General features: G+C 43.5%; 6 protein-coding genes across 10 annotated transcripts; 3 read left to right on the top strand and 3 right to left on the bottom strand.

Annotated features, from left to right (window-relative positions):
* Positions 1–37,423: 37,423 nt before the first annotated feature.
* Positions 37,424–82,114, top strand: LOC122927677 (RNA exonuclease 1 homolog). Its single transcript, XM_044279765.1, has 16 exons — positions 37,424–37,451; positions 42,733–43,904; positions 51,240–51,338; positions 52,561–52,759; positions 55,845–55,975; positions 56,893–57,030; positions 59,794–59,905; positions 60,239–60,301; positions 66,892–67,041; positions 67,235–67,348; positions 67,445–67,518; positions 71,011–71,121; positions 71,196–71,311; positions 74,070–74,208; positions 75,494–75,614; positions 81,979–82,114. The coding sequence occupies exons 1-16, from the start codon at positions 37,424–37,426 to the stop codon at positions 82,065–82,067; spliced, it is 2,856 nt and encodes a 951-aa protein (XP_044135700.1). The 3' UTR covers positions 82,068–82,114.
* Positions 82,115–85,386: 3,272 nt separating this feature from the next.
* TEK (TEK receptor tyrosine kinase) lies at positions 85,387–195,224 on the bottom strand. Of its 2 annotated transcripts, XM_044271829.1 has the most exons (23): positions 195,016–195,224; positions 139,774–140,085; positions 137,829–137,939; positions 134,254–134,406; positions 130,456–130,587; positions 128,395–128,535; positions 128,150–128,275; positions 124,087–124,241; positions 121,249–121,393; positions 118,290–118,451; positions 117,924–118,064; positions 114,323–114,610; positions 112,584–112,880; positions 109,127–109,281; positions 107,352–107,562; positions 106,357–106,467; positions 104,280–104,470; positions 101,950–102,063; positions 100,834–100,904; positions 97,664–97,704; positions 96,157–96,253; positions 94,151–94,250; positions 85,387–85,979 (listed from the first exon to the last, which is right to left on the bottom strand). In XM_044271829.1, the coding sequence occupies exons 1-23, from the start codon at positions 195,065–195,067 to the stop codon at positions 85,905–85,907; spliced, it is 3,381 nt and encodes a 1,126-aa protein (XP_044127764.1). In that variant the 5' UTR covers positions 195,068–195,224; the 3' UTR covers positions 85,387–85,904. The 2 variants fall into 2 exon arrangements, with proteins under 2 accessions (XP_044127764.1, XP_044127773.1); XM_044271838.1 differs by lacking the exons at positions 121,249–121,393; positions 124,087–124,241.
* Positions 195,225–199,784: 4,560 nt separating this feature from the next.
* Positions 199,785–314,228, bottom strand: IFT74 (intraflagellar transport 74). The gene is made up of 20 exons (XM_044271818.1): positions 314,196–314,228; positions 311,211–311,347; positions 308,707–308,842; positions 307,865–307,913; positions 305,440–305,538; positions 301,974–302,034; positions 299,914–299,973; positions 298,338–298,399; positions 263,681–263,819; positions 258,680–258,742; positions 252,570–252,713; positions 250,344–250,384; positions 246,118–246,197; positions 217,156–217,209; positions 214,502–214,599; positions 214,148–214,274; positions 207,435–207,598; positions 203,517–203,642; positions 202,912–202,972; positions 199,785–200,164 (listed from the first exon to the last, which is right to left on the bottom strand). The coding sequence occupies exons 2-20, from the start codon at positions 311,331–311,333 to the stop codon at positions 200,049–200,051; spliced, it is 1,803 nt and encodes a 600-aa protein (XP_044127753.1). The 5' UTR covers positions 311,334–311,347; positions 314,196–314,228; the 3' UTR covers positions 199,785–200,048.
* A 27,722-nt stretch (positions 314,229–341,950) lies between these two features.
* Positions 341,951–384,719, top strand: PLAA (phospholipase A2 activating protein). Of its 2 annotated transcripts, none has more exons than XM_044271799.1 (14): positions 341,951–342,101; positions 345,688–345,881; positions 346,387–346,487; positions 348,348–348,468; positions 349,744–349,911; positions 357,719–357,854; positions 359,800–359,969; positions 360,385–360,542; positions 361,536–361,755; positions 362,680–362,742; positions 374,729–374,797; positions 376,153–376,254; positions 377,975–378,139; positions 384,012–384,719. In XM_044271799.1, exons 1-14 carry the CDS (start codon positions 342,085–342,087, stop codon positions 384,575–384,577), a joined length of 2,250 nt encoding a protein of 749 aa, XP_044127734.1. In that variant the 5' UTR covers positions 341,951–342,084; the 3' UTR covers positions 384,578–384,719. The 2 variants fall into 2 exon arrangements, with proteins under 2 accessions (XP_044127734.1, XP_044127743.1); XM_044271808.1 differs by having other exon boundaries at positions 341,961–342,159.
* A 1,477-nt stretch (positions 384,720–386,196) lies between these two features.
* On the bottom strand, positions 386,197–388,929 carry GEMIN7 (gem nuclear organelle associated protein 7). 2 transcript variants are annotated; one of them, XM_044271787.1, is made up of 2 exons: positions 388,734–388,929; positions 386,197–386,642 (listed from the first exon to the last, which is right to left on the bottom strand). In XM_044271787.1, the coding sequence occupies exons 1-2, from the start codon at positions 388,764–388,766 to the stop codon at positions 386,286–386,288; spliced, it is 390 nt and encodes a 129-aa protein (XP_044127722.1). In that variant the 5' UTR covers positions 388,767–388,929; the 3' UTR covers positions 386,197–386,285. The 2 variants fall into 2 exon arrangements, with proteins under 2 accessions (XP_044127722.1, XP_044127712.1); XM_044271777.1 differs by having other exon boundaries at positions 388,728–388,927.
* Positions 388,930–388,999: 70 nt separating this feature from the next.
* Positions 389,000–428,537, top strand: CAAP1 (caspase activity and apoptosis inhibitor 1). Of its 2 annotated transcripts, none has more exons than XM_044271764.1 (6): positions 389,000–389,255; positions 391,278–391,481; positions 395,685–395,769; positions 402,340–402,391; positions 415,475–415,545; positions 428,111–428,537. In XM_044271764.1, exons 1-6 carry the CDS (start codon positions 389,142–389,144, stop codon positions 428,446–428,448), a joined length of 864 nt encoding a protein of 287 aa, XP_044127699.1. In that variant the 5' UTR covers positions 389,000–389,141; the 3' UTR covers positions 428,449–428,537. The 2 variants fall into 2 exon arrangements, with proteins under 2 accessions (XP_044127699.1, XP_044127691.1); XM_044271756.1 differs by having other exon boundaries at positions 389,000–389,264.
* Positions 428,538–515,599: the final 87,062 nt, after the last annotated feature.

The raw sequence follows: 515,599 nt of genomic DNA, 5'->3' as shown, positions 1-515,599 counted from the left end.
GTGACAGGAGGAGGGGAGCAGGGTCACTAGTGGGGTGACAGGAGGAGGGGAGCAGGGTCACTAGTGAGGTGAAAGGAGGAGGGAAGCAGGGTCACTAGTGAGGTGAAAGGAGGAGGGAAGCAGGGTCACTAGTGGGGTGACAGGAGGAGGGGGGGGGAGCAGGATCACTAGTGGGGTGACAGGAGGAGGGGAGCAGGGTCACTAGTGGGGTGAAAGGAGGCGGGGAGCAGGGTCACTAGTGAGGTGACAGGAGGAGGGGGAAGCAGGGTCACTAGTGAGGTGAAAGGAGGAGGGAAGCAGGGTCACTAGTGGGGTGACAGGAGGAGGGGAGCAGGGTCACTAGTGAGGTGAAAGGAGGAGGGAAGCAGGGTCACTAGTGGGGTGACAGGAGGAGGGGGAAGCAGGGTCACTAGTGAGGTGAAAGGAGGAGGGAAGCAGGGTCACTAGTGGGGTGACAGGAGGAGGGGAGCAGGGTCACTAGTGGGGTGACAGGAGGAGGGGAGCAGGGTTACTAGTGGGGTGACAGGAGGAGGGGAGCAGGGTCACTAGTGAGGTGAAAGGAGGAGGGAGCAGGGTCACTAGTGAGGTGAAAGGAGGAGGGAGCAGGGTCACTAGTGGGGTGACAGGTGGAGGGGGAAGAAGGGTCACTAGTGGGGTGACAAGAGGAGGGGGAAGCAGGGTCACTATTGAGGTGAAAGGAGGAGGGGGGAGCAGGGTCACTAGTGAGGTGAAAGGAGGAGGGGAGCAGGGTCACTAGTGAGGTGACAGGAGGAGGGAGCAGGGTCACTAGTGGGGTGACAGGAGGAGGCGGGGGGAGCAGGGTCACTAGTGAGGTGAAAGGAGGAGGGGAGCAGGGTCACTAGTGGGGTGACAGGAGGAGGGGAGCAGGGTCACTAGTGGGGTGACAGGAGGAGGGGAGCAGGGTCACTAGTGAGGTGAAAGGAGGAGGGAGCAGGGTCACTAGTGGGGTGACAGGAGGAGGGGGAAGAAGGGTCACTAGTGAGGTGAAAGGAGGAGGGGAGCAGGGTCACTAGTGGGGTGACAGGAGGCGGGGGAGCAGGGTCACTAGTGGGGTGACAGGAGGAGGGGGGAGCAGGGTCACTAGTGGGGTGACAGGAGGAGGGGGAGCAGGGTCACTAATGGGGTGATAGGAGGAGGGGAAGCAGGGTCACTAGTGGGGTGACAGGAGGAGGGGAGCAGGGTCACTAGTGAGGTGAAAAGAGGCGGGGAGCAGGATCACTAGTGGGGTGACAGGAGGAGGGGGAGCAGGGTCACTAGTGGGGTGACAGGAGGAGGGGGAAGCAGGGTCACTAGTGAGGTGAAAGGAGGAGGGAAGCAGGGTCACTAGTGGGGTGACAGGAGGAGGGGGGAGCAGGGTCACTAGTGGGGTGATAGAAGGAGGGGGAGCAGGGTCACTAGTGGGGTGATAGAAGGAGGGGGGAGCAAGGTCACTAGTGGGGTGACAGGAGGAGGGGGAAGAAGGGTCACTAGTGAGGTGAAAGGAGGAGGGGAGCAGGGTCACTAGTGGGGTGACAGGAGGAGGAGGGAGCAGGGTCACTAGTGAGGTGAAAGGAGGAGGGGAGCAGGGTCACTAGTGGGGTGACAGGAGGGGGGAGCAGGGTCACTAGTGGGGTGAAAGGAGGAGGGAGCAGGGTCGCTAGTGGGGTGATAGTAAGAGGGGGGAAGATGGTCACCGGGGACCAGTCACATGAGTCCACGCTCCTTACCTCTCCAGCAGCCCTGTCATGTTGCCCAAGGTCCTCGGGCAGTGTGCTCCGCTCTCCTTAGTACAGCCACCACGGGAGCCGGCCCCTCCTCCTTCCAGCTCCCGCCGGCTTCCCCTGCCTGACCCGACTTGTATTACTCTGGCGCGCTCATACCAACCAATAACCAAGCTTCTTGCTGTGAGGAGCTTTGTTATTGGTTATTTCAGGCACAGGCAGCACTCACTGCGCTGATGAATGTGGGGGAAAAGCCTAAGGCGTATTGTTACGCCTTGGACTTTTTTCAGGGAGTCGCACGGGCCGCATGAAACAGCATCGCTGCCCTAAATCATCTCCTATATGCAAATACCATGAACTAGGCTCATGGTATGTCGAATGTATAAAATGAACATAGGAGTCTTGGAACTTGAGATAAAATATATAAACTCCTCACAGTTGCGGCTGGTGTGATTTTATTTCTAATTATAATTTCCTAATATTTCATCTGAAGTACCCAAAAGTAGAGGTAATTGAAAGCTTCTAGATTTTTTTTGTTAATAACGTAATTTTGCTGACTTCTTTGGTTCACATTAAGTTGATTGACTTATTAACCTCTTTTCAACTTAAATTGGTATTTCAAAATCATGACGAATTGGTATTACAGAGGACAACTTGTGGAAAAGTAATGTACTTGAAAGAGAACATTAATTAACTAATGTGGAGTTAATATTCTTACAGATATACTGGGATTAATTAACTCTCATCAAATAATGGAAATGAAAGTAACATAAGCCTGAGAAGCTGTGGCTACATGTAATTATACGTATTACTATGAGTGTGGCGAGAGTAACGTACACTAAGGGGATTGTGTTTGTATATCTGATCGTGATACTATATGATTGTCTACAAATATCTATATACTGTATATATAAATCTCAGCATCTCTATCTTTATAGTGTGTGTTTGATGAATACTTAAAGGGGTTATCGCATGATTAATTTAAAGAATGAAAACCAGACAATATATAGTACATGACAACCTCTTTCTAACAAAGCTAGGACCAACCCTGGACCTCACATGGATCCAGAGATCTTCCCAGTGATTGTTCCAATTGTGCCCGAAAACGTCCACAAAGGGAGACTCAAGACGGCCTTACCCCACCACAAAAGAGAAAACAATAAACAAAAGTCGGCGCCACTCTTAGTAATCAATGATATTAATAATGTTAAAGGCCCATATGTGAGCTCACGGGTGAATAATAAATATCACGTGCCTATATTGGCGTATTGAATACACAATGCGCTAACAATATTTAGGAAGATGTCAAAGCACGCATACCCACAATCCTTGTTAGTAATATAAACTTAGTTGGTAATTAAAAATCACAATTGAAATTATTAAAATATAAATTAAGAATAAAAAAAAATAAAGATTAGTAAAATCCTGATGCACTCACTTCACGGGGGGTATGCCACCAGGATAAAGCTCAAGACACCTGGAGCAGAAACCCCCCCAGCCAAGGTCGCCTGTAGTATGTAGAAGATCTGACGTCAGCGCTACAGTTGTACCAAGTTGGATATATATACGGCACATGGGACAGCGGTTCTTCGTCAATCTTTTTTTATTTCAATAAATTGGCTAATTTGGTTCCTTTCCACCTGCTGTACATCTTTGTGTACTTTGGTAGTGTTTGGTAACCACATCCTTCTTTTTTTATACATATCCATTGTTCCAATTGTTCTGCTTTATTTTAAGATGGTGGGGTGGGTGTTAGGTCCTTTCTCGGGGGGTGTCCTTTTGCTGCTGCTAGTGGCAGTTGAAGGATAGCCAGCAGTCTCAGGGAGCAGGACAAAGAAATTAGAAAAGGAAAAAACAGAAGGTGGCGCTATACAGATAGATTTAATTGAATAAGGAACTTGTGTCTGTTCCCTTTTTTTGCGGACCATATACGGAACCATTCATTTCAATGGGTCCGCAAAAAAACAAGTTACTCCGTGTGCATTCCGTATTTCCGTTCCGCAAAAAAATAGAACATGTTCTATTCTTGTCTGCAGTACTGTTCTATTGGGGGCCAGCTGTTCCGTTCTGCAAAATACGGAATGCTGGTTTGAAAACTGCAGAATATTATTCATGGGACAACCCCTTTTATATTAGATTAAAACATATTCTTGTGAGAGTATGCAACAAATGGAGGGATGTTTATCAAGAATAGCATACCCATACGCCAGTCTTGATCTCTCTTCTCTGAAGTGAGATATACCTAATTTATTAAGAGGCAGATACCTGTTAAGAAATCAGCCACATCTCTGCCCTGCTGTGCGCCAAATACTGGCTACAGGCGGGTGTAGCTTCAGCTATAACTTCTGCCAGCTTCTGGTGAAAGTTATAACAAATCCAGCGGATCACGCTAAGCCCTCGCCACTTCAGTAGTGCACATGGCGTGCGTCACACTTTGCACCTTTTTCCCACCACTATTGCGGTGTAAACACATTGATAAATGTCCCCCTTGTCTCTTTTTTTGTGTCACATTGAAGGTTTTCCTAACTGCTGTAGGTGAGGACAAGGGAAAGAGTTGTATCAATGTCTGAACAAGTCTATAGAACAGGATAGATAGATGTAGTAATTATAGCTAACCCTCACACAGTGAAAAATACAGATTATTTATTATGTATCTAAAATCTGATGCAGATAGTTCTAGTATATTCCCAAAGAATTGTATGAGCGATGTCCTATGGATCCATACCACAATTACCTATAATGCAGCATCTGCTGTGAATCTCACCACCATCATTTTCTTTTTATTAAAAAAGTTGTCCGCTATTTTTATATTGATGACCTATGACTACATCGTAGTCGAAGCGTGGCTGCAATTATTGGTCTTTTTTGTACATATGTCATGGATTAACAACAAATAAAGAATTAATAGAGAATGATACTGCCGTCATCTACTATTTGAACGTCTATCCTCAGGATAGGTCATCAGATTGGCGTGATCCGACTCCTGGCACCCCTGCCGATCAGCTGTTTGAAGAGACTGCAGCACTTGTACAAGAGCTGCCTACTCTTCATTGTTTACTTGCTCGCCATCGCAACCGCAGCAGTGGGCATAGTAATTACATCTCAGCCGTATCATTCACTTCTATGGGACGTCTCCTTCCACTTCAAGTGAATACTATAGAGCCGTCCCATTAAAGTGAATCGGACCCCCACTGACCTGATATTGATGACCTATCCAGAGGATGGACAATCCCTTTAAAGACATTGGTGGCATTTCCCTGGGACATGCCACAAATGTCCAATAAGCTGGGGTGTGACTGTTATGACTCCATCTGTTACTTGACATGGCACAATGGCATGGCACAAAAATGTGCAACTTTTCTAGGCCAGAATGCTGGCATTCAACTGTGGAAAATATGCTCCATTGTGATGTAACACCTTTTGTATAAGATAGCAAGTCCAGGAAGGTATGCTATTAGATTTGGATGCTTTTTTGTTTTCCATTGTTATTAACCCATTAACGACATTGCACCGTAATGTCTCTTTCATACAGCAGACACCCGGGGCCAATGTCTGCTGTTCACAGACGTTTAATCCCTCAGGTGCCGTGGTCATCTGAGGTGGCTTTCCCCAGGGAGCGCTGTGCTCCCAGGGCTCAAACGGCTTCCCCTTGCTGGGATAAGTGAAGCCACTCATCTGTAGTAATAGCAATGGTCTCTCTGAAGGGTTCCAAGCTATTACAGCTGTAGTTCTTAGGGAGACCTGCAGGTGGCAGAGCTCCATAAGAAAACAGCGAATCTACCATACACACCTTATACACACAGTCAGTGTTCAGTCAGTGATTTTCATCAGTGATTTTTAACCAAAACCAGGTGCAGGTCTAAAAACAGAACAGATGCAAACCTTTCATATATCTTATGTCTGTGTCAGCTCCACTCCTGGTTTTGGCTCACAATCACTGATGGAAATCCCTGTTCATACACTGACGGTGTGAATAAGGCCTAAGGGCCCTATGACACGGGCAGATAGAGCAGACGATTTTTGGGAGGGAAGCGTTTCCTTCCGTCAATCACCTGCTCACTAGAGGAGGAGACTGCTGCTATTACATGCAGCGATCACCTCCTCAGTATAGGGACAAGCAATCGCTAATGAATCACTTGTCTCTATACTAGGGTTGCACCGGGTATCGAATTATCGATACCCAATCAATACTTTTTTACCAGTATCAATTCGATACCGGGATTTGCCATTTACCTAGTATCGGTAAATGGCAAATCCCAGTATCGAATCAATACTGGTAAAAAAGTATTGATTGGGTATCGATAATTCGATAGGATAAGACGATTATGGGCCGGACGTTCCGTAAAATGCCGAATGCACACGGCTTTTTTGGTGTTTTTTTTTAATCACAATACTTTTTTATGGTATTGAAATTTTGGTATCGTGACAACCCTACTCTATACTGTCTCCTTGTTTGCAACAGCAGAACATCTATTACACGGCACAATCTGCCGCTAGCAAACCAGGATTTTTTAACAAGTTAAAAGATCCCATTTGCTCGTTCATCAGGTAATCAACGGCAGTATTACACTGCCAGATGATCACTAACGAGCGTTCATACAAACACTTGTTAGCAATTATCTTAACAATAATCTGCCCGTGTAAGGGCCTTAAGAGAGAAGCAATCTGAAGACCACATATTCAAGCCTCTTAGGAGGGCTTAAAAAAAAGGGAAAAAAGAAGTAAAAAATGCTTAAAAAAATATAAAAATTCAAATCGCCCCCTTTTTTCATAATAAAAAAAAAAAATATCTGCACTGCTGTGTACTAAAACACCTGTACTATTAAAATATAAAATGTTTTCATCCTGTACGGTGAACACTATAAGGCCCTCTGCACACGAACGTGTACACCCCGTGGTCGTGCTGCAGCTTGCAAAATGCGGGCCGCAATGCACGAACACAGTCCGTGGGGCAGCCGCAGCGGATCGTGGACCCATTCACTTTAATGGGTCTGTGATCTGGCCGTTCTGCAAAAAGATAGGACATGTTCTATCTTTTTGCAAAACTGAAGTGGAGGACGAAACCCCACGGAAGCACTCTGTAGTGCTTCCGTAGGGTTCAGTTCTGCACCATTCCGCATCTCCAGATTTGCGGATCTATTCAAGTGAATGGGTCCGCATCCGTGATGCAGAATGCCCATGGAACGGCACCTGTGTATTGCGGATCCACAAATAACCTTTAGGCCCCCTGTTTTAACCTTTAGGCCCCCTGTTCGTGTGCAGGGGGCCTAAAGGTTAAAAAAATTTGCAGTTTTTTCTGTGCATCACTTGCCAAAAAGAGTCATACACACTCCAAAATAGTATCAATAAAACTACAGATCGACAAAAATTAGCCTTCACACAGCTCCATAGATGGAAATATAAAAAGTTATGGGTGCCAGAATATGGCGATAGAAAGAATATGTTTTTTTCAATTCCACCCCATTGTGAATTTTTTCCAGCTTCCAAGTACATTTTATGCAATATTAAATGGTGACATTAGAAAAAGCAACTTGTCCCACAAACATTAAAAAACAAACAAACCCTCATACGTCTACGTGAGTGGAAAAATAATAAAGTTATGGCTCTAGGTCGGCGGTGAGTTAAAAAGCAAAAACGGAAAAGTGCTATGTCATCAACGGGTTAATATGATGTCCATACATCTCACAGTGGTGTGCACAGAATGTATTCACTCACATTGGTCCATATTATAAATTTTAATCTGGAATAAACATATTAGGAGGCTAGTTTTATAGGGAGACGATTAACTCATCAGCTTTAATGTTCATTCAACAAGAGTTTTATGACCCCATCAGATGCATATAAGATTAGTAACACAGTCATTTCTATTCCGCACATACAGTATTTCAGATCGGGAAAGCAATAAAATCAACGCATCATGAAAAGGTGATGGAGCCAATGTTTTCTTTCTCTCGTGTTCTGAAGAAGTGTAACTAAGCAGTGAGGATTATCCAGGGATAAAATGAACTGCTATTCCAGCTTTTTAGATTACACCGTCATCTCATTTAGTCTTTTTACTAAGCATTTCACTATAAAAGTGTTTTCCTTTGGTCTGAGACACCTAACTTGATTGGAACGGAGCACACAGGTTAAATCAAGGGTCTTGTTTCCCATCTGAAGGACATCTGAGGCAGCCCAGCACAATGCACACTCTGAACAAAGGTCCTCCACTCTGTCTGCAGATCATCTCTTTAATTATCATGGTGTCTTTTGGACTATGCAGCATCATGAAGGGCATGTCTTATGGTCTGTTCAGTTGGTGGTATGTACTTGGTGCTACCTGCATGGTGGGCTCTGCTTTCGCTTCCTTCCGCATCTATGAAGTTTGCAGCCTTGTTGCATACAGGGAAACAGACCTCATTCGCAATCCATAAGTTGACAACATTTGAGAACAATTTGGAATGGGGGAAAAAAGGAAACTGGACATATCACCATAACGTTTCATGTTCTACAGCAGTATGTGACCAATCTTGTATTTCGTATCCTTGAAATGTCTATGGCTATACGAATGCCCAGTGATCTGGAGACATGGCTTTATGGACACCACTATGCTAAATCAAAGTTATTTGCTGCATAATGTAGAAGTAGTTACTAAGACTTTGTATTATTACGCTTGACTACAAAATTGAATAGAATAGTAAGCTCATGTGTCAAAGTTCTTAAGAGTTCCTTTTGGATTGTGAAGTGATGTGTAATGATACGATAAACCGCTACTTGACTACATAGATTAAACTTGGCACTTAAAATCAATTTCTCAGTAATACGTGTCTAAAAGTCCTCTATCAACATTTCAGAAGACTTCTGCGTCCAATAAATTGTGACTCAAACCTTTCCTATGTCATGAACAGCTTTCTATTCCCTCTCCAACCCCAATCCATAAACCAACAGAGCCATGCCAAGAGTGGCGTATAGTATATACCGTATATAGCAGATGGGGTCAGAATCTGGAAATGATAGACTTGTGAGAAATTATATGAAGGTAGTCTCAATTAGGTTCACAAAGGGACAAGCTTGTCAAACCAGACTTTATAAGAAGGTATATTAAGTTCTAATGGTTTTGACAAGGCTGTTAAGGCTTTATGTCTAGACTTTTCTAGAACATTTGACACTGCTCTGCATGAAAGATCTATAGATAACGTAGAAATACCAGCACTTGGAAACTATGATAAAGAGGTTGTCTCAACCATCTTAATATATGAGAGACGTACACCTTCAGCAAACTGCTAGTACACGGAGTAGGTGGTCTCCTAGGGCACCACTCAACAGGGGTGGTCAGCGCTCAATTTATGGAATCAAACAAGAAGTACCAATGCTCTGCCTTTCAACTTCTTTTATAGTCAGACACCAGGTCCTAACAGGTAAGGAAAGCTCACGTCTGCATTATCTCATTCTGCCTCACAGGGGCAGACTGGGAACTTAAAGTGGCCCTGAAAAAAAAAAATATTTTTTAAGTGGCTCCATGTTGTAGGCAGGTCCAAAATAACAGAAGACGGGAATAACAAAATTAGGTGGGGCCAGCAATAACAAAGTGCAGCACAAAATGCCGCCCCAGGAGAACCAAATATCACAGTGCAGCACAAAATGCCCCACCAGAAGCTGCCCTTCTGTGGTGCCCAGCACCAGCTGCCAGGTTCTGTCCTTTTCATCCTTCTCCAGTTGTCTCTAAATAAGATACGGAGCAAGGGGCTGAGGAGGTGAGACAGGGGCCACAGCCCTACCTTCAGTGTTACCAATCATACAGTGGGGACCCGATCAAAGGGGTTGTGTCACTTCAGTAAGTGGCATTTATCATGTAGAGAAAGTTAATACAAGGCACTTACTAATGTATTGTTACTATCTATATTGCTTCCTTTGCTGGCTGGATTCATTTTTCCATCACATTATACACTGCTCATTTCCATGGTTACGATCATCATGCAATTCATCAGCAGTGGTCGTGCATGCACACTATAGTAAAAAGCGCCAGCCTCTCTGGTGGCCGGGACCATGGGAGCTCACATAGGCAGGTACTTTTTTCTATAGTGTGCAAGCACTGCCACCCCTGCTGGATTACAGGGTGGTCGTAACCATGGAAACGAGTATGTGATAGAAAAATGAATGGAGCCAGCAAAGGAGGCAATATCAGAATACATTAGCAAGTACCTTGTAGTAACTTTCTCTACATGATAAATGCTATTTGCTAAAGTAACAAAACTCCTTTAAGACATTTTTTACCTTAACGGACATTTCCAGCATACTGAGAGATGCCAGGAAGCATAGACCAATGGGAAATCTGGAAAGTATTGGAACAGCTGGGGTGGGGAATCAGTGAATAGTGATGCTTTTATTTTTTATATTTTTTTAACCAATTTGACCTTTTTTTGAACCTTTCTTATCCTCCAGACAACCCCCTTAAGGACAAGCAATTTTTTTTCAGGGTCGCACATCAAGAGTCTTAACCCTCTGTTAAACATCTTAAATGATGCAACTAAAGAGTTAAACAATCAGAGACCCACTTTATTGTTACTGTTAGCAGCATTATACACCGCATAGTGCTGTGATCATTGGCAGTGCCAAGAATGACGTGAACCTTGGCCCAGCCCATCAACACACCTGTGATCATTGCTACTAGACCGCAATTACATTGTCCGTTTTCCTTCATTTTTTGATGGAAGGAAAAATGTAGAGGCTACAGGAATGTGGGGGAGATGACACTTTTCCCTAATAAAACATACAGTAAAAATCAATGGGATTAGATAGTATTTTTTATTAGAATTTTCTTTACATCCATAGATAGAAAAAACATAATGCAATAATTACATAATTATTAAATATCCAAAATATATTCATAGCATTAACTACTATTCCTCAGGCATATGGAAAATCTCGGTTGTCTGTCCAATCTATACAAATATTCTCAGCCATCGTCATCATGAACTTTTCCAAGATCCCCATGTTTGTTTTAATTATACTAAATAACTATATTTATTCCATGAAGGTGAGTGGTGAGTCCCTGATGCAGTATGTAGTTATCAACTCTCTGGCCTGAAAAATCAATGGGACCTGGTTCTGCTAGATTATTAGATGTCTGCTACTACACTCTTGTTTTTACAGTGCTCTGCTTTTGGTTCTAGATTATTAAATGACAGATTACACAAACTGTATTGTTGAACATAGCCTTCCGTCTCTTAAAAGCAAAAGAGGGCCAAGGCTATGTTCAACAATCACTTGCTATGGGTTACTGCAGACACTGTTGGATTGGCGCTACCAGCTAAGTTGTACCATTGAACTGCTATGTGACTGTTGATGAGGACATGCAGCATTATAAATGTTATGTTTATGTATATTATTATGTACACCATTGCTGTTGTTGCACCCAAGCTCCACCCCTTTCTGTGGTCAGCCCCTCCCTCAATGCTTTTATTGTCAGTGACAGGCAGTGGTAAAGCAGCCAGGGAGAGGCTGGCCACCGAAAGGAGTGGACCTTGGGTGCAAAATGAACAATGGTGACGCCTCATTGCACCAAAATTGTGTATTAAGAAAAAGTATCAGAACTCAGGAAACGGAGCTTCAGATCAACAAAAGACAAGCAGCGTTTTAATCAGGTGAATCACAGCTATGTGTCTATGCAAACAGTGTGATAGGGAGGTCACTGGTGACAGATTCCTTTTAAAGGGGTTGTCCTCAGGATTTGCCATCACTAGCTTACTGGCGGGGGTCTGACAACCTGCACCCCCACAAATCAGCTGTTCGGGTGTAGCTTTGTCGTCGGAAGTCAGTGCTGGAACTATCACTACATAGCTGCTCCCCCTGACTTTAGTGGGAGCAGCATTGCAGTGACAAGTGCTGCCCACTAAAATTTTGATAGTACTCTGTAGCTGCGGCTTTGACTTCTGTTGACAGAGCTACATAGTACAACTAATTGGCAGGAGTATGTGGTATTAGACCCTGCAGATCAGCTAGCGATAGCCTATCCTGAGGATTGGCTAGGAATAAAAAAGTGCTGGACAACAACTTTAAGTGTGTCATGTAATTGCACCCATGTATGATACACCATATGTGATGTGCTATGTATTATGACATGTAACCACGGGTCAATGTGAGAGTCAGGCTACTGGTGTTCTCACATGAGCCATTATGTCCCTAGAGGACATTAACATAACTGCAAGCAGCTTTGTGGAGAGACGCACGAGAGACTGAGAACAAGACAAAGCACTGAGAGTGAGCTGGAAGCCACTGCAGATTCCAGCGTGTAGCTATCTAGAAGTGTAGGTCAGTGGCACTAGCTCATAAAGGTGTGTCATCTCTGTCAGGGCAAAGATGAAGCTAAGCATTGCAGAGATGAGGTCAGAGCTAGGTATCCTGATAGCAGCTGTGGCTTGTGTACTAGTCAGCAGTGATGGTCAGTTCGCAGTTTTCGCCAGCGAACACATGCGGGCTGCCATCTTTAGTAAGGTAGACTCACCCGTCCGGCGATGCACAGGTAAGCCCTTACCTGTGCCTGTGCTGGGAGCCGGTCTGAAATCAAATGCAGTCATCGGGAGCAGGCAGTTCCGGGAACAGCCCAATGAAGGCCCCCGGCGGCTGTTCTCGGAACTGCCTGCTCCCGGTGACTGCGTTTTATTTCAGACCGACTCCCGTCACAGGTAAGGGCTTACCTGTGCATCACCGGACGGGTGAGTCTACCTTACTAAAGATGGCAGCCCGCATGTGTTCGCTGAATAGCTGCCTCATCATTTTCTCTGCTCTGTGGGAATGGAAATAGTGAGTACACATGAAGTTCAGAGAGGAGGGTGGGGGTAATGAGCAGCAGCACTTGTATGCAGTCTCCATTACCAGAGTTCCACATCACTACAGTCTGTCCTGTCCGTCCTCTCTGTACTTCATGTCTCCTCTAAACTAAATTCCCCAGATATTCAGCTAAAGTTATTCTCATCTGTATTCAGGATCATAATCCCTGACAGGATAAGGCAGCTCTTTACCTCAGTGTTGTGAAGTAACTTGTCCTCATGTGTGATTAGGACAGGTTCTGTGTGTACTGGTAGGACAGCAGCCATTTTGTTTCCCCTGATGATTGCTCCTCCGACAAAACGAGCCATAATAAATAATGAAAGTTATTTGGAAATATATTTATATTCATTTTCTTAATTCCTGGAGAACTCCTTTAATGACCAATCCTGAGGAGAAGTCATCTATATCAGAAAACCCCTTTAACACGTTCAGGACCTTGGACGAGTATACTCGTCCTGGAACAACGGTACTTAGCGCACCAGGACAAGTATACTCGTCCTGGCATTAAACTGTCACCATGTCTGCAGACATGGTGACAGCGCTGAGTGCCGGCTGTTACACACAGCCAGGCACCCAGGGTCAATGCCGAGGGGGTTCCTGTGACCCCCCCGTATCGGTGATCGCTGCAAACCGCAGGTCAATTCAGACCTGCGGTTTGCAGCGCTTTCTGTAGTTTCTGATCCCTGCGGTCCCTGACCGCAGGGATCAGAAACTTTAAAAGGGCCAAATTAAAAAAAAATGTAACCCCCCCTGAATGATTTTATGTCGGCGGGGTGCAGGGGGGCGGGTTGTGGGCGTTTGCGGGCGGTGCGGCAGTTGCGGGATCGCGATCCCCCGCCCGCCTCCCCCTGAATTTTCATTGGTGGTCAGTGGTGTATACCAGAGTGTCAGCACATTGCTGACACTCTGGTATAAACGGCTGACATCGCTGCGATGTCAGCCGTTTCACCCTTTCCATACAGCGGTCCGTACAGACTGCTGTATGGAAAGGGTTAAGTCAGGGAGCTCCCTCCCTCTGCCATCGTGGGGCTGCTGTGCCTTTGCAGCCCCCAGATGGATGGGGGGACAGAGGGAGAGAGCTCCCCTCCTTCCCCGTCTGCTTAGTTGTGGCAGACGGGGAAGGTTCCCATGGCAACAGGACGCCTTCTCAGGCGTCCTGCTGTCCATGGTGCTGAACAGATCTATGCTAAAAGCATAGATCTGTTCAGTGTAAGTAAAATACAGTACAGTACCCTATAGGGTACTGTACTGTATTATACAGACATCAGACCCACTGGATCTTCAAGAACCAAGTGGGTCTGGGTCCAAAAAGTGTAAAATAAAATGTGAAAAAAAGTAAAGATAATAAAAACACATTTATCCCTGAATAAAAAAATAAAATAAAAAATACACTACACATATTAAGTATCGCCGCGTCCGTAACGACCTGATCTATAAAACGGTCATGTTACTTTCCCCGCACGGAGAACGCCATAAAAATAAAAAAAATAAAAACTATCAGGAAATTGAAATTTTGCCCACCTTACTTCCCAAAAAAGGTAATAAAAGTGATCAAAAGAGTCGCATGTACGCCAAAATAATACCAATGAAACCGTCACCTCATCCCGCAAAAAAATGAGCCCCTACATGAGACAATGGCCCAAAAAAATTAAAAAACTATGCGGACACTATAACATGATTTTTTTTTGTTTCAAAAATGATATTATTGTGTAAAACGTACATAAATGAAAAAAGGATACATATTAGGTATCGCCGCGTCCGTATCGACCAGCTCTATAATAATATCACATGAGCTAACCCCTCAGATGAACACCATAAAAAATAAAAAATAAAAACTGCTAAATAAACAATTTTTTGTCACCTTACATCACAAAAAGTGTAATAGCAAGTGATCAAAAAGTCATATGCACCCCAAAATAGCGCTAATCAAACTGTCATCTCATCCCGCAAAAATCATACCCTACCCAAGATAATCGCCTAAAAACTGAAAAAAACGATGGCTCTTAGACTATGGAAACACTAAAACATGATTTTTTTTGTTTCAAAAATGAAATCATTGTGTAAAACTTTCATTAAAAAAAAAGTATACATATTAGGTATCGCTGCGTCCGTATCGACCGGCTCTATAAAAATATCACATGACCTAACCCCTCAGGTGAACCCCGTAAAAAAATAAAAACGGTGTAAAAAAAGCAATTTTTTGTCATCTTATGTCACAAAAAGTGTAATAGCAAGCGATCAAAATGTCATATGCACCCGAAAATAGCGCCAATCAAACCGTCATCTCATCCCGCAAAAATCATACCCTACCCAAGATAATCGCCCAAAAACTGAAAGAACTATGGCTGTCAGACTATGGAGACACTAAAACATATTTTTTTTTGTTTAAAAAATGAAATCATTGTGTAAAACTTACATAAATAAAAAAAATTATACATATTGGGTATCGCCGCGTCCGTGACAACCTGCTCTATAAAAATACCACATGATCTAACCTGTCAGATGAATGTTGTAAATAACAAAAAAAAAAACAGTGCCAAAAAAGCAATTTCTTGTTACCTTGCCTCACAAAAAGTGTAATATAAAGCAACCAAAAATCATATGTACCCTAAACTAGTACCAACAAAACTTCCACCCTATCCCGTAGTTTCAAAAATGGGGTCACTTTTTTGGAACTCTTCTGGAACACCTAAAGGGTTAACAACATTTGTAAAATCAGTTTTGAATACCTTGAGGGGTGTAGTTTCTTAGATGGAGTCACTTTTATGGAGTTTCTACTCTAGGGGTGCATCAGGGGGGCTTCAAATAGATCATGGTGTCCAAAAATAACTGTCTAGCAAAATCTGCCTTCCAGAAACCGTATGGCATTCCTTTCATTCTGTGTCCTACCGTGTGCCCGTACAGTGGTTTACGACCACATATGGGGTGTTTCTGTAAACTACAGAATCAGGGCCATAAATAATGAGTTTTGTTTTGCTGTTAACCCTTGCTTTGTAACTGGAAAAAAAATAGTAAAATGGAAAATTTGCCCAAAAATTGAAATTCTGAAATGTCATCTCTATTTGCCAATAACTCTTGTGGAACACCTAAAGGGCCAACGACGTTTGTAAAATCAGTTTTGAATACCTTGAGGGGTGTAGTTTCTTAGATGGAGTCACTTTTATGGAGTTTCTACTCTAGGGGTGCATCAGGGGGGCTTCAAATGGGACATGGTGTAAAAAAAAAAAATGTCTGCCTTTCAAAAACGTATGGCATTCCTTTCCTTCTGTGTCCTACCGTGTGCCCGTACAGTGGTTTACGACCACATATGGGGTGTTTCTGAAAACTACAGAATCAGAGCCATAAATATTGAGTCTTGTTTGGCTGTTAACCCTTGCTTTGTAACTGAAAAAAAATTATTAAAATGGAAAATCTGCCAGAAAAGTGAAATTTTTAAATTGTATCTCTATTTTCCATTAATTCTTGTGGAACACCTAAAGGGTTAACAAAGTTTGTAAAAATCAGTTTTGAATACCTTGAGGGGTGTAGTTTCTAGAATGGGTGGTTTCTATTATATAAGCCTCACAAAGTGACTTCAGACCTGAACTGGTCCCTAAAAATTGGGTTTTTGAAAAGTTCAGAACAATTTCAAGATTTGCTTCCAAACTTCTAAGCCTTGTAACATCCCCAAAATATAAAATATCATTCCCAAAATGATGCAAACATGAAGTATGGGAAATGTAAAGTAATAACTATGTTTGGAGGTATTACTATTTATTATAGAAGTAGAGAAATTGAAACTTGGAAATTTGCAATTTTTTAAAAATTTTTGGTAAATTGGGTATTTTTTTATAAATAAAATTTTATTTGTTTTACTTCATTTTACATGTGTCATGAAGTACAATATGTGCCGAAAAAACTATCTCAGAAAGGCCTGGATAAGTCAAAGCGTTTTAAAAATATCACCACATAAAGTGACACTGGTCAGATTTGCAAAAAATTGCCTGGTCCTTAAGGTGAAAATGAGCTCGGTCCTTAAGGTGTTAAATGTATATTCTACATAAGCCATGGTGTTTCAGTGGTTAGCATTGTTACCTTGCTGCACTGAAGTCCTTAGTTTGACCCTCACCAAGGGCAACATCTGCACAGAGTTTGCCCTTTAAATCAACCCTTTTAATTCAGGTTGCAAGCACCAATGGTCAAAGTGACTTATATAAGTGACAAAACATGTGCTATATACTGTGAATATGTCTGGTATTGCAGTTCAGCCCCATTCTCTTCAATACGTATACACTTAGGTCCATATATATTTGGAAAGAGACAACATTTTTATAATTTTTGTTCTGTACATTACCACAATGGATTTTGAACAAAACAATTCCGATGCAGTTGAAGTTCAGACTTTCAGCTTTAATTCAGTGGGTTGAACAAAATGATTACATAACAATGTGAGGAACTAAAGCATTTTTTAAACAACATAAATAATTGTACATAAAATGAACCCTTGGTTGGCAATGACTGCCTAAAGTCTTGAACTCATGGACATCACCAGACGCAGTGTTTCCTCCTTTGTAATGCTCGGCCAGGCCTTTACTGCAGCGATTTTCAGTTGCTGTTTGTTTGTTGGCCTTTCTGTCTGAAGTTTAGTCTTTAACAAGTGAAATGCTCTATTGGATCAGATGACTGACTTGGCCATTCAAGAATATTCCACTTATTTGTTGTAATAAACTCCTGGGTTGCTTTGGCTTTATGTTTTGGGTCATTGTCCATCTGTATTATGAAACGCTGACCAATCAGTTTGGCTGTATTTGGCTGGATTTGAGCGCACAGTATGTCTCTGAAAACACCAGAATGTATCCGTCTGCTTCTGTCCTGTGTCGCATCATCAATAAACAATGGGGGCCCAGTGCCACTGGCAGCCATGCATGCCTAAGCCATCACACTGCCTCCGCCATGTTTTACAGATGATGTGGTATGCTTTGGATCATGAGCTGTACCATGCCTTCGCCATACTTTTTTCTTTCCATCATTCTGGTAAAGGTTTGATCTTGGTTTAATCTGTCCAAAGAATGTTCTTCCAGAAGTGTACTAGTTTTTAGATGTTTTTTAGCAAATGCCAATCTAGCCTTCTTATTCTTGAGGCTTATGAGTGGACTGCACCGTGCAGTGAACCCCCTGTATTTACTTTCATGCAGTCTTCTCTTCATGGTAGATTTGGATATTGATACGCCTATATCCTGGAGAATGTTGTTCACTTGGTTGGCTGTTGTCAGGGGGTTTCTCTTCACCATGGTAATTATTCTGCGACCATCCACCACTGTTGTCTTCTGTGGGCGTCTAGATCTTTTTGCATTGTTGAGGTCAGCAGTGCTTTCTTTCTCAGGATGTACCAAACTGTAGACTAATAGTGTATCAATTTCTCGGATGGGTTTTTCTGTTTTTTGCAGATGAAGGATGGCTTGTTTCACCTGCATGGAGATCTCCTTTGACCACATGTTTACTTCTCAGAAAAATCTTCAAAATGCAAGCACCACATCTTATATCAACTCCAGGCCTTTTATGTGCTTAATTGAGAATTAAATAATGAAGGAATTGTCCAAACCTGCCTATGAAACAGCCTTTAAGTCAATTGTCCAATTACTTTTCATCCCTTTAACCACCTCCCGACCGCTGTACGCACGGATGCGTCCGGGAGGTGGTTGTTTAGTTCCTCCTGGACGCATCGGCGCGTCCTCTCGCGAGACGCGAGATTACGTCACAGCCGGCCCGCGCATGCGCATCGCGGGCCGGCATTTCGCAGAAGACTATTTCGTCAGCAGCCTGCCGGCCACGATCATTGGCTGGCAGGCTGCTGATTTTTAAAAAATCCAATCAGCAGCCATATAACCCCACATATTAGTAAATATGATGGGGTTATATGGCTGCTGTGCTCCTCTGCTCCTTCTTTTGGTCGGTTGGTTTCAGCAGAGGAGCAGAGGAGCACATCTTTACTGTGAGTACCCACCACACCACATTTAGCCCCCAGATCACCCCAATTAACCCTTTGATCACCCCTTTTATCCCCCCCTGTCAATCACTAGTGAAAGGAAAAAAGTGATCAGTGCAAACTGTCACTTTTTTTTTTCACTGTTATTGACCGTTAGGTTTTAGGTATAGTTTAGGTCCCTTGGTTAGGTAGTTAGCGATCAGTTAGCGCCCAGCCCACCGCACCGCAGTCCGTTATTCGCTGATTAGCGTATCGCTAATCAGCATTTGTACTTTTATAGTATCTGATCAAGTGATCAAAACTGATCACGGTCAGATCTATAATAGTACTAGTGTCACTTTAGTTCGCCCTCCACCCAAAACGCAGTGTTTGCCCGATCAGGCCTGATCGGTCGCCCACACGTGCGTTCGCCCACACCCGCCCCACCGCAGTGACAAAAAAATTTATTTTTTTTGATCACTGCACATTCACTTTACACGCACTGCGGCGATAAAAAAATCAGTTTTGATATTTTTGATCAACCGCAGCAGCCTCCGGTACTTCGCTAGCCTCCCCTTTGTAAGACAGGCTTGCTTTTTTTTTCTTGGGTAGTCTCAGGGAATACCCCTAAATTTAGTTGCCCACATGTCAAACAGGGGGTATTCCTCTGAAGAGGCCTACAGGCTTCTGACCCAGTCGGATGAGGAGTGGGAACCCTCATCTGATGAATCCAGCGGGTCAGAATACGAACCTGTAGAAAGCAGTGGCTCTCTGACCCAAAGTTCGGACGAGGAGGCTGAGGTCCCTGATAGCACCAGGCGTACCCGGCCCCGTGTCGCTAGACCGCAGGTTGCGCAGGATCCGCTTCAAGAGCAGCAGAGTGGGGCTGGTGCTGTCGGATTACGTGGTGAGGCATACACCAGCAGCCCAGCCCTTCCTGGACCTAGTACCAGCACTGCCGTACAACCTGGTGATGTAGCGAGCACCAGAAGGGCAGTTGAAGCTGGTACGGTGGCACGTGCAGTAGTGACCCCGTCGCAGCCACCGCAAAGACGTGCCCGTAGAGCCCCTAGAATCCCAGAGGTGCTGGCAAACCCTGATTGGCAGTCCCCAACTTCAGCCGCACCCGTAGTTTTCCCTTTCACCGCCCAGTCTGGAGTTCGGGTTGAGACGGCTCAGATCGGTTCGGCCCTGGGATTTTTTGAGCTGTTCTTGACTGCGGAGCTTTTAGACTTAGTCGTGGCAGAGACAAACCGGTATGCTACACAATTTATCACCGCTAACCCGGAAAGCTTTTATGCCCAGCCTTTCCGGTGGAAACCAGTCCAAGTTTCCGAATTTAAAACTTTTCTGGGCCTCCTCCTCAACATGGGCCTGACAAAAAAACATGAATTGCGGTCATATTGGTCCACGAACCCAATTCATCACATGCCCATGTTCTCTGCTGCTATGTCCAGGACACGATTTGAGGTCATCCTGCGTTTCCTGCACTTTAGCGACAACACCGCCTCCCGTCCCAGGGGCCACCCTGCTTTTGACCGGCTCCACAAAATTCGGCCCCTCATAGACCATTTCAACCAGAAATTTGCAGATATTTATACCCCTGAGCAAAACATCTGCGTAGACGAGTCCCTGATACATTTTACTGGGCGCCTTGGCTTCAAACAATACATCCCAAGCAAGCGCGCCCGGTATGGGGTCAAATTGTATAAGCTCTGTGAAAGGGCCACAGGCTATACCCACAAATTTCGGGTCTATGAGGGAAAAGATCAGACCCTGGAGCCGGTCGGTTGCCCTGACTACCTGGGGAGCAGTGGGAAGACAGTTTGGGACTTGGTGTCACCCTTATTCGGCAAGGGGTACCATCTTTATGTGGACAATTTTTACACAAGTGTGGCCCTCTTTAGGCATTTGTTTCTAGAATGGATTGGCGCCTGTGGTACCGCGCGAACTAGTCGCGCGGGCTTCCCCCAACGGCTCGTTACCACCCGTCTTGCAAGGGGGCAGAGGGCCGCACTGTGTAACGAAGAACTGCTCGCGGTGAAATGGAGAGACAAGCGTGACGTTTACATGCTCTCCTCCATTCACGCAGACACGACAATCCAAATTGAGCGAGCAACCCGTGTCATTGAAAAGCCCCTCTCAGTCTACGACTATAACCTCCACATGGGAGGGGTCGACTTCAATGACCAGATGTTGGCTCCGTATTTAGTTTCCCGACGCACCAGACGCTGGTATAAGAAGGTGTCTGTATATTTAATTCAATTGGCTCTGTACAATAGTTTTGTTCTCTACAGTAAGGCTGGGAGAACTGGATCCTTCCTCAAATTTCAGGAAGAGATCATCGCGAACCTCCTGTATCCAGGAGGTTCCGTGGCCCCATCCACCAGTGTAGTTAGCCGTCTACACGAGCGACACTTCCCCAGTGTCGTTGCTGGTACCTCAAACCGACCGCCACCCCGAAAAAAATGTCGTGTCTGTAGCAGGAGTGGAATAAGGCGTGACACCCGTTATTTCTGTCCTGACTGTCCCGACCACCCTGCCCTATGCTTAGGGGAGTGTTTCCGAAAGTACCACACACAGGTACACCTAGCATAGGGATCACATCTCACCAGGATAGGCACACAGGGCTATTAGGGCCCATTCACTCACAGCTGCTGCAAACGTCTCCTTTCACATGGGACAAAGTGCATAACGCACTTCGCCACATCTTTGGGCGATTTGCGCTTTGCACATTGACCCATGGGGAAGGAGAGGTTTGTTCTATAAAGGTAAAAAAACAAAAAAAAAACAAAAAAAAAAAAACAGGTAAGCAAACAGGTTAATGTTTAGTTCCAAAAGTTAAAGTTACATGTTCTGTTCCAAAGTTAATAAAATTATTGCGTTGTGGCCTGGTTTTTTCTTTTTTTTTTTTTTTTTTTTTTTGTCTTTTTACCTTCCAGGTGGACCAACCGATCTACTAGCTGCAGCACCGATGTGCATTCTGACAGAAGCATTGCGCTGCTGTCAGATTACACGCAAGTCGGTGTATGCGGCGCTGCAAGACGGGATTTTCTCCTCTGCAGTGACAGATACGTTTGCCAAGGCATACGAGCTGAGGAGGAGGCGGCGTTCCTATGCTTTGGCAAGCATTTTGTATATATATATATATATATAAAATAAAAAAAATCCCGGCAATGATTTATTCATCCACATCGATTGATGCGAATGGAGAAATCTGGTTTGCCAGGGCATACGAGCTAAGTGGGTATGGATGTAGGGCGGAGCTCCTATGTCCTGGCAGACGCCTTTCCCCTCCATTTTTTTTTTTGGCAGAGATTTTTTCATCCACATTGATCGATGCGAATGAAGAAATCTGTGCCGTTCATTTTTTTCTTTCAGCCCAGAGGCTGAACGGAAAAAAAAATCTCATTACCTGTATGCTCAATATAAGGAGAATAGCAGAAACTCCTAATGCTGGCCATACATGTAATGATTGCGGAGACCCTCAAATGCCAGGGCAGTACAAACACCCCACAACTGACCCCATTTTGGAAAGAAGACACCCCAAGGTATTTGCTGAGGGGCATATTGAGTCCATGAAAGATTGAAATTTTTGTCCTAAGTTAGCGGAAAGTGAGACTTTGTGAGAAAAAACAAAAAAAAATCAATTTCCGCTAACTTATGCGAAAAAAAAAAAAAATTCTATGAACTTGCCAGGCCCCTCATTGGATACCTTGGGGTGTCTTCTTTCCAAAGTGGGGTCACATGTGGGGTATTTATACTGCCCTGGCTTTTTAGGGGCCCTAAAGCGTGAGAAGAAGTCTGGGATCCAAATGTCTAAAAATGCCCTCCTAAAAGGAATTTGGGCCCCTTTGCGCATCTAGGCTGCAAAAAAGTGTGACACATCTGGTATCGCCGTACTCAGAAGAAGTTGGGGAATGTGTTTTGGGGTGTCATTTTACATATACCCATGCTGGGTGAGAAAAATATCTTGGTCAAATGCCAACTTTGTATAAAAAAATGGGAAAAGTTGTCGTTTGCCAAGATATTTCTCTCACCCAGCATGGGTATATGTAAAATGACACCCCAAAACACATTCCCCAACTTCTCCTGAGTACGGCGATACCAGATGTGTCACACTTTTTTGATGCCAAGGTGGGCAAAGGGGCGCATATTCCAAAGTGCACCTTTCGTATTTCACCGGTCATTTTTTACAGATTTTGGTTGCAAAGTACTTCTCACACATATGGGCCCCTAAATTGCCAGGGCAGTATAACTACGCCACAAGTGACCCCATTTTGGAAAGAAGACACCCCAAGGTATTCCGTGAGGGGCATGGCGAGTTCCTAGAATTTTTTATTTTTTGTCGCAAGTTAGTGGAATATGAGACTTTGTAAGGAAAAAAGAGAAAAAAAAAAAAATCATCATTTTCCGCTAACTTGTGACAAAAAATAAAAAATTCTAGGAACTCGCCGTGCCCTTCACGGAATACCTTGGGGTGTCTTCTTTCCAAAATGGGGTCACTTGTGGCGTAGTTATACTGCCCTGGCAATTTAGGGGCCCAAATGTGTGAGAAGTACCTTGCAATCAAAATGTGTAAAAAATGCCCTGCAAAATCCGAAAGGTGCACTTTGGAATATGTGCCCCTTTGCCCACCTTGGCAGCAAAAAAGTGTGACACATCTGGTATCGCCGTACTCAGGAGAAGTTGGGGAATGTGTTTTGGGGTGTCATTTTACATATACCCATGCTGGGTGAGAAAAATATCTTGGTCAAATGCCAACTTTGTATAAAAAAATGGGAAAAGTTGTCGTTTGCCAAGATATTTCTCTCACCCAGCATGGGTATATGTAAAATGACACCCCAAAACACATTCCCCAACTTCTCCTGAGTACGGCGATACCAGATGTGTCACACTTTTTTGATGCCAAGGTGGGCAAAGGGGCGCATATTCCAAAGTGCACCTTTCGTATTTCACCGGTCATTTTTTACAGATTTTGATTGCAAAGTACTTCTCACACATATGGGCCCCTAAATTGCCAGGGCAGTATAACTACGCCACAAGTGACCCCATTTTGGAAAGAAGACACCCCAAGGTATTCCGTGAGGGGCATGGCGAGTTCCTAGAATTTTTTATTTTTTGTCGCAAGTTAGTGGAATATGAGACTTTGTAAGGAAAAAAGAGAAAAAAAAAAAAATCATCATTTTCCGCTAACTTGTGACAAAAAATAAAAAATTCTAGGAACTCGCCGTGCCCTTCACGGAATACCTTGGGGTGTCTTCTTTCCAAAATGGGGTCACTTGTGGCGTAGTTATACTGCCCTGGCAATTTAGGGGCCCAAATGTGTGAGAAGTACCTTGCAATCAAAATGTGTAAAAAATGCCCTGCAAAATCCGAAAGGTGCACTTTGGAATATGTGCCCCTTTGCCCACCTTGGCAGCAAAAAAGTGTGACACATCTGGTATCGCCGTACTCAGGAGAAGTTGGGGAATGTGTTTTGGGGTGTCATTTTACATATACCCATGCTGGGTGAGAAAAATATCTTGGTCAAATGCCAACTTTGTATAAAAAAATGGGAAAAGTTGTCTTTTGCCAAGATATTTCTCTCACCCAGCATGGGTATATGTAAAATGACACCCCAAAACACATTCCCCAACTTCTCCTGAGTACGGCGATACCACATGTGTGACACTTTTTTGCTGCCAAGGTGGGCAAAGGGGCGCATATTCCAAAGTGCACCTTTCGGATTTCACCGGTCATTTCTTACACATTTTGATTGCAAAGTTCTTCTCACACATTTGGGCCCCTAAATTGCCAGGGCAGTATAACTACGCCACAAGTGACCCCATTTTGGAAAGAAGACACCCCAAGGTATTCTGTGAGGGGCATGGCGAGTTCCTAGAATTTTTTATTTTTTGTCGCAAGTTAGTGGAATATGAGACTTTGTAAGAAAAAAAATAAAATAAAAATCATCATCATTTTCCGCTAACTTGTGACAAAAAATAAAAAGTTCTATGAACTCACTATGCCCATCAGCGAATACCTTAGGGTGTCTACTTTCCGAAATGGGGTCATTTGTGGGGTAGTTATACTGTTTGGGCATTGTAGAACCTCAGGAAACATGACAGGTGCTCAGAAAATCAGAGCCGTTTCAAAAAGCGGAAATTCACATTTTTGTACCATAGTTTGTAAATGCTATAACTTTTACCCAAACCATTTTTTTTTTGCCCAAACATTTTTTTTTAATCAAAGACATGTAGAACTATAAATTTAGCGAAAAATTTATATATGGATGTCGTTTTTTTTTGCAAAATTTCACAGCTGAAAGTGAAAAATGTCATTTTTTTGCAAAAAAATCGTTATATTTTGATTAATAACAAAAAAAGTAAAAATGTCAGCAGCAATAAAATACCACCAAATGAAAGCTCCATTAGTGAGAAGAAAAGGAGGTAAAATTCATTTGGGTGGTAAGTTGCATGACCGAGCGATAAACGGTGAAAGGAGTGTAGTGCCGAAGTGTAAAAAGTGGCCTGGTCATGAAGGGGGTTTCACCTAGCGGGGCTGAAGTGGTTAAAAACAGGGTGCCAAATGTAAAGGAGCTGAAAGTCCTAAACCTTTCATCCAATTTTAATGTGAATACCCTCAAATGAAAGCTAAAAGTCTGGACTTTATGTCCATGTCTATAACTTGAATATGTTTCAGTAAACAGGTAAAAAAAAAAAATTAATTGTTTCAGTGTCCAAATATATATGGACCTAACTGTATAAGCTTCAGTACCTGCCACACCACATGGACAACAGTGGCACTATTTATGGAAGAAAACAAATCTTTGGCCACTCTTGTAATATAGAAAATATAATTGATAGCAATTACTCCATCTTTAAGTAAATAACTTTTTTGTTTCTTCCATCACACCATAACCTTACATTTTACTGTATATTTTGCTTTAAAATCCTCTCATCCCATACACATTTAAACTGTCTTCTAAGTGCATTGATACCTAATGTATTGGGTATTCAAGTTGTACCACTGAGTAAAAAAGAAAGACACAGATTTGACAATAATACCAGATCTGTCAACAGCAACGTGTTGATTGTTTCTGTGTGGCAGAAGGAAATCATTTCTTTACATTAGTGAAATGGACGTTAAATACTCACTCGAGCATTGAGGATATATATGCCTAATGCATGGATGACATGGGATCATAAGCCACCATTCACCATCTACCACCTTCTAGACTATAACTATGGAATTGTGTTATATCTTATGTGGAAATTGCATTTTACACATTATACTCACCATTCTGATACAATACAATATGTATCCATAGCAAAATGCCATAATGCTTGCTGGGGCTACTAGAAAAGCAAGGAGGAGGAGAAGAACAAAAGACACCTGGCTGAAACCTTCAGGTGTCTGATCTAAATCGCAGTCTAGGCCATGGAGTTCCAGATTGTATCTGTTCCATCCAAGTAATGGTGCTGAACTTCAGGCTAGTGAATATATCCATATGTAAGATATTGCTTGCCATGACCATGGGAAGTCAATGACTTTGGTACATGCCACTTGAATGTACCGCCGATAAGCAATCACCGTAACGGTAACAATTGACACATTTCCTGGAAAGCAAATAAGTGATATTATCAGAAATATGACATGCATACACAAATAATAGTTCACTGGTGGCAAAAGAGTAGACCGTGATCACTGGTAGACCTCAGGGCAGAGACCAGTAGATCTTGAAGTTAGGAAACCATGCTGTTCTTCTACACAGACTTATTGAAAACTGCAGGCTCTAGGTTCATGTTTCTGTGTGCCTGTCACTTTTTATTGATATGCTCATTGGCGTGTTTCATTAACTAGTGTAGGTCTCAAATATTGTCTTTGTGATCTCTAGAAGAGCTCTACATGTATGAAGAAGGCATGGCTATGGTATGAGAGCAATAAGTAATTATATGTGTCTACTGTCACTATTATGGACACAGCAGTGTGCCTTCTGTGTGCTACCTGTATCCTCCATGGTCCCCTGTTAGATTGCCTTACTCAGATTCCACAGAAAGTAAACACCATACTGAAAAACTTTGGCTTTAGCCCCTTAAGGACCAGGGCAACGGCGCACCCGGACATGACTTAAGGACCAGCGCCGTACATACGGCGCAAGGTCCGCCGGGCGCTGGGACACGATCACAGCCATGCCGGGTAAGGGCAGCATGGTGCTGCACCTCCCCCCTGGAGCTCCAAGCGCTGCGATTGGACAGTCAATGAAGACCGGCACATCGCAGCACAGGAAGCTGTCACAAGCATCGGGGCGGTTCAGGGGTAGGTCAGGGGGAGGTGCCCGGTGCTGAACTGGTCAGCACCTGTCACGTCCGAGGTGAAGCAGGGGACTAGCCGATGCAGTATAGAGGCAAAGTACACAGTTCTTGAATCAAACAGCGGTGTTTATTCACACACTGGTGTAGGGTTGTTTCGGGTATCGAACTTTCGATAACCAATCAATACTTTTAGCCCGGTATCGATACAATACTGGGATTTGTTTTTTTATCAATACTAAGCTGTGCTACTGCACAGCCCAGTATAAAAAAATATGGATCGTGCTGCTCTCAGCGCGGCCATGTTCCCTCAGCAGCACAGGGAAGAAGGAAGCAGTCTCTCCCTCCTCTGTGCTGCTGCCTCCAATGAGAGTGCAGAGGGGCGGGGCTGTGGCCACTGCGCCACCAATGATAACAAACGTTTAATACATTACAAATACAGCCAGCAGCAGAAACACATTGCTGGCACCCTGCGATCCGCGGCAATTAACCCCTCAGGTGCGGCACCTGTTAGAGGTCGGGTGCTGGCAATGTGTTTCTGCCGCCGGCTGTATTTGTATATTAAATATTAATTATCCTTGGTGGCGCCCTCCCCCCCCTGCTCCACAGTATTATAAACATTGGTGGCGCAGTGCGCCCTCCCTACCCCCACTCCACAGTATTAAACACATTGGTGGCAGTGGCCACAGGGTCCCCTCCCCGCCTCCTCATTGGTGGTGCAGTGGTGGCTGCTGATTGGAGCCCCAGCTGTGTAATCCTGGGGCTCCGATCGGTTACCATGGCAGCCAGGACGCTACTGAAGCCCTGGCTGCCATAGTAATTTCCCTGCTGCTGTGTGTACTATGCACAGGGCAGCAGGGAGAGTGTGAAGTCCTATTCACCCTAATAGAGCTCTATCAGGGTGAATAGGACAAGGGATTAAAAGATCCCAGGTTCTAGCCCCTAAGGGGGGAAATAGTTATTAAATAAACTGTAAAAAAATAATTTTTAAAAAACACACCAAAATATTAAGTAGAAATTACCCCTTTCCCAATTTTACATATAAAATATATAAACAATAAAATAAATAAAATATTACATATCACCATGTCCGAAAAGTCCAAACTATTAAAATATGAAAAAAAGATCTCATATGCGGGGAACGCCATAAAAGAAAAAAAGAAAAGAAAAACTGCACGATTCGCCATTTTTTTTAGTCACCTTGTCCCCCCAAAAAATAGGATAGGACTGTTCCAATTATGGGTTGGACTTTCCATAAAATGCGGAATGCACGCAGCTTTTTGGGTATTTTATTTTTTTAGCGTAGTATCGAGTATCGCAATACTTTTTTATGGTATCGAAACTGAATCAAAATTTTGGTATCGAAACAACCCTACATTGGTGTATAACAAAATGCAGATAAGGTGTATCACAAAACGCAGGTGACTTGGTGTTTATTCACACACAAGGAAAGTCCATAAACAATAAAAGTCACCTTTTCTCCTGAGTGTTAATCCACACCCTGTTAGCAGTTTGGCCTCATCAAGTCCATAGGCGGCCTGTTCGCCTTTAGAGGGGTCTGAGTCCTCCAGCCCGGCTCAAACCACAAATCCCAGCACAGCCCTCAGTTCACAGCACACAGACTCCTGAGCTCCACTGTCAGAGGGAGGTAAATCCACACACCTGGCAGTGCGGGCTGTTTTTTTTTGCTAGGCAAAACCCATCCTGGAACATGGGGAGTAGTTACCCACCCAGACTACTCCCAGTAAGAGCTGTCCCGGATCATCTATGACAGCCATGCTAACTCTCAAGGTGTCAATTAGCAATAGCTGCTGCTGACACATAAAATACTGGCTCTTCCTTCACTGAGGCCAGGAACCTTGGTGACACATACCTTCCATCCACGATGATTCCAGGTACCTTCTTACAATATATATATACCGTAGCTCCTGGAACCCAGGGATGGGATTGGCAGAAGTTAAAGGGAACCTGTCACCGGGATTTTGTGTATAGAGCTGAGGACATGGGTTGCTAGATGGCCGTTAGCACATCCGCAATACCCAGTCCCCATAGCTCTGTGTGCTTTTATTGTGTAAAAAAAACGATTTGATACATATGCAAATTAACCTGAGATGAGTCCTGTCCCTGACTCATCTCACATACAGGACTCATCTCAGGTTAATTTGCATATGCATCAAATCGTTTTTTTTTACACAATAAAAGCACACAGAGCTATGGGGACTAGGTATTGCGGATGTGCTAGCGGTCATCTAGCGGCCCATGGCCTCAGCTCTATACACAAAATTCTGGTGACAGGTTCCCTTTAAACCATGTTTTTATTTCTGTACCTTACTGATAAATTTTGTAAAAATATAGGGGCATTTATTAACCCTTTCACCACTTTTCATCTTAAATCCCAGGCCGATTTTTGCAAATCCGACATGTGTCACTTTATGTGGTAATAACTTTGGAACGCTGTTACTTATCCAAGCCATTCTGAGACTGTTTTCTCATGACACATTGTACTTCATGATAGCGGTAAATTTGAGTCATTAAATTTCAACTTTATTTATAAAATAATCCAAAATTGACCAAATATTTGGAAAAATGTCACAATTTTCAGAATTTTAATTTCTCTACTTTTAAGACAAATAATACCTTATAAAATAGTTATCAATAAACATTCCCCATATGTCTGCTTTATGTTAGCATACATTTGTAAATGTCATTCTATTTTTTTAGTATATTTAGAAGGCTTAAAAGTTTAGAAGCAATTTTTCTAATTTTCACCAAAATTTCCCAAACCATTTTTTTAAACACCAATTCAGTTATGAAGCTTACATAATGGAAACCACCCATTAATGACCCCATTTTAGAAACTTCACCCCTTACATTATTCAAAACTGATGTTACAAACTTTGTTAACCCTTGAGGTGTTCCACAAGAATTAATTTCAAAATTTCACTTTTTTGGTAGATTTTTTTCTGTTAGTCAATTTTTCTTTCAACACAACAAGGGTTAACAGCAGTGATGGCCAGTTCGCAGTGTTTGCCGACAAACACATGCGATCTGCCATCTTCATTACCAAGCCCAGCGATACAGAGGTAAGTCCTTACCTGTGCCTGCGCCGCGAGCCGCTCTTAACCAGCTCAGCCCCCCTAGCTTCAACCCCCCTTTTTGGAAAAAAAAACATAAGCTCAGCCCCCCTAGCTTAAACCCCCTAGTTTAAACACCCTTAATGACCAGACCACTTTTTACAATTCTGCACTACACTACTTTCATGATTTATTACTCGGTCATACAACTTACCACCCAAATGAATTTTACCTCCTTTTCTTCTCACTAAGGCCTCATGCACACGACCGTTGTGTGCATCCGTGGCCGTTGTGCTGTTTTCCGTTTTTTTTCACGGACCCCTTGACTTTCAATGGGTCCGTGGAAAAATCGGAAAATGCACCGTTTGGCAGCAAGATTGTCATCCGCGTCCGTGACCCGTGTCTGTTTTTTCCTATCATTTCAATGGCAAACTTGTCACGGACTTGTCACGGATCACGGACCTACGGACCACGTTTTTGCAGACCTTAAAAAAAACGGTCGTGTGCATGAGGCCTAATAGAGCTTTCATTTGGTGGTATTAATTGCTGCTGACATTTTTCCTTTTTTTGATATTAATCGAAATTTACAGAAATTTTTGCCAAAAAATGACATTTTTCACTTTCGGTTGATTATTTTTTTTTTAACTACATTTCTATATAAATTTTTCTCTAAATTTATTGTTCTACATGCAATAAGTGTATATTTATTGGTTTGGGTAAAAGTTATAGGGCCAGATTTCTCATTAGCTCAGGTCAGAATAATGGAGTGAAAAAGTCCCCCAAAAATGCGCAAACGCTAAAACTGCGCACAAATTTGCGACTTTTTTCTGCTCTGCACTATGCTCGCCAGTTTTCTGAAAGTGGGCGTGTTTTCTTATGTAAATGAATCTCTAGACAGATTTACTATTGGGACTATTTAAAAAGTCGCAATTTCACGCCAGTGAGGACCATGCTTATCTTATGAGACTTTTTAATAGAACATGCGACTTTTTCATAAAAACTTGCGACTTTTTCGTAAAGATGTGCGACTTTTGTAAAGCTGCTTACTGACGGATAAACTGCTACCGTCAAACCACATTTATTACAGTCTTAAAGGGCCGATCATAAATCTGACTTGGCTAAAACTGACTTTAGCCATGTGTGAAAGTGGAGTGAGCTGTCAGTCATGATAAATCTGGCCCATAGCGTTTACAAACTATGGTACAAAAATGTTAATTTCCGCTTTTTGAAGCAGCTCTGACTTTCTGAGCACCTGTCATGTTTCCTGAGGTTCTACAATGCCCAGACAGTAGAAACACCCCACAAATGACCCCATTTCGGAAAGTAGACACCCTAAGGTATTCGCTGATGGGCATAGTGAGTTCATAGAAGTTTTTATTTTTTGTCACAAGTTAGTGGAAAATGATAATTTTTTTTTTTTTTCTTACAAAGTCTCATATTCCACTAACTTGTGACAGTGGCGTAGGGATCGCCATAGCAACCATAGCAGTGGCTATGGGGCCCTACGCCACTGGGGGCCCGTCCGGACCGCATTCATTTTATTTTATTTTTTATTAATACACACAGGCAGCCAGGCCCGCCCGCCCAGTGTAGTGGGCGGGGAGCGGGCGGTCCGCGGCTCGAGCCTGGCTGGGGGAAAGCCAAGGAGTAGTCAGGTCAGGACTGGAGCAGGCGGGCCCGGGGAGCACTGCCGCACGAGTAGAAGATGAGGTAGGCGGTGGAGGGGGCCGGAACGGGGGCGTACCTGTGGGTTGGCCACTCTGTGAGGTCTGCTGTAGTGTGAAGGACCTGCGAGGATGTCACAGTCATGTGATCAATTACAAGAGGGGCGGAGTTTAGTGTGCAGGGGATACTGTCGGTCCCGGTCAGTTCAAGTGGCTGAGGTGAGGGCTGGCTGGGGAGTGGGACTGAGTCTGTCACTGTTGCGGTGTGTGTCCAACCGAGGCGGCACGCGGCAGCATCAGTCAGTGGAGACGTGGAGGAGTACTGTAAATGGAGACTAGTGTAGTGTAGTGGACAAGTGGAGACTGTGGAGTTATTTCATCTGTGTGTGTGGTACAGCCGGATCTCAGTCAGCATCTTCCCTAATCCCTATTCACAGACACATATACCTGCTCAAGCCTGGCAGGCGCAGCTGCATTATTTAATACTGTAGTGTGGTAATGGTTAATGGCATTGGTGAAGACACAGCCACCTAATCCTATCTGAGGGGTCTCTATTACAGACCCTTCAGATAGGATCAGGGTACTTTCACACTAGCATTCTTCTTTTCCTGCATAGAGTTCCGTCCTAGGGGCTCTATACCAGAAAAGAACTGATCAGTTTTATCCCCATTTATTCTGAATGGAGAGCAATCCGTTCAGGATGCATCAGGCTACTTTCACACTTGCGCTTGATCGGATCCGTTCTGAACGGATCCGATCATATTAATGCAGACGGAGGCTCCGTTCAGTACGGATCCGTCTGCATTGATAACTTTAAAAAATTTCGCAAGTGCGCAAGTAGCCTGCGCGGATCCGTTCAGACTTTCAATGTAAAGTCAATGGGGGACGGATCCGCTTGAAGATTGAGCCATATGGTGACATCTTCAAGCGGATCCGTTCCCATTGACTTACATTGTAAGTCTGAACGGATCCGCACGCCTCCGCACGGCCAGGCGGACACCCGAACGCTGCAAGCAGCGTTCAGCTGTCCGCCTGTCCGTGCGGAGGCGAGCGGAGGCTGAACGCCGCCAGACTGATGCAGTCTGAGCGGATCCGCATCCATTCAGACTGCATCAGGGCTGGACGGAGGCGTTCGGGTCCGCTCCTGAGCTCCTTCAAACGGAGCTCACGAGCGGACCGACGAACGCTAGTGTGAAAGTAGCCTCAGGATGTCTTCAGTTCAGTCATTTTGACTGATCAGGCAAAAGATAAAACCGTAGCATGCTACGGTTTTATCTCCGGTGAAAAAAAACTGAAGACTTACCTGAAGGACGGATCCAGCATTTTTCCCCATAGGAATGTATTAGTGCCGGATCCGGCATTCAAAATACCGGAATGCTGGATCCGTCCTTCCGGCCTGTGCATGCGCAGACCGGTAAAAATGTGAAAAAAAGACGGGTCCATCTGTCCGCATGACAAGCGGAGAGACGGATCCGTTCTTGCAATGCACTTGTGAGACGGATCCGCATCCGGATCCGTCTCACAAATGCTTTCATTCACATCAAAATCGGCGGAACTGCCTGCCTAGGTGGCTGATTCGTGGCTGATCCTTTTTCTCTGACACAATAGAAAACGGATCCGTCCTTCTTTGACTTTCAATGGAGTTCATGAGGGATCCGTCTTGGCTATGTTACAGATAATACAACCGGATCCGTTCATGACGGGTGCAGATGGTTGTATTATCAGTAACGGAAGCATTTTTGCTGAGCCCTGCCGGATCCAGCAAAAAATACAAGGGTGAAAGTAGCCTAAGGGTCCATTCAAACATCCGTGTGTGTTTTGCGGATCCACGGATGCGCAAAACACGGACATCGGCATTTTGCGGACCGCACATTGCCGGCACTAATAGAATATGCCTATTGTCTACAATTGCGGATAAGAATAGGACATGTTCTATTTTTTTCGGGAGCGGAAACGCGGACCCGGAAGTGCGGGTCCCCATTTCCGGAGCCGGGCTGCACATTGTGTAGAAATAAATGGGTCCGCAATTCCGTTCCGCAAAATGCGGAACGAAATTGCAGATGTATGAATGGGGCCTGCCAGTTCTTTCTACTTTACACCAGTTTGATAAATGACCCCCTTTACTCTTAGTGCATTGTATATCTCACTTTCAGCTGACTGCTTACATTCTGACAGGGATTGGCATTTCACCAATACTACTTTATAGGAAAGATAACTTAACCAATTACAGTATATGTAGTTAAACAGCCCTGAATGCTCCCATGTTGTACCTGCAGTAACGCTATCATAATGTTTGTTTCAGTTCAGACTACGCACAAACCGCACGCTAAACGTTTGACCATAACAAGTCGCCAGACTCTTGCAACTGAAGGGATTCCAAAGCACCTGATTGGAGGACTGCTGATGACGTCATCGTTATAGAGACCGCCTCGCGCGCGTTCTGCCGCTGAGCGGAGGTCTCAGCTGTGGGGCGCCTCGCTGACTGATGCTGCGCTCCGCGGGGTTCTTCCGGGTCCTGGACTGCCCGTTTACCGCCAAGCCAGGGGTTTGTACCCGGCCTCATTGCCAGTTCAGCCACCTAGCTCCTGGGACAGATGGGGAGCAGAAGAGCGGTGGTGAAAATACCTGTGCGTTATCTAGCACATGATTTACCTTGTGTGAACGGTTTCCTATTACAATTGCTAGCTGCACCCCCTGTACTGGCAGCTGGTATGAAGGCCTTCATGACACACTGCTGCTGTGCTGTTTAGTGCAACCTGGAGTAGTCTGGGCATATTCACAAGTGCGGTTCATGTGTGGCGGATCCCCAGTGATCTAATGGGTGTCCAGTTTGCATGGCCTATTCAGGCAGTATAGGAGATTAACCTTTGCTGTAATCTGAACCTTCTGTTTGGAATCATTGCTACTGGTGTGAATTTAGTTTTAAACAGGTTTATTTTATCACTTTATTTATTTTTTTTATCTGTAACATTTGCAAAACCACATGCTGTTTTAATGCAGTGTAACTGTGCCTCAACCTCCAAGTGTGAATATATGCTTTTGGATTTGCAGTTGTTCTTAAAGGGGCTCTCCAGAATGTTAAGGGCTGAGAATCTGGCAGATAACTGCTAACAAGGGGTGATGGGGACACTTGATGGTGATTATCTGACAGTTTAAAGGTGCCGCTGATGAGCGGGTGAACACTTGTCATTTGCCGGCAGCAGATTGTGTCTTGTAGACGGCCTCTGCTGCCGGCGTAGAATGAGTCAGTATAGGAATGAGCGATTGCATGAGCGATCACCGCTCCCCAGTAGAGATGAGCGAATTTCATGTTATGAAATTTGTTCACACTTTGGTGTGTTATGGATTCAGTTACCACGGACCACAATGCAATTCTGTGACGGAATGCCTTTAGAGGCATTTTGTTATTCAGTCTGTTATAATAGAAGTCTATGGGCTGCTTAATGGATCCGTCCCGTGACAGATCCGTTTTGCAGCCTATAGACTTCTATTATGAACGACTAAAGGCATTCAGTCATAGAATTACGTTATGGTCCGTGGTAACTGAATCTATAACGCAATTCTGCTATTGCCACCAAACGAACTGTGAGCTAATTTCAAAATATGAAATTTACTCATCTCTACTCCCCGTACTGTGGAGGAGATCGCTGCGTGTAATAGAGGTCTCCTCCACTGAAGCTTCCTTCCTGACAATCGCCTGCTGAATTGTCCCATGTAAGGGAACCTTTAGGGATCAGATTGGTGGAGGTCAGGCAGTCGACAGATACTAAATAGGGCAGGGAGCTGAGCTGCAGCGTGCTGACATGCCCATTACACAATGCATGGGGCCTCCTGCTTCTGACTCTGGCTGCTGTTAACCCCTTAGTGACCACTCATACGTGTTTTTCTGGCGGTCACTAAGAGGCCTTAGGCTGGGCTGCCGTAAAAAAAAGTCTAAGCGCTGCATCGGTTCCCCAGCTCTCGCATGAGAGCCGTGGCCCTGGTCTAACAGCCTGGACCGGCAGGAGTGCCGATCCGGGCTGTTTAACACTTTACATGCCACGGGCAATGGCGGCCGCTGCATGTAAAGTGCTGACAGAGGGAGTGGACTCCCTCTGTCTCCAATCAGCACCCCGCAACTGCAATCACAGGGTGCCGATGTGTGTGAAGACCGGCAGGGCTCTGATGTAGCCCCCAGACCAGCCTTCAGTAATTTCCAGCAGGCTGCGCCTCTCTGGTGCAGCCTGCTGGTCAATGTTAGAATAGCATTGCCATTAAAATGCAATGCACTATAGGGATAATGCATTGCATTTAAAAATCAATCAAAAAGCTGTCTGTTATAGTTCCCTTGTGGGACTATTAAGTGTTAATGCTACTTTCACACTTCCGGCAGAGTGATCCAACAAGCAGTTCTGTTGCCGGAACTGCCTGCCGGATCCAGCATGCAAATGGACAGCATTTGTAGACGGTTCCGTCTCTCCGTTTGTCATATGGACAAACTGATCCGTTTCTATTTTTTTTCTTCACATTTTTACCGTATCCAGCATTCCGGTTTTTAATGTCGGATCCGGAATTTCGGAGGGAGATAATACCGCAGCATGCTGCGGTATTTCCTCTGTCTACAATGGCATTCAGCGACTGAACTAAAGACATTCTGAACAGATTTCTCTTGATTCAGAATGCATGGGGAAGAAACGGATGTTATTTCCCGGTATTGAGCCCCTAGGATGAAACTCTGTGCCGGAAAAGAAAAACGTTAGTGTGAAAGTACCCTAAAAAAAAAAGTAAAAAAAAAAATATATCAAAGACTTTTTTTTTTTTTTCCCATTGAAAATACGCCTTTCAATGAGAGAAAATTTCAAATAAATCTCCCCATATGTTTGGTATTGCCGCATCTGTAACTACCCAAACTACATAAATATTATGCAAATTATCCCCTACGGTGAAAGTCGTAAAAAAATACAGAATTGCTCATTTATTCTTAGTTGCCACCGAAAAAGCGTAATAACAAGCGATCAAAAAGCATTTACTCCAATGATACCAATGAAAAATACAAGTCATCCCGCAAAAATTAAGCCCTCACACAACGCCATAGAAAGAAAAATAAATGCGTTATGGGTCTTGGGAAGCGGCAATGCAAACTTTTTTTTTTTTTTTTTCTCTTTAAAAAAAAGGGGATTTATTGCAAAAAAGTAGTAAAATTTTAAAAACTATGTATTTGGTATCACTGTAATCCTAGTGACCCAGAGAATAAAGATGTTATTTATACCGAAAAATGAACTCAGTAAAATTTATACTGTAAAAACGCAGTGGCAGTATTGCTGTTTTTCCCATCTCCCTTCCAGAAAGAGTTAATAAAAGTTAATCAGAAAGCCATGTGTACCCCAAAATGGTGCCATTAAAAACTACAACTTGTCCCGCAAAAAACAAGCCCTCATAAAGCTATATAGATGGAAAAATTCAAAGGTTATAGCTTTTGGAACGAGACTATGAAAAAAGGAAGAAAAACGCTTGGTCAGGAAGGCCCAAAACGGGCTGGTCACTAACGGGTTAAGTTTCCGTTAGCTACGGCTGTTGAATAATGCTAATCTGTGGGGGGGAGCTGCTCCTGGTCCCAGCACGGCCGCTGCAGTTTCCACCTGTGCGCGGGTGAAAACATCCCGTGTTGGGGGGAGCAGCCAATGGCAGGCGGGAACGTGAACAAGCCTCCCTAGCGTTATCTGGTGCGTGGCATTTGTGCAGATTTCCATGTAATTTTAAAAATGTGACCTTAATTGGGGGTATCCAACCCTTATAATGCCCGTGCACCTAATACAGGTTATACTTGCCCCGCTCCTTATGCCCGCATGGCCACTGCTGAATCTCCCTGTTGTGCGCATCAAAACATCTGGTGACTGGGGGGCAGCCAATTGCGGGCGACAGCGGCAGCCGTGCGAAGATGAGCGGTAAGAGTGCTGGGGAGCTGGGTAAGTATAACCTGTATGATGTGCCTGGGCATTATAGGGGTTGGATAATCCCTTTAACCCCTTCCCGCATTATCATGTACATGAGCGAATGCAACTCCTTGCCGCATCCTTATGTGCATGTACGTGATGGGATCGGGTGGGCGCAGGAGCGTAATAACTATTTTGTGAGGTACCACTATCTGTCAGAAAACCAGAGAAATTCAAATTTAGAAAATTGCTAATTTGTTCAAAATTTCTGTAGGTTTTGGATTTTTGTAATAAATAAAAGTAAAACATTGACTCGAATTTGTCACTAACATGAAGTATAATGTGTCACGAGAAAACAGTCTCAGAATGGCTTGGATAAGTAAGTGTTTCAAAGTTATTACCACATGAAGTGACACATGTCAGATTTGCAAAATGTGGCTTGGTCCTGAAGGTAAAAACTAGCTTGATCTAGAAGGGGTTAAAGAGAGGATTAATACAAGCCACTTACTAATATGTTTTGATTGTCCATATTGCTTCTGCTGCTGGCTAGATCCATTTTCCATCACATTATATACTGCTTGTTTCCATGGTTGCGACCACGCTGCAATCCATCAGGGGTGGTCGTGCCTGCCTAATATAGGAAAAAGTGTTGACCTGGCTAGTGGGAATGCAGAAAGGCTGGTGCTTTTTTTTTATTTTTTTTATTCTCATGTGCAAGTGCAGCCACCTCTGCTGGATTGCAGGGTGGTCATAACCATGGAAACAAGCAGTATGTAATGTGATGGAAAAATGAATCTAGCCAGCAAAGGAAGCAATTTGCTTTGCATAAAATGCAGCATGCTTGAGCTTTTATGGTTTTCTCAGGTGTTAACACATCTTCTCTATAGGGGTAAACCACCATGAGGTAAACACTAGTGGACAAGCCTGTTTGGTCCAGAAAACATGCTTTGTGTGATGGCATTTCCCGAACAGAGCTCAGAGTGCATAGTATATAAGGCTGAAAAGACATTTGTCCATCCAGCTCGGCCTGTTGATCCAGAGAAAGGCAAAAATAAAACTGAGGTAGAAGCAAATTTTCCCCACTTAAGGGGAAAAAAATTCCTTCCTGACCCCATTCAGGCAATCGGATAACTCCCTGGATCAGAGACCCCTCTCTAGAAGCTATAGCCTGTAATATTATTACACTCCAGAAATACATCCAGGCCCCTCTTGAATTCCTTTATTGTACTCACCATCACCACCTCCTCAGGCAGAGAGTTCCATAGTCTCACTGATCTTACCGTAAAGAATCCTCTTCTATGTTTGTGTACAAACCTTCTTTCCTCCAGACGCAGAGGATGTCCCCTCGTCAGTCAGTCCTGGGGATAAATAGATAATGGGAGAGATCTCTGTCCTGCCCCCTGATATATTTATATATAGTAATTAGATCTCCCCTCAGTTGTCTTTTTTCTAAAGTGAATAACCCTAATGTTGATGATCTTTCAGGGTACTGTAGTCCCTCCATTCCAGTTATTACTTTAGTTGCCCTCCTCTGGACCCTCTCCAGCTCTGTCTGCCTTGTTCACAGGAGCCCAGAACTGTACACAGTACTCCATGTGTGGTCTGATCAGATCTGATTGTGAAGTGGTAGGACTCTGTTCTCATCACGGGCATTTATGCCCCTTTTGATGCAACCCATTATCTTATTGGCCTTGGCAGCAGCTGCCTGACACTGCTTTTTAATGCTTAGTTTGCTGTTCACTAAAAGCCCTAGGTCCTTTTCCATGTCAGTGTTACCCAGTGTTTAACCATTTAGTATATATGGGTGACTTGCATTATTTCTTCCCATGTGCATAACCATACATATATCAGTGTTAAACCTCATCTGCCACTTCTCTGCCCAAGTCTCCAATCTATCCAGATCCCTCTGTAGTAGTATACTGTCCTCTTCAGTGTTAATTACTTTACACAGTTTAGTGTCATCTGCAAAAATGTATATTTTACTATGCAAGCTACAGCTTCTACAAGATCATTAATGTATATGGTGAAGAGAATAGCGCCCAATACTGACCCCTGAGGTATCCCACTAGTGACAGTGACCCAATCTGAGTGTGTACCGTTAATAACCACCCTCTGTTTTCTATCACTGAGCCAGTTACTTACCCACATACAGACGTTTTATCCCAGTCCGAGCATTCTCATTTTATATACTAACCTTTTATGCAGTACAGTGTCAAATGCTTTGGGGATATACGACATCCATTGATTCTGATTAAATTAGTTTGACATGACCGATTCCTGATGAAGCCATGCTGATATGGCGTTATTTGCTTATTTTCCTTGAGGAAAAGATAGCATCTCTTAGAAAACCTTCAAACAGTTTACCCACAACAGATGTTAAACTTACTGGCCTATAGGGCTGCAGTAAACGAATATTCTATCGATTTATATTTCTCGATTCATCGAGTAATCTAATAAGAAACCTTCTTAAAATAACATACGTAATTACATTTTTCTTTATAAAAACTATTTTTATTTCTTACAGTGGTGGTATGGTATAGCAAATAATTGCACACACATGTTGGTTTGGCTGTATAAAGTTATTGGTTTACTTTGGAGGGGTTAATGGAAGCACCTTGGCAATGGGCATGTATAAAGTTATTGGTTTGGAGGGGTTAATGGAAACACCTTGGCATTAGGCATGTATAAAGTTATTGGTTTGAAGGGGTTAATAACTTTATACATGCCCATTGCCAAGGTGCTTCCATTAACCCCTCCAAACCAATAACTTGTATAAAGTTATTGGTTTGTAGGGGTTAATGAAAGCACCTTGGAGGTGCCTTCATTAACACCTCTCTAAACCAATAACTTTATACATGCCACGGTGGTGCCTCCATTAACCACTCTCCTTCTGCCTTTCATTATCAATTTACAGTGAGTGCCCCCGATTCCCCTCTCCCCTGGAGTGCCTCTAGTGCTGTTAACTTAAATTACCTAATGGCACTGGCACTAGTGAGGAGGGCGCAGCCGCAGACACATGGAATCCGACAGTCTTCATCCCAGCATGCACTGGGACCTTACGTGACGTCACACACACATCATTAGCCAGCGTGCTGACGATGTATGTGCACATTACGCAAAGTCCTGCCTGCAGGGCGGTGGCATCTCTCTGGACTCCGGAGGACACGGAGCAGTGAGTGAGATGCTTAATTTCACTCCCGCTCCGTGATCATGTGATGTAAACAATTACTCGATGCAGGGAAACTGCATCGAGGATTTTTTTGACTCTATTTAATCGAATTTTTCAAAGAATCGTTTCAGCCCTACTGGCCTATAGTTTCCGGGCTCTGTCTTTGGACCCTTTTTGAAAATTGGCACTACAGTTGCTATGCGCCAATCATGTGGAACACTCCGTCAGTCTAGAGTCCTTAGATATCAGAAAAAAGGGTCTGGCTGTGACACTACTTAATTCTCTTAGGATAGGTATGCCATCTGGTCCTGGCGATTTGTCTATTTTAATCTTTTTAAGATGCCGCTGTACTTCTTCCTGGGTGAGACAGGGCACTTTTAATGGGGAATTTACTTTTACATTCTGCATTTCATCTGGCAGTTTATTTTCTTCAGTGAATACAGTGGAGAAAAAAAATATTTAATAGCTTAGGATGCTGTCAGTTCCTGGCTGGCTGCAGCTTTTCTGTACTTGGGCATTATGTGAATCCCCCCACCAATCAATATACCATTATCTATAGAGGATCTGGGCAAAATAAATAAAACCTAACTTTTACTACTTCTCAAAAGTCCAAACCAAATAATCAATTGTGCTAAAAAAAAGAGAGAAAGCTATAGCAAATATACAGTACTCTTATGTGCACCTCAAGGTCTGGATGAAAAAATGGAACAGTCTTTCACGGGCCAGGATTTTGTTCGACAAATGGGTACCCATCTCTCAGTTGATTGACAAGAGTTAAATGGAGCTCATGATGTGAATGGCAAAAAAAGGGAAACTATCAACCCTAATGTTACCCGACCTATCAAAGGGAAGGGGGGCTAGTGATCGCTACCCATCACATACAGAGCACCTGCCACGATGGGGGCAACCCAATCAGGAACCTGTCCCTATATGGGGCCTATTTCCCTACAATTGTCCCTCACTCGCATCGCATGAATAGGCCCCATATAGGGACAGGTTCCTGACAGTGTTGCCCCTATTGGGGCGGGTGCTCTGTATGTGATGGGTAGGGATGATTAGCCCCCCTTCCTTTTGATAGGTAGGGTAACATTATTAGGGTTGATAGTTTCCCTTTTTTGCCATTCACATCATGAGCTCCATTTAACTCTTTTGTCAATCAATAGAGACTGGCACCCATTGTCGAACAAAATCCTGGCCTGGGTAAGACTGTTCCATTTTCTTTTCGTCCAGACCTTGAGGTGCATATGAGTACTGTGTTTTATATATTTTTCTCACTGTTTAAGTACGATTGATTATTTGGTTTTGTCTTTTATTAAGAGGCAGTGAAAGTTGCGTTTTATTTAGCCCAGATCCTCTATAGATAATGGCACAGTACAGTAGACCCGTGGTCGGGCAGAACCTTGCAGCACCATAGACTGAGGATTCTGTGAGTTTGGGTTAGAGGAGCAGTGTTCTGTCGGTGAAATGCAGCCATCGCCCAGAGCTTGTTTCCCGGACAGAACATACCTGTGGGTTTATAGCCATGTTCACATCTGCTGCAGCTGTCTGTAGTGCATCACTGTGGAAACCTTAAAATGGAACATTCTTTGCAGCTGTAATGGCTCCCCCTGCTTTAAAGGGGTTCTGTACTTTTTTCCTTTGGCTAAATCATCAGTATCTGAGCGGTGGGGGTCTGACACCCAGGACCCCCACCATTCAGCTGTTTAAGAAGGCAGTGGCCCTCATAGTAGCACTGCAGCTTTCTCATGGTTTCCCGCATGCCAGTGACATCACAGCTATGTATGTGGCCTGGGCTACATGGAAGTGAATAGGGCTGAGCTGCACCCAGGCCATTGAGATAGTTGTGATGTCTTTAACTGCCGGCATATTAATTTCTGTGCTGCCTCCCTTTGGAAGCAATGGGAGGCAGAACACGAGATGACCGCTGCTGGAATGTTATCTATGCCAATTCCTGGGCTAAAAATTGTCTGTGTGAATGGCCCCTAAATGCCATGGATTTTCCACATGAACTTCCACTGTGGAGACTCCCAAGAATCTTCAGGTTGTGTGGCCATACCCTAAATCTCTTCTGTTGAGACTGACTTTACTGTTGCTTCCACAAACCGTTTTCTATATATATATTTTTTTTTTTTTCTTTGTTAAAAGGCAAAAACCTGCAGGAACTTGAACAACTTAATAAAGCCATAGAGGCTATAAAAAATGAAGTTGAAGAGAAACAAAAAACTCTGTTGCTGTACACCAGTGGAGCACCACACACAGAAGATCCTGCCACCAAAGTGGACAGCAACTGCAATACAGTAGATGATGTGGAGGAGAAAATGCCCACTTCATCCAAAAAGATTTCCAGAGCAAAGAGCAGTAACCCAGTTCCCAAAAAATATATCCTTGATAGAAGCTGTCCAGCCACTGATTTGGAGTATGATCCCTTGCTTAACTATTCTGCAGGCTTCTTTGCTTCCACTACAAAAGAAAAGGAGACTGACAACAAAAATAAATCAAAGCGCAAGTGCGAGGAGGAGTCGGATAACCTCCCAAAAAGACCAAGGGCTGCATCTCCGATCAGGTTAGAAATAAAGCTTCAAGAGTCCGATGATGAAGATATGCTGGTCATTGATGTTCCTCCACTTCTGGAAGTCTCAAAGAAACCAAGAGCTCATAACAGATGTGGACCTAAAGAAGAGCACTTACTGATATTTGATGATGCAGAAGTAATAGAAGTAAAAGTTCCTGTCCATGCTGTGGAAAATCTTGTGGCTCCAGCAGAACGTACTGTTGATGTAAAGACCATTTCTGAACCGTTCCCTCCCAGTATGGACATTACTGCTCATACCAATGACAATGGTCAAATAACTGAAAGTTTTAGCAACTGTGCTTCTTTGGAGCTGGATCAGTCCTTGGACATGAAAGAGCTTGAGACAAAGGAGAGACCTGTTACTGTAAGTAGCGATAGAAATGTTGAGGAGGCCATGGCTGTTGGTGTGGAATCTGACTGTAAAGATGACTGCCAACCTTTGTACCAAGAAACCTCATTGACACAGCAAAGTCAGTTCCTCCATGATGATGCAAACAATGATAAAGATATGGAAGTCCTAATTTTGGGTGAGAATAGTACTGAACCATTAACCGTTGATGAACAGAAATGTGAGGCAGTAGTCAGAAGTGTAGAAGATGAAGTGATTGTTGTAAATTCGTCATCTGACACTGAGGACAGCACCTATGAAGAAACAGATGTTTCTGATTCTGATGATCCAATAGAAGAATGCCGAAGAATTTTCAATGAATTTACGGAGAGTGAAGCAAGGAAAAAATCTGCCCAGGTGTGTTGCATTTGTTTTGTGGTGGGGTTTTAGCACTCCCTCCAGCCCCCAAAGGTGCAGAGGTCAGATGTTACATATACATTATTATTATTTATTTATTTTTCTAAGAGTGTTTTGGGGGTTAAGTGACTATTATACTAAATTACAACTTTATTAAAAACAAATGTTCATAATTCTGAAAGGTCACTGAAAATGAGAGCAACATATCACTCTGTATAGAATCTAACACATAGCAGCAAAAAATACACTTAGGCCTCTTGCACCTGGCTGTTTCGTGCATTGGGGACCGCAATTTGCAGTCCCCAATGCACGGACAACATTGGTGCGGCGGCCCTGACGGATCCAGGCCCATTCAACTTGAATGGGTCAGTGATCTGTCCGCACCATAAAAAAATAAAACTAGTTGCAGCGCGGAGGCACTCCGTAATGCTTCCGTGGGGTTCAGATCTGTGCTTCTGTTCTGCATCTCTGTGATTGCGGACCCATTCAAGTGAATGCCCACGGGCTAGTGCCCCTGTTTTGCGGACCCACCATTTGTGGGCCGCAGTATGGCCACGGGCACACAACAGCTATGTGCAAGAGGCCTTAAGGGTTTTCAGACCTTTTTATTTGGATGACCAATCCTCTGGATAGATTATCTGTATCTGATCGGTGGGATTCCAACACCCGGGTCCACAGCTGATCAGCTGTTTTTAGAAGGCATCGGCGCTTCTGTGAGCGCCACTGCCTTTTCGAAGCTTACCAAGAACAGCGCCATACGTTGTATAGAACTTCATAGCCTGGAAGAGTTTGGCTCCCTTTTGCATTATACAGTCTTGAATTAACCTGAGTAAGACCCAGCAAATTCAGAGAGTATTGCCACCAAAGCATTTGAACACCGGTCTAAGACTAGGTTCACTAGAAGTATTTTGGGTGAGGATTTTATTTTGGGCACCCACCATGCTGATGTCTAGCCCTGTGAATCAAAGGAGGGGGGGAGTGTGCACAGGAGCTTTACAAAAGCAGTGCTCCAAGGATTCAGCATGCTTCCTGGTGCTCCAACTTGCTAATTTGCATTTGAATAACAATGCAAAATAAAAGGGTACCATTTTAATCGGCATTATCAACCCTATCAGGCAGTGTACCTGGTTTAATGGGGTTGATCAAGATGACACTCTTTAATCTAAAAAAAAGTTTCATGCTATAAGACCCGGTGAGACTGCAAAAGGGTATGTGCACTTCTGTTAATCCATTTAAAATAGAAAATGGTGAAAAATTTGCATAGTTTTAAGCCTTGCTTAACACTTCTGATCGATGTATGCAACATCTGTATAGACTATAGATCTCTGGTTATAGGCTACAAATCCTGTTTTACTCCAGTTCCTCTGCCACCCTATCTTACTAACCCACATGCAGTAGGAGCAGATGGAAGAAGGTATCACATGACTGTAGGCTCCAACTGGACATGTAAAAAAAAACTGTAACCATGCAGACATATAGACCTGCATTTGAGCTCTATGGTGGACTGTTTGCAAAGTAGGTTAATTGTTTCATTTCTGATGCATTGGAGCAGTAAATAGGCTGGCTGAGGTGTATGCACTCTTTTAAACATTTAAGCTGCAAGTCTTTAAGAGTTTGTCCTACTTCTAACAAGAGAACTTTATATAATGGACCCAATAACCTTGTACTGTTCTGGTTCTGACAAAGCTGCCAGTTCAGTTGATGTACTGCTCCAAATTAATTAATTAAGATACGTGCACGGAGAGATCAGACAGACAACTCACTACATGGAGTTAATCAGTATCTCTGGTTTATTTCTGAAACAACAGACAATACATAGTTTTCACGAGAGGAGGGAGTGGGAGGGGGTGAAAGATAAAGTATATATTTTCTATTGGCTATGAACTCTCTACTTTTCTGTAACCTTGACGGCCAGAGGAAATTCCTCCTCACTCCCCCACTTGTTCCTGGGTGAAACCGTTACTTCTTTCTTTGTAGCTGCTTGCTTGAGCTGAACGGAAACCACAAAGAAACACATGATAAAAACACAAAGTAAGATTCTAGTTTATAGGTGTAGGCTGAATGCCTGGCCGCCATCTTAGCTCAACAAGCAAGTATCCATTTTGTATCAATAGTCCATAACAGTCCCCCCTTGGAGACTTGATTGTAGACTTTCCCTTCGCCTAGCGAATCCCCTGGGCATACCATTCGTATCCTCTTCACCCGCAGTGGCGACAACCTACCCCTTATAGGTAGGCTCCCGGTTGCTCGGACTTGTGGTAATACCCTGGGATTCATCTCACCCTATCTCAGCCAGGCATCATTGTGAGGAGGGGGAGCTGTGCTGAACGATGTTTCCTTCTGTCCTTCCTCATCGTAGAGGAGCATAATAGGTCGTTCATCAGTTTTCTTCATTCTTTTTGAAAAGCGGGTCACACAAATAAGAACGAGCTTAATCACTACATATATCACCAATATTATTAGGGCTACCTGCAATATTACTTGGACAATTCCCATGAGCCAACCCCCAATACCTTTGAACCAGTTATTGGGGTTAAGGGAAGAGAAGGTATCAGACCACCATGTATCTTTACCAGCTTTATGTGCGTCCAGCCATTTATCTCTTAAATCCGCCATTTTCTCTATACCCACCTTAACTTGCAAATTACCCTGCGGGTCTATGTAATGGCAACAAGAGGGTCCCACAACCTGGCACATACCTCCATCTTTAGCTGTAACATAATCTAGAACTAATGTGTGTTGGTTGGTGACAATGATTAACTGGTTTTGCACAATGTTCGAGGTATTCATAAGTCTCATCACTTCCCATATTTGGTCATCCAGGTAGTCTGTTGCTACTACCAGATGATCCCACATCTGCACTATCATGGGATATATGAAGATGGAACTAACAATTTTGTTGGTAATGCTCATCTCTACTACATGTGGCTTGCCATTTGGTCTGGGTGTGTTATCTTTGGCCCTACGATACAAGGTGTGTTTAGGTACTGCATTTATGTCAATTTCAGAGTGTGGTACTATAAAGGTGGCAGGAGTAAGCCTGGCGATGGTGCACAGTCCTGTGAATTGTCCCATTCATTACCCAGTGGCGTGAACACTGCAGATATGCCCACTGTCAGTCATGATCAGTATGTGAATCCTCATGGCTTATTGTTCCAGGGTCGTCGGGACAGCCTTTACTCTTTTACAATGTGAGGCACGGATCCAGGTAAGCCTCCATCGAGTTTCACAGAGGTCGGGGTAGTCAGCAACACCTGGTACGGCCCCTCGTATCGTGGTTCGAGGGTGTTTCTGACGTGTTTCTTTACCACCACCCACTCTCCAGGTTTGAGAGTGTGTATTCCCTCTTGGGAGTCAGGATCTGGAATGGAAGAGAAAACTTGTGCACGTATGTTAGACAATTGTTTACTCAGGGCAATCACATATTTAGCAACAGATTCATAATGCATTTGCAATTGCTGTGGGAAGTACTGTCCCATCCTAGGCCGTGTCCTAAACAAAATTTGGTGTGGAGGCCTAGGGGTGTGTCTAACTGAAAATAGTGCTATTGGCAGGCATTGTACCCAACTGAGCCCTGTCTCCCCAGTCATTTTCAGCATCTTGGACTTCAGTACCCCGTTCAGTCGTTTGACTTTGTCGCCGCTTTGGGGTCTGTAGGGTGTGTGATAGGCTAAGTGTGACCCTACCATCTTCCAGACTTCTTGGGTTAATCTAGCAGTGAATGCTGGGCCCTGATCACTCTCAATGACCTCAGGTACTCCGAACCTACAGACAAGCTCCTGCATCAGTTTTTTTGCAGTAGTGGTTGCTGTCTGGTTTCGGATGGGGTAGGCTTCTGGCCACCCAGAGAACAAGTCTATCACTACTAGCACATATTGAAACCCTTGGCACATTGGCATCTGGATGTGGTCAATTTGAATCCGTTGGAACGGGTACTGGGCTTTGGGGAGACATTTGGTTGGTGTAGGCTCAGGTCTTCCCGGGTTGCACTGCGCACAGATGAGGCAAGACTGAGTATGCCTCACCAGGACAGGGGTTATACCTGGGGCCATTGTCAATTAGTTCTTTCATGATGGTCTTAGATTGGTGGGTGGGCCCATGAGCTATTGAAGCTATCAGAGGATAGAGAGCTTTGGGCAGAGATGCTCTCTTTCCTTGGGTCCACAGTCCAGATTCTTTCTCTTCTTGGGCTGACTCTTTTAGCCAATCCAATTTTTCTTGTGGCGTGGCCTGTTTCTGTATTTGTTTCAGGAGGTCCCATGTGATTTCTTCTTGTTCCAGGTCTTCCTGTGTTATCATAATCTGGTCTGACTGGACTCTTTCCTCTTTCACTGCTGCTTCCTTGGCCGCTTGATCAGCTAGGGCTTTTCCTCTGGCTTCAGAGGTGTCAGCTCGAGTGTGCCTGTAGATCAATAAAATCTTCAGATTCTCCAGTATACTCCCCCCTTGGAAGAGGAAGGAGTGCAGCAGGATTGAGGATGTGGCACCTCTGAATGGTGACATTATCTGGCAGAAGCAAACTACACTGAAGCCGGAGGTGGCGCTGTGCAGCGAGGTGTTCAGGTTGAGTCTGCTGGAGGATGGCAGAAATGTCATGGGGAGCCAGAATAGTGAGGGGATGACCCAGCACAACGTCAGAGAGCTGGCAGCATGGATAGCTCTGACACAGGAAGGGGCTTCTCTGGCTACTGGGTCCAGTCTCTTTGTATGGTAGGACTTTGGGGTCCTTCAGAGTCACAGTGACTGGTGGGACATTGAGGTATCCAATATCCTGGGGTCCTCTGGCCCAGAGAGTATTGGGGATGAGGTGCAAAATGATTTGCAGCGAATCCCCTTGCTCATATAAATCAGTGCAGAATTTTATTGTCAGACATCCGGCAGCCGTGGGTGTCACATAATTTGAGTGAAAACCACAAAGACCAAGAAGCGAGACAGTTTCTTATCAGACTAACACAGCAGAAACTAACATTTCTGTGAAAAGAAAAAAGGTGGGGGTCAACTGATCCCCCGCAGCTGTCCTGCAATGTGGAATGATCTGCTAATTTAGCTTTTGTCCATTTCTGTAGTTGTTCTATAAAGAATTCTCCAGACTCATGATCCCGGGGGTCAAAGTTAGCACCTTTAAGTTCAGGGATGTGGATTTGATCCATTATCAGTGTGGAGTATTCACCTGTCTTGTTTTCCACTATACTTTGCAGGTCCGACCATGTGCACCCATAGGTTTGATGCACTTGGGACAGTTTCCTGAAAAAGGGCATGGGATGGGTCTCAGGGTCAGGCAGTAAATTCACTATGGTGAATAACTGTTGTGGGGTGAAAGACACATATTTTGGTGGTCCCTGTGGCCGGTTAAGTGCTAGGGCTTCTTTCAGTGTCTCAAGGTTTCCCTGCTCAATTTTCTGTAAGTTCTTTTGTAACTCTGTAATCTGACCCTGCAGTATTTGATCTTGTGAACGTCGTGATGGGCGCACGGTCATGGGTACAGTCCACTGTGGTGCCAGGGGTAAAGTTGGCGGATCCCCGTAGTCTGTCGGGGTACCCAGCGAAGGAGTCTGCATATTACCCGGTGCATTTTGTATGCCCATTGTGGATTCTGCAGCACCGTCTGCATCCCCCTGTTCTGCTTCATCAGGTTGCCCCCCTACCATTATAGGAGTAAGGGTGGCAGGTGAGTGGGGTAGCATGAATGTACCGTCCGGGTTTATCATCGGGTACAGCATAGAGATCACCGGGACACTAGGGGTGACATAGGTGTGACGGGGGGGGGGTCCGGACCGAATGATATTAAAGGTCCGTTCATGGGCGTTGCCTGGGGACAAGATGGCGCTGTAGCTAACACGGGAAGTGATGGGACGTGCCGGGGAGTAGTTACCAAGGTGTGGTTTTGTGGGTGGGGAACCCCACAGGGAAGGCACGTATCACGGGAGGAGGGATTCTGTTGACCACATGTTTTGCAGGTCCACCCACCTGCTCTCTTCCCGGCGCCATTATAGGGTGGTGGCTAGTCATGTATCAATGCAACACCAGGCTTACAGAAATATCTGTCTTTTCTCATCAAAATTTAGTTCCCCCCCGATCTGTTCAAATTCTTTACTACAGTCCAACCACACACGGACCATGTCTGTCAATTTATCATCTTCTAACTTCCCTCTCTTCTCGTTTAACAACACTTGCCATGTAGCACTACATAGGATGCCTCCTTTACAGACACCTTTAACTCTTCTCCAACTTACTTAATCTTTTTATGAAACGTTTGCCTCTCCTGTCCGCCACGTACTGTTCAGGTGAACAGTAACCCTTCGGGACACTTTCCTCATTTCCCATTATCTCTCGTACCTACTGAAGCCGCCTAAAGACCTCTGCATAGAGTAATCACTGGACGTGAAGACCTTTGAGTCTCGGTCAGCACACTCTGGGCTACCGCGAACCGCTCTCCACCCATCTGTGATCGTCCCCTTTATGGAGATTCGAGTCAGACACCGGGCTGAACTCCGATACAGGAACACAGGAGAACTCCGTGTCTCAGTCAGTGATACTTGTCAACAGGGTCTTCACAACTTATAGGCACAACACAGTACATCAAGACTTTAAAAAAACATATGGGGTTCTTACTTTCATGCCCTCGAGGACGTCCCAGACTGCTTCCGCACCCCTCCCTCAGACGAACACCAAGAGGCTACACCAGGGGACACTTTATAGGCAAGATGACTCAATTTTCCTACCTCATATCACGGGTTGCGATCCCGGTGTCCGTTAGTGCGCCTCTCCTCGTCTGGTCTCTGGGGGTACGGGAACAGAGGGTCCAATCCTCGAGCCCCACGTTGGGCGCCAAAATTGTTCTGGTTCTGACAAAGCTGCCAGTTCAGTTGATGTACTGCTCCAAATTAATTAATTAAGATACGTGCACGGAGAGATCAGACAGACAACTCACTACATGGAGTTAATCAGTATCTCTGGTTTATTTCTGAAACAGACAATACATCGTTTTCACGAGAGGAGGGAGTGGGAGGGGGTGAAAGATAAAGTATATATTTTCTATTGGCTATGAACTCTCTACTTTTCTGTAACCTTGACGGCCAGAGGAAATTCCTCCTCACTCCCCCACTTGTTCCTGGGTGAAACCGTTACCTCTTTCTTTGTAGCTGCTTGCTTGAGCTGAACGGAAACCACAAAGAAACACATGATAAAAACACAAAGTAAGATTCTAGTTTATAGGTGTAGGCTGAATGCCTGGCCGCCATCTTAGCTCAACAAGCAAGTATCCATTTTGTATCAATAGTCCATAACAGTACTGTTTATTAAACTTCATTTAAGTGAGTATATTATGGATTTTAGGTTCAAGATCAGTCTGAAAAAGAAATACAAGAAGCAAAGGGAAGTGATGAAATTCCTGGCCAAAAGAAGAGGGTTGCTCATCCATCTGCAAAATCTGAGGTAAGAGTGCACCTTCTGTGCATGTCAGAAATTCCGTATTATGCACCTGGGTGCTTGTCATTGTTGCCCTGGCATTATTGTGGGTCCTTTGCTTACAGCAGCATCTGCAAAGAGCTTACACTGCATCAGAGAGAAGCAAACTAGATTTTGAACCTCACTCAGCTCTGTAATAGGTTTGGCTAACTTCCTTACAGCACTGCAGAATATTTTGACTCTGTACATTTAGTGGTCAGCCTAGGACATATGTGCCTGTTGATGACAAGGGGATGTTCACACGCTTTATGCTGCAGCAACTTTGGTGCAAACTATAGGCTCCTTTTTAAAAAGGAAAAAAAAAAAGGATCAGTCACCAGTTTTTATGACCGGACACAAAACCGCAGCTTCTAGCGGTTTGTGTCTGGTCACAAAATTGGTGCTGGAGCGGAAGACATCCTGAAAGACTCTTTCCAGTCAGAATGCATGAGGGCTAAACCGATCCTCTGCCTAATCTCAATACCGGAAAATTAATGCAAGTGTGAAACAGGCCTTAGTTACGTTGCATGTCAGATAATGCTGCCACTTGGTTTTCTTGTGGATTCTGTGTATATATCTGGAATCTGGAGAAATTAGATTGCCATGCCTAGCGCAGTGTTGATTCCAGGAATACAAGCCACTTACTAATATATAGTTATTATCCATATTGCCTCCCTTGCTGGCTGGAATAATTTTTCCATCACATTATACACTGCTCCTTTCCATGGTTACAGACCACCCTGCAATCCATCAGTGCTGTTCGGGCTTGCACACTATAAGAAAAAACGTCAGCCTCTCTGGTGGCCGGTACCATGGAAGCGCACATAGGCTGGTGCTTTTTCCTATAGTGTGCAAGCACGAGCACCACTGATGGATTGCAGGGCGGTCGGTAACCATGGAAACGAGCAGTGTATACTGTGATAGAAAAATAAATCAATATGAATCAAGGAAGCAATATGGATAATATATTAAGTGGTTTGTATTAACTTTCTCTACATGATAAATGCCACTTACTGAAGTGAGACAACTCCTTTTAACACATCTATGAATCCTCAATCTTTTAAAAAACCTAACTATTCCATTATCTGTGGACTCCAATTTATCACTTGATCAGTTTTTGCAGTATTGCAGAAATGGTTTGTTTGTTTTTTTTTTATCACAAAGATTATCTGCAAATCCATATATGTATACTTTCCTTCTCTGCTTGCAGGTGAAGACGAGTAGCACTATACTTGTACCTTATAGAGGTACTGCTACACAGCAGATGCCTCACACAAGGATAATAAATGTGCAACAGCAAGCGTTACAGATCACATCTGCTGTTAAAAATGGCCAGGCTTTTGTAGCCACCTCCCAGAAAAGAGTTGCCAGTTACTCAACCCCAGCCTTTAATCATTACAGCCAGATGGGTAAGAAGTTTTACTGTAAGTTATTTCAGTATAAATTGTTCAATCAACCATCTTGTGTTTTCTGCAGGTAGCCACGCTCTTATTATTTAAAGGAAATTACATATTTTATGTTTCTCACTCTGGATTTTTTAAAAATATATATATTGCCCTACAATTTTCACACTGGCTGTTAGGCCTAATAATCAGTCATGACTTCCTGTTCTGTACAGGTAACTTTTCAGTAGCCATCAATATATCACCACAAGCAGAATTGCAATGACAAGTAAGAGGGAGAAGAGAACCGCTCCAGCCTCCGCCTAGTCTAACCAAGTTGGCAAATTAGAATATAAGGTGCCAAAATCAATGGGTGCGATGAAATCAGTGGGGGCCACCCTATAAGTTAAGACCCTCATTAGACTAGGGCTAAACAGATGAAAGGTCCTCTTTAATCCACCTTTCACAATTTGAGATCTACTCTTATTTAGGCTACTTTCACACTAGCGTTTTTGTTGCATCTGGCAGGGTTCAGCAAAAAACGCTTCAATTAGTGATTATACAACTATCTGTATCTGTTATGAACGGAACCGGTTGTATCTTTAACATAGCAATGACAGATCCGTCATGTACTCGACTGATTCGTCCCCCATTGAGTTTCAGTGTTCTATCAGATTGTGTCGGAGAAAACTGATCCGTCCCCATTGACTCTCCGGTATGAGAACAGAATGCATTTTGGAGCATTCTGTCCTGTTTAGTTACGTTTTGTCCCCACTGACAATGAATAGGGAGAAAACGGAAGTTTAAAATCCCCCCCCCCCCGTATGGAGACCCTCTCAATACCGGAAAATATTAACACTAGTGTGAAAGTAGCCTAACTCACCCCTGACGTCTGCACAGGTCATGCCTAGAAAACTGTCCCCACCTGTCCATTCTGTCCATTGTCAAGTAGCTCCTCGAGACATGAAGTCTTAACATATTGTAGGCCTGGTGGCCAGTGTGAAAACTGCAGATATATATATATATATATATATATATATATATATATATATATATATATATATATATATATATATATATATATATATATATATATATATATATAATAATTTTTTTTAGACATGGATTAAAAAAAAAGGGGCTGCATCACAAAACATTCTAACGTTTTTCAAACCAGAACCTGGATCTGAATACTTCTGTAATTGCATGTAATTATGTTCTCCCAGGGGGCCTTCACACGAGGCAGATTTTGACTGAAAATCGGTTCAATTTACCTTAAGGCTACATGCATACGACGGTGACACCCCCCCCCCCCCCCCCCTTGTTAAAAATTGATATTTTTAACGGATGTTTATTTCACTGATGCCTTTCTGAGAAACGAAAGTTAAAAATGGACCCATTCAATTGTATGGGGGCAGTCTGTCAGTGAAAAATCGGACAAGTTAGAACATGTTCTATTTTTTTAACATCCATTTTTCACTGACAGTCAAAAAAACTGCAGTGTGAATAACCCCATAGACTACCATTGGTCTTAAAACAGACTTGTGATGGTCGTTGAACATTTTTATTTTTATTTTTTTATCTCATGTCGTGTGCATGTAGCCTAAAGGGGTTATCAAACATGTAAAACGTGACCCTCACATAGATCATACTTGCCCTGCTCCCCGGAACCCACATAGTTCCTGTTCCTGCAAGGCTGCAGCTGCATCTCCCAATCATGTGGATCAAAACATACGGGAGGGGGGCTTGGGGGCAGCCAATTGCAAGCTGCGACAGGGTCGAGCTTCACTAGCTTTGCAAGTGATGCTAGGGAGACTCGTCCCCGTCATGGCCTGCTTATGGCTCAACACCCCATCGCCGGATGTTTTGATCTGTGTGATGGGGAGATGCAGCAGCAACTGTGCAGGGAGCAGGAGTGACATGGGTGCTGGGGCCCAGGCATTGGGAGCATGTTTTACATGTTGGATAACCCCTTAAATGGGGTTTGCAGAAATCCATGTGCTTGCTGCCCCATTTAAATGAATAGATCTGATTTTCAGTCGCACGGTTTTCTGCCGAGTGGGTAGGCACCCTCGGAAGCTGTGGCAGTTAGAGGAAAATAGCTGCAGCAGAAAGGACATTCCCCTGAGCTGCCCGGCTGAAGGTAATCTAGCAGAGCAATACAGGAGATCTCTGGGTACATGTGAGGTACAGGGCTAGTTCTAGCTTTGTTATAAAGAGACTCTCATGTACTATGATGTCTGCTTTTCATTTCATCAATCATGGGATCACCCCTTAACTCTGTCTACACATAGAATTTGGGGTTTTAATTAGAAATTGGTCACCAAAGAATGGCTGACATAACAGTTATGGCACTGAAAGTTGGCATACTTTAAATTAACAGCGAGGTGTTGTCGGTCTTGAACAAGCCATTGTGAAATTCTGTAATGTGGTCTGGGTCTCCTGGTCAGGACTCTCCTTTTATTAGCAGAAGTGAAGGGGACTGTTCTTTTCCCTGTATCAGACAGCTATCCTTTCAGCAGGATCCATGTAACCGAATAGTTTAACATGGAGATATGTGAATCAGAAACTAATCGCTCTGATTTTCTAATTCTTGGAAAAGCTATGAACTCTGTTCTGTAGCCATATTTGGGGGGGGGGGGGGGTCACACATTTTGCCAGACTTTGGCTACTGTTCTTTCTTTGCTTTGCAGATGATTTTTAGACTTTTGGGTGGAAAATGTTTGTCCTCCAATTCCTTGTTCAGTAAAATCTGTTAGGTCATCAACATCCAAGTACTGAAACACCTCTATGATTGGTGAGGGGCTGACATCCTGCACCCCAACTGATCAGGTGCCAGAAACTATTCAGGGGAAGGCTCTGTCCACTGGGTAGTCAGCAGTGCCAGCGTACTGCAGCTCTTCAGCTCCTTTCTTTTTAATGGAAGCTGAGCTACAGTACTCAGGCATGGCCATTACACTGGTTGGACCCTTGTGCTTCCGGCATCAGTGACTGCCTGAAACAGCTGAACGTGGCAATGCTGGGTATTCAACCCCCCCCCCCCCAGAACTGATATTCATGACCGGTCCTGAAGTACTATAAAACTCCTTGAACTAGGTATTTTATGTTGCAGTTTGTCTTAACGTATTGGAAGTGCAACCTGTTGTGCCTGCTAGAAATCAACTGGGTGGCATGTTCCACGGAAGTGCATGTATGAAGCCTGTTGTACCACCGAAAAGGACTATGCCAACACCACCAATGAAGGTAACCCTTCATACTAAAAACGTTTCATTTAAATGTGTTTTTTGTTTTTTTTCTGTACTTTTGTAAATTCAATGTTTACGCTGTAAGGCATAAAGGAAACGCCAGACTCTTAAAAACATGTTACTGTGATGAGCTCTGCTGTTAAGTTTCATAAAGGTGGCTGTAAAATCTGTGAACTGAAAACAAAAATATTATATTGGGCATTAGATATTTGGTTGATATTTAAAATAAAATCCTATGTGACAATACCTGATTTATTATGTCATTAAAGGGTATTTTCCCATGACTGTCATCTAGGGATGAGCGAATAGACTTCGGATGAAACATCCAAAGTCTATTTGCATAAAACTTTGTTCTAGTACTGTACGGAGCAGGAGCTCTGTACGGTATTAGAATGTATTGACTCCAATGAGCCGAAGTTATTGCTTTGTGAAGTCTTGCGAGACTTCGCTCAATAACTTGATAAATGAATTTGTACTGTTCCAAGGTACCACTTCTGCTCATCGGAGCCAATACGTTCTAATACTTTACTAAATTTATGCGAATTGACTTTGGATGTTTCATCCGAAGTTAATTTGCTCATCCCTAGTCATATCCCCTATTAGCTCTATGGGATTGCTAGAAATGGTCGGAAGCTGTATTGTACCATCTTTGACCGACCGGTGAAGTGGCCGTGAACATGCACCACCACCCACTACATTCAAATGGGTCAATGCTGCCCCCCCAGCACTTTTGTTGTGACAGGCCACAGATTTGACAGTTACTCCCTATCCATGGATAAGGGATAAGTGTTTGTCATGAAAAAATCAATTTAAGAGATCTCAGGGAGTACAAATCTCATAAAATGGCAGTGACCAAGGATGATATGGTGGTAGCAGTAAGTGAATGCATAATAATGCCTACTTTTTATGTCTTAGATCCCTACTCGTAAAAAACAGTCTGTTACAGTGGAAAGTGGATGTAAAGTGCCCCATGAAACCAGACAGCGCTATGTAAACTCCTTTGTTGAAGAATTCTTGAATGAATCGGCAACTGTTCAGGAAGCTTTTGAGAAGGTTTACTAGATGTTAATCTTATTTGGTTAATATTTTTAAAACTTGTGCACAATTCGGATGAGAAGAGCAAATTGAGAGAGGATACACATAGCATGCCTGCTCGTATATCCTGGTGAGACATACCGTATGTTTCACTTTATAAGGCACACTGTAAGCAAAACATCTTGCTAAAAAGTGCCTGCGTCTTTTAAACCGAAGTCGGGGAGATCCAGCATGGCCAGACCCCCTGACCACCCCGTTAATAATCTGGCATGGCACACATGCAGCGCTTTGCCTGATCTGTGATGGAGACAGCTGGAGAGGAGGGTCCTACGCTGTACTGAAGATTACCTCTAAGTGCAGCTTAAAGACCTTTGATGTCATCAGTGGGAGGAGCTCAGGAGCAGGAAGACTCTCTACAGCCACCACTAGTGTAGGGAAATGTGAGTTTTTACTAAAAATGATCAGTGGGTGTCTAGTAGCGTGGCAGGACACAACAGAGCGATTTACAGGAGACACATTTATTTGGATAGGTACTTTTGATGAGATGACCACTTGCGCCATTACTGGTTGTTACAATAGTCAGCAGATGAAACACTAAGGGTAACAGGATCTGACCAAAACTATTCTTCCTCCCCCCAGAACACTCTACTTACTGACCTTGACCCCTCCACATTCCCTTCAAGGAGGACCTAGAAAATATATTCTGATTTTCTGCTGTCTTATAAAGCGAACAATATGGCAAATGGCATCTCATAAGGACTAAGAGTTGATTGTATGGACTCTGGGTGGTTTTAGATCGCTTTAGGTGCTCCACTGTCCATTATTGCACCCCTATGATTAAAGAGGACCTTTCACTAGTTTAAAAACTAAAAACTAACTATATCAGTGGGCAGAGAGGCGCCCAGGGGTCCCCCTGCACTTACTAGAATGTCTGGGTGCCGCTCCGTTCGCCCGGTATAGGCTCCGGTGTCTGCAGCTCCCTCTGTTGTACTGGGCAGAGTTTTTGTATTAGGGTTGTCCCTTGCTGCAGCGCTGGCCAATCGCAGCGCACAGCTCATAGCCTGGGACTCCCAGACATACTAGTAAGTGCAGGGGGACCCCTAGGTGCCGCTCTGCCCACTGATATAGTTAGTTTTTAGCTTTTAAACTAGTGAAAGGTCCTCTTTAATGGTTTTCCAAGACTTAAACACTGATGATCTAACCTTTTGGCTAGGTCACCAGTATCTGATCAGTGGGGATCCGACACCCAGGAACCCTGCCCAACAGCTGTTTCAGAAGGCACCTGCGTTCCTGTGCTCACCAAGCACAGTGCCGTACATTGTATGGCAGCTGTGCTTGGTATCATTTTTGGCTTCATTCACTTCTGTGGGGCCTGAGCTGCGCCTAGGCCATGTGACTGATGTGTTATCACTTGGCCTAGGGTAAGCTGCAAGAAGGTTGCGGCGCTACTGGGAGTGCCATTGTGTTCTCTAAAAGCTGATCGGCTCGGCCCCATTCACTTCACTGGAGCTAAGCTTCCCCCAGAACATGTGACCGATGAACATGTCACATGGCCTAGGAAAAGCTGGAGAAGTCTGCGGTGCTACTGCGAGAGCTGCCAGCTTCTCAAACAGCTGATCAGCAGGGTTTAATCGTTGTAATCGTAATGACCCAGACATGAAAGTAACAGGTCAGTTTTACTACATGGGGAAATGCTGTAAAAAAACGAAACTTTTTTTTTATGCCATCCCATTTGGGATTTTTTTTCCACTACACTCTATGCATCCGTAAACGATGCCATTAGAAAGTACTTGTCCCGCAAAAAACAAGCCCTCATACAGCTATGTGAATGGAAAAATAAGTTGTGGCTCTGTTAAGGCTGGGAGTAAAAAAAAAAACTGAAAATGGCCCAGTTCTGAAGGGGTTAAAACAAGTGCAGATTTGGTGATAAATTCAAATAAATAAAAAAAAAAAATGCTATGGAACTGCAGTTTGACTGTACAGTTCAGAATATACACAGTACATGCAGGTAAACCTGCCTCTTCATTGAAATATTATGCAGAACAAGAAGCTTGTTTCACTTGTCATTATGGCAGTTCATGTTTCGGTGTTCTGCCAGATTCCTATACCTGGCAGAATGCTATACCCAGAAGTGACACAGCCCCACCGGAATCAGCTGGAGGAGGGTGTGTGGATCTGCGCAAGCTCAGATCCACTAGATTCGTAAAAATAATTGCACTGCTGTGGGAGAAGCACCCACTTCATTTGCATGCGTCAAACTGTACACCGCGCGTGCGCACTCGGGTAGGTAGATTTTTCACTGCAAAATGTTCAATCAGATCTCCCTACCCTTGAGTGCGCACGCATGAACACATAGTCTGGAGCAGTTCAGCCTCACCACATAGCAGAACTGAGTGCAGGATATTGGGGACACCACATGGCAGAGGTGATTGCAGGATATTGGGGTGGTGGGGTCACCACATAGCAGAACTGAGTGCGCACGCCCAGTGTACGGTTTCGCGCATAGAAAGGTGCTTCTCCTGCGGCAGTGCAATTATTTTTAAAAATCCCGTTGATCTGTGCTTGCACAGATCCACACACACCTTCCTCCAGCTGATCCCGGTGCGGCTTTGTCACTTCCGGGTATAGGAATCTGGCAGAACACCGGGTCCTTCTACTATGAAATGCTGACAGGGGTTTACACTCATATTTATACAAAATATTGAACACAAATCTGGACACGTACTTGCTGCAAGGTTTATATATGTGACAAAAAGTGACATTTATTTTTTTCTACTCTAGGCTCTAGCAGAAGAAAAGTCAATTTATGAAAGATGTGGAAGTAAAAACATGTACCTTAATATAGCGGTCAACAGCCTCAAAAAATTAAGAGATCAGCGAAATGTTCAGAAATGTAAGAAATGGCTGCTTGTGGATTTAAATGCCCAATGTAGAAGGTGCTTGTTTAATCTGAATTTCTACTGTGGACCCTGCTATTCAGTTCCTTCCATGCATGCGACGAGTCTTATTTAAAGTACTGTTGGCGCAGCTCTACAGGTTTTTCATGAACCTGATGGCAGCAGCTCATGCTTTGAGACTTATTTTTGTCTTGTATTTTGGCTTTCCATGAGGTTTCTTAACCCAAAGGGTTTCAACTAGGTGCTTATGAGTCCTAAGCTGTGAGATATAAAACAAGCAAGAAAGATTATCTGTTTAATATGATGTCAGATTGTTTTTATATGTTTAGGTTTGGGGAGGTCTGGCAGCAGAAAGGTGAAAAGTGGATCAAAACAGCAAGTTGATAAAAATGGTAGGTGACCCTTTCTTGATGCCAGGTGCACATGACCTTGGCTAAATGGACTTTCTAGTGGAATAAAACTTTGCCCATGGGCTTAAAAAAAATAACAGGTCATCACCTTGAACAATTCCCTGCAGCTGCTGTTCTGACAATTCCTGCTCCTGTCCTGACGCGGCAGGAAATGGCTGTGAATGCCGATCGCTGTCCCTGCAGCCATCATCTGGCTGAACAGCCTTCACAGCCATTTCCTGCAGTGTCAGGACAGGGACAGTAAGTGGAGCACATCAGAAACCCTATGTGCTTAGTCCAGTGGGTACTATTTGGAGCAGCCTAATTTTTATCATACATTGTATTGAATAGCCTCTTCAAAGAAAACGAGATTTTTGTATAACTTACCAGTAAAATCTCTTTCTCGCTCTTTCCTTGGGGGACACAGAAGACCTTGGGTATAGCTCATCTCCATAGGAGGCGTGACACTAAGTGAAGACTGTTAAGCCCCTCCTCCACAGCTATACCCTCAGCCTGGAGAGAGAGACTGCCAGTTGCGTGTCCAAGTAGTGTAAAAAGGCAAAGTCCAAAAGTGGAACCAACAAGCCAACTACCCAACGGGTAAAACAAACTCGGAAACCGTGTAAAGAAAAAACAAGAATGGGTGGGTGCTGTGTCCCCCAAGGAAAGAGCGAGAAAGAGATTTTACTGGTAAGTTATACAAAAATCTCGTTTTCTCGCCCAGTTTCCTTGGGGGACACAGAAGACCTTGGGACGTTCAATAGCAGTCCAAGAGGGGAGGGACCACAGCACCAAGGCGAAGCACCCGAAGGAATCAAGAAACCACCGCCTGCAGACCAGGCGGCCCAAGGCAGCATACGCCGAAGCCCGAGTATGCACCCTGTAGAACTCGGTAAGGTGCGCAAGGAAAAAGTGACCGCCTTGCACAAATGAATGGCCGAAACCTAACGCCTCCGCCCCAGGAGGCACCGACCGCTCTGGTGAAATGAACGGTGACACCGAAAGCAGAACCCTGCCATTGGTGCGATAACCACAGCAAAGGCCACTCTGAGAAAGCGGAGGAAGCCACCCTGGAGGCCATCAACCTTTGCACTGACCTCCTGGAAACACAAGAGACCGAACGCCGACCAGAGTCGGAGATCTCCAAGCAAACAACCGCAAGGCCCCATAACCTCCAAACGATAAGCGACCGTTCCCGGCGATGGGAGGAAAAGGACGAAAGCCTCGTTGACAAGAAGGCAGATACCACCGTCAGAAGGAAGGAAGGGACAGGACGGAGAACAGCCCCGTCCTGGAAAAGGACAGAAGGCACAGAACACGAAGGGCCGCCAATCAGGCACCCGTCAGACATGATGACAACAGAAACACAACTGTACAGGACAGAAGGAGTAGGGAGAACTTCCGCAACGGCTCCAAGGGAAAGATTGGAGCGCCGAGAGTTCAGTATGTAGGTCCCAGGGTGGAACCAGGAAACGAGAAAGAGGAACCAAAGAGCCACTCTGTGGAAGAAGGTCATGACAAGGCCCAGGAAACGCTGGAAGGGGAAGGACAGCGCCGACACTTGACACTTCAAGTAACAGTCCCAGTCCCAGGGTCAGGCTGGACTAGAGAAAGACAGAACCAAGGGCGAGAAAGGCAGAGTGGGGGAATGCCCCGCTACCCACAAAACCCCAGGTAAGAACCCTAAGTCCGACAACCAAACCTGGACTAAGCAGTCGGGAGCGAACACTAGCGTGCTCGCAGGAATCACCCAGCAAGCGGGAGAAAACCCAAAGCGATCAGGCGCAGACCAGCAACACGGCCGAAGGATCGGAAACCACGGTCCTGTCGGCCCCCGAACAACACGGCCCCGCATCCAACCGGCGTGGGGGAGCAGAAGGACAGACGGAAGAACCCAGAAGGGTCTGCCCAGCATCAGACAGATGCCCAGACAAGACAGGCCAAATCTAAGTCGCTGTAGCCACCAAAGAAGGAGTTCTACAGCCCCGTGTGGGAGATCCAAGGACAATCTTGACCGAAGGGCAGTCCTCCCAAGTCACCGAGAAAGTAAGTCCCACAGGACCACACGCCCAGACGGAAAAGCAATCTGCACCCAGTGGGAGGACAAAACGCGGTAGGCCCGGCAAACGGCTAGCACCACCAGCGAGAACGAGGGAGATGGTACGAGACCGCAAGTAACACCGGAACCATCCAATTGAACAACCATTCCCACCCCAGAGGAGGGGGGGGCAACGACGGAACAGCCTCTGAGGCCTGGCCGGGGCAGAAGCCACATTGGAGCGACAAACCCAGAGCAGAAGCCCAAAAACCGAGCCGGCGAGGAAAGGCAGAGTCGAATCCCCTCTACTCTGTGAGACGACCTGCACACCGCCTCGCAGCAGGCGAATACCCTGAAGAAACCAAAGTGGAGGTCCCCAGGACCTGGATAATCAAGCACCCAAGAAGAGTTGGGCGATCTACCCGAGAGGAGCAGTGTGAACCTGGTAGCAACAGACTGGAGCGAAAAGGGCGCCAATAGGAAGGACCCACACCACACTGCATCCGAGAGGAGGAAATGGTAGTAGGCAAGGTAGTCCCGCCAGAGCCAACGTAGAGGTCGAGCGGCACTGCAGACAACACTCTCGACCCCGACCGGTTGCGTAGGGAAACCATGTCACGAGATGACGAATGGGTACGCATCAAGGAACCCCGAACACTCCCCAGGTGGAAAGGCCAACGAACATGGTGGGTGCCGACAACAACGGGACCACACCAGAGAATGGGTACCACTCAGCTCAGTGCAGTAGCGAGCCAGCAGAGCTCGTCTACGTATATACAAGATATACAGCTGTGAATACATTGAGCATTCATTGTTGCGTGTTGGACAACAACACCTTAGGCTCACAAGTGGACAGAAGATCTCCACAGAGAAGAGTGCAAAGCTTGCGACAAGCAACCCCACCCCAGAGAGAAAAACGTATGTCGCAGGAAGAAGGGAGGCATACGTACTAGCAACCCTGCAGGCAGCGAGAAGGCCAACCCACCCACGGGAGGAGAAGGCATACACGGCCCAAACAACGCACAGAGCGCACAGCCACAGCGTCCCACAGTATCCACGGAAGTGTAAAGTGCAACCTGAAAAGGAGCTATGCACAAGACCAGTACCGGCATGCGAAGGAACGCAAGTAGCCCGCCCGGAAAAAAAAAGGGGGGAAAGGTACCTGGCAACTCTGATGGCAAGAGTGCAAAGGCCCTGAAAAGGGGGGCATGCACCTGATTATCCTAGCATTAAATGATTGTGCAATAATCCACCCAACACCGAATTTCGTGAGTGCAACTACTCCGCCCAAGAAAGGGGAACGTCCAGTACAGCATACACAAGGACAGCCGTGAATCTCGTGAGCGTACAAATTTTCGCCCATGGAATGAGAAATGGTCATGCACAAGGCCAGCACCATTTCTAAAGGGAGTGCAAGCAGCGCACCCCTGTTAGAGCCATGCTCACGGCCCGCAACGTATTTGGTGAAAGTGCAGTGATCCTCCCAAAAAGGGGGAGGGGTGCACATGGCATCCCAGGAGAGCGCGAGCATCCGCCATGGATGGGGGTCATGCACCTGGCCGGCAACGTGCTGGCACAATGACACCCAGTCAGTGAAAGCGCATGAATGTCGCCTGAGGAGAGGAGGCATGGCCACGCCGGCAGCAATCCAGCAAGAGTGCGGAACACCGCCCACGGAAGGGGGCCATGCATATAGCCGGCAGCGGATCCGGTGAGAGTGCAAGCACCCAACCATGGAAGAGGGTCAGGCACGTGGCCAGCAACCTACCGCGAGAGAAGCCAGTAAGAGTGTATGTATGCCTCCTGAGAGAAGGAGGCATGCCCAAGGCCGGCAGCAAAAACCAATAAGAGTGCAGCATTCCGCTTATGAAAGGGAGTCATGCACATGGCCGGCAGTAAATCCAGTAAGAGTGCAGTGTTCCGCTTATGGAAGGGGGACGTGCACATGGCCAGCACCGCATCTGGCGAGAATTTGGAATTCCTCCTATAGAAGGGTTTCATACACATGGCCGACAGCGAACCCAGTGAGAGTGCAGCGTTCCGCCTAAGAAGGGGGTTACACACATGGCCGGCAGGGAATCCAGTGAGAGTGCCGCGTTCCCCTAAGGAGGGGGGTCGTGCACATGGCCAGCACCGAATCCGGTGAGAGTGCAATTATTCCGCCCCAGAAGGGGGTCATGCACCTGTCCAGCATTAAATCCAGTGAGTGCAGCGTTCCCCTAAGGAAGGGGGGTGTCGTGCCATGGTCAGCACCGATCCGGTGAATGTAGTATTCCACCTATAGAAGGGGGTTATGCACATGGCCAGCCTGCGGCCAGAGAGCGCAGAATTCCACTGAGGCAGGGGTTCATGCCCATGGCCAGCACCATACTGGAAGGTGACGTCCTGCCATAGAACGGGCGGAAGAGGGGCGCCTACACTCGGCTAGCGCCGTATCCCGGGAGATGGCAAGGGTCCGCCTAAAAAGGAGACTTGCAGCCGGCCAGCACCACAGCCGGGGAGCGCGACATGTCGCCTACGGAAGGGGGGCACAGCATGCAGCCAGCACTACTGTATCATGCTGCAGCGTCCTGCGCAGCCATTCCGTTATTTAGTAACTCCGCCATGGAAGTCCTCTTTTTTTTCTTTTTAAAAACACAGCCACTCTTGAGGCAAGAAAAGGGGCCACCATACAGGGACACAGCCTTGTACAGGCTTATTAGGAAGCCCACCAGAACATAGAGGGGGTCCTCCAGATGGGAGCCGGCCCTTGGAGATGGCCGGCACCCAACAGGTTAACAAAGATCCGACCAGGGGGGCGGCGCTGCGATCCCCTGGGGGACGTGCGGGCGGGAAGAATTCGCGCCGCGAGACGTTCCCGCCCCCTCCAACCGAGGCCGGGATGTTGCGGCCTAGTAGGTCCCAAAGCCGGGGCCTAGATTTTTGCGGCGCCCGGCCGGCCAAGAGGCAGCGACGGCGAGCCGGGACCTGGAGGGAGCCGGCTGACCCATGTACCAACGGCCGCGGGTGCCCACCCCGCGGGCCGGCAGAGACAGAGGACCGGAACAGCAGGCCAAAGCCTGGGTCAAAGATTGCGGCACCCGGCCGACCCGATGCATCAGCAGTCGGCCGGGGCCTGTCGGAGCATCGCGTTCCACATGCAGGCCGCGAGGTCCTGCGTCCGGCAGCGTCTGGAGCGGCCCTTTGGCCCTAGCACACCGGTAAGGAGGGAGACCCTGGAGTCCAGCACTGCGCCCCCTGCCCCAATGGACAGGCCCCCGTAGAGGAGAGACAGGGGCAGCTAGCGCGGGCCCCCTGTACTGAACTGCGACCGGCAAGGGGGAGGGTCGGCATAACCCCTGTGTTAGGGGCAGCTAGGAGCAGGTCTCTGGCTCTATATTCCTCCACAGCAATGTCATGCTCACCCCTGTGCAATCCCCTATGGAGGGGCATTGTATTGTCGCCCTGCGGTCACCAGTATGGTGGTGGTGGTGTGGGGCTATATAATTATTAGGCAACAGCTAGAAATGAGCGACAGCCCAGGAGTCAGAAACATGGCTGTTCACCTACGGCACCCAGGGGTCAGCGTAGGTCCAGCCGGGACCAGCATGGGAGTCCAGCACGCAGGAGGCCAGGGAGGGGGACGTAGGGCTGGAGAAGCCTCTCTCTTACCACAGCCGTCTTCACCCTCCGTCCGTTCCAGCAGGGTCGCCCCTTCAGCTACTGGCACCGTAGTGGCAGGACGCTGGAGAGGGACTTGGCGTGCGGGCGACCCTTGCGCTGGCGGGATGCAGGGGAGCTGGGCTGCCCTGGTCCACCTTGCCTTCTGTGGGGGAGGCAGCAGTGCGGAGACCGGCACTGGCGCAGCTCAACCCCGGGAGAACAGAGAGGTCTAGTGCGTCTCTGTTGTCCCTGATGATCTGGAACAAAAAGAAATCAAAAAGTAAAAATCAAAAAGTGAAACAAAAGGAGAAAACAGCCCTGCAGTAGCAGGGAGTGTCTTGCCTCCTTGGACACTAAGCAAAAACTGGCAGTCTCTCTCTCCAGGCTGAGGGTATAGCTGTGGAGGAGGGGCTTAACAGTCTTCACTTAGTGTCACGCCTCCTATGGAGATGAGCTATACCCAAGGTCTTCTGTGTCCCCCAAGGAAACTGGGCGAGAAAATACCCTGGACAACACAACAGGTTGTTGCATCACACACTGTACATCCATATGCAGGAAAGGAGATGAGTCTTCTCTAGCACACCTTCTGCTTTAGGCCACTTTCACACTGATCAGTGATTGTGAGCCAAAATCGTGAGTGAAGCCTACACAGATGAGGTATAATGGAAAGATTTGCTCCTGTTTTAACCCACACCAGGTTGTGGCTCAGTCACTGATGGAATTAAAAGGTGCTAAAAATTGCAGTTTAGAATCCATACTTGTACCCCCTCCTAAAATGTTACCAAATGTATTGACTGCTTACATAATCTCCTTTCATTGGTAATCTGAATAATCATTCTGTGGAATTAATGGCTGATATCTGTGTGGAATACAGCAATACATGAAGTTTTATTACAACACATTTGCTTTCCAGAACTTGCTGGGCCTATTCTGTACAACCTACTCAAGGACTATCTTCTCTCCGAAGACCAATTAATAGAGAATGGCTATCCAAGGCCACACCCTGATAAACCTGGTAGTGCCCTAGTCCATTGCATAGTAACTAAAGCTATGTGCACGGACGGTAAGTTGTGTTACTGTCCTTGTGTAGTAATGTGATTGCTTCATAGTGGTGGTTCTGATGTCTGATGCACTGCTAGAGCAAACCACCTTGGTTCCCTATGGCAAGAGACGTGCAAACTCTGTCTCCAAGGCTGGCAGTTGAGCACAGCTTGACGGTGTATTTTAAATGTCTCTCAAATGTTTGTTCTTCCTAGCGTTAAGACGCGTGTGCTGTAGGTGCGGCGAAAGCTATTCTGTAACACCGCAAGGAAGGCATGTACGTAAGGAAGAGTGCACCTATCACTCTGGTAAAGTTTTAAAGCATAAAGGCAAGTTAGCGTGCATAAGTAATTTTGCATAAGTAATTTTAAAGCGGTAAGCCAAAATGACATTAGTTTACCCAATATTTCTGCTTAAAATTAAAGTCCCAGGTGGAATGGAAACACGCTACAGTTGTTGTGAAGCAGCTGTAGGAACACCAGGATGTCAAATGGCAAAGGTAACTTATTGTACTTGTTTATCTGTAACTAATATATTACTTCTACTTAAATGGGTTGTCCAGACTTATTTTATTGATGGTCTATCCCCAGGGTAATCTAGCAATATCTAATCCGACACCTCAAGTCCGTATTTGGTCAGTGATTTCCATCAGTTATTGGGAGCCAAAGCCAGGGGCAGGTTGAAAAAAGGGACAGGAGGATATCTTCCTATTATACCTTTCCGCTGTGTAGGCTCCATTGCTGGTTTTGGTTCACAAGCACTGATGGGAAATCACTGTGTGAGTAAGGCCTCTTTCACACGACCGTATGGCACTTTCAGTGTTTTGCGGTCCGTTGTTCACAGATCCGTTCTGTTTTTTTTTTTTGTTTTTTTTTTTTTTTGTTTTTCTTTTCCGTATGGCATGTACAATATATAATCCGGTTATTTTTGTTTGTATATGAACCCTATGAACTTGTAAAGCGCTGCGGAATATTGTGGCGCTATATAGAGTCAGAATATCATGTGAACTGGGTATCTTAAAACACAACTTTTACTATGTATTTTTAAAATTGGTTTTGAGTAAACCACATATGTTGAGACAAAACACAAATAAGTAAGAACGCCACCTGCGCGTTCAATAGGGTAAATGGGGGAAAAAAGGGTGGATCTTACCAAATTCAGTAGGGAGATCCACACCTGTAGCGTGTAGGTACATGAAGTGTGCCAAAACTTTCAGGCGCAATAATACCCATAAGATGTACACAATCGGGGATCTGATCAACTGTAAATCCACAGGGGTGATACTCTTTACCACAGTCACAGGTGATTTTGTATGTCAGTAAGACAACAAGGGAATTAAGGAGGAGGATTGGCTAACATATCGGTGACGTGAAAAATGCCAGGGACACTTCTGTCTCGCGCCATGTAAGAACTGAGCATGGTGGCAGGACAGATTGCTTCTCATTTATGGGTATAGAAAAAAATCAAACCAGGGGTAAGACGTGGCGACTTGGAGAAGAGAATCCTCCAGTGTGAGGCTAAATGGATCTTCTATTTGAAGACCACCCACTCCCTAGGTCTCAATGAGCAGTTTCTTTATTTAAGATCAAGTGAGTCTGCCTCATTGTAATCCACTGTGTACCTTTTTGTCCTTCATTTTAGGACATTAAGTGACCTCCCTTTTTGTAATATGCAATACCGGTATCCTTTTAATGTATTCAGCGATTTTTGCCTCTTAAATCCATTGTAACAAAACAAATGGCGATTCTGCTAGCTCTTAATAGTTGTCAAACATCATTGGCGCCATACGTGGGCGATGTGTGTGTGCGTCGCTTGGTTGCTAAGCTGCAGGCGACGTTCACACACTGGTTCCCAACGCACACAGACGGCGTGTGTTCCAAATGCGAACCACGAGTCTCGCATTTTGAAAGCCAGGTGAGACGGGGTTAGATTAGCCGAACACCAAGTATATTTAAATGGGGGAGTTAGTGCAATTCGGCGCTCTCCCAAACTACCACAATTGGCGGTGAGACACAGGTGGATAGGGGACACTTCTCTACACCTTGGACGCTTGTTATTAAGTCCATACAGCAAATACGACGGGGAACCTGCCTTTAGTCGATTCTAGTAAGTAGATCTCAACATTTATGATCTAGCAGCTATTCCTATGTGTAGTCTGTCATACAGGACTGATAGTGACCAATATTTTGTGTTTTTTGTTTCCCTCTCTTTCTCTTTAGTATTCCCTTAAGTTCATTGAAGTCCCATGATGAGTTCTGGCAATTCGGGATGAAACATGGCATGTAGGGCTTTGTTAAATAGGGTATAATGGGGAATAGGCCCCAATACAGGGACAGGTGCCTTATGGGGTCGCCCCTATCAGGGCGGGTGCTCTGTGTCTTGTAGGCAGGTGACCTGTATAGCCCCTAACCCTCCATTTAGGTAGGGCCTTAATTTTAGGGCATTACATGAGATTCCATCAATGCCGTCAACCACTTGAGTGCCGGTCACAATTGTCCTTCTGTCATCCATAAAAGGACCATCAGGTGTGGATCTCCCTACTGAATTTGGTAAGATCCACCCTTTCTTTTTTCCATTTACCCTATTGAACGCGCAAGTGGCGTTCTTACTTTGTGTTTTTGTCTCACAACAAATATGGTTTACTCAAAACCCATTTTAAAAATGCATAGTAAAAGTTATGTTTTAAGATACCCAGTTCACATGATATTTTGATTATTTGTTTGGGTAGTGATCTTAAACCTCTGCACGTCTATCTAGTGCGGAAGGTATTACTGAAATATTACTATATAAATATTACAGTAATTACAGAAAAAATTGTGCTGGGCATAAAATTTTCAATAGATGGTTCCGGATAAGGAAGACATATGGATGCATTTCCGTGTTTTTTTTTTTTTTTTTTTTTTGCGGACCCATTGACTTGAATGGAGCCACGGAACATGATTTGCGGGCAATAATGGGACATGTTCTGTCTTTCAACGGAATGGAAATAAGAAAATGGAATGCATACAAAGTACATTCCTTTTTATTTTTTCAATTTTTTGCAGAACCATTGAAAATGAATGGCTCCGTATACGGAACGCAAAAAACGGCTGGTTACTGCAACACAGCTCCAATTCACCTTAAACGGGAGCAGTGCTGCAGTAACTAGCTCTGTCCACTGCACATTGAATGGAGCAAACAAGATCAGATACTACAAGATCCCTACAAGATCAGATACTAATGGCCTGTCCTGAGTAGGGCTGCAACGATTAATCGATAACTGGATTCGTTGCCGACGAATCCAGTTATCGAATAATCGTCCGATTCATTGCTATGCGGGCGGGTGGTTTACTTTAAGTCACTGCATCTTTATTTTACCTTACAATGACGCTCCAGTAACAGGCAGAGCGGACGGCGGCGTAACGTCACTCATTCATGTGACGCGCCTGCTCCGCCTCCTTCATTCATAAAGTGAGCGGAGCAGGTGCGTCACGTGAGTGACGTTACGCCGCCGTCCGCTCTGCCTGTTACTGGAGCGTCATTGTAAGGTAAAATAAAGATGCAGTGATTAGTCTGCTGTGAGCAGCGGGGCCGGGGCTGTTATGGGGAGGGGGGATCGGTCTATGGCACTGCTATGGGGAGGGGGGAAAGGGATCTGTGCACTGTTATGGGGAAAGGGATCTGTGCACGGATCCCCGTCGTCCAACGACCCCCCCCCCCCCCCCCAAATAACAGCGCCGTCCACAATTTGTTTTAATATGGCCTTTGACCATAATTTTTCAAGTAAAATCATATAAACCTTTGTTTTGTAATTTTGGTGTTTTTTTCCGATTAATCGGTTTAAATTATCGACAACTAATCGCTTATTCAAATAATCGTTAGCTGCAGCCCTAGTCCTGAGGATAGGCCATCAATGGTGAAAATCCTGCAAACCCTTTTTAATTTGGGAATGGTACACGTTTTGTTTAAATGTTGTCAGCTGTGTTTTTGTTTGTTTTTCTCCTCCCTGAAGCTACATGTTCATGATGGCCAAAAAGATAACCTTGATGGGTTTATAAAAACTTTTGTAAAACTTCAACCATCGGATGGAAATCCTGGAATATTTTCAGTGGATTGTGAAATGGTAAGCAAATATAGTAAAAAAATTTTTTACTTTATTTCATTGCCTTTAATTGTCTTTTATATACTGTATTGTAGTGTTACACGACTCATGGTCTGGAACTTGCCAGAGTGACGGTGGTCGATCCTAGCTTGCAGGTGGTTTATGATACATTTGTTAAGCCTGATAATGAAATTATAGACTATAACACCAGGTATGTATTTTAATACTTGTCTTGATGTACTGTATCGTAAATGTTCCTCAAGTTCTACTAAAAAAAACAAATCGTGAATTTGTCAGTAATGTCTCAGTCCCTCCTTAGACATTTCAATCTTAAAAAATGGTTCCATGGAGGAACTGAAATTTCTCTTGTCCATTGGGCGATTTTAAATTCCCCAATTTTTTTTTTTTCTTGGAGTGCGGCTTCCATTGGAGTTTGTCATGCAGCAGTAGTATTGTTTGTATTATGTAGCATGCACCATAATGCAATGTAGAGTGCATTCATTTCAATGTGGCCACAAGACGCAGACAGCGCACATGTCATCAGCAAGTGTGACCACCTAATATATGAACATTTTGGCAGTTTGCTGGTCTGGCGTAGTCGCAATGCCAAGAAGGAAAGGCAACAGCAATAGTCTTAAAGAAGCCATTGTTGCTGCCAATCCATCTGGGAAGGTATGAGGTAATTTCTCAACAATTTGATGTGAATAATCTTTCACATTGTAGAATGATGGACAAGTGGGAAAACGGTCAAGAGAGCTGAAAGTCTTCCCACATACAGGCCTTCATAAGAACTACAGCTGTAAATCTTCAGAGATCAAAGTTTTGACAGTTTTCAGACAATTGCTGATTACAAACATTGTCTCCTGATCTCTGCTGTGTGAAACAGGCACCCGGCAGCTGTGGCCCACCCTGGAGCAGGTGCAATTTTTAAAGACTACATGGTGCATACATGTACTGAGCATGTTGTCAAGGGGTTAAAGGCCCCCATACCCACTGAAAATGGGGAGTTTGGCTGATGGTCTAATGCAGGGATGTCAAGCTCGTGGCCCTCCAGCTGTTGCTAAACTACGACTCCCATCATTCCTGGACATCTGACTGCTGTCAGGGCATCCTGGGAGTTGTAGTTTTGCAACAGCTGGATTGGTATCCATGGTCTAATGTGTGTGGCGAGCTCCCAACTTTCTTCTGATGGATGATGTTGGGAGAGCAACAGTTGGCCAAGTGTGAATTTTCACCTGATCAGTTTGTTCTCCCAGGAGATAACCCGCCGCCAGAAGTGTCTGGCAGAGGCTTTCACCCTTCTCATTGAATATGCATTCAGCCAAACCAAACATGTATGTACAGGGGAGGGGTCAGAAGAGACAGCCATTGGTCAAAATGTCAACCGGCTGATGGCTATTATGTGTATGGAAGCCTGTAGCCCTCCTAACGGGTGGTCTAGCCATAAACCGTACAGGGAAATGTCTCATTGGGCCGATGTCCAGGGAGCCGTCTGAGCCCTCCTCGCTCATACCAGCTGGGTGCATAATCCTCTTATGCTCTCAGCATTAATTATGCTAGGAACATCAGGTACTTGTGCCTCATGCCGACATCCACAGGTGTCCTCCTGAATTCAACATTATCACTGTCCTGAGGACAGTGATATAGTTGAATACTGTAATGCGGCACTGTGATATTTGGTTCTGCTGGGGCAGTATTTTGTGCTGCACTAAGGGACCGCTAGCTCTTCCTAATTATCTTATCCTTGCTTACTGTCAATCTGGATCCTGCAATGACATGTGCCCACTCTTAGGTTTTTTTTTTTTTTGTTTTTTTTTTTTTTTTTTTTGTTTGTTTTTTTGTTTTGTTTTTTGTTTTTTGTTTTTACCCTTTCCCTGGGCCACTAAGTTCCCAGTCTGCCTTTGCCTTCTAAGCACCAGATTTTGTCATGATGCCATAGAATTAAGAGGGTGTAATTGTTTTTCTTATGGCAGTTGCTGATATGTGAAAAGGAGATTCTGGACAATAACTGGAAAGATATAACTGGATGTGTCATATTGAAGGTTTTGATTGGTGGGGGTTGAATTGCTTAACACCCACCAATCACTAGAATGAGGAGACAGAAGCCCTCACTGTCTTCGCTGTAGGAGACAGGCTAGAAACTAAATCATAGGGGGCCATTTACTAAGTCTACTCTAGTTTTTGGCATAAGAAAAGTTGCATGTCCCTGGTTTTCCCATTTTTAAACACCAATGCAACAAATTTTAGTCACTGCATTATTATTCTTGCCAATGGGGAGTGGTGGAGGTATGGCAGCAATAACATTTAGCCTGGAAAGCAGCGTAAATGACTATTGAAAACGACTCCAATCTAGGCATGCTGACAGCTGAAGGATGTACGTACCTAGTTTGACTAGGGGTCCATTCACACGTCCGTAGAATGGGTTCGGATCTGTTCTGCAACATTGCGGAACAAATCCGGACCCATTCATTCTCGACTGGGCCGGAAGAGATGCGGACAGCCCACAGTGTGCTGTCCGCATTTCCAGAGCGTGGCCCCGATCTTCCGGTCAGCGGCTCCCGAAAAAAAAAAAATAGAAGATGTTCTATTCTTGTCCGCATCTACGTACAAGAATAGGCAGCTGTATGGGGGTGCTGGCCGGGTGTATTGCAGATCCGCAATACACTACGGACGTGTGAATGGACCCTTAGTGTGCATCTTCCAGCAATGAAGTCTATCACATGCAGAAAGGAGAGCGAGCAAAAGCACTTCTTTCTCATTCTAGCGGCTGGTGGAGGTCTCAGCACTTGAAACCCCTTCCCCAATCAAACTTTTGATGTCACTATGACATATCAAATGAAGCACATGGACACTTTGAAAAAAGTTGAGATTCTTTCACAAGTGTTCTTTTCTCTGCCTTCTGGGCTGTAAAATGTTTTACTTCATTGTTTTTGAGGACACTTAAATACCACTCCTTCCACCATGCACAGGTTATCTGGTGTCACAGAAGAAAACCTAAAGAATATAACCACATCCATTAGAGATGTACAGGCAATTATGCTCAACCTGTTCAGTGCAGATACCATCCTTATAGGACATGGGTTAGAGAATGACTTGACAGCACTTAAGGTATAGAAAACTACTGGTCCTGTTTATTTGTTGGATATATTGTGCATTTGAATACTTTTCTCTTTTGTAAATTTGATTAAAAACTGGGATGTGTTTAATGTATTGAAAAATGTGCAATAAAAAGATTCTTCAACCCCTTCCTTTTTTACACCCAGCCTTCCAAGAGCCTTAACTTTAGAATTTCTTTGAATTTTTAAACTTTATTTTTTATTTTTTGGCGCCCTTTAAGGGACTTGAAGATGTGATTGCTAGATCTCTCCTACCATAAATTGCCATAATTTACCATTGCAGTCTATCGGAAAATAACATGTTCTTATTGCAGGGCTTAATAAGAACTTAAAGGGGTTACCCAATTAAGGCAACTTGTCCCTCTAGCCATGTTAGTCTGATCGACCAAAGGGGCACTGCCTATCACGAGAATGGGGGCTGTCCTCCCCCCCCCATCCCCCTATTTGAATGGAGCTGCCATCATTCATGTGTGCCGCTGCTCCATTCAGCTGTATGGGGCTGTTGGAGATGGCAGAATGCAAATGCTTGGCTATCTGGCAGTTCAACAGTTGAATGGAGTCGTAGACACGCATGTCTTCTCTAAATGGGGAGTACAGACTCCAATTCTCATTAGCAGGGGCCCCAGTGGTCAGACTTCCGTATTGGGGATATGCTGTCTTAATGGCACAGCCCCTTTGATTATGGCAGACCTGGGGATGTTTGATCACCAGGAGCAGCTGTGAATGACTGCTCAAATGCTGTAGTCCCAATTGACCACAACATCTGATGGGCTAAAAGGCCATGATCTGCGTTGCCTCCAGTCATTGACCGTCGGCCGGTGTCTGCTGTGTAAAATAGCAGGCACCCACTGGCTATGGTGTCTGTTGAGGTCCAGCCATCTTTAAAGACCTTGCATATACTGTACATGTACAGCAACTGTCAGGAAAGGGTTAAGAATTCTTTTTTTTTTTTTCACATACCATTCTTAAATCGCAGTATGCTGTAGTAAGATGTGCCAAATTTGTCAGCATTTTAATAGGCTTTAATAAAGTACCCGTATAATTAAAGGTTTAGGAACACTTTAAAAACAAAACTAGGATGAGATGGAAGGGGGAGGGGTTCACCAATAGACTGGCAGAATTTTAAAGTGGCGAGAGCTGTGACAGTCACAAATTAGTGATTTATTTATTTTTTACACCTGGAAGCTAGCTCATCTTGTGTGATAAATGCTTCTCCCAATCTTCAAATGTTTTCAGTGGTTAACTGTCTTTTAATAGAATTTTCTTTTGTCTTGCAGCTAATTCATGATACTGTAGTTGATACATCAATAGTATTTCCTCATAGATTAGGCTTTCCTTATAAAAGAGCCTTAAGAAGTTTAATTGCTGACTACCTGCGTCGCATTATTCAAGATAATGGTAAGATTGTTGCTTAAAATCAGTTGTGCCTAAAGAAAAAAATGGGGATGCAAGTTATTTCATACTCTGGCTGCTGCTTAGGAAAGTTATTCATAATGGAGTCCTGCACCACAGCGTAAACGTACATTCAGACACAGGCTAACTTCCTGTACCGCAACCCACAGATTGCCACAGCTGAATCTCTGTAGGAAAGGAGTTCATGAGGAGACCGCTGAAGTCTAGCTGCCTCCTATAAAATGGAATAAGCAAAGTCGTGTGTACTCCAAAATGGGAACAAGAACTATACAGTAGTTCTGCAAAAAGACCAAGCTCACACAAGTCGCAAAGCTCTGGCAGGAAAAAATTAAAGGTTATGGTTCTCAAAATATGTTGACACAAAAAACTAAGAAAAAAAATGTACAGTATTTTTTGCCCTATAATAATCACCTGGCTATAAGATGCACCTAGGTTTTAGAGGAGGAAAATAAGAAACCTTTTTCATTTATATGTCCGATCAGATACCCCAATGATTCTAATACCCCCATGTTAATCAGACGTGAGATCCAGTGCACTTCCCGAGGGAGTGCTGCATTCACTGCTCCCCAGTCCTCCTGTGCTAATGAGCATTGACGGAAACGCTAATTAGTATTTGCACCATAAGACGCACTGACATTTTTACCCCACTTTGGGAAGGAAAAAAGTCTTATAGGGTGAAAAATACAGTATGTATTGTGCAGAAGTAGTAAAACATACAGTAAACTACATTTTAGTTTTGCCATAATCATTCTGACTCGTATTAAGGCTACCTGCACACGTGGAAAAACTGCAGCTTAATACAGTACCAGCAAAGTGAATGAGATTAGACAAACTTTGGCTACTTTCACACCTGCGTTCAGGTGTCCGCTCGTGAGCTCCGTTTGAAGGGGCTCACAAGCGGCCCTGAACGCAGCCGTCTGGCCCTAATGCATTCTCAGTGGAGGCGGATCCACTGAGAATGCATCCGCCTGCCAGCGCTCAGCCTCCGCTCCGCTCAGTGAGCGGACACCTGAACGCTGCAAGCAGCGTTCGGGTGTCCGCCTGGCCGTGCGGAGGCGAGCGGATCCGTCCAGACTTATAATGGAAGTCAATGGGGACGGATCCGCTTGAAGATGACACCATATGGCTCAATCTTCAAGCGGATCCGTCCCCCATTGACTTTCAATGTAAAGTCTGAACGGATCCGCTAAGGCTACTTTCACACTTAGAAAATTTTTCTAAGTTATAATGCAGACGGATCCGTTCTGAACGGAGCCACCGTCTGCATTAATATGAGCGGATCCGTTCAGAACGGATCCGATCGAACGCTAGTGTGAAAGGAGCCTTTCTTCCATGCAGATTTTGAAATCTGAAGCATGTCAGTTTGTGGGTTCCCCCCCCCCCTTTTTTTTTTTCAATGGAAGGATGAGATCTGCGCCAAAACCGCATCAAATCCGCAATAAAACTGGTTTAGTTGCCCTTAGCAACCAATCAGATTTCGCCTTTCATTTTCCAAAGGAGCTCTGAAAAATAAAATGTGGAATCTTATTAGTTGCTATGGGCAATTAAGGCTACTTTCACACTAGCGTCTAAGTTTTCCAGTATTGAGATCTGTCATAGGTGCTCAATGCAGGGGAAAAAAAGCTTCAGTTTAGTCCCCATTCATTGTCAATGCGGACAAAACTGAATGGAATGCTCCAAAATGCATTCTGTTTAGTTGCGTTCCCAAACCGGATGGCAAACCTCAACATGTTGCATTTTGCTTTCCGTCCTGGGATGCGGAGCAAGACTGATCCGGCATTAGCCTCAATGCAAGTCAATGGGGACGGATCCGTTTTCTCGGACACAATAGAAAACTGATCTGACTTTCAATGGAGTTCATGACTGATCCGTTATGGCAATGTTAAAGATAATACAACCAGATCCGTTCATAACTGATGCAGATGGTTGTATTATCAGTAACTAGCGGATCCACAATACACTGGAACTGTTCCGTGTGCATTCCGCATCATGGATGCGGACCCATTCACTTCAATGGGTCTGCAAATCCTGAGATGGGGAACCCTATGGAAGCACTATGGAGTGCTTCCATGGGGTTTGGTCCCATACTTCTGTTCCGCAAAAAGAGAGCATGTCCTAGTGAATGGGTCCGCGATCCGCTGCACCGCGGTCGGTGTTCGTGCATGGCCACGGCGTGCAAATGTTCGTGTGCAGGAGGCCTAAGACATATTTTTTTTTTTTTCTGAGTTTTGATAAATCTCCCTCTTTATAATTTTTATTCATATTTTGACTACTTGCTATGTGGTTTGCATCCTGCACCCAGATTGAGACGTCATTTATGTGGGGTTGTTTCTCCCAGTAATACATGTGGGATGTGAGATCTGTTATCTAGGGTGCTGTGATCATCAATAGCTCTTGTGTATGAGCACAACGTCATTCCTGTACTGACTGAGAAATTTCTTCTCCCTTGTGCGGACAGACAGGGGTGAGTGGTTCCACACTGTCTTGTCCCAAAGACCGAAATTACCCTGAACCTGTTTAATTAGCATTTAGGAAGCAAATGAACAATAAAACGTTTAGTTAAAATGCATCCATAGCCTATAATGTGTTTTATCTGTTTTAACTTTTATCTTGCTGGTTTTATTGACTATATTACAGTATATTATGACCACATCTAACAGAGTGGTTTCACAAAGAACTGTAATCCGATTAACGGAGTGCTTTGGCAGAAACTTTTCCCATGTGGACATTTAAAATTTGGTGTAAAAACAATAGTGTTCACTAAGCACAAGCTTACAAACTGGAAGACTGGTAGAGAAGGAAAGGTCTTTCCTCTTCCCGCAGCAATTGAGGGTAAAAGCTGGTTGAGCAGTGCAGAGGCTTATTGCAGGGTGTAGGCTTTTCTAAAGAGTTTGCATGGTGGAAGAAATTTTAAGGGTAGAGCAAGTATGGAGGATTTACATGAGCAGAGGACATGTAGGGGGTAGTGTATTAGGGCAGAGATGTGTGGATTGCTTTGTATGTTGTTGACATGTCTTTCAACTGCAATTTACTAGATCACCTATGCCCAGAAAAGTCAACAGATCAACAAGAGGAGCAACAGGTTAAGGGCTCATGCACTCGAACGTATTTTCTTTCCATGTCCGTCCATTATTTTTATTTTTTTCTGTGTGTTGTAAGTTTCACAAAGAAATAGAACGTGTCCTATTGTCCGCATTATGGACAAGGATAGTACTGTTCTTTTAGGGGCCAGCTGTTCTGTTCCCACAAAAAACGGAATACACGCGGACGTCATCCGTGTTTTTGGCGGACCACAAAATACATACGGTCGTGTGCATGAGCCCTTAGCCTGCAATGGAGTTGTGAATGAATTGTAGAGGTGCAATAATGTTACCACAGAGGAGGATGTTGGAGTAGTCAAAGTAGGATTTGATGGGCACATGCCCATATTAAAGGGATTCTGTCACCTTGTTTTAGCCTATATAGCTGCGGACATGCACGACTAGATCGCCGCTAGCATGTCTGCAATATACCTGTCCTATAGCGCTGTGTGCTTTTTATTGTGTTTAAAAAATGATTGTATAGATATGTAAATGAGCCTAGTAAGGAGCCCAGCTAAGCCCCCTGTAAATAACAGCAGCACCGGCTGCGTCCTCCGAATCTCCTCCTTGCACGCAAAGTTAGATTGCCGTAATCTTGCGATGCGTGAGTTTGCACATGCAAATTTATCCTGACCTCACTGAGAGCAGCTTAAGGATCCATTCACACATCAGTGTGTGTTTTGTGGACCTGCAAAACACAGACAGCGGCAATGTGCGTTCCGCATTTTGAGGACTGCACATTGCTGGCACTAATAGACTGTCTATTCTTGTCTGCTATTGCAGACAAGAATAGGACATGTTAATTTTTTTTCGGGAGCGGAATTGCGGATGTGTGAATGGAGCCAAAATTAGTAACATAAATGCTGATTTCAATGGTGTCACTCATGAGCTAAAAGTCAGTGGTTGCTGAGAACCAGCATCATACTCATTGCAGCCCAGGCCTTGAGAAGAGTCCTGGTTATACATAATCCCCTGCTCTCTCACCCACCTGCTGATGGTTGGCAGTTCTCTCCTAGAGAGAAAGGGAGAAAACTAGGTAGAAGACGGTCAGTCATCAGCAGGTGGGCAGGAATTTATGAATAACCGGGACTCTTTTCCAGGCCCAGTCTGCAATGATTGTGATGTTGGTTCTCGGCAACCACTTACTGTTAACTTATAAATGACAGACCGCTGAAATCACCTCACCTGTCTGTACTTTATTATACTGCCGTTAGTATGGGCAGCATAAAGGTGTACCAACAAATTATATATATTTTCTGAATGCTGACAACCTATGAAAAGCTTCACACTTTGGTAGAAACAAACTGTATAAATGCATTAAACATATATTTGTACCTAAAACGCACATTAAAGCAGTTTATACAAAATGGTATATAAATAATTTCTCAAGGTGTGTAAAGTTCAGAGTATATCAGTCCTGTGCATCACTATGTCCTGCACACTGCAAGTAGCTGCTATGCGACCAAAATCTACATTCTAAGAACACACAACTGTTTGAGAATACTGTGTAAGGCCTCATGCAAATGCAGACCCATTCACCAATAGGGCCGCAAAAGATGCGGAGAGCACTCCGTGTGCTGTCCACATCCGAGGCTCAGTTCTGTGGCCCCGTTAAAAAAAAAAAAAACCTGTCCTGTTCTTGTCCGCGCTTTGCAACACAGGCGGCTTCTGTTTTTTGCGGACCGCAAAAAACGTCACAGCCGTGTGCATGAGGCCTATTGCAACTATTTTCATGCACAGCTGTAGCTTGGGAGTCCTTATGCAAAAATAATTGAATCTGCAATAAAATAGGTGAGGGGTTCATACATAATGCACATGTCTACATTCTTTGCTGTGTTTTAAAGAAATGTCAAAACCACAGGAATGCATCAGCCAACTTTTGCATTCAAGTATGAGGGATTATTAAGGCTACTTTCACACTTGCGTTCAGAGCGGATCCGTCTGGGGTCTGCCCAGACGGATCTGCTTATATAATGCAGACGATAAGATCCGTTCAGAACGGATCCGTCTGCATTATATTGTAGAAAAAATTCTAAGTGTGAAAGTAGCTTCAGACGGATCCGTTGAGACTTTCAATGTAAAGTCAATGGGGGACGGATCTGTTTGAAAATTGAGCCATATTGTGTCAAATTCAAACGGATCCGTCCCCATTGGCTTACATTGTAACTCTGGACGGATCTGTTTGCCTAACACTGCCAGGCGGACACCCGAATGCTGCAAGCAGCGTTCAGGTGTCCGCCTGCTGAGCGGAGCACAAACTGTGCCAGACTGATGCATTCTGAGCGGATCCGCATCCACTCAGAATGCATTAGGGCTGGACGGATGCGTTCGGGGCCGCTTGTAAGAGCCTTTAAACGGAACTCCACAAGCGGAGCCCTGAACGCTAATGTGAAAGTAGCCTTAGATGTATAGCTTTCAATTAGAGATGAGCAATTGTTATATTTTGAGACTAGTTCACACTTTGTTGGTAAAAAGTGAATTGTATTATGGAGTCCGTTACCACGGACCATGACGCAATTCTATGATGGAATGCTTTAGAGACATACTGTTATGCAGCCCATGGACTACTATTATGACGGAATGAATAACAGATCTGTTTGTTATGCAGGAGAGGACTACCCTGCATAACAGAAACGAGACGGCTCTGTTTTGCAGCCCATAGACGTCTAGTATGATGGAATGAATAACAGAATGTCTCTAAAGCATTCCGTTATAGAATTGTTATGGTCTGTGGTAACGGAATCCATCACGCAATTCACCTTTTACCAGTAAATGAAGTGTGAACGAGTTTCAAAATATGACCTGTAACCTAGTGAGATGTGTTGACAAAGGTAGTTTTACAATGAGAATAAAACTGGTGCCTTTTGCTCCTATATCGTCAACGTAGCACCAGAATGGTGGGTGGTTTGAGGTTTGTTGTTTTTTTTTGGTCCTTTTAATATTTTTTTGTTTCAGTGGCACCGACAACCTTTGGCATTCCAGCTGTGGTGAAACTATGACTCCCAGCATGAACATTTGCCTAGCTGTTTGCAGCACATCATAGAAGTGAAGGGAGCATGCTGGGAGTTGTAGCTTCACCACATCTAGAGCTGTTCAGTGGGGCTGTTAGGCCCCTGCTCATCTGATATTGATGGCTTAGTCTGTTCTGAGGTGATCACCATCAAAATCCTTAACTCCTTATGGGTTGTTTTTACTGTATTAGTGTGTGAAATGGGCAAACCCACTTGTTTTTGCATGATAAAAATTTGAATTTATTCTATTGCTTTTAGTTAGTGGTCATGATTCAAGTGAAGATGCTACTGCGTGTATGGAACTGATGATCTGGAAAGTGAAAGAAGATACAAAAGGACGAAGATGAGTCTACATTGGCTACAAAAGCACTTACCCTTTTCCTTAACGCAAAAGAGCCTACGGTGTAAAGAAAAACTTCTGCCAGCTTTTTTTTTTTTGTACATGACTTCATTAAAGTATAAGTGGAGGTGTTGGCAATCTCTGGCATGGAAAACTACACCTCCCAGCATGCTGCATTCACTGGACTAGTTCCAAGAACAGCTGAGTGCAGGAGGTTGCTCACGTATGTGTTAGTGAATTGTAGATTTGCATAAGGTAATGTCCATGTTTCTCCAATTTTCTCGTTGTTGGACTAATAATTGAGCAGGTTGTACTTTCCTGTTTTATAGATGTTGCACTTAAGGCTCATTGTATTTCCAAATAAAGATTACTGAGCATGTGTCAATTTACTGTAGGTAGAATAGTGTACCATGGCACCAGCGTTCTTGTACAGTGTGGTGCAAACATAAGTTACCTACCTGTACTGTTAGCTTTTACAAAGTAATATGCTAATTAATGAGCAAAAAAGGCATGTAAGGTTGAGGTCACACTTAGGTTATGTCTATCCTTTTATTGTGAAAGAAGAACAGGTGCAGATCTTTCCATTAGACCTTACCTCTGCATTGGCTTCAATACTGGTTTTGTTTCACAGTCACTGATGGAAATGACTGAAGTGTGAACGAGGTAATATGATTCTATTTAAAGGGACCTTTGAGCCCTCTAATTCTAGTGTCACAGAACTTTTTTTATTTATTTGTTGGGTGCTTCTGTTTTTGCTGCATTTACTTAGGCCAGGCATGCTCAACCTGTGTCCCTCCAGCTTTTGCAAAACTAAACTCCCATCATTCCTGAATGGCAGGGTGGGAGGTGTAGTTTTACAACAGCTGGAGGGCTGCAGGTTGAGCATCCCTGTCTTAGGCAAAAAGCCAGCAGTTCAAGATGTTGTATTAAAGTCTATGGTCAGGTAGGTTCTTTTGATGTTGCAGCATTTTCTAGAGGTGAGATAGAGATCAGCTCGTGAAAATGCTGCAACACGTGTCAGCTCCCTCACTTCACCCGTCTCCTCTTCCAGATGACAATCTTTAAAGTAAGACCAGGAGCAAAGCATTAGCTGTTATAGGTAGGGAAATATAGATTTTAGAAATTGAGTCTGTAGTGAAAGCAGCTGAAACATGCTTTAAGCTGGGATCACTCACAAGCTGGTTTCTAAAGGCAATATGTCCCAGTGTAGGTCCTGCAATCTTGGTCTTGTTTTAAAAACAATTAGACTGTCAGATTTCAAACAAGACCAGGCCGGTGACATATTTAGATGCTATAGAGCCCAAGATAGGAAGGGCTAAATCAGCGCTACTTAGGCTGAACTATTAGGTAGTTTTTTTTTTAACATCTGAGCATGTTTTAAAAACTGCATGTTGAAATACACAGAATTTATTGTAAAGATCAGTGGTGGCTGCAGACAGTATCTTTTAAATACATGTCTATGCAGGAGAGCTGGAGCTCTGTTCAATTACTAGAACTTCTGTGAGTGATATTGTGACACCGCTCAGCCCATGTGATTTAGGCCTTGTGCACACAACCATATGGCTTTTTCAGTATTTTGTGGTCCACAACAAATAAATAAAAATATGGATGATGTCTGTGTGCATTCTGTGGAATGGAACAGCTGGCCCCTGATAGAACAGTACTATCATTGTCTGTTATGCAGACAATAATAGGACATGTTCTATCTTTGAATGGAAATAGAAGGCATACAGCGGTTTTTTTTTTTGGGCAGATCCATTGAAATAAATGGTTCTGTATACGGTATAATGCAAAAAATGGACCGTAAATGGAAAAAAAATAAAATGTTCGTGTGCAAGAGGCCTTAGACTGAGCTGAACTACTAGACACACCTGTTGGACTGTGAGTGGTTCTGTTTCTGGAGAAACACCCCTGTTCCTTTGGGGTTGTTGTGACTACATCTTATTTTCAAAAATGCAGCATTTTTTATTTTATTTATTTTTTGGCAGTAAAAAATGGAGTCCAGATATTAGATGTTCAGCAATAGTAAAATATAAAAACTCTCATACAAACATGTTGTTTGATAGTTTTACAGTTTTTTTGGGGTTTTTTTGGCCCCTTTGCAATTTTTTTTTTTTTTTAAAATCACAGCATGCTCTTGGTGTCAATTTGCTGGAAGTAGCTGTTGTTGGAGGTCTCCCATAGACTAATCTATGGGATAAAAATATATGTATTTAAAAAAATAAAATAATAATGCAACAAAAACATTGGGTAGATTAAAAATGCTACCTGTGAGAACAGAATCCATTATGTGATTCACTTAAATCCTGAACTTGAACCTGTCGAAAGGCAGGTTTGCTTAACTCTAGTCAGCCTAGGCCATGTCACTGATGAACATAACATCACATGGCCTAGACGTGTGATGGCTTACCTCTGGCACTCCAACTGTGTTAACACTACAACTCCCAAGCTGTACACTTGCTCTCAGAACGCCACAGAAATGAATGGAGCATGCTGGGAGTTGTAGTTTCACCACAGTGGGAGTGCCAGAGGTTAGCCATCACTGGACTAGACCAGTGTTTCCCAACCAGCGTGCCTCCAGCTGTTGCAAAACTACAACTCCAAGCATGCCTGGACAGCCTTTGGACAGCCTTTGTAGTTTTGCAACACCTGGAGGCACACTGGTTGGGAAACACTGGACTAGACAAAGCTGGAGAGGGCATCTGAACTACTGCGAGTGACGGTGACTTCTCAAAGAGCTGGTCGACACGGGTCCATGGTGTCAGACCCCCCCCCCCCCCCACAGAGCAGATACTGATGAACTATCCAGAGGATAGGTCATCCGTGAAATAATCCCAGAAAACCCCTATAAATGTACATATGGTGAATATATTTGCTTGTCATGGTTATGTATATGGTATATGTCTCTATTACAGAGGATATATACATATATAGATCCAGGCTTATTGGTGTTGTAAGTGTTCATTACATAATTTGTTCTAAAGTCAAATACTTTATTCCAACATACTCAGTTCAGGTCAAACATAAAAACACATATCCATACACTGCACATTAGTTTAGATATTTCCAGTGGCATAATATATAACCTTTCCTTGTATAGAAGAGATTTCTTAAAAGAGATGTCCAGGATTTAAAAAAAAATCTAACAGGAGGGAACGCTATAAAATAGACATTTGGGGTTATTTATCAAACTGGTGTAAAGTAGAACTGGCTTAGTTGCCCATAGCAACCAATCAGATTCCACCTTTCATTTACCAAAGGAGCTGTCAAAAATGAAAGGTGGAATCTGATTGGTTGCTATGGGCAACTAAGCCAGTTTTACTTTACACCTGTTTGATAAATGACCCCAATTACCTGTAAATCCACTGTCACTTGCATGGGACCAACAGAGAAGTAGGAGATTTACCAGGTTATTTGTTTATTTAATTTTTTTTTTTATTATTATTTGTATTTGCTGTTAATTTTTTTTATTTTATCCTAGACATCCCTTCCACGCTTTAAAATGCTGAAATATCAGACACTGATACATACATTCTGACATTACAATACCCAGAATTACAGCAGTATATACTGTATATACAAAGTTTATTTTGTAATTTGTTAATAGTCAGAATTTGTTTACAGTTAGGATTAAAAAAAACAAACGATTTTGCTCATAGAATTTGGGAGGGAAATCAGTAGTGAAATCTATGGTAATCCCAATGTAAAGAAGAAAAGGTATTTACATAGTTGTAGAAACATTTACATTGGTAACACCAGATAATTCTTATTGTACAGATTACAGACATTCTTAGACAAACATGATATTGCACACCCAAGACATTCTAAGAAAATTCATAGGACTTCATGCAGCCTCTTCTGCTGAGCAGTCAATACCGGCATATGCAAACTTCTCATAGAGCGTTGTATTCACATAGGTCTAGGAAACAAAAGGATGCATTAAAATAATAGATTCAGGTCAGATAAAAATGGTGGTTTGAGTGTAGGACTGATCGTGATCAGACCATATATGCTAGGTTCCTTCTTTGTATGATAATTTCCAAGTATCAAATAAGAAGGGGGTTGATTAAAAGAGAAGAAACAAAAAAAAGACTATAGTTAATCAAAGAAATTAGGGGTACATGGAAATAGTGCCAGTCGCACCAGGTATAACTCTTTGAAATCAATGGAGATAGGGATCCACACTCAATGATTCAGGGGTTGAGAGTAGCTTCACCACTCTGAACCAATCCCTATTCCAAAATTGGAACACTGGTGCAATAATAGACGCAAGTGGCAATGGACAGGTGAAAATAAAAAGATCAAATCCACGGTCCAAAGTCACTTGCAGAAGAAAAATTAATCTTGAATGAACTGTAGTTATTAACTAAGCAAGTGTCCACTCCTCTCTGAAAATGGAGAGGGCACGGGCTAATCCCACACAGTCACTGTTATGTGTGCAGTTGGGACATGGCTTAAATGGTCCAAACAGAAAACATACTGCTTGCTAAGTAAAGCTTGTTTGCCCTGCTCTAACGAAATAGCCCTTCTATGAAGTAACACTGACTCGACGTGTTTCTGCATCAGATGCCTCCTCCAAACAAAGGAGTGCTATGAGCAGTGGTTTAGAACATAGTAGCAGTAGAGTCACGCAACCCCTCTCACATAGGGGCAGCGTTCCGACACTATGATGGCCGTGAAGCGGCTGCCAAAAGGCTGGCTATTTAAATGTCATGGCTCCACCTCCACCCACCCTTATGTCAGACGCAAGTCTGCCCTCCCAGTCACTGGGGTCCGTGCCGGAATCAGCGCTGAAGATATCAAGCGCCGCCCTACGAACCCCATACTACGGTACAAGGAGGAGGGAGAGATGCAGAAGGACCAAATGTCCCCTTTAGGTAAAGCAGGGATCATAAGGCAGATATATCTAATGGCATTGTGGAGCAAAATACAATGTGGGAGATGGATCCAATGCTCATTATACTGCTCACAGAAAAATTCATAAATGTGTAATAAAATGCACACGATCATAAAGAACAAATGTACATAATAAGAAAAGAGAAAAAAGTATTTACAAATACACCCCCACTAATAGATCGTAATGATATGCCATTGTATATGAATAATAATGCAACAAGTATGGCATATAATAAGTGCAGTTTCACATCAGCAGTATCAACCCTAATAGTGTATTCAAATGATGGGGGGGTGCAATAACCATGGGTGCTATGGTAAAGTCAGCAACAGAATATACTGTACTAATCGGAGCAAGAATACAATTGGGTATGCCCTATTATGTTCCGTCATAAAGTCTGTCAGAGTATCAATTAACACCAGACCAGGGCTGAAGACACATGGGTACCCCAAAATGACCTATAGAAAACATGTATAGGATATATGGTCATTGAGACCTTTTGGTCGTACAGTATTAAGCCGAAAGGTCCATCTCGCCTCTTTTTGTAGTGCACACCTATCATAATCACCCCCTCTAGGTAAGGGTCGAATTAATTCAATGCCCTGGAATTGAACAACCCCAGGGTCACTCACATGGCATTCCTCCACGTCTTGCCACCGGGGTATCCGCCTCTTTTTTTTTATGTCATTGAGGTGTTCCCCGATGCGTCTGCAGAACTCTCACCGTTTTGCCCACATACACATGTCATTAGATATATCAGACCCGTGGATTCACAATTTATGAAAGATCTGATATAATAGATGTAGCGGTGCTCAAAAATGTGCCACCCTTCTTAATTGAGCGCATGCGATGCACCCCCATCTATAGGTCCCTGAAGGAGAAGTGGGGCTGCACAGCTGGAGTATGGAAACTGTGAACCAGTCTGTCCTTAATATTTCTACCCCTTCAATACGTAGTAGAGGGGGTACTGCCCATCAAATGCCAGGGTCCGCTTGTAGAATGCCCCAATATTGTGACAAGATTTGTCTCACAGGGCCATTGGCTTATTCATAGTTTCCAATTATTCGAATCTGGTTGGATTCTTTCATCCGCGTGCGAGGATTTAGCAACGATTTCCTATTGCGACTCAGAGCCTGATGATACGCTTGAGTCAATACCGGTGTCGGGTATCCCCGGCTTTGGAACCTCAGTTTCAGATCATTTGCAGCCATTCGGAAATCTCTCATGGTGGAACAATTACGGCAGAGACGTAGATACTGACCTTTCGGGATACCTCGTTTAAGGGCCCCAGGGTGACAACTCCGCCATTCCAATAAGCAATTAGTGCCCGTTCTTTTTTCTAAATAGGTGTGTGCCTATATTGCCATCAATGTCTTTAAAGACCGTGAGGTCCAAAAATGTAACACTGGAAGGATGGATTTCCGATGTGAAGAAAAGCCCCAAGTTGTTAACGTTGGACAAAGGTGTTCTCATCACCCTGCCAAAAAATCTATATATCATCGATATATCTAAGCTATAAGATAATCGACAATGTGAAGTCACTCATCTCTTCACTGAACACTACCTCCCTTTCCCAACGACCCAGGTAAAGGTATGCGTATGTGAGGGCACACGGGGCTCCCCATCTCAGCACCAAATGATTGTTGTGAGGCCATAAATGAGTACCCCTCTCCCGCAAGGAGGTGGCCACTACTTTGCATTCTTTGTTGTGCGGTATCGAATTATATAGTGCTTCCACATCTAAACTTGCCAGAATCACGTCCTGCTCCATTTGGAGGCCATCCACCTTGATGACCTTCATGGAGTCCCGGACATAAGATAGGAGAGAGGTAACAAATGGTCTTCAAATTTGGTCAATGTAGGTGCTGATAGGGAGCATCAGACTGTTCCTGATACAATTGGTTCTAAGGCCTTATGGACCTTAGTAATGCCATATAAACAGGCCAATTGTGGGTATGGTGGTAAAAGGGTTTATTTACAAATGGTCAATAAGACCAACAAACCCTTTTTTTTTTACCATGTGCCACTTGTTCAATCTTAAAACATAACTTTTATTTGCTCACTATTAAATGTCTACTAACTTAGGCTACTTTAACACTAGCGTTTGGTGCAGATAAGTCATGGTTCTGCACAGACAGATCTTTTCAGATAATACAACCGTCTGCATCCGTTCAGAACGGATCTGTTTGTATTATCTTTAACATAGCCAAGATGGATCTGTCTTGAACACCATTGAAAGTCAATGGGAGACGGATCTGTTTTCAATTGTGACAGATTGTGTGATAGAAAACAGATCTGTCCCCATTGACTTACATTGAGTGTCAGAACGGATCCATTTGGCTCAGTTTCGTCAGACGGACACCAAAACGCTGCAAGCAGCGTTTTGGTGTCCACCTCCAAAGCGGAATGGCACCAAAGGCACTAGCTGTCTAAAATCTCAAACACTGCCCGACATGTTTCACCAGCTAACCTGGCATCCTCAGGGTTTTTTGGCAGAGTAGTGAGCAAATAAAGGTTATGTTTTAAGATTTAACAAGTGGCACATGGTATAAGAAAGGCTTTGTTGGTCTTCTGGACCATTTGTAAATAAACTTTAAGATTGAACAAGTGGCACATGGTATAAGAAAGGCTTTGTTGGTCTTCTGGACCATTTGTAAATAAACTAAGTTGAAAAGGGGCCTTGCCATGTGCTTTAGGTCAGTAATAGATTATGTGGTGGTAAAAGGAACCCCAGCTCATAGTTGTTGATAAATCTGAGTTTGAGGGCTTCAGATAGAATCCCACTGAGTTCCTTACAATCCATCAATGATAGATTCCTGGGGAGAATGTCATAACAGGACCCATCATTCAGAATGTTTAGGCACATATGGGTATACTGCTCATAGTCCATGAAAACCACATTGCCCCCCTTGTCTGAGGGTTGTATTACTATTGATTTGTCTATTTCCAGGGCCCTTAGACCATTCCACTCTGCATGTGCCAAATTATGACACATAAGGAACTCATAAGGACAAGTAAGCAAGTGGAAGATTTAATGATCTCCAAAAGGCATACCGTTAAAGATGAAACATACTTTTCAAAATTTTAAGTAATATCAATGTATTATTATGGTTTTGTACAATTTTAGGGCTCATGCACACGAACGTATTTTCTTTCCGTGTCCATTCCGTTTTTTTTTTGCGTACCGTATGCAAAACCATTCACCTAAATGGGTCCGCAAAAAAAAACTGAAGTTACTTCATGTGCATTCTGTTTCCGTATGTTCATATTTCCGTTCCGCAAAAAAATAGAACATGTCCTATTATTGTCCGCATTACAGACAAGGATAGTACTGTTCTATTAAGGGCCAGCTGTTCCATTCCGCAAAATACGGAATGCACACGGATGTCATCCGTATTTTTTGCGGATCTGGTGCGGTCATGTGCATGAGCCCTTAACGTGAAAAAAAGAAAAGGAGTACTTCCCAAGGAAATTTGAGCGCTCACATAACTTCGTCTAAATAGCATGTTAGGGTTAAGGCTCATTCACAATAATCAGAATAGGCCAAGTGATGCATATTTCAAAGCTTTATAAATACCCAAACTCCTCTAACCTCGTCCCAAAAAGCAGCCACGGGTTCTTCTAAGCAGCTGCCGAACACTCTGAAAATGAAAATGTTTCAGGCCCACATAGCAGGAGAAGGCTATATAAGGATAGCAAAACATTTTCAGGTTGCCATTTCAAAATTTAATTAAGAAATGGTAGTTAACAGGAATAGTGGAGTTCAAGAGAAGGTCTGGAAGACTAAGACAATTTTCAGACAGCTATTTGTAGGATTGCTAGAAAGGCAAATCAGAACCCTTGCTTGAATGCAAAAGACCTTCAGGAAGGTTTAGCAGACTCTGGAGTTATGGAACATTGCTCTCCTGTTCAGTGACACCTGCACAAATATGGCCTTCATGGAAGACTCTTCAGAAGAAAATCTCTTCTGTGCTCACACCACAAAATTCAGTGTCAGAAGTTTGCAAAAGAACATCTAAACAAGTCAGATGCATTTTGGAAACTAGGAAGAAAAAGGTTCACAGAATTTCATGAAAAGAACACCTCTCCAACCATTAAGCATGGGGGTCGATCAATCATGCTTTGGAGTTGTGTTGCAGCCAATGGCACAGGAAACATTTCATGGGTAGAGGGAAGAATGGATTCAATGAAATTCCATAACACCAACTATAGAAAAACAAGGTGAAAAGAGGATATATTCTACAAATGGATAATGATTGTAAACACACCTCAAAATCCACAATAGAATACCTCAAAAGGTAGAAGCTGAAGTTTTTACCATGGCTCCCATAGTCCTTTGATCTGAACATCATTGAAAATATGTGGATAAACCTCAAAAGAGCAGTGCATGTAAGATGGCCCAGGAATCTCACAGAACTGGAAGACTTTTGCATAGAAGAATGGATGAAAATTCCTCAAACAAGAATTGGAGAAAGAGTTGGTTGGCTACGAGCTGTGATATTTGCCAAAGGGGGTGCTACTAGGTACTAACCATGCAGGGTGACGAAAGTTTTTTGCTTTGGGTCCTTTTCCTTTTTACTTATTTTGGAAAATATGAAAATAAAAAAAATCTTTTTGCTTAAAATACAAAGGGAATGTGTCATCTTTAACTTTATGCCTTTTGGAGATCATTTCATCTTTAACTTGCTTAACTGTTCACAGTAACAGTGACAAACTTTTGCATCCCACTGTATGTGTTGGAATCATTGAACTAAGGTGCACTTGGGCTAGCAGGCACCCAGGAAGGTCAAATTATGATTGATGTTTAGAAATTAACATCGACATTCCTTGGCCCTAATATTAACCACTACTGAGAAAAGTGAAATGAGGTTTAAGGGAGGAAGACGTGGCTGATGAAGGAAATGTATACCCAGGGCCGTCTTTACCAAGGGGCAAAAGGGGCAGCTGCCCCGGGCCCAGTTGCTCCTGGGGGGCCCAAGGCAGCTGCCTCTTGAGCCCTGCTAGCTACTGCCCTGGGTGTCAAGCTGTCAGCTACACAGGGGGTGCTGCCATGCCATGCCTGCCGGCACTGAGTTCAGGCATCATGATCGTACTGTGTTAAAGTTGTGATCTAGGACCTTAATGACATCATCACCATGTGACCAGTAACCTAGCAATTACTGGTCACATGGCTATGAGGTCATCACAGGTCCTACCAGGAGTGTTGCAGAAGTTAACTGTGGAGCTTTTTTGTGTGAAGATTACATCAGAAAAAGGTGACAGGGGCTGTTATGTTAATATACTGTAAACTACTGTATAGTGGGGTGCTGTATACTGTGTGGGGGCCTGTATACTGTGGGGGGCTGTATACTGTGTGGGACTGTATACAGTGTGGGGGCTGTATACTGTGTGGTGGGCTGTATACTGTGTGGGGGCCTGTATACTGTGGGGGCTGTATACTGTGTGGTGGGCTGTATACTGTGTTGGGGTCTGTATACTGTGTGGGGGGCTGTATACTGTGGGGGGACCTGTATACTTTGGGGGGGGGGGCTGTATACTGTGGGGGCTGTATACTGTGGGGGGGCCTGTATAGTGTGGGGGGCCTATACTGCTGTACTGTATACTGTGGGGGTCTGTATACTGTGGGTGCGGTATAGTGTGGAGTGCTATACTGCTGTACTGTATAGTGTGGGGGGCTGTATCGTGTATAGTTTGGGGTGCTGTATACAGTGAGGTGTTGTATACTGTGGGCTGCTATACTGCTCTACTATATACTGTGGGGTACTGTATAGTGTGGGGTGCTAAACTGCATACTGTGTGGTGCTGTATACTATAGGGTGCTATACTGCATACTGTGGGGTGCTGGGCTGCACTGTAACACTAGGGTGAGCCGAGCCCTGGTCTCCTTCCTGCAGAGCGGTGCCCACTTCCAGCCCAGAGCACTGATCCTGAGCCGCTGGAGTCTTCAGAACTGGAAGTATTTACAGTCATTCACTGTACTCTACCAGATGTGTGGATTTTTTGTGTGTGTGTTGTGGTGGAGGGCGTGATTGCTTGCTAAGGTGTGGGAAGGCGGGATCCAGGGGGCCCAAGTAAATTTTTGCCCAGGGTCCAATCAATATTAAAGAGGACCTTTCACCAGGAAAAAGTATCTAAACTGACTATACCGACGTGTAGAGCGGCGCCCAGGGATCCCCCTGCACTTACTGTTATCCCCGGGCGCCGCTCCGTTCTCCGGTTATAGCCTCCGGTATGTTCCTAGTTAGGCTCCACCCAGGGGAACTTAGGCTCCACCCAGGGGAACCTGCCGGCGTCTCTTTCTCCTATGCTGTAGCGCTGGCCAATCGCAGCGCTCAGCTCATAGCCTGGCTATGAGCTGAGCGCTGCGATTGGCCAGCGCTACAGCATAGGAGAAGGAGACCGCGGCAGGTTCCCCTGGGTGGAGCCTAACTATGAACATACCGGAGGCTATAACCGGAGAACGGAGCGGCGCCCGGGGATAAGAGTAAGTGCAGGGGGATCCCTGGGCGCCGCTCTACACGTCGGTATAGTCAGTTTAGATACTTTTTTCTGATGAAAGGTCCTCTTTAAAGACGGCCCTGTGTATACCAAGGAGATTATAAATTGAGAAAGGGTAAAAAGTAAGGACCTTCTTTTGCTTAGCTTCCACTATCCCCGAGTCATATGTACCACTATTTTTTCTTCCTGTAACAGAGGTGCACCATTGCTTCCGTAGAAGAATCACCATATACCATGTCATTTTGGTTGAATAATCATGTTATCATATAAAACTCTTATTAAAGCCAGCTTATGGCAGGTAGTTATCATAGGTATATGGCTGTCTTGCTGAATTTTCTTCCTGTTAAACTGGCACTGGCAATTACATGAGTCTGAGAGAAATTACATTTTCAATCGTTTAATGTCACGGTATGTTGTTACTATGCAATGTCTGATTCTACTTGTACATGTACCCTCTGATTTATAAAGTGCTGCGAAATATGTTGCTGCTAAATTATTATTATTATTACTACTAGTAGCAATATTATTATTATTATGGGTGTTGCTTATGCTCATAAACTTGTTACTGCATAAAAATCAGTATATTCTTTTTCATGGCCAAGTTTAGTGCAAAGATATGTTAAATTACAGTAAAAAAAAAAACTGCTTACAAAATGAATGAAATATACACTGTTTCAAACCAGTTTTATGTTTCTTACCTTCCTTTCCTCAAGCATTCGTGTCAGAGAAACTAGTATTTTCCCAAATGATGGTCGCTCATATGGCTTTTCACGCCAGCACTGTCGCATAAGGTCAAACCTTCAATACAATAATCAAATACAGGTTACTGCACCATATAACAAAGGTCCTGATGATGTCAGGAACCACCTAAAGAAGTTCACTAATGAGGGCAAGGAAATCTGTGGACTAGTAGAAATAAAATGAAAAGCAAAAAAGGTAATGGGGGATATTTATCATTCCCCCCACGCTGTGGTGTGCTAAGGGGGGCAGTCTGTACCGGGTCAGGTGCCCGCTCTCAGGGGGGAGCCAGAGCCCAGAAGCAATGGGCGCTTCCATCAATACAGATGAAAGCGCTCATTGCTGGAGCATCGGGAGCTGCGGTCCTGTCAGTCAGCTCCCCGCACTCCGTCTCTCCTGCACTGAATGATGAAGCAGGAGGCCCCCTGCTCCACCATTCAGCCTGCAGACATAGATTGCACTGCCGGCCTGTAAGGGAGGAGCCTGCAGCCTGGGAATCTGCATAAACCCCGCCCACACAGTGCTGCAGAGCGATCTGTGCCTGGAGGGGAGAGCTGGATGTGAGCATCAGGAACGGGATAAGGTGAGTAGTTTCAGTTTTTTTTTGTTTGTTTTTTTAACACAGAGGGCTTTATTACTGTAAAGAGGGAACAATGGGCATTTCTACTATGCAGTGGGCACAGAGGGCATCACTACTACAAAGGCAGCACAGAGGGCATTACTACTACAAAGGCACCACAGGGAGCATAACTACTACACAGAGGGCATTACTACTACAAAGGGACACAGATGGCATTACTACTATTAAGGGTGCACAATGGGCATTACTACTACAAACGGGGCACAGAGAGCATTACTACTAAGGGGGCACAATGGGCATTTCTACTATAAAGGGCACAGACGGCATTACTACTGTGAAGGGGGCACAATGGGCATTATTACTATGAAGGGGAACGGGGCACTACTACTATGAAGGGGGCATAATGGGCATTACTTCTATGAAGGGGGCACAGAGGGCATTACTCCTGTGAAGGGGGTGGGCATTATTACTGTGGAGAAGGCACAATGGGCACTACTACTGTGGAGGGGGCACAATGGCCATTTCTACTATAAAGGGGGCACAGATGGCATTACTACTGTGAAGGGGGCACAATGGGAATTACTACTATGAAGGGGGCACAATGGGCATTACTATTATGAAGGGGCACAATGGGCATTATAACTGTGAAGGGGACACAGAGGGCATTACAACTGTGAAGGGGGCACAATGGGTATTACTGCTATGAAGGGGCACAGAGGGCATTACTACTGTTATGGGGACACAGTGAGAGCATAACTACTGTGAAAGGGGCACAGAGAGGGAATTACTACTGTGAAAGGGCCACAGAGGGGGCTTAACTAGTCTAGTACCATTTTTAGTACCAAGTATTGGGGGGGGGGGGGCTGCCAGAGAAAGTACCCACCTCAGGTTTCAAACACCCTAGGCACCCCACGCCAGTTTTCTGTTGTAAAAAAATTTAGCAAACCTCCTGTTTGCGACTTTTTAAAAACCATAGCACCTACATTTAAGTGCAAGTGGCTTTTCTACACCGCCCTCGCCAATTTCCCAAGAAGACTGAAATTGACACCATCTCCGAGCTGGTGTAGATTTCACTTTAGGTAACCAGATTGTCAGAGGATGCGCCCAATTTATGACATGGTGTTCCCCTCTTCAAAAATTAGGCGCATCCTCAGGCAACACAGGGGATATCTGGTCTATGATAAGTCCCCCCAAATGAGTTTCACACAGAAACATCTCCGTATGTACTATATATCTGTGGCGACCAAAATTTATGGCAGCATGTCATAAGTCAGCAGAAGCCCAAAACAAATTACAAATCGTTTTGCAGTTCTCATTTTGCCAGGGTCTTCATGTATGACTGGTCTAAATAAACAGATACTGCTGAGAATAGCACGACTTTCTTACACTTCGTCATCGCAGTTAAGTGGTTTCTCAAGTCTGTACCCTTGTGGTAGTTTCTCATAGAGTTCCGCACAAGTCATTCCACAATATGGAGTTCCACCTGTAAGCAGAATGAAGGTTCAGTGTCATTCCTAACTTTAAGCCAGTCCTACAGCTTTACTGGTCTATTATAAAATTACATTCTTGTTATTTTCTAAACAGCTTAGGCCTCTTTCACACTTGTGCTAATGATTTCCGTTGTTCTGCTCCAAAGAAGGATGGAAATCATGGAACTACTGGATTTGGCACATAACTGACCCGAAAGATGAAGATGAATATTAGTACTTGACTAAATGTGGTACAGTTGGCGGTTACACAAACAATTGTTCTATGAAAGAACATTCCATAGTAAAAGATAATTTGTCTTTACCTAAGTGTATGATTGGTCTGAATACTGTAACGCCCAGTATGGAGTAAAATGTGTACAGCTGTAGATGGCTGTTCACAAGATGATTGCTTGTTCAATGGTTGCGTAGCTATCAAACTACCTCTATGTAATATAGTATGTGAGCTTCCACGGTCCTGGCCACCTATAGTGTGCAAGCACGGCCACTGCTGATGGATTGGAAACTGGTCATAACCATGGAACGGCAGCAATAGGGGTGATAACAATACATTAGTAAGTGCCTTGTAGTAACTTTCTCTACATGATAAATGCCACTTGCCGAAGTGAGACAACCTCTTTAATGTCAATGGTATAAAAGTTTTGAACGATCATGTACATCTAATGACAAATATACTGGCCCAGATTTACTAATGTGTCGGCAGCAAAAATCTGTCTAAAAGGTGGTGCAAATTGCTACATCTAGGGTATCTACACATTTTCTGACATGCTCAACAAGGGGGTGGAGCTTAGCAGAAAGGGGCAGAGCTTCACAGGAAAGGGGTGGGGCCTAAGATGCAGAATTTTGCTCCAAAATTGTGCCACAGTTCTGGAGTAAGCAAACCAAAGTAAGGGCTGATGCACATGAACTTATTTTCTTTCCATGACCGTTCCTTTTTTTTTTTCCGGACGGTATGTGAACCCATTCATTTCAATGGGTCCGCCAAAAAACAGAAGTTACTCCGTGTGCATTCCGTTTCTGTATTTCTGTTTGTCCGTTCCGCAAAAAAGTAGAACTTGTCCTAAAATTGTCCACATTACGGACAAGGATAGTACTGTTCTATTAGAGGCAGGCTGTTCCGTTGTGCAAAATACAGAATGCACACGGACGTCATCCGTATTTTTTGCGGATTAATTTTTTGGTGAACCGCAAAATACATACGGTCGTCTGCATGAGCCCTAAGCTGCAGGTCTAAGCTGATGCCATGTACAGGATTAGTAAATTTGGGCCATTGTTTTAAGTACTGTATATTGTACATACAGAACATTTCGCGTACTGAAATGTGTGTACAGTTGCTTTCAGAACTATCTGTTCTCACATGACAGGAGTATGGAGTAATCTATCACTGTACCACTTACTGTACTTACCCAAACTGACAATTTCCCATAGCAAAACACCAAAGGACCACCTAAAATGAAACACAGGAGAACTGCTTGGCTCGTATTTAGGAAAGGGAATAAGTATGTATGCCTAAAGGAGAATACAACACTGACACTTAAAGAAGGCTACAGTATGGATTTATGTTTGGACATATAAATATTTAAAGGGGATTAGGGGTCAAGAATGTATACTTATCCTGATGCAGGTTCTGTGATGAGGAGCTGATCAGCATGGTGTCTGGCTGCCAGAATCCCTAGCGAAGAGCTAGGACTGTATTACACCAACAGATAATCATTGGTCAGATGGCCATTTACACACATAGATCTTTTGTTATACACACCAACTGTTAGTCTGATTGGACAGATATTGTTCAGATAATCTGTTGGTGTAATACAGGCCTTAAACTCACTGAAGTTCATGAGTGATTATACCAAGTTCTCCAGAGCAGGAGCCCGTTTTTGGAGCATTTCTCCTCTCTGACCAATAGAGGGAAATCTTCCCATGATAATAATAATATTACAGGCTACAGCTACTAGAGAGGGATCATTGATCCAGGGAGTTATTCTGATTGCCTGATTGGAGTCGGGAAGGAATTTTTTATTCCCCTAAAGTGGGTATAATTTGCTTCTACCTCATTTTTTTTTTTTTGCCTTCCTCTGGATCAACTTGCAGGATAACAGGCAGAACTGGATGGACAAATGTCTTTTTTCAGCCTTATAAACTATGTTACTATATTACTTATATTATATGTCACCACTCTCTAGAGATGATGCGTAGTGTAATGACCAGGAAGTGGCACTTGCATATAGCGTCGCCTCCTCATCAAACAGACAATCGGCGGGGGTGCACGTTGTCACACACATTGGCAGATTCAGGGGGGGAGCAACAGGGCAATGCCCCCCAAGAATGTAGTGAGAGCCAAGGGCGGACAGTGGACTGAAGATTCCGGTCCCGGCGGCGGTGGCAGCGGCAGGGAGAAATGAGCGCTTCCATTGTGGAGGCGTCTCCTTTGTCCGTTCCTCTCATAGGCTGCAGGCCTAGTGCCTGTAGCCTATCAGAGGCCGGTGCAAGCGGCGCAATGACGTCATCACGCCGTCTGAGCCGTACAGAGCGGGACACAGGCCGAAAGAGGCCTGCATCGCATCGCAGTGTCATGGAGGTAAGTATAGGTGTTTATTGATTTAATTATTTTTAATACAGTATGGCAAGAAGGGGGTGGGGCCCTATATACTGGCACATTTTGGAGGGAAGCACTGTGGAGAAGGGGGGGAGGAGAACTATGGGGGCATCTAATGGGGGCCCTATATACTGCCACATTATGGGGGGGCACTATGAAGAAGGGGGGGGGGAAAGAGCACTATGGGGGCATTATATAGGGGCATTTAATACTGGCACCCATTTTGGTGCCACTATGGGGAAGGGGGGAGAGAAGCATTATGGGGGAATCTATGTGGAGCAGTCTATAGGGGCATTTTATACTGCCACATTATGAAGGGCACTATGGGGATGGGGGAGGAGCACTATGGGGACACTATATAGAAGGGGGAGGAGCACTATGGGGGCATCTTCTGGGGGCACTATATAGGATGGGAAGGAGCACTATGGGGGCATCTTCTGGGGGCACTATATAGGAGTATTTTATACTGGCACAAATTATAGGGGCACTATGGGCACCTTAGCTCAACTGGGGGCACTAAGTGTTTTTTGTAGTGGCACACAGTACGGGTTATTGGAACACATGAGGGCACTCTGGGGACATTGACTCTACTGGGGGCACTAAGAGGAGTTGTTTTTTTTACTGCCACACAACGGAGCATTTTTTGTACTGGCGCACATTATAAGGGGCTTTATAACAACTGGGGGACTATGGGAGCATTATTACTTCTGGGACACAATTACTGTTGGGGGCACTGTAGGAGCACTATTCTACTAAGTGCACTCTGGCACAGAATTACTACTATGGTTGGGATTTTGGGGAGTGCTATTACTGGTGGGGGGGGGGGGGGGCGCCCTGGCACAGTATCAGCTTAGCACAGTTATTTTTGGGGGACATTATGGTTACACTATTAGTGTCAGGGGCACTATTTGCTGGGTGCAGTTATTTTTTAAGGCATTGTGTTCCAATAATTATTGAAGGGGCCGCTATCTGTGTCTAACTAGTATTTTCAGGGGGTTTATCTGTTTCCACAGTATAGTTTTGGGGGGCACAGGGTTTTAGTATTAGGGGTGCATAATGGGATGTTGAGATGGTGGGAGGAAAAGTAGGAAACTAAGATTTCTGTCTATCAAACTCTGCGGAGATGAGAGATGGCTGAAAGAAATCATCATGGTGGTCTGGTCTGAATGGACAAGATGAAGAAAGAGAACATCTACATCAAAGGAGACGTCACTGGATCTTAGAGGTATGGGCGCGATATATGGGTGGGGCTGTGTGTGGGTGTGGCTTGAGGGTGGGCGGGGACACAGGGGACCCATAATCTCCTATTGCCTGGGGAAATGCCCCTCCCGAGACCAGGCTCTGGATCCGCCACTGGTCAGACCCTTAAGATATTGATAGCATATCCGGAGGATAAGTCATCAATATAAATCGCTGCTCAACCCCTTTAAGTATTTAACCTTTTTAAATTGCTGTTGGCAGCTCTTAACTGTTTCATACAGTATGGGGTCATTTATTAAACTGGTGTAAGGTAGAACTGGCTTTGTTGCCCATAGCAACCAATCCGATTCCACCTTTAATTTTCCAAAGGAGCTATCTGAATTGAAAGGTGGAATCTGATCGGTTGCTATGGGCAACTAAGCCAGTTCTACCTTACACCAGTTTAATAAATGACCCCCTATGTCTCTAGTACTTTGCACAAAAGTATGCTGCTGTGAATGGGGTGTAGGTTAAATTATCTCGCTACCACATGTAGTCCCATCCAAATACATAATACAGGTATAAGGTATTCATGTACAACAGTTTATTTAGATTTTAAGTGACAGTGTACACCTAGTTTAAATCAGAAAGAACCACAGCTGAGCGAGCCCGCCAACACCTATCAGATCTTTATGGCCTATTATACTGACCTTTCATTGAATTCAGATAAACACTGCTGACATTATACAGTTACTGTAAATTATTCATACATTAGTATACGTGATTAGACAGTACACTTACACATCACTGTTTGATGTATAAACACTGTAGTTTAAGGACTCAATTGCCATCCATCGAACTGGAAGCCGTCCCTAGGAAAAGCCATAAATATACCAGATTCAAAATTGTGAACAGACATAAATGAAAAAGACACATTAGACATAACAAATATAAAGGCAGCTAAAAGCACAAAAGCCATTAGCAATTTTATCATTGTACTATTAACATTTTACAGAATTATAGGATTATATGGCAGAAAGTTTTTGCAAAGTAATGAATGGGAAAATCCTATATGTTGGCCTGAACAAGCTTACATTTTGAAGATAGGAATGTGCTTCAATTACTGCAAACAAAGAACATTTAACCCATTAAAGGGAATCTTTTACCGGCGAACTCCATAACCAACTGACACATAGCTGTGGTTCATCCGACTAAACATTGTTTTTCTATTGTTGATCTGAGGCTCCGTTCCTGAGTTATGATGCTTTTTCTGAATATGTAAATTAGGCCTTTGGTGCAATGAGTGTCACCGTTGCTCTTGTTGCACCCAAGCTCCACTCCTTTCTGTGGCCAGCCCTTCCCTCACTGCTTTGACTGACAGGGCCAGGCAGTGGCAAAGCAACCACTTTTTTAAAACCTCTGTTAAATGAGATCTTGTGTGCCATGGGGCATGTACACTTGAGAATGCAAGAATATACAGTATTTGAGGACTATTGGCTTTAAAGGGTCTGTCCCAAAGAAAATATTCTACAATTCTCAAACCAGCACCTCGATATGAATACTTTTGTAATTGCATGTAATTAAAATTGTATTATAACTATTGAGTTATTCAATGAAATCTATTTGCATGGCGCCCCCTGCAGTTTGCCCTTTTTATAATTTCTCGTCCTGCTTACTGAGACGGAAGCACATGTTCAGTGTTATCCTTCAACTGCCACCAGCTGTAGCATAAAGGACACACCCATGAGAAAGGACAGCTTGAAATAAATCTAGCAGAACAATTGGAGCAATTAATGGGGAGATCTCTGGATCCATGTGAGGTACAGGGCTGGTTCTAGCTTTGTTAGAAACAGGTTGTCATGTACTAGATTTTCATTTTTTACACACATCAGATATCCCCTTTAACTACATTCTTACCATTGTCTTTTTTACATAAACCTCTTGTCCTCTTGATAAACCAAAATCTGCAATTTTTGCTATAAAGTTTTCACCAACCAAAATATTTCTGGCTGCCAAGTCACGATGTATGAACTAGACAAAAAAAATAAAAGCATGAGTCTTGTTATTTCAAATGCTTAACGTGGACCTTTCAGCTGAATATATGGCCCAACGTAAGTCAGTACAGCTACAGGCAGGCTCGGACTGGCCCACAGGGGTACAGGGGAATCCCCCGATGGGCCACTGAGCAAGGTGGTCTCCCACCCCCTGCACAAGTGGCACATAACACAGTAGACTTACTGCACCACATACATATATTCAATGTACAGCACCTCCACCAGCCTATGTTCATATAAAAATATTATTTATTATATTTGAATGTCTCCATACAGTGGGCCCCCAAAATAAATTTTACTGGTGGGCCCTAGGTAGGTTCCCCAGTCCGACACTGGCTACAGGTTCATGCCATTAGCCAAAAGGGCGTTGTGCCACATGTTGAACACAGTTGATTCATAGAGCCTCTCCGTGCCTCCCCACACCCCTCTCTGCACTGACGGTATATGCATTGCGGTCACCACTGGGAGCAGCGGAGTGCTCTTGTACTATGGATCCACTGCATTCTTTCAGTGCTCCTAATTAGCCATATGGCTGTATTTTGCTGCCACAGGGCAGAATATTTAGTTGGCAGATCCATTTTAATAGATACAGTCACACATAACTGATTCTACTATAGGAAGACAAAATAAAAAAATGTGCCATAGGCACAAGAAACGTAACATCAGTATGACAATACTTACCGTAAATTTATCAACAGAACATTTAAAAAAAAAAAATTTTACTCTTTGCCTTCAGGCAGTCACAATTTTTTTTATTTTTTGTTTGACGTAGCTGTATGAAGCTTTATTTTTTTCATGGCCAGTTGTACTGTAGGTAGCCATTTTTGGTACATATACCTTAGCGTTTAATGTAGATTGATTTTTATTTTGCCAATTTCATAGGAGTTTGTGTCAAAAGGTTCCCTAACCCCTCAGTTTCTTCCATTGATGGCATCATTCACAGGGCTTAGCTGTAGGCACCTCTGCTCTCCAACATTAGTGTGGGGATGCCGTTTTGTGTTACAGTCACTGGGGCTCACTAGCAGTGATCAGCATGCCAAATATGCTAGTAGTGATGCAATCAATGCCCGCCAGTCATGACAAGCATACTCATCATGTGACATTAAAGGGAATCTGTCAGCAGTTTTGACCATGCAAAATGTTTACAGCATTAGGTAGGGGCTGGGGAAAGCAGTACACACATACAATATGTGGAGTTTTTCTCATCAGGAGTAGTGAGAATATGAAGATTTATTCTGCCAAATGCTGTTCTCTCAAGTGTCTATGTGAAGTATTCTCTGCATTGAGTTACTTCAAAGCCCCTTCCCTTTGCTCTGAGTGATGGCTGTGGGTGGTTTCCTGTCACTCAGAGGGGCTGTGAAGCATCTTAATGCCCAGAACACTTCAGAGTGAAGCCCCACCCTGGGCACTTACGTTAGCAGAATTTAGCAGAATAAAACTTCATATTCTCAATACTAGTGATGAGAAAAGTTCCACAAAAGGTATGTTTGACCTGTCCTCCACAGCCCCTACTTAGTACTGTCAGCAGCTTAGCATGGTCAAAACTATTAACAGACTTCCTGTAATATGTTAATATTTTTCACCAGTGTATTAACCCGGACCTTCTGCCAAAGGTAGGACATTTTGAAAGAACATTGTAAGAAAAGTCTTATCTTATCAGTTCAAACAATTACCCTAGCTAGGACCGTTTCTGGAAATATGATTAGCTGAGAGGTATAGACTGACACTCGATGCAGATGCTCTCTATACTACTCCAAGATGTCCTTTTCAGCTGGATGCCAGGCATAATTAGACAACTCATTTAAGTTCCTCCAATTGGTATATAAAAGGGAAAGTATGTAGAGGAATTAGAAATATCTTTACAAAACTACTTACACTGTACGTACAAACACCTACAACATTACATGCTTCTTACTTTACAGCTTTCAATAGCCAGCCTGTAATTTATAAGGTGCTTCCAATTTCATCTCTTCATATAAATCTGTAATATTTTCCAGGAACCTGAGCTAAGCTATGTTATGTAAGGGAGAATATCTCATAAATATGAGGCTGCAACATATGTATAAACCATTTTTATGACTATTTATAATTGCTGTACAAACTAGGTCATAATTCAGGCAGGATTTCATAAATGACTTATTTTAAATCACACTCTTGTATTTTATGGCACTTATAATTATGCAAAGTACCAACCTGTTTTTGGCTCAGGTAATCCATGCCTCGAGCGACATCTGCTGCAAACTGCAGAAGCTGCTGTGATGACAAGGTTGATGCTGTGCTGTTGGCTATGGCAAATGCTGGGTCTGTTTCCAGTACTCTGCTTTTCCTTAGAAAGTCCAATAGGTTCCCATGCGGGGCATATTCTATAGCCAAATACAAGTAGCCTGTAAGGAAGAAGAGGTGAAAAGTCAGATGCATTTAGAATATGGATCACCAGACATAAAATACATACTGTATTTCCATATATATATATATATATATATATATATATATATATATATAATAATGGCCTATTAAACCACCAAAAGATGAGGCAATGTTAATAGCAGATATATTGGCAGCTCTGTCTTTTTCCCCATACTGCCATGTCCTAGAATACTATGATAGCACAGACTGTACATATTCTGATATGTGTGTCATGAGATGACCAGCTATTCTAAATGTGATTTCACAATTTTGAGTCACGATGTGTCTCCAACCCCCCTCTTTCTATTGGGGCTGCTCTGTCCCTTCATGCAAGCTGCGACCTGCTTGCCAGCACGGCATCTCCTCCTCCTCTTCCCATAGGGCACATGATCCATCTAGGTCTAAAAGGGCCAGTGTGCTAGTATTGTGTTTCACACCTGCGAATGGCTGGTCACATTGAGGTACTTAAGTCCCCTTTTCCTGTGGGAAGATGCCTGAGAAATAGGTTCTTAGACTGCTAGTATCCTGCTGTGTGCTGTATTTCGTTTGTCTGCCTGTGTACGGTTTCTGCCTGTTTTCTACATATTGACCCTCTGCTGCCTGACCTGAGCTGTGCCTGTACCCTGCATGAATACTTTGTTGCCTGTCCTGACTTTTACTGTATATTTCATGCTCTGCCCTCCATGACCTCAACATTTCCTTGAACATGGTTTTGCCTGATCCCTAGGTGCTTTGCGCCAGAGTCTCTTGAAAAGTGTGGGTGAGCTGGCAATCTTATAGAGACTACTATTCTTGAGCACAGCAAAGATTCGCAATGAATCCGAATTTCCTCACGCTTCATGGTAACAAATCAGTTTTTCCTAAAATGGCACCTGCACGTGTTACAAAGTGAAAGTAAGAAGCCCGGGAATACGAGATCCCCCATAATGCAGTTCATCCAGCCAATCTGCAGATAGCCCTCCCCTGTCATGTCACAGACCTATAAAAATCTCATTCAGTGGGGTCTCCACCATTGTCCTGTGAGCTGAGCATAGGGAGAGACGTGGCAAGCGCTCACGTGCTAGGGACAGTGTTGCAGAAAATGATTAATAGAAGGATATTGGATAGGGAGACTGCAGGGAGAGTGCAGGGAGAGTGCAGGGAGAGTAAAGGGAGAGTGCAGGGAGACTTATGCAGCTTCAGTTTTATTTATTTATTCCTACATTTACTTATTCCTACATCACCTGTAAACTACATTATGTAATCCAATATCAATAAAATGGAAGCCTTTATTATTCCAGTGCCAGCATGGCAACCAATACCATCCAGTCTGCACCCCTTGGGGGGGGGGGGGGGGGGGCAGGTCTTAATGATGACCATCCTGATCTTTTGCTAGCTTTACTTCTAAATCATCCTTCAAAGTCTCCAGGGTTTTATAGGGCTGTGACATCACAGAGGATGGCTATCTGCAGATTGGCCGGCTGCACCGCAATATGGGTGATCTCGATTCCTGGGATTGTCTCTTCTACACTTAGTTCCTCTTTGTAACGCGTGCAGCCGCCATTTTCGGACAACCTGATTCATTACCCTGAAGTGCGAGGAAATTCTGATTCATTTAGAATTCCGCTTTTAATGCTTCGCTTCACTCAATACTAATAATGATAAATCTGCTTAATTACTGTTGATCTGTTTTCTTTTGTTCAAACCATATTGTATTTGCATATCTGTATATGCCAGTACATTAGGCGTGTGTAATATACTAAAATAGAGCATTAAGACAGAAAAAATGTACTCATTAAAAGCTGCTGTTCGTGAGTCAGAAGCCAAACAAGAACAAAGATCTCAAAGTCACAGAACATGAAATTATTAATATATTTAAACTGACCTCGATGTTCACATGCTCCTAGAAGATTTATGATATTGGGGTGACTTCCCAGTTTACATAGCACTTCAAGTTCACCTGCAAAATCTCGATGATCATCCTTTGATGCATATTCTAATAGCATAAAAAATATGAATATTTGCTGTTAAAGAAAGTTTGAGACACCTCATTTCTTCCCTATGGCAGCAAAATACATGTTATTTTTTTATTTAACTTTTTTAATTTGCTGTTAATTTTATAGAAGTAGGAAATTAAACAGTGATGATGAATATACAGTATTTAAGTTTGGGGGGATTTTTTTTTTATTATTGCATTGTACTTATTTTGAGGTAAAACTCATTTTTTCAATTTTAATATTAAAAATATGGAATCTTTTTTTCTGTAGAGAGCTGACATGCTTTAGCAACAGCCTATGGACTTTCTGTCGTTTCCATCATCTGGGGATGGATTTTCTGTCGTTTCCGTCATCTGTGGCACAGACGGACTCCTTATCTCTGCTCTCTGACATTATAAGCACTCATTAAAGCTCAATCCTTATCTGAATGATAAGAATGTGGTTAAAATAAGTGTTATTAGATGACTGGCACAAAGTGAAAGTGAAAGTACCAGTAACACAGTTAGAAAAACAGTTAACCCTTTGTGATAGAACAGCTCAATATTTTTAATAAAGGGCTATTGAAAATAAGATTTTTTAGCCAAAAAGGAGTAAAATGCAATCATAAACAAAAATTGGCAACAAAGGCGTACATAGCCTTTAAATATCTGGTTGACTGAAGTTTTCAATTCTATAATCACAAATGGAGGACAAGTTACGGGCCATTATAATTATTGTCTGCTGATGAGCACAGAGGGAATATGCAGGCAATTTTACAAGTTATCTACAATTTATGTGATGAACTTGATAAAAACTGATTCCTTAAAGAATACATTTTGCTATTGATAAAAGCATTTAATACAGACACACGGGTATTAAATAATAAGGTTTCATTCTCCTATACCTTTCATCCTCTTAATTGCAGCATCCATACGTAGACCATCTTTTTTAATACGAGCTTTAAGGACTTGTCCAAAATTTCCTTCACCAATAACATCTTGAAACTTGATATCATTCCATTCCAACACTGGGTACTCCACTGGCTCAGGACTGTTTTTAGCTTTCCTTAAATGATTGAGTGTTCCAGCATTAAACTGCACAACTGGTTCTTCCCTCTGAACAAAAGTAATGTTGGGGGCAATTTATTATAACATTTGCACCAGAATTTTGGTGGAAAAAAGCTGCAAATATTGAAGCATGCCAGTTTTGGACATAAATTTGTGAATTTGTAAAATTTTACCCTGCTCTCGTCATGCTGCGGTATTATGTCCGGCCAAAACGCCTGACAGTGACTGAATGGAAGGCATACTGATGCAAACTGAACGGATTTCTATCCATTCAGAATGCATTGAGATATGCCTGATCAGTTATTTTCCGGCATAGAGCCCTTTTGACAGAACTCTATGCCAGAAAAGAATAATGCTAGTGTGAAAGCACCCTAAAATGTCACAAACTTACTCTACTTACCCCGGGGGGGGGGGGGTGCTCCATACTTGTAGAACACAAAGTTGACAGTTGAACATTTCACTCTGGCACAGTAGAGTAGTATCACTATCGTGATTGTGCCCTTTGTCCCACCAGTTCACTTACTCTGCTAAGTTCGGAAGTGTATGCCCTATACTAAGCCTCAGGACAGCCAGGCACTCTGTCAACGGTTTGGTCCCAATTTGAGCAGGTACTCTCTCAGCCTACATAACTAGGACAGTGGCTCAAAGTCTTACAGTCTACTGTCACCTGGCCACCAGCTTGTCTGGCTACAGCTGTAAACAGGTCTGCTGCTCCACAGCAGGGGTGTCCCGTGGGTCCCTTCCTGTGCAATAAAACCATGGTGTAATACTCAGTGCCATCATACTGCCCCGTATGTCATCATTAAGCCTTGTTGGGGCCAGCACTGAAGTAATAGTCACACATTATGTTCTTCTGAACATTTGCACTGGCATGGTCTTGTGGCAAACTGTGCACAGTGACCCATTGGCAATTGTCATTGTCCATAGGATGCGTGAATAAACACACTATTATTAACAAATCTGTGTGCAGACCATGGAGAACATGGACAGAACACGTCCATGATTCACTGACGTGAATGCGCCTTTAGGCAGTACAGAGACTAGAACCTTCTATTACAGGGAAGGCCAACCTGAGGCTCTCCAGCTGTTGTAAAACTACAATTCCCACCATGCCCTGCTGTAAGATGATAGTTATAGACAGTCTGGGCATGCTGGGAGTTGTAGTTTTGCAACAGCTGGAGAGCCTCAGGTTGGCCATCCCTGTTCTATGATATTCAACATTTGACGGGCTGGGGGACCTTGGATTGCATATTTGTGTCCCTACAGATACTTTGGGCTATTGGATATCTTTTAATGGGATCCTCAATGTTCTAGAACAGGGTTTCTCGACTAGGTTCCTCAGGGCCCACCTAGGATTTGAGAATATCCCACAGAATAATTGGGGTAAGTCCTGATGCATGGACACTAATTATATCACCTGCTCAATACTAAGGAAATCCTGAAAACATGACCGGTAGGTGGGTCCCGAGGACCGGAGTTGAGAAACCCTATTCTAGAACATCCAAGCTGGACAAGTGTTAGATTAGATTATTGGTTCAAAGAAAAAAATTAGAGCGAAATAATACTTTATATTAATACAGAACATTCACAATATAAGCATCACAAAACTTACCACTCCATTCTGGAAGGCTTGGGCCATTCTGTGCTGGAAATTGGCACGTTTCAGTTGAAGCATAATAAGAAATGCCAGTAATATGGTTAGACAGGTCATGCCAGCAGAGCCTAATATTGCAATGAGGAGCATATTGCTGTCTTTTGATTCAGACCCTGAGAGACAAATGGAGAGATGAATAGAGTTAAGGGCCCTTTACATGGGCCAAGAATCCTCCAGATAATCGATATCGAGCATTCTTAAGAATGTTCATTAGCGATTATCTGGCAGTGTAAAGGCGCCGCCGATTACCTGATAAACAAGTGATTCATTGGGTAATTGCATTCTTTGTGTAGGCACCTAGATCGTCATTTGCTAGCAGCAGATTGTGGTGTCTAATCACTTTGTGCCGCTGGAAAACAATGATTCTGTATGGGGACAAGCGATGGCATTAGCGATCGCTCCTACCCATACTGTGGAGGGGATTACTGCATGTAAATATAGCGGTCTCCTTCACTGACCAGCAGGTGATTGTCGGGAACGAACGCTTCCGTCCCGACAATAGCCTAAAGAGTTATCCAGTCTAAAGGGACCTTAAGGCATTTTTTACAGAAAGGTATAGTTTTACATAGGCTTCAGGCCTATTTTTTAGGCTGTCACTAGACTGACAGCAGATGCTATGGCTGTAAAGTGACTGAAGGGCAACCAAATGGCAGGACCAAAGATCATGCTTTTAGGTAATCACAGGAAAGGTTTCAAGTCTTCTCCAAATTTATACAGATATAGAGGGAGATTTATTAAACTGGTGCAAAGGAGAACTGGCTTAGTTGCCCATAGCAACCAATCTGATTCCACCTTTCATTTTCAAAAGGAAGGTGGAATCTGTTTGGTTGTTAGGGGCAAGTAAACCAGTTTTCCTTTACCCCACAGAGTGGAGAATCATAAAGATGCTTCATATTCTCTACAGTCAGTGGCGTATCCACCACTGTAGCAGCTGTAGTGGCTGTTAAGGGGCCCGCAGTGGTACACGGGCATCACCTTCCAGTACGCACATAATCATCACTCTGTGTGTACTGTCAAGCGAGGCCCAGGCTGTCATGGATGTCACACAAAGCAGTCGGACACATGCCGAAATTCGGATCAAGGTCCGACTTCTGTGTCTATCATCCATGACGGCCCAGGCCTCATTCTCTGGCCATGCTCTCCCCAGTAGGAGCAATGCCATGATGTTGTAATGCCTGCTGGCCTGTGCGCTCTACACCTCAGTGCAACAGGCTTGATGACATCACTGCATCGTGCCTGCTGGGGAAAGTGGGGTGTGCTCCGTCCATCATCTCTCTCCGCGTTGTAGCCAATAGAAGGGCTCAGACACCCTTGGATCAAAACCTGAATCGGAGAGGTATTTTTTCCTATAGTGTGCAAGCATGGCCTCCGCTGCTGGATTGCAGGGTGGTCATAACCCCTAGATGCAAGCAGTGTATAATGTGATGGAAAAATGAATACACCCAGCAAAGGAGGTAATATGGACAATCACAATACATTAGTAGGTGCCTTGTATTAACTTTGTCCACATGATAAATGCCATTTGCTGAAGTTAGACAACCCTTTTAAAAAACAGAACAAATGCTGTTGTGTAATGACAGTGTAGTGTCCCACTAGGTAAAGGTGGGCACTGCACAGGTTAATGTGTTTCATTGCATTAAATGTCATGTGTTTGTTTTCCCTGTATTATCTGGGTGTCAGGCCTGTCAGGGTGTAGTTTAACCTCCCGGACGTTAGGGGGAGCTGGAGAGCCCTAGTTATATATAGGAAGGCCCAGACAGGGAAGAGTTAGTTCATTCCAGGGGACTAGAGGAGTTACTTTGTCCACCTGAAGCTCCTGAGGCTAGGATTAGCTCAGTAGAGACACCCCAGTTGCAGGACAGAACCTCCTGGGAGAAGCCCACAGTCAATCACCAGCCAAGTGAGGAAACTCCAGGGAAAGATAAGTAACCCTGATGTGCAGCTGCAGTAGGAAGATATAATTACCAAGGATTTAAGCCACCCTTTAGGCATCCGGGCCTTGGGAGATAAAGCCAGAGCAGGAGTTCTAGAAAGGACAGTGTACATTGATTCTGAGGAAAGGTACAACCTGATTCTGAGTGCATTGTGAATTTACCCTCTGCGTATCTTGTATAATTATTACCTGCCGTTTTGTGAATAAGCCTGCTTGTGAAACTGTGATTGAAAGACTGTGTTACCACCTGCTTGTACAAAGTTGAACTGTTCAGTAAAAGTAACGTTTGGTTCACTATTCTACCTGTGTACCTACATCATTCCAACTACCAACCGGCGTGCCACCGTCCAAAGGCACTGGCGTCACGAATCCAAAAGGGACCTTGCCCCAGGCACTCAAAATACCTGTAACATCCAGGGCACCTCATCCACCATCAGGCCTGGTCCCTCCATACAGAGTGTGCCCCAGAGGAACCGTGTCTACCTCTCCTCCACTGCCACGCGCCTGCCCAGGGTTCTCCAATACAGTGAGTAACCCTTGATTGCCCATAACCGTGACCTCACTTCGCTATACCCTGCAGGTCTGGCGTGTTGCAACAGTACTTCAGAAACTCATACCCTCATACTGATCTATCCATGTAACCAATTTTAGCTTGGATTCCATAGTTGCCAACCGTCCCGAATTTTCAGAGACAGTCCTGGCAAATTTGTAATGTCCTGGGCTTAAAGGGACACTGACAGGTCCTATAAACATATTTAGATATTCATATGCTGTCATAGGTCTTATAATGTGTATGCCAATCATATAAGTGTACCCCCTGTCCGCATTTCAAACACTGTAAAATCAACTTTATATTCATATGTGAATCACTTGCCTTTGTGCCCAAGGGGCGGTCTTTCTCCTGCATTTGTGCCCAACCGCGCCCCAACTGCTGTTTCCTAGCGCCTCCCAGCTCATTATTCACTGCGCTGGGCGGCTTTTCCAGTCCCCCGATGCTGCGAGATCCCGTGCATGCCTAATAGAAACGTATGGGCATCGGCCTCACTTGGAGCTTCTTGCGCGTGCACCGGATACCTTACCCGGCACCCTCACTCGCCGGAATCGTAGTGTGCCTGCGTCCCATAACCTTCAATGTGGCGGCTTCAGAGTCTCATTCGCAGTGAATAATAATGAGCTGGGCGGCGCTAGGAAACGGCATATGAAACTGCTAGGAAACAGCATATGAATATCTAAATATGTTTATAGGGCCTGTCAGTGTCCCTTTAAATAGGATGGGACTAACACAAATCCCGCCTATATATGGGTGTTCCAGGTTGGGGATGGAGCGTTCCCAGGGCTTATATACCCCGATTTTACCAACAGAAACATTGGTAAGTATGTGATTCATGCATCTGGAAGCCAAGATGGTGGTTTTGTGTAAGGCATAGCTGCTTTTGATTAATGCAATTTTGTGAAATGGGCTAAGCTAAAATGAAAACTTACCTCTAACTTCCTGGCGGGTTTTGACATCTCGTACAGGATTGTGAAGGCTTTGTCCAATGTTGTTCTCAGTGCATAACTCAATCAGGTATGGAGTGTTTGCTTCCAATCCTTTCAGTTGATATTGAGTGATAGTAATATTTCGGATCTTTATGTCATGATTGTACCCTGTATCTCCAAATATCTTATAACGGACAATAACAGTTGAAATCGAGTGTCCCTCCTCGAGTGACCAGGTGACAATCGCTGAGGAATCCGTGATGTTAAGTATATTGATATGTGTGGGTGGTGGTGGAACTTCTGTGAGTATAATTAGATAAAATAAATCAGTAAATGTAATATTCACCATTTGGTTATATAGTATTCATGATAATTAAAAGGAATACACAGAGCTGATGCCCATTTTATTGGCCTCTCCTCTTAGGGGTTATTACTAAATACATAGGGGGCATTTATCAATTGTGCTTTTTTTCTGTCACTTTTAAGTCTGGCTTTGGTTTCTTGTGCCGCCCCAAATTTATGAGATGGCTCCAGGTTTTATAATTTTGCAGCACATGTAATGTTTCGTCTTTTTAGCTGATTATACACCAGGGGGTAACCTTTCATACTTTGTGACTGGCTGTGACATTTTGTGGGACATTTACTAGTGTCGCACATCATACATACATCCTAAGGCCTCATTCACACTACCGTATGGCTATTTCAGTGTTTTGCGGCCCGTTTTTCACAGATCGTTTTTTTTGTTTCCGTTGTGTTTCCGTTTCCATTCCGTTTTTCCGTATGGCATATATAGTATACAGTAATTACATAGAAAAATTGGGCTAGGCATAACATTTTCAATAGATGGTTCCGGAAAAACGGAACGGATGCGGAAGACATACGGATGCATTTCCGTATGTGCTTCGTTTTTTGCGGACCCATTGAATGGAGCCACGGAACGGGCAATATTAGGACATGTTCTATCTTTCAACAGAATGGAAATACGGAAACGGAATGCATACGGAGTACATTCCTTTTTTTTGCGGACCCATTGAAATGAATGGTTTCGTATATGGACCGTATACGGAACGCAAAAAACGGCCGGCAAAACGAAAAAAATAACCGCTAGTGTGAAAGAGGCCTAAAAGTGATCTGTTTTCGTAAACTTCTTACTCCACTTCAAAGTGGTGTGGGAAGCGAAAAGTAGCAACATTTTATGCAAATTGTTGCGTGAATCAAAACATAAAACAATTTGTAAAACAGGTGTAACAGCTTTCATAAATGTCCCCCATAGTCCAAAGCTAGAGAGAAGAATATTTTTGGAAACCTGTTGGAGACGCAAAGTACTGTATACTGACGTCAAAAACAGGATCACTACGTAACCACAAGTATTAAAGGGATATTCTCATCTGGGATATTTATGACGTATTGTTAGGATATGTCCGAAATGTCCAATAGCACGCTATTTTCAGAAATCTCCTAGCCGTGAATCTAGAGCAAGTCGCACATGTGCAGCCACTTCTACATTCACCTCTAGGGGATGTCCAAAAATAGCTGAGTGCTGGCTGGGTACCACGCAGGTGCAACTTGCTTTCCATTAACTTTAGGCCCCTGTTCTTGAGATAGGAACAGGTCCCTGATGTGGGACCTGCACATATCGGACCTTTATGGCATATCCTAGGAATATCCCTTTAAGATCTGATAAAAAGTTTCTCAAAACGTGTTTCATTTTCACATGACATTCTGTGGGCATTTCTACTTACGGTCACTGTATGTCCATGCGAATATTGGCTCGCTCCATTCTCCCTGTGACTTGGTGTTCACTCTTACTTTGCACTGGTATGCGGTCTTTGGCTTAAGGTTATCGATTATAATTCCAGTACCATTTCCTGGAGTTGTTTTGTATATTGCTGTGTCTACCGCGTTTGGACTGCAACATTCTGCTTCATACGCGTGTTCTTCTTCAGAGTCTTCTTCATTTGGTAACCAAGTTAGATTTAGAGATGTTTGACCGCTAGGTGTCACTGTGATCACTTTTGGGGGAGGAAGGCCTATAAGAAGTAAGACACAAGTAGTAGTGGGAAAGTCGTCATCAACAGGCTGCAGATATATACTTGTACCTGATTCATGGGATTACTAATGTTTTTAGTAGATATGCTCATAAAGTTGTTCATACAATTTGTACTCCCTGTCCGGTTTTCACCATTTAAACAATCACTCTGGTTTGTTTCCATCCTGTATGTAGCACTTCCTGTTGCTGTATCCAACCAAACCCATGATGCACTTCTACTTAGGCTACTTTCACACTAGCGTTTTTCTTTTTCGGCATAGAGTTCCGTCACAGGGGCTCTATACCGGAAAAGAACTGATAAGGCATATCCCCATGCATTCTGAATGGAGAGTAATCCGTCCAGGATGCATCAGGATGTCTTCAGTTCAGTCATTTTGACTGATCAGGCAAAAGATAAAACCGCAGCATGCTACGGTTTTCTCACCGGCGAAAAAAACTGAAGACTTGCTGGAATGCCGGATCTGGCATTTTTCCCCATAGGAATGTATTAGTTCAAAATACCGGAATGCCGGATCCGTCCCTCCGGCCTGCGCAGACCGGTAAAAATTTGAATAAAAGATACAAGATGGATCCGTCTCTCCGTCTGACAAGAGGAGAGACGGATCTGTTCTTGCAATGCATTTGTGAGACGGATCCGCATCCGGATGCGTCTCACAAATGCTTTTAGTCACATCCAGATCGGCAGATCCGGCGGGCAGTTCCGGTGACAGAACTGCCCGCCGGATCACACTGCCGCAAGTGTGAAAGTGGCCTTACTCTACTACAGCACCAGCACTGCCACCCAACAACGCCATCCAGCTCCTCACAAAATGTAACAAAACATAAGAGTAATAAAGGTAAAATAAATACATAACAAAATATCATTATGATTATGTTAAAGGCTGTTTATACAAACTGGAAATCCCCTTTAAATGGAATATATAATCAGAAACTGACCTAGTGTGTAAATCATGTTTATTTATGTTAAATATATATTTTTGAATTCTTGGTGATTTTAAAAATGATCCACGTCCCTCTTTATTTATAAAATTATCCTAAAATTCATGCACACTGGCCAGTAGGTTTAAAATATATCAAGACGTCCTGCATCAGCACAGTCTGAGGATGTGATTTAGACCTGAGCTTCTCAAACTGTAAAATGGTGGCGTGTCATATCTAGGGAGGCAGTTTTAAAGCATGTGATGTGCTGCAAAGGACTTTCTTTAGTTGCACCCAACCTCTTGATTAGCAATATAACTGACTATTTTTGTAATTATTTGCTACTAGGTTCAGAACATCAATTTAACCCTTTTAGCCCGAGTGATTTTCTGCTTTTGCATTTTCATTTGTAGCTTCCAGCATTCACAGAGCCATAACTTTTTTTTTTTTCCGTTCGCAGGGCTTGTTTTTTTCTTATTAAATGTATCAAAATATTACAAAATTATTCAGGATGAAAACTGAGAGCATGTCCCCACCACAATAAGAAAAAGTCTCATAATATTAATTTTTGAACATCCGCTATATCATATGTTGTGATATATCTCAGGCTTATTCTCCAACCAGAGGGCTTGTTTTTTTGCAGGACAATTTGCACTTTCTAATGGCACCATTTTGCATACGAGGTAGTGGGAAGCTAGAAAACTAATTCCATATCGGGTGTAATGGAAGAAAACGTAATTCTGCCACAGTTTAATGATTTTTGTTTTTATGGTGTTACCTATGTAGAAAAACTAACCAACAAAAAAGCAGTTAGGCTACTTTCACACTTGCGGCAAAGTGATCCAGCAAGCAGTTCCGTCGCCGGAAGTGTCTGCCGGATCAGGCAATCTGCATGCAAACGGACAGTATTTGTAGACGGATCCGGATGTGGATCCGTCTTACAAATGCATTGCAAAAACTGATCCGTCTCTCTGTATGTCATCCGGAGAAATGGATCCGTTATATATTTTTTTCACATTTTTACCGGTCTGCACATGCGGCATTGCAGTATTTTTAATGTCGGATCCGGCACTAATACATTTCATTGTACAGTAAATTAATGCCGGCAACTGATCCGGAATTTTGGACGGAGATAATACCACTGCGGTATTTCCTCCGTCCAAAACGCCATTCAGTGACTGAACTGAAGACATCCTGATGCATCCTGAACTGATTGCTCTCCATTCAGAATGCATGGGGATAAAACTGATCAGTTCTTTTCAGGTATTGAGCCCCTAGGACGGAACTCTATGCAGGAAAAGAATGGGACATGATGAAAATGATCTTTTTTTTTATAGTTTATTTTTATTATGGGGATTTGTATTTTTATACTTTTTGCAATTTATTAAAACCATTTTTTTACACATATTTTAAATTCTTTTAGTGGACTTTAACAAGCAATTGTTAGATCATTTGTCCCATAGACTGCAATGAATTACCATTGCAGCCTATGGGAGCTGTGCTACGTTCCTGTGAAGCCCTGCCACCTGCAGGTGTCCATAGGAACTACTGCTATGATAGTCTCAGATCCTTCAGAAGGACTGAAGCTACTACAAGGAATAAACGGTTCCCCGATCACCACGCGGCGAGGTGTTCACGTGCTGGGAGCACAGCACTTCTGGGGAAGGCCACAACTGATGCCGTAGTCACAATTGATCACAACATCTGAAGGGTAAAATTAGAGTCTCTGCTACGTGAATCAGCAAAAACCTGATGGCTATTGTGCCTGCCCCGCTCCAAAACGGATGCCATCTTTAAAGACCCAACTGGTCGGGAAGGGTTAAAATACATTAGGGTTATCTTTTATATATTTTGTTAAGGACTACGACTGGCCAAGTTTACATGGTAAAAAGGGGCCGTGTCTTTGGGGGTATTGTTATTAGACGCCAATTTTTTCTTCACATTTTGAAGTTTGATCCATTTTTTTTTTTTTACTTTTTTCCTGTCATTTTGAAAATAATATAGTTTAATGCCCCTTCATGTGCTCCCTGCACAGTATAGTGCCCCATTGAGTGCCGCCAAAGTGAATAATCACCTATCCCACATTACCAGGACATTGAATATGATGGGGGATTAGGGAGCTATTAGTTATTAGGGAGCCGTTCATGTGTATGGCTAGCTTCATTGACTTGCACAAACTGTCCTGCATTGTCTAATGCTAAATTAACGAGTGGATCAAGATGCTGTAAGCATGCTTCTCAACCAGGATGTATAAAGAAAAGAAGCCAACAAAAGGTAAAAAAAAAAAAGAAGAAAAAGTACAGAATTATCATTAATGACATCTCATAGGAAATTACACCACCCGACGTGCAGATAGCTCATGCCTAGTCCATTACCAAATGCTTCTGTGGTGAAGACATTTTCTGGACCTGGATGTCCCACTCCTCCTTCTCCTTTGCGTCCCAACTGAACACAAACTTTATACTCAGTTCTTGGCTCCAGGTTTTCAAGTTTCACAATTTTATAAGTCACAGGTACTGAAAATGAATAAGGGGAGAGTTACTTGACTGGGAATGTTCTCTTTTTCTCATAATTATGAGTTGGATGAACTACCAAAATAATTAAAGTGCATGCACATCCAGATGCCAAAATGAGTACATTTAATCTTGCTTTACAGTCAGAATATTTTGTTCTTTAATGTATATTTTTATGTAATTTTGTGAATTGGATGAAAAACATTTCTAAGCTAAATTATTTCTTACCACTTAAGCTAATCCACCCAGTTAATTTCTTTGAGGGTTTATACAATACAGTTGTAGTTACAATGGGACCATCTCCTCCGTAGGAGTCAGTGTTGACCTGTATGTGAAGATAGTTGGGTCCACTTTTATTCAACATTGGACCATACTGAGGATACGGAGCAACTGTCCATGAAAAAATAAATAGAAATCATTACTTTTTTTGAATACTAAAACCAAGAGAAATTACATTTAGCAAAGATATGATTAGAGAGTGAATTTAAATTTGATTTGGGTCTCACTGAACCAAATCAACCGTTCCATTTGAGCCCAAATCGATTTGACCCAATTTGAAAGGGCTTCACTTGTACTGTAAATCTGTGGAGGACATTCTCAAAAATTCATCAAACCCTGTCAATTAAAGTGCAGAGGGTGCAGCAGTTGCAGAGAAAACACAGCCTCTAAGTGTAATCGCAACGCCCCCGTTGCTCCTAGAGTCTCATTTGCATATATTAAACATTTGTCTCAGCAATGTGGACACATATGAACATGGGACCAACACAGATGCCTTCAGCTTCCAAACGTGCATGCAACAGGTCAACCAGTTTTATAGGTACAAATCTTCTGACAGATGTCCTTTAATGACAACCATACATTTACAGTTTACTGCTAAATTGGGCGGTTCATCCATTACCTTTTTGGATATCGAGCTCAATGTGGTTGGCAGAGATATTGTTGTGGTACCTACTAGAAAGATACAGCCGGTAATGCTACCTTGCTAGCTACATCATGTCAACCTCACCCCGTCTTTTATAACATTCTGTATGGCGAATAGGTAAGACTTCACAGTAATTGCTCTACTAGAGGAATCTAAAAAATTGTGGGAGCGTTTAGGAGCCAGAGGTTACTATAATTTGATTTTACATAATGCTTTTATTAGGACATCCCAGCAGAGCCACTAACAACCGTTAGCGGATGTATCCCCAAGAGTGGCAGTGTTCACACACATCAACCTGTCACATTTGTTACAAGCATTAGTTGCTAGTTCACTGAGGTAGAAAACATTGTCAGGAAGTATCTTCCTATTTTATTTCAGGATGTAGCTTTGGCAAATATAGTCGCCCCAGGTATCAAGATGGTAGCTAGAAGGGCACCGACCTTAGTTTCGCTTCTATCACCCAGTGTATTGATGCAAAAAAAAACATTAAGCATACTTGGTTACCAACGCATGAATGTTAGTCTACTTTCACACTCGCGTTTTGGGCGGATCCGTCATAGATCTGCAAAAATTGATTCATTACAATAATACAACCGCATGCATCCGTCATGAATGGATCTGATTGTATTATCTGTAACATAACCAAGACAGATCCATCATGAACTCCATTGAAAGTCAATGGGAGACAAATCCATTTTCTATTGTGCCAGATTTTGTCAGAGAAAACGGATCCAGGACGGATCTGTTTGGCTCAGTTTCGTCAAGGGGACAGCAAAATGCTGCAGGCAGCGTTTTAGTGTCCGCCTTCATAGCGGAATGGAGACTGATCGGAAGCAAACTAATGCATTCTGAGCGGATCCTTTTCCATTCAGTACTAATCCGTTTTGGACCACTTGTGAGAGCGCTTAATGGATCTCACAAACGGAAAGCCAAAACGCAAGTGTGAAAGTAGCCTTAGATATGTGGCTACATGAGATGTGAGGCTTGTCAATACCTGAGGACTAGAAGACAATTCTAGCCTCCTGTTTGATTTGCCAAAAACACTATGTTGGTTGCACAACTTGCACCTTGAGAATGTGGATTAATAAACATCTTTCGGATGTACGATAGCTACTAAAAAGGTGGTAAATATATCAATGCTCTATAAACATTATAGGGAAAGCCATAATGGTATAATATATTTGTCTCATTTTTTTTATTGCTATTAAAAATATTTGGGAAAGTGACCACTCCTTGAAACTATTGATTAGAGAATCCTTTTGGATCTTTGGTTTGGATACAGACAGTCACTAAGCATCACACCTGCCTGAAGTTAGCTCTTCAGTGGTGGTAAACTGATCACATAGCTGAATCCTCTTTAGTAGATGGTCCTGGCACTTGCTGGACTTTTTTTTTTGTGCCATGAAGCCTTTTTCACAGCAATTGAACCTCTTTCCTTGAAGTCCTTAGTGATCTGATAAATGGTTAGGCAGAATCTTACAAACAGCAATGACGTTGCCTGTGAAGCCCTTTTAAAAGCAAACAGGGGTGTAGCTATAGTGGAAGCATGGGAAGCAGCTGCTGCAGGGCCCAGACGCCGAAGGGGCCCGCCCAGGAGGAGGACTGAAATGTTTTATTGTCAGGGCCCATCAGTAGTAATGTAAAATGACATTATATACAGTCACAGTATATAAGGTGACATGATATACAGTATATACATGTAGGAAATGGACGGAGTTGCTGCTTGGCCTGGTCTCAGAGCATTATCTTGACTAGTCGCAGGAGTGAGGGTTCCTCGGGAGGAGGGGGGTTGCAAGGGGGGCATTCAAAAATGTGTTGTGTGGCCTAGTCACTTCTAGTTGACTGCATGTGTTTGTTTGGGTGTCACCACAGTTAACAGAAGAAGACAATGAATTTAAGCACCACATATGTCCCTTTTACCACATATGTCCCTTTTAAAGCAACCAGTTTGCTCTTCTAATTCAGTCAGCTTGACAGAATGATATCAGCTGCCTTGTCCTCGTTAACACTTTCTCCTGAGCTAACGAGAATATTACTGAAATGAAGTTAGCAGGGCTGAAATGCAGTGGAAATAAGGGTTTTGTGATTAAGTAAATTTTCATGGCAAGGAATGACTTTATAAATAATTGCAATTCATCTGTTCACTCTTCATAACAACCTGTAATGCAAAATGCCACCATAAAAACTGAAGCAGCAAACTTTTTGAAAATTTAAAATTTATGTCAATCTCAAAACTTTTGCCTATGACTGTTAAATGTTTCCTACCTTTCACATAGATGTGGACATGCTGGTCATCTGTTCCTGCTGCAGTCTTCACACTGTAGATCCACCAACCTGAAAATCTAGGCACAATCTTCCCTACAGAAAACTGGGCAACTGTCTGCTGATCAATTTCAGTGGTTGACACCGCCTATAGACATCAATATTAGTTACTATCATGGGTGGATTTCATAAATGCAATACAAGACAACACATAAAAATAGAGTAGATATGGATTTGAGTATGGGGCAAGAATCCAGCTGCCATATTTTTCTTGATTTTTTTTTCATTGTCCAACAAGTCTCAGTTGGGGGTGTAGTCTAATTTGTCACAAATATACATCAAGATATGACATACATATGAGATATGACAACGCCGATCTTAATAAAAAATGACCCCCATAGTTTTATACATAGGGTAGTATATTAGGCTGACAGATCCTCTTAAATCAAAAACAAGGATCTGGCACAGTGGGTGATATATAACAAAAGTGACCTGTGCTCCCTCTACAAATATATATAAATATCGGCCCGGTCCAACAAACCCAGTAGTGAGCCTAAAACCGCATTAAATGTGCCGATCTACAGCACAACTGTCCAATAAACATCGCTGCCACAAAACCTGCACTCTTGGCCGTACAATCCAAACCAAAGACGTGATGAAATCCTGGTTTCATATATGGCAGTGAGGGATCCCTGAAATCCTGGTTTCCTATATGGCAGTGAGGGATCCCTGAAATCCTGGTTTCCTATATGGCAGTGAGGGATCCCTGAAATCCTGGTTTCCTATATGGCAGTGAGGGATCCCTGAAATCCTGGTTTCCTATATTGCAGTGAGGGATCCCTGAAATCCTGGTTTCCTATATGGCAGTAAAGGAAGCAAGATGAAATGTGTAGGATACCTCTATCTGTGCCCCTGGACTCTCCAACCAAGTGGTGATGTCACCTCTCATTCAGCCAGTCTCTCTTCAGGAGCCTGCCAACATCTGGAGCAGGTCTGTGATCATGACCACAAGTGCTGATGGTCCTAAGGACCACTCTGACCATGAGGGTTAGGTAACTGCTCCTCACCATGTAGGAAACTTCATTACCTGTTTGGCTCAGACTGTACAGACAGGAATGCAGGCACTTCTATTTTGTGACGGTGATGTTCAGTGGGCAATTGTGATGTAGAGCAGCACATTTATTTTAGTTTTATGCTCACTACTGGGTTTGTTGGAATGGCCCGCTATTTATATATGTTTGTTAAGAGAGCATAGGACACTTTTGTTATTTTCTGCTTGTGGAGATTGTCATTGTGCCTGAGCAGATGGCATTTGACTTACAGCACCTGAGATCTGAGATCGCCTGCAATCACATCCTGTGCAGTGTGCGGTAGTGCCATTGACTTCATACACAATGATTGATATATGTTCTGCTTTTAATCCATTAGCCAGTTATGAGCGCCATACACAAGCAGGCGCTGCCACAATACACAGCTTATCTAAAGCAATCTGTGTTTGATGACGGTCTATGTATGACCGAAAAATCATTGGTATTATATTTGGATAGCTAATAAATATAAAGTATATATATATATACACTCACCTAAAGAATTATTGGGAACACCTGTTCTATTTCTCATTAGTGCAATTATCTAGTCAACCAATCACATGGCAGTTGCTTCAATGCATGTAGGGTTGTGGTCCTGGTCAAGACAATCTCCTGAACTCCAAACTGAATGTCAGAATGGGAAAGAAAGGTGATTTAAGCAATTTTGAGCATGGCATGGTTGTTGGTGCCAGACAGGCCGGTCTGAGTATTTCACAATCTGCTCAGTTCCTGGGATTTTCACGCACAACCATTTCTAGGGTTTACAAAGAATGGTGTGAAAAGGGAAAAACATCCAGTATGCGGCAGTCCTGTGGGCGAAAATGCCTTGTTGATGCTAGAGGTCAGAGGAGAATGGGCCGACTGATTCAAGCTGATAGAAGAGCAACATTGACTGAAATAACCACTCATTACAACCGAGGTATGCAGCAAAGCATTTGTGAAGCCACAACACGCACAACCTTGAGGCGGATGGGCTACAACAGCAGAAGACCCCACCAGGTACCACTCATCTCCACTACAAATAGGAAAAAGAGGCTACAATTTGCACGAGCTCACCAAAATTGGACTGTTGAAGACTGGAAAAATGTTACCTGGTCTGATGAGTCTCGATTTCTGTTGAGACATTCAAATGGTAGAGTCCGAATTTGGCGTAAACAGAATGAGAACATGTATCCATCATGCCTTGTTACCACTGTGCAGGCTGATGGTGGTGGTATAATGGTGTGGGGGATGTTTTCTGGGCACACTTTAGGCCCCTTAGTGCCAATTGGCCATCATTTAAATGCCACGGGCTACCTGAGCATTGTTTCTGACCATGTCCATCCCTTCATGACCACCATGTACCCATCCTCTGATGGCTACTTCCAGCAGGATAATGCACCAGGTCACAAAGCTCGAATCATTTCAAATTGGTTTCTTGAACATGACAATGAGTTCACTGTACTAAAATGGCCCCCACAATCACCAGATCTCAACCCAATAAAGCATCTTTGGGATGTGGTGGAACGGGAGCTTCGTGCCCTGGATGTGCATCCCTCAAATCTCCATCAACTGCAAGATGCTATCCTATCAATATGGGCCAACATTTCTAAAGAATGCTATCAGCACCTAGTTGAATCAATGCCACGTAGAATTAAGGCAGTTCTGAAGGCAAAGGGGGGTCCAACACCGTATTAGTATGGTGTTCCTAATAATTCTTTAGGCGAGTGTATATAATCATCTTTAAAGTCATAGATATTCTTAAGAAAACAACCTGAAACATGGTGCCATCCTCTTTGAAAAGTAGAAACTCTTGAACAGAAGGTTTTGGATAGCCACTGACCCTACAGGTCGGTTTAAACTCAATTCCTGAGTTCAATTCTAAGGTTGTTTCCATCTCTTGTATCTGTGGTGGGATGTATGGTTTACCTGTAATATAAGATTCACTTATCAATAGAGATCTTGAGAAACCCATGTAGTATAATCCACCGCTCATTACTGTAGCTCCTACTAAGACACAGGACATGGACATGCAAATAAGACTGCTAAATACTGTATGATAAGACCACATCTGTCCCAGAAGAATTTTTACAAGTGTGTCTACTATGAAAGTACAAAGATGCATCTCCCAAGAAAGAGAACCATCTCGCCAGTGCCACCTTTTGGACGTGGCACTTTATGATTCATGATCCGACTTTTCTGTAGACAGTTGTTTCTGGGGGCTTGCCCCTCGTCAGTACGAAATAGGACTCGGGTGTCTCAGTGCAATGTCTTGAAAGTGGCTAAGGCAGGGTGCTGAATCTTCTTAAAGAGACCAGTCCTGTAAGGAGATGTACTGGAAGCACTCCATGATACACTGGTATCTCTGAAGATGTTGCTTCCAGTAAGTTTCCAATCTGCTTAAGCTACATATAATATTCTACAGTTTTCAGACTAGCACCTGGATCTGAATACTATTGTAATTGCATGTAATGCAAAATGTGTTATAGCCACTGAGTTATTCAATGAAATATATCTGTATAGCGCCACCTGCTGTTTGTTCTTTTTCTAACTTCTTTGTCCTGTTCACTGAGATGCAAGTACATGGTCAGTTCCATCCTTCAACTGCCACCAGCTGCAGTAGAAAGGACCCCCGCACCCCCCCCCCCCCCCAACTGAGCTGACAGCTTGAAGTAAATCTAGCAGAACAATTGGAGCCATGAATAGGAAGATCTCTGGATCTATGTGAGGTACAGGGCTGGTTCTAGCTTTTTTAGAGTTTGTCATGTACTAGACTATGTCTGAATTTAATTTTTTACAATAATCATGGGATAACCCCTTTAAGGCATGACTGATAGTTCATACATGAATTTAAATGGGTCTTCCATTCATAGTCATTTATATTATGACACCAGGATTAATTTCAGCACTGGGACCTTCAGATATAGGGAAATCTGGGGTCAGATAACGCTGATTACCAGCCTCTACATTCTCCATACACTTCAATGGGGAGTTGGCCGAACTTGTGTGCAGGCCTCTCCATTAAAGTCTATAGGAATGGCAGAAATAGCTGTGTAAGGCTACTTTCACACTAGCGTTTTCGATTTTCCGTTTTGTCTCCATTCATTGTCAATGGGGACAAAACGTAACTGAACAGAACGGAATGCTCCAAAATGCACTCTGTTATGTTCTCATACCGGAGAGCAAACCGCAGCATGCTGCGGTTTGCTTTCTGTCCTGGCATGTGGAGCAAAACGTATCCGTCGTGATCCACAATGCAAGTCAATGGGGACGGATCAGTTTTCTCTGACGCAATAGAAAATAGATCCGTCCCCAATTGATTTTTAGTGGAGTTCGTGACGGACCTGTCTTGGGTATGTTACAGATAATACAACCGGATCCGTTCATGACGGATGCAGATTGTTGTATTATCAGTAACTGAAGCGTTTTTGCCGAACCCTGCCGGATCCAGTGAAAACGCTAGTGTGAAAGTAGCCTCCTCTCCAGGAATCATTATATTATATAGGATTCACAGATTCACAGCTAAACAAAATATTTTGCGGAATTAAATTAATTAATTTTAGTATTGCATATACCATGTGATTAATTACTATGTGGTTAGGGGGTTTTCAAGAACAGCTGAAACGTATTTTGGATGATCTAAAAGGTGTATTAGGAGTATGCTATAGTGCCAACATGATGATTTTCACATGGGATGCATTTTGGATTCAGCAACCCTATATTTGTAGATGCATGCAAAAACATTAAAGAAAGATTCCAACATTTCTATGCCTATATAGTGCAGCATAATCTGTTATTAAAGAATAATACCCCTTCCCCTTCCCTTCTGATGTGGATCCTGTTACACAGTCTACGTTTCTCATTATGCCTCCTCACACTGCACTTGCTCTACTCTGAGTCCTATAAGTTCTATAAGTGATGGACACTGACTTTCATCTTCTGTCCCCTAAAGGTCCTTTTACACTGCTCAATTGAGCAGGCGATTGTCGTGAAGGAAGCCTTCCTCCTTGCCGACAATCTCCTGCTTATCAGTGAAGGAGACTGCTGCATTTACATGCAGCGATCTCCTCCACAGTATGGGGAGGAGTGATCACTAATGCCATCACTTGTCCCATACAAAATCATTGCTTGCCATTAGCAGAGGCTGTTTAAACAGCACGATTTGCTGCTGGCAAAGGATGATTTAGGTGACCACATGAAAGATCCAATTACCCGATGAACAAGGATTTAGCTCATTCATCGGTAGTCAGAGACACCGTTACACTGACAGATTATTGCTAACAAGCATTCCTATTAACACTTGTTAACGATGATCTACCCGATGTTTGGGCAGTGTAAAAGGGCCTTAACTCACACTGCATAGTCTCAGTCCTCCATGATCCAACTTTAGCCTATCTCTCTGATCCCAGCTTGTGATAGCTTCCTCCCTGCCAGCTATTACAAATAGGAGGAAGGGCAAGAAGTGTAAAGCTGCATCTCATTAAAATACACTGAAGATTCTGCACACAGCAGTCACAGATCGTATAGACAGATAGTAGGAGTCAGGGGAGTGTTATAACTCTGAAGCTAATTACTGTATAGACACATATCACTGCAATTCTGCTCTTTTAGATAGCAGAAATTATATCTTCAGCAGCACTAAATGCATATAGGTATGTACAGGTGGAAAAGAAGGATAGAACATGTTGGAAAGGGGTCTGAAAGGTTCTAGGTAGAATTTGATAGATGATGATGTAATCATGTAGTTCAGTGTTTCCCAACCAGTGTGCCTCCAGCTGTTGCAAAACTACAACTCCGAGCAAGCCCGCACATCCAAAGGCTGTCCAGGCATGCTGGGAGTTGTAGTTTTGCAACAGCTGGAGGCACACTGGTTGGGAAACACTGATGTAGTTCACAGAAAGTGAGCCATGCAGGAGAGAGTGATCTCCTGTCTACACAGGAGAGTAAACCTTGGACTGATGGTGAGACTGAATATCACATGGCGCCACTGCCCATAATAAAAGGCTTCAAAACGTACAGCATGAATGCAACTGCGCTGGGATGAAACAAATTATATTAGCATTATATGTCAAAAATGAAATGGCTGGAGTCCTTCTATAACTCCTTAAAGGGCATCTATAAGCAGACTTGTACCTAAGAAAGAAACCGGCTGACCTGCTGCATGTGTTTTTGGTATTTTTGTAGTGTTTTGGGGTCAGTGATTTTTTTTCCAAAACTTAACATCTAGGTATGGTGGCATTTCAGGGATTTGTCTATTCAATTTGTCAAAGAGCATCCGACAGAAGATTTGTACCTATGAACTGGCTGACCTGTTGCATGTGCACTTGGCAGCTGAAGACATCTGTGTTGGTCCTATGTTCATATGTGCCCACAATACTGAGAAAAATGATGTTTTAATATATGCAAATTAACCTCTAGGAGCAATGGGGGTGTTGCCATTACACCTAGAGGCTCTGTGCTTTCTGCAACTGTTCGACCCTCTCGACTTTGATTGACAAGACCAGGCAGTGAAAATGTCGTCACACCTGGTCCTGTCAATCAAAGTGGAGAGGGTGGAGTAGTTGTAGAGGGAGCTGAGCCTCTAGTTGTAAGGACAACACCCATTTGGCACCTAGAGGCTTATTTGCATATATTGCACATTTTTCTCAGTAATGTGGGCACATATGAACATGGGACCAACACAGATGTCTTCAGCTTCCAAGTGCACATGGAACAGGTCAGCCAGTTTCATAGGTACAAATCTGCTGACAGATGCCCTTTAATGAAAATGTATTCATAAATTATATCTATTTGTGCCCTGCCACAATATATAACAATACAGTGTTACCTTGCTTTACCTTCGTTTTCACAGTGCAACCCACGCCATCCTTGTGGACAAATACATCCTTTAAACCTGTCACATGTCCCCCTGGTACAGAGACACTTCAGCTTGCAGTCAGGGCCATAGAAATCCTCTGGACAGGCTAAAAGAGAACAGTAAGCATTACTGCTACTAAAATGCTACTAAGTAGAACAATGGCTTTCTGTATGTGGTACTGTGCCAGGTTTTATTTATCAATAATCCATCTTTTATCTATTGTACCTTCATCACACATCAGTCCCATCCATCCTGAGGCACAAGAGCAACCATATGGATCTATGAGGCAAAACATTTGTGATTTGCAGGTTTCTTTTTCTCCACAGGTCTCCTTGCATGTTCTTCCAAATCTGTGTTCACCACATGCTAAGGAAAAGCATTGGACACAGTAAGCTTACTGTATGTATGGTAAGAAAAATGAGATACTTGTCTTTTTCTATAAAAACACATTTATTTTTAAAAAAAGTAATCATATAGAACGTGCCACAAACACAGTTCCAAAATAAAGCTATCTGTAGAGAAAACTTGGCACATAGTTAAGCCCTACCCTGCCAACATGTTATTTTCTGTGTGCATTGACTCTCCATCTAGTGCCTTAGTTTGGTGTCAGTATTCACCCGTCTGCTCTTCCCATTCCTCCACTGGAGGAAGTGAGGCATTCCGGAAAGAGGAAGCCACTTTTTACAGCACCATGCTGTAAGAAAAAAAAGCATCTTCAATTCTCCCACGTGTCAGCATCACTGCTAAGCTCATGGACTCACCTTCCATTCTCTCATGTGACAGAACCACTGGTAAACTCATGGACTCACCTTCCAATCTCCCCTGTGGCAGCATCACTGGTAAGCTTCGGCACTCACCTTCCATTCTACCATATGGCAGTATCACTGGTAAGTTCATGGACTTGCCAATTTACATTGTCCCATATGGTACCATCACTGGTAAGCTCATGGATCCACCTTTCATTGTTCCATGAGGCAGCATTACTGGTAATCTCATGGACTAACCTTCCATTCTCCCATGTGGCAGAATCACTGGTAAGCTCATGGACTCACCTTCCAATCTCCCCTGTGGCAGCATCACTGGTAAGCTCAGGCACTCACCTTCCAATCTCCCCTGTGGCAGCATCACTGCTAAGCTCAGGCACTCACCTTCCATTCTCCCATATGGAAGTATCACTGGTAAGTTCATGGACTTGCCAATTTACATTCTCCCATTCTCCCATATGGTACCATCACTGGTAAGCTCATGGATCCACCTTCCATTGTCCCATGAGGCAGCATTACTGGTAATCTCATGGACTAACCTTCTATTCTCGCATGTGGCAGAATCACTGGTAAGCTCATGGACTCACCTTCCATTCTCCCATATGGCAGTATCACTGGTAAGTTCATGGACTTGTCAATTTCCACTCTCCCATATGGTTCCGTCACTGGTAAGCTCATGGACTCACCTTCCATTGTCTCATGTGGAAGCATTACTGGTAAGCTCATGGACTCACCTTCCATTCTCCCATGTGGCAGCATCACTGAAAATCTCATGGACACACCTGGTAGCGATTTGCAGATACAGCTGCCTCCAGCTACACATACTGATAATTCCAGTAGTAGCCAGCTATATATTCTCTAGATATAATTAGCAGACTGGCTTCTCAAATATTCAGCCATGGTTCTTGACATGTTATGGTTCAGCCATTTTGTGGTTTGTGCTTACAGGGACTTGCATTCCTTAACATTCAAAGTCCAAAATTTACCATAAAAAAAAGTGGCTTACCCATGGTTCCACTAATAAACAGTCCCATTGTCCCATTTCTTTGTTTTTGTGGATTTAGCAAAGATTAAAAACTTCCCCAGTTTCGATTTTACACTCCATGTGTCACTCCAGTCCTCGATCCACTCAAAATATTGATGGCAGTACATAAAATTAATGTTTGTTCTCAAGATTCTGCCTACAGCAATGCTGGGCACTCACAAGCAGAGGCAAAGGTACATGATCCAGGCAAGAAGGGCCCCTTACTTTGGGAGCCTAACTCAGGCCTTCCTGAAATTATCTGTGAGTCTGAATCCGTTATAGAAAATGTCCAGTCAATGGGTCTTCAAAAAAAAAAATGTGGATAGCACACAGACTGCAAAATGGAATGCCCATATATCTACTTTATGTAACAAACACCCCATATGATGTCCTTTTGTTCTATTGATGTTAAAATGTTGTAACTGATTTAGTTGATATACTATATCCTTCTGTACCCTAATACTAATGGATCATAAGAACTAAGGAATCACTGCTCACCCATTTCACATGTTGTCCCCATGAATCCTGGAGGGCAAATACATTCCCCTGTGTCCTCATGACAAACACCGCTATTATGGCATTCAGGACAGGTTTTGTTACACCGTGGTCCCCACTTCTGAGCTCCACACCCTGGAATATTAAACGTATGCAATTATATAATGTCATAAATATCTGACTGCATAATCTCATGAAGCTTACACTATGTATAGCAATACACATAGACATCTTTTAGCGCTTACCTTACACCGGCAATATCACCGGACCAAGGTGCCATGATGATTGTGTCACTAGTTTTCATAGTGACGTGACTAAGTTAGCCATATTGTAGTGGATCAGTGTTTCAGAGGATAATCACAGCTGCCCCTCAGTAAATGATCATGTAGGCAGAGCCCCATGCAATCACTAGGATGCATCACTAAGACATACCATGCACATGCAAAAGAGAATAATCCACGTGCAACATAGAATGGTAAAGAGTTAAAGAAGAACAGCTTCCACGTTTTCCCTTCTGAAATACATGTTGGGGGATCGGTTGTACGGTACTGCTTTTGTCAATCTCAGGAATAAGGCTTAGGCTTCTGTGTTCTGGCCGGCAGGTCCGGTAGACAGCGCATAGGTTTTTGTCCGGCTGTTAATCTGCATATTTGCTGGGTAGCAGCCGGATCTCTGACAGACCCCATTACAGGGGGCCAATGCCAGATCTGGAGAAGACCGGCAGGCTGTTCTCTTCAGTGATTGGCTACTTATAAGTAGAATAGAAATCAATATTCCCTCTACGCCCTTGTAGCTAGTGAGCTGGACACTTAGTGACCTGGCACCGATCTCTCTAAGTTAGGTGAAAAAAGAGCAACTAATAATAAGCTATTAAAAAGGGGTTGTCTCACTTCAGCAAATGGCATAGAAAAAGTTAATACGCTGCACTTACTAAAGGATTGTGATTGTCTATATTGGCTCCTTTTCTGGAATGATTCATTTTTCCGACACTGCTCATATCCAGGGGTTATGACCATCTTGCAATACAGGTGGCACATTACAGGAAAAATCTCTGGGCTACACAATGGTTCCCATCCAGGCCACCTTGTATCTGCGCTGCACCAGTAGCTGTAACCCCTGGAGATGTGCAATGTATAATGCGACTGTAAGTCGTGAACGGGGAGGACTCCCCAGTATACAGAAAGGCCACATGGGTTGAAAAGGAAACTTTATACTTTTATTCTTAAAAAATCAAACCTAGGAAACACCACGGAAACAACAGTATGACAATATATGTATTTACAGTTCTAGGGGCACTCACCCTGGTGCTGCGCCACTCACCGGAATATGTAGTGAAAGGTGTTTCCCAATTTAACTATAGACAAGACTGTGTGTACAACTGCCAGAACTATATTATCTCCCCTTAGCGTTATAGATCCGCTGTAGTGTCTGCAGAGCCATCCACCGGTGGCACAGCACAGGGTTTACAAACTTATCACCCGGCAGAGTATCAGACCCAGACCTGCCGGAAACTCTATAGACCAAAACACCACACAGCAATACAGAGATACACAGAGTACCTTATTCTCCAGACGCAAAGTCGCTGTTCATGTCCGACCGGACGAGCCTAACGTAGTGGCGTGCACAGCAGAGCCTACAAGTCGATACTGTGCTGCTGAGAACGAACAAATCTAACTGGTGGCGTGCACACCAGAGCCTACAAGTTGATACTGTGCCGCTGAGTCACCAATGTAGGCCTACACAGAAACAAGTTGATCCTCTACCTTTAGCGTGCACGCTGCTCACAACTTACCAGATCCAGATCTGCTATGGCTCACAGTGGAACCCTTTCTTCCTGAAGTCATCACAGGGAAACTCCTGCTACTGGTATCAGTTGCTGTACGAATTCAGAAATCCAGCACAGCTCCTCAGAAAAACAACCCTTTTCACTGAATAATATATCCTGCAGCACAAACTGAGTCTCTCACTTCCTGCCGCCCTTGAACACAGTCCAGCCAGCTCACAAGGGACACAGCGGCATCTGGTGGCTGGAGTTAGTACTACTGGTAATAACAGTATATAAGTTCCTAACACTGAACTGATGCAGCCTGTGTGTTTCATAGGAGCACCCTGAAAATAATCCCAGTTCACATGAAGGTCTACTTAAGGGTATATCCTCACCCTCTCACATGATGGAAAAATGAATCAAGCTAAGCAAAGGAGGCGATATGGACAATCACAATACATTAGTAAGTGCCTTGTATTAACTTTCTCTACATGATAAATACAATTTACTGAAGTGAGACAACCCCTTTAAGCATCCAGTTATAGATGTATGCAGTATTTAGATAAATAGTTTCATATTGTCCATAGTTTAGACCAGGGTTGCACAACCTTCTCTGGTCCGAGAGCTACATTGTCAAATTCAACCAGTCCAAAGGGTCGTCCAGCAATAAAACCTAAACAGCAGAGGCATTAATAGCATATCAAAGGTATATGCCATAAATGTCTCATAGGGGCCAGTTCTACTTCCTGGATTTCCAACCAAAGGGAGAATAGGGGTGACGTCCTTCCCTGTTCATTCTCCAAAAAAAGGGTACGACCATGAATGCAGCTCTCTCCATTATAGTGTGTGTGACTACCTGAAACAATGAAGTATTTCACTACTCCTAAAACCTACACTGAGAATAGTCGTACTTATGCACGGTGGTCACCTTTTCTCCAGATCTACTCCTTTCTGGAGGCCCACACAGGGGTTAGACTGATCTATGGGAGGACCAGTAAAAGCTACACAGTTAGGACTTGCAAGTTACTGCTCTCAAACTACATGCCGCTTTTCTTTTCTTTGATACAGAAAATACATGTGAACAGCCACCAGACACAGATAAGTATGTGTGTGACCAGATGGTTGGGGCACAGAATGGCATCACAGGCTGCATCTGAATCTGGGCTGCAGATTGTCCACTCTGGGCCATTGAGAAGACAGAATGTTGCCTGTTGGAGTGAAGTGTAGGGGTAAGGTAGTAAAGGTAAAAGGGGTATTCCGATTCGAACAAGTTAGCCCCTATTCACTGGTTAAAGAATAACTATAAGAAAAGTGAGGTTGTGACTAAGGTGGCAATTCCTGGCATTTCTGGCATGTTGAGCTGAGACCAGGAAGGAACAGGAATTGAAGCAGCATCATAATGGCATCAGCAGGGGATTGGTAAATGAGAGTAATGAGAGTAATGTGAAAATGAGTAATATCTAGGATATTGAAAGGGTAATCTTCAAGTTCTCCTGGTGATATGGAGTACAGTCTTTTTCAATTGGCCTTTATTAAAAAAAAATTAACCACTTTGCGCAGCCTTTAGTTTCTCTAGTAGCAGGCACTGAATTTTGGGTTAACGGAGCTGTCAAAAAAATCTAATAAAAAAAGATACAAAATATCCTTCACAATATAATCGTAAATATGTGGCTCTACATCTACAAAACAATAGATGCAAACATAATATATGGACTAAGCCCTCAGTCTAATAATAAAAAAATATTATGCTTGGTATCGCAGCTCAGCTCCATTCACTTCAATTGGCGTGCGCTACGCCATGTGACTGTTGAACATAGCGTCAGTGGCCTAGGCAAAGCTGCAGAATGCTGATGCTCTACCGTGAGTGCCGGTGCCTTCTCAAACAGCTGATTGACAGGGGTCCTGGCTGTCAGACCCTCACTGATCAGATACTGATGACATATCCAGAGGATAGATCATCAGTAAAAAAAACTCTCGGAAAACCCTTTTAAATCCAAAGGCACATCTGCAGTACATACAATAATAGATAAACTTACGTCTGACAATTAATCGGGTCAAAGCAGTGTTAAAGTGATTGCCTCCGATGTAACGCACTAAGTAGGTACTTGCATCACTGGGCTGAACATTTGTTATAGAATATTCCAACAGAGGTGGCACTTCATGCTTTGGTACGGAGTGGAGAAAGGAATCTAAATATATAAAGGAAGATTTAGTAAAATGATACATGACATGACAATGGTATAAAATTCAGATTTTTACAACATAATTACTGTAATAATGTAATTAATTACATTAAATAAAAATTGCTTGTTTGGGGTATTTTCCAGTACAACAGGACTTATAACGTCCCAAGATTTGGGATTGAAATGTTGGTAACTATTCAAAGAACTTAAAGGGGTTCTTCAGGAATTAATTAAATAAAATTACAGAAAATACCTAAATATTGCTTTATTATAAGCACTTTCCCAAATAGCTTTCATAATGTCTTGTTTTCTCTAGGAGGTAAGCATTTCACATGGGCGAGTTTTCCGTGCGGGTGCGATGCGTGCGGTGAACGTATTGCACCCGCACTGAATCCGGACCCATTCATTTCTATGGGGCTGTGCACATGAGCGGTGATTTTCACCCATCACTTGTGCGTTGAGTGAAAATCGCAGCATGCTCTATATTGTGCGATTTTCACGCGACGCAGGCCCCATAGAACTGAATGGGGTGCGTTAAAATCGCATAACATCCGCAATCAAGTGCGGATGCGGTGCGATTTTCACGCACGGTTGCTAGGAAACGATCGGGATGGAGACCCGATCATTATTATTTTCCCTTATAAGATGTTTATAAGGGAAAATAATAGCATTCTGAATACAGAATGCATAGTAAAACAGCGCTGGAGGGGTGATGGACCATGTGATTGGAGCATGTGATCTGACGTCACCACAGGTCATTTAGCCCACAGCTAGTAAAGAAGAGACCGGGAACTATGCGATCAAGAGGAGAAGGTGAGTTAACATTTTTTTTAACCCCTCCAGCGCTATTATACTATGCATTCTGTATTCAGAATGCTATTATTTTCCCTTATAACCATGTTATAAGGGAAAATAATACAATCTTCAGAACATCAATCCCAAGCCCAAACTTCTGTGAAGAAGTTCGGGTTTGGGTACCAAACATGCGCGATTTTTCTCATGCGAGTGCAAAACGCATTACAATGTTTTGCACTCGTGCGGAAAAATCGCGCATTTTCCCGCAACGCACCCGCCTCTTATCCAAGCCAAAAATAAGACGCCCGTTTGAAAGAGGCCTAAGGGAAACAAAATAGCCGATGCTCTACTAATACAGACAAAACCCACCCTAATAACACAGCTGGGACAGGATACTTCAAAGCTTACATATAACTGATACAGCTGTGTGTGGTAAGGGAGCAATGTGAAAGTACAGAGACAAAGGACAAGGCAGTCTGCTGTGGGGCTCTGGTAATGTAGCAGACTTCAGACAAGCACTGCTACTCATTAGCCACATCCCCCACCCATCTGTCCTCCTCTCTGTACCATCTCTTCCCTCCATATTTTATCAGCTGTATGTAAGATTGTAATTTATGACAGGAAGAGTAGTTAGGAGGGCTGAGAAAGCTCTTTACCTAAGTATCCCCTCCCAGCTATGTTGTTAGGACGGGTTTTGTGTGTGCTAATAGTGCAGTGGCCATTTTATTTCCCCTTATGATTGCCCCCTAGAGAAAAAAAGCCATTATGGGAAAGTGCTTATATTAACATAATATTTAGGAATTTTCAGTAATTTTATTTTATTAATTCCCTGAGAATAAGTTGGTAATAAATGTGCCATTTAATGTGTATGCATAATTTATGCATTTGCTCTTAATCAGGGTGGCTAGATGAATACTGTACGTCATTCTGTAATATCTCACTGGGATTTATAGGTAACATTCTTGAGGCCATGGCAGAGCAAAACCATGTGTTGCCATATCTGCAATGTGCTGTATTATGTAAACATGGAGCAGCGGAATGAAGAAGTGATGAAAAAGGGCCAGTGAAGTGGACTATGAACATAGTTCCATTCCAACAATAAGGGTATGTCTACGCTGAGTTTTTTTTCTGTGCTGATTTCAGTGCAGATCCTGTGCTTTAAATCTTCCTCTGACTAGAAGTAATAAATGAACTGGCAGCAGTCTGCAATAAAGGTCCAGCTGGGTGTTACCTGGCAGCTCTGATTGGATAGTGTTGGACTGTGCAGGTACACCCCCAACTAGTAACGCCCAGTTGGAACTTTATTGCAAATTGTTGGCAAGTCATTTATAACTTCTAACAGGAATAATGTAGGAATGCCACAACATGACAAGAATACAGTGCATTTGGAAAGTCTTCAGACTATCACTTTTTTCACATTTTTCATGTTGCAGCCTTCTGCTAAACTGAAAAAAATTAAGCTTTCCTCTATAAATCTGCACTCAATCCCCCTTAATGAGAAAGTAAAAACTGAATTTTAGAAATGTTTGCAAATTTATTAAAAAGGAAAAACCAAAATATCCTTTGCTATGACACTTGAAATTTAGCTCTGGGGCCTTTCATTTCTCTGGTTGCTTGATCGGAGTCCACCCGTAAATTCAGTTGATTGGACAGAATTTTGAAAGGCGCTTCCCTGTCTATATAAAGTCTTATAGCTGACATTACACAGTAGAGCAAAAAGAAAGCCATGAGGGGGGAATAACTGTCCATAGAGACCAGAGACATGATTGTGTGAAGGCATAAATCTGGAGAAGGGTACAAAAAAATTCTGCTCCACTGACTCTTTTTAGAGCCGAATGCCCACCAAACTAAGTAATTGGAGGAAGAGGGCTTTGGTAAAAGAGGTGACCAAAAACCCAATGGTCACTCTGGCTGAGTTCCAAAGATCCTGTGTGCAGATGGGAAAAACTTCCAGAAGGTAAACCATTACTGGTTTACCTTCCAACAATACAATGACCCTAAACACACAGCCAAAACAACATAGGAGTGCCTTAGGGCCAACTCTGTGAATGTCCTTGAGTGCACAAGTCAGACCCTTGACTTGAACCCAATCGATCATCTCTAGAGAGAACTGAAAATGGCCGTCTACTGACTGTCCCCATTCAACCTGATAGAACTCGATTCAATCTGCAGAGAAAAATGACAGTAAATCCCAAATCCGGGTATGCAAAAATTTGCAAAGATTTTGAACATTCTGTTTTTACTTTCTCATTATGGGGTATTGAGAACAGAATGAAAATGTGAACTTTTTTTTTCCTTTTTAGCACAAGGTCGCAACAAAATAAAATATAAAAAAAGAGAAAGGCTTTCTGAATGCATTGTAGATGCTCCAGCATTTTTTTTTTACTTGTGCAATACAAGTAGTTACTAAAACAGACATTTTGGAAGAGGTGACAGGTCCTTTTTAAGTAATGCTGGGAGCTATGTTAAAAATTTTCTGCAAATGTTTCCATATTAGATATAACAGTCTCTGTCGCATGCCCATGGCTTAATCGTGATCCAGAATAATAGAAAAATTCTGGTCTAAACTGTTAATAATGAATTTATCTGGGGGCTCAAGTGTAACAAGTACAAGTACTAGGTGACTGACTCACTGTTCTTGTAGAATACAGCGTCTTCATCCTTTGGAAACTTCTTCACAAAACTTAGTGTCACGTTGTCTCCTCTACTTGCAGTGACAGTCAATGACGTTGGATTAAAGGAAGCTAGAAAATCATGTAAATCAGAAAATTCATGTGACTAAGTCTGTTGACATATGTAAATCACTGATTGCTGCATACTCTCAGGGTAGGTTCACATAGGAGGCAAACAACTCCGGTAGTCTGTTCCGGTAGAGGAACAGACTACCGGATATACTGCAGCACACTGCAGTATCCCCATTGGCTATAATGGGATACGACCGGGATCCAGCTGCTCTCCAACATACAGGAAATGCCAGCTTTTGGCGTACATATATCATTGAATCATTATAGTCTGTGAGGATCTGGTGGTGTGTGGCAGTATCTGGCTATGCCAGATACGGTAAATCGGATAATCTGTTCCTTTGGTGGAAAGACTACTGCAGTTGTTGAATGAAAAGGTCATCATCATCAGTCTATTAGTCCCAAAGCCTCTTCTATTCATAGAAACTTAGAAACTTGGTCATCAGATCTCATATTTACTACAGGGAATTTGAAATATCAGTGATATTTTTTTTAAATGGATTGTCTCTGATAGGACAGCTCCTTTCAGAATGCAGTTTGACTCCTGGCAAACTTCTCATTTTAGGGCAGTGGTGGCGACCCTATGACACCGGTGCCAGTGGGCACCCGCACCCTGGAAAAAATCTATGGTGTACCAATATGCCTTAGACTTTTCCTTCCATTCATCAGCGCAGGCTATGAACAGCAGAGGCAGCTTATTAAATGCAGGCAGGCCATTATAGCTAAATGAAAATGGAAGATATACTATATTGGTATTCAGGTTAAATTGCCATATTGGCACCTTGCAATAAATAAGTGGGTTTTGAATTGCAGTTTCAGGGCTTGCCTTTTCTGTCCCTACATTACCCTTGCAGCATCCGGGTAAATGTAGTATTATATGATGATGACAGAAAGGATTTTAAATTAATTTTAAGATTTTTTCCAAAAAGTTGGATTTTATTCAAATCAGAAACTTTTGTTTCTTTTGATTTGTTTAGTATGATTCACTGTTAATGGCATCCTCCAGTTTACAGGTAGGAAGACAGCACAGCAGGACAGGTTAGATGAAAGAGGATCACATGAACCTTGTTGGCTCCTTGGCCAGTGGCGTGGGCGGGGAAGGGGCCAGGCTGGCAGGCCCATCGAGTTCACCATTACGCCTGATTTAGAGATAGAAATCTTACCATTTAGAATTGGCACTGGATGCGCCGAAGTTATGTAGAGGCCGGCACCTCTACTTAACTTTGGCAATCCACCAACAGCTTTAGGGCTTATCAAGACCAGCGTCTAAAACCAACAGTGCATTGTGTTATTAAAAGGCTGTTTGTTACCTCCGCCTTCTATCCATTTACCCATAACCACACATGTTGCTGTCGTTATGACATTAATAATACTGTCTTGGCTTTAAATAGCTTAAAAGAGCTAAAAATAGTCGTAGGAGACCTCAGAGTGTCATACATGACTTTCAGAGCAATCAGGCACTTTCGATTCAGGACAATTTTATTCAGAACCACACAAGCTGACAATCGATTTGTGCAAATCAGATACGAAACAAATTTCAAGAAATTTCAAAAGCTGGGAACTGGGAAGCAACATCTTCTATTGTTACATCCTAATTCTCTAATAAAGAATATGGACAGGGGTAGTGTTAATAAGAAGACCGGTTCAACATTACAACATCTTCCCCCACAGCATGTAAGATCAGGAGGCTTAGGACTACTGAAATCCTACTTTCCATTGAATGCTGTAAAAATAAAAGGCATCACTTTAAATTGATTTTACATATCCCTAGAAAAACATTTGTGAACATGAACATCAGATACTGTTGAGAATTTAAGAAAATAATGAAATTAGTTACCTTGTGCAGACATTTTTAAAGTCCGTATCCGTGTCACGGTCTCCTGTGATTTCCACTCACAGTAGTAGGCTCCAATGGCGTCATTTGTCTTTTCTTTTTTCCAGATGACTTTCTTTACTGACCTCCTTTGTTCATCCTGAATGACTTCTAGAGGATCCTGAAGCTTATTTACAACTGCTTCAAAGTCTCTTGCAATCGCAATTGTCTCTGGAGAACTCCACTGAGGGGCAATACAAGTCATAGCGGTTTCAGAATTTGGAATTAATGGAAGGGAATTCACTAAAATCAGGTCTCTTAGGGCTTCCACTCCACCTAAAAAAATGATATATTACTGTAATATTTATGATAGAAATGAATAATATTACTACAGTATCTAATATAAAGCACTTTTAGAGAAGTTTACATTTCAGAGTGTTTGGAGACTAGCTACTTTGATGTCTCCCATACATAGCAAACATAGTGTAGAGGAGATACTGCTTTTCACTCTCTCTGTAGCATCATGGAGGACAATATACAGCAATAATGAGCAGTGTAGTTATGAATCCAGGACTAGGGTGAGATAAACACTACAACTAGCAGTAGCATCTCTGTCTATGTCTATTGTCTTATCTCACTCTGCAGCTGCTTCCTCTTCACCATTTTCCTCTCCATAAATTTCTATAGACAGCATGTAACCTGATTCCTTATTGAGCTAGAAATCAGTTTGGTTGGGAAAAATTGATTTTTAGAAGTGAATTGAGCATAAACGATCAGCTCAGGAGGGGGGGGGGGGAGTGTAGAAAGAGCTTGTAGCAGTGAGCAAGTTTAGTTTGGCTGGTCATCACAAGAATTTATTTTGGTACATTCCACAAGAAATTCAGCCTATTGTTTTAAAAATGGATTTCCCTGAAGTCCAGGAAGCATACATTATTATGATAACTGAAATAGTTAAAATTTTACGAAAATGTATTCCATGTATTTTTTTTCTGTACAGTCAATATGGTAGACATTATTGTGTGCATTGCTTTCACTATACAGAGTCCCATTCCATTTCACACACTGGTATGACTAGATGAAAAGGTAGCTGCCAGATGCTTTGGGCATGTATTGCTAAGCTATATTGGAATTTATTGTTCTATATACATCATAAAACGTATTTCAAGTTCCACTGTTTAATGCATTGGTTATCATAAAAGTAAACTGGGCATATGGCTAGGCAATGTCAGACTGGAGTACACTGGATTCACCAGTGGAAATGATTTAACAGGCTGTTATCAGTTTATATAGAGCTGATGAATGTGCTATGTTAGACTTGGTTTACATGTGTGCTAAAGGTAATCTGGAAGTATTTACAGCAGTATTTGTCAGTCCAAAAACTGGCATGTCTGCTGAAAAGCTACCAGATCCCAGTATAGTCAATGGGGATCTGGTGGTGTGTGGCAGTATGCTGGTTACAGTAACTCCAGTAGTCTGTTCCTCTGCCAGAACAGACTACCGGATTACCTTCACCACAGATATGACCTTAGTCTAATCTATTTCCTAAACTATGCCAATATTCATAGTCAGGCTTTTCTTCACCCGGGGCAGTTTCACTTTTGTACCCAAGTCCAGTTTAAAAAATAACCCAGTCAAGGCAAAGTGGATTGTTGGAAACGCTCCCCGCCCCCCCCCCCCCAGAGTGTTGCCAACCGTCGAGAAATTTCAGGAAAGTCTGTAAAAATAGGTGATTTTTTTTTTCCAGTGTTCGTTAAAAAATATATATATATGTATCCGTGATTTTTTTGCGATTGGTGGTACTGGAATAGATTATTTTGGTGATACTTATAATCATTTTACAGCTCACAGTAAATGCTGGTAATGAGTTCTTATCAGTATAATGAGCTACAGACATTGATTACTTATAATATTTATCATCCATTATGGTTTTCCAATTCGCCCATAAAAAATATTGGCTCTCTGTAATGTTGGGATAAGTTGTCCAGAAAAAAGGAAAATTCTGGTTGGCAACCCTGTCCACACCCACCAGCACCCAGCACTAATAGCTAGCCTAGTGACCCTGCATACGTCCTTTCATTATCATTGAGTATGTGTAAATTAACTCTAGCAAGGGATTGCCTCCACTGTCTTATCAAAATGAAATTCTCTTCTGCAGAACCCTCAGAGACCATCTGTGTCACAATCTGGGCCCACGGGAGGATCTATGATACTGCGGTTTAAGCTAGGACAGTTTAGAGGTAACACAGAAACTAGATTATATCAAGTACAAACAAAACAGGAGAATGTATAAAAATGCACATCCACACATATAGTATACAAAAATGTAAACCCTTTATTAGAGCCAAAGAAATCAATTAAAATCCTGCCTGTACAGATAAACCAAGACATGGTCCATGATCACACATAGCCAAGGTCTAAGCAAAACCCCATCGTTTGTATGCATCTCTGTGTACAATATTACACAGTAGCAATACAGTAAATCCACATGGTGTAATAAAAAAAACAACTGATCATATGTCCTCCAGTGTGGTATTACCAAAAATACCCTATTAAAAAGAGCATGTTAAAGGTAAATAGTAATAGTCGAGGAGAGAGGGGCTTACACCAATCACCCGTAAACTAGACTGTGGTACTTTATTCAGTTTCACTTTCTAATTTGCTAGTTGGTTCTTTATTTAACCAATAAAAGGAAGCTGGTAGAATGTACTTCAGACAGGAAGACCCTCATTGGGTGCAAGAGGTAAGTAGGGGGTGAGGTTATTTGGGCTTATTATGCCTGTTATGGGAGGCACTGTGGCTGTTATTGTGACTGCTATTGAGGGACTGTAGCTGATATAGTGGCACTGAGGTTTGTTATAGTGGGTAATCTATGGCTGTCATGGGGTATGTGTTTCAGACGTGGGGAGTCAATAATCCATGTCAGAACTGGAGGAAACCTGGGGCAGATGGAAAGAATGGGAAATTGAATGAATACAATGAGTGATGAGATGTTGGATTGAGTTGTCAGTTATTCTTCCTGTGACTAAGTCTGATTAGTAAGATTATTTCCTTGTCCTGTGTGTGATGATAATATCTGGTGATGTCGCAGTAGTGTTAATTATATGTGAAGGTACATTATACATATTTAGCATGGATTAATTTGTTTGGGACTTATCGTATTCCTCATGAGATAACCTTGACTCCAATGATGCTGCTGTTTCCCTCCCCTCTTTAACCAGTGCCACGAGGTGCCAAGCAAGGTGCAGATACATTTTGCAGTGGCTATTGCATCAGTGGCATAACTAGAAATGACTGGACCCCACAGCAAATTTTTGAACAGCCCTCCTCAAGAGCTTCTTTGCAACCCCCACTGTCAAGATTGCTCTCTCAGACAAGGCCTATCATCTGCTACAGTATGTCTGTTTCCTACAGTGTCAATGTTATTGTATAATACTGTTGGGGAGGACCTGACAATAAAATATTTAAGTCTTCCTCCTGGGTGGGCCTCTTCTGAGTTCAGTCCGTAAAGCAGCCGCTTCCCCTGCTTCCCCTATTGCTATGCCCTTGTATTGCATATTACCAGTCTATGTGACAAGAAAGTGACCACTGTGTGTAGATTACCAGTCTATGTGACAAGAAAGTGACCACTGTGTGTAGATTACCAGTCTATGTGACAAGAAAGTGACCACTGTGTGTAGATTACCAGTCTATGTGACAAGAAAGTGACCACTGTGTGTAGATTACCAGTCTATGTGACAAGAAAGTGACCACTGTGTGTAGATTACCAGTCTATGTGACAAGAAAGTGACCACTGTGTGTAGATTACCAGTCTATGTGACAAGAAAGTCACCACTGTGTGTAGATTACCAGTCTATGTGACAAGAAAGTGACCACTGTGCAGTAGTTATTAACCCCTTTCAGCAGTCCCCCCTTTACGGTAGTTATTAACCCCTTTCAGCAGTCCTCCCTTCACAGTAGTTATTAACCCCTTTCAGCAGTCCCCCCCTTTACAGTAGTTATTAACCCCTTTCAGCAGTCCTCCCTTCACAGTAGTTATTAACCCCTTTCAGCAGTCCTCCCTTCACAGTAGTTATTAACCCCTTTCAGCAGTCCCTCTTCAGTGAATGGAGGACTGCTGAAAGGGGTTAATAACTACTGTGAAGGGCCTAGCCGTCTGGGCAACCCCACAGATCATCCGCCACCCCCCTTGTACTTTAACCCCTTTCAGCAGTCCCGCCTTCACAGTAGTTATTAACCCTTTTCAGCAGTCCCCCTTCAGTGAATGGGGGCTGCTGAAAGGGGTTAATAACTACTCTGAAGGGCCTAGCCATCTGGGCAACCCCAGAGATCATCCCCTCAGTAATCCGTATCCTGCAGTAACAGAACTTTAAATCGGAGCTCATCTCATTACTATCTTACACACTCAGCTCCAGTAACAGGCAGTGTGGGCGGCGCTCACTCACGGACGTCACGCGCCTGCGCCGCATGGTGCGAGGAGCAGGCGCGTGACATCAGTGATCGAAGCGCTGACCGCACTGCATGTTTCCGGAGCTGAGTGTGTGAGATAGTAATGAGATGAGCGCTGATTTAAAGTTCTGTTACTGCAGGATACGGATTAGGATTACAGTTTATAAATGTAAACTCCTGTGAGTGGCGGGGCTGGTGTAGAGTAGCGCAGGAGAGTCAGAGCAGCCGGCCCTGCCAGCATAACATTCGGGGCACTGGTCAAAACATCCGGGGCTCAAGCCCCGAATGTTTTGACCTAATGACGCCCCTAACCATAGTTACCATAGTAAGGAAGCAGTTTGTCCTTTTGCTTACACAATTATGTGCACACAGATAATACTTCCTCCCTGTCTAACCCTGTCAAGCTACAGATTCTCTTATTCATTTACACAGTACTAAGCCCTAAAATAAAAAAATTAATATTTTAGATATGAAGCAGCTTTTATTACAAATGAGAACGGGATTATATCTACAGGTAACTGTGAACTGGCAAAATGACAAATGGGTGTTGAAATTATTTAACAAGCTCTTGAATTTACTATTACATCAACATCAGACCACACATGAAGTACTGTGTACAGTTCTGGGCTCCTGTGAACAAGGCAGACATAGAAGAGCTGGAGAGGGTCCAGAGGAGGGCAACTAAAGTAATTACGGGAATGAGGGGACTACAGTACCCTGAAAGATTATCAACATTAGGGTTATTCACTTTAGAAAAAAGACGACTGAGGGGAGATCTAATTAATATGTATAAATATATCAGGGGTCAGTACAGAGATCTATCCCATCATCTATTTATCCCCAGGACTGTGAAAGAAGGTTTGTACACAAACATAGAAAAGGATTCTTTACGGTAAGAGCAGTGAGACTATGGAACTCTCTACCTGAGGAGGTGGTGATGGCGAGTACAATAAAGGAATTCAAGAGGGGCCTGGATGTATTTCTGGATTGCAATAATATTACAGGCTATAGCTACTAGAGAGGGGTCGTTGATCCAGGGAGTCATTTAATACCCTAAAGTGGGAAAAATTGGCTTCTACCTCACAGTTTTTGTTTTTTTGCCTTCCTCTGGATCAACTTGCAGGATGACAGGCCGAACTGGATGGACAAATGTCTTTTTTCAGCCTTATGTACAGTCGTGGCCAAAAGTTTTGAGAATGACACAATTATTAGTTTTCACAAAGTTTGCTGCTAAACTGCTTTTAGATCTTTGTTTCAGTTGTTTCTGTGATGTAGTGAAATATAATTACACGCACTTCATACGTTTCAAAGGCTTTTATTGACAATTACATGAAATTTATGCAAAGAGTCAGTATTTGCAGTGTTGGCCCTTCTTTTTCAGGACCTCTGCAATTCGACTGGGCATGCTCTCAATCAACTTCTGGGCCAATTCCTGACTGATAGCAACCCATTCTTTCATAATCACTTCTTGGAGTTTGTCAGAATTAGTGGGTTTTTGTTTGTCTACCCGCCTCTTGACCACAAGTTCTCAATGGGATTAAGATCTGGGGAGTTTCCAGGCCATGGACCCAAAATGTCAACGTTTTGGTCCCCGAGCCACTTAGTTATCACTTTTGCCTTATGGCACGGTGCTCCATCGTGCTGGAAAATGCATTGTTCTTCACCAAACTGTTGTTGGATTGTTGGAAGAAGTTGCTGTTGGAGGGTGTTTTGGTACCATTCTTTATTCATGGCTGTGTTTTTGGGCAAAATTGTGAGTGAGCCCACTCTCTTGGATGAGAAGCAACCCCACACATGAATGGTCTCAGGATGCTTTACTGTTGGCATGAAACAGGACTGATGGTAGCGCTTACCTTTTCTTCTCCGGACAAGTCTTTTTCCTGATGCCCCAAACAATCGGAAAGAGGCTTCATCGGAGAATATGACTTTTCCCCAGTCCTCAGCAGTCGATTCACCATATTTTCTGCAGAAGATCAATCTGTCCCTGATGTTTTTTGGGGAGAGAAGTGGCTTCTTTGCTGCCCTTCTTGACACCAGGCCATCTTCCAAAAGTCTTCGGCTCACTGTGCGTGCAGATGCGCTCACACCTGCCTGCTGCCATTCCTGAGCAAGTTCTGCACTGGTGGCACTCCGATCCCACAGCTGAATCCTCTTTAGGAGACGATCCTGGCGCTTGCTGGACTTTCTTGGACGCCCTGAAGCCTTCTTAACAAGAATTGAACCTTTTTCCTTGAAGTTCTTGATGATCCTATAAATTGTTGATTGAGGTGCAATCTTAGTAGCCACAATATCCTTGCCTGTGAAGCCATTTTTATGCAACGCAATGATGGCTGCACGCGTTTCTTTGCAGGTCACCATAGTTAACAATGGAAGAACAATGATTTCAAGCATCACCCTCCTTTTAACAGGTCAAGTCTGCCATTTTAACCCAATCAGCCTGACATAATGATCTCCAGCCTTGTGCTCGTCAACATTCTCAGACGATTACTGAAATGATCTCAGCAGGTCCTTTAATGACAGCAATAAAATGCAGTGGAAAGGTTTTTTTGGGATTAAGTTAATTTTCATGGCAAAGAAGGACTATGCCATTCATCTGATCACTCTTCATAACATTCTGGAGTATATGCAAGCTGATAAAAAATCAGTCTAATTTTACACCTGTTTTTGTTTGTAACTTTTTAAAACTGTCTAGTGATGTGTAAAAAATTTCTAAAATATATAATTCATTGACACACTGCATGGAAGCCAGTTCTTTGGTGCAACTTAAGCCAAATTCTGGTATATTTTGCTTAGTAAATCTCCCACAGTATCTTCAACCCGCATTACCAGGGGCCTGCACCACAAAATGCAGTGCAATCTGCAGGCAGAATATTATATAGCAGGAGAAGCCGAGGAGATTGATATATAGTTCTTTGGGAAAAGATTCAGTAAATGTTGTAATTTTTACATATATCTCTGCTATTTCTATACTTAAAGGGGTTTTCTCATCTCAGACAATGAGGGCATATCGCTGGGACCCGCACCTATATTGAGAATGGAGCCCTGAAACGGAGCCCTCCATTCATTTCTGAGGGGGCAGCCGAATATAACTGAGCACTGGCACGGCTATTGCCGTCTGCCCCATAAAAAAGAATAGGAGCATGGGCTGCGCATGCGCGGCATGCTCCCATTCACGTCTATGGGAGAGGCGGGGATTAGCGCTTGGTGGTGGACGGACCCCGGGAAATCTGGAGTCCTCCAGCCACAGCGCTCCATGCTCCGTTCTCGATATAGGTGCGGGTCCCAGCGGTGGGACCCGCACCTATCAGAAAATGGGGGCATATCCTAGCGATATGCCCCCATTGTCTAAGATGGCAATACCCCTTTAAGACCCCCTCCTGTGTACAGCTATTGTAACACCCCAGAGTTGTGTTACTACACGCCTCTACCCCGCTACTACAGTGGGATGTGAAAGTTTGGGCAACCTTGTTAATCGTCATGATTTTCCTGTATAAATCATTGGTTGTTGCGATAAAAAATGTCAGTTAAATATATCATATAGGAGACACACACAGTGATATTTGAGAAGTGAAATGAAGTTTATTGGATTTACAGAAAGTGTGCTATAATTGTTTAAACAAAATTCGGCAGGTGCATAAATTTGGGCACTGTTGTCATTTTATTGATTCCAAAACCTTTAGAACTAATTATTGGAACTCAAATTGGCTTGGTAAGCTCAGTGACCCCTGACCTACATACACAGGTGAATCCAATTATGAGAAAGAGTATTTAAGGGGGTCAATTGTAAGTTTCCCTCCTCACATTTTCTCTGAAGAGTAGCAACATGGGGGTCTCAAAACAACTCTCAAATGACCTGAAGACAAAGATTGTTCACCATCATGGTTTAGGGGAGGGATACAGAAAGCTGTCTCAGAGATTTCAGCTGTCTGTTTCCACAGTTAGGAACATATTGGGGAAATGGAAGACCACAGGCTCAGTTCAAATTAAGGCTCGAAGTGGCAGACCGAGAAAAATCTCGGATAGACAGAAGCGACGAATGGTGAGAACAGTCAGAGTCAACCCACAGACCAGCACCAAAGACCTACAACATCATCTTGCTGCAGATGGAGTCACTGTGCATCGTTCAACCATTTGGCGCACTTTACACAAGGAGATGCTGTATGCGAGAGTGATGCAGAGGAGGCCTTTTCTCCACCCACAGCACAAAAAGTGCCGCTTGAGGTGGGCTAAAGCACATTTGGACAAGCCAGCTTCATTTTGGAATAAGGTGCTGTGGACTGATGAAACTAAAATTGAGTTATTTGACCATAACAAGGGGCGTTATGCATGGAGGAAAAAGAACACAGCATTCCAAGAAAAACACCTGCTACCTACAGTAAAATATGGTGGTTGTTCCATCATGCTGTGGGGCTGTGTGGCCAGTGCAGGGACACATGGATTCCACTTAGTATCAGCAGATTCTGGAGACCAATGTCCAGGAATCAGTGACAAAGCTGAAGCTGCGCCGGGGCTGGATCTTTCAACAAGACAACGACCCTAAACACTGCTCAAAATCCACTAAGGCATTTATGCAGAGGAACAAGTACAACGTTCTGGAATTGCCATCTCAGTCCCTAGACCTGAATATAATTGAAAATCTGTGGTGTGACTTAAAGAGAGGCTGCGTTTAGAGGCTGTAATTTCTGCAAAAGCAGGATCTACTAAATATTGATTTCATTTATTTTTTGTGGTGCCCAAATTTATGCACCTGCCTAATTTTGTTTAAACAATTATAGCACACTTTCTGTAAATCCAATAAACTTCATTTCACTTCTCAAATATCACTGTGTGTGTCTCCTATATGATATATTTAACTGACTTTTTGTATCGTAACAATCAACGATTTATACAGGAAAATCATGACAATTAACAAGGTTGCCCAAACTTTCGCATCCCACTGTATCTTCCAAGAGCTTTTACACTGTCATCTGATGTGATTTTGCTTATGTTCCCCAGAAATGTGCATAAAAACTATGTTTAATGTAATTGTTCTTGTAATTTTCCAGGTTCACCAGCAGGTGGCAGCAATATATTGGCAGAGAGGTAGCCTTAATGTTATGACAGTTCAGAGTGGAACAATCCTGTTCTATTCTGCCCCCCTTCTGAAGAGAGGTGGACTATTCCGTCTTCCTGCAGCAAGGGAGGGAAAAACCACCCAGAGCCAGAAATAGTTTTTCCCCTGCATAGGGAACACAGCAAGGATCTAGTCTTGGCTGAGACTTGGTCATATTCCCAGTCTGAGCACCTTCAGCCTCGGCTGGATGAAGAAGCAGAAACCACAGACAATCTCCAGAATTCCTGAAAGAAAGCATCCCCTGACAATCTATCTGTGAGTTAAGTCCAGAGACCTAGGAGTAGCTATTCCCTCCTCAGCTAGTCTGTCTCCCACACAGCAGAGGTCACATTCAAAGCAGAAGCACTCATTCTTGCCAAAACCTGCTGAGACCAAAGCTGTATACTGCTTGGATACAAGTTATGTCAAGTAAATAAATGTTTGAACTTCATTTAAAGGTCTTGACATCATTTCTGATGCAAAATTCCTCTATTACTCCTACTATCACTATACTCAAATTTATTGCAAGTGAGCCAGGAAGCCAGGAGTCCAGCCGTACCCAGGTAGGAGACAACGTGACACAATCATCCCTACCCTTCAGAGACATTATAGGCTATTACACCACTCTGGCATTTCTAATCTGGGACGTGCGTTATAACACCTTGGAAGGGCCCTGGGATAGTACCCTGTGCACGCTGCAATTGGCGTCACAACAAATACAAAATTGAATGTGAATATTGTACAGATTCTCGTGCATGCAACGAAAATGAATGCGAATTGTGTGATAAGTATGAACAATTGAAAGATAAGCGCTAAATCGCTCATTTTTCGTCCAAAATTATTTTTCGTTGTTAATAGATCTGTTCGTATAATATGTAGTTGTCACCACCAGACATCTGAGAAGCTCTGACAGATGCCCTTCAGAACCTCCTCCTTGAGCTTCCTTTGTTTCGCTTTCAGTTCCTCATCTCGTTAGCCTCTCTCAGCTGTCATGTAGTTGTACTGATTGCATCCCTTTAAATTCCTCCCCATAGTGCATCAGTGTGCGGTTTATATTACTTCCTGGAGTGTGTGTGCATGCTGATCCTACTTCTCAGTCTTCTACAAGATAAGTGTTGTGCATTCATTTGTGTTTTTCTGTTTGCTGGATCCCAGGTGACCCTGACTCCCTCCGTATCTAGTGTAGGGAGCCGGTGGTCGTGTCCCCTCACTATTATAGGGTGTTCAGGTGTTATACAGTCGAGGTACGAGGATATGCGATCATCTACCATTGGGATTTTCGCATAGGCTGAGCAGTAAGGGAGAGAGCCAGGTCTCATTCAGTGCGCAGGGGGCTCAATCGCTGTCAACCCCTTCTGAGCAGGAGCCCATGCAGCTGGGGTTGATTGCCTCTGACAATGGAAGATTCAGCCTGCATGGGAAGGTTTGTTTTTGTTGTGGAGGTATAAATCATTTGGCAAATGTTTTTCCCTCTAGGAGATTCAGGCAGTTTTTGGGGAGTAATAAAGAAACAAAAAGGAAAAAATCGTTTAAAAATGTTCCATCTGTTAACATTGGCAGGGTTGAGGCGGAAATTGAAGGTTTTCCGTTTGCTTGTAGTTCCCGTTTTGTCCTGCCTGCCAGGGTGGCGCTAGAGAGCAAGAACATTTTTTGTGAGATTTTTGTAGATAGTGGAGCAGCTGTCAATCTCATTGATAATCAATTTGCGATAACTCATGGTTTCCAGGTATGCACTTTGGGAAAGGATATTCCTGTTTTTGCTATTGATTCCGCTCTACTTTCTCAGAAATCATTAAAGGGCATAGTTCACAATATCCGTTTAATTGTGAGTGATGCTCATGTTGAGGATGTGTCATGTTTCGTCCTTAGCGGATTGCCTACTCCTCTAGTGTTGGGGCTACCCTGGCTTACTAAACATAACCCACCATTGATTGGCAAGCGAGGCAAATAAATGGTTGGAGTGACTTTTGCAGAGAGAATTGCCTCATCTGTTTCTGAGGTTTCTACTAAGACTGTACCATCTTTTCTCTCTGAATTTTCGGATGTCTTCTCTGAGAGTGGAGTTCAGGATTTCCCCCTGCACAGGGAGTACGATTGCCCTATTAATCTCATCCCAGGCACCAAGCTACCTAAATCTCGTTTATACAATCTCTCCCAACCTGAAAGGGTCGCTATGCGTGCTTATATCTCTGAGAGTCTGAGAAAAGGACCCATACGACCCTCGAAGACACCCTATTACCGTGTTTAGTGACCATAAAAATATAGCCTACTTGGAGTCAGCCAAGCGTCTGAACCCGAGACAGGCCAGATGGTCTTTGTTCTTTTCAAGGTTTAATTTTGTTGTCACGTTCCGCCCTGGGGTTAAGAATGTGAAGGCAGATGCCCTGTCACGTTGTTTTCCGGGAGGTGGGAATTTTGAAGACCCGGGTCCCATTTTGGCTGACGGTGTGGTGGTCTCTGCTCTTTATCCTGAATTGGAGGCAGAGGTGCAGGTAGCCCAGTCAGAGGCTCCTGATCTTTGTCCTCCTAGGAGGTTGTTTGTGCCTCTCGCTTTAAGACACAAGATTTTTAAGGAACACCACGATACGGTCCTTGCTCGGCACCCGGGGGCAAGAGCCACAGTGGATCTCATCGCTCGGAGATTCTGGTGGCCGGCGCTTCATAAGTCGGTTGAGGGTTTTGTGGCAGCCTGCGAGACCTGCGCTCGTGCCAAAGTCCCTCATTCACGGCCATCAGGTCCTCTCCTTCCCTTACCCATTCCTTCCCGTCCTTGGACATATCTGTCCATGGACTTCATAACGGACCTGCCTCGTTCCTCGGGGAAGACTGTGATTCTGGTGGTGGTGGACCGTTTTAGCAAAATGGTGCATTTCATCCCTTTTCCTGGCTTGCCCAATGCTAAGACGCTGGCGCAGGCATTTATTGATCACATTGTCAAATTGCATGGTATTCCTTCAGACATAGTCTCTGATAGGGGCACGCAGTTTGTTTCCAGATTCTGGAAGGCTTTCTGTTCTCGCTTGGGGGTTCGGTTGTCATTCTCTTCTGCTTTCCACCCGCAGTCGAATGGCCAGACAGAGCGCGTCAATCAGAATCTGGAGACATATCTGCGCTGTTTTGTGGCGGAGAATCAGGAGGATTGGTGTTCTTTTTTGTCCCTTGCTGAGTTTGCTTTAAATAACCGTCGTCAGGAGTCCTCTGATAAGTCACCATTTTTTGGTGCATATGGGTTTCATCCGCAGTTTGGGACATTCTCGGGAGAGGGGTCTTCTGGTTTACCTGATGAGGACAGATTCTCCTCGTCTTTGTCATCTATTTGGTAAAAGATTCAGGATAATCAAAAGAGCATGAGTGAGAGATATAAGCGTGTGGCGGATAAGAGACGTGTGCCTGGTCCGGACCTGAATGTTGGTGATCTAGTGTGGTTGTCTACCAAGAATATCAAATTAAAGGTTCCCTCCTGGAAGTTGGGTCCTAAGTTTATTGGGCCTTACAAAATCTTGTCTGTCATCAATCCTGTTGCCTACCGTCTTGATCTTCCTCAGACTTGGAAGATCCATAATGTTTTTCATAAGTCCTTAATAAAACCTTATGTCCAACCCATTGTACCCTCGTTTTTGCCTCCTCCTCCGATTGTGGTTGATAGTAATCTTGAATTTCAGGTCTCTAGGATTTGTGGATTCTCGTGTTGTCCGCGGTTCTCTCCAGTACCTCGTTCATTAGGAGGGTTATGGTCCTGAGGAGAGGATGTGGGTCCCAGTGACGGACATTAAGGCCACTCGTCTCATCAGGGCTTTCCATAGGTCCCATCCTGAGAAGGTGGGCTCTGAGTGTCCGGAGTCCACTCGTAGAAGGAGGGGTACTGTCACCACCAGACATCTGAGAAGCTCTGACAGATGCCTTTCAGAACCTCCTCCTTGAGCTTCCTTTGTTTTGCTTTCAGTTCCTCATCTCGTTAGCCTCTCTCAGCTGTCATGTAGTTGTACTGATTGCATCCCTTTAAATTCCTCCCCATAGTGCATCAGTGTGCGGTTTATATTACTTCCTGGAGTGTGTGTGCATGCTGATCCTACTTCTCAGTCTTCTACAAGATAAGTGTTGTGCATTCATTTGTGTTTTTCTGTTTGCTGGATCCCAGGTGACCCTGACTCCCTCCGTATCTAGTGTAGGGAGCCGGTGGTCGTGTCCCCTCACTATTATAGGGTGTTCAGGTGTTATACAGTCGAGGTACGAGGATATGCGATCATCTACCATTGGGATTTTTGCATAGGCTGAGCAGTAAGGGAGAGAGCCAGGTCTGATGCAGGGGTCTCCCTTTTGTTCCTTAGTTTTGGATCCAGTGAGTCGTATATTCATTTTGTGTTGTCTTGTTTCCTGTACACTTTCCGTGACAGTAGTAGTTTAATCGATCCACTGCATGGCTTGGGTGAGTGGCAATAGATGTGTCTGAAATTTACATGTTTTTTCCATTGGCTACCTTGAAATTGAAAAATGTTACCGGATGGGGAATGGGACATGCAGGGAGTTGTACAGTAGGTGGTTATCAGGTGGTGTACACCCATCAACACAACGTCATCCATTGTCATATCTTTTATTCCACCTGAAGACCAACCTCTTGACCAAGCATCTGTCCACCATCTTTACAGGTAAAAACAACAAACGATTCAAAAGCGTACGAAGGAGAATCGCAGGTATGAATGATTATCGATGCGTATAATAAAGCAAAAGTTTTGTCGCTAATGAGTTGCTACATTTTTGATTGTTTATCATGATATGTACGACATCTGCTATTATAATAGTGCCTTTACACACACAATGCTATCAATCAATGATGACATCTCCCCCATGTACAGATATCAGTGATGACTGACAGCTATCTATGTATACACACTTACACAGAGAATGGTATTGTCATGAACCAGCAGGTATGAACCCACCGTGCCACGTGTCCCACTTCCTCTAAGGGCTCTAAGCAGATAGACATTCCCGAGGGGAACACCAGGTCGCTACCTCTTGAGGAGGATTGGCAAACGAGTCAGCTGGTCCAAGCATACCAGCAAGGTACCAGAGGTACAGACAGAGTCAGCAGGCCGAATCGTAACCAGAAGCAACAGAGCAGGACCAAAGGATGAGGCAGAGGTGAAGTCAAACAAGCAATACGTCAGGGCAGATGGCACAGGTACAGGTCAGGAAATCCGGGTTGACAAGCAGGCAGGGATCTAACAGGTAAAGGAGTCCAAAAACACAATCACGAGTCAGGTGCACAGGAACACAAGCAGAGAAATCAGCAACCTTTGCAGAACACAAGAACCTTGACACTCAGGCACCTGGGAAGGGGGCTAAGCCACTTACATAGTGCAGCGAGGCAAGTATTGGTCAGCAAGGTCACATGAGCTAACCCATAAAAACAGGGGTTCACCTAGCCTTTCTGCTGAATGAGGCGAAAACTGAAATGATGCCCCTCCCCCCCCATGCTAATTTCTTAACCTAACACCTTCCCTTCAGCCCATGGACCTTTGACTGCCCCTCTCTTGCCACTACCTGGTGCTGCCTGAGGCGATGGCCTCACCTGGCCTCATTGGTGGTGCACTTTGCATAAAACACAGGAAGTGATGCACGGCGGCCCTTAAGGAAGTGTCACTGATAACACCTCCTGTGTACAACTATCAGCAACTGACAGCTATCTTGCTGCCTGCAGATTACACTGCATTGTGTGGTGACAGGCACACTTCAAACTAATTGCAGACTAAGGCTCCTTTCACACAGGGCGAGAATTCCGTGCGGGTGCAATGCGTGAGGTGAACGCATTGCAACCGCACTGAATCCGAACCCATTCACTTCAATGGGGCTGTTCAGATGAGCGTTGATTTTCACGCATGACTTGTGTGTTGGGTGAAAATCCCAGCATGTTCTATATTCTGCATTTTTCACGCAACACAGGCCCAAAGAAATAAATGGCGATGCGTGAAAATCGCAAGTATCCGCAAGCAAGTGCGGATGCGGTGCGATTTTCACGCATGGTTGCTAGGAGATGATAGTGATGAGCAACCCCATTAAAGTCAATTTACTGTATTATTTTCCCTTATAACATGGTTAATACAGAATGCTTACTAAAATGTGGCTTGAGGGGTTAAAAAAAATTTAAAAAAATGAACTTGCTTCATCCGCTTGTTCGCGCAGCCGGCATGTCTTCTTTCTTCTTCTTTCAGGACCTGCCAAAGGACCTTTGATGGCGTAATCGCGCTTACCACGTGGTGAGCGTGGTGACGTCAGCGCAGTTCCTGCTGAATGAAGATAGAAGTTTCTATCTTCATTCAGCAGGACCTGCGCTGACGTCATCAAAGGTCCTTTGGCAGGTCCTGAAAGAAGAAGAAAGAAGAGGATGTCGGCTGCGCGAACAAGTGGATCAGGTGAGTTAAGTATTATTATTATTTTTTTAACCCCTCATGGCACATTATAGTAAGCATTCTGTATTAAGAATGCTATTATTTTCCCTCATAACCATGTTATAAGGGGAAATTATAAAATCTACAGAACACCTAACCCAAACCCGAACTTCAGTGAAGAAGTCTGGGTTCGGGTCTGGGTACCACAATCAGTTTTTTCTCATGCACGTGCAAAACGCATTCCACTCGAGCGGAAAAACATGAGCAACGTAATCGCAGTCAAAACTGACTGAAATTGCGTACACTCTCGCACGATTTTCCCTGATCGTAGACGCAAAGCATCCAGACCTAATCCGGACACGTTCGTCTGCAAGGGGCCTAAGTCTACTTTCACACTGGCGTTTTGGCTTTCCGTTTGTGAGATCCGTTCAGGGCTCTCACAAGTGGTCCAAAACGGATCACTTTGCATTGTAATGCATTTTGAATGGAAAAGGATCCGCTCAGAATGCATCAGTTTGCATCAGTTCAGTCTCCATTCCGCTTTGGAGACGGACACCAAAACGCTGCTTGCAGTGTTTTGGTGTTCATCTGATCAAACTGAGCCAAACGGATCCATCCTGGCACACAATGTAAGTCAATGGGAATAGATCTGTTTTAACTGACACAATCTGGCACAATAGAAAACGGATCCGTCCTCCATTGACTTTTAATGGTGTTCAAAATGGATCCGTCTTGGCAATGTTAAAGATAATACAAACGGATCCGTTCTGAACGGATGCATGCGGTTGTATTATCTGAGCGGATCAGTCTATGACAGATCTGCACAAAACGGGAGTGTGAAAGTAGCCTTAGTTTAGGTTGTATCACAAAATTACTTTTGATAATAATTACATTTTAAGGAAAGGCTCTCATACACTATAATACTGTATATTTACTTTATAGCAAATCTACAAAAAAAAAACTTTTCATCTATTGTACATATCAGTTGCAAACTGATCTCATGCTTATCAGACAGTTGTATATTCTACTTCCTATATATAATCCCATATATAATAGAATCTTAAAACAATCAAAGTAACTGTTGACAGAAATGTGGAGACTAAAAAAGATGAAGATTTTTTTTTGTACCTATAGTACAGGGAGTGCAGAATTATTAGGCAAATGAGTATTTTGACCACATCATCCTCTTTATGCATGTTGTCTTACTCCAAGCTGTATAGGCTCGAAAGCCTACTACCAATTAAGCATATTAGGTGATGTGCATCTCTGTAATGAGAAGAGGTGTGGTCTAATGACATCAACACCCTATATCAGGTGTGCATAATTATTAGGCAACTTCCTTTCCTTTGGCAAAATGGGTCAAAAGAAGGACTTGACAGGCTCAGAAAAGTCAAAAATAGTGAGATATCTTGCAGAGGGATGCAGCACTCTTAAAATTGCAAAGCTTCTGAAGCGTGATCATCGAACAATCAAGCGTTTCATTCAAAATAGTCAACAGGGTCGCAAGAAGTGTGTGGAAAAACCAAGGCGCAAAATAACTGCCCATGAACTGAGAAAAGTCAAGCGTGCAGCTGCCAAGATGCCACTTGCCACCAGTTTGGCCATATTTCAGAGCTGCAACATCACTGGAGTGCCCAAAAGCACAAGGTGTGCAATACTCTGAGACATGGCCAAGGTAAGAAAGGCTGAAAGACGACCACCACTGAACAAGACACACAAGCTGAAACGTCAAGACTGGGCCAAGAAATATCTCAAGACTGATTTTTCTAAGGTTTTATGGACTGATGAAATGAGAGTGAGTCTTGATGGGCCAGATGGATGGGCCCGTGGCTGGATTGGTAAAGGGCAGAGAGCTCCAGTCCGACTCAGACGCCAGCAAGATGGAGGTGGAGTACTGGTTTGGGCTGGTATCATCAAAGATGAGCTTGTGGGGCCTTTTCGGGTTGAGGATGGAGTCAAGCTCAACTCCCAGTCCTACTGCCAGTTTCTGGAAGACACCTTCTTCAAGCAGTGGTACAGGAAGAAGTCTGCATCCTTCAAGAAAAACATGATTTTCATGCAGGACAATGCTCCATCACACGCGTCCAAGTACTCCACAGTGTGGCTGGCAAGAAAGGGTATAAAAGAAGAAAATCTAATGACATGGCCTCCTTGTTCACCTGATCTGAACCCCATTGAGAACCTGTATTCCATCATCAAATGTGAGATTTACAAGGAGGGAAAACAGTACACCTCTCTGAACAGTGTCTGGGAGGCTGTGGTTGCTGCTGCACGCAATGTTGATGGTGAACAGATCAAAACACTGACAGAATCCATGGATGGCAGGCTTTTGAGTGTCCTTGCAAAGAAAGGTGGCTATATTGGTCACTGATTTGTTTTTGTTTTGTTTTTGAATGTCAGAAATGTATATTTGTGAATGTTGAGATGTTATATTGGTTTCACTGGTAAAAATAAATAATTGAAATGGGTATATATTAGTTTTTAGTTAAGTTGCCTAATAATTATGCACAGTAATAGTCACCTGCACACACAGATATCCCCCTAAAATAGCTACAACTAAAAACAAACTAAAAACTACTTCCAAAAATATTCAGCTTTGATATTAATGAGTTTTTTGGGTTCATTGAGAACATGGTTGTTGTTCAATAATAAAATTAATCCTCAAAAATACAACTTGCCTAATAATTCTGCACTCCCTGTATATCAGTAAATTGCAATTATATTGGGATGATCAAATAAAATCCCAGTAGTTGCAATACTAGAGCAATAAGTTAAACTGTGTGACAGTTTCCTTGCATTTTTTCCATTTTTGGTCCATGTCCAGTATCCCAAAAAGTCCACCCTGCCTCCTCTTTCCTGTCCATAAGACTTTCCTTCCTCAGAAAAAATGCAGACCTCAAGGCTGAAACCTCTACACTTTAAACTTTCACTGGGACTTCTCGCTCCAAAGGACTTCCTTATTTTAGGGAGTTGCCTAACAGTAATACATACAGTGATTGTGACAAAAGGAAATAACTCCTCAGCAAGCCCACAAATCCTCTCCACTGTCCAAATTTGTATTTGCATGTTACACTTTGAACATTGTCTCTTACAGTTAAAGGGACACTACCATAATTATTTTTATTATGGACTAACAGCCTATATGTGAATATTCTAGGTAATTTCTTTAAATAAAAAACAGATAGATGGTTTTCTGAATATAATTTTTTGACGTAACTCCATGTGTTCTGCTTCCTGTTTTTGAAGTCCATTCACTGTGACCAGAGAGGGATAGGGATGAGTGACTCTATTAGAGCATCACACATTACACTGATAAGCATAAATGCTCTTCTGTGGTCATTTTGATCTGGGCCTATTAAGCTCTGCAATAATGTCAAATTCTATTAATCTTTTCTGTGCTGACTGCTACAGAAGGACAATAACTTTGTATTTCATTTTCAATGGCATAGTAATGTTAAAATGAGAAAGAAAAACAACTAAAATTCTTAAAAATTATTTTCTATGAATATTCAAAAAACAAACTTAATCAGCATATCCTGCACGACGATAAGGTACATACGCAGGTGCACATAGCTACAACAAAGAAAAAAAAGAACAGAATATAAAAACACACAATATAAACTTAAAGTATTTGAGCTATATATGAACTACTACCACATTGCCATACAAATACCCTATGCCAGCAGGCCTCCAATGAGTACAGAGAGCAGACTCAGATATATATGTCACACTAATTTAAAATAACCTGAGAGAAGAATGGTTAAGCGGGAGTGCAACCAACATGGAAGTAGTCAAAACTTCAAATGTATACTGCAAAAACAATACAAGTGCATCCTGTGGGATAAGGTATATATGCTGGTGCCCATGGTTAAAACTAAAAAAATGGGAGAATAAAGAACAAAAAATTAAGGAGTTAGAGGACAGAGTGCTGAGGAGTCAGTGTCTGCGTGTTACCATTTATGAGTTATTACTAGCTCCTAGTGGCAAAGTCAGTGGTAAATCCTTGAGAAAAATTGGCTTTATTTGGACGGTACCATTTATATCTCTTTCCCTGTAGTGTGTAGGAACAACTGACGGTAGAGTGACTAGCTCTCAGCCTACATAGATCCAGGTGGGACTCCTGTGAGCATGAGTTCCCTGAAGTAAGGTCTATACACCTTATTCAGTTAAACTACTGGAAGTGTGCATAAATGGTTAAAAATAAGTGTTGAAGCCATCTTTTTTATCCATATCATAATCTTCACAGAACATGATTACTGGTGGAGGTGTCTCTAAATGCATGGCTACCGAAGAATAGGTGTAAAGTCAAAATTCCCTTCCTCACATGCTCATTTTGTTAAAGGAGTTGTCCGAGTTGTTTTTTTGTTCTTTATATGTTTCTAACTAATCAAATGTAACAGCTTTACCATGCACTTACTGCATCTGTAGTTGCTCCTTTCTCAGATTTCACTGAGGGTCACATGACCTGTGATGTCAGCTTCTCTCTCTGCTCTGATAATGATTCGGTAGCACAGACTCAGGGCTGAAGGCTTTACTAAGTAGCTGCAGGCAGTGATTAGACAAATGCTGGGCACAGGAGCGGACAGAGGAGTTCTGCAGAGCATTGCACAACAGGTAGGGGGAAGATCCTGTGTGTATCAGCAGTGTCATTGTACAGCTGGGACCTGTAGTCCTACACATACAACATGCTGCTGAGTATCCCAGCAGTCAGACATGTCACTCAGGGCAGACTTATTCACTCCGTTTGCAGAGCAGGGGGAGGGGCAGATATTATTGTTATTGCATGTAAACAAAGGGCCAGAAGAGAACCATAGAAATTAGGAAAAATATTATTTTTTTTTACCTAAAACTTGCTTAGCTCAGTTATATATTGCTGCCCATCAGATTTACAGTGCTATTTTTTGGGATAACTCGGACAACCCCTTTAACTTTTCCCATGCATTAGGTTTCCATTAGGCACATTATATGCACTAATTGTTTGTCTGAATATATGATGCCTGTATATGCACTTGAACTTGAATATTTTGTGAGTATTGCCTAAAATTCCTGTCTGGGCTGTGTGCTGTGTGTCCACAGTTTTTTATTTGTTTTAATTAAGGATATACTGTAGTGTTATATCCAATGAACACTGTAACACTATGTACTGAGTATATATTGTGTTTCAAGGTATCTTGGGGATTAAAGAGTTTTACCAGGAGTTCAATACCGATTACCTTTCCTCAGGATAGGTCATCAATATTTGATTGGTGGGGTTCTAATTCCCCCCGCAGACCAGCTGTTTGGTGCACAGCGTCATCTTCCGAGACCAGTGACGACAAGTTCATTGGACACATGGCCTATTTGCTGCTCAGTTTCATTGAAGCTATACAATGTAGAGCGCTTTGCTTGGTATTCTTTAAGGAGGCTGCAGTGCTCATCGGAGCATCACAGCCTCTTCAAACAGCTGATCTGCGGGGTTGCCAGGAGTTGGTCCACCACCGATCACATATTGATGAACAATCCTGAGAATAGGCCATCAATACTGAACTCTTGGAAAACCCTTTTAATACACATTTTCTCTGGTGCTCTAGGGTGGATTTGAGATTAAAAGTTTAGGGATTTGAACATCCCTGATATTGTTTTGAAGGGTTAGATAGGTGCTATCATAAGCACCACTGATTTATTTGGTCATGAATTCACTGAAATCAATGCCAGGGCTGATTTGATGTCAACTTTGATGGTGGTCCCAGCTAAGAGTTGCCTACCAATGTGATCTTTATAACATATTTGAATGACCTGTCATTGAATTCTATAATAGAAATGTAGTGTCCCACTAGGTAAATGTGGGCACTACACAAGGGTCAATTGGGCCACGTTGTTCCCCACCTTTTGTGGAACAGTGTCATTGTATTTTATATGATGCTTTGTGATTTTTCCTGCTTATCTCCTGTACCAGGCCTGTTAGGGGTAGTTCCTCCTCCTAGACAGTAGAGGGAGCTAGGGAACTCCTAGTATATATTGTCAGGTTCAGGACAGGAAAGGGAGAGTCTAGAAGGGAGTTAAGCTAGCTCTTTAGCTAGAGAGGAGCTGAAGTTCAGTTCCAACATGCAGCTAGATAGCCCAGGTTCCTAGCTTGCATCCAGGGAAAAAAAGTTGCCTCCTGAGAAACCAAGTTCCTATAAAAGGACAGTGCAGAGCCAAGTTTATTCCAGCCAAACAGAGAGCTGAAGGGCAGAAGGATATTCTACTGCAAGGATATATATACCAGAGGAAGGTTTCCCTACCCAAGGATAAAGCCAGCAATAGGGCATACGGGCCAGACAGGATCTAAGGAAAAGTTCAGCCTGATCTGTAAGTGTTTATGCCCTCTGAGTATCTTGCAAAGACTTTGCCTGCTGTTTTATATAAAGCCTGCCTGTATTCAACCTTTTGACATATGGAACTAACTAAAAACTGTAAATAGTTGAACTGTTCTGGTTTACAGCAACTTGTGTTCCTCAATTATTACTACCATAAATCGGTGTGCCACCGTTACCGGCACTGGCGTCACGAACTTAAAGGGATCTTGCCACCGGCACATTAAAAACCTGCAACACCCAGGGCACCTCACCTACCATCCGGCCTGGTCCTGTTATGGACTATTGATACAAAATGGATACTTGCTTGTTGAGCTAAGATGGCATTCAGCCTACACCTATTAACTAGAATCGTACTTTGTGTTTTTATCATGTGTTTCTTTGTGGTTTCCGTTCAGCTCAAGCAAGCAGCTACAAAGAAAGAAGTAACGGTTTCACCCAGGAACAAGGGGGGGAGGGAGAAGGAATTTCCTTTGGCCGTCAAGGTTACAGAAAAGTAGAGAGTTCATAGCCAATAGAAAATATATACTTTATCTTTCACCCCCCTCCCACTCCCTCCTCTCGTAAAACCCATGTTGTTTTCAGAAATAAACCAGAGATCCTTTTTAACTCCATGTAGTGAGTTGTCTGTCTGATCTCTCCGTGCACGTATCTTAATTAATTTGGAGCAGTACATCAAATCGAACTGGCAGTTTGGCCAGAACCAGAACAATTTTGGCACCCAACGTGGGGCTCGAGGATTGGACCCTCTGTTCCCGTACCCCCAGAGACCAGACGAGGAGAGGCGCACTAACGGACACCGGGATCGCAACCCGTGATATGAGGTAGGAAAATTGAGTCATCTTGCCTATAAAGTGTCCCCTGGTGTAGCCTCTTGGTGTTCGTCTGAGGGAGGGGTGCGGAAGCAGTCTGGGACGTCCTCGAGGGCATGAAAGTAAGAACCCCATATGTTTTCTTAAAGTCTTGATGTACTGTGTTGTGCCTATAAGTTGTGAAGACCCTGTTGACAAGTATCACTGACTGAGACACGGAGTTCTCCTGTGTTCCTGTATCGGAGTTCAGCCCGGTGTCTGACTCGAATCTCCATAAAGGGGACGATCACAGATGGGTGGAGAGCGGTTCGCGGTAGCCCAGAGTGTGCTGACCGGGACTCAAAGGTCTTCACGTCCAGTGATTACTCTATGCAGAGGTCTTTAGGCGGCTTCAGTAGGTACGAGAGATAATGGGAAATGAGGAAAGTGTCCCGAAGGGTTACTGTTCACCTGAACAGTACGTGGCGGACAGGAGAGGCAAACGTTTCATAAAAGGATTAAGTAAGTTGGAGAAGAGTTAAAGGTGTCTGTAAAGGAGGCATCCTATGTAGTGCTACCTGGCAAGTGTTGTTAAACGAGAAGAGAGGGAAGTTAGAAGATGATAAATTGACAGACATGGTCCGTGTGTGGTTGGACTGTAGTAAAGAATTTGAACAGACCGGGGGGGGAACTAAATTTTGATGAGAAAAGACAGAGATATTTCTGTAAGCCTGGTGTTGCATTGATACATGACTAGCCACCACCCTATAATGGCGCCGGGAAGAAAGCAGGTGGGTGGACCTGCAAAACATGTGGTCAACAGAATCCCTCCTCCCGTGATACGTGCCTTCCCTGTGGGGTTCCCCACCCACAAAACCACACCTTGGTAACTACTCCCCGGCACGTCCCATCACTTCCCGTGTTAGCTACAGCGCCATCTTGACCCCAGGCAACGCCCATGAACGGACCTTTAATATCATTCGGTCCGGACCCCCCTCCGTCACTCCTATGTCACCCTTGCCCCTTCCTACTATCTTGTACCCCATGGTTAACCCGGACGGTACATTCATGCTACCCCACTCACCTGCCACCCTTACTCCTATAATGGTAGGGGGGCAACCTGATGAAGCAGAACAGGGGGATGCAGACGGTGCTGCAGAATCCACAATGGGCATACAAAATGCACCGGGTAATATGCAGACCCCTTCGCGGGGTACCCCGACAGACTACGGGGATCCGCCAACTTTACCCCTGGCACCACAGTGGACTGTACCCATGACCATGCGCCCATCACGACGTTCACAAGATCAAATACTGCAGGGTCAGATTACAGAGTTACAAAAGAACTTACAGAAAATTGAGCAGGGAAACCTTGAGACACTGAAAGAAGCCCTAGCACTTAACCGGCCACAGGGGCCACCAAAATATGTGTCTTTCACCCCACAACAGTTATTCACCATAGTGAATTTACTGCCTGACCCTGAGACCCATCCCATGCCCTTTTTCAGGAAACTGTCCCAAGTGCATCAAACCTATGGGTGCACATGGTCGGACCTGCAAAGTATAGTGGAAAACAAGACAGGTGAATACTCCTCACTGATAACGGATCAAATCCACATCCCTGAACTTAAAGGTGCTAACTTTGACCCCCGGGATCATGAGTCTGGAGAATTCTTTATAGAACAACTACAGAAATGGACAAAAGCTAAATTAGCAGATCATTCCACATTGCAGGACAGCTGCGGGGGATCAGTTGACCCCCACCTTTTTTCTTTTCACAGAAATGTTAGTTTCTGCTGTGTTAGTCTGATAAGAAACTGTCTCGCTTCTTGGTCTTTGTGGTTTTCACTCAAATTATGTGACACCCACAGCTGCTGGATGTCTCACAATAAAATTCTGCACTGATTTATATGAGCAAGGGGATTCGCTGCAAACCATTTTGCACCTCATCCCCAATACTCTCTGGGCCAGAGGACCCCAGGATATTGGATACCTCAATGTCCCACCAGTCACTGTGACCCTGAAGGACCCCAAAGTCCTACCATACAAAGAGACTGGACCCAGTAGCCAGAGAAGCCCCTTCCTGTGTCAGAGCTATCCATGCTGCCAACTCTCTTCTAAACGTCACATCTGACGTTGTGCTGGGTCATCCCCTCACTATTCTGGCTCCCCATGACATTTCTGCCATCCTCCAGCAGACTCAACCTAAACACCTCACTGCACAGCGCCACCTCCGGCTTCAGTGTAGTTTGCTTCTGCCAGATAATGTCACCATTCAGAGGTGCCACATCCTCAATCCTGCTGCACTCCTTCCTCTTCCAAGGGGGGAGTATACTGGAGAATCTGAAGATTTTATTGATCTACAGGCACACTCGAGCTGACACCTCTGAAGCCAAAGGAAAAGCCCTAGCTGATCAAGCAGCATAGGAAGCAGCAGTGAAAGAGGAAAGAGTCCAGTCAGACCAGATTATGATAACACAGGAAGACCTGGAACAAGAAGAAATCACATGGGACCTCCTGAAACAAATACAGAAACAGGCCACGCCACAAGAAAAATTGGATTGGCTAAAAGAGTCAGCCCAAGAAGAGAAAGAATCTGGACTGTGGACCCAAGGAAGGAGAGCATCTCTGCCCAAAGCTCTCTATTCTCTGATAGCTTCAATAGCTCATGGGCCCACCCACCAATCTAAGACCATCATGAAAGAACTAATAGACAAAATATGGGTGGCCCCAGGGATAACCCCTGTCCTGGTGAGGCATACTCAGTCTTGCCTCATCTGTGCGCAGTGCAACCCGGGAAGACCTGAGCCTACACCAACCAAATGTCTCCCCAAAGCCCAGTACCCGTTCCAACGGATTCAAATTGACCACATCCAGATGCCAATGTGCCAAGGGTTTCAATATGTGCTAGTAGTGATAGACTTGTTCTCTGGGTGGCCAGAAGCCTACCCCGTCCGAAACCAGACAGCAACCACTACTGCAAAAAACTGATGCAGGAGCTTGTCTGTAGGTTCGGAGTACCTGAGGTCATTGAGAGTGATCAGGGCCCAGCATTCACTGCTAGATTAACCCAAGAAGTCTGGAAGATGGTAGGGTCACACTTAGCCTATCACACACCCTACAGACCCCAAAGCGGCGACAAAGTCAAACGACTGAACGGGGTACTGAAGTCCAAGATGCTGAAAATGACTGGGGAGACAGGGCTCAGTTGGGTACAATGCCTGCCGATAGCACTATTTTCAGTTAGACACACCCCTAGGCCTCCACACCAAATTTTGTTTAGGACACGGCCTAGTATGGGACAGTACTTCCCACAGCAATTGCAAATGCATTATGAATCTGTTGCTAAATATGTGATTGCCCTGAGTAAACAATTGTCTAACATATGTGCACAAGTTTTCTCTTCCATTCCAGATCCTGACTCCCTAGAGGGAATACACACTCTCAAACCTGGAGAGTGGGTGGTGGTCAAGAAACACGTCAGAAACACCCTCGAACCACGATACAAGGGGCCTTACCAGGTGTTGCTGACTACCCCAACCTCTGTGAAACTCGATGGAGGCTTACCTGGATCCACGCCTCACATTGTAAAAGAGTAAAAAGGCTGTCCCGACGACCCTGGAACAATAAGCCATGAGGATTCACATACTGATCATGACTTTGACTGTAGGCATATCAGCAGTGGTCACACCACTGGGTGATGAATGGGACAATTCACTGACACGGCACCATCAAATTCTAGTCCAGGGGTTGAGACACTCAGAGATTGTTGGATCTGTACACACAGTCCCGTGAGTTCAACCAGTATGCCTTATTTTGCAATACCCGTGGACCTTTCTGAACTGATTGACCTGTCTAATTCTACCATCTTTCTCACTAGCATACACCAAGTTAAATCCAGTACAAACAAGGACAAGGAAGTAGCCTTACCTGTTGCAGGGTGGGCAGATGCCCCATGGCTCATGATAAACAGATCAGGACCCTCGGTAGATTATAGCTCTACTCCTTGGCAAGAGGGACACTGGGCTAATGTCACATGTTTTCCTAGCTGGACACACTGTTATTGTCTCCAAGTACAAACCAAAGGTATGACATGTAGTCCACACATACACTCAGGTTGCAATGATTCAAAAACAGACAGCCATGTACAGTGTATTGGTGTAGATGCTGAGAACGGAAAGGATCTGCCCTGTAACAACCGTACTGTACAGGATCTCCGGACAGGTATATTAGCTAACGACACCGAAAGTCAGTCAAAAGGATATGAGTTGGCGAAAGGGACACAATTAGCCAAACTAATTACCCGATTATCCAATGGCACAGCAGTAGCAGTTCCAGACGACATATACTTAGTTTGTGGACACAAAGCATACAAATGGTTATCCGAGAATGTCACAGGACTGTGCACCATCGCCAGGCTTACTCCTGCTACCTTTATAGTACCACACTCTGAAATTGACATAAATGCAGTACCTAAACACACCTTGTATCGTAGGGCCAAAGATAACACACCCAGACCAAATGGCAAGCCACATGTAGTAGAGATGAGCATTACCAACAAAATTGTTAGTTCCATCTTCATATATCCCATGATAGCGCAGATGTGGGATCATCTGGTAGTAGCAACAGACTACCTGGATGACCAAATATGGGAAGTGATGAGACTTATGAATACCTCAAACATTGTGCAAAACCAGTTAATCATTGTCACCAACCAACACACATTAGTTCTAGATTATGTTACAGCTAAAGATGGAGGTATGTGCCAGATTGTGGGACCCTCTTGTTGCCATTACATAGACCCGCAGGGTAATTTGCAAGTTAAGGTGGATATAGAGAAAATGGCGGATTTAAGAGATAAATGGCTGGATGCACATAAAGCTGATAAAGATACATGGTGGTCTGATACCTTCTCTTCCCTTAACCCCGATAACTGGTTCAAAGGTATTGGGGGTTGGCTCATGGGAATTGTCCAGGTAATATTGCAGGTAGCCCTAATAATATTGGTGATATATGTAGTGATTAAGCTCGTTCTTATTTGTGTGACCCGCTTTTCAAAAAGAATGAAGAAAACTGATGAACGACCTATTATGCTCCTCTACGATGAGGAAGGACAGAAGGAAACATCGTTCAACACAGCTCCCCCTCCTCACAATGATGCCTGGCTGAGATAGGGTGAGATGAATCCCAGGGTATTACCACAAGTCCGAGCAACCGGGAGCCTACCTATAAGGGGTAGGTTGTCGCCACTGCGGGTGAAGAGGATACGAATGGTATGCCCAGGGGATTCGCTAGGCGAAGGGAAAGTCTACAATCAAGTCTCCAAGGGGGGACTGTTATGGACTATTGATACAAAATGGATACTTGCTTGTTGAGCTAAGATGGCATTCAGCCTACACCTATTAACTAGAATCTTACTTTGTGTTTTTATCATGTGTTTCTTTGTGGTTTCCGTTCAGCTCAAGCAAGCAGCTACAAAGAAAGAAGTAACGGTTTCACCCAGGAACAAGGGGGGGAGGGAGAAGGAATTTCCTTTGGCCGTCAAGGTTACAGAAAAGTAGAGAGTTCATAGCCAATAGAAAATATATACTTTATCTTTCACCCCCCTCCCACTCCCTCCTCTCGTAAAACCCATGTTGTTTTCAGAAATAAACCAGAGATCCTTTTTAACTCCATGTAGTGAGTTGTCTGTCTGATCTCTCCGTGCACGTATCTTAATTAATTTGGAGCAGTACATCAAATCGAACTGGCAGTTTGGCCAGAACCAGAACAGTCCCTATACACAGAGAGTGCCCCAGAGGATCCATGTGCCAGCCTCTCCATCACTGCTGTACGCCTGCCCAGGGTATATAAAAACTGTGAGTACCAAAGACACCCTCGGTTAGTAACTACCCCTGTGACAGCACCATTCGCCTCACCCTGCAGGGCTGCGTACTACAGAAACCCCTTTAATTCAGTTTGGTGCAGTGGTACATAAGTCTATTAAAGGAAAACTGCAATTAGCTTAACTCCTTGGTGACTGGCCAGCACACTACTGAGGGTGCAGATACTGAGTCTATAGCAATGTCTTTAGATACAGCTGCAGAAATGATTCTGCACCAGCAATCTAGCTTCTAGCTTCTCATTTTCATTCTATATAAATCTGCAAAAAAGAGGGTCCAATCCTGGTCTTGATTCTAGGTATACACAGACAGAAACTACTGACACATATGACCAAGCAGCATATCCTACTGCTTATGGGTAGCCTCCGCTCCAGCGGCATCTCAGGCATATAGTCAGCCAATACAAGGCTATAGAATAAGGTTGAAGAGCGTGTTGTTATGACAATTTTTTGTGACTTTATCTCTCTCAGCATGTTCCAGCATACTTGGCCTATTTTTTGTGGGCCACTGACCTCTTGTCTCCCCTTTCAAGATTTTCAAAAGATCAGGATCTTAGTAGGATTGATACATATTTGCTTTTTTTTTTCTTGCAAAAAATATTGGGGTCACTGTCGTGAATTTAATACTTTGGCTTGTACCGGTTGCTGACTCCCACATTACAATAATAAAACTACGTAAAGAAAAAAATTAGGCTTGCAACGACGTACGCTGATGCAATGCAAGCATTTAAAGTGTAACTGTCATTTCAATGTAAAAAAAATGTGTAGGGACAGTAATGTTAATAATTTTGGTAATATACTTTAGTAGGGAATTTTTTGTCATTTTGTTATAAAACTGCGTCTAAAGAGTCCCCTTTAACCGAGCATTGCTTAGGAGAATCCATATTGAGAGTTTACCGAAAGCTGAAGATGGATAACTGTAAGATGCAGTGGCAGACTTATCATAGCCTCCCTACATGTGTGGAGATTTACTATGTATTTTACTAAGAATCCCTGAACTATGTGTCGCTGACTATTTGAATTGCTGCCAGCTTTGATTGCTGCCAACCATGCTCCCTGTTGTTTTCCGGGTGCAAACTAACCAGGGATGTACTAGGCAGATATAGAGGAGCGGTGCTGCCAGCGATAAAAAAGTACTATGTCCCCTGTGTGTAGGACTCACTGATCACTAATAGCTTGGCTCCCTTCTATATTTTCAGCACTTACTAACTAACCAGGGATGGGATGGAAAGATAGAGAGTAGTGGCCCTGCCAGTAATCAGTGAAAATAGTAAGTGTACTTGTCCATGTGTGTAGTATGTGGGGCTGTCAGTTATCAGCACTGGCAGATGACCTAATAGGTAGGAACTCCAAATATAATATATAGCAAAACCCTTAGTAGAACATTTTCCATACAGGTAGGATGGCAAGGAGAGGAGAGGCAAGCTGAGAAGCCTGCCCCTGCATCTTACAGTTATCTGTATTCAGAGTTCAGCAGACACTGATTACAGAGTCACCTCAGTAAGGCGTACTAACACTCAGTAAGAGGGTTGCTAAGGAGACACACTAGAGGCAGTTTTTTTATAAAATTATACACAATTCCATAATAATGCTAAGATATTAGCATTGCTGTCAGTTACACGCTAATCTTTTCCTAGATCATATATACATATGACTGTCAGAGGGTGTATTTTTCAGAAATAGCCCATGCTACATATTGCCTCAGAAGTTTTTTAGTGGGACTATCCCAGAATGCCAAGTGTGGTCGGGCAGATGTGGATATATACCCTTGGATATGGTCTTGCTCATCTGTTCAGAGATTCTGGACCCTGGTTACCATTTGACCCTTAGTGGTGAATCTTTGATTCGGTGGACCCATCAGAATTACTAGAGGAGTAGTAAACTCTTCCATTGTGTAGTGGGCAGGGGTTTTAAAAATCCATTCAGCAATTTTGGATACAGCCAAAATTCCCTCTCATTAAGGTACGCTTGTATAAGCAAATACACCTGTAAATGTACTGGGTAGAAGCGTGTACAGCAGGGGTGCAAAACTATTTTTAGGTCTGAGGGCAGCATTTCCACATTGTTTCATTTCAAGGGGCTGCAAAAGAAAAAAAAAGGTAGATCGGTGCTCGTTTGCATTGGCCTGTTACGCAGTTAATGTTGGAGGAAATATTATTACAGCAGTTGTTTCTCTCTCTTTCAGTTCTATTGATTATCGGCAGGACATCCCCGATTACACATCGACGTGCTGCTAATAATCGTGCAAGTGTCATTCTGAACATTGAGCAATTATAAAGGCTGATAAACAAGCCTTTATAATTCGCTTGATTTGAATAGGATATGCCCCCATTGTCTGATAGGTGCGAGTCCCACCGCTGGGACCCGCACCTACAACGAGAACGAAGCGGGGAGTGCTGTGGCTGGAGGACCCTGGATTACCCGGGGTCCGTTCACCACCAAGCGCAGCTCTCATAGAAGTGAATGGGAGCGCACCACGCAGACGCGGCTCATGCTCCCATTCATTTCTATGGGGCAGACGGCAATAGGTGAGCCAGCGCTCGGCTATTTTCGGCAGCCCCATAGAAATTAATGGAGGGTGGCTGCGCATGCGCAGTGCGTCCTCCGTTCATTTCCCCACTCTGTTCTCATTGTAGGTGCGGGTCCCAGTGGTGCCCCCATTGTCTGAGATGGGAAAACCCGTTTAATGATTTTCACAGTAATTGGCCTGAAAATCATGTAGTGGAATATGACCTTAAGTGGCAAGATTTCTTTACCTGCCAGTAAGTAGTTTCCCTTTCTAGCGGGGAACGCACTCATTGGTTATTACAGCCTCCTGTCCAACAATTATGGTTATGTCTGTGTGACAGACGCCATGCAATAACCAGTAACCATTTCCCTTACTAGATGGGAATGAGCCCATTGGTTACCTTTTTATAATCAAACCTGAAGACAGTGGCGTAGTGTGGGTTGGCGGTACCTGGGCCAAGCCAAGTTTTGAGCCCCTAGCCTGTGGACATGCCCTTTTTTTTATACAAACAGAGCAGATCAGAGTCTGCTAAAACCCAGCTGCTCTACTCTGCTTCTGAGACACCTGGCGATCACAAGATCACAAGGTCCACTAGAGAAAGCGGTACAGCCATTTTCTTTGTTCACCACATAGCGCTCATATCTCAAATTTGAATGTCATCTGCATAGAAATAGCACTGAAAGCCAAGTCTGAGTTTTCCCAAGCTGAAGGTAAAAATGGAGCGGAGCTAAGAGGGTTATTTACTAACATAAATACGTCTATATTAGGCGTATTTCTGGTGCAGATTTCTCCGCTCACGCCAGGTCTAAAAAATTGGGCATGGCGTGGGCAGGGAAAGGTGATGAGCAGGCATGTCCGTCTCATTCATCATTTTCTATACCCAATATTAGGCATTAAAAAATGGTCTAAATCTACGCCAGCAAGAGACCTGTTGTAGATTTAGAAGTGGCGGTGGACCCGCCAAAGTTATGTAGAGGCTGGCACCTCAACATAACTTTGGAGGATCTATCGCCAGCACAGGGGCTTTTTAAAACCGGTGTCTAAAACACCGGTCTAAATAAATGACCCCCTAAATGTTCAGTTGGTGAGATATGAGGACACAGGAACAGGGATAAATCTGTGATGAGAAAGGGATGAAAGAGTTAACAATAGGATGGAGTGGTCAACTCTTTTGAAGGCTGAGAACAGGTCTAGAAGGTCGAGCAGAACAGGGTAATGTGTTTAGGCTAAAACCTATTCAACAGCCAATGAAGGAGGAATAGATAGAAAAGTGCATACTAGAAAGCAAGGAAGAAGAGGAATTAAAACATTAGAGTTTGAGAGAAAACACTTTTAAAATGGCTTGGCTGTCGACAGGACTTTGTTTTCCGTCTTGCATAACGGGACCCAGACGGATCCGTTTTGATTCCCATAGACTTCTACTAGGACGGAGAGCAAACGGAATGCCTTTTAAAGTCTATGGGCAGAAAAACAGATCCGTCCTTCCGTCTTATGGATTCCGTTATTTTCCATTATAACCATGTTATAACGGAAAGCCATAACAGAATCCCTAACGCTAGTGTGAACCCACCGTAACACAAAGGCTGGAGGGCAACTGACCTCAATCTCACAACACAACATATAAAGAGCGAAGAGGCCACACCCAAGACACACCTAAACCACACCAGCCAGATAATCAACCCCTCCGGCACCAGACAGGGAAGGACCCAGGGTAAAGGAGGAGCCACCTACATGCTGCAACAACACGTTGCCTCAGGCAACAGTATGCCCGGCAACTGTGTCACGGCGCACACAACAGAGCCTGGCCGTGACAGTGTGGGACTCAATGTCCTTTATTTCATTATTTCATAAAATACAGTACTGGAGGGAAGGATGTAAAGAAGCAGGTGAGGGCCATTTTGCGCTTCTCACGCTTCCTTAAAACCTGCTCTTTACATCCTTCCCTCCTGTGCTGTATTTTTATAAAAAAATGAAATATAGGGCATTGATGTTTATGGTGAGTGCCACATTTTCTTGCTTTATTCTTTCTGGAGTTGGATACTATACAAGTAAAGCACCATCTGAACTAGACCCTCTGGTCTAGCTCTGAGATCCCGTGCCCAGAACGGCACATGTGCACAACATCTTTGGCTTAATTCCCGACTTGTGAAGATGTACAGTGTGCACGCGCCATCACGGCATGGGTGCGCAGGCACGGGATCTCAGCACTAGACCAAAGAGTCTATCGCTATCAATCTAAAGGCAGTGAACTACAGCAGAGAGGCATCATTATGGAGCACCAGGGACGTTTCTGGAGTGGTGCTCGAACCACATAAGCATACCTCCTGGTGCTTGAATGCATTATATGCATATTTTCTTTTCCACCAAGGACCACCAACAGCAGAAAGAAAGGTATCATTTTTGTCAGCGTTATCAACACTACCAGGCTATATGCCGGGTAGGGTAGCGTTGATCCAGGTGACAGAGCCTCTTTAAAGGGTTGTCTGCTTTGGACTGTTTTGATCCGCGCCACCGGGAAAATGAAGCATTTTTCAAATGGCCCTTATATATTTTTAACAGTTTTTCATCTACAGCTTTCAGTTTCAGTACATCTGCAGCTAAAATGTTGACCTTGTAGAGAGACGAAAGTTCCTTTCCGCTATTGAGATTCGTCATAGGATCTCAATAGTGAGGGAAAACGCTTGTTTTGTCCCCATTCATTGTCAACGGGGACAAAACGGAACTGAAGGGAGTGGAGTGCACCAAAATGCATTCCGTTCCATTTCATTGCGTTCCGATGACGCACACAAAAGCGCTGCAAGCAGCGTTTCTGAGTGAGTCCTGGGTTGCGAAGCAAGACAGATCAGTCATGAATGATTTACAATGTAAGTCAATGGTGACGGATCTGTTTTCTCTGACACAAACTCAAACGGATCTGTCTCCCATTGACTTACAATGGTTTTAGAGATGGATCTGTCTTGGCCATTTTAGAGATAATACAACCTGATCAGTTCATAATGGATGCAGGCGATTGTATTATCATGACAGAAGCGTTTTTGCTGATCCATAAAGGATTCAGCAAAAACACATATGTGAAAGTGGCCTAAGACTGGTCTTACTGTAAAGCCCACTCGATGCCCTTAGGCTTTCACACACCAGTAGCCCCCAGTCTGTTCATATTCATATGTTTGCTCCAGTAGTCTGATGCTCAAGAGCTTAAAAAAACTTTAAGCGCCATCAGCGCTATCTTGCCGGTCAGCATCAAGTCAAGGGGGCAGCGGCTTCCTTGCTTCAAGTCAAGGTAAGCACGCCCCCTAACCGTCCCCTCTCTTGTTTGATTGACTGCCTGAAGTGCGGCCGGGATCGCAGAAGTCTCATGCATGCGCGGTGCGCCGCATAAAATTCCTCCCCTCATCCAAACCTATAAAAACAAAGGGGTAGCAGAATAGTGAAGCACATTCACATGTATGTAGACGTAAAAAGGTTTATTGTACTCACAAAGTTTCACTTGTAATCAGCATATCAGAATTTAAAATCTCCGACAGCGTTGATTACATGCTGATTACAAGTGAAACTTTGTGAGTACAATAAACCTTTTTACGTCTACATATATGTGAATGTGCTTCACTATTCTGCTACCCCTTTGTTTTTATAGGTTTGGATTAGGGGAGGAATTTTATGAGTACTTACATTTCGTCCCATACAATGGAATGGTTTGGATCAAAAAATATTCATGTTAGAATGGCCCATTGAGAATCTGTGGCAAGACCTGAAAAGTGATGTTCACAGACACTCTCCATCCAATCTGACTGGGAAGAAAGGCCAAAAATGTCAGCCTCTAGATATGCAAAGAAACATACTCCAACGTGCAGCTGCAATTGAAGAGCAAGTTGATCCTACAAAGTATTGACTCAGGGGTCTGAATACAAGTGCACACCACACTTTCCCGGATTTTTATGCATACATTTTTTTTAAAAACATGTATAATTTTCTTTTGACTTCACAAATACTTGCTACTTTGTGTTGGTCTATCACATAAAATCCCAATAAAATACATTTAAGTTAGTGGGTGTAAGATGACAAAATGTGAAAAAGTTCAAGGGGTATGAATACTTTTTCAAGGCATTGTATAATGATGGCGTTCCTGATCTTGAAAGGGAAGCTTACCTTTACCTGTTTATATAAAGTCAACAAAGGTAAAATGTACCTTCTTTGAAAAAGTAAGTTAATTATCCACTGTATTTATCACTTGGCTTATCTTAGGGTACTTTCACACTTGCGTCAGAGGATTCCGGCAGGCAGTTCTGTCGTCGGAAACTGCCTGCCGGATCCGGAAATCCAGCCGCAAACGGATGCATTTGTCAGTCGGATCCGGATCCGTCTGACAAATGCATTGAAATACCGGATCCGTCTCTCTGGTGTCATCCGGAAAAACTTATCCGGTATTTATTTTTTTCACAGATTTAAAGGTCTGCGAATGCGCGGACCGGAAGAATGGATCCGTCAATGCAGCAATTTTAATGCCAAATCCGGCACGAATACATTTCAGTAGAAATTAATGCCGGATCCGGCATTCCGGCAAGTGTTCAGGATTTTTGGCCGGAGAGAAAACTGCAGCATGCTGCGGTATTTTCTCCGGCCAAAAAACGTAAGAGGGACTGAACTGATGCACCCTGAACGGAATGCTCTCCATTCAGAATGCATTAGGATAAAACCAGGACAGAACTCAATACTGGAAAAGAAAGATGCTAGTGTGAAAGTACCCTGACTCTGTGCAGTGGTAAAAAAATATCTATTGTTATTTAGAATTCATCAAGCTGCTGTTGATGAATCTGGCATTTTATTGCATATTTTGAATGAATATTGATCAGTTTTGAATGTGCTCTATTTAATTGCCTTCTTAACTCATTTATAATGAACCATTACATAGATTGTAATAAATTGCTGCAGATTTCAATTCCAAAACGCAAGTCAATATACGCTAGTTTTTTCACAGCGTATGGATAAGAAATCTTAAATTTTCATCCATTTTGCTGGTACTCCACAACACTGCGAATATACCGGAAAAAAAAAAATCCACAACAACAAATCCACAAAGTATCCCTAGATGTGAACATGGCTTTATAGTGCATAAAACCAGTAAAGGATTAGATTTTCTACAGAATGAAGCAGCAACACTTGGGAATTATCTTAGGATATTTATATACAATTGAGTCACACTATTATGACCACAAGCTAACATCCTGAGTAATGGCCATGTGCAGCATGGACAGAAGATAGAAGGGCTGAGAGTGACACAATAATGTCCTGGGGGTTGTCACAAGTATCTTGAGCCATGTTGACTGCAGTGCATCCCAAAACTGCTACAGGGTGTGTGGGTGAGGATCCATAAAGTGAATATGAGGGTTGAGGTGTTCCCGCAAATGCTCAATTGGGTTCAAGTCAGGGGAATTAGAGGACCAGGGTAGAATTTGAATGTCTTGGTCATGCTCTTCAAACCAGTGTTGGACATTTCTAGCTGTGTGACATGTAGCATTGTCTTGCTTGAAGATCGGTTCCACCCCAGGGAAAGACAATCAGCATGTATGGGTGTACGTGATCTGCAAGGAGGGATTCATACTCAAATCAGTTGCCTCAAATATGGATGAGTGGGCCTAGAAAATTCATGAAAACGTTCCCCAAACCATAACGCTGTCACCACTAGCTTGTGTTCTTCCAGCAATGGTTGCAGGGTGTTTGTTCTCTAATCTTTCTCACCTGACATGCCATATATTCGATGAAGCAGACAATGTGGCTCATGGGAGAAAACAACCCTTTGCCAATCAGTGAAGGTCCAATTCCCATACTGCATTGAAAATGGAAGCCTTTTCTGCTGATGCAACGTGTTTAGCAGAGGTGCAATGAGGATCTGCTTCAGAGCTGTATATGCAGTAGGGTTCACTGAACTGTTTTAGACACATGTTCGATAGGCTCCTGGTTCATTTTGGTGGTAAGCTGCTCCAGTGTGTAGTGTAGTGTGTCATGCTCTTGTGCATGTTTAAAGCCAACATTCTCCTCTCACATCAATGACTGTGCGGTTTCCACATCACTTTTTCGCATTGGTGCTATTTGTCCACTAACTATAGACTTTCACCACAGCAGCATGTAAAAAACATACAAAAAATGGGCCATACAAAAAATATGGTGAAAAACTGCTCCATGTAAAATGCCCTCAAAAGAAAAGGGGGCACTGCCTCCGACTGGGGAAGAAAAAGTTCATTTTCCAGAAGTGTCAAAGCTTCTTTACTGTAAGAACTGTGAATCTGTGGAATAGAATTCTTCAGGACGTGGTTACAGCAGGAACAGTTTTAAAAACATTAAAGGGGTATTCCCATCACATACAATGGGGGCATATTGCTAGGTTATCCCCCCATTAACTGATAGGTGCAGGTCTTACCTCTGGGACCCGCACCTATAACGAGAACGGATTTCCCGGGGTCCGTCCATCGCCAAGCGCTGCCCTCATAGAAGTAAATGGGAGTGCACCGTGCGCGCGCGGCCCCAGCTGCCATTCATTTCTATGGGGCAGTTGGAAATAGCCAATCCAGCTCTCGGCTATTTTCGGTGGCCCCATAGAAATGAATGGAGGATGGCGGCGCATGCGCAGTGCGCCCTCCATTCATTTCCACGCTACGTTCTCATTGTAGTTGCAGGTCCCAGGTAGTATCAGACAATGTCCCCACATGTCCCCACATGTCCCTTGGTTGAACTTGATGGACTTGTGTCTTTTTTCAACCGTATTAACTATGTAACAAACAATGCAATTTCAGAAATACTGCCACCCTTGGCCTAAAAGTCAATGATCCTCCCTTTCTGCAACTCTGATAAATCACCCCTTTTAAACATGACGGCAGTGAGGGATATATATGCAGACAGCCCATCGCACACCTTATATACCCACCAAGCCAGCTAACTGTATGACACGTGACTTCCTTCATGAACTACAAGCTGCCGACATTGAAAGTCGGAAGTGGTCAACTTAACAAACACAGTGACTCGACTGTGTATAATTTTGGAGGGTAGCAGCCTGGTCTACTGAATGCTCAGATTGTATCTTTGTTGTGCCAAGACAAATTTAGCACGCACAACATTGATGTACAATATGTGCACATTGCATGACTTAAAGTCTCTCTCTCCTGAAATAGCTCAAGTACAAAATACTTTGTAAACTAGTAACAACAGCAGTCAAAACAAAGGTGGGGTCTACTTGGTATTTCAACTTACAGTGAACACCCTGACTGCCAGCTTGGCAGGTTAAAATGCTGTCCTTTTTGTGCCCTTTTTACTTCCTGTGCTTGTAGAAAATGTCAAGATTACTTTTCTGACCTCACCAAGAACTTAGCATTGTCTTTCTCTAAGCCAGTAGGAAATGTGAAATCATGGTGTAACAAAAGAAGGAAAACTGACATGGCTGCCGAGATGGGCAACAGATTTCAACATGTGCACTTATAATTTCATCTCTAGTAGATTAAGAAATGGAGGGAATTGACATACAAAAATGGAAATGGTAAGAGCGAATTTCCAACTGCACAAGTTTTCATAAAAGTCCTACATTCCTTACAGGTGTAATTGTTATGTAGCTGATGACATGAAGCCTTTTAGTAGCCTAGGTCATAGGTTTGTACATCCTAAAACTCTAGTTGCATAAAGCCTCATCACATTGAACCTTTTTCAATGCACTCTTGTGTAAGCACATGGGTCATTTAATGTTACCAGTCATATAGCAAAAGAAAAACACTACTGAAAACATAGATTTCTCAGTAGAGAAAGCTCAGAGGTTAAGAGTCTTCCGGGAATCAAATATTGATGGCGTATCCTTAGTGTGGCTGTGCTTTGTGCTGTGCTCAGTCACATCCATCCATTCTGATGATCTGTGAGAATCGTGGAGGTAAGGGTACTTTCACACTTGCATTTTTCTTTTCCGGCACTGAGTTCCGTCCTAGGGGCTCTATACCGGAATAGAACTGATCAGTTATATCCCCATGCATTCTGAATGGAGAGCAATCCGTTCAGGATGTCTTCAGTTCAGTCTTTTTGACTGATCAAGCAAAAGATAAAACCGCAGCATGCTACGGTTTTATCTCCGGCCAAAAACACTAAAGACTTGCATGAATGCCAGATCCGTTATTTATTTCCATAGAAATGTATTAGTGCCAGATCCGACATTCAAAATACCGGAATGCGCAGACCGAATTTTTTTTACAAAAAATCGTAACAGATCCGTTTGTCCGTATGACAAACGGACAGACGGATCCGTTCTTGCAATGCATTTGTAAGACGGATCAGGATCCTGATCAGTCTTAAAATGCATTCAGTTGGCATACATTTTGCCGGATCCGGCAGGCAGTTCCGATTCCTCTTCTGCAAGTGAAAGTGAAAGTAGCCTTAGACCCCCAGCGATCAAACATTTAAGGCCTGTCCTGTCCTAAGGACTGGCAACTAGATGGATTCATAAAGTTCTGCACTCCAGAAATCTGACTTAAAAAAAGTCACAAAACATACACAACTTTTTGAATTTCCTTATGCAAAAATGTGTAAATTTTTGGGATTTTACACCACTCACTCCAGTTTTAAAAAGTGTATGTGGTTAGCTTTGTTAATGAGGTGCAGGTGAGATTTCCAGTGGAGGAGGTCAGGCAGTAGGGGTGTTGTGTTACAAAAATTGGAGTAACATCTCTAGAACTGGAAACTGGAATTAGTGATGTGTGAGGAGGACTATGACATAGTGGGAATAACTGAGACATGGCTGGATGATAGCTATGACTGGGCGGTTAATGCACAGGGTTACAGTCTGTTTAGGAAGAATCGTCAAAACCGGAGAGGGGGAGGGGTTTGCCTTTATGTAAAGTCCTGTCTAAAGCCTACACACCAGGAAGATATAAGTGAGGGACATGAACATGTGGAGTCACTGTGGGTAGAAATACATGGAGGCAAAAACAATAATAAATTACTAATAGGAGTTTATTATAAACCACCTAATATACCAGAGTTAACAAAAAATCTGCTACTAAACGAGATAGACGAGGCAGCAAATCATAATAAGGTGGTTATTATGGGGGACTTCAACTACCCAGATATAGACTGGGAAACTGAAACTTGTATCTCATAAAGAAAACAGGCTCTTCGCAATAACCAAAGACAATTACCTTTCCCAACTTGTTCAGGACCCGACTAAAGGGACGGCCATACTGGACTTAGTATTAACCAATAGACCTGACACAACAACAGATGAGCATTTCAGGGGACACCTGGGAAATAGTGACCCATAAAGTAATAACCTTCCAATTATCATTCAAAAGAGTGTTTCTTCAGCGAGGAACAAAAATACCAAACTTCAAAAAAGCTAAATTTAGCCAACTAACAGAGGCCATAGGCCTAACTAACTGGTACAAAGTCCTCAAAAATAAAAATACAGCCACAAAATGGAATATTTTTAAAAGCATCCTAAAATTTAGTTGTGAGAGGTACATATCTTATGGGAATAAAATGTTAAGGACCAAGAAAACAATGTGGATAAATAGAACTGTAAAGAAAGCAATAAGTGACAAAAAGTAAGCATTTAAATCACTAAAACAGGAGGGTAGCGAGGAAGCACTGAAAAACTATGAGAAAAAACATAGAATATAAAAAATATTAAAAACAAATAAAAGCAGCCAAACTGGAGACCGAGAGATTCATTGTCAAAGAGAGCAAAACTAACCCTAAAATGTTTTTCAATTATATAAATGGCAAAAAGTAGTAAGAGTAATTAGGGGGGAGTTGCAGAGAGCGATGAGGAGAAAGCAAAGCTATTAAATATTTTTTCTCCACTGTATTCACTAAAGAAAATAAACTGTCAGATGAAATGCAGAATGTAAAAGTTAATTCCCTATTAAAAGTGCCCTTTTTGACCCAGGAAGAAGTACAGCGGCGTCTTAAAAAGATTAAAATAGACAAATCGTCAGGACCAGATGGCATACACCCCCGTATCCTATGAGAATTAAGTAATGTCATAGCCAGATCCTTATTTCTGATATTTAACGACTCTATACTGACAGGGAGTGTTCCACAGGATCGGCGCATAGAAAATGTGGTGCCAATATTCAAAAAGGGTCCAAAAACAGAGCCTGGAAACTATAGGCCGGTAAGTTTAACATTTGTCATGGGTAAACTGTTTGAAGGTTTTCTAAGAGATGCTATCTTGGAGAACCTCAATGAAAATAAGCAAATAAAGCCATATCAGCATAGCTTTATGAGGGATTGGTAATTAGTTTCTATGAGGAGGTAAGTTCTAGACTTAAAGGTTATAATAGCCACAGGCTATCGCATTTCTGTTGGCCTTTATTTTACCATTTAAAATATAACTTTATTACTTATTTATGTTAAAATAATTATGTGAACCAAAAAATCAATACATTTGCTCTAGATGAAATGTTGGACTTTTTAGCTATTGTAAAATATATTATGATTAATGAATAAAGAAAAAAAATATATAAAAAATAATTTCCTTCCTAGTCCCCTATTTTTTCCACTCTTTTTTTTTTTTTTTTCCCCTGATTGGAGATTACCCTTTGAAGATAATTATGACAAGAGTCCACTTTCATATCTTATTTTTAGGAAATGATTATAATTGGAGAATGGAGAAATCATGATTGGTTAAATATATTTCTCTGGTGAGTTATAACACACTAGCATGATCTAAAATTATCTATGAATCATTCATCATGATAGATGACAAAAAATAACCAGCTCATCTGAAATCATGTCTGATAGTCTGTATAAAATAATGTAATAATAATAATAAAATAAAATTGATTGTAAATTATTAATCAAGAAAATATAAAAATAAAAAATAAGGATAATTCTTATGAATGAATCCAGTAAAAATGTCCTTCTAACAAAAAGAACCAATAGATAAGCGATATCTTTTATGATTTCTTCTGCTGTGATGAATGTTGAAACTCTGAATTTTAAAAGTAGGTATAACCTTCATGAATTTCTCCAATACATAGGTTCTCCTAATAAAAAGAACTAATAAATAAGACAGATATTATTTGTTGTGATAACCTAAGTCCGAAAACATGCGCAAAGGGATAACTGAGAAGAAGAAAATCTATGTTAGAAGACATACGCTTGGAAGATATAGATCAAGTAATAATTCGAAGTCCTAAAACATGCACACAGAAGAGTCAAAAAAATGACAAAGTACCGTATAAAGACATGCGCTATCTAGTGCGACTACTGCAAGCAGATACTATCTTGGCGGTGCAAGCGCGAGCAGAGGAAAGAAAATGCGCAATTTAAAAGAGCACCAATCAGGTGAAGGTGAATAAATCTGGGGACGTAGGATAGGTAGATAACAATGTCCAAATAACAGAGCGGAACAGGATTGGAACTTACTGAGGGAGGCGGTACTTTGCCCCTTGTAAATAGCAGCGATCCGATCCGCTCTGGTTGGCAGTTCCTAAACCCTGAAGACGCTGTGTATTCAGCGAAACATGTTGGGGGAGAGTGTATTTAATTTTTAAATTGTCAGTTAGAGCACCTAGCAGTATAGGATCGGAGGGACGTGCTGCAGGCATCCTTGTATACCGATCCAGGCAGAGAAAAATCGTGATTTAGACAGAGATAGAAGCAAGGATAGGGTTAAAAGCTATATATCAGAATAGGAATGGCCATGTAGCTAGGAAGGTATCAACATGAGAGACTTCTGAGCCACAAGTGGTATGAAATAATAATCTGAGATATGGATACACTAGTGTACTTTCTCTATTGTTACAATTAATATAAGTAGAGAGGTACTGTATGAATTAAATACCCTCATAGACCTAACCTTGCCATATACTATCCCTAAAAAAACACATTAATAAAACTAGGTGCTCACCAAGACTTTTTTTTTTTTTTTTTTAATCAAATCGTTTTTATTGAACCAATAGATGCAGGACATGATAGAAACAATACATTCTTTCCTTACTGTATCCACCTTGTGGAATCGATATACAGCAGTTTCCATAGAAAAAGCAACACATATTTATACCAGGCATCTGTATACCCCGTGTACATATGTAGAATCAAATATTGAGACAAATATTAGTATAAGTCCTAACAATCCCACAGCCCCTCCCACCCACCCATCCCCCCCCCCACCCTTCCCCAACCCCTCCCTACCCTATTAACTAGTCATGAACCTTCAAAGGCCTATATAACCACGTGAGTATGAGATAACCATTCACTCCACAATTTATCAAATTTCATATCAGCATGTCATGCACCTTCCGTTCAAACTCTTCCAGTGTGGGCGGACTTCCCTGGATCCACTTCATAGCCACCAACTTCCTGGCCACATACAACAACCTCCCCACTGCTACCTTAACCGATTCAGTCCCTCCAATCTCAGACATATACCCCAATACACACACCTTGGGGTCATTTTGAATTTGCAAAGTCATTTTACTATTAATCATATTCCTGACAGCATCCCAATAATTACCAATAACTGGACAAGCCCACAGCATATGCAACAAATCCGCACCATCTTCCATGCACTTTGGACACTTGTCATCAATTCTTACTCCAACCTTTTTTAGGAACACCGGTGTTTTGTATACTCTATGTATGATAAATAGTTGGGACAGTTTGCCCTGTTCACTCAAGGACACCCTGGGGACTCCTTCCAGTATATCATCCCATTTATCCTTAGACATATCTCCCAAGTCAGCCTCCCATTTCTTCATTCTTAAGAGCGGAAACCCCTCTAAGAATTTATCAAGTAAAAGAGCGTACACCTGTGATATCAGCCCTCTTCCCCCCCCCCCCCCCTGTCGGGAGAACAAGCTTATTAACCGTCTCCATCTGGGCTATCACACATCCTTTCCGCAGCGTGACCTCAAGGGCATGCCTCAATTGAAGATACTTATAGAACCATCCCCTAGGGATATTAAATTCCTGCTGCAGGTTCTGAAACGACTTACATAACTTGCCCTCCATCAATTGGCCAATTCTCATCACTCCACGAGTTTCCCAGTTCCGAAGTCCTGACATGGCAAAAAATTCAGGCAATAGGTTATTATTTCTAATAGGGGAAAGCTCACTGATTCCACCTACTCCTCTCAGTTGCTTCACCCTTGCCCAAACTTTCTTCATAAGTTCAACAAGAGGGAGTTTTCCCCTCCCAGCATGCATACCTGACCCTTCCAGAATACCCATGAGGTCACGACTGCCCAACCAATGCTGCAATATCTGCTCCGTCATATCCGGCACTTGGAAGCTAATCCAACCCTTGAAATGCTGACACTAGGAAGCTAAAAAGTAGATCCATGCATTAGGAACAGCCAGGCCGCCTTCAGACTTAGGGTACTGCAATGTCTCTAGTTTAATCCTAGCCTGACCATATTTCCATGTAAGATCCCTAAATATAGAGTGGACTTTCTTAAATCTGTCCAGGGGTATCCACACGGGCGCATTGTTCAGTACATAGAGCAACTGGGGCATCATAACCATTTTTAAAAGGTTCACTCTACCCACCACCGAAAGAAAGAGCCTACACCACGACCGCACCTTCAGCCTAAAAGTAGCCAGCTACTGAAACAGATTAAGGTCCTCAAAATCCGACAGTCTAGGGGATATATACAGTCCCAAGTATTTAAATTTATCCACCCAAGGAACCAGACTATCTACATGCCTACCCGCCAGGGCCTGCCCATCAATTGGCATCAAAGAGGATTTTTGCCAATTTATCCGAAGCCTAGAGAAGCCACCAAATCTGTCAATCAATGCCATGGCAGCATCCAGGGATGCACCAGTATCGCCCATAAAAAGCAGAGTATCATCCGCGTACATGGCCACTTTATTGTGCAGCCCACCGTATCTAAACCCCTCTATATTTGTTGATAAGCGGATATAAGCCGCAAGCGGCTCTATTGCAAGAGCAAACAACAAGGGCGACAATGGGCATCCCTGTCTGGTGCACCTGGCCAGGGCGAAACAGTCTGACAACCCTCCATTGGCTCTGATTCTCGCCTTGGGACTAGAGTATAGGACCTTCACCCACTGAACGAACCGCGGTCCAAAGCCCATGATTCTCAAGACCCCCCACAGGTAGCTCCACTCCACACTATTGAACGCCTTGGCGGCGTCAAGAGCGAGCAAGGCCCTGTCTCCACAATTATCCGCCGGAATTTTTAAACTAGCATATAGCCTACGAAGATTAATAGCCGTCGACTTCACAGGCATAAAACCCGTCTGGTCCGGGTGCACGATAGTCAGAATCACCCTGGACAGCCTGTTCGCCAACACCTTCGCCAGGAGCTTAACATCAGCTGTAAGAAGCGAAATTGGTCTGTAAGAATCGGGTACCTTAGGATCCTTCCCAGGTTTAGGTAAAACCACAATTATAGCTTCCTGCATCGAATGTGGTAGCGAACCTGCCTCCAATGAGTGCTCAAGCACCTTAAGTAATTCAGGAAGTAATATCCCCTGCAACTTTTTATATACCTCTACAGGGAGGCCATCAGCTCCAGGCGCCTTACCATTTGCCATACCCCCAAGCGCAGCCTCCAGTTCCTCAAGAGCAATCGGCTCCTCCAGCCTTTCTCTATCTTCCTCTGACAGCACCGGTAACTGTGCCCCCACCAGGAAATCATTCAGAGCCTCCTCAGAACTAGAGCCAGTGGAAGCGTATAGAGATACATAAAAACTTTTTAGAATATCTAATATTCCTTTTGTGTCCTGACTGCTATTCCCCATGTCATCCATCAGTTCCTGAATACAAGAGGAGACTCTCTGGGCCTGCGAAACCACTGACAACAGATGCCCCACCCTTTCACCCTCTTCAAAGGATCTCTGACGATAAAAACTTCTCTTTCTTTCTTCGGCCTGCACTAAATGACACCTCAGCTGCTCCTGAGCTACCGCCAGCGCTTCACTATTAACCAGGGTGGGGAGTCTACCAAACTCTCTCTCAGCCTCAGCCACTAGAACATGCGCCTTAACATCCGCCTCCCTAGACCTGGATTTATGCTTGCTAATTTCTTTCATCAAGACTCCCCTCAGGAATGCTTTCATGGCGTCCCAGACCCCCGGTATCGAAGCCGTCCCTGTATTGATAGCAAAAAATTCCCTAATTTCCAGAGAGATCCCAGATAAGTCACCCAACACATTCAGCCAATGTGAGTTACACTTCCACAGCCTAGGTCCCTGTCTGAGCACCCCCAGGCACAAGTCAATCTGCACCAGAGAATGGTCAGACAACGACCGAGGATGATAGACAACATCCCTCACCAGTGGCAGCATTATATCATTAACAAGGGCCAAATCAATACGCGATAGCGAATGATGCGTGGCTGATCTGCACGAGAAAACGCGCTTATCAGGGTTACGCAGTCTCCATACATCATGTACTCCTATTTCACACATAATATTCCTGAGGGCCCCGCTCCCCGGTGAACCACCTGCTCCTTCCACCCTACACCTATCTAGGGAGTCATTCAGCGTGCAATTGAAGTCCCCAACCAGTAGCCACGGCAACCCAGGGAAGTCCGCCACAAAGTCCATAATCTCTCTCATCAATGGGGATGCAAATGGTGGGGGCACATACACAGACACCAGCACCACCTGTATTCCATCCACCTTACATACAACACACACATACCTACCATCAGCATCCACACAGTCCTGCATATGCTCATACCTAATGCTATTGTGTACAATCATGCTCACACCCCTAGAGTGAGAGGAATGGGTGGAATGTAGCGCATATGACACCCAATTTTTACTCATCCATTGTAGATTGTCTCCAATCAGATGCGTTTCCTGAAGACAACATATCGCCGGCTGAAACCGTCCTAAGTACTGAAAAACACACTGTCTCTTTTTTGCATCTGCCATTCCTCTCACATTCCAACTTAAAACTCTAATCCCCTGTGACATGATAGAACTTCAAACCATACTTGAAACTCACAGCCCACTCATACTCCCTCTGCTCATAGTTCATGACCTTAACCCTTCCCCCCAACTGCCCCCCTACCCTCCCACCCCCCTCCCTCCCTCTCAAATTCAGTTTGCTGTAACTGGGGATCACTATCCCTTTGATATCAACCTCCCACTTTAAAACAGGGCAATCCGAGAGCGCCTTGTCCCCCAACATATAGTAATCATAACAGATTATAACACAGTTCCTCAGGTAGAGAATCCTCCCCACATCTGAGAAACACATTTTCTCTCCTCTCAGCCACCTACTCCCTCCACAGGATCTACCTATTGGTAGCATTACATAATACACTCCTTAACTGGTGCAACATTAAAAACAACCCTAGAGTGCAAATGCATATATCAAGTAAACATAAGAACCATATCTTTGCCTCCTTCAAGTGTCCAGAGCCCCACTTCTCAATTGTCGCTCGTGGACACCACACGCAGTTTAGCAGGAAACAACATAGCGTACTGGACTTGTAATCCTCTCAGCCTCTTCTTTATGTCCAGAAACCTGCTTCTCCTCCGCTGCACCTCGTTGGAATAATCCGGGAATATGGACACTTTAACCCCATTCAGGACCATCTCCTCATTGTCCCTTGATTGCCGCAGGATAGTGTCCCGGTCTTTAAAATGCAGGATCTTCGCCAGTATAGGACGAGGAGGCCTTCCTGGCGGGAGCGGACGCATGGGGACTCTGTGCGCCCGCTCCACCGCATACAGGGAAGATAAACCTTTTTCTTGAAATAGCTGACGCAGCCAGTTTTCCACAAACTCAGTGGCATTATCCCCCTCCGTCTTTTCTGGCATTCCCACAATCCGCAGGTTATTCCTTCTGGACCTGTTCTCCAAATCATCTGTCTTGGCATACAATGCAGCTATGTCTTTAGCAGTCGTTTTTGCCGCCATTTGCAAAGGGTGAATATCATCCTCTATGGTGGACACCCTCTTCTCCAACTCAGAGGTGCGCTCAGAAATCTTATGCAAGTCATGCCTAATTATCGACACATCAGACCTCAGGCTGCCAACTTGCACTGTAAGCACCTTCAGGGTGCTGTTACAGCTGGCCACAGCAGCCATGATATCTTTTAAGGTGGGTTCCTCATTGGCCCCAGCTTTAGGGCCTACTGCGCTTTTAGCAGGGCGTGCAGGGGTCAATGGCGGCCAGTTCACCGCATCCAGGGCCTCTCCATCGATGGATCCATCCTCCTGTTCAGAGGAGGTATGTGCGTCTGTCTCCTTTCCCTCGGCCCCCTCGCCCACACCGCAGTCCGTGCGAGCGAACGTGCTCAGCTTTGCGGCCGCACTCTGGCTCAGTTTCGGCTGTAAGGCCGGCCCCTCTTCTTCCTCGGCGCCATGCTGGCTCACCTCTGGCCCGTCGGATCGCGGCCCCTTGCTGGACTTCCTCGGCATGTCGGAGCACACAAACTTGTCACCGCACCCTCCGTTCACCTCTCACCCACCAGGTAAGGTAAAAGCAACGATTCAGTGGTTGCTACCACACTAATAATCAGGATTTCGGCAGGAGCGATGAGCGGTGCGACTTACTCCATGCGCTCTGAGGCCACACCCCCCGCTCACCGAGACTTTTAAGGGCTCTTTCACACTTGCGTATTTCTTTTCCGGCATAGAGTTCCGTCGTCGGGGCTCTATGCCGGAAGAATCCTGATCAGGATTATCCCAATGCATTCTGAATGGAGAGAAATCCGTTCAGGATGCATCAGGATGTCTTCAGTTCAGGACCGGAACGTTTTTTGGCCGGAGAAAATACCGCAGCATGCTGCGCTTTTTGCTCCGGCCAAAAATCCTGAACACTTGCCGCAAGGCCGGATCCGGAATTAATGCCCATTGAAAGGCATTCATCCGGATCCGGCCTTAAGCTAAACGTTGTTTCGGCGCATTACCGGATCCGACGTTTAGCTTTTTCTGAATGGTTACCATGGCTGCCAGGACGCTAAAGTCCTGTTTGCCATGGTAAAGTGTAGTGGGGAGCGGGGGAGCAGTATACTTACCGTCCGTGCGGCTCCCGGGGTGCTTCAGAGTGACGTCAGGGCGCCCCACGCGCATGGATGACGTGATCGCATGGATCACGTCATCCATGCGCATGGGGCGCTCTGACATCATTCTGGAGCGCCCCGGGAGCCGCACGGGCGGTAAGTATACTGCTCCCCCGCTCCCCACTACTACTATGGCAACTAGGACTTTAATAGTGTCCTGGCTGCCATAGTAACACTGAACGCATTTTGAAGACTGATCCGTCTTCAAATGCTTTCAGTACACTTGCGGTGTTACGGATCCGGCGTGTAATTCCGGCAAGTGGAGTACACGCCGGATCCGGACAACGCAAGTGTGAAAGAGGCCTAAATCACAAGAGCACAATTTTTTGGTTCACATAATTATTTTAACATAAATAAGTAATAAAAGTTATATTTTAAATGGTAAAATAAAGGCCAAAAACAGAAATGTGATAGCCTGTGGCTATTGAAACCTTTATATAAATGAATATGTTCTGGGCCATTTGGGGTCCGTTGTGCATTAAAAAGTTCTAGACTTGACAGCGGCGAATCAATGGATGTCGTGTATCTGGACTTCTCCAAAGCATTTGACACTGTACCACATAAAAGGTTAGTATATAAAATGAGAATGCTCGGACTGGGAGAAAACGTCTGTATGTGGGTAAGTAACTGGCTCAATGATAGAAAACAGAGGGTGGTTATTAATGATACACACTTAGATTGGGTCACTGTCACTAGTGGAGTACCTCAGGGGTCAGTATTGGGCCCTATTCTCTTCACTATATTTATTAATGATCTTGTAGAAGGCTTGCACAGTAAAATATACATTTTTTCAGATGACACTAAACTGTGTAAACTAATTGACACAGAAGAGGACAATATACTACTACAGATGGATCTGGATAGATTGGAGGCTTGGGCAGAGAAGTGGCAGATGAGGTTTAACACTGACAAATGTAAGGTTATGCACATGGGAAGAAATAATGCAAGTCACCCGTACATACTAAATGGTAAAACACTGGCTAACACTGATATGGAAAAGGACCTAGGAATTTTAGTGAACAGCAAACTAAGCATTAAAAACCAGTGTGAGGCAGCTGCTGCCAAGGCCAATAAGATAATGGGTTGCATCAAAAGGGACATAGATGCCCGTGATGAGAACATAGTCCTACCACTTTACAAATCACTAGTCAGACCACACATGGAGTACTGTGTTCAGTTCTGGGCTCCTGTAAACAAGGCAGACATAGCAGAGCTGGAGAGGGTTCAGAGGAGGGCAACTAAAGTAATAACTGGAATGGGGCAACTACAGTACCCTGAAGGATTGTCAACATTAGGGTTATTCACTTTAGAAAAAAGACGACTGAGGGGAGATCTAATTAATATGTATAAATATATCAGGGGTCAGTACAGAGATCTATCCCATCAGCTATTTATCCCCAGGACGAGGGGACATCCTCTGCGTCTGGAGGAAAGAAGGTTTGTACACAAACATAGAAGAGGATTCTTTACGGTAAGAGCAGTGAGACTATGGAACTCTCTGCCTGAGGAGGTGGTGATGGTGAGTTCACTAAAAGAGTTCAAGAGCGGCCTGGATGTATTTCTGGAGTGTAATAATATTACAGGCTATAGCTACTAGAGAGGGGTCGTTGATCCAGGGAGTTATTCTGATTGCCTGATTGGAGTCGGGAAGGATTTTTTTATTCCCCTAAAGTGAGGAAAATTGGCTTCTACCTCACAGTTTTTTTTTTGCCTTCCTCTGGATCAACTTGCAGGATGACAGGCCGAACTGGATGGACAAATGTCTTTTTTCGGCCTTATATACTATGTTACTATTTTAGACATATTTAAAACTGTACCAAACTCATCAAGGAGTCAGACCCCACTGATCAGACACTTATCACCTACATACCTTGTGGAGATAAATGCGTCCCTAAAGATTATTACTTAGTACATTTACTTCACATGAGTAAAAGCGATTATGAGGTAGCATATCTGGATTGTTTTTTAAGCAAAAGCAATCGTCTCCTGTGGGATGGTGCTTGAGCAATAGGTTTCATAGCTTACTAGTTCCCTGCAAAGGTGTGCTCTATTTGTTTGTCTGCCTGTGTATCGACTTCTGCTTGTTTACTGGATTCTGACCCTCCACTGCTTGACTTGACCTGTGCCTGACCTCTGTATTTACCCTTTCCTGCCTACCCTAATCTTGGACTGTTTACTGTATAGCACATACTCCGTCAGCCCTGACCTTGACATGTCCCTGACTACAATTTTGTCTGACCCTCTGTGTTCTGCAAAGGTATATCTGACTCCTGTGGGTCAGCTGTCAATCACACAGAGACTACTCCTGGAGGTAGTGGTCTGGTGGTTCCTCTTCAGTGAAGTCAAGATTCTTGCAAAGATTTTAAAAGGTGAATAACCCGGTACTTCAAGTATAACCCCCTTAGGTTTAGCCCAAAGTCAAATCTGCTGGTTGACAAAGTGGTTCCATGCCCACTGCTGTAACAGGTTCAATGTATGTGTATATCTGTATTAAATAGACACTACTGCACCAATGCCCAATGCATAGACTGCAGTCTAGCTCCAACTCTGAAGACCAGGTGCATTTTTTTCAGGCTGCCCTTGGACACAAACCTCTTGCAAAATCCAACTGTGTATATTTATGATATATGTTTTGACTTTAACCATCATATGGATATTGCCAATTTATTTTATGCATTGCAGAGTGTTGATTAATGTTTCGATAACAGGAAACAATTCCAGAATTTTACAAACCTTCTACTCTTTCAAATGTTACAACCTCAGTCCAAGGAGTCATTAAAGGCTATGTACACCTTCAGAGGCAATTTTTTTAAATGATTGCATGTTACTCATTTTTGGCTTAAAATCTTTTTTCCAATTGGAAGTTATTAAAAATATTGAGCTGTTCTGTCACAAAGGATTAACTGTTTTTCTAGCTATGTGACTGGTACTTTCACTCTGTGCTGGACATCTAATACACCTTATCTCTAAACTACTAAGAGGTCATAAACCTCTCAGTAGATCGACTTGCAGGATAACAGGCCGAACTGGATGGACAAATGTCTTTTTTCGGGTATGTTACTATGTTACTTATTTAAGCCACATTCTAATCAGTAAGATAAGAACTGAGCTATAATGAGTGTTTATAATCTCAGAGAGCAGATATAAGGAGTCCATCTGCTTCTCAGATGACAGAAAACACAAAAAATCCAAAGGGTGCTACAAGAGCATGCCAGCTCTGTACACAGAAAAGGATTCGGTATTTTTAATAAAGACCAATTTAAAAAAAATATTTTAGCACAAAATTAGTACAATGCAATAATAAAAAAACAAATTACCCCCAAAGGTGTACATAGCATTAAACAATAAGCTTTTCCAGGCAGTACTAGTCTCAGACATGTATTAAATGGTCACCAATTCATCTGTATGTCCACCATTGAGCATGTTTGCCTGGATGCAATTTCCTTGGGTAATGTCAGCTGTCTGGGTTTCAAAAGCCAGACCTACAATGATCAGCTCAGAGGCAGCCCCTTTAGCATCTTATAGCATCTTATAGTATCAGTCCAGTCCCTTCACCAGGGCTAACTACACCTATTAAAACTCCTTGTTAACATCATGGTCCATCACATGATCCATCACCATGCGCAGTGATGTCACCAAAGGTCCTTTTCTCCCAGGTCATCAAAAAAGAAGAAAGAAGAGAAGCCGGGCAGCGCGAACAAGTGGATAAGGTGAGTTTAATTATATATATATTTTTTAAACCCCTCCCTCCCTAATTTCTGTATTAAGAATGATATTATTTTCCCTTATAACCATGTTATAAGGGAAAATAATAAAGATCGGGTCCCCATCCCGATCGTCTCCTAGCAACCATGCATGAAAATTGTTTGCTTGTGGATGCTTGTGATTTTAACGCAGCCCTATTCACTTCTATGGGGCCTGCGATGCGTGAAAAACACACAACATAGAGCATGCTGCGATTTTCACGCAATGCAGAAGTGATGCGTGAAAATCACCGCTCATGTGCACAGTCCCATAGAAATGCGTTCACCTGACGCATTGCACCCGTGAGGAAAACTCGCCTGTGTGAAAGAGGCCTTACAATCTGACCCTCCAAATGATTCCATTTGGCCATATTTCATTTTATTGTATTATGCAGCATTAAATTACATGGATTTACACGTCTATTTCCAGTGGCTCAAAAAAGATGTAGCTTGTTCTTCCATTGCTGTTGCCAGCAGTAGTTACACCATTGATACCAGGGATATCATAGCATTACTGACATTTGTTACCATGTTCTGAACCATATACCCAGAAGCAAGTCCTGGGCTAAGAACTATAAAGTTAAAGAGGATCTGATTTCACTCCTGGCATGTCTATTTAAGTAAATACCCTAGGAATTAACAATTTTGGAACATCTACGGTATTTCATATGTACCTCTACGTTGTGCTGTTCCTGTTAGTCCTCCTGAATATTTATGAATAATCGTCACCTGGGCATTACTATTCCCCTTGTCATAGGGGTGTGTTCCTACAGTCAATAGAACGGATTGGACAGTGTCAGAGTGTGTAGCCTCCCCACAACTAGGTGAAAATCTCCAGTTGTCAATCCTTTCAGAAAATTTTAAGTTGAATAACAGAGGAACAGTACAACATAATCTAAGAAAAGATGCTCCATAATTGTTCTATTAGGGTCCCTACACACACGAGTTTGCACTGCCATTATTTGCTACTGTCAAAACACCAGAAACCGCTCACAACTTATTTCCATACCATATGAAGTTTTTATAGCTTTTTTTTTTTCTAAATGACTGTGCAAACCATTTTTTGTGCTTTTTTTTTTTTTAACTATAGAGAAGATGTAAAAACGAAAAAAACAAAAAAACTAAAGCTTCCGCATTTTATGTTTTGAAAATAAAAACGAAAAACACCCCAGAGACCCAAAAATGTCACCTGATTAACAAAAACCCTTGTGTGGCCTACATTTCCCCTTTCCCAGAGACTTTCAGCTAACAACCGGAGCTGGTGTTTTTATACCACTTAAAATGCAATATTGCTGAAAAACACTAACAAAAATTTGTGTAAGAACCCACCTTTATAGAAAGTACAATTATTCAGTAAAATAGACATGTCGGGCGATCAGACCGGTCCTCTTTAAGAATCTTATAGCCATTACTAGGCTAAGGGGTCTCGTTGTCATGTGGTTTGACATAGTAAGGGCAAAATTTTAATGGTGTTCTCAAGGTAAAAAAATAAAAAAAGTTCTGGCCACCGTAGTAGTATGTATATAATATGTGTGTCGATCCATTAACAGACTCTAGGCTGCTCTTTATGGCAGCCTGTAGTTTTGCAATGAACTGAAATTCATGGCAGTCTGGCATGTTATCAGTGGATTGCTCCTGCTGCTGGAGGCAGGGTTGCTGTAGTTGTTAATGCAATTTCCTACCACCTTTCCAAGTAGAACACACAACATAATAGAACGTACAACATAATAGAACGTACAACATAATAGAACATACAACATACAGTAATAGAACGTACAACATAATAGAACGTACAACATATTGCAATGCAAATCAACAACAGATAGAACTTGTCTCAGACATATTGAAAATCTGTCCGCTTATTCTTTGTACAAGACAGCTGCCGGTATCTACTGTACGTGATAGACATCTGTATAGTGTAGAATTATTATTATGCATAGTCAATTATGTTCTGAATTTTACTTTTGATGTGGATTTGCTTGGTCTCATAACTGTTGTGGCAGAGAAAACGGAAGACAAACCACGCTCCACAATCTCGTATATAATAGGGATTGTCTTACCTGAAATGATGAGTTGTGAGATACAGACAGCAAAAAGTGCTAAAAAATCCATGCTTTCCAAAATATATCCATCCAATTTCCACGAGTGTTCATAGAGTTGGTGCAGATGACATACTATGACTTCTTGACGGTTTTGTTTGCTGCTGCTCTAGCATACCGTAGTTTCCCCCTGCTTTCCCATGGACACTGGTATACTACTGTCTCGCTGCTGTCTAAGCACTGGGAGTTTAAGTTCCTTTTTCCTGTTTCCTTTTTAGATTAGGATGTGAAAGGCAGGATCTTTAAGGTATTTTGTACCAGCAGCTTTAACAGAAAATGGAAAATGCACTCAAGAGAGGAATCCAGGGTATGGGTTGGGTAGGTGTTCCAGCTGTAGTACATATTTGTGCCATTGTAATGGGGTTAAAATTGTGGCTCACATTATGGCAGTTCACAAAACTCTTTGATTACAATAATTGCTACCATAGCTCATACACACACAGTTTACTTTTAGGGAAGAGACCATTGTTTGTTATATAAGGGCCTGTTCACATCTGCACTGGAGGATCCATTCAGTGCCTCTGTCTCAGATTATGCCAAAAAGACTACATAAAAAAGTCCTACATGCAAATAAAAAACAAATGGACTCCATTCTAGTCAATAGGGTCTGTTCGGCTCCATTCATTTCTGTTATCGATGCTGCTCATCGAAGGGAGAAGAACAACGGAAATGACTAGCTCAGAAGTGAATGTAGCCTAGGTATAGCGATACCTTAAAGGTGTTGTCTGCTTCTTTTATATTGATGACCTATCCTCAGGATAGGTCATAAATATCAGATCGGCGGGGGTCCGACATCTGGTACCCCTGCTGATCAGCTGTTTGAAGACAGAGTAGTGCTCGTATGAGAGCTGCCTTCTCTTCATTGCTTATCTGCTCACCATCGCAACCGCAGCGGTGAGCAGGTGTAATTACATTTTAGCCGTCCCATTCACTTCAAGGATAGATCATCAATATATAAAAAAAGTGGACAAACCCTTTAAAACATGGTTGTGTATAATAGGGTATCTCTGGAAAGCAGCATACAACATGGATGGAAACCTGAAGTTTACATACACTATATAAAAAGACACATATGCATGTTTTTCTCAGTATCTGACATGAAATCAGAATAAACCTTTCCTGTTTTTGGTCAATTAGGATTACCATAATTATTATTATTATTTGCCAAATGCCAGAATAATGAGAGAGAATGTTTTAAGGCATTTTTATTACTTTCTGGAATGTCAAAAGTTTACATACACTAAGATTACTATGCCTTTGACTGCCTATATGCTGATGCCATGTCTTTATGTTTCAAATGCTTTATTGAATATATATTCGTCGTCATATAAGCATTTTGAGTAGCAATCACTCTCAGAATAACAGATGTATTAAGGTCATACATTAAGTACAGAAATAGTACAACAAAAACAAAAACGTACATCAGTGGAGAATCTGGCGGCAATCAGCAGCTTGAGATATAAGAGGCAACAACCTAATAAAATACACAGGTAGACATATGGCATAATTCTGTTTCAAGATAGTTCTATAGTGATGCCATGTCTTTAGAAGCTTCTGTTAGGTTTGTTGGCACCTGTCGATGTATTTAAATGCACACCTGAAACACACTGCTTCTTTGTGTAGCATCATGGGAAAGTCTAAAGAAATCAGCCAAGATATCAGGAAGAGAATTGTGGACTTGCACAAGTCTGGCTCAACCTTGGGTGCAATTTCAAGATACCTGAAGGTGCCTCGTTCCTCTGTACAATTATACACAAGTACAAACAAGATGGGAAAGAACACCATCCCAACTGTGAAACACGGGGGTGGCAGTATCATGTTGTGGGGTTGTTTTGCTGCAGGAGGGACTGGTGCACTTCACAAAATAGATGGCATCATGAGGATAGAAGATTATGTGGAAATACTGAAGCAACATCTCAAGACATCAGCCAGGAAGTAAAAGCTTGGGAGGAAATGGGTCTTCCAAATGGACAATGACCCAAAGCAAACTGCCAAACTAGTTACAGAGTGGCTTAAAGGGACACTGTCAGGCCTTCTGAGCATATTTAGATCTTTATATGCCCTCCTAGGTCTTGTAATAAGTTTCTTAAGTATTATACCTGTGCACATTGTTAAACGTGAAAAATAATCTTTATAATCACCTGTCAATCAACTGTCCTTTGTGCCCAAAAGGCGTTCTTTGCGCCGCATTTGTGCCCAGCCGCGCCCCAACTGTTGGATCCTTAGAGACGCCCATCTCATTAGAATCCACTTCGCTGGGCGGTATTTTCCTGTCCCTGACATTCGGAGAGCCCGCGCATGCCCAATACGAAGTTACGGTCATCGGCCTCAATAGCATCATGTGTGCATGCACCCGGCACCCTCACTCGCTGGGATCACACCGCGCCTTTGTCCCCTATGTTTCTATGAGGTCGCTTCAGCCTCTCCATTCTGCGCCTGCGTAACTGCGCACAAAGGACAGTTGATTGACAGGTGATTATAAAGATTATTTTTAACGTTTTACAATGCGCACAGGTATAATACTTATATGAATTGGAAACTTATTACAAGAACTAGGAGGGCATATAAAGATCTAAATATGCTCAGAAGGCCTGACAGTGTCCCTTTAAGGATAACAAATCAATGTTTTGGAGTGGCCATCACAAAGCCCTGATCCCAATCCTATTGAAAATTTATGGACAAAGCTGAAAAGGCAGGTGCGAGCAAGGTGACCAACAAACATGGCTCAGTTACACCAGTTTTGTCAGGAGGAATGGTCCCAAATTCCGACCAACTATTGTGAAAAGCTTGTGGAAGGCTATCCAAAACGTTTGACCCAAGTCAAACATTTTAAGGGCAATGGTACCAAATATTAATGAAATGTATCTAAACTCTTGACTTTGCAGAAAGTAATTAAAATGCCTTAAACATTCACCCTCTCTCTCATTATTCCAGCATTTGGCAAATAATAATGATTATGGTAATCCTAATTGAACAAAAACATAAAGGATTCTACTAGATGGCAGCAAACAAAGATCTTGAAAATTGTGAACGCTTGAAACTGAAAGAATAACCTTTAATAAAAGGTTTGGCCATGGTAACCACATGCAAGTTACAATTAATTGCCAGGCTGCACCAGTACTTGCAACTTAAAGGGGTTGTGCCTCACACACTTCAGTGGGACTGAGCTGCAACTAGGCCATGTGACCGATGTACGGAGACGTGGCCTGGCCTCATCTTACAGCTAATTGTCGGGGTTCCCTGCTGATGTGTTATTGATGACCTACAGTATACAGAGGATAGGTCATCAATATTAATTCTTGGATAACCCCTTTAAATTGGAGGCATAGTATGCAGTACACGGACTAATATTTGGGGGTTGTATGGAGCCTTTGTTCTAGAAGCTCTTATAAATTACTGCTGACAAACATCAACTTAGAGACCTGAATATCAATATGAATGTGATATGTATGTGATAAGTCAGATATACAACAGATTTGTGATGGGTAATGGGTTCACTCACCAGCTCCACAGTTTGCTGGTGCGAATGTAAAAATGATATATTATCTAATAAACTCATATTATTGAGAATATTACAGTTGTCTGGGTGATATGTGAATGCAGGCGTCATCTCTCACCCACCCTAATATAATGGGATGCTAGTATCTGGCAGGCGTATAGTAAATCTAACACCTCAGCATGCTATTATCTGGCCCTCCCTTTCTATTACGGCTCCTGTTCCTGAAACGCTCTGCTTCCCCTTCCTCCAGTGCAAAACTATCCCTGCCGTGCCCACTCCTTTTCCTGCAGTATGCCTGACTAGTGTTCAGACCTTCATACCTCACAACAGTCACACCTAGCGGGCATCTGGCCAGTTCATCCCGTCCTTTACTTCTTGCTGACAGCACATTGGCATTACTTTATAAGCATCGCACGCGGCCATGTAAAAAGGCTGAAGGGTTCATTTAATTCACTGGACATAGAAAAGCTTTACCTTGAGGATTTTTTTTTTTTTTGGGATCAGCAGCGTTTATTAAAACATTTCAGATGTTGGGGGTCATTTACTAAAGAATGGTGCTTCACATGCCAGTCTTAGTAAAAAGGCGTAAGATGCAGCCTCTCAACTCTTAATAAATTTGTCGCTTATGATGTCCATGTGCCAGAAGCTGAAAACCTTTTCTGGTGTAAATCCTAGTAAATACCCTCTTTGGCAAGCTCTGCTCATTATTAAGAAGGTGCCAAGAGTGGAGTAGAAACTCAAAATGCTATTTTTCTATAAAAAAAAAAATGCAATTTTTGATACACCACAAAACTGGCATACACATTTTTTTAATGTCCTCCATTGTATGGCAAATGTGCCCCGCTTTGAGATGAAGGTGGCCCACTCTAGTCCTGCTGTAAAACAGATGGCGTCATCCAAAAACAACAGCAGTAGGTTAGATGTACTGTATTTGTTAAGACTATAGTGAATATTCTTAGAAATTCGTTTTCTATTATTTTAATTGGTATTAAATCATTTTTGTATGACTATGACAATTCCATAAAGCAACCGATTTGGTTAGGTCAGTCATACGAATGGATTGATACGTTTCATTCTCTATACGTGTCTTGCTGCATGAAAGCAAAATTTTTGATGTTCTGGAGTCTGTAAAAACTACGCGACAACGGCTTAGGCTACTTTCACATCTGCGATTTTGTGGTCCGGTTTTGAAAAACTAAAAAAAAATCCCACACTTTCAACCAGATAATGAAATAATTTGTATTTATTCTTTTGTATACATTTATACATTGTCAACTTTACAAACGGAAATGACTATTATATCAGATGATTTGTATCAAGCCAGTTCAAACACAGTACATGGGATTTGTGAGAGTCCGCGACTTGCTGAATGTTTAACTGCAAGCTGTCTACCTATAGCGGCAGTAACTACAACAGCTAGGCGGAATGCCGTTAAACAGTAAGTAGGAGGCAGCGCTCAGATGAGTGCGGTGGTCTGATTGGTGAACTAGAAAGCTCAGCTCCTGGAGTTCTGCAGAGCAGCTACAAGAGTTTGATTGTACTCTGCTATCTGCTTAGTTACATTCTTCATCACTTGCTTGTAGTCACTCTCTTGGCTCTTTGAAGCTATGACTGCATAGAGATGTCAAGGAGATATATATATATTTTTTTTTTACTTTTTTACTTGACTTACATTGCGAGAACTGAGACGGAGGATCAGGGAACACATATTGGGAATTGAAACAGTAAGGGAGGAGAAAGACGGTGGCAAATTGAAAATGATTCCTGGACATTTTAAACTTTAAAAGTTTTTTTATTTTTATAATAATAATAATATTAAGTGTAGCGCCCAGCCTACCTCCTGAAAAAGAAGATTCATACTTGCTTACTCCATGTTGCTCCAGTCCTCCGCACTGCCTCCGCTCTCTCCATCTTCAGGTTTTGGCACTGCTTAAATCCTGTCGGCTATGGGCATGGTCACATGCACCGCTCCAGCCAATGATTGGCTTCAGTAGTGATGTGGCCACTAGCAGCACATTACTGCTGAAGCCGGTCATTGGCTGGAGCGGTGCATGTGACCACGCCCACAGCCAACAGGATTTAAGCAGTTGGAAAAAAGGGTAGGAAATAAATCTGGGCCACTGTGTGCAAAATTTGCCTGAAAAATCACCAAAAACCACCACCTTTGTTTAAAGTGCAGTGTTATGACAAATTTTTGAGGGGGAGATTGGAAGCATTTGCTGACACAGAGGGTGGTAAAGTGGATCTGGTACCCCTACAGACCTGAATAACTCCATCAATTATTCCTCTAACCCAGTGGTGGCGAACCTATGGCACGGGTGCCAGAGGCGGCACTCAGAGCCCTATCTGTGGGCACCTGCGCCCTGGAAAAAGTCTATGGTGTACCAATATGCCTTAGACTTTTCCTGCCATTCAGCAGAGCAGGGCGCACTATGAACAGCACAGGCAGCACACTAAATGTAGGCAGGCCATTATAGCTAAATGATAAAGTACATGGAAGATATATTATACTGGACTGTAGTATTCAGGTGAAATTGCCGTGTTGGCACTTTGTGATAAATAAGTGGGTTTTGGGTTGCAGTTTGGGCACTCTGTCTATAAAAGGTTCGCTATCACCGCCTAACCTATGACTTAACAATAGAGTGAACAGTACTCTGATTTTCCATTATCATTCTTCTCGTTTCTTTTTGTAGATAACATTCTTGTTTTTAATGTGTACTTTATGTTGGTATTTTTAGACTTCCTATATAAGAAATGCTGATGCTGTATACCAGACGGAGACTTTTTACACACGACCACGAGGGACAATGTTGAACCGAGGGACTCGTTGCAGCCCCCTTTTCTATCTTCTAAGGGTTTTTTCCATTAAGGGGTTTTCTGGGATTTTGATACTGATGACCTATCCTCGTGACTGCTTCATATGTTCCAATCCTTTAAAAAAAAAATGATGCTGTGTAATACCCTGATGTACTGGAACACGTGGTCAACTGTTTCATTTTCCATGCAGAACTGCTGGCAAATACTGTCTGCATATATACCAAAAGGAAAATCTTTTGGCATATGTCGGGTCCAATATACTCTACCCAGGTGCATTTCCCAACATCTACATTTTATGATCTGAGCAAGCACATCACTGGAGACATAGAAAAAGCTTTAGCTTACATTGATGAGTGAAGAGAGAACAAGGAGAACACCAAAGAATGACTATGTCTTGGCAAGGGACAGCAGAATAATAAAATAGGTAAGGACTTTCTCATTTTACTAACTTGGAGAGTGGCTACTAGGGATGAGCGAATCAACTTCGGATGAAACATCCAAAGTCGATTCGCATAATACTTTGTTTGAATACTGTACGCAGCAAGCGCTCCGTACAGAGACTTTGCATAATAAATCAATTTCTACTGTAAAAAAAGTAAAGTAAGGACGCTCACTGGCTGACGACTTCCTCACTGTGCCTGCGCTGAATACTGGACGGCACAGCACAGGCGCGAGATTTACCATGCATTCAGGGCCGGCAGGAGGATGCGAGCGCTGCCTGGCCCAGTCAATCAAGACTTGGAGGGAGGTGACAGAGGTGGGAGAACGGAGCCTCTAGGAGCAGGAACAACACCCCCCCCCCCCCTGCTCCTAGAGTAACGGGGGCATGGATAAAACTAGGAATAGGCTAGTTAGGTTCAGCTGACATTTAGTTTAATTCAGTTTAATTTAGGTATTTCTGGTGACAGAAACCCTTTATTTAAATGCTAATGAATGAACTCATAATCTCCCACCTGGACTAATGCAACATTTTCCTCTGTGGCCTCCCATCTAACACTCTTACACCCCTCCAATCTACCTTCAGCTCTGCTGCCTGGTTAAGCCACCTCTCCCCATGTTCCTATTCAACCTTCCCCTCTGCCGATGCCTTCACTGGCTTCCCATTGCCCAGTGAATACAGCTAAAAATATTAAAAATAACATACAAGGCTGTCCACAATGAGACCCCTCCTTACAGCTCTGACCTAGTCTCCCGATACATACCCATACGTAATCTCCAATCCTCACAAGACCTCTTTCTCTGCTCTCCTCTTGTCTGCTACTTACAAAATTGTCTTCAAGGTTTCTCATGTTCTCTCATACTCTGACACTGTTGCCCCAGCACATCAGACTCCCTCTACCATCCAAACTTTCAAAAGAACCTGAAAACTAATCAGGAGAGCCTACAACCTGCAATAACACCGATGCCACTATACTACCATCTGACCAGCTTTCCTTTGTACACTGCAAGTCCTTGCGGTCAGGGTCCCGTCTCAATAATGTACGATATAAATCTCTTTTCATATGTAATCCCTTTTAAATAAATAATAATGTAAAGGATACATTCTTTCATCACAAAGTTGTTCTGCTCGTGCTGTTGCCATTTTCGTTCCAGATTTGTGAGCTGTGAATACAGAATGAATAAAAAAACTATTTATGTAGAAACTCAGCTTTTGGGGAATGAAATCCATTATATGGTCATGGCGTCAGGACTCAGGAAGATTAGTATGACATTTAGTGATTTTTGCAAAACTTAAAATTGATGGCCTGTCCTTTGGATGGGACATCAATGTTTGATCTTGGTAGATTAGCTGAAGAGTTTATGCATGCACAATGGCTCGTCCATAAGGGTGGTTGTGCCCTGCACTACTGCTCAGTCCATTGAAGTGAATAGGCCTGAGCTGTAGTACCAGCTGCAGCCACCTGCATGAACAAGCAGCCAGGCCTCGGTACACAAAGGTCATTCCCCCAGGATAAGTGTTTGAAGCATAGGCTCAAACTCTGAGTTCCAGGGAACTTTAATACTTGTCTGTGACACTCCAGAGCATGCCCAGCTCTAAATCATATGAGTGGATGTTATATGACCCCAGATCTCATTGCTCCAACGTCCCATGATACAGCAAATGGAGTAAAAGACATGAGCCAGGACCCCGGGAATTTTCAGTCACCTGAGAGTGTGTCTCATTATCCTGCAGTTGGGATTTCAGTTTATCATTCTCCGCATTCAGTTGTACCATCGTCTTCTTAAAGGTGTCTCTGCGTTTGGTTAGAATTATTTTATCTTCCTGGAGTTTCTGATAAAATAAACAATTTCCAGTTACAGTCTATTACATAAATTCATGTAACCTCCTGCCATTCTCTGGTGCATAACGGATAGTTTACCCCCCTCGGCACTTTTAGCTGTCCATAAGGTAGGTATTTGAGGTTTGCAGTACTATGTCTATTACTGTATATAGAGCACTCAGGGCACAATAATCAAGCTGATAAATTCCCTTTAGAAGAGTATTCCCATCTTAAATATGTATGGCCTCTCCAAAGGATATTCTCCTCTGGAAATCTCAGGAGAGCAATAGTCTGCTGGTCCCTTACTCCTCCATGGAGTTTAATAGAAAGATGGCTGAGCTTGTGCAATGACCCTGGTTTCAGTGCGCTGCGGTCTATGTAATCAGCTGATTGGCGGGGGTCAGTGCTGGAAGCATTTGATTCTGATGGCCTATCTTATGCTACATTCACATGTGTGGTAGCCTGATCTGGCAGGCTTTTTCAGCAGGCAACAACCTGTCAGAGTTTACTGGATCTCACATTGATGGATACTGCCGTTCACTGCTGGACCTGTTGCCCAGTTTCTGCCAGGCTCAAATCCAGCACTCATGGCAGAAAGCAACTAAAAATCTTGGAAAATCCCTAAAATGTGTTAAAATGAAAAAATAAAACAAAAAAAAACATAATCATACCTTACTCCAGTCCTGGATACAGCATTTGACTGCTGCCGCCAATCACAATCGACAGCGGTCTACAGCTGAGAATAGTGAGATTGGCTGCAGCGGTGAGGTTTTTAATCCAGGCACATCACGGACTACTGTAGATTGCTGAGGACAGTGATTGGCTGCAAATAAACAGCAGCAGCAGTTTTATGGTGTCCTAACTAAGGGCAACATAAATAAGTGACTGATTCGCTTAGCACAATGCTGGGTCACTTTCTTTAATTGACCCAGTCAATCTGCCAACATCTTGTATTGAAAAGCTCCAGCTGATAATGATGAGTCCTGAATATTCATGAGCTCCTGACTCTCCCCGCCTACCTGCTGCTGATTGACAGTTATTTTTACATATGAATCAGCAGCAGGTGGGCAGGGGATTGGCTATAGCTCTGAATTAAATATATGCTGGACTCAATGACATCACGCTGGACTCAAATCAGCTCATTAGCATGTGGCATCTTTGTGTGTATATTATGAGGTAACCATCTGTCACACCAGTAAGTGAATACATCTAAGGTACTTTTTAGTAGTTAATGATTGTATATAATTAGTTAGATTATAATCAAATATCCACATGACAGGTTCCCTTTAAGGAACACCACAGAAAATGGTGCTGAAGTAAGGGGTGAGCTTATAATTTTTTTTATTTTAACATGTATGTGTATATATATATCTTGAGAAAAAAGAAGGCATCAGAGTGCTGCCTTCTTTTTTCTCAAGATAACTAACAAGACCTTGGTCATTGGTCTTTTGAAGGATTTTTTGCACCTGTATTTGCAGTCTGTGTGCTACTCTTCACTTTTTTGTTTTATCTATATATATATATATATATATATATATATATATATATATATACAGGGGCGTACATAGAAATCACTGGGCCCCATAGCAAAAATCTGAATTGGGCCCCTTAACCCCGCCCACTACCCACCATGGCCCCTCCCACTTCCTGACCTGGCAACTCCCATGCCACACCCCCATTAAATAAATTTATACATGACCTACAGAAACTGTTAGGGATAAACATTTTTACTTTATTATTAACCAACTTTGTTGCAGTAACGTATAAAATGTACATGTATTTTCCAATAAGGGTTTGTTCTGTGAAATGGTGGGGGTACCAGATTAGAGGTGCCCTATCATGTGGAAGATCTGCTTGGGGTTTCCTCATTGGTGGGGGGTACCCTGTCACATAGAACATCTGCTGGGTGCAAGCTCCAGATTGTGGGAAGCCCATAGGATAAGAGCTGCAGATCAGGGTTGTCCTTTCACATGGGAGAAACTTTCACATGTAATATCTGCATCTACATTCCTTATCTGGGGTGTTCTGTCACATGGGTTATTTTCTGGGTGAGAGCCCCAGATCTGGAGGAACCCTTTCACAAGATTTGTAAGGGGTTTTCTGATCTGGGGGTGTCTTGTCACATGGGACATCAGTTGGGGGTTTCTTGATTCAGGAGTGTCCTATTACATATGACATCTGCTGACTAGAGGCTCCAGGGTGTCCTGTCACATGGGACATCTACTGGATAGCGGCTGCAGATCAGGGGGGTGTCCTGTCACATGGAACATCTACTGGACAGCGGCTGCAAAATCTGCTTGGTGTTTCCTGATCTGGAGGTTCTTGTCAAATAGGACATAAGCTAGGGGTTTCCTGGGGGTGACCTGTCACATGGGATATCTGCTGCATCCTGCAGGTCTCCTTATTTGGGGTGCCCTGTTAATCGGGACATCTGCCAGATTTTTTGGACCTGTCACATGGGACATCTGATGGTTGGGGCACTATTTCTGGGGTTCCATGTCACAAATAAGATCTGCTGCAGGTCTCCTGATTTGGGGTGCCCTGTTAAACGAGACATCTGGGAGTTTTTTGGACCTGGGGGCACCCTGTCACATGGGACATCTGATGGTTGGGCCACTATATCTGGTGTGGGTTTCCTGATCTGGAGATACCCTGCCATATGAGAAATCTGTTGAGAGGTTCCTATTCTGTTGGTGCCTACTTACAGGTAACATCTGCTAGAGGTTTTCTGTTTTTAGGGATGTTCTCTCTCATACCACAGCTCCTGGGGGATCTCTGATTTGGGGGTCCATTGTCTTATGAAAATTGCTGGAGGTCTATTGATTTAGGGGGGCTCTATCACTTGGGACATCATATAAGGATTTCTTGGTCTGCGGGTATCTGGTCATATAATACTAGAGGGTTTGATCTGAAGAGCACAGTAATAATACATGAACTCTCCACATGGGTAATGGCGTACTACATGCAGCATATGGGCCGAGCTCCCTGCAGAGATATCACCCTGCCCCCCAGAGATTTGTAAACTAACGGGCCTCAGCATAATATATAGTCACATGTCAGAGTCGGCCAGGCACTGCTGCAGGGAGTGCAGGCAGTGACATGGCAGGACGAACGGTTCTGAGTCTGACTTACTTCAGGCCAGGAGCCAGGGACACACACACAGGTGCTTGCTTCAGAATCTTCGCCTCCTCAGCTCAGGCACACTGGCGACGGCGAAGTTTGAGCCGATTCTCCCGCCTCCCTTGCGCCACTGGCCAATCAGCAGCTGCCTCAACAGAGTTGCCTTGTGCTGATTGGCCAGCGACTCGAGCTCTACATGCAGGCTGGGTTGATCCTGATTCCGCGTCAGGATCAAGTCAGGAGGTCAGGATCAGGTCAGACCGGGGGGGGGGGGGGGTATTGCAGGGGAAGACGACTTCGGCTTGGCGGCGATTACAGAAGAAGAGTTGGGGCATAAGAAAAGCAGCCGCATAGCCGGCCGCATGTCATGAGCGGGCGGGGCCTTCTCTGCGCTACGGGCCCCCCAGTGCCGCGGGCCCCATAGCAGTGGCGTGGTCTGCCTCTATGGGCGGTACGCCACTGTGTATATATATATATATATATATATATATATATATATATAAAATATGAGGAAAAAATCACCAAATACTGTAAAAAAAATAAAATACAGCGTAACAAAAAAACCATGATTTAAACAATAGGTTATTTCAGATGACACGTTCCAGACTGGGAGGAGGCCCTGGTAACAGTTTGGGTGAGCTTCTACCTGGAGCAGAGTAAACATATTAACCAATTACCGGTACCTTTTTCTTGTCTTCTGCTGAGGCCCTGAGGGCATCCAAGTCACTGTATGTTCTTAATTCTTCAGACATTTGCTGGATTTTCTCCTTCAGGGATGTCATCTCGCTGTTTATCTTAGATTCCAGCTGCTCCACCTTCTGAAGATCCTGTTGTAAACGCTGGCTCTCTAAAGGAATGGACATAATTCAGTATTAAACATTTATTTAACCTTTTTCAATTAGACGGTAGGCACGATGGAAAATACATCTCTCTGAGTTTTCAGTGTCTCTGTATCGTCCACTGTTAATACCATATAGATAAGAGCTTCAATTGTCAGTATTTTCCAGGATGTATTCAAAACATATGCATATGATACCAACAGGTGTAAAGGAAAACAATAAAAAAAAATGCTGCACTTTGCAAAAAATCGATGTATTATTTGAAAGGTATTGCTAAAACGGAGGAGCTGAGCAGATTGATGCATAGCTTTGTGGCAAATTGTATTTTATTAATTTAAATCTCTGTTCTTTCCAAGCTTAGGAGTCATGTGGGCGGACAGCTTTCCCTATATGAGCACACGTACAAGGGTAGCAGTCAAGCATTAAGATGAATCGCATACTGGAGTGGGAGGGGGTTAATACTTGAAAAATCACTGAAAACTGCTGTTCAGCCTCATACTGTTGCAGTTACTGATATAAAACTGTAACAAACCAGAAGGTTAATATATGAAACCCTGTGTAGTTTATACTTCTACATGGTTACAGAAGTCACTAAAGAAATTCCTCCTTGTCAGTAACCAGTAGTCCTCGTCCTAATCATAACATTGCACGGTCATATGATCTGTCCATACTATTCACTAACAGGCTTCCAGTCAGAAACCCTCCGAAAATGTCTAAATGTTCAAGCCAAATGCTGGGGACTTGACATTCCATGATGTATAGAGAAATGATTTCCCATTGCCATATACACACTGAATGTCGTGCAGAAAACCTGAAATCTGGCTGACATTTTTCTTGGACAGGATGGAGGACTGGTAGAGGTCTGACTGTTTGTACAGTGCATTGTTATTTCCAGCAGTCCCATAGAGAATAAATGGAGCGGCAGGGGGCATGCATGACCTGCTGCTCCATCACGACAGAGGTACCACCACAATCAGTTACGTGGTCTTCTACCCTCTGGATAGGGGATAACTTTTAATCATGGCACAAGCCCTTTAAATATGAAACCCCGATGTTCAGTGGTTCCTCAGGATACAATGGCCTCAGGATACAATATTTCCAACATACAGTGATCTTTTCTGACCCATAGTAAGTTGACAGTAGACTCAACATACAATGCCTGACTCAGAGCCAACCAATCAAGGCCACTTCTCTGGTAAAATAGCTGGATAAGTTCCTGACTGTTCTATGTAAGGACTTGTTTTATCTGCCTTAGTTATCTGCTTGTTTTTCTTAAATCTTCATTTTCACTCATCTTGGATGACATTTTGGGGCTTTGAAACCGATTACTCAACTTACAATGGTTTCAACATACAATGGTCGTCCTGGAACCAATTAATATTGTAACTTGAGGGACCACTGTATTCAAAGGGAACCTGTCATCACATTTGCCATATGCAACTAATGAAACTGGTGTAAAGGAAAATTGGTTGCTATGGGCAATAAAGCCAAACAGATTTCATTTTCTAAAAGAGCTCTGAAAAATAAAAGGTGGAATCTGATTGGTTGTTTTTAGTGTTGAGTGAAGCAAGCTTCAAAGTTTCATCTGAAGTTGCTTCGTTCAAAACCTCGGTATAATACTGTAAGGAGATTCGTCTCCATACTCTATTAGAATGTATGGGCTCCGATAGGCGCCAAAATAATTTATTTTTAAAGTGGAAAACCATTTTAAAACTCGAAACCGAACTCGGCTTTGGTTCCAAGGTACTAGCCGGCATGACTTCGTGAATAATGAAATCCGGCCCATCGGAGCCCATACATTCTCATACTGTACGGAGATGGATCTCCATACAGTATTATATACGTTTTCAACAAAACTACTTTGGATGAGGCATCCGAAGCTCACTTCGCTCGACACCAGTTGCTATGGACAACTAAGCCAGTTTTTCTTTGCATCAGTTTTGATAAATCCCCCAATCTCTCAGCCTTAGCATTTTTTATGTAACTCCACTTTAAAAATTTACCTGCGGGTCTTGGGGTCATCAGGATGTCGCCTTACACTACCCGAGTCACGGAGTCGCCGCACCAAGCCTGCCTATCTCACTGTGACTGACATCCCCCTAACCTTCCCGTGAATGTGCGTAAATACTCTTTCTCGTCGCCTCTGGTGTACACGCCAGCTTACGGTTATGGAGCAGAAGCGAAAGCGTATTTACGGTGCATGCACGAGATTTCAGACGTGCTGGGATGTCACTCGCAGTGAGATGGGCAGGCTTGTGGCATTTACATATGGAAAGGTACATCTTCAAAGTGGATTAACATGAAAATGCTGAGGATGAGAGCTCTAAAAGACAGCAATGATTTTGCTGTGGTATGGCCTACAGCAATGTTTCCCAACCAGTGTGCCTCCAGCTGTTGCAAAACTACAACTCCCAGCATGCCCGGACAGTCTTTGGTTGTGCAGGCATGCTGGGAGTTGTAGTTTTGCAACAGCTGGAGGCACACTTGTTGGGAAACACTGGCCTACAGCACAATATCATTGGCTGCATAGAGCAAAAAGTGATGACAGGTTTCCTTTGAATAAGAACTCTTCTGACATGTCTGTTTTAGTACATATTTGCATTTCCCATGAAATAACAATGCTGGAGAATCTTTGTTAAAATGCCTAATGCCAATGTATTAAAGAGGTTTTCCAAGATTTTTTTTTACTGATGAACCATCCCCTAGTACCCCAGGACCCCCACCAGTCAGCTGTTTGAGAAGGCAGCGGAGCTCCTGTGAGCGTTGCGGCCTTCTCCTTGCTTTATAATGTTATACAATGTTCGTGCTCCGCCCCATTCACTTGATGAACTATTCTCTGGTACCCCAGGACCCCCACCAGTCAGCTGTTTGAGAAGGCAGCGGAGCTCCTGTGAGCGTTGCGGCCTTCTCTCTGCTTTACAATGTTATACAATGTTCGTGCTCAGCCCCATTCACTTGATGAACTATCCTCTGGTCCCCTATGACCCCCACCAGTCAGCTGTTTGAGAAGGCAGCGGAGCTCCTGTGAGCGTTGCGGCCTTCTCTCTGCTTTACAATGTTATACAATGTTCGTGCTCAGCCCCATTCACTTGATGAACTATCCTCTGGTACCCCAGGACCCCCACCAGTCAGCTGTTTGAGAAAGCAGAGGAGCTCCTGTGAGCGTTGCGGCCTTCTCTCTGCTTTACAATGTTATACAATGTTCGTGCTCAGCCACATTCACTTGATGAACTATCCTCTGGTACCCCAGGACCCCCACCAGTCAGCTGTTTGAGAAGGCAGTGGAGCTCCTGTGAGCGTTGCGGCCTTCTCCCTGCTTTACAATGTTATACAATGTTTGTGCTCAGCCACATTCACTTGATGAACTATCCTCTGGTACCCCAGGACCCCCACCAGTCAGCTGTTTGAGAAGGCAGTGGAGCTCCTGTGAGCGTTGCGGCCTTCTCCCTGCTTTACAATGTTATACAATGTATGGCACTGTGCTTGGTATCGTGCTCAGCCCCATTCACTTGATGAACTCCTCCTAGGCCATGTGACATATGAACGTGTTGTCACTCGGCCTAGGAAAAGCAGAGAGAAGGCCACCGGCGCCTTCTCAAACAGCTGATCAGTGTGGGTTCCGGGTGCTGGACCCCCACCAATCGGATACTGATCACCTATCCTGTATTACAATCTCAGAAAAACCCCTTTAATTAAAAGGGCCACCACAACAAAACAGAAAAATGCCAATACACCCTGTCAGTTTTCATTGTATTCACTGACATCCAGGAGGAATAACAGAGCATTCTTCTATGTTAAGGTGCACTGGCATTTTTCTGTTTTGGTGGCCTTTTTTTTTTAGCAATAGTGACAACAGGAAGAACAGTTTTCAGGAAGCTCGTTCAAAACTCACAACCCAACCAACATGGCTGAACTTCCTATTTTCACTTGACAGCGTATCTGTACATAAATATTCCACAAGTTCAGGACTCTGACTGTCTCTAATTTATCAGCATACAGCCTGTTCTAGTTTTTTGGGCGATGTCCCATTGGGTATACTACAGTAAAAGATCACAAACTAAAAATAAAAAAATCAACAGCAAAAACGAAACAAGAACAAGTCTTTGAAGCAAAATCCACCAGTAAAGAATGTGGAAAACACGGTCAGGCATCACACTGGAGCCTTTCTCTTGTACCGCCATCAACAACAATGACATGTTTCACCCTGACACGACTTAGAAATCAGCCTATGAGCATTATAATTTATCTTAATCTAACAGGGTTAGCAAAGAAGTTGCTGCTAAAGAATAAAAACTAAATAATAACTGTAGTCAGGAAGAGGATACAGGCCGGTTCCTTGAGATATGCCGAGAAGTGGCAGAAGGTATGTACAAAGCAATCCAGCCTGAGACCAAACTTCATGACCCCAGAAAAAACATCTGTGGAACAATAGCATTAGTGAAATTGTTTACTCTGGGCAGCTTCCTTTTTCTTCTGCGGAGCTGCTGATGATTTTTTTTTCTTTCACCGGCAAGCCATTAAAAGATGCTTAGATCAAATTTCACCTTGGCTACAATGTTTGGATCCAAACCTAAGTGTCTGGCTGCAAATACGCTCCACTGCAATGAACGCATGCTGACGAATGAGACACCAGTTTATTTAAACTATCCACATTTATATCTACTTATAATAACCTTGCCCTGAGAAAAAACGCTCCATTTTACTGGAACTTTGTTAAAAGGGTCGTCTCATCTGAGACACTGGTGGCATGTGCGACTGCCGAAAATAGCCGAGTGCTGGCTTGGCTATTTCTGGCAGTCCCATCGAAGTGAACGGAGCGTTGACCGCACTTGTATGGTGCGCTCTCCATTAATCTCTATTGGACTTCCGAAAATAGCCGAGTGTGTTTGCTTGGCTATATTCGGAAGTCCCATAGAAATTCATGGAAAGCATGCTGCGCATAGACTGCAATAGTCTACTGATTGCATGTTCCAAGTCCCGCAAGGGCACTAAATATTAAACTTAACAAAATATGTATACACAAAAAAAAAAAATCAACCCCTTTCCAAATTATGCATATAAAAATACACATCATTGGTATCTCCATGTCCGAACTATTAAAATATAAAAATACCTATCCGGTGTGGTGAACACCTTTTGAACACTTTGCCCGACCAAAAAAAGTGATTAAAAGTTCTGCAATTGGAGACAAGATGGAGATGAGCGAATTTCAGGTTATGAAATTTGTTCACGCTTCGTTTACTGGTAAAAGGTGATTTGCGTTATGGATTCCGCTACCACGGACCATAACACAATTTTATGACGGAATGTATTTAGACCCTAAAGTTTAGAGGCATTCTGTTATTCATGCCATCATAATAGAAGTCTATGGGCTGCATAACGGATCTGTCCCGTTTCAGTTATGCAGGAAAGGACTACCCTGCATAACTGAAACGGGACGGATCCGTTTTGCAGCCCATAGACTTCTATTATGACGGAATGAATAATGGAATGCCTCGAAAAGCATTCCGTCATAGAATTACGTTATGGTCCGTGGTAACGGAATCCATAACGCAATTCACCTTTTACCAGCAAAGGAAGTGTGAACGAATTTCAAAATATGAAATTCGCCCATCTCTAGTTATAGGTATGGGAACATGGCAATGCAAAGAATACTTTAAAAAGGTTTTTATTTTCTTAAAAAGTAGTAAAATGTAATAAAAACTACATAAATTTGGTATTGCCATAATCGTACTGACCCACAGAATAAGGTCATGACACTTCTAGTGTGCAGTGAGTGTTGGAAAAACCAAACTGAAAAAAAAAAAAAAAAGTGCAATAGCGTTTTTTTCTCATTTCACCCAAGATTTTTTTTCTAGCTTCCTAATACAAGATACGGTACATTAAACAATGTTATTACAAATACAACTTGTCCAGCCTATGAGAATGGAAATGTTAAAAAGTTATAGCTTTGGAAAGGTGGGGAGGAAAAAATGAAAACACAAAAACAAACACTGGCCCACTTCTTAAGGGGTTAAATACAAATTATTGTTTTTCTGTAGCAGTAATTTCACAAAGATAAATGGCCTCAATAAGAGAGCAAAGAAATCTCAGTTTATGACTGCTGCACAGAAAAGGGTTTATCTGCAAGGTAATTCTCATTAGAATAGTAGGTGGAGGACTGGAATAACTGACAAAGGGACAGCTTTATTTTTCTCACAATGAAATGCACGGAGGAGAGGTGTGACTAGTATTATGTGGGAAGCCCTGAACACTCACACTTGGGAAAGCACAGGGTCTTATACTCCCCCAACACTCACTCCTCCCTGGTCTGACAAACGGTGTTAAGTTAGCCTCTATGGTGTGCTATAAGTCCAAACAGGCAGTTAAACACTCTGGAGAGGTCCAAAAGTTATGTCCCCCCCAAAAAAATATCCACTTTTTTTTTTATAAATACAACAATAAATAGAATAGAATACATATATAGGTTACTAATATGTGATACAAAAGGTGGATGGAATGTCCCTCTAAATGTTTGCGTCAATACAAGACTCCATTGCTTGAAGTATGCCTCTTACCAGATGTCAAATTCTTTGCAGTGCTCTGAGATTTCTGCATTTCAGTTTCCTTAAAAGTAAGATCCTCTTGCATAATTTTGAGGTCTTGAGAGGTAACCGAGGAGATTTGTTTCATTCGATTTATATTCTGTAGAAAATAAGAACTGTGCCAACTTCAATGCAGTTTTAGCAGGAAACAAAAGAACTTATAAAGGAAATCATGCAAACAAAATATAGATTCAATGTCCCATTTGTAATGGAAAAGGTGTCATGTACTTACTACTGTATATCAAGAAATGTCTGAGCACAGGCATGACTAGACAGCTGTATATAACAAAGGATATCCTTCTATCCTGGCAATTGACAGGGACTCACCCTGCTTGAGTGTTCCAGTAGAATAACAATATTAGCTTCTATCTCAGACTTCCTCTCCATCTCTTGACTCTTATTTTCTTCAAAAGTAGAAAGAAACCCTGAAAAGTATAACCTCAAAGCTGTCAGAAGAGAACCTGTATGATGACCATAACAACAGATATATGACCAACAACAAAAAAAACAACTTCATTGTGTTTCAAAGGGCATCTGTCAGCAGTTTTGACCATGCTACACTACATATCTTTTGTGGCGTATTTATTATCAGGAGTAGTGCGAATATTATGTTTTATTCTGCCTGGCAGATTCCCTTTAATGTGTAACAACACTGAATCACAGTGGACTTGATTAGGATTTCTTGAACTAATCAAGAGAAAATAGCCTCAAAGTGTGATCCATTCTGGTTACTATGGCACACATACAGTGGATACTAACAATCCTGAGGATGGTACTACAAGAACATTTAGACTAGCACATTCAAATTCATAGTCACAGGTCCATATCCATCAAGCAAACATGGTTGATAAAAAAAAATGGCTGCACAACATTTCACATACAAACAATAGAGCTGAGAAATGGGGAGCATTCTAAATTAAAAAAATAGAAGCTCTTTGCGCACATTTTTGATCAAACGTGTGTCTGGCCCATCTACTAGACGTCAATATGGCTTCTGCAGATGGGTTTTATGATGCTATGCAACCCTTACAGTTCTGAAATGTATTGGATAACACTGGCATAATGCTGCCAGTGTTATCCAATACAGAACTGTAAGGGTTACATAGCATCATAAATCAATATAATGCGATGTGAATCCCGTCAGCGCTGGGAGGTCAGGCCGGGAACTGCGATGGGGACTCGCTGCGGGAGGAACGCTCGTCTGCAAGGGGCCTTAGGATTTAAAAGTGAGGGCAGCAGAAAACTGGTAACAGATTCTCTTTAACAGTCCCATTTGAGATTTGAATGTTACTCTGAGACATTGCTGTGGGTCTCATTACTAGGATTCCAAAAGAGGGGCTCTTAAAAGCCCCCATACACATAAGAGAACAGTCGGCTAACACCACCAATCTGGTGGGAATGGCCGACTATATTATGTGTATGGGGGCCTCCAGACTCTCCACTAGTCAGGAGAAGGAAGGATTGCAATGCCGAATTTTATTGCCAACTCTTTTGTTTTCAAATGGGATAAACCCATTGCCAAAGTTGTCTGACAGCAGCTTATTTTCCTCTCCCTGTTGAGAGCACGAGTGTGCATGAGATTGGGGGCATGGGCAGTCAGGAGGAATAGCTGTCCACCATCAAATACTGAAGGTGTATGGGCAGCTTTACTTAAGTTGGGTTCATATGGCCCGATTATTGGGAATGCATGGTCGCACGAACATTCGTTCCAGATAACCTGCCTGTGTAAAGGTGCCACAGACCACCCGATGAACAAGCAAAATGCTTATTCATTGGGTGAAACAATCTTTCATGTGAACGCCTCAATCATCGTTTCTGAGCAGCAGATCACACTGTGTGAAGAGTCCTCTGCTGCCCAGAAACAATGAATCTGTATGAGGTTGAGCGATCGAAGCGGTGGAGGTCATCGCTGCATGTAAATGTAGCTTGTCACCTCCACTAAAGAGCAGGCAATTATCAGGAGGGAACGCTTCCCGATAACTGTTTGCTTGTCGGTGGAGAGTAAATGTGCCTTATGTTGAATTATAAGGCTACTTTCACACTAGCGTTCGATCGGATCCGTTCTGAACGGATCCGATCATATTAATGCAGACGGAGGCTCCGTTCAGTACGGATCCGTCTGCATTAATAACTTAGAAAAAATTCTCTAAGTGTGAAAGTAGCCTGAGCGGATCCGTTCAGACTTTCAATGTAAAGTCAATGGGGGACGGATCCGCTTGAAGATTGAGCCATATGGTGTCATCTTCAAGCGGATCCGTTCCCATTGACTTACATTGTAAGTCTGAACGGATCCGCTCGCCTCCGCACGGCCAGGCGGACACCCGAACGCTGCAAGCAGCGTTCAGCTGTCCGCCTGTCCGTGCGGAGGCGAGCGGAGCGGAGGCTGAACGCCGGCAGACTGATGCAGTCTGAGCGCATCCGCTCCATTCAGACTGCATCAGGGCTGGACAGAGGCGTTCGGGTCCGCTCGTGAGCTCCTTCAAACGGAGCTCACGAACGGACCTATGAACGCTAGTGTGAAAGTAGCCTAAAATGTATAAATTCTTCTGTTAGAAAATGACAACCATGTTTTTTACCAGCTTCATTTCAGTCCTACTTCACCAGTACTAGCTTACTAACTTCCTTTGCTTTACTGCACAATGATATGGTCTCTCTTATTTTGTTTAAGGCACATAGGAAAAGTGACTTGTGGATGTAAAAATATCAGGAAACAAGAAACTTAAATTTCCTGCCAAACTATTTCTTCCTTTCGACAGAATCCCAATTCTCAAAGGAAGCCATATAGGTAAACAAGCATATTGTGCACAAGACATTTTGCCATAACACTCTTATTTTCTCCAGAAAGCTCCCTATGTTAAATTATAATAAATCATGTATAATGGAAAAATACAATTAAAAACTGCATGGAAAAATACTGTATGGAATTGTGTAGGAAATGGATTTTATACGGTGTGACATGAACAAGACAATCCCTCACTTACCGTCCATGCTTTCTTCTCGCTTTCTCAGTTCTTTGTACTTTTGCTTCTTCTCCCCTAGAATAAGAAAAGAAACAGAGGTGTTAATGACTATATATACTCACCATAAGGAAGGCCGTATGCACATGGCCTTATTGCTTGGAGGTTGTACGCTCAAAGACTTTTGTAAGGCTTAAAGAAAAGCTGTTACTTCTCCTAAGATACCCAGATGTTACCATTCTCCTTGTCAAAAGGGTGTGTCCCCACAGTGTGGCAGGGAAACACCCCATCACCCAGTTATAAATCTCTAGTAGGACTAACAGAGCAATGACACAACATAGCGTACTAAGAATAGTTGGGGGATACCAATATTTATTGAAACATTGGTGTCAGAAGTAGTGACTGGTCCTCTTTAAGAGTAAACTAAATCTATAATTAATTCACAGTAAATGATATAAGGGTTTACGTTCCACGCTAATGTTCTATCACTGCCAACAAGAACGTCTGAGATCTAAAACCTTTAATCTTCATTAAGTATCCACTTAAAAATAGTAGACAGGAAGGATTGACCCTCAGTAAAAAAGAAAATGCATGAAAATAATGACAACTGGGGTGTTGCTGGAAATATTCACTCTCATCGGGGTGTATGATAACCAACAGCCTCACACGGAGCATTCGTTCCTTAATTTTAAGATCAGCTCCCGCTGTCAAAAAATCTGTTGTCAACCCACATACATGTAAAAGGGTTGAGCCACTAATATAAATGTATCTTGCCCACCAGATATTGCGGTTATATCACTTTCTCCAAATATCACTATTTATCAAAACTGCTTTATTCTAAAGTTATTAGCCTGCTATTGCACCCTGTGACAAATCTGTTTCGACATTCCGTTGCTGTAGGTTACGTCCTGCATTGGGTTACGAACCTTGAGATGCAGGGTGTACAAGCGTCATTGGTAAGACCTAGGGGCGTTGTTAGTGATGTCAGGACACATCTCACTGACCTAAGGAACAGCAGACACATTACAAACTAGGAAGTAGGTTTTAAGCATGGGAGATAAGAGAAAACTGCATATGAGGTAAACTAAAATAGTAATGATCAAGGAGGAGAGGGGCTAGAGTAATTGATGAAAATACACCCTAGAGTGAAAAATAGTTTATGGTACAAACCCTAGTAAGGGGTTTACACCATCGGTCAGCAATCTCAAGATAAATATCTACAGCAACTCTAACTATGTGGCACAAATGTGTTTGACAACGGTGCCATTCCCAGGACATGTTAGGATAATTGGTGGACTGAAAACATTTACCAGATTACCCTAGGTTGTGAAATAAATTATATTAAAACATATTGAGAGTGCTGGATATCCTTACAGTAACTCAGTGAAAAAAAAACTTTTACTACAGGTAAAGTCCATACTTCCTCATTTAAGGGTGAAGAATGTATAACACCCTAGACTCCATATCCCGATTTAGGCCATAGTCAAATCTGTAGCAACCCTGAGGATCTACTACTCTGGTATACCCTGTGTTACAAAGTTTTCATTTTTTTTTATTTATTTTTTTAGAAAAACTAAGAAAGAAAAAAAAAAAGGTTTCAGATTACGTGCGTTTTTTCCTGTGCAGATAGAACAACTGCAGCGTAATATACAGTCAGGTCCATAAATATTGGGACATTGATGCAATTCTAACATTTTTGGCTCTATACACCACCACAACGGATTTGAAATGAAACGAACAAGATGTGCTTCAACTGCAGACTGTCAGCTTTAATTTGAGAGTATTTGCATCCAAATCAGGTGAACGGTGTAGGATTTACAACAGTTTGCATATGTGCCTCCCACTTGTTAAGGGACCAAAAGTAATGGGACAATTGGCTTCTCAGCTGTTCCATGGCCAGGTGTGTGTTAGTCCCTCATTATCCCAATTACAATGAGCAGATAAAAGGTCCAGAGTTCATTACAAGTGTGCTATTTGTATTTGGAATCTGTTGCGTCAACTCAAAAGATGAGATCCAAAGATCTGTCACTATCAGTGAAGCAAGCCATAATTAGGCTGAAAAAAAACTAAACAAACCCATCAGAGAGATAGCAAAAACATTAGGCGTGGCCAAAACGACTGTTTGGAACATTCTTAAAAAGAAGGAATGCCCCGGTGAGCTCAGCAACACCAAAAGACCCGGAAGACCATGGAAAACAACTCTGGTGGATGATCGAATAATTCTTTCCCTGGTGAAGAAAACACCCTTCACAACAGTTGGCCAGATCAAGAACACTCTCCAGGAGGTAGGTGTATGTGTATCAAAATCAACAATCAAGAGAAGACTTCACAAGAGTGAATACAGATGGTTCACCACAAGATGTAAACCATTGGTGAGCCTCAAAAACAGGAAGGCCAGATTAGAGTTTGCCAAACGGCATCTAAAAAGGCCTTCACAGTTCAGGAACAACATCCTATGGACAGATGAGACCAAGATCAACTTGTACCAGAGTGATGGGAAGAGAAGAGTATGGAGAAGGAAAGGAACTACTCATGATCCTAAGCATACCACCTCATCAGTGATGCATGGTGGTGGTAGTGTCATGGCGTGGGCCTGTATAACTGCCAATGGAACTGGTTCTCTTGTATTTATTGATTATGTGACTGCTGACAAAAGCAGCAGGATGAATTCTGAAGTGTTTCGGGCAATATTATCTGCTCATATTCAGCCAAATGCTTCAGAACTCATTGGACGGTGCTTCACAGTGCAGATGGACAATGACCCAAAGCATACTGCAAAAGCAACCAAAGAGTTTTTTAAGGCAAAAAAGTGGAATGTTATGCAATGGCCAAGTCAATCACATGACCTGAATCCGATTGAGCATGCATTTCACTTGCTGAAGACAAAACTGAAGGGAAAATGCCCCAAGAACAAGCAGGAACTGAAGACAGTTGCAGTAGAGGCCTGGCAGAGCATCACCAGGGATGAAACCCAGCCTCTGGTGATGTCTATGCGTTCCAGACTTCAGGCTGTAATTGACTACAAAGGATTTGCAACCAAGTATTAAAAAGTGAAAGTTTGATTTATGATTATTATTCTGTCCCATTACTTTTGGTCCCCTAACAAGTGGGAGGCACATATGCGAACTGTTGTAATTCCTACACCGGTCACCTGATTTGGATGTAAATGCCCTCAAATTACAGCACATCTTGTTTGTTTCATTTCAAATCCATTGTGATGGTGTATAGAGCCAACAATGTTAGAATTGCGTTAATGTCCCAATATTTATGGACCTGACTGTAGTACAAGCAAAGTGCATGACATTAGACATTATCTCCTTTGCAATGGAAGGCTGAGATCTACGGTAAAACCGCATCAAATCTGCAAGAAAAAACGCAAGTTGCACATGAACCACAGAACTCCGTACTGGTTTCCAAACTTAGTTTGCAGGCAAACACAATCTGCTGCAAGAGAACATGCAGACTAAGCGGTCATTCACACAGCTGTATGGTCAGCATGCCCATGTTGTGGACCGCAAATAACGGTCAGCAATGCACAGGCACCAGCCGTGTGAAAGTGCTGTGGTGAGGACCCATTGACTTGAATTGGTCCGCAATCTGCAAAATACTGAAAAAGATAGGACATGTCCTATCTTTTGCAGTGCGGAGACATGGACCCGAAAGCCCATGAAAGGGCTTCTGAGTGTTTCCGTGGGCTTCTGATCCATGCCTCTGCTCTGACATGTCCTGTCTTTTGGAGTATTTTGCGAATTGCGATCCACAACACGGGCACGACGGCCATACGGTTGTGTGAATGAGTCCTAATAGTGGAACTGTTCTGTCCAGCTATGCCTACCCTCCCTAGTGTACAGTCAGTAGATGCAGCTTCATTCGAGCAATGAAGGAAAATGTGTGCCTGAAAAGTTATTCATTAGGAAATGTGAGAGAACACACAAAGTAATAGTGTCGAACCTGAGGCTCTCTAGATTTTTGAAAGCTGCAGGCTGGGAGCTGAAATATCTACAGGTTGGAGACCACTGACATATAGAATAATGAAATTCCATTTTCTTATTTATTGAATTTCTCAGTTGCGAAAAAGTAATTTCATATAAACGGGTTTGTTTATAATAAAACTACAATACAATGGTTCAATGATATCAATCAGAGACTGATCAAATCCCATACTATTACTGGTGAAATACTGGCTGGAGGTCCCTGCAAAAGTGTGCATGTTGTAAGAGGAGCCAATACGAGTTAGGTACTGTAATGCCCAGTAGATACGGTATGATTGGTAGTAAGGTCTAGCTAAAAAATGTGTTCATCAACCATTACACATTTTATTACACTAGTAATGCAGTTTGTAAGGCTGAAAAAAAGACATACCGGTATGTCCATCCAGTTCAACCTATCTTCCTTTCAACCACCCCTTTCATCCATGCAACTTCATTTATTTTTTTATTTCTTATTGGTATTTATTGGGATACACTTCGTGTAACACCCCGTTTTTCAATGATATGTATATATAATATGAATTATGAGTATGGGTATGTACTTTTATACTGGTATTTATTTATAAAAAAATATATACATTATTCCGCAAAAATTTACACTTATAAATTTGTAACTTTTATTTTAATTTTTTATATTTATTTATTTTACATATATTTTTTTACATATTTTTTTTTCACTGAACATCTTCAATTTTTATAATATTTATTTGTATATTTATATTTGATAGTGTACTGTAATATTTATGGAATGGGGAGGCATTATTTATTGAGTATTGTTTGCTATATATAGTATTGAATATTGTCTGCTTTATATAGTATTGATAACAGTGCGTCATCCTACAGATTCCCCATAACAGTGCGTCATCCACAGATTCCCCATAACAGTGCGTCATCCACAGACCACCATTAGTTCAAAACCTACCAAAAGCACAACTTTTGGTTAAAAATATTTTTTTCTTATTTTCCTCCTCAAAAACCTAGGTGCGTCTTATAAAGCGAAAAATACGGTACATACTTCTGCATGTGTATTATACAGGTCCTTCTCAAATAATTAGCATATTGTGATAAAGTTCATTATTTTCTGTAATGTACTGATAAACATTAGACTTTCATATATTTTAGATTCATTACACACCAACTGAAGTAGTTCAAGCCTTTTATTGTTTTAATATTGATTATTTTGGCATACAGCTAATGAAATCCCAAATTTCCTATCTCAAAAAATTAGCATATTTCATCTGACCAATAAAAGAAAAGTGTTTTTAATACAAAAAAAGTCAACCTTCAAATAATGATGTTCAGTTATGCACTCAATACTTGGTCGGGAATCCTTTTGCAGAAATGACTGCTTCAATGCGGCGTGGCATGGAGGCAATCAGCCTGTGGCGCTGCTGAGGTGTTATGGAGGCCCAGGATGCTTCGATAGCGGCCTTAAGCTCATCCAGAGTGTTGTGTCTTACGTCTCTCAACTTTCTCTTCCCAATATCCCACAGATTCTCTATGGGGTTCAGGTCAGGAGAGTTAGCAGGCCAATAGAGCACAGTGATACCATGGTCAGTAAACCATTTACCAGTGGTTTTGGCACTGTGAGCAGGTGCCAGGTCGTGCTGAAAAATGAAATCTTCATCTCCATAAAGCTTTTCAGCAGATGGAAGCATGAAGTGCTCCAAAATCTCCTGATAGCTAGCTGCATTGACCCTGCCCTTGATAAAACACAGTGGACCAACACCAGCAGCTGACATGGCACCCCAGACCATCACTGACTGTGGGTACTTGACACTGGACTTCAGGCATTTTGGCATTTCCCTCTCCCCAGTCTTCCTCCAGACTCTGGCACCTTGATTTCCGAATGACATGCAAAATTTGCTTTCATCCGAAAAAAGTACTTTGGACCACTGAGCAACAGTCCAGTGCTGCTTCTCTGTAGCCCAGGTCAGGCGCTTCTGCCGCTGTTTCTGGTTCAAAAGTGGCTTGACCTGGGGAATGCGGCACCTGTAGCCCATTTCCTGCACACGCCTGTACACAGTGGCTCTGGATGTTTCTACTCCAGACTCAGTCCACTGCTTCCGCAGGTCCCCCAAGGTCTGGAATCGGTCCTTCTCCACAATCTTCCTCAGGGTCCTGGTCACCTCTTCTCGTTGTGCAGCGTTTTCTGCCACACTTTTTCCTTCCCACAGACTTCCCACTGAGGTGCCTTGATACAGCACTCTGGGAACAGCCTATTCGTTCAGAAATTTCTTTCTGTGTCTTACCCTCTTGCTTGAGGGTGTCAATGATGGCCTTCTGGACAGCAGTCAGGTCGGCAGTCTTACCCATGATTGCGGTTTTGAGTAATGAACCAGGCTGGGAGTTTTTAAAAGCCTCAGGAATCTTTTGCAGGTGTTTAGAGTTAATTAGTTGATTCAGATGATTAGGTTAATAGCTCGTTTAGAGAACCTTTTCATGATATGCTAATTTTTTTAGATAGGAAATTTGGGTTTTCATGAGCTGTATGCCAAAATCATCAATATTAAAACAATAAAAGGCTTGAACTACTTCAGTTGTGTGTAATGAATCTAAAATATATGAAAGTCTGATGTTTATCAGTACATTACAGAAAATAATGAACTTTATCACAATATGCTAATTTTTTTAGAAGGACCTGTATATTTTTAAGTTTTTTTTTTTTAAATGTGTTTATTATCATTCATTTTTCTCCATTACATATTTGCAATTAATAAATAAATGAGGCTTATATTGTTATCCCAATGTCCTGGTATACAGAGATGTATCTGTAAATACCAGTGCATTGTACATTAATGCTAATGAAGGTTTCTAGTTCAAGAAGTTTTTCTCATAGACAGCAGTGTGCTCTGTAGCACAACTGCAAAGACTTCCGTCTAGGGCTGAAACGACTACCCGATTAAATCGAGTAACTCGACACAAAAAAACCCTTGATGCAAAGGATTTGTTTGTGTCATGTGACCACGGAGCGCGAGTAAAGCACTTGCATTATTCACGTGAGCGTGCACTATGACCTGACGCTGGGGGGGAAGCTGATGGCATGGGGTTCTAATGATGGCATTGGGGGGACTGATGAGTTTTTTTTTATAAAGGAAAAACATTTTTCATTAGTTTTTTCTTATTAGAGTACTTGATTAATCGTTGGTTTGATTGGTAGAATACTTAATTACAAAAATAATCGATAGCTGCAGCCCTACTTCTGTCTCTCTTGAACTCATTTAGCGAGCTCACCATCACCACCTCCTCCGGCAGAGCGTTCCATAGTCTCACTGCTCTTACCGTAACGAACCTCCTATGTTGATGTAGAAACCTTCTTTCCTCTAGACCTAGAGGATGGCCCACTAGCATGTTTCCACTCTAAATATTTAGACTGATCTTGTTATTTTACTTGAAACACAGTATTACACCCATTTCTTTTCTAGTGAAGCAGTTCTGATGACTTAAAAGACAAACATGCTGTTATCTAAATGTGATTAGAGAAAAGTCGAGAGTCTCCAGAAAATGAGACTGTTTACCTTCCTCTTAGTTTGAGTCAGGAAGTACATGCTTTCAATTGGCTCTTACTTTGAGTAAACCTTTCCTAGTTTATCACAAAATAACTTCCTTTCACATAGGATGATTCTGATTGATTGTTTCCATCCTGTATCATCAGTTCCCTAAAGGCCTCTTTACTTGGGCCAATTATCAGGAACGAAGGTCCACGCAATGGCTTGTTCATCGAAAGCATCTTTAACCTGGAAAGCCAAAATGATCATTTCTGGGAAGGAGATTGTTCTGTTTAAACAGGTATCTGCTGTCAAGAAACAATGAATCTGTATTGGGAAGAGTGATCGCAGTAGTGACTGCTCATCCCATGCAGAGGGATGGAAAATATAGCTTTCACCTACTCTGGCGAGCATGGAAACAAATGGTTAATTCCTGATAACTGCCTGTGTAAAGGGGCTTCTAGGGTTCTCTGATGTGACCCAATGCAGTGCCTTAACAGGTCTTGGTAAACTGTTGATTGGTGAAAACTGCATGGGGAACGATCATTCATTAGCAGGATCGTTCATCCCTCTTACAGCTTGCATATTTTACACAAGGAGATGTGCTGCCAACAAATGGATTTTCTGGCAGAAATGAGGTGAGAAGCCTGTGTTTGCGACTTTTTAAACGCAACTGTGACACAATTTGGCCGCAAGTGGCGTTTCTAGGCTGCCCTTGCCATTTTCATTTGCCATATTGTACGGTAGCCAGCTCTGAGCTCAGTCAAACTAAAAATCAGAAGAACCATTTGTGAACGGAGATACATGAATGGTCACCTAATAGCTCATTCACATTAAGTTATTTAAGGCTCAATTGTTTTTAGTCCTTTAGTAAGCTAAGAGGAATAGAGGGCTGGGATCTTGGGATCTGTCAACATTACCTAGTTATACACAATCTTCTATACGCAGCCATGGAGCAGACTAAAAGCCCCTTCACTTGGACCTTCTCACAGGAATTTATCGAGAATGAAGAGCAGCAATCATCTCTGTATGGGGACTAACAATCGCTAGTCCTTATGCAGATCGCCAATACTACTCAATTCTGAAAAATAAGGGCTTAGGTACGATTTAAGACTTAGCAGTATAACTGCTTGTAGTTTAGACCTGTCCTATTACATATCTGAACTGATCTCAATATAGGGCTCTGTATATATTGTATACCATCAGGCACATACACTTATATAGGACTTATATGTCTGATGGATACCTGTGACAGATTGCATACAGTGGCATCTGTAAGCTATAGGGTCCCATTGTAAAAAATTAATACCACATGGTCCAACCAATGGAAAATATATTTAATTTTGAAGGAATGAGGTTAAACATCCATCAGGATCACTTGGAAATCCAACACTCTTAGAGATCTCTTTATTTTGTTCAGAAAAAATACTTGCGTTGGCAGACCTTATCCCGTGTCCATATTAATATATTACTTTCTAAGGTTTCTCTTTTCCAGTAAAGTAAAACTGCTTTAAAAAGTTCATGCTGAGCAGGCACTTTAAAGAGATACGATGGCATCCGCATCCTCTTTCCTTAATTTTATGAATAAAACAATAAGGCATTCCAGTGGGACACACACATTTATTTCCTTGCAGCTGTAGGATGTCTTACTAGCTTCCCTTCTCGCCATGTAGAAATTAAGTAATCCCCCTTTCCTTACTTCATGAAAAATAATTATTTCTATTGATGGCAGTCTCGTCCGGCACACGTTTCCTATTATTCTACATGCAGTTTTGTTGATTTCATTTATAACATAAAAGTATTCACAGTCAATTAATTTATAATGGCATGTGAACTACAAAATGACTAAAATATACTGCACCTTACTGACATGATGCTACACACAGAACCGCACAAGAACATAAACTTCTCATTTGGGGATTAAGCTAATACATGGTGGTTTTTGTTTTTTAACATACCTTCAACACTAATATGGAGATGGCCTGCACATTACATAGAAGAGCGAGATGCAGGCTACCTATTTATCAAAGCACTCAGAAAAAACTAAGAGAGCAAACTATGAAGTGGTGGACGAAAGGCCCAACACTGCAGGTTTTCATTTCAGATTAGTATTGGTGCTATTGGTTTTAGGCCTTTTAATGAATATACAGATGTGTCTTGTAAAAGGCAGAAAAGCAATGAGTACAGGCTGCCTCAAACCAGCCGTGAGTTTAGATTAGGAAAGGCAAGTAAGTGATTAGCTTAAAGGTTTTTTTGACACTTTTTTACGGATGTATTCTTTGGATAAGTCATCGGTCTCTGATCAGTGGGGGTCCGACACCCGGGACCGCCGCCGATCAGCTGTTAAAGTCACTGCTCAATTGCAGTAGTGCCGCGGCCTTCTCCAGCTTTGCCTATGACATCGCTTTCATCGGTCACATGTAGGGCTGAAACGATTACTCGATTAAATCATTTCAATAAAATAAAATAATCCTTAATGCAAATTTTTTGCATCGAGGATTCGTTTATGTCATGTGACCACGGAGCGGGAGTGAAGCGCTTTCTATTACTCATCGCTCCGTGGTCACCTGCCTGCCCGTACCGTGCTGCACTGTATCCTCCAACAAAACTCCTTATTATTAAAATGTACTGGGATTCTACAAGAGATATATGGTATCCCAGTCCACTCGGGCATCTCGCCCTATTCTGTCCTTACCTAAAGCAGAAAAGAGCGATCCCACTGCCTTCAAATCTATCCCTACAAACCCCAACATCGCTGGGGAAGATATAGGGAGGGAAACACTCACCTATGACCGAGGGGAGGAACAGATATCCCAGTCACCAACAACAGCACCCTATACAGTTCAACCAATAGTGGATATGCTGTTCAGCCACTAATAGATATGCAATATTACACCAGGTCTTCTCTAAATAATTAACATTGGAAGTTCTAATGCACAATTTCAGCGGTAACTCCTCCAAAAATATATCCCGTTGACAAAGCCAAACCTAATGCGTTTCCCTCTGGAAATATTCCCATTCGGGGTTTACCATGACCACATTCATGTTGACCACATCGCTCTTTTCAGGGCGGTTATTCCGCTTTAGGTAAGGACAGAACAGGGCGAGATTCTCTGCTTTTTTAGACCAAGACCAAGTGAACTGGGATACCATATATCTCTTGCAGAATCCCAGTACATTTTAATAATAATTGGTGTTTTGTTAGATTTTTTGATATAATAAAGGTTATGTTTTTAGGGGAGGTGACTTTGTTGCTGTGATTTTTTGTATCCCTACTGGTGGAGTGAAAACCAGTTCTGTGATTTGTCCCACACTATATTAAAAATAACTAAAATGACAGTTACACTTCAATGGTTCAAAAAACAGAATATAGTCTATAAGCGTGGCAGAGCTGTCTAAGCAACCTCGTTATACTCTAGAAGGGTGTAATTGTATATGAAGTGGGAAAAGCACATTCATTAAAAGTGGTTTGATTTTACTGCCAGTGTTGTTAGGACCGAGCTTTTACTTTAAAACAGCTTACCTTCTATACAATAATCCACACAGAAGAAAACAGGAGAGATAGAAACAAAGATAAAAAAAATTGCGGGGGAAAAAAGAAAAAACTGAAGAAATAAATATAAAATGGACTGCTTTTAAGGGGTTGTGCAGGCGGGGTGGGGAACCACGGATCAGCTGTGCGGGAATAGCTCAGTCGCTGCTCCGATTGTCAATGAGAGAAGCACTCCAGGCACAGCGTTGTCCGCTAAAGGTTGACGAGGCTGTGTAGTTTTGGCACGGACTACTGCCGATAGAACTACATCCGAACAGCAGACTAGCTGCGGTGAGGAGCGTCGGACTCCGCCAATCAGCTAGTGATGGCCTATTCTGTGGATAGCCTATCTCTTAGTAGAGTCAAATTGCTCCTATGATTTATGAAATCTGCCACTGATATCTAGAACACATCCTCTATATTGCTTAATGAAACTGTTTTTGGAACTGCTCAAATATTTTCTAACTGAAAATCTCACAAGCAAAAATATTCAATTTCATCATCCTATAAGATAAAAACAGTCCTGACTTTATTCAATATACTCCATAAAATCCATAGAATAATAAGCAAGATATAGCTTATTGGGGTCATTTATCAATCTGGTGTAATGTAAAACCGGCATAGTTGCCCATAGCAACCAATCAGATTCCACCTTTCATTTTTGACAGCTCCTTTGGAAAATTAAAAGTGAAATCTGATTGGTTCCTATGGGAAACTAAGCCAGTTCTACACCAGTTTGATAAATGACCCCATATGTGTTTCAGAGCAGCTGCCCACCCCTTCTTTCAACTCTATGGGACTGTTAAGCCTCATTCACACGTCAGTGTTTGGTCATTTCCATCAGTGATTGTGAGCCAAAACCAGGAGTTAGAGCCTCCACAGATATAAGGTATAAGGAAAAGCTCTGCACCTGTTCTGTGTTTAGAGCCATACCTGGTTTTGGCTCACAATCACTGAGGGAAATCACTGACCAAACACTGTCTGTGTGAATGAGGCATTAGAGTTAGCGCATGCTCTAGGCTACCTCTGGGAGCTCCGTAGAGTAGACATAAACACATGTCTGCTGCTCCATTCAAACAGAGGAACACGGCCTCTGTTCTAGTGATCAGCAGGGACCCCAGAGAATGGACCCCTGCTGATCAGACCCTTACCACTATTGTGTGGAGAGGGCATAAGTTGTCATGGGACAACCCTATGAGAGCAACTACTCTCCCTGAAAAGCATAACCGCTCTCCTGCTTATTTTTGTATGGACTTTATGGAGCATATTCAATAAAGCCTGGACTGTTTTATCTTACTGGACGCTGAAATGTACTCTTTTTGTTTGGATTTCTTGTGCATGGTTACACACATCCTTGCATCCTACTGTGCAAAGTTGAGCAAACCTTTTGCATATTTATTTTGTCTGTGTGAAAATCTGACAACACCCTTACCAAAGGGTCTATTCCAATCAATAACCCTGGACCTTATTTTTCAAAAATGTCTAGAAGAAAAACTGGCCTAACTACCAACAACAAACCACAGTCCAACTGCAAAAAACAGTGGTTCCCGATCACACAGGGGCATTTACTAATGTCTTTACACCACAAGAGTGGCATATAAAGTTGCAAATTATGGTGCATGCCATATGTGTAAAATAATTTGTGGCTTTTAAAGCTTCTCAACACAAAATGGCAAGAAAAGTGGCGGGACTTAGCACAGCCCACCGGATTTACTATAACTTAGGCGAGAAACTGACGTAAGTTATAGCTCGAGTTTACGCCAGCCCCTAGCTGGTGTAGACTTCAGTTTCTGGACACGACTGCCAGAGATGCACCTAATTTATTAAGAGGCATCTGTCAATTAATAAATTAATAGAATCTCACTCTGGCTCAGAGAAAAATATCCCTCACAGACTTCACCACAATGTGATCCCCTTGCATGTGTTTATAATACACTCCTCAACATTGAAAGTGCAAAATTAAGGACAAGCTGTAAAGTTATACAAACTGAGGAAGTTGCAGGTATCATTAAGATATGCAAATGATCAAATTTTCAAACACCTAGCTCCTATCTGTGGTATGTGGGAGGGGCATAAAGGCCAGATTGAAAGCAAAGTATTTTAGCCAGACAAAACCTCAAAAATCGGATTAAAGGGAACCTGTCACCGGGATTTTGTGTATAGAGCTGAGGACATGGGCTGCGAGATGGCCGCTAGCACATCCGCAATACCCAGTCCCCATAGCTCTGTGTGCTTTTATTGTGTAAAAAAAAACGATTTGATACATATGCAAATTAACCTGAGATGAGTCTTGTATGTGAGATGAGTCAGGGACAGGACTTATCTCAGGTTAATTTGCATATGTATCAAATCGGTTTTTTTACACAATAAAAGCACACAGAGCTATGGGGACTGGGTATTGCGGATGTGCTGGCGGCCATCTAGCAACCCATGTCCTCAGCTCTATACACAAAATCTCGGTGACAGGTTCCCTTTAAGTTGCGTTGGATAATTGCGCAATGCCTCCTATTAGTTGACATGCCAGTTATCACCATTTGTCACAAAAGGAGATGGACAGAATCCTTGAAGTGAGAGACCTTGGTTAATCCTAAAGGAAATGTCAGCCATATTCAACATTGTGTGTCCCCAATGCACAAAGGTGAACCTCTGGACTGAAGGCTCGTCTGATTAGAAGACTGGTGTGTGGTGATACAGTGGATATAAAAAGTCTACACACCCCTGTTAAAATGTCAGGTTTCTGTGCTGTAAAAAAAAATGAGACAAAGATAAATCATTTCAGAACTTTTTCCACCTTTGGGCCTCATGCACACGACCATGGTATGTTTTGCGGTCCACAAATCGCAGATCCGCAAAACACGGATGGTGTCCGTGCACGTTCCGCAATTTGCGGAACAGCACGGACAGCCTTCAATATGAATGCCTATTCTTGTCCGCAAAGTGCGGACAAGAATAGGACATGTTATATTTTTTTGCGGGGCCACGGAACGGAGCAACGGATGCGGACAGCACACGGAGTGCTGTCTGCATCTTTTGCGGCCCCATTGAAGTGAATGGGTCCACATCCGAGCCACCAAAACGGCGTCTCGGATGCGGACCAAAACAACGGCCGCGTGCATGAGGCCTTAATGTGACCTATAAACTGTACCACTCAATTGAAAAACAAACAGAAATCTTTTAGGTGGGGGGAGGAAACAAAAAATAAAATAAAATAATGTGGTTGCATAAGTGGGGATGTACCTGTGTTCAGAATTAAGCAATCACATTCAAAAAAAGGGTAAATAGGAGTCAGCATAAACCTGCTATCATTTAAAGTGCCTCTGGTTAACCCCAAATAAAGTTCAGCTGCTCTAGTTGGTCTTTCCTGAAATTTTCTTAGTCGCATCCCACAGCAAAGGCCATGGTCCACAGAGAGTTTCCAAAGCATCAGAGGGATCTCATTGTTAAAAGGTATCAGTCAGGAGAAGGGTACAAAAGAATTTCCAAGGCATTAGATATACCATGGAACACAGTGAAGACAGTCATCATCAAGTGGAGAAAATATGGCACAACAGTGACATTACCAAGAACTGGACGTCCCTCCAAAATTGATGAAAAGATGAGAAGAAAACTGGTCTGGGAGGCTACCAAGAGGCCTACAGCAACATTAAAGGAGCTGCAGGAATATCTGGCAAATACTGGCTGTGTGGTACATGTGACAACAATCTCCCGGATTCATCATATGTCTGGGCTATGGGGTAGAGTGGCAAGACAAAAGTATTTTCTTACGAAGAAGAACATCCAAGCAAAACACACCTGAAGTCTCCCGAAAGCATGTGGGAAAAGGTGTTATGGTCTGATGAAACCAAGGTTGAACTTTTTGGCCATAATTCCAAAAGATATGTTTGGCGCAAAAACAACACTGCACATCACCAAAAGAACACCATACCCACAGTGAAGCATGGTGGTGGCATACATCCAAATCAACAAAGGAATAGCTTCACCAGAAGAAGATTAAAGCTTTGGTAAGGCCCAGCCAGAGCCCAGACCTGAATCCAATTGAAAATCTGTGGGGTGATGCACAGGAGATGCCCTCACAATCTGACAGATTTGGAGTGTTTTTGCAAAGAAGAGTGGGCAAATCTTGTAAAGTCAAAATGTGCCATGCTGATGGACTCATAGCCAAAAAGACTGAGTGCTGTAATAAAATCAAAAGGTGCTTCAACAAAAGTATTAGTTTAACCACTTCAGCCCCGCTAGGTGAAACCCCCTTCATGACCAGAGCACTTTTTACACTTCGGCACTACACTACTTTCACCGTTTATCGCTCGGTCATGCAACTTACCATACAAATGAATTTTACCTCCTTTTCTTCTCACTAATAGAGCTTTCATTTGGTGGTATTTCATTGCTGCTGGCATTTTTACTTTTTTTGTTATTAATCAAAATGTAACGATTTTTTTGCAAAAAAATGACATTTTTCACTTTCAGCTGTAAAATTTTGCAAAAAAAAACGACATCCATATATAAATTTTTCGCCAAATTTATTGTTCTACATGTCTTTGATAAAAAAAAAATGTTTGGGCAAAAAAAAAAAATGGTTTGGGTAAAAGTTATAGCATTTACAAACTATGGTACAAAAATGTGAATTTCCGCTTTTTGAAACAGCTCTGACTTTCTGAGCACCTGTCATGATTCCTGAGGTTCTACAATGCCCAAACAGTAGAAAACCCCCACAAATGACCCCATTTCGGAAAGTAGACACCCTAAGGTATTCGCTGATGGGCATAGTGAGTTCACAATTCTTTTGTCACAAGTTAGCGGAAAATGATGATGATTTTATTTTTTTTATTTTTTCTTACAAAGTCTCATATTCCACTAACTTGCGACAAAAAATAAAAAATTCTAGGAACTCGCCATGCCCCTCACGGAATACCTTGGGGTGTCTTCTTTCCAAAAGGGGGTCACTTGTGGGGTAGTTATACTGCCCTGGCAATTTAGGGGCCCAAATGTGTGAGAAGAACTTTGCAATCAAAACGTGTAAAAAATGACCGGTGAAATCCGAAAGGTGCACTTTGGAATATGTGCCCCTTTGCCCACCTTGGCAGCAAAAAAGTGTGACACATCTGGTATCGCCGTACTCAGGAGAAGTTGGGGAATGTGTTTTGGGGTGTCATTTTACATATACCCATGCTGGGTGAGAAAAATATCTTGGTCAAATGCCAACTTTGTATAAAAAAATGGGAAAAGTTGTCTTTTGCCAAGATATTTCTCTCATCCAGCATGGGTATATGTAAAATGACACCCCAAAACACATTCCCCAACTTCTCCTGAGTACGGCGATACCAGATGTGTCACACTTTTTTGCTGCCAAGGTGGGCAAAGGGGCACATATTCCAAAGTGCACCTTTCGGATTTCACAGGCCATTTTTTACACATTTTGATTGCAAGGTACTTCTCACACATTTGGGCCCCTAAATTGCCAGGGCAGTATAACTACGCCACAAGTGACCCCATTTTGGAAAGAAGACACCCCAAGGTATTTCGTGAGGGGCACTGCGAGTTCCTAGAATTTTTTATTTTTTGTCACAAGTTAGCGGAAAATGATGATTTTTTTTTTTTTCTCTTTTTTCCTTACAAAGTCTCATATTCCACTAACTTGCGACAAAAAATAAAAAATTCTAGGAACTCGCCATGCCCCTCACGGAATACCTTGGGGTGTCTTCTTTCCAAAATGGGGTCACTTGTGGCGTAGTTATACTGCCCTGGCAATTTAGGGGCCCATATGTGTGAGAAGTACTTTGCAATCAAAATCTGTAAAAAATGACCGGTGAAATCCGAAAGGTGCACTTTGGAATATGTGCCCCTTTGCCCACCTTGGCATCAAAAAAAGTGTCACACATCTGGTATCGCCGTACTCAGGAGAAGTTGGGGAATGTGTTTTGGGGTGTCATTTTACATATACCCATGCTGGGTGAGAGAAATATCTTGGCAAAAGACAACTTTTCCAATTTTTTTATACAAAGTTGGCATTTGACCAAGATATTTTTCTCACACAGCATGGGTATATGTAAAATGACACCCCAAAACACATTCCCCAACTTCTCCTGAGTACGGCGATACCAGATGTGTGACACTTTTTTGCAGCCTAGATGCGCAAAGGGGCCCAAATTCCTTTTAGGAGGGCATTTTTAGACATTTGGATCCCAGACTTCTTCTCACGCTTTAGGGCCCCTAAAAAGCCAGGGCAGTATAAATACCCCACATGTGACCCCACTTTGGAAAGAAGACACCCCAAGGTATCCAATGAGGGGCCTGGCAAGTTCATAGAATTTTTTATTTTTTTGCATAAGTTAGCGGAAATTGATTATTTTTTTTTTTCTCACAAAGTCTCACTTTCCGCTAACTTAGGACATAAATTTAAATCTTTCATGGACTCAATATGCCCCTCAGCAAATACCTTGGGGTGTCTTCTTTCCGAAATGGGGTCAGTTGTGGGGTGTTTGTACTGCCCTGGCATTTGAGGGTCTCCGCAATCATTACATGTATGGCCAGCATTAGGAGTTTCTGCTATTCTCCTTATATTGAGCATACAGGTAATGAGATTTTTTTTTCCGTTCAGCCTCTGGGCTGAAAGAAAAAAATGAACGGCACAGATTTCTTCATTCGCATCGATCAATGTGGATGAAAAAATCTCTGCCAAAAAAAAAAAATGGAGGGGAAAAGCGTCTGCCAGGACATAGGAGCTCCGCCCTACATCCATACCCACTTAGCTCGTATGCCCTGGCAAACCAGATTTCTCCATTCACATCAATCGATGTGGATGAATAAATCATTGCCGGGATTTTTTTTTTTTTTTATATATATATATATATATACAAAGTGCTTGCCAAAGCATAGGAACGCCGCCTCCTCCTCAGCTCGTATGCCTCGGCAAACGTATCTGTCACTGCAGAGGAGAAAATCCCGTCTTGCAGCGCCGCATACACCGACTTGCGTGTAATCTGACAGCAGCGCAATGCTTCTGTCAGAATGCACATCGGTGCTGCAGCTAGTCAATCGGTTGGTCCACCTGGAAGGTAAAAAAAGAAAAAAAAAAAAAAAAAAGAAAAAACCAGGCCGCAACGCAATAATTTTATTAACTTTGCAACAGAACATATAAACTTTAACTTTTTTTAACTGAACATTAACCTTTTGCTTACTGGTGTTTTTTTTTTTTTTTTTTTTTACCTTTATAGAACAAACCTCTCCTTCCCCATGGGTCAATGTGCAAAGCGCAAATCGCCCAAAGATGTGGCGAAGTGCGTTATGCACTTTGTCCCATGTGAAAGGAGACGTTTGCAGCAGCTGTGAGTGAATGGGCCCTAATAGCCCTGTGTGCCTGTCCTGGTGAGATGATCCCTATGCTAATAGTGTACCTGTGAGTGGTACTTCCGGAAACACTCTCCAAAGCATAGGGCAGGGTGGTCCGGACAGTCAGGACAGAAATAGCGGGTGTCACGCCTTATTCCACTCCTGCTACAGACACGACATCTTTTTCGGGGTGACTGTTGGGTTGAGGTACCAGGAACGACATTGGGGAAATGTCGCTCGTGTAGACGGCTAACTACACTGGTGGTTGGGGCCACGGAACCTCCTGGATACAGGAGGTTCTCGATGATCTCTTCCTGAAATTTGAGGAAGGATCCAGTTCTCCCAGCCTTACTGTAGAGAACAAAACTATTGTACAGAGCCAATTGAATTAAATATACAGACACCTTCTTATACCAGCGTCTGGTGCGTCGGGAAACTAAATACGGAGACAACATCTGGTCATTGAAGTCGACCCCTCCCATGTGGAGGTTATAGTCGTGGACTGAGAGGGGCTTTTCAATGACACGGGTTGCTCGCTCAATTTGTATTGTCGTGTCTGCGTGAATGGAGGAGAGCATGTAAACGTCACGCTTGTCTCTCCATTTCACCGCGAGCAGTTCTTCGTTACACAGTGCGGCCCTCTGCCCCCTTGCAAGACGGGTGGTAACGAGCCGTTGGGGGAAGCCCGCGCGACTAGTTCGCGCGGTACCACAGGCGCCAATCCGTTCTAGAAACAAATGCCTAAAGAGGGCCACACTTGTGTAAAAATTGTCCACATAAAGATGGTACCCCTTGCCGAATAAGGGTGACACCAAGTCCCAAACTGTCTTCCCACTGCTCCCTAGGTAGTCAGGGCAACCGACCGGCTCCAGGGTCTGATCTTTTCCCTCATAGACCCGAAATTTGTGGGTATAGCCTGTGGCCCTTTCACAGAGCTTATACAATTTGACCCCATACCGGGCGCGCTTGCTTGGGATGTATTGTTTGAAGCCAAGGCGCCCGGTAAAATGTATCAGGGACTCGTCTATGCAGATGTTTTGCTCTGGGGTATAAATATCTGCAAATTTCTGGTTGAAATGGTCTATGAGGGGCCGAATTTTGTGGAGCCGGTCAAAAGCAGGGTGGCCCCTGGGACGGGAGGCGGTGTTGTCACTAAAGTGCAGGAACCGCAGGATGGCCTCAAAACGTGCCCTGGACATGGCAGCAGAGAACATGGGCATGTGATGAATCGGGTTCGTGGACCAATATGACCGCAATTCATGCTTTTTTGTCAGGCCCATGTTGAGGAGGAGGCCCAGAAAAGTTTTAAGTTCGGAAACTTGGACTGGTTTCCACCGGAAAGGCTGGGCATAAAAGCTTCCCGGGTTAGCGGTGATAAATTGTGTGGCATACCTGTTTGTTTCGGCCACAACTATGTCTAAAAGCTCCGCAGTCAAGAACAGCTCAAAAAATCCCAGGGCCGAACCGATCTGAGCCGTCTCAACCCGAACTCCAGACTGGGCAGTGAAAGGGAAAACTACAGGTGCGGCTGAAGTTGGGGACTGCCAATCAGGGTTTGCCAGCACCTCTGGGATTCTAGGGGCTCTACGGGCACGTCTTTGCGGTGGCTGCGACGGGGTCACTACTGCACGTGCCACCGTACCAGCTTCAACTGCCCTTCTGGTGCTCGCTACTTCACCAGGTTGTACGGCAGTGCTGGTACTAGGTCCAGGGAGGGCTGGGCTGCTGGTGTATGCCTCACCACGTAATCCCACAGCACCAGCCCCACTCTGCTGCTCTTGAAGCGGATCCTGCGCAACCTGCGGTCTAGCGACACGGGGCCGGGTACGCCTGGTGGTATCAGGGACCTCAGCCTCCTCGTCCGAACTTTGGGTCAGAGAGCCACTGCTTTCTACAGGTTCGTATTCTGACCCGCTGGATTCATCAGATGAGGGTTCCCACTCCTCATCCGACTGGGTCAGAAGCCTGTAGGCCTCTTCAGAGGAATACCCCCTGTTAGACATGTGGGCAACTAAATTTAGGGGTATTCCCTGAGACTACCCAACAAAAAAAAAGAAAGCCTGTCTTACAAATGGGAGGCTAGCGAAGTACCGGAGGCCGCTGCGGTTGATAAAAAATATCAAAACTGATTTTTTTATCGCCGCAGTGCGTGTAAAGTGAATGTGCAGTGATTAAAAAAAAATTTTTTTTTGTCACTGCGGTGGGGCGGGTGTGGGCGACCGATCAGGCCTGATCGGGCAAACACTGCGTTTTGGGTGGAGGGCGAACTAAAGTGACACTAATACAATTATAGATCTGACCGTGATCAGTTTTGATCACTTCCAGATACTATAAAAGTACAAATGCTGATTAGCGATACGCTAATCAGCGAATAACGGACTGCGGTGCGGTGGGCTGGGCGCTAACTGATCGCTAACTACCTAACCAAGGGACCTAAACTATACCTAAAACCTAACGGTCAATAACAGTGAAAAAAAAAAGTGACAGTTTGCACTGATCACTTTTTTCTTTTCACTTGTGATTGACAGGGGTGATCAAAGGGGTGATCAAAGGGTTAATTGGGGTTCAGGGGGGTGATCAGGGGCTATAGTGTAGTGTTTGGTGTACTCACTGTGAAGCCTGCTCCTCTGCTGGATCCAACCGACGAAAAGAACCAGCAGAGGAGCAGGCAGCCATATAACAGATCATATTTACAAATATGATCTGCTATCTGGCACTTTGATTGGATTTTTTAAAAATCAGCAACCTGCCAGCCACGATCATTGGCTGGCAGGTTGCTGACGAAATACTTCTCGATGAAATGCCGGCGCGAACTGCGCACGCGCGGGCGCATACTCGCGTCATCTCGCGTCTCGCGAGATGACGCGTATATGCGTGACTGTGCGCAGCGCTGCCACCTCCGGAACGCACATGTGCGTTAGGCGGTCCGGAGGTGGTTAAGGGTGTACGCAACCATATTATTTTATTTTTATATTTTTTCTTCCCTCTACCTAAAAGATTCAGTTTGTTTTTCAATTGAGTTGTACAGTTTATAGGTCACATTAAAGATGGAAAAAGTTCTGAAAGGATTTATCTTTGTCGCATTTTTTTTACATCACAGAAACCTGACATTTTAACAGGGGAGTGTAGACTTTTTATATCCACTGTATATTCTGTAAGCAAATGAAATTGGATGTCACATTCCAAGCCTAAGGTAGCAAACAGGGTCTACACAAACCATTAGAAGGCATTTACGTAACATTGGGCTATAAGCCAGACGTCCAGCTACAGGTGTTCCATTGACCTCACACCACTGCTCTCAAAGGCTATCATGGTGCACAACAAGATGGCAATGGAGGCTGTAATGGAGTCTATCCTCTTCGTTGATGACTCCTGCTTTTGTTTCTGAAAAAACGATAGCCGGAGGTTGGTCTGGAGACCACGTGGACAACACCATGAAGAGGCCTTCATAAGAGAACGCCACACTGGTCCTACCTCCAGGATAGTGGTGCGGAATAGCATAATGCACGGTTGCTGGACCCCTCTAGTCTTCATTTCAGGTACACTAACAGCTCGCCATTACATGGATTTGGTCATGGAACCAGTGGTACAGCCATTTCTCCAAATTGTCCCAGGAGGGGGTGTGTGGTCTGGATGGCTTAGTGAGCAGACACATCGATCAAAGCTCCTGCTGCACAACCCGGCATATTATCCTGTACTAAACAAACCCAGCATCATTACTAAGGTGAGTGTGTTCCGGAGGTCGACAAGATTCTGCAGGCTGCATAAAAACCTACCAGACATGACCGGGAGCCGCAAGATGGGGCAAAGGGGGGAGGAGGCAGAAACCCAAGATGGCACCGGCGCACGCTGCAAGATGGAGGAGAAGCAGAAAGATATTGCTGCAAGACTGGAGAAGTACGCTATGCGCCCCACCAACTCACCATCACCGGCGGACCTGAACCTGGGTGAGACACCTAATGCTGTTTGGGAGGATGCCCGGAAGGAAGGTACAGGGACAAGACTCCCTGACACAGCCAGAACTGGTTACTGCTAATAGAGGCTTTCCCTCTGATAAAATACCCTTTAGGAACGCCGGAACTATAGTTGAAGGGGGGGGTCACAGAAGCTCCAACCTACCCTTGCAGATGTTTTACACTTAACCGCAAGTGGGTAGCGTTAAGGTAGAACTATCCTTTATCCGCCATTATATGCAAAAAAATTACCGAATGCATGGGGACAGCAGAGCAGCGCATTAGCTCAATAGAGGACAAGATGGCTCCTCTGACACAGTGAAAACAGCACTCTTAAGCAATATCAGCTCTGCAGGCGAAACAGACGACCTGGAAAACAGGCTCTGTTGTAATAATGTCTGCGTGATGGGTACACCAGAGAAGACTGAAGATTGACTCAAAGTAGTATTAAGAGACTACTACACGTTCTCTCAATATCCTACTCTATGCTATATCCAGCCTAGGCTCTGAGTAGCAACACTTGGAAAAGTGCTGTTTTTGTAGTCACCCAACGAGGTGTTCAATTGACTAGATGAAACAGAAGTGCAGCTTCAAACCCAGAACTGAAGGATCCTCCCCAGGTCCAGACCCCGGGACCGCTCCGCCCTGATATCTGCAGTGACTACCACAACAAATGATCTAGTGGTTTGTATGTTACAGATAGTTTTGGCAATCAATGCATATTCAGAGCTCTCCAGAAGTTTTTTTTTAGACCTGAAGGTACAGTTACAGGTCACAGTTGAACGAAAGACATGCTTATAGGTAGGGCTGCAGTAAACGAATATTTTAGTAATCGAGTATTCTATCGATTATATTTCTCGATTCATCGAGTAATCTAATAAGAAAAACCTTCTTAAAATAATGTATTACTTTATAAAAATGTCCCCCTTTCCCAGTGCCATCAGTTCAGCAGCCCCTCCATGCCATGTCCCCTAGTGCCCCCATGATGGCACTGCCATCAGCCCCTCCATCCAGATTGCCATGATGTCCCCCTTTCCCAGTGCCTCTATGCCATCCACCGTGTCCCCCACTCCCCCAGATCAACCCTTCGAGTGCCTAATCACAGGTGCCCCATTAACCCCTCTCCCCCACCAATACTTTTATACATGGCAAATCATAGGTGCTCCCATTAACCCCTCTAACGCCAATACTGTTATACATGCCAAATCACAGGTGCCCCCCCCCCGCCAATAAATTTATACATGCCAAACCACAGCTGCCCACATTTCCCCATGCCAAATCACAGGTTCCCCCATTTCCCCATGCCAAATCACAGGTGCCACCATTTACCGCCCCTGCCGCCTCTGCTAACTTTATACTTACCTTTCAGTGCAGAGTGCGCCGACACACGGAGTCCGCAGGAGACGCATCTTCATCCAGCCAGCATGCACTGGGGACCTGACGTCACACACATCGTCAGCCAGCGTGCTGACGATGTGTGAACGCAAGGTTTTTTAGTGTGGTGCCGAAGGGAGGCCATGGAGCGGTGAGTGAGAAGCTTAATTTCACTCGCGCTCCGTCGTCATGTGATTTAAACGAATCCTCGATGCAGAAAAACTGCATCGAGGATTTTTTTTGCCTCGATTACATCGATTAAATCGATGAATTGTTTCAGCCCTACTTATAGGGTCCAATATCAGCATGTACCAGTGGTTGAGTTGACACGTCTGGACACTGCAGGAAAGCAAGTTATAAGAGAACTTCTTATTGTTCATTTGGTTGAAGGCCGCTGATGGCCCCACTCTTTCTTATTGAGAGGGTAGTTGCATTACAGTTTTTGTTATGTTTGTTTTTTGTTTTTTTGTGGGAGAGGTTGGGTCTCCCCTGTGCAGCAAGATCTTATCTCATTGTCTAAAGCGGTAGGGGCGGTACTCTGGAGATGTTTTGGCAACATATGTGGATATTAATATTCTTCATTGCTAAATGGGAGGGAAATGCTCTGTGGTGTGTGGTATGGGTTATGCGAATAACAGATATGCAATATTTAACTATCTCAAACAATTCCAACCAGTGATTATTACGCTCCAAGAAACACATGTCATCAAAGACACCACTCAGCTGCTCCACAGACCTATACGAGTGTATTACTGTACTGCGGCGGCGGCACAAAGCGCACGGTGTCATAGCAACCAATGACGCTGTGCGCTCCTGCACTAAGCAGGATGCCAATCCAGTATCTCACGGACCGTGGTCCACGGACGTGTGAATGAAGTCTTATGGGAATCTTATAAAAATGGTTTTGATGCCGCAGATGTTATCTTTTGCACAATTCACCTGTTCGGCTCCCAAATTATATATTTCAAAGGATAAACAGGTTGTTTAGACAGCTTCCGTGGAAAGCCAGTGTCCCCATAATCAAGTTAGAAAAACTACAGCTACCAGTGGGTAAGGGTGGCCTAGCGGTGCCCAATATGTGGCTATATTTTTTGGCTTCTCAAATGTAACATTTTGCTGGTTGGGGAGCAGCAACCTCTACAGATTCTAGTGCCTTCATTATACAAGACTTGGTGGGCCTGGGGAACCTTTTTTTCCAAACTAGAAACAGATATCAATCTTCAGGTAGGGAGTAATAGAGCTGTCTTTCAACTCATGTATAAGGTGTGAGATAGGGGTAAACAGTGGTGGCTATGGAGCAGGTTGGATTGTACACCCTTGTGGTATACCAATAGAAAAACTACCGATGCTTGACATATGGCAGTCGAAGGGTATTTTCCTACTTAAACATCTTTATAAGGAAAGGATTCTTAAATCCTTTGCCCAATTTCAAGAGGAATTTATGATCTCCCGCTCATCTTTCTATTACCATCTAACAATGCGGCAAGCCCTGCTGTTCCCAACAGAAGCTCAGACCCATTAGCCATATCAGATTTCAGATTTATGTTATCTTGAAAAATGTTGGGTCCACAAAAGGAATAATTATAACATTATACAGTCACCTGCTAACTAAGCATACTCCTACCCTAGACCCTATTAGAGCCTTTCCTGGGTTGCTGATGTTGGGGATATGGCTATTGAAGCAAACACCACGATTATCCCCGAGTCCAGTATACAGAGTATCTTAATTATATCTACTACACAGAGTATACCGGACGCCAGCATTCCTACATAAAATAGGGATACAGCCCAATGTGTAAGATGTGCCAACACACCGGCAGATTTGCTTCATGTTTTCTGGTGCTGGACAGGATTAAAAAGGGTGTATAAATTAGCAGTACCCAGAGAACCACTAACTTGTCTTGGGATCTGTAGGAGCTTTAGCCTTACGGGAAAATGATAGGTTGGCAATTGTTAAGATTCCTTATGAATCTAGAAAACGGATAGCCTCAATGTGGTTAGAACCTATAGCCCCAGCTTTTGGAGACACTCCTCAAATGGATATCAAATCCGATTAAACTAGAAAGGGGTATTTATACTAAGCGGGGTAATGTACGGAAATTTAATTCCATGGCGGAACTGAAGATTGAGCCCTCCTAAACATACACAGCAGGGAGTAATTGAATCAGATGTTTTTTCCCCATTTTTTTCCCTTTCTTCTCTCTTTATCACTCTCTGAGGGAAAAATGTATATTGCGATTGGGTCGAATACTACCACATGGTCCGTAGAATGCCAAATGCTGTCAGAGCTCATCTAAATCAGGTCAACTGAGGGGTAAGCAATTAACGCTATGCTGCACGGGGGAGGGGGTGCCATCATGGCCAGCAGTGTCTTGGGACTTCTTGTCTCCCATCAAGAATATCTGGGACGTCATTGGTCACAATTGTGAAGGGAGCTGTCAGTAACGGATCTTGATGATTTTCGTGCCCAAGTGCAATCAGCGTGTCAGAACATTCCTCGGATAACCATTAACACTGATCGCATTCAGAGGTGTGTAAGCGCATGTATTTCTGAGTGTGGCGCTCATAGTCGATACGGTATAAATCAATATGCTTTTAATAATTTATTTTATCATTTGTATGTCTATAGATTCAGTGATTTCCATAATTCCTTGACTTTTCTTCTTGTTGCAATTTCAATGTTGAGGAGTGTATATCAGAAAATTATCTTGACCAATCAAATGTGTGTTTTTGCTTTCAAAGCAGTACCAGAAAAATAGTAGTCGACAGGACTTTGTTTTCCGTCCTGCATAACGGAAACCAGACGGATCCGTTATGCTTGCCCTTAGACTTCTATTATGACGGATCAAACGGAATGCCTCTTAAAGGCTTCCACTTTGCATTCTGTCTTACAAATTCTGTTATAACAGAACCTATAACAGAATACCCTAATGCAAGTGTGAACCCACCCTAACCGGTGTATCTCATAAGATGCAGCTTTTTATCTCTTTCCACTTGTTTCCTGTAAGAACTGACAGAGAGACATCTATCAATCACAAACAGGAAGGAGGGAATACACTGGCTCTAAGCACACAGCACTCACAGAAAGCAGGACAAGGCAGTGCAACTCTCATCATCCTAGACTTCTGGCTCTCGTGATTGCTAGAATTCTTCATGTCAGTTCTTATAATCAGGAGGTTGAGGAGAGCAGCATGAAGCAGCATCTCATAGGATGCACAGGAACCATGCAGTGTGTTATGGGAGTTATAAAACTAAAGGGCAATAATTATATGGCTGCCTTTATATAGGACGCAGAGCAAGTTAAATGCAGGGAGATGAGACTCCTTCCCCTCTGTCTCCGAAGAGCCAGAGGCATATTTGGAAATGCATGAGACTGCATTAGGAGAACCATATCAGAAGGGAAGAGGGAGCCAGAATGCCATATAAAACATCTGGTTCATAAACTAAAACAGGTATACACAAAAGCCTCTACATTATTCAGCAATAATAACTGATACTGCACTATAGAGACAAAAAATGCTGGAGTTCAGCAATTCTTCACCGACATGGTGAGCTTTGTTACTGCTAATGTAATTTGTTATGCAATATTTTATGACAATACAACAAAGCACTATTATACAGGGAGTGCAGAATTATTAGGCAAATGAGTATTTTGACCACATCATCCTCTTTATGCATGTTGTCTTACTCCAAGCTGTATAGGCTCGAAAGCCTACTACCAATTAAGCATATTAGGTGATGTGCATCTCTGTAATGAGAAGGGGTGTGGTCTAATGACATCAACACCCTATATCAGGTGTGCATAATTATTAGGCAACTTCCTTTCCTTTGGCAAAATGGGTCAAAAGAAGGACTTGACAGGCTCAGAAAAGGCAAAAATAGTGAGATATCTTGCAGAGGGATGCAGCACTCTTAAAATTGCAAAGCTTCTGAAGCGTGATCATCGAACAATCAAGCGTTTCATTCAAAATAGTCAACAGGGTCGCAAGAAGCGTGTGGAAAAACCAAGGCGCAAAATAACTGCCCATGAACTGAGAAAAGTCAAGCGTGCAGCTGCCAAGATGCCACTTGCCACCAGTTTGGCCATATTTCAGAGCTGCAACATCACTGGAGTGCCCAAAAGCACAAGGTGTGCAATACTCAGAGACATGGCCAAGGTAAGAAAGGCTGAAAGACGACCACCACTGAACAAGACACACAAGCTGAAACGTCAAGACTGGGCCAAGAAATATCTCAAGACTGATTTTTCTAAGGTTTTATGGACTGATGAAATGAGAGTGAGTCTTGATGGGCCAGATGGATGGGCCCGTGGCTGGATTGGTAAAGGGCAGAGAGCTCCAGTCCGACTCAGACGCCAGCAAGATGGAGGTGGAGTACTGGTTTGGGCTGGTATCATCAAAGATGAGCTTGTGGGGCCTTTTCGGGTTGAGGATGGAGTCAAGCTCAACTCCCAGTCCTACTGCCAGTTTCTGGAAGACACCTTCTTCAAGCAGTGGTACAGGAAGAAGTCTGCATCCTTCAAGAAAAACATGATTTTCATGCAGGACAATGCTCCATCACACGCGTCCAAGTACTCCACAGCGTGGCTGGCAAGAAAGGGTATAAAAGAAGAAAATCTAATGACATGGCCTCCTTGTTCACCTGAACCCCATTGAGAACCTGTGGTCCATCATCAAATGTGAGATTTACAAGGAGGGAAAACAGTACACCTCTCTGAACAGTGTCTGGGAGGCTGTGGTTGCTGCTGCACGCAATGTTGATGGTGAACAGATCAAAACACTGACAGAATCCATGGATGGCAGGCTTTTGAGTGTCCTTGCAAAGAAAGGTGGATATATTGGTCACTGATTTGTTTTTGTTTAGTTTTTGAATGTCAGAAATGTATATTTGTGAATGTTGAGATGTTATATTGGTTTCACTGGTAAAAATAAATAATTGAAATGGGTATATATTTGTTTTTTGTTAAGTTGCCTAATAATTATGTACAGTAATAGTCACCTGCACACACAGATATCCCCCTAAAATAGCTAAAACTAAAAACTACTTCCAAAAATATTCAGCTTTGATATTAATGAGTTTTTTGGGTTCATTGAGAACATGGTTGTTGTTCAATAATAAAATTAATCCTCAAAAATACAACTTGCCTAATAATTCTGCACTCCCTGTATATGGCAAAAAAAATAAAAAAGAATGGAGATTAAGACTATACTAAAACTTTTTCAGTATAAGAGGCTCTCCAGTTGTCTATATAGAGCAAATATTACTTGTAAGTATCCCCTAGAATCCTTAAGTTCTGGAAAGAGAACAGAAAATGAAAGTACCTTGGTGTTCCTCCAAATCCATATCTAGCCTTCCAAGTTCTTCATTAAGTTGCTTCGTCTTTTCCTTAATATCCGTTAACCTGTCAATAAACAAAACGAAAATTCAGGCTTTTATGTTAAACATATTGTTACAGAATGTTTTGTTCTAAAATCCTGCCGTTTTTGTATTGGTCACTAAGTCTAAAAAGGCGCCACTTTCTGGTGTGTGTAGATCACTTTTCCTCATTATCATCACTAGCAGGTTACAATGACAGGTTATGTAGCTAACACAGGATCTACCATTTAGGCTACATGCACACGACCGTACCTTTTTTTTGCGGTCCGCAAAAAACGGAAGCCGCCGGTGTGCCTTCCGCAATTTGTGGAATGGAACGGGCGGCCCATTGTAAAAATGCCTATTCTTGTCCGCAAAACTATCAAGAATAGGACATGCTATATGCTGTCCGCATCTTTTGCCGGCCCCATTGAAGTGAATGGGTCCGCATCCGAGCCGCCAAAACTGCGGCTCGGATGCGGAACTGAACTACGGTCGTGTGCATGAGGCCTTACAATAGGTGATATCACACCTTGTCTACTCCCTCCTGATCTCTGCACAGGTCACATGCACTTCTCCAGCCAATGAGCAGCAATGTGCTGCTTGTGGCCACTTTACTGGTGAAGTCAGTCATTGGCTGGAGCAGGGCAGGTGACTATGCTCATAGCCAGCCAGATGTAAACAGTGCCAGAACCAGAAAATGGAGACAGCGGAGGCAGTGCAGAGAATCCGAACGACCGTATTTTTGCTCCACATACGTTCCACTTTTTTTTTGCGGATCACATTCATTTCAACTGGGCCGCAAAAAAAAACCAAAAAAAAAACCTGTGTGCTGTCCACATTAATATGTCTGTTCCGCAGCTCCGCAAAAAAAAATAGAACATGTCCTATTCTTGTCCATCTTGAAGACAAAAATAGGCATTGTTACAAAGTGTCCACAAAAAAAACCCGGATGCTACACGGATGTCATTCCAACTGCAAAATACATACGGCAATGTGAATGCACCCTAAGACCTTGTTAACATTTCTGTGTAAGTTGCATGTCCAAATTTCATCCTTGAAGGATCCGTGTTTGGTCCATGTGTCCGTTTTTACCCTCCATGTGTCATCTGTAATCCACTGACACGGCTCAGCTGAAAATTGATTTTCAAAGCAACTCCTATCAGCCTTCAGTGAAAAACGGATGCAACACGGATGCCATCCGTGTTGTGTCCGTGATTTTCACTGACCCATAGACTTCGATGCGTGTGTTTGGTCTGCATCACTGACCAAAGTACTGGATATCTCTGTGCTTTTTTTTACTGACCCACGATCAGTAAAAAAAAATACTGATATGTGCACAGACACATTAAAATAAATGGGTACGTGCTGTCAGTGAAAAATGCAGACAGCACACAGCAGTGAAAAATGAAAATGTATATATGGCCTAAGTATAAATCTTCTTTTTCAGAAGGCAGGCTGGGGGCATTGCTTAAAATATAATTATAACAACAAAAAAAAACATTTAAATAAGTATTTCATAAAATGAAATATATTAGATATTCCTCCATAATGATAATTGCTATTACTGTAGCATGTATCAGTTTGATCGGTAAGGGTCTGAGTATTGAGACTCCCACTGATCCCTAAAATGAGAAAGAGAAGAGCTTGCATAGCGTGCTCTCTCTACTCGCTACGGAGGACATAAGCGAGATGGGTCCATAAACTCCTATTGAGCAAGTTCTCTGCAACGACGAGACACAAGCAATTCTCTCTCCTCGTTCTAGCAATTGATGGGGGTATCCGCACCCAGAAGATCACTGATCAAAACTTTTGATATGTCTCTATGAAATATCAAAAGCTTTTGGAAAACTCAGTTACCCTTTAATATATCAGGTTACAATAGTGGTAAAGTTGTGACTGGTCTTGTTTTAAAGCTAAGAAACGTAGCTTCAAAACAAAAGCAGGATTGTGGTGCTTGCTGGCATAAAAACAGATCCAGCCTTTAGAAATCTGGTTGGGAGTGAGATCTGCAGGTTTTTGCAGCCCTCAATGGGACCCTGTTCTAATTGCTGTGATTCTGGTTTCATGCCATGTAACAACATGTGTTCTACCCAGCAGGGTCAGGGAATATGATTCCAGTTAATTCTGCCAGAGTTTTGGTATTTCTCAAGTGATTAATGTAATTATAGCATCCTTCTAGCAGTGTAAAGTTGTATTACACTTTGTTTTCCCTGTTACAAAGACTGCTGCATTGTGGGTGGTGCAAAGCATTGTAGGAGTGCAAAGCATCCTGGGAAAGAGAAGCTTCCAGTCACCAGGGCATATAAGCAGAGCTGTCCTCCTGCATATCTCCTTCTTAAACCCCACCATCCTTGTAAAAGCATATCTGGTGATAGATCTATCTTTGTTTCAGGGACATTATGTTATGCAGAGCTGTTTAGTTAGTTATAATTGTTACTCAGGGAGTTAGCTGGATATAAAGTCCTATGTTAGGCAGCCATTTTACCATGTGCCTCAGTGTTATTCAAATTTTACAGTACATGCTATGCTATATACTTATTCATGTTATTTGTATTCTTATAGTTTTACCAATCAATCAAATACTCCTGTTGACCAATAAACAAGTTGGACTACAAAGAACAGTCCTCTTATTTGGAAGACAGGAATGGTTTATGCTGAATGTCTGACTGCACACTGTGTGAACGTGTATGAAGACAGAACACCGTGATCCTGGTCATATTTTAAAACTTAGATTGTCAGCTTTAAAAAAGATCAATCATGGCTGTAGATCAATTGTAGCCTGAGATATTTAAAGTTAACCATTCCCCTCTTCAGCTGGCTGCGATCTCAGCACCAAGAAGCACCCTCCTCCCCTGGCAGCCATATAGACTGAATCCTGGTTGGGCAAAACAGTATTGTCCTTTCATGTCAGGCAAATGAGTTGGGGGGATGTTAAAGTCAAAGGGGTCTGTCAATGTCTGTTTGAATCAATTGGGAAACAGTGTGGCTCCAAAATTAATTATTTGAAGTCTGAATTACATTCAAGTGAATAATCAAAATAAGAAAGAGTTTCACTGTTGTCAAACACAATCTTTGAATATACCCTTAGACCCAAGTACACATGTCTTGACCAGTTTTCAGCTCATACCATAACTGTTCCTTGTATTTCAAGAGCCAAATGTTAACTGGACATTAATAACATTTGTCCAGATGTCAATTTGAGAAAAGTGTGATTTCACTGTTGAGAATGTAGACTATGGGCCAGATTTATCATGACTCTGACAGCTCACTCCACTTTCACACATGGCTAAAGTCAGTTTTAGCCAAGTCAGATTTATGATCGGCCCTTTAAGACTGTAATAAATGTGGTTTGACGGTAGCAGTTTATCCGTCAGTAAGCAGCTTTACAAAAGTCTCACATCTTTACGAAAAAGTCGCACGTCTTTACGAAAAAGTCGCATGTTCTATTAAAAAGTCGCATGAGATAAGCATGGTCCTCACTGGAGTGAAATTGCGCAATTTTTTCGACTTTTTTGCGACTTTTTAAATAGTCACAATAGTAAATCTGTCTAGAGATTAATTTACATAAGAAAACACGCCCACTTTCAGAAAACTGGTGAGCATAGTGCAGAGCATAAAAAAGTCGCAAATTTTTGCGCAGTTTTAGCGATTGCGCAAAAAATTGAGACTTTTTCACTCCATTATTCTGACTTGAGCTAATGATAAATCTGGCCCTATGACTTTCAGCTAACATCTGGAGCTTGTGCTGGAAAAAAGCGCAAAAGTGCCGAAAAATGGTACGAAAAAAACCTACGTTAAAGGGGTTATCCCATCCTAGACAATGGGGGCATATCGCTAGGATATGCCCCCATTGTCTGATAGGTGCAGGTCCCACCTCTGGGACCCGTACCTACAAGGAGAACGGAGCCAAAGGAGAGTTATGGCTGGAGGACCCCGGCTTTCCCGGGGTCCGTCCACCACCAGGCGCAGCTCCCCGCCTCTCTCATTGAAGTGAATGGGAGCGCAATGATGGTCACGGTGCATCTGCTTTACAAATGCACTTTAAATATGCTTTATACAGTGCAATTATACGGTGCAATTACTTCCAAGCAGTCTGGGTCCTGTCTAGCACATTATGTCCCTCAGGACTAGTCCGCTGTCAGATGGCAACATTTCCCTTATGAAATAAGAATGAGAAAAACACACTTACTGTCGCTCCATACTAGCTATTTCCTGATTATCTTCTTTCACCTATTAAAATAATCATGTTAAAATATTGAGCATTCAAAGTCATACTATAAAGCATATTTCATTTTGTAAAAAGTAAACTATAGTAGCGGACGATTATAAGAGGCCTGCCCAGCATCTTCAGATTACACCTTAGTCACTACTGCCCGGCAATAATGCAGTATAGCTCGTCTTATAGCCATAGGGGAATACTCTGGGAGAAAAGAAAGGGACAACCCACCCTTCATCCACTCAAAACCTAAAAATCAAGTTTCCCAAAACCTGCCTGTAAAACGATGAGAATAATGTAACTCATTTCTCCAACGTACAACACCGTGACAAAAATGATCTGCATAAATAAACTGACATCAGGATTCCTCTGTTGAAGGGGTGTGTACCTACATAATGAACGCTAATTGGGCAGTATCCAAGAATAGGAACACAAACCCAACTGGTAACACCCAATTATCAATTTATAATAAATTCCCAGAATAACAGAGTAATGACACAATGCAGATTTATAAAAAAAAAGATGGTCCAAAGCTGTTATTTAATACAACAATACAATGTGATGTCTTACAGTCATACGTTAAAAGCAACAGGCAGGAGCATTATTGTATGGATCGCCTGGCTATCATATAACACAGCAATGGCTATTTAACCAAGTTAGAAAGACATCCACAGAGTGGTTTCTACAGGTAAAAGGTCTAGAACCTGCAGAATAGGCATATCATGGCAAGGCTTAAAAATTACTCCAATATGGTCTACCTAAAGCAGGCATCGTCAAACTGCGGCCCTCCAGCTGTTGTAAAACTACAACTCCCACAATGCCCTGCTAAGTGTAAGTGTTTTTTTTATACCGGACTATCTGTTACTGGCACATGGGGGGGGGGGGAGGCACTTGATACTGGCATATGGGGGAGGAGAGGTACTTGTTACTGGCACATGGGAGGGGGAACAACTGGCACATGGGGGGGAGAGGCACTTGTTACTGGCATATGGGGGGGAGGCACTTGTTACTGGCATATGGGGGGGAGAAATGCACTTGTTACTGGCACATTGGGGGGAGAGAGGCACTTGTTACTGGCACATTAGGGGGAGAGAGGCACTTGTTACTGGCACATTGGGGGGAGAGAGGCACTTGTTACTGGCACATTGGGGGGAGAAAGGCACTTGTTACTGGCACATGGGGGGAAGGGATGCACTTGTTACTGGCACATGGGGGAGGCACTTGATATTGGCATATGGGGGGGGGAGACACTTGTTACTGGCATATGGGGGGGGGGGGTGAGGCACTTGATATTGGCATATAGGGGGGGAGAGACACTTGTTACTGGCACATGGGGGGAGGCACTTGATACTGGCACATGGGGGGAGGCACTTGATACTGGCACATGGGGGGGGAGGATCTTGATACTGGCACATGGGGGGGAGGATCTTGATACTGGCACATGGGGGGGGGGAGGATCTTGATACTGGCACATGGGGGGGGGAGGATCTTGATACTGGCACATGGGGGGGCACTTGTTACTGGTATATGGGGAGAGAGAGACACTGGTTACTGGCACATGGGGGGGAGAGGCACTTGTTACTGGCGCATGGGGGGGAGAGAGGCACTTGTTACTGGCACGTGGGGGGGGAGAGGCACTTGTTACTGGCACATGGGGGGGAGGCACTTGTTACTGGCATATGGGGGGGGGGGAGAGGCACTTGTTACTGGCACATGGGGGTAGAGGCACTTGTTACTGGCATAGTAACTGTATGCAAGAGGTATGGGGCGCTGTATTTCTGTAGTGATGGGATCAGGGGCGTAACGATCGCGGTGCGACAGCGATCGGGGGGAGGCGGGATATGGGTGTGGCTGGAGGCGGGACATGTGTGCAGCTGGAGGCGGAACATGGGTGGGGCTTGGATGGGGGCCCTTGATCTATTTTTCCCTAGGGCCCTGAGGGTTCTCAGTCTGCCCCTGCAATCAAGTGTAGCAGGGTATGGCCAGAGGTGGGAGAACAGAGCCTCTAGGAGCAGGAACAACCCCCCCCCCCCCCAACCCCCCGCTCCTAGAGGCTCATTTGCATATTATAAGAGTGAAATGGGACTAATATAGTTATGTTCAGCTGACATTAGCACATCTGCTGACAGAAGGCACCATAGAGCTTGTGTGTCTTGTGATTCCCACTTATTATACAGCAATGTATTTTCTGTCCGATACCTGCTTCAATAACTTCTCTCTCTCCTCCTGTGGAGAGCCCATATTCTTATCTTCTGCAATAGCTTGGTCTCGACGAGTCTCTAATTCGTGAAGCTTCTCGTGCAGCAATACGGCTTCCTGTTTAATCTGGGAATGTGTCATTTCCTGATAGAAAATGAAAGCCTATTAGAGACTATAAAGAGTCTATCTTCAGCAATGTCAGTACCGGCCTGTAAATGGAAGAAACATGACCGCACTCTACCGCCCTGTAAGAGAAACACATGCTTAGATCGGCATTTTATGAGCCCGGCCCTCTGTCTCTAGATGGAATACTAAGATGCTCAATTAAGTATCAAGCAAGCAAATGTCCCACTAATTACTAATATATTAATAATGAATATGAATGAATAATGAATGCAGTTTGTAGAGTGAAATCTAGAGACAGGTCCACTTTATAGCAAAGCTGTCACCGCGAAAACACAGTCCATAGAAGCAGGAGGAGCTGAGCCCATTGATCTATAGGAAAGAATTCAGCAAGACCTGCATTTTATTCATTTCCATTTCTGCTCATTCTGGGGTCCTGTCAGTGATGGGCAGCTATATCTGTATGCAATCCCTGACTGCACACGGGAATGAGCTGGGATGTAAGTCTTACAGAATCTTCTCCTATACAAGGATATATCAACCTGCCCTATAACATAATGTCTGCAGACTGCACTCATTTTTCATGGTGACTGGGAATCTGTCACCATGATTTTGGATTATTATCTACAGTAATTCATGAGTAAGGGCTCTTCACACGAACGTGTAAAGCCCGTGCCCGTGCTGTGGACCGCAAATTGCGGTCCGCAATGCACGGGCACCGTCCGTGGGGCAGGCGCATGGGGATCGCAGACCCATTCACTTGAATGGGTCCGGGATCCTTCCGTTCCGCAAAAAGATAGAGCAAGTTCTATCTTTTTGCGGTGCGGAAGCACGGAATGGAATCCCAGAAAGCACTCCCATAGTGTTCCATTCTTCCGTTCCGCATCTCCGGATTTGCGGACCAATTGAAATGAATGGGTCCGTATCTGTAATGCGGAATGGCCACGGAACGGTGCCCGTGTATTGCGGATCCGCAAATGTGGTCCGCAATATGCCCCTAATACTGCAGATAAGGAGTCCAGATGACTACTTCTTATTTAACTACTGTCCTCAATCCCCCGCTGTCGGCTTTTAAAGCTGCAGAGAAATACATAGTCAGGACTGCTGTGCATGCGCACTGGAGGCCTTCATTAAGTTAGTACAGCAGTCCCCACCCTGTGTTTTAGCACAGCTTTAAGCGATGACAGCGGAGGAACCAGGGGCAGTAAGAAAATCAGTATCGCTCATATATTACTGCAGATAATAGTCCAGAATTGTGATGACATTCCCTTTAAGGAACAGTAACCAACAATATATAAAGCACAAAGCCTGTGCTGTCTCTATATACTTCAAATTTTAGCGGTGATACACGCCTTTATTATCAATGCACTGAAGGAATAAAGAATCTGAAAACAGTAGCTTGAAATATGCTGACTGCTCCCATGGGTTAACTGGAAAATCAGAAATTTCCTTCAGGGCTACAAAATTATGGGTGTTCTTACTTTCAAATGGAGCTCGTCACATTTATATGTATATGTCTATGTCCAACACATATACAAAATACAACATACACTGACGAGAAAAAGGGTAACAATGTTTAGAACTTTTGACTTTCAGGCTCCATATCTCACCATCCATTACAGCTTCGACCGTGAGACTACCATCATTTTATGGACTTCCAGGAAAAATATTTGTCACGCTCGTGTGTGGGAGGAAAACACCACACCGAGCATAGGAGGGAAAGGGGATACCGGAATAAGGCCTGGAAAAGATGGAAGGAAGATGGACACCTCCTAGAGAAAATCCTAACGCCAGTCCTGACAGACTACCAGTATAAACAGGCCCCAAAAGGTAGGCAAGTTAATACACCGGATACCTAGAATCCTATCTCACCCTATAGGCCCTGGAACTAATGTCAGGACTGAGTCTACCTGTTCCTCCAAAGGGAAGGACAAACAGTAGACTCCCTCAAGCCTAATGACAAACAACATGGAAAGGCAACACACACATACAGTGAGGAAAAGAAGTATTTGAACACCCTGCGATTTTACAAGTTCTCCCACTTAGAAATCATGAAGGGGTCTGAAATTCACATTGTAGGTGCATTCCCACTCTGAGAGACAGAATTACATAAATAAATTAAATGAAATAAAAAATCTGAAAATCAAATTGTATCATTTTTAAAGAATTTATTTGGCTTGCACTGCTGAACATACGTATTTGAACACCTGAGAAAATCAGTGTTAATATTTGGTACAGAAGCCTTTGCTTGCAATTACAGAGGTCAAACGTTTCCTGCAGTTCTTGACCAGGTTTGCACACACTGCAACAGGGATTTTGGTCCACTCCTCCACACAGATCTCCTCTAGATAGGTCAGGTTTCGGGGCTGTCGCTGAGCAACACAGAGTTTCAGCTCCCTCCAAAGATGCTCTATTGGATTTAGGTCTGGAGACTGGCTAGGCCACTCCAGAACCTTGATATGCTTCTTATGGAGCCACTCCTTGGTTATCCTGGCTGTGTGCTTCGGGTCGTTGTCATGTTGGAAGACCTAGCCCCGACCCATCTTCAATGTTCTGACTAAGGGAAGGAGGCTGTTGCTCAAAATCTCACAATAAATGGCCCCATTCATCCTCTCCTTAATACAGTGCAGTCGTCCTGTCCCCTTCGCAGAAAAGCACCCCCAAAGCATGATGTTACCACCCCATGCTTCACAGTAGGGATGGTGTTCTTGGGATGCAACTCATCCTTCTTTTTCCTCCAAACACGACGAGTGAAGTTTAGAGCAAAAAGTTCTACTTTGGTCTCATCTGACCACATGACTTTCTCCCATGCCTCCTCTGGATCATCCAGATGGTCATTGGCAAACTTCAGACGGGCCTGGCATGTGATGACTTGAGCAGGAGAACCTTCCGTGCAATGCATGATTTGAAACCATGACGGCGTAGTGTTCTACCGACAGTGACCTTTGAAACTGTGGTCACAGCTCTCTTCATGTCATTGACCAGCTCCTCCCTTGTAGTTCTCGGCTGATTCCTCACCTTTCTTATCATCAGCGATACCCCATGAGGTGAGATCTTGCATGGAGCCCCAGTCCAAGGGAGACTTTAGCCTCTTCTATTTCTAACAATTGCTCCAACAGTTGATCTATTTTCACCAAGCTGCTTGGCATTGGCCCTGTAGCCAATTCCAGCCTTGTGAAGGTCCACAATTTTGTCTCTGGTGTATTTTGACAGGTCTTTGGTAGTAGTTTGCATCTGACTGACTGTGGGGTGGACAGGTGTCTTTGAAGAGCTCAGACAGGTGCTACAAGATTAGATTAATAAGTGGAGTAGAGATGGATTTTTTAAAGGCACAGTAACAGATCTTTGAGAGCCCAAATTCTTGCTGTTTCTCAGGTGTTCAAATACTTAAGTTCAGCAGTGCAAGACAAATACATTCTTTAAAAATCATACAATGTGATTACCTGATTATAATTTTTTTAATTCTGTCTCTCAGAGTGGGAATGCACCTACAATGTGAATTTCAGACCTCTCCATGATTACTAAGTGGGAGAACTTGCAAAATCACATGGGTGTTCAAATACTTCTGTTCCTCACTGTATATATAAACAAAATACAAAAGGGAAAGGAAACACTTATCTTATATGAAGCTTTGGTAGCACCAGGAACTCAGCTGAAAACCAAACACAAGCTAACCACAAGTCCAACAGAAGCTATAAACCGCATAGCATAGTGGGAGAAACAACAATAAATAGAGAAGGTTAAATGACCACAATAGCCACACCTAGGGAAAGAAGGTGTGGCAAGCACCAGGAACAACACTGATGTCATTTGATCCAAAAGGAAAACATGTCAGAACAAATCACGTGTTGCCACTCTCACAGATCTCCTGCCACCTGTTGCGGGAATGTCCGTATGTCTCTGTACGTCCGTGACAATATTGGAGTCAACAAGCTGGCTCATCACAAGGTCTATTAGTTCTGGCATGACAAACACGCCAGTGGAGGTGGCTTATATGCTTCATAATTGTGAGATCACTAACGTCCATGCAAGCACTGTGCAATGCGCATTACACAAGTCTGGAATGGTGGCCTGAAAAAAGGTGAAGAAGCCTCGACTTCAATATCATCATAAGAAGCGTCGGCTCGAGTTTGCAAAAAAAGTACGAACAGTGGACAGTAGAAGATTGGAAATGGGTGATTTGCAGCGATGAGACAAAAGTCAATAGACTGGGCTCTGATGGGTGCCAATGGGTCTGGAAAAAACGAGAAAAGGAGGCAAACAGATCGAGAAATTTAAGGAACTGTCAAGTTGGTTTCACAACCAAAGGCGTTGAATACTTGACCAGGATCGATGTTGGTCTCAATGCTGAGCTATATGTGAGTATCCTACAAGATGAGTTACTTCGTACACTCGAGTATGGAAATGAAAAGGACGACATAATGTTCCAGCAGTACAAAAACCCGAAGCCCCCACAGTCACCAGACCTCAACCCAATTGAACACTTGTGGGTAGAGTTGAAGAAAAAGCTGTATTTGTACACTACTGAGTCTACCAGTATCCACCAACAATGGGAACGTGTAGAAGAGACCTGGAAACAGATTTCCGTAGAGACATGTTTGAATCTGATCGAGAGCATGCACAGAAGGATCCAGGCAGTGTTGAAGGCCAAAGGTGGATTTACAAAATACAAAAAAAAAAATTTTAGAATTTTAGGAGCAAAACAAGAATCTGCATAACTAATTATATGCTAAATAGCTGCAAGTCCAATTTATGCACGAGATAGCCAAGATAATTGTCTATAAAATGATGGTAGTCTCACATTCGAAGCTGTAGTCGATGGTGAGAGACACTACTCACAAAAAGGGATATTTGGCTTGTGGGTGAAATTTCTGAATGACTCTAAGATGCACTCTAACCTTTACAGGTAAACTTAATGTGACCTTCTCTAAACTTTTGAATGCACATGTCCAAGCGTTCAATATTTCAGTACGTTTTGAATAATTTTCTGTTCTCCAACAAGGAGCTTAAAGGCAAAATTACAGATAATGAATGCCACACAACTCCAGGCATATGTAAGGGTGGGTGAGAGGCACCCAAGTGTCACGTCAGACCATTCAAAACCGTTTACATCAGCGTGGTATGCGTGCTAGACAACCTACAAGGGTACCAGACCACTGGCATCATTGTCTTGCATGGACTAGGGAGCATTTACGCTGGATGAGGGACCAGTTGGCCTCAGTGCTGTTCAGCGATATAATGCTGTCAGTGTTATCCAATACATTCCGGAACTGTAAGGGTTACATAGCATCATAAATCAATATAATGCTATGTGACCCGATCAGTGCTGGGAGGTCAGAACGAGAGCTTCTGCATACTCACGCTGGGAGTTCGGAGTGTGGAACTTGCTTGTCTGAAAGGGGCCTAACAGTGACCCCCCAGTGCTCTTCCCTATTAACAATAACTTCCACAGCATCCTGCCCCCTTAAGTGACCTCCACAGCAGCCCTGCCCCCTTAAAGGGGGCATTGTCTCATCTCGCCGTTACTAAGGCCAGATGAGACACAGTTCCAACCACCTCCCGACTGGGAAACAGTGGAGCGCTCCACCTCTGAAATGTCAGGCTGACCCTCGGAATTCTGCTGCAGATTTGAGATAACCACTGCTGCGGGTTAATCTGCTGTTGTTTCCGCATAGAAACTGTATTGGGAAGTGACGGCACTTACTGATGCAGATTTCAAAAACCCTATGGCTGTATGAACGGCAAAGTCGACAAAGCTGTGTGAAAGCTCGGCTGCGAGAACATGCCTTTAGAGCAAAATTTTGGTACTGATACTTTAGTAGACACTTTAGTGCCTTATAGGGGAAGAACAAAGATGACTTCAGCTGCTGGGGTACAGCGGATACCGGTCACTGAATACTTTATTATTTAGATCACTGGATGTAAAATAAAGTACTTACCTGCATAAGAAATAAGTACAGAAATGTCTATACAAGATTAGTACTTACCACTTCCAGAGCGTCCCTCTTCTCATTCAGTGAATCTAGTTCTTTCTGCTGTATCTCCAGCTCCTACAAGCAGTAGATATAAGGAAGATGGTAAATATTGAAGCAGATAGCTGATCAGCCCTACTCAGCACAGGCACGTCATTTCAGGTCTCCTTTTGTCAATATTAGGGCACATTCACACAACTGTATTTATGGTACGCATCAGTTCCGCAATTTTAAAACAGGCATTCATTTCAATGGGGCCGGTAAAGAGGTGGACAGCACACCGTGTGCTATCTGCATCCGTACTTCTTTTCCACGGCCCCGCAAAAAAGAGCATGTCCTATTCTTGTCCGCAACTGGCTGGCTGTGTGCGTTCCACAAAACAAAGTACGCACGCGGACGGTATCCATGTTTTGCGGACTGCAAAACACATACGGTCATCTGAATGTACCCTTAGTCTTAAAGGGGTTGTTCAATAAACTACTTTTTACTCTAAAGTTTACTTTCATCATTTACGCTAGCTCCCATTCCTCCTTGTATTTTTTTTTTTCCACATCTACCTCATTTGCAGTTTTCTCTTATCTCCTGTGCTTGAATCCTACTGCCTTGTCTACTGTCCCATCATGCTTTAGGGCAGTGAGATGTGTCCTGATATCAGCAGGACATGTGAAACTAACCATGCCCCTTTACCAATGATGTCTGTACATCCTACATAGTGTGCTTTCTGCTTCACGTCCGGGACCATAGAGAATGAATGGGCCCGCACCCGTTCTGCAAAATTGCGGAACAGGTGCAGACCCTTTTGCGTACATGTGAATGGGGCCTAAGTGATGGTATTATTTATAGCAGTGACATTTGTTGGGCGGGATACAATTATATTGGTGGCACAACCGCTTTAATTCAAACCAGCACCTGTTGCAAAGTCAAGAAATCATTCTCCTTTATTTTACATGCATATAAAGGAAGCCATATAAAAAATTAAAAAAAAATCACAAATACATCTATAGATTTTGTTGTCAATCGGGAAACATATTCCGGTTGACACGTTTCAGACCAACACGGTCTTTAGTCATAGCACCCACTAACTGACTAAAGACAATGTCAATGTCAGTCTGAGTAGGTTTCCCTGTTGCTAACTGTAATAGACAGTGGTATGGACCTACTGTGCCAACTAACCAGTTTGACTTTGGGCTAAACCTAAAAGTGTTGTCCTGGTGGTTCCCCAGTATTCATCCTTTAACCCTGTACAGGGATTTGAACTTCACTGCAGGGAACCAACCAGGTTGCTACCTCCTAGATTAGTTCTGGTGTAGCTGGCTGCTGACCCACAGGGGTCAGAGACACCAATGCGAAGCACCAAGGGATCAGAAAAAGGAGAAGTCTGAATATAGTCCAAGGTCAGGGAAGGCTGAATGTGTGTGTGTTCCAGATAGAAATTCCACGGTCAGGGCAGACAGCAAGGAGCAGAATCGGTAGTCAGACTTAATACGGTACACGGGTACTTAGACAAGAGATCAACGATGGTTACTAGACACTAGAAAACCAAAAGCTCAGGCAAAGAGGTGGAACCATAACCCCAGCTAAATAGGGGGGCTGATCAGCACCATAGTCAGCTGCTGGACAAAGAGCAAGAGTGAAGGATTAACACCAGCGGCGCTGTTAGGAAGTTCACTGAGCAGCAGTCTCAATACACAAAAGGTTGCTTGCAGAGATTTGTTCACCTGCTCGGGAAAGCAGGACAGCAGCGGACAGGGGCTGCCAGCTTAACGCTAACCAAACGTACAGACATATTTGGACTTCATGCTTTCTTTTTGAGGATGGTTTAAGCAGTGGTTTTCAATTGAGGCTAAGAATGTAACTATTACTTGTACTTTGGTGACATAAGCTGTTAACCCCTTTATGAAAAGATCTAAAAAGGACTTAAAGGGGTTGGCAAAGATAACAAAAAATCTCAGACAAGCCCTTTAATAGTCTAAAATAAAAAAATCATGTTACACTCTAGATCCAGTCCTCCTGTTGCAGCTGGTGTACAAACCGCAGCAGTTTCATCCCAGTATACGGCATGATACCGCTGCAGCCAATCATTGTCCTGAGCTGTGTACCACTGAGGACCATGACTGGCTGCAACGGTGACATGCTGTACACCTCACGGTGTCGTTGATGTACACAGTGATGTGCCAGTAGATGGGATGTCACTGCTGCAGCCAATTAACGTCTGCAGCATTAGACTTCTGAAGACAGTGGTGAGCTGCAGTGGTCATGTGCCATGTACTAGCATGCCCAGTTTGTAAACAAGCATCAGAAGGAGGGCTGGACCTGCACCACACAGAACAGCGCTGCATAAAGGGGGAGTATAACATGATTTTTTATTTTAGGCTATCGAAGGGCTTTTCTGAGATTTTTTAGTTATCTTTGACAACACCTTTAATGAGAGGCACTTTTGTGATTTGGTGCATGTGGTGGTTTAACAGCCCTAAATTTTCTATTTGTTGGACTACCAAAATTATCTTTGTTTTTTTTGTGACACATTGGGCTCTTCCCTACAGGGCAAATTGAAACTGCTGTATTCATAATGACACAAACGATTAAATTATTACATTATTTAAAGGAAACCTGTCACCAGGATTTTGGGTATAGAGCTGAGGACATGGGCTGCTACAGTCCCCATAGCTCTGTGTGCTTTTATTGTGTAAAAAAACGATTTGATACATATGCAAATTACCATAAAAGAGTCATATCTTACTTGTGTGACCAGAGAAGAATCATATTTTCAAGCTCTGACTCATCTCAGGTTAATTTGCACACACAATAAAAGCACACAGAGCTATAGGGACTGGGTATTGCGGATGTGCTAGCGGCCATCTAGCATCCCTTCTCCTCAGCTCTATACACAAAATCCCAGTGACAGGTTCCCTTTAACCCGCACAGGTTTTGCAATATAAAAAAAACTACGTCACAGTTGCTGTTCTTTAGCATGGCTCTGAAAACAACAAATGTAAAAGTCCCAAATGTAACCCAAATGATGCCAATGATAACAACTCATCCCACATAAAAATGGCCCCCTACAGCAACTTTAATGGAAAAATAAAGTTATGGCTCCCAGAATACAGGGACAATAAAAATAAAATAAAAAAAGCCTACACATATTTGGTGTACTGCCCTGATTTATAGCCTAGCATAGCACATCAGGGCTGGGTATCATGCACCAATGTGCTATGGCAGAGGCAGGAGCAGGGAGGTGTGCTCCTGCCAGTACAGCACTAAATACAAAGCATATTGCAGATATCAGAATCCATACACTGCATATATGGCAGCGGTTTACGGATTCTGCAGGTTCTGCAGTGAAGAGCGCTTCTGAGAAGCCCAAACTTTGGGGCCTGTTTTGCTTGTAAAACTATAAAATCAATAAACAAAGTAAGTATATTAGAAAACTTATTATTAGGGTATTTTGGCCAGCTTAAATAAATGATTGAAAGTTCAGCTACATTTTAGGAAATGAGAATGGAAGTCTAGGAAGTAACAGTAGCTCAGGAAAGATGGCTGCCCACATAATCAGCACAAAAACAGAATTACATTTTTTTACAAATCAGAACATAAAATCAATTTCTAGCAAGGATCATCTAAAGTGTGAACTCCTTTAAAATTTGATTTAAAGGGGTTGTGCAGCAATGTATATTGATAATGTATCCTCATTACACTGCATGTGTGGAGCGAGTACTTGTAATGACACTACGCCGCCGCTCCACAGGAGAGGACATGTAGTGTAATGAACAGGAAGCAGCACCCGCATGAAGCACCGCTTCCTCAAACAGTGATCGGCGGGGTCCCAGGTGTCGGCCCCCTGCTGATCAGATATTGATGACCTATCCTGACGATAGCAAGACAGGACAACCCCTTTAACTTTTTATTAGTCAGAATAATGTTTGGGAAACAAGGATGTCAATTGTCACCCCATTTTTCCAAGTTCCTGTAGATCTAACTAGTTCTACATCAATCGGGGTAAGTACTATTATCTCTATGAAGAGACAGTCAATGTCACCACATTATCAAGGTTATGACTTCTTATGAGGTAATGTTGTGTGGTGTCCTTAATACTCTAAGGCTGCTTTCACACTAGCGTTTTTTGGCGGATCCGTCATGGATCTGCAAAAACGCTTCCGTTACAATAATACAACCGCATGTATCCGTCATGAACAGATCTGGTTGTATTATGTCTTCTATAGTCATGACGGATCCGTCATTAATACCACTAAAAGTCAATGGGGACGGATCCTTTTTCTATTGTGCCAGAGAAAACGGATCCGTCTCTATTGACTTACATTGCGCGTCAGGATCCGTCTTCCTCCGCACCACATGGTGGACAGAAAAACGCTGCAAGCAGCGTTCCGTTTTCTGCCTCCAGAGCAGAATGATGACTGAACGGAGGCAAACTGATGCATTCTGAGCGGGTCCTTATTCATTCAGAATGCATTAGGGCAAAACGGATCCGTGTTGGAACGCTACTGAGAGTCCTGAACGGATCTCACAAACGGAAAGCCAAAACGCCAATGTGAAAGTAGCATAAAGCTGTGTTCACATCTGTGTCCTTAATTAAGGCAGTCTGTTCCGTCGGGGGAACAGACTGCTGGAATTCACTGTATATGGCATACATACCGGCCCTTAGCCAGACCCAAAAAAAAATGCTACATGCAGCATTTTTTGTCCGTCCGAAAGCCAGCACATACGTCGGTAAGGGGACGGATCCTATAACTGTGAATGGGGATCCAGCAGTGCACGGTGATATCTGGCTGTGCCGGATACGGTAAACTCCAGCAGTCTCTTCCTTCTCCGGAACAGACCGCTGGAGACAAAACGGCAGATGTGTAGCTAGCTTAGGCTGGGTTCACATAGCACGTGTGACCAGATTTAGATGGCTATTTCTATCCTTTACTTGTTAGTCTCAATCGGCAGACTAGAAGAAGTAGGAATGTTTGAAATAATGCAGATATCATTTTAAAGTCAAGTCTCTAGAAAGGGCACCTTTAAAAGCTGCTCATTCTTTGCTTTCACGGTGAAGTATATAGCTTGCCGCTCCTCTGGCATGTTTTTAATAATGTCTTCAGCCGCTCGTTTCTCATGTTCGATGTCCTCCTCCACCGCTCGAATCTGATCTTCTTTTCTGTAACACAATAAAACAACCATGAAGTGCACATACTGATAAAAAGGATGACAAATATCTCAGAGAGTACCGGCAAGATACAATCCTAAAAGCCTTTTATCGACTAGAACGATACAAACCTTGACTAGCAAGCTGTTGAGATTGTATTAGATGATATCCTGAGACAGACTGATTGTACGGCACTCAATTAAGGGATCACTGGAGTTTAAATGGATTGGAAAGAACGCTGCTGCGATCCATATCATATCAGGAGGTTATACACACTTCAAGAAGCACAGATATAGACAACTCGTGACTACATATGCCATCTCCCTACACTAGAACATCCATTATATCTCCCCCATGATGTCTGTCCAGTTCAAAGTCATGGATAAAGTGGGAGAATGCAGAAACTATGAGAAAACATTCACAGATAATAGTCCAGGGCCTGCCCCTTTAAAGAAGCATTGACAGTAGATAGGCCAGATTATCAAAGTTTTTCATTCTCTATATTGTCAGATGTCCCACAATTGATTGTCCCCTGTATTCTCAGAGACCATCATGACCCTCCTGTCCTAAAAAGTCATCAGTGCTGAGGGCTGTGGAGGATTGGGTTTTTGGGGATTTCTTAGGGCTTGATCACACAGCGGTTTATTGAGCGGTTTCCAATCCCCCCCTCCTCCCACTGTTGTCTATGGGAGCCTGCATTTCCATTCGTACGGCTGAAGAAGATTTTGGTTTTCCAAGTTGCGTCAAACATACAGAAACTGTTAGAAATGGCAGGTGTGCACATGAAGCTTCACCCCACCGCATGGCACTAAAGCCACAAGTAGATCCACAGCATGCAAAACCAAGCAGAAACCAGAGGGTCAGCCTTTCTATGATGGTTTTTCCTTGCGGAACACACCCTTACACTTTCCTACAGTGCTCTGCATGGGGACTTCTGAGATGACGGTAACATCTTGAAAGGAATCCGCTGGTGTACCAAAAAACAGCATGGGAGGAAAGGGGGGCACCAAGTATGCTGACTATACATGAGTCATGGATAGTCAAATATCAGGTTTGGACTAGAGGGTCACCTTTAACTAATGGGAACTATCAATGGACAAAATGTATGCCCTGAACTCATGATGAGGTTAAGAGTTGAACCAAGAAATTCCTAATCAGACATAAACGTTTCCACTAATACAACGAGCGCTTCAACAGTTTTGTGACCAGGTCAATTGTCAAGATAAGGACATACATAAACAGATATTGCCCACAATATGAACAACTTTTCCCATAGAAAATGAATTGCATGGTGGGACAGATCAGGTATTTTTGTCAGATGACAGTAAAGTATGTTATGATAGCACTTTTCACCACTTTTGACTGAATATTTTGGAGGAATGATTGGTAAGTGCTCAGATTAGCACCGAGGACCAAATCATATCAGTCAATGTTCTGTTCCGAATCTCAATGATGATCTCCATATCTTACGGAAATGACCACAATCCTGGTGTTTGTTTAAAGGTGGATGCATACATTAAATAAATGTCGGTTAGACCCACCAATTTCAGAGGGACTGGCTGACCATCTAATGTGGATAGGAGTATCCCACTTCTTTCCCAACCGCAGACAGATTTCAAGATTCCGGACCATTTTGTTTTCAGGGGTGATAAAATGCTATTCTTGTCTCTCTATTGAGAACACATGAAGGCTCAACTCAACGTGCATACATATGTGTCAGGAAAGGGGGTGGTGGAGAAAGACACAGATGTTGGTTTAATGAGCGCCATGGTATCTAAAGTGGCTGGTCAGCTAAACTGGGTACTGAGGACTGTTTCAAGAACGGAGACATTTGCCCGTCCATGACTGTCTGATTCAGGACATCATCATCCGAGAGAGGTGTCTGGTGCAGTTGGCCTTTTTGACGAGTTTGATTAGAACTGGAAGTGACTATTTGCTGTGTAAATTGAATAAAAACAGATTTCTTTCATAGGGCAAATTTAAAGGCTATGTACCCCATTGGAGACAATTTTGGGTTATGATAGCATTTTACTCATATTTGTCTAAAACAATTTTTTTTTCAATTGGCCTTTATCAAAAATAGAGACATTCGGTCACAAAGGGTTAAAGAGGTGTTCTGAGTTATTTTTGTGTTCTTTGTATGTTTTTAACTAGGCAAATGTAAGGACTTTACAATTCACTTACTTTATCTCCAGTTGCTGCTTTCACAGATTTGACTGAGAATCCCATGACCTGTGATATCAGCTTCTCTCCCTGCTCTGATGATCTTTAGTGCACAAGCCTGAGATATCAGATATGAGTCTGTACACCAGACATCACTCTGCTGGCCACACCCCCCCCTTCACTGCCGTCTGCCCTCTCCCTGGATTCTTAACCCCTTCAGCTGCACAAACTCAGGGCTGAAGGCTTTACTGCGTAGCTGCAGGCAGTGAGGAGACAAATGCCGGGCACAGGAGCTGACAGAGGAGTTCTGCAGAGCATTGCACAAGAACAGGTAGGCTGGAAGATCCTGTGTGTATCAGCAGTGTCATTATACAGCTGGGACTTTTAGTCCTACACATACAACATGAGGCAGAGTCTCCCAGCAGGCAGACATGTCACTCAGGGCAGCACTTGTATTCACTCCCTTAGCAGTGTCATTATACAGCTGGGACTTTTAGTCCTACACATACAACATGCTGCAGAGTCTCCCAGCAGGCAGACATGTCACTCAGGGCAGCTCTTGTATCCACTCCCTTAGCAGTGTCATTATACAGCTGGGACTTGTAGTCCTCCACATACAACATGAGGCAGAGTCTCCCAGCAGGCAGACATGTCACTCAGGACAGCTCTTGTATTCACTCCCTTAGCAGTGTCATTATACAGCTGGGACTTGTAGTCCTACACATACAACATGCTGCAGAGTCTCCCAGCAGGCAGACATGTCACTCAGGGCAGCTCTTGTATTCACTCCCTTAGCAGTGTCATTATACAGCTGGGACTTGTAGTCCTCCACATACAACATGCTGCAGAGTCTCCCAGCAGGCAGACATGTCACTCAGGGCAGCTCTTGTATTCACTCCCTTAGCAGTGTCATTATACAGCTGGGACTTGTAGTCCTCCACATACAACAGGCTGCAGAGTCTCCCAGCAGGCAGACATGTCACTCAGGGCAGCTCTTGTATTCACTCCCTTAGCAGTGTCATTATACAGCTGGGACTTGTAGTTCTACACATACAACAGGCTGCAGAGTCTCCCAGCAGGCAGACATGTCACTCAGGGCAGCACTTGTAGTCACTCCCTTAGCAGTGTCATTATACAGCTGGGACTTGTAGTCCTACACATACAACATGCTGCTGAGTCTCCCAGCAGGCAGACATGTCACTCAGGGCAGCACTTGTAGTCACTCCCTTAGCAGTGCAGGGGCAGAGATTGTTTTTATTGCAGGTAAACAAAGTGCCAGAAGAGAACCAGGGAAATGAGAAAATAGATTTTTTTTTTGCCGAAAACTTGCTTAGCTTAGTTATATATTGCTGACCATCAGACTTACAGTGCTATATTATTTTTTTCATAACTCGGACAACCCCTTTAAGTGTTTTTCTAACTGTGTGGTACCTTCATTTTCTGCAGGTCATCTAACAAACCTTATCTGTAAACTACTGAAAGGTCATACACACTTATTTAAGCCACATTCTTATCAGTAAGATAAGAACTGAGATATTATGAGTGTTTATAACGTCAGATAGCAGAGAACGCGCCCGTTAGCTACCCATCTGACCGAAAAGACAAAATCCACAGGATGATACTACAGCATCTCAGCTCTGTACACAAAAAAGGATTCCATATTTTTTTTAATAAAGACCAATTGAAAAAAAAGATTTTTAGCTCAAAATAAGTACAATGCAATAATTCAAAAAATTGCACCCCAAAAGGTGTACATAGCATTTTAACCTCCTCACGACCGCCGTACGCAGGATTGCGTCTTCTCGGCGGTCGTGCTCTTCTGGGTGGACGCGCCGGTGCGTCCTCTCGCGAGACGCGAGATTTCCGGGTATGCCGGCCCGCGCATGCGCATCGCGGGCCGGCAAAATTCAAAGAAGAAGTTCGTCATCAACCTGCCGGCCACGATCATTGGCTGGCAGGTTGATGATTTTCAAAAAAACCAATCAGCAGCCATATAACCCATCATATTAGTAAATATGATGGGGTTATATGGCTGCTGTGCTCCTCTGCTCCTTCTTTTGGTCGGTTGGTTCCAGCAGAGGAGCAGAGGAGCACACATCACTGTGAGTACCCACTACACTACACTTAGCCCCCAGATCACCTCCCAGCACCCAATTAACCCTTTGATCACCCCTTCTTGCCCCTGTCAATCACTAGTGAAAAGGAAAAAAGTGATCAGTGCAAACTGTCACTTTTTTTTTTTCACTGGTATTGACCATTAGGTTTTAGGTATAGTTTAGGTCCCTTGGTTAGGTAGTTTAGCGATCAGTTAGCACCCAGCCCACCGCACCGCAGTCCGTTATTCGCTGATTAGCGTATCGCTAATCAGCATTTGTACTTTTATAGTATCTGAAAGTGATCAAAACTGATCACGGTCAGATCTATAATAGTACTAGTGTCACTTTAGTTCGCCCTCCACCCAAAACGCAGTGTTTGCCCGATCAGGCCTGATCGGTCGCCCACACGTGCGTTCGCCCACGCCCGCCCCACCGCAGTGACAAAAAAATTTTTTTTTTTTTGATCACTGCACATTCACTTTACACGAACTGCGGCGATAAAAAAAATCTGTTTTGATATTTTTTATCAACCGCAGCGGCCTCCGGTACTTCGCTAGCTTCCCCTTTGTAAGACAGGCTTGCTTTTTTTTTCTTGGGTAGTCTCAGGGAATACCCCTAAATTTAGTTGCCCAAATGTCTAACAGGGGGTATTCTTCTGAAGAGGCCTACAGGCTTCTGACCCAGTCGGATGAGGAGTGGGAACCCTCATCTGATGAATCCAGCGGGTCAGAATACGAACCTGTAGAAAGCAGTGGCTCTCTGACCCAAAGTTCGGACGAGGAGGTTGAGGTCCCTGATAGCAGCAGGCGTACCCGGCCCCGTGTCGCTAGACCGCAGGTTGCGCAGGATCAGCTTCAAGAGCAGCAGAGTGGGGCTGGTGCTGTCGGATTACGTGGTGAGGCATACACCAGCAGCCCAGCCCTTCCTGGACCTAGTAGCAGCACTGCCGTACAACCTGGTGAAGTAGCGAGCACCAGAAGGGCAGTTGAAGCTGGTACGGTGGCACGTGCAGTAGTGACCCCGTCGCAGCCACCGCAAAGACGTGCCCGTAGAGCCCCTAGAATCCCAGAGGTGCTGGCAAACCCTGATTGGCAGTCCCCAACTTCAGCCGCACCTGTAGTTTTCCCTTTCACTGCCCAGTCTGGAGTTCGGGTTGAGACAGCTCAGATCGGTTCGGCCCTGGGATTTTTTGAGCTGTTCTTGACTGCGGAGCTCTTAGACTTAGTTGTGGCCGAAACAAACAGATATGCCACACAATTTATAACCGCTAACCCGGGAAGCTCTTATGCCCAGTCTTTCCGGTGGAAACCAGTCCAAGTTTCCGAAATTAAAACTTTTCTGGGCCTCCTCCTCAACATGGGCCTGACAAAAAAGCATGAATTGCGGTCATATTGGTCCACGAACCCAATTCATCACATGCCCATGTTCTCTGCTGCTATGTCCAGGACACGATTTGAGACCATCCTGCGTTTCCTGCACTTTAGTGATAACAGCACCTCCCGTCCCAGAGGCCACCCTGCTTTTGACCGGCTCCACAAAATTCGGCCCCTCATAGACCATTTCAACCTGAAATTTGCAGATTTGTATACCCCTGAGCAAAACATCTGCATAGACGAGTCCCTGATACATTTTACCGGGCGCCTTGGCTTCAAACAATACATCCCAAGCAAGCGCGCCCGGTATGGGGTCAAATTGTATAAGCTCTGTGAAAGGGCCACAGGCTATACCCACAAATTTCGGATCTATGAGGGAAAAGATCAGACCCTGGAGCCGGTCGGTTGCCCTGACTACCTGGGGAGCAGTGGGAAGACAGTTTGGGACTTGGTGTCACCCTTATTCGGCAAGGGGTACCATCTTTATGTGGACAATTTTTACACAAGTGTGGCCCTCTTTAGGCATTTGTTTCTAGAACGGATTGGCGCCTGTGGTACCGCGCAAACTAGTCGCGCGGGCTTCCCCCAACGGCTCGTTACCACCCGTCTTGCAAGGGGGCAGAGGGCCGCACTGTGTAACGAAGAACTGCTCGCGGTGAAATGGAGAGACAAGCGTGACGTTTACATGCTCTCCTCCATTCACGCAGACACGACAATCCAAATTGAGCGAGCAACCCGTGTCATTGAAAAGCCCCTCTCAGTCCACGACTATAACCTCCACATGGGAGGGGTGGACTTCAATGACCAGATGTTGGCTCCGTATTTAGTGTCCCGCAGAACCAGACGCTGGTATAAGAAGGTGTCTGTATATTTAATTCAATTGGCTCTGTACAATAGTTTTGTTCTCTACAGTAAGGCTGGGAGAACTGGATCCTTCCTCAAATTTCAGGAAGAGATCATCGCGAACCTCCTGTACCCAGGAGGTTCCGTGGCCCCATCCACCAGTGTAGTTAGCCGTCTACAAGAGCGACATTTCCCTAGTGTCGTTCCTGGTACCTCAAACCGACCGCCACCCCGAAAAAAATGTCGTGTCTGTAGCAGGAGTGGAATAAGGCGTGACACCCGCTATTTCTGTCCTGACCACCCTGCCCTATGCTTTGGAGAGTGTTTCCGGAAGTACCACTCACAGGTACACTATTAGCATAGGGATCATCTCACCAGGACAGGCACACAGGGCTATTAGGGCCCATTCACTCACAGCTGCTGCAAACGTCTCCTTTCACATGGGACAAAGTGCATAACGCACTTCGCCACATCTTTGGGCGATTTGCGCTTTGCACATTGACCCATGGGGAAGGAGAGGTTTGTTCTATAAAGGTAAAAAAAACAAAAAAAAAACACCAGTAAGCAAACACGTTAATGTTTAGTTCAAAAAGTTAAAGTTTACATGTTCTGTTCCAAAGTTAATAAAATTATTGCGTTGTGGCCTGGCTTTTTCTTTTTTTTTACCTTTCAGGTGGACCAACCGATCTACTAGCTGCAGCACCGATGTGCATTCTGACAGAAGCATTGCGCTGCTGTCAGATTACACGCAAGTCGGTGTATGGGGCGCTGCAAGACGGGATTTTCTCCTCTGCAGTGACAGATACGTTTGCCAAGGCATACGAGCTGAGGAGGAGGCGGCGTTCCTATGCTTTGGCAAACACTTTGTATATATATAAAAAAAAAAAAAAATCCCGGCAATGATTTATTCATCCACATCGATTGATGTGAATGGAGAAATCTGGTTTGCCAGGGCATACGAGCTAAGTGGGTATGGATGTAGGGCGGAGCTCCTATGTCCTGGCAGGGCAGTACAAACACCCCACAACTGACCCCATTTTGGAAAGAAGACACCCCAAGGTATTTGCTGAGGGGCATATTGAGTCCATGAAAGATTTAAATTTTTGTCCCAAGTTAGCGGAAAGTGAGACTTTGTGAGAAAAAACAAAAAAAAAATCAATTTCCGCTAACTTATGCGAAAAAAAATAATAATTTTATGAACTTGCCAGGCCCCTCATTGGATACCTTGGGGTGTCTTCTTTCCAAAGTGGGGTCACATGTGGGGTATTTATACTGCCCTGGCTTTTTAGGGGCCCTAAAGCGTGAGAAGAAGTCTGGGATCCAAATGTCTAAAAATGCCCTCCTAAAAGGAATTTGGGCACCTTTGCGCATCTAGGCTGCAAAAAAGTGTGACACATCTGGTATCGCCGTACTCAGGAGAAGTTGGGGAATGTGTTTTGGGGTGTCATTTTACATATACCCATGCTGGGTGAGATAGATATCTTGGTCAAATGCCAACTTTGTATAAAAAAATGGGAAAAGTTGTCTTTTGCCAAGATATTTCTCTCACCCAGCATGGGTATATGTAAAATTACACCCCAAAACACATTCCCCAACTTCTCCTGAGTACGGCAATACCAGATGTGTGCCACTTTTTTGATGCCGAGGTGGGCAAAGGGGCACATATTCCAAAGTGCACCTTTCGGATTTCGCAGGCCATTTTTTACACATTTTGATTGCAAAGTACTTCTCACACATTTGGGCCCCTAAATTGCCAGGGCAGTATAACTACGCCACAAGTGACCCCATTTTGGAAAGAAGACACCCCAAGGTATTCCGTGAGGGGCATGGCGAGTTCCTAGAATTTTTACTTTTTTGTCGCAAGTTAGTGGAATATGAGACTTTGTAAGGAAAAAAAATAAAATAAAAATCATCATCATTTTCCGCTAACTTGTGACAAAAAATAAAAAGTTCTATGAACTCCCTATGCCCATCAGCGAATACCTTGGGGTGTCTACTTTCCGAAATGGGGTCATTTGTGGGGGTTTTTTACTGTTTGGGCATTGTAGAACCTCAGGAATCATGACAGGTGCTCAGAAAATCAGAGCTGTTTCAAAAAGCGGAAATTCACATTTTTGTACCATAGTTTGTAAACGCTATAACTTTTACCCAAACCATTTTTTTTTTGCCCAAACATTTTTTTTTTTTATCAAAGACATGTAGAACAATAAATTTGGCGAAAAATTTATATATGGATGTCGTTTTTTTTGCAAAATTTTACAGCTGAAAGTGAAAAATGTCATTTTTTTGCAAAAAAATCGTTACATTTTGATTAATAACAAAAAAAGTAAAAATGTCAGCAGCAATAAAATACCACCAAATGAAAGCTCCATTAGTGAGAAGAAAAGGAGGTAAAATTCATTTGGGTGGTAAGTTGCATGACCGAGCGATAAACGGTGAAAGTAGTGTAGTGCAGAAGTGTAAAAAGTGCTCTGGTCATGAAGGGGGTTTCAGCTAGCGGGGCTGAAGTGGTTAAAGGGGTTCTCCGGGCTTAACCTTTTTTTTTCCCTTTAAAAATCTAACCTGTGGAGGAAAGATTAATGATCACATACTTACCTTCCACAGTGCAGCCGTTCCTGAGATCTGCTCCCGGTCACGTGGTCCCTCCAGATGGCTTTTCTGTGCTTCCGGCTGAAGTCAGTCTTCTTATCTTCCTGTCTTCGCTTCCTTTCTTCAGCAGGAGACGGATCGTCACGAGTGACGTCACCGCCTCCTGCTGGAGAAAGCGTCGGCCGGCAGTCTTTACAGCGCACTAGGCGGAATGCTAGTGCACATGTTCAGGACCGCCAGCCGCTTTCTGCAATGTACAGGCTTCTATGCTTACATCGCACTGTGCAGGAAGGACAGCATAGCGATCAGCCACAGAGGCTGATTGCTATGCTGAGGATCTTACTTGGGGCACTCACCGGCAAATTGGGATCAGGGAGGGCGGGGCAGCATGGTGGAATTGTGGATGGCACTCTGGGGCAATGAGGATGGCACATAGGGGCACTGGATTTCACTGGGGAACAGTGGATGACACACAGGGGCAACGGATGGCCTAATGGGGCAACTGGGTGGCACAAGGGGGGCAATTGATGGCAAAAAAGGGTGCACTGCATGGCATAGTGGGGGTACTGGATGGCACAAGGGGGCACTGGATTGCACTGGCTGATAAATGGGCATTGGATTGCACTAGGGGCACTGGATGCCACTGGTATGGGGCACAGTGGATGTCACTGTTATGGGGGCACTGTGGATGTCACTGTTATAGGGGCAACGTGGATGTCTGTCATGGGCGCTGAGTATAAGTGATAGGGCTCGTGCACAGAACCGTATCTGTCTCGCGGTCTGCAAGTTGTGGATCCACTAAATAAGGTTACTGTCCGTGTGCGATTCCAATTTTTTTGCAGTCCCATTGAGTTCTATGGATTTTAGATCTGCATTATGGGGACCAGAATAGGACATGTTCTATCTTTGGCAGAACTGACATATGGATGTGGAAAACACATGGACGTCATCAGTGTGTTTTTTACATCCGTATGTCAGTTCTAGTAGAGACAGAACATGTCCCATTCTGGTCCTCAAAAAGAGGACCTCAAATCCCTGGAACCTAATGGGACTGCAAAAAATGTGGATCTCAAAATGGATACCGTCGTGTGCACACTCTGGGGATAGTGAGGGTCCAACTGTGGACTGTCAGTGATGGGATTAGATACACTGCTCAGCAGGCTGTATCACACAGGATAGGATTAGATACACATGTGAGGGCAGAGCCTGTGGACTGTCAGTGATGGGATTAGATACACTGCTCAGCAGGCTGTATCACACAGGATAGGATAAGATACACATGTGAGGGCAGAGCCTGTGGACTGTCAGTGATGGGATTAGATACACTGCTCAGCAGGCTGTATCACACAGGATAGGATTAGATACAGATGTTAGGATACGCTTGCTGGTTCAAGCTGTTTTTCACACTCTGGAGATGGTGAGGGAAGAGCCTGTGGACGGTCAGTGATGGGATTAGATACAGCTCAGCAGGCTGTATCACACAGGATAGGATTAGATACACATGTGATTGGATATGATGTGTTTATCACACTCTGGAGATGGTGAGGGCAGAGCCTGTGGACGGTCAGTGATGAGATTAGATACACAGCTCAGCAGGCTGTATCACACAGGATAGGATTAGATACACATGTGAGGGCAGAGCCTGTGGACGGTCAGTGATAGGATTAGATACACCGCTCAGCAGGCTGTATCACACATGATAGGATTAGATACAGATGTGTTTGGATATGATGTGTTTTTTACACTCTGGAGACGGTGAGGGAAGAGCCTGCAGACGGTCAGTGATGGGATTAGATACACCGCTCAGCAGGCTGTATCACACAGGATAGGATTAGATACACATGTGAGGGCAGAGCCTATGAACAGTCAGTAATGGGATTCAGACACTGAGTGAGAAGTAGATTCATGTCTGGGTGTAGAAAGATACACACAGGAGTTATAGATGGAGTAGCTGCTGCAGACAGAGAAGAGTGGGGGCGTGGCCAGCCTGTGACTCATCTCTGTGCAGTGCAGCCAGGATTGTGTATCAATAAAGTTATGTATTCAACAAAACAAGAAGGGGAGGAAGTAAACATATCTGCCAGGATAATGTGATGTCTTCCAGGGGGGAAGGAAAGCTCAGACATGAAAAACAAGTAGTGGGGTCATATGTATGGATGGTGAGGGGTGTGAGGAGCACATAAAAAAATACCGGACAACCTCTAAGTATGCAAGTAACTGATACAGTGTGGGCGACTTACCAAATGTACTAACTGATATTAGTGATACCCGTAACTACCAGATTCCTGATCTCACTTATCAGATACAGTTGGTTGTTGACCTCTCTTTTCATTAATCGTGTGAAATCTCCCCAATATTCTCTTTCCCATTCTCTAGCATACATAGGTAATGCAACAGTAACAAAATAGTTCCTAGGGAACTGGCGTGCTCTGGCACATGTCATGTAATAAAACTGTACCAAATTCAGGCATACCTATCAGGTCAAAGACATATTGTTATGCCGCATTACCTGTAGATGATGAGTGCACTAATTGTACACTGCCAGTCAAACACTAATTAACTGTGTGTCAGGCAACCTCACGGGTCCAGACCTTGCTACCAACGACCTGATTATGCCGCAGAGGTCAGGAAGTGAACGATCTCATCAAGCTTTACTTCCTTATTGGCTGAAGATTGGATTATGTTCCACACAGGACAAGAAGAGACTAGTCAATCTTTTGCTAACGAAGTGCTAACACGTAAAGCTGAGTACAAAGGTCATAGCGGAACAAGGAGTTGCCGTGCTCCTTCCCCATGTAAACGGCAGTGCTGCAATCTACACACAGGAGGAGGACTCCATTCCCAAAAGGTAGGAGAACACACAGTGACAGCTAGAGATATCTGTAGTGCCCTCCAGGTCATATTGAGGAACGCTTTGAATACTTGTGTGAAACATGCCGTTTACTCAATCCATCTAATGTATAATATGCCACACTCCTTTCAGGTGTATACATGACCCCTTTTACCATCATTCTTCCCTTCCTTGTCTACCTGAAGGTCTTTCTCATCAGAACGGATTCACAAACAATATCTAAACCCATCATGATGATGATCCTAATGTGACGTATAACTAATAAAAGGCTTCTCACTACGCATAGAGAGTCATGTCACTAAGGACGTCTGTCTTCATACGTATTCTTCATTTATGATCACCCAATTGTTAGTTATAGGCACAATGGGACAGACTAAGGCTACTTTCATATTATGGCAGGCTGTTCCGGCATAGAACTGCCCGCCAGAGTTCTCCCGATCCAGCATTGCTGGATGCTACTGCAATGCCCGCTGGCCTTATTAACTATAATGGGGTTCAGGGAGATCTGGCCACAACCTGGTGAATATTCAGAGAATTGGCCGATTCCCAGCATGCCATGCCGGAAGGCTGTACCGCATATGTGAAACTAGCCTATGGGTCCTCTTTGTCAGGCCCATTAAAGGTAATGTGTCATCAGAAAAATGACCTATTGTTTAATGAGGTTCTCTGCTTTTGCTATATTGATGACCTATCCTCAGGGACAGAGGAGCTGTAATTACACCTGCTGAAAAAACATTCCCTTTAATGAGTGGAAAGCGATGAATTAGCAAGTCATTTTCACCAAATAATACACAATAATTGCTAAATATTTTCACTGCCATCCTCATTCATTGGACCCTACTGCAAATACACTGCTTAGAAATGTCAGACTTCTGGTTAGACGAGGGGATATGGCGGTGAATGGCAACCTGTCAGTCGAGTTTGTCTGATCCACACGAACAAAGGATTTATCACTTTACCAGTGAAGATCATTTCTCAAGTTCAAGCAATTATATAAAAACTGAAATAATAAAAGCTCCATCTAATGGGCCCTTTACTAATCCTACAAATGGGGCAAACTAAGAGGCCTATTAGACTGCCTAATACACAGGCCAATTCAAAGCAATAATTACTACAATTATACAGGGAGATAATTGTGCATCTTTCATTCTGATGAATGACATATGAGTGTCATTGATCAGCTGATCGGTGGCACAATTACAGGTGAAACTGGAAAAATTAGAATATGGTGCAAAGTTCATTTATTTCAGTAATCCAACTTAAAAGGTGAAACTAACATATGAGATAGACCTATTACATGCAAAGCGAGATATTTCAAGCCTTTATTTGGTATAATTTGGATGATTATGGCTTACAGCTTATGAAAACTCAAAGTCACAATTTTGAGGTACCCTTTGCTCACGGGGTATGGATGAATTAGCTGACTAGAGTGAGACACTTTGAGCCTAGAATATTGAACCTTTTCACAAATCTCTAATTTTAAGCAGCATTAATGCAATTCCTTTTAATTTGCATTACTGAAATAAATTTACTTTTTCACAAAATTCTAATTTTTCGAGGTTCACCAGTATACCAGTCAATTATCGGAACGTTTTTTCCTGATAATTGGCCTGAAAATCACTCAGTGTGACAGGGTCTTTAGACAGGCTGTCTAGGCATACACCAAATTTATCACAATGGCTCAGGCTGCAGGACAAATTTGGTCTATGTGTCTAACTATATAAAATGTATTGGTTGGCTTTGTTAGAGAAAAAATTCTAGGTCAGTACTCCGACACGATTTTGGCTGGGCATAAAAATCCAGAGATGCTCGCATCCACTGAGCTGTCACTGTGGTTCTGATGCTGCCCAAGCCCTATACAAAGTGGCCCACATTTACTAATGTGAGTGCACCTAGATTCTGGAAAAATCGTGCCAGAACGTTGCTCAGAGGGTTGCATAACTGGCCCTCATTCAGCTTAGTGCAGACAGTCTTTCTAAACCTAGATTAGTAAGTGTGGGCCAGTCTGTATGGGGTTCGGGCAGCGTCAGAACCGCAGTGACAGGGGTCGGTGGAGATGAGCATCTCTGTTTATTATGTTTTTAAGCCCCACTGACACCGATACAAAACTATTTGACCAAATCTATAATGAACACCATGTAAAATATGGATTGTTAAATATAGAATTTCAAATTCTTCTCCTCAGCAAAGAAAGATGCATATTATTCTTGTGATCTGCATAGTAAGCCTCTACAACCAGGTTCGATGCCAAGATTTTCAGGTAAGTCTCACTGTTCTAGACATACTTTCATTTACATTTTTAATACTTACGCTAACATTCTAATCTTCTACTCTAATAATTGTTATAAAATAAATGCCTATACATCAGTAGTTAAAGTTTTTTATGGAATTTTCCCCCCTAGTGTGTGGTACCTAATGATGGAATCATGCTAACCTGCTCCCCAACGCTCCAGGATCTTGGCCGCATCTTGCGACCTTTTGGTTTCCGGCTTGTTTTCTTGACTGGCCTCACTGGTGACGTGTACCCAAGCGGCATGTGACTCAGCAGTGACGTGCTGTTTTGGGATACCTGGATATTGGCTGCAGCGGTGCATGTGACCTCATCTGTACCCCAGCTAAAAGTAAAGAAGCTAGGGACTGCAGGACCGCTGAACAGAGCCAGGGTGTCGGACCATTGAGGAACGGTTAAGTATGATTCTCTCATTAGGTACCACACACTAGGGTTCCTAAAAAAATAAAAAGGAACCAACTCCTGGAAGACCTCTTAAAAGGTAAGGGAATAAAAATCTACCATTTATGGAATAGTGTTTACAAACTGAGATGCTGCCACTCTTTTTTTTCCACAACTTTACACACAGCCAACTAAAAATGTGACAAACCTACTAAGAAACCCTTAACTGCATGGGAGGCACAAACTACTCTCTTGGTATCGAAAGGGGTTTTGATGGCTCTTGAATCCTCAGGATGGGTCATCAATATCAAATTGGTGGGGGTCCGACAACGGGCATCCCCAATAATCAGTTGCTCCCTGCAGACTCCAGTGCAGAAAGCACAACTCCATTCATAGTGTAGTAGTCATGCCAGGTTACTACAGCTCAGCCTCCATTCACTTGAATTATTAATATCAAATTTATCAAAATGCTGCATGACATTCATAAATTTGTCATCGCTATAAAAATGTCTGGGAATCTTTCTTCCATTTTTACACCATTCACTAGTGTTGAGCGAATCAAAGTTAACAAAGTGGAATTTGATCCGAATTTCAGGAAAAATTCCATTTGCTGCAAATAAATTTACTCTGGCTTTGTGGTAAAGAATATTTTTCACAAAATGGCTGCCATACGTCACAAAGTGAAAGAAGCCCGGGGAAAGAGGGATCACCCATGATGTCGAGCAGTCAGCCAATCAGCAGATCCCCTGTGATGTCACAGCCCTAAAAAGCCTAATCCTGCCCGGTCTCCGCCGTTTTACAGTGAACTGAGCATAGGGACAGATGTGACAAGTGCTAGGGAAAGTGTTCTACAAAGCTTTTAATAGTATAATCTGGGATAGGTATAGTGCAGGGAGAACATAGGGAGAGTTTTCAGACAGTATAGGGAGGGCATAGAGAGACTGCAGAACAGTGTAGGCTCTATAAGCTGAAGGGATCCTTAGGAGTTTACCTCAATCTCCTGTGTAGGGTACAGAGCTATCCAAGCAATTCTATTACGTCTTTATTCTCAAATTGAGGTGAATAACTTGTGTAATATAACTGTTACAGTGGTGTCCATTCGATTTCATAGATAAGCACTTCCATTAGGCCTTGATTCTAATATTGAGGTGAATAGCCTGTGTAATATAACCGTTAGTGTCCACATTGACATTGAATCACTTATTTTACATATACAGTTACTGTTACCATACAGTATGTCCAACAAAGATGTGCCTGGGCCCTCCAAAGGAACGGGCAGTGGCAGAAGAAGGGGTGGTAGTAGCAGCAGCAACAGGCTACAGCTGCCAGTGTCATCCAGCATTCGTGTTTTGACGACCAAGCCCACTGTCCTAGAATGGTTGATTCAGTCTTCAACACCATCTCAATTGAAATCAGACATCCACAGTCGGTAGTCTGTGGGTTCCTCTGACACACACTTAGTTGCCATGGCCCAGGAACAAGCTCTGCCCTGAACCTGCCTTTTTCCTTTTATGCTCCTTCTGTTAGGCAAGTGAAGTATGAAGCCGGCTCTTCTCCGCTTTCCAGCTAGGAAGATATTACTGAGGACAGTCAGCAGCTACTGTCCAGCGCAGAGTTGGAGCAGAGGTCTGCTGCTTCCTCCTGTAGGCGTGCAAGTGGTGATGATGAGAGTCACGTGGGAGTAGGTGTTGAGAGCGGTCAGGGATGCGGCCATGAGACTGGTGAGAGTGACATGTGACCAGCAGACAGTAGTGAATGATGATGCTCCCACATGCGATCGGCTACAAGGTGAAGAGGGGGCTTCACCATCATCATCAGGGGGTGAGGGCGACAGCTTGCCCATGATCCAGCAGCAGGATGCAAGTGTGTCTGTGAGCCGGCACGGTGGCAGCAGTGTGAGATCTGGAGCCAAATGTGCCCAGGGTAGACCATCTGCTACTCAGGAGCCTACGGGTCAGGAAACAATAAGTGGTGCACGGGTTCATGGAGGCAGCAGCAGGCAATCATGCAGTGGTGGTGGTAAACTGCCATTTTCACCAAGTCGCTAGAGGACATCAGTGTGGCTGTATGTAGGATCTGTGGGCAGAAAATGAAGCACGGCCAGGGTGCCAATGTTGGCACCACGGCCCTGCGTCAAAACGTAAAGAGTCACCATAAAGTAGCTTGAGAAAACCATGGCACTAATGTAGTGTACAGCCTGATTCATCTCCCAGCAGAACCCATCTCTTCTCCAGCCTTCAGGGCTCCACCACCTCAGCAGAAGGGAGCTGTGTTTCTTTCCCATCATCTACTGGTCCTTATGCTCCTCCTCCTAATCCTCGTCATGCGTTTCGCCAGCAATCGATCACTGAGGCGATTGCAAAGAGACGACAGTATGCGTGCACTCATCCAACAGTGCAGAAGCTGAACCTACTCCTGGCCAATTTGCTGGTACTACAGTCCCTTCCTTTCTATGTGGTTGACTCTGCCCATTTCAGAGAACTGATGGCTTGTGCTCAGCCAAGGTGGAGAGTCCTAAGCCGTCCCTACTGCTCTAAGAAAAGTTGTAACAGCTCTGCATACTTAGAGCAGAAGGTGGGCGAGTCCTTGAGCCCATCGGTGGCCAGGTGATGGCAATGCCGCCTCTACGTTCTTATGCTGTGATTGACAGTTCTGAGTTGTCCTCCAGCATACAGCCTATGCAGAGCATGGCGGTGCCATGCTCTTCTGCACCTGGCCAGACTTGGTGAACGGAGTCACACTGGGGAGGAACTGCTCGGCATCATCAACGAAGAAATTGAATCCTGGCTGTCTCCTCGCCAACTGAAGATTAGAACCATAGTCACTGATAACAAGAAGAACATTGTGTCGGCGCTGCATCAAGGAGGGCTAACCCATGCATCCTGCATGGCGAACGTCTTTAAACTGGTTATAAACTGGTTCCTCAAGTCTTCCACCCAACTGCAAGACGTCTTGAAAATGGCCAGGAAACTGTGAATGCACTTTCGCCACTCTGCAAAACATGCTCTCCTTGAGCTGGAAAGTCAGAATGGTGTTCCTCAACATTGCTTTACTTTCAAAAGTTGGACCCAATATATGAGCAGAGGAAGGCCGTGAACAATTTCTTGATGAGGCAGGCGGACAGGGGTACTCCCCTGTGTAACTTTGACGTTAGCCAGTGGCAGCTCATGCGTGACACCTGCCATATGCTTAAGCCCTTTGAGGAGGCCACTTTGTCAGTTGCCAGAGCTACGGGATGAATGATGTCATTCCACTCCTTCACATCCTGGAGCAGATGCTCATAGATCTGGCTGACATGAGGATAGGAAATGTTGCGCCTACATTTCACAGCCACCTGAGCCCTGTGGGGGCTGAACTGGCAAAAGAGGAGGAGGACATTAACGCCCAGGATTTGTATAGAGAAATAGGTGGTTTATCTGCCCAAGTGACATGGAGGAACAGGAGGAGTTGGAAGGCGATAAGGAAGACCAGGCAGATGACCCCGACAGACCGTGGCAGGATCCAATTCCCTTGTGCAAATGGCCAGATGCATGCTGAGTTGCTTACATAGGGACAGTCGCATTATCACCATTCGGCAGTGGGATGATTACTGGTTCTCCACAATGTTAGACCCTCGCTACTAGTCCAAAATGGGGGACCTTTTTTCCATCTGCTGAAAATGAAGGAAAAACTCAAGTACTATCCAGAGATTTTACGTAGTCAGTGGGTTGCTGCCTATGTGCGCCATTGCACATCCTCAAGTCAGACTGGGTGGACCCCCTGCGCTCACACTCCACTGCCATGACTGCTTGGGAGGGGAGGGGGGGGGGGGGGTCAGGAACAGCACCAGCTCCATCAGCAGCAACTTAAACCTGGAGTCTCTAATGAGCACTTTTCTTCACCCGCCTACTGAAAAAAACACCTAGCAGCAGCAGGACATGGAGCCGAACCTGCAAGTGGTGGCATACTTGGACTGCACCCTGCCACCCCAGATCCAAGATCCCCTGGACTACTGGGTAGCCTAACTTGATTTGTGGCCGCAACTTTCAGGTTTTGCCCTGGGCAAGCTTTCCTGCCCAGCCAGTGTGGCATCAGAGCGGGTGTTTAGTGCAGCAGGGGGCATAGTTACCCCACAGAGAACTCTCTTTTAAACAGGTAATGTTGAGAGATTTACCTTTCTAAAGATGACTCAGGCATGGACAATAGTGTGATAAAGGCCATTAAAGTCCGGCATGTAGGACTTCTTTGCCATCTGAATAAAACCAATTTCAGAGGCAAATAGCCAAAACTCATGCAAACTGAGCTTGAGGCTGCTATTACACAGTCAGTATTTTGCATGAAGATTTGATCATGATTTGGAAGCCAAAAGTAGGAATGGGTCCCATCAGGTGTTATCTCTAGTTTGGACCCACTCCTGTTTTTTTTGGCCTTACCAATATTGATCAATTACTGACCAAAAACTGACCGTGTGAAAGCTGATGCTCAAAAGACGGGATCCTTTTTTGGGGGTTGTTCTTCTGAAGGACCAGAAGAAGGGAAAAATAAACAGACATCAACACAAACTTAATGCTGACACCCTCTCCACTCTGTCAGGGAGACACTACTTGTATCAGTGTGTAACAGAACTGGTTCTCTAGCAATCTATGTGGAATCAGCAGACAGTGTAAAAGGAGAGCACTCTTTTACTCTATAATAGAATTTTGGGCCACTGCACGGTTAAGTACAATATACCTGACAATAACTTTGACCTGTAAGGCTGAGTTCACACCAAGTATTTGGTCAGTTTTTGACCCCTAACTGACCAAGTAAGTGAAGTGTAGACTGAGTCTAAGGGCTGTTTCACACGAGCGAATCTATTGCGGGAATCACACTTGATAAAGCCACACTTAATTAGGGCATTTAAGATACACTCTGGTGTTCCGAATCAATGTACCCTCAGGGGGTTAATATCCACGCGTGGTAGAAAGACTGAACACTGACACAGAAGTTGGTCAAAGCAATCTTACTCTCTCCTTTATTTCATGAGGTAGACATATATATCTCTTCAGAAGAGGGCAGTCCTCACTGAGACACAAACCATTGTTTCATTGGTCAAAGGGAAAAAAGAGATAAGAGAAACAGAGATAACACTCAACATCTGCGCAGTGTGTACCACCTTGGAATGTTAAGCTAATTGTAAACATCTAAGGTTCTCCATTTTGTAATGGTGGAGGTCTAACACTACTACTGCATTCGTCATATGTGACACTTCAAAGAGGTGCTTCTCTATAGGCAGTGAACAACATATATCATCAAGTCATATGATTGGTTTACACATTCCACCACACTCCATGGGACACCTGCAGAAAGGTGAGAAATCAGACACTGCCCGCAGCACTTTGCCCCCCCTTCCTCTCCTGCTTGAGACAATGAGAGGGGTGGGAGGGAGGCACTTGGAGAAGAAAAAGTTTAACTCATTACAGTCCTAGATATACAAGAACATAGAATAAAATTCACACATCTTTAACACACTCCATGTGTGAGTGTGACCCTCTGCTCTGGACTTGCTGGAGCGCACGGCATTATCATGCTTTATAATGCTATGTGTCTCTGCATGGCCTTTTTTCCACAGAATCATAGTGACATAAAGCTGTGATGGTCAAGCAGAGACACATAGCATTATAAAGCATGATAATGCCGTGCGCTCCTGCAAGTCCAGAGCGGAGGGTCACACTCATACACGGAGCGTGATTCCCGCAAAGGACTCGGTGGTGTGAAACAGCCCTAAGAGTGATGCCTGTCATACTGATGCACAGTAACAGTTTCACTACTACAACAGATTAGCTATGCATGTCTTTGCTCTGTACAGTGATAAACACCAAGATGCACTCTCCCTGCAGCCCAGGAATTAGCTTAGTGACAAATTAATTCGGATCGAATGACATATTTTTTTAAAGATTCAGCGAAGCGTCTGAATCAAATTTTTGAAAAGTTCACCCATCTCTACCACTTACCTACTGGAGGGAGAATGTGCAAACATTTAGCAAAATTTGAAAAAGCCGCAGGCCACATCCACTTTTTACTCTGCTTTTACAAAGTGACGTGCATAGCGCAAATGGCAGTAGCCTCCGCAGCAAATGGTCAATGTGTTCTACTGTAGATAAGAATGCACCAGAACACAGGGGCACATACATCACAAATGTTAGCAATAAACTAAAAAGTAAAAAATAAATAAAAAGAAGAAAAAAAGGCATATGTACTGTACTATGTTTACTGTACTATGGTTGTATAGTCAAGAGATATCGCAGTGTGTAAGCGTCCGTTTTATTATATACTGTAAAGCACACGCTGTTTGATAAATAGGCCGCTGCTAGCAGTAGATCACCCTTTTTCTTTTTTATTAATGAGCGAATTATTCTGAGTGACATTCAGAAAAGGCTGTATAATACATTTGGGTCAACAATTACTATGGAAGAGCACTCATGTCTGGAGAAGTTAGGAGGTCACTGCTTTCTTCAGTGTAGATCATGACTGTCCTAACCGTATTTCCTGCTTATTTGTATCTACAGGAAAGGGACTTGTCTGGAAGAAATCTCACACGCATCCCTCTATGTAACTCAGAAAATGTAACAAAGCTCATTTTAAGTCAAAACAATATTTCTTTAACTGTGGAGGATCATCAATCCCTATTGAGTTATTCTAACTTGATGGAGCTGAATCTCTCTCAGAATGAAATTACGGAGCTGAAGAGCGATTACTTTAGTGCAATATCAAAGCTTGAGGTGTTAATTCTCAGAAATAACCACATTACATCTATTGAGGAAAAAGCATTTATTGGACTGAAAAATCTGAAAATTCTGGATCTTGGCTTCAATCTTATTACTCACCTACCAGCAAACATCGAGATACCTTCATTGCATCTGCGGGCTTTTAACCTTCAAAACAACAGCCTGACTAACCTGGATATCAAAGAGGCACTGAGGGACTTGGGGACCTCTCTGAATATAACACTCAGTGGAAATCCATGGAACTGTGACTGCTCCCTTCTCAGCCTAGCTTTCTGGCTACATAACAGCACTGTTCTGCTAGGTAAGCAAAGCAGATTGGAGATATTCTATATAAGGTATAGAAAGCGGGCAGCACTCCAAACTTGTGACCAAAAAGAAAAAGACTTTATTTGCCCATATGGCAAGGCAACGTTTCGGCTCTATACGAGCCTTTCTCAAGCTTGTATAGAGCCGAAACGTTGTCTTTTTCTTTTTGGTCACAAGTTTGGAGTGCTGCCCGCTTTCTATACCTTGCATATTTGGTGGGCTTATTCCCATTGGGCTGTGCACCCAAGTGGTTCATTACTTTCTTTTTGCCGGTGCTGCCTTTTCCCCCCCCTTATCTCTCTCTCTATATATAGATATATATAGTGGAACACGATGGCGGCACTGGACAGAAAAAGCAAGCGGGTGCTAGGTCCAAGGGTATAGCTGCTTACCCCGTAACAATAGATAGGAAAACCGGACAGCACTCCAGGTAAAAGACAAATGGTATTTATTCACCCATGTGGTAAGGCTTACCACATGGGTGAATAAATACCATTTGTCTTTTACCTGGAGTGCTGTCCGGTTTTTCTATCTATCTCTATATATATATATATATATATATATATATATATATATATATATATATATATATATATATACACACACACACACATACATATACACACACATAGCCAATCAGCAGTTACCTTTATTTTCAAACCAAGGTACAAGAGTCATAAACCAAACAATCTATGCCACTGCCATTCAAAAATATGCCACTTGAACCCACTTGTAAAGCGCTGCAGAATATGTTGGCACTATATGAGATGTATTCTACACACTTACGACAAAAGGAAGAGCTTGAGTCATAAATAACAAATCAGGCGTGAAACAACAGTTTTCATATCTAAAGCTGAATATACACTTGACATTTAGGCTGGGTTCAGATGTGACTAAAAAGAGAGGAAAAATCAGCTGCAGTTTTCACGGAAAGAAACGCAACAAAACCTGTATGTTCAGTATTAGGTATGTTTTTTTTTCATGAATATGCCAGCGGACTTCGCCATCTCCAGTGCAAAGGGTGGAATCTGCTGGGGAGGACCGCAGCCTAAAGTCAAATGCTGCAGACTTCAAATTCGTACCTATGATCAATTTAGGCTGCAGTTTTTGGATGCATCGTGTGGATGAGGTTTATTTAAGTGTAACTATCATTTCAGTTTATTTTTAATATAGTGCAGTCACACTTATTGTGTCATAAAACAGACAGTTGGCATAGAAAAATGTCTAAAATGGCATTTTCAGCCATCTAAAATTCTTGTTGGGCCTCACTCGGGTGAGGGTGTGGGTTTTAGGAAGGAACGCCGTAGTAATATCTACATGCAGTCTGACTCTCACAAGGATTTGTCAACATTTGGGGTCATTTATTAAGACTGACATTTTTCATGCGCTGGTCTCCACATAACTTAGGCGCTGACTTGCTTAAATCTACACTACTTCCCTTGATGGCATAGATTCAACTCATAGAAAATGATAAACGAGTCTGGACAGCTGACCCGCACCCTTTTCCGCCACCTCGTTAAAGTGACGTGAGCGGGGAAAAGTCAAATACCCTTTGCGACCGAATCTGCAACAAAAATATGCCAGAAAGTGGCATACTTCTCATCATAAATGACTCCCATAGTTCTTAGAGGAACAGCTTGAAGATTAACATGGGGATCAGAAGCTTCATTCCTATCCACTCCCTATTATACTTCTTCCAGTAATGAAGCTGTGTAAAGTGAAGTTCTTTTTGCTATTTACTAAGCCTTTATGTTGCCATCTTTGCAGAAAATGAGAACATCACTTTGTGTGCCATGCCACAGAACATGACAGGCTATAAAATAAAAGAAATCAATAACGCACCGTCCGATCTATTAAGCTGTAGAGGCGGCAGGGACATTGTATCGACCCCAGAGTCACTCTTCTTTGAAAACTCAACCCTTGTGAATACATCAATCAATGGAACAGATGCTTCAGCTACCCAAGGTATGATAGTACTATAGTACATATTGAATGTAATCTTAGACCCTGTCCAATAACAATATCAATAATATATCTGAAGTGTATACTGTGTAAGAGGACCGACATGCAGTTCTGTTAGCTGAGCCGAGCAGGCAGAAGCAGGGGCCCGCTCCGCTAATCCTGGCATAGTACATGGGTACAGGGTACCCACGTGCTATGCCAGCAGTCCAATATGCGCTCCTGCCCATACTCCCTGCACTGCTGCAACCCCATTCATAAAAGGAGCACTCCGTACACCGCTGACAGCTCAGCAGTGTAGGAAGAACTGAGTTTTAGCGCACCAGTAAATGGTGCGCTTTAGGGTTGAAAAAGTATGGTAAAAATAGAAAACTAATAAATAAAGTATATTAGAAAAAAATTTTTTAGGGGGTTAGGGACAACATATCATAAGTTAGTACAAAAATTTAGTTACTCTTTAAGGATCAGGTCAATAAATGTCTGATAGGCGCGGGTCATGCTCTTCATTCATGTTGGGCCCCATTCTTTGTATAGAAGCAGGACCCACCACCTTTCGGTCATTTATGGCATATCATATCAATATGTCATGAATGTCCAAATGGGACAACCCTTTAAAATCTGACCACAGGCATGGTTTATTAGCTAGTTTAATAAGAAAGGCCTAGGCCAAGGAGTCTCACAAGGCCTCAGGCTGTCCTAGCAACAAATTTGAACCCTGCAATTTCACTACAGGGTTGACTGATCTAACCATCCAGAAGCTGAGATCGCTATCGACAATGGCATCTGATGAGTTAAAGGTGTTTTCCAACAGCATTTTACTGATGACCTATTCTCTGGATAGGTCATCAGTATCTGATCTGTGGGGGTCTGACACCTGGGAAACCCACTCTCAGTAGTGCCGCTGACTTCTCCAGCTTTTCCTAGGCCATGTGATGTCACGTTCATCGGTCACATGGCCTAGGCGCAGCTCATTGAAGTGAATGGGGCTGAGCTGCAATACCAAGCACAGCCGCTGTGCCTGGTAAGCTGATAGAAGGTTGCGGCACTACAGTGAGCACCAGTGCCTTCTCAAAAGCTGATTGGCCGGTAGCCCAGGTGTCGGACCCCTACCAATCAGATATTGATGGCCTATTCAGAGGATAGGTCATTACAAAAAAAAACTGTCCGGAAAACCCCTTTAAATGACCGGGATCTCATTAATCTACTTTCCTCGTTATTACCGCTTATGGAGTAGGGTCAGTTCATTAAGCCTGCTCCATACATACCCCACACGCAAATGTAGTACATGTTCATCACTTTGAGTTAAAGGGTTAAAGTGCCCAACCGGGCTCCCTCATACTAATCCCCTCCCCTCCCCCTGCCAATTACATGATAATTGTTCTCACTGGTGGTCTACTAGTCTGTACTGTGTAACCCTTGTATTGCCACCTGTACATAGTGCATATTACATGTGGATTTTTTTTGTCTGGGAAATTTGGAGGTTAATGCAGTACCAGCTAAGATGAGATTTTCAGAATTTCTCGTACACAGTATGGAAATTGTCCATACATAAATTGACCTGGGGAGCAGATTTTTAAATGCACAGATTTTACAGATCTGGCACATATTTCATGCAGAAAATGCCCACCATTATTTTCTGCATGAAATCTGTCTGAATAGTTACAGATCAAAAATTCCTTTTGCATCGATTCCCTGGCTCCCTTCATGCTCCCATGCCAGTCATTGTATAACCCACCCTCCTGTGATGTCCTGTCCCATGTGACTGCTGCAGCCAGTTACAGGCTGCAGTGGTCACATGCATTGATAGTTCATCACAAAAGAGGTGAAATCAAAATGATTTGTTGTGGATTTGCTGCTGAACGTGTGCAGGCAGCCTATCCCAGCGATAATAGAAATCAGATCTCCATGCAAGCGCTGCCTGGTGAGCCCGTGATAGACTTGTGTTCAGACGCTGCAGGCAAGGCTGCACGGGAGGGAGACGGCAGTAGCCAGACCTATTAGTAAGAAAACTAGCAAATCCACATGCACTTCCATGCAACAGTGCTGTACATTCCCAGAGATGAAAAAAAAAAGCATAAAGCCTGTATCACACTGGCCGATTGAGCAAGCGATAGTCAGGAGGGAAGCGCTATTACATGCAGCAGTCTCCTCCACAGAACGCGGGGGAGTGAATACTATGCCATCGCTCGTCTCCATACGGTCTAGTGGTTTGCTGGCGGCAGATTGCTATTAGACAGCGCGATCTGCCGCGCCAGCGAGCGTTACTTTATAAGCATGCTTACAAATTAGAATTGCCCGATGCTTGTTCATCGGGCAATCGACAGCAGCATTACACTGCAAGATGATCGCTAACAAGCCCTCATGAGAAAGCTGGTTAGCGATTATCGGCCAGTGTAATACAGCCTTTAGTCAGGACACACTTTGTCACTTCGTATCTTCACTTCAGCTCAACCTGTTTGTCAAATCAACCCAACCTCTTCTTTACATAGTTGTAATAAAGATAAGGAAAGCAGGCAGCAGGTCACAGGTTTATTGGCTCTCCTGTGACACTGCTGAAATCACACACAGCCACTAAAAGGGGCTGTCCCGTTTCCTATATTGATGACCCATCCAGAACAGGTCATCGATATCAGATCAGCAAGTGTCCCACTCCTGTGCGTGCAATGTTCTCTTCACTTTCTACCTGCTCGCCATCAGCAGTGAAGCGGTGAGCTGTGTAATCCAGCTCTTCCATCCCATTCACTTCAATAGGAAGGAGGCGCTGTAGCGCAGACAGCGAGCAGGTAAACTGTGAAGAGAATGCAGCACTCGCAGGAGAACAGCTGATCGACCCTGGGTGCCTGGAGTCGGACCCCACGATATGATACTGATGACCTATCCTGAGGATAGATCAATATAGGAAACCGGACAACCCCTTTAAAGGGAATGTGTCACCAAAATATGACCAACTGTTTTCTATTAACCTCTTATTGACCCGGAAATTTTCCATTTTTTTTCATTTCCGTTTTTTACTCCCAGTCTTCCCAAAGCCATAACTTTATTATTTTTTCATTCACATAGCTGTATGAGGGCTTGTGTATGCAGGACAAGATGCACTTTATAATGGCACCATTTACGGTTGCATAAAGGGTGTTTTTTTTATACACCATTCCCTATACGGGGAATAAACTGACTGTTTACTTCAGTACGATTATGGTGATACCACAAATGTATAGTTTTTCTTGCGTTTTTAATTTTAAAAGATACATAAATATTTTTTTCTTTTCATGGCCCTATTCTGACCCTTAAAACTTTTTTGTAGTTATGTGTAGTGTTGAGCGCAAATATTCGAATTGCGAATTTTAATCGCGAATCTCGCCACTTCGAGAATTCGCGAATATAGTACTATATATTCGCATTCACGAATAGTGTTGATCGCGAATATTCTAATTGCAAATTTATCGCGAATATAGGCACTTAGCAACATCCCTAGCAACTAATGGGAAAGTTGCCTACTCCTTAGTGTTGATCGCGAATATTCTAATCGTAAATTTTTATCGTGAATATATTACATTGCCGATTTTCGCAATCAAGTAAATAATGACTGGAGATCACGAATTCCTGAATTTGCAAATTTATGGCCAAATATTTGCGAAATATTGCGAATTTGAATATTGCCTATGCAGCTCATCACTAGTTATGTGTACGGAGCTGTGTTAGGGCTTATTTTTGTGGGCGATCTGTACTTCTCAGTGACACCATTTTGGGGCGTGTATGACTTTTTGATCACTTTTTATTAAATTTTTTGTGGGAGGTGAAATGGAAAATCGTCCAGTTTGACTTTTAATTTTTCGTTTTGTTGTATGGGAAAAATATTTTTATATATGGGAATTTCCACATGTGTCCATGCTCATGATGTTTATTTTTTTTTTATTGTTTACATATTTTTATTTAAATGTTGAGGAAAGGGAGGTGATTTTAATTTTTATATATATATATATATATATTTTTTTAAACATAAGGGGGAGCCGAAACACACCCAGAAACTAGCGCTTTCGGGTATTCATAATAGGTGACGGTCTTCATTCTAAATGCTGCTAAGATGGCGGACATATAATCCTGCATTGAAAACAGAATAAAGAATCTTTATTGTAGCATCACTAAACTAGAATTTCAACAAGCTTTACATAGCACATAATCGGTGAGTTGGGCATATATACTCCCTATATACCCTAAGTCCAACTGTCAGCCACCTATGACTTGCCATCCTGGTAGGGCTCAGGGGCAGATTGGAAACCTAAAGTGGACCTGGAAAAAATACTCAAAAGTGGCCCCATGTTGTCGGAGGGTCTAAATTGACAGGAGGCAACAAAAGTAGGGGGGTCAGCAATACCATAGCGCAGAACACCATATACCACAGTGCAGCACAATATATCACCCCAAAAGCAGTCCCTCTGTGTTGGCCATCAATAGTGGCCATTTTCTGTCCTCCTCCTCCAGTTGTCTGATTAAGATATGGAGGAGGGTGCGGAGATAAGATGTGGGAAATAGTTAAATTAAGGAGAGAATGTTGATGCCCAGGTACATGAGCACCTGATTCTCACATTGCTAATTACCACTGAGAGCTTATTATCTACCGAGCCAGCAGCAGAGATGGGGGTTTGGGCGGCCCCTTGGCATCGGCCCATGGCCAATCCTGGTAGGGCTGAACTGCAGGGGGTAACCTGTGAAGATTCTTAGTGGATACTTTGGGGGAGATTTATCAAACTGGTGTGAAGTAGAACTGGCTTAGTTGCCCATAGCAACCAATCAGATTCCACATTTCATTTTCCAAAGGAGCTGTGAAAAATGAAAGGTGGAATGTGATTGGTTGCTATGGGCAACTAAGCCAGCTCTACTTTTCACCAGTTTGATAAATCTGCCCTTTGAGTTAACATATCAGTATAATTGAAACACTGCATAAGGGCATATGCACACGACCATATCCATTTTGTGCAAAACACAGAAACCTCCCTCAATAGAGCAGTCCTATCCTTGTCTGTCATACAGACAAGAATAGGGCATTTTTATTTATTAATTTTTTCTGGGCCGCAGAACGGACGCGCAGATGTGGACAACACATGGTGTGCTGTCTGCATCTTTTGTGGGCCAACTGAAGTGAATGGGTCCGCATTCAATCCGCAAAAAATGCGTCTCGGATATGGACCCAAACCACGGTTGTATGTATGATGCTGAGACACAACATAAATTAATATGAGACTGAAATGGATTATCTCACTGAAGACAGATGGCACATGCGTCTATGAGCCTGAGCTTGAATCTGCTATAAAGAGCAGCGCCAACCTTTTAACAGATAGCTACCTCCATATATCCAGTAGATTATGTTTTACTCTAATTTTATCTGATTTCAGAGATGTTAGGATACTTTCACACTTGCGTTTTTCTTTTCCGGCATTGAGTTCCGTCCTAGGGGCTCTATACCGGAAAAGAACTGATCAGGCATATCCCCATGCATTCTGAATGGAGAGTAATCTGTTCAGGATGCATCAGGATGTCTTCAGTTCAGACATTTTGACTGATTAGGACAAAGATAAAACCGTAGCATGCTACGGTTTTATCTCCGGCCAGAAAAACTGAAGACTTGCCTGAATACCGGATCCCACATTTTTTCCATAGGAATGTATTAGTGCCGGATCCGGCATTCAAAATACCGGAATGCCGGATCTGTCCTTCCAGTCTGTGCATGCGCAGCCCGTTAAAAATGTGGAAAAAATAAATAAGTCGAAACTCATCCGTTTGTCTGTATGACAAACGGACCCGTTCTTGCAATGCATTATTAAGACGGATCAGGATCCTGATCTGTCTTAAAATGCAATCAGGTGGAATACGTTTTGCCGGATCCGGCAACTGCCTGCCGGATTCCTCTGCCGCAAGTGTGAAAGTAGCCTTAGGGACTCATTTGTGTTGTGTGACATGATAGTCAGATCTTTAACATTTTTCCATCAACAGGAAATAGCTGGAGATTTCTGGTTGGTGTCCTTATTGTCGGGCTTGTTACTTCATTGCTGATATTAATTGCAGTCAAGTTCCCACGATGGTATGACTTCATCCTCAGCTACCATCATCAGCGTCTAAAAGAAGAAGAACCTTACATGTTCGAGGAGGAGTTCAATGTAGACTTCAATATGGGCACCAATGACAAAAACCAGGACGACATTGTGGTCTTTGAGCAAACACATTCTTTTGTGCCAGAAGAAGATGGATTTATAGAAGACAAGTACATAGAGGAACATGATATAACGGCGAGTTATAGAGGAACATGATATGACCGCGAGTTAAGCTTAACTCTTAAAAGACAGGTTTTTCTCTTTCAAGGACTATGAATAATGTATGAAGTCAATCTTTTAATTACATAGGTGAAGTTATCTTGCATCTAGATAATGGTAGCTGTCTTAGGTATGGATTTCCTCTGGTGTCGTTCTTCAGTGCCTACAACCCCTCTAAAATGAAGGAGATTTCTCCTTGTACAATGGAAATGCATAATACTTCATTTTAGAGACCTGCCATAATCACCATCGTTACATAATTAAAGCCTCTCTGCTGACACTTTTTAATATTTTCATACTTAATATGTTTTTATCAGCACCAGTATGCTTCCATTATGAACTTGTATAGACAGGGTAGGAGATGCGTATGCTGTATAGGGTGCAGTGGGCTCTTTGTCCTGTGAACTGCTACCGCCTACTCGCTCAGAAATGTGCTAACAGCAAATACCGCTAACTTTCCCCCACAATCCAGCAGAAGGGGCAGGGGAGTGACCGTATTAAAAGAGAGTCTATTTCTGATTAAAAACTAGATTTTTGTACTTGCCCCGTAAAATCTGTTTTCTCTTCCGTTCATTGGGGGGCACAGGCTTCACCTTGGGTATAGCTGATGCCACTAGGAGGCGACACTAAGCACAAAAATGTGAGTTCACCGATGCTGTACACTTCCACAATGGCCAAATAAATCAATCGGGAAATGGAAACTTTGGACGCAGCCAGCCCTCGTCTCGGTCCCTCTGGTATTATGAATAATGAATCCGTCCGTCGAAAAGAGGACGTCTGAGACAGATAGATGCGAATGCCCCGAACCAAATCCAGAGTGTGGAGCAACTTCTCACAAGGATGAGACGGAGCAGGACAAAAGGAAGGGAGAATGATCTCTTCATTGAGATGGAATGCCGACACAACCTTCAGAAGGAAGGACTGGACCGGGCGAAGGACTACCTTGTCCTGATGGAGGATAAGGAAGGGCAACCGACAAGAAAGAGCCGCTAGTTTCGACACCCTACGGATGGAAGTGACTGCCACCAAAAAGGCCACCTTGTAGGACAGAAAGCGAAGGGACGCCTACTGCAAAGGCTCAAACGGAGAGGACTGAGCACCAGATTAAGATCCCAAGGATTCAACGGAGGTCGGTAAGGGGGTGCTGCGTGCACCATCCCCCGCAGAAAGTGAAGCCAAATTCTGCTGAAAAAGAATGGAAAGGGCCGAAACTTGCCCTTTGAGGGAACTGAGAGCCAGCCCCACTCCATGCCCGACTGCAGGAAAGACAAGAGTCGCGGTAATGAGAACCGAATGGGAGACAACTGGTGGCGTTCGCACCAACTAAAGTAGGACTTTCAGGTACTCCCCCGGGTCCATGGAGGTGATGACCGATCGCAGGGACTCCATCCGAAAACGTCGGAGCCGAAGGAAGCGGTTGAAGGCTTTGAGGTCTAGGATGGGACGGACCGTACCCTCCTTTTTGGGGACCACAAATAGATTGGAGTAGAATCCGCGAAAACGATCTTGAAGTGGAACCGGAACAATCACTCCTTGCCGCAGAAGGGTGAGAATAGCCTGAAAAAAGGAATAGGCGGCAAAGGGAGAGGTCAGGGAAGACAAACGAAAAAAAGGGGTGGATGTGGGGACTTCCCAGGCATCTGAGATGTGAGCTAGCCAGACATGCTGGAACAGATGAAGACGACCTCCAACTTGACTGGGGGGTGCCAGAGACCACACGTCATGTAGAGGAGGGCTTGGAGCCCTGCTGGCGGGGACACCAGAGAGGGCGAGGCTTGAAAGATTGCTTGCGCTTCTGCTCTGGGGAAGATTTGTCGACTGGCCGCTTCGGGTTGGAAGAAATCCGAAAGGGCTGAAAAAGAGGTCTGCGCTTTTTAGACCTGTTGAAGTGAGTCCTACTCTGCGGCAAATGCGTGCTTTTACCCCCTGTAGCATCAGAGATAATTGCCAAAAAGCCTGTTACCTGCAAAGAGGAGGGATGTCAAGGCCCGTTTAGAAGCATTATCCGCCGCCCAGCAAGATAGCCACAGGGTACGGTGAATAGCCACCTAAAGGGCAGAAGAGCGGGTCAAAAGCCTATCCATGTCCAGAGAGGCCTCACAGATGTAAGAGCTGGCGTAGGAAAGTTGCACTGCAATATCTGAAAGTTCCTCCGAGGAGAGACCCTGATGTAGCTTGTTTGCCCACTCAGTCATAGCCTTGCTGACCCATGTAGAGGCAAAAACCCGGCGTAGGGCAGTGCCAGCTACTTCAAAGTCAGATTTGGCAAAATATTCCAATTTCTTATCCCTGGGGTCCGAGAAGGAAGCCCCATCCGCCATAGGCAAGGTGGTATTCTTAGCCAGGCGGGATACCGGAGGGTCAACAACAGGAGAGGAGGGCCACTTCTTTGCCAAATCCTCTGAAAATGGATATAAGACGACTCAGGGAAGTTTCATTCCTTGAAAAGGGAGGAATCAAACTCCGGGTGGTTGGGGAAAACTTTTGGCGATCGACGGGATGGCCTAAAGGAAAAAATAGACCCGGCAGATGAGGGTGTAGTGTCCCCAACCTGTAAGGTTTCTATAACTACTGCAATGATATTGTCTACATGGGGTCTGCGACAGAAAGAAGTTTGGCAAGCCCAGAGAAGAGCCGCCATGCAACATCCATAGCAAGTAACCTGAGAAGGGGCAGATGGGGGTTGGAGCCAGGAATACTTACTCGTCTGGCGTGTTCTGCCCCCCTAGTTCCAGCCGGGTCACTACCTTCGGTGTGCGGCCCCTTTGGGAGGGCTGCTACACCGGAAACTGAGGGGACTTGTCGTGGGCGGCTGTGGTGACCCGAAGGCTGGCAGGATGCAGAGGCTTTAGGAACCTCTAGTCCTCCGTGTCTTCTGGAGAGCGGGAACGAGCAGCGGTCTTGGGGACCCCCTGGTGGGAACGCAGGTAGCTGGAGCTGCCTCCAACCCAAAGAAGAAGAAAAAAAAAAAAAAAAAAAAAAAAAAAAAGCATGGAGGTCTGCCTCCTACGGACACTAAGCTAAAACTGTTTTAGCTTACTCCCTGTAGGAAGGGTATAGCTGAAGGGAGGAGCTCACACTTTTGTGCTTAGTGTCCGCCTCCTAGTGGCAACAGCTATACCCAAGGTCAAGCCTGTGTCCCCCAATGATACGGATGAGAAAGGTATATTATGAACAGACTAAATACACATTCTGGACTAATATAAATGTTTATACAGTGAATGGACAGGGAGGTTCTTGGCTACACCTTTTCTGACACGTTCTGAGCGGATTGTCCGGACCCCCATTAATTACAATAATGTACAAACTGTACAAATGTTTCATCTGGGAAATAACTGCTGTAATACTGTACAGTGTTCCTTATCCGTTGTAATATGGAGTACCTTCTACAATAATTATTACAATAGCAGTGTATGAAAAGAAAGATTTACTACACAGCCAAGACACGGCAGTCTGGGGGTGGTTTTATACGTATCTTTTTCACATTATACTAGATTTTTTACAAATAATGCTTGCCCCATGTCTCCATCTTTTTCTTGCGCACCAATTTTTGAATACCATGTTTCACAACTGCACTCAACATCCAGGCATGGACCTCATTAAAGGCATTGTCTCACTTCAGTAAATGGCATTTATCATGTAGAGAAAGTTAATACCAGGCACTTACTAATGTATTGTGATTGTCCACATTGCTTCCTTTTCAGTCTGGATTCATTTTTACATTATACACTGCTCGTTTCCATGGTTACTGACCACCCTGCGATCCATCAGTGGTGGTCGTGCTTGCACAATATAGGAAAAAGCACCAGCCTATGCGCGCTCCCACGGTCCCGGCCACCAGAGAGGCCAAAGTTTTTTCTTATAGTGTGCAAGCCCGAACAGCACTGATGGATTGCAGGGTGGTCTGTAACCATGGAAACGAGCAGTGTATAATGTGATGGAAAAATAATTCCAGCCAGCAAGGGAGGCAATATGGATAATAACTATATATTAGTAAGTGGCTTGTATTAGCTTTCTCTACATAATAAATGCAACTTACTGAAATGAGACAACTTAAACAGCACCTTGTGAGACAGTACAATCACTTTCACAGCGGTAGAACTGACGGATCCCAGGCCAGGACTTGACATTTAAAATTGATATTCACTTCACAAGTTGTTTAACAGTATTTTGAATGCATTTTACAATTATCTGCTCACGTCAAGTTAAAGGAGTACTCCCATCAGGGACACTGATGGAACAGCACTAGGATATGCCATCAATGTCAGATAGGTGCAGGACCCATACCTATCTTCACAATGGGACCGCTGCGAATGCATGGCTACCCTCCGCTCACCTCTATGGGAGTTCCAAAAATAGGCTATTTTAAGAACTTTTATAGCAATGAATGGAGGGCCTGCACGGTGATCTCCTTCACTGTGGGGGCCCCGTTCTCTAGACTGGACCAGATCCTCTATGTGGGATCTGAACCTGACATTGACGGCATATCCTGGTGATACATCATCAGTGTCCCAGATGGGACAACCCCTTTTAAGGGGGCTGTTCAGGATCCGAAAATATAACACAGAACAGGTAAAACTATAACACCCCTTTAAATCAGTGTTCACATACAAATTGTCTCTACTTACGCTTGTCTCTCAGTGAAAATGACATCTATGCTCTGGGCCTCCCGATCATTCTGTGCTTTTAGCTAGAACAGCAAAAAATACCCCTCTATAAAAACTTTACATCACTTTGTTAGACATTTTAGGTCATTTGCACAATTTTGTTTGACTTTTTGCATTTTACACCACTTGCTCCAGTTTTTAAAAGTGGAAGGGGGGGAGGGCATGGTTAGCTATGTCAATGAGGTTCACTCCAGATTTATCACTGGAACTTGTTTTGAGGATATTTGCTTCTTTTTTTATTATGATTGAAAGTGATGATTTTGATTAATAAAAGTTTTAAAAAAATTATCCAAACAACATGCACAGTTTGATCAATTTGCCACAAAGTACACCAACTAACTTCATACATTACACTCTTTCATCTTTAAAGGGGTCATTATCTGACTACTCTTGTCCAATCTATTTATAAGATGACTGTATGGCACTTCCTAATACAGCCTTTGTTGCCATTTCTTATATTTCATGAGGTATGTTGTCTTTTATGCTGTCCACAGGGAGGTCCGGTCCACAAAATGGCTGCTGATGAAGGGTCATGTGACCAGACATCACTAAGGCTACTTTCACACTCGCGTTTGGTGTGGATCTGTCATGGATCTGCACAGACGGATCCGTTCAGAACGGATCCGTTTGTATTATCTTTAACATAGCCAAGACGGATCTGTCTTGAACCCCAATGAAAGTCAATGGAGGACGGATCCATTTTCAATTGTGCCAGATTGTGTCAGTGAAAACTGATCCATCCCCATTGACTTACAATGTGTGCCAGGACGGATCCGTTCGTCTGATGAAACTGAGCCAGACACCAAAACACTGCAAGCAGCGTTTTGGTGTCCGTCTCCAAAGCGGAATGGAGACTGAACTGATGCATTCTGAGCGGATCCGTTTCCATTCAGAATGCATTAGAATGCAAACTGATCCGGGTTGGACCGCTTGTGAGAGCGCTGAACGGATCTCACAAACGGAAAGCCAAAACGCCAGTGTGAAAGAAGCCTTAGCTTCCGCCATTCTAACACACCACACTTGCACTAAACTCCCAAAAGTGCAAGTACAGATGACAGGTGTGGTGTGTTTGAATGAAGGAGACATCACATGGAGGGTCACATGACCCTCCTTCAGCAGCCATTTTGTGGACAGCACAAAAGACTTGGCAAGCCAGGGGGCATATACCTTAGAAAAAATAGAAAATGGCACAGAATTTCAACAGACACTATTATAGTAAGTGCCGTATAATCATCTTACAAACACGTTGGTCAGCAGTAACCAGAAAGTGGCCAACCCCTTTAAGGCTGGGCTGCCATGCTTAGGTTTTTTGGGTGTAGTTTGTGAAGCCAAAGCCAGGCATGAATAGTAAACAGAAGACATGATGAGTTTTCACCTCTTTTTAAATCCACTCCTGGTTTTGGCTTCAAAAACTGCATCCAAAAGCCAATTAAACAGATGCATCAAACTTGAGAAAAGGATAAACTCTAGTGTGAAAAAATAAGAAACAGATAAAGCCCCAACAATATATAATCCATAGTAAACTGGGAACACTTACCATGTTATAGTCATTTAGTACTTCTTCCATGTCTGTGTTAGTATTCAGCTTGTCTACCAACTGAAAAAGAAATGAAAGACTTACCATCGCCAACAAGATAAAATTATCACTTTTTTACGTTTTCACCTCGACTATAAACTGGTATAGTTTATACAATTGATTATAATTAAGTAACAGGGTAGTCCTAGCAGAACAACCTCTGTCTCAATATCAAGATTTAAAACATCGAACATAAACCAGAACCTGGATATGCCATGAATTTGTATTATAGAAAAATCTGTGCTATCTACTGTAGAAGCAATCTAACAATCACACTTTTGAGCCCACTAATGGGAGTGAAAATAAAAAAAATTAAGATATATAAAAAATATGTAAAAATTCAAATCATCACCCTTTTCCCAATTTTACATAAAAAAAGAAAAAAAATTGTTTAAAAAAAAAATAATATATATATATATATATATATATATATATATGCAGCTTTGGTATAGCTGATTCTGAAACTGCCCAAATTTTCAAAATAAAGAAGTATTTATTTCACACGGTGAAAGCGGTAATGGAAAAAAAAAAAAAAAAAGCCCAAATGTCCACTTATTAGTCACTTTGCTTTCCCTCTCCCAAAAAAATTGAATAAAACGGGATCAAAAAGTCTGACAAAACCCAAAACAATATCACAAAAAAGCAAATATCAGCTAGATGGGGCCGTGACACAGCTCAGTAAATGTAAATATAAAAAGTTTGTTTTATTATATTAAAAGTTTTTCATTTTTTGAAGCCTTAAAATATAACAAAAGCTATATAAATGTATTGCTATAATAGCACGTGATTTTTTTTCTTTTCTGCCTCAAAGCTTATCAGCCCGAATTTTCTCATTTCTATGTCAACATGGCTGTTTAGGATCTTGCTTTTTGGAACGATTTTTACGTAAATGTCTCATTTATACGAATGGCAAATGCATGAAAAATACAATTCTGCCAAAGTATTTCCTTTTATTGTTGTTTTGCAATTTGTCATCTACTGTAAGTGACAAAATAACTTTATTATATATGCCATTACAAGTTTGTGTATATTTCTTACTATTAAACACTTTTTAATCAATAAAAAATGACATTACAAAACACAAAGGCATCTGTTAGACCAGTGGTCCCCAACCTTTTTTGCACCAAGGACCAGTTTCATGCAAAACAATTTTCCTAGGGACCAGGTGGGGTTCTGGGGTGGGTGGGGCTTAGGGGGTGCTGGTCGGCGCTGACCGATTCACGCACATAAAACACAAGGTGCATATTAAAACATATAATACTATATAACGATAGGGTTAATGGCATCAGGTACATGCTGGAGTAACTTGCTGTTAATTTGAGGCACATTGTTTTATCAATTTGGACCGGCATGTGCCTCACATTAATAGTAAGTAACCTCATCATGTCTACCTCACATTAATGGTTAACCCAATTATTTAATGAGGTGCTTGGGGCCACTTACTTTTAATGTGAGGTACATGGGGGTACTAATGTAATACCACCATGTACCTCAGATTAATAATAGTGTGTGGGACGGGGTGTGGCTAGGTACCGCGCCGGCTGCTTTTTAGAGCACTAATGGCTGGGGACTGGAGAACAAAAGACTCAGGAGGAGGAGGAGGAGGCTGCCACTGCTGCCGTTCGCCGAGCACACTAGCTGAAATGGCGCTGCGGTAAACCCTCCCCCGTCCCTCCTCCTACTTTAATATTAGCCACACATTCATTGGTGGCAGTGGTGCGGGCACCGTCAGTGCCAGCTCATTTTATTGGGCTCTGCGGAGGCTGCGTCATGGGAGGGAGGGATTCCCTCCGTCCCTCACTCCTTCTCCACTGACTCTGGCCACTCTGATGTGCACTTCGGGCCCGGTCCTGGGCCGCGGCCCGGCAGTTGGGGACCGCTGTGTTAGGGCATACCTAAGGTATGTCCTAACAGAGACTTACACTGGACTCCTCTGGTGGCCTTTTTACACCCCCTAAACACATGTATCCGTGTCAAATTGTCACTGACTTGATTAGAAAATATAAAAACGTAATGCATACCATATTGTAGTCAGCGAGCTGCCCCTGCTGTTCCTTAATTTCATGAGCGAGAACCTCAGCTCTGAGGAAAGAATAGAAGAAAATATTGACAGTTTCTTTTCAATCTGTATACAACAAAGAGCAGAAATATGAAAGACGGGGATACGTAAAATCCTGTTCCCTCTCGCAGGCCTCAGTTGCTCATGGTGCTCTGGTAGCATTGTGATGTCCGGTCCATGTGGCATCACATTATATGGCTACATCCTTTAATAAAAGAAAGCCACTGTGACGTTTTCTATAAAAACAGACCGTCTGTGGCTGTTAGGTGACATGAGATCACATGGACCAGGTATTACAGATGCAAAGGGTAGCGTCCAGGAGCAACTACTGAGAACACATTTAAGAGTTTATTATTTTCTACACCCAACAGGTTGTGGACATTTTTCAGAAAACTCATATGCCACCACAAATTAGCACAACATTTGTGGCTACATATTTTCAGTTTCACCTGTTAGAAAACACATCAAAACTATTTGCAGTAAAAACTGTGACAAATTACTGTACTGCTATTTTCGAAGGCTGTCTTGAGAAGCAGTTGTCGTCAGCTACAAGAGAAGTAGGGTGAGTCCACACATAGCTGTTTAAACACAACTTTCAGGCATCTTTTATAAATGCACAGTACATCTGGAAAGTCCTCAGACTCTTCACTTGATTGGACAGAATTTGGAGAGACGCACCCCCGTCTTTAGAAGGTCTCATAGCTGACAATGTATATTATTAGAAATAAACAAGCCATGAGCAGGGAAGACCTGCCTGTAGATCTCAGAGACATGCTTGTGTGTAAGCACAGATCTGGAGAAGGGTACAAAAAATGTCTGCTCCACTGAAAGTTCCCATGAAAACAGTGGCCTCCAAAATTCTTATATGGACGAAGTTTGGAACAACCAGGACACTTACTAGAGATCTCCTCCTCCACCAAACTAAGTGGGAGAAGGGCCTTGTTAAAAGAGGTAACCAAGAACCCAATGATTACTTGGGCTGAGCTCCAAAGATCCTATGTGCCAGAAGGTCAACCATCACTGCAGCACTCCATCAATCTGGCAATTTTGGCAGAGTGGCCAGAAAGAAGCCTCCACTCAGAAGATGCCTGAAACCCTGACTGGAGTGCAAAAAGCACCTAAAGGACTCTCAAACTGTGAGAAATAAGATTCTCCGGCATGATCAAACCAAGATTGAACTTTTTGGCCTCAATTCTAAGTGTCATGTCTGGAGAAAAACAGGCACTGCTCAATATCACCCCTACAGTGAAGCATGGTAGTGGCAGCATGATGCTGTGGAGGTGTTTTTCAGTGGCTAAGACAGGGAGACTGGTCAGGGTTGAAGAAAAGATGTATGAAGCAACGTACAGAGATATTCCTAATAAAAACCTGATCCAGTGTGCTGTGGACCTTGGAGTGTGCTGAAGATTTACCTTACAACAAGACAATGACCCTAAACATGCAGCCAAGACAACACAGAAGTGGCTTAGGGACAGCTCTGAATGTCCTTAAGTGGCCCAGCCTGAGTTCTGACTTGAACCCAGTCGAACATCCCTGGAGAGACCTGAAAATGACTGACAACTGTCGTTTTTTTTACACAATAAAAGCACACAGAGCTATGGGGACTGGGTAATGCGGATGCGCTAGCGGCCAATGTCCTCAGCTCTATACACAAAATCCCGGTGACAGGTTCCCTTTAACGAATACATTGTATATTGATAAGTCCTGATGTTTTTTTCTTTCCTATATACACAGATGAGTGTTGAAAAACCTGAACTAAAACAATGAATCAATGTAATATACTAATAGGTATACAGTGCATTCTTCACTGTAATCAATGTCAATATCTCGCAGGTTCTCATCACTTAGGGTCCCATTACATGCAGAAGTTGTGTTGCAAGGCCAACAATCGAACAGCAAATTTACGTGGTTTCATTATGCATTTTAGACTGCATGGCATCGGTACTATTACATGCTGCTGCTATAGTATGGTAGTGAGCTGTGTGACCAAAAACTTCAGCACAAAACCATGCTAAATTTGCATAGAAACTGCATACAATGCAGCCACAATGAGTAATAGCGCCCTAAAAGCAATTTCATACTGTAGAGGCTTTTTTTGGGGGGAGGGGGGGGGGGGGGTAATTTATCAAAACTGGTGTAAAGTAGAACTGGCTTAGTTGCCCATAGCAACCCATCAGATTCCATTTTTCAGAGCTCCTTTGAAAAACAAAAAAGGTGGAATCTGATGAATCTCCTCCATTGTGTTTAGTGAAAGTGATGCTATGTTGTAACATACATAATGTAGCAGTGGTTACCTAAATCCAAACTTTGCATGTTGGAAACTGACATCACATTTAGCATTCAGAATATCTCTATATTTGATCCTTAGAATTGGATTTTGCCAAACATTAATTACTTGATTATATACTCCATACTCTCTCCACTACTATGGTACAGCTCGTGGTTCACAACGCTTGCCGCGATAACCCGATCACGTGACCGGGCTCCAAAAGTCACGTGTGCGCTCCAAGGATGCATTCCATGTCAGTAACGGAAGCGGATGTGCATGCTATGTATGTGCAGTTCACTAAGTATCACGCTGAGAACCACCTGTTGTGCCGGGATCCATGCTGGCTAAGTGTTTACATGATCGTTTTTTTTATCAAATAGTTTTTAATCTGCACCTGTGCACTACAATGGGTTGAGTTTATATAATCATGAATTATGCATTTGTATGAACTAAAGGGACACAGGGATATATTTTGTTCACTTTTCCAACAATAATTATGATGATCTTTGATGATTTATAATCATGTACACTCTATGAATTTATCCCCTTTATTAATAATCATGTTTATTTTGATAATTTTATATATAATTATGTTAATGAATGAATCACATTGTCAATCCTATTTAAATGCACTGAGCACCCATGTACTATGTCACTGCTTGAGAAAAGTCCCAGTAAGGGTCCATTCACACATCCGCAATTCCATTCCACATTTTGCGGAATGGAATTGCGGACCCATACATTTCTTCCAGGTCCCACACTTCCGGGTCCGCAATTCCAATCCTGAAAAAAATAGAACATGTCCTATTCTTGTCCGCAATAGCGGACAAGAATAGGCATATTCTCTTAGTGCTGGCAATGTGCGGTCTGCAAAATGCGGAACGCACATTGCCGCTGTCCGTGTTTTGCGGATCCGCAAAACACACACTGATGTGTGAATGAACCCTAAGAGGACTGAAATGTTGCTGTCTGGTGATTAAAACACACTTTATTTAATTTACTCCTTGGAAGTGCCGTGGAATTCTTCTCTTTTTAGAAGCTGGATCACCTCCACACCCTTTTACAAAGTTTTCTGCTGTGCTGCTCACAACTTTCGGACTTTATCTTTGTTAGAATATTTTCATTCCCCCCAAAACCTACAGGTCAAGACATGACTTACCTTTTCTCGTAGGACAGATACACAGAGTTCTCCTGATTATATGTATCAATCTCTTTTTTCAGTTTTGTCATTTCTGCAGTAAGTTCACTGAGTTTGCCCCTAAAGGTAAAATAAATTAATATACGTTGAACAATTTAAAGGGGCTGTCCCACGAAAAATATTCTACAGTTTTCAAAACATCACCTGGATCTGAATTTGTAATTGCATGTAATAAAAAATGTTGTATAGCCACTGAGTTATTCAATAAAATCTATCTGTATAGTGCCACTTAATTTCTTATTTCTTTGTCCTGCTCACTGAGATGGCCACACATGCTCAGTTTCATCTGTCAACTGCCTCCTGAGCTGTGATGGGGAGAGCATGGACACACCTCCTGAGCTGCGATAGGTAGAGCATGGACATGCCTCCTGAGCTGTGATGGGGAGATCATGGGCACACCTCCTGAGCTGTGATGGGGAGAGAATGGGGACACCTCCTGAGCTGCGATAGGTAGAGCATGGACATGCCTCCTGAGCTGTGATGGGGAGAGAATGGGGACACCTCCTGAGCTGTGATGGGGAGAGCATGGACACACCTCCTGAGCTGTGATGGGGAGAGCATGGGCACGCCTCCTGAGCTGTGATGGGGAGAGCATGGGCACGCCTCCTGAGCTGTGATGGGGAGAGCATGGACACACCTCCTGAGCTGTGATGGGGAGAGCATGGACACACCTCCTGAGCTGTGATGGGGAGAGCATGGACACACCTCCTGAGCTGTGATGGGGAGAGCATGGACACACCTCCTGAGCTGTGATGGGGAGAGCATGGACACACCTCCTGAGCTGCGATAGGTAGAGCATGGACATGCCTCCTGAGCTGTGATGGGGAGATCATGGGCACACCTCCTGAGCTGTGATAGGGAGAGAATGGGGACACCTCCTGAGCTGTGATGGGGAGAACACGGACACACCTCCTGAGCTGTGATGGGTAGAGCATGGACATGCCTCCTGAGCTGTGATAGGTAGAGCATGGACATGCCTCCTGAGCTGTGATGGGGAGAACATGGACACATCTCCTCAGCTGTGATGGGGAGAGCATGGGCACACCTCCTGAGCTGTGATGGGGAGAGCATGGGCACACCTCCTGAGCTGTGATGGGGAGAGCATGGGCATGCCTCCTGAACTGTGATGGGGAGAGCATGGGCATACCTCCTGAGCTGTGATGGGGAGAGTTAAGACACGCTTCCTGAGCTGTGATGGGGAGAGCATGGGCATACCTCCTGAGCTGTGATGGGGAGAGCCAAGACACGCTTCCTGAGCTGTGATTGGGAGAGCATGGGCACGCCTCCTGAACTATGATAGGGAGAGCATGGACACACCTCCTGATCTGCAGCAGAAAAGACACGCCCCGTGAGCTGCCAGTTTGATATAAATCTAGTAGAGCAATGAATGAGGAGATCTCTGGGTCCATGTGAGGTACAGGACTAGTTCTAGCTTTGTTAGAAAGAGGTTGTCATGTACTATATGATGTCTGATTTACATTATTCATGGGATAACACATTTAATTACATTTATTTAGTCGTACAATGAAAATAAATCCAAACCACTTAATAAACGTGAACCAAAGCCCAGACGACTGTTTTACTGAAAAGCAATAATCCCTTCTAGATCTGTAACAGTGTATGTAATAAGGTGGAAATGTCCAATAAATGAAAAATACCATAACAACTATGACCTCATCCAACCCCATGGAAAGTATGCACTGTCAGAATGGATTCATATTGGCCTGATTCGTTTAGTAATATATATAGCAGGGATACTCAATCAAGTAAGGACAATGTAAAGTAAAGGATGTACTCTCCGTCCACAGAGTGGGGTGCCCGTGGAATGGGTAAATCACAAGATTGTAGGCAAACCATTGCACACTCCTGAGGTATGATGCAATTAAAAGGTATAACTGTATTTAAAAGATATAAAGGAGCAAATCAAGCCACCTCTATGCAGAGTATAATGCAAGGAGGTCGCTGTGACAATAATGTGACATTTCAGTCCAGAACACGTACCTTAGTCACAGAGAGAGCAGAAGAGGTATCTAATGTGGAATGGCCCTGAAGAACAGTGGACTGGACCATATCATGTTGGATACCTCCTCTGCTCTCTCTCTTTGTGGCCAAGTCCATGTTCTGGACCAAAATGTCAGATTATTGTCACATGGACCACCTTGCATTATACTCTCCACAGAAGTGGATTGGTTTGCTCCCTTATATCGTCTGAATAAAAGTATACTTTAAATTGCAATCAAGTAAGAACTCATTTGGATATATGGGGCCTGAAAGAACAATTATCCAGATCTATGACGGATACTGACATGTAAACTCAGAACTAACATTACCTACCTTTATGAAGGAAAACAATGAGTTAACAACGAGGCTAAGATCTTTAACGTACCTAAGGAGCCCAAGAAAGTAAGACTTGTCCATGATCTGCCTTTGGGGACCTAAAAAAGTAATGTCAAATAACATAAACTTTACACCTCCATGCTTCGGTTTCTTTTTAGCATTTCCAACGTTATAATTGTGTTTTTTAAAACCAAGCATTTCATCTGTCAAACAATTCATTCCTACTAAAATGGTTTTCCAGGACTTCTATACCGATGGCCTATCTTCAGGATATCTGATTGAAGGGGGTCCGACTCCCAGCAGGTCGGTTGTTTGAAAAGGCTGCAGCACTCTGGTGGTGGGCACCAAGGCCTCTTCCTAGGCCAGTGACGTCACGTTCATTCTTCAACATGATGCACTTCCAGCGCATTCCTATTGAAGTGAATGACGCTATACGATGTGCTGCGCTGTGCTTGGTAAGGGTGGATTCACATCACGTTTGTTCCATCCGTTTAACGTATACAAAAACGGATGCCTCAGACTGATCTCATACAGTGGCATCCATTCACCATTGAGTTCCATTGTAAAAAAAATATTAAAAAAGTACACTTTTGTACCGCACTGTGCAGGATACAAGAACATGGTGTGCTGCGATTATGTTTTTATTTTTTCTGACGTATACGGAGACATAAAGCGTGATGTGAACCCACCCCAACCTCCAAGGAGGCAGCAGTGCTCACCAGAGTGCTGCTGCTTCTTCAAACAGCTGATCGGCGGGTTGCTGGGAGTGGGACCCCACCGATATCATATTAATGTCCTATCCTGAGAAGTGGAAAACCCCTTTAACCCTACTCGGCTATAAACAAAAAGAATCTGCTTCTATATTTTTGGGAATTCATCTGTGGTTTTTACCTTTCATTCCAGTTTTCATTCCACTAAGGCCCTGCTGGGTGACCGGTCGGTCGGCTACTTTTATTTGAGCTGAGAGAACGCCGCCCGCTGCAGGAGGCCCACCACGTGTCCCTGGTCTGGCAGTACCAGGTGGCATCTGCAGGGAGAGAATAAGAATTTATATTTCTCATAAAAACATTTTATCAAACAGTTTGAGAGACACAGCACCATATGGATAAAGTATTATGGTTCTGACCCGATCACACGGAGGTTAAAGGGAACCTGTCACGCTGAACATGATGTCCGAGCTGAGCAGATTCATATGTCATTTTGTGGAAAAAGTTTCAATCTAACTTCCATTTTACCCATTTAAATTCCTGCTCATTCTGGGCTTAGAAGTGACAGAGCCGGTCCTATCAGTGACTGACAGCCTTGGGCTTGGATGACCCCTTAGGACCATCCAAGCCCAAAATGAGCAGGACGTTTTATTGAATCTTTTCCCATAAAACGATATATCAATCTGCTCATAACGTAAAACCCAGCTATAGACAGAGTATAAATGGGGGGTGGAGGAGTGTCCCACAATAGGAAGAGGATCTACAATAATAACTAAAAATTTCTTAAGTGATTCCAGGACACTACAGTCCATCAGCAATCCCTGACCGTCGCTAGCATATGCACATCGCTAGGATATTTCTGTCTGCCCCATAGAAATGAATGGGAGCAGGGGCAGTATGCGGTGCACTCCTATTCACTTTTAGGGGACAGCGCTTGGTGGTGGACGGACCCTGGGAAATCCGGTGTCCTTCAGCCACAGATCTCCCCGCTCCGTTCTCGTTGTAGGTGCGGGTCCCAGAGGTGGGACCCGCACCTCTCAGACAATGGGGGCATATCCTAGCGATATGCCCCTATTGTCTGTGATGGGAATACCTCTTTAACACGTCAGGCAAGATGGCCACCCCATAATTAGAGATGAGCGAACTTCTGTTTTAAGTTCGGCGTCTAAAGTTCGGGTTTGGATTAGCGGAGAATCCCGATCTGGAACCGGATATGGATTCCGACTTCCGTTGTGGTCCGTGGTAGCGGAATCAATAATCGGCCATTATTGATTCCGCTACCACGGACCACAACGGAAGTCGGAATCCATATCCGGTTCCAGATCGGGATTCTCCGCTAATCCAAACCCGAACTTTAGACGCCAAACTTAAAACAGAAGTTCGCTCATCTCTACCCATAATCATGTCCAGAAAATAGAATTAAAGAAAAAAGCAGATTACAAAAAAAGGATATGATACTATCTGAATTTAACTGGCAAAAAAAATTATAGGTGACACCTCCTTTAATGTATAAAGGGGAAGAAACTGCACAAGTAAGGTTCTGCATTCTGGAATAGTGACATGTCAATGCTGAAGCCAGTCCTTGACTGCAGTGGCGTACGTGACCATGTTTGTAACCCAGCCAGAAGTCAACAAGCTGGGGACAGGAAGATGGTCGAGCTGGGGCGTCAGGGAGCAGGTGGGTATGACCCTATTTCAAGCTGTGATTCATAACTTTAAACAGAAGAATTTCTGAAAACTCCCTTTAAAGGGGTTCTTCAGGCTTTGGTGAAAATCCTCCTGTGTGCTGACCACTGGAGGAAAGATGGTCTGCTCAGTACTCACCCACCTGTCAAGCTTCTGTGCTCACATGGCCGCCAGGACTAGATGTGGACTTCTCTGCTCAGGTCCTGTTTAGTTGCATGCTGCAAACACAGCGGAACAGGAAGACTCAGGAACACATCCCGTCAGGACCCTAGCTGAAGATTCCGCATCCAGTCCCAGTGGTCACATGAGTGCAGTGGAAACGGTGAAATTGGCAGTGCGATGGAGGGGGAAGTGCTGAGCAGAATATCTTCCCTTAACAGGGAGCACACTGTGTGCCCCTTTAGATAAGCCCGGCCTCTTCAAGTCTGAGAAGACAAGGAGTTCATGGACCAATGTCTTTTTAACTCATTTATTTCTATACTGTACTTAGTTAGTATATACTTAGGCTACTTTCACACTAGCATTTTCCATTCCGCTATTGAGATCAGTCATAGGATCTCAATGGCAGAGGAAAACGCTTCAGTTTTGTCTCCATTCATTGTCAATGAGGACAAAACTGAACTAAACGGAATGCTCCAAAATGCATTCCGTTCCATTTGGTCGCGTTCCCATCGCGGACAGAAAAATGATGCAAGCAGCGTTTTTCTGTCTGCGATGTGGTGCGGAGCAAGACGGATCCGTCCTGACACACAATGTAAATCAATAGGGCCAGATCCATTTTCTCAGACACAATAGAAAATGGATCCGCCCCCCCACTGATTTTCAATGGTGTTCATGATGGATCCATCTTGGCTATATAAGACATAATACAACCGGATCCGTTCATGACAGATGCATGCGGTTGTATTATTGTAACGGAAGCGTTTTTGCAGATCCATGACGGATCCACAAAAAACGCTAATGTGAAAGTAACCTTAGTTAAAAAGGACAGTATGTACTCACTGATGTTGCAAGCCTACTTGCTGTGGGTGGAACCCGAATTCCACTTGGAGGTCTGTTCGGAAGGGAACCTATGCCTGCCCGTGAAATAGGACGTGCTGATGGAGGCCTCTGGTTACTTGCCATATTAACTAGTTGTTCTGTGGAAAGAATATATAGATGGAAACAGAGATAGAAAATAAGGTTAGGAATAAATACAATTACGGCAATTAATTGAACGTTTCCTTGAATTTTATAGAAAAACCCCCAGCATGTTTTTAGGATACTATGGGGGTTATTTATCAAAACTGGTGTAAAGGAAAACTAGTCACATTGATCCTTTCATTTTCCAAAGGAACTCTGAAAAATGAAAGGTGGAATCTGCTATGGACAACTAAGCCAGTTCTACTTTACACAAGTGAGGAATCTCCCACAATGAGTTTCTGAATTCAGACCCTGTCCAATTTACTAAAAAATGTCTCTCAGACATTTACATCACAGGAGACCTCAAGCAACCTTCTACACAATAGGCCAATTCAGCTTCACGTACAATGAGGTCTCTGAGATTTATAGAAAGCGGCACCTCCACAGAGCACTGCAGCCTGGGTGCACTTCATGGCCTATTCGGACAGTCCTACTAACTCTGAAGGGAGCACGTGTGACCACTGCTCCACCTCACTGCTGGATCTTTTATTAACTCTCCAGGTAACACATATTAGGGGATCAAAACCTTCTTCAGAAAGTGATAATATGTTATCACTCTCTGAAAAAGGGGGGATACCCTGAAAAACAGTAAAGCAACTTCTACTTCCTTGGAGCCCAGCCCCATGAGGTTCTCCTTCTATTGGCTTTATCCTTGCAGATGGACTTTTAGCGACCATGGAGCCCAGCCCCATGTGGTTCTCCTTCTATTGGCTTTATCCTTGCAGATGGACTTTTAGCGACCATGGAGCCCAGCCCCATGAGGTTCTCCTTCTATTGGCTTTATCCTTGCAGATGGACTTTTAGCGACCTGGAGTCCAGTCCCATGAGGTCCTCCTTTTCTCCTTCCATTGGCTTTATCCTTGCAGATGGACTTTTAGCGACCTGGAGCACAGCCCCATGAGGTTCTCCTTTTCTCCTTCCATTGGCTTTATCCTTGCAGATGGACTTTAAGCGAGCTGGAGCCCAGCCCCATGAGGTTCTCCTTTTCTCCTTCCATTGGCTTTATCCTTGCAGATGGACTTTAAGCGACCTGGAGCACAGCCCCATGAGGTTCTCCTTTTCTCCTTCCATTGGCTTTATCCTTGCAGATGGACTTTAAGCGACCTGGAGCCCAGCCCCATGAGGTTCTCCTTTTCTCCTTCCATTGGCTTTATCCTTGCAGATGGACTTTTAGCGACCTGGAGCCCAGCCCCATGAGGTTCTCCTTTTCTCCTTCTATTGGCTTTATCCTTTGCAGATGGACTTTTAGCGACCTGAAGCACAGCCCCATGAGGTTCTCTTTTTCTCCTTCCATTGGCTTTATCCTTGCAGATGGACTTTTAGCGACCTATCATTCTGCTGCTGAGTGTTGTGCCTGTGCATTACTCTTCGAGGTGACCAATAATACATCTATGGATATACTGTCCTATGGAGCGCTCGGCTTTCTTTTTTCATTTTTCTTGCATCTTCTGGCAACTGACACTATGACATGCCACAAGATAGAAGCTTGTAACGGATATTTTAAAATCCTTCTGACGAGAAACCAAATTATATTACATAAACCATTCAGTTACTGACGGATTTATCCACCTACTGGGGTCACTATGCATTTCTGTTGTGTTAGATTCTCACTTTTTCTGCAGTATGACTTTCCAAAATGATTGAAAACAAAATTATGTTTTCCATCTCCCTTTGGCCAACATGTTTCAAATCATCATTGACTTGTTGGTGGTTTGACACATCATAGACTGTCAAAGTCATGGGTTTTGGTCTTACAGGATGCAGGACAGATAATATGCATCTAATCTATTCTGTCTTCCCTTGTAATGGTTCTGTTTGGTTACAAGTTTTTTTTTTGGTGGCGTGGGTGTTGTAGCACGCTACACTATTTCGGCAATAGAAGTTGGCCGCAACCTTCTCAACTGGAAGACGAGCACTATGGAGCTCCTATGATGCCGGCTTATCTCATGTGAGAGTGGAATGGACATACTAAAATCCTTGACACCTGCCAACCAAACCTCAGGTTCAGCTGACACTAGTCTCTCGCCTGCCCACACTACATGAATTCTTCAGGGTATCCAGTAGACCCCATGGGCAGCTGGAACACCAGATCTCTCCCCCATAGAGAATGTCTAGGACTGGACGGGGCAGTGCATGTCCCATGTACTGCAGGTCCAAGTTGCTAGAGCTTGGAAAGACATACCACAGGAGAATCTCCAGCATCTGTATGACGGTTACCACACCAGAGTGGCAGCCTGTATCACAGCAAGCGGAGATGCCACCAGTAGTGTTGAGCGAACTTCTGTTTTAAGTTTGGCGTCTAAAGTTCGGGTTGGGGTTATCGAAGTATCCCGTTATGGATTCCGCTACCATGGACCAGAACGGAATTTAGAATCCATAACGGGATACTTCGATAACCTGAACTCGAACTTTAGACGCCGAACTTAAAACACAAGTTCGCTCAACACTAGTTTTAACCCCTGCACTCTACCTGGTCTTATGAAAGAGGATTTCTGGTCTCAGAAAGCCCCTCTTATGACATATTATAGGACTGCAAAGGGGTTGTGTTATGGCAAGTAGCCAGGATGCTGCAGTGACATTCTGTCATGTTACTGACACAAACCCCATTTCCGGTGGTCAGTAAAAGGGGCGTGGTTCTCTAGTCCTGCCAGGTACAGCCCGCTTTGCAGAACTAAGCCTGGCACTGTGGTAGAATGTCCACACCGCACCTGAGGCACGCCATCATGCCACCATGCCAGAGCTCACCCCAGGTGCGGGAGGAGAAAGGATATATTCCCAGCACATAGACAGCCGAACAGCACTCACCCTGCAGCCCTCCGCTTCTCCTAGTCCCCTGGTCTCCTAGCAACTAGATCACGTGTGAACACTCAGCCAACGGCAGGCGACGGTATGTACTGAATTCTCGCGAGAGGACACGTGACTCTAGCTGTAAGTCGGTGATGACTAGTGGCTAGAGCGCTAGGTGTCTGAACTCCAGGCACGGTACGGACCTCTCAGCCCCCTGGTGGTCAGGTCCGGAACTATGATGGGGTTTAGCTGATTCACAATAGTCTGTAAGGACCTGCTTAACCCTTTGTGGTATGGGATCAGTTACAACAAATTTTGCCCAATAAAGTGAAACAGATGAGTGGTAGAAAATCAGGTTTGTATCTGTATTTTAAGCCTTACAACGGTTTAATATCACCATAAAACATGAATCCGTATCATGGACGCACCTCACCCCCTGAGTCCTGTGATAACAGGATTTGGGCTCAGACGATACTCCAGATAAGCCTCTATTTACTGCCAAATTTCTGCATTTAACAGCGACTGAAAAGTTGTACAGTGTACGAGAAAGGCTACTTTCACACTAGCGTTTTTTTGCGGATCCGTCATGGATCTGCAAAAACGCTTGCGTTACAATAATGCAACCGCATGTATCCGTCATGAATGGATCTGGTTGTATTATGTCATGGTGATCCGTCATGAACACCATTGAAAATCAGAGAAAACGGATCCGTCCACATTGACTTACATTGTGTGTCAGGACGGATCCGTTATACTCCATACCAAATCGCAGACAGAAAAACGCTGCTTGCAGAGTTATTTTGTCCGCGATGGGAGCGCAACCAAACCGAACGGAATGCATTCTGGTGACTGTTTTGGTCAGTTTTGTCCCCATTGACAATGAATGGGGACAAAACTGAAGCGTTTTCCTCTGCCATTGAGATCCTATGATGTATCTCAATAGCGGAATTGAAAACGCTAATGTAAAAGTAGCCAAAAATAAACAAATTTGTCAAGAGTTATCAGTGAACTGTTCGCACCAAACTATACATTCAGATTGCAAGACTTTGTCGATAACCTGTGATTTTACCGTTATCATTGTGAAAGGAAAGTTCAAGATGTTGCCCCATCATACACATGATGGAGGTCCTCTTCACTAATGGGATCCATACCCCAAACTGACCTTTTCTATGTGTTATATACAGAGAGGTTTCCTGCTGGTGAGGTCCTCTTCAGACATGGAGTTTAGCCTGCTCATAGTGTACTGTCTATTTCCCATACCCCAGACGGACATTTTCTATGTGTTATATACAGAGAGGTTTCCTGCTGGTGAGGTCCTCTTCAGGCCTGGAGTTTAGCCTGCTCTTAGTGTACTGTCTATTTCACATACCCCAGACGGACCTTTTCTATGTGCTATATACAGAGAGGGTTTCCTGCTGGTGAGGTCCTCTTCAGACATGGAGTTTAGCCTGCTCACAGTGTACTGTCTATTTCCCATACCCCAGATGGACCTTTTCTATGTGCTATATACAGAGAGGTTTCCTGCTGGTGAGGTCCTCTTCAGGTATGGAGTTTAGCCTGCTCATAGTGTACTGTCTATTTCCCATACCCCAGATGGACCTTTTCTATGTGTTATATACAGAGAGGTTTCCTGCTGCTGAGGTCTTCAGGCCTGGAGTTTGGCCTGCTCATAGTGTACTGTCTATTTCACATACCCCAGACGGACCTTTTCTATGTGCTATATACAGAGAGGTTTTCCTGCTGCTGAGGTCCTCTTCAGACATGGAGTTTAGCCTGCTCACAGTGTACTGTCTATTTCCCATACCCCAGACGGACCTTTTCTATGTGTTATATACAGAGAGGTTTCCTGCTGCTGAGGTCCTCTTCAGGTATGGAGTTTAGCCTGCTCATAGTGTAATGTCTATTTCACATACCCCAGACGGACCTTTTCTATGTGTTATATACAGAGAGGTTTCCTGCTGCTGAGGTCTTCTTCAGGTATGGAGTTTAGCCTGCTCATAGTGTACTGTCTATTTCACATACCCCAGACGGACCTTTTCTATGTGCTATATACAGAGAGGTTTTCCTGCTGCTGAGGTCCTCTTCAGGTATGGAGTTTAGCCTGCTCATAGTGTACTGTCTATTTCACATACCCCAGACGGACCTTTTCTATGTGCTATATACAGAGAGGTTTTCCTGCTGGTGAGGTCTTCTTCAGGCCTGGAGTTTAGCCTGCTCATAGTGTACTGTCTATTTCACATACCCCAGACGGACCTTTTCTATGTGCTATATACAGAGAGGTTTCCTGCTGCTGAGGTCCTCTTCAGGCCTGGAGTTTAGCCTGCTCATAGTGTACTGTCTATTTCACATACCCCAGACGGACCTTTTCTATGTGTTATATACAGAGAGGTTTCCTGCTGCTGAGGTCCTCTTCAGGTATGGAGTTTAGCCTGCTCATAGTGTACTGTCTATTTCACATACCCCAGATAGACCTTTTCTATGTGTTATATACAGAGAGGTTTTCCGGTGAGGTCCTCTTCAGGTATAGAGTTTAGCCTGCTCACAGTGTACTGTCTATTTCACATACACCAGACAGACCTTTTCTATGTGTTATATACAGAGAGGTTTTCCGGTGAGGTCCTCTTCAGGTATAGAGTTTAGCCTGCTCACAGTGTACGGTCTATTTTCCATAAACCAGACAGACCTTTTCTATGTTATATACAGAGAGGTTTTCCTGCTGGTGTAGTCCTCTTCAGACATTGAGTTTAGTCTGCTCACAATGTAATGTCTATTTCACATACACCAGACAGACCTTTTCTATGTGTTATATACAGAGAGGTTTCCTGCTGGTGTAGTCCTCTTCAGGTATGGAGTTTAGCCTGCTCACAGTGTACTGTCTATTTCCCATACCCCAGATGGACCTTTTCTATGTGCTATATACAGAGAGGTTTCCTGCTGGTGTAGTCCTCTTCAGGCATGGGATTTAGCCTGCTCACAGTGTACTGTCTATTTCCCATACCCCAGATGGACCTTTTCTATGTGCTATATACAGAGAGGTTTCCTGCTGGTGAGGTCCTCTTCAGGTATGGAGTTTAGCCTGCTCACAGTGTACGGTCTATTTTCCATAACCCAGACAGACCTTTTCTATGTTATATACAGAGAGGTTTTCATGCTGGTGTAGTCCTCTTCAGACATTGAGTTTAGTCTGCTCACAATGTAATGTCTATTTCACATACACCAGACAGACCTTTTCTATGTGTTATATACAGAGAGGTTTCCTGCTGGTGTAGTCCTCTTCAGGTCTGGAGTTTAGCCTGCTCACAGTGTACTGTCTATTTCCCATACCCCAGATGGACCTTTTCTATGTGCTATATACAGAGAGGTTTCCTGCTGGTGTAGTCCTCTTCAGGCATGGGATTTAGCCTGCTCACAGTGTACTGTCTATTTCCCATACCCCAGATGGACCTTTTCTATGTGCTATATACAGAGAGGTTTCCTGCTGGTGAGGTCCTCTTCAGGTATGGAGTTTAGCCTGCTCATAGTGTACTGTCTATTTCCCATACCCCAGATGGACCTTTTCTATGTGTTATATACAGAGAGGTTTCATGCTGCTGAAGTCCTCTTCAGGTATGGGATTTAGCCTGCTCATAGTGTACTGTCTATTTCACATACCCCAGACAGACCTTTTCTATGTGTTATATACAGAGAGGTTTCCTGCTGGTGAGGTCTTCTTCAGGCCTGGAGTTTAGCCTGCTCATAGTGTACTGTCTATTTCACATACCCCAGACGGACCTTTTCTATGTGTTATATACAGAGAGGTTTCCTGCTGCTGAGGTCCTCTTCAGGCCTGGAGTTTAGCCTGCTCATAGTGTACTGTCTATTTCACATACCCCAGACGGACCTTTTCTATGTGTTATATACAGAGAGGTTTCCTGCTGCTGAGGTCCTCTTCAGGTATGGAGTTTAGCCTGCTCATAGTGTACTGTCTATTTCACATACCCCAGACTAGACCTTTTCTATGTGTTATATACAGAGAGGTTTCCTGCTGTGAGGTCCTCTTCAGGTATAGAGTTTAGCCTGCTCACAGTGTACTGTCTATTTCACATACACCAGACAGACCTTTTCTATGTGTTATATACAGAGAGGTTTTTCGGTGAGGTCCTCTTCAGGTATAGAGTTTAGCCTGCTCACAGTGTACGGTTTATTTTCCATAACCAGACAGACCTTTTCTATGTTATATACAGAGAGGTTTCCTGCTGGTGTAGTCCTCTTCAGACATTGAGTTTAGTCTGCTCACAATGTAATGTCTATTTCACATACACCAGACAGACCTTTTCTATGTGTTATATACAGAGAGGTTTCCTGCTGCTGAGGTCCTCTTCAGGTATGGAGTTTAGCCTGCTCATAGTGTACTGTCTATTTCACATACCCCAGATAGACCTTTTCTATGTGTTATATACAGAGAGGTTTTCCGGTGAGGTCCTCTTCAGGTATAGAGTTTAGCCTGCTCACAGTGTACTGTCTATTTCACATACACCAGACAGACCTTTTCTATGTGTTATATACAGAGAGGTTTTTCGGTGAGGTCCTCTTCAGGTATAGAGTTTAGCCTGCTCACAGTGTACGGTTTATTTTCCATAAACCAGACAGACCTTTTCTATGTTATATACAGAGAGGTTTTCCTGCTGGTGTAGTCCTCTTCAGACATTGAGTTTAGTCTGCTCACAATGTAATGTCTATTTCACATACACCAGACAGACCTTTTCTATGTGTTATATACAGAGAGGTTTCCTGCTGGTGTAGTCCTCTTCAGGTATGGAGTTTAGCCTGCTCACAGTGTACTGTCTATTTCCCATACACCAGACGGACCTTTTCTATGTGCTATATACAGAGAGGTTTCCTGCTGGTGAGGTCCTCTTCAGGCCTGGAGTTTAGCCTGCTCACAGTGTACTGTCTATTTCACATACCCCAGACGGACCTTTTCTATGTGTTATATACAGAGAGGTTTTCCTGCTGGTGTAGTCCTCTTCAGACATTGAGTTTAGTCTGCTCACAATGTAATGTCTATTTCCCATACCCCAGACGGACCTTTTCTATGTGTTATATACAGAGAGGTTTTCCTGCTGCTGTAGTTCTCTTCAGACATTGAGTTTAGTCTGCTCACAGTGTACTGTCTATTTCCCATACACCAGACGGACCTTTTCTATGTGTTATATACAGAGAGGCTTTCCTGCTGCTGAGGTCTTCAGGCCTGGAGTTTGGCCTGCTCATAGTGTACTGTCTAATTCACATACCCCAGACAGACCTTTTCTATGTGTTATATACAGAGAGGTTTCCTGCTGCTGAGGTCTTCAGGCCTGGAGTTTGGCCTGCTCATAGTGTACTGTCTATTTCACATACCCCAGACGGACCTTTTCTATGTGCTATATACAGAGAGGTTTTCCTGCTGCTGAGGTCCTCTTCAGACATGGAGTTTAGCCTGCTCACAGTGTACTGTCTATTTCACATACCCCAGACGGACCTTTTCTATGTGTTATATACAGAGAGGTTTCCTGCTGCTGAGGTCCTCTTCAGGTATGGAGTTTAGCCTGCTCATAGTGTACTGTCTATTTCACATACCCCAGACGGACCTTTTCTATGTGCTATATACAGAGAGGTTTCCTGCTGCTGAGGTCCTCTTCAGGCCTGGAGTTTAGCCTGCTCATAGTGTACTGTCTATTTCACATACCCCAGACGGACCTTTTCTATGTGTTATATACAGAGAGGTTTCCTGCTGCTGAGGTCCTCTTCAGGTATGGAGTTTAGCCTGCTCATAGTGTACTATCTATTTCACATACCCCAGATAGACCTTTTCTATGTGTTATATACAGAGAGGTTTTCCGGTGAGGTCCTCTTCAGGTATAGAGTTTAGCCTGCTCACAGTGTACTGTCTATTTCACATACACCAGACAGACCTTTTCTATGTGTTATATACAGAGAGGTTTTTCGGTGAGGTCCTCTTCAGGTATAGAGTTTAGCCTGCTCACAGTGTACGGTTTATTTTCCATAAACCAGACAGACCTTTTCTATGTTATATACAGAGAGGTTTTCCTGCTGGTGTAGTCCTCTTCAGACATTGAGTTTAGTCTGCTCACAATGTAATGTCTATTTCACATACACCAGACAGACCTTTTCTATGTGTTATATACAGAGAGGTTTCCTGCTGGTGTAGTCCTCTTCAGGTATGGAGTTTAGCCTGCTCACAGTGTACTGTCTATTTCCCATACACCAGATGGACCATTTCTATGTGCTATATACAGAGAGGTTTCCTGCTGGTGAGGTCCTCTTCAGGCCTGGAGTTTAGCCTGCTCACAGTGTACTGTCTATTTCACATACCCCAGACGGACCTTTTCTATGTGTTATATACAGAGAGGTTTTCCTGCTGCTGTAGTCCTCTTCAGACATTGAGTTTAGTCTGCTCACAATGTAATGTCTATTTCCCATACCCCAGACAGACCTTTTCTATGTGTTATATACAGAGAGGTTTCCTGCTGCTGGTGTAGTCCTCTTCAGGTATGGAGTTTAGCCTGCTCACAGTGTACTGTCTATTTCCCATACACCAGACAGACCTTTTCTATTTGTTATATACAGAGAGGTTTTCCTGCTGCTGGTGAGGTCCTCTTCAGGTATGGAGTTTAGCCTGCTCACAGTGTAATGTCTATTTCACATACCCCAGACAGACCTTTTCTATGTGTTATATACAGAGAGGTTTTCCTGCTGCTGAGGTCCTCTTCAGGTATGGAGTTTAGCCTGCTCACAGTGTACTGTCTATTTCCCATACACCAGACAGACCTTTTCTATTTGTTATATACAGAGAGGTTTTCCTGCTGCTGGTGAGGTCCTCTTCAGGTATGGAGTTTAGCCTGCTCACAGTGTACTGTCTATTTCCCATACACCAGACAGACCTTTTCTATGTGTTATATACAGAGAGGTTTTCCTGCTGCTGAGGTCCTCTTCAGGTATGGAGTTTAGCCTGCTCACAGTGTACTGTCTATTTCACATACACCAGACAGACCTTTTCTATGTGTTATATACAGAGAGGTTTCCTGCTGCTGAGGTCCTCTTCAGGCATGGAGTTTAGCCTGCTCACAGTGTACTGTCTATTTCCCATACCCCAGACGGACCTTTTCTATGTGTTATATACAGAGAGGGTTTCCTGCTAGTGAGGTCTTCAGGCCTGGAGTTTAGCCTGCTCATAGTGTACTGTCTATTTCACATACCCCAGACGGAGCTTGTCTATGTGTTATATACAGAGAGGTTTTCCTGCTGCTGAGGTCCTCTTCAGGTATGGTATATAAGTCCAGCAGGAATTATAACAACGGATATTAGTAGGGTAATCCTAACATAATACAACTAGTCCAGCAATGATACCCTATTATACAAAAGGATAACTAAAATTTAATGAGAAGAAACGACTAACCTATGTAATTACCCAGGTGGGCCCACAATCGGCTGGGTGAGCTAAATAAGGGGTGGGGGAAGGTGTCCCTAAAACTACTGCCCTGCTCTACACCTCTGCCCAGGGACGTCCCCTAGTGGTGGAGACTCCCTGTCCTCGAGCCTAGCCTCACCTCCTGTCTAACCCTGGAATGGTGACAGGTGGCGAATAACTAGTATCAGAGTGGCCCACCAATGGATAACTAACAAATGCACAAAAAGAAGGAAAAAGGTGCCCACTGTATACAGCCCTCGTGACAATTTGCCAGGAGGTACAGGGTACACCAAGTATATTAAAATTCACACGCGGACAGACAAACGCATACTGATACGATAGTTAAAGATAATAAACCAAACCCCGACGCGTTTTACCCAAACAGTGGGATCAGCAGGGGGTAATAAGGGGTGGATATATAATGATATTCAAATACGGAGCCCAAATACGTGGAACAGGCCCCGTTAGATAGTGATGCGTAATAAAATATTGCGTTTAATAATATTATGTAATATAATCAGACCCAACCTTAGTATGAAGGTAAGTAGATAAGTCAATGCCGGATGGCGGAGTACATACGGTCACTTGGCAATACACTGGATGGTTGAGGATGATATAATGGACACCCGCTAGATACGGGCCTCTGCGAAAGAAAGAAGAGACATATGTATGTGCATTTCGTGCACTCACTGTGAACGGTGTGTCCAATTGTTATCAAAGACCTTGGTCACAACGGGCAACTAGTCACAGTACGATAGACTGCGCGAGTTAGCCGCACAGGGCATCAAGAAAAGTCGCCCCGCGCATCACCCAGGTCCTCTTAGTTTAAATATAGCTGTAAGAAAGAAAGAAACAAACATCGCCATACGAATGAACTTATCCAGGGATGTGGCCCTAAGTAAAGGAAAATAGCAGAAGATTTCATCCACCCTACCTGAGGGAACAGTTAATGCCAGCATATAGCGACCTTACAGGATGTGGCTCCCACTATAGAGGATTGTTAACCATGTAGGACCTAACGTATAGTGAGAGTTTTAGGTATTAAAAAAAAATAACTTGTGGACCAAAGGAGAGGTATATATAGTAAGAAAGGTGCCAAGGGCTGTACTCACATGTGATCATCATCCAGCTGGGGTCGGTCTGAATCAGTGTCTGATACACCTAATACTAACGGTCCCCCCATTTAAATAGCCCTCCTTATACTTAGACACAAATTAAGAGCAGCTGATAGAGAGCTGCCTCCTGTATCGCCATCCGGCCGCTAACATGCATTTGCGTTCCAGCGTGGAACGCACGCCGAGACGGGTACTTCCGGGTTGGAGCCGGGCGGATATCCGGCCAATGGAGCGCATCGCTCTCCCCTATGAGCCGCACATCCTGCGCTCAATACACGGGAGAGGAGGCGCCTATAGTGAGTGGTAGTAGTGTCTTCGGCAAAGATGCTAAAATCGCAATGGAGCCGGTATTTAACCCATTGTGGGGCGGAAACCGCCCCTCCACAGGCATAGGGATAGATATGAAAGTGATAATGGAGGGATTGAGATACACATAAGGGAGGGAGAGAGGGGGGGGATTGTTAGTAGATGCAAATGTTAGATAGAAAAGTGGAATAAATGAAGTTCTCAGATGTGTGTAGCCCTTTCCCAATAACGGGATGGCATAATAATAAACGTGGACGGATATAGGATCCATGCATCAATGATACTACATTCGGGTACTTTACGTACCCAGGCTGAGTTACGGGACATTAAATTTAAAACTGATAGCCAAACATGCGGAAGGGACCCCCAGACAGGGAACGTCACGACGCTGGGCCAGAGGGCCACATACAGGCAGACAGGGTAAGTGTTTATAAAAATCAGTGAACATAATAAGTAAAACAATGGAGGAACATGGGTGGACATGAGGAAGGGGCGACTGAAATATGATGTTCATAAAAAGCACGAAAACGTAAGTCGCTCGTTTAGGCCATGGGGAGATTGTGATCGAAACCTATGGATCCACTCGCTTTCCTTTTGCAAGATTCGTCTGTCCCAGTCACCACCCCGTGGGGAGGGAGGCACCAATTCAAGGACAGTAAAGAGGAGAGCTGAGGGGTCACCCCCGTGGCACTCGTTGACATGGGTGGCTACGGGTGTTGGCTCCTTTTTAATCACGTCATTGATATGCTCCAGGATTCTTCTCCTGAACTCCCGTATGGTCTTCCCCACATAGTCCTTTGGACATGGACATTGGCACAAGTAAACTATTCCTTTTGATACACAATTAGTAAAGTCACGGACCTGGTAGGTATGACCCGTGGCAGAGCAAGTGATTGTCTTAGCAGTAGACACATATTGACAAGCCTTGCATCTACCACACTTAAAGACCCCCACGGGTTTGCGGTCTAACCATGTGCCACTTTTAGTGGGTGGTGAGTAGTGACTGCGTACCAGGCGGTCCTTAAGACTCTTTCCACGTCTATAGGAGACCGCAGGGTGTTTAGTGACAATGTCCGAGAGATCGGAGTCCAAATGTAGTATAGGCCAGTATTTTTCGAGTACTTGCCTAATTTCGCGATTGGCGATATCAAAATCGGCGATAATGCGTGCCGGTTGAGGACCATCCACTCTGCGTCTGGGTACCAGTAGTTCAGTCCGAGCTTTTGTTGATGCATGTTGAAACGAATCCCGCAGCACTCTACTGGGGTACCCCCTGGCCAGTAATCTCTCCTGCAAACTCCCAGCCTCACTGAAGAATGAAGAATCATTAGAACAATTCCTCCTTACCCTGAGGTATTGACCTCTGGGTATACCTCGTTTAAGAGGAGTAGGATGGTGTCTACTCCAGTGAAGCAGGGAGTTTGTGGCAGTGCTTTTCCTGTAGATATTTGTAGATAGAGAATCCCCAATTTTGGTTACTCTCACATCCAGGAAGGTAATGCACACAGGAACCAGCTCGTAGGTGAACTTAAGGCCCACTTCATTTTGATTAAGATCAGAGACAAAATGTTTGAAACCTGCGGGTTCACCCCTCCAGACCACGAACACGTCGTCTATGTATCGTGTCCAGAATTGGATGTTAACCGCCCACCAGACGACGTGGTCGGGAAACACGTGGGTATCCTCCCACCAGCCCAGGAAGAGATTGGCATAGGATGGAGCACAAGGGCTGCCCATTGCCGTCCCCCTGAGCTGGTGGTAGAACTGTGCATCAAATAAAAAGAAATTGTGGCTAAGGGTGAATGCCAGCAGTTCCAGAATAAAGTCATTGTGCAGAGCGCACTGGATCCCCCTGGTCCGGAGAAAATAGTCAATGGCTCTAAGTCCACAATCATGTGGTATAGAGCTGTACAGCGATTCAACGTCAATGCTACCCAGTAAGCAGTCTGGATCGAGATTCAGGGTGTTGATTTTGTTGAGGAAGTCCATCGTGTCCCTCGTGTAGGCTGGGAGGGACACGACGAACTCCCTCAGAATCTGATCCAGATAGATACCGCAATTCTGGGTCAGGCAATTGACGCCCGAAACTATCGGACGACCTTTCAGGGGAGATGTTCCCTTGTGTATTTTGGGGAGCCCGTAAAAAGTAGCTGTGAGAGGTTTTGCCGGTAGTAGAAAATCATATTCGATTGAACTTAAGACCCTATTCCTAACCCCTTTACTTAGAATCTGCTTTAATTCTCCCAGATAAGATTGGGTTGGGTTGGTGGGTAGGATCTCGTAGCCCCCTCTATCCTTCAAGAGGTCAAGGCACATGCGTTTATACAGGTCGCAATCCAAGATGACTAGATTACCACCCTTGTCGGATGGCTTGATGACAATGGTATCATCTTTTTCGAGTGACCTCAGTGCCTGCATTTCTTTCACCGAGAGATTAAATGTTTTGGGTCTCACTTTCTCAAGCCGTTCAAAGTCGCGCGTGACCATTTGGAGGAAAATGTCCACGTGCTCATAGCTGGATGGGGGTGGCATTCTTATGCTTTTGGGCCGAAGTGTGGCAAATGGGCCTGTTCCAGGGATTTTACTCTGCTCCCTGCTAAGGTCAGTCAGATTCTGAAGGTCCTCATAGTCACCTTCATCAAGGCCCAGTCTGTGACAAGTATCCCTATTAGAGTTCTTAAAAAACTTATGCCACTTCAGTTTTCTACAGAAGAGGTGGAGGTCCTTAGTCCAGGTGAAGAGACTGAAGTTCGTAGTTGGTACAAACGACAGTCCCCTCTTAAGGACCCCCACCTCCTCCGGGCAAAGACTCCGGGTCGATAGATTAATGATCTGAAGGTCCGCTACTGACCCCTGTCCTGACGGTTGCGATCCCGGAGCTGATAAGGGGTCACCCCTTTCTCTAAAAAAGAAGAAGAAGAGGCAGAAGAAGAGGAGAAGGGAGGTTGTTGTGGCATGGTGTTGGTAAAACCACCAGAGGCTAACGGAGGTAAAGAAGCGGGTGGATTCTGGTACCCAGGTCCCCGAGTACCTTTCCCCTTGCCTCGATAGCCACCCTGTCTTGGCCATCCCCGCCCCCCTTGCCGTCTATAGTTGGGTCGAGCTCGAGTAGATGATCCACTGAGTGGTTTAGGATAGGAGTCTGTATCAAGTGAATCTTCAGGCATGGAGTTTAGCCTGCTCACAGTGTACTGTCTATTTCACATACCCCAGACGGACCTTTTCTATGTGTTATATACAGAGAGGGTTTCCTGCTGGTGTAGTCCTCTTCAGGTATGGAGTTTAGCTTGCTCACAGTGTACTGTCTATTTCCCATACACCAAACGGACCTTTTCTATGTGTTATATACAGAGAGGGTTTCCTGCTGGTGTAGTCCTCTTCAGGCATGGAGTTTAGCCTGCTCACAGTGTAATGTCTATTTCCCATACCCCAGACAGACCTTTTCTATGTGTTATATAAAGAGAGATTTTCCGGTGAGGTCCTCTTCAGGCCTGAAGTTTAGCCTGCTCAAAGTGAACTATTTCCCATACACTAGACAGACGTTTTCTATGTGTTATATACAGAGAGGGTTTCCTGCTGCTGAGGTCCTCTTCAGGTATGGAGTTTAGCCTGCTCACAGTGTACTGTCTATATCCCATACACCAGACGGACCTTTTCTATGTGCTATATACAGAGAGGTTTTCCTGCTGGTGAGGTCCTCTTCAGACATGGAGTTTAGCCTGCTCACAGTGTACTGTCTATTTCACATACCCCAGACGGACCTTTTCTATGTGTTATATACAGAGAGGTTTCCTGCTGGTGAGGTCCTTTTCAGGCCTGGAGTTTAGCCTGCTCATAGTGTACTGTCTATTTCCCATACCCCAGACAGACCTTTTCTATGTGTTATATACAGAGAGGTTTCCTGCTGCTGAGGTCCTCTTCAGGCCTGGAGTTTAGCCTGCTCACAGTGTAATGTCTATTTCACATACCCCAGACGGACCTTTTCTATGTGTTATATATAGAGAGATTTTCCGGTGAGGTCCTCTTCAGGCATGGAGTTTAGCCTGCTCACAGTGTACTGTCTATTTCCCATACACCAGACAGATCTTTTCTATGTGTTATATACAGAGAGGTTTTCCTGCTGGTGTAGTCCTCTTCAGGCCTGGAGTTTAGCCTGCTCATAGTGTACTGTCTATTTCACATACCCCAGACGGACCTTTTCTATGTTATATGCAGAGGTTTCCTGCCAGTGAAGTCCTCTTCAGGCCTGGAGTTTAGCCTGCTCATAGTGTACTGTCTATTTCCCATACCCCAGACAGACCTTTTCTATGTGTTATATACAGAGAGGTTTCCTGCTGCTGAGGTCCTCTTCAGGCCTGGAGTTTAGCCTGCTCACAGTGTAATGTCTATTTCACATACCCCAGACGGACCTTTTCTATGTGTTATATATAGAGAGATTTTCCGGTGAGGTCCTCTTCAGGCATGGAGTTTAGCCTGCTCACAGTGTACTGTCTATTTCCCATACACCAGACAGATCTTTTCTATGTGTTATATACAGAGAGGTTTTCCTGCTGGTGTAGTCCTCTTCAGGCCTGGAGTTTAGCCTGCTCATAGTGTACTGTCTATTTCACATACCCCAGACGGACCTTTTCTATGTTATATGCAGAGGTTTCCTGCCAGTGAAGTCCTCTTCAGGCCTGGAGTTTAGCCTGCTCACAGTGTACTGTCTATTTCACATACCCCAGACGGACCTTTTCTATGTGTTATATACAGAGAGGCTTTCCTGCTGCTGAGGTCCTCTTCAGGTATGGAGTTTAGCCTGCTCACAGTGTACTGTCTATTTCCCATACCCCAGATGGACCTTTTCTATGTGTTATATACAAAGAGATTTTCCGGTGAGGTCCTCTTCAGGCATGGAGTTTAGCCTGCTCACAGTGTACTGTCTATTTTACATACCCCAGACAGACCTTTTCTAGGTGTTATATACAGAGAGGTTTTCCTGCTGGTGAAGTCTTCTTCAGGCCTGGACTTTAGCCTTCTCACAGTGTACTGTTTGTTTCATATACACCAGACAGACCTTTTCTATGTGTTATATACAGAGAGGGTTTCCTGCTGCTGAGGTCCTCTTCAGGTATGGAGTTTAGCCTGCTCACAGTGTACTGTCTATTTCCCATACACCAGACGGACCTTTTCTATGTGCTATATACAGAGAGGTTTTCCTGCTGGTGAGGTCCTCTTCAGACATGGAGTTTAGCCTGCTCACAGTGTACTGTCTATTTCACATACCCCAGACAGACCTTTTCTATGTGTTATATACAGAGAGGTTTCCTGCTGGTGAGGTCCTCTTCAGACCTGGAGTTTAGCCTGCTCATAGTGTACTGTCTATTTGCCATACCCCAGACGGACATTTTCTATGTGTTATATACAGAGAGGTTTTCCTGCTGCTGTGGTCCTCTTCAGGTATGGAGTTTAGCCTGCACATAGTGTACTGTCTATTTCACATACCCCAGACGGACCTTTTCTATGTTGTATACAGAGAGGTTTTCCTGCTGCTGAGGTCCTCTTCAGGTATGGAGTTTAGCCTGCTCACAGTGTACTGTCTATTTCCCATACACCAGACAGACCTTTTGTATGTGTTATATACAGAGAGATTTTCCGGTGAGGTCCTCTTCAGGCATGAAGTTTAGCCTGCTCACAGTGTACTGTCTATTTCATATACCCCAGACAGACCTTTTCTATGTGTTATATACAGAGAGGTTTTCCTGCTGGCGAGGTCCTCTTCAGGCCTGAAGTTTAGCTTGCTCTTAGTGTACTGTCTATTTCCCATACACCAGACAGCCCTTTTCTATGTGTTATATACAGAGAGGTTTCCTCCTGGTGAGGTCCTTTTCAGGCCTGGAGTTTAGCCTGCTCACAGTGTACTGTCTATTTTACATACCCCAGACGGACTTTTTCTATGTGTTATATACAAAGAGGTTTTCCTGCTGCTGAGGTCCTCTTCAGGTATGGAGTTTCGCCTGCTCACAGTGTACGATCTATTTTCCATAAACCAGACGGACTTTTTCTTTGTGTTATATACAGAGAGGTTTTCCTGCTGGTGTAGTCCTCTTCAGGCCTGGAGTTTAGCCTGCTCACAGTGTACTGTTTATTTCCCATACCCCAGATGGACCTTTTCTATGTGTTATATACATAGAAGTTGCCTGCTGGTGAGGTCCTCTTCAGGCATGGGATTTAGCCTGCTCACAGTGTACTGTCTATTTCCCATACACCAGACGGACCTTTTCTATGTGCTATATACAGAGAGGTTTTCCTGCTGGTGAGGTCCTCTTCAGACATGGAGTTTAGCCTGCTCACAGTGTACTGTCTATTTCACATACCCCAGACAGACCTTTTCTATGTGTTATATACAGAGAGGTTTTCCTGCTGGTGAGGTCCTCTTCAGACCTGGAGTTTAGCCTGCTCATAGTGTACTGTCTATTTGCCATACCCCAGACGGACCTTTTCTATGTTGTATACAGAGAGGTTTTCCTGCTGGTGTAGTCCTCTTCAGGCATGGAGTTTAGCCTGCTCACAAAGTACTGTCTATTTCACATATCCCAGACAGACCTTTTTTTATGTGTTATATACAGAGAGGTTTTCCTGCTGCTGAGGTCCTCTTCAGGTATGGAGTTTAGCCTGCTCATAGTGTACTGTCTATTTCACATACCCCAGACGGACCTTTTCTATGTGTTATATACAGAGAGGTTTTCCTGCTGCTGAGGTCCTCTTCAGGTATGGAGTTTAGCCTGCTCACAGTGTACTGTCTATTTCACATACACCAGACAGACCTTTTCTATGTGTTATATACAGAGAGGTTTTCCTGCTGGCGAGGTCCGCTTCAGGCCTGGAGTTTAGCCTGCTCACAGTGTACTGTGTATTTTACATACCCCAGACGGACTTTTTCTATGTGTTATATACAAAGAGGTTTTCCTGCTGCTGAGGTCCTCTTCAGGTATGGAGTTTCGCCTGCTCACAGTGTACGATCTATTTTCCATAAACCAGACGGACTTTTTCTTTGTTTTATATACAGAGAGGTTTTCCTGCTGGTGTAGTCCTCTTCAGGCCTGGAGTTTAGCCTGCTCACAGTGTACTGTTTATTTCCCATACCCCAGATGGACCTTTTCTATGTGTTATATACATAGAAGTTGCCTGCTGGTGAGGTCCTCTTCAGGCATGGGATTTAGCCTGCTCACAGTGTACTGTCTATTTCCCATACCCCAGACAGACCTTTTCTATGTGTTATATACAGAGAGGTTTCCTGCTGCTGAGGTCCTCTTCAGGTATGGAATTTAGCCTGCTCACAGTGTACTGTCTATTTTCCATACCCCAGACGGACCTTTTCCATCTATTATGTACTAGGGATTATTCATACTGCTGAGGTCCGTTTGAGGGATGTGATTTAGCCGTCTCTCACATCGAAATGGCTATTATCCATACTCCGAAAGGACTTTTTCCATCTATTAAGAACTAGGAAGTTGTTACACAAATTTGATAAACAATTGGTGGCTGTGATTATTGTTCAGAAATGAAGAAGTGGCTTTTTTTTTAAATGGCCTTCCAAAATGTATTCCTTTATGAGGCACAGGTCCTAGATGGGTGTTGCCTACATTTCCAATACAGAAGAGATCAGGGCGGACATAACGGCGACAGATAACTGGCTGTGTGATGGTGATAGCAGGAGTGGCTAGTTGTCATCAGCGGCAATACTGTTCGGAACATGATGTGGGCAAAGCAGCAGATGTCTCGCTGTGTAGTAGTGGAAGCAGGAGTGGCGCATCAACATAAATGGCTATACAATATGGAACATCATAGACAAGGCTGGATTTGAATATTAAATAATGTCTGGCTGTGTACTGGGGATGGTTGAGGAACTAGTGGTAGTAGTAACTGGTGGCAGCAGTTGCAGTACAGTATGGAACATGACGGACAAGGTGCAGTAGATGTCTGGCTGTGTGGTGGTAGTAGCAGTTGGTGGCAGTATGGAACATGACAGACAAGACGCAGGAGATGTTTGGCTATGTGGTGGTAGAAGCTGTTAGTGGCAGTATGGAACATGACGGACAAAACGCAAGAGATGTTTGGCTGTGTGGTGGTAGCAGCAGTTGGTGGCAGCAGTGGCAGTACAGTATGGAACATGACAGACAAGGTGCAGCAGATGATGTCTGGCTGTGGTGGGTTTTCAGTGGCGGCAGGAGCGGACACGTTACTAGTGGATGAATCTAGAAATGACTCATTTTCTTTTGCCAAACTTTTCCTAACCAAATATGCCTCTGTCTTCTGCCACACACCAAATCTCAGTCTGTGATGCAAGCGTAACTTTTTTTTAAAATAAACACATAAATGCTGTTTGTACACAGCCATTACCAATGAAAATACAATTTTGAAATGTAAGTTTTCTCAAATACTCACCAAAATAGCGTGTGATGATCACCTGTTGTATAAAATGCACAAAAAAAATTAAAATAGAAAAAGCCAATTTTGTCTGGCACTGCACTAAATACAGAGCGCGCAGTTACTAAAGTGTCAGATTTCTTTTGCGCAGTGTTAAAGGAAATATTAATTATTAATAATTAATATTAATAAATAGGCATAAACCTGCTATTGCCTATTTCCTTTATTCTACCTTTCCTTAACTACATATGTTGTACTATGGCGACTACAAAAGACTATATGCTGTACTTGAATAATAAAGTATTTATTAAACAATTACAAGTCTACAGTCAATTATTTCTGCTATATACAGTTGCAAGAAAAAGTATGTGAACCCTTTGGAATTATATGGATTTCTGCACAAATTGGTCATAAAATGTGATCTGATCTTCATCTAAGTCACAACAATAGACAATCACAGTCTGCTTAAACTAATAACACACAAAGAATTAAATGTTACCATGTTTTTATTGAACACTTCATGTAAACATTCACAGTGCAGGTGGAAAAAGTATGTGAACCCTTGGATTTAATAACTGGTTGAACCTCCTTTGGCAGCAATAACTTCAACCAAACATTTCCTGTAGTTGCAGATCAGACGTGCACAACGGTCAGGAGTAATTCTTGACCATTCTTTTTTAAAGAACCGTTTCAGTTCAGCAATATTCTTGGGATGTCTGGTGTGAATCGCTTTCTTGAGGTCATGCCACAGCATCTCAATCGGGTTGCGGTCAGGACTGGGCCACTCCAGAAGGTGTATATTCTTTTGTTTAAGCCATTCTGTTGTTGATTTACTTCTATGCTTTGGGTTGTTGTCCTGTTGCAACACCCATCTTCTGTTGAGCTTCAGCTGGTGGACAGATGGCCTTAAGTTCTCCTGCAAAATGTCTTGATAAACTTGGGAATTCATTTTTCCTTAGATGATAGCAATCCGTCCAGGCTCTGACGCAGAAAAGCAGCCCCAAACAAATATGCCCACACCACCATACTTCACAGTTTGGATGAGGTTTTGATGTTGGTGTGCTGTGCTTCTTTTCTCCACACATAGTGTTGTGTGTTTCTTCCAAACAACTCAACTTTGGTTTCATCTGTGCACAGAATATTTTGCCAGTACTGCTGTGGAACATCCAGGTGCTCTTGTGCAAACTGTAAACATGCAACAATGTTTTTTCTTGGACAGCAGTGGCTTCCTCTGTGGTATCCTCCCATGAAATACATTCTTGTTTAGTGTTTTACGTATCGTAGATTCGCTAACAGGCATGTTAGCATATGACAGAGACTTTTGTAAGTCTTTAGCTGACACTCTAGGATTCTTCTTCACCTCATTAAGCAGTTTGCTCTTGCAGTCAACTTTACAGGATGGCCACTCCTAGGGAGAGTAGCAGCAGTGCTGAACTTTCTCCATTTATAGACAATTTGTCTTACCGTGGACTGATGAACAGAAAGGCTTTTGGAGATACTTTTATAACCCTTTCCAGCTTTATTTAAGTCAACAATTCTTAATCGTAGGTCTTCTGAGAGCTCTTTTGTGCAAGGCATCATTCACATCAGGCAATGCTGCTTGTGAAAAGCAAACCCAGAACTGGTGTGTTTTTTTTATAGGGCAGGGCAGCTGTAACCAACACCTCCAATCTCATCTCATTGATTGGACTCCAGTTGGCTGACACCTCACTCTAATTAGCTCTTGGAGATTGTCATTAGTCTCGGGGTTCACATATTGTGTTCAATAAAAACATGGTAACATTTAATTCTTTGTATGTTATTAGTTTAAGCAGACTGATTGTCTATTGTTGTGACTTAGATGAAGATCAGATCACATTTTATGACCAATTTATGCAGAAATCCATATCATTCCAAAGGGTTCACATACTTTTTCTTGCAACTGTATATATATCAATGGTTATATAAATATATATACATATAGATGCACACTGCAATACATTAACAGCACAATGATAAACCTAACTACATTAACACTATACAATTCCCACTATAATTCCACCCCAAAATCTAGCTTAAACATACACTCACACATGTAATCGCAGCTCCCACCCACCTGACGACAGACTGTCCCTAAAAGGGGTTACTCAATACAGGGGTTACAGGGCAAAACAGGGGTAAACAAGGCAATGCAGTGATAAGGGCACTGCAGGGGTAAATGTAGGGACTGGGTATTGAAGTGGTTAATGGGCTATAAGGGAAGGGGCACTGCGTTGGTGGTATAAGGTAATACAGGGATATATGTCAAGGTAGAGGTAAATTATATATTGCAGGGATTAGGGGTTGGCACTGCAGGGGTTATTAATATTAAGGGTAGGTAATGCAGGGGTTTGGCAAGGTAGGGGTAATAATATTGGTGGCAGTGGGAGTTATACAGGGGTTAATAATACTCAGCCAGCGAGGGGTTAATACTTGTTGCTAGGGGATGATCCTTGCTTGAATGCTAGTTTTCCAGGGGTTAATTCTCGCTGCTCATTTTTCAGGGGATGATTCTTGCTTGGGCTGTAGGGCTCAACTGATGAATGCTCCGCCGCAGGACCATTTAAATCCGGCGGCGCTCGCTATCGAGCCAGCACACCTGCAGACCAGTGCATGTTGGCTGGCGCAGTGATATGACATCACCGCACCAGCCCGTGCATCCCGGCACTTCCAGGCAGAGGATCGCTTTGATCCTCCTGTCTTTGAAGTGACCGCGTACCTCTGGCGCTGGAATTACAGTGCCGGAGGTACGTGGCATTCAAGGGCAGGGGAGTTCTTTGTTCCTCTGTCCTTGTTATGCCAAACATCTCCGGCCCTGCTGGAGGTGTTTAGCAAAAGGCAGAGGATCTCTTTGATCCTCTGTCTTTTGATGTGCCCGCAACTGGACACATTCGTCTAGTTAATAGATTTTCAGAGGATAAAAACATCTATTGCTGGAACAAAGGCACATCTTGAAATAAGGTACTAAGTGCTCTTAGGCCATGGCTTTACTTCAATAGCGATTATCCTGGTGACAGATTTCCTTTAAAGCTGACCTACAGCAGTGAAGAAAAATGGCTGGGTTGTTATGGAAACCTGGAGTAAAACTGTGTATGTGGAGGCTAACGGCCTGCGAGCTTCTATTGGCTGATAAGGGTTAATGTGACCAAGCTTCTATTGGCTAATGCATTTTTGGGGAATATCTCGGGAACGGTACGTCCTAGAGAGCTGAGACCCGGTCTAAAACCTTCCCGGACACCTGATGTACCTGTGTGCAAAATTTTGTGATTGTAAATGCGACGGTGCGGATTCCTTTAGCGGACATACATACAGTCAGGTCCATAAATATTGGGACATCGACACAATTCTAACATTTTTGGCTCTATACACCACCACAATGGATTTGAAATGAAACAAACAAGATGTGCTTTAACTGCAGACTGTCAGCTTTAAATTGAGGGTATTTACATCCAAATCAGGTGAACGGTGTAGGGATTACAACAGTTCGCATATGTGCCTCCCACTTGTTAAGGGACCAAAAGTAATGGGACAGAATAATAATCATAAATCAAACTTTCACTTTTTAATACTTGGTTCCAAATCCATTGCAGTCAATTACAGCCTGAAGTCTGGAACGCATAGACATCACCAGACGCTGGGTTTCATCCCTGGTGTTACTTTGCCAGGCCTCTACTGCAACTGTCTTCAGTTCCTGCTTGTTCTTGGGGCATTTTCCCTTCAGTTTTGTCTTCAGCAAGTGAAATGCATGCTCAATCGGATTCAGGTCAGGTGATTGACTTCGCCATTGCATAACATTCCACTTCTTTCCCTTAAAAAAAACTCTTTGGTTGCTTTTGGAGTAGGCTTTGGGTCATTGTCCATCTGCACTGTGAAGCGCCGTCCAATGAGTTCTGAAGCATTTGGCTGAATATGAGCAGATAATATTGCCCGAAACACTTCTATTCATCCTGCTGCTTTTGTCAGCAGTCACATCATCAATAAATACAAGAGAACCAGTTCCATTGGCAGCCATACATGCCCACGCCATGACACTACCACCACCATGCTTCACTGATGAGGTGGTATGCTTAGGATCATGAGCAGTTCCTTTCCTTCTCCATACTCTTCTCTTCCCATTACTCTGGTACAAGTTGATCTTGGTCTCATCTGTCCATAGGATGTTGTTCCAGAACTGTGAAGGCGTTTTTAGATGTCGTTTGGCAAACTCTAATTACATTACAACACAATGGGCAGCACATTGAAAACATTTTATAAGTGGTCAAAAACTTGTAAATAATGGGGTTGAGCACTTCCTGCTTTTTAATACCACGCTAATTTGTAGTTTGTATTTTGAATTTTGGGAGGTGTAGAAACTCCTAGTCTGAATGTGCCTTTATTTCCATCCACAGGCAGCATTCTGGTGCACATGTGAGGCCTGGGCTATATCAGCCAGTCTTGGGTGGGGCTCAGAGCTCTCTGCCTCCTCCCATTGTATGCATGGTCACATGCTGGAGGTTACTGGGAGATTGCTTTGAGTCGGACCTTGCGCACCTGTAATTCGCCCACTGGCTCCTGGTATTGCCCATACGGCCCAGGAAGGTTTAGCGTTAGGTTCCCGAGCTACTTGAGAAACCTTGGCGTGGTGCTCGGGCTCAGACATGTCCTCCAAGCAGGATATGTTGGCTAATTCTCAATTTTACACCAGTATGAGGGTAGTAAGACCGCATAGTGCACCTGTCTTTGTTTTTGTTATGTCTTTCTATGCCCTACATAACCTGCTACTTATTTCATAATGTCTGGACCCATGAAAGGTCCTCTTTAATGTAGCTGTGTATTGACTTGTTTTTTTGCAGGACAGACTGTAGCTTTTATTGGTACCATTTTGGGTTACATATGTCTTTTTCATCGCTTTTGATGCCATTTTATGGGAGGTAACAAAAACAGCAATTCTGACATTGTTTTTTTACGATTTTTTTATGGCGTTCACTGCACGGGATAAGTAACATAATTAGAGTTTTTTTGCGGATCCGCTAAAAACGAAAGGCGCCTGTGTTGCTTTCCGCAATTTGCGGAACGGAATGGGCGCTGGCAATATAAATGCCTATTCTTGTCCGCAAATCGCGGACAAGAATAGGACATGTTATATTTTTGCGGGGCTGCGGAACGGAGCCACGGATGCGGACAGCACACGGAGTGCTGTCCGCATCTTTTGCGGCCCCATTGAAATTAATGGGTCCGCATCCGAGCCGCCAAAACGGCGGCTCGGATACGGACCCAAATAACGGCCGTGTGCATGAGGCCTTACACTGACACTTTGCCTACCAGACTCTGCCTGTAGCAGGGCCTGGCAAGCTTTGTTACATGGACCCTGCAGTCGCATCGAAAGAGATTTAGATGGCTCACTCTGTGAACGTCTGATGCGGTGGTCGCTGATAGTGGATAGTGGCATCTATGGGTTAAATGGCAGGGATCGGTGACAGCACCAGTCTTAGCCATTGCAGCAGTGTCAGGCTACTTTCACACTAGCGTTCTGCTGTCCGCTCGTGAGCTCCGTTTGAAGGAGCTCACGAGCGGAGCAGAACGCTTCCGTTCAGCCCTGATGCAGTCTGAATGGATGCGGATCCGCTCAGACTGCATCAGTCTGGCGGCGTTCAGTCTCCGCTCCGCTCAGCAGGTGGACACGTGAATGCTGCTTGCAGCGTTCGGGTGTCCGCCGAGGCGTGCGGATCCGTCCAGACTTACACTGTAAGTCAATGGGAACGGATCCGCTTGAAGATGACACCATATGGCTCAATCTTCAAGCGGATCCGTCCCCCATTGACTTTACATTGAAAGTCTGAACGGATCTGCTCAGGCTACTTTCGCACTTAGAAATTTTTCTAATTTATTAATGCAGACGGATCCGTACTGAACGGAGCCTCCGTCTGCAATAATATGATCGGATCCGTTCAGAACGGATCCGATCAAGCGCAAGTGTGAAAGTAGCCTCAGATGTATAGTACAACTAACTCACTGCTGAAGGTGACGGCTTAGTCCCTGAGCTGCTGCCATAGACATGTTGTAAACATACAGCATGGGGCGTTGATGGACTGCTTACTATACTGTGTATTTACAGTATGGTGTAGGAAGGGGTTAACGAGCAGCTGTCACCACGATCGACCTTATTACCGAAGTATACTGCCTGCCAGGGTTAAATGAGCCCTTTCTACACTGTTTTTTAGGTTATTTTGCCCATCTAGGCACCTGCCTGACGACGAGGGAAAACAGGCCTCACAGCATGCAGCAATAGGAAAAGAAATTCAAAATGTCACGGACACAAAAAACAAAACAAAAAAACATTGCATAAAAGCCACGTTTGTCCTGGATTTAATATCCCTCACAGGGTGGGTTCACACATGGGGTTCCAGTAAAAGCACCAGCTCCAGATGTTGGCTAAGGGTCTATGGGAAATAGGAGGCGCAGGACACACAACTTTTTAATTTTTGCTCCAGGTGTTTTTTCTGTCTTTTAAAATCCGCAGTATAATGATCTATGGGACCAAAAATCCCTTTAGGGGTCCCTAACTAATGTTTAAAATCGTATCTTTATTGTTTTCAATTTGACACACAGACATATGGGGGGGGGGGGGGACGACGACACTATTAAAATTCTCAGTTACAGCGAGTTGTGGCTTAATTCACAACCTATTATCGCATCTCTTTGTCTGTGGAATGCGGAATATCTATTCCATATAGAGGGGTATTGGTATATTCACTTGAGTCTGTGAGGATAACCGCTTGGTATATTTCAACCAGCCTTTCTCTGGTTAATTGTAGATACTCTACGGTTAGCCTTGTTACGGGATCAATTGTTTGATAGTGATTGTATCAGGATTGCAAAGCATCCCCACTGTGTCGTCCCTGTACAGGGGGTTACAATTTATATGAGCAATCTACCATGCATGAACCTTTCACTATGTTCCAGTGGCTACACTGTGGCCTCCATTTACATTGCCATAGAGGTCAGTGTAATCGCCACTCCAAAGTATCTGCCTCACTATATTCCTCTATATCTCACTATGCTAATAATGGATCCACTAGACTAGTCTCACTCAACCTGTAACTGCCTAAAATCAAATCGCACTATACCACCCCTCCCGACATGTTTCGCCAGGGGATGTGGGGCATATGTACGCGCGCGCTTTTTGTCGACCTCCCTTTATACTTTCCAGGGTCCCACCCTCCTGATTCTCCCAGCCGTGGCATACTTCGGTCTGTGTATGCGATCGCAAACAGGAAGCATCTGTTGACACATATCCTGTGCGCTCCCTGGTTCCGTCTCCTCGTAGGTAACGTCAGGTAATGTTTACATCGTAAGACTGTCATTCTGTCATTAGGAAGAAGAAACTGAACATCCAGTTCAATCTCTGGCAGTGATGGGCTCCTTCTATAGCGATCGATGACTGTAGCAATTGTAGTATATATGATCGGGGGGCGCCACATTTTAATGGATGTCACCATTTTATCCTAAGTGAAGAATGGGAAGGGAATACATTAATGATTTGGATCCACTTTGTTCTGATGTACGTACCATCTATCAATACTTACTGTTCCATTCTAGATCTTATTATTCGGGCGCCACATAGTTATAAAAGGACCATATAAATACTATATAATCATAAGAGATCATAAACAGTCCATAGATATAATTTGGATTAGTCACACTGTATCCGAATCCGTATCTCCTGAAGATACTATGTCATCATCCTGGGATACTATAACAAATTCATATTTTAATTAAAGGGACTCTGTCACCAGATTTGTGCCCTATAAGCTAAACATATGGCCATGCCGGTGCTAATAACATGAATCCTAAACTGCCCTTATTAAACCTGCTTGTGGCTTTATTAGCCCAAAAAACAGGTTTTTATCAGCTGTCACTCACCTACCTAAGGTGCCCAAGGGGTTTTACGTTAATCCAGGATACCCGCCTGCACCCCTCGCCGTCTGGTGCCCAGCGCCGCCTTCCTCACCTCAGCGCCACCTCCTCAATCCACCCGTCCCTCTGCCAGATCCTGCGCACTAGGCTCAGCCTGATGCGCCGCGGACTCCTGGCAGCGGCCTTACTTCGCTCAATGAAGCCGCTGCCAGGAGTCCGCGGCGCATCAGGCTGAGCCTAGTGCGCAAGCGCAGGATCTGGCAGAGGGACGGGTGGATTGAGGAGGCGGCGCTGAGGTGAGGAAGGCGGCGCTGGGCACCAGACAGGCGAGGGGTGCAGGCGGGCATCCTGGATTAACGTAAAAACCCTTTAATTAAAATATGAATTCGTTATAGTATCCCAGGATGATGACATAGTATCTTCAGGAGATTCGGATTCGGATACAGTGTGACTAATCCAAATTATATCTATTGACTGTTTATGATCTCTTATAATTATATAGTATTTATATGGTCCTTTTATAACTATGTGGCGCCTGAATAATAAGATCTAGAAAGTATTGATAGATGGTACGTACATCAGAACAAAGTGGATCCAAATCATTAATGTATTCCCTTCCCATTCTTCACTTAGGATACAATGGTGACATCCATTAAAATGTGGCGCCCCCCGATCATATATACTACAATTGCTACAGTCATCGATCGCTATAGAAGGAGCCCATCACTGCCAGAGATTGAACTGGATGTTCAGTTTCTTCTTCCTAATGACAGAATGACAGTCTTACGATGTAAACATTACCTGACGTCACCTACGAGGAGACGGAACCAGGGAGCGCACAGGATATGCGTCAACAGACGCTTCCTGTTTGCGATCGCATACACAGACCGAAGTATGCCACGGCTGGGAGAATCAGGAGGGTGGGACCCTGGAAAGTATAAAGGGAGGTCGACAAAAAGCGCGCGCGTACATATGCCCCACATCCCCTGGCGAAACATGTCGGGAGGGGTGGTATAGTGCGATTTGATTTTAGGCAGTTACAGGTTGAGTGAGACTAGTCTAGTGGATCCATTATTAGCATAGTGAGATATAGAGGAATATAGTGAGGCAGATACTTTGGAGTGGTGTGACGCTGACCTCTGGGGTGTTCAAACAGCACAGCAAGCCAGAGCCGACGCTTAGCAGTGGATCAAACACAGAGTGGCGATTACACTGACCTCTATGACAATGTAAATGGAGGCCACAGTGTAGCCACTGGAACATAGTGAAAGGTTCCTGCATGGTAGATTGCTCATATAAATTGTAACCCCCTGTACAGGGACGACACAGTGGGGATGCTTTGCAATCCTGATACAATCACTATCAAACAATTGATCCCGTAACAAGGCTAACCGTAGAGTATCTACAATTAACCAGAGAAAGGCTGGTTGAAATATACCAAGCGGTTATCCTCACAGACTCAAGTGAATATACCAATACCCCTCTATATGGAATAGATATTCCGCATTCCACAGACAAAGAGATGCGATAATAGGTTGTGAATTAAGCCACAACTCGCTGTAACTGAGAATTTTAATAGTGTCGTCCCCCCCCCCCCCTATATGTCTGTGTGTCAAATTGAAAACAATAAAGATACGATTTTAAACATTAGTTAGGGACCCCTAAAGGGATTTTTGGTCCCATAGACCATTATAGTATAATAAAATAATATCCCGAGGGTCTCTAAAAGGGACTGTGTAGATAAAGTTAAAATCCGCAGCATGCTAGAGCTATTTTTTATTTATTTTTTGCAGCCCGTATGCAAAACCATTCATAGCAATGGGGCCACTAATAAAACAGAAATGACTCAGCATACCGTAAAAATAAAAGCAGGTAACCTAAAAAGACTGCATACAGTTTTTTTTAACGTTCGTATGGCCAAAGTTATGTGTGCAGGGATCCATACGTGTCCATGCAAACTCTGGGGTTTCCTGCACAAGGCCTCATACACACGATCGTTGTTTTGGTCCGCATCCGAGCTGCCAAAACGGACCCATTCACTTCAACGGGGCCGCAAAAGATGCACACAGCACTCAGTGTGCTCCGTAAAAAAATTATAACATGTCCTATTCCCACGCTTTGCGTTCAAGAATAGGTAGTTATATCAATGGCTGTCCGCGCCGTTCTGCAAATTGAGGAACACACACGGACGCCATCCGCGGTTTGCGGACTGCATAACACACAACGGTCGAGTGCATGAGGCCTAAACCTCTCGTTTTTACCAGCACCAAATACTACAGAGGATCATTGTAGACGGGGACGCATTTATGTAGTGCACCTTTAACCCTTTAGGACAGCCATCAGGTGGTGCCATCCCGTCTGATAGGGAGTGTATGGCAGCCAACGTCATGGACCCACACACCTAGAAGACGCCCTCCCGACCTGATCGCTGCGGTATGCGCCCGGGCACTTAGCATCACACTGGAGCCCCCCTGAAGTGAGCGCCATGCCAGGCTACCCATTACTAGAGAGTGGACACCGCCACCTGCTGCCCCCACCCCCCACCAGGAGGGCAGTGTCTTTGCCGTCACTTCCGTTGGTGCCTCCGGTTTTGTGCTCCGCCGCATCATTTCCGTACTGTGTGCGGCTGTTGCTGTGTCATGGCGGAGGCCGAGTGTTACCGGCTGCGCTGCTCGGTCCCCGGACACGAACTGGATGTACGTGGGGTGGTCGAATGCCCCCTGTCGCCAGGTGAGGGTTTCGTGTCCGTCTCACGTGACAGGAGCGCTCGCCTTTGGGTGCCGGACAGGTGAGAGACCCCGGGGGAGAAGTGGCCGGTCCTGTCATCTGGGACCAGTTCTGCCGTTACCCCACCAGGAAACCATGGTGATGGCTCAACACGGCAATGACTGATACTCTTCTCTTTTACACCACTGCCTATGCGGACTACTGTGTTCGTTGTGTGTAATAGTACTGTATATACCTCAAAGTGTAGCCCCTCACTGTATATACCTCAAAGTGTAGCCCCTCACTGTATGTCCCCCTCGGTGTAGCCCCTCACTGTATGTCCCCCTCGGTGTAGCCCCTCACTGTATGTCCCCCTCGGTGTAGCCCCTCACTGTATGTCCCCCTCGGTGTAGCCCCTCACTGTATGTCCCCCTCGGTGTAGCCCCTCACTGTATGTCCCCCTCGGTGTAGCCCCTCACTGTATGTCCCCCTCGGTGTAGCCCCTCACTGTATGTCCCCCTCGGTGTAGCCCCTCACTGTATGTCCCCCTCGGTGTAGCCCCTCACTGTATGTCCCCCTCGGTGTAGCCCCTCACTGTATGTCCCCCTCGGTGTAGCCCCTCACTGTATGTCCCCCTCGGTGTACTAGCCCCTCACTGTATGTCCCCCTCGGTGTACTAGCCCCTCACTGTATGTCCCCCTCGGTGTACTAGCCCCTCACTGTATGTCCCCCTCGGTGTACTAGCCCCTCACTGTATGTCCCCCTCGGTGTACTAGCCCCTCACTGTATGTCCCCCTCGGTGTACTAGCCCCTCACTGTATGTATGTCCCCCGCGCGGTGACTGTAGCCCCCTCACTGTATGTATGTCCCCTGCGCGGTGACTGTAGCCCCCTCACTGTATGTATGTCCCCCGCGCGGTGACTGTAGCCCCCTCACTGTATGTATGTCCCCCGCGCGGTGACTGTAGCCCCCCTCCCTGTATGTATGTCCCCCGCGCGGTGACTGTAGCCCCCTCACTGTATGTATGTCCCCCGCGCGGTGACTGTAGCCCCCTCACTGTATGTATGTCCCCCGCGCGGTGACTGTAGCCCCCTCACTGTATGTATGTCCCCCGCGCGGTGACTGTAGCCCCCTCACTGTATGTATGTCCCCCGCGCGGTGACTGTAGCCCCCTCACTGTATGTATGTCCCCCGCGCGGTGACTGTAGCCCCCTCACTGTATGTATGTCCCCCGCGCGGTGACTGTAGCCCCCTCACTGTATGTATGTCCCCCGCGCGGTGACTGTAGCCCCCTCACTGTATGTATGTCCCCCGCGCGGTGACTGTAGCCCCCTCACTGTATGTATGTCCCCCGCGCGGTGACTGTAGCCCCCTCACTGTATGTATGTCCCCCGCGCGGTGACTGTAGCCCCCTCACTGTATGTATGTCCCCCGCGCGGTGACTGTAGCCCCCTCACTGTATGTATGTCCCCCGCGCGGTGACTGTAGCCCCCTCACTGTATGTATGTCCCCCGCGCGGTGACTGTAGCCCCCTCACTGTATGTATGTCCCCCGCGCGGTGACACTAGCCCCCTCACTGTATGTATGTCCCCCGCGCGGTGACACTAGCCCCCTCACTGTATGTATGTCCCCCGCGCGGTGACACTAGCCCCCTCACTGTATGTATGTCCCCCGCGCGGTGACACTAGCCCCCTCACTGTATGTATGTCCCCCGCGCGGTGACAACTAGCCCCCTCACTGTATGTATGTCCCCCGCGCGGTGACACTAGCCCCCTCACTGTATGTATGTCCCCGCGCGGTGACACTAGCCCCCTCACTGTATGTATGTCCCCCGCGCGGTGACACTAGCCCCCTCACTGTATGTATGTCCCCCGCGCGGTGACACTAGCCCCCTCACTGTATGTATGTCCCCGCGCGGTGACACTAGCCCCCTCACTGTATGTATGTCCCCCGCGCGGTGACACTAAGCCCCCTCACTGTATGTATGTCCCCCCGCGCGGTGACACTAGCCCCCTCACTGTATGTATGTCCCCCGCGCGGTGACACTAGCCCCCTCACTGTATGTATGTCCCCCGCGCGGTGACACTAGCCCCCTCACTGTATGTATGTCCCCCGCGCGGTGACACTAGCCCCCTCACTGTATGTATGTCCCCCGCGCGGTGACACTAGCCCCCTCACTGTATGTATGTCCCCCGCGCGGTGACACTAGCCCCCTCACTGTATGTATGTCCCCCGCGCGGTGACACTAGCCCCCTCACTGTATGTATGTCCCCCGCGCGGTGACACTAGCCCCCTCACTGTATGTATGTCCCCCGCGCGGTGACACTAGCCCCTCACTGTATGTATGTCCCCCCGCGCGGTGACACTAGCCCCCTCACTGTATGTATGTCCCCCGCGCGGTGACACTAGCCCCCTCACTGTATGTATGTCCCCCGCGCGGTGACACTAGCCCCCTCACTGTATGTATGTCCCCCGCGCGGTGACACTAGCCCCCTCACTGTATGTATGTCCCCCGCGCGGTGACACTAGCCCCCTCACTGTATGTATGTCCCCCGCGCGGTGACACTAGCCCCCTCACTGTATGTATGTCCCCCGCGCGGTGACACTAGCCCCCTCACTGTATGTATGTCCCCGCGCGGTGACACTAGCCCCTCACTGTATGTATGTCCCCCGCGCGGTGACACTAGCCCCCTCACTGTATGTATGTCCCCCGCGCGGTGACACTAGCCCCCTCACTGTATGTATGTCCCCCGCGCGGTGACTGTAGCCCCCTCACTGTAATGATCATTTTTTAATAAAGTTTTTGGGAAGGCGAAGCAACCAGCAAAGGGCAATTCAGCCATTTTGATGTATCATGGCGTTCACCATATGGGATAAATACTTGTATATTTTATTAGTTTGCACATTTTTGGGTACTATACTATTTACTAATTTTTTTAAATTTTTTATTTAGTTTCATTTGTAACAAGAAAAGAAAACAGTGGCAGGCTCTTAGCCGGGATCCGTCTTTTGCGGATCCCCAAATTGCTAGCATAATGAAGTAGACCACTGTACAAGCTGACAGTGAATGTGCCTTGGGCCAGCTTCAAAGTTTCGCACATGTATTGTGTGACTTCATGTCCAATGACCCATGCTGACTACATCATATATCCCTACATAAGAGTTGTGCTTAAAGGGCATCTGTCAGCCAGATCAACCCTAGTAGACCAGGCATGCTTCCTGTAGGGTTGATCCTGCTGATTGAAATGGTACCTGTCTTGTGAAAATTGGTTGTGGGTAAAGACTTTTATTTTTTTATGCAAGTGAGGGCTTTAGTGCCCCGAGCATCAGAAAGTTGAGGAGCTGAAGTGCACAGCAGAGCTAGGCCTTGCCCCTCAGTGCACCAAAGCTCTCATTTGCAGAAAAAATGTATATTTCCTCAGGAATGCTACAACCGATTTTCAGAAGATAGGTATTCTTTTAATCAGAAGTATCAACCCTACCCGTGTGTCTGAATACATAGGGTTGAACCTCTTTGAATTCTATTTATTGTGTGCTGTATGTAATGGCCATATGTGACCACCCTAAATATGAGCTTGAGGATTAACTAATAGATATTGTACATTTTTAGTCCCAGCAGAGGTTTCATTGAGTTGAATCGTATGAAGGGACACTCCAACTTTGTGTCCTGCGTATGCTACATCCCACCAAGCGATGCCTATCCACGAGGACTGATTGCCACCGGCGGAAACGACCACAACATTTGTGTATTCAGTCTTAACAGCGCAGACCCTCTGTATGTTCTGAAAGGCCACAAGAACACAGGTAGGTGTCACTCCTTTACATGGTTAACCTCCCTGGCGGTCTAATTCCTGTAGTATTTTCGTACCCGAAGCAGTATATTCATCTGGAAAAATTTAGGAGCCAAATAAAAAATGTTGTCGCCAAATTTAAAATACATATAATTAGGATATGTCTTAGGTAGTGTTGTCACGATACCCACATTTTGATTACATTTCGATACCATACTACATAGTCTTGTCGCCATTTTGCAATTCTAAGTCGCATTGGCAACCATTTTAGTCGCCACCTGTAGCCCTGATTGCTGCACCTCCCTGCAGAGGGGACTGCCAGTATGCAGGGAAAACTTAAAAGGGGGCACAGCACCAAACCAGCTCTGTGTGCCCCTCATTTTCAAGATCGGTGGGGGTCACAGAGTTAAAAACTTCCATAGATGATAAAATGTACACATATCTTGGGTTGGGTAAATATCTACATATATATCTATATCCAAATATATTGTCTGATATCTACTGTTTTTTATGTCCAGTATGCAGTCTTTCGTCTGGAAAGTTTGGCACCCTGCTAAGCGGATCATGGGATACAACTGGAAAAGTGTGGCTGAATGAGAAGTGCATGATGACCTTACAGGTGAGATCTAGAAATGGAAGCTATATCAATTGAAATCTGATTTGTAGTAAAAAGGTCACAGAGCGGCACGGAGCATTATCCATCATGTTACTGCTCCGTGTCTCTGCTGTCCGGAGCGGGGCTTGGCTCTCTTTCACGCAGCGGATGACACGCCCAACATCCGCTTGTGTGAGAGAGCCCTTATAGGTTGTATTGATTGAAGAAGTTTCTCCAGTCTCTTTGATCTATTAGAGCTCATTCTTCTGTCTTAGGCATACATTGGCAGATTTCCTGTCACAAATGAGCCAGTGCACATGCCTTGCGCCAGCTTCACAAAGAGTTTTAGACACTTTTTTTTTCTGCTGCATCCGACAAGGCATGTAAGTTAGGAGGAGACATTGCGCCAGAATTTTGCAACAAAATTTGAATGCAAAGTAAGCCAACTAATAGGTGGCAAAAACTTTGTGTAGACAGTAATTGTTGAGCGAATCAAGCCTCGGATCATCAATTCAAAGTTGTTTCGGTCAAACACTTCGATTTTAATGCTGTCTCTGTCGTGTGAGACTTTGGCAAATTAATTCGGTATTTATTTCTGCAGCTTCAGATTCCTAATTTTAAATGTTTTTAAAGATGCAGAAATGAATACTGAATTCACCGAAGTTTTGCGCGACTTCGGGTGAAACTAAGTTTACATACACACAGGCAATACATTTTAATGCTGTACAAAGACAGGTCTTCCGGCAGAATTAAAACGAAGTGTTTGAACGAATCGACTGTGTTTGATCCGAATCTTGATTCGCTCAAGCCTAGTAGACGGTTTAAAAGTGCGCTAGATTTATCATCCAGCATCTTTTACTGCTATAAATCTGGCCCATTTTTTTTTCATGGTCTTGATTTTAGACATTAATAGTAAATTTGTTCCTTTTTATGCTGCACTTGTCTTGTGAACTGCAGTGACAACAATCTTTGGTTTCACTCATCTTTTCTAAACACAGGGATCAGAAACCTCCAGGCACTCCAGCTGTCCTGGAACTACAAATCCCATCGTGCTTCATTCACTTCTATGGGAGTTAAAAGAGCAGCTCAGCAAGTATGCATGCTGGGAGTCGTAGTTTCACTACAGCTGGAGTTCCTGGAGGTTGCTGATCCCTACAATGCAGCAATCTTCAGTGTACCATTTTAACCCCTTCCCGTTCTCTGCCATATGTGTACGCTGGAAATCAGAAGGGAGTGTATGGTCTAGGCTCAGATGCTGAGTGCTCTCGATACACTGCATGCATTGGATGTGTTATATGGGCGATACCTACCCGCTGCAGCTAGCACCACCGATAACTCTGATTCTGACAGTTTTAGGTGTCATGTTCAATAGTGGTTAGACAGATGGGGGCTTCCTTTGCCATCTCATATAGCTCTCGGATGGCAGAAAGCAAAAATTTAAAATTAAAACTGTGGTTAACAGTAGTGTTTGAGCAAACTTGTGTTTAAAGTTCGGGTTCGGGTTATCGAAGAATCGCGTTATGGATTCTAAATTCCGTTATGGTCCTTGGTAGCGCAATCCATAACGCGATTTCTCACAAGTCCATAGACCTTGCAGGGAAATTTCCCGGTGGGCCGATGCCCAGGGGGCCGCCTGAGCCTTGCTCACGGCTGGCCACTGGAAGTTTTTGGGGATGTATTTTGTGCTGCTGACAGTATTTTGTGATGGACTCTGGTATTTGGCTCTGTTGAGGTGGTATAATGTGCCACAATATGCTACGTGTGACCCGGCCTTTCGGGGCCACTTTTAATACTTTTTCTAGGGCCACTTAAAGTTCCTTACAGAATAACTGACATTGTTGTCCATATTGACCAATGAAAGCTCAGTTTCAGTTCTTTTTGTAGGGCCACACTGCTGCTGTTTGGGCAGTGAAAATCTTGCCAGAGCAGGGCCTGATGCTGACTGGCTCAGCTGACAGGTCCATCAAGCTGTGGAAGGCAGGTCGATGTGAGAGGACCTTTGTAGGTAAGTGAAATATACAAGCTTAAAAAAAATCACACATGTATGTGTTGCTAACTTGTCAGTTCTTGATGGTTGTCTCGTATTTATGAGGAATAAGTCTTCTGACCGTCTAAAACACAGCATCATCGCCTCTACATCGGGAGATATAGCTGTTAGAATTCAGGTTGGAGTGATAGAAGCTGCAAGTAATAGCGGGTTTTAGCTGCTTTCACTCCTGACCCAATTTCTAACCGCTATTTCTGAGGAGATAATGCTGTGATTCTGAGCTTAGATTGTCATGTTTCACACAAGACCAGTCCCATATCTCTAGTTGCTACCCAGCCTACGATATGAAGAGTTAAAGCAAGCCTTTCCCCTTCAGCCGACTTGCCATCATCTTAATTGTAATAAACTACAGAATATAGTTATCATGTTATTTATACCACACTTTGAATGCTGTAAAATAAATCCCACAAAATTCAAGTTAAAATTGCAGATTTTTTTTCTTTCCCCCTTAAAAATAAGTTATTTTATACAGCATATGAACCCTCAATGCTTCATGGGGGGAAAAAAAATTAATACAATTCGTCCAGCAAAATTGAAGGTCTCCTACAGCTAAATTGAAGAAAACATTGTTCCTTAGGCCTCATTCACACAGTCGGTGGTCAGTCTGATCTTTCTCTTATACCTTATGCCTGTGGAGGATCCAATTCTGGTTTTGACTCCCAATCACTGCCCAAAAAACACAGACCTGTGAATAGAATAAGGCCTCGGAGTAAGGAATTGAAACATTAAGTTTTGGACATGTTGCAAATTTTTATTATTGTTAGCTTCAATCTTTATTTTCTCTAAAATGTATTAAAAGGAACCAAAACGGAGAGACAACATTTTGACATTGTAACATCTTCTAAAGAGCCTGGTTACCCTTCAGTATATGCCTCCTGATAAAGCAACACCCTATAGGAATTGTATTTGCCATAGTTTACAAATGGATATCTAGTAGTAATCTGGTACACTGTACACAAATGCTGTTCCCTGGAGCCCTATAACAGCTCCATGGCGCTTTCACCCTGAATTGCTTGTGCCTGTAGTGCTGTAGCCAGGAGCTAGTGGTAAGGGACTACATTCTCCAGTATGCCCCTAAAATCCAGTGATCTGATGCATTGAAGTTTATGACCATAGAATTTCCTATCAGTTTTATGTGGAGAGAAATTCTGTAATGTTTCTGTAATAAGTGATGAGATCTTACATCAAAAAGCATAATGGATTATAGAGAATAACATCATTTTTGATTTGTAGGGCATGAAGATTGTGTTCGAGGGCTGGCAGCCTTGACCGAGGCTGAATTTCTCTCTTGTTCCAATGATGCCAGTGTAAGGAGATGGCTTATTACCGGAGAGTGCCTGCAGATCTACTATGGCCATACCAATTACATATATAGCATATGTCTATTTCCAAATTCTCAAGGTAGGAAATATCTAGATGTGTTAACAGATATTGTAAAGTCTAGACTGTAGATACTTTACACAGTAAAAGATGCTGCAGTTGTAGTTTAACCCCTTAACGCAAAATGCCGTGCATGTACGGCGGGGGATGCATTGCCAGGACTCATTCTGCCGTAAATGCATGGTGGGCTGATCGGGCGGGTGCAGGAGCTGCGCCCGCCTGATCACTGCAGGGGTCCGGCAGTCGCTGGTAGCCAAGCCTCTGCTGTATCCACAGACATCGCTGTTTTACATTTAACACAATAAAAGCATTTTTGAAACAAAAAAAACAACAACAAAAAAAAACTATGGCTCTGACTATGGAGACACAAAAACACGATTTTTTTTTTTGTTTCAAAAATGCTTTTAGTGTGTAAAATGTAGAAAAAAAATTAATAAAAAATATCAACTGTGTCAAAAAGCCATTTTGTCACCTTACATCACAAAAAGTCATATGCACCCCAAATTATACCTATCAAACCGTCATCTAAATCCTGCAAAAATGATACCCTACCTAAGACAATCTCCCAAAAAATAAAAAAAAACTATGGCTCTCAGAATATGGAGACATTAAAACATGATTTTTTGTTTGTTTAAAAAATGCTTTTATTGTGTAAAACTTAAATAAATAACAAAAAGTATACATATTGGGTATTGCTACGTCCGGAACGACCTGCTCTATAAAAATATCACATGACCTAACCCTTTAGATGAACACCGTAAAAAAAATAAAAACATAGTGTCAAAAAAAGCCTTTTTTTTTTTTTTTTTGTCACCTTACATCACAAATAGTGTAATACCAAGCGATCAAAAAGTCATATGCACCCTAAGGCTACTTTCACACCTGCACTAGGTGCGGATCCGTCTGGTATATCCACAGACGGATCCGCACCTATAAATCTGCATAACAGATCTGAGTTTTCACTGTTATGCAGACGGATCCGCACTGAACGGATACCATTGTTTGCATTTATAGGTGCGGATCTGTCTGTGCAGATACCAGACGGATCCGCACCTAGTGCAGGTGTGAAAGTAGCCTTAGGGTGCATATGATTTTTTTTTATCGCGATGCGCCGCACAGACCTGTCACTTACCAGTAGGAGGAGCGCCGGCCAGCCACAGACAGCGCATGTAAGTATAAGCTAAGTAACCATGGCAGCCAGGACTGCAGTAGAGTCCTGGCTGCCATGGTAACCGATCCGAGCCCCAGCGATTAAATTGGGACTCCGATCGGAAATGCCGCTCCGCTGCCACCAATGATGGGGGGGGGGGGGGGGTGTTTGTTAGCCTGTGGCCACTGCCACCAATGCTTTTAATACTAGGGAGGGAGGAGGGGGGGGGGGGGAGGCGCACTGGCCACCAATGCTTTTAATACTGGGGAGGGAGGGGGGCGGCGGCGCACTGGCCACCAATGCTTTTAATACTGGGGAGGGAGGGGGGCGGCGGCGCACTGGCCACCAATGCTTTTAATACTGGGGAGGGAGGGGGGCGGCGGCGCACTGGCCACCAATGCTTTTAATACTGGGGAGGGAGGGGGGCGGCGGCGCACTGGCCACCAATGCTTTTAATACTGGGGAGGGAGGGGGCTCTGGCCCCTGCTGCCTGGCAGCACCTGATCAGCGGGCTGAGGTCTGCACAATTAACCCCTCAGGTGCGGCACCTGAGGGGTTAATTGTGCAGATCACAGCCCCCTGTAAGAGATCGGGTGCTGCCAGGCAGCAGGGGGCAGTTATGTACACAGTTCTTAGTATATTCTAACTTGAAGCGTCCCCATCACTATGGGAACGCCTCTGTGTTAGAATATACTGTCGGATCTGAGTTTTCACGATTTAACTCAAATCCGATGGTATATTCTAACATAGTCATTCCCATGGTGATGGGGACGCTTCAAGTTAAAATATACCATCGGATTGGAGAAAACTCCGATCCGATGGTATATTAATAAGGACTCCTGACTTTCATTGAAAGTCAATGGGGGACAGATCCGTTTACAATTGCACCAATATTGTGTCAATGTAAACGGATCCGTCCCCATTGACTTAAATTGTAAGTCAGGATGGATCCGTTCGGGTCCGCACCGCCAGGCGGACACCAAAACGCTGCAAGCAGTATTTTGGTTTCCGCCTCCAGAGCAGAATGGAGGCGGAATGGAGCCAAACTGATGCATTCTGAATCGATCTGCATCCATTCAGAATGCATTGGGGCTAAACTGATCCTTTTGGGGCCGCTTGTGAGAGTCTTGAAACTAGGGGTGCACCGAAATGAAAATTCTGGTCCGAAACCGAAACCGAAAATTCTGGATACCCCTTGACTGAAACCGAAACCGAAACTGCCTTTTTGCCCAAATACTTTTAAAAGACCCCCCACCCCATAACAGTGCCATCCACAGACACCCCCACCTCATAACAGTGCCATCCACAGACCCCCCCCCCACCTCATAACAGTGCCATCCACAGACCCCCCCCCCCCACCTCATAACAGTGCCATCCACAGACCCCCCCCCCACCCCATAACAGTGCCATCCACAGACCCCCCCCCCGCATAACAGTGCCATCCACAGACCCCCACCCCCCCCATAACAGTGCCATCCACAGACCCCCACCCACCCCATAACAGTGCCATCCACAGACCCCCACCCACCCCATAACAGTGCCATCCACAGACCCCCACCCACCCCATAACAGTGCCATCCACAGACCCCCACCCACCCCATAACAGTGCCATCCACAGACCCCCCCACCTCATAACAGTGCCATCCACAGACCCCCACCCACCCCATAACAGTGCCATCCACAGACCCCCACCCACACCATAACAGTGCCATCCACAGACCCCCACCCACCCCATAACAGTGCCATCCACAGCCCCCATTGTACAATTAATAGATTAATAGAAAATAGCGGGGAGGGACTGGGAGGAGGAGCTGGGGGCCGGTGCGATCACTGTGCTCCGGTAGTTATAAAATGTTGTACAATTAATAAGCATTCTATTCATTTGGCCCCCCTCTGCAGTATTACATTCAATACAGGCACATCATACTCACAGGGCTGTCATCTTAATGCTGGCCGGCCGGGCAGAGGAGCGGCAGCGTCACAACTGACGTCATGTGCCCGGCCTACTTTCTGAATGAAGGAGGCGGCGCAGGCATGTGACGTCAGTCGTGACGCTGCCGCTCCTCTGCCCGGCCGGCCAGCACAGCCCTGTGAGTAGGATGTGGCTGTATTGAATGTAATACTGCAGAGGGGGGCCAAATGAATAGAATGCTTATTAATTGTACAACATTTTATAACTACTGGAGCTGGGGGCCGGAGCACAGTGAACGCACCGGCCCCCAGCTCCTCCTCCCAGTCCCTCCCCGCTATTTCCGGCCGATATGTAAAAATATCGGCAGAAACAGATTAGGTGCATTCTCGGCCGATATTTTCGGCCGCCGAAATTTCGGTGCACCCCTACTTGAAACGGATCTCACAGGCGGACTCTGAAACGCCAATGTGAAAGTAGCCCAAAATAGTACCAATCAAACCATCATCTCATACCGAAAAAAATTAGCCCCTACATAAGACAGTCGCCCAAAAAATAAAAATAAACGTATGGCTCTCAGAATATGGAGACCCTAAATTTTTTTATTTTTTTTAAATGCTTTATTATGTAAAACTGAAATAAACAACCCAAAAAAGTTGTCATATTTGGTATTGCCGCGTCCGTAAAAACCTGCTTTATAAAAATACCGCATGATTTAACCTTTCAGATGAATGTTGTAAATAACAAAAAATAAAAACTGTGCCAAAACAGCTATTTTATTGTTACCTTGCCTCACAAAAAGTGTAATATAGAGCAACCAAAAATCATCTGTACCCTGAAATAGTACCAACAAAACTGCCACCTTATACCGTAGTTTACAAAATGGGGTGACTTTTTTTTGGAGTTTCTACTCTAGGGGTGCATCAGGGGGTCTTCAAATGTGACATAGCAAGTTAAAATTATACTAGTGAAATCTGCCCTCCAAAAACCATATGGCGTTCCTTTCCTTCTCGCCATGCCGTCTGCCCGTACAGCAGTTTACAACCACATATGGGGTGGTTCTGTAAACTACAGAATCAGGGCAATAAATATTGTTTTGTTTGGCTGGTAACCCTTGCTTTGTTAGCTGAAAAAAATTATTAAAATGGAAGATCTGCCAAAAAAAAAGTGAAATTTCTTTTCCATTTTCCATTTACTCTTGTGGAACACCTAAAGGGTTAACAACGTTTGTGAAATCAGTTTTGAATACCTTGAGGGGTGTTGTTTCTAAAATGGGGACATTTTTGGGTGGTTTTGTAAGCCTAACAAGTGACTTCATACCTGAACTGGTCCTTTTAAAAAGTGGATTTTTAAAATTTTCTGTAAAATTTCAAGATTTGCTTCTAACGGCCTCCAAAAAATAAAGTGGCATTCACAAAATGATCCAAACTTGAAGTAGACATATGGGAAATGTAAAGTAATAACTATTATATGAGGTATCACTATCTGTTTTAAAAGCAGAGAAATAGAAATTTTGAAAGTTGCGAATTTTTCCAAATTTTGGGTATTTTGTTTTTATAAATAAAAATGAGATATTTTGATTCAAATTTGTGATCAGAAAACAATCTCAGAATGGCTTGGATAAGTAAAACCGTTTTAAAGTTATCACCACAGAGTGACACATGTCAGATTTGCAAAAATCAATCTGGTCCAGTTTTAGCTTGGTATCCGTAGGAGGCAGACCTCCATGCGTTTTTTTTTTTTCTTCTTTGGGTTACTGGCAGCTCCAGCTAGCTGCGTTCACACCCGGGAGAGGGGAGACCAGGGGGTCCTTAAGACCGCTGCTCGTTCGTTCCCGCTCTCCAGAAGATAAGGAGGACCAGAGGTTCCCAAATGCTGGCAGCCTGCGGGTCACCATGGCCGCCCAAGTTAAGTTCCCTCTGTTCCAGTGTAGCTCCCCAAGGGGCTGCACACCAAAGGTGGTGACCCGGCTGGAACCAGGGGGGCAGAACACGCCAGACATCTGTCACTCTCCTGTTGGGGGGGGGGAAGCCCACCTCCTGCTTCAGGAGGACCTCTGCGGGATTCTGGCACAAGGCACATCCGGGCAAGCTGCTGGGTTAGCTCTGTCTCCCCTTCCTACAGGGTCTAACCTACCCCCCTCATCCCGCTACCTGTCACTACAGGGTACTCGCTCACTGTCCGAGCCCAGATCCCAGGCCCCAAAGTAGGTGGTCACTTCTGAAGGGTGTCTGCGTCCCCCGTTTCTTCTGTCTCCCCGCCACCTCCCAGAGACGTGTCCTCCTTGGAAGAGGCATGTTCCTAGGGAAAGTTTTAAGATACTGACTTTCTCTCCTGAGGACCAGTCTTTGAAACTGTCCTCTATGGTGGACAACCTCATTACAGCGGTTATAGAAACCTTACAGGTTAAGGACCCTGCACCCTCATCAGACGACTTCAGTTTTTCCTTCAGGCGTTCCCGTCGCTCGCCCAAATATTTCCCTAACCACCAGAATTTTGATTCTTCTCTTTCCAAGGAGTGTAATTTTCCTGACAGACGTTTGCCAAAACGCTTAAACGTCCTTTTATCCTTTTCCGGAGGATTTGGCTAAGAATTGGTAGTCCTTACCTATTGTCGACCCTCTAGTATCCTGCTTGGCAAAACATACCACTTTGCCTATGGCGGATGGGGCCTCATTCTCTGATCACAGGGATAAAAAACTGGAATCTTTTGCAAAATCATCCTTTGAAGCAGTGGGCACGGCACTGCGCCCCGTTTTTGACTCTACGTGGGTGAGCAAAGCTATGGGTGAGTGGGCAAACAAACTACTTCAGGGTCTCTCCTCGGGGGATCCCTCGGAGGAACTTTCCAACATTGCCCTGCAACTTTCCCTTGCCAGTTCGTATATTTGTGAAGCCTCTCTGGAGATGGCCAGACTAATGGCCCGCTCTTCAGCCCTTTTAGTGGCTATTCGCTGTACCCTTTGGCTCTCTAGATAATGCCTCAAAGTGTCCCTTGACGGCCCTCCCCTTTACCGGCAGCAGACTGGCACATGCCTGGATGAGATCATTTCTGACGTTACAGGTGGTAAGAGCTCTCATTTACCACAAAATGGGACGCGTTTCAACAAGTCAAAAAAGCGTAGGTTTCTTAGTTGCCCCTTTTTGGAGGTTTTCCAGCCCCCGACAAGTCTACTCCTTATCAGAAGTGCAAGCCTTCCTTCAAACTTCGCCCTTCCTGACATCCCCGCCAACAGGGCTCCAAGTCCTATACTTCTAAGACCTCCTCTGCATGATGTGCAGCTTTCAACTCCCTCCGATCAGGTGGGCGGCTGTCTTCATCTGTTCCGTCATGTCTGGCTGGCTCCCGTCTCGGATGCCTGGGTGAGAAAGATCATCTCGACCTCTCACTGTAATTCAGTGTCGTCGTCATAACTTGCTTTTTTCAGACTATCCACACTCTAATGCGGCAGGCAGTGATCGTCTCGGTTCCTGCATTCTACACCAATCTTTTTGTGGTCCCCAGGAGGAGGGTACATTCCGTCCTATTCTGGACCTCAAAGCCCTCAACCGCTTTCTTCGGCTCCGCTGCTTCCGGATGGAGTCCCTGAGATCGGTCATTGCGTTCATGGAACCAGGGGAGTACCAAGGACACTTACCTCCATGTTCCCATTTGCGTCAGTCACCAAAAATGTCTTTGGTTTGGTTTGCAGTGGGTCCTTTTCACTACCAGTTTTTAGCCCTCCCTTAAGAAGATTCTGGTGGCGGTCATGGCTCTGCTCCATGTCAGGGGTATAGTAGAGATTCCATATTTGGACGATATCCTGATAAAGGGTCCGTCATTCCTGGAAACGGCGGACAGTCTGCGCATTGTCCTGGATACCCTGGAACTCTTCGGATGGATCCTGAACCGGCCAAAGTCATGTCTTTATCCATCCCAGCTACTAACTTTTCTGGGCATGTTACTCAATACCTTTCAGGCCAAGGTACTCTTGCCCCCGGAGAAGCTATCCACTCTCCGTCTTCAGATTCTTAGTGTCGCCTCCTAGTGGCAGCAGCTATACCCATGGTCAAGCCTGTGTCCCCCAATCAACGGAAGAGAAACAGATTTTACGGTAAGTACAAAAATCTAGTTTTTTGCGCCCCCTGTTGAAATGAATGGGTCCGCACCAATTCCACAAAATTGCCTAATGGATGCGGACCCATTCATACGGTAGTGTGACTGTAGCCTAATACTAAGTAGAACTGGCTTAGTTGCCCATAGCAACCAATCGGTTTCCACATATCATTTTTCACAGTTCCTTTGGAAAATGAAAGGTGGGATCTGATTGATTGCTATGGCAACTAAGCCAGTTTTCCTTTACACTAGTTTTGATAAATCTCCCCCAATGTTTATGTACGTTACGTTTTCCTCTCTGGTAAGGCCCCTGCGGTTTATCCTTTTGGTCCACCTTCTCCTGCATTCACTGAATTTGTACATTCATACCCGCCAATCAGATGCTGATGACCTATCCAAAGGATAGATCATCAGTAAGAAAAAGGTATAGAATCCCTTTAATTCATTAAAGGTATTGATCGCTTTTGGGCAACACTGTCATTTTCTGGAAAGCATTTCCTGGTTCGCTGTCCCCTTCAATCTCTACAGTCTATAGCCATGTTCTAACATAACGCACTGTGGTGTATTAAAATGACAGACGTGGGTGAAGTAATATGACTAAATGTAAAAAGGAATATAAAACATATGCTGTTTTTCTATACAGTGACGGTACAGTATATTTTATAATTTTTAGATTTTGTGACTACGGGAGAGGACAGATCCATGCGAATTTGGAGGAAAGGAGAATGTACTCAGACAATTCGCCTACCTGCTCAGTCGGTGTGGTGCTGCTGTATCTTGGAGAATCAAGACATTGTTGTGGGATCGAGGTACATGCACATTAGGGATGTCTTCAGTGACGTGCAAGTTGTCTACCAGTGCAATATTAATGAGGCATGCACATTTATAATTGTTTGTCCTAGGTTCAGTCTACCAGAGGAACAGCAGTAAGGTGGATGTGCATGCACAGCCATACTTTATTACAGTTTACATCACTTCCTGTCATTTAGATATTGTAGAATAGAAAGCTGTGCACAATATAATAAAGTATTGGCTTTGTTCCAGTGTTTTACTGTGGATTCTGGGATAATAAATAGGCTCAAACAATGGTTAAGTGAATATATGAATAATAGACAGTGATGAAAGACAGATACAGCAGCAGTTATATAAAGTAAAGAAACAGGCCCTTAGCAAAGGTCAGATCTTAGTAAAGCTGGATTACGGTGCTGCCGATCACCTGATAAACAAGCAAAGCGTTCATTTATCGGGTGATCCTGTAGTTAGTGCAGGCACATAAATGATCGTTTCTGGCCGGCAGATTGTGCTGTCTAAACAACGGTCTGCTGTCCAGAGACAATGCAGCTGTATGAGGATGAGGAAGGGGATCACTGCATGGAAATGGCCTTCACTTAACGAGCAGCCGATTGTCGGGAAGGAACTCTTCCTGACAATTGGCTGCTCCTCAGCACATGTATATTCGCCTTTAGCTTTCGTTGCAAGCCAACGCCCAAGGTGGTGGATAAGATAAGATGTTCGAAAGATGTCTTATTTTGAACTTACCCTCAGTAACATGTAAGGAGTATTTATTCCCTTAATACCAACACTGGGATGGGCACAGAATATTCCAGAACATTGGTTAGCGGGTACTGTATGCGTGCAGTGCACATCATCTAAATTACTCAGGAAAGTGGTATAGTTCAGATCTGGTACACACAGTACTGGAAAATGAAAAAAGAAGGCCTAGAAATCCAGGCATTTGAAGATGAACTGTCTTGATCCTAAAACTGGTGACCTGGGAGACATTAAAATAGAGGATCTTCCCAGAAAAGAGCATCACTGTGGAGCTGGCAAATTCACTTGTGTGTAAATACAGTAGTATACGTTGGCATTTATCATGCTGAATCGCCTCCATGTGATGTCTCCTCTGTTCATATACACTGCGCCTGCCGCCTGCACTTGTTCTGTTGGGAGTTTAGTGCAGGTGCAGTGTTTGAATGGCAGAGACATCACATGGAGGTGATTTGCCTGGTCACATGACCCTCCATCATCAGCCATCTTATGAACGGGTCCTCCCGTGGACAGCACAAAGGACTTGGCAAACAAGGGGGCATACCTTATGAAATATAGAAAATAATGTAGAATACAAAGGCTACATTAGTAAGTGCCATATATTCATCTTACAAACACATTGGTCAGTAGTAAGCAGAAAGTGGCCAACCCCTTTAAGGATGGATTTGGGAGCAAATGTGTCAGCAATTTCTAATAAATATACATGCCTTTTATTATTTAAAAGCCCCATTAATTCCATGGCATTGTACATATGAAAAGGGGTTTACATAGTACAGGTACAATAAGCATGGACTAAGTGATAGGGAGAGGACCCTGCCCATGTGGGCTTACAATCTACAAGAGAAGAGGGAAGGTGAGGGTAGACGCTGGTATAGTGGCATCGGTGTTATTGCAGGTTGTAGGCTCTCCTGATTAGTTTTCAGGTTCTTTTGAAAGTTTGGATGGTAGAGAGAGTCTGATGTGTGGGGGCAACAGTGTCAGAGTATGAGTATGAATGATTTCTGTTATGCTATTATGTAACTAATATAACAGTATCAGGTGATATTGCAGTTTCTAAAGGTATGGCCACACACGGCAAAGTCCCCACCAAATCTGTGGCAAAATCTACCTGTGGGTTTCACCATATGCATTGTGTGAAACCTGCAGCATAAATTGCTGGTACATGTACAAACTTATTTTAAATGTGCTCTGCATCTGTTATTTTAGTGATGGTATTATCCGGGTGTTTACGGAGTCCCAGCAACGCATGGCCAGCGCGGAGGAAATCCAGGCGTTTGAAGATGAACTGTCCCAGGCAGTTATTGATCCTAAAACCGGTGACCTGGGAGACATTAAAATAGAGGATCTTCCCGGAAAAGAGCATCTCAGTGAACCTGGTAAATACAGAGCTGCTTTGAAAAAAACTAAGGTGGAATCTGAATTTTTATAAATCTCCCCCTTTATGTTTGGAGAATCAGCTGCATAGGCTAATGTGTTGTAATAGAAACTGTATTTGTAGAAATGGGAGATATATAGAGGGAACTCCATCTATTGCTGGGGATTTTTTTTTTACTTCGAAGTTTATGCATAGGTTGTATTTGCTCTTACGAGAATATACAGTCTGCTTGGCAAGATGCCAACAGTAAGCTGGTGTTCTTGTAGGGACAACACCTGCTTATATTGTACATAGCAGATGTAGCTCTGTTGCCTGGTGAGGTTGCACTTCTTTTTATCCATATCTAATGTGGTTTATGTCATTCCTTCTTTATTACACGGAAGCATTGAAACCATTCTTTTCTGTTACACGTATAGGCACAAAAGATGGACAGACACGTCTGGTGAACGAAGATGGCAAAGTAGAAGCCTACCAGTGGAGTGTTAGTGAAGGACGTTGGATCAAGATTGGGGATGTTGTTGGCTCTTCTGGAGCCACTCAGCAAACATCTGGAAAGGTTCAATTTGAAGGAAAAGTACGTAGACATCATTTACTGTTACTAACTTAAATGGAAAATCCAGTGAATATGATCTTCTGATATGTCATAGATACAAAGGAGAAAATCGCACAGCTTATAGACTTCCATTCAAATTGATAGTCATTTTCTCAGGATATTATGTCAGGTTAAGGGCTCATTGACACGACTGTGGGCTCTGTACCAATTTCGGTCTGCAATGCACAGGCACCAGCCGTGTGAATCCCGTATTGCGACGCAGATCCTATTAACTTGAATGGGTCTGCGATCCGCAATATACGGCAAAAAATAGGACATGTCCAATTTTTTGTGATGCGAATGAACGGCCCCAAAATCCCAAAGTAGCGCTGCGTAGTGCTTCTGTCGGGCTTCCGATCAATGTCTCCGCACCGTGCTATATCTTGAGGACTACGGACCCATTCAGGTCAATGGCTCTGCATCCGTGATACGGAATTCATGCAGCCGGTGCCTGTATATACAGGCACAGACAGCCTGCGGTCATGTGAATGAGCCCTTACACTAACACACAGAAGTCTAAGAATTCTGTAGAGTCTCTTCATTCCAGAAACCATCAGAAAGTAATTTTAACTGGATTTCTGATTGGGTTGTACAGTTCCTTACATCCAGAGCTCTAATTACACAGCACATAACTGCACATCTGGATCTGTCTACACTGGTTATTGCAAACCATACTACCTGTTTAATTCCATAGTCTATATAGCTTCGTAGGAATTTATGGGGTCATTTATCAAACTGGTGTAAAGTACAACTGGTTTAGTTGCCCATAGAAACCAATCAGATTCCACCTGTCATTTTTGGCAGCTTCTTTGGAAAATCAAAGGTGGAATCTTATTGGTTGCTATGGGCAACTAAGCCAGTTCAACTTTACACCAATTTGATAAATGACCCCATTAGTATTTGTTCATCAGTGGCATTTGGTATCATGTACTGTCAGAAAAACTGAAGAAAATCTGTATCTTCCCCTGACTATAGGAGTATGACTATGTGTTCACAATTGATGTGAATGAATCTGGGCCTTCCTACAAACTGCCATATAATGTCACAGAAGATCCATGGCTGGTTGCTCACAACTTCCTTCAGAGAAATGATCTGAACGCTATGTTCTTGGATCAAGTTGCAAAATTCATTATTGACAACACTGCTGGACAGACTATAACGGCGACAAATTCTGGGTTTGCTGATCCATTCACTGGTAAATTTTAGTGAAATACTGTAAATACCATTGCTCTTTTTATGTTGCATTTGACCACCCCTAGTAACTGGATGGGGATCTTGCAAACTGTATCCTGGTGACTCACAAGTGCAGGGTATGAAGACGCTGGTCTTGTGGGACACAGTCGTCTGTCTTTTTGTACAATTTTGTTATTACCGACAGGGGAGTATATGAAGGGAATGGGAAAAGTACAACTGCAAAGATCTTATAGTTGATGCGAAACTCCGCTGTAATGGAGGAAATGTAGGGAAAGCACATAAAAAATTGTATAGAATTAAGTTGATCAAAAGTAGTATCCACATCAATGAGCAACCATTCTGAAAGAAGTTAGCATAAATGGACCGTCTCTTCTCATCATGAATAGCTGCATGTTCCTGAAAGAGTCCTGGTGGTGCGGTATGACAAGACAATCTTAGATACCATAGTAAGGCTGGTTTCAAACAGTTGCCATCTTTACTGTGTATTTAGTTTAACCTGCCAGTCATCCACCGGAGACAGGGAATGGCAGGGACAGCCTAATCTCCCAGGGGTTCTGCATGTCAGTACTATACTGAGGACTGATCAGTGGGTCTGTCACTACAGCATAGTCTAGTTGACAGGTTATCTTTAAAGTCTGTAGTGAATTATGAAATTCATTACAGGCAAAACATTTTTCCATGGCATTTTTGGGTTTCGGTTGTGCGTTTTTGACAACTTTAATAAAACACTGCATGCTCCATGGCATTTTTGAGTTTTTTTTCTCTTAATCATATTAGAGTAACACCTGAAAATACGCTTGTTTGAAGTATACATAAACCCCACCGGAAATAAATGGTAAATGCATGCGCCATGTGTGAAGGAAGCCTAAAATAGCTATACTTCTGTGGCTTTATAAAACAAATGATGCTTAATCCTTCTTCATAGGTGGAGGCCGCTATATCCCTGGAGGTTTCTCTTCTAATCCTTCTGGCGCAGATCCATTCACAGGTAAGTGTTATTACTATTAGGGTCATTTAAAAAAACTGTGTAAAGTAGAACTGGCTTAGTTGCCCATAGCAACCCATCAGATTCCACCTTTCCATTTGTCAAAAGTGAAAGGTGGATTCTGATTGGTTGCTATGGGCAACTAAACCAGTTCTACTTTACACCAGTTTAATAAATGAACCCATATATATTTAATGATACAGTATTGTCAAATACAGTATAACTTGAGAAGATAGTAGCTGATCTATCTCCTGAGTAAACCCTGCCCAGCACCTCCCCCTTGATTGATGGCTTTGGCATTGTCCCCGTCGCACTCTTCTGCACTGGCAACAGTGGAAGTGTCAATCAAGACCAAGGGGGGAAGGCACGGAGCAGGGTTTACTGAGGAGAGTCTGAGCACTTGTCTGAGTTGGGACCGCCCACTGGGCACTTGAAGCCTTATTTGCATATATGATAAAAGTTTGTTTTCTCTGCAATTAGACCTCTTTCCATGACCACAAAGGTAGGTTTGGCTCCTTGAACATAAGTGATAAGTGGCAGGTATCACAGTAAATATTTTACTTCTATATAATAGCAGTGTCTTGAAGGTGAGGTTACTAGAGGGGATAGAGAGTTATAGATCCCCATAATAATACTATAGAAACAAGGTAAATAAAAGGGTAGTAAAAAGGGAATTTCTCGCTCGTATCATTGGGGGGGGGCACAGGAGACCATGGGTATAGCTGCTGCTGCCACTAGGAGGCGACACTAGGCAAAAAAAAGTGTTAGCTCCTCCTCTCAGCTATACCCCTCCTGCAGACACTGAGCTAATCAGTTTTAGCTTAGTGTCTGTAGGAGGAAGACTGCTACAGTTTTCTTTTCTTATTTTACTTTATTCCTCTTTAGGTACGGGAAACAGACTCCGGGCGTCTCTGTTTACCCGGGGAGGAAGGCTGGTGTCGGTTTCCCTCACCGCCCAACCTCCCCCAAGAAGGCAAAGTGGACCAGGGCAGCCTAGCTCTCCTGCATCCCGCCAGCCATGAGGTCGCCTGTATTTCTGCAGTCCCCCTCCACTCCAGCCTAACTATCACTTCGGTGCTAGTGGCTGAGGAGGTGACCCTGCTGGTTCCCCAAGGGGGGGGTGAAGAGAAGAGGAGGAAGATGGGGTGAGTATGGTGAGCACAGGGTAAGTATAATCCCCACCATCCACCACCTTCCCCTGTCATTTCCATCCCACCTCTCTATTCCTCCCCCATTCCACCAAAGTACTCCCTTTCAGCCTGCATTCCCTTCCGGCCTGGGTTTTCTCCTTTGTGGGCCCCTCCACCCCCTTCACCTCCGAGGCCGGCCGATAGCATTTCCCAGCGGTCACATTCCCACATTCGCTGCACCTTACTACCGGGCGTCCTGTATGCCTATCCCAGGCTTCTTCATCCACAATTCGGCCATCTCACGGCTGTTCGTCCCGTCTTCCGTTCCGGAAGTACTTCGGTCGGCTTACTCCTACGCAAGTCCCTGGCTTTGCGGCCTACTAGGCCATAACTGTGTATTGGGGTCGGGAACTGCCCCCTGGGTGCGAAATCTTCACGCTGAGACCTTCCCCTCCCTCGGGAGCCTGCTGAGCTCCGCCAATGGTCCTCGAGAGAAGAAAAAAATATATATAATAAGTTTACTCTTACTTGCTTGCCACCTTTTTGAGGCCGGCACCTATTGTGACTGGGTTTTTAAACTTCACATACGTAGATAATAAAAATGTAACCCCTTCCTGCCTCTTCATCCACTTGAGGCTGGGGCCTCAAATGTCAAATTATTGATTTAAAAATAAAAATGAATAAATAAAACCCTGTTAACCCTGGTGCTAGCCAGCGCTGAGCGTGGGTTTGAAACAGTTAACCCCTTCTACAGTTGATGCATGTGCGCTCCCGCCTCATGCTGTCACTCCTTCCGCACTTTTCCTTCAATCCACTGGATGTGGTACGCGCTGTATCATGCCACCCTCCCTTCCACATTCGGAGTATTTGCACTATCACTGGTTACTGTATATCCAGTCGCATTACCCCTCCTTCCATAGAAGGAATAACTGCACTACCAATGTATACCGTACATCCTATCGCATTACCCCCCCCCCCCCACTATAGGTGACGTAATTACAAACCGGATTCCCAAAAAGTTGGGACACTAAACAAATTGTGAATAAAAACTGAATGCAATGATGTTGAGATGGCAAATATCAATATTTTATTTGTAATAGAACGTAGATGACAGATCAAACGTTTAATCCGAGTAAATGTATCATTTTAAAGGAAAAATACGTTGATTCAAAATTTCACGGTGTCAACAAATCCCCAAAAAGTTGGGACAAGTAGCAATAAGAGGCTGGAAAAAGTAAATTTGAGCATAACAAAGAGCTGGAAGACCAATTAACACCAATTAGGTCAATTGGCAACATGATTGGGTATAAAAAGAGCTTCTCAGAGTGGCAGTGTCTTTCAGAAGCCAAGATGGGTAGAGGATCACCAATTCCCACAATGTTGCGCAGAAAGATAGTGGAGCAATATCAGAAAGGTGTTACCCAGCGAAAAATTGCAAAGACTTTGCATCTATCATCATCAACTGTGCATAACATCATCCGAAGATTCAGATAATCTGGAACAATCTCTGTGCGTAAGGGTCAAGGCCATAAAACCATACTGGATGCCCGTGATCTCCGGGCCCTTAAACGACACTGCACCACAAACAGGAATGCTACTGTAAAGGAAATCACAGAATGGGCTCAGGAATACTTCCAGAAACCATTGTCAGTGAACACAATCCACCGTGCCATCCGCCGTTGCCAGCTGAAACTCTACAGTGCAAAGAAGAAGCCATTTCTAAGCAAGATCCACAAGCTCAGGCGTTTTCACTGGGCCAGGGATCATTTAAAATGGAGTGTGGCAAAACGGAAGACTGTTCTGTGGTCAGACGAGTCACGATTCGAAGTTCTTTTTGGAAATCTGGGACGCCATGTCATCCGGACCAAAGAGGACAAGGACAACCCAAGTTGTTATCAACGCTCAGTTCAGAAGCCTGCATCTCTGATGGTATGGGGTTGCATGAGTGCGTGTGGCATGGGCAGCTTGCATGTCTGGAAAGGCACCATCAATGCAGAAAAATATATTCAGGTTCTAGAACAACATATGCTCCCATCCAGACGTCATCTCTTTCAGGGAAGACCCTGCATTTTTTAATGGCTGCGTAGGAGAAGGATCCGGGTACTGAAATGGCCAGTTTGCAGTCCAGATCTTTCACCTATAGAGAACATTTGGCGCATCATAAAGAGGAAGGTGCAACAAAGAAGGCCCAAAACGATTGAACAGTTAGAGGCCTGTATTAGACAAGAATGGGAGAGCATTCCTATTTCTAAACTTGAGAAACTGGTCTCCTCGGTCCCCATACGTCTGTTGAGTGTTGTAAGAAGAAGGGGAGATGCCACACAGTGGTGAAAATGGCCTTGTCCCAACTTTTTGGGGATTTGTTGACACCATGAAATTCTGATTCAACATATTTTTCCCTTAAAATGGTACATTTTCTCAGTTTAAACTTTTGTTCCGTGATTTATGTTTTATTCTGAATAAAATACTAGAAGTTGGCACCTCCACATCATTGCATTCAGTTTTTATTCACGATTTGTATAGTGTCCCAACTTTTTTGGAATCCGGTTTGTACCACTGGATACCGCACCCTCTGTTGCATTACCCTCTTCCTTAGGTGGCATTGCCACTGGATACGGTATTTGCTGTAGCATTACCCCTACAGCCGGTTCCATTACCGCCTTCCATAGGTGGAGTAATTGCACTACCACTGGATGCTGTTTTGCCTGTCGCGTTACCCTCTTCCATAGGCGGAGTAATTGCACTACCACTGGTTACGGCACAGCTGGTCCCATTACCCCCTTCCATAGGCGGAGTAATTGCACTACCACTAGATGCTGTCCTTTGTTTCTTTACCATCACTGTACATCCTGTTGCATTACCTCCTTCCACAAGTAGAGTAACTGCACAAACATTTGATACTGTGACTACTACGCCACCGCACCGGATACTATATCTCCTATCATATTCCTCCTCTTTCACGGATGGGGTGTGGCAAGAGACAGTACATACTAGTGCCCTATACTCCTCGTCTGGTGGAATACGAGTGCCACCACTGGTTACTGCGGCTACTTCCGCATTATCACCTTCATTTTTGTGTGCTGGTTTTGAGCACCAAAATGGCGGCCTCTGTCCTCCCAGAAGGGGTTACCCCTCAACACTTGTGGGGATTATATACCCCAACCACCTTACATGGTTGGTTATCATACTTCACATCTTCATTATGTAGTGCGTGGGCCCTAGAACTGAATATTGTGGTTACTATTAAGCGAGTCGAGTGTTGCACTGACTCTGAATACTCTATCCACTACTCCTTATCAGGTGGAGTGTTTATGCTAGCACTACTTAACTTGTCTAATATGATATGGGACCATGGTTCCTACTGTATTGCCTCCCCCTCTGGTGGAATATTGTGCTAGCACTAGATACTGTGGCCTATACTGTATGGCCCCCTCCTCAGGTGGAGTATGATACTAGCAGTAGATACTATGGCTTCAATAGCCTCCTCCTCAGGTAGAGTATTGCAATCCCACTAGATCTTGTGGCTACTTCTGTATGGCCCCATTCTCAGATGGAGAATTTGCCTTAGCCCTAACCTTTTTTATCTTCTACTGTATTGTTCCCTTCTCAGTCTCTGGGTTTACAGTCGCCCCGATAGCTGTGGTGGCTCCCATGTTGCTCCCTTCCCCACATCTTGCATTTACACTGGGTATTGGTTCTGTGGTTTCTAACAGTTCGCCTTCTGTTCCACAACGTGTTTCGGCCCTGGTTTGTAGGCTGTAGCTCCTTTCGCGTCCCTCCTTCTACAGATAAAACCTTCACTCTGGTCCTAGGTGTGGTGATTGTATCTACATTTCACTCTGAGGTGGACCTTTTACTAATTTTACACTACCAATGAATGCCATTGCTCTGACAATTGTAGTCTTTCTGCTGGCGCTTAACGTTATAGCTGACATGCTCATTCATTCCTGATGACATGGTCATCTGCATTACTTCCTTCATCAAACCAGGCATTTGCAATTGCACGAATGCTATAGCTGATGAGCCCCTCACTTCGGGTGTGCACTATTGCGGTGTTCTTCAGTTGGCATAGCCTCCTCGTTTGTATGACACTTGCCTACCACATTGTTTCAGTCACAAGTGGGACATGGGCGCTAACAGTTGATGCTGTGACACCATCAGCACTGCCTCTCAAGACATGAGTAATGTCTCGGTAGTGGACATACTTCTTCATGGCTCATTCCGTGAGTCTGCTTTATTACTCCCCCGCAGAACAGGGTTGTGGTCACTTCCTGCCACCGCTAATAGAGGTTTCATTGCTGGAACGCAGCACCCTTTCTACTTTATGTCCCTCCGCAAGACTAATGATTGCACTCTCCCCCAAGATACTGTTTCTGTCTACCTGGCCAGTATCCATACTCATGAGGTTGACGTCTTACTGCTCTGGAATACCGGCACTATTTTTTTTATGTGCCTAGTGTTTCTCTGGTACTGTTGGGACGTTGGACATAGGGGTGGGCGATATAGATGATATGCGATATAAATCTGGCCAACGATGGAGATTTTGTTTATATCGCAGTGAAACATGGCATGCGCCGCTCTCGGCACTCACCATGTTCTCCTGAGCCGGCACAGTAGAAAAGGAGGGAGTCCCTCCCTCCTCACTGTGTGCTGCTGCCGCTGACCACCAATGAGAACAGACTAGGAGGAGGAGGGGAGGGACTGTGGCCACTGCACCACCAATGAGAACAGAGGGGATGAGGAGGGGAGGGACTGTGGCCACTGCACCACCAATGAGAACAGAGGGGATGAGGAGGGGAGGGACTGAATACAAACGTAGCCTGCATGTGCCGGCCATATCCCATACTCCTCAGGGGTTAATTGCGGCGGATCACAGCCGGGTATGTGATATGGCTGGCACATGCAGGCTACGTTTGTATTCAGGCATATTAACTATATTAATTGGTGGCACAGTGGCCACAGCCCCTCCCTTCTACTCCCCCTTCGAAGTATTATATTAATTGCGGCCGCCGAACCCCCCCCACGATTAAATCATTGGTGGCAGTGGCCCCATGGTGGCAGCTTCTGATCGGAGCCCCAGCAGTGTAATCGCAGGGCTCCGATCAGTTACCATGGCATCCAGGATGCTGCCATAGTCGGCTGCCTGCTGCTGTGTGCACTATGCACAGAGCAGCAGGGAGAATGTGAAGTCCTATTCACCCTAATAGAGCTCTATCAGGGTGAAAAGGACAAGCTTAAAATGATATCGCAATATAGATTTTAGGCCATATCGCCCACCCCTAGTTGGACATCGTCCTCACACTCCCTCCTGGAGGAGTATTTCTATCATCTCTGCCACTGACCACATTCTCCCCTTCAGGCAGAGTTGCTACACTGACAGTATACACTACGTGCAGAATTATTAGGCAAATGAGTATTTTGACCACATCATCCTCTTTATGCATGTTGTCTTACTCCAAGCTGTATAGGCTCGAAAGCCTACTACCAATTAAGCATATTAGCTGATGTGCATCTCTGTAATGAGAAGGGGTGTGGTCTAATGACATCAACACCCTATATCAGGTGTGCATAATTATTAGGCAACTTCCTTTCCTTTGGCAAAATGGGTCAAAAGAAGGACTTGACAGGCTCAGAAAAGTCAAAAATAGTGAGATATCTTGCAGAGGGATGCAGCACTCTTAAAATTGCAAAGCTTCTGAAGCGTGATCATCGAACAATCAAGCGTTTCATTCAAAATAGTCAACAGGGTCGCAAGAAGCGTGTGGAAAAACCAAGGCGCAAAATAACTGCCCATGAACTGAGAAAAGTCAAGCGTGCAGCTGCCAAGATGCCACTTGCCACCAGTTTGGCCATATTTCAGAGCTGCAACATCACTGGAGTGCCCAAAAGCACAAGGTGTGCAATACTCAGAGACATGGCCAAGGTAAGAAAGGCTGAAAGACGACCACCACTGAACAAGACACACAAGCTGAAACGTCAAGACTGGGCCAAGAAATATCTCAAGACTGATTTTTCTAAGGTTTTATGGACTGATGAAATGAGAGTGAGTCTTGATAGGCCAGATGCCTGGATTGGTAAAGGGCAGAGAGCTCCAGTCCGACTCAGACGCCAGCAAGGTGGAGGTGGAGTACTGGTTTGGGCTGGTATCATCAAAGATGAGCTTGTGGGGCCTTTTTGGGTTGAGGATGGAGTCAAGCTCAACTCCCAGTCCTACTGCCAGTTTCTGGAAGACACCTTCTTCAAGCAGTGGTACAGGAAGAAGTCTGCAAGGTAAGAAAAACATGATTTTCATGCAGGACAATGCTCCATCACACGCGTCCAAGTACTCCACAACGTGGCTGGCAAGAAAGGGTATAAAAGAAGAAAATCTAATGACATGGCCTCCTTGTTCACCTGATCTAATCCCCATTGAGAACCTGTGGTCCTTCATCAAATGTGAGATTTACAAGGAGGGAAAACAGTACACCTCTCTGAACAGTGTCTGGGAGGCTGTGGTTGCTGCTGCACGCAATGTTGATGGTGAACAGATCAAAACACTGACAGAATCCATGGATGGCAGGCTTTTGAGTGTCCTTGCAAAGAAAGGTGGCTATGTTGGTCACTGATTTGTTTTTGTTTTGTTTTTGAATGTCAGAAATGTATATTTGTGAATGTTGAGATGTTATATTGGTTTCACTGGTAAAAATAAATAATTGAAATGGGTATATATTTGTTTTTTGTTAGGTTGCCTAATAATTATGTACAGTAATAGTCACCTGCACACACAGATATCCCCCTAAAATAGCTAAAACTAAAAACTACTTCCAAAAATATTCAGCTTTGATATTAATGAGTTTTTTGGGTTCATTGAGAACATGGTTGTTGTTCAATAATAAAATTAATCCTCAAAAATACAACTTGCCTAATAATTCTGCACTCCCTGTATGGTCTTTGACGAGGCTTCCCATCTTAGATGTTTCTGGCTTCGGCTTTGCTTCTACCTATCACCAAGGTATTTTGTTCTTTGGCATACGGTTGGGCATGCCTGTTTCAGGCAGTTTTCTCTGTGGAGTATCGGGCAGCTTCCCTCGCTAGAAGTCTCACGACAAGCCTCTATGACTCTCCTGCGGTCTTTACCTTTTTGGTTCTGCTTCCATGAGTATATTCCTGGGGATCTCTCTCTCCTTTTTTTCACAGTGCGGTTGTCTTGTCTCTGTACGGTTTTCTTAGTCCGTCTAAAGTCAGTCATGTTATGGTCCTGGATCCAGCATCACTCACATTCTTCCTCTTGTCCGGTGACAGTGGTTATTTTGGCCACACCCTTATGCCGCATTCCTCTCTGCTGCACAGCTGGGAAGCTATTGATCCCCCGAGGACACTTTTTTTTTTTTCCTCTGACTTCTCCCCAGTGGCCTATGGTTTATACCTCTGACTGGCTCCCATTGTGTTTTTTCTTTTTTTTTTATCTCCCTTTGCCATCCTTTATTTCATATTGATGAGTGATTGGATTCCATAATTTATATTCTCTTGTTGTGCTGGATCTTTTCCAAATGGGTGGCTACTCTGTTTTTCCCTTGCAAATTGGTTCACAGATGTTGCCTCATCTACCTGGGAGATCGCTACAGGACTGGTCCTCTGCCATCTGCCTAGTGATTCCTTCCAAATTACCAATTTTTTTCCTGTGTTGAAATACCCCATCTGTCTGGGTCCGTTTGTTGCTCGTTTGCCGGTTTTCATTCATACCTGGATTCTACAGGCCCATTTCTGTGAGTTGACCTCCCTCGGTTTTCTGTGTGGCCTATTGTCATACAAGACATCTTGGCTTTCCAGTCTGGGCTTCCACTTTATGGGCAGTCTTAGCTTTGTTCTGGATTCTGTTACCTCCCCATGGTACTGCTTTAGAACATCCCATGGTCTCCTGTGTCACCCAATGACATAGGATTTTTGTGCTTATCTGTAAAATCCTTTTCTCGCGGAGTTCATTGGGGGACACAGTACCCACCCAGTACATACATCGCTGGCTTTTCCTGATGGGTCCCACCTGTCCTCGGTTCTGACCCATCTTCACTTCTCTTCTTATTCTTGCTTTCTGTTGGTTTCTCCTGGCTGCTCCTACTGCTTTTGTACAAACCGATTTGCTCAGTGTCTGCAGGGGTAGGTATAGCTGAGAGGAGAAGCTAACCCTTTTTTTGCCTAGTGTCGCCTCCTAGTGGCGGCAGCAGCTATACCCATTGTCTCCTGTGTTCCCCAATGAACTCGGTGAGAAAAGGATTTTACAGGTAAGCGCAAAAATCCTATTACATGCACCCTTCCCTCGATTCCACTACAGCTTAAAGGGACACTGACAGGCCCAATAACCATAATTAGCTGTACATATCCATGCACAGGTCTTCTCATGTGCATTTAAAACATATAAGTATCCCCCCTGTCCACATTATGAATACTGCAAACTCGTGTTTTATAACCTGAAGTAATCCCTGTTCTTTCTGCCCAAGGGGCAGGGTTTCAGCTTCTCTGGGCACAAGAGAAGCTGAAACCCGCCCCTTGGGCAGAAAGAACAGCGATTAGTTCAGGTTATAAAACACGAGTTTGCAGTATTCATAATGTGGACAGGGGTTATACTTATATGTTTTTAATGCACATTAGAAGACCTGTGCATGGATATGTACAGCTAATTATGGTTATTGGGCCTGTCAGTGTCCCTTTTAAGGGGTTTGTTTGCTTTTTTATATTAACGACCTATCCTTGGGATAGGTCATCAATATCAGATCGGCATGAGGGGAATGGGACAGCTGAGATGTAATTACACCTGATTGCCACTGCAGTTGTGGTGAAGAGCAAGTAAACAGTGAAGAGAAGTTTTCTCTTCAAACATTTGATTGGCGGGGGTGCCGGGAGTCAGCTTCCCGCCGATCTGATATTATTGACCTAGCCTAAGGATATGTCATCAATATAGAAAAAACAGACTGCCCCTTTAAGTGGGTGATTGAAGTCAATGGGAGCAGCTCTGCAGTAACCATCTTCGTAGACGGTGCGGTCTGTTTCTGGCGCCAGAGCTATTGTGGATCAGCTAGTGATGGCCTATCCTGTGAATAGGCCATCACTTGATAAAGGTTGAACAATCCCTTTCGATGAAAAGAGGGTATTATTTGCTGTATGGCAAACTTGTAAATCTGGATAAAAAGGTCTTAATATTACACCTACAGACATTTGTGGGGCCCATTACCTTAGTATGCCTCCTGTTTAAAGACATTGACGCCTGAACTTAATGTTGACTGTGTGGAAATAAGGATACATCCGGCTTACTAAAAAAATGGCATTAGCAGTTTTATGCTGTTCATTCACATTGGTAAGGAAAGCCCCATGGTTGGCCAAGTCTTCTTATTTGACAGCCTTGCTGCTTCTGTCCATCAGTAATCTTGTGCAAGCTCCATATGCATGTGCGGGTTCCTTGGACACTTGGTGCAGATGAGATGTACTACCAAGGGTCCAGGTAACTAGCACAGACACACTGGGCCTCATTTATCAAAGCTGCCATAGCACCCAATCAGATCTCACCCGTCATTTCTTTAGAACACTTTAGGGGAAAAAAAAAACGTGAACTCTGATTAGTTGCGATACTATCCACGTCATGTGTGTAATATATATAATATTCCATTTAAACAAAATAAAATGAGACAATCCTATAGGGGAGACTTATCAAACTGATACGAATTTAGCTATCCAGACTAATTGAACGAATGATTTTTAGGCCAAACTGAGTACAATGAGTACACATTAGATGCACTGTATTTTCATAGTAACAGGTTCGATTTAAAGGGGAAAAACTGTTTTCCTGTGTCTGCTCATATACCCCAGATAGATGTTGGTGAGAGATTTAATGACATTATATAGAATCTTTTTTGATCTTCAAAAAATGATGGCTCTGTATGCACATAAGCTTAAAAACCAGGTTGTGTATGACTGGTTTATATACAGATAAACATATAGAAAATGATACAAGGAAATATGGGTGTCATAAACACATTGCTCCAAGTGTGTGGTGGCTAATATTCAGATTAACAGTGCAGTAAACCTCAGGAAAGGTGCTAGGAAATGCTCTGAAAATCATCCATTCTTGGATGCTCCCATATATTGTACCAGCAACGTAGGAGGCTTGTTAGAAGTTCCTATTTCTCAGGAGGGCCCAACTCCTTTTGAAGATGGAGGACTGTAGACAGGAGGCTGATTAGGTCTCTTGGGAATAGGAAATTGCGAGAAAGAGGTGATCAGGCAGCAACCATACCGTATATCAAAGCATCCCGGGCTTCAAAGAAACCAATTTAGCTCATAGTGTGCAAGGTTGCTGTAGGTTAAACTCCAGTTGGCTCTCAGGTAACTTCTTTCTGTTGTCTTATTTTAGACTTTGTTGGATTTTTTTTCTTTTTTCTTACTGAATTTTAGCTTTCTGAGTTGTTCTCATTATCGTAATCACAGTGGAAATATCTCTATTGCAAAATGCCAGTTATTCCATTTTAACGCCCATAGCATTTAGAACTTGTCCAGTGACAGTTAAAGGGGTTGTCTCATCATAGACAATGGGGGGCATATCGCTAGGATATGCCCCCATTGTCTTATAGGTGCGGGTCCCACTGATGGAACCCGCACCTATATAGAGTACGGAGCCCCCATTGTCCATGATGACAACCCCTTTAGGAAATGGCAGATATTTGTTGCACATTACTATTTTATGTATTCTTTTTTACACAATTCTTTTGTTTCACAATGTGTTAGAGGTGCTCAGTATTCATTGTCTTGTTCTTGTAAGAAAATAGAATACTATTTATAGTAAATTTTTCCAAAGTTGTTGTCTCCTTTATGTGATCTTTTCATCTTTGTAGGTGGCAGTCGATACATGCCTGGCTCATCTTCAAATATTCCTGCTGCAGGCGCCGGAGACCCATTTACAGGTGACTATTAGTAAAACATCAGTAAAAAGGTTTTATCCTTCATGTCTTCTAAGCATCTTTAAAGGGCATCAGTCAGCCGATTTGTACCTATGACACTGGCTGTCCTGTTCCATGTGCACTTGGCAGCTGAATACATCTGTGTTGGTCACATGTTCATATGTGCCCACGTTACTGAGAAAAATGATGTTTTATTATATGCAAATTAGCCTCTGGGAGCAATGGGGGCGTTGCTGTTACTCCTAGAAGCTCTGCCACATCCTCTGCACTTTGACAGGCCTGGGACAAACACAGATGCCATCAGCTGCCAAGAGCACTTGTAACAGGTCAGCTAGATTCATATGCATGTTGATTAGATGTACTCTAGGTTTATCAGCTGTAATTCTCTAAAAAAAAAGGGGACAATCTTACTCCAGAATGGCTATGCTATGGCTATGTTTTGGTGTGGTAGTTACATGCATTTCTGCAAGCCCTATTCAGATATATGGGAAGTCACAGAAGTGACTGCAACACATCTGTCATGTTAATATACCCTAAGACGTACGTTTCAGGGTTTATTTATTGCAATTACACCACAAAGCTGTAAAATTGCACTTTAAAGGGCATCTGTCAGCAAATTTGTAAAATGAACTTTTAATATAGGCAAATGAGCCTTTAGGAGCAATGCAGGCCTTGCGTTACTCTCTCTACAGCTGCTGCACCCTCTCCACTATGATTTACAGGCCAGGCAGTGTAAACGCCATCATACATGGCCCCGTCGATCAAAATGCAGAGGGAGCAGTAGCTGCACAGAGACCAGAGTCTCTAGGTGTAACGGTAACGCCCCATTGCTCCTAGAGGCTCATTTGCATATATCAAACATAATTTTTCTCAGCAATGTGGGCACATATGAACATGGGACCCACACAGATGCTTCAAAGTGCACATGTAACAAGTCGGCCAGTTTCAGAGCTACAAATCTGCTGATAGATGCCCCTTAAACAAAACTTTCAAAACGATATAACTTCATTAGCTCCATTGGATAACACCGCACGGCCTAGTTTCCAGTGTTGTGTGCAGTGTTATTCAATGGAGACTGCTGATGGATAGGTCTGATCATGTGCCCCTCCAACAGTGGCCATGTCTGAACAGGAGCGCCATAAGGTCAATGAAGGGAGTGTATTGAAACGAGGGGTAGACCTCACATATAAAGCCATCGCAGCTGATCCCATAACATGACTAAGTGGCTTATATAACTTTTTTCTATAGTTTATCTACTCACAGCATGAAAATATGGATAAATTAGCTGCAATTATGTCCATGGTATAGCACAACCAGGTTTCCAAAAGACCCTTACATAAGGATTGTTTCCCTTGCAGGAAGGAATGCCTACAGATCAGTTGCTGGACAGATTCCAAACACATACTTTCCTAAGAAGGAGCCCGTCACTTTTGATCAGGCAAACCCAGCACAAATTTTGGGTGAGTATTTAGTAATACCGACTTACACATTTGGTGTAGGTATTACAGGGGATGTGTAATCAGAAAATGATATGGTTTCAATCAAGTCTAATACAAGACAGATTTGTTAACAATTCTTAGTTATGTCATTTTTAAATTGTATGTAAAAAAAAACAAAAAAATCCTATAATATTGCAATTTTCACACTGGCCACTAAGCCTAATATGCAGAGACTGACCTTCTGTGGAGATCACTTTTCATCAGTCACCTCACTATCATCACAAGCAGGATCTCATCCATGACTGAGAATAAGGCTAGGTCTACACGATGACATTTGTTGCGCGACAAAAACTCGTGCAATATTTGTCGCACAACTATTTTTATAATGGCAGTCTATGGTGTCGCACTGCAACATGCGACATGCTGCGACTGCGTCACAACAGTCGCAGAAAGAGCCATCTCGAATGGATTTTCTGCGACTGTTGCGTCGCAGTCGCAGCATGTTGCAGTGCGACACCATAGACTGCCATTATAAAAATTGTCGCGCGACATTAGTCGTGTAGACCTAGCCTAAGAGATGGTTGCAGCTCACCTTCTCTCCCTCCACTCAGGTCAGAGCATGCCTAGAAAACTCTCCCATCGAAGTCCGAGTCCCCTCCACTCTATTGTGGTGGCTTCTGTAAATCATGTCAAAGTGCTGAACCACTCAGGCAAGATTGATGCCCCTATTATCACGTTCAGGAAATAGAAATTAGAGTTGACAAATTCCCTTTAGGGTCAATTCCTAAATTGTGCCACATATAAAACTGATGTGTAAGGCTCTGTTTTTTACGAAAGGGTCCATAGTAAATTGCTTTTGTAATTGATTGTAATGGATCATTTTTACCTATAACAGGTACTTTGGTTCTCTGAGCAGCACCCTGTGCAGTGCTGCTATCGAGCGAGGCAATTTGATGTAATGGAACCAAGATGCAAGTGTGAACAGTATTATAGTTTCATACTACACATGACGGACCATATCATGTTGTACCACTATTCGCAAAACTTAATCTGCGTTTTTCTAGTATGAATGTTTAGTTTGTTGCAAGGGGGGCATGTATTTACAGACCCCACAGCATGGCTGGACCTGCAGTGATGATCATACTTACCTTATTACTGCCGCTAAGTTCCGGCTTCATTGCTGCCCTGTCAACTTTGAAAGTCCCGGGTTTCCCGCATCAACATCCGTTTTGACGTGGGGCACGTGTCCACTGCAACCAATGACTGGCCATAGCAGTGAAGTGTCACCCATGCAGCACGTGACCATAGTAATGTGCTGCACTGGCGACCTGTGACTGCTGCGGCCAGTTATTAGCTGCAGTGGTCATGTGCTCCATGTCAAATATGATCACAGCAGGTCTGGCCATGATGTGGGAATCTGTAAAAAAAAAAAAAAAAAAAAAAAAAAAAAAAAAAACTTCATAAAAGGTGCACAAAGTGCAATACATCACTAGCTGATTGGTGGGGGTCCGACGCTGTGCACCCCCCACCGATCAGTTGTTTGGAGCTCCGTTGCTGGAAGCTGGCCCCAAAACTCCACTTGATGGGAGCAGCACTGAAGTGAGGAGCTCTGTCCGCTGCACAGCTGACGGTGCTGTGTAGTCCCAACTGCGACTTCCAGCAATGGAACTACACCTGATGGGTAGAGGTGCAAGGTGTCAGACGTGTCGGATTATTGTTCAAGGTCTTTCATTGCAAATAGGTAAAATGAAACAACTGAACGAGTCCGCTCCTGAAGAATACAGAATGCCCGAGGATGACTTAATTACACTTGACAAGCTACTGTCCTTAATCGTTAATACCTCAAGAGAAACTGCCACTGCTCAACAAGTAGACACATTGTGGAGGGCAGTCAAGTGGCCTGAAGGTAAGCTTTGCATTCCAATAATTTAGGATAATTCATGCCCTAATGGCTGTATGTACACTGATATGGGGAAGGCTGCCAATCATTACGACCATCCGCGGGGCTCCTAAGCCCAGAAAGAGCAGGAAATAAAAATGAATGAAACGCATGAATCCTGAATCTCCTGCTCTATACAATGCTGCCTGCAGATGACTGTAGGCCAGAAGATGAACGGCGGCCATTTTATTTCACACTGACTATTTCCACAGAGACAAAATAAACCATTACAAACACGGAAAAATATTTGGCAATGTATTTATAAAACTAATATTCCACTATTGTCCGATCATTCTATTTATTCCCAGAGAACCCTTTTAACCCCTTAAGGACACAGCCCTATTTCACCTTAAGGACCAGGCCATTTTTTGCAAATCTGACCAGAGTCACTTTAAGTGCTGATAACTTTAAAACGCTTTGACTTATCCAGGCCATTCTGAGATTGTTTTTTCGTCACATATTGTACTTCATGACACTGGTAAAATGAAGTCAAAAAAATTATTTTTTTTGCACCAAAAAATACCAAATTTAACAAAAATTTGGAAAAATTTGCAAATTTCAAAGTTCCAGTTTCTCTACTTCTGTAATACATAGTAATACCCCCAAAAATTTGGATGACTTTACATTCCCCATATGTCTACTTCATGTTTGAATTATTTTGGGAATGATATTTTATTTTTTGGGGATGTTATAAGGCTTAGAAGTTTAGAAGCAAATCTTGAAATTTTTCAGAAATTTACAAAAACTCAATTTTTAGGGACCAGTTCAGGTCTCAAGTCACTTTGCGAGGCTTACATAATAGAAACCACCCAAAAATGACCCCATCTAAGAAACTACACCCCTCAAGGTATTCAAAACTGATTTTGAATACGTTGTTAACCCTTTAGGTGTTGCACAAGAGTTATTGGCAAATGGGGAGGAAATTTGAGAATTTTATTTTTTTGTCTAATTTTTCATTTTAACCCATTTTTTCCACTAACAAAGCAAGGGTTAACAGCCAAACAAGACGGTATCTTTATTGCCCTGACTCTGCTGTTTACAGAAACACCCCATATGTGGCCGTAAACTACTGTACGGCCACACAGCGGGGCGTAGAGTGAAAGGTGAGCCGTGGGGTTTTTGGAAGGCTGATTTTTATGGACTGGTTTATTTACACCATGTCCCATTTGAAGCCCCCTGATGCACCCCTAGAGGAGAAACTCCCTAAAAGTGACCCCATCTAAGAAACTACACCCCTCAAGGTATTCAAAACTGATTTTACATACGTCGTTAACCCTTTAGGTGTTGCACAAGAGTTATTGGCAAATGGCGATGAAATTTGAGAATTTCATTTTTTTGCCTAATTTTCCATTTTAACCCATTTTTTCCACTAACAAAGCAAGGGTTAACAGCCAAACAAGACTGTATCTTTATTGCCCTGACTCTGCTGTTTACAGAAACACCCCATATGTGGCCGTAAACTACTGTACGGCCACACAGCGGGGCGTAGAGTGAAAGGTGAGCCGTGGGGTTTTTGGAAGGCAGATTTTGCTGGACTGGTTTATTTACACCATATCCCTTTGAAGCCCCCCTGATGCACCCCCAGATTATAAACTCCATAAAAGTGACCCCATCTAAGAAACTACACCCTTCAAGGTATTCAAAATGGATTTTACAAACTTTGTTAACCCTTTAGGTGTTGCACAAGATTTAATGGAAAATAGAGATACAATTTCAAAATTTCACTTTTTTGGCAGATTTTCCATTTTAATTTTTTTTTTCCAGTTACAAAGCAAGGGTTAACAGCCAAACAAAACTCATTATTTATGGCCCTGATTCTGTAGTTTACAGAAACACCCCATATGTGGTCGTAAACCGCTGTACGGGCACACGGCAGGGCGCAGAAGGAAAGGAATGCCATACGGTTTTTGGAAGGCAGGTTTTGCTGGACTGGTTTTTTTTACACCATGTCCCATTTGAAGCCCCCCTGATGCACCCCTAGAGTAGAAACTCCAAAAAAGTGACCCCATTTTAGAAACTACGGGATAGGGTGGCAGTTTTGTTGGTACAAGTTTAGGGTACATATGATTTTTGGTTGCTCTATATTACACTTTTTGTGCGGCAAGGTAACAAGAAATAGCTTTTTTGGCAGCGTTTTTTATTTTTTTATTTACAACATTCATCTGACAGGTTAGATCATGTGGTAATTTTATAGAGCAGGTTGTCACGGACGCGGCGATACCTAATATGTATACAATTTTTTTTATTTATGTACGTTTTACACAATGATTTCATTTTTAAAACAAGAAAAATGTTTGTGTCTCCATAGTCTAAGAGCCATTGTTTTTTCAGTTTTTGGGTGATTATCTTAAGTAGGGTCTCATTTTTTGCGGGATGAGATGACGGTTTGATTGGCACTATTTTGGGGTGCATATGACTTTTTGATCGCTTGCTATTACACTTTTTGTGACGTAAGATGACAAAAAATGGCTTTTTTTACACCGTTGTTATTTTTATTTTTTTACGGTGGTCACCTGAGGGGTTAGGTCATGTGATATTTTTATAGAGCCGGTCGATACGGACGCGGCGATACCTAATATGTATACTTTTTTTTTATTTATGTAAGTTTTACACAATGATTTCATTTTTGAAACAAAAAAAATGATGTTTTAGTGTTTCCATAGTCTAAGAGCCATAGTTTTTTCAGTTTTTGGGCGATTATCTTAAGTAGGGTCTCATTTTTTGCGGGATGAGATGACGGTTTGATTGTTACAATTTTGGCGTACATGCGACTTTTTTGATCACTTTTATTACCTTTTTTTGGGAAGTAAGGTGGACAAAATTTCAATTTCATCATAGTTTTTTATTTTTTATTTTTATGGCGTTCACCGTTCGGGTAAAGTAACATGACCGTTTTATAGATCAGGTCGTTACGGACGCGGCGATACCAAACATGTGTAGGGAATTTTATTTTTTTAATTTTTGATCAGTGATAAATGTGTTTTTTGATTTTTACCTTTTTTTCACTTTTTTTTTGACCCAGACCCACTTGGTTCTTGAAGATCCAGTGGGTCTGATGTCTGTATAATACAGTACTGTACTCTATATAGGGCTCTGTACTGTATTTTACTTACACTGAACAGATCTATGCTTTCAGCACAGATCTGTTCAGCACCATGGACAGCAGGCGTCCTGTTGCCATGGGAACCTTCCCCGTCTGCTCAGTTATGGTCAGAACTGCGCAGACGGGGAAGGGTAAGGACGGGGCTCTGGGGGGCTGTCTGGGGGCTCTCTCCCTCTCCATCGGGGGCTGCAAAGGCACTGCAGCCCCCCGATCGGAGAGGGAGGGAGCTCCCTCTTGCTGTTAACTTTTTCCATACAGCGGTCCGTACGGACCGCTGTATGGAAAGGGTTAAACGGCTGACATCGCATCACCGATGTCAGCCGTTTATACCAGGGTGCCAGCAATGTGCTGGCACCCTGGTATACCCACTGTACACCAACGATTATTCAATGGGAGGCGGGCGGGGGATCGCGATCCCGCCTGCCGTACCTCCCGCACCGCACCGGGGGGGGGGGGGGGGGGGGTGGTGATAAATATATATTTTCGCCACACTAAAGTTTCTGATCGCCGCGGTCAGGGACCGCAGCGATCAGAAACTGCAGAAAGCGCAACAAACCGCAGGTCTGAATTGACCTGCGGTTTGTTGCGATCGCGGACATGGGGGGGTCACGGGACCCCCCCGCGCATTTAGCCGAGGTGCCTGCTCAATGATTTGAGCAGGCACCTTGTTCCGATCACAGCCGGCCGCACGGCAGTGATCGGAACAACACATGACGTACCGGTACGTCATGTGTCCTTAAGGATTTGGGAAACATGCCGTACCGATACGTCATGTGTCCTTAAGGGGTTAAAGGGGTTACTCCGCAAAAATATTGCTTTATTTAAACCCAGCACCAAAATCGAAGCCAATTTTCCATAAAAAAATTGCATATTTCACCATTCAATTTAAAAGCTGTGTATAGCGCCACATGCTCTTTGAGTTGCTTTTCCTTTTTGTGTCCACCTCAGTAACAGTGCTGAAGTGGACGTGCATGTGCAGTTGTGATGCTAGGTCTTGTCCTGGAGACAAGAGGGATCCCTTGTTTGGGGAGAAGACTGAATGACCCAACCTTTTCTGCTCATCGGGGGAGGTGCTGAGAAAGCGCAATGGCAGTCTTCCCCTCTGACAAGCCGAGGAGCTGCATCAGCGCTGAAATACCTAGAGACTTGGCTTAAGGCCTCTTGCACACAACCTAAGACTTTTTCAGTATTTTGCGGTCAGCAAAAAATACATCCGTGTGCATTCCGTTTTTTACGGAACGGAACAGCTGGACCCTGATAAAACAGTACTATCCTTGTCCGTTATGCGGACAATAATAGGACATGTCCTATCTTTGAACAGAAATATGGAAACGGAAGGCATACGGATCCATTAAAATGAATGGTTCCGTATACGGAACGCTAAAAAATGAAATGTAAACAGGGAAAAATAAAAACGTTTGTGTGCAAGAGGCCTTAGGAAGATGCTGCTTTACTAGGTCTACTTTATTATTACCTGGGAGGGGTTACCAGTAGCGCTGTATGTGGATTCTGGGGGGAGGGAGCAGAAAGTCTATAAATGCAGAGAGAGGCAGCATTATGTGATTCAGAGCAGCATCTCGCCAACAATCCAGACACAGTTCTTAAAGGAGCTTTGTTGGTAAATTAGGAAGAAAATGAGTAATAGGCAATGTAAAGCGGTTGACTGGGATCTGACCAGTGGGGCCCCTCGCGATCACGCTACCACTTCATTCATCTCTACGGGACTGTCGGCTCTATCTTTGGCAGCCACATAGAGTTGAATGGAATCAGAGTATACATAGTATACATACATGTTTGTAATGGGACAGCCCCTTTAATTTCCACTGACACTCGCATAGCTGAGTATATGTTAAAGGGGTTGTCCACCAGCCAGTGGGACCCACCACCGATCACAAGAGGAGTTGCCGGAGTCCTCACCTTGAATGGAGCTGCTGTTATGCATGCACTTTGCCGCTCCCTTGAATGTTATGAGACTGCCGGATGTATCCAAGCCCTGTAGTCAGCTTCTCTTCAGCATAGAGTCGAATGGAGCAACAACACACATGCCTGACCACCGCTCTATTCACTCTGGGAACTCCGACTTGTTCCTGTGATTAGTGGAGGTTATTGTGTATAGGAAAGTAGCTCTTATGGTGGGACAGTTTAAGGAAATGCTCAGACAGTTTTTTTCTACGTGAATTTCAGCATGTATTCTGTGCCGAAAGTCACTTACACTCCACCTCCCATTGTTGGCAATGGATAATTATAAGACGCATAATTGAAATCCGTGTCGCAGGGTGCAAAAAGGGACATGTTCCTTTTAGGGGCTATTCAACAACTTTATTTTCAGTCCGCGTCTGATCCGCATTTTTTATGGATCGCACACTGCTCCCATTAACTTTATTGGGGCTGCGAAAAAGTGCGGACAGCATCTGTTTGTACTATTCTTGTTAGTTTGGCGAACAAGAACAGGTATTGTTACAGGGAAGTACACATGGACTGAATCCACAGTTGCGTGAATACCCCACAAGATGCAGATTATCCCTGTTGAATGGGGCTAATCCACATGTGAACCTGTGGCAGTTGCTAAATGCAAGTCCATAGCAGGAATCGGAGTTAGCCATGGATTTTACAGATGGGAAAAATAGGCCATGGGCAGTGGTGCCAGTCACTAATGGTAAAGTCCAGGAATACTTCTTTAATGCTTTGCCTTTTTATACAAATCAAAACCTAGTTTCTCTTTTCTTTCCCCTGCAGATATCGTTTTCCCTGCATTAGATATTCTTCGTTTAGCCGTCAAAAACCCGACTGTCAATGAAATGTTCTGCAGTGAACGAGAAGGAATTGCATTCACTAACTACCTCTTCCAAGTAATGCGGCCCGATGGCAGACAAGCCAACCAACTGCTTGCCCTTAGGACATTGTGCAATTGTTTTTCAGTCGATGCAGGCGCAAAGTTTATGATGTCCCAAAGAGACCGCGTAATAGCAAAATCAATGGAACTAAAATCAGTTTCCAATAAGAATATCCACACGGCTCTGGCCACACTGATCCTCAACTATTCTATCGGTTTACATAGATTAAGTGACTTAGAAGGGAAAGCCCAATGCCTGTCCGCTATCAGCACCGTGCTGGAAGTTGTGCATGACCTGGAAGCTGGTTTTCGACTTCTCGTGGCCCTTGGGACACTGATCAGTGATGATGCCAATGCTGTGCAGTTAGCTAAGTCCCTGGGAGTCGACTCTCAGATTAAGAAATACATGTCCGTCACTGAACCAGCCAAGGTGAATGAGTGCTGCAGGCTGCTTTTAAATACTCTCTAAGTTTTTTTTTCTTTTTACCACCAAAGGAGAAAGGCGTATTCCAACAGCATATTTTTTCTTATCATACCATGAATACACTGAATGCTGACAGTTTATCTAGTCTTTAAAATCTAAGTTGACGGAAATAAATTTTTGCACTGAATGTATGCCTTCTGCTCGTTGTTTGTCGTTAACGCTATTTGACCTTTCATTAGTTGTATATGAATCACATCACTAAAAGACAGGTCCGTGGTGGAATGTACCAAATCTGCCCTCACGGTGTAGGTCTCAATAGTAGTATACAGGGATGACACCTTAAACCCATCAAGAGGTGAGATTCCTGGACCGTCTGTAGACTCGCTGGGAAGACATGAATGGTGTTTGAGACAAGGCTGGGATAAAGGAGAGGGACAATAGTCTTCCACTTGAAGGATTGCTTGAAGAATATTGCATTGTGCAAGTAATCAATGGTATTCCTATTCCATGCAGTACTAGGCTTATGCTGCACATTCCCCTTTATAAGGGAAATACTTTAAAGGGGTTGTCCGGGTTCAGAGCTGAACCCGGACATACTCTTATTTTCACCCAGGCAGCCCCCCCCCTGAGGCTAACATCAGAGCAGTTCATGCTCCGATGCGCTCCCTTGCCCTGCGCTAAATCGCGCAGGGCACAGGCTCTTTTGTTTATCATAAAACACTGCTGGGCGGAAGCTTCTGCCCGGCCGTGTGTTTAGTGACGTCACCGCTCTGATGGGTGTGCTTTAGCGCTGCCCTAGCAGTTTTATTGGCTAAGGCAGCGCTAAATCCCGCCCATCAGTGCCGGTGACGTCACCGGGCTGCCTGTCAGCCCCATGGAGATCCTGGTACATCACCGAAACTCCAAAAAAATGCATTTGCCCTGTGCGATTTAGTGCAGGGCAAAAGAGAGCATCTGAGCATGAACTGACAATGTCTGACAATGACAGCACTGATTGGATAGTGAGACTGTGCAGGTACAACCTTCCCAAATGATTACCTCCCCTCTGCATCCTTACTGAAGGCTAATAGCAATTCAGTCATAACTTCTAGCAGTAATAATAAAGGAATAGTACAACATACAGACATAAGAACAGATGCTCCAGGATTGTTTTTACATGGGGAATGTGTGTAGCTATTAGAACAGACCTGTGAGGAGTGGTGACAGGTCCTCTATAAGATCTGCACCACGGGTAAATTCACGCTGTGGATCTTTCCGCAGAACATGAAAGACTTCTTCAAATGACTGATGTTTTTAAATTGCTGTGCACACAAGTCGCAGTATTTCTGGCCTTATCCTCCAGATGAATTCACACTCAGCGCGTTTCTCTACCACAAATTTTGGTCCTAGCAACTCCACTATAAAATCTGCACGTAACATACAGATTGGGACATATTTGATACAGCAAAAGGTGCCGCGTGTGAATCCACCCTGAACTCTTACCGTGTGATCAATTCAATGAATACACAAGACAGAAACCATCATGGTTGGCGAGTTATACCAGTCTATATAGGCCCCGAGACCCAGGCATTGTGCCCCACCCCGAGTCCATGCCAGTAACAGCAGCAGCCACGTTTCCTCATGAAACTGCGTATACAACACTGAAATGAGACACAACAACATGGTCGCTGCCTGTATATGTAATAGCAAAGCATAACTCGTACAACTGCACCCTCATGCCCAGAAAGTGGTAGTAAACATTAAGAAGCAGTCCTTACAGATGAAAGGAGTAAGAAATAATATCTGGCCCACGAATAAGCGCTTCACTTTGCACACCAAGAGGTGTCTGCAGGTTGGAGACCTGAAAATTATGTCCCTCTATGTCACAGGTGTTAAATCGCCCGGCGGAAACGGTGACACGCTGGTAAAGTGTGAAAGCAACTGGAAGACCTGAAGAGGCGAGAAGACTGCGGAGAAAGTGCAGGCGAAGAGTAGACCGGACTTTCTGACTTTCGGCATCAGAGCCATGATGTGCCAAAGCCCGCGGTGAGGAGGGATCAAAACCACGCCCAGAAGGAGACGGTGGCCGGGGAAGGCGTATTATGGGAACCTGAGGAAGAAGTGGAGGTTCCTGAAAGGAAAAAATAACGTCATAAGCACAGCAAAAAAAGGACGCTAGATATCTGGAATATATATATTTGCAATACTGAGGACCATAGATGACCCGTTAGATCATGTTTCCCGTATGTCTCCAGAAGTCACTTTAATAGGATGCCAGCATTGTAAGTCGGCTCATGAGAATTCTTCCATCAGACATTCCATGATCAACTGTGAGTGGTAGTATTCCAAAGTGGAAGCGTTTAGGAACCACAACATCTCAGCCAAGTGCTGAGGAGCAGATGGCCTGCTGACTATACCTGCAAGGCTCCAAACCTACTCTGACATTAATCGGCTTTTCTGGAATTTTTAAACTGATGACCTATCCTCAGGATATGCTGTGCTTGGTAAGTTGTGAGAGGACAGCAGTACCGCTGCCTTCTCATACAGCTGATCGGGGCCAGGTATCAGGCCCCCACCGATCAGATACTGATGACCTATCCAGAGAATAGGTCATCAGTATCAAAATTAGGGACCGACCGATTATCGTTTTGGCCAATATACAGGATTTTCAAAGTTATCGGTATCAGCATCTATTTTGCCGATAACGAATCGGGAACAAGGATTGCGCTGCTGTCGGCGCTCTCTGTGTTCCCTCAGCAGCACAGGGGAGAAGGAAGCAGTGTCTCCCCTGTGCCACTGCTGCCAATGAGAGAAGGGGAGGAGCTGTGGCCACTGTGCCACCAATGATGTTAACTCACTCATTCAAATTCAACATGAGGCGGGAGCTGGCTGCAGAATCACATAGCTGCACCCGACCTCTATGTCATTGGTAGCAGTGGCCACAGGGTCTCCTCCTCCTCCTCACTGGTATATCGGCCTGAAAGTTCACAGATTATCGGTATCTGCTCAAAAAAAAAAAAATCATCAATATCGGTCGATCCCTAATCAAAATCCCGGAAAACCCCATTAACTTCAGCACAAAAACTGTGCACTGGGAGCTTCCCATCATAGGTTCCCATGGCTGAGCAGCTGTTATCAGGGTTTGCTCTAGGTTCCTAAGTTCATGCTTCAGAAAACCAAGATATTTCAAACATGTATGTCTCCAACTTTGTGGGAACAATTTAGGGAAGGCCCTCTTCTGTTCCAGTATGACTGGTCCATAAAGGCATAGCCAGGTGAGCTTGGTGTGGAAGAAGCGGGCTGGCCTTGACCTGAACCCCGATGAACTAGAACAGACATTGTGAGCCGGCCCTCTCAACCGACCTCACAAATGTTCTTCTAGATAAGGCCTCCTGCACACGACCATATGTGTTTTGCGGTCTGCAAAAAATATAGAGGACGTCCGTGTGCATTCCGTATTTTGCGGAACGGCACAGCTGGTCCTTAAAAGAACAGTACTATCCTTGTCCATAATGCGAACAATAACAGGACATGTTCTATTTTTTTGCAGGCTGGAAATACGGAAATGGAAGGCACACGGAGTAACTTCCTTTCTCTGGCGGACCCATTGAAATGAATGGTTCCGTATACGGTCCTCAAAAAAATGGAACGGACACAGAAAGAACATACGTTCATGTGCATGAGGCCTTAATGAGCAAAGATTTTCCACAAACACCACAAAATCTGGTAGAAAGCCTTCCCAGGAGAGTGGACACCCCATCCATATTAATGTATAGATATAGAGTGGGAGGTCGGTGCCCATAGCTTTCTCCATGTACAGTACCTCCAGTACACACACAAAGGCTACATGCACACAACCATATGGTTTTTGCGGATCCGCAAAATAAAAATGGATGCCATCTGTTTTTTGTGGATCCATTGTAACAATGCCTAAAACGGACAAGAATAGGACATGTTCTATTTTGTTTGCGGGGCTACGGAACAGACATACTGATGCGGATAGCTGTCCGCGTTTTTGCAGACCCATTGAAATGAACGGGTCCGCAACCTATCCGCAAAAAAAAAACAAAAAACGTTCGTCTGCATGTAGCCTAAGGGACATACTTATTAAAGGGTACCTAAACCTTCATGTAAAACACAGGACAGATCCATACTCTGCTGCACGCTCTGTGTGCCCGAGCCGTGGACTCAGAGCTGCAGCAGTCCAGATACATACACTCACTCTCTTCTCGCTCATGCTTGAGTCACGTGACATCGCTTCCGCCTGACGCTGACGTCACAGACGCTCTATGGAGGAGACCGGAAACGGCGCTTGCTCAGTGAGCTTTAGATTTACTGCAGACGCACCGAAGCCACGAATGACAAGAAACCAGCAATTCCTATACAAATGTGCCTCGCTTTGGCTTCCTCATTCTCCTCTCTGCCCTCACTTGCAATGGCTTCCCCAGGACGTGCGTCAGTTGCGTGTTGACGTCCCGCGTTGTACGGGACACCGCTAGGGACATGTCGCTGCAGAGCTGTAATAGGTGGAAGATGATCTGGAGGGGACTGTAGCTGGTGGGAATTGGTTGTTTTCCTGTGGAGTGCTCCCCCGGAGACAGCCACAGCTCAGTCCTCCTAGTACACAGCCATGACCGGCGGGAAGAAGAGCACCAAAGAAAAGAAGAAGAGGAGGAGGTCAGCCTCCTGTGACACTGGCTCTCAGGGGGAGAGGAAGAAGAGGAGCACAGAGCCCAGCCAACAGGTCTTTATGGTACATTCATTGTGAAGGGGGCGAAGTGACTAGTGTGCCCTGTCTCCTGCAGGAGGGTGACTGCCCTAGGGCCCATTCACATGCAGCAGATTAGTCGCAGAAATGGAGGTCCATGCACATGCTGCAGAATCAACGAGCGGATGTTCTGCAATGAATCTTCATGATACGATGAGCACAGAGATCAGGCTTGGGGCTCATGCACACGACCGTATGTATTTTGCGGATAGAATGCGGACCCCTTCATTTCAATAGGTCCACAAAAAATGCGGACAGTACACCATTTGCTGTCCGCATCCGTATGTCCGTTCCGTAGCCCCTCCAAAAAATAGAACATGTCCTATTCTTGTCCGTTTTAGGCATTGTTACAATGGATCCACCCAAAAAAAAACGGATGACACATGGATGTCATCAGTTTTTTTTTAGTTTTTTTTTTTTGCGGATCCGCAATTTGCAGACAGCAAAACGCATACGGTCGTGTCCATGTAGCCTAAACAACATTTCTTAGTTTCAGGATTATGCCCCCTCTCCCGGTGACCAGATGAGTAGTGTTATAGTAGAATGTCCGGCCTTATGTCTCCAGACTCATTTCCTGAATTTGCCCCGATGACTGCGTACAGGGTTAAATTAAATGTTGAGTAGATGCATCACCATTTAACCCATGGATAGAAGCTACATTCACACGACATAAAAAAAAAAATGGACATGAAAAACGGACACGTTTGTTTATTGTGGGCATTTTTCTGCTATTTTTGCATCTGTTTTCTCACCATTTGTAATGGGTGTTTTGCATCTGATTTTCATGGCTGTTAAAAATGGATGGCTTTCATTGGCTTTTTAAAAATAATTAAATCCCAATCCCTGCAGTATACATAATGTCCCCTAGTGGCCCATAGCAGTAATAATGTCCTCCATAGTGGCCCCCAGCATGACCCACAACAGTAATAATGTCCCATATAGTGACCCCTAGTAGTATTAATGTCTCCCATACTGGCCCTCATGAGTAATAATGTCCTCTGTAGTGGCCCACAGCAGTAATAATGTCCCTCATAGTGACCCCTAGTAGTATTAATGTCTCCTATACTGGCCCTCAGGAGTAATAATCTCCTCCGTAGTGGCCCCCAGCGTGACCCACAACAGTAATAATGTCCCTCATAGTGACCCCCAGTAGTTTTAATGTCTCCCATACTGGCCCTCAGCGGTAATAATGTCCTCCAACTATAATAATGTCCCCATAGTGGCCCTCAGTAGTATTAATGTCTCCCATAGTGGCCCCCAGCAGTATTAATGTCTCCCATAGTGGCCCCCAGCAGTATTAATGTCTCCCATAGTGGCCCTCAGCAGTAATAATGTCTCCCATACTGGCCCTCAGCAGTAATAATGTACTCCATAGTGGCCCCCAGCAGTAATAATGTCCTCCAGCCATAATAGTGTCCCCATAGTGGCCCTCAGCAGTAATAATGTCCTCCATAGTGGCCCTCAGCAGTAATAATGTCCTCCAGCCTTAATAATGTCCTCCATAGTGGCCCTCAGCAGTAATAATGTCCTCCAGCCTTAATAATGTCCTCCATAGTGGCCCCCAGCAGTAAGAATGTCCTCCAGCCATAAGTGTCCCCTATAGTGGCCCCCAGCAGTAAGAATGTCCCCCAAAGTCTCCTCAACTGTTATGTTTTTTAATATTATTTTTTTTGCCAACAAAATCCAAATGACCCCCTCATTCACTTGTATGCACAGAGGCAGTCGCTCCTCTCTTGATGCTCAAGCGTGAAGACGTCACCATGCACTCCCAGCCCGATCACATGGTGCCGACATTTTTTTAACTCCTAAAAGGCCATTTAGCACTAGTCTAGATGTTTTGAGCTGTCACAAATTCATATGGAGAATCATTGTATTCCTTTTTTGAGGATTCAGTTTCTTCTTTCCCCTGGATTGTCACATTTAACAGCACTGAATATAGGTTTGACTACTCTCGGAGTATTGTAGACTAATGTGCTTAAGACTATTTATCGTCTCCAGGAACCAGAATCCTCTGCTCTGTTTGCTGGAACAAGGGAAGAAGATGTTGAAGAGCTAAGTGATATAGAAGAAGGAGGACTAGACCTGAGTGTGCCCCTGAAGCCTATAAGCTTTTACATCTCTGACAGGAAAGAGATGCTGGACCACTGCTTCCGGGTACTTGGGGATAGGAAGCTGAAGAAGATGCTTCCTGATATGCTAAAGGTAAAAATAGATTACTTCGCAGAATTGGCATTTAAATAGTTAAAGGGGTTTTCCAGGATTTTTTTTAAACTGGTGGCCTATCCTCAGGATAGGTCATCAGTATCTGATCAGTGGGGGTCTGACAGCTGGGACCCCCGCCAATCAGCTGTTTGAGAAGGCATTGCCACTCACAGTTGCGCTGCTGCCATCTTGAAACTTTGCCTAGGCCAGTGACGTCACCTTCATCGGTCACATGGGCGGAACTGCAATACCAAGCAAAGCCGCTATACTATGTACGACGCTGTGCTTGGTGGGCGAAGAGAAGGTTGTAGCACTACTGCAAGCGCACAAAACTTTTTCAAACAGCTTATTGGCGGGGCTGCCGGGCTTCAGACACCCAGGAATCAGATACTGATGACCTATCCTGAGGATAGGTCATCAGTTAAAAAAAATCTCGGAAAACCTCTTTAAAGACTGGGTACCTCCTAGCCTGGTTTTCGCTGACAGATCTACTTGGCAACCAGGATAGGTCATCAGTATCTGATTAGTGGGGGTCTGACAGCTGGGACCCCCACCTATCAGCTGTTTGAGAAGGCATTAGCACACAGTTGCGCTGCTGCCGTCTCTAAACTTTGTCTAGGCCAGTGACGTCACCTACATCGGCAACTGTGAGTGCCAGTGCCTTCTCAAACAGCTGATTGGTGGGGGTCCCAGCTGTCAGACCCCCACTGATCAGATACTGATGACCTATCCTGAGGTTCCAAGTAGATCTGTCAGCGAAAACCAGGCTAGAGGTACCCAGTCTTTAAAGAGGTTTTACAAGACTTTTATATCCAGGTCATAATTGGAACACTCCAATATCTGTTCTCTTCGCGGTGTCAGCATGCATCTGCATAGGCATCACTACAGTTAAAGGCAGCCTGTCAGCAGTTTTGACTATGCAAAAATTGCTGACAGCACTACGAAGGAGCTCAGGAGAGCAGGACAACTATGCCTTTGTGGAGCTTTTCTCCTCAGGAGTAGTGAGAATATGAACTTTTATTCTGTTATACCCCTACAAGTGCACTCTGCTCTCTGCATGGAGCCGCTTCATAGCGCCTTCCCTCTGCTGTGAGTGACAGCTGTAGCAGTCCCTTGGTTGGACGCTGCAGTTATCACGCAGAAGGGAGTAGCTGTGAAGCAGCTCAACGCAGAGAACACTTCACAGGCAAGCTCCACCTGCTGAGCACTTGCAGGAGCAGAATCTGGTAGAGTAAAAGCTGATATTCATGCTACACCTGATAATAAAAGCTCCACAGAAGATATTGTTGTTCTGCTGTCCACAGACCATACTTAACATTTTAAGAACTGCTGACAGACTCTTTTTTAAGCACCCATTTTTAATACAAGGAGGTGCAGTCTAAACCCTTATCTATTAGCTATAGTATAGGGAATAGTCTTCCTACTGAAAATGATATAGAAAAGGCCCTTCCATTGAAACACTTAAAATGTAAAACCAGTTTTTTTTAAATGTAATTCTAGTCTGTGTTATCGGTGTGATACGTTACTGTCTAGAATTCTGAGGCAGTTGTGAAGTGGTGACCTCAAAACCTCCTGTATGGATTCATTCACATCAATATCTACATCCTAACCAGCTTGTATAGTGGGAATTCTATATTGTCAGGTCCGGAACTATATGGACATTGTGATTTATAGTAATTTATCCTTGCACCATCACAGTGGAAAGGCAGCAAGATGTGATTAACGTTAACGTAGGTTTAACAACATTATTACATTAAGCGTTTTGGACAGGAGTACTCAAATACTGTTTGTAAAGGTCCATATACTTGGGTCTGCCTCCCCACACAGTAAGGATGCTCCTTTTGTGCCCCAACACAGTATGAATGTCCACTTAGTGCCTCCCCATGCAATGATACCCAAAATGCCCCTTCCTGGTAGGATATTATAGTGCTAATGCTACGCTTATTCATAAAGTGAGATGCTTGGCAAATGCATTTTGTACAAAACCATCTGAGCCTGTATGCCGTACGTCAAGGCGATCTCTGTTAGACGGGTCCTAACACTAAATACTACCTGTTATGCGCCTTAATGGCCGTCATAAAGTTCAGGGAGTGTTGGATCCACATGCATGCTGGATCCACTCTGCCTTTTACCATTTTTGGTGCCATAATGGCCTCCATTACAAGGGATGCAGAGCCCACTCCATACCTTTTCTTGTGCCAGACAGCTTCTAATGAATGTAGTGAGAGCAGGCTACAGCTTTATACTGAAACTAATTAAAATCAGCCTATGGGGCAGACAGGCTAATGCAGTGCATGACTCGCTGGAGTGCCACATCTCCAGCATTGTAAATCTGCAAAGAAAAGGGGGTTAGTCAGCACGCTGCCATGGTTAGGTGCACGCTGCCATGGCTGAAAACAGAAAAAAGAGGAATGTATCATTCCTCTTCTTTTCTTCTCTGTTTAAACAGACATGTGATGCCCGTTAAAAAAATGTACATCACATGTCAGTGGTGCGCATGTAACCTTAGGTTCTGCTGATGTGCTGGATGCAGAGGTCAGGGAAGTACTTGGCGACTGTGCGGTGTGAGCCTGGGTAAGACACTGGCTCTGGATGAATGATTTTTTATTCTGCGTGGACCACGGTGACTGCCAACCTCTGCACCTACACTCCTGCCAGAAATGAGCTCGTAATATGCACCCTGCCCAAACAGTATTGCCCAGCCCTAGGTGTGTTTGATTTAATTCCACACAATGGGGGAAATTTATCACTGGGGGAACTTTTTTTTCCAGTGGTGGTAGGGGGGGAAGGGGGGTTTGTGGAGCAGATGCCTATATCAACCAGTGATCCTGTTGGTTGCATTTTGCAAAAGTCCTCTGAAAATTTCGAGCTGAAATCAGTTTGGTTGCCACTGGCAAGAATCTCTCTTTCCCCGGCCCTAGGGGTTGTCCAGCCGTTAATATTGACGACCTATCGTTAGGATATGTCATCAATATCTGATCTGTGGGGATCCAAAACCTGGCACCCCCGCTGATCAGCCGTTTGAAGAGGAGGAGGCGCTCCACGCGAGCGCCACTTCCACTTCATTACACTGCGCTTCGTGTCAGAAGTGCAGTGTAATAAAACTACTCGCTCCGGTCAAGTAAATGGAGCAAGTGCTTGTAATTACAGTGCACCACCTCCTCGTCTCACAGCTGATCGGCAGGGGTGCCGGCTGTCCCAACCACGGCAGTCGGATATTGATGACCTATCAATATTAACAGCTGGACAACTCCTTTAAATCTCTACCAATATTTCTCTTATGACAGAGATCAAACCGGGCAGTGTCATGAGATCAATACCTTAATTATTTAGTGACTGTAGAGATTCAACTTTAGTTAGGTGGTCTCTGTCATTTAGGAAAAAAGGATTGAAGATCTGTTAAAGGGTTTCACTTATCTACAAGATGGGTGATAAATATCGGACCAGGAGGGTGGGATAAGCAAAAAAAAAACTACTGAAGGATTACATTTTTTAACTTGGTGAAGGCAGTACAAGGCACTAATGTATTGTGTTTGTCCATATTGCCTCCTTTGCTGGCTTGACTTATTTTTCCATCATGTTATACACTACTCTCATCCATGGGGTTACGGCCACCAGTGCAGGGTAGATACGAGGTGGCGGAGATTGCAGTTGTTACGCATGCGTGCTCCCATGGTCAGTTTTTCCTATAGTGTGCAAGAATGGCCACTGCTGCAATCCAACACGCATGTGCAGCAGATCCTGTCCCAGCCACCTCGTATCTGCGCTGCAGCGGTGGCCGTAGCCCCTGGAGATGAGCAGTGTATAATGTGATGGAAATATGAATCAAACCAGCAAATGCGGCAATATGAACAATCACAATACATTAGTAAGTGCCTTGTATTAACTTTCTCTACATGATGAATGCCACTTGCTGAAGTGAGACGATGCCTTTAACACACACTGTTCCATAGTGTCTGTCATATGTCACCCAGAAATGTGACATATGCCTATGTGTAGCGCTGTCATCTCCTTTTTGTGTGATCCATGGTTATCTATAAAACCCATATACACTTCAGAACGTAAGTCCATTTTCCTATATCTGGTGTATACACGTTCTTTAATCTGATCCAATATGTCATACCATCAGCAAGTCAGAGTGTTTTATGTTTGTGAAATGTGTTTGGTGTGAGGCAATCCATTTATTTGTCTTTTATATTGTAGGACTTGTCTCTTGATGAGATCAAACAGCTTTGTCTTGAGCAAGTAGAAATGGAAACTGATGAAAGTTTGTTAAGGATCCTTCAGGGTAAGGCAAGCACATTGATTGTTTTTGTAGTGCCATGTACATATTTACTAGCATTGATATTTCCCATGATGCCCACGGCCTACCTTCTGAGGCTGGTTATTCTAGTTAAAATCAGTACACGCTTAATTACTTGTTGCCTTCTAGACGAAATGAGGGTTAAAATCCCTAAGGGCTTGTGGCACCAATTAAATGTACACCCTGAATATAGCTTAGCAGCTGGAAACCCCTAAGGAGCAGTGACTACAAGGAGCCCATGGCATCTGCAAAGCAGCAGCTGTGTTACAGGCATGGTTTCATTGTGTGGACTGTAAATGACAAGTGAAAATCAGAAGTCAGAGCACAGAAAATATACATTGGATACAGTGTATAGAGGAGGGGGAGTTCACTCCTCATGAATGTGCCATTTTGGCTAGTAGTAGTATGGAGCTGTATTACTGTATGCTACTCTTGCACAGGCCAGTGCACTAAAGGGTAACTGTCATGTTTTCATCAAAAATCTATTTTAGCATATGTTACTGCTGCAGCAGCATTATGCATAAAACAGTCTTTAGTTTCTTCACATACCACTGTTTTCCTTCAGTTTTTCCATTAGTTATAGCTGTTTAGACATTTACAATATGAGGACAATCTCAAGATGGCTCCTCTGCCAGTTCTCTGAGGCCAAAACTGCTTTCCGTCACTTCCCATATACACTTGCTGTAGCCAGCAGCTCCCTGCCAGCCAATCGGATTACTGAGATACGCCTCCTCACTCTGAAGCCTAATGCAGGCATGCAGTGTGAAGAAAAATCACTGAATAAAGTGGCCTAAATGGGAGGAAATGCTCAACCCCAAACACTGTAGTGTGTTTATAATCAGGGGAGCAATTCCTCCGCAAGTGATCTGTTGCTAACGGCAATCCCCAGCAAAAATGCATACAATGGAGGATGCTGGCAGCGGACCACATGCACCACAAAAGCATCCTACACAAGATGAAATAATGTGTGGATGAAAAAATTAAAATACATAAATCACTGAAAAAAGGTGCCCCACAATAATATGCGACTGACCATACTGGCTAGACCAGGGATGGGCAAACTCGGCCCTCCAGCTACAAATTAAAACTCCAGCTGTTTTAAAACTACAAATCTCATCATGCCCTGCTGTAGGCAGACTGGGAATGATGGGATTTTTTAGTTTTAAAACAGCTGGAGGGCCGAGTTTGCCCATCCCTGGGCTAGACCCTCACGCTGATATTAAAAGCTGAGACTTTAGCCAATATCTTCCAGTCAGGAAGATATCGGAGCCCTGTGCACCTCGTCAAGGTATCTCAGTGTGGCTTGGGTCCTACCGCTAAACTTTCATGTATGAACACAGTCTGATAGGTGCTAAGGACCGACTCACAGCCACATGGCCTGTTATAGGTGGGACTCGCAGCCTCCTCCTCCCTCCTAGTGTATTAGGGATCTTACTATGGAGGTACAGTGCCTTGCAAAAGTATTAACCACCCTTGACTTTTTTTTGTATTTTGGTGCCTGGTATTAACATGGATTGTTTTAGGATTTGCATCATTTAATGTGCAGAACATGCCCACAACTTTGAAGATTTTTTTTTTATTGTGAAGCAAACAACAAATAGGACAAAATAACATAAAAAGTCAATGTGCATAACTATTCACCCCCCCTAAAGTCAATACTTTGTAGTGCCACCTTTTGCGGTAATCACAGCTCTGGATAAGTCTCTATGAGCTTGCCACATCTTACCACTGGGATTTTTGCCAATTCCTCTTTGCAAAACTGCTCCAGCTCCTTCAAATTGGATGGTTTGAGCTTGTGAACAGCAATCTTTAAGTCTGACCACAGATTTTCTATTGGATTGAGATCTGGGCTTTGACTAGGCCATCCCGACACATTTACATGTTTCCCATTAAACCACTCAAGTGTTGCTTTAGCCGTGTGTTTGGGGTCATTGTCCTGCTGGAAGGTGAACCTCTGTCCTAGCCTCAGATCACGCACAGAGTGGTACAGGTTTTGCTCAAGAATATCCCTGTATTATTTTTGCTGAAAGTAATGGCTTTCCTCTGGCCACTCTGCCATAAAGCCCAACTCTATGGAGCGTACGGCTTATTGTTGTCCTATGTACAGATACTCCAGTCTCTGCTGTGGAACTCTGCAGCTTCTCCAGGGTTACCTTAGGTCTCTGTGCTGCCTCTCTGATTAATGCTCTCCTTGCCTGGGCCGTGAGTTTTGGTGGGTGGCCGTCTCTTGGCAGGTTTGCTGTTGTGCTATGTTCTTTCCATTTGGTTATGATAGATTTGATGGTGCACTTGGGGATCATCAAAAATTTGGATATTTTTTTTTTTTTTTTATAACCTAACCCTGACTTGTACTTCTCAACAACATTGTGCCTTACTTGTTTGGAGAGTTCCTTGGTGTTAAAGGCAGTGTTTTGTTAGTGATGCCTCTTGCTTAAGTGTTGCAGCCTCACTTCACCAACTAGACTGTGTTCTGATCCATCACATAAAATTCAGATTAACAAAACATTGAACTTAAGGCTGTAATGTAACAAAATACGAAAAAAGTCAAGGGGGGTGAATACTTTTGCAAGTCACTGTATGTAGGAGCTTGGCTGTGAGTCGGCCCTTAGCACCTATCAGACTGTGTTCACACACGATAGGTAGTTTAGCGGTAGGTCCCAAGCCACACTGAGATACCTTGACAGGGTGCGCAGGGCTCCGATATGTTCCTGACTGGAAGATATTGGCTAAAGTCTCGGCTTTTAACATCAGCGTGAGGGTCTAGCCAGTATGGTCAGTCGCATATTATTGTGGTGCGCCTTTTTTCAGTGATTCATGCAGTGTGAAGGACTGCCCCTCCGTCTTCCTGTCTTGGCCAGAGACAGACAAGCCATAGCAATGGTCTTTTAACCCTTTCAGTCCCAGGCCTTTTTTTATTTTGCGTTTTTATTTTTCACTCCCCGCCTTCCCATAGTCCTAACTTTTTTTTTTTTTTTCTGTTCCCATAGCCTCAGAGGGCTTATTTTTTGAGGGACAAGTTGTACTTTCTATTGGCGTCATTGCATACCATGTAGTAGGAAACGGGGGGAAAAAATTCCAAACTGGGTAGAAATGGGAAAAAACACAATTATGATAAAGGTTTTTTTTTTTTTTTTTAATTACACTGTATAGTATGCGATAAAATTGACCTGTTATCTTCATTCTCCAGGTCAGTACGGTTCCAACAATACAACATTTGTATAATTTTTCTTGCATTTTTAATACTGAAAAAAATATTTAAACCTTTTGAGGAAAAGAAAATACGTTTTTATAACCATATTCTGACCCCTATAACTTTTTTTATGTGTACGGGGCTGTGTGAGGGCTCATTTTTTGCGGGACGATCTGTTCTTTTCAGTGATATTTGAAGTGTGTGTGACTTTTTGATCACTTTCTATAAAAAAAAATATTGGGTAGGTGGAGTGACAAAAAATGTCAAATTGGCTGTTTTAACTTTTTTTTCCCGTTACGCCATTTGCCGTAAGCCCTTAATATTGTTATATTTTAATAGTATGGGCATTTTTGCACTCAGCGATGCCCATGATGTTTATTTTTTCTATTGGTTAAGTATTTTTATTTTAAGGAAAGGGGGTGATTTGAACTTTTATGTTTTTGTATTTTTTTTTTTTTTTACTTTTTTTTTTTTTTTTTAAGTCACCTTGGGTGACAATAACTGGCAATCATTAGATTGCCCATTGTGTTCATTGCTGTCTATATAGACATTATTAAACACTTCATTTGCGCTATACCAATACAATGCTGCCACCTAGTGGCCTGTATTGGTATAGTACTGAAATAAGGTCAGGCTTCGGACTATTTCATAACAGGTTCCGCGATCTGTCGGGAAGCGCTGTTACCGCAGCAGAAGTGCCCAACTTCCGCTTCCGGACTGTGAAAATGCAGTGGTCACATCTGACCACAGCATCTGAAGGGGAAAATGTACATGTGCCGCGGGTCTCTGCTATTTAAAATAACAGAAACCCGGCGGTTACATGTACGTCATCAGGCATAAAAGGGTTAATGGAGCAGTGGAAAGAGACTGGACAATAATGAAAGCTGTTATTATAAGGTGATTACAACATGTTGTCTGCAGATTCATTTATTTAGCATTTTACTTTTGGTTTAAAAGCCACTTTTTCAATTGGTCTTTATTAAAAAAATATTGATCCTTTCTGTCACAAAGGGTTAACTTTTTCTAGCTGTGTACAATCGTACTTTTTACTTAATCGTACCTTTGTAAATAACTACAAGGTTGTATAACACTTATTTAAGCCACATTCTTATCAGTAAGATGAGAATTGAGCTGCAATGATTGTTTATAAGGTCAGAGATAAGGAGCCGTCAGCAGAGCTGTCTGACAGAACAGAGTGAAAATTCAGATCCTGTAATAGAGAAACTCCAGCCTGCAGAGACGGGTTCAACATTTTTAATAAAAACCATTTGAAAAAATATTTTTTGCTCAAAATGAGTTCAGTGCAATAATACCGAATAATAGCCTCAATAATTTGGGTATCTTCTCCAAACATCTAAATAAAAAGATATTTTTTGTCTCTGTAGCAGGAACTTGCTATTTAAAGGGTTTCTGTCCGCAGGAAAATGGTTATTAACCTGGCTGACATTATTGATGTACTAATGTCAGCTGAACATAACTATATTAGTGCCATCTCACTGAGTGCCGCCGTCATTGGGAAAAAAAACTTGTATAATATGCAAATTAGCCTCTAGGACCAGGGGGGGCGTTGCTCCTGCTCCTAGATGCTCTGTTCTCCCACCTCTGGCCACGCTCTGCTACACTTGATTGACAGGGCCAGGCAGCGCTGGTCTCCTCTTGCCGGCCCTGTCTGTGGTTGAAATCTCGCGTCTGCGCCATCCCGTTAAGTATTTGACGCAGGAGCAGTGAGTGAAGGACGCTCGCCGGCTGACGGCTTCACTCACTGCGCCTGCGCCGAATACTAAATGGAACGGCGCAGGCGTGAGATTTCCACGGCAGACAGGGCCGGCAAGAGGAGACCTCGATTGGCTCAGTTTCATCAGACGGACACCAAGCAAGCTTTTGGTGTCCGTCTCCAAAGTGGAATGGAGACTGAACTGATGCATTCTGAGCGGATCCTTTTCCATTCAGAATGCATTAGGTCAAAAGTGATCCGTTTTGGACCGCTTGTGAGAGCCCTGAAAGGATCTCACTAACGGAAAGCCAAAATGCCAGTGTGAAAGTAACCTTAGCTGGTGGTCTCAATTCATTTTGTAGCAGTCACAGTTGCTGAAGGAATCGCTCCTCCCTCTGCTTCAGTGTTCTCAATACTGACATTTAGACCAGGGTGTTGGCTCGTTTTTGACCTGGCTGCACTAACAATACTCATTTTTCTCTCTTGGACCCCACTTGTCCCCTAGTACTTTGGTCATATTTGTCGTTGTTGGAGGTCAGTTGTAGCTGCAGCCATGACCTTCAGCAATTTCCTGCTATGGATTTCGAATCTCACTAAAGCCCTCATTTGCAGACCTCTTCTGTGGCACATCTACATGGAGGAAGACTCCCTGTCCTCCTTCTTTGGTCGTTGGGCCATCACTTACATACACTGCAGTCTTCTGGTCACTGCACCCCAGTGACGACTCCTTCATATCTATAATCAAGGCCTATAATTCAAGCCTGATCTTCGGCCCCATCTTTGCTGGGCCTTGTCTGCATCCTTTCTTCTTTGGCACACCGTCTCTTAGGGAATACAGCTCCTGGTGCTATTGCATCACATTTAGAGGGAACACACTTGCAAGGGGTCATCTCCGCAGGAGGCAAATTTTCATCTTCCCTTGCACATATTGACCATCCCTCATCTGCTACAGCAATAATTGCAGTAGACTCATGGGGCCAGATTTATCATTAGCTCAGGTCAGAATAATGGAGTGAAAGTCCCAAACGCTAAAACTGCGCACAAATTTGCGACTTTTTTCTGCTCTGCACTATGCTCGTCAGTTTTCTGAAAGTGGGCGTGTTTTCTTATGTAAATGAATCTCTAGACAGATTTACTATTGGGACTATTTAAAAAGTCGCAATTTCACTCCAGTGAGGACCATGCTTATCTTATGAGACTTTTTAATAGAACATGTGACTTTTTCATAAAAACGTGCGACTTTTTCGTAAAGATGTGCGACTTTTGTAAAGCTGCTTTCTGACGGATAAACTGCTACCGTCAAACCACATTTATTACAGTCTTAAAGGGCCGATCATAAATCTGACTTGGCTAAAACTGACTTTAGCCATATGTGAAAGTGGAGTGAGCTGTCAGTCATGATAAATCTGGCCCATTGACTTTTTAGTGCTTATTTAGTACATTGAGAAACATTCATTATATACAGCAATTGACATGCACACGCAGAGCATGGTGGCTCATTAGCTCGGAAAAATTGTGGATGAAGACACTGTTGTTTTAGACCTTTGCGCCACAATCTGCGCCAGAAATGCGTCTAAATTTATTTATTTTGATTTTAATAAATGGACCCCTAATTCTCTAAATAGCTATGTTTTCCTTTTATTTTGCCTAGGAGATCACGAGGAAGAAAACGAAGGAAATTCCAGAGCGGGGCTAAGCAGTCAGTAAGTAGTTAATGGGCATACTTGGAAGTCGGGCTGGGTGATATGGCCTAAATCTATATCACAATATAATTTGAAGCATGTGCGATATAACGAGATAGAGAGAGATATATATAAAAAAAATTTTCTGTATGTATACAAATTACAACACTTTTCAAGAAATTTTTAAGATGTTTATTGTGTAGCAGATCTTTTTCAAACCATGTAAAGATGAAGTGTTAGTAAAACACAAAATTGTTTAAAATAAAGTGCAAAATGTAAAAAAATAAACATTAAATTTCTTCCTTTTGTCCTGAAAACATATTTGAACTAAAAACCCTTCAAGTTCAGCAGGTTTCTTTTCCATTAAGAGGAACCCGTCATCACCTTTTATGCTGCCCATACGAACAGCAGAATAAAGCAGAGACAGGTGAGTTGATTTCAGCGGTCTGTCGTTTAAATGTAAGTGGTTGCTGAGAACCAACATCACAATCATTGCTGGGCCTGGAAAAGAGTCCCGGCCACCTGAGAGTCCTGGTTACTCATGAATTCCTGCTCTCCCTGCTCACCTGCTGATGACTGACAGTCTTCTACCTAGTTTTCTCCCTTTCTCTCTAGGAGAGAACTGCCAACCATCAGCAGGTGGGTGAGAGCGCAGGAGGTTATGTATAACCAGGACTCTTCTCAGGTAGATTTGACTCTTTTCAAGGCCTGGGCTGCAATAATTATGATGCTGGTTCTCAGCAACTACTTAATTTTAGCTCATGAGTGACACCACTGAAATCAGCATTTCTGTCACTGTTTTATGCTGCCCTCTAGGTCAGCCTAAAGCTGATGACAGGTTCCCTTTAAAGAGAACCTGTCACCGGGATTTTGGGTATAGAGCTGAGGACATGGGTTGCTAGATGGCCACTAGCACATCCGCAATATCCAGTCCCCATAGCTCTGTGTGCTTTTATGGTGGAAAAAAAACTATTTGATCCATATGCAAATTAACATAGAAGAGTCATATTTTCACGCTCTGACTCATCTCAGGGTAATTTGCATATGAATCAATTTTTTTTACACAATAGCTATGGGGACTGGGTATTGCGGATGTGCTAGCGGCCATCTAGCAACCCATGTCCTCAGCTCTATACACAAAATCCAGGTGACAGGTTCCCTTTAAATATACAACACTTTTGTTTGCAATATGTCGTGCAAACGAACATAACTGAACGTCAGTGTTTATGCTCCTTGCGTGCCGTGATTAAACTTCTTGCACATCAGACAAGGTTTTGTCCAGTCTCGGGCTTCAGTGCAGATCGGTGGCATGTTACTATGTTGCCACTGGTGCTGAATGCCCTTACTGAGGGGGCACTCGTGGCAGGTATACAAAGGTATTTCTTGGCTAGGCTTGCCACCCTGGGAAAATTAGCCTGATGCAGCCTCCACCACTTCAGTTGGTCAGCTTCTCCTTCTACATCCAGTGCCTGCAGGTAACTCTTAAGCTCAATTTCAATCGCTTCTCTGTCAGTGAGGGCAGCTGGGCTAGGCTGAGCGTATGCCTTTTTGAAAAAGCTGCCCAGACTTCGTTTACTCCTCTTGGGTTCTCTCTTGGCTTCTCCGTCAGCTCCTGTGCTTGTGTGTGATCGTGGTGACTCTGTGGCAAACACAGCTTACGTCTCTAGCAGTGCCTGCATTTCTGCTGCTGCTTTTGACTCTTCGGTCATCTGCTATATATGATGATCTGAAGCGTGGGTCTACAAAGGAGGCCATATCCAGGAGGTCATCAGTTGCAGGGTCTGAGTACTTTTCATTTAAATACTTGAGGGTGGCTCTCTTCATGTCCTTCATTAGGTCTGTGTCAATGTCCTCATCAGCTAGAGGAAGAACTGTGGTGTTTAGAAGGTGGGGCACAGGTTTGACATACGACACACTCACACTCACATACTCTTCTCCAGACAGAGCATCTGTGAACTCCAACAGGGGATTGAGGGTCTTGTTCATAGATTCGAACACATCAATGTCCTTCCAAGTTGGTACCAGGTGCCTGGTTTTCCTGTCTCAGGACCTGTAATATGGCCTTCTCTTGTTCAAGCAGCCGCTGAATCATCTGTTCTCGAGACCCCCATCTTGCCTGGGCATTAGCCCTCTCTTCCTTTTCCAAGTGTAAGAAAAGGCACTCGCTATTTTCTTGCATTTGCCAATTGCATGTTCAACACGGGCGTCTTTCACCCTTCTCTCTAAGGACAAAATTGGAAGATATTAGCACAGTCAACAACCCCTGCATAATGTTGAACTAGTCTAGGACTAAAAAAAAAAAGTTTACCTACCAATGGCAAGGTGGAGCCTGTGGCCGAAGCACTGCAGTCTTGTCCAACCGTTCATTTCCACTGCTTTCACGATATTGTGCGACTGGACCACAAGTCCGTAGTGGTATAGTGCATAGTGTTTTATGCTCCGGAGTTCTTTCTTCACTTGCTCGCGGACTTTGTCATACAGTTTGGGCATTTCAGTTTGGCTAAAGTATTTGCGGCTAGGTACACCGTAACGTGTTTCGAGTGTCTTAATCATGTTCTGAAAGCTGCTTTTCTCCACTGTAAGAAACGGCACAATGTCCTTACACAGGTACAGGGTAATGGCATTTGTAATATCAATCCACCGCCAATTTCTTTCGTCATATGGAATGCCTTTAGAAAATGCTTTTAAAATATTAATCTGGTGTGTAGGGGCAGGGCCACCTTTTTGGTTTCCATTTGACTGACTGGGCGTTTGTGGAGGGCGCAGTTTTGGGCTATCTTCGTATTCCAAAACGTGCTTTGTTTTGAGGTAATAAAACTAATTAGTTGTATTCCCCATCTTCGCTATTAGTGTCGCCCGGTATTAGTTTGCAGATAATATTGTTCTGCTCAACATCTGACTCCTTAAACCCAAACCAGGTCCATATGACCGACGTTGCATCGGTCTTCTTTATGAGCACCTCCTCCTCCTCCACACGTGTAAACTCCTCCATGCTTGCGGGTTGACCAAAACGGGCACACAGCTTGATGACATCTAGGGTTGCAGGAAACTATTATTTTAGCAATTGAGTATTAATCGAGTACTCTACTTTAATAAGAAAAACTTTAAACTAACATATTGCTAAAATTGCTTTATGAAAACAATATTTTTATTTATCAGCCCCATGCCATTGCCACTATCATCATGTCCCCCAGCCAACGCCATCAGCCCCATGTCATTGCCACCATCATCATGTCCCCCAGCCAGTGCCATCAGCCCCATTCCATTGCCACCATCATCATGTCCCCCCAGCCAGCGCCATCAGCCCCATTCCATTGCCACCATCATCATGTCCCCCAGCCAGTGCCATCAGCCCTATGACATTGCCATTTGCCACCATCATCATGTCCCCCAGCCAGCGTTATCAGCTCCATGCCATTGCCACCATAATCCTGTCCCCCAGCCAGCGCCATCATCAGCCCTGAGGCTAATAGGGGACTGATCTGAAACTGATGCAGGTTGGGGGTCTGATCTAAAGCTCATGGCTTCTGGTCAGAGGCCGATAGAGTTTGGGGGGGGGGGGGGGGTTAATTTGAGGTCTGATTTAAAAAAAAATATATATATTTTTTTTTTCTTATTTTTCCTCCTCCAAATCTTAGGTGTGTCTTATAGTCTGAAATAAACAGTAACTCTGAACCTGGTCATTTGATCCCTCAGATGTAGCAGTCAGTTGCTATGGCAGCATAGATCCTTGGGAAAGCTACCAGACCTGCCATCGTTGCCTCCAGTAATGTTTAATAGAAAGACTGCAGAATCCCCATGGACTACAATATTAAACTATTGCAGGCTATGGTATAATCAACCAAACAATTCCATGTTCAGGTCTCCCTAGGGGACTAAAAGTGGGGGAAACTTTTTTGTTTTTAGTGCTTATAAAAAAAAGTATAAAAAATTGAAATCGCCCCCTTTTCCCAAATTTACATAAAAATTAACATAATTGATATTGGCGCATTCGAAAATGTCAATGATAAGTGTTTATCCTGCGTGGATACATTTTTTTTTAAGTTGTAAAGCATAAGAAAAATTATATAAATTAGCATTGCAATGATATTTACCCACACAATTAGGGCTCATGCACACGACAGTATTTTGCGTTCAGTATACTGGACGTTTTTTGAGCTCAGTATACGGAACATATACTGAACCATTAATTTCAATGGTTCAGCAAAAAATACTGAAGTGTCTCAGTGTGGATTCCGTTTCAGTATTTCCGTGCCGTGAAAAGATAGAACATGTCCTATTCTTGTCTGCAAATCACGGTGCTTGGCTCCATTCAAGTCAATGGGTCCGCAAAAAAAACGGAACACATACGGAAATGCATCCGTATGTCCTCCATATCCGTTCCTTTTTTGCTGAACCATCTATTGAAAATGTTATGCTCAGCCCAATTTTTTTCTATGTAATTACTGTATACTGTATATGGCATACGGAAAAACGGAACGGAAAAACGGAAAGGAAACGGAAACACAACGGAAACAAAAAACGGAACAACGGATCCGTAAAAAACGGACCGCAGAACACTGAAAAAGCAATACTGTCGTGTGCATGAGGCCTTAAGCTTATCAGTTACAGTACATAATTAATGTCGTAAAAGCCAAAAACTGGCGGAATTCTATGTTTTTTTGTTGTTGTTTTTTTTTATGGTTTCAAACTTCATGAAGATTTTTTATTTTTTTTCCTTTTTCCAATACATGATATGGTAAATGAAATGGTGCGATTAAAAAGCACAACTTGTCCCATAAAAAACAAGCCCTCATACAGTAATGTGAAAGGAAAAGTAAAGAAGTCATTGCTCTTGGAAGGCATTGAAAATAGCTTATGGTGCTCAGGCGTTAAAGTGTACCTAAATCGTTACACTTTTTTTTTAAACTACCTAAAAAAAATTTTGGGAATATATTATATTTTATTTACCGTATTTTTCTCCATATAGGACGCACCGGCCCATAAGACGCACCTAGGTTTTTGGGGAGGAAAATAAGAAAAAAATTATTTTTAACCAAATGGTGTGCTTTTGGTGGGTTTGGAACTAATGGTGGTCTGTGGGTGGCACTATTACTGGGGATCTGTGAAGGACACTGTTATGGGGGATCTGTGGATAACAGACACTGTTATGGGGGGATCTGTGGATGACGGACACTGTTATGGGGGGGATCTGTGGATGACGGACACTGTTATGGGGGGGATCTGTGGATGACTGACACACTGTTATGGGGGGGATCTGTGGATGACGGACACTGTTATGGGGGGATCTGTGGATGACGGACACTGTTATGGAGGGGATCTGTGGATGACGGACACTGTTATGGGGGGGATCTGTGGATGACGGACACTGTTATGGGGGGGATCTGTGGATGACTGGGACACTGTTATGGGGGGGGATCTGTGGATGACTGGGACACTGTTATGGGGGGGATCTGTGGATGACTGACACACTGTTATGGGGGGGATCTGTGGATGACGGACACTGTTATGGGGGGATCTGTGGATGACGGACACTGTTATGGGGGGATCTGTGGATGACGGACACACTGTTATGGGGGGGATCTGTGGATGACGGACACTGTTATGGGGGGGATCTGTGGATGACTGACACTGTTATGGGGGGATCTGTGGATGACGGACACTGTTATGGGGGGATCTGTGGATGACGGACACTGTTATGGGGGGATCTGTGGATGACGGACACTGTTATGGGGGGATCTGTGGATGACGGACACTGTTATGGGGGGATCTGTTGATGACTGACACTGTTATGGGGGGGGATCTGTGGATGACGGACACTGTTATGGGGGGGATCTGTGGATGACGGACACACTGTTACAGGGGGGGATCTGTGGATGGCACTGTTACAGGGGGGGGGGGATCTGTGGATAGCATTGTTACAGGGGGGATCTGTGGGTGGCACTGTTACATATGTGCCATCCACAGACCCCCCCACCCCATAACAGTGCCATCCACAGCCCCCCAGCCCATGACAGTGCCATCCACAGCCCCCCAGCCCATAACAGTGGCATCCACAGACCCCCCCCCCCTTAACTGTGCCATCAGCTCGATCATCCAATAGAGTACACCCCCCACCCCCCCCCCCCCCCCCCCCGCCGCCGCCGCCTGTATACTTATATTAATTGTCTTATTCAATTAAATTGCATTAGATATGCCCCCTCACTCCTATATTGCTAATCGAACCTTAAATCGTCATCCTAGGTGCTGTAATGCAGGCCGGGCGGCCGGCGCGTCACTCGCTGACGTCACTTGCCTGCGCCGCCTGCTTCATTCATAAAGTAGGCGGCGCAGGCACGTGACATCGGAGTTACGCTGCCGCCCGCCCAGCCTGCATTACAGCACCTAGGAATAGGATTTAAGGTACGATTATCAATATAGGAGTGAGGGGGCATATATAATAAATTTTAATCGACTAAGACATTTAATATTAGTATACCGGAGCGGCGGGGCGGTGCTATACTACACTGATTGCACCGCCCCGCCGCTATTCCCGGCCCCCAGCTCCTCCTCCCAGTCCCTCCCCCGGCCCCAGCTCACGCTACATCGCATCCAGCGATGTTAAATTGTCAGCATTCGCCCCATAAGACGCAGGGCCATTTCCCCCCGATTTTTGGGGGGGAAAAAGTGCGTCTTATGGGGCGAAAAATACGGTATTAGTTTTATTGTTTTTGTAGAAAAACAGACCCCCGAAGTTGGGGCCTTTCTTTAGCGCTTTCCATTGCAGCTCATACAGAAATTGCCCTAGTCGTCTCTATGACACCACATCCTAAGACTGACTTCCTCTGATAGGAGAGGAAAAACACAGGTTTTGAATCCCACCCCTCCCCTCCCCTCCATCACCAGTGTTTTTCCTGTCCGACCAGGATAGGAAGCAGGAGAGGTGCATGGAGGCTCCTTAGGGGCCCACCTATGAAGCATATATGCAGGCCGAGGTCGAATCCGGAGTGCAGCTCTCCCTCCTCTTCTGGGGGCCTGTGCACGGGCACAGACGGTTGCTGTCCCATGTGAAGATCCCCCTGCAGCGGTCCAGGCGGATTTTATGCAGAGGGGAATGAAGATGGCGGCCAGAGCGACACTGTGACGCGTTCCCTCTGGCCGCCGGTGCGTGACGCCAGGTCCTTGCAGGTCACAGGAAGGATAAAAGGCTGCAGGGCCTGCTCAGTGGCGTCTGGACAGCGCAATCCTTTCTACAGGAGGAGACCAGTGCAGTGTCTGCTGGCGGACAGGAGTGTTTTACAGATGAGTGCCCCCATCACGCCGGGCACTGGAGCCGAGCCTGCAGCAAATCCAGGAGTTGTGAGTAGCCTGGTATCAGGCACATTGTGTACCACCCCCTATACCCTGGTTAGCTCATCCTTCTCTCCCTTACACTTTTCAGGGAAAAAATGATTCTTCTTCAGCTCCTAAAAAGACAAGGAAATGTTCTAAGCGCTTACCCAGCACAGGAGCTAAACCCTTATGTAAAGAATGTACTTCTAATGTGGTAAAAGCTGAATCCTCTAGTTTCCTGAAAGATATCAGGACATTAGTTGAAGAAGAAGTTCAGTCCGCACCAGCTTCCCGGGATCCAGCTCCCCCTAACCCTCCTAAAGTCATCAGTGATAATCGCAATCCAGTGTGACTCGGATTCTGACGTTTTGGGAGGCTCGGGCGCCAAAACGTATGAAAAAACATATGCATCTTCTGATGAAGATAATGAATATAAAAGTTTTTTATTTATTCCGGATGACATTGATGAGCTTATAAAAGCGATTAGAGACCCAATACAGATGGGGGTGTCTAAAAAGCCTAAGTCGGTGCAGGAAGAGATATTTGGGGGGCTGGGGGGAAAAGAGGAAGTCTGTATTCCCAGTTCCAGATAATATTTAAAAGTTAATCAGGTCAGAATGGGAGTAGCCAGATAAAGTATCTTTCATTCCTAGGGGTATCAAGAGGCGCTGTCCTTTTAAGGCCTCTTTCACACTACAGTATGTTGAATTCAGTGTTTTGCGTTCCGTTTTTCACGGATCCGTTGTTCCGTTTTTTGCTTCCGTTGTGGTTCCGTTTCCGTTCCGTTGTTCCGTTCCGTTTTTCCGTATGGCAAATACAGTATACAGTAATTTCATATAAAAAATTGGGCTGGGCATAACATTTTCAATAGATGGTTCCGCAAAAAACGGAACGGATACGGAAGACATACGGATGCATTTCCGTATGTGTTCCGTTTTTTTTGCGGACCCATTGACTTGAATGGAGCCACGGACTGTGATTTGCAGCCAAATATAGGACATGTTCTATCTTTTCAACGGAACGGAAAAACGGAAATACGGAAACGGAATGCATACGGAACACATTCCGTTTTTTTGCGGAACCATTGAAATGAATGGTTCCGTATACGGACCGTATACGGAACGCAAAAAACGGACCGTATACGGAACGCAAAAAACTGTAGTGTGAAAGAGGCCTTACGATGAGGATTGCGCCGATTGGGAATACATTCCCAGAGTAGATGATCCTGTGGCTAAGGTAGCAAAACATACCGCCCTGCCATTTGAAGATTCAGCACAACTTAAAGACCCCATGGATAGGAAAGCAGAGAGCCTACTAAGGTAAGTACTAAGGTATCTAGAATAGAAAGGATTGGAGAATGGACAAGAACCTTTTTGTCCAATTTTGCGGGCCAAATAAAGGTAGAAGAGTGGCGAAAAGTTCTGTTTCCCGCTGGATAAGAACAGCTATTTCAGAAGCCTATAAATTGGAAGGGAAGGAAGCCCCTTCTTCACCTAGAGCACACTCTACAAGAGGCATTGCTGAGATCGTCAGCCTCTCTACAACAGATTTGTAGGGCGGCTACCTGGAAAAGAATACATACCTTTACCAAGCATTGCAAGCTAGACATTTTTTCTAGAGAAGACATGGCCTTTGGACGGAAAGTCCTTTGTGCTATTGTCCCCCTCTATTATATATTCTTTATTTCTCAGGATGTGGTGTCATGGAGATGACTAGGGAAATGAGTATTACACTCGCCAGTAATCCGGTTTCCTGGAAGTCTCCATGACACCACATACTTCCCACTTATTTATTTTAGTACATAGATTGGTTATATTTTTGTTTTTCCTAAATCTAAGTCACTTAGTATCTCTTTATCGTGGTTACGTTGGAAATACACTGGTGATGGAGGGGTGGGATTTAAACCTCTCTGTGTTTTTCCTGTCCCATCAGAGGAAGTCAGTCTCAGGATGAGGCGTCATGGAGACTTCCAGGAAACCGAATTACCGGTGAGTGTAATACTCATTTATTTATTTGTTTTATTGTTTTTGTAGCAAAACAGGCCTCCAAAGTTGGGGCTTTTCTTTAGCGCTTTCCACTGCAGCTCATACAGAATCTGTACACCATAGCCATACGGATTCTGTAGTCTACAATATGAGCTGTACTGGCAGGGGGACACAACGCTGCTCTTGCCTGTGCCCGCTCCATTGACAGAGCTGCATAGCACATTGGTGTGGGTGTGCCCTGTCAGCTAAGCACAGCAAGGGCAGGCAGGAGCAGCAATGTGCTGTGCAGAGCTTCTGCCTGTCCTCATCCCGTTGCCAGGCCTAGTACTCATCCCATCCATATCTGGCATTGTATTGTAGCCCCATTTAGATGAGTTGGATCCTTTTACAGTAGTATACACTCAGAGGGTTGAACAGGAGCGTAACTACCATAGTGGCAGACCATGCGACTGCTATGGGGCCCATGGCAAGAGGGTGCCCAGTTGGGATCATCTCTTCTTCTACTGGGAGTGAAAACTTGGTCAGGACTCTACCCTCTAAAGGAGCAACTTTTAGCAAACAAAAGAAATAACTTATAGCAAACAAGGCAGTGGGAAAAATGGCCCAAGGGTCATTGAAAGGGGTTTAGGCGGAAACCCTTCTGTCCTTTGTGGTGGGCCTAGTTTAATCCTTGGCATGGGGCCCTTACTTCTCTATGTATGCCACTGAGGTTGACCACAAATATGTACAGGATAGTGATACAGTTTTCATCCTAAGGATTCATTCACACATCCGTAGGGTATTGCGGATCCGCAATACACCCGGCCAGCACCCCCCATAGAACTGCCTATTCTTGTCCGCAATTGCTGACAAAAATAGGACATGTTCTATTTTTGGCGGAGCCAGGGGCGTAACTATAGGGGAAGCAGGGGAAGCGGCTGCTTTGGGGCCCTGACCCAGAAGAGGCCCATCCAGGAGGACTAAAAGATTTTGTCAGGGCCCCCTCAACAGTATTACACAATGAAATTATATACAGTGACAGTATAGACAGTGTATAAAACGGATGGAACAGCTGCCGGGTCTGGTCTGAGAGAGCGATCTTTACTAGCCACAGGAAAGGAAGGGTTTGCGAAAAAATTACTGGGGGAAGGGGACCCATTCAACAATTTTCTGTGGGGCCCAGTCATTTCTAGCTACGCCACTGGGCGGAGCCGCAGACCGGAAGTTCGGGGCCGAAGCCCGGCACGGATATGCGGATGCGGACAGCACACTGTGTGCTGTCCGCATCTTTTCTGTCCTCATAGAGAATGAATGGGTCTGCGGAATGGATGCGGACCCATTTGCGGATGTATGAATGGAGCCTTAGTGTTTTTTTTTTTTTTTACTGGATGCCTTCGGCTCTGTTAACGTTATATTTGAACTTTCCATCGGATCGTATAAGCCGGCAGTATATCTGCTAGTGCTACTTTATTGTGTTTATCTAATATATCTTTATAATCTATGTGTAATGTGTTTTTTTTATGAACTCTCCAAATGGGGTCCCTAATTCTATATTTATACGTAAGGAATCTGTAATGCTGCCTATAGATATGATAAGTAGATGGTCTGTGTCTCTCTAGAAACATAGCTGGATCTGCCAGTAGATGGCTCTGTAGGCCTTGTTTTTTTAGTATTCCACATTTATTGTACAATTCTTTAAATGATGTCTGCAGCAAGTTTTAAAGTATAGAACAGTGTATACAGAACAACACTCCAGAGACCTAAAGAGCAGATGGTCATGTTTCCTCTATTCCATCAGTTTGTGTGCAAGTAATAGCATCTTGTACAAGTTATTGCCCATTTTACTGTAATAGAAATGATAGGTCTTGTAATGGAACAGCTAAAAAGTTTGTTCATTGAAAAAAGGCATGGTGGGTATTACATCCTCATATTCTAGGAGCAGAACATGCATTGAGAAAATGAGAAGAATATGTTGTGGTATCTTTAGTTTTTCTTTTTCTTTTTTTTTTTTATTATTAGTTTCTTCTTAACATCCCCATTTATGGTGCCCAAAAGAGGACTCTCCCCTAATTGTGTGCTAATATAACACGTTTAATAGCATTATTATTATACAATAATCACTCAGATTTTTTTATTTTTTTTTCATAAATACGATCATACTTCCCTCACATACAAGCGACAGGCAGATGCCGGATTACCCGTAGGGATGTGCTGTCGATAAGTGAGGATTTTAGTCAGCATAAAAGATATGATCAATTATTGTTAATCTTTTGATCACTGGGCATGTTTACTCTGGGCAATGATTGCGAATGATCACTCATGGCCCTTTAACCCCTTCCTGTCACGTGGGTGGAGAGCATATGGAGCAGGCACAGGAACTGAGCCTGCTCCATACATTGTGCCAGCTGTATTATACAGCTGACACCGCCTCTAACATCCGAGATTGGAGATCATGTCGATGCTGTTATTTAACCCCCCAGATGCCATGGTTATGAGAGGCTACAGCTGAACTTTTAGTCAGTGGGTGGGAGCTGCTTCTGTCCACACCTTGCTCCAACCTGCCCACGTGCAATGCAGTGCACAACTGCCAGTGGCTTGGTGAAGGCCACAGGTCTGTCACTTTGATACACCTGTTCCCTCTGGTAGGGTAAAATATCACAGAACATTGCAGTGTATTGTGCACTCAATGTAGTAATGGCATGTTAAGGTGCTCATGGGGATAAAAATAAGCATCTTAATAATTGCAGCCTGGGCCTGGAAAAGAGTCACTGCATGGTTATTCTTCTGCTTGAGATCTTCCTCCTGCTGATGATTGACAGTCTTATTGTTAGTTTTCTCTCTAGGAGAGCTGGCAATCATCAGCAGGTGTGGGGGAGCAGAAGATAAAGATTAACCATGACTCTTCTCAGGAAGCCATGACTCTTTTCCAGGCCCTGGCTACAAAGATTATGATCTCAGTTCTCGGCAACCACTTGCTTTCCGCTCCTGAATGACACACCTTGAAAATCAGTGTGTCTGTCACTACTTTATGCTGCCCTCAGTGAGGACACCATAACGTTGATGACAGGCTCCCTTTAATTACATTTTTAAATAATGCAAAATATTAACCCCTTTGCACATCTTCACATAACTCTACATTCAAGGTGCGCAAAGGATCCGTGTTGGGTCCATGTGTCTGCTGTCTGCTGTCCATGTGCCATCTGTGTGTCACTGACCCTGCGCAGCTGGGAAATAATTTTCAAAGCATCTCTTCCTAATGATCCGTGAAACACGGATGCAACATTGATGGCATCAGTGTTGCAACCGTGGCTTTCACGGACCCATAGACAAAATAGAGCATGCATCCGTGCTAAAAAGATGGACCGTGGTAAAACACTGATGTCTGAATACACACATTAAAATCAATGGGGTTGTGTGCTGTCTGTGGAGCACTGACGTGTGAGTGAGGCTTAACGATGGAACAGGGCAAGGCTCCAATCAGACTTGCCAGACAGGTCTGAATCTGGAGTGGGACCCTTCAAATATGTTGTAGCTTATAGTTAGTAATAAAGTTAATGTAAATTGTGACTACAAAATTGATTTGGACACAAGCTTCGCATTGGAGTTTATCAACGAGCAAAGTTTGAACAGAGAAGACAAACTCCACTCCACTGTGCTGATTTGTTTCTATACGTAACTTAATATAAGAAATATATTCTCCTCAAGAGGATGGCAGATTTTCAGCTATGTGTAATTGTCGCCTTGGAAAGCCACATTTAGATTAGTTTGCCTTGATTCAGCAACGTATTAGTTAATTGTTTTTTGGATTAATAATTTGCCTCTTTTGCAGAAATGATAATATAGAAATGACTTCTTCCGTGAGGGCTAATTCAGGATATGAAGAGGTAGATGTGAAAACAGGTAGGTAAAGGTGTTCTATTGCTTTATTATGCCTAGAAAAGAGTACGTGCCCATGTTTCTGGGGGAACAGAGACCTGCAGATGACCAGGGAGACATCGGAACAAGAGCGTAAAATAGCAAAAGGAGCAATACCTTACCGAAGAAATCGGTAAAATTAATATTACTTGTTTTATCATTTTAAAGTATAGTCAACTGTTTGTTAAAATAATACTAATGATAAGGTTGGAAAACCACTCAGAACAGGACTGAATGTGGTATTAAGCAGTGGCGGATAATGTATTCTCATCGGCGTTATCTCATTAATCTTATTGTGTCTCCGTTCCCTCATATTAAACAGCTTTTCCAATCACTCCATTCCCATTTATCCTCAATCCCATTTAGCTGCCATTAATCATGTTATCTTTATTGTCATTCTACTGTGAAAAGTCTAACTTTATAAATCATTCTAAGGGAATGAAATAACTATCTGTTGAAATCATTCATTTTTATTAACTGCACAGGAGTATAGCATCAAATGGCTTAAAGGTGCTTTCCATGAGTAGAGTATTGATGGTATTAATATCTGATTTGGTAAGGGTCCTACTCCCGACACCCCGTGATCAACTGCTTCAAGCGGACATAGCGCTTGCATGAGCGCTGCGGCCCCCTCACAGAATACCAGCAGGTTATTGCAGCCCAGGCCCAGTCACCCTGAGTGGGGCAAAGCTGCACACAGGTCATGTGACCAATAAACATGCCGTTACTGGCCTTGGAAGAGGCCGCGCCGCGGCACTCCGGTGAGGCTTGCATTCCGTTTACTACTGTGAGCCTGAATTGAGAGTACGCCGTTCATGTGTGGTGTGCTCTCCGTTCACTTTGGGGGCCCCATTCTAGGAATACGTGCAGGTCCCGCCCCTTGGACCCACTTCTATCTGAGATTTATGGCTTATCATATTGATATGCCATAAATGGCCTGGATGAGACAACACCTTTAATCATTGTACTATGAAGAGCTTCATTTCTCATGCACTTTGCTGTTCACTTCCTCGCCATTTTTATATCTGTAGGCTAAAACCTGTCCAGACCAAACAGTGCTCACACAGCGGCTGGGCTTTTATCACTATAGGTAATTCTCTGGAAACCAAAATCGTTCCCTTGTCCTTAAGTATGATAACTCTCTTCCACACTGATATATTGTATCAAGCCCATCGGTACGAGAAGTGACCATGTCACCCATAGGTACCAGTCAGAGGACTCCTTTTCAAGCTGATGAAAGATGGAATCTGACTTATTCCCATGTGCAACCATGACATACCTACTTTTACACGTGTTTTGTGCACAAGGCTCCCAAAAATGGTATCTGTTCTTTAATGTATTTTAAACACTGCAAAAACTATGTCCACATGTAGCAAGTCCACTGCTGAATTCCTGTGACGGAAATTCAACAGGTTTCTCTGAAATTCACCGCTACACAAATAAACCACCTCAAATAGTCTACCACTGCTTTCAACCATCGCATTGCAAAGGTTGACCGCCCTTGGTAAAATCTGCAGCATATTAACTGCTGAGTACTGAAAACCTGCAGCACAAATTGTTTTACACTGCATAATTGTGCCTGCGGTGTATGGGTGACATCTTTTAATTCTCTTCTACTTTGTTGGTATTGTAAATGATGCAGATTTCCTGCACACAGGTCCACTGCGGAGAATCCGCAGCATTTACGACCTGTATGGCTGTACCCTGAAAGCTTATTCTGACATATCACAATGACTTCTGTCCATACATGCCATCCGTTTGACCAGCACTGATTCAGAAATCTAAGAAAGTCTTCTTTGGTCACTGGAAATCGCCAACAAATTTGCACATTAATGCTACTTTATAAATTGTTATAGACAGACACTCTTCATTTGTAACCATCCAGGCGCATAAAATTGTTAGTCATCCATATTTATTTATTAATACAAAATAACTAAAATATATACAATAAAAATACATAAACCGAATAAAAAATAATTAAAATAAAACACATTTAAAATCATTGTCCCACTTGTAACTGTATAAGGGATAGATCCAATTGATCTCTTCACGTTTCCACATAAGTATCCAATATGGAGCTGTATATACAGTTCTTATCTGTTACGTATTTGAATAATAATATGGCTCAAAATATGTACTTCAACCATATGTTCCAGCATATATTCCAATGATGATGGTAATGTCTCTCTTCGTCAAGATAATCCTCACTTGTCACACCTGTAGACACATTAGTTATTCAAAAAGTATTTTGTATTTTATATTTTGTCCATAATTTATCTATGCTCTCATTAGGTTGTTTTCCCAATTCACCTTAATACTGGTAACAATTTCTCTTTAGCGATACACTTCCAATGGTAATCAGGAGTATATTTTCACTATTTGCAGGTTTAATGCTAACCGACTGTGGCGTCCCACGTGGTAGCAATCGAGCTTACCTCTCCCTTCGCGTCTCTATATACTGTGTGGATAAAGTTACCTATCTCGCAGTTGTGGTTGCCCGCCTCTGTGTCTCACGTGGTGCCTCTGCTCAGTCATGGCGTTATGGCCACTGAGGAAGGAGTCGGCATAGCTCCGAAACTCGTCTGGTAATAACCATAAAATAGAATCCAGGACCCACTAAAATAACCCATTTCCTCATCGAGAAAAAGATTGCCTTGCCGGAACATCGTGGAGTACTCCACAGACACCTCGGCACAATACTGAAAAAAAAAACTGATCTGTTTTATCCTAATGCATTCTGAATGGAGAGCAATCTATTCAGTATGCATCAGGATGTCTTCAATTCAGTCACTCTTACGCTATTTTCTCCATCCAAAATTCCGGAACACTTGCCGGAATCCCGGATCCGGCATTATTTTCCATTGAAATGCATTATTGCTAGATCCGGCACCAAGTGTTCCGGCAAAATGGAAACTGCTTTTGCCGGTCTGCGCATGCGCAGACCTTTAAATATGCGGAAAATATATATACCGGATCTGTTTTTCCGGATGACACCGGAAAGACGGATCCGGTGTTTCAATGCATTTGGATCCTTCTACAAATGCTATCTGTTTGCACACGGATTTCCGCATCCGGCAGGCAGTTCTTGCGACGGAACTGCCTGCCGGATCTTCACAACGCAAGTGTGAAGTACCCTAAGTGGAGTTGAGTCTGTGTACTATATCATCTAGTGAAGGAATGGCATCACTTTTCCAGTTGGAGGTAATTGCTAGTTTTGTAGCTAAAATTAGGTGTGCCAGGATTCCTCTGGTTCTGCAGGGGCTGGCATCTAGATCTAGGTATAGTAGGCCTAAGGAAGGGGCCAAAGGATAACCAGCTAAATCCGAGGTCATCTTAAAGACTTCCCTCCATATTTCTTCAATCTTCGGACAAGGCCATAGGATGTGCATTAATGTGCCCCTCCTCCACATCACCTCCAGCATTGATTTGATGTTCCAGGAATCATATGACATAGTCTGTCTGGGGTGTACTACCACCTTAGCATGGTCTTCATTATGGATTCATAATCTGAAGAACATTTAAGGAGTTTGGCAGATAGGTGTAAAGCCGCTGACCACTGATCATTGGAGAAGGATTTGTTAAATTCTGCCTCCCAAGAGACAAAAGGTGTGGACTTAATGAAGGTCTCTTTGTTTCCCAGCTTGACATATATAGGCCTGAGGGGCATTTTCTTCGCTGTAGGGATCGACCAAAGTTCCAGTATAGATCAGTTAATGTTGACAGGTACACTAAATTCAGAGTGAACTTGATGACGTAGTCACAAATAATTGTAAAATTCTTTGTCGGGAGTTTGTATTTGTGACAAAGGTCTTGAAAAGGGTGCAAATTAGACGTTAATGCTACCTGGGCTATTTTAGTTATGCCCAGATTTGCCCATGTGCCTAAGTCCAAGATGGGGGAAAAAGAAGACGAGAAGAGTCTAGAGGCAGGAGTTCTAGGACAGGTGTGATGTCACCTTTTAGTTAGGATATGGAATTATTTCCAGTGTTTTATTGCTGCGCTCACCAGGCAAGGAAATTGGTTGTAGGAGAAGGAAGGGAGGGGAGACACTAGCAGTAGGGACCTCAAGGATGTCTGGGGGATAGAAGACTCTTCTGTATGCACCCAATGTTTACTAAGATCTCCCTGCCACCAATTTTGCAACTGTTGTATTTGAGTTGCTAAGAAGTAATCAAACACATTAGGTACGCCTATGCCTCCAGTTTTTTGTTTGTATAGCAAGGAAGCGGATGTCCTTGGTTTTTTACCCGCCCATATGTAGGCATTAATCATTTGAGTTGCTTTGGTAAAGAATGATTTGCGGACTAAGATGGGGAAAATCTTAAAGATGTACAAGAGCTTAGGTAACACCATCATTTTGAAGGCAGCTATGCTACCTATCCAGGAGATGTCTTTCAGGGCCATAGATGATAGGTCTGATTTTAGAGTGTCTAGCAGTGGTATATAGTTGCACTTATATAATGTTTTCATGGAACCGGTGAGTTTTCGGCCCAGGTAATCTATTTGTTGGGTCTGCCAGTGTAGAGCACAACTGTTTTATGAGATAATGTTCCTCTGTTGGAGGGATATTGAGGGGCAGGATTTGAGATTTTGTTTCGTTGAGCTTATAGAAAGAGAGTTCTCCAAAGGTTTGTCCGTATGAGTTCTGATAGCTTGTGCCAATGGTTCGATGGATAACACAAATATAATAGGGGATAGGGGGCCCCCCGTCTAGTTCCATTTGTTATAGGGAGATGGTCTGATAGGGTAGAGTTAGCTAATACTCGTGCGGAGGGGGTCGACTAGAGCTCTGAGATCTCATTGAGACACGCTCCTTCAAACCCCATATGTCTCATGACAGAAAAGATGAACGACCAATTTAGGCTAGTTTCACACTAGCGTTCGGCTGTCCGCTCGTGAGCTCCGTTTGAAGGGGCTCACTTGCGGACCCGAACGCTTCCGTCCAGCCCTGATGCAGTCTGAATGGATGCGGATCCGCTCAGACTGAATCAGTCTGGCGGCGTTTAGCCTCCGCTCCGCTCCGCTCAGCAGACGGACACCTGAACGCTGCTTGCGTTCGGGTGTCCGCCTGGCCGTGCGGATCCGTCCAGACTTACAATGTAAGTCAATGGGGACGGATCCGTTTGAAGATGCCACAATATGGCTCAATCTTCAAGCGGATCCGTCCCCCATTGACTTTCAATGTAAAAGTCTGGACGGATCCGCTCAGGCTAATTTCACACTTAGCTTTTTTTTCCAATATAATGCAGACGGATCCGTTCTGAACGGAGCCTCCGTCTGCATTAATATGAGCGGATCCGTTCAGAACGGATCTGATCGAACGCTAGTGTGAAAGTAGCCTTACCTGGTCGAATGCCTTTTCCGCATCTAATGTTACCAACTCTGTGTTTTGTTTTTTCTTTCCAGGTCATTTAATATGTTAATGACCCTTCTAGTGTTTTCATAAATCTGCTGACCTTTTATAAAGCCTGTTTGGTCAGGATATACAAGGTGTAGAATAATTGCGGCCAGACGATTGGCGAGAATTTTGGCGTATATTTTAATTTCTGAATTTAGCAAGGAAATTGCCTGAACGTTTTAAGGGACATTAGGGGCTTTGCCTGGTTTGGGTATAGTAACAATTGTGGCTTCTGGCATTTCTTTTGGGAATTTTCCCTCCTCTATGCCATGTTGTAGTGTATGAGTCAAGTATGGTGTCAAAATGTCTCCATAATATTTTTAGAATATATATTTGATAAACCATGTGGACCTGGAGCTTTATGTAGTTGTAGGGAACTGATGGTTGTTAGGCCACCTTTTCGGGTTATTGGTGCATTTAGAGATTCCATTTGGGATATGTTTAGTTTAGGGAGATGAAGAGATTCTAAATATGCATCTATTGATGGCTGCTTTGGTTGAGCGGAGAGCTTGTTTCCCTCTAGATTGTATAGTGATGCCTAATAGGTTTAGAATTTGTTGGCAATTTGTCTGGATCATATATGTGGGCTTTAGTAGACAGTTTTTTGAGAAAGGGGATCCTTGATTTTACTTCTTTTTGTTTGATATTATGTGCAAGTAGCTTGCCTGCTTTGTTGTCCTGTGAATAGTATATGGCTTAAGGGTACTTTAACACTAGCGTTTATTCTTTTCCGGTATTGGGTTCCGTCCTAGGGGCTCAATACTAGAAAAAAACGCTACAGTTTTATCCTAATGCTTTCTGAATGGAAAGCATTCCGTTCAGTATGCATCAGGATGTCTTCAGTTCAGTCCCTCTTACGGTATCTGGCCAGAGAAAATACCGCAGCATGCCGGATCCTCACGACGCAAGTGTGAAAGTACCCTTAGTTTTTCTGAGGTTTCGTTCATATTTGTACAGTAAGAGTTCTCTGAGTTGAAGTTTCAGAGATTTTAATGGTGACGTGCGTGTGGGGGAGAGGTTTCTTTTATTGAAAGTTTCCAGGGGTTTGATTTTTTTTTTTTTACATTAATTCCGTAAACTTCCTTTCTCTTTCCTTTTTTTTTTTGCAATACTCCCTATTTTCATGATAATTCCCCTGATATAGGCTTTATGGGCATTTCATAGGGAGAAGGGGCTAGAGACTGAGCCTTCATTGATTTGAAAGTATTCTTAAAGAGCAGCACCAGTTTCCTCCCTATGTAGAATTGTGCGCAGTGGAGAAGAATGAGAAATCTCTCTCGCTGTCATGTTGAACCCTCCAGATATAGTATAGATCCCTCGATAGGAGGAATTCTCTCAGCCAGGGTGATCTATTGGCAGAGGAGATGGTATCTAGGAGAGGGTCTACCACTCCATTGAAGTCTCCAAACCATATAGTTTGTCCTTGCCTGACTTTCTCTACTTTTCTGGAGAGTCTTTTAAGGAATGTGGGCTGGTGTCTATTTGGGGCATAAACTGCCACTAAGGAATACATGAGATTGTTTAAGGATCCCACTACATTAATGGATCTGCCGTTGGGATCTGATAACATTTTGTCAATTTGAAATGCTACTGTATCCCTGATCCCTAAGATAACACCTCTCTGTTTTTTATGGAAGTGGGATTGGTATATTATCGGGAAGGAACGGTAATGTATTCGGCTGGCATCCTCAGCCATGAGGTGGGATTCCTGAACACTAAAAACATCGCACTGGAGGTTCATAATCTCTCTCCACATGCTTACGCTCTTGTGAGGGCTATTTAGTCCCTTAACATTGAGTGATGCAATTTTAAGCACCATTGGAGGAGTAAAGTAAAACACTTAGAATACCCAGGGAGCCAAGCCTCATCAGCGGGCGCAAGCAAAGGGGGCCTAGTGATCTCTGCTCGGAGCATGTAAGTGATATGTTTTAAACTTTGTTCTCTTTGGGATCCATGCGTTATAGGAGCTAACTTTTGTGTATGTGGGGGTCTCTGATGGAGAAATACTGTACCGAAGTAGGTGCATAACCATAAAAACATTCAACAAAAGAAAAACATATCAAATATAAATACGCTGTCAGCATAGTATGTACCGACACTTGTGTCTGGGGGGAACCAGATAACTCACGGTTTTGTAACCGGGTAGAACAGTTGAGCTTAGAGCTTAAACTTGAACAGCTACTCGGGATTTCGTCTTCTGGAATTATGCTTGGAGGAGACTACTTGCTATTCTTAGGGTAGGTGGGGTGGTGTTGACTTTTGATTTTGAGAGGTTTCGGAGACCAGAATGTTCGATTCTTGCAGCAAACGCTTGCCTTCTTCCAGGGTAGAGATGGATTTTAGGGCACCTCCATGTTGGATTAGAATCTTCGTGGGGAATCCCCATCTTTAAGGCATGACATGGTCACACAGGGCTACAGTTATGGGGGCTAGGGTTCTTCTTTGCTGCAGATAGGTCGGCAAATAGCTTGATCTCTTCATAAGGGGAAGGTAAAGTGCTTCTGTATCGGCTGGCCTCGAGAAGTGACTTTTTATCTGAAAAAAATGGATCCTGGCTAGAACATCTCTAGGCGTGGTAGGAGGAAGATGCTTGGGACGTGCCACTCTATGTATTCTATCGATAAGGAGGTCACATTCGCAAATTGATGGGATCAGAGCTTGCATCAGTCCCTGTCGGAAGGATCGCAGTTCTTGCGGGTGGACTTCCTCAGGGATCCCTCTAATTTTAACGTCAGTGTGACCTGTCTTCAAGGTCCAACCAGCTTATGGTTTATTATCTCAATTTCATCTGTGAGGTCATTTTGGGCATCAATCAAGTTTAGTTATGTGAGGATGCTAATTCGCCCAGTTTTGTTTCAGCATGAGACATTCTACCCTCTAAATCCGATATGGAGGTCTGCAGAGGGTTACTAAGCGAGGCAATGTTATCTTGCATAGATCTGTTAAGAGCTAGCAGCATGTCCTTTAAGAGGGACCCTGAGGCTGGCATATCTGAGGTAGGGAAATCTTTTAGTGTGAATTTAGGATAACCCTGATTACAAGTGGGAGGTGAGGTAGAACCGTTAGGGGCTTTGTGCGGCTCTTGCTGGGGGAGCTGCATATTGTGGAAGTTGCTGGTGGGTGCAGTGTTCTGTGTGCCTGGGGATCTTCCAAGGGCTGTCATGGAGCGAGGAGGCTGGGGAGGTGCCCGCTCCAGCCAGTGCATTCGCGGTAAGTGTTTGGGATTGGGGGTGAGGTTCTGTACCTTCTCCATGTACCGCAGTGTCGGGTGGCTGCGCTTCCTGTCTCGGTGAGAAGTGAGTGCCGCCTTCACCATCTTCTGCACGCTCCTTCTCAAAAAAGAAGCTGAGTTTCCCTTGGGCTTTAACAAGTCTTTTGCCCCTCGTCATTGTGGATGGTTGTGATATGGGGATGGTGGGTATTAGCGCAATGCCAAGGTCGGGAATTGGCACGATTCCATAGCTGAGTGCTATTTTGTCGCTGCTGTGTTAGCGGAGCTCTTCTAGGTGGCCATCTCGCACGGCAGCAGGCCACTCCCCCTACACACAACCTTACCATGTTTCGTGGTCCACAAATTGTGAATCCACAAAACACAGATGCGGGCAATGTGCGTTCCACAATATCCGGAAAGGAACAGCCCGCCCATTATAGAAATGCCTATTCTTGTCCGCAAAGCAGACAAGAATAGGACATGTTCTATTTTTTTTTTCTTTGCGGCGCTGCGGAATGGAGCAACGGATGCGGACAGAACACTGAGTGCTGTTGGCATCTTTTGCGGCTCTATTGAAGTGAATGGGTTTGCATTCAACATCATTTAAATATGGCTCAGATGTGGACCAAAACAACAGCCGTGTGCATGAGGCCTTTTACTGCACAAAAATCCACATCTGACTAGAGCTGAAATGATAGAATTTAGTAACTTGACACAAAAAAAAAAATCTGCAATGAAATTTTTTTACATCAAGGATTCGTTTGTGTTTGTGACCATGGAGCGTGAGTGAAGCACTTGCTATGACTCACTGCTCCGTGGTCACCCTCCAGCCCGTACCGCGCTGCACTGTTTTCTGACACACGTAAGTGTGGACTATGACCTGACGCTGTGTGACATCAGGACGACTGCAGCACGTGGAGAAGAAGATGGACGAGCTGTGGAGTAACGCCCGTACAGGAGAGGTAAGTATTTTATTTCACTGGTGCTGGGGACATGGCTGGCACTGGGGGGGGGGGGGGGGGGGCAGCTGATGGAACTGGGGAGGGGGAAGCTGGTGGCACTGGGGGGAGCCTGATGGCACAGGGATCCTAATGAGGTTTTTATAAAGAAAAGCGTTCTTTTAATTAGTTTTTTTTTATTCGAGTACTCAATTAATCGGTAGAATACTCGATTACAAGAATAGTTGATAGCTGCAGCCCTACATCTGACCAATCCCACATGGACATACCTTTCAAGGCTGGCTTCCCCTTTAGAAGATGGCTCCGGAGTAAATTAACATTTATTATTCCAGACTTATCATTGGTATAAGAAGTATGAATGGCCCAGACTGTCTGGAAACTTCTTACCAATCAGAAAATGTCATAATTTCTGAATAAGTAGCTGGCATTTTATGCAAAAATTTGCAGATTGGTGATGGGGATGATGTTTTACTATGCATAATTAAAAGTAGAGCATTTAGTACATAGGTGGACGGAGGCAAACAAGCGCAGCTTATTTGCAATGTTACTGTGAGGCGGCTTCTATGCTGATTTTGCCAGGATTATGAAGTTTTCCTGATTTATGAGCTAATGATTATATGTTGCTGAAGTTTAATATTATAATGTTTACTTTGATAATATTAAAAAGCCAACAAAGAGGCGGAATATTTTCTGTGAATAATCAGGATGCTCATCATCTGCATGTAAACCATGTCTTCCATAAGCATCTTACAGAGCTGAGTGGAGATGACAAAAATGTCTATTTGATGTATTAAACCACATTTCATTAAGACTATTCATGTTTAGATTCCTGTTTAGAAAGTTTACACTGTCGTACACGTCAACTGTCTCCACTTCTTCTTTTGGACAAGTATGTTTTATGCTCCACAGAAAAAAATTAAATCCTATTCTCTTTATAATAGGATAGCCCATTTCAGCTTCTCTGCTCCATGATATAGGATGCAGCACTGCAGCAGTGTTTACATTTTAAGTAGGATGTTTGCTGTCAGTCAGTAAAAAAATGGTTTAAAGGGGTATTCTGGTTGTTAAGTTATTCCCTATCCATAGGATATGGCATGGCTATTACATCAGTGGGGGAGTCCTACCTCTGGGACCCCCACTGATCATAAGAACGAGTACCCTGTATTCTTGTACCCTGTATATTGCAAACAGACACTCCCTTCATCTCTTTGGGAGTTCTAGAAATAGCCAAGCTCTGTACTCTGCAGTCTCCAGAGATGAATGGAGTGGCAGGGCACATGCTCTACCGGCTGCTCCATTCATGGTGCTTCCAAGGGTACCTGTTCTCGTGATCAGTGGGGGCCCAAGCACTAGGACCACGACCAATCTAATAGTTATCCCCAGGACTCTGGATAGGAGATAACTTTGAACAACTCGAATACCCCTTTAAAGTTAATTGCTTAAAAGTAAAATAAGCCCAAAAATTATTTTATCGACATCAAAGCTCAGTTTACCTTAGATGTCAAACATATTCCCTAAACATAATTGTTGACATGGGGACAACATTGAATAAAAGAACATTTGCTTTTGGCTTGATCAGATGATGCTGTAGATTGTTTTTGGGGGAGGGTTATATTTTGTTTGTTTTGCACCTCCCCATGGGACAACCCTCTTCACACCTCAGTTCAGGTCCTAAGAATCCTAGTTTATATGGTGAAGGATAAAAGAGGGATTTCTTTTACCAGTAAGCCAGTTTCCTCAAACCCATGACAGCACCCTGACATTCTTTTCCTCTCTCTTTCTTTATTATTTACGTTCTTTTTTGCGTTGTTCACATAAGCAAAAAATAATAATTTAAACAAATGTTCTTTTATATTTCTAAATGGACATCATTATCCATGGTCAGAGGTCTCTCAAGTAGTGCAGTGTAGAGAGGAGTCTCCCGCTTTTCTCCTAGTTTTCCTGTCCAGTTGTGGGAGGTCCTCTCCAGGGGTGCCGTTATGGGTTTGTGAAAAACTGATTACCGGTAAGAATAATCCCTCTTTCCAGTTTCTTTGCCTTAATGGTTGTTTTTAACCTCGTCTACAGCCTCCTGTGTTGCACTTTATTTGCTTCCCATGTTCCTCTCCTGTTACACGATGGCAATAAGCCTCTGTTATTTTGCTGGCAATTTGGCAATTTACTGGATAACACCCACACCTAACAACCATGCTGACAAATGAGATGTTGCTGCTCATAGTTAAGGGCCCTTGACACAGGCCGAGAATTGAAAAGATCATCGCTAACGAGCGTTCATAGTAATTGGGTCGTTAGTGCAGCACAAAAATCCTTGTTTCCCGACAGCAGATCATGCTATGTAAACTCGATCTGCTGCCGAGAAACAACAAGTCAGTATGGGGAAGAGCGGTGGTATTCTCAATCGCTCCTCCCCATACTCTGGGGGACATCACTGCATCTCTTTTACATACTTGTATATCAATTAGGTCAGCATCCCGTATCACTGGTCCTAGGTCCTTTATTGTGTATCAATGAGGACCAAGTACTGGTTGTGAAGGAAACACAAACAATAAGATATCGGAATATTAAAGTTTACTTTGTATAGGTTATTTATAAATTCTGGAAAAAAAACACTATAAAGAGGCTATCTCATGAAGACAACTTCCATCCATATGCCCTTTTAGGGCTTATGGGCGTCAGAGGAGGCCATTCTATGAGCTTGTACCGGAGGGAGGCCAAAAAATGTCTTCTAGCCACCATTGGGCCCATATACATCAAGGGTACTTTTATTTTTTTATGAAATAGTTCCGCACCCTGCACTATTCCAAATAGTGGCATCCAATAAAATGTTTTGTCTTGGTGGCAGCTGTTAAACACTTAAACACTTATGTTTAACATCCGATGGACATTTACCTTGACTGACTGTTGTTTAAAACACACTGGAACTGTAATGAACTTTTTTCTGAGTTCACCATTCTTTTTTTGTGATGTTATCTTTTTATTCAGGTAAGGGAGAAGATTATGATGCTCTCAGCATTAATGCTGATACATATGACAGCGACATAGAAGGGGCAAGCTGTGAAGATCGCATCCATGAGACACCCATTGCAACTGGTAATAAGGCCACAGGACAACCTGATGACCTTGTGATGGATATTGAGAAAAGTGTGAATGAGATTTTGGGTCTGGCTGAGCCAGTGGAAGAAGTTGCTCCTACCGTCCCCGTTGCTGTGCTCCCTGAGGACATTCAGCCTTCAGCTCAGCAGCTTGAACTGTTGGAGTTAGAAATGAGAGCTCGTGCAATTAAAGCTTTGATGAAGGCTGGCGACGTGAAGAAGACTTGACCATTTTTTAAAATTAATCATTGAAAAAAAAAACATATTTAATAATTTTTCTTAGCAGAGTATTGTCTACATTAAAACCTGAATGATCACAATGGTCTTTTTATTTCACAAACTTTTAAACATTTGCATATCTAAAGCCACACTTCACTACATAGATTGAACTGGATTTTTTTGAAGCTCATTTTTCTCTTAATTTCTTTTTTCATACTGTAAAGCGGTTCTACAGGACTTAAAGTGTAACTTCCATTTTTTTTTTTTAATGTGTAGGGCAATTGATAATGACTATTTTTTCAATGAACTTTATTTATTGTGGTATTGGCAAATACAGTTGCAAGAAAAAGTATGTGAACCCTTTGGAATTATATGGATTTCTGCACAAATTGGTCATAACATGTGATCTGATCTTCATCTAAGTCACAACAATAGACAATCACAGTCTGCTTAAACTAATAACACACAAATAATTAAATGTTACCATGTTTTTATTGAACACACCATGTAAACATTCACAGTGCAGGTGGAAAAAGTATGTGAACCCTTGGATTTAATAACTGGTTGAACCTCCTTTGGCAGCAATAACTTCAACCGTTTCCTGTAGTTGCAGATCAGACGTGCACAACGGTCAGGAGTAATTCTTGACCATTCCTCTTTACAGAACTGTTTCAGTTCAGCAATATTCTTGGGATGTCTGGTGTGAATCGCTTTCTTGAGGTCATGCCACAGCATCTCAATCGGGTTGCGGTCAGGACTCTGACTGGGCCACTCCAGAAGGCGTATTTTCTTCTGTATAAGCCATTCTGTTGTTGATTTACTTCTATGCTTTGGGTCGTTGTCCTGTTGCAACACCCATCTTCTGTTGAGCTTCAGCTGATGGACAGATGGCCTTAAGTTCTCCTGCAAAATGACTTGATAAACTTGGGAATTCATTTTTCCTTCGATAATAGCAATCCGTCCAGGCCCTGATGCAGCAAAGCAGCCCCAAACCATGATGCCCCCACAACCATACTTCACAGTTGGAATGAGGTTTTGATGTTGGTCTGCTGTGCCTTTTTTTTTCTCCACACATAATGTTGTGTGTTTCTTCCAAAGAACTCAACTTTGGTTTCATCTGTTCACAGAATATTTTGCCAGTACTGCTGTGGAATATCCCGGTGCTCTTGTGCAAACTGCAAACGTGCAGCAATATTTTTTATGGACAGCAGTGCCATGAAATCCATTCTTGTTTAGTGTTTTATGTATCGTAGATTCGCTAACAGGGATGTTGGCATATGCCAGAGACTTTTGTAAGTCTTTAGCTGACTCTCTAGGATTCTTCTTCACCTCATTGAGCAGTCTGTGCTGTGCTGTGCTCTTGCAGTCATCTTTAGAGGACGGCCACTTCTGGGGAGAGTAGCAGCAGTGCTGAACTTTCTCCATTTATAGACAATTTGTCTTACCGTTGATGAACGGCAAGGCTTTTGGAGATACTTTTATAACCCTTTCCAGCTTTATGCAAGTCAACAATTCTTAATCGTAGGTCTTCTGAGAGCTCTTTTGTGCGAGGCATCATTCACATTAGGCAATGCTTCTTGTGAAAAGCAAACCCAGAACTGGTGTGTTTTTTATAGGGCGGGGCAGCTGTAACCAACACCTCCAATCTCATCTCATTGATTGGACTCCTGTTGGCTGACACCTCACTCCAATTAACTCTTGGAGATGTCATTAGTCCACCTGCACTGTGAGTGTTTTACATGGTGTGTTCAATAAAAACATGGTAACATTGAATTCTTTGTGTGTTATTAGTTTAAGCAGACTGTGATTGTCTATTGTTTTGACTTAGATGAAGATCAGATCACATTTTATGACCAATTTGTGCAGAAATCCATATCACTCCAAAGGGTTCACATACTTTTTCTTGCAACTGAATATCACATTGAGCATTGGCTCTTTTAAAAGTTGAAAGCCAGTAGTAAAACCTACAGCATAAATTGATATGCTGCACAAGTCAGTCACACCGTCGGTTTTCTCCACAGCATGTAGATAAGATTTAAAAAATTTCACCTATATTGCTGGTATTGTAAAATGCTGAGCATTTGCCGCACACAAATCTGCAGCATTTATGTCACGCGTGAACAGACCCTAAGAGAACCAGACTGACCATAAAGATGTGCATGTGAGTGTCTCTGGGCGAAGTCAGGTACCCAGACATATAAAAAAAAAAATTAAACACGCATCAAATAGATATATACACTACTCTACTAACTAAAAGTTAGGGATATTTGGTTTTTGGGTGAAATTTATGGAAAACGTAAAAAGTTCATACTACAGTGATAATATATCATGAAAGTATAGCATTTAAGTAGAAGCATGCAATGGTGATTTCCTCATCTCAAACAATTTATTGAAACAAAAGCCAACAACAGTGGTGGGTAAACCACCACAGAAATGTCAATGTCTCAATAACTTGTCATGTTGCCTTGAGCATCAATTACAGCTTGACAACAATGCCTCATGCTGTTCACTAGTCGACTTATTGTCTGCTGAGGCATGGCATCCCACTCTTCATGAAGGGTGGCCCTCAGGTCCATGAGGTTCTGGGGTACAGTTACAAGTCTCTACATGGCGACTCAGCTGATCCCATAGGTTTTCAATGGGATTCAGGTCTGAAAACAGTGTGGGCCACTCCATTTGAGGTACCCCAGTCTCCAGCCGTTCCCTAATGATGCAACCTCGATGAGCTGGCACATTGTCGTACATGAAGATGAAATTAGGCCTGTGTTGTTCATGCAGAGGCAAAATGACTGGATTTCTGATGTTATTCAAGTAGTATGGGCTTGTGACTGTACCATTCACAAAGTGTAGGGCTGGTCAGTATTGACTAGGCACACCTGCCCACACTGTAACACCACCACCACTACCAAAGGCTTGTTTGGTGACAACAATGGCTGATGCATAGCGCTCGCCAACATAGTTGGCGGCCATCTTATCTGCTCAGCGTGATACCTCATCCAGAGTAGATGTTCCCTGGCACACAGAAGACTGACACCTGTGGTCAGGTAACCTTGCAGGTCGTCTTGCACGCAGACCATGCTGATGTAAACTGTTTCGAATGGTCTGACGTGACAGTTGGGCTTGTCTCACCTCCCTTAAATGTTCCTCGAGTTGTGTGGCATCCACCATCCGGTTCCGTAGGGAATTGTACACAATGAAGCGGTTAAAAGTGTGGGGTGTGGCCAAAGGACGTCCACGTCTATGCCTTTCTGTGACTCTTCCAATTTCTCTGCTGCAACCTGCTGATGACACTCTAAGCTCAGTGGCCTCTTCTGAGAACATCCTGCTTGAAGCCTCGCAATGGCAAGGTACTATTGATCAATTTTTAGGTGTCGCCTTGGTCTTGTGATGTCAAAATGTCGACAGTATGATGAGGAGGGCTGTTTTAAATACCAATTCTAATTGAACTAGGAAATTTATAGTCACATCTGTGACCGGTCCCAGAAGGTCTGAAAGATTATCTATGCATTAGTGATCTGACGGCCTTTTTTGGTTTCACTTTGTGTGTTGCTGGTATGTCCACACCTCCTGTTTAGGTGTGGATCATGTGACCTCTACCACACCCTATTTAGTCTGACTTTTCCCATCACTCCTTGCTTGGGATAGCTTAATTTGGTCTTGGAAGAGCTGGAGTGTGGTTTGTGTTGAAGTCCTGTTCATCCTTCATTCTCTGAAGTTAAGTGTTCCGCTTGTTGTGTTTTGTATCCCCCCCCCCCTCCCGTTTGTTTACTAGGCCTGAGTGAGACGCTAGTTCCCTCACCAGGCAAGGAATAGGTGGCCTCTGCCCTGTCATTATCTTTAGGGCATCTGAGGGTCACCAGGGTTTTCTAGGTTCCCGTGTATGGGTATCTCTACCATCGAGAGGTGCCCATACGGATAGGAGTTAGGGCCAGGAGCAGGGTTTTATAGGTGGTGACCCTTTTCCTTCCCTAGCGGTGAGGCCTAGTGTCTTTCCCCTTCCTTCTTGATTGTCTTTTGGTGTTCTCCTCTTCTACATCTGTATCATTTATTGGGCAATTTATGGATCAAACACCTCTTGTGAATTTTGCCCTTAAGCTCCTTGTTAGAGAACAGCAAATTGTTCAAAAAGTACTGAAACATTGAACAGTTAGACACGTGCATTCAAAAGTTTAGAGAAGGTCACATTAAGTTCACCTGGAAAGGTGAGAGTGCATTTTAGGTTTATTCAGAAATTTCACCCACAAGCCAAATATCCTTAACTTTAGTGTAGTAGTGTAGTGTGTTTGTGTAAGTACAGACCAAAAGTTTGGACACAACTTCTCATTCAAAGAGTTTTCTTTATTTTCATGACTATGAAAATTGTAGATTCACACTGAAGGCATGAAAACTATGAATTAACACGTGGAATTATATACATAACAAAAAAGTGTGAAACAACTGAAAATATGTCATATTCTAGGTTCTTCAAAGTAGCCACCTTTTGCTTTGATTACTGGGTGAGCTGGACCGCAGAGTGAAGGCAAAAGGGCCAACAAGTGCTAAGCATCTCTGGGAACTCCTTCAAGACATTTTCAGGTGACTACCTCTTTAAGCTCATCAAGAGAATGCCAAGAGTGTGCAAAGCAGTAATCAAAGCAAAAGGTGGCTACTTTGAAGAACCTAGAATATGACATTTTCAGTTGTTTCACACTTTTTTGTTATGTATATAATTCCACATGTGTTAATTCATAGTTTTGATGCCTTCAGTATGAATCTACAATTTTCATAGTCATGAAAATAAAGAAAACTCTTTGAATGAGAAGGTGTGTCCAAACTTTTGGTCTGTACTGTGTGTGTATGATTATATATATATATATATATACACAATGAAAGTCCGCAGCACTCCTTTAAAAGATAAAATGTGCTCTTTATTCACACACATCAGGTGACAAGGTTTCGGTTCACTCACAGAACCTTTCTCAAGTCAGGTCACCGCTCCTGGATGCGGTATATACAGTAAGAAAAAGAAGAAAATCCAGCTCTCTCCGGTGAAAAAATGAAAAACTTTAATCCAGCAAGTTTAAAATCCATACAGGTGTACAAATAGCAGTCAACGCGTTTCAGACCTCAGAGAAATATGGGTCCTTCCTCATGACAAACGTGTTTATGAAATGGGAGCTCCCTCTTAAGTAGCACATACTAACCCCAGGCTGATAGGTATCACCTGGGAGGTGGAGACCCAAGGGGGCGTTCCCATGCACATGACACAGAAGAAAACCCTTTTTAATCAAGGGCAAACACTAGCAAAAAGGAAAAGAACCTTGCATACAGGTAAATTAAATCACGATGGCTACTTTCACACTTGCGTTTGGAGCGGATCCGTCTGGTATCTGCACAGACAGATCCGCACCTATATTTCAAACGCTTAGATCCGTTCAAAACGGATCCGCCCGCATCACCAGGAACAAAAATAAAAAACAAAAAAATATGTTTTCCCTTTTTTCTCCCTTCTCCCCCGCAACGCAAACGGATCCGTCCCGACCCCACACCGAAAGTCAATGGGGGACGGATCCGTCCGAAAACCGAGCCATATAGTATCAAATTCAAACTGATCCGTCCCCACCGACCTCCACTGCAAGTCCGGACGGATCCGTCTGCCTCCGCACAGCCAGGCGGACACCCGAACGCTGCAAGCAGCGCTCAGGTGTCCGCCCGCTGAGCGGAGCGGAGGACAGACGGAGCCATAACGATGCACCCTGAGCGGATCCGCATCCACTCAGAATGCATCAGGGCTGGACGGATCCGTTCGGGGCCGCTTGCGAGAGCCTTTAAACGGAACTCACAAGCGGAGCCCCGAACGCCAGTGTGAAAGCAGCCTAAAACAGTGATCATATATAAAAATACAAATACAAAGAGAGCAAAAATACTAATGACAAAGAATGTGTGTAAGAAAAAAGACGGCACGATCCCACATTAGTACTGTAAAATGAGATCATGGCGTCTATTCAACCCACTGGGCTGGCGAGATTCTAACTGGAAGATCCAGAAGGCCTCCCTGTTAAGGAGTTTCCTCCTGTGATCTCCCCCCCCTAGGCGGCAAAAAAACTCTTTCTATGCCCTTAACCTGTAGGTGGGATACATCACCAGCATGTACCACTGCAAAATGGCTTCAGATCATAATGGTTGCCCTTTTGAGACAACCCCATCAATTATAAATGAATATATGTACATAACTATACATATCTGCAGACAAGCACAAATACATAGACATGTATAGGTATACAAATGCATACACCCTGTTATATGCACATATCGATCTCCATCCATTCATATAGAGCATTATCGGATTACTTACTGGCATGCTTGATTACTTTGGGGCTTGGACAGTGAGAGTTAACCTGGAGCGGGGGGGGGGGGGGGGGGGGGGGGGGGGGGGAAGAACATTACTTTCTGCTCTTCTCTGCTGCTGCAGTTGATATTCTTTACTTCATGTCCGGTTGTAGTGATGTCATCACTCACTGCCCCACAATCCATCATCTTGATCTGCTCCACTGCCACTGCTTACAGGTCCTTCTAAAAAAATTAGCATATTGTGATAAAGTTCATTATTTTCTGTAATGTACTGATAAACATTAGACTTTCATATATTATAGATTCATTACACACCAACTGAAGTAGTTCAAGCCTTTTATTGTTTTAATATTGATGATTTTGGCATACAGCTCATGAAAACCCAAAATTCCTATCTCAAAAAATTAGCATATCATGAAAAGGTTCTCTAAACAAGCTATTAACCTAATCATCTGAATCAACTAATTAACTCTAAACACCTGCAAAAGATTCCTGAGGCTTTTAAAAACTCCCAGCCTGGTTCATTACTCAAAACCGCAATCATGGGTAAGACTGCCGACCTGACTGCTGTCCAGAAGGCCATCATTGACACCCTCAAGCAGGAGAGTAAGACACAGAAAGAAATTTCTGAACGAATAGGCTGTTCCCAGAGTGCTGTATCAAGGCACCTCAGTGGGAAGTCTGTGGGAAGGAAAAAGTGTGGCAGAAAACGCTGCACAACGAGAAGAGGTGACCGGACCCTGAGGAAGATTGTGGAGAAGGACCGATTCCAGACCTTGGGGGACCTGCGGAAGCAGTGGACTGAGTCTGAAGTATAAACATCCAGAGCCACCGTGTGCAGGCGTGTGCAGGAAATGGGCTACAGGTGCCGCATTCCCCAGGTCAAGCCACTTTTGAACCAGAAACAGCGGCAGAAGCGCCTGACCTGGGCTACAGAGAAGCAGCACTGGACTGTTGCTCAGTGGTCCAAAGTACTTTTTTCGGATGAAAGCAAATTAAGCATGTCATTCAGAAATCAAGGTGCCAGAGTCTGGAGGAAGACTGTGGAGAGGGAAATGCCAAAATGCCTGAAGTCCAGTGTCAAGTACCCACAGTCAGTGATGGTCTGTGTTTTATCAAGGGCAGGGTCAATGCAGCTAGCTATCAGGAGATTTTTGGAGCACTTCATGCTTCCATCTGCTGAAAAGCTTTATGGAGATGAAGATTTCATTTTTCAACACGACCTGGCACCTGCTCACAGTGCCAAAACCACTGGTAAATGGTTTACTGACCATGGTATTACTGTGCTCAATTGGCCTGCCAACTCTCCTGACCTGAACCCCATAGAGAATCTGTGGGATATTGGGAAGAGAAAGTTGAGAGACGCAAGACCCAACACTCTGGATGAGCTTAAGGCCGCTATCGAAGCATCCTGGGCCTCCATAACACCTCAGCAGTGCCACAGGCTGATTGCCTCCATGCCACGCCGCATTGAAGCAGTGATTTCTGCAAAAGGATTCCCGACCAAGTATTGAGAGCATAACTGAACATAATTATTTGAAGGTTGACTTTTTTGTATTAAAAACACTTTTCTTTTATTGGTCGGATGAAATATGCTAATTTTTTGAGATAGGAAATTTGGGTTTTCATGAGCTGTATGCCAAAATCATCAATATTAAAACAATAAAAGGCTTGAACTACTTCAGTTGGTGTGTAATGAATCTAAAATATATGAAAGTCTAATATTTATCAGTACATTACAGAAAATAATGAACTTTATCACAATATGCTAATTTTTTGAGAAGGACCTGTATATGGTGGGTAGTTTGGTCAGCCATAGGCCCCACACTATACTCGGGCAACTTCTCAAACCGCCAAGATTATAATCCAATCCACCATTGTTATTTATTTACCAGCAGCTTTAAGATCTAAACTGAGGGCATCCTGGATAAACTGGGATGTTCACTAGGATTTTTACGTTAATGTTTTAAATAAAGCGTAATACTTTGTACATTATATAGCAATAAAATAGTTAGTCCTATTATCAGCTGTATAATTGATCAATGTTAAAGACCATTAGTTTTGAGCCATATTGCATCAATTGTTATATCTTAATCATAGGCTTATTTGTAGAACTGCACATTAAATTTGATTACAAATGTGTTTATAGTCAAATTAAAGACCATTGCATCTGCCTCCCACTGTTTCCCACCAGTTATCTTGTGTATTTCGCACTTAGTATAATAAAAAGTATAATCTGTTTTGATTCCTCCAATCTCTTCAAAAGTTATCTTGTGTACTGATTAGCCGAACAGTACAGTGCAATGTGTAGTAAGTTAAAATCAAACAATATAGGGTCAGAGTCACATGCTGAGAAAAGCTAATCAAACTTGTACTGTATTCCATCTCCCAAGCAGCTAGAAATTGGTTTTGGTTAGGAGGCATATAATAACATTCTGCGTATTGATGTTCTACTCAGTCTTTCATAGAACACTCCAGTTTTAGCATGGTTGTAAGATATATTGGCTTAAGCATTTTTAGCAATAGTTATTAATCATATTTAAAGAAGTAGCAGCACAAAAAAAGGAAAATGTTTTATCCCCTACAGTTGCAAGAAAAAGTAAAGGTCCTATTAGACTGCCGGATGTTCAAGCAAGATTAGCCCTAAACAACTATAAGTATAAACAAACATGTTTTTCCAGCTCACCATATCTTTTCCCATGCACGGAACAGACTGGATCAGTCCTCACTTGAAACACGAAGAAAAAGTTCCAGCATTCAGGATAAAACCTAGATGTTTTCTTTATTCATTATGGTCACAATTCACATACATGGACAGCTTCTCCCTCCACCGTTAGGTTAACATGTTTCGGACTGGTTAGTCCTTACTCGTAAGCTCATGTGTGAACCAGCCACACAGCTGAAACAATCCCAGGATCTCAAACCGACGCTGGAATTAACCCCTATGTGACCAGTGCATACATATTACATTTATTTTACCCCTTGTGCAAAAAATAGATCTCAAAAGTCGTTAAAACTCCAAATTCATATAAAGATTTGCTCCTCAAATGGCAACCCATTTTCGCTAAAATTTACCCATTATACCCATTCCTCCATGGTATGTTTCTTTGTTTGAAACTTACTGGCAATACTGATCATATTATTAATGTGTTTTATTTTTTTATTGTTTATAAATTTCATATGTAAAATTGGGAAAGGGAGGGATTTAAACTTTTAGTATTTTGGTGTGTTTTTTTTATTAATTATTTTTTCAACCTTTTATTTACTATTAGCCCCCTTAGGGGCTAAAACCCATGTCCTAATTACCCTAATAGAGCTCTATTGGGGTGAATAAGACTTCTCACACTCCCTTCTGCCCTGAGCTTTGTGCACACAGCAGCAGGTAGCTTATCATGGCAGCCAGGGCTTCAGTAGCGTTCAGGCAGCCATGGTAACCGATCGGAGCCCCGCAATCATACTGCTGGGGCCCCGATTGGAACTGCCACCGCAACCAATAAAGAGGAGGGGAGGGGACCCTGTGACCACTGCCACTAATGAATATAACAATGAGGGGGACGACGACTGTGGCCACTGCGCCACCAATGATGATAACACTGGGGGGGGCGCACTGCTCCACCAATGGTTATAATATTGGGGGGGGGGGGGGAGCACTGCGCCACCAATGAATTTAATTAATGCATTAATTCAAAGGTAGGATGTGGTATCACATACCCGGCACCCGACCTCAATAACAGGATATGCGATCCGCCGAACCGTGGCAATAAACCCCTCAGGTCCCGCACCTGAGGGATTAATTGCCGCGGATCGCCCTGCCCTGTTATTGAGGCTGGGTATGTGATGCCGCCGCTGGCACCTGCAGCCTACACATTAATTAATGTGTTAATTACATTCATTGGTGGCTCAGTGACCATAGTCCCTCCCCTCCTCAGTGCTATCTCCCTATTGGTGGCAGCGTCACAGTGGGAGGGACTCCCTCCTTCTCCACTGTGCTGCTGAGTATAACATGGCGTGCCCGAGAGCAGCAGCGCAGCCTAGTATTGTTAAATAATAAGACCCGGTATTGTATTGAGTATCGATACTGCGATACCCGGTGCAACTCTAGTCAGGACACAGCACAGCGAGCACCTAGTAGAAGACCAGGGAGTGGTGAGTACAGCCAGCGCTAGCAGTGCTGCACTCCCTGTGCCTTCTACATACTAATGAGGTGATATTTACTTTATAAGACACACTGCCATTTTCTCCTCACTTTTGGTAACTAAACTAATAACATGCAAACAGTTGCACCATTCATGTATCGAGTACATCCATAGTGCAGGAATAAAAAGTAGCTGAACCCCTCAATTTAGTAATCTGTATATCTCTCTTTAGTAGCAACACCTCCCCTAAAAGTTTCCTGTAAACGCAAATATGATTTGCAAAACATTGAGGAGGAATTTTGGACCATTACTCCCTAGAAATGTCTTCCAGTTCATCAATATTTCTGGAATGTCTTGCATACACACTTCAAGATACCGAAGCATCTTGGTAGGGTTAAATTCAGGATTCTGAAATGCAAATTTTCTTTTTCAACCATACACTAGTTGATTTACTTATTACATTATTGACTGCTGCCCTTAACATTTCCTGTAAAATATTTTCACACACCTTTAGAATTCATTGTTCTCTCAATCATCGCAAAGCAACCACAAGCTTATGATGTTTTCTCCACCATATTTCACAGTTTGGAGGATATTTTGGTGTGCAGTGTCCCAGGTGGTCTTGGGTAATTTTCTTGGACTTTTTTAGCTTCCTTTGTAGTGTTCTTCCATGAATGCGATTCTTGTTAATTGTTTTTCTAATAGTGAACAGAGTTTTGCATTCTGTAGTGTAGTGATCTCTAACCTGTGGAGATGTTTAAAAGCTTCAACTCATATTATGCTCTTTTAGTCACAGGCTGTTAGGGCATGATACAAGTTGTAGTTTTACAACTGAAGAACCACAGGTTCAAGAACATTTGTTAGGCTTGCGCGAATCGACCTTCAGATCATAGATCTGAAGTTGATTAGTTCAAATACTTTGATTCTAATGCTTTTTCTGTCCATCGAGCCAAAGTTTGTTTCGCCCAAAGTCACGCAAGACTTCGGTGAATTCCTACTGTATTCATATCTGCATACTGAAAAACAATTTTGGTACTGGCTTGTACCTCAGTACGAAAGCCCAGTTCGGATTGCTATTTAACTTTTTTTTAAATACACGGATATGAATATAGTATGAATTCACCGAAGTCTCACAAACCTTTGGCAAGAAGAACTTTTTCTTCACTGAGCCAATACATTTTAATGCTTATAGAAACAGCATTAAAATCAGAGTATTTGAGCAAAACGCTCAAGCCTATCTTGCCTTAGGAATGGTGAGATGAGACAATCCCTTTAATCCAAGAGAGATATTGGGGAAGTACCTGAAGCAAGCAGTTCATGGTAGGAAACCCATCAACATAGTTGAAGTTGTAAGCTGTTTTGTATGGAAGAATGTGCTAAAATTCCTCCTAGCCAGTGTGCAGGACTAATCAACAATTGCTAGAAACGTTTAATTGCAGTTATTGCTGCAATGGGGCTCACACCAGATACTGAAATCAAAGATTCACATACAGTGGGGGGAAATAAGTATTTGTAGGTGGGAAAACTTGCAAAATTGGCAGTGTATCAAATAATGGAGAGGTCTGTATTTTTTTTCATAGGTACACTTCAACTGTGAGAGACAGAATCTAAAAATAAATTCCAGAAAATCAGATTATATGATTTCTAAATAATGAATTTGCATTTTATTGCATGAAATAAGTATTTGATCACCTACCAACTAGCAAGAATTCTGGATCTCACAGACCTGATAGTTTTTCTTTAAGAAGCCCTCCTACTCTGCACTCATTACCTGTATTAATTGCACCTGTTTGAACTCATTATCTGTATAAAAGACACCTGTCCACACACTCAATTAATCACACCCCAACCTCTCCACCATGGCCAAGACCAAAGAGCTGTCTAAGGACACCAAGGACAAAATTGTAGATCTGCACAAGGCTAGGATGGGTTACAGGACAATAGGCAAGCAGCTTGGTGAGAAGGCAACAACTGTTGCTCCATACAAGATCTCGCCTTGTGGAGTAAGAATGATTCTAAGAAAGGTGAGGAATCAGTCCAGAACTACAGGAGGGGACCTGGTCAATGACCTGAAGAGAGCTGGGACCACAGTCTCAGAGATTACCGTTAGTAACACACTACGCCATCATGGATTAAAATCCTGAAGGGCACATAAGGTCCCCCTGCTTACGCCAGCACATGTCCAGCCCCATTTGAAGTTCGCCAGTGACCATCTGGATTATGCAGAGGAGGCATGAGAGAAGGTCATGTGGTCAGATAAGACCAAAATATAACTTTTTGGTATCAACCCCACTTACCGTGTTTGGAGGAAAAAGGATGAGTACAACCCCAAGAACAACCCCACTCACCGTGTTTGGAGGAAAAAGGATGAGTACAACCCCAAGAACACCGTCCCAACCGTGAAGCATGGGGGTGGAAACATCATACTTTGGGGGTGCTTTTCTGCAAAGGGGGCAGGACAACTGCACCATATTGAAGGGAGGATGAATGGGGCCATGTATCGTGAGCTTTTTGCCAACAACCTCCTTCCCTCAGTAAGAGCATTCAAGATGGGTCGTGGCTGGGTCTTCCAGCATGACAATGACCCGAAACACACAGTCAGGGCAACTAAGGATTGTCTTCGTAAGAAGCATTTCAAGGTCCTGGAGTGGCCTAGCCAATCTCCAGTTCTGAACCCAATCGAAAATCTTTGGAGGAAGCTGAAACTCCATGTAGCCCAGCGACAGCCCCGAAACCTGAAAGATCTGGAGAAGATCTGTATGGAGGAGTGGACCAAAATCCCTGTTGCAGTGTGTACAAACTTGGTCAAGAACTACAGGAAATGTCTGACCGCTGTAATTGCAATTAAAGCTTTCTATACTAACTATTACGTTTTGTTTTTCTATTGTATCAAATACTTTCCATGCAATAAAATGCTAATGTATTACTTAAAAATCATAGAATGTGATTTTCTGGATTTTTTTTTTATTCCGTCTTTTACCGTTGAAATGTACCTATAATAAAAAAAAATTACAGATCTCTCCATTCTTTGTAGGTGGGAAAACTTGCAAAATCATCAGTGTATCAAATACTTATTTTTCCCACTATAATTTTGCCACTCACAAACGTGATTTTGGATCATTTTCATCAATAAATAAGTGATCAAGTCAAATTTTTGGTCTTATTTGTTTGACTTGGTTATCTTTATCTGCTGTATGTAGTTTTACGTCAAATTTATGCAAAAATAAAATAATTGTTCTGAAGGGTTCACAAACGTTCAAGCACCACTGTATCTCCTATCCTGTGGATAGAGGATGTTTGCCATGGGGCAACTCCATTAATTAGATTAAAAACCAGGCCCCTAAAATTAAACATACAATGCAACCCTAAAATTAAACCCCAGATCATCTACTATTTTCCCTCTTTTGTGCCAAAAAGTCTTTACCAAACAACATTTCAATTTAAAGAGCGATAGTAGTGACCAGACTCCCACTTCAACCCAATACTACAGCAGTCTTTTTGTTATACTGCAGAAATGTCAGCTGTTCCAGCAATACAAAGAGGGTCTCATGCAATTTTATCCACCTCATTACCTGTTCTTGGCAACAGTGCCACACAGTGTACTGACTTTCCATCCTCTGTCTTTGATGATTCTAGGAATAGAGGTGTGGGCACGAACCTTAGAACTGTGGAGTACCCAGTAGAGGACTACTTTTTTATACTAACCTAACTTTGCAAGTGCAGTAAACCTTAATTACATTCTTATGATCCACTCTTTCATAGATATAACTTTTATAACCTGAGCTAAGTTGCCAGAATCCTACAAGGAAAATCAAAAAGATCAAATAGTAAAATAATGGGCAGATTTATATTTAGCACAAATGCAAACTGCCTGGGACGTTTCAGAGCACCAAATAGTAAATAATGCGCCATTCTTCTTTAGTTTCAATAAGCAGTCCACGGAGGTACAGTAAATGCTGAACTACTATGACATTTATGCTGCAAACGTAATAGGATTAAAAAGAGATAACTAATTGGTTTTCTGTTTGATTAGACTCCCATGACTCATCTCAAAGTACAAAAATCTGCTGCCATACACTAGACAAAAGCAGAATAGATCGTTTTTGTTTGTGGGTTAATTCTACAAATGAAAAGTGACTTTATTTTCCCTGAAAATGAAAAGTCCCAGTCTGAGGGTGTTGAATGGTATACTGCTGAATCTTTACTTGGTTATCCTGCTGAGATCGAGGAACAATATCAGACTGTAGAATGTAATGCATCCTAATGGGAAACCTAATTCAGAACTTTAATTTGTGTTATACAAAGGCTTCTTCTCGGTTGGGAATCCCACATTCATATTATTCTATAAACAACAAAAGCGCAGCTCCCCAGAGAGAGCCAAAGCTTCAATTATTCCTGGAGCGAGGATCCAATGTTGTTATTTATGTTAATTTTAATGCTGAACAATAATTAGACTTCAAAGTGTCACTCGAAAAGATAAATTGCCAGTGTTTCATGTAACAACCTCAATTTATTTCCCCTAATCTTTTATCCACTGTTTCTTGGTGTTTCTTGTTTTTAAGGATCTTACTTCCATTGATTTTGCTTTATGAACTTTGCAAATACAAATACGAAAGACTGCGTGGGCAATAATGGGAAGAGGGCAGAGGGGACTTTTATTTCCATTAAAGGGGTTGTCTGTGAATACATCGTTGCTAACAGGTGCTGGCAGCCTGCCTTCCATACTGAAAGGATCATACATTCCTGCTCCCTGCTGCTTCAGTCCTCTACGTTTGCTCCTTCGTCTCCATCTTCCAGTACAGGGTTTGTTTTCTTCCTCCCTGGCATGGTCAGCTGATCCTCTGTAACCAACCACTGGCTTCAGCAGTGATGTGTCCACAAGAGACACGTCACCGCTGAAGCCAGCAGTTGGCTGAAGAGGATCAGCTGACCATGCCGTTGAGAAAAAAATAAAATAAAGCTTGGACTGGAAGATAGAGACGCCAGAGCTTGAGGGGAACAGGAAACTATGATCCTTTCAGTACAAGGAGGCAGTCTGCCGTCACCTGTTACAAATGATGTATTCACCGACAATCCCTTTAGGAGAAAATGATCCGGTATATTGAAATCCAACATGCCTGGTCCTTCTTTTCCCCTGACATTTTCCAGGCACCTTAAAGGGCCATGAGCTTTGCTAAATATGAGATGGGTAACCAACTGGCCAGTTAAGTGTCAATGCTGCACAAAGAAACCCACTCCACTAACAGCTCCACGCTGTGTATATGGCCCAAAAGATGGCACTGGACCCAAACGGGCACTGCTCAAAAGCCATAGTCATAAGGTTAAGCAACAGAAAACAAACATTTTTTGTTTTTTACATTCTGGAATTGGCAATGTCATTAGTTTTATACCTTTCCTCCTAATAAATTCGAAGTTTATAAAATACATTTTACGAACTAATTGTGTGGTAGGAATACAGCCGAAGAGCCATCTAACTGTGCATATAAGACGCTCAGAATGTATTATGAGAATGTTGCATGCATGATTGATTTAGGTCACTGTGTTTTCCAGCCCTCTACTTTTTTAATGGTAAGTCATTACCATTTTGTGATCTGCCATAATATTGTAATATTTTACTTGATTACTTCTTCATGCTGCCAGCTATATGCCTTCTATTATGGCTTGTGTATTAAATGCAGGTGTTTTTATAATCACAGAAATGGGAGTGTGTGGGCTGCTCAGAATATAAATAGGTATTTCATATCATTATCTTGCTCCTAGACCAGAAACATTTCAGTGTGCAAATCAAGCTAAAGAGAGGAGACAATAAAATCATGTCTGCAGGGAGAAAGCGCAGTAAAGGATACAAAAGATACAAATTGCTAGAGAAGGATAATCTTTAAATCCAGTTTAGCTCTTTTTAAACCTCTCTACTAACTTTTATACATCTGAAATGCTCTTAAGTCTATTAAATTACTTATTTTTAAGTGGAGGAAGGTTAGACTGATCATTCAAATTGGATTGTGGCAGACTATGTAGTTGGAATCATAGCAAAAGAAAATAATCATTTGGAAATCTTATTTAAAAAAAATATAAGAAAAGGAAAAGATGAGAAATTCATTTTATTGCCTTTCCAGTGACAATATACTGCATTTAGCAAAATATCTACTGTACATGATACAATAAAGTTTTGAATTAACCCCCTTAAGGCCCTATTTCACCTTAAGGACTTGGCCATTTTTTGCAAATCTGACCAGTATCAATTTAAGTGCTGATAACTTTAAAACGCTTTTACTTACCCAGGCCGTTCTGAGATTGTTTTTTCGTCACATGTTGTACTTCATGACACTGCTAAAATTGGGTCAAAAAAGTTAATTTTTTTGCATGAAAAACCACCAAATTTACCAAAAATTTAGAAAAATTAGCAAATTTCCAAGTTTCAATTTCTCTACCTCTATAATACATAGTAATACCTCCAAAAATAGTTATTACTTTACATTCCCCATATGTCTACTTCATGTTTGGATCATTTTGGGAATGATATTTTTTATTTTATTTTTGGGATATTACAAGGCTTAGAAGTTTAGAAGCAAATCTTGAAATGTTTCAGAAATTAAAAAAAAAAACTATTTTTAGGGACCAGTTACAGCTCGGAAGTCACTTTGCGAGGCTTACATAATAGAAACCACCCAAAATTGACCCCATTCTATAAACTACACCCCTCAAGGTATTCAATACTGATTTTACAAACTTTGTTAACCCTTTAGGTGTTCCACAAGAATTAATGGAAAATAGAGATACAATTTAAAAATTTCACTTTTTTGGCAGATTTTCCATTTTAATAATTTTTTTCCAGTTACAAAGCAAGGGTTAACAGCCAAACCAAACTCAATATTTATGACCCTGATTCTGTAGTTTACAGAAACACCCCATATATGGTCATAAACTACTGTACGGGCACACGGCAGGGCGCAGAAGGAAAGGAATGACATACGGTTTTTGGAAGGCAGGTTTTGCTGGACTGTTTTTTTTTTTTTTACACCATGTCCCATTTGAAGCCCCCCTGATGCACTCCTAGAGTAGAAACTCCAAAAAAAGGCCCCATTTTAGAAACTATGGGATAGGGTGGCAGTATTGTTGGTACTAGTTTAGGGTACATATGATTTTTGGTTGCTCACTTTTTGTGAGGCAAGATAACAAGAAATAGCTGTTTTGGCACACATATTTTTTTCAGTTTTTGGACGATTACCTTGGGTAGGGTATGATTTTTGCGGGATGAGATGCGGCACTATTTTGGGGTGCGTGTGACGTTTTGATCGCTTGCTATTACACTTTTTGTGATGTAAGGTGACAATTCTTTTTTTATTTAGCACAGTTTTTCTTTTTTACGGGGGTTAGGTCATGTGATATTTTTATAGAGCCAGTTCATACGAACGCGGTGATACCTAATATGTATACTTTTTTTTATTTATGTAAGTTTTACACAACAGCTTTTTTAAAACAAAAAATTTTTTTTAGTGTCTCCATATTCTGAACCATAGTGTTTTTATTTTTTGGGCGATTGTATCAGGTAGGGGCTCATTTTTGGGGGATGAGGTGACGGTTAGATTAGTACTATTTTGGTGGGCAAACGCCTTTTTGATCGCTTGCTGTTGTACTTTTTGTGATGTAAGGTGACAATTTTTTTTTACAGTGTTCATCTGAGGGGTTAGGTCATGTGATATATTTATAGAGCCGGTCGATACGGATGCGGCAATACCTAATATATATACTTTTTCCCCCCCCCCTATTTTTTTACCAATTTTCTTTAACTTTACAGGGAGTGCAGAATTATTAGGCAAATGAGTATTTTGACCACATCATCCTCTTTATGCATGTTGTCTTACTCCAAGCTGTATAGGCTCGAAAGCCTACTACCAATTAAGCATATTAGGTGATGTGCATCTCTGTAATGAGAAGGGGTGTGGTCTAATGACATCAACACCCTATATCAGGTGTGCATAATTATTAGGCAACTTGACAGGCTCAGAAAAGTCAAAAATAGTGAGAGGGATGCAGCACTCTTAAAATTGCAAAGCTTCTGAAGCGTGATCATCGAACAATCAAGCGTTTCATTCAAAATAGTCAACAGGGTCGCAAGAAGCGTGTGGAAAAACCAAGGCGCAAAATAACTGCCCATGAACTGAGAAAATTCAAGCGTGCAGCTGCCAAGATGCCACTTGCCACCAGTTTGGCCATATTTCAGAGCTGCAACATCACTGGAGTGCCCAAAAGCACAAGGTGTGCAATACTCAGAGACATGGCCAAGGTAAGAAAGGCTGAAAGACGACCACCACTGAACAAGACACACAAGCTGAAACGTCAAGACTGGGCCAAGAAATATCTCAAGACTCAAGATTTTTCTAAGGTTTTATGGACTGATGAAATGAGAGTGAGTCTTGATGGGCCAGATGGATGGGCCCGTGGCTGGATTGGTAAAGGGCAGAGAGCTCCAGTCCGACTCAGACGCCAGCAAGGTGGAGGTGGAGTACTGGTTTGGGCTGGTATCATCAAAGATGAGCTTGTGGGGCCTTTTCGGGTTGAGGATGGAGTCAAGCTCAACTCCCAGTCCTACTGCCAGTTTCTGGAAGACACCTTCTTCAAGCAGTGGTACAGGAAGAAGTCTGCATCCTTCAAGAAAAACATGATTTTCATGCAGGACAATGCTCCATCACACGCGTCCAAGTACTCCACAGCATGGCTGGCAAGAGAGGGTATAAAAGAAGAAAATCTAATGACATGGCCTCCTTGTTCACCTGATCTGAACCCCATTGAGAACCTGTGGTCCATCATCAAATGTGAGATTTACAAGGAGGGAAAACAGTACACCTCTCTGAACAGTGTCTGGGAGGCTGTGGTTCTAATGTTGATGGTGAACAGATCAAAACACTGACAGAATCCATGGATGGCAGGCTTTTGAGTGTCCTTGCAAAGAAAGGTGGCTATATTGGTCACTGATTTGTTTTTGTTTTGTTTTTGAATGTCAGAAATGTATATTTGTGAATGTTGAGATGTTATATTGGTTTCACTGGTAAAAATAAATAATTGAAATGGGTATATATTTGTTTTTTGTTAAGTTGCCTAATAATTATGTACAGTAATAGTCACCTGCACACACAGATATCCCCCTAAAATAGCTAAAACTAAAAACTACTTCCAAAAATATTCAGCTTTGATATTAATGAGTTTTTTGGGTTCATTGAGAACATGGTTGTTGTTCAATAATAAAATTAATCCTCAAAAATACAACTTGCTTAATAATTCTGCACTCCCTGTATTTGGGGAAAATGACGTTTTTATTTATTTTTACTTGAAACTTTTAATTTTTGGGGGGCAAAACGTTATTTTTTCAACTTTTTTTTCACTTTATTTTTTGTCCCACTTTGGGACTTGAACTTTTGGGGGTCTAATCCTTTACAATGCATTCCAATACTAATGTATTTGAATGCATTGGCTGTATGAGTAATACTGTGTGTATTACTCATACAGCTTCCGGCCTGTGAGATCCAGGGGGCTCTTCACCGGAAGGCAGCGCGATGCCTTCCTTAGACTGAATTGACTTGCGGTTTGCGGCGATCACCGACACGGGGGGGGGGGGGTTGAGCAGGCACCGTGTTCCGATCACCGCCCGCCCGCGGCGGTGATCGGAACACCACATGACATACCGGTACGTCATGGGTCCTTAAGGACTCGGGAAACATGCCGTACCGGTATGTCATGCATCCCTAAGGGGTTAAGGAAGTCAAAATATTAAAAAAGTTGTCTGAGATCATTAAAAATCTCACACAACCTCTACAATAAAAATACTATTATATAGTCACCCATTACTCCAGCGCTGTTCTCTGTGGCGCTCCTACAATGCTGCCTCCACTATTTGATTACAAACAGCATTTTGGGATATGGCTCGTGGCTGCTGAGGACAGCGATTGGCTGCAGCGGTCATATGCTGTATCCCTGCACATCACTGTGTATGTCACAGTTGGTATCCCGGCCGTATCCCCGCATGTCACCACCGCCAGTGTCGGACTGGGGTACCTAGGGCCCACCAGTAACATTTATTTTGGGGGCCCACCATATGGATACATTCAAATATAATAAATACTCTAACAAGTTTTTTAGATGAACATAAGCTGGTTGAGGTGCTGTACACTGAATATATGTATGTAGCGCAGTAAGTCTAATGTGTTATGTGCCACTTGTGGAGGGGGTGTGAGACTAGGGGCCCAACTTGCTCAGGGGCCCACCGGGGGATTCCCCTGTACCCGTGGGCCAGTCCGAGCCTGACCACCGCTGTATGCAAACAAATGGTGGGAGCTCCACAGAGAAGATCGCTAAAGCAAGGGGTGAATATATAATGCTTTTTTTTAAAAAGAGGTCTGACAGGTCTGTTTTAATAGCTTCATGCATTAATTCTGGAGCATCTGTTCTTATGGCTCTATGTTATGCCGTTCCTTTATAATATGCACTAGAAGTTATGACTGAATTGCTATTGATACAGAGGGGAGGTAACCAGTTTGGGAGGGGGGGGGGGGTGTACCTGCACAGACTGACAACTGGTTACCTCCCCTCTGTACCCTTACAGGAGGCTAATAGTAATTAATATATAACTTCTAGTAGAAATAACAAAGGAAGGTCACAATATACAGACATAAGAACAGATGCCCCAGAATTGTTTTTACACGGGGAATGCATAAAACTATCAAAACAGGCATTTCAGGAGCGGTGAAAGGTCCCCTTTAAGCTATTTTATGAGATTTCCAATATATAATTTGTGCAGTGCAGTAAACGCTGAGAAGGGTCTGCTTGTCAAAAGGACACCCAATGATTTTGGGAGCTACAACCCGGGGGTATAACCAAGCCTTTAATAGCATCTATGCCTTAATTAAATTAAAGCATAGATGCTTTTAAACTAATAGGAAAACATATATTCATGAACTCCCCTCTGTTCTTGCAGTGCCAATCCACCCTCCCGGCTAGCTTTGTTTTCCTGACTGCAGTGGTGACATGCTTGTACACCACACGTGACACTGCAGCTGATTATGGGCGGCTCTTGTGCCGCTCCATCAATGACAGGGAAGCTCTTAGAACCATAAAAAAATATACTTACCTGCTTACACAAACATTTAAGCCATATTCTTATTACTTTAGCAGAAAATAGCTATAATGAGTGTTTATGAGTTGCTGAGAGTTCAGAGATAAGGGCTTCTTAGAACAACAGCTTTCCAGGACTTAGTGTAAACAGAAAGCCTGCTACTCTGCAAATACACAGAAGCTGAAATGTACAGGGAAAATGGCTGAAAAGTTTTAATAAATACACTACAATAGTGCAATAATAAAAAGAAAATTGCCCTCAAAGGCAGCCATAGCCTTGCAAGGGGTCAGCACGATTTTTCATATTAGGCTCCCAACAGGTTCACCGATGTTACAAATATACCTGTGTCTGACACATGAACGCTGTTCTTTGCCTTAAAAAATGACAAGTGACATCTTGTTGAGCCCACGCGAGATTACAATGCAGGGTGTGCTTGACGTCGGAGGAGCTGCGAGGGGACTTCAGGATAAGGTAAGGTGCGGGGCTCAGTCAGAATGGGTGCGACTGGGGTCCAGTAACCATTGGGCCCCTTTTCACAGGTAATTAGCTTAAATATGAAATATTTTTTAAGGCAAATAGCCTTCATATGTCAGACACAGGTATATGTCTAACATACTCAAGGAGACCTCAGTGAACCTGTTGGCAGCTTAATATGAAAAATCGTGCTGCCAGAATCCCTTTAAGTCATGATACATGGAGGATAGAAGCAGCGATGCTAAAAGAGAGAAGGTTCTGAAAGGTGTGGTCAAAGCAGTGCTTGAAGCTATTGTAGTATAATTCATCAAGGTGGTGAAACATCATTGCTGCAACTAATTTGACACTTGACTGTCCCGGCTGTGAAGTCTACAGAACCCTCCTATTCTTCTTCATTTGTACCCTCTCCTGACATGTCTGTTTTAGCAACTACTTGCATTCCCCATGTAATAACAATTCTGGAGCATCTATTCTTAATGCTCTATGTAAGGCCATTTCTTTATTTTTCCTTCTAGAAGTTATGAATGAATTGCTCGCAGTTTTCAATGAAGGTCCAGCTATTTATTCCAGTTGGGGTGGGTCCCAGCACATTCTGATACTGAGAGCTACTGAGAGATACTGAAAAAATAAAAACGGTGCCAAAACAGCTATTTCTTGTTACCTTGCCTCACAAGAAGGCCTCATGCACACGACCGTTGTGTGCATCCGTGTCCGTTGTTCCGTTTTCCGTGATTTTCTGCGGACCCATTGACTTTAAATGGGTCCGTTGAAAACTCGGGAAATGCACCTTTGTTCATGCGCGTCCGTGATCCGTGTTTCCTGTCCGTCAAAAAAATATGACCTGTCATATTTTTTTTACGGACAACGGTTCACGGACCCATTCAAGTCAATGGGTCCATTAGAAAACATGGATGCACACAAGATTGTCATCCGTGTCCGTAGGCTACTTTCATACAGATGGATCCGAAGATGCGTTTGCATAAAAGATTTTTCAGAGCTGAGTTTTCTAACTCAGTATATTCTAACACAGAGGCGTTCCCATAGTGATGGGGACGCTTTAAGTTAGAATATACTACGAACTGTGTACATGACTGCCCCCTGCTGCCTGGCAGCACCCAATCTCTTACAGGGGGCTGCGATCCGCACAATTAACCCCTCAGGTGCCGCACCTGAGGGGTTAATTGTGAGTATCATAGCCCCCTGTAAGAGATCAGGGGCCGCCAGGCAGCAGGGGGCAGACCCCCCTCCCTCCCCAGTTTTAAATTCATTGGTGGCCAGTGCGGCCCCCCTCCCTCCCTCTACTGTATTCATTTCATTGGTGGCCAGTGCGGCCCCCACTTCCCTCCCTCTACTGTATTAATTTCTTTGGTGGCCAGTGTGGCCCCCCCTCCCTCCCTCTACTGTATTAATTTCATTGGTGGCCAGTGCGGGCCCCCCCTCCCTCCCTCTACTGTATTAATTTCATAGGTGGCCAGTGCGGCCCCCCCTCCCTCTACTGTATTAATTTCATTGGTGGCCAGTGCGGCCTTAGCAATATTAGAAGCATTATACTTACCTGCTGCGCTGTCTGTGAGCAGGTAAGTATAATGCTTCTAATATTGCTAAGTAACCATGGCAGCCAGAACTGCAGTAGCATCCTGGCTGCCATGGTTACCGATCAGAGCCCCAGCGATTAAACTGGGTCTCCGATCGGAACGCTCTGCTGCCACCAACGATTGGGGGGGGGGGGGTTAGAGGGGAGGCCGCACTGGGCACCAATTAAATTAATACAGTAGAGGGAGGGGGGACCTGGGGGGGCTGCACTGGCCACCAATGAAATGAATACAGTAGAGGGAGGGGGGGACGGGGGGAGCGCACTGGCACCAATGAAATTAATACAGTAGAGGGAGGGAGGGGGGCTGCACTGGCCACCAATGAATTTAAAACTGGGGAGGGAGGGGGGTTTGCCCCCTGCTGCCTGGCAGCCCCTGATCTCTTACAGGGGGCTATGATACGCTCAATTAACCCCTCAGGTGCGGCACCTGAGGGGTTAATTGTGCGGATCGCAGCCCCCTGTAAATGATCTGATACTGCCAGGCAGCAGGGGGCAGTCATGTACACAGTTCTTAGTATATTCTAACTTGAAGCGTCCCCATCACCATGGGATTGCCTCTGTGTTAGAATATACTGTCGGATCTGAGTTTTCACGATGTAACTCAAATCCAATGGTATATTCTAACATAGAGGCGTTCCTATGGTGATGGGGACGCTTCAAGTTAAAATATACCATCGGATTGGAGTAAACTCTGATAGGGACTCCTGACTTTACATTGAAAGTCAATGGGGGACGGATCCGTTTGCAATTGCACCATATTGTGCCAACGTCAAACAGATCCGTCTCCATTGTCTTGCATTGTAAGCACGGCCAGGCGGACACCAAAACTACTTTTTTTAAAACTTTATTTTATATCTGGTGATCCTCCAAAAATCACGGAAGACACGCTGAAAAAAAAACGGACACGGAACAACGGAACCTCGTTTTGCGGACCGTGAAAAAAAAACTGTCGTGTGCATGAGGCCGAAGTGTAATATAGAGCAACCAAAAATCATATGTATTCTAAACTAGTACCATCAAAATAGCCAACCTATCCCATAGTTTCTAAAATGGGGTCACTTTTTTTAAGTTTCTACTCTAGGGGTGCATCAGGGGAGGCTTCAAATGGGACATGGTGTCAAAAAACCAGTCCAGCAAAATTTGCCTTCTAAAAACCGTATGGCATTCCTTTCCTTCTGCGCCCTGCCGTGTGCCCGTACAGCAGTTTACCACCACATATAGGGTGTTTCTGTTAACTACAGAATCAGAACCATAAATCATAAAAAATGATTAAAATGAAAAATCTGCCAAAAAAGTGACATTTTGAAATTGTATCTCTATTTGCCATTAATTCTTGTGGAACACCTAAAGGGTTAACAAAGTTTGTAAAATCAGTTTTGAATACCTTGAGGGGTGTCGTTTCTAGTATGGGGTCATTTGTGGGTGGTTTCCATTATGTAAGCCTCACAAAGTGACTTCAGACCTGAACTGGTCCTTAAAAAGTGGGTTTTTGAAAATTTCAGAAAAATTTCAAGATTTGCTTCTAAACTTCTAAGCATTGTAACATCCCCAAAAAATGAAAATGTCATTCCCAAAATGATCCAAACATGAAGTAGACATATGGGGAATGTAAAGTAATAACTATTTTTGTATGTGTTACTATGTATTATAGAAGTAGAGAAATTGAAAATTGGAAAAGAAAATTATAAATTAAAATGATTTTTTTACTCCATTTTACCAGTGTCATAAAGTACAATATGTGACGAAAATACAATCTCAGAATGGCCTGGATAAGTCAAAGTGTTTTGTAGTTATCACCACATAAAGTGACACTGGTCAGATTAGCAAAAAATGGCCTGGTCCTTAAGGTGAAAATGAGCCCGGTCCCTAAGGGGTTAATTATGGGGTCAGCGCAATCTCCGTTCCCCGTCATTGTGCCCGCTACTTACAAAGAAATGCGCTTTGTGATTAAGTAATTTTTCACCAAGCGAATATCACCAAGCGTTTTTATAACTTCGCGCTGACGTCAATAAAGTAATGCAGTCTTCTATCAGCATCTCATGCCTTTCCATTTAGACCCATTATAAAATGGATCCATTAAAAACAGAAAAGAAAGAAAGCTCTTCATATACAGTATAACATCATGTTCTATGAAGTCTTCCAGCACACTATTTCTGCTGCTCACAAACTGCTGCCCCACTATATGTTTATGACCATATTTTATGAAATGTAATGTGGGATTCATTTAGACGCAAATGATAACCCCAGGAAATACAAAATAGCGCAGTGATTTATTAGGTAGTAACGCTAATCTGAGGAAATGGAAGGCTTTAGCATTAAAGGGGTTATGCCACGAGAATAATTGCTATGCAAAGAATAGGGCATTTCAAATGAGGTATTACTACAATATGGAAGTGGAAATAGAAAATCAGCGGGCACTCATACACTTGGTCACCAGATTGAAATAATGCAGACATTTTTTTAATTGCTATATCCCCATAAAATATCTAAATATATCTAAAATAATAAAAATACAATAAAAAAAGGTACAATAGAAATACAATGACATATAGTGCAGACAATCGGGATATTCTGTAGTATATATTGCACCGAAGTTCTTCTAGTTAGGCCTCATGCACACGACAGTATTTTTTCACGGTCCGCAAAAACGGTTTCCGTTGTTCCGTGACCGTTTTTTCGTCCGTGGGTCTTCCTTGATTTTTGGAGGATCCACGGACATGAAAAAAAAGTCGTTTTGGTGTCCGCCTGGCCGTGCGGAGCCAAACGGATCCGTCCTGAATTACAATGCAAGTCAATGGGGACAGATCCGTTTGACGTTGACACAATATGGTGCAATTGACTTTACATTGACTTTCAATGTAAAGTCAGGAGTCCCTTTACTTTCACACTTGCGTTCAGAGCGGATCCGTCTGAGACGGATCCGCTCATATAATGCAGGCGGTGGCTCCGTCTGCATTATATTGTAAAAAAAATTCTAAGTGTGAAAGTAGCCTCAGACGGATCCGTCCAGACTTTACATTGAAAGTCAATGGGGGACGGATCCGTTTGAAAATTGAGCCACAGTGTGTCATCTTCAAACGGATCCGTCCCCATTGACTTACATTGTAAGTCTGGACGGATCCGCACGCCTCCGCACGGCCAGGCGGACACCCGAACGCTGCAAGCAGCGTTCAGGTGTCCGCCTGCTGAGCGGAACGGAGGCTGAACGCTGCCAGACTGATGCATTCTGAGCGGATCCGCGTCCACTCAGAATGCATTAGGGCTGGACGGATGCGTTCGGGGCCGCTTGTGAGCCCCTTCAAACGGAGCTCACAAGCGGACACCCGAACATTTTGAAGCGTCCCCATCACCATGGGAACGCCTCTATGTTAGAATATACTGTCGGATATGAGCTAGATCGTGAAACTTAGATCCGACAGTATATTCTAACACAGAGGCGTTCCCATGGTGATGGGGACGCTTCAGGTTAGAATATACTGAAAAACTGTGTACATGACTGCCCCCTTCTGCCTGGCAGGTGCTGCCAGGCAGCAGGGGGCAGACCCCCCCCCCCTGTTTTTAACTCAATGGTGGCCAGTGCGGCCGCCCCCCCTCCCTCCCCTGTAGTTAACTCATTGGTGGCCAGTGGGCCCCCCCTCCCTCCCCTGTAGTTAACTTGTTGGGAGCCAGCCCCCCCTCCCTCCCCTGTAGTTAACTCATTGGTGGCCAGTGGGCCCCCCTCCCTCCCCTGTAGTTAACTTGTTGGTAGCCAGCCCCCCCTCCCTCCCCTGTAGTTAACTCATTGGTGTCCAGTGGGCCCCCCCTCCCTCCGCTGTAGATAACTCATTGGTGGCCAGTGGGCCCTCTCCCCTCCCTCCTCCTCCTAATTAAAATCGCCCCCCCTATCATTGGTGGCAGTGGCGAGTACCGATCGGAGTCCCAGTGTAATCGCTGGGGCTCCGATCGGTAACCATGGCAACCGGGACGCTACTGCAGTCCCGGTTGCCATGGTTACTTAGCAATTTGTAGAAGCTTCATACTTACCTGCGAGCTGCGATGTCTGTGACCGGCCGGGAGCTCCTCCTACTGGTAAGTGAAAGGTCTGTGCGGCGCATTGCCTATAGCACAGACCTGTGCTGGCTACCAACAAGTTAACTACAGGGGAGGGAGGGGGGGCCCACTGGCCACCAATGAGTTAACTACAGGGGAGGGAGGGGGGGCGGCCGCACTGGCCACCAATGAGTTAAAAACAGGGGGGGGTCCCATCACCATGGGAACGCCTCTGTGTTAGAATATACTGTCGGATCTGAGTTTTCACAAATTGAAAACTCACCTCTGAAAAAGCTTTTATGCAGACGGATCTTCGGATCCGTCTGTATGAAAGTAACCTACGGCCACGGATCACGGACACGGATGCCAATCTTGTGTGCATCCGTGTTCTTTCACGGACCCATTGACTTGAATGGGTCCGTGAACCGTTGTCCGTCAAAAAAATAGGACAGGTCATATTTTTTTGACGGACAGGAAACACGGATCACGGTCTCGGCTGCAAAACGGTGCATTTTCCGATTTTTCCACGGACCCATTGAAAGTCAATGGGTCCGCGAAAAAAAACGGAAAACGGCACAACGGCCACGGATGCACACAACGGTCGTGTGCATGAGGCTTTATATGTCCGGACTTAATATGTACTGTTGTTTCAAAAAGAGAAAAAAAAAGGGGGTTTCCTTTATTTCTCTATCCCAGGTTGGAAAAGTGATTGTCACTTTGGATGCTATTAGTGCATTTACCACAGGAGCGCAGTGTGTTCATGTATCATCCAAAGGGTTCAAGTGGTACTGAGCTTAAAGTCTCTTTTAACACTTCCCTTAGGAATAAAGGTAGACTTTTTATCAATATTCAGCTCACCGTCTGGTGCCAGCTGTCTCCCGGTTGCTTGGAACGGAGCTTTAGATACTCGCCGGCATATTCGGTTGCTCCTTGAGGCAAGCTAGTTCAAATCTCGCGGGAGTTCACACTCTGTACCGCGACTTCCTTCGGTACAGCGTTCAAAGAGAAGAATGTTTGTTCCTTTCCTGTAAAGATTTTTCTGTATGGCCATACAATTTGTCGGAGGACTTTCAATACAGGTACATCACTTGTTTCACTAAAACGTGTTTCGGGTAGATTCACTCTCCCTTCCTCAGTCTACATCAAAGGTGACATCACTGGATGTAAGAGGTATGTGGTGCTGTGTAAGAGAGGAAATGCTCCGGCTTCTCCCTCTGCCATTTGCAGTAGGAGGTTTTGGAACTAGGCAGCTATAAGCATGGTAGTGGCTGAAAATGGGGCAGGGGGCTTCAGACGGGCGGATGGTGGGGGGAACCACAGGCCACGGGCTGGATCCAGAGAGGGAGGAGCTTCCTGGCTGTAGCCTGCTGTTGCCTATTGTATAAATATAAAGCAAACAGTGCAGCCAGGGCAAGCCCTCCCCTCTCTGTATGATGTGTAGAGCCGGGCTGCTCCACCTAGACCAACACATCCTCATCCACCACTCTTTTGGAGCCTTCAGGACTAGGTGGGAGGAAGTGAAGCTGCAACAGCTCCTGCCACAGAGCCACATGGTGGGAGGGAAAAAGAATAGTTTGAGTTACAGTATCTTTATGTTGGGGCCCTGAGTATTAAGTACAGTGTATCTATGTAGGATGAGGGTGAGACTCTTACTAAAAAATGTAATTTCCTAAAAAATGTAATTTCAGCTGTATGGTGTTTGTTGGGAGTGGCCTATTATATGTAGTAGGGCTTATAACAATGGGCAGGGCCTAAAAGTTTGCTATGCAAGCCACATTTTGTTTCTACTTGGACCCCCCTAGACAAAATTTTGGGTGCCCCCCTGTTCTTATTTGTAAATGTTTTCCCAGACCTCTCCTTTGTAATGTAACTAACCCTTTTCTGACCTGTGACAAAAATGTATATCATGGATAGGAGTTAGTTCCCACAATGTGACATACATTTTCATCATGGTGATCTCGTGGGTGCGGTGAGTGAATCTGCAAGATCAACGGAGGAGAAAGAGTTTGTATTACACAGCCTTGCTCCTGCTGCAACCGCTGGGATCAGCATCTATGTAGCTTAACAAAGGGGGGGGGGGGGGGGGCTGTCATGGTTGCTATGGCAGCTGGGGGACCTAACAAGGATTAAACAGTGCAATACTAAAGTATGATAGTGTTTTTTAAAAATCATCAAATCATACAGTGATCAAGTTCCTTAGTAGGGCTGAAACAAAGCAAAATACAATGTTTAAAATAAGAATAAACACAAAAAACTTTTTCCTTACCATACCTGGTATCACCAAGCCCTTAACAACCTGAACTATACAATTATACCATATTATATTATACTTTACCCGCACAGTGAATGCCATAAAAAAGAACATTGCCAGAATTTTTTGTTGTTGTTGTTACTTTGCCACTCAAAAATAGTATGAAAAGCAATCAAAAAGTCACTTGTACCCCCAAACAAAAGGGTAATAATGAAAATGTCAGATTATCCCACAAAAATACAAGGTCTCAGCTCTGTTAATGGAAAAATAAAAAAAGTTATTCTTGTTCAGAATATGGCAAAAAACAAACAAAAAAAAATAAAAAAATGTTTTAATGTGCAAAAGTACTAAAACAAGTACATTTGCTATTGCAGTAATCATGCTGACCCACAGAATAAAGTTAATATTTCAATTATTCCACATAGTGAATGCTGTAAAAACAAAAACGACAACTGAGAAAATAGCAGAATTTTATGCTGTGGCAATTATATATGTACGTTTAGTCAATGCAATTACCAGAACCTTGGTGTATACGTCTGAAGCTTTCAGGATGTGACTTATGAAACGATGTTTGTCCCTTTAACCTCTTCCATATCTGGTTGGAGTTATGTTACAACATTTAAGAATCGCTGTCTGAAAGGGGTCTGTATCATTGTGCATCAATGAAGTACTCTCCTAGTGGGCTGATTTAGCGAAGAAGGGATTGTCCTGCCAACTCTCCCACCCCACCGTAGTGCTGGAATGTATGAAATGATTAGTCTATTCACAATATTATTATCCTTTCCAATGTTCACTATACATGTAGGGCAGCTGTTGGGGGTGTTAAAGGCTATGAACACCTTTAGGGATATATTTTTTTATTATTGCATTCTGCTCATTTTGTGCTACAAATGATGTTTACATTTGGTCTTTATTAAAAGTTTTCAGAGGTTTTTGTGATACAGTGGTACATTTTAGTCTATTTGCAGACTACTTGTCCCTTTCTGTTTACTCTGAGTCTGGACAGATGACATGTATAGCTGTTATCTCTGACCTCATAAACACTCATATTCTTGTTGGTTTGATAAACATTTTGCTAAAGTCTGTGAGGTCACAAGATCAGAGACAAGAGTTCTACATGAGCAGTCATCTAATAGAACTCAGATTCTCCAAATAGAATAGTATCACAAAAACTGCTGAAAAGTTTTAATAAAGACTAATTACAAACATAAATTTTAGCCCAATGAGATAACTACTTGTACTTTTTTTTTTTTTATGTATTAGACTTATGTGCCAGATATGAGCAACCAACATCGTTAAAAGAAGGGGAAGCTCATATCTACCAGTTCAATGTATTGGTCACAAAAAGCAACATTGTTGTAGTAATCTACTGCAGCACTCTGCCTGTTATGTAGAAAAACAGCTCATTTAAAATGGATAAAAAATTCTACATATGATTACTTTGGATGAACATAAATAATGCACACTAACAGTGTCAGTCTATTGATGTGTGATAAGTTGGGCCATGGCAGGGAACATTTCATTAAAGAATCCAGCCAGTAGCAAAGTTTCCATCATGCACATGTCCAGTGGCGTTGCTAGGGCTGGTGTCACCCGGTGCGGTAGAAAATGGTGTCAACCCCATCCCCCATGTCCCAGTATCATGATGCCACCCCCCCCCAATGTGCCAGTATTAAGTGCCTCTCTCCTTCCCACCCCCCATGAGCCAGTATCATAGTGCCAAACCCCCTATGTCCCAGTATCATAGTGCCATCTGCCCCCCCCAAAAGTGCCGGTATCAAATGCCTCTCTCTTTCCCACCCCCCATGTGCCAGTATCATAGTGCCAAACCCCCCCATGTCCCAGTATCATAGTGCCATCTCCCCCCCAAAAAAAGTGCCAGTATCAAGTGCCTCTCCCCCCATGTGCCAGTATCATAGTGCCATCTCCCCCCAATGTGCCAGTATTAAGTGCCTCTCTCCTCCCTCCTATGTGCCAGTATCATAGTGCCACCTCTCCCCCCAAAAAATGCCAGTATCAAGTGCCGCTCTCCTTCCCACCCCCATGTGCCAGTATCAGGTGCCCCTCCCCCCCCATGTGCCAGTATCAAGTGCCAACCCCCATCCCCCCCATGTGCCAGTATCAGGTGCCTCTCTCCTTCCCCCCATGTGGCAGTATCATAGTGCCAACCCCCCCCATGTGCCAGTATCAGGTGCCAACCCCTCTCCCCCCATGTGCCAGTATCAAGTGCCTCCCGCTCGCCCCATGGCAGTAACAGTCGGGTATTAATAAAAATAAAAAAAACACTTATACTTACCTCCATGTCAGCGATGTGATGCAGCCTCTTCCTGTGTCCCGTCCTGTATGTCCATATATGGAGCCAGTGCTTGTGTATTCTAATTTAACCTGTATTTCAGAAAAGTTTCTGCTGGGATTCAAACCCAGGACCTTCTGTATCAGAGGCAAAGCACTTACCCACACAGCCATAAGAGCTGCATTGACACTGACTGAAAAAGCACACCCAGCTCTGCTACATCTATACACATGACAGCTGCCCCTGCACACTCAGCTCTGCTATATATATATATATATATATAAGTATTGCTACACAGTAGATAGATATATAGAGATATAGCAGAGCTGAGTGTGCTGGGGCAGCTGTCATGTGTATAGATGTAGCAGAGCTGGGTGTGCTTGGGCAGCTGTCATGTGTATAGATGTAGCAGAGCTGGGTTTGCTGGGGCAGCTGTCATATATAGAGATATAGTAGAGCTGATTGTGCTGGTGCGGCTGTCATGTGTATTAGATGTAGCAGAGCTGGGTGTGCTGGGGCAGCTATCATATATAGAGATATAGCAGAGCAGAGTGTGCTGGGGCAGCTGTCATATAGAGATATAGCAGTGCTGGGTGTGTTGGGGCAGCTGTCATGTGTATAGATGTACACTTAGCCAGCTATAACAGTAGAAGTCTCATAGGAGATCCACCAAACACCAGCTGAGAACTCCAGAAGCAAATATAAAACCGCAAGGGCTATAGTGAGAGGTGGGTATAAATAGCACCACTAAATAGCAGAGCATGTCGGGAGGTGGGATCCTGCCCAAAACCACAACAAAAAGAAACAGAACAACCTGTCAGATAGACTCACGTTCAGCAAGTCTGTCAGATCTTCTCAGGCGTCTCACAGGGCAGGGCGTTACAATACCCCCCTTCGACCAACCTTATCCGGGTGTGCCCTGTTAAAGGCCTTCACAAGGCGACTAGCATAGACATCGGTAGCCGGAACCCACATTCTTTCCTCAGGGCCGTATCCCCTCCAATGCACAAGGTACTGAAGGGAGCCACGAAGAACACGCAAGTTGAGTATTCTGGAGATCTGAAACTCCAGATTACCATCTACTAAGACAGGGGGGGGGGGGTGGCAAAGGAGATGGTTCAACAAGTTCAACATACTTCTTCAAAAAAAAAACTGAAACACATTATGGATCTTCCAGGCCTGCGGAAGTTCCAGATGAAATGCAACCGGATTAACAATTGCCGAGATTTTGTAAGGACCAATAAATTTTGGGCCCAACTTCCAAGAAGATACTTTCAACTTAATGTTCTTAGTGGACAATCACACCAAATCACCCACACACAGGTCAGGACCAGTCATACGTCTCTTGTCAGCCATCCGTTTATATCTTTCACCCATTTTTAAATCTTCTGCCAGATAGAAGACAATGAAGAAGAGAATCTCTCCTCTTCAGGTATACCAGAAGATTCAGTCCCAGAAAAAGTACCAAACTGAAGGTTAAAACCATATGCGCCAAAAAATGGTGACTTATCAGTGGATCTGTCTACGATTACTCAAGGCAAATTCAGCCAAGGACAAAAACGAAGACCACTCTTCCTGATTCTCAACGACAAAACACCTCAAATAAGTCTCCAGGTTCTGGTTAGTGCGCTCAGTTTGTCCATTCGACTGAGGATGGAAAGCCAAAGAGAAAGACAACTGAATACCCAGACGAGTACAAAATGCCTTCCAAAACCTGGAAACAAATTGTGTCCCCCTATCAGACACAACATCAGAGGGGATGCCATGTAATGTTATCAACAAACACCTGAGCGAAAGTTTTAGCATTGGGCAGACCCGACAATGTTACAAAGTGAGCCATCTTACTGAAGCGGTCTACCACCACCAAAATCACAGTTTTCTTAGAGGAACTCGGTAAATCAGTGATGAAGTCCATAGACAAATGCGTCCAAGGACGAGACGGGATGGACAAAGGAAGAAGAGATCCTGAAGGCCGAGTGTGAGCCACCTTAGCACGTGCACAGATCTCACAAGCTGCTACATAGCCCTCAACACATTTACGCAAACCTGGCCACCAGAATCTCTGGGAAATAAGATCCACCTTGGATCTACTCCCAGGGTGTCCTGCAAGGACAGTATGATGATGTTCCTTAAACATCTTGTGTCGAAGTTCAGGAGGAACAAACAACTTCCCTGAAGGACAAGAATAAGGTGCCTCACCTTGAGCCCCCAGTTCGGGATAAAGAGCGCATACAACCACCCCATCAGCCAAAATCGGAGCGGAATCCTCTGAATTCCCCCCCCCAGGAAAGCTATGTGACAAAGCATCCGCTTTTACGTTTTGACCCCAGGGCGATAGTTGACCACAAAATTGGTAAAAAACAATGACCATCTGGCTGCCTAGGGTTCAGACGCTTTGCTGATTGCAGGTAAGCCAGATTCTTATGGTCAGTAATTACCGTAATCGGATGAATCGCTCCTTCTAGCCAATTACGCCATTCCTCAAAGGCCAGTACAATAGCCAGCAACTCTCTCTATTCCCAACATCATAATTTATTTCGGCAGCAGAAAGCCTCTTTGAGAAAAAAAAGCATACTGGCGCATTTGCTAGGAGAGGGACCCTGCGACAAAACTGCTCCGACTCCTACTTCTGACGCGTCAACCTCCACAATGAAGGGTTGAGACACCTCGGGTTGCATCAAAATGGGAGCGGAAGCAAAACATTATTTTATAGCAGATAAAGCCTGCAATGCTTCTTCCAACCAGACTGAGAAGTGCACACACTTCCTAGTCATATCAGTCAAAGGCTTGACAATATTGGAATAATTCAGGATACATTTTCTGTAGTAATTAGTAAAACCCCAAAACCCCATCAGAGAGAGATAGTAACCCAGAAACTACAGCTCCTGGACTGCAAACACACATTTCTCCAACTTAGCATACTATTTTTTCTCCCGAAGGATCGATAATACTTGTCTTAAATTATCCTGATGAGTCTCCATATCGGGTGAGTAAATTAGTATGTCATCGAGGTAAATAACAAGAAACCTTTCAAATCCAACTTAGAAAACACCTTGGCTCCGACAATCTGATCAAATAAATCCGGGATCAAGGGAAGAGGATAAGAATCACGAACAGTAATAAGATTCAGTTCCCGGAAATCTAGACATGGTCTAAGGGTCCCGTCTTTGTTTTTTACAAAAAATAAGCCAGCTGCCATAGGTGACTTAGATGGCCTAATATGCCTTTTTGTCAAACTCTCTGCAATATACTCCCGCATAACTACTCTTTCGGGTTAGGAAATATTATTTAGCCGAGATTTTGGCAATTTAGCTCCAGGACTAAGATTGATCGGACAATCATACTCTCGGTGAGGGGGCAACTCCGGATCTCCACCCTCGTCAGCAAAATAAGAAAGAAAGAAAGGTAACGCCATAGTGGAAACCACAGAAATAGATGCGCCGAGACAATGGTAGGGTTATGTTTGATCAATCATGGTAAACCCAGTACCAGAGGAGCAGGCAAACCTTTCAGAACAAAACAAGAAATGGACTCAACATGAGAATCACCCACCCTCAAATGAATATCCTGCACAATATGAGTTAGATACTTTTGCAAGAGAGGAGCGGAATCAATAGCAAATACTGATATCCCTTTGCTTAATGCGCCTGTTATAAAACCATGACTCTGAACAAATTGATAATCAACAAGGTTAATCCCTGCACCACTGTCCACATAATACTTCTGACTCAATATTTTTAGAGTCTAGCGCCACCATGGCAGTCAGGAGAAATTTGATACTACAGGTAGAATACAAATATACCTTTTCTGACTCCCCATTCATGCTACTAAGGGTAATGGAACTCGTTTTATTGGAAAGAACCCCGCATCCTGGAGCGGGATAAAGGGTGAAGACCAGAGGAACACTTAGATTCCGCTCCCAAGTTTGGCCCAAAGCCAAACCGGTAAGTGGCACAGTGGGTCCACACCAGTTGGAGCGTTACAAGTTCCTATTACCAGGGCAAGAAGAGACCTGACCTAACTGCATAGGTTCATCCTCAGGCACTGGTTCAAGTGTCACTGTGCACCGAGAACAGGAGGAACAGTTTCCCCACATGATAGTTAATCCTGGTTGAGGTGAACCTTGCACCTCTCCCTTAGGCGTCCATGAATCTATACGGCTAGGGACATGGCCGCCTCCAAAGAATCTGTGTTTTCATGAAATGCAAGGGCTTTTTTTAGTCTCTCAGACAGCCCCTGACAGAACCGACTACGGAGAGCTGGGTCATTCCACTCTGAGTCAGTCACCCATCTACTAAATTCAGCACAATATGACTCAGCAGAACGTTCTCCCTGACTCAAGCTACGCAGCTTAGATTCAGCCAGAGAGACCCTGTCTGGATCATCATAAATCAGGCCCAGTGCTCTGAAAAATGAATCCACCAATCGGAGGGACTGAGAACCGATCAGCAGAGAAAAGGCCCAAGGCTGAGCATCACCTTTTAGCAGAGAAATGATGATCCCCACTCTTTGATTTTCGTCTCCAGATGAGATCGGACATAGACCAAAATACAGTCTACAAGATTCCCTGAACCGAACAAAGTTATCACTTCCCCAAAAAACCTATCTGTGAGAGCGACCGTAGGTTCAAGGCTGGCCTGGTTTCCACCAGTGGAGCCAGACGCCAGGAATCTCTGACACAGTACAACAGAATTATTGAAGTCAGCTACCTCCTAAGATAATTCCTGCATGTGATCCACCAGTGCATCAATAGCTTCCATCTTGCACAGAGCAAAGGAGAAAAATGATGGTATGGGCGGTTTATAATGTCACGGTAGGTGAGGGAAGGGAAGGAAACCAAAAAACAAAGCAACAAAACACCAGGCTAGGCCCCAAAGCTAGGGAACAGGGAAAGGTCACCACCTGACAATCCCTGAGCCTTTCCCTGACTGTTGACAACATGAGCAAATCCTTATGGTTAAAGTGCTCATGCGCTGGAACCTAAGCCTAGCTGAAACCGTAACAAACCCTCAGCTAGGGAGCTGGAGATAAGACGACCAGTTCCTAGCGCTAGGTGCAGGAACCAGTGTCTTCCTGAGGCCTAGCCAGAACACACAACAAAAGAGAAGGAGTAGGACTTAGCTTAAGACGGACGGGGAGCAGGAGATCCACCAAACACCAGCTGAGAACTCCAGAAGCAAATATAAACTGCAAGGGCTATAGTGAGAGGCGGGTATAAATAACACCACTAAATAGCTAATGAGCAGAATCTGTGGGGAGGTGGGATCCTGCCCAAAACCACAACAAAGAGAAACAGAACAATCTGTCAGATAGACTCACAGGCAGCAAGTCTGTCAGATCTTCTCAGGCCTCTCACAGGGCACGGCATGAGCGTGTGACCAGGGCCCATGAGCCTTTAACTATGCCCCTGTGAAATGCATGTCATGGATGAACACGCAATGACTTGAATTGCTCCGTGATGTACAAGATAAGGCAAAACATAGGGCATGTCTTATATTTTGGCGTATTTTGTGGATCGCAGACCAAGTCAATGGGTCTGCATCCGTGAAAAGGAATTCAAACCGATGGTGCCTGTGTCTATTGCAGACCGCTATTTGCAGTCAGCAACACAGGAACGGCGACCATATGGTCGTGTGAATTAACTCTTAAAAGTAACATATAATGCAGGTGAACCGGGATTCTTATATTATCTGACAACATTTGCGGTAGTTGCCATAGGTAACTACTGTATATCGCTATTACAATTACTGTTGTTTATATTTAGATAATGTCATCAAAAATAAAGTATTGAGAAAAAACATAATTACCTATACTCCAGAGATGAAGTAGCCCTTTCAAAAGGAGACATTCAAACATTATCATTGTGATAATAACAAATGTCATGTCATCTAAATAAAGGTATGCATATTTATAGATATAGAGATATATAGTTACTGATCTATATCTCTATATACATACAGTACAGACCAAAAGTTTGGACACACCTTCTCATTCAAAGAGTTTTCTTTATTTTCATGACTATGAAAATTGTAGATTCACACTGAAGGCATCAAAACTATGAATTAACACATGTGGAATTATATACATAACAAAAAAGTGTGAAACAACTGAAAATATGTCATATTCTAGGTTCTTGAAAGTAGCCACCTTTTGCTTTGATTACTGCTTTGCACACTCTTGGCATTCTCTTGATGAGCTTCAAGAGGTAATCACCTGAAATAGTTTTCACTTCACAGGTGTGCCCTGTCAGGTTTAATAAGTGGGATTTCTTGCCTTATAAATGGGGTTGGGACCACCAGTTGCGTTGAGGAGGAGTCAGGTGGATACACAGCTGATAGTCCTACTGAATAGACTGTTAGAATTTGTATTATGGCAAGAAAAAAGCAGCTAAGTAAAGAAAAACGAGTGTCCATCATTACTTTAAGAAATGAAGGTCAGTCAGTCAGCCGAAAAATTGGGAAAACTTTGAAAGTAAGGGCTATTTGACCATAAAGGAGAGTGATGGGGTGCTGCGCCAGATGACCTGGCCTCCACAGTCACCGGACCTGAACCCAATCGAGATGGTTTGGGGTGAGCCGGACCGCAGAGTGAAGGCAAAAGGGCCAACAAGTGCTAAGCATCTCTGGGAACTCCTTCAAGACTGTTGGAAGACCATTTCAGGTGACTACCTCTTGAAGCTCATCAACAGAATGCCAAGAGTGTGTAAAGCAGTAATCAAAGCAAAAGGTGGCTACTTTCAAGAACCTAGAATATGACATATTTTCAGTTGTTTCACACTTTTTTGTTATGTATATAATTCCACATGTGTTAATTCATAGTTTTGATGCCTTCAGTGTGAATCTACAATTTTCATAGTCATGAAAATAAAGAAAACTCTTTGAATGAGAAGGTGTGTCCAAACTTTTGGTCTGTACTGTATCATATGTATATAGAGATATTTATTTACTGATCGGTATGTCTATATACCTATATACATACCATCTATATTTATATGTATATAGAGATATCAATCAGTAAATATATATATATAGATGATATATATAGATATATATGTACATAGAGATATAGATCAGCATATCTCTATATACAGTACATATATATATATATATATATATATATAGAGAGAGAGAGAGAGAGAGAGAGAGATTTACTGATCTATATCTCTATATACATATATATTTATACATACCATCTATGGTGATATAGATCAATATATATTGTAAGAAGGTACCTGAAATCATCGTGGATGGAAGATATGTATCACCGAGGTTCCTGGCCGGTATTTTATGTGTCAGCAGCAGCTATTGCTAATTGACACCTTAAGATTTAGCATGGCTGTCATAGCTGATCATGGACAGCTCTTACTGTGAGTAGTCAAAGTTCTGGGTGGGTGACTACTCCCCATGTTCCAGGCTGGGTTTTGCCAGGCATAAAAACCAGCCAGCACTGCCAGGTGTGTGGATTTACCTCCCTCTGACAGTGGAGCTCAGGAGTCTGTGTGCCGTGAACTGAGGGCTGTGCTGGGATTTGTGGTTTTTGAGCCGGGCTGGAGGACTCAGACCCCTCTAAAGGCGAACAGGCCGCCTATGGACTTGATGAGGCCGAACTGCTAACAGTGTGTGAATTAACGCCCAGGAGAAAAGGTGACTTTTATTGTTTATGGACTTTCCTTGTGTGTGAACAAACACCAAGCACCCTGCGTTTTGTGATACACCTTATCTGCATTTTGTTATAACCAGTGTGAATAAACACCGCTGTTTGATTCAAGAACTGTGTCCTTTGCCTCTATACTGCATCCGCTAGTCCTAACTACCAGAGCGAATCCCCACAATAATTATTTATATACAGTGAATATAAAAAGTCTACACACCCCTGTTAAAATGTCAGTTTTCTGTGATGTAAAAAAATGAGACAAAGATAAATAATTTCAGAACTTTTTCACCCTTTAATGTGACCTATAAACTGTACAACTCAATAGAAAAACAAACTGAAATCTTTTAGGTGGAGGGAAGAAAAAATAGAAAAAAATAATAATATGGTTGCATAACTTATAACTGGGGATGTAGCTGTGTTCAGAATTAAGCGATCACATTCAAAATCATGTTAAATTGGAGTCAGCATACACCTGTCATCATTTAAAGTGCCTCTGATTAACCCCAAATAAAGTTCAGCTGCTCTAGTTGGTCTTTCCTGAAAGTTTCTTAGTCGCATCCCACAACAAAAGCCATGTTCCACAGATTTCAATTTGTTTTTCAATTGAGTGGTACAGTTAATATAAAATGAGACAAAGATAAATCATTTCAGAAGTTTTTCCACCTTTAATGTGAATTTTTTTTACATCACAGAAACCTGACATTTTACCAGAGGTGTGTAGACTTTTTATATCCACTGTGTGTATATAAATATATATATATATATATATATATATATATATAATCATGGGCATAGATTTACTTGTGTGTGTGGTCTTGGCGAGTGGCTTTTGGGTCCGATCGCCAGTGTCTCAATGCGCTGTTGGTTTCACAGGGCTTCCAGCACTGGTAAGCATCGCGCATGTGCGATACCTCACAGGAGCCGGCCGGCAGCCAGATCAGAGAGAGGGGGCGGGCCACAGTCTCTGACATTTCGTGTACACAGCCGGGCCACTCCCTAGGGCAGGGATAAGTCTGTACGCGAAACGTTAGCACAGGAGCTTGGTGAATGACTTTGGGGGTCAGGCGACCCGCATCGGCCCTGCAGGAACACCACATATTAAATGAAGACAGTAAATAATAAAAGTATTTTTAATTAAGTTATAAGCCACATTACCATAAGTACATATAACCCAGACCCCTTTAACACCACTTATCCATAGAATGTTTCCTGACAAAGCAGGCTGAAATGTGCATTGGGGCACCAGAGACCCATATTTGTGTGAGCATATGAATTCATGTTGTATTAATTAATGATGTATTATTATTATTAATTATTTTCAATTAGTTTTAATAATGTAATAAACTGATGTTAGATTATTATCAAGATACAGTGTTTTTGCATTGGTTGTGTATCGGGGCTTGAACAATCTCAGTTGTTGTCTATAATACTCATACTTATAGACTGAAGGTTGTATTATTAATAAAATAAACTGTGAATAAGTATGGTGAATAACAATACCCCTTTATCCTTTAAAAAAAAACTATCTGGCTATATCTTAAAGGGGTATTCCACTAATTAACTAAAATAATTCAATAGACCCACATCAATGAAATATTTTTTTTGCATAAATTTTATAAATGTCCCTTTACATAGGCTGACTATTAAGAAAATTGGGAATGAACTGTTTGTTCCTAATATGTGCCTGATCGTGAGTGGAGTTGGGAGCTGCATTTACAGTGCATTCAGAAAGTCTTCAGACCCGTTTACTTTTTTCACATTTTGTTATGTTGCATCCTTCTGCTAAAATAAAAAATATCAACTTTTCCCCTATCAATCTGCATTCAATCCTCCTTAAAGTGAAAATTTCAGAAATGTTTGCAAATTTATTAATAATTAAGAAATAAACTTTTGCATGGACATAAGTATTTAGATAGGCACAAATATTTAGACCCTTTGGTATGACACTTGACATTTAACTCTGGGAACCTCCTATTTATCTTGATCATCTTTGAGATGTTCCTACACCTTGAATGGAGTCCACCTGGGTTTAATTCAGTTGTTTGGACAGAATTTGGAAAGACAAATCCCTGTCTATATAAGGTCTCACAGCTGAAAATGCATTTCATAGCAAAAACCATGCCTTGAGGAAATAACTGCCTGTGGAGGCCAGAGTTGTGTGGAGGCACAGATCTGAGGAAGGATACAAAAAAAGTCTGCTGCACTGGAGAATACAGAACACAGTTGCCTGCATAATTCTTAAAAAGTTTGGAATGACCACGATTCTTCTTAGAGCTGGCTACCCCATCAAACTAAGGAATTGGGGCAAAAGGACCTTGGTAAGAGAGGTAACCACAAATCCAATAGTCACTCTGGCTGAACACCAAAGATCCTGCTCAGTACTGGAGACCATATCTCCAGAAGGATATTGATACTTTGGAGAGAGTTCAGAGAAGAGCTACTAAACTGGTACATGGATTGCAGGATAAAACTTACCAGGAAAGATTAAAGGACCTTAACATGTATAGCTTGGAAGAAAGACGAGACAGAGGGGATATGATAGAAACTTTTAAATACATAAAGGGAATCAACAAGGTAAAAGAGGAGAGAATATTTAAAAGAAGAAAAACTGCTACAAGAGGACATAGTTTTAAATTAGAGGGGCAAAGGTTTAAAAGTAATATCAGGAAGTATTACTTTACTGAGAGGGTAGTGGATGCATGGAATAGCCTTCCTGCAGAAGTGGTAGCTGCAAATACAGTGGAGGAGTTTAAGCATGCATGGGATAGGCATAAGGCCATCCTTTATATCAGATAGGGCCAGGGGCTATCCATAGTTTTTTTATATGAACATAGGCTGGTGGAGGTGCTGTACATTGAATATATGTATGTGGTGCAGTAAGTCTACTGTGTTATGTGCCACTTGTGCAGGGGGTGGGAGACTAGTGGACCACCTTGCTCAAGGGCCCACTGGGGGATTCCCCTGTGGGCCAGTCCGAGTCTGAATGGAGGCGTTGCTGTTACAACTTCAAGCTCTGTTCTCTCTGCAACTGCCACACCCTCTGCACTGTGATTGACTTTAGAAGTCAGGACCAGGTGTGATCATGTGTACACTGCCTAATCCTGTCAATCAAAGTGCAGGTGGCGTGACAGTTCCAGAGAGAGCAAAGCCTCTGGGAGTAATGGCAATGCCCCGTTGCTCCTAGAGGCTAATTTACATATATAAAAACATCCTTTTTCTCAGCAATGCCGACACATATGAACATTGGACCAACACAGATGCCTTCAGCCGCCAAGTGCACATGTAACAGGTCAGCCATTTTCATAGGTACAAATCTGCTGATAGATGCCCTTTAACAAGCACACAGCAACCAATATGCCTATATGTAGTAAATTACCATGTAACCAACAGGGTTTGTAATTAGGGTATGAGTGTGATAGAAGATAATCTGTATATCATATAGCACAAATAAAGAGACATCCATATCAATTACGCATGTTTTCAATTATTAATCTACCACATTGCCCTGTTTTTCAGCAAGGCACAAGACTGATATTAATGCTCGTCTGCACTGACATTCCCTATTCACTCTCATTATATATTTTCCAACATAACGCAGTAAATTAATAGGGGTCTGCATGGAGATGAGATCACTTTGAATTGTCACCCTCTTCAGTATGGGATAGCATTGAAGATGCTGATGGCAATGAAAGACACAAGATGAATCATTGCTGTTCCAAGCCAATTTATTTAGTCGCTTTGCCAGTGCTGCGTTATTTATTACTGTCATTACATGCTGTTAGTTCAATTAAATGTAAAAAGCCTATTTATTTTTATTTTTTCTCCCATTCCTTCTGCCCATCATACATAACACAAAACAAGACGGAAAACACAAACCCAATTACTCATCATTATCTTTTGACATTGCCTTTGTTTACCGTAATTTCGTTGTTTGTAATATCGGGAATGCTCTTTGTAATGTTAATATTTGTTTTCATTTTTCACAAAAATTATGTTTTAGTATTATGGTTTATTATATTATATCCCTTTTGTTTGTATATTCAAACTATACATTAGCTATTTTGCAAAACAATTTGCACATGTCATTGCATTTGTAGCCATGTTGGAGGTGGCTGTTTTCCATGTCCTCCAGCTATATATATATCAGATATTTTGCCCAGATAGAATTTAGGATTATAAGAACAGATTTTTCAGTTTTCTTGAAGAAATATATTTAAAGGAATGATTACACTTTCACAAAACATTTGTAATATCTTGGTAACATTTCTGATATTTTGATCAGTGGGGGTGCAGAGACCCTCACCAATCACTGAAACAAAGAAGCAGAAGCACTAAACTATGCTTTGTGTCCATTCTGTTGTGATCAGCTTACCTCATTAATTGAAGATGACTCATATAGTAAAGGAGATATAATCACAGTCTAAAGGGCACAGGGCTTGACTGAGTGCTTATATCCCTTTATTTCATCAATCGGTGGGGGTCTGAGTACCCACAGCCCAGTGATCAAAACATCTGTCATGTCAAGAGTTTTATTTAAAAAAATGGTTGCTCTTGAACAAAGAGTTGCATATTTGCTGGGCAGCAGCCAGATCTCCACTGGATCCTATTATAGTCAATATGGTCTAGCAGGCAGGCGGCACTATCCGACAATGCCAGATCTGGTGAACTTTGGCAGGCTGTTCTCTTCTGGACTGTGCCGCAAATGTGAAACTATCCTTATAGGTTTCTACTCTCTACCTTCCCTGCGTTTATACCCACCAACTCTTGCCCCAGTGAGATATGGATGAATGTACCTAATGCCCAGAGTGATGTTGCCTCAATTTATTCATCATGTAACCTCTTCTTCGGTCTTTCATCTTGCATCCCATTTCTTCACCACCCCATTGTCATTCCTTCCTTTGTTATGCCATTTGTACCCACTGACTAACATGTGAAGGATAACTTATTGGATAGCATACCATTTTAAAGCTAAACATGCATTCTAATTGGTAGATTGTGTAGTATGGTTTATGGTGTTAGCTCCCCAGGAATTTTATTCATCTGAAATGCAGAGGGAAAATCACATCGCTGGCGATTCATGTATAGACATCTGTAAACTGTAAATCCACTGGAACACCATCAAAGAATTCCACCAATTATTCCCAACAGCCATGCAGGTAACAATTGCATAGAAACCCTAAGATCAAAATTTTTGCATTTAATTTAGACAGAAAGATTTATCCTTCCTGCTCACATCTACGGGTACACTTCATATAGGTTTTGTAAATAGCTCTTCATAAGGGCTCTGGCTGTAACCATGAGAAATACCTGTTTAAATATCCTCCATTGCTAGATCAATTAAATGGCAATGTTTGAACATCATGTATAATATTTATATAGGGATACAGTATATCTACAGACATTTTAAAGTTGCTATACTTTAGTATTTCTCTCAGATCCTCAAGTACATCCAACAGGTTATGTGTTGAATGGATTCTTACCATTGGAGACTGCTTTTTTTATTATCAGTGCATCAATTATTTCCACATGTTTTTTCTACGGCAGATCGATCCAATGCCACCCTATCTGATTCGCTCATCCACACAGAGTGATTGACAGCTTTTCTTGTATGAATGACACTATGTGGGCAGTGGAGGCAGAACGGGATGATGAATGCCACACAACTTAACAACAACAGTTACATTTAAGAGGGGCGAGAGGCACCCAAGTATCACCTTAGACCATTTGAAACCATTTACATCAGGGTGTTCTGTGTGCTAGAAGACCTGTAAGGGTACCTGACCACACCACCATAGATAGGCATCATCATCTTGTATAGGCCAGGGAGCATCTACGCTGGACGACGGACCAGTGGGCCTCAGTGCTGTTCACTGATGAAAGTCGATTCACGCTGAGCAGAAATGATGGCCGCCAACAATGTTGGAGATGTCAAGGAGAGCACTATGCATCAGCCACAGATGAGCCTTTGGTGGTGGTGGTGTTACAGTGTGGGCAGGTGTGTCCAGCCAATACAGAACTGCCCTACACTGTGAACGGTACAGTGACAAGCCCATACTACTTGAATAACATCATTAATCCAGTCATTGTGCCTCTGCATGAAAAACACAGACCTATTTACATCTTCATGGATGACAATGCGCCAGCTCATCTAGGTTACATCATTAGGGAACGGCTGCTGGAGACTAGGGCACCTCAAATGGAGTGGCCTGCACTTTCTCCAGTCCTGAATCCCATTGAAAACCAATGGCATCAGCTGCATTGCCATGTAGAGGCTCGTAAATCTGTACACCAGAACCTCAATGACCTAAGGGGCGCCCTATAAGAAGAGTGGGATGCAATGCCTCAGCAGACAATGTTTCAACTTGTGAACAGCATGAGAGGTTGTTGTCAAGCTGTAATTGATGCTCAAGGCCACATAACAAGTTTTTGAGACATTGACATTTTTTGTTCTCTCTTATGGCTCTTTGGCTCTAATCGCTGCCAAAGGTGCTTCAACTAAGTATTGAGTAAAGGTTTTGAATACTTACATCAATGCAATATTTTAGCTTTTCCTTTTCAATAAATTAGCTTAAAAAAGATTTTGAAATTCTGTTTTCACTTTGTCATTATGGGATATTGAGTGCAGAATGACTCAATTATTTTTTTATTTTATTTTATTTTAGCGCAGGGCTGCAACATAACAAAATAGGAAAAAAGTGAAAGGGTCTGAAGACTTTCCAAAAGCACTGTGGGCAAGAAGATTTGACAATTATTTAACAGATTTAGAGAACACTTGGTGTGGCGAAACCAACCTCGCCACTGGGTTTTGGAGGGGCCTGGCTACCAGCCTCTTGCCTCAGGATTATGGCCCATACTAACTTTAAAGGAGAAGACAGACCGGCCGCACAGCTTAAATCTGTCTTTGGAATTGTATTGTATGGTATGTGAGGGTATCCAGATAGCTAATTTTATTGTATTTGTGTAGTCTGAGTGCCATTCACCTAATAATATGCACTCAGACTTGAGCTATCTGGGGATATGTTAAATGTCTGTGTTTACTGTAAGGGTTGTGACATTGTATGTTTAAATGGTGATTTCTGTCCTGTTGTCCCCACATGTGTATTGGCGATTTCCCTTTGTCCTGAGAGATAATTGAATTACTCCTCGGGTGTCTCCAGGGCAGAGAGGAGGAAACCATGATGCATGGTGGGGATGTATTGTGTCTGTGTATCCTGAATTGCTGCATATCTGTCCTGTGTCACAGTCTTCCATCTGGTCCCCTAGGGGAGTGTCCACCAGATGGGGACCTGCATAAATACGGGCGGGCAGCCCTCAATAAAGAGTGCCTGTTTTAACCTTTACCATGTTGAGGCTGGTGTTTGGGTAACTGATCGACACTGGGGGATTGCTATACGCTGGAGATTTGCTATACTCCCCTGGCATAACTACTAGCTCTTGTAAGAGCTGTTCCTGCTCGCTGGATGTAGGAGAGGTTCACCCACTGGAGCCTTGTCGTAGGTCCAGGGTGGGTAGGAGACGGTGAGTCCTCAACCACGCTTCGACGGTTCGTGGGGTCTGCAGCGTTTACGGTGTCAAGTGGAGTGCTTAAAGTCCTCGGGTAGCACTAGGAGCATCATTTGATGGAGGTACCCAGTCGGGGTGCCAGGAGTTCCGTTACACTTGGTTTATTGCTTTTATTCATATATACAAAAAGAACAGTTACATGGTGTAATTAATGGACATTTGAAAAACAACAGAATATAAAAAAAAGCTTGGAAAATGAGTTCTTAATTAACTGACGGATAAGTGATGTGCAAGTTTTATTGTGTCTTGTTACGTACGGGAACTGCCATGTTACGTGACCTGGGTGCAACTGCCAAGGGTCGATCTATTTCATGCACTCAATCTCTTGCGCCCCCTACACACAGGCATCAGATTGAGCCTCGATCACACCCTGACACAGCCTTTCATTCATTCCAACACACTGCCACCATATATGACATTTAAATTAAACATTTAAATTACACCAATTAATTAGAAAACCCCACACGCCCCACTTGCAAGCAGGCTCACAGTAGCACAGGCCACACTTTTATCAATACATGGTAATGCAAACCGCACTGATACACAAAAAAATTGAGGTTACTGGGCTCATTCACGGCACAAGGCAAAACCATTAAAGATGTGCTTTAGTGTACTTAAAAGGTACAGTACTTAGTTACAAAAAAATAAAGAAATAAGAGACATACAAACCATGCTCAAAACAGTTATAAAAATAAAAGGATAAAAAGCAGAATGGTTCTTACTGTGTGGTCAGAGTCCATTCTGGTTTCTGGGGACAGGAGGAAAGTGGAACACAACTCAATGTTGATCGGATCCCCAAATTGTGTCTTTGAAATGTTCCCAATCGTTCATTTTTATCCCTATTCGGCAGAGGGTAGAGCTGAGAGGAGTTTCCCTCCTATTTTGTCCCAGCCTTCTGGGATGGCCCTCATTACCTGTGCATGTGCGACGTCCGGGCCACAGGGTACAGTGAGTGTTACGGTGGTGTGCCGAATGGGGGTAGTAGTCGTACTCACTTTTCTGCAGCTCCCTGGGCTGGCGTGCAGTGGAAGGGAGGTCAGCACTAATTCCTCTGGGGCACTCTCTATTGCAGAGAATACCAGCCAGATGTTCGTTGAGGTGCCCTTGATGGTAGTGGATATGCTTAGGGTGCTTTGGTGGCTGGGGCAGTGTGGTGTTTGTGACACCAGCACCGTAAGGTGCAAATGTTGGTGATGGAAGAGATGAGGAGTCGGTGGTAATAAAGCAGTTGAACGTTCACTTAAATCAAATGTCTCAGGACCGTTGGTACAGTTCATCAATACAGTGCACTTATATGGCATAAAGGAGGACTCAGAAATTAGTTTAGCTATAATCCTTACAACAGGTCTGGCAATTATCAGTTGAGGAGGTTTCCTAATGCTGTTACTTTACAGGCAGAACAAAAGTTCTCTACGTAGATAGTCCTACTTTAAGGCCAATCTCTAGCACTCAGGTATGGAATATAATGGTTTCCTTACTTTATATTGAGCAATCCAATAAAGGTGTTCTCCCTTGTGGCAGGCAAACTCTCTGCTACATTATTTTATGCAGGATGCTCTTCTGAAGTATTTAGGCTTACTATGTCCCAGAAGGCATGTAGTGAAAAAGGATAATTAGGTGCCTTTTAACCACTTCAGCCCCGCTAGGTGAAACCCCCTTCATGACCAGGCCACTTTTTACACTTCGGCACTACACTCCTTTCACCGTTTATCGCTCGGTCATGCAACTTACCACCCAAATGAATTTTACCTCCTTTTCTTCTCACTAATGGAGCTTTCATTTGGTGGTATTTTATTGCTGCTGACATTTTAACTTTTTTTGTTATTAATCAAAATGTAACGATTTTTTTGCAAAAAAATGACATTTTTCACTTTCAGCTGTGAAATTTTGCAAAAAAAACGACATCCATATATAAATTTTTCGCTAAATTTATAGTTCTACATGTCTTTAGTAAAAAAAAAATGTTTGGGCAAAAAAAAAAATGGTTTGGGTAAAAGTTATAGCATTTACAAACTATGGTACAAAAATGTGAATTTCCGCTTTTTGAAACGGCTCTGATTTTCTGAGCACCTGTCATGTTTCCTGAGGTTCTACAATGCCCAAACAGTATAACTACCCCACAAATGACCCCATTTCGGAAAGTAGACACCCTAAGGTATTCGCTGATGGGCATAGTGAGTTCATAGAACTTTTTATTTTTTGTCACAAGTTAGCGGAAAATGATGATGATTTTTATTTTTATTTTTTTCTTACAAAGTCTCATATTCCACTAACTTGCGACAAAAAATAAAAAATTCTAGGAACTCACCATGCCCCTCACAGAATACCTTGGGGTGTCTTCTTTCCAAAATGGGGTCACTTGTGGGGTAGTTATACTGCCCTGGCAATTTAGGGGCCCAAATGTGTGAGAAGAACTTTGCAATCAAAATGTGTAAGAAATGACCGGTGAAATCCGAAAGGTGCACTTTGGAATATGCGCCCCTTTGCCCACCTTGGCAGCAAAAAAGTGTCACACATGTGGTATCGCCGTACTCAGGAGAAGTTGGGGAATGTGTTTTGGGGTGTCATTTTACATATACCCATGCTGGGTGAGAGAAATATCTTGGCAAACGACAACTTTTCCCATTTTTTTATACAAAGTTGGCATTTGACCAAGATATTTTTCTCACCCAGCATGGGTATATGTAAAATGACACCCCAAAACACATTCCCCAACTTCTCCTGAGTACAGCGATACCAGATGTGTCACACTTTTTTGCTGCCAAGGTGGGCAAAGGGGCACATATTCCAAAGTGCACCTTTCGGATTTTGCAGGGCATTTTTTACACATTTTGATTGCAAGGTACTTCTCACACATTTGGGCCCCTAAATTGCCAGGGCAGTATAACTACGCCACAAGTGACCCCATTTTGGAAAGAAGACACCCTAAGGTATTCCGTGAGGGGCACTGCGAGTTCCTAGAATTTTTTATTTTTTGTCACAAGTTAGCAGAAAATGATGATTTTTTTTTTTCTCTTTTTTCCTTACAAAGTCTCATATTCCACTAACTTGCGACAAAAAATAAAAAATTCTAGGAACTCGCCATGCCCCTCACGGAATACCTTGGGGTGTCTTCTTTCCAAAATGGGGTCACTTGTGGCGTAGTTATACTGCCCTGGCAATTTAGGGGCCCATATGTGTGAGAAGTACTTTGCAATCAAAATCTGTAAAAAATGACCGGTGAAATCCGAAAGGTGCACTTTGGAATATGCGCCCCTTTGCCCACCTTGGCATCAAAAAAGTGTCACACATCTGGTATCGCCGTACTCAGGAGAAGTTGGGGAATGTGTTTTGGGGTGTCATTTTACATATACCCATGCTGGGTGAGAAAAATATCTTGGTCAAATGCCAACTTTGTATAAAAAAATGGGAAAAGTTGTCGTTTGCCAAGATATTTATCTCACCCAGCATGGGTATATGTAAAATGACACCCCAAAACACATTCCCCAACTTCTCCTGAGTACGGCGATACCAGATGTGTGACACTTTTTTGATGCCAAGGTGGGCAAAGGGGCGCATATTCCAAAGTGCACCTTTCGGATTTCACCGGTCATTTTTTACAGATTTTGATTGCAAAGTACTTCTCACACATATGGGCCCCTAAATTGCCAGGGCAGTATAACTACGCCACAAGTGACCCCATTTTGGAAAGAAGACACCCTAAGGTATTCCGTGAGGGGCACTGCGAGTTCCTAGAATTTTTTATTTTTTGTCACAAGTTAGCAGAAAATGATGATTTTTTTTTTTCTCTTTTTTCCTTACAAAGTCTCATATTCCACTAACTTGCGACAAAAAATAAAAAATTCTAGGAACTCGCCATGCCCCTCACGGAATACCTTGGGGTGTCTTCTTTCCAAAATGGGGTCACTTGTGGCGTAGTTATACTGCCCTGGCAATTTAGGGGCCCATATGTGTGAGAAGTACTTTGCAATCAAAATCTGTAAAAAATGACCGGTGAAATCCGAAAGGTGCACTTTGGAATATGCGCCCCTTTGCCCACCTTGGCATCAAAAAAGTGTCACACATCTGGTATCGCCGTACTCAGGAGAAGTTGGGGAATGTGTTTTGGGGTGTCATTTTACATATACTCATGCTGGGTGAGAAAAATATCTTGGTCAAATGCCAACTTTGTATAAAAAAATGGGAAAAGTTGTCGTTTGCCAAGATATTTATCTCACCCAGCATGGGTATATGTAAAATGACACCCCAAAACACATTCCCCAACTTCTTCTGAGTACGGCGATACCAGATGTGTCACACTTTTTTGCAGCCTAGATGCGCAAAGGGGCCCAAATTCCTTTTAGGAGGGCATTTTTAGACATTTGGATCCCAGACTTCTTCTCACGCTTTAGGGCCCCTAAAAAGCCAGGGCAGTATAAATACCCCACATGTGACCCCACTTTGGAAAGAAGACACCCCAAGGTATCCAATGAGGGGCCTGGCAAGTTCAAAGAAATTTTATTTTTTTCGCATAAGTTAGCGGAAATTGATTTTTTTTTGTTTTTTCTCACAAAGTCTCACTTTCCGCTAACTTAGGACAAAAATTTCAATTTTTCATGGACTCAATATGCCCCTCAGCAAATACCTTGGGGTGTCTTCTTTCCAAAATGGGGTCAGTTGTGGGGTGTTTGTACTGCCCTGGCATTTGAGGGTCTCCGCAATCATTACATGTATGGCCAGCATTAGGAGTTTCTGCTATTCTCCTTATATTGAGCATACAGGTAATGAGATTTTTTTTTCCGTTCAGCCTCTGGGCTGAAAGAAAAAAATGAACGGCACAGATTTCTTCATTCGCATCGATCAATGTGGATGAAAAAATCTCTGCCAAAAAAAAAAAATGGAGGGGAAAGGCGTCTGCCAGGACATAGGAGCTCCGCCCTACATCCATACCCACTTAGCTCGTATGCCCTGGCAAACCAGATTTCTCCATTCGCATCAATCGATGTGGATGAATAAATCATTGCCGGGATTTTTTTTAAAATATATATATATATATACAAAGTGCTTGCCAAAGCATAGGAACGCCGCCTCCTCCTCAGCTCGTATGCCTTGGCAAACGTATCTGTCACTGCAGAGGAGAAAATCCCGTCTTGCAGCGCCGCATACACCGACTTGCGTGTAATCTGACAGCAGCGCAATGCTTCTGTCAGAATGCACATCGGTGCTGCAGCTAGTAGATCGGTTGGTCCACCTGGAAGGTAAAAAAAGAAAAAAAAAAAAAAAGAAAAAAACAGGCCACAACGCAATAATTTTATTAACTTTGGAACAGAACATGTAACTTTAACTTTTGGAACTAAACATTAACCTGTTTGCTTACCTGTTTTTTTTTTTGTTTTTTTTTAGTTTTTTTACCTTTATAGAACAAACCTCTCCTTCCCCATGGGTCAATGTGCAAAGCGCAAATCGCCCAAAGATGTGGCGAAGTGCGTTATGCACTTTGTCCCATGTGAAAGGAGACGTTTGCAGCAGCAGTGAGTGAATGGGCCCTAATAGCCCTGTGTGCCTGTCCTGGTGAGATGATCCCTATGCTAATAGTGTACCTGTGAGTGGTACTTCCGGAAACACTCTCCAAAGCATAGGGCAGGGTGGTCCGGACAGTCAGGACAGAAATAGCGGGTGTCACGCCTTATTCCACTCCTGCTACAGACACGACATCTTTTTCGGGGTGACGGTTGGGTTGAGGTACCAGGAACGACATTGGGGAAATGTCGCTCGTGTAGACGGCTAACTACACTGGTGGTTGGGGCCACGGAACCTCCTGGATACAGGAGGTTCTCGATGATCTCTTCCTGAAATTTGAGGAAGGATCCAGTTCTCCCAGCCTTACTGTAGAGAACAAAACTATTGTACAGAGCCAATTGAATTAAATATACAGACACCTTCTTATACCAGCGTCTGGTGCGTCGGGAAACTAAATACGGAGACAACATCTGGTCATTGAAGTCGACCCCTCCCATGTGGAGGTTATAGTCGTGGACTGAGAGGGGCTTTTCAATGACACGGGTTGCTCGCTCAATTTGTATTGTCGTGTCTGCGTGAATGGAGGAGAGCATGTAAACGTCACGCTTGTCTCTCCATTTCACCGCGAGCAGTTCTTCGTTACACAGTGCGGCCCTCTGCCCCCTTGCAAGACGGGTGGTAACGAGCCGTTGGGGGAAGCCCTGCGCGACTAGTTCGCGCGGTACCACAGGCGCCAATCCGTTCTAGAAACAAATGCCTAAAGAGGGCCACACTTGTGTAAAAATTGTCCACATAAAGATGGTACCCCTTGCCGAATAAGGGTGACACCAAGTCCCAAACTGTCTTCCCACTGCTCCCCAGGTAGTCAGGGCAACCGACCGGCTCCAGGGTCTGATCTTTTCCCTCATAGACCCGAAATTTGTGGGTATAGCCTGTGGCCCTTTCACAGAGCTTATACAATTTGACCCCATACCGGGCGCGCTTGCTTGGGATGTATTGTTTGAAGCCAAGGCGCCCGGTAAAATGTATCAGGGACTCGTCTATGCAGATGTTTTGCTCTGGGGTATAAATATCTGCAAATTTCTGGTTGAAATGGTCTATGAGGGGCCGAATTTTGTGGAGCCGGTCAAAAGCAGGGTGGCCCCTGGGACGGGAGGCGGTGTTGTCACTAAAGTGCAGGAACCGCAGGATGGCCTCAAAACGTGCCCTGGACATGGCAGCAGAGAACATGGGCATGTGATGAATCGGGTTCGTGGACCAATATGACCTCAATTCATGCTTTTTTGTCAGGCCCATGTTGAGGAGGAGGCCCAGAAAAGTTTTAAGTTCGGAAACTTGGACTGGTTTCCACCGGAAAGGCTGGGCATAAAAGCTTCCCGGGTTAGCGGTGATAAATTGTGTGGCATACCTGTTTGTTTCGGCCACAACTATGTCTAAAAGCTCCGCAGTCAAGAACAGCTCAAAAAATCCCAGGGCCGAACCGATCTGAGCCGTCTCAACCCGAACTCCAGACTGGGCAGTGAAAGGGAAAACTACAGGTGCGGCTGAAGTTGGGGACTGCCAATCAGGGTTTGCCAGCACCTCTGGGATTCTAGGGGCTCTACGGGCACGTCTTTGCGGTGGCTGCGACGGGGTCACTACTGCACGTGCCACCGTACCAGCTTCAACTGCCCTTCTGGTGCTCGCTACTTCACCAGGTTGTACGGCAGTGCTGGTACTAGGTCCAGGGAGGGCTGGGCTGCTGGTGTATGCCTCACCACGTAATCCGACAGCACCAGCCCCACTCTGCTGCTCTTGAAGCGGATCCTGCGCAACCTGCGGTCTAGCGACACGGGGCCGGGTACGCCTGGTGGTATCAGGGACCTCAGCCTCCTCGTCCGAACTTTGGGTCAGAGAGCCACTGCTTTCTACAGGTTCGTATTCTGACCCGCTGGATTCATCAGATGAGGGTTCCCACTCCTCATCCGACTGGGTCAGAAGCCTGTAGGCCTCTTCAGAGGAATACCCCCTGTTTGACATGTGGGCAACTAAATTTAGGGGTATTCCCTGAGACTACCCAAGAAAAAAAAAGCAAGCCTGTCTTACAAAGGGGAGGCTAGCGAAGTACCGGAGGCCGCTGCGGATGATAAAAAATATCAAAACTGATTTTTTTTATCGCCGCAGTGCGTGTAAAGTGAATGTGCAGTGATCAAAAAAAATTTTTTTTTTTGGCACTGCGGTGGGGAGGGTGTGGGCGAACGCACGTGTGGGCGACCGATCAGGCCTGATCGGGCAAACACTGCGTTTTGGGTGGAGGGCGAACTAAAGTGACACTAGTACTATTATAGATCTGACCGTGATCAGTTTTGATCACTTCCAGATACTATAAAAGTACAAATGCTGATTAGCGATACGCTAATCAGCGAATAACGGACTGCGGTGCGGTGGGCTGGGCGCTAACTGATCGCTAACTACCTAACCAAGGGACCTAAACTATACCTAAAACCTAACGGTCAATAACAGTGAAAAAAAAAAGTGACAGTTTGCACTGATCACTTTTTTATTTTCACTTGTGATTGACAGGGGTGATCAAAGAGGTGATCAAAGGGTTAATAGGGGTTCAGGGGGGTGATCAGGGGCTATAGTGTAGTGTTTGGTGTACTCACTGTGAAGCCTGCTCCTCTGCTGGATCCAACCGACGAAAAGAACCAGCAGAGGAGCAGGCAGCCATATAACAGATCATATTTACAAATATGATCTGCTATCTGGCACTTTGATTGGATTTTTTAAAAATCAGCAACCTGCCAGCCACGATCATTGGCTGGCAGGTTGCTGACGAAATACCTCTCGATGAAATGCCGGCGCGAACTGCGCACGCGCGGGCGCATACTCGCGTCATCTTGCGTCTCGCGAGATGACGCGTATATGCGTGACTGTGCGCCAGCCTGCCACCTCCGGAACGCACATGTGCGTTAGGCGGTCCGGAGGTGGTTAATCATCCGGCTGTGTCCAGGTACTTGTAAGTCTCTCCCGGTCACTTGTGCTTATGAAGTCCATTTGCTAACTTTAGCTCTAATCTTTACTAGTCTTTCTCTATATTCGTACATAGACTCACTTGTCTGTGCTGGGCTGCTGTGACTACTTGGTCGGTCCTCTCCAGGCTTGATCAGGGCCCAGAGGGTGAAAAGGCAGCTACATATTGGACTGAGCCTCCTGTGCTCCTTCATACACTTCCTTCTCCTCTCTGTTTCCTACATGACTCCCTTCTACTTCACCACTTCCTCCACACTGAGTCAGCAAACCCCAAGCTATATATAGTATGTGGCGCCAGCACCACCTAGGGGCGAATAAATGCAATGACAATGCCAGCCTGAACTTAGGAATTACAATACATGAAACACATATACAGAAATTTAAGGGTACCACTTATTGTGAGAGAGAGGTTTTATTTCTCTCTATATATATATGTACTGTATTACTCTTTTCTGTCCACAAGATGGCAGCAAACCAGATGTGTAAGCCTCATGTGCATTTCTTTGTCTTAGGGTCACTGGGGGAGGGGGAGTTAGGTTACCATTTTTGAATGTGCCAATGAAACTCAAAGTTGCAGTTATTGAAACCACTCCTATCACATTAGGGAGTCAATAGCCTTTTCTTAAGGAACACCCCTTTTGTGATGTCATGTCTGCTATTTAAGTGAATGTATCTTGAATGAAGGTCTCTTGCTCTCTTGTTCAGGGGGATGAGAAGATGCTTTGATGAAACCATCTTGTGTGTCTGGTCTCATTATGAAAGCAGTATGGTGCACTCATACTTATACTTCTAATTGATTTGGCACCACACCAAGAAGAAGAGAATCGCATGAATTGCAATAACACTTATACACACATAAGTGGGATACTGCACATGCTCCACCTCTCTTACTCAGCTGGCAGACATGAAATATTAATTAAACATGGCTTCCCGTCCACACTAATGGTTATTCGGGATCCGACATGTTTTAATAATATATATTATCAGGCTGATCATTTTGATACCACACATGACTGGTGTGGTTGTCCCAGAAGGTGAGATACTGGTTATGTGGGAATGCTGGCTGTCAGGCGGTGCAACGTTTGGACTCCCTACGATGTCCACAGTACACGGAATGCATTGATTGCAATAATTACTATGTGAGTTGTACCACAGATGAGTTATTGTTTATGAGATATTTTCTTCATCCTCTGGCACTGTAGCTTCTAGACCCCCGCTGGGGAGGTTCCATTCTGTCTGAGTGTATGCATTTCCAGGAGTCTCTAGTGTTCCATACAGGAAACCTCGTTACCACTACCTTTGTTAGGAGGAGCATGCTAATTCGAATTAAAGGTAAATGTGTATTAGCTCCTACTGATACAGATGGAACGGCATTAAGCAAAGTGTCTGTGAAGGTTCTCAAAGTGGCATGAAAACATATAGAGTCACACAACAGATATAAAAACATACACAGCTAAACAGTTATGCTAAATGTTATCCATTTCTCTCTATAGCAGACCCCCTTTTTCAGTGTGTCAAACAGTGTCAAAAATTTAGATTCACAAATTCTTCTGGCTCTTTGAGATTTGAAATTGCCTTTTAATTTGGCAACTTTTATGTGCTCTTATTTGTGTCCTGGGCTACTACACACAATTAATGAGAAAAAGGTACATTTTCCTGTGGCTCAGCATTTTAGTAGTTGTTTTCCAGTATTGAGATAAGGCAGAGCATAGCAATACCGGATTTTTTTTTTTCTGTTTAGTCTTATGCATTCTGAATGGAAAGAGATCCGTTCAGGATGTTTTCCATTCCGTCAGCATTCAGTTTTGTTAATAGGAAGACCACGGCACTCAAAAGAGAATGTTGCATAAATATCTTATTTTCTTATCTCCGATGCCTCCACTACTCATAACACTCAGGCCGTGAACAAGGTCTTGAATATGACCGAAACGTTGGCCAGTATACAACTATGAATGAATTTTTTTCGGATGGATATATATATATATATATATATATATTCATGGAAAGGGTCAGGCAGCACTCCCTCAAGTGCAGATGTAGCTGTATGGGTGCCCGCGGTGGTCCCTCGATATGGGACAAATTCAGTAGAGAAAGAAAGTCCGCAGCACTCCTTCAAGTAAAAAAAGTGTAATTTATTCACACATGTCAGACAACGTTTCGGTCCTCTCACAGGACCTTTTTCAAGTCAAGTGAACAAAAAAGTGCATAGTGCAAAAATAAATACATCTCTACAGCATGACACAATCCATTATCAGCCAATAGAGTACTAGTGCACTCCCATTCATGGGTGGGCTACAATTCATATAATTAACTCCATCTGTTATCATACACACCAACATCAATCGGGGCATGTCAGTGATACATTCAATAATAATCCACCATCATATGTGTAAATAAGTGTATATAATAAAGTGAACCGTGCAGTTTAAAAAGACCTTGACTGTATTACCTTGCCGTAAGCCTGATGGAGGACCGAAATAACTTGTGGAGAAGGCGTCTCTGCCTGTATCGAAGCACGCCACTCATCCGCGTCCACTGCTCCTTACTGCGCATGTATTCAACCCCCTTCTGTTGACACAGCCTCTAATAGTCATGCATCGCCTCTAGGGTGGAAACGAACGTGATGACGCACGGCCGATCACGTCCAAGCGCCGCGCACATACAAATTGTGCGTCAGCACATAGACAAATCGTCCGCGCCCCCTCACGAATCTATATCCACCATCTTACTTCAGGCACTATTTTTGGGCAATAGTATTATGCCTCCATATAACCCCATAATTATCTCGTCTCCATCAAATGCCCGGCACAGGCAAAAGTCAGCACACAAATACATATCTAGCTCAAACAGACCATTGTAGCTTCCATTTAATTCACCACATACAGAGAGCAGACAACATCAGAGCATAGGTCATGCAAAATGGGTATCTAGCTAACCATTCCTCCTGTCACCCTAAATTCTACATTTAACCCTTTGGGTTTTAGGGTATCCAGCCGAAAGATCCACCTTAACTCCGTTTTTTTTAATTTGCTTAGTCGATCACCTCCTCTCTCCAATGGTTTAACGTGGTCTATAATCATAAATTTCAAATCGCTTTCTTTATGGGTTTTTTCAGCAAAATGCTTTGATACGGGCAGATCTCTTCTTTTGTTCCTAATGGATTGTCTATGGTTATTCAACCTAGTTTTCAGATCGCAAGTAGTTTCACCAACATATAATTTTTTGCAAGGGCACCATAGTACATATATCACCCATGACGAATCACAGGTGAGTCCACTAATGAGGCTGATACATTTCTAGAGAAACAACAATCCTTTTTGGAGAAAATGCGGAAGGACTTGGAGGAGGTCAAAAGATCAAAGTGGCATAGAGATCAGAATGACTATACGTCTGGTCATGTATATGTCTGGGAGCAACCCTGGCGTACGGAACGGGGTACTTTACCTAAAAAAACACCTAAACGTAACAAAGAAACCAATAAATGGGTGAGAAACAAAGATGCCAATGATGACTTCAATTCTAGTCAACCTGGAACTTTTTTAGGCCCACGAGTTGCTATGGGAGACGCCCCACGAGACGGGGAGGGCTCAGACATAGAAGAGCCTGGAAAAACCAGAGCGCAGAGATTAATGAGGACCAACAACTCCAGACAGATGAATATAAACAAGAAAAAACAGAATCGAATGTGGTGGTGAACATCTCATCCTACACATTGACTGAGCATGAATTGAAAGCCCTGAATAAGGGATTGTCCTTTTGCCCACAGGCTAGGCCGGATTGGTTTCAGTTGGAACTGGACTTGAACCGCCTCCTCAGGAATCTCAAACTGAGGGTGTGGTTCGACTCCGGTTCCACTGACACCATGAATGTTAATGAAGTTGGCAATGTTGATGGTCGACTTACTTTGAAACAGTTTGATTTGCATTTAAAAAGTGATTTTGTTCCACTTGTCAATTCACATGCCTTGGAATGTTTTTCTGAAGCGGTCAAGAGAGATGTAGCTATGTTGAGAAAAAGAGCTCATCCCAGTATGTATATGAGGCCAAACATTTCGACACAGGAAATGTCTGCATTGGAGGGATTGTCCAGTAACCCCGATCTCACCATCAAGCCTGCGGACAAGGGTGGTGGGATCGTGGTGATGGACACTACTCGATATGTTAATGAGATACGAAGGCAATTGAGCGAACCTGGCGTCTACGAGCCATTGGCCAGGGATCCCAGATTCGACATTGCAAGGAAAATAGATGCACATTTGACTGTTGCGATGCAGAGTGGTATTATTGATAGACAACTTAAAGAGTTTTTGGTGGTGAAGTCCCCGGTTACACCCACGATATATGTATTACCAAAGATACATAAAAGACTGGTTGACCCTCCAGGTCGGCCGATAATCTCGGGTAGGGGCTCGATACTATCTAACATCAATGTATTTTTGGATAAGATACTGAGAGAATATGCTATGGGTGCTAGATCCTATGTTAGGGATACCGGAGACTTCATCACCAAAATCAAAGGGATGCAGGTACCAAAGGGAGCGATTGTAGCTTCCTTTGACATAGTGTCGTTATACACCTCGATTGACCACGGCAAAGGCTTGTCGGCTGTAGCGGAGATGTTAGTACATTCAGAACACCCCGCTCCAGTACGACAATTTATATTGACATTGCTGGAATTGTCCTTGAGGAACAATTATTTTGTGTTCCAGGGACAATTTTTCTTGCAAAAGATGGGCGCGGCGATGGGCTCTAATGCCGTGCCCACTTATGCAAATATTTTTGTGCGGTCATTTGAGGAACGTCTCGTCTATGTATCTCCCCACTTCAATCAAGTTTTGACGTGGTGGAGATACATAGATGACATCTTCCTCATCTGGGGTGGCACCATGGAGCAGCTGATGGACTTTCACGTATACTTGAACTCCCTTGACCGGGAGATCCAGTTTACGTTAACGGCATCGACTGACCGGGTGTAATACTTGGATACACAAGTATATATTGAGGATGAACAGGTACATATGGATTTAAATATTAAGGCCACAGATAAGAACACATTGTTGCATTTTACTAGTGGGCATCCAAGAAGGATGGTAGATTCTCTGCCGTTTAGTCAAATGCTCCGAGTGCGGAGAATTGTTGACAAAGATGAAAATATGAGCTCAGCAATGAAAAACATGGAACAATCTTTTATAGATAGGGGATACCCTACAAAGTTAGTAAAAAGACATGCGGAAAGGGCCAAAAAAATCCCCAGAGATGAGTTGTTGACCCCGAAAACAAGACAGACGAATGATAGATTGCCGTTTGTATCATCATATAACGAGTTGAGTCCCGAAATTGAAAAGATAGTGAGGCGACATTGGGGCTTATTGAGTAGTGAACACCCCAATGTTGCTGCCTTTAAAAATTCGCCGATGATGGCATACAGAAGAGCAGGCAACATCAGGGATAAGGTAGTACACTCCAAAGTACCAGACAAAGGACAATTGAGACAGACGTTTCTTAAAACAAGGCGCACGGGCTCTTTCCCGTGTCTGGGATGCGTGAACTGTAAACAGATGGTCAAGGGATCGACGTTCGCACATCCAGACACGGGCGAGACCTTTGACATAAGACATTATCTCACCTGTGATTCGTCATGGGTGATATATGTACTATGGTGCCCTTGCAAAAAATTATATGTTGGTGAAACTACTTGCGATCTGAAAACTAGGTTGAATAACCATAGACAATCCATTAGGAACAAAAGAAGAGATCTGCCCGTATCAAAGCATTTTGCTGAAAAAAACCATAAAGAAAGCGATTTGAAATTTATGATTATAGACCACGTTAAACCATTGGAGAGAGGAGGTGATCGACTAAGCAAATTAAAAAAAACGGAGTTAAGGTGGATCTTTCGGCTGGATACCCTAAAACCCAAAGGGTTAAATGTAGAATTTAGGGTGACAGGAGGAATGGTTAGCTAGATACCCATTTTGCATGACCTATGCTCTGATGTTGTCTGCTCTCTGTATGTGGTGAATTAAATGGAAGCTACAATGGTCTGTTTGAGCTAGATATGTATTTGTGTGCTGACTTTTGCCTGTGCCGGGCATTTGATGGAGACAAGATAATTATGGGGTTATATGGAGGCATAATACTATTGCCCAAAAATAGTGCCTGAAGTAAGATGGTGGATATAGATTCGTGAGGGGGCGCGGACGATTTGTCTATGTGCTGACGCACAATTTGTATGTGCGCGGCGCTTGGACGTGATCGGCCGTGCGTCATCACATTCTTTTCCACCCTAGAGGCGACGCATGACTATTAGAGGCTGTGTCAACAGAAGGGGGTTGAATACATGCGCAGTAAGGAGCAGTGGACGCGGATGAGTGGCGTGCTTCGATACAAGCAGAGACGCCTTCTCCACAAGTTATTTCGGTGCTCCATCAGGCTTACGGCAAGGTAATACAGTCAAGGTCTTTTTAAACTGCACGGTTCACTTTATTATATACACTTATTTACACATATGATGGTGGATTATTATTGAATGTATCACTGACATGCCCCGATTGATGTTGGTGTGTATGATAACAGATGGAGTTAATTATATGAATTGTAGCCCACCCATGAATGGGAGTGCACTAGTACTCTATTGGCTGATAATGGATTGTGTCATGCTGTAGAGACGTATTTATTTTTGCACTATGCACTTTTTTGTTCACTTGACTTGAAAAAGGTCCTGTGAGAGGACCGAAACATTGTCTGACATGTGTGAATAAATTACACTTTTTTTACTTGAAGGAGTGCTGCGGACTTTCTTTCTCTCTCTCTCTCTCTCTCTCTCTATATATATATATATATATATATATATACAAAAAAATATAAGAAAATAAATAAGATATTTATGCAACATTCTATTTGAGTGCTGTGACTTCCTATTAACATTGGTATTATATTTACCACTGAGCACCGTCCATACTAAATGAGGAGTGCCGTTCAACTCTTGTCTTTAAGCATTCCGTTTTGTGACTGGACACAAAACCGCTGCAAGCTGCGGTTTTGTACCCAGTCATAAAAATAGAAAAAACTGATTCATTACTAAGAACAATGTAAGTCAATGGTGACGGATCCTTTTTATTGGTTTTGATTTCACACAATTGTATCTTAACGGAACAGATGCATCCTTATGTGCAAAATCAAAAATGATCCGTGTAATTCCGGTTTTGAGATCCTCTGCCGGATCTCAATATTGGAATTAACAACGCAAGTGTGAGTGAAACAGGCCTAAGCTAATTAAGGACTCATATTCCAAGCTTTTTTTATATTCTGTTGTTTGTCAAATGTCCATTTATTATACCATGTCGCTGTTCCTGAGTGGTCTTGAAAGCTTGCTATGTAACATCATTGCTTCTATTTTCACAGGACAGATGGAACGCTCTATCTCTGTCTAACAGCTAAGATGCCATGGTCGTTATCGAGGAGTTAAATGCCCAGGAGGAAGTATAGTTGCATTCATCTATACATGAAGGGGTTAAGACTGGAGTACAAAATGCCACACTTAATACGTTTTCCCCATTGTGGGTGGCTTTGTCAGTGAATATTTCATAGATGTGCTTCATATCTAGTACTGGTATGTTATAGAAAATTTGAAGAATGGCACAATTTTGGTGTACCACTTAAAATAGAATGCCAATTTTAGTATTTATGTGGAGATATGCACTATATCAAATAAAAAGTATTGTGACACCTACACATTACAACTATATGAACTTTTATAAAATCTAATTTTTTTATTTTTTTATTAAATCTTTATTATTTCAATATTACAATATCAACAATTACAAAAATTTTCTATTTTTACATTGTGAACAAAAATTGTACAGCTTAATAGTAACCACCCAGTTTGTCCCAAAACCTGCCGATCCCATGGCAGGGTAAGAGAAAAATAAATAAATAAATAAATCTCCCACAATCAGCTCCACCCTCCCCTAATCATCCCCCGAACCCTTCATTTCAACCATTCCTGCCATAGTCCGTTAAATATAGTTATATTGCATACCGATGACAGATGGAATCTTTCACTGGCGATCGAAATTCTGGCCAAATTCTCCCATTCCTTAATTGTAGGTGACACCCTGTACCCCAACGACCAGTAATAGATTTCCTGGCATAGAATAAAAGTTTGGTTGCTAATGCTTGATGTTTTAAGTTGCCTATACCTTCCATTACCCCCAAAATACATATTTCAAAATCTGCCGGAAATCTAATCCCATGGTATACCTCTATCCTTTCACTTACATTCCCCCAAATTCTTGAATTACTCCACATGACCAAAGAATGTGAACATCATCAGCACCTATCTGTCCACATTTCTTCATATTTGTAGAATTTCATCAAGTCCTTAGGGGAGTCATATAATCGGTATAAGATGTTAAATTGGGTAACCCTGTGATAAAAATTACGTGAAACCCCACCTTTTCCCAGAACTCTGCTGAGGGAAAGATTTCTGCCATTTATGCATCAAACAATTGCTGCATAATACAACTGCTTTCTTTTCAGATCTCTGCTTTAGGAAGTTGATATATCCTTGATATCAGCTTCTTGCTCGCAGTTAGTTTAGATATTTTGACTAAAGGTTGTGGGAGTGTATGTATATATGTTCCCTTTCCCAAGGACTGAATAACCCATTATATCTCCCTCCTTCCACATCTGTCCTAATCTGAAGATTCAATTTTTCCACCAAACTTCTGGTTGGATTGACCTTAGTTCTCCAAAATAACTATTATCCCACAATAAAGTATCTTTGTGCACTCCCCTATAAGACCACATAGCTCTAACCTCCTTTTAGATTTTAGTCCATAACAAGAATATTGGTATTTTATTTATTGGCTGTTGTATCAATATTTCGGCTTCCAACAATTTAAAAATATTGCAGTTAAGTATTGTTTTTATTAATCCCTTCTAGCATCACCTTGTATCTTTGTGAGTTACTCCAATTTATCATATTTCTAATATGGGCAGAAAAAAAATATAGTTCCAAATCCGGGACGGGTAAGCCACCCTCTTTCTCACGGATATACAACATTTGAGCTCTTATTCTAGGTTTTTTACCACGCCATATCAGATCCGTCAATAAAGAAACTATCCTTTTAAGTATTGTCTTGGGAATTATTACCGGCGCATTCCACATGATATAGTTCACAATAGGCAAAATACACATTTTCACCAGTGAGATGCAACCGGCCATTGATACATGCAATTTTTTCCAAATTTGTATTTTTTTCTTTATTTCCTGTATTTTGGGGAGCACATTTAAATGTATAAAGTCCTTGGAATTGGGGGTAATTTGGATCCCCAAATATTTTTCTGGTTCATCTATTTTCTTTCCAGCTGACCCGGTATTAGATTTTTTAGGGGATCAATTGGGATTCAGGCCGATTTGTCCCAGTTTATTCGAAGTCCAGCATGTTCACTGTACTCTTCAAATATCTGGAAAATTCTCAGGAGTGAACCATGTGAACCCACAAACAGCATAATATCATCGGCGTCTAAAACAATTTTTTCCTCATGTGATCCATATCTGAAACCGACTATCTCACTATCTTGCCTAATCTCATTCTTAATTCATAGAAATTAATATGAAGCTGGTCCCCTATTGCATCTTAAACAGCTTCCACTCTTCTGGAAAGGCTTTAAGATTTTTGTGTGTGTCTGGAGTGTATGGAATGTCTGGTGTGTGTCTAGAGCAGGGGTACTCAAGTAGTTTTTGTAAAGGTCCACATAGCCGAGTCTGCCGTAGGATGAAGGTCCGAGCTGCAAAACAAAACAAAAATACAAGGAGGGAAAACACCATTGGCGTGTAGCGCTGCATTATTATAATTTTTTTTTACAATAATCCACACCTCCAAGCCCACCTAATCTTCTTTCTGCCGACCAAACAGTAAGAATGTCCTTTTAGTGCCCCCTAACAATAATTATGCCCCTTGAATGCCCCTTAGACAGTATGATATCTCTTTAGTGCTCCACAGAGTGTGATACCTCTAAGTGCACCTTCACAACAGGGTGATCCCTTGGTGCCCCCACACATTACGATGCTCCTTAGTGCCTCTGACACTTTGCGATGCCTCCTTAGTTCCTCCCCACAGAGTATGAATACCCTAAGTACCCCCTCATAGTAGTAATGCCCTCTCTTTGCCCCTTTCACAGTAGTAATGCCCTATCTGTGCCCCTTCACAGTTGTAATGACCTCTTTGTGCCCCCTTCATAGTAATAATTCCCATTGTGCCTCCTTCACAGTAATAATGCCCCTTAATAGTAGTAATGCCCATTGTGCCCCCTTAATAGTAGTAATGCCCACTGTGCTCCCTTAATAGTAGTAATGCCCACTGTGCCCCCTTAATATTAGTAATGCCCACTGTGCCCCCTTCACAGTAATAAAGCCCATTGTGCCCCCTTCACAGTAATAATGCCCTCTGTGCCCCCTCCATAGTAGAAATCCCCATTGTGCCCCCTTAATAGTAGTAATGCCCTCAGTGCTAGTAACGCCCATTGTACCCCCTTCAAAGTAATAATGCCCAATGTGCCCCTTAATAGTAGTAATGCCCTCTGTGCTAGTAATGCCCATTGTGCCCCCTTCACAGTAATAATGCCCTCTGTGCCCCCTTCATAGTAGTAATGCCCTCTGTGCACTGTGCCCCCTCCATAGTAGAAATGCCCATTGTGCCCCCTTCACATTAGCAATGCCCATTGTGCCCCCTTCACATAAGCAATGCCCATTGTGCCCCCTACACATTAGCAATGCCCAGTGTGCCCCCTTCACATTAGCAATGCCCAGTGTGCCCCCTTCACATTAGCAATGCCCAGTGTGCCCCCTTCACATTAGCAATGCCCAGTGTGCCCCCTCCACATTAGCAATGCCCAGTGTGCCCCTCCAGAGTAGAAATGCCCAGTGTGCCCCCTCCAGAGTAGAAATGCCCAGTGTGCCCCCTCCAGAGTAGAAAAGCCCAGTGTGCCCCCTTCACATTCACAGTGCCCAGTGTGCCCCCTTCACATTCACAGTGCCCAGTGTGCCCCCTTCACATTCACAGTGCCCAGTGTGCCCCCTTCACATTCACAGCGCCCAGTGTGCCCCCTTCACATTCACAGCGCCCAGTGTGCCCCCTTCACATTCACAGCGCCCAGTGTGCCCCCTTCACATTCACAGTGCCCAGTGTGCCCCCTTCACATTCACAGTGCCCAGTGTGCCCCCTTCAGAGTAGAAATGCCTATTTTGCCCCCTCTGTGTTAAAAAAAAAAAAACACAGTACCTACTCACCTTGTCCCGTTCCTGAAGCTCACAGTCCTCTCTCCCCTGCAGACACAGATCACTCTGCAGCAAGGTGTGGGCGGGGCTTATGAAGATTTCCGGACTGCAGGCTCCGCCCACACACGCCGGCCGCCAGATCTGTGCTTGCAGGCTGAATGAGGAAGCAGGAAGAAGTCTTCCTGCTTCACCATTCAGAGAGCCGCTGGCCTGAAGGAGGGGAGGAGCGCGGGGACCAGAGTGGTAAGTGACAGGACCTCAGCTCCCAGCGTTCCAGCAATGAGCGCTTCCATCTGTATTGATGGAAGCGCTCATTGCTTCTGGACTGTGGCACCCCCTGAGAGCTGGCACCCGGGTGCATGCAGGGGTCCGGACAGCTGGCAACCACGGTCCGGATTCGGACCGCGGTCCGCCAGTTGAGTACCCCTGGTCTAGAGTGTGTGAGGGAACTTTTGCCCATTTATCCAGAAGAGCATTTGTGAGGTCAGATACTGATATTGGAAGAGAGGGCCCAGCTCACAAGCTCCATTCTAGTTCATCTCAAAGGTATTCAGTGGGGTAAAGATCAGGGCTCTGTGTGAGTCAGGGAAGTGTTTCCACACAAAACTCACCCAACCATGCTTATATGGACCTTCCTTTGTGCACTGGGACACAGTCATGCTGGAACAGAAGAGGGTCTTACACATACCCAAGCATACCTATATGCAAAATATCTTGGTATGATGAAGCATTAAGACTTACCATCACTGGGAGTAAAAGGGCCTAGTCCTACCCCTGAACAACAACCCTGTAAGATTATCCCACCTTCACTAAACTGTACAGTTGTTACAATGCAGTCAGATCATTCATCAGACTTCCAGACAGAGAAGCATGTCTCCAGTTCTCCAGAGTTCAGTGGGGCCACTATCTATCTGATGCTTGGCATTGTGCTTGGTGATGTAAGGCTTACATGCAACTGCATGGCCATGGAAACTTATGCGATGAAGCTTGCGGCCCACAGTTTTTGTGCTGAAGTTAATAGCAGAGGTGATTTGGAACTCTGTAGTTCTTGGTGACTCCTATGTACTCTGCTCCTCAGCACTTGGCTACTGTGCTGTGTTTATGTGGTCTCCATTTCATGGCTGACTTGCTGTGGTTCCTAAACATTTCCACTATGCAATAATACCACTCACAATTTATCATGGAATATCTATAAGGGAAGGAATTTAAAGAACTATCTTGTTACAATGGTGACATCCTATTACAGTACCATGTTGGAAGTCCGTTTGCTCTTTAGAATGACCCATTCTTTAACATATATTTGGAAAGGCAGACTGCATGGCTAGTTGCTGGATTTTATACACCTGTGGCAATGGGACTGAATGAAACATCTGACTTTATTGATTTAGAGGTGTGTCCCAATACTATTGTCTGTGAATTGTGTATTAATTAAAGTATTACAACAAATATTGTGGTTATTATTAGAAATAAATCTAACTTTTTGTTATTTTCTGGACATTCATTGGATTGTTCAGTAATAGTATTGTAACTAAAGTGATAGATGATGCATGACTTGGTTACAAATGATTAAAGTTATATGAATATCAGAGTTTCTAAAACATATATCAGTATTGGTAGAATAGTGTGTTCTTGTTTTCCTGGGGAAATAAAGAGACCTGTCGTTGTCTTCCAGCAGTCCACACTGTTATACCATTAATCCTTATTTTGTATTTAGCCCTGGGATTTTAGATCTAATTGAACAACTAGTCCCCAATTGTCAGAGTCATTTGTTATTGCCACATATTGCAGCTGACCATTCTGAAGCTATTATTCATTGTGTGTGCTCCCTGCATATTTCATGAATGATCCAGACACTACCAAACCCTCATATGGACCATTTGTTAAATTCTTACATTGGCTCTAAGATAATCTTTGAAGATTCTTTTAAATATTACACTCATTGTAAAAACACTGAAATGCCATGTTTTTCTCATCTCAGTAACTGACAAAAAGTCTTATTTGTATTACTTATAAAGTTTGGAAATGTAAAATAATTGGACCCCGTGGAAATACAAAACTAAACCTAAAATGCTGATTTTGTTAGTGCTTAAAAATTTGTAGTATAAATAGATAATATATTTGATATGCAACAGTGCCACCTCTTGGCCAGTTGGTGAATCATAATCTTGCTTTCGAAATGTTATTAATTGTGAAATAAAAAAAGTTATGTTGAACATATAATACAGTTTCATGGAAATTGCACTTGTAAAATGAAAGCTATGTATAAAGTATGAGCTGCAAATAGAAACACTAATTTCCAACGTAACTAATCTTTTTAGAAAAAAGAATGGTCAAAGGCTTGTATCTCAATGCAAACTAGATACAATTACTAATTTTATTGTTTATTACTAAATAGTCCACCTACATAAGCCAATATATAATGATGTGATCAGTAAAAAAGAAGTGACGGTATGTATTCCATTTCTTAAGAAGCACATGAAAGATAAAGCACAAAGAAGAATACAATCTAAACATGTCACTTAAATATCTAAAAATACTGTTAAAAATATATAAAAAATTGTGTCTACTGATAACAGCCCTATCACTGATTAGTTATCCTACTTTAAAACTTAGCTTTTATCAGATATTATATATAAAATATATGTCCCACAGTAGTAATAATGATGACTGCATGAAACGGAAAACATTCATAACTTTGCTCAGACGTAAATTATTAGGTACTGCGTATATGTATGTAACACATAATTTTATGCACACACATACGTAGTCCTATCACATAAATATAATACAATGGTATGACCATTTATTATGATCCCCACTCACGGTTTGTTGCATGGGCCAGGTGTGATCAAGATATTCCGACCGTTTGCGTGATCAAGGGGGTCTGTGGTGGTTACCGTTGTCTACTGAAAAAAATGGTTCCAGATAAAGTTCAATTGCTGAGTAGCTTGAAGCAGTAGGTCAGACAGGTAGGAGAATGTCCCTGATAGACTATTATTCTCCTGCCTAAAAGCGGAGAGGTCTCCCGCCTAAATGCGGGAGAATCACCCCCTGCGGAGCGACCCCACTTCTCGGTGGCTTTCCCTGTTATTCTGACCCTGACGCGTTTCCTCTGCCAGGTGATGCTAACAGATTCATCAGGGGTGAAATGGATAGTTTGGATGGTATAGTAACCGTCAGCACAATCGCTTTTGTGGTGGTGTCCCAGCTAGATTGCAGTGGGACTGCAATCTAGCTGGGACACCACCACAAAAGCGATTGTGCTGACGGTTACTATACCATCCAAACTATCCATTTCACCCCTGATGAATCTGTTAGCATCACCTGGCAGAGGAAACGCGTCAGGGTCAGAATAACAGGGAAAGCCACCGAGAAGTGGGGTCGCTCCGCAGGGGGTGATTCTCCCGCATTTAGGCGGGAGACCTCTCCGCTTTTAGGCAGGAGAATAATAGTCTATCAGGGACATTCTCCTACCTGTCTGACCTACTGCTTCAAGCTACTCAGCAATTGAACTTTATCTGGAACCATTTTTTTCAGTAGACAACGGTAACCACCACAGACCCCCTTGATCACGCAAACGGTCGGAATATCTTGATCACACCTGGCCCATGCAACAAACCGTGAGTGGGGATCATAATAAATGGTCATACCATTGTATTATATTTATGTGATAGGACTACGTATGTGTGTGCATAAAATTATGTGTTACATACATATACGCAGTACCTAATAATTTACGTCTGAGCAAAGTTATGAATGTTTTCCGTTTCATGCAGTCATCATTATTACTACTGTGGGACATATATTTTATATATAATATCTGATAAAAGCTAAGTTTTAAAGTAGGATAACTAATCAGTGATAGAGTTTAATTGTTCCTACAACATATTTATCCTTAAACCATTACTGTGATTTGTCTACTGATAACAGCTTCAAACAGACCTTGTTTCCTGTCACTGATGCAATAGAACCTCTTTCAACTTAACAGTAAAGGATCTGAGAAGCAGTATACTTAGATCACAGGGTGCAAAACCTTTTTTAGGTCTCAGGACCGCATAGTCACATTGATCTATTTCAACGGGCCACAAAAATTATGTTGATTGGTGCTCGTTTGCATTGGTCTATAATTACACAAGCCAATGTAAAGAAAATGGGGGAGGAATGATGGCTAAATCCATTGTTCCTCCCTTATTCAGTTCTACTGATTATCAGCAGCACATTCCTGATTACACAGGTAGATGTGCTGCCAATAATCGTAAAACTTTCATCCGGTAGAAAGATGCAAGTGAGAGAACAAACAAGCCTTTGCTCATTTATCAGCTGATTGGAGGCACAATTACAGTGGGCTGCGAAAGTTTGGGCAACCTTGTTAATCGTCATGATTTTCCTGTATAAATTGTTGGTTGTTAAGATAAAAAATGTCAGTTAAATATATCATATAGGAGACACACACAGTGATATTTGAGAAGTGAAATGAAGTTTATTGTATTTACAGAAAGTGTGCTATAACTGTTTAAACAAAATTCGGCAGGTGCATAAATGTGGGCACTGTTGTCATTTTACTGATTCCAAAACCTTTAGAACTAATTATTGGAACTCAAATTGGCTTGGTAAGCTCAGTGACCCCTGGCCTACATACACAGGTGAATCCAATTATGAGAAAGAGTATTTAAGGGGGTCAATTGTAAGTTTCCCTCCTCTTTTAATTTTCTCTGAAGAGTAGCAACATGGGGGTCTCAAAACAACTCTCAAATGACCTGAAGACAAAGATTGTTCACCATCATGGTTTAGGGGAAGGATACAGAAAGCTGTCTGAGAGATTTCAGCTGTCTGTTTCCACAGTTAGGAACATATTTAGGAAATGGAAGACCACAGGCTCAGTTCAAGTTAAGGCTCGAAGTGGCAGACCAAGAAAAATCTCAGATAGACAGAAGCGACGAATGGTGAGAACAGTCAGAGTCAACCCACAGACCAGCACCAAAGACCTACAACATCATCTTGCTGCAGATGGAGTCACTGTGCATCGTTCAACCATTCGGTGCACTTTACACAAGGAGATGCTGTATGCGAGAGTGATGCAACGGAAGCCTTTTCTCCGCCCACATCACAAAAAGTGCCGCTTGAGGTGGGCTAAAGCACATTTGGACAAGCCAGCTTCATATTGGAATAAGGTGCTGTGGACTGATGAAACTAAAATTTAGTTATTTGGCCATAACAAGGGGCGTTATGCATGGAGGAAAAAGAACACAGCATTCCAAGAAAAACACCTGCTACCTACAGTAAAATATGGTGGTGGTTCCATCATGCTGTGGGGCTGTGTGGCCAGTGCAGGGACTGGGAATCTTGTCAGAGTGGAGGGACGCATGGATTCCACTCAATATTAGCAGATTCTGGAGACCATTGTCCAGGAATCAGTGACAAAGCTGAAGCTGCGCCGGATCTTTCAACAAGACAACGACCCTAAACACTGCTCAAAATCCACTGAGGCATTTATGCAGAGGAACAAGTACAACGTTCTGGAATGGCCATCTCAGTCCCCAGACCTGAATATAATTGAAAATCTGTGGTGTGACATAAAGAGAGCTGTCCATGCTCGGAAGCCATCAAACCTGAATGAACTAAAGATGTTTTGTAAAGAGGAATGGTCCAAAATACCTTCAATCAGAATCCAGACTCTCATTGGAACATTTGGAGGCTGTAATTTCTGCAAAAGGAGGATCTACTAAATATTGATTTCATTTCTTTTTTGTGGTGCCCAAATTTATGCACCTGCTTAATTTTGTTTAAACAATTATAGCACACTTTCTGTAAATCCAATAAACTTAATTTCACTTCTCAAATATCACTGTGTGTGTGTCTCCTATATGATATATTTAACTGACATTTTTTATCGTAACAACCAACGATTTATGCAGGAAAATCATGGCAATTAACAAGGTTGCCTAAACTTTCGCATCCCACTGTATACAGGCCAATTATGAGGAATCAGCATTCCTATGAACACTTGTTCCCAATAATTGGCCTGAAAACCGTTCAGTGTAATAGCGGCTTAAGAGGTGACATTTCCTTCCCTGCCATCCTACCTCCTATTCATAAATGAGTGCTCTCCTTCACTGCAGAGGACAGTGCTCATTGATTATTACCACCTCTTATCCACAGTTATAGGTTATAGGTGTGACATGAGCTATGCAATAACCAGTAACCACTTTCGCTTACTAGCCAGGAACGCACTCACTATAATGACCAGACACTTTCATGTGATTTAGCTCATTTAGGGGTTTAACAGTACAAAAAATATTTGGGAATTGTAAAAATCATTTTTGCAATTTTTTTTACATGAAATTTAGAGCTTTTTATTGTTTTTGAGATTATTTCTTTTGTTTTTTTAGTTTTTATTTTGAGAACACTGCAAAAAATTACAGAATAGTTTTCAAATTATAGCTTTGTTTTTTTAAAATATACAAACTGATTGAATGGGGGTGAATAGAGAAGAGTTAGAATAGGGAATGTAGAAGGCCACCCTTAAAAGATGGGATTTTAGTGCCTAAATCCATGGAAATTAGGAATTAACCTGATTGTTTGAGGTAGCGCATTCTAGAGAATTGGTGCAGCTCGAGAGTTGACGACAAGACTGAGAAGTTTGGATTATGTAGGATGCTATTTGTCATTGGCAGAATGGAAAGCATGGGTAGGGTGGTAGATAGAAATAAGTGAAGATCAGTTGCCTGTTTAAATAGCCCTCTGACAGGAAGCACCTGAAGCTGGTGCTGAGCCTTATTGGGCCAGCGTCTTTGTTCCCTGACAGCAGGACTGGTTGCTATCGAAAGTGAGTGACGCCGGTCGTGCCACTGCAGAAAGTTAGGTAAGTACATGCCATTCTACTTGGCCATGTGTCTCTGAGCAATGCATAGTTTAATGAATAGGATCGTGGACGTAACGGCATGACGTAGGACGTGCCGTGCTCCTGCTCCTCCCCCCGCCTCATGGGTCGCTACGGCGTTGTTCCTGCTCCCTCCTCCCGTCTCATGGGTCGCAGCGGCGCGTGTATGCGCGCGCGAATGCTATGTGCCTGAAGTGCCTGTACACCCGCTGCCCGCTGCCTGCTATCGGCGGCTTGATGACCCGTCACGAGTCTGCCGTGAACGAGTTTGCCGTCTGCTGAGAGCTGGGACTCCTGTGAGCGTTTGATGGTCGACTATGTGCTCCGGAGCTGCCGCTGCCGCTGCTGCAGGGGGGTGTGACTGCCTCTTCTGATCAGGGTGTTCCGGGAATAGCAGCGCTCAGAGGAGAAACGGAGTCAGAAGGCAAGTCCCCTTCTCACCTTACTTACCCTACGTTACTCCATCCTGGTGCTGGACTCCCATGTGATAAAAAGACAGAAGGTACCGGAGTTTTGTTCTCCTTATTTGGTATGAGTTGGTGTGTTGATGTGCTGATGCACCGAATATTTGGGGACGAACCGGCCAGAGAGGGGACGCACTGTCACCTTAACGGATCCCTTTTCTCTGATGTGCTGACGCATTGCTACCCTAAGGGATCCCTTTACTTCGTGCGAGCTGGTGTGTTGACGTGCTGAAGCGCTGCCTGTTCGTGGATGAACCGGTTAGAGAAGGGACGTACCGCTGCCTTAAGGGTAAAAAAGGAGGTCCGAGAACTGACAACCGTGAGACGTTATTTAGGAGGAGCTGTCTTCACCTTTAAAATCATTCTCCCCGGTGTCGTCTGATTAGATGTACTGTTGAATACACGCCTCTGCACGTGTTTGAGATACGCAAGCGGCTGCTTGAAGGGGTTGGTTTTTTCGCTGGCCATAAGTTACTCACGTATCCCTTCTGTGGATAAATCCTGGACTCGGTCTATATACTGATAGACTATACCTGGGAGAGATTAAGTAACTGCTCACCTCTTTAGTAATGGATATTTAATTATCAGTCAACTGTTGTGTATTGATTTACTCTTATTCCTTTTTTTCTCCCCTCTGTTTTATTCCTCCTCCTGTAACCGTTGTAACAGCTTGTCTACTTTTTGGTTTTTTTTGGTGGTTGTGGGGGACCAAACTCATGCCGCCAAAGGGGCTAAACCGGCGATCCGCTGGCACTGCTGGCTCCTCCTCGCCAGGGGGTGGGAAGGGCAGCGCTACCACAACCAGTTTGGAGAAATATCTTAGATCCCCCCCCAGAACTAAGAGTTCTCTGCGTGGGAATAAGGAAACACAAGAGGATAGTAGTGAAACGGCCCCGTTGGAGGAACTTGGGAGGATGGGGACAGGTCATGGAGAAGGGATGGAGGAAAGAATCAACCGGGTAGACGATAGGCTGATGGAAATTCTGGGCGCAGTGCAAAAAACTAATCATAGCCTGGAAGATCTGACAGCCAAAATTGCTTCAGTACAGGTTGATCTTTCCTTCATAAAGGAGGATATGAATAAAGTGAGGGAGAAGGTGAAGGAGTTACAGATAGTATCTGGAAATATGAAAACTGACATAGAGGGTTTAAAGAAAAAAGTGGAAGGAATGGAAGAGGGAAAAAAGACTCTCTTAGAGAGAGTCACAATAATGGAAGACATGTCCAGGAGATCAAATATTAGAGTGGTCGGATTCCCTGAGGGAGCGGAAGGTGAGGATACAGCAGGGTTTATACAACAGTGGCTGCAGGAGAGCTTTAAAGATAAGGGCTTAACTAATTTTTTCTCAGTGGAAAGAGCTCATAGAATACCAGGGAGAACCCCTATAAAAGGGGCGCCCCCGAGGGCAATCCTAGTCAAAATACAAAATGCTAAAGACAGGGATACGATAATGAGAACGAAAAGAATGTTGCAGATATTTGAGTTTAATGGAAATAATATAGCGATTTACCCTGACTATTCAAGAGCCACTCAGACTAAAAGGCGTGAGTTTAAAGAAGTGAAGAAGAGACTAGCCGATGCCCAGATACAATATTCCCTGCTGTATCCCACGAAGCTACGTATAATATATCGTGAACAGGTTAGGTTTTTTGGTTCTCCGGAGGAGGTGGTGGAGTGGCTCGATGCTAAGGGAATAGGAACATGAGGGGCGCCGGACCGACTCATGGGGGGGGGGTCGGGGGGTGGGAAGGGGTCGTGTGTAAGAGGTGGGGGAAATTTTCGATTTCTGCCGACCAGATAGTGGGGGGGGGGGGGAGAGGGAGGGATGAGTGGGGGGATTAGGGTGGGAATGGTTGTCTTGGGAGACCCAACAGGGTCTAAGGTTAAGAAAAAAGCAGTGACCAATCTAGATGAGTAGTATGAGTAGTATTATAACATGGAATGTAAGGGGCCTAGGAGATAGGGTTAAAAGGGTAATGGTTTTTGATACTGTCTCTAAACATCTTCCGGCGATTGTAGGATTAATGGAGACACATAGTATAAAGGATAAAATAAACCAGTTAAATAAGAAGTGGGCCCGGTATCAATACCATTCATGTTTCTCTACATACTCATCTGGAGTTAGTGTATATGTTCACTATAAAGTAGATTACCGCCCAATTGATGAGAAAATAGATGATAGGGGCAGATATGTATTTCTTCATTGTCAATGGAATGGTATCGTATGTATTTTGGCTTTTGTGTACATACCCCCCCCATTCTCCCTAACGGTTATTCATAGATTAGTGGAGTATGCAGATTCAAGAGGTAAATGCCCCATAGTAATTATGGGAGACCTAAATAATGTTATGAATGATGAGTTAGACAGATATTCTGTGATCCCAAAGGTTAAACAGATGACAAGGCGACAATCAGTATTATGGAAAATATCGCAGGAACTATCCTTAATAGACGTGTGGAGATATCTCTATGATAACAAGCCAGGTTTCTCCTGTTTTAGCCGGCGAAACAAAATAATGTCTAGGATAGACTTGGCACTGGTAAGCTCTGAATTAGTACATAAAATTTCCAGTATGAAGTATGAAGTGAATAGCATCTCGGACCATTCCCCTGTTTGTCTGCGGTTTAAAACAAATTTAAGACCAATAACTCGTGAGTTCCGTTTGAACCCTCACTGGTTGAATTTAATCAAGGAGGAAGATGATATTAGAGTGAATATAGATGAATTTTGGAAACATAATTTAGGGTCTGCAGGCTCAGGGTATGTCTGGGATGCCTTTAAGGCATTTTTACGTGGTATTTTGATAAGTAAAATTAAGAGCCTGAAAAGGGGATTTGTAGAACAGGAGAGAAACCTGACAGATAGGATAAAAGAAATAGAAGGGGAACTCATGACCAAAAAAATCCCTGAATTTATAACTCAGCTGGATCAGGCAAAAAGTATATTGAGGAACTACCTGAATGATAAGGCACAACAAAAAGTTTTTTTTGAAGGGGAACGATACTTCAGAGAGTCAGGGAAATCGGGAAAATTGCTCTCCACACTTATACGGAATCAGAGGGGTGGTAATAGGATTGACGGTGTTGAGGGGAGAGATGGGGGGATGGTATCCAGCCAAGGAGAGATAGAGCGTGAATTTATGGAATATTATGGGGGCCTCTACTCCTCGGAAGGGGGGGGGGGGGGGCTTGAAGAAATTGAAATCTTTATGGAGGGAGTTCCTATCCCCAAACTCTCGGATGAGGAAAGGGATTGGTTGAGTGGCCCTATTGAAGTTGAGGAACTACGAGACACACTGAAAACAATTCAGGGGAATACTAGTCCTGGGCTGGATGGCCTACCCTTTGAGATATATAGAAGGTATGGAGAGGTCATTCTTCCAGTGTTAGTACAGGTTCTGAATGAATCATTGGATAGTGGCGAACTCCCGTCCTCTCTCTCTGAGGCGGTAATAAGTTTGATACTCAAAAAGGGGAAGGATGGGAGAAAGGTGGAATCGTATCGCCCCATCTCTCTCCTCAACACCGACTTTAAAATATGCGCCAAGTTGCTTGCAAACCGCTTAAGAAAAATTATTGGAAAATTAATACACCCAGACCAGACTGGGTTTGTACCCAAACGTCAGGCTCAGACGAATATTAGACGGACATTGCTGAATATGCAGATGGTTGGGGAGGGTGCCCACTCCATCCTGTCGTTGGACGCTGAAAAGGCGTTTGATAGGGTGGAGTGGGCATACCTCTGGAGGATTATGCATGAGTTTAATCTGGGGGAGAAATTTATTAAATGGGTACAGCTTTTATATAATAACTCGAAGGTTAGGGTGAGGGTCAATGGAGAAACAACAGAGGCGATACCCCTGCAGAGGGGAACCCGTCAGGGATGTCCCCTCTCACCATTATTGTTCGCTATATTTGTTGAGCCATTAGCTTGTAAGATTCGAGCAGATGGAAAGATAAGGGGATTTGGGGGAGATGGTGCACAGGATAAGATATGTTTATACGCCGATGATGTTCTGTTTTTTGTGGATGGAGGAATACCAATGGTACAGCACCTGATGGAGGTAGTCAACCAGTTTGGCCATGTTTCTGGCTTTAAGGTGAACTGGACAAAGTCGGTGCTGCTCCCAATTGGTCATGAAATTGGGCCGGAGGAAATTAATATTAAGGTTTTGAAATCTACGGAATCGTTCGAATATCTGGGAATAAAAGTTAGCTCGAGGATACAGGAATTTTTAGAACTTAATATTGACCCTCTATTAAAAAGGGTTAGGGAAAAAACAAGGGTTTGGCAAAAGCTGTTGATCCGACAAACGGACCGAATAGCAATAATAAAGATGGTTTTACTGCCACAGATTCTGTATGTTGTTTCCTCATGCCCAATATGGATAGGGGACCATTTTTTTAATGCGTTAGAAGGAGTAATAAATGATCTTATCTGGGGGAGAAAAAGGGTCAGGCTGAAACAAAAATACCTATGGTTAGCTGAGGAAGATGGAGGTTTGTCCGTTCCATGCTTTAGGGGCTACTATTTTGCAGCCCAGCTTCAGTGGTTAATGATGGAGGATGATAGACTGCGTCGCTTTTTGGAGGGGGAGTCGGGAGCTCTCCAATACAATATTATTAGTACATTGGAAGCAGGAATGATAAAAATTAAGGGGAGGCACTGCCCAATCAGTAAGATGGTACACTTAGTCTGGGTTAATATTAAAAAATTATTAGGAATAAAGTACACATTAAAGGTTACACCCATTTGGGGAAATATTAATCTAAAAGAATTTTTGAAGTTCGAGGATTATTTGTTTTGGGATAAAAAGGGTATTAGATTTGTGCCCCAGATAGTACTGGAAGGAAGGACTGAAGACACTTGAGGAAATGGGTTTAAGTATAGATAAAGATTATCTCACATGGTTTAGATACAGTAGATTGAAACACGCTTTTGATAAAACGAAGAATAAAGAATACTTCATTACAAAGCACTCAGAATTTGTTGATTTTTGTTGTCAGGAAATAGGGAGTAAAGTTTCAATTTCACAGATTTATAAAAGGATAAAGAAGGGTTTGGGTGGGGTGATTAGATTTAACAGTGAAAAGAAATGGGCACAGGAGGTGGCACCCTTAACCTTGGATTGGAGAAATATATATAAAAATGTTAAAAGGAGTACAATTTCCAGTAGCTTTCGATTGACGCAGTTTTTCATCCTTCACCGGACCTATGTTACCCCAAGGGCCATGAGCAAGATGTATAAAACAGGAGAAGCAAAATGCTGGAAGTGTGGAGAGGAGAGGGCCGACTTTCTCCATCTGATCTGGTCATGCCTGACTGTACAGGGGTACTGGTCTCAAGTTTTTCAGTAGTCTAGAGGGAGAGACAAAGAAACCGGCCCCTTTTGATATCAGTATAGCAGTCCTAGGAGATACTGGAAAAATTGGAGTAGATAGAAAAAGTGAAGGAAAATGGGAAAGAGGTTTGATGCTGGCACGTGTTGTCCTGGTCAGAGGATGGGGAGCGGCTAGCCCACCAAATGTGGTAGACTGGAAAAATCTATGTGAAAGGGTGAGAAGATATGAGAAAGCCAGGCAGGTGAAGCTAATGAATAAATAAATAAGGAGAAAAAGGGGGGGAATCACAAGATTTTGAAAAGAGGTCACTGAAGGAAAGGCCATTGGGATACTCTCAAGACAACCAAATAGGGTGGAGGGGAGGGAGGAGGTGAAGGGGGATTGGGGATTAAAGGAAGGGGATAAATTGTTATGACATGATTTTGTATAATGGTGTATATTTGTATTGTTATGATACTTTTGTAATTTAGTACGGCATATATATATGCATCCTTGTAATGGCTAATTCCTATGTATGGTATGTTTTAATGAGAAGAAGAAAATGATAAATAAAAAGAATTAAAAAAAAAAAAAATATTGATATCATTTCTTTTTTGTGGTGCCCAAATTTATGCACCTGCTTAATTTTGTTTAAACAATTATAGCACACTTTCTGTAAATCCAATAAACTTAATTTCACTTCTCAAATATCACTGTGTGTGTGTCTCCTATATGATATATTTAACTGACATTTTTTATCGTAACAACCAACGATTTATGCAGGAAAATCATGGCAATTAACAAGGTTGCCTAAACTTTCGCATCCCACTGTATACAGGCCAATTATGAGGAATCAGCATTCCTATGAACACTTGTTCCCAATAATTGGCCTGAAAACCGTTCAGTGTAATAGCGGCTTAAGAGGTGACATTTCCTTCCCTGCCATCCTACCTCCTATTCATAAATGAGTGCTCTCCTTCACTGCAGAGGACAGTGCTCATTGATTATTACCACCTCTTATCCACAGTTATAGGTTATAGGTGTGACATGAGCTATGCAATAACCAGTAACCACTTTCGCTTACTAGCCAGGAACGCACTCACTATAATGACCAGACACTTTCATGTGATTTAGCTCATTTAGGGGTTTAACAGTACAAAAAATGTTTGGGAATTGTAAAAATCATTTTTGCAATTTTTTTTACATGAAATTTAGAGCTTTTTATTGTTTTTGAGATTATTTCTTTTGTTTTTTTAGTTTTTATTTTGAGAACACTGCAAAAAATTACAGAATAGTTTTCAAATTATAGCTTTGTTTTTTTAAAATATACAAACTGATTGAATGGGGGTGAATAGAGAAGAGTTAGAATAGGGAATGTAGAAGGCCACCCTTAAAAGATGGGATTTTAGTGCCTAAATCCATGGAAATTAGGAATTAACCTGATTGTTTGAGGTAGCGCATTCTAGAGAATTGGTGCAGCTCGAGAGTTGACGACAAGACTGAGAAGTTTGGATTATGTAGGATGCTATTTGTCATTGGCAGAATGGAAAGCATGGGTAGGGTGGTAGATAGAAATAAGTGAAGATCAGTTGCCTGTTTAAATAGCCCTCTGACAGGAAGCACCTGAAGCTGGTGCTGAGCCTTATTGGGCCAGCGTCTTTGTTCCCTGACAGCAGGACTGGTTGCTATCGAAAGTGAGTGACGCCGGTCGTGCCACTGCAGAAAGTTAGGTAAGTACATGCCATTCTACTTGGCCATGTGTCTCTGAGCAATGCATAGTTTAATTTATGAATAGGATTTTTGGCACCACACATGTCAATCTGAAGTGACTAGCCACAGAGGTGTGGCTAGTCAGTCTCTTCTTTGCTAGCGGAGGTTTCTCCCCGCTGTGACAATTTCCGCCAATACAGCCTCATGATGCAGCATGATCTTGTGCTGCTACTGCAGAGATGGCTCTTCTCTGTGGCGGCATCTCATTTCACTCTAATTGAGATGCTGTCCCGTTGGAAGCTATGATACAGAATTATCTTGCTAGAAGTCGCTAAATCATGCTGCATCAGGAGTTGTATGACGGAGAATGTTACAGTGGGGGGGTCATACCTCGCTTAGCAAAGAAGTAAAGTGACTAGCCACACCTCTGTGGTTAGTCTCTTCAGAATAACATGTGTGGGGCCATTACTGCAGAATGGGGCGGGAACATATTCATAAGTGAAAGTATGCCATGTTCAAGGAAGCATGGCCAACTAGAATATATAAATATCTCACTTTTGGATTGGTGACAGGAGTTCCTGCCAAGAAATCCAGAAGAATGAAGAGGTTGTAGCCACCATTAGATTAAGCTGCCAGGAAATCATTTGACACTTTGCTAAGGGCAGTTTCTGTAGAGTATGGAAACCAGATTGTAGGGGTCAAGGAGAGGGCTAACAAAGGGATAGTTTATGAGGTGACAATAGACTAGGTGTTCCAGAAGTTTGAAATGCAGGAGAGATTATGTCAGGACCAGAGGATGTGGATCCTCTGGGTCAGCTGATAGTGGACTAGGAATTAACCCAATATTGCTGACTACTGACTCCCAGAGTCAGGACACCGATGTTTACACCAGTCACCCAGAATGTGGTTAACCGCAGGACTATGTACAGAGTCCAACAGAGGCAGACCACAAAAAAGGTAGATTTAATGGGGCTTAGTTGACTCGATTGTTATGAGCAAACTCTGCCAGGCAAGAAGATCCTCCCAGTCGCTTTGATGGGCATTGGTGAGGTGTTGCAGGAAGTTGACCAGTATTTTGTTAATACTCTCCACCTTGCCGTTAGACTGTGGGTGGTAAGCAGAGGATAAGTCCAAAAACACATTTGGAGACTTACATAAAGATCTCCAGAAGCGGGAGGCGAACTGTACCCCTCTATCCAAGACGATGTGGTGAGAAAATCCATGCAGGCGGAAAATATAAAGAATGAATAGCTAAGTCAGATTGGCAGCAAAAGGCAGATCTAGAAGAGGAATAAAATGTGAAATTTTGGAAAAACGACCCAGATGACTGTGCAACCATTAGAGACAGGTAAATCACAAAGTCCTTACTAACATGCTGCAAGGGGACATCAGGCATGGACACTGGCACTATTAAACCTGCAGGTTTTAACCTAGGGGACTTATTCTAGGCACACAAGGTACATGAAGCCACAAAATCTCTAATATCTGTTGACATGAATGGCTACCAGTAGTGTTGGGAAATGAGATTCAAGGTTCCACGTAGACCTGGATGGCCAGCAATCTTGGACACAGGACACAGCAAAACTTTTTTGCATTCAGACTCTGGAACAAAGATCTTACCTGAGGGACCTTGGACAGGTTAACCAGAGCCACTGGGACTACTTAAGTTAGTTTAATGATGAACGGGTGCTCGTCTTCTGTATCCATGGTTTCAAAGGACCTGGAGAGAGCCTTGGTATTTTTGTCAGTCGGCTGGAAATGAAGCCGGAAATTAAATCGAGGAAAGAAAAGAGACCAACGAGTCTGATGAGCTGTTGAGCCGTCTGCAAGTAGGTCAGGTTCTTGTGATCGGTGAAAATTATGACTGGCAGACTGGGACCTTTTAGAAAAAACTTCCACTCCTCTAAGGCCATCAAAATTGGCAAATGTTCCTTGTCTCCAATAGAATAGTTCTCTCGGCAGAAGAAAATAGGAGACATACAATCTGAGGCGTTTTTCTGTGACAGAACCACCACCTAAAAAGAATTGCTTGTTGGGTTCTGGGTCTATAAGGACTGGGGCTGAAAAGAAGGCCTTCTTGAAGGAAGAGAATGCCGTTTCTGCTTTAGGGGTATATTGTTTGGTATTTACACCCTTCCTAGTCAGAACAGAAATTTGAGCTGTCAAAGAAGAAAAATTACAGTTAAACTGTAGGTAATAGTTGGCAAAACCCAAGAACCTCTCTCTTGCCTTCAGATTGGAGGGACGCAGCCAGTTGAGCACAGCAACCACCGTTTCTGGATTTATTTTCAGGCCCTGATCTGAGATGATGTATCCCAGGAAGGGAAAGGATGATTTTTCGAAAACACATGTCTCCAATTTGGCTTATAGACGATTCTCTCGTAACCTTTGTAGGACCACTTGCACATGCCTGCGATGCGTTCTGATGTCCCTGGAAAAAATAAAAATAATATCCAAATAGACAACAACACAAGAATAGATCTAGAAAATATAATTTACTAACTCCTGGAAGACAGCAAGCATGTTAAAGAGGCTGAAGAGCATAACAAGGTATTCATAATGGCCATCCCTGGTATTAAAGGCCGTCTTCCATTCGTCACCCTCACAAAATTATTAAACTGTATTAAATTGTATGCTTCGCATAAGTCCAGCTTAGAGGAGACCCTGGTACTTATTTTTTATGATGTAGTCTATACAGGGGCGATGAGACCCATCTTCTTTTTTAAGAAAAAGAATCCTGCCCCTGCTGGTGAAGAAGACTTCTTGTTGAACCGCTCTTGAGATTCTCCTTGATATAATCTGTTGTTGCCTGTGACTCGGCAGGAGACAGAGAATAAACACGACCTGTCAGAAGATCAATTGGGCTATTTTTGGGGCGATGGAGTGGTAGTGTCTCATTCTTTTTTAGACGTGTTTGATAAAAAGGAGTCTGATAGGCCACTGGCGAAACCTCCAGACTTTTAGGGAGAGATATAGGAACCCTAGGTTGAATAGAACATAAAGACTTGTCTTGGCACAGCTGTCCCCATGAAACAAATTCTCTTGAGCTCCAATCGATTGCCTGGTCATGGATCCTAAACAAAGGCAACCCCAGCAAGATAGAATTAAACAGTTCCGGTAGAACAGACAGAGAAATCTTCTAAACGTGTAACTCTCCTACCTGCAGTTTCAATGGCTCGTGATGAAAAGCACTGGTTCAGTCAACACTTGTCTGCTGACAACTGTCACCAGCATGGGATTCCTCAGCAGGCATACAGGAATGTGATATTGATTCACCATAGCTTGGTGTATGAAGTTTCCCACAGATCCAGAATACAAGGAAGTGGACATGGAGAGCTTGGTACCTCCAAGCAACAGGAGCACAGGTACCTGGAGAGCAGAACAGTTTTCGCTTAGACCCACCTATCCTAATGATGCTGGATGAATAACCGCTGTAATTTCTCTACTTCCAGGAACAGCTGTGGACCCGGTGACCCGGACCACCACAGTAGATACAGAGTCCGGAAGACATACAATGATGATGTTCCTCATCTGAGAGCCGAATGGAATTTACCTGCATAGGTTCATGATCTGAAAAGGAGGAGGATAATGGAGGCTGAGACATATTTGACCTAGACACTTGTTGTGTTGGTCTTTTCTCCTGACAGACCTCATGAGCCCATTTAGAAAACCGTATATACTCAAGGGAAGTAGGCACATCATGTCCTGTGCATTAGTCCTTAATAAGTCCAGACAGACCTACCCAAAAGGGCCGCTACCAGAGCCTTCTCTTTCCACAATAATTCAGATGCTAGGGTGAGGAACTAAATCACATACTGATCCACAGACTGTCTCCCCTGGTGGATGTGCAGCAGCATGAGACAGCAGAAGAAGCTTAATCTGGCTCTTCAAACACCATTTTGAAAGAGTCCATGAATAGGCTACCTTACTGGTGATAGGTTCAGATCTTTCCCATATTGGATTTGCTCAGGTCAGGGCCTCTCCCTTAAAAGAGATGATGAACTCCATTTTAGCTTGATCAGATTAAAAGTGAGGCATCAGCTCAAAGTGGTTTGTACAATGATTGAGAAACCCACAACAGGTTTTTGGGTCGCCACTGTAGCGGGACGGAGCAGACAAACGAGTTCCAGAAGAGACTGACTTGCAACCAGAGTAGAGACAGCAGGAGCTGTAGGAGCCTGTGCAGATCGTGTCATAGAGAGAGAATCCAGATGCTGCAAGTAATTCACCACTTGTTTCGGGGTGATACACTGTTGTTCATGTTTCTGCAGTACTTCATCCATGGCCCATGTCTACTGTCAGGTAATCCAAGTAGTAGATGGCAGGCAGAATCATACTCAGGCAATGCAAGGATGAAGGCTGGTGCCAGCACGCAGGGAAGGTCAGAGTTAATTGTTAAAAGTCCAGTACACAGAAGGGCAGAGCAGTAGGAAGCTTCAGCAGAGGTTAACAGGTATTAACATCCATGCTTGGGTGCTTCATGGTCAGTGAAGCCATCTTAAATACCAGTAACCCTGCCTATGGGCAGGGACAGTAATTAGGAAGGGTGCTCTGCTCTCCCATAACTAAGGACCTGGCAGTGAAAGTGGATTTGAAGGTATGCCGGTGGGTGCCAGCCCTGCTGGCGAGTTATGCCAGAGCTGGGACCCATGGTGATGCCACAGCCACGTGCCCAATACTGACAGATTAGAGACAGTTTGCACATACGGTTTGCACACATGCATTTGGGGATTTTCTCTGTCAGGTTAGATGGGGACTGTCTGTTAGAGAACAGCTATTTCGAGGGCTCTCCAGAGATGTTCGATTGGGCTGAAGTCAGGGCTGTGGCTGGGCCACTCAAGGACATCCACAGAGTTGGCCCTAAACCACTCCTGTGTTGCCCTGACTGTGTGCTTAGGGTCATTGTCTTTTTGGAAGGTAATTCTTCAGTCCAGTCTGATATCCAGAGCACGCTAGATCAGGTTTTCATTAAGAATATTTCTGTACTTTGCTCCATTGAGCTTTCCCTCAACTCTCACTAATCTCCCTGTCCAAGCCATGCGTCACTTTAAGGATGATATTGGCCAGTGCCTGGTTTTTATCAAAACATGATGCTTAGAATTGATGTAAAAAAGTCTTGGTTTCGTCAGACCAGAGAATCTTGCTTCTCACAGCTTGAGAGTCCTTTATGTACTTTTTTTTTTTTTGTGCAAACTTTCATGTGTCTTTTACTGAGGATAGGCTTCTTTCTGCCCACTCTGCCATAATACCCAGACTGATGGAATGCTGCAGTGACGGTTGACCTTATGGAAGTTTCTCCTATTTTCAAACATGATCTTTGGAGCTCAGCCAGGGTGACCATTGGGTTCTTGGTCACCTATTTTACCAAGGCCATTTTCCCCGGATTACTTAGTTTGGTGTGACAGCCAGAAAGAGTCATGTTTGTCCCAAACTTATACTATTTAGGGATTTTGAAGGCCACTATGCTCTAAACTTTCAGTGCAGCAGAATTTTTGTACCCTTCTCTAGATCTGTGCCTCTACACAATCTGTCTTTGAGCTCTGCAAGCAGTACTTT

This window comes from Bufo gargarizans, chromosome 1 (assembly GCF_014858855.1).
Source record: "Bufo gargarizans isolate SCDJY-AF-19 chromosome 1, ASM1485885v1, whole genome shotgun sequence".
NCBI lineage: Eukaryota > Metazoa > Chordata > Amphibia > Anura > Bufonidae > Bufo > Bufo gargarizans.
This window is presented reverse-complemented; position numbering and strand designations above follow the sequence as displayed.

What these genes read in the sequence shown, in the direction of transcription:
- LOC122927677 (XM_044279765.1), top strand. Translation starts at nt 37,424, where the DNA reads ATGAGCGGTAAGAGTGCTGGGGAGCTGG. An exon ending in TCAGCGAAATGTTCAGAAAT is followed by an intron (nt 59,906 to 60,238) that starts GTAAGAAATGGC and finishes TTATATGTTTAG; the next exon opens with GTTTGGGGAGGTCTGGCAGC. An exon ending in TAAAGTTTTAAAGCATAAAG is followed by an intron (nt 67,349 to 67,444) that starts GCAAGTTAGCGT and finishes TTAAAATTAAAG; the next exon opens with TCCCAGGTGGAATGGAAACA.
- TEK (XM_044271829.1), bottom strand. Translation starts at nt 195,067, where the DNA reads ATGGATTTTTTAGCACTTTTTGCTGTCTGTATCTCACAACTCATCATT. An exon ending in CTTCACCACAGAAGCATTTG is followed by an intron (nt 114,611 to 117,923) that starts GTAATGGACTAG and finishes TACTTCTTATAG; the next exon opens with GCCTTCCTCCCCCAAAAGTG. An exon ending in TGCAATTAAGAGGATGAAAG is followed by an intron (nt 106,468 to 107,351) that starts GTATAGGAGAAT and finishes TTATGCTATTAG; the next exon opens with AATATGCATCAAAGGATGAT.
- IFT74 (XM_044271818.1), bottom strand. Translation starts at nt 311,333, where the DNA reads ATGGCAAGTAACCAGAGGCCTCCATCAGCACGTCCTATTTCACGGGCA. An exon ending in CAAGTAGGCTTGCAACATCA is followed by an intron (nt 308,843 to 311,210) that starts GTGAGTACATAC and finishes CTCTCCCTGCAG; the next exon opens with ATGCCACCTGGTACTGCCAG. An exon ending in TACTAAATGACTATAACATG is followed by an intron (nt 298,400 to 299,913) that starts GTAAGTGTTCCC and finishes TTGCTGTTCTAG; the next exon opens with CTAAAAGCACAGAATGATCG.
- PLAA (XM_044271808.1), top strand. Translation starts at nt 342,011, where the DNA reads ATGGCGGAGGCCGAGTGTTACCGGCTGCGCTGCTCGGTCCCCGGACAC. An exon ending in GACATTGTTGTGGGATCGAG is followed by an intron (nt 357,855 to 359,799) that starts GTACATGCACAT and finishes CTGTTATTTTAG; the next exon opens with TGATGGTATTATCCGGGTGT. An exon ending in GTTTGCTGATCCATTCACTG is followed by an intron (nt 361,756 to 362,679) that starts GTAAATTTTAGT and finishes CCTTCTTCATAG; the next exon opens with GTGGAGGCCGCTATATCCCT.
- GEMIN7 (XM_044271777.1), bottom strand. Translation starts at nt 388,766, where the DNA reads ATGTCACGTGACTCAAGCATGAGCGAGAAGAGAGTGAGT. An exon ending in TGAGCGAGAAGAGAGTGAGT is followed by an intron (nt 386,643 to 388,727) that starts GTATGTATCTGG and finishes TTTTCCTTTCAG; the next exon opens with GAACCTCCACTTCTTCCTCA.
- CAAP1 (XM_044271756.1), top strand. Translation starts at nt 389,142, where the DNA reads ATGACCGGCGGGAAGAAGAGCACCAAAGAAAAGAAGAAGAGGAGGAGG. An exon ending in AGAGCGGGGCTAAGCAGTCA is followed by an intron (nt 402,392 to 415,474) that starts GTAAGTAGTTAA and finishes CCTCTTTTGCAG; the next exon opens with AAATGATAATATAGAAATGA. An exon ending in AGAGGTAGATGTGAAAACAG is followed by an intron (nt 415,546 to 428,110) that starts GTAGGTAAAGGT and finishes CTTTTTATTCAG; the next exon opens with GTAAGGGAGAAGATTATGAT.